General features: G+C 47.8%; 5 protein-coding genes and 1 long non-coding RNA gene across 15 annotated transcripts; 4 read left to right on the top strand and 2 right to left on the bottom strand.

Annotated features, from left to right (window-relative positions):
• Positions 1 to 2,670: 2,670 nt before the first annotated feature.
• Positions 2,671 to 53,261, bottom strand: ANKRD27 (ankyrin repeat domain 27). 5 transcript variants are annotated; one of them, XR_013221692.1, is made up of 30 exons: positions 53,122 to 53,261; positions 43,325 to 43,516; positions 38,449 to 38,559; positions 38,157 to 38,313; positions 37,917 to 38,068; positions 29,303 to 29,362; positions 29,146 to 29,199; positions 29,000 to 29,065; positions 27,275 to 27,351; positions 26,977 to 27,098; positions 25,982 to 26,060; positions 24,632 to 24,764; positions 24,390 to 24,479; positions 24,150 to 24,277; positions 23,662 to 23,744; positions 23,357 to 23,472; positions 22,899 to 22,991; positions 21,972 to 22,169; positions 21,724 to 21,783; positions 21,502 to 21,615; positions 20,450 to 20,494; positions 17,728 to 17,850; positions 17,411 to 17,608; positions 17,038 to 17,157; positions 16,796 to 16,957; positions 6,291 to 6,390; positions 6,120 to 6,189; positions 4,822 to 4,891; positions 3,504 to 4,573; positions 2,671 to 3,435 (listed from the first exon to the last, which is right to left on the bottom strand). XR_013221692.1 is itself a non-coding variant. In XM_077288677.1 (29 exons), the coding sequence occupies exons 2-29, from the start codon at positions 43,424 to 43,426 to the stop codon at positions 4,115 to 4,117; spliced, it is 3,345 nt and encodes a 1,114-aa protein (XP_077144792.1). In that variant the 5' UTR covers positions 43,427 to 43,516; positions 53,122 to 53,261; the 3' UTR covers positions 2,671 to 4,114. The 5 variants fall into 5 exon arrangements, 4 of the variants coding, with proteins under 4 accessions (XP_077144792.1, XP_077144790.1, XP_077144793.1 ...); XM_077288677.1 differs by having other exon boundaries at positions 2,671 to 4,573; positions 37,917 to 38,071; XM_077288675.1 differs by having other exon boundaries at positions 2,671 to 4,573; positions 21,502 to 21,631; positions 21,725 to 21,783; positions 37,917 to 38,071.
• A 429-nt stretch (positions 53,262 to 53,690) lies between these two features.
• Positions 53,691 to 57,249, top strand: RGS9BP (regulator of G protein signaling 9 binding protein). Its single transcript, XM_077288665.1, has one exon. The coding sequence runs from the start codon at positions 54,058 to 54,060 to the stop codon at positions 54,769 to 54,771; it is 714 nt and encodes a 237-aa protein (XP_077144780.1). The 5' UTR covers positions 53,691 to 54,057; the 3' UTR covers positions 54,772 to 57,249.
• A 13,479-nt stretch (positions 57,250 to 70,728) lies between these two features.
• Positions 70,729 to 95,422, top strand: NUDT19 (nudix hydrolase 19). Its single transcript, XM_077288674.1, has 4 exons — positions 70,729 to 70,849; positions 89,015 to 89,802; positions 93,115 to 93,319; positions 93,437 to 95,422. The coding sequence occupies exons 2-4, from the start codon at positions 89,086 to 89,088 to the stop codon at positions 93,649 to 93,651; spliced, it is 1,137 nt and encodes a 378-aa protein (XP_077144789.1). The 5' UTR covers positions 70,729 to 70,849; positions 89,015 to 89,085; the 3' UTR covers positions 93,652 to 95,422.
• A 76,167-nt stretch (positions 95,423 to 171,589) lies between these two features.
• TDRD12 (tudor domain containing 12) lies at positions 171,590 to 398,893 on the top strand. 6 transcript variants are annotated; one of them, XM_077288673.1, is made up of 41 exons: positions 171,602 to 171,678; positions 186,643 to 186,722; positions 187,124 to 187,198; positions 188,673 to 188,822; positions 188,890 to 189,026; positions 189,112 to 189,231; positions 189,358 to 189,413; positions 189,883 to 189,968; positions 194,840 to 195,062; positions 239,123 to 239,153; positions 245,194 to 245,423; positions 245,500 to 245,530; positions 257,993 to 258,213; positions 258,302 to 258,332; positions 258,611 to 258,667; positions 304,945 to 305,087; positions 308,591 to 308,621; positions 308,761 to 308,811; positions 315,690 to 315,747; positions 316,050 to 316,151; positions 316,230 to 316,418; positions 324,313 to 324,469; positions 324,544 to 324,671; positions 325,025 to 325,213; positions 325,290 to 325,418; positions 325,723 to 325,840; positions 342,563 to 342,702; positions 342,932 to 343,152; positions 343,237 to 343,336; positions 343,414 to 343,598; positions 377,333 to 377,534; positions 377,712 to 377,804; positions 379,381 to 379,541; positions 379,689 to 379,777; positions 379,885 to 380,011; positions 388,760 to 388,848; positions 388,957 to 389,083; positions 390,040 to 390,153; positions 390,409 to 390,562; positions 390,636 to 390,702; positions 398,372 to 398,893. In XM_077288673.1, the coding sequence occupies exons 3-41, from the start codon at positions 187,175 to 187,177 to the stop codon at positions 398,452 to 398,454; spliced, it is 4,644 nt and encodes a 1,547-aa protein (XP_077144788.1). In that variant the 5' UTR covers positions 171,602 to 171,678; positions 186,643 to 186,722; positions 187,124 to 187,174; the 3' UTR covers positions 398,455 to 398,893. The 6 variants fall into 6 exon arrangements, with proteins under 6 accessions (XP_077144786.1, XP_077144788.1, XP_077144782.1 ...); XM_077288667.1 differs by having other exon boundaries at positions 379,686 to 379,777; positions 398,372 to 398,595; XM_077288669.1 differs by having other exon boundaries at positions 171,659 to 171,709; positions 379,686 to 379,777; positions 398,372 to 398,595.
• Positions 398,894 to 443,014: 44,121 nt separating this feature from the next.
• Positions 443,015 to 498,581, bottom strand: SLC7A9 (solute carrier family 7 member 9). Its single transcript, XM_077288664.1, has 13 exons — positions 498,368 to 498,581; positions 496,174 to 496,293; positions 493,226 to 493,373; positions 492,183 to 492,425; positions 491,975 to 492,100; positions 491,690 to 491,789; positions 490,599 to 490,643; positions 488,846 to 488,969; positions 483,000 to 483,103; positions 482,744 to 482,840; positions 482,446 to 482,595; positions 481,415 to 481,589; positions 443,015 to 443,326 (listed from the first exon to the last, which is right to left on the bottom strand). The coding sequence occupies exons 2-13, from the start codon at positions 496,270 to 496,272 to the stop codon at positions 443,262 to 443,264; spliced, it is 1,476 nt and encodes a 491-aa protein (XP_077144779.1). The 5' UTR covers positions 496,273 to 496,293; positions 498,368 to 498,581; the 3' UTR covers positions 443,015 to 443,261.
• LOC143809760 (uncharacterized) lies at positions 446,201 to 456,411 on the top strand. The gene is made up of 3 exons (XR_013222440.1): positions 446,201 to 446,266; positions 446,567 to 446,619; positions 456,385 to 456,411. It is a non-coding gene; the product is annotated as an uncharacterized LOC143809760 (long non-coding RNA).
• Positions 498,582 to 526,093: the final 27,512 nt, after the last annotated feature.

Below are 526,093 nucleotides of genomic sequence, written 5' to 3'. Positions count from 1 at the left end.
ATTGTTATTTTCCAGTCATCTACTATTCTAGTTCAATCGCAATGTTTTGGAACAAACTGCCTATGAAAACAGTATCTTTAAAAAAATAAACACTCAAAATGCATGTTCCAAATTATAATGCACAGCAGAGTTTAACTTTTTTTTATTTTGAACAAATAAAATGGTCAAATTGTGAAGTTATAAGCATTATCAGCTTATTACAAAATGAAATCACAGTTTTCAAGTGAAAACTTTATTCTAGGTGATGTTACATTTGCACATAGGACCCCTTGTTCAAAAGGAGCTTCTGAACTCTCTCGTCCATTGAATTTGTCATTTTTTGGATGGTTTCTACTTCAATTGTTTTGCATGTGGACAGAATCCCCTCCCAGAGCTGTTGCTTAGATGTGAACTGCCTCCCGCCATCATAGACACTCCTTTTGATGATGCTCCAGAGGTTCTCAATGGGGTTGAGGTCAGGGGAAGATGGTGGCTACACCATAAGTTTGTCCTCTTTTATGCCCATAGCAGCCAGAGATGCAGATGTGTTTTTTGCAGCATGAGACGGTGCATTATCATGCATGAAAATGATCTTGCTGCGGAAAGCACGGTTCTTCCTCTTGAACCATGGCAGGAACTGTTGTTTTAGAAACTCCACATAGATTATGGAGTTCATCTTTACCATTCAGGGATCATAAAGGGGCCGACAATCTCTCTCCCCATGATTCCAGTTCAAACATTACTCCTCCTCCTCCTCCTTGTTGGCGCCTTAGCCGTGTTTTCATGGGGTGTCCATTAACCAGCCATCCTCCACTCCATCCATCTGGACCATCGAGCGTTGCACGGCACTCATCGGTGAACAAAACAGTTTGGAAGTCAGTCTTCATGTATCGTTTGGCCCACTGGAGCCGTTTCTGCTTGTGTGCAGTGGATAGAGGTGGTCGACAGGATGGCTTACGCACAGCTGCAAACCCCTGAAGGACCCTGCATCTTGTTGTTCTGGGGACGTTGGAGGCACCAGCAGCTTCAAAAACTTGTCTGCTGCTATGACAAGGCATTTTTGCAGCTGCTCTTTTAAGCTTACGCAATTGCCTGTTGGAAAGAGTCCTCAATTTCTCCTTATCAGCACGCACACGTGTGTGCTGGGAATCAGCTACATACTTCTTGATTGTGCGATGATCACGATGAAGTGTCTTGGCAATGTTGATTGTAGTCATGCCTTGACCTAAATACTCCACAATTTGTTGCTTCTCGGCAGCCGACACATCCTTTTACTTTCCCATTTTGGCAAAAAATGTAGGCTGCTTAATAATGTGGAACAGCCTTCTTAGGCTACGTTCACATTTGCGTTGTGCGCCACAACGCACAACGCAAACAAAAACGCAACAAAACGCATGCACAACGCTGCGTTTTGCGCCGCATGCGTCCTTTTTTTCATTGATTTTGGACGCAGCAAAAATGCAACTTGCTGCGTCCTCTGCGCCCGGACGCGGGTGCCGCAGGGACGCATGCGGCGCAAAACGCAAGTGCGACGCATGTCCATGCGCCCCCATGTTAAATATAGGGGCGCATGACGCATGCGGCGACGACCGCAAATGTGAACGTAGCCTTAAGTAGTCTTGCCTTTATGTGGACACACCTGCCAAACTAACTTGCACAGGTATCTGCAATTACTTCCAGTGATATAAAGAGCCCTGACACACATCACCATCAATGAGTTTAAATGATAAAGAAAAAATTCTAACCTGATCACTCCTAAACTCTTTGTGCATAATAATTTGGAACACAGTGTAGAGACACATTGGTATATACTGCTCTTGTAGAGACCTAACATATCTTCTGGGACTAACAGAAATTTAGAGACTAATCACCTAAGAGCCCAGTTACTTAGGGTACCGTCACACAGTGAAATTTTCATCGCTACGACGGTACGATTCGTGACGTTCTAGCGATATCGTTACGATATCGCTGTGTTTGACACGCTACTGCGATCAGACATCACGCTGAGAATCGTACGTCGTAGCAGATCGTTTGGAACTTTCTTTCGTCGCTTGATCACCCGCTGACATCGCTGGATCGTTGTGTGTGACACCGATCCAGCGATGTGTTCGCTTGTAACCAGTGTAAACATCAGGTAACTAAGCGCAGGGCCGCGCTTAGTAACCCGATGTTTACCCTGGTTACCAGCGTAAACGTAAAAAAAAAAACAACAGTACATACTTACATTCCGGTGTCTGTCCTCCGGCGTCTCAGCTTCTCTGCACTGTGAGCGCCTGCCGGCCTGAAAGCGAGCACAGCGGTGACGTCTGACGTCACCGCTCTGCTTTCCGGCTATGGCGCTTACACAGTGCAGAGAAGCACAGCGCCGGGGACAGACACCGGAATGTAAGTATGTACTGTTTTTTTTTTTTTACGTTTACGCTGGTAACCAGGGTAAACATCGGGTTACTAAGCGCGGCCCTGCGCTTAGTAACCCGATGTTTACCCTGGTTACCCGGGGACTTCGGCATCGCTCCAGCGCCGTGATTGCAACGTGTGACCGCAGTCTACGACGCTGGAGCGATAATCATACAATCGCTGCGACGTCACGAATCGTGCCGTCGTAGCGATGAAAATGGCACTGTGTGACGGTACCCTTACACTTTTTTTACTCCTTAAATACAACCCCCAGTAAAGCAGCAGAGCAGAATATTTTGTCGAGTCTTTTATTGTGTCGAACCTTTTTAGTATTTGGCACAGGTGAAAGGCACATCAGAAAAACTCTGCATCCATAAATTATGTAGAAAAATAGATGTTTGTCATCTACTGGTGAATGAGACCAGATAGGGAACAGTCGTCAGACACCGAGGTAATCACAGATCCTGTGTCCATAGGAGGAAGTGGCCGGGAGATTAGTGGTTAATTATCATTTCACATCATACGACACTTCACCGGTTCAGTCAGTAAAAATGGCGGCTTTTCTATAAATCATGGACAACTTCATTGTGACAAATTGCACCAATGCAATAATTAATAATCCCTTATTTATAGGCCACTAAAAATATGGAAATTTACACAGATGAGAAGCAATAAAGGATAAAATATGCACCAGTGGGGAAAGTAATAGGCACAGGACACTACAGTGATGGGAGTGAGATTCTGCAAGGTCTTTCCTGTTACTCCACCACTTATATGTATAATTTATAACAGTGATTGTAGTCCGTCAATAGACTTATAACACATACGGGCCAGCGATAGTATGGCTCCACCATTAGTGTACATTGCATGCAGCACGGTCAGCAACGGTAGGACCATGATCTGCCCTTGCACACAACCGGGCCAGTAGCGGTACGCTGTCGCCGTCCATTGCACTCGGACAGTGGTGATACAGCTCCGTCGCTGGCCAGAGATGGTATGGCTTCCCCATTGTTGTCCATTGAAGGCAGCCCGGCCGGCGATGGTTCGGCCCCACCATAACTGTCGTTGCACGCAGCCCGGCCCGTGATGGTACGGCTCCACCACCAATGGTTCGGCCCCACCATTACTGTCGTTGCACGCAGCATGGCCAGTGAAGCATCAGTAGTAACTAGCAAGTCCTGCATTGGACTTTCTAGTAAGCCACCCTACTGGATGAAACCAGCAGCAGCCCTTCCCATGTCCTTAAAGGTTCAAAATAATAATAATAAAAAAAAAGTGAAATTGTATTAAATGCGTGAAAGCCTCTTACAATGATCACATCACTGAGGCCGGCTGACAGTAAGGAACTTCCCACCTAGGAGTATGAAACCCGTGATACAGTGAGGTGGAATTAATTGATCAATGAGGGAAACATAATAATGACTCTAGGGAGACAGATTTTTCTTTTTGGAGGGATTATGCACAACTAGGTAACTCAGATTGTGTGGTGGGCAGTGTCGTAATGTAAAGTATCATAGCAAAGCCTGGCTGGAGTCAAGGATCCTCACGTTCCTGATCTTTCGCTTTCTTCGGGTGGGCCGGTGGGGGTGCGCGTAGAGTGACCACTCGGTGAACGGTGTTTGGTATGGTGACACATTCATTGGACAAGTCCACAAGTAACATGGACGACATTACATACAGCAGAGGGGTCCTGGTCGCTAGGCTCAGACCCCACAACGCATAGCAGCAATTATCTCAGCTAGGCCCGACCAGTACCGACACCAGCGGGGTCTTCCTGTCCAGAAGTGTCACAGCGGACAGGGCTGCAAGAGTCAATCACAGACCACGACGACTCCACGGCCAAAGTGCAGGCTACACACGAGCAGTCCGGACCCCCGGAGCAGTCCAGGTCCTCCAATTTCACAGTATCGGTGGTTGCATCGGGCCGGCAGTGGATTTCGGACAGCTCCTCTTCCCTGTCCAGGTTGCAGGATTCGGAGAGAGGAGAGCCGACATCTGCCCTGTTGGGAGTGTCGCTGATCTCGCTTACGCTCTCGTCAGTGTCCGTTCCGCACGTTACGTGCAGGCTGTGCCTCCTGGCGGTGTATACGGCCCTTAGAGCAGAGCCCAACTCGTCTTTTCCACCTCCTGTGAATTCGGCGCAACTTCGGGTGCCATCTGGATTGAGGGTCCCGTCCTCCGGTCTATGGATGGAGAGCTGCGAGACCAGACAGACAGTGAGGGGTTAACACTAACTGCTTTGGATGAGAGAAACAGCGCCACAATGTGGGATAAAATGGTCCTGAAAAATAGAACCGAACTGCAATACCAGACACAGCCTGTGGACAAGGGTGCAGATGCAGATGCTGCGCCCTCTATATATTCAGCTAAAATGATGCCACACCGAAACATTATTTCCTCTGTGTTGGACAACCCCTTTAAGACTTTTATAAAGGAAGTACAGACCTGATGGATTAAATCTTCATCAAAGTTGGGCATACTCTGATCTCTTCTTATTTTCTTCTCATTTGTGGATCTGAAACAAAAAAAAAAAAAATTAAGAAATGAGAGAAGCTTAAAAGGACGGTCCACTTCAGACAATCCCTTCACTTATGGCTAATGGGGGAGGGCTCGCACGGACCTCAGTGTCACCATCCGCTTACTATTTCTTGTGCAACAACTAAATCCGGTGATTTCCCTCCAATTGCAATAAATGCAATAAAGAAGAAATAAATAAATCACCAAATCTGCTTTACTCGTCACGTAGGAGGCAGCGGCCGTAGTGGTAGAAGCCATCTGCCAGAGCAGAAATCACATCTGTTATTCCCACTAATGCACAAATCCTGAGACTGCAGCAAATCTACAAATCTATAAGGCCGGGATCACACATACGCGAGATACGGCAGAGTCTCGCAGGTGAAATCCCAGCTCTGGTGCCGGCACTCCGGAGCGGAGCGTGCAGCCGAACAGCAACACATGGAGCCCAACAGCAACACATGGAGCCGCACAGCAACACATGGAGCCGCACGCTCCGCTCCGGAGTGCCGGCGCCAGAGGAGGGATTTCACCTGCGAGACTCAGCCGTATCTCACGCATGTGTGATCCCGGCCTAAGGAGAAAGTGGGGGAGGCTAACATGGGGCGAGAAGGAAGGGGCAACAGAAAGAAGGCATCTGCAGAATAGTGAGTGCAGCTCGGGTATAATACAGGATGTAACTCAGGATCAGTAATGTAATGTATGTACACAGTGACTGGACCAGCAGAATAGTGAGTACAGCTCTGGGGTATAATACAGGATGTAACTCAGGATCAGTAATGTAATGTATGGACACAGTGACTGCACCAGCAGAATAGTGAGTGCAGCTCTGGAGTATAATACAGGATGTAACTCAGGATCAGTAATGTATGTACACAGTGACTGCACCAGCAGAATAGTGAGTGTAGCTCTGGGGTATAATACAGGATGTAACTCAGGATCAGTAATGTATGGACACAGTGACTGCACCAGCAGAATAGTGAGTACAGCTCTGGGGTATAATACAGGATGTAACTCAGGATCAGTAATGTAATGTATGGACACAGTGACTGCACCAGCAGAATAGTGAGTGCAGCTCTGGAGTATAATACAGGATGTAACTCAGGATCAGTAATGTATGTACACAGTGACTGCACCAGCAGAATAGTGAGTGCAGCTCTGGGGTATAATACAGAATATAACTCATATACGTATCCTATACTAATCCTAAATATTTTAGAAAAACTTACTTGGATGGAGTAACATCAGCTTTCCCGGGAGTGACAGGAGCTCCTGAGACGGTCAGACTAGAGGTCGATGCTGAAAGCATTAGCGCAGATAATGGAAACAGACATTAGATGAACGTTATAGACAGCAATAAAGGAATAGGAAGTAATATATGGTATAAAGCTTCTTCTCACACTTTTTCCGGATGCGGCCAGGCTGCTCCTCGGATGTCACTGCCCCGCCGTCCGTCATTGTTAAGTTGGAGGCAGATAGGAGTTGTCGGATTTTGACATTCTGCGATCACACACATCAATAAAACATTGTTTTATATGTTTTGGGCTAATTGAAAAACCTCAAACAATGTTCGCTCTACTGCGGTCATCTCTTACTATGTGTGGAGGGAAATTGATGAAGGCGCTAATTAACCATTTTATATATTTTTCCAATTCCAATAATCCAATTTGTATTTTTTATAACCGACAGAACTGACTTGGAAAATATAAAAATAATAAATACATTATATTATATATACACATATACACGCATATATATGTACACACATATGCGCGCGCACACATTTTTAACCCCTTCATGACCCAGCCTATTTTGACCTTAATGACCTGGCCATTTTTTGCAATTCTGACCAGTGTCCCTTTATGAGGTAATAACTCAGGAACGCTTCAACGGATCCTAGCGGTTCTGAGACTGTTTTTTCGTGACATATTGGGCTTCATATGTTAGTGGTAAATTTAGGTCGATAATTTTTGCATTTATTTGTGAAAAAAAAATGGAAATTTTGCGAAAAATTTGAAAATTTCGCAATTTTCAAATTTTGAATTTTTATTCTGTTAAACGAGAGAGTTATGTGATACAAAATAGTTAATAAACAACATTACCCACATGTTTACTTTACATCAGCACAATTTTGGAAACAAAGTTTTTTTTTGCTAGGAAGTTATAAGGGATAAAATTTGACCAGCGATTTCTCATTTTTACAACGAAATTTACAAAACCATTTTTTTTAGGGACCACCTCACATTTGAAGTCAGTTTGAGGGGTCTATATGGCTGAAAATACCCAAAAGTGACACCATTCTAAAAACTGCACTCCTCAAGGTGCTCAAAACCACATTTAAGAAGTTTATTAACCCTTCAGGTGCTTCACAGCAGCAGAAGCAACATGGAACATTTAACTTTTTAGTCACAAAAATGATGTTTTAGCAACAATTTTTTTTATTTTCCCAAAGGTAAAAAAGGAGATTTTTGTGCACTCACCGTAAAATCTCTTTTTCTTAGCCTCTAATTGGGGGACACAGGACCATGGGTGTTATGCTCCTGTCCACTAGGAGGCGACACTATGCATAATCTGAAAAAGATTAACTGTGGCTCCTCCTCTGCAGTATACACCCCTGGACGGCGTCAGCCTTCTCCAGTTTTGTGCAAAAGCAGTAGGAGGAACGTAACATGAATAACATAGACATGCCTATAAGAAGGCCACTATGTACGAGCTCAAAGAACAATATGAGAACTCAACAGTAACAACGGCCCGAAAAGGGCAACAGGGTGGGAGCTGTGGCCCCCAATTAGAGGTTAAGAGAAAGATTTTACGGTGAGTACACAAAACTCTCCTTTACTCTGTCGCCTCATTGGGGGACAGGACCATGGGACGTCCTAAAGCAGTCCCTGGGTGGGAAGCAATGGACGAATATTGTGCAGACAGGCCCCTATACTTGCAGGACACATCTACCCAGGCTCGCGTCCGCTGAGGACTGGGTATGAACCCTGTAGTGTTTAGTAAATGTGTGTAAGCTAGTCCAAGTGGCCGCCTTACACACTTGTTGTGCCGAAGCCTGATGCCGAATGGCCCAGGAGGCCCCTACCGCCCGTGTAGAGTGTGCCGTAATACCGGCTGGAAGAGGAGAATTCTTAAGGCGGTAGGCCTCTTGTATGGTGGATTTGATCCACCTGACAAGGGTAGCTTTGGAAGCTGGCAGACCCTTGTGGCCGCCTTCCGGAAGGAGGAAAAGAGAATCAGACCTCCGGAAGGACGCAGTCCTAGACACGTATATACACAATGCCCTGATGAGGTCAAGCGTATGCAGAGCCTTCTCCACTCTATGAACCGGAACCGGACAAAGGGATGGTAGTGAAATTTCCTAATTGAGGTGGAAGTTGCACACAACCTTCGGAAGGAAGGATGGTACCGTACGAAGAACTACCTTGTCCTGGTGAAAAGCCAGGAAGGGCTGTCTGCAGGAGAGTGCTGTCAGTTCAGACACCCTGCGTAGCGAGGTGATTGCCACCAGGAAAACCACCTTCTGGGAGAGAAGGAGGAGCGGAACCTCCTTAACCCTTTCGCGACATGCGCCGTACATGTACGGCGCATGTCGGGTCCCCTGCTTTGATGTGCGCTCCGGCGGTGAGCGCACATCAAAGTCGTGACATGTCAGCTGTTTTGTACAGCTGACATGTGCGCGAAATAGCGGCGGGTGAAATCGCTATTCACCCGCCGCTATTAACCTGTTAAATGCCGCTGTCAAATGCAGACAGCGGCATTTAACTACCGCATCCGGCCGGGCGGCCGGAAATGACATCATCGCCGACCCCGTCACATGATCGGGGGTCGGCGATGCATCAGGATGGTAACCATAGAGGTCCTTGAGACCTCTATGGTTACTGATGCCGGCCTGCTGTGAGCGCCCCCCTGTGGTCGGCGCTCACAGCACACCTGCATTTCTGCTGCATAGCAGCGATCTGATGATTGCTGTTATGTAGCAGAGCCGATCGGGCTGTGCCTGCTTCTAGCCTCCCATGGAGGCTATTGAAGCATGGCAAAAGTGAAAAAAAAAAAGTTTTTAAAAATGTGAAAAAAATATTAAAAATATAAAAGTTTAAATCACCCCCCTTTCGCCCCATCCTAAATAAAACAATAAAAAAAAAACAAAACCTACACATATTTGGTATCGCCGCGTTCAGAAGCGCCCGATCTATCAATTAAAAAAAAAGCATTAACCTGATCGCTAAACAGCGTAGCGAGAAAAAAATCCGAAACGCTAGAATTACGTTTTTTTGGTCGCCGTGACATTGCGTTAAAATGCAATAACGGGCGATCAAAAGAACGCATCTGCGCCGAAATGGTATCATTAAAAACATCAGCTCGGCACACAAAAAATAAGCCCTCACCCGACCCCAGATCACGAAAATTGGAGACGCTACGAGTATCGGAAAATGGCACTTTTTTTTTTTTTTAGCAAAGTTTGGAATTTTTTTTCACCACTTGGATAAAAAATAACCTAGTCATTTTAGGTGTCTATGAACTCGTAATGACCTAGAGAATCATAATGGCAGGTTAGTTTTAGCATTTAATGAACCTAGCAAAAAAGCCAAACAAAAAACAAGTGTGGGATTGCACTTTTTTTGCAATTTCACCGCACTTGGAATTTTTTCCCGTTTTTTAGTACACGACATGGTAAAACCAATGATGTTGTTCAAAAGTACAACTCGTCCCGCAAAAAATAAGCCCTCACATGGCCATATTGACGGAAAAATAAAAAAGTTATGGCTCTGGGAAGGAGGGGAGCGAAAAACGAAAACACAAAAACGAAAAAGGGCCGCGGCATGAAGGGGTTAAGGGGTTCGAAGGGTGGTTCCTGCAATGCTGTCAGGACCAGGTTGAGGTCACACGTTTCTAGTGGTCGTCTGTATGGGGGAACCAATCGGGAAACCCTCTGAAGGAAAGTCCTTACTTGCGGCTTGGTAGCAATGCGCCTTTGAAAAAGCACTGAGAGGGCTGACACCTGGCTGTTAAGCGAGCCCAATGACAGCCTGGCTTCCAGACCCGATTGGAGAAAACCAAGTACTTTGGGTAGGGAATAAGGGAGTGGGATCTGGCCACAAGATTCGCACCAGGTAAAGAAAGCTTTCCAGGTATGGTAGTAAATCTTGGCAGAGGCTGGCTTCCGTGCCCTGATCATGGTTCCAATGACGTCCGGTGAGAGCCCTGCCTGGGTTAGAACCCAGGTCTCAAGGGCCACGCCGTCAAATTGAGAGCCCCTGAGTTCTGGTGGTAGAACGGGCCTTGTGATGGAAGATCGTGGCGGACAGGGAAACGCCAGGGGGCGTCTGCTGTAAGTTGTACAATGTCGGCGTGCCATGTACATCTGGGCCAGTCCGGTGCAATTAGGATGGTTGGAACTCCCTCTTGTTTGATCTTCCTCACCACTCTGGATATCAGGGGGAGAGGTGGAAAAATATACAGAAGCTGGAACTGAGTCCAGTCCTGAACCAGAGCGTCTGCTCCAAGCGACCGCGGATCGTGTGTTCTAGCCATGATGTTGGAGACCTTGGTATTGAAGTGGGATACCATTAGGTTCACATCCGGGGTCCCCCAGCGGTGACCTGGCGAAAAATTTCGGGATGGAGAGACCACTCTCCCGAGTCTATTCCTTGTCGGCTGAGGAAGTCTGCTTCCCAGTTGTCCACACCCGGAATGTGGACCGCCGAAAGAACCGACCCTGTGTCCTCCGCCCAGCGGACGATGTGTGACACTTCTCGCATCGCCTGGGTACTGCGGGTCCCCCCTTGGTGATTCACATATGCCACAGCCGTGGCATTGTCCGACTGTATTCTGATGTGAGAGGCTGCCAGTAAGTGATGGAAGGCCCTCAATGCCAGGAGGATGGCACGAATTTCCAGGATGTTGATGGGCATGGTCGCTTCCACTGTGGACCACTTGCCCTGTGCCCTGTGGTGTAGGTGCACCGCACCCCAACCCGTCAGGCTCGCGTCGGTGGTCAGAACCTTCCATTGACCTGTGAGAAAGGATTTCCCCTTTGCTAGCGAGGTTGGCTTGAGCCACCAGTGCAGGGACCTCCTGGTTGACGACGTTAGCTGGAACTCCCTGTCGAGAGAAAAGGGATTCCTGTCCCAGGACTTGAGAATGGCTAGTTGGAGAGGCTTGAGGTGAAACTGGGCAAATGGGACCGCTTCTATTGCTGCCCCCATCTTGCCGAGGACTCTCATAACAAACCGGAGAGATCGAGGGGGTTTGTGGAGGAGGGTGCGAACTCCTAGGCGGAGAGCCAGTGCCTTGTCCTTGGGAAGGAGCACTAGACCCCTGGAGGTGTTGAATAGCATTCCCAGGAAGGGAATGACTTTTGCAAGTTGATTAACCAGCCCATGCGACAGAGTATCGGTTGTGATTGAGACGCCGAGCTCGCAGTCCTTGAAGGTGGGAGCCTTGATGAGTAGATCGTCCAGGTATGAAAAGACTACTATGCCTCTGGAGTGTAGGACGTCCATGGTGGCTGCCATGTCTTTGGTGAACACTCTGGGAGCCGTGGCGAGTCCGAAAGGGAGAGCCACGAATTGGTAGTGGTCCTGGCCTATTGCGAACCTGAGAAACCTCTGATGGGCAGGTGCAATGGGTATATGCAGGTATGCGTCTTGTATGTCTATGGAGGCGAGATATTCTCCCTTCTCCATGGACGCAATGATGGACCGAAGGGACTCCATGCGGAAGTAACGGACCCGTACATATTTGTTGAACTGTTTTAGGTCTAGCATGGGCCGTACGCTGCCTCCTTTCTTGGGAACTACGAACAGATTGGAGTAGAACCCTCGGAAGCGGTCGGTCGTGGGGACCGGTACTATGACTCCTGCATGAAAAAGCGAGGAGACCGCTTGGTGGTAGGCACGAGCCTTGGCTGGCGGTTTCAGGGGTACAGAGAGAAAGAATCGGTCCGGTGGGTTGGGGGTGAAGTCTATTTTGTATCCGGAAGACACTAGTTCCCTGACCCACCTGTCTTCTGTACTAGTCAGCCAGACTTGATAAAAGAGCAAAAGTCGGCCGCCTACTGGTGTGGTGTCTTCCGGAGTCCGTGAGTCATGATGAGGAGAAAGTCTGAGATTTTCCTCCTCTGGCCTTAGGCTGGCCTGCTTTTGACTGCCAGGTCTTGTCCGACCTTTGCGTCGATCGTGAGTTGTCCCTGCGTGGGGAACGGTTACGATTTTGTGCTGGACGCGAGATGGACCAGCCCGAGGAATTCCGAAAGGATCGGAATCGAGTTTGGTTATGCTTCTTTTAAGTGCGTTTAGGTCTGAGTTGGGGAAGAGAAATGCTCCCGGTAGCATTGGATATCATAGTGTCCAACTGTTCACCGAAAAGTCTCCCACTGAGGTAGGGGAGGTGCGTGAGGGACTTCTTTGAGGCTGCGTCTGCTTTCCATTCCCACAGCCAGAGGATACGCCGAATTGTGATGGCGTTTGATGCTATCCACGCTACTCCCCTTGCTGAATCCAGAGCTGCGTGAAGCATGTAGTCTGCTACAACTGCTATTTGAACCGCTTGGTCTGACAGCTCAGGAGCGGATGCTTGGAGAGCTTGTAAATTTTTTGCCCAGGCCAGAATGGCCTTGGCAGCCCAAACTGAGGCGAACGCGGGAGCCAGGGATGCCCCTGCTGCCTCGAAAATTGAACGAGCCATGCGTTCTACCTGCCGGTCTGCTGCGTCCCTGAGGGTTGAGCTATCTGGCAGTGAAAGGAGGGTCTGTGCTGCTAGCCTAGAGACTGGGGGGTCCACTTCAGGTGGATCTGTCCATTCCTTGGTGTCCTTCTGTGGGAAGGGGTACCTCGCCTCCAGATATTTGCGATTAGCGAATTTTTTCTCAGGCTGTGAGAGCGGCTTTTTAAGGATCGCCTTAAACTCTGGGTGGTTAGAGAAAACCTTAGGCGGCTTCAGAGGTCCTTCAAAGGAAATCTTATGTTCTGGGGCCTCTGGTGGCGGATCAGAAATGTCCAGCACCCGATGGTTGGAAGAGATTATGTCCTCAACTAGCGCTGTATTGCTAGGAGGGATTGGGATCAGGGACCCCTCCGTTTCTCTGTCTGAGTCAGAGTTGCAGATGCCTTCCGAATCCTGTGTATCACTGAGGCGTCCCCTGCTGAGTGAGCCAGGGAGGAGGCCTTCTCTGGTCGGGGATTGCGGAGATCTGCATTGTCTGTCCCTGGAATGGGACGGTCTAGATGACCTGGAGCTACGGTGTCTCTCCCTAGAGGGGGATGACCGTGTGCTTGGACTTGATCTATGGGTCCGCTTGTGTCCTGACCTAGACGTGGATGTGCCAGGGTCATCTTGTTCCTGAGTCAAGCTCTCCCTTTGCCGGGTAACGGTCATAGCCGAGGCATGACCCTGCAGAGCCTGAAGCAATGTGGAGGTTAGGTTATCTATAGACTGCGTCATAGATTGCGATATCTGAGTAGCCCATTCCAGCATGGCATTAGCCACCGAAGCATTGGCAGGGGCTTCTTGGGGCTCGACACATTAGTTTGTATACAGTTCTGGCAATGCGGGTACGTGCTGCCACTGGGGAGAGTGGTCCTGCAGGCTATGCAGAATGCATAATAGCAGTTCTGCCTGGTTCTCTTGGACCTTGAGCCGTGCATAGTGCACAGAGTGCAGAAGGGCTGCCGGCAGAGGACCTTACAGGGGTAGAGAAACCTATAGGGGAGCCTTATAGGTAATATGGATTCACAGCTGAGTAAAAAACCCAGCTGTGATCTTACCCCACCAGTGTGCCCCTAGGTCCAGCGCCGAAGATCCACAGTCCTGTGCCCCCCGGAGACTGGCTGCCTGGTCCTGGTCCTGCAGACCGGGAGATGCAGGGTTAATCTGCAGCAGAAAATGGCTGCTGAGAAGGAGAGGAAGGGGGAGAAGGGGGCAGAGAGCTGGAAAAAGGCGGCAAGGCTGTGTAAAAACGCGCCCTGTCTTGATCCACCCCCTTTATGACACTGTAGAGTGTCATATTTGTCATCCGGGGGGCGGAGAGGAGGCGGCGGCTTCAGCTAGGCCGAAGCCGGGGCCTAAATTAGATACTTGAGGCCCAGAAGGGCTCCAGGCTGGCGTGAAAGTCCGGGAGGGGGTCGGATCTGAACCGGACCCCCCCAGATTTAAAGGCAGGATGGCGGTGGGGCTATAAGCGGAAGGGGAGCCCGGTTGGGGTCTCCCTGAGGCAGTATAGAGCTGGTGCTGCCGCAGAGACAGACAGACACAGGGCTCCCTGCACCCCTGTCTGTGCCATGCCTGCCTGCACTCCCCCCGTCCCCAACAGGAGCCCGCAGCTGGGCTGGGGTCCCTGGATGCAGGCGCAGTGTGCTGGCCCATTGCTGGGAGCTTCAGAATGCTGCCTGTACAGGCCCTACCTGAGGCGTCTCAACCTAATACCCCCAGAGGGGGATAGGGAGGGTGCTGTTGTCACACCTTCAGGGGCCTTTATCCTCGCCTCGACTTCAACCCAGAAACCAAAAGGAATTGGGGAAGGAGGGGGGGTCTCGACTTCGAACCAGCACCCGAGGGACTGGGGAAGGAACGGCATGGGGAACAGCCATCTCTACTTCAACTGGGCACCCCATAGTAGGGGGCCGAGGAAGGAGCCATGCCGGGAGTCTCACAGGAGACCCTCTGTTCTTCATCTGTAATCCCGTCGGAAAAAACGGAGTAAAAATCTTTTAGGTGTGCCTCCTATGCGACACTAAGCAAAAACTGGGGAAGGCTGACGCCGTCCAGGGGTGTATACTGCAGAGGAGGAGCCACAGTTAATCTTTTTCAGATTATGCATAGTGTCGCCTCCTAGTGGACAGCAGCATAACACCCATGGTCCTGGGTCCCCCAATGAGGCGACAGTTTAAGAGAAACTGGAACCCAAAAGTTATTGTACAATATGTCCTGAGTACGCCGATAACCCATATGGGGGGGGGGGGGGACCAGTGTTTGGGCGCACAACAGGGCTCGGAAGGGAAGGAGCGCCATTTGACTTTTTCAATGAAAAATTGGCTCCAATCTTTAGCGGACACCATGTCGTGTTTGGAGAGCCCCTGTGTGCCTAAACATTGGAACTCCCCCACATGTGACCCCATTTTGGAAACTAAACCTCCCATGAAACTAATCTATATGTGCGGTGACCACTTTAAACCCCCAAGTGCTTCACAGAAGTTTATAACGCAGAGCCGTGAAAATAAAAAATAATTGTTCTTTCCTCAAAAATTATGTTTCAGCAAGCAATTTTTTATTTTCACAAGGGTAACAGGAGAAATTAGACCCCAGTAGTTGCTGCCCAGTTTGTCCTGAGTATGCTGGTACCCCACATGTGGGGGTAAACCACTGTTTGGGCACACGTCGGGGCTCAGAAGGGAAGTAGTGACGTTTTGAAATGCAGACTTTGATGGAATGGTCTGCGGGCGTCACGTTGCGTTTGCAGAGCCCCTGATCTGCCTAAACAGTAGAAATCCCCCCACAAGTGACCCCATTTTGGAAACTAGGCCCCCCCAAGGAACTTACCCAGATGTGTGGTGAGCACTTTGAACCCCCAAGTGCTTCACAGAAGTTTATAACGCAGAGCCATGAAAATAAAAAATCATTTTTCTTTCTTCAAAAATTATGTTTTAGCAAGTAATTTTTTATTTTCGCAAGGGTAACAGGAGAAATTGGACCCCAATAGTTGTTGCCCAGTTTGTCCTGAGTATGCTGGTACCCCATATGTGGGGGTAAACCACTGTTTGGGAGCACGTCAGGGCTCGGAAGGGAGGGAACACCATTTGACTTTTTGTACGCAAGATTGGCTGGAATCAATGGTGGCGCCATGTTGCGTTTGGAGACCCCTGATGTGCCTTAACAGTGGAAACCCCTCAATTCTAACTCCAACACTAACCCCAACACACTCCTAACCCTAATCCCAACTCTAGCCATAACCCTAATCACAACCCTAACCCCAACACACCCCTAACCACAACCCTAACCCCGACACACCCCTAACCCTAATCCCAACCCCAACCCCAACCCTAACCATAACCATAAAGGGGGGGGGTTTAATTTACTATTTGTTTTTATTTTGATGACTGTGATAAAACCTAAATGTACCTAGAACGAATCTGCCGGCCGGCAGATGGCGGCGCCCATGGAGCAGACGGACGGACACCGGGAGGCTCGGTAAGTATGAGGGGGGAATCGGAGCACGGGGGGAGCGGACAGGTGGACGGAGGGGAGCGGAGCACAGGAAGGAGGACTGGGGAGGCGATCGGTGGCGAGGGGCAGATCAGGGTTTCCAGCCAAGGCCGATGATATTGCAGCATCAGCCATGGCTGGATTGTAATATTTCACCATTTTCATAGGTGAAATATTACAAATTGCTCTGATTGGCTGTTGAAAGTGAAACAGCCAATCAGAGCGATCGTAGCCACGAGCGTGTGAAGCCACCCCCCCCCCGGGCTTAAGTACCACTCCCCCTGTCCCTGCAGATCGGGTGAAATTGGAGTTAACCGTTTCACCCGATCTGCAGGGACGCGATCCCTCCATGACGCCACATAGGCGTCACAGGTCGGATTGGCACCGACTTTCATGACGCCTACGTGGCGTCACAGGTTGGGAAGGGGTTAAAGAAAATTTAATAAAAAACTAAAAAAAAATACGTTTTATTATTATTCTTTATTTTTTATCATTATAATTTTTTATTATCAATAAAAAATTAATAATACTAATAAAATAATAATAATATGATATACAAAGTCTGCATCCGCCACCAGAGGGAGCACTCTGTATACTGCTTTACAGTATAATGGAATACACTGCATAGCTCATATTCAGCCCGATCCCCCTAGTGGTGAGAAGTTAATAATACAAATATTTCTCTGCTACCCCGCAGACTTACCTCCTTTGCAAAGTCCAGTGGGGAGTATTGTCGCTTGTTCCTCACGTCTGCTGGGGCCCCGTACAATAAAAGCAGCTTGACTAAACCCTCGTGATTCCTGCGGACGGCCTCGTGGAGAGCGGTGTTCCCATTTACATTGCCGAGATTTACAGATGCTCCGTGCTGGAGGAGGGAAACAGAAGTGAGTGGGCGGTAGAGGATTATAGAGCAGAGATCCTCCACGATCGGTGACTTTTTTGCACCTCCAGTAATTGTGTCGCCATCTCCAGGTGGCCGGCCATGCAGGCGTATATCAGCGGCGTGTTCCCGTTTGCGTCCTTCTTGTTCTTTCCGGCGCTGATCTCCATCAGGATCTTTACCACCTGGAAAATATTAACTTTACGCACAATTTTTGTTGTAATTTTTTCTCCCCTTCTTCCAAGAGCCATAACCTTCAACGAAGCCCAGCAGAGGCAGGGGATGAAAGATGGCAGAACGAGGGTATCACAAAAGAACCCTGGACACATCTGCACTCCACCATCAGGGCATGCGAGTAAGGAGTCAATGGGCGCCCCATTAAACGGCGAGACCCTCCATACAAGCCCACCCAATGTAGGACGCATGGACACCGCTCACCTCGAGATGCCCCTTGTGGCAGGCCAAGTGCAGAGGGAGTGCCCGGTTCCCGTTCTTGGCATCCACGTGAGCCCCGTGTTTCAGGAGCAGATCCACGAGGACGGGATGACCGTGCAGGGCTGCGATGTGTAGAGGGGTGAACTCATCCCGGCTGCTCACGTTGACCCCAAGACCACTACTGGGAATCCTGCTCAGCTTCTGCAAATGCAAAACCAACTCCGCCGATCAGCGCTGCCCATAGGAATGACTGGGCAACGATGGGAACCCAATTAGAGAGTCCCTCGAAATTTAAAGGGGTGATTCCTATAAGGACTGACCTTCTGAACAGGGCCACATGTCCGGCACTGGCACAGGGGGTGACAGAACTCCTTGTTCCCAACCAAACAGTCCTCTGGTTCATCATCGTAGTCATCATCCACCCACTCCAGGAGGTAGCGGACCTGGGAGGAGAGAAAACAGACCATGGGATGGATGGTACTACACATTGCAATGATGGGAGTGGTGGTCCCGTGAAGCAGGTGTCCAGACGTCCCTAAGGCACGTCGCTCAGTCTATAACCCAGAAAGAGCAGCTCCCGTCTGGGGGTCACTCGACACGTCCCCGTATTACATGGACGAACCCTCAACGGAACGGTGTCAGTGTAACGCAAAATATCCCGAGCAGCAAATATCATCACAGCGTCACCATTATCACTTCACTTATATGGTGCAAATCGTGCAATAAAAACGACTGCACAGCGTGATTCTCCGGATCAGTAGGACTGCACCGATACCAAACCTGGATAGCTTTTTACATCACCTACAGCGTGCGAAATAAGTATTGAACACGCTTAGGCTACTTTCACACTAGCGTCGCGCACTGCACGTCGCAATGCGTCGTTGTGGATAAAAAACGCATCCTGCAAAGTTGCCCGCAGGATGCGTTTTTTATCCATAGACTTTTATTAGCGACGCAGTGCCACACGTCGCAACCGTCGTGACGGTTGCATCGTGTTTTGGCGCACCACCGCCACAAAAAAACGTTACATGTAACCTTTTTTTGTGCGTCGAGACCGCCATTTTCGACCGCACATGCGCGGCCGAAACTCCGCCCCCTTCTCCCCGGACCTTGCAATGGGGCAGCGGAAGGGCATTTTTTGCACAGTATGCGTCGGTACGTCGGGCCGACGCAGCGCGACGGCCCCGTTCCGACGCTAGTGTGAAAGCAGCCTTACCGAAATGGAATACATACTTCGCACAAAGGCCTTTGCTGGTGATTACTTCAAGACGCCTCCAGTATGGAGAAACTAGTTGCAGGCATTGCTCAGGTGTGATTTTTGGCCCATTCTTCCACACAAACACTCTTCACACCATGAAGGTCCTGTGGGCTCCTATGAACTCTAAGCTTTAGTTTCTTCCATACATTTTCTATTGGATTAAGGTCCGGTGATAGGCTCAGTCATACTAGAATCTTTATTTTGTCTCTCTGAAACCAACTGAGAGTTTCCTTGGCTGTGTGTTTGGGATCATTGTCTTGCTGAAATGTCCACCCTCGTTTCATCTTCATCATCCTGGTAGACGGCAGCAGATTTTATATCAAGAGTATCTTGGTACATTGGTCAATTCATCCTTCCTTCAATCACATGAAGTTTGTCAATGCCGTATGCTGAAAAACAGACCCACACCATGATATTCCCACCTCCAAGCTTCACTGTTGGTATGGTTCTTTGGGGCGATATGCAGTGCCTTTTGGCCTCCAAAAAGTTCAGTTTTGTTCTCATCTGACCAGACTACATTCTCCTAGTATTTCAGACTTGTTGTAAATGTTGTTGATCAAGCTTCAAGTGCACTAGAACATGCTTTTTTGTTCAGCAGTGGAGTCTTTTGCGATGAGCGTGCAGACAGGCCCTGGAGGCTGCACAGTGAGGGAGCAGACAGGCTGAGTGGAGAGCGTGCAGACAGGCCATGGAGGCTGCACGGTGAGGGAGCAGACAGGCCCTGGACGCTGCACGGTGAGGGAGCAGACAGGCTGAGTGGTGAGCGTGCAGACAAGCCATGGAAGCTGCAGGGTGAGGGAGCAGACAGGCCGAGTTGTGAGCGTGCAGACAGGCCATAGAGGTTGTGTGGTGAGTGTGCAGACAGGCCATGGAGGCTGCGCGGTGAGCGAGCAGACAGGCTGAGTGGTGAGCGTGCAAACAGGCCATGGAAGCGCAGGGTGAGGGAGCAGACAGGCTGAGTTGTGAGCGTGCAGACAGGTCATAGAGGTTGTGTGGCGAGTGTGCAGACAGGCCATGGAGGCTGCACGGTAAGCGAGCAGACAGGCTGAGTGGTGAGTGTGCAGACAGGCCATGGAGGCTGCACGATGAGGGAGCAGACAGGCTGAGTGGTGAGCGTGCAGACAGGCCATAGAGGTTGTGTGGTGAGCGTGCAGACAGGCCATCAGTATGTTTTGCAACAATAAGGTTGCAAAGTTCTTGAGACAGCTCACAGCTTTTACCCATCACGAGATGTTTCTTGTGTGGCACCTTGGTAATGTGACACCTTTTTACACGCCATCAGTTTAACCAGCTGATATTTTTCACTAATCGGCAGCAATACTTTCTAATTACCGATAGATTTCAACCAGTGTCATGACTTTCCATGACTATTTACACCTCTCTTCCTTCATGTGTACACAGGACACAGGGGAAAAAGTATTGATCTTTTTTACACATGATTTCTGGACATCTATGGCGATTTATTTGCCTGTGTGGATTGGATGGGTGATTACCAACGTCTGGTGAAAAATTCGATAGCACCTTTAGAAAATGTCGATAGCACCTTTAGAAGTAGATTCATTTAGAAAATTGGTGATGTGTTCAATACTTATTTCGCCCGCTGTGTATTTCTGAATGGTTTGGTTTTGTTTTTTCCTTACAGACATTGATAGCAGCGTTTAAGTGGTTAAACAGCAGCGTTTGGAGCTGGCTCTGATCTCTGCTGCTGGCGGCAGGTGCTGGCTGTACGGCACAGCTCCTGAGATCGCCCCATACACCTGCATCATTTTTCAAAAGTGTCGTACCATTTCCAGGTCCCCATCGGAGACGGCTCGTAATAGTTTCTCCACCTACAAAAAACAAACATTTATTATTCATTAATGGAAGGACTGCAGATGTAATGAGCCTCTCCTTAAGGCCCCGTCTCACACAGCGACGCTGCAGCGATACAGACAACGATGCTGATCGCTGCAGCGTCGCTGTTTTGTCGCTGTGTGGTCGCTGGGGAGCTGTCACACAGACAGCTCTCTCCAGCGACCAACGATCAGGGGAACGACTTCGGCATCGTTGAAACTGTCTTCAACGATGCCGAAGTCCCCCTGCAGCACCCGGGTAACCAGGGTAAACATCGGGTTACTAAGCGCAGGGCCGCGCTTAGTAACCCGATGTTTACCCTGGTTACCAAAAAAAACAAACAGTACATACTCGCCTTTCGGTGTCCAGGTCCCTTGCCGTCTGCTTCCTGCTCTGACTGAGCCGCCGTACACTGAGAGCAGAGCGCAGCGGTGACGTCACTGCTGTGCTCTCACTTCTCACTGTACGGCCGGCAGTCAGTGAGAGCAGGAAGCAGACGGCAAGGGACCTGGACACCGAAAGGCGAGTATGTACTGTTTGTTTTTTTTGGTAACCAGGGTAAACATCGGGTTACTAAGCGCGGCCCTGCGCTTAGTAACCCGATGTTTACCCTGGTTACCAGTGAAGACATCGCTGGATCGGTGTCACACACACCGATTCAGCGATGTCAGCGGGGCCTCAACGACCAAAAAAAGGTCCAGGCCATTCCGACACGACCAGCGATCTCGCAGCAGGGGCCTGATCGCTGGTACGTGTCACACATAGCGAGATCGCTATGGAGGTCGCTGTTGCGTCACAAAACTTGTGACTCAGCAGCGATCTCGCTAGCGATCTCGCTATGTGAGACGGGGCCTTTAATCTATGAACCCCCATCATCTGCAGCCACTGGGAACAAACCAGGGTGGTCTAGGCTGGATGATTATCGTCCTGTATCACTGGATCAGCAGTGTCAGGGAGATTACAGCCGCTTATCTCTCCTCCTGGGAAGGATGACCTTCCGTACCTCCTTGTATTTGCTTCTGACATCATCTTGCCTGGTGGACGGCGAGGAGAGGCTGGAATCCGAGGAGTCTCGGCTGATGGTGTCTGCCGACCGAGGAGGAGACTGGCTGAGAGACTGCACCGAAACCCACCATAAAGAGAGACACAAGAAGGGGGACGACGTGAATACACCGACAGAAAGCAGATCAGGCGTCCAGTCCATGGCTCCGTCACCACGTCTTACCTCTGAATTACTCGGCCTCCTGGTGTCCCCCACGTGGGCAGACTCCATGATGGACAGAATCTAGGAGAGAACGTGAGAACTATCAACCCAAAACCAGTACTTCTGATTAGCAGGTCAGCAACGATGGTTCACTACAATGTGTCAGTGCAGGGAATATATATTTCCCCGCAGAGGATTAGATGAGATGCAATTATAGCAAACCCTCAGCTCTTGGCAGTGTTCCACTAATGTCCACGATGCAGCGTTACCTTGGAGTTGAGCGCGCAGTGCAGCGGCGTCTCCTTCCTCTTGTTGGCTTTGTTGGTGTCGGCTCCGTTCTGTAGCAGCACCTCAATAATGGGCTGGTAGCCCCAGCGGGCGGCGATGTGCAGCGCGGAGTCGCCCTTTTCATTCCCACAATCCAGTCTACAAGAGGTGACATCGTAATAGACTAAAGCCTTCACACACTGGAAGAAGAGGGTACAGGTAACCGGGGCTGGCACCGCGTCCAGAGGGGCACCCAGAAAAAGCCAACATCCCACCGCCCCCCGAATATCCCACCCCGAGAAAGCCAACATTCCACCGCCCCCCAATATTCCACCCCAAGAAAGCAAACATCCCACCGCCCAAAATAACCCACCCCGAAAAAGCAAACATCCCACCCCGAGAAAGCAAACATCCCACCCCGAGAAAGCAAACATCCCACCCCCGAATATCCCACCCTGAGAAAGCCAACATCCCACCCAGAGAAAGCCAACATCCCCCCAAATATCCCACATCCCATCCCCCCAAATATCCCACCAGGAGAAAGCCAACATCCCTCCCCAACAAATATCCCACCTGAGAAAGCCAACATCTCACTCCCCCACACCAGAATAAACAACCCAGAGAAAGCCAACATCCCATCTCCTCGAATATCCCACCCCAAGAAAGCCAACGTCCCACCCCCCCCCGAATATCCCACCCAGAGAAAGCCAACATACCACCCCTGGATATCCCACCTCGAAAAAGCCAACATCCCACCCTGAGAAAGCCAAGGTCTCACCCTAAGAAAGCCAACGTCCCACACCAAGAAAGCCAATGTCCCAGCCCTCTGAATATCCCACCCAAAGAAAGCTGGGCAACAATGGCTGGCCAGAGGTGTCGCCGGCCAGCCCAGCCCCCCGAAGCTCTGCCGTGTCCTTGCTCGTACTCACATCTTCGTGTCCGTGCGTGCAGGCCAGGTGCAGTGGGGTGTTCCCATTGTTATCCTGGATGTCTCTGCTCCCCTTATAATGTAACAAGAGCAGCTACAAGAAAACAAAACAAAAAAAATTTAAAAACATTTCTGGAAAAAGCCTCGGATGCAGGAGGTCAGGACAGATAATGATAAACCGGCCATTCAATTCTCCAAGTCTCCAGCTGCGATAGATGACCACCAAACCGTAGTGTCTGCTTACAGTGGATGGAGGAAGGCTGTGCAGCAGCACAGAGCGTTTCAGGAGGGGAGTGTGCGGAATTTAGAAGAGGCAGTGACATTTCTACTAATGTAATGATATTATACAGGAGGCTGCACGTAATGGGGCAGTTTCAGTAATAGGGTCCTCTAGCAGCACAGAGTATTTCAGGATCATGGGGAACACCATGTGGACGCGCTCGGCCACCGCTGACTCACCACTATCTTCTGGTGTCCTTTTTGGCAGGCGAGGTGAAGCGGCGTGGAGCCGTGGTAATCTGTGGCGTTCACCACTGCGCCTTTACAGATCAGGAGATCGATAAACTGAGACTGGCCTAGAAAAAGAAGGACGGCGTGAAGGTGTGAACAGCGGGATATCTGCGCCTTGTATACAGGGGGTCACACATCTCCGCCCGAGATCCTGCCGCAGCAGGAGGCCTCAATCAGACGGCCGAAGGCCATATAACGCGTCAGTGTGAATGAAGCCGACGGCCGAGCACAGGGCAAGTAATAAGGGGGCTTACCACAAATCGCTGCAATGTGAAGGGGGGTGTAACCTCGATCGTCTCGGGAAAGCGGAGTCACAATTGACGTGTCATTTAACTTCCTAAGAAAGAAAGAAGGAAGGATAAATAAAAATAAAAACATTAGAGCCGTAAAATGTCGATCGTCTGCCTCCCGAGAGATGGAGGATGAGTGACTGAGCACGTGCGACCACTCGGCATATCAGGTGGACGTGCGCATGGATATACACCATGAACACCAGGTGGCGCCATACTATAACTGTCAGATCTCTGCATTGGAAGCCAGTGAAAGTGTTTGGCTGCCATGTTCTATGTAACTATACACCCCCGAGCCGCGAAGAATCAATAAAGGAACCTGTGTGTGAAGATTGGTGAGTGCTGCCGTTATTTCTCTTCCTCCAACTAGTGAAAGACAACGTTCCCCCGAAATGGACTATAGAATAAATGTGATATTGATCGACAGAACTTCCCCTTTAAGGAGCCTTTACCCAGACGCCAACTTGTCGCAGCTATCGCAAGAGCAGAGCGGGTGACACATCTTTTGCACGACCTCCTCATCTGCATCTCCTTGGTTCAGCATCTTCTCCACTTCTTCTTTGTCCCCGGAGGCGATGTGCTGCAAGGAAGAAAGTGAAATAATAGCAAGCAGAGGTACCAGAGGTCCCAGCAGTTCTAGCACTGTACAGGTGGGCGACCGCGGGATACAGGACTGCGCCGACGCCACTCACCTGGAATAAACAGTCGATGGGGGCAGAGGAGGTCCTAGACAGCAGGTTCAGTCTCTGCCACAGCGGGGATTTATCGCTCCCATCGGGGTCCTAGATGAACAATCAGAATAATAAAAAAAAAAAAAGTCAAAATTAAAAAACAACTTCATAAGGTCCCACCTACTCCAGAAGTAACCGAATTTATAGAAAATCCCTTTAAACTGGCAAAGTAAAAAGTCCGGACCGATCTCCGTCTTACTCACGGCTGCGGCTTGGGTCAGGTTTCCCTGGCGGATATATGCAATGGCCGCCTCCACGGACGTCAGACAGTAACCCAGCTCATCCTTGGCCGTGCTGCAGAAGCGGAAATTCTTGACATAACTCAGATTTGCCATCCTGGAAAAGCAAAAACAAAAAACAACCATATTTAGCTCCTTTGATATTTAAATGGCTTGTCCAGGATTATAAAAAAGGCTGCTTTAGTTTAGCGCCACCCCTGACCAAAGCTTGTCTGTGGTATTACATTCATTTTAATAGAAGAGGATGGATACTACACGTGTGCGGATCCGGCTCTGTACAGGGGGCATCTCAGCTGCTGTGCCGGATCACCACTGATCTAATATGGCACATCTATCCTAACCTGAAGGTCCTGGACAACCCCTTTAATCCAGTCAGTGACATCCCCTTTAAACCCCAACGAACCTATCCATTACAGTAAATGGCTGCCCACTCTCCCCAGTCCCACAAGCTCGCTGTCTCGGGGTAATCCTTGACACGGATCTCTCCTTCAAACCACATATCCAAGCCCTTTCCACTTCCTGCCGACTACAACTCAAAAATATTTCACGAATCCGTACATTCCTAAACCAAGAATCTGCAAAAACCCTAGTCCATGCCCTCATCATCTCTCGCCTCGACTACTGCAACCTCCTGCTCTGTGGCCTCCCCTCTAACACTCTCGCACCCCTCCAATCTATTCTAAACTCTGCTGCCCGACTAATCCACCTGTCCCCCCGCTATTCTCCGGCCTCTCCCCTCTGTCAATCCCTTCGCTGGCTCCCCATTGCCCAGAGACTCCAGTACAAAGCCCTAACCATGACGTACAAAGCCATCCACAACCTGTCTCCTCCATACATCTGTGACCTCGTCTCCCGGTACTTACCTACACGCAACCTCCGATCCTCACATCCTTCTCTACTCCCCTCTTATCTCCTCTTCCCACAATCGCATACAAGATTTCTCTCGTGTATCACCCCTACTCTGGAACCCTCTACCGCAACATATCAGACTCTCGCCTACCATCGAAACCTTCAAAAAGAGCCTGAAGACCCAGCTCTTCCGACAAGCCTACAACCTGCAGTAACCACCGATCGACCAACCCGCTGCATGACCAGCTCTACCCTCACCTACTGTATTCTCACCCATCCCTTGTAGATTGTGAGCCCTCGCGGGCAGGGTCCTCTCTCCTCCTGTACCAGTTATGACTTGTATTGTTTAAGATTATTGTACTTGTTTTTATTATGTATACCCCTCCTCACATGTAAAGCGCCATGGAATAAATGGCGCTATAACAATAAATAATATTAATAATTGTCCAGTCAGTGACTACCTACCAGTTTGGTATCTCTGTTTTTACAAGCAAGTAGAGCAGCACGGACAGAAGGTCGTCGGCGCACATCGTCTCCATGTTCACTGCAACCAAGATAAAATAAAATAATTTTAAAAAATAAATAAAAAACAACAACAACAACATTATTATTATTAATAATTAAAAATCACATGATCCAAAACCGATGATGTTTAAGATTTTTAGGACCAGACCAATATTTTATTTTTATGCCTTTTTTTTTTACCCTTTCATTTTTCCAAGAGGATTCATTTTTGCCAACGCGGTATGAGGGTTTGTTTTTGATAGTAATGAATGTCACCATAGGGGGGGGAATAAAAAAATCAAATTCGGTTGAAAAAGATAATAAAAATATATGTATAAAAAAAAAAAATGGTTTGTAGTTGTCATTTTCTTGACCCAATAATATTTAATTTCTCCCTGGAAGGACCTGTGTGGGGGGCTTGTTTATTATGTGTAGGTGTCATTTTTGTGACTATTTTGTGGCATTTATTACACTTTACTTGATTGTTTGGGTAGGTAAAGTGACTGAAAAGCAGCGATTCATTGGCTCTCTCCCCCTTTCAGAGTTTGGACTTTTTACAGATGCACCGATATCAAATAGACTTTTTTTACCTTTAATTTTTCATTAAAGGGCGATTTATAACTTTATGTCTTTATTTTTTGGGCGTTTTATGACACTGCATTTGTCTGATCGCTTGTCCTATATGCTGCAGCACTTTAGCAGGGCAGCAAAAAATGAAATTATGGGTCTCCCATGGGGTCCAGCACCAAGATGGCGACATGGGCACCCAGCAGCCATGATAACCTATAGGCACACACGCTGCAACAATTTAAATGTCGCTGGCAAAGATTCGCTGTCATCTGTAAAAGGCGAGCTCCGTCCTGTATGGAACAGACAGACATCCGCACCTGATGTAGGACGGACGTGCGCGGGGTTAATCCAGGTGGCATCCTTGCTCCGGTGCGGACCCCGCTTACCTCTCTGGCTGGGGGAATGCATGATGGTCTGCACTACTTTCTTCAGGCACAGCAGCTTTTGCTGGGGGGACGTGCAGCGGTTCAGGTGGCCGAGGACTCGCTTAGCACGAGGAATGTTAATGCTGCAAGAGAGAGCGAGGGGTTAAAATGTCTCCACGGCCCCAATTATCCAATTACCGGCACTGGAGAGATGAGATATCTAAAGTACGGGACGGGGTGGGGTATGGGCGTGCAAACTTTTGCGACCACTTGAGCTCATCTGATCCACATCACCGGTCACCTTGCATCACTTCCTTACCTGAACTCGGTCTTTACGCCGATATCCTTCTGCTGCAGGTCCTGAAGACTCCTCGTAATCTTGTTAAAGGCGGCATCCTGGCAATTAGATCCAGACTGACAATTAGCGAGAGATCGAGTAAGCGGCAGACGGAGAAGAATGGCACCTAATGCCTGGTAATGCGGATTACCACCGCCTGTGCTACAAGTGCAGAAGCAGAGCCGAGACCGCCGGCGCGCAGCAGAGCCAAGGACGCCACCGCGGCAGCGCAGCAGATCGTTCCCAATAAAGCTAACAAAGTGGAATTCATCACTTTGCACCATAGGGACTGTAAAGTGATCAACAATGCTCCATCTGCTGCAAAAACATACGGTCAAGGCAGAGAATGGGAAGTATATAGGGAAAGTCTATACATGCATCTAGTCGGGTGGTATTTCTGCTCCAACAGCGTCCTGGCCACAGGTCTCCAATCTAAGACCTCATTAAACTTGTGCAACAAAACGTCGGCACGTCATTCACTTGAAATAAAAGCTTGTAATTAGTGTAGATACATGATAAGATCCTGTCTGCAGCCAGCCACCACTAGGGGGAGCTCCCTGTATACAGACATACATGATAAGATCCTGTCTGCAGCCACCACTAGGGGGAGCTCTCTGTATACAGAGATACATGATAAGCCCCTGTCTGCAGCCACCACTAGGGGGAGCTCCCTGTATACAGACATACATGATAAGATCCTGTCTGCAGCCACCACTAGGGGGAGCTCTCTGTATACAGAGATACATGATAAGCCCCTGTCTGCAGTCACCACTAGGGGGAGCTCCCTGTATACAAAGATACATGATAAGATCATGTCTGCAGACACCACTAGGGGGAGCTCCCTGTATACAGAGATACATGATAAGATCCTGTCTGCAATCACCACTAGGGGGAGCTCTCTGTATACAGAGATACATGATAAGATCCTGTCTGCAGCCACCACTAGGGGGAGCTCCCTGTATACAGAGATACATGATAAGATCCTGTCTGCAGCCACCACTAGGGGGAGCTCCCTGTATACAGAGATACATGATAAGATCCTGTCTGCAGCCACCACTAGGGGGAGCTCTCTGTATACAGAGATACATGATAAGACCCTGTCTGCAGTCACCACTAAGGGGAGCTCCCTGTATACAAATATACATGATAAGATCAAGTCTGCAGTCACCAGTAGGGGGAGCTCCCTGTATACAGAGATACATGATAAGATCCTGTCTGCAGCCACCGCTGAGGGGAGCTCCCTGTATACAGAGATACATGATAAGCCCCTGTCTGCAGCCACCACTAGGGGGAGCTCCCTGTATACAGACATACATGATAAGATCCTGTCTGCAGCCACCACTAGGGGGAGCTCTCTGTATACAGAGATACATGATAAGCCCCTGTCTGCAGTCACCACTAGGGGGAGCTCCCTGTATACAAAGATACATGATAAGATCATGTCTGCAGTCACCACTAAGGGGAGCTCCCTGTATACAAATATACATGATAAGATCAAGTCTGCAGTCACCAGTAGGGGGAGCTCCCTGTATACAGACATACATGATAAGATCCTGTCTGCAGCCACCGCTGAGGGGAGCTCCCTGTATACAGAGATACATGATAAGATCCTGTCTGCAGTCACCACTAGGGGGAGCTGATACCAGGGCACAGAGCACAACTTCACGGGGTGGACTTACGATTCAGGCCATGTATCTCATCACCCACCTCACTTGCTTCCAGGGTCCCCACTTGCTTGAAGATCAGGTCGTAAATGCCGTGGTGGACGTACATCTGCACAGAAAGAGACAGTCGGTGATGATGATGGAGGAGAACTTATCTGTGATGACATGGCGCAGGAATAATCACGGTACCTCCACTGCTTGCTTCATCAGATTCATCTGCGTTTCTTGCTTTGCGATGGTTCTCTGGAACAGAAGTGACAGTGGTGGCGGTCATACGTGCAGAATACGGGCGGCCATATTGGCCTGTGCGCTATTAGAAGCCGCTGTGTATCCGCTATATGCTTACCAAATGTGAATCCCGCAATAAATGCTGCAGACATTTTGTATATAGAGTGTTCACCGAGTCCTGCGAGAGGGAAGCGAAAAAGTCCTATGTGAGATACATGTGCGGAAGCAGCCGGCGGTTCCTGCAGAGACCAAGCTAAGATGCTTGGTTTGACCGGTCATTCCCTGCTAAAAGTAACCTATCCAAAACAATGAAAACAACTTGGGATATGCTCACATGGAATAGAGCTCAGCCTGAAAAAAGCAAGTTAAAAAAAAAAAAAAGGAAAAAAAAAGAGATTTTTGTACAGGTCCTTCTCAAAAAATTAGCATATAGTGTTAAATTTCATTATTTACCATAATGTAATGATTACAATTAAACTTTCATATACTATAGATTCATTATCCACCAACTGAAATTTGTCAGGTCTTTTATTGTTTTAATACTGATGATTTTGGCATACAACTCCTGATAACCCAAAAAACCTGTCTCAATAAATTAGCATATTTCACCCGACCAATCAAATAAAAGTGTTTTTTAATACCAAACAAAAAAACCATCAAATAATAATGTTCAGTTATGCACTCAATACTTGGTCGGGAATCCTTTGGCAGAAATGACTGCTTCAATGCGGCGTGGCATGGAGGCAATCAGCCTGTGACACTGCTGAGATGTTATGGAGGCCCAGGATGCTTCAATAGCGGCCTTAAGCTCATCCAGAGTGTTGGGTCTTGCGTCTCTCAACTTTCTCTTCACAATATCCCACAGATTCTCTATGGGGTTCAGGTCAGGAGAGTTGGCAGGCCAATTGAGCACAGTAATACCATGGTCAGTAAACCATTTACCAGTGGTTTTGGCACTGGAGCAGGTGCCAGGTCGTGCTGAAAAATGAAATCTTCATCTCCATAAAGCATTTCAGCCGATAGAAGCATGAAGTGCTCCAAAATCTCCTGATAGCTAGCTGCATTGACCCTGCCCTTGATGAAACACAGTGGACCAACACCAGCAGCTGACATGGCACCCCACACCATCACTGACTGTGGGTACTTGACACTGGACTTCAGGCATTTTGGCATTTCCTTCTCCCCAGTCTTCCTCCAGACTCTGGCACCTTGATTTCCGAATGACATGCAAAATTTGCTTTCATCAGAAAAAAGTACTTGGGACCACTTAGCAACAGTCCAGTGCTGCTTCTCTGTAGCCCAGGTCAGGCGCTTCTGCCGTTGTTTATGGTTCAAAAGTGGCTTTACCTGGGGAATGCGGCACCTGTAGCCCATTTCCTGCACACGCCAGACTCAGTCCACTGCTTCCTCAGGTTCCCCAAGGTCTGGAATCGGTCCTTCTCCACAATCTTCCTCAGGGTCCGGTCACCTCTTCTCGTTGTACAGCGTTTTCTGCCACATTGTTTCCTTCCAACAGACTTACCATTGAGGTGCCTTGATACAGCACTCTGGGAACAGCCTATTTGTTGAGAAATTTCTTTCTGGGTCTTACCCTCTTGCTTGAGGGTGTCAATGATGGCCTTCTTGACATCTGTCAGGTCGCTAGTCTTACCCATGATGGGGGTTTTGAGTAATGAACCAGGCAGGGAGTTTTTAAAAGCCTCAGGTATCTTTTGCATGTGTTTAGAGTTAATTAGTTGATTCAGAAGATTAGGGTAATAGGTCATTTAGAGAACCTTTTCTTGATATGCTAATTTATTGAGACAGGTTTTTTGGGTTATCAGGAGTTGTATGCCAAAATCATCAGTATTAAAACAATAAAAGACCTGACAAATTTCAGTTGGTGGATAATGAATCTATAATATATGAAAGTTTAATTGTAATCATTACATTATGGTAAATAATGAAATTTAACACTATATGCTAATTTTTTGAGAAGGACCTGTATACTCACCGTAAAATCTTTTTCTCCGAGCCACTCATTGGGGGACACAGGACCATGGGTGTTATGCTGCTGCCACTAGGAGGACACTAAGTAGACAGAAAGATTAACTCCTCCTCTGCAGTATACACCCCTTCACTGGATACAATTTCAACCAGTTCGGTAGTAAAGCAGTAGGAGCATGAACAAAGACAAACTATGTCAAAACCAAAAAGTAACAATCAAGCCAAAAAACAGGCTAACAGGGTGGGTGCTGTGTCCCCCAATGAGTGGCTCAAAGAAAAAGATTTTACGGGGAGTAAACAAAAATCTCTTTTTCTCCTACGCCTCATTGGGGGACACAGGACCATGGGACGTACAAAAGCAGTCCCTGGGTGGGGAGCAATATGCTAATACCCCATGTACCACTGGCCTACGGCTTAAGGAACTGCCGCTTGCAGAATGCGCCTGCCAAGGGTGGCGTCTGCAGAAGAGATAGAATGAATGTGGTAATGTTTGGTAAAAGTGTGCAAACTGGACCACGTCGCAGCCTTGCAGACTTGCTGTGCTGACGCCTGGTGCCGAATGGCCCACGAGGCGCCCACCGACCGAGTAGAATGGGCCTTGATCCCCTCTGGGACAGGAACACCTTTGACACGATAGGATTCTTGAATGGCTGACCGAATCCATTTAGCCAGAGTGGCCTTTGAAGCGGGAGAACCCTTTCTGGGCCCCTCAGGAAGTACGAACAGGACGTCCGACGTGCGGAAGGGAGCCGTCCTCGAGACGTACCGACGAAGAGCCCTCACCACATCAAGAGTGTGTAGAGCCTTTTCGATGCGATGGGCTGGTGCCGGGCAGAACGAAGGCAGAACAATCTCCTCATTGAGGTGGAAAGAAGAGACAACCTTGGGCAAAAAGGTGGGAGAGGTCCTTAATACCACCTTGTCCGGATGAAAAATGAGAAAGGGAGGGCGGCAGGAGAGTGCAGCCAACTCCGAAACCCTTCTGATGGACGTAATGGCTACAAGGAAGACTACCTTCCAAGAAAGGAAGGTCAAGGAAACGTCCTGTAGCGGTTCGAAGGGAGTCTCCTGAAGAGCTCCGAGAACCAAATTAAGATCCCACGGATCCAAGGGCGATTTGTAGGGAGGCGCCACACGGGAAACTCCCTGGAAGAAAGTTTTGACCGGCAACCTATTGGCAATCTTCCGCTGGAAAAGGACTGACAAAGCCGAAACCTGACCCTTTAGGGAGCTAAGGGCAAGTCCCGACTCTAGTCCAGACTGAAGAAACTCTAGTATGGAAGGGATAGAGGATACCAGAGGAGATCGTCCCTGAGCATCACACCATGAGAAAAAAATTCGCCAGGTAAGGTGGTAACTGCGCATGGAAACAGGTTTCCTGGCTCTGATCATGGTGGAGGACACCTTGGGAGTGAAACCTGCTTGGCCTAGAATCCAGGACTCAACGGCCAAGCCGTCAAAGACAGGGCCTCTGAGTTCTGGTGGTAAATCGGGCCCTGTGAAAGAAGATCCACGCGATCTGGAAGACGCCAGGGGACATCGGCTACCAGCTGAACCAGTTCGGCGTACCATGCCCGACGCGGCCAGTCTGGCGCGACGAGAATCACTGGCACCCCCTCTGCCCTGATCTTTTTGATGACCCTCGGTAGCAGGGGAAGAGGAGGAAAAATGTACGGGAGGCGGAATTGGCGCCAAGGCAAGACCAGGGCGTCTACTCCGAGGGCCCGTGGGTCGAGGGACCGAGCAAAGAACTGAGGAACCTTGTTGTTCATCCTGGAAGCCATGAGATCCACATCCGGGGTCCCCCAGCGATGGCAAATCTGCTGGAAGACCTCCGGGTGAAGGGACCACTCTCCGGAGGCGAGGCCCTGGCGGCTGAGAAAGTCCGCCGCCCAATTCTCCACACCTGGAATGTGGATCGCCGAGATGGGCGAATGGTTTGACTCCGCCCAATGAAGGATGTGAGACACCTCGAGCATGGCTGTCCTGCTGCGGGTTCCGCCCTGACGGTTGATGTACGCCACGGCCGTGGCGTTGTCGGACTGGATTCTGACTGGGTGACCTGCCAGAAAGCGGTGGAACTGGAACAATGCTAGCCTTATAGCTCGAATCTCGAGGATATTGATGGCAAGGCGAGACTCTTGAGTGGACCACCGCCCCTGGGCTGTGTGATGGTTGAAGACCGCTCCCCAGCCTATGAGACTGGCATCGGTGGTCACCACCAGCCACCGTACTGGGAGAAAGGACCTTCCCTGGGTTAGGGAGGACTTCAGCGTCCACCACCTGAGGGTCTTCCTGACCCGTGGGGACAGGAAGAATCGGCGGTCGAGGGAGGACGGGTTGCCGTCCCAAGCCGACAGTAGCGCATGCTGCAGGGGACGGAGGTGAAACTGCGCAAATGGGACCGCTTCCATGGCAGCTACCATCTGCCCGAGAACTCGCATGCTGGTACGAATGGAGTGGGAGACTGGACGGGAAAGACTCTGAGCTCCCTGCTGCAAGGCCAAAGCCTTGTCTTGAGGGAGTATGACCAGACCGCGGGAAGTGTCCAGTATCATCCCCAGGAAAGAGATCTGTTGAGCCGGAATTGGAGAAGATTTTTCAAAGTTTATCTTCCATCCCAGGCGAGTAAGAGTATCCACCGTGAGAACGACGGACTCTTCGCACGCTGGGTAGGAAGGACTCTTGAAGACTCTGGGAGCGGTGGCGAGACCGAAGGGCAAGGCCACAAATTGGAAGTGTTCCCCGCGAAAAGCGAAGCGGAGGAACTGCTGATGCGGAGGGAAGATTGGTATATGCAGGTAGGCATCCTTGATGTCTATGGATGCCAGGAATTCTCCTGTTTCCATAGACGCGACCACAGAACGGAGGGACTCCATCCTGAAGTGTCGGATTTTTACGAATCTGTTTAGTAGCTTCAGGTCTAGTATCGGACGTAGAGATCCGTCCTTCTTTGGGACCACGAATAGATTCGAATAGAAACCCTTGAATCTTTGTTCTAGGGGGACCGGAATGATGACTCCGTCCCTTTGCAGTGCCCGTATTGCCTGGAGAAACGCAGTGGCCTTTGACCTTTGAGGGCAAGACTGGAAGAAGCGCGTAGGGGGGGGGGGAGGAAAATTCTATTTTGCATCCGGTGGACACCAGTTCTCTGACCCACTCGTCGGAAACAACTGAGAGCCAGGCTTGGCGGAACAAGAGCAGGCGTCCGCCTACTTGTTGGTGCCCACCGGCTGTTGCAAGGAGTCATTGGGCGGAGGATCCATGGGATGTGGATCCCTTAGACCCGGATGGTTTAGGCCTGGGTCTCCAGTTGCGATTAGGTCTGTAAGAGTGGGTGCCTCGGCCACCGCGCGAACCTCGTCCTGATACGGAGGTAGAGGATGTAGAAGACCAGTTGGCATTGGGCCGAAAAGGCCGAAATGGAGGTTGCTGCTGGTACCGAAAGGGCCGGGTAGGTTTTTTCTGGGGGAGAAATTTACTTTTTCCTCCGGTAGCATCCGAGATCATTTGGTCCAATTTTTCTCCAAATAACCGACCAGCCTGGTAAGGCAGGGCTGTTAGAGAACGCTTGGAAGCCGAATCTGCTCGCCAATCCCTGAGCCAGAGGGCTCTCCTGATGGAGATTGCATTGGCGGCTGCCTGTGCAGCGCAATTGGCTGCGTCCATAGAGGCGTTGACTATGAAGTCTCCGGCCTGCGCTATCTGGTTAACCAGGATGCTGACTTCTGGAGGTAAGTCACTGGCTTGGATGGTAGAGGAAAGAGTCTCGGTCCAGGAGACCATAGCCTTCGCCACCCAGGAGGCGGCGAAGGATGGGAAGAGAGACGCTCCTGTGGCCTCGAAGGCGGAACGAGCCAGATAATCAATCTGGCGATCGGAGGGATTCTTAACGGAGGAACCGTCCGAAAGAGACAGAATGGTCTTGGACGCGAGGTGTGACACAGCAGGGTCCACTGAGGGAGACTGCAGCCAGTCCTTGATTAATTCCCGAGAAAAAGGGTATTTTGCCTCAGTGGACTATTGTCCTATGAAACGTCTATCTGGGTGATCCCTATGTTTTTGTACAATCTCCTTAAAGTGAGGGTGAGTGACAAAAACCTTTTGAACACGTTTAGTCCTTTTGAAAGACACCACGTGTTCGGGTTCCGATACGGAGTCCTCAGTCACCTTCAGGGTCTGGTTGACCGCCTCGATGAGAGAGTCGAGAGACTCTTGGGAGGAGGGGGAGTCCTGAACATAGGAAATGTCGGACTCATATTCAGAGTTATCAGAGGTTGGGGAAGGGGACCGGGAAGCAGAACTTGCGGGCACTGAAGGGCCCGCTAGCTCATGGTCAGGGGATGAAACGTGAACACGTTTTCTAGAGCCCCGGGTAGAAAGTGACCGGGTACGCCCCCTGCTGGTAGACGGATCCGTACCGTCGTCTGAATCCTCCGCGGTCCGACCTGGAGAGGGGCCCCTGAGGGAGTCAATTGCCCTGGCTAGGGAAGCCACAGATCGTGACAGAGAGGCTGCCCACTCAGGGGGGCTAGGCTCTACAGGGTCGACGGCTGCGGCATCGGCGACCGTACCAGCGGCGGCAAGAGGCGGCTGCACAGAGGGCGAGGCACAATCCGCACACAGTGGGCTACTGTGGGCACGGGGTAGGGCCGTATTGCAAGTGGCACATACAGTGAAAAACACTGTGTGCTTTTTGGTACCCTTTTTAGTCTCCTTGGATTGAGACATAGTGCCTTTGGAACAGAGCGGGCAGTATACGCCTGGGAAGGGGTTAAGCCTTCTTGAAGCAGCTTACCCACGGTCCAGACTGTGTCCCCAGGGAGAGATATGGCGGTGGAGCGCTGTAGAAGCGTGGGCTCCGTGCAGAGAGATGTGGAAATATGGCCCCCGAGATTTGGAGGGCGCTTCTCGTCCCAGGCGAGAAGCGCCGGTGTAGGGGGCGAAAACAAAACAAGAAAAATGGGGGCACCACGCTCAGTGGGACTCAACCCAAGCCTATGAAGACTAAGAGTAATAAACGAAGAGAAAAAAGATAGGCCTGAAAAACGGGAGTCACCACTGCAATAATATATGATATAAACGAACAGCTTTATTACACACTAATGCAAAAGACAGGACATTTAAAACCATTAAAAACAAGGGGATGACACATATCCCTGAAACAACAAAGCCTGTAATGAGGCCTATGCACCGCACCCTAGCATAAAGGTATATATACACATGCCCAGTATGATAAATCAAATGCCCTGAGAATGAAACAGTAGCTAAGAATGAACGAAGAACTCCCTGGTCAGTGTAACAGCCCCTGAGCAGAAAGACAAAGAGGGAGTGTGTAGGGGGCGGAGCAACGGCCGTGGGAGGGATTTTTCCCACTGCGGCCTACTCCGGCTGAAGAAGCCGGGGACTAAATTTTTGGGGCATGCCGGCGATGTGCGGCCGCGACGGAGCTTTCTGAACCTCCGCCCAGCACCGCCGACCCCCGGTCGGCGGCGCCTCTCCCCAGGGACCCGGACCGCATAACTGCCGCACAACTGCTGCACACGGGGGAGCAGGGGGGAATGTACTTACAGCCGCGGTGCTCCCCGGTTCTCACATCTGCAGTCTGTGAGGGTGTGAACTCAATCCATGCACCCTGGATGGGGATGGAGAGGCCCCTGAAGCATCCTCGTCTGATCAGAGGGGTTTTTGTGCAGCACATCTTCCCCTCCGGCTGCATTTTCTCCTGAGCACAATGCTCGATTGCAGGCGGGAGGGGGGGGGGGGGGGGGGGGGGGGGGAGTTAAATCGGGACCATATAGGAACCGTTGCCCCGGCGCAAGCTTTTCGTGCGCCATACGTCGCAGGAGAGGGACGGGGAGGTATACTCGCCGTGCTCGCCTGTTGCTGGTTCGGGGGAGAGCGGGTCCCATAAAAAAGGATCCGTCGCCCCCTTCACTCCGTTGAATAAAAATTTACAGAAAAATAAAAATTAAAATAAGAAAGTTGGGGTCTGAAAACAGACCCAAGTGCCTCCTACAGACACTAAGCAAGAACTGGTTGAAATTGTATCCAGTGAAGGGGTGTATACTGCAGAGGAGGAGTTAATCTTTCTGTCTACTTAGTGTCCTCCTAGTGGCAGCAGCATAACACCCATGGTCCTGTGTCCCCCAATGAGGCGTAGGAGAAAGCAAGACACAAAAATTGGAATCGCCACATTCAGAAGTCTGTCTATCAAAACATAAAAATAATTATTGTCTGAGTGTGTGTTTGTTCGTGAGCCTTTACAAAAATCAGAAAAATTTCAATAAACACTGCAAATTAAAAAAATAAATAAAATTGTCCCAATTGGTAAACACAGAAAAAGAAAAAAAATAAATTCAAAGACGCAAAAAATTTGTTTTTTTTTTTTGTTGCCGCAATCAAAAAGTGCTGTAACAAGTGATCAAAAACTAAGTCATATCTATCCTTAAATGGTACTAATAAAAACGTTGTCTCACCCCACAAAAAATGAGCCATCCCATGGCTCCATCGTCAAAAAAATAATAATGTTAACGGACTCGGAAACAGGCGACTAAAAAAAAACAATTTTTTTTTTCCAAAACGTTTGATATTTTTGCAACACTAAAATAATACTAAAAAAATTGGACATGTTGGGTATCGCCGTAATCGTACTGATGAGGTGAACCGCGCTCCACATTCATTTTTAACAGAAAATGTGCGGCATATACAAAATTCCATAAACCAATGCGAGAGCGTGGACTCACTATGTAATGTCGGAGGTTCTTCCTCTCGTGCACCTTGAAGGCGCTGCGGAAGGAGGCGACGCTCTTGTCGAACTTCTCCACGTTCTTCCCGAGGAATTCCTTCACGTCGTCAATGTTCTTTAAAGTGCAAGTGGCGGACGGGGTGGACACTTCTTCTAAAAGACAGGAGTGAGACATACAGGGGGGATACGTAGGGGCCGGAGGCGTCCAGTCCTCCTGTGGGGGGTTCTGCCCGCGTACCTGCGTTCTCATCCTTTTCGATAGGTCGGGAGATGCACAAGATGCTGAAACTTTCTTCTTTCTCGTTGTAGAACGTCTCCTCGAACAGAACGGATACTGACAGCGAATATCCGAAACCTCCTCCGAGCTTAACCAGATTCCCCTGAATGAAAACCTCCTGGAACAGATAAAGAAGCAGATACAACCCACCATGCTTTACACTGCAGCTCTGCTTCTTCACGTATTGCTAAGAGCAGGCGGCCAAGCTGCAATAAAGGCATTATTCCATCAGCTTTATACGTAACAGTCTCACCTGGCCATTTTCGGTCAGAAACCCCCCGTCATTGGGTTTGAGGACATAGGACTCCAGGGCACAGGTGGAGAACAAGCTGCTCGTCAGACTGCCTTTACATGGGACCAGCACCTTTAGAAGGAGGAGACAGCAGTTATGGAATAAAGATTCCCGCACAGGGAGGCGCTCTGCACAGGGGGGGTAAATACTGCAGGAAGCGCCGGTACAATATAGGTATGCAGGAGGCACCAGTACAATATAGGTGTGCAGGAGGCACCAGTACAATATAGGTGTGCAGGAGGCGTCGGTACAACATAGGTGTGCAGGAGGCACCGGTACAATATAGGTGTGCAGGAGGCGTCGGTACAATATAGGTGTGCAGGAGGCGCTGGTACAATATAGGTGTGCAGGAGGCGCTGGTACAATATAGGTGTGCAGGAGGCACCGGTACAATATAGGTGTGCAGGAGGCACCAGTACAATATAGGTGCGCGGGAGGCGCCGGTACAATATAGGTGTGCGGGAGGCGCTGGTACAATATAGGTGTGCAGGAGGCGCTGGTACAATATAGGTGTGCAGGAGGCGCTGGTACAATATAGGTGTGCAGGAGGCGCTGGTACAATATAGGTGCGCGGGAGGCGCCGGTACAATATAGGTGCGCGGGAGGCGCCGGTACAATATAGGTGCGCGGGAGGCGCCGGTACAATATAGGTGCGCGGGAGGCGCCGGTACAATATAGGTGCGCGGGAGGCGCCGGTACAATATAGGTGTGCAGGAGGCGCTGGTACAATATAGGTGTGCAGGAGGCGCTGGTACAATATAGGTGTGCAGGAGGCGCTGGTACAATATAGGTGTGCAGGAGGCGCTGGTACAATATAGGTGTGCAGGAGGCGCTGGTACAATAAAGGTGCGCAGGAGGCGCCGGTACAATAAAGGTGCGCAGGAGGTGCCGGTACAATATAGGTGCGCGGGAGGCGCCGGTACAATATAGGTGCGCGGGAGGCGCCGGTACAATATAGGTGCGCGGGAGGCGCCGGTACAATATAGATGCGCCGGTACAATATAGGTATGCAGGAGGCGCCGGTATAGGACGCTCTGCCCTAAATTACACCAGACTTGCAGGACGATTTTCTGGGATCTGGGGATCACTTCCTCCTGATTGTCGGCCCTCGGGGGTCGTTCATCCTATAATAATCCCAGAATGACGCAGCTCTTACACGATAATACGAGGAGCCATCATGTCACGCTCATCAGATGCAGATGGAAACATGGAAATCTGAAGAAATCGTAAGTGAATGGTGACAGCGGGCACATGACCTCGCGACTGAGCTACATACACAAGATGGAGATGGCGAAGGTTCAGGCGGTTACACAAATACCAGTTACCCTTCTGCTACGGATAATTAGACGCTGGATCTAGGAATTCTCCATAGTTATCAGGAGGAGCGAAGACGCTGCTCATTATCCTCCAGAAAGCCGGAGAGAAGCCATGATCACTGTCTGCAGGGAGAACACAGGAGGCCTCAGTCCGGGGTCATCATCTGCACAACACAGCAGTCACAGGATGGACCACAAGACCAGACTGCTGCTGCCCCCATCACTGCACGGCTGCTGGGGGCAAATAAGGGAGGGAGCAACCTCTGTGGGCAGTCACAAGGATCTACGAGGGATTTACCAGGAGACCGAATATCACAAGAACACTGTTACACAAATTACTATTCAATAAAGTCATAAAAATTATACCTCAGAGCTGCACTCACTATTCTGCTGGTGCAGTCACTGTGTACATACATTAATGATCCTGAGTTACATCCTGTATTATACCCCAGAGCTGCACTCACTATTCTGCTGGTGCAGTCACTGTGTACATACATCACATAACTGATCCTGAGTTACATTCTGTATTATACCCCAGAGCTGCACTCACTATTCTGCTGGTGCAGTCATTGCCCTCATCTTAGAAATTGCCACTAGAATTGAAGACTCCTGACTAATTATTTCATTACAATATTCCTATATTGCACTAATTGAAGAAATATTATTACTACCAGGATGTCACTGTTCGCTGTCACAGGGCTCATCCAGCTGTGCGGCAAAATGAGGCAATGTGTGGGGAGGGGACACTTAACTCAGAAACGCACTGTTAACAGAAGCTCATTGCCAATAACTAATATTGTAGGTGGTAAAGACGAGCAGGAGGTGAAAGTGACAAAACTAATTGTAGGTCAGAGGAGAAGTCAGTCATTGTCTCACTGCACCCAATGAGCATAGAACTCAATGTAAATGATGTGGTGTCAAGTCAGCAGGAAGGAAAACTACACCCAGCTGGAGGAAGACTGGCGGAGATCTACTGGAGCGCGAATGTCACTTCCACGTCTTATTTAAAAATTAAAGGCCGTGAACAGACAATGGCAAATCTTTGCAAAATTCTGTACTCAAGGATAAAATCTAATAGTATTTTCACCTTACTGTCATATTCCCTAACAAACATAACAACTAGAACACTGTACAAGAATATAACTACTATAATACTGATCCTATATATAAGAATATAACTACTATAATACTACTTCTATGTACAAGAATATAACTACTATAATACTGCTCCTATGTACAAGAATATAACTACTATAATACTGCCCCTATGTACGGGAATATAACTGCTATAATACTGCCCCTATGTACAAGAATATAACTACTATAATACTGCTCCTATGTACAAGAATATAACTACTATAATACTGCCCCTATGTACAAGAATATAACTACTATAATACTGCTCCTATGTACAAGAATATAACTACTATAATACTGCTCCTATGTACAGTGTAGCATAGCGCCTACTACGTGTCTTGGGGGACACTCGCTTGGCACGGGATTAAAGCACTCGGGCACGGTTTTCTATCAAAACACAGTCCTTCAGGTTTATTTTACACAACATAAACCACATCCACAGGAACTTAGTAACTGCTTGAACAGTATCCGGACATATTCAACTTTACCACAGTTCGTCTCTGACCCCGGTCAGCATTATACACGGTTTTCAGACCGTTACCCGTTGGCAACCTTCACGGGTTCTTGGACACCTCTTGGCCTCTGAGGTGCCCATACACAATGTCTCTCACCCTGACCCCGGTCAGTACAAACACGAATCTCCATTCGTTACCTGTTGGTGCCGCACAGGTTCACGGATACCTCTCTCCACTAGAGGCATCCTTCAGACGTTTCCACTCAGTCTTCCCTTTCCTCTGACCCCGGTCAGTAATATACACGAATCTCCATTCGTTACCTGCCATTGCTGCACAGATTGTCGGATACCTCTCTCCACTAGAGGCATCCTTCCGACATTCTCACACTCACACTGACTTCAGGTCAGTCCCAGGTCCTCAACACAGACCTCCCAGGTCTACGGTCTCCAGGTGCTTCCAGGACGACTCCACTCGCCGGAGCCTCCAACACCAACCGTCCGTGCTATGTCCAGCACGCAGGCTCTCCAGCCTGGAATGGTCACTGTGTGCTTCCAGGACGTCTGTCCCCCACCTGGGACCGTCCAGCACACAGGCCACTTTGCAGTGTCCTTCCAGGACACACGGACGTGTGTCCACCCTGACGGACACTTACCCACTAACACTCACATTCCACCATGTGCTCCACACACCTCCTTTACATAAGTGTAACCACACCCAGGTACCTGTCACATGGCTAGTCAGGTGAGCGTGACATCACCACAGGTCCTTGCACACCATATATATACCTCAATGCATATCTCAAGGAGCACACACAGCGCCCCCTAGCTGCCACAGGGGTCGCTATACCACAACAGGAATATAACTACTATAATACTGCTCCTATGTACAATAATATATCTACTATAATACTGTCCCGATGTACAAGAATATGACTACTATAATACCGCCTCTATATACAAGGATATAACTACTATAATACTGCTCCTATGTACAAGAATATAACTACTATAATACTGCCCCTATGTACAACAATATAACTACTATAATACTGCTCCTATGTACAGGAATATAACTACTATAATACTGCCTGTATGTACAAGAATATAATTACTATAATACTGCTCCTATGTACAAGAATATAACTACTATAAATAGTAAATATAGGAAAACTGACTGAACAGCAATCTAGTCTGAACTGGTGCATAACCAAAAAAATACATATAGTAAATAGATCAATGGCTGCACTCAATTTTACTGTACTAAAGCAAGGAAATGTGCGATACATGAAATGTGAATAGCATAATGGCTTGTGAAATCTATGAAAAAACACATGAGATGCTTAGCACAAGATTTGGCCAAAAATTGTGAGCCCATCCACCAAACGTCAAGGTAATCTCAGATCGGATGGGTACCTGACCTCTCTGCCTAGTGTGAACACTTACCTATGGCTAATAACATGGTAAAGCCTGCATTTATAGGAAGGTCGGAACCAACTGTGTTTGGATGTAATTAAAATCACAGCATGGTGAAGGGCGGGACGTTCAAGTCAGAAAAAATAGTACATAGTAAATATAGGAAAACTGACTGAACAGCAATCTAGTCAGTACTGCCCCTATGTACAAGAATATAACTACTATAATACTGCCCCCTATGTACAAGAATATAACTACTATAATACTGCCCCTATGTTCAAGAATATAACTACTATAATACTGCCGCTATATACAAGAATATAACTACTATAATGCTGCCCCTTTGTACAAGAATATCACTACTATAATACTGCCCCTTTGTACAAGAATATAACTACTATAATACTGCTCTGTTAGTACTATTATTCTCCTTTTGATGATCTTTTCAGCTCAGTTATTAGGCGTTGGATATATTTTTGTGGTAAACTTATTATTGTGGCGCCCCTGGATTACTCACAATGCCGTGAACTTCTGCAACTTTACTGATCAGGTCGGGCCTCTGCTTCTGGATCGCCAGGTAGAAAGCGTTGTTCAGGATGTCCTCATCATACAAAGCCATATGGGCTGTCAGTTCCTTTCGGATAGCAGGGATCGGATCTCAATCATGTCTGCTCCCCCATTTCTTCTTGAATCTTCAGGGGAACCTCGTCTGCAAGCAAATCAGAAAAAAAAAAAAAAGATAAAGAACAGTGAAGTGCAGCCCCCGATATACAGCGGAAGGAGGCGACGCTCGGCCGTGAGGCGCAAGCAAATCTGAGTCGGGATGTGAGCGCTTCCATGATTAGTGGGAGGCAAACAACAAGAACTATTGATCTCTCTGCCCAGGATTTCCCCGGATGTCACAGTTAGTCCTAGATACTTTGCCAAATTTTTTACACATTTACGGGAAACATCTGGAACAGCCGAAAGGTAAAAATCAGAAAACGCTGCGCCCTCTGCATCCAAGCAATCAGTGGCACTCATCATAAACCATGCAGATCTGGGCAGCCCCCTCCCCTAATGCAACCGCTCCACAGGCAGCCCCCTCCCCTAATGCAACAGCGCCACAGGCAGCCCCCTCCCCCAATGCATCCACGCCACAGACAGCCCCCTCCCCTAACGCATCCACGCCACAGACAGCCCCCTCCCCCAATGCATCCACGCCAAAGACAGCCCCCTCCCCCAATGCATCCACGCCAGACAGCCCCCTCCCCCAATGCATCCACGCCACAGACAGCCCCCTCCCCCAATGCATCCACGCCACAGACAGCCCCCTCCCCCAATGCATCCTCCCCACAGGCAGCCCCCTCCCCCAATGCATCCTCCCCACAGGCAGCCCCCTCCCCCAATGCAACCGCGCCACAGGCAGCCCCCTCCCCTAATGCATCCACGCCACAGACAGCCCCCTGCCCCAATGCATCCACGCCACAGACAGCCCCCTCCCCCAATGCATCCACGCCACAGACAGCCCCCTCCCCCAATGCATCCACGCCACAGACAGCCCCCTCCCCCAATGCATCCTCCCCACAGGCAGCCCCCTCCCCCAATGCAACCGCGCCACAGGCAGCCCCCTCCCCTAATGCATCCACGCCACAGACAGCCCCCTGCCCCAATGCATCCACGCCACAGACAGCCCCCTCCCCCAAAGCATCCTCTCCACAGGCAGCCCCCTCCCCAATGCAACCGCACCATAGGCAGCCCCCTCCCCCAATGCATCAGCGCAACAGGCACCTCCCTCCCCCAATGCATCCATGTCACAGACAGCCCCCTACCAAATGCATCCACGCCACAGGCAGCCCCCTCCCCCAATGCATCCACGCCACGCACAGCCCCCTCCCCCAATGCATCCGCGCCATAGGCATCCCCCTCCCTCATTGCATCCGCACCGCAGGCAGCCACCTCCCCCAGTGCAACCACGCCATAGGCATGCCCCTCCTCCAATGCAGACGCGCCGCAAGCAGCCCCTTCCCCCAATGCATGTGCTCCGCAGGCAGCCCCTTCCGCCAATGCATCCGCGCCACAGGCAGCTTCCTCCCCCAATGTAAATGAACTGTTGAGATACGGAGAGCTATGCCCTGCCCAACTGGCAATCTGCCTCCAGAGCTTATTGTAAATGACAGGGAGAGTTACCAGTGTGAGACATGTAATGTCTGACAGTCTGCTCTCCTAATCTACATGTCTTTCGTTTACAATAATCTCTGGAGGCAGATTCTCGGGGAGATCTATGTTCGGCCGATAATATGTAAATTAACTTTTAAGATCCAAGAATAACAAATGGATTTCTCTGGAATAAAACATTAGATCGCAGATATGAAGGAATCATTTTATCCAGCTTCCTGTGTCCTACATGTCCATATACATGGCTTATGAGGGCTTATCCTAATGACAGATTCCCTTTAAGACAAGTGGCGCCCGTTCCGCTGTATAATGACTCTTTAATGGAGTGCTCACTCTGCAGATCAGCAGCTCATTGCCCGCACCGCACAGAGAAGGTTTGGTGTCCCTCACAGCATGCACTGCAGTGGCCTCTCTACCATTAGGACTAAGCGGTGGTTAGTGATTTACGTATTAGATGGATCATCGATTTTCTTTTTTTCTTGCTGTGTTTGCAAAGAGTATAAGAAATTCATCAGAGTTCTTGGTCAACAAGATCTACTCTGATGTCCCAGAGCTGTGCTCATAAAGGAAACTTATCAGGGCAAGCTCTCTACTGGGCAAGACTACGCCCCATAAAGTGGCCTTTAAGAGACAAGCAGGTGGACAAAAAAAAAAAAAAGTGACCCCCATCTGTATAGGTAAAAGTATGATTCTGCTAAACTGGCTCCTAGTGGGAGGGGCATTTAAAGCAAACCAATTTCCGGCATTCCGATTTAACCCCTTAATGACAGCCAATACGTCTTTTAACTGACCTGAGATATAAGAGAATAGCCTCCCCATACAGGTGACAATCCAGCAGCTGCTGGCTGTCCACTATAGCTGACAACTTGCTGTATCAGCCACGATCAGTGTTGGCACCGTCCAAATCTGTTTAACCCCTTAGATGCTGCTGTCAATAGTGACTACATCATTATAAATGGTTAACAGAGTGTGGGGGCTTCCTCTTTATCCCAATTGGTTCCCTCAGATCATGATTGTATGGTCCGGATGTTTTCCATGGCAATTCATGAACAAATAGCGGCCTTAAGGTACCGTCACATTAAGCGACGCTGCAGCGATATAGACAACGATGCCGATCGCTGCAGCGTCGCTGTTTCGTCGTTGTGTGGTCGCTGGAGAGCTGTCACACAGACGGCTCTCCAGCGACCAACGATGCCAAAGTCCCCGGGTAACCAGGGTAAACATCGGGTTACTAAGCGCAGGGCCGCGCTTAGTAACCCGATGTTTACCCTGGTTACCAGTGTAAATGTAAAAAGAAACAAACACTGCATACTTACATTCCGGTGTCTGTCGCGTTCCCCGGCGTCCACTTCCCTGCACTGTGTAAGCGCCGGCCGTAAATCAGAGCGGTGACGTCACCGCTGTGCTCTGCTTTACGGCCAGCCGGCGCTGACACAGTGCAGGGAAGCGGACGCCGGGGAACGCGACAGACACCGGAATGTAAGTATGTAGTGTTTGGTTTTTTTTACATTTACACTGGTAACCAGGGTAAATATCGGGTTACTAAGTGCGGCCCTGCGCTTAGTAACCCGATGTTTACCCTGGTTACCAGTGAAGACATCGCTGAATCAGCGTCACACACGCCGACTCAGCGATGTCAGCGGGTGATCCAGCGACGAAATAAGGTGCTGGCCTTCTAGCTCCGACCAACGAGCTCACAGCGGGATCCAGATCGCTGCTGTGTGTCAAACACAACGATATCGCTATCCAGGACGCTGCAACGTCACGGATCGCTATCGTTATCGTTGTTAAGTTGTTCAGTGTGAAGGTACCTTTAGAGTCTGACTGCTATAGTAATCTGTTCAGAAGTTAGAGGTATTTAGGTGGTAAAAATACACATTTCATTTCTGTCATGCCACTTTGCATTAGTTCCTGTAAAGCACCTGAAGGGTTAATAAACTACCTGACAGCAGCATTTTACAAATGGTGCTGATGTAAAGCCGACATGTGGGAAATGTTATTTATTAATGGTTTGCTGTGGTATGACCATCTGGATTAAAGGGATAATCATTCAAATCTTGAAAATTGCTAATTTTTAACATTTTTCTCAAATTTTTGATTTTTTTTTATAAATAAACACAAAACATATTGACCTAAATTTACAATTATCATAAGGTATAATGTGTCATGAAAAAACAGTCTCAAAATCACTGGGATTTGTTGAAGCGTTGCAGATGTATTACCACATAAAGGGACACTGGTCAGATTTCAAAAATGTGGCTCCGTCACTAAGGGGTTAAAATAACAGTCCGCACACTTAGAATATAAGGCTGTGGGGACTCCTGTTCATGAAAAGTTTGAGGATACTTTAAATTGCTCACGCACCGTCCACCATGCTTTACACTGTAGCTGCGCTTGCTGCAAATGGTTAGGAAGAGGGTTGTCAATAAACTTCACCCATTTGTGGTGCTAAACATACGGTATTTCACAAGTTCCTAGATGATAAAGTGTGATTGCTGGTGGTCTGAAAGTATTTTAAAGGGTCTAATCTAAAATGGATCGACGCCAAGTAGGTAAGCCAAAGCATCCGAGTCACATGAATGACAATTGCAAAAGGAAATCTTTAATTATGATCCATTATTTAAAAAAAAAAAAAAAAAAAAAGCTGCGGAGTGACGCCGTTTCCTTGCCCCTGCCGTGGACCAGATGGCCGGGGGGGGGGGGGGAAGTAGGTTATTTGGTTGCTCGGTCTTTTGTTTTTTGGAGATTACACATGTCAAATAACTAGCTGTAAGCCTCTTACTGCCGGCACGAGCGCAGCTGTCACACAGAATGGGGACAATTTCTAGCCGCTATGACCCCAATTAACATAGACCCATAATGCATCGTTTTCTTTCTTTTTTTTTTTTGTTATATATTGTCAATGGGACTTGATTCCATCCCAGAAACCAAAGTGTTAACCGTCACAAGTCATTTAGAGAGATGAATGCTTGAGAATGTAGGATCCTCCTAGTTTGCTACAATGTATCAGTGTGGAGGCAATTACAGTGTGTTCCAAATTATTATGCACAAAGAGTTTAGGAGTGATCAGGTTAGAATTTTTTTGTTTGTCATTTAAACTCATTGATGGTGATGTGTGTCAGGGCTCTCTATATCACTGAAAGCAATTGCAGATACCTGTGCAAATTAGTTTGGCAGGTGTGTCCACATAAAGGCAAGACTACTTAAGAAGGCTGTTCCACATTATTAAGCAGCCTACATTTTTTGCCAAAAAAATGAAAGAAAAAGGATGTGCCGGCTGCTGAGAAGCAACAAATTGTGGAGTATTTAGGTCAAGGCATGACTACAATCAGCATTGCCAAGACACTTCATCGTGATCATCGCACAATCAAGAAGTATGTAGCTGATTCCCAGCACACACGTGTGCGTGCTGATAAGGAGAAATTGAGGACTCTTTCCAACAGGCAATTGCGTAAGGTTAAAAGAGCAGCTGCAAAAATGCCTTGTCATAGCAGCAGACAAGTTTTTGAAGCTGCTGGTGCCTCCAACGTCCCCAGAACAACAAGATGCAGGGTCCTTCAGAGGTTTGCAGCTGTGCGTAAGCCATCCTGTCGACCACCTCTATCCACTGCACACAAGCAGAAACGGCTCCAGTGGGCCAAACGATACATGAAGACTGACTTCCAAACTGTTTTGTTCACCGATGAGTGCCGTGCAACGCTCGATGGTCCAGATGGATGGAGTGGAGGATGGCTGGTTGATGGACACCCCATGAAAACACGGCTAAGGCGCCAACAAGGAGGAGGTGGAGTAATGTTTTGTGCTGGAATCATGGGGAGAGAGATCGTCGGCCCCTTTATGATCCCTGAAGGGGTAAAGATGAACTCCATAATCTATGAGGAGTTTCTAAAACAACACTTCCTGCCATGGTTCAAGAGGAATATATGCGCATATTCCTCACTGTAATGAGCGGTCGCACGTGACCGCTCACACAGGAGAAGGGGCCAGCGCTGAGAGGAGAGAGGAGACATCGCGGGAGCCGGGTGAGTATTTCTTCTGCCTTCTGCAAGGGGCCGGGCGGCGCACTGGGGATGGGAGGCGGGAGGTCCCAGCAACTTTATTTTTAACAAAAAAACCCAAAAAAATTGATCATTCATCTCTTCTCTCCCGCGGGGGAGAAGAGATGAATGCCGCCTTCAGCACCACACAGGGGGGACAGCGCTTACTGTAGCGCTATCTCTCCTGCCGGCGGTACGTGCACACGGAGGAGAGTGCACACTGTTCTCCGTGTGCACGTGTGCAGGACGAATTGCTGTACGTGCTGCTGGAGAAACACGGACATGTCTCTGTGTTTTGCACACGGACACACGGAGACATGTGCATAGACCCATTCATTTGAATGGGTCTACGTGTGTCAGTGTCTCCGGTACGTGAGAAAACTGTCACTACACGTACCGGAGACACTGACGTGTGAAAGAGGCCTTATGTATAGCACAGTGTGTGTGTGTGTGTGTGTGTGTGTGTGTGTGTGTGTGTGTGTGTGTGTGTGTGTGTGTGTGTGTGTGTGTGTGTGTGTGTGTGTACATATATATCTTTGTCGCCTTAAATGAGGGGGGCCCAGACACATTTTCTGCACGGGGGCCCCAAGCTGTCTGTGTCCGCCCCTGGTCCTATGTGCAAATGTAACATCACCTAGAATAAAGTTTTCACTTGAAAACTGTTTGATTTCATTTTGTAATAAGCTGATAATGCTTATAACTTCACAATTGACCATTTTTTTTGTTCAAAATAAAAAAAATAAAAAAAAAAGGTTGAAAACTCTGCTGTGCATAATAATTTGGAACATGCATTTTGAGTGTTTATTTTTTTTTTTTAAAGATACTGTTTTCATAGGCAGTTTGTTCCAAAACATTGCAATTATACTAGAATAGTAGATGACTGGAAAATAACAATGACTGCAATTCAGATAGGTAATTTAGAGAAAATATGAGGAAATATTATTTGCATAATAATTTGGAACTCAGTGTAGATACAAATGTAACAGACGCTGACAATTGGGGAGAAACGTTCCCTGCCACAAACAAAAGGTTTCATTCACTGACAACAAGCAGAGATCTTCTAGAGGAGGATTCATTAACACTGGAATTAGCAGGCACGCTTACTCGCGCCCCGACCTGTGGCACAGACACTGATCCATGTATCCGTGTCGGGATACAAGTAATTTGCAGGCGGACCCATTAACGGCTGCACTTCATCGGCGCTTCCCTTGGCACGACAGAAATAAAGGATAAATTATTTACACCCCCTGAACTCCCAGAATCCCCCACACCTCGGCGGCACTGACCCATTTGACAGAGAGAAAAAAAGAAAAGACTTTCACAAAAGTATCTAAATATTTTACGCCTCCAGTCAAAAATAGAAGAGTGAAAAGAGGGCAAAGAAAAAAAATAAAAATGGAGAACTACAAGACGAAACTGTGTCATGAGGAGGAGCCAGGAGGCCGCAGACCGATGCCATTACATTTCTTTTTGGCCCCGAGCATCATTATTTAGGAACAGAATTCCAGAACCGCAGTGTAGACCGACACATGGGAAATTACAGGAGGCGTCCAAGGGACGCTATTAATATGGGTGCTACATTGCTCTATGTATATAACACTGCATAATAATAATGGGGCACAGCACGGCCCCATCTATTGTATGGCAAGGGGTAATAACGGGGCACAGCACGGCCCCATCTACTATACGGCGAGAGGTAATAACGGGGCACAGCACGGCCCCATCTACTGTACAGCGAGGGGTAATAAAGGGGCACAGCATGGCCCCATCTATTCTACAGTGTGTGGTGATAACGGGGCAAGTACAGCCCCATCTACTGTACGGCGGGGGGTAATAACGGGGCACAGTACTGTCCCATCTTCTGTACGGCAAGGGGTAATAACGGGGCACAGCACGGCCCCATCTACTGTACAGTGCGGGATAATAACAGGGCACAGTACTGTCCCATCTACTGTACGGCGAGGGGTAATAACGGTGCACAGCACGGCCCCATCTACTGTACAGTGCAGGATAATAACGGGGCACAGTGCTGTCCCATCCAATGTACAGCGAGGGGTATTAACGGGGCACAGTACTGTCCCATCTACTGTACGGCGAGGGGTAATAACGGGGCACAGCACGGCCCATTTATTCTACAGTGTGGGGTAATAACAGGGCACAGCACGGCCCCATCTATTGTATGGTAAGGGGTAATAACGGGGCACAGTACGGCCCCATCTATTGTACGGCGAGGGGTAATAACGGGGCACAGCACGGCCCCATCTACTGTACAGTGCGGGGTAATAACGGGGCACAGCCCCATCTACTGTACAGTGCGGGGTAATAACGGGGCACAGCCCCATCTACTGTACAGTGCGGGGTAATAACGGGGCACAGCATGGCCCCATCCACTGCATGGCACGGGGTAATAATGGGGCACAGTACGGCCCCATCCAATGTACAGTGCGGGGTAATAACGGGGCACAGTACGGCCCCATCTATTGTATGGCAAGGGGTAATAACGGGGCACAGTACGGCCCCATCTACTGTACAGTGCGGGGTAATAACGGGGCACAGTACGGCCCCATCTACTGTACAGTGCGGGGTAATAACGAGGCACAGCACGGCCCCATCTACTGTACAGTGCGGGGTAATAACGGGGCACAGCACGGCCCCATGTATTGTACAGTGAGGGGTAATAACGAGGCACAGCACGGCCCCATCTACTGTACAGTGCGGGGTAATAACGGGGCACAGCCCCATCTACTGTACAGTGCGGGGTAATAACGGGGCACAGCCCCATCTACTGTACAGTGCGGGGTAATAACGGGGCACAGCATGGCCCCATCCACTGCATGGCACGGGGTAATAATGGGGCACAGTACGGCCCCATCCAATGTACAGTGCGGGGTAATAACGGGGCACAGTACGGCCCCATCTACTGTACAGTGCGGGGTAATAACGGGGCACAGCACGGCCCCATCTACTGTACAGTGCGGGGTAATAACGAGGCACAGTACGGCCCCATCTACTGTACAGTGCGGGGTAATAACGGGGCACAGTACGGCCCCATCTACTGTACAGTGCGGGGTAATAACGGGGCACAGCACGGCCCCATGTATTGTACAGTGAGGGGTAATAACGAGGCACAGCACGGCCCCATCTACTGTACAGTGCGGGGTAATAACGGGGCACAGCATGGCCTCATCCACTGCATGGCACGGGTTAATAAGTAATAACGGGGCACAGTACGGCCCCATCCATTGTAAAGTGCGGGGTAATAAAAGGGCACAGTACGGCCCCATCTACCGCACGGAGCGGGGTAATAACGGGGCACAGCACGGCCCCATCAACTGTACGGCGCGGGGTAATAATGGGCACAGTATGGCCCCATCTACTGTACGGCGCGGGGTAATAAATGGGGCACAGTACAGCCCTATCTACTGCACGGCGCGAGGAAATAAAGGGGCACAGTATGGCAGCACTCTACAGTAGATGGTGCCACACTGTGCCTGCACACTCCTGAAAATTAGCGCCATTATATCTAGTGTTAGGTGGCCTAATGTAAAGGGTGTTAAAGCTGTTGACCAATTCTTATACAGAGAAAGACCCCAGAGATCTTCTAATACAAGGGGTCACATCTGTAGATGGTGTAGTGGCCACTGATGGCATTGCAGGCTCCCTCCCATTCACTTCTACAGGACACAGCTTGCAGTACCACTTATGACCACTTTACAATGTGGGGCGCTGTGACACTTTTCTATCAGCTGATTTGTTAAGTTTTGGGCTCTGGGTCACTCTTCAGTAGCCGCCGGGATTGCGGCTAGCTCCTGCTGTGATGGGGTTAAGAAAAATTAAAGGGGTATTCGCACCCAGACTTGTGAGGCGCTTTCCACTCACTTCTATGGGAGAAGCACAACTACAACTCATAGCAGGACCAGAGAACTAAATGTCTATGCATGCTGGGAGTTGTAGTGCTAATAAGCAACAGAACCCTTAACCTCACCCTCGGGAGAGCCTCTCGCACTGGGACCCCTTTAATTTTTGCTCCCTGTCACATGACCCTTAAAGTCACCAGGTCACAAGCAGACTAGAAAATTACAACACCCTTTATGTAGAGAATGAAAGTTCCTGTACTCACTAAGCACGAACACATCCCGGCGGCCGCTCCTCTGTAGGAGACGCTCTCCTCTACCCCGGGTCCCAGGCGCACAGCACAGAGCAGAGAGGACAACACTGACGACAACCAATCACTACGCGTCTCAACTTAACTGACACTCCTCTCATCCAATCAAAATGCGACAGAGGCGGTTCTGTCAAAACGCTGAGCCGTTCGAGGGCGTTAACGCGGTGACGTCACTGACACGCAAGTGCCGGAGGCCATCTTTGATCTTGGAAAAAGGAAACCTTTTACTTTGCAGTAAAATAGGTTAAAATGAAGTAATTTCCCATGGATTTATGATGATAAGGGTATTTATAATGCACAAAGTCAGACATGAGAAAAGTATTATTTAAGTAGCCAATTGCACAATATGAGAGTAGGAGAGTAATGATTGAATCACCACTAAGGTAGCGTGTTAGAAAAGGTTATGCATTTGTATACATTCTTCGAGTGAAAAGTTGACAGTAAACCATTTTGCCCACAACAAAGATGGCGGCTGCATAGTTAGCCTGAGACCACATGCTCCCTCCTCCCTGGTGAGTGTTGTCCTCACGTGACTCCTGCAGGTGGTGACTATTCCAGGCTGTGCAGAGCTGAGAGCAGGCTGTATAGGCAGCTCCAGGAGGCTGCAAGAATGAAGATCTCTGGGATGGATGCTGGACGCGGTCGTAGATTACACCCTATTTAAAATGAGATTATTGAGATTTGGAAATTTGCATCTGGAGATTTTTGTAGAACCAAAGACCTGCAGAAGAATATTGGCTGCTCTGCAGACAGACCTTTGTGTCCTTCCATTGCCAAAAGATGCAGAACTTCCAGGACATTCCCATAAATATCCTCTGGACGGGGTCCCATCCCCTCAGCCGTGTTTAAGGGTCCTCCGGTTTCCACATCGTTTGGGATTACAAGGTTGAGATGTTGAAGGAGGAGGGCAAGGCGTTACTGGATGCTCTGAATAGGGTGACATCATGCTACAGACATCTGGTCCTCACCATCGGTGGTACCTCCGACTCCCAAAATCTACGGGAAGAGCTGAAGAAGACTCGGCAGAAAGCCCAGGAGTTGGCGGTGGCCAATAGGAACAATCTGACCAGCACCCTCAAAGACACCAGTCTTAGCAAAGAGGACAAGGCTGAGTTCGAGAGGCTATGGGTCATCTTTTCCACTTGCATGGACCTCCTAGAGACGGACATGAGAAGAGCTCTGGAACTTGGACATGAGTTCCCGTTAAACATCCCCAAAAAGCACCTCATACAGTCGGGCATGAGTGGTGGCACCTCAGGGGTGGCCGCCAGAGCCATGAGCATCCAGAACATGAAATATGATGGGGAGCACAACATAGACGTCATGGACCTCAAGGACCTGGAGAACGAGATCCGATTGGTGGATGAGATGATGCTCGAGATGGAAATGAAAGTTGGGGTTCCTCAGTGGACAGTGGAAGCCAAGCAGAACCCTGGAGCGGAACTCCGGTGTACAACCAGCGGCGGGGCATTGTCTCCTGGCACCATATCTACAGACGAGCACAAGGCCATTTGTGATTTGAGTAAACTTTTGGCCGGGGTGGTCTTTAGTGCCGTCCTAATTATTGCCATCGTACTGGCCGTCTGTGTGGTCAAACTTTCATGAGCCCAGATGATATCGCCATGGATTTTTATTTATTTTGCATTTAGCCAAAAATATTACGATTTACCCTGACAAGGGTCACGGACCCCGGCACCCGGCAGAACCGCCACTCATTGGGTAACATTATTGCATTTTGTGCTTTCACATATTCTGGAACCTACTGCTGATGGATCCGACCTTTTAATCCAGATTTATCATCCCATCTGCCAACTGCACATCTCCACGGGAGGATCCCAGTTCCTTTTCCCATTTCTTTTGCTTTCGGCAAATATTAACCCTTTCCTACATTTTATTTTTAATTTTTTTTAAGTTACGCTCGTGCGTGACTTTTTAGGTTTGGAAGATTGCTTGATCAGTAGATTTGTTATCATCTTTCCGTTTGCACTAGCACCACTAAAATCCTTAAAACCACAATGTTAACCATTTCATTGCAAGGCGTATACTGACCCCCCCAACAGGCAGCTAAAGGGTCTGAGCCCATCTTCATACATGCTGTGTTGTTGGGGCAATACCTAGTTCCCAGCCGTGCATTGTATTTACTGCGGATGACTATTTTCTCATGATTAACGAGTCGGGACCTTACAATAACCTTGGAACTAACAGTCTTCCATCTAACACAAGCACGGCACAGATCTAGGAGAAGCCTGCGGGGCTTGTTATATAAGAATGGGATGGCTTCCCAGAGATATTGTGTAAGTGCTGAATAATTGCAATACTCCACACTACACAGGGCATTGTAAGCGACATGGAAAATATTCCATTATTTTCCGCCCTAACGGATAGTAATAGCGTTTTCTGCATCCTCACCACTCCTGTGCTTTAATTGTATATAGAAAATACAGTAATAGTATAGCAAACCACAAAAAATAAAGAGCTATTCCTGTTCCCCATCTAAAATATTTGTTCAGTTACCACGTTGTAATATGTCAAAATATATTTCTATAGAAGTGAGTTGAACACCCTTTTAAATATTGATGTTCCCACCTCCGACTGATGTGACTACATAGAACACATTTATCGGTACGTGATTTCCCGTCTGATGCTTCCATGTACAGAACTTTCATCATTTGTTGTGACTGTAAGTAAATCTAACATACGCTGCTATTTTGTAAATGTGTTGCAAGTTATTCAGATTTAGAAACTGGGGTTCACGAACCGAGCACAATTAGTTTTCTCACTTTCTAATATACTGTGTGTCAAAAATATGGTCCCCAAATTATGATTTTGAGGGTTGTGGGGGTTTGATGTGCTACCATGAGGCTTACTTGCCTCTTAGGCTGGGTTCACATTCATTCATCTGCAGGCGTATGTTCGAACGTATGCAAATGCATACCGCTTGTCGAGCTGTATACGCCCATATTTCAACATAAACATTGAATATATGTAATACGTCACTCACTTTATACCTTTTATTATATTTTTTTTAAAGTGTCCCTTTTTTCTTTTTTTTTTACAACTGTTTTCAATTGCTTAATAGACATTACCCTCTCCCAGGTTTCGGCACTAATTTTATTGAGGAGGTGCACAGGGGGCATCTAAATTAGTAATCCTTTGCTAACTCACAAATTCATTAAAAATGTATACATGATAGACAAATTGAAACTTTTTTTTAGAGTTCTTACAGACAGCCATGAAACTTGGTCAGTAACTACGGGTTTCCTGAACTCTGCAGCTTCATATATGCCAATTTGCTGTCAAGTTTGGGTTGGGAGATCCATGGACTGTCCGTGTATGTGAGCCGGGCCTCGTGTCTGGTTGCTATGTGAGCCGGGCCTCGTGTCTGGTTGCTATGTGACCAGGGCCTCGTGTCTGGTTGCTATGTGACCAGGGCCTCGTGTCCGGTTGCTATGTGAGCCGGGCCTCGTGTCTGGTTGCTATGTGAGCCGGGCCTCGTTTCTGGTTGCTATGTGAGCCGGGCCTCGTGTCTGGTTGCTATGTGAGCCGGGCCTCGTGTCTGGTTGCTATGTGAGCCGGGCCTCGTGTCTGGTTGCTATGTGAGCAGGGCCTCGTGTCTGGTTGCTATGTGCGCCGGGCCTCGTGTCTGGTTGCTATGTGCGCCGGGCCTCGTGTCTGGTTGCTATGTGAGCAGGGCCTCGTGTCTGGTTGCTATGTGAGCAGGGCCTCGTGTCTGGTTGCTATGTGAGCAGGGCCTCGTGTCTGGTTGCTATGTGCGCAGGGCCTCGTGTCTGGTTGCTATGTGAGCAGGGCCTCGTGTCTGGTTGCTATGTGCGCAGGGCCTCGTGTCTGGTTGCTATGTGAGCTGGGCCTCTTGTCTGGTTGCTATGTGAGCTGGGCCTCGTGTCTGGTTGCTATGTGAGTAAGGTCTTTCTGAGACTAAAGAGGGCCCTGTGTGCTTCTGCCATCTTGTGCCTATTGTATAAATGGCTGTAGTTATCATGTAGAGGATAAATTGTTATTCCAGAAGGCCTTGTGAAGGGTTGGCAGTAGCCGGCCCCTTAGGGCTCATTTCCACATGCGAGGCACACGTCCTTATCTCACATGTGGAAACCAAGCTCTGGAGCCGGCACTCCAGAGCAGAGCGTGCGGCCGCATAGGAACACATGGAGCTGCACGCTCCGCTCCAAAGTGCCGGCGCCAGAGCTTGGTTTCCACATGCGAGATACGGACGTGTGCCTCGCATGTGGAAATGAGCCCTTACAGCGAGTCTGCTTTTGTTTTGGGAGCCACTAATATTCAATTTCCATTGGGTTTTATCTAATGAAGGACCCAAACTCTTAGGTATGTTTCCACGTTCAGGAAACGCTGCGTTTTTCCGCAGCGTCCAGATGTTACAGCATAGTGGAGGGGATTTCATGAAATCCCGACTCCACTATGCGTTAAAAAAAACGCATGCGTTTTTGCCGTGAAAACGCAGCATGTTGCTACTATGAGCAAAACACGCAGGAACACCGCAGGTGACCTGCCAGTGACCTCAGGTGCAGTTTTGGTCAGGATTTTACTTGCATAAAATCCTGACCAAAGCCTGAAGCAAACCTGAACGTGGACACATACCCTTACAGTTATGGAAGCTTTTAGGTGACGACATTAAAATGGTCTTCTCCGGTATAGGAGATAAATGTCTGATCGCTTGGGACCCCACTCATGACTTGGAGTGAGCATTATCTATTCCTGTGTGCCCCCTAGACATTAAATGGAGTGTCAGACATGCTTAATTGTGGTGATGTAAGAAAGACTAGGGGCACCAAAGACCCCCATTGATGTGAACTGTGAGGGGGTTTCAGCTGTGGGGCCCCTGAAGAGCAGACATGTGTGATGTATTCTGTGGATAAGTAATAAATGCACTTTGTTGGGAAACTTTCATAGGCAGCAAATACAAGCGTTAGCCACCACTAACTGCTGTAAGACCACAACTCCCAGAATGCCCTGGCAGGGACAAGCTGTCATCAGTTCCATGTAAAGACCTTGGGAGCGGGGAGGGTGGTGTTAATATAATTTATAGTCACATGACTAATTGCCCTGGAGACCGACCACCACTGCAGTCTAGGTTTTAAGCACTGCCCTGAAGCTGACCGTGACGAAGAGGTGACGGCACGCTCCAGCGATCCTGGCCACCTTTAAAGCAATGCTTGCAAGCTCAGTAGAAAAGAGCCTGCACATGTTCTCCTGTCTAGCAGCGGTGGTCTGTCTCCAAGGCAACGAGCTGTAAACAAGAGAAAAAAAGTGTTAATATATCTCAAATGTGGCTATAAATTGTAGAAAGCAGTAAAATTCAAAAGTATTAGGCCGGCGTCACACTCGGCGTAAGACAATACGCCACGTATTTTACGGCCGAAATACGGTGAAATGTTCCCAAAATAGTGATCCGTAGTCAGGGTGTGTCAGCGTATTTTGCGCATGGCATCCTCCGTATGTAATCCGTATGGCATCCGTACTGCGAGATTTTTGCGCAGGCTTGCAAAACCGACATCTAATGGATTTATGTGCTCAAATGTTCATTAAAACATATATACAGTATATATATATATATATATATATATATATCATTGAGACACATATATATATATATTCTGTATTTAGATTTCATTCAGCGCGATATCTGTGAACAGCCGGTAATTCAATTGCCGGCTTCTCATTTCTCCTGCACAAACCCGACATGATATGAGACATGGTTTACATATAGTAAACCATCTCATATCCCCTTTTTTTTTGCATATTCCACACTACTAATGTTAGTAGTGTGCATGTGCAAAATTTCAGCGCTGTAGCTGCTAAAATAAAGGGTTAAATGGCGGAAAAAATTGGCGTGGGCTCCCGCGCAATTTTCTCCGCCAGAATGGTAAAGCCAGTGACTGAGGGCAGATATTAATAGCCAGGAGAGGGTCCATGGTTATTGGCCCCCCCCGTGGCTACAAACATCTGCCCCCAGCCACCCCAGAAAAGGCACATCTGGAAGATGCGCCTATTCTGGCACTTGGCCACTCTCTTCCCACTCCCTGTAGCGGTGGGATATGGGGTAATGAAGGGTTAATGCCACCTTGCTATTGGAAGGTGACATTAAGCCAGATTAATGATGGAGAGGCGTCAATTATGACACCTATCCATTATTAATCCAATTGTAGGAAAGGGTTAAAAAACACACACACACATGATTGAAAAGTATTTTAATGAAATAAACACAGCGGTTGTTGTAATAATTTATTGTTCTCTCAAATCCATTTGCAGTCCCTCGCTTGGCAACATAATAAACGCACAAGATACATACCTTCTGCTGTCAGATCAGGTCCCACGATGTAATCCATCTGAAGGGGTTAACTAATATTACAAGCAGGAGCCCTGCTATAATGCAGCTGTGCTCCGTGCTTGTAATTCCCCTGCGAATGAATGAAATGTAGGTCATTGACCTACATTTCATTCATTCGCGGTGATGCGCCCTCTGGTGGATGTTCTCATGAACTGCAGCCTGGGAACTTTTTCCCACGCTCCAGGTCATATGAGGACATCCACCAGGGGGCGCATCACCGCGAATGAATGAAATGTAGGTCAATGACCTACATTTCATTCATTCGCAGGGGAATTACAAGCACGGAGCACAGCTGCATTTGCAGGGCTCCTGCTTGTAATATTAGTTAACCCCTTCAGATGGATTACATCGTGGGACCTGATCTGACAGCAGAAGGTATGTATCTTGTGCGTTTATTATGTTGCCAAGCGAGGGACTGCAAATGGATTTGAGAGAACAATAAATTATTACAACAACCGCTGTGTTTATTTCATTAAAATACTTTTCAATCATGTGTGTGTGTGTTTTTTAACCCTTTCCTACAATTGGATTAATAATGGATAGGTGTCATAATTGACACCTCTCCATCATTAATCTGGCTTAATGTCACCTTCCAATAGCAAGGTGGCATTAACCCTTCATTACCCCATATCCCACGGCTACAGGGAGTGGGAAGAGAGTGGCCAAGTGCCAGAATAGGCGCATCTTCCAGATGTGCCTTTTCTGGGGTGGCTGGGGGCAGATGTTTTTAGCCACGGGGGGGCCAATAACCATGGACCCTCTCCTGGCTATTAATATCTGCCCTCAGTCACTGGCTTTACCATTCTGGCGGAGAAAATTGCGCGGGAGCCCACGCCAATTATTTCCGCCATTTAACCCTTTATTTTAGCAGCTACAGCGCTGAAATTTTGCACATACACACTACTAACATTAGTAGTGTGGAATATGCAAAAAAAAGGGGGATATGAGATGGTTTACTATATGTAAACCATGTCTCATATCCTGTCGGGTTTGTGCAGGAGAAATGAAAAGCCGGCAATTGAATTACCGACTTTTCACTAACAGCGCTGCGTATTTCTCGCAAGTCACACTGCTGGTCCGTGTGGAATCCGTATTTTTCTCGCCCCCATAGACTTTCATTGGCGATTTTTTTGCGCAGTACGCTGACAAACGCAGCATGCTGCGATTTTGTACGGCCGTAGAAAGCCGTATAATACTGAACCGTAATATACGGCTAATAGGAGCAGCCCCATTGAGAATAATTGTGCCGTATGTTATGCGAGTTTTACGGACGTAGTTTCTGCGCTCTTACATCCGTAAAACTCGCCAGTGTGACGCCGGCCTTACTTACATAAAATCACCTAAAGGAATTGGAATCCAAACAAGCCCTGTCCATATATCCAACAAGGGCGTGCAGACATCATGGAGGCTGCTCCCCTTCCTCTACTGAACTTACGTCTACCAAGCGTAAAATAGCTTTTACATAATGCTACAATAATCAGGAAAGTGGCAAAATCAGCAGTCTACTGGTTGCGTCAGCTCCAGTTACCTACACATTGCACTTAAATTTAGCCCTTAAAATGAACCAGTCAGCACATTTTTACATATTGGTACGTCTGGGTAGGTGTGCTTGCACCCCAATAAAAATGACACCTTTTTATAGAGATCTGATGTACCAGTCATGAGAAATCTTGAGGGACGTGCACTGGGGGCGTGTCGATGCACTAGAACTGTCCCCAGTGCACTTCCAGCCTGATTTGCATATGGCTTCTAATTGTGAGTTCTCATGACTGGCACATCGGATCTCTTCAAGATAGGTATCATTTTTATTTGTGAACAAGAACCTGCACAACCGTACCACTACTGCCATATGTAAGAACGTGCCGACACAATCCCTTTAAGGTCACGTAATAGTAATAAGATGATACAAGGTTGATCACAAATGCACCTGACCACGCGGAACAACAAAAGCGTAATCTGCGGCATTATCATGTATTCTGTAGGGTAGGGTCTGTAGTATATATTTGTCCTAGTGGATGTGCCGTTACTCTGCCTAACCAATTTAGGTGGTCTTTTCTTCCATTCACATGTCTCGTTTGTGCCAAATGCCCTCTTGGCCCTATTTCCATGCAAGCCAGGTATTTCCCATAGACTGTAATTGAGATTGTCAGAAGCGAAGCACCCCTTTAAAGAACCCTTTTAAGTCACTTTAAGGGTACGTTCACACAGGACTTTTTTGCTGCTTTTTTTTGCTGCTTTTTTTTAATGCTAATTTAGGTGCGTTATTTTGGTGCGTATTTGGTGCGTTTTTTGGGTACGTTCACACAGGACTTTTTTGCTGCAGATTTTTGCTGCTTTTTTTATGCCAATTTTCAGCTGCTAGGACACCTCACAATGGCTCTTCACACCTCACAATGGCTCTTCACACCTTACTACCAGGAACTCCCTCACAATAGATCACAAACAGGACACCTCACAATGGCTCTTCACACCTCACAATGGCTCTTCACACCTCACTAACCACACCCCTAAGCTCTTGGCTGTGAGATCCCTTCCTGCTGGCCATGATTTTCTGCACAAAAAACGCAGCAAATAATGCTACATGCGTTTTTGCAGCGTTTTTTCATCACCCATTCAAGTCAATGGGTGAAAAAACGCTGCAAAAACGCAGCAAAAACGCTGAAAGAAGTGACATGCCCTATGTCCAAAAAAAGCAGCAAAGCAGAAAATACTGATCAAACAAAAAACCAACGTGTGTGCATGAGATTTCTGAAATCTCATAGGGTTTACTGGTACTGTAAAAAGCAGCTGAAAATTAGCATAAAAAAAAGCAGCAAAAAAGTCCTGTGTGAACGTACCCTAAAATATCAACAGGCAAAAAAAAAAAAGTCAAGTTTTGGGTTTTGATTAGGCTAGATGGCACAATGGTACTAATGATCTCTCATTTGAAAGATTGCCACCTGTAGGTCATATTGTGGTACTGCATGTCACTTATTTTTTAAAGGGAACCTGTCACCCCGTTTTTTGAAGATGAGCTAAAAATAGCGTTAAATAGGGGCAGAGCTGGGCGTTACATTAGTGTCTTTGTGTGCCTTTATAACCTACCTAAGCTGCCGAAATACCTTTGTAAAGTCGCCGTTTTCTGCTGTCACTCACGCTGGTCTGGTCCTATGGGCGTGGTGACAGCGCTGTTTCTCCCCCAGAATCCTGCTCATCATTACGTTGGTGGCGTAGTGGTGTGCGCATGTCCAAAGCGAAGATCCACTGCCCAGGAGATTCAAAACAGCGCGGTCTTCGCTATTCGCCGTTTACCGGTGGGTGCGGCCATCTTTCCTGTGGCCGCGCGTGCGCAGATGGAGCGCTCTGCTGCCCGGGGCTTCAGGAAAATGGCCGCAGGATTCAGCGCATGCGCAGATGGAGATCGCGGCGGCCATTTTCCTGAAGCCCCGGGCAGAGGAGCGCTCCATCTGCGCACGCGCGGTCACAGGAAAGATGGCCGCGCCCACCGGTAAACGGCGAATAGCGAAGACCGCGCTGTTTTGAATCTCCTGGGCAGTGGATCTTCGCTTTGGACATGCGCACACCACTACGCCACCAACGTAATGATGAGCAGGATTCTGGGGGAGAAACAGCGCTGTCACCACGCCCATAGGACCAGACCAGCGTGAGTGACAGCAGAAAATGGCGACTTTACAAAGGTATTTCGGCAGCATAGGTGGGTAATAAAGGCACACAAAGACACTAATGTAACGCCCAGCTCTGCCCCTATTTAACGCTATTTTTAGCTCATCTTCAAAAAACGGGGTGACAGGTTCCCTTTAAGTTGAAAAAATTCTGAATTTTTCTCCAGGTAGAAACCAATTCATTTTTTTTGTGCTCTCCCGTCTTGATATTTTCTTTTTTTTTTCCTGCTGAGAACTAAAATTTATATTTCAATCCTCCGACTTCCTTTATATATAATTTATTTATTCACCGATTTATATAGTTTATTTTTTGTTTAGTATTTACAGAAATTGACTAATGAATTAGTTCTGTAGGAAATAGATTAAAATGTGATTCTAACCTTGGGTAACACACAGAGCGGCTCTGCTCACCCTAAATTATATAGCAGACCTATGGTCCCCAAGTCGAAGCTTTATCGCCTTTGCAAAACTACAACTCCCAGCAGGCTGTCAGGGCATGCTCGGAGTTGTAGTTCCGCAACAATTCACAACCCCCAATTTAAAGGTTACTGCAGAAGAGCATAGCAGCAAGTGTCATGGCCAAGGGGATCTAACATCCGTGGCTGGCGTCCATGAATATTACGTAGCCCCTGGATTGATGGCAGAGTATATATACACTCACCGGCCACTTTATTAGGTACACCATGCTAGTAACGGGTTGGACCCCCTTTTGCCTTCAGAACTGCCTCAATTCTTCGTGGCATAGATTCAACAAGGTGCTGGAAGCATTCCTCAGAGATTTTGGTCCATATTGACATGATGGCATCACACAGTTGCCGCAGATTTGTCGGCTGCACATCCCAAAGATGCTCCATACAAGGCAGGATGAATCCATGCTTTCATGTTGTTTACGCCAAATTCTGACCCTACCATCCGAATGTCGCAGCAGAAATCGAGACTCATCAGACCAAGCAACGTTTTTCCAATCTTCTACTGTCCAATTTCGATGAGCTTGTACAAATTGTAGCCTCAGTTTCCTGTTCTTAGCTGAAAGGAGTGGTACCCGGTGTGGTCTTCTGCTGCTGTAGCCCATCTGCCTCAAAGTTCGACGCACTGTGCGTTCAGAGATGCTCTTAGGCCTACCTTGGTTGTAACGGGTGGCGATTTGAGTCACTGTTGCCTTTCTATCAGCTCGAACCAGTCTGCCCATTCTCCTCTGACCTCTGGCATCAACAAGGCATTTCCGCCCACAGAACTGCCGCTCACTGGATTTTTTTTTCTTTTTCGGACCATTCTCTGTAAACCCTAGAGATGGTTGTGCGTGAAAATCCCAGTAGATCAGCAGTTTCTGAAATACTCAGACCAGCCCTTCTGGCACCAACAACCATGCCACGTTCAAAGGCGCTCAAATCACCTTTCTTCCCCATACTGATGCTCGGTTTGAACTGCAGGAGATTGTCTTGACCATGTCTACATGCCTAAATGCACTGAGTTGCCGCCATGTGATTGGCTGATTAGAAATTAAGTGTTAACAAGAAGTTGGACAGGTGTACCTAATAAAGTGGCCGGTGAGTGTATATCTGGGGGGGCGACCATGTCTGACATTTTCCTTGCCTTATGTATATTTGTGTATGCATCCATGGAATTCACCAGTGTCCATTACGTGTGCCTGATACTCAGTCACTGTGTGGGGTCCCAGTTTTGGTTATTGGGGGGGGGAAGGGGAGAAGTGTTTCGGTTAATGAAAACCGCCCTGCCTGTGCTAATAAAGTTACTGACACTGTCTTCCTACCACCACTAGAGTGTTCATTTATTATCGCGTCGTTCTGCACCTGGATTTGCAGAATTAACGGGATCCCATTGGTTGCCATGAAGGGGGTATCCCAATCTGGGGAAGGGATAGGCGATAATTTACTGATCGCTGGGGGTCTGAAAGTGACATTGGTGAGTGGTCTTTAGTTCCCAGAATGAAAGGGTGCTACAGTGACGTCACCCCTTTGACACTGCAGAGATTTCTGTTACTGAAAATCCCAAACGTCATTGATATAAAGGGTCATATGCTCCGAATATGGTGCCAGGTAGCCAAAGTCAGAAATCTCTGCCTGGTGCCAAAGGGGTCTGGACACTCTATACAGGGCATATGGTGGTCCGGGAGACCTGCCATCACCAGAGTCGTCATCTCGCATCTATCTATGTTGACGGCCGCTGTGTACAGGGGATTTTGCGCCTGGTTGATGTCACCGGTGCTGGGTGACCCCTAGGACAATCTGTGGTCATCCTCCAGCTGCTTTCCAAATTCATCCAGATTATGGATTTTCACATTTATCTGATAAGTGGCCACTTGCCCAAAAGTAAAGTTCCCTATATATAGAGAGGTCACCCCAAGGCTAGGTATCTAATGTGCAAAAAAGGGTTCCAGTCTATCAGACGACCCACACAATTAAAAGGCATCATCCCCTTTAAGGTTTCATACTCTAGCCTTAAAGGGGCTGTGATATTAATTTATATTTAGAAAAGGTCATCAATATATGATCTGTAAGAGTCAAGCCCATCGGCTGGATATATATAGTCAGAATACACCGGGTTGTGGCCATTTCAGCTACTGTTAACTTCAATAGGAGCTGAGCTGCAGTACCTAAAAACAGCCACTACAAGGTGCTGTATTGGAGCTGATCCGTGGGGGGCGCCAGATATCGAACCCCTGCTGATCTATCCTAATGGTCAATAGCACAGTCTGGACAACCCCTTTAATATCCAGCTTGCTCTAGGTATGTTCTTTGGTGCCTCAGATTTTAATTTATGGCATTCACCCCATTGCCCGCTTTCCAAAGAGATAAAGAATGCAATAAACAAAATGCAAAAAGATACAGATTATGGCTCAAAGATCGGGTGCACCATAATGTGACACTTTTTTTTTTTTTTTGTCTGCAGACAGAAAACTGGCTGAAACTTTTTTAAATTCCCTCCAAAAGTTGGCCAAAAAGATTTATTTCCCTAAAATCCTTTTAAGATCTATTTCCTCTTCGGAATCTGACACTTGCTATTTGTGTTCCGACGTTGTTACTTTGTATCTCTCTGATAGATGAGTGGTGACTGTTAAAGGGGTTGTCCGGGATTAGAAATAATGGACTGCTCTCATTTTCGATGGGTTGTGCATGCGTCGCAGCTCAGCTCTGTTGACTTTACTGGGGATAAGCTGCAATACCAGACGCAAGCCATGGTCAGGGGGGTGGCGGTGTTTCTGAATGAATGCAGCAAGGTATTTCTAATACTGGACAACCCCTTTAAGGTGGACTTTCTCTTTAAATGTTGATCTGAATACACTATGTTCCAAATTATTATGCAAATGACATTTTTCTCTGATTTTCCTAAATGGTCGGTGCAAATGACAATCAGTCTAATAAGTCATCACCCTTTAGAGTATACATTGAATTTTATTGAAGAAACCTCCCAATGATAACAGTATAATCTCCAAAATGAATAAAAACTCAAAATGCACTGTTCCAAATTATTAGGCACAGTAGAATTTCTAAACATTTGATATGTTTTAAAGAACTGGAAATGCTCATTTGTGGAATTTGCAGCATTAGGAGGTCACATCCACTGAACAAAAAAGCTATTTAACTCCCAAACATCCTAACAGGCCAAGTTACATGTTAACATAGGACCCTTCTTTGATGTCACCCTCACAATTCTTGCATCCATTGAACTTGTGAGTTTTTGGAGAGTTTCTGCTTGTATTTCTTTGCATGAAGTCAGAATAGCCTCCCAGAGCTGCTGTTTTGATGTGAACTGCCTCCCACCCTCATAGATCTTTTGCTTAATGATACTCCAAAGGTTCTCTATAGGGTTGAGGTCAGGGGAAGATGGTGGCCACACCATGAGTTTATCTCCTTTTATGCCCATATCAGCCAATGACTCAGAGGTTTTCTTTGCAGCATGAGATGGTGCATTGTCATGCATGAAGATGATTTTGCTCCTGAAGGCACATTTCTGCTTTTTATACCATGGAAGAAAGTTGTCAGTCAGAAACTCTATATACTTTGCAGAGGTCATTTTCACACCTTCAGGAACCTTAAGGGTATGTTTCCACGTTCAGGAAACGCTGCGTTTTTGACGCTGCGTTTTTCCGCAGCGTCAAAAACGCAGCGTCCAGATGTTACAGCATAGTGGAGGGGATTTCATGAAATCCCGACTCCACTATGCGTTAAAAAACGCATGCGTTTTTGCCGCGAAAACGCACATGCGGTGCGTTTTTTCAAAACGCAGCATGTTGCTACAATGAGCAAAACACGCAGGCACACCGCAGGTGACCTGCCAGTGACCTCAGGTGCAGTTTTGGTCAGGATTTTACCTGCATAAAATCCTGACCAAAGCCTGAAGCAATCCTGAACGTGGACACATACCCTAAGGCTGCGTGTCCACGGTCAGGATGGCCGGCGGTATCGCCGGAGCGGCGAAGCCGCTCGGCACTAAGCCCTGCCCCCTTTTTGGACGCGAATATGCCGGATGTGTTAACTGTACACATCCGGGATCATCGCACCCTCCCATAGGGCCCTGTGTTATGCCTTGCAGGGACGCTGCGTCCCCGCAAGGTGTACGGACATGCTGCGATCTGAAAAGACGCGCAGCATGTCCGGAGTCGCAGGGCCGCCGCGTGCGGGTTTCCACGCATAGTGGACACGGGATTTCAAAAAATCCCCTCCACTATGCTGGAACATCTGGACGCTGCGTGTTTGACGCTGCAGCTCTGCGCAGCGTCAAACAAGCAGCGTTTACTGACCGTGGACACATACCCTAAAGGGCCCTACCAGCTGTTCTGGACTAAAACATGACTCCTCAACCTCCTTGCTGACGTCGCAGCCTTGTTGGGACATAGTGGCCATCCACCAACCATCCACTACTCCGTCCATCTGGACCATCCGGCGTTGCTCGACACTCATCAGTAAACAAGACTGCTTGAAAAATAGTCTTCATGTATGTCTGGGCCCACTGCAACCATTTCTGCTTGTGATCACTGTTTAGGGGTGGCCGAATTGTGGGTTTATGCACCACAGCAAGCCTTTGAAGGATCCTACACCTTGAGGTTCGAGGGACTCCAGAGGCACCAGCAGCTTCAAATAACTTTTTGCTGCTTTGTAATGGTATTTTGGCAGCTGCTCTCTTAATTCAATGAATTTGTCTGGCAGAAACCTTCCTCAATAAGCCTTTATCTGCATGAACTCTGTTTCAGTCATAAATCTCTTCACAGTATGATGATCACTCCTAAGTTTTCGTGAAATTTCTAATGTTTTCATCCCTTCACCAAGGCATTGCACTATTTGATGCTTTTCAGCAGCAGAGAGATCCTTTTTCTTTCCCATATTGCTTGAAACCTGTGGCCTGCTTAATAATGTGGAACATCATTTTTAAGTAGTTTTCCTTTAATTAGAATCACCTGGAAAACTAATTATCACATGTATTTAAGATTGATTTCAGTGATCCATTGAGCCCTGAGACAATAACATCCACGAGTTTATTTGAAAAACAAAACGATTAAATCTTTATGACACTTAAATCCAATTTGCATAATAATTTGGAACACAGTGTATATTCTGATCTAAGGATATTTGTTACGGCCTCCCCTAAAAAGATGTGACCGCTGCCATCGGCGAAGAGATAAAACTGGATCCGTGGTGAAAGGGGAAAAATAATGAGTATTTTGGGTTAATGGGGCTTATGTCTGCAGCGCCCCCTGTGTTCACTGGTCGCCCTCATGGTGATGACAGCGGCACATTACGGTGATCGTTCACATCTCGCCCTCGCCAGCGCCGTAACCTTCACAGATTGTGGTTACATAAGACGTCAGCGGATTACAGCTCCGGAGATGATTCTGCCCTAATGCGATTACACTGCTCTCCTAATGCCGGAGCTGGGCGAGATTCCTCCATGTCAGCCGCTTAGATACGGGGGCTCGGCCGACAGTATAACACAGGAGGGGATTAGATACACGGCTCGGCAGACAGTATCACGCAGGAGGGGATTAGATACACGGCTCGGCCAACAGTATCACACAGGAGGGGATTAGATACACGGCTCGGCAGACAGTATCACACAGGAGGGGATTAGATACACGGCTTGGCAGACAGTATCACACAGGAGGGGATTAGATACACGGCTCGACAAGCAGTGTCACACAAGATAGGATAAGATATACGGCTCAGCTGACAGTATCACACAGGATAGGATTAGATACACTGATCAGCAGACAGTATCACATAGGATAGGATTAGATACACGGCTCAGCAGACCGTATCACACAGAATAGGATTAGATACATGGCTCAGCAGACCGTATCACACAGAATAAGATTAGATACACGGCTCAGCAGACCGTATCACACAGGATAAGATTAGATACACAGCTCAGCAGACAGTATCACAGAGGATAGGATTAGATACATGGCTCAGCAGACCGTATCACACAGGATAGGATTAGATACACGGCTCAGCAGACCGTATCACACAGTATAGGATTAGATACACAGCTCAGCAGACTATCACACAGGATAGGATTAGATACACGGCTCGGCAGACAGTATCACGCAGGAGGGGATTAGATACACGGCTCGGCAGACAGTATCACACAGGAGGGGATTAGATACACGGCTTGGCAGACAGTATCACACAGGGGGGGATTAGATACACGGCTCGACAAGCAGTATCACACAAGATAGGATAAGATATACGGCTCAGCTGACAGTATCACACAGGATAGGATTAGATACACGGCTCAGCAGACAGTATCACACAGGATAGGATTAGATACACGGCTCAGCAGACCGTATCACACAGAATAGAATTAAGATACACGGCTCAGCAGACCATATCACACAGGATAGGATTAGATACACGGCTCAGCAGACTGTATCACACAGAATAAGATTAGATACACTGCTCAGCAGACCGTATCACACAGGATAGGATTAGATACACAGCTCAGCAGACAGTATCACAGGATAGGATTAGATACACGGCTCAGCAGACAGTATCACACAGGATAGGATTAGATACATGGCTCAGCAGACAGTATCACACAGGATAGGATTAGATACATGGCTCAGCAGACATTATCACACAGGATAGGATTAGGTACACGGCTCAGCAGACAGTATCACGCAGGAGGGGATTAGATACACAGCTCGACAAGCAGTATCACACAAGATAAGATAAGATATACGGCTCAGCTGACAGTATCACACAGGATAGGATTAGATACACGGATCAGCAGACAGTATCACACAGGAGAGGATTAGATACACGGCTCAGCAGACAGTATCACACAGGATAGGATTAGATACACAGCTCAGCAGACAGTATCACACAGGATAGGATTAGATACACGGCTCAGCAGACTATCACACAGGATAGGATTAGATACATGGCTCACCAGACAGTATCACACAGAATATCATTAGATACACAGCTCAGCGGTCAGTATCACACAGGATAGGATTAGATACACGGCTCAGCAAACAGTATCACACAGGATAAACATCATTATTCATCCTGCACACAAGGGGCGCTGCCGCACACCGGCTGACTTCTTACTGTAAGCCGTTGCATTGTGGGAGTTGTGGTCTCCGGTGGTGACAGGCTGCACACCATTGTCCTCTGCTGCGGGAAGGACTCGGGCCGGGGTAAGTCATAGGCTGGAGGGGAGGCTGATGTGTGATAGGGCCGCGTGGTGGAGTGCGGGGGAAGGGGACAGATCACAGCTGCTCCTGACGTGAGGCAGATGACAAGTGATGTGTGTGTATAATGCCGGCGTCACACTGGCGAGATTTACGGACGTACGAGCGCAGAAAATACATCCGTAAAATACGCATAACACACGGCCCAATGATTCCCTATGTCCCAGCTCCTATCAGCTGTATTTTACGGATCCGTAGTATACGGTCTTCTACGGTCGTAGTAAATCGCAGCATGCTGCGTTTGTCACCGTATTGCGCAAAAAAATCGCCAATGAAAGTCTATGGGGGCGAGAAAAATACGGATTGCACACGGACCAGCAGTGTGACCTGCGAGAAACTCGCACCGGTGTTATAGAGAAAAGCCGGTAGTTCAATTGCCGGCTTTTCATTTCTCCTTCCCAAACCTGACAGGATATGAGACATGGTTTACATACAGTAAACAATCGTGCGACGATTATATATCGTCAATGCCTCACAATGCGTCGCTAATGTTAGTCTATGGAGAAAAACCGCATCCTGCAAGAACTTTTGCAAGATGCATTTTTTCGCCAAAACGACGCATTGCGACGTATGCACAAAAATGCTAGTGTGAAAGTACCCTAACAGAAACAGGTCACCAGGAGTGGATTAAGGGTAGCCAGGGCCCCGGGCTGTTCAGACACTGTGGGCCCCCCCGGTCATGTGACGGGGCCATCATATACCTGAACCAGATTATTCCAGAAAAATAGTTGCTGTGTGAAACTATAATCTGTCAAACATCCATTGATCTAGTCAATTTACCCTTCAGTTAGGAAGGAAAAAAATCAAACAAAAAAACCCCCCACAATACTATCACCATAAGGGCTCATTTCCACTTACGAGAAACACATCCGTGTCTCGCATGTGGAAACCAAGCTGTGGCGCCAGCACTCCAGAGCGGAGCGTGCGGCCGCATAGGAACACATGGAGCCGCACGCTCCGCTCCAAAGTGCCCACGCCAGAGCTTGATTTCCACATGCGAGACACGGACGTGTTTCTCGCAAGTGGAAATGAGCCCTTAGTGCCAGTATTCACAGGAGATCTGTACTTAGTATGCAGTGTCTGTGTATAGGTAATACAGTGATCACCGGTGACATTATACACAGGAGCTCTGTATATAGTATATAGTGTCAGTGTATAGGTAACACACTGACTCACCAGTGACGTCTCTAGGTGAAAGTTCTTCATCTTTCATCCAGCACAGACCGCCATCACTTCATCCAGCCAGGACTCGTCTCTGCAGGAAATAACACAGTTATCTCGAGCTCCGCTTGCAGAACACATTACTTAATTTTTCCCAATTTCTACATTACACCACATGAAAAAAAAGAGGCAACATAATGTCACTCTACACAGTAACAGGACCGCCCCCCCCCCCCCATTTAAAACAGTGTCCTCATAAAATAAATAAATCACTGCAGTAATAATATCTCTTAATTAGCCCCTATGGTAATAATAATATCCCCATCCTGGCCCCGTGTATCTCATTCCTGGCTCCAGCCATCTGTTCTCCCATCCTGCCCTCCTGAGTATCCATTCTGCCCCATATAATCTCCCCATCCTGCCCCATATGATCTCCCCATCCTGCCCCATCAGTCTCCATCGTATTCATCCTGCCCCATGATCCTGCACGATCTGTCTCCAATCCTGCCCCGTGTCTTTCATTCTGCCCCGTGTCTCCAATCCTACCCATCTGTCTCCAGTCCTGCCCCCAGTGTCCAGCATCTCTGCCCCCAATGTGTCCAGCATCCTGCCCCCAGTGTATCCAGCAATCTGCTCCAGTGTGTCCAGCATATTGCCCCCAGTGTGTCCAGCATTCTGCCCCCAGTGTGTCCAGCATTCTGCCCCCAGTGTATCCAGCAATCTGCTCCAGTGTGTCCAGAATATTGCCCCCAGTGTGTCCAGCATATGGCCCGCAGTGTGTCCAGCATATTGCCCCCAGTGTCTCCAGCATATTGCCCCTAGTGTCTCCAGCATATTGCCCCCAGTGTGTCCAGCATCCTGCCCCCAGTGTCTCCAGCATATTGCCCCTAGTGTGTCCAGCATCCTGCCCCCAGTGTGTCCAGCATCCTGCCCCCAGTGTGTCCAGCATATTGCCCCCAGTGTGTCCAGCATATTGCCCCCAGTGTGTCCAGCATTCTGGTCCGGGCCCCCCGGATTGCCGTTTGCAATAAAAAACAAAACCGAGTTCTCCTCACCTGTCCGCGCTCCTTCGGCGAAGCTGCCTTCAGCAGCGCGCACTCACCGGCGACTGACAATGACATCAGACGCCGGCGACGTGCGCGCTGCGGCTGACATCAGCTGCCAGCCTCCAATTGGCTGGCGGCTGTTAACTATTGACGTACGGGCGCGGGCCTGCAAGTCAATAGCGTTAAACTGCCGCAGCGCCGGTAGGGGCCCGGTGAGCAGATGAGACTGGGCCTGATGTGGGCCCCCTCTGCCCACCGGGCCCATACGCCAGTCAGGGCAGTAATGCCCTGATGGCGGCCGAGGTCAATCTGAGCGGTAGCCCAGGGCCCCCCCCCACACACTGAGGGAAAATACCGACCGAATACTGAGGTAAAATACCGACCGAACACTGAGGGAAAATACCGACCGAATACTGAAGTAAAATACCGATTAAATGCTGAGGGAAAATACCGACCGAATACTGAGGGAAAATATCGACGAATACTGAAGTAAAATACCGATTAAATGCTGAGGGAAAATAGCGACCGAATACTGAGGTAAATACTGACCGAATACTGAGGTAAAATACAGATTAAATGCTGAGAGAAAATACTGACCGAATATTGAGGTAAAATACTGACCGAATACTGAGGGAAAATACCGATTAAATTCTGAGGGAACATACCGATTAAATTCCGAGGGAAAATACTGACCAAATACTCTTAAAGGCTATGTGCACACGTCAGGATTTCTTGCTGAAATTTCCTGAACAAAACTGGACATTTTCTGGAAGAAATCTGCATGCGTTTTTTTTTCGCTGATTTTTTTGTGCGTTTTTCCAGAGATTCCCAATGCAATAATATAGTGGGAAATCCGCAAAAAATCCACAAAATTAATGAACATGCTGCGTTTTTTTATATGCACAAAAATGTCAGAATGCATTATAAATGATGGGCTGCATATGTATGCATTTTTTAACCCCTGTAACCCCAAGGGTGGTTTGCACGTTAATGACCAGGCCAATTTTTACAATTCTGACCACTGTCCCTTTATGAGGTTATAACTCTGGAACGCTTCAACGGATCCTGGTGATTCTGACATTGTTTTCTCGAGACATATTGTACTTCATGATAGTGGTAAAATTTATTTGATATTATCTGCGTTTATTTGTGAAAAAAAACAGAAATTTGGCGAAAATTTTGAAAATTTTGCAATTTTCCAACTTTTAATTTTTATGCAATTAAATCACAGAGATATGTCACACAAAATACTTAATAAGTAACATTTCCCACATGTCTACTTTACATCAGCACAATTTTGGAACCAACATTTTTTTTTGTTAGGGAGTTATAAGGGTTAAAAGTTGACCAGCAATTTCTCATTTTTACAACACCATTTTTTTTTTTAGGGACCACATCTCATTTGAAGTCATTTTGAGGGGTCTATATGATAGAAAATAACCAAGTGTGACACCATTCTAAAAACTGCACCCCTCAAGGTGCTCAAAACCACATTCAAGAAGTTTATTAATCCTTCAGGTGTTTCACAGGAATTTTTGGAATGTTTAAAAATGAACATTTAACTTTTTTTCACAAAAAATTTACTTCAGCTCCAATTTGTTTTATTTTACCAAGGATATCAGGAGAAAATGGACCCCAAAAGTTGTTGTACAATTTGTCCTGAGTACGCTGATACCCCATATGTGGGGGTAAACCACTATTTGGGCGCATGGCAGAGCTCGGAAGCGAAGGAGCGCCATTTGACTTTTCAATGCAAAATTGACTGGAATTGAGATGGGACGCCATGTTGCTTTTGGAGAGCCCCTGATGTGCCTAAACATTGAAACCCCTCACAAGTGACACCATTTTGGAAAGTAGACCCCCTTATCTACTAGGAACTTATCTAGATGTGTGGTGAGCACTTTGACCCATTAAGTGAGTCACAAAAGTTTATGGGGGCAGCATGGTGGCGCAGTGGTTAGCACTGCAGCCTTGCAGCGCTGGAGTCCTGGGTTCAAACCCCACCAAGGACAACATCTGCAAAGATGTTCTCTCCGTGTTTGCGTGGGTTTCCTCCCACATTCCAAAGACATACTGATAGGGAATTTAGATTGTGAGCCCCATCGGGGACAGTGATGATAATGTGTGCAAAAAATGTAAAGCGCTGCGGAATATGTTAGCGCTATATAAAAATATAGATTATTATTATTATTATTATAATGCAGAGCCGTAAAAATAAAAAATCATATTTTTTCACAAAAATGATCTTTTCGCCCCCAATTTTTTATTTTCCCAAGGGTAAGAGAAGAAATTGGACCCCAAAAGTTTTTGTACAATTTGTCCTGAGTATGCTGATACCCCATATGTGGGGGTAAACCACTGTTTGGGCACATGGAAGAGCTCGGAAGGGAAGGAGCGCCGTTTGACTTTTCAATGCAAAATTGACAGGAATTGAGATGGAACGCCATGTTGCGTTTGGAGAGCCACTGATGTCCCTAAACATTTAAATCCCCCACAAGTGACACCATTTTGGAAAGTAGACCCCCTAAGGAACTTATCTAGATGTGTGGTGACCACTTTGACCAATTAAGTGCTTCACAGAAGTTTATAATGCAGCGCCGTAAAAATAAAAAATCATATTTTTTCACAAAAATGATCTTTTCGCCCCCAATTTTTTATTTTCCCAAGGGTAAGAGAAGAAATTGGACCCCAAAAGTTGTTGTACAATTTGTCCTGAGTACGCTGATACCCCATATGTGGGGGTAAACCACTGTTTGGGCGCATGGGAGAGCTCGGAAGGGAAGGCGCGACGTTTGACTTTTCAATGCAAAATTGACTGGAATTGAGATGGGACGCCATGTTGCTTTTGGAGAGCCCCTGATGTGCCTAAACATTGAAACCCCTCACAAGTGACACCATTTTGGAAAGTAGACCCCCTTATCTACTAGGAACTTATCTAGATGTGTGGTGAGCACTTTGACCCATTAAGTGATTCACAAAAGTTTATGGGGGCGGCACGGTGGCGCAGTGGTTAGCACTGCAGCCTTGCGGCGCTGGAGTCCTGGGTTCAAACCCCCACCAAGGACAACATCTGCAAAGAGTTTGTATGTTCTCTCCGTGTTTGCGTGGGTTTCCTCCGGGCACTCCAGTTTCCTCCCACATTCCAAAGACATACTGATAGGGAATTTAGATTGTGAGCCCCATCGGGGACAGTGATGATAATGTGTGCAAAAAATGTAAAGCGCTGCGGAATATGTTAGCGCTATATCAAAATAAAGATTATTATTATTATTATAATGCAGAGCCGTAAAAATAAAAAATCATATTTTTTCACAAAAATGATCTTTTCACCCCCAATTTTTTATTTTCCCAAGGGTAAGAGAAGAAATTGGACCCCAAAAGTTGTTGTACAATTTGTCCTGAGTACGCTGATACCCCATATGTGGGGGTAAACCACTGTTTAGGCGCATGGGAGAGCTCGGAAGGGAAGGCGCGCCGTTTGACTTTTCAATGCAAAATTGACAAGAATTGAGATGGGACGCCATGTTGCGTTTAGAGAGCCACTGATGTGCCTAAACATTGAAACCCCCCACAAGTGACACCATTTTGGAAAGTAGACCCCCTAAGGAACTCATCTAGATGTGTTGTGAGAGCTTTGAACCCCCAAGTGTTTCACTACAGTTTATAACGCAGAGCCGTGAAAATAAAAATTATTTTTTTGTTCCACAAAAATTATTTTTTAGCCCCCAGTTTTGTATTTTTCCAAGGGTAACAGTTGAAATTGGACCCCAAAAGTTGTTGTCCAATTTGTCCTGAGTACGCTGATACCCCATATGTGTGGGGGAACCACCGTTTGAGCGCATGGCAGAGCTCGGAAGGGAAGGAGCGTCATTTGGAATGCAGACTTAGATGGATTGGTCTGCAGGCGTCACATTGCGTTTGCAGAGCCCCTAATGTACCTAAACAGGAGAAACCCCCCACAAGTGACCCCATATTGGAAACTAGACCCACCAAGGAACTTATCTAGAGCCGCGAAAATAAAAAATCCTTTTTTTCCCGCAAAAATTATATTTTAGCCCTCAGTTTTGTATTTTCCCAAGGGTAGCAGGAGAAATTGGACCCCAAAAGTTGTTGTCCAATGTGTCCTGAGTACGCCGATACCCCATATGTTGGGGTAAACCCCTGTTTGGGCGCACGGGAAAGCTCGGAAGGAGCACTGTTTTACTTTTTCAACGCAGAATTGGCTGGAATTGAGATCGGATGCCATGTCGCGTTTGGAGAGCCCCTGATGTGCCTAAACAGTGGAAACCCCCCAATTATAACTGAAACCCTAATCCAAACACATCCCTAACCCTAATCCCAAGGGTAACCCGAACCACACCCCTAACCCTGACACACCCCTAACCCCAATCCCAACCCTATTCCCAACCGTAAATGTAATCCTGTCGGGGCCGTAATACGACAATTAATCCTCATTCACCAGTCATTCCAAATTGTAATGTGAGCGCAGAACATCTGGTACCGGAAAAGAAATGATTCAGACACGTAGCTGATTCAATCTTTGCTGATGCTCTGGCGTTCAGCTCAGTGGGTAGCCGAGCAGCAACTGTGCTTTATTTTCCAATACATAGTACTAAAAAGGGAATGCAATGGGTGGGTTTTAAGCAGCATACATCTAGTGCTTAGTCTCTCTGATTCGTCGAACGTCTCCTGGTGAATTCCTCCTCTTCTGCTCATTCCTTTAGTTTCGTTTCTGAGGAAATGAATCTTAGGCTTCGGACACTAAAACCTAAAACGAAACTAAGCTCTGGCGGCCATCTTTAAATACAATTACATTTGCATTGGCAGGGGAAAACTTATTGTTTCACAGTATAAGAGTATAACAGTACAAAAAGAGTATAAAGATATATAAAAGTACAAAGGTATATAAGAAAATACATTTTCACCTTGACAATCCCCCCTAAACACTAAGTTTTTCCCTTAAAGAAAGATCCTTCGAGACTGTCCATGTGATGGGAAAAGGGGAGGTGGATTTCTTCATCCAGACACCTCAGAAACTCTCCCCTAGCGAGAGGCCTCCAGGCAGCTGAACCCTTCACTAACCTCACATGGAGTTCTCCCACTGTCCCTAAACTAAATCTCTTAGCATCATCTGAGAATGGGGGGTTTTGTCTACTCTCTTGAGAGGAATATACTTCGGGATCTCCCCTGGATCAGTACCATTGTACTCTGGTGGATCTACTTCTTGATTGAGGAAGGTACCAGTCGGAGTTGCTTTGACAATAACCTTTTTATACAAGGGAATAACACAACAGAGAATTATCGATTCAACTATAAGGAGGGCAATTAGTACCAAACAAACTTATTGAAGGAATCTCTTGATCCCACCTAACCAACTGGAGAAGAAAGATGTGTCTATTCCAGCATACATGACACGTCGTCTTATTGTCCTAATTTGTTCAACTTCTTTAGAAACCTTCAGGTCTTTCGGATCTACATTTCGCCATTCAGATCTGGCTGTCTATATTTCGTCTCGTATGTCTTTGGTCATACCGTCAATGAATGTATTTACCAATACTTTAACATCAAGTGGGTTTATGGGACTGTACCTCATGTCTTCCCATTTCAGCTGTAACCGTCCAAAGTATAGCTCTACACTCTCTCCTTTGTCACATCTGTAGAAGATCTTAATTTGCGTCCTAGCACGTCACCTCTTTTTGTGCTCACTAACTACCTAGGCCTGCCCAGGTGCACTTATACGTCCAACATATGATCATTATTTGTCTGTAGAATGAGAAAGGTTGGTTCTCAGGGTCAGCCAAATGTTTTTGCGTAGCTAGCTAGTCAGAGGGCCTCCAGGGATAACACTCCTGTATCTGTCTTACCCTACCCGATGTGGTTGGTTCTCTGGTGGTGGGGGCGACATGACATGCTGGTCTACAGCTCCTTCCCAAAAGGATTACTGTCAGCCTACTCCTAAAAGTTAATGTCCCCAGTATCCACCAACCACAATCCTGTGTCGGCTTCTTATATCACTGCATGTGATCTTGTCTGGACAGGATTCAGTGTAATTCTCTTAGGTTGGGTTGCAGCACGGGTCATACAAGTGTTAGGGCCCAAGTCCTCAACAATATCCTGAAAGGCATCACGGCTATAATTGACAAATCTTTGTTCACTGTAATATATGTAATTGATCCATTCAACATTTTTATTAATCTGCACCTGTGGGATTATAGAAGCAATGCCGGCATAAATCTGGTTCTGGGCTTCAAACTGGTCAGGCACCCCCTCTTGGCACCCCAATGGCATCAATATATACTATTGGATCTTCTTCATAACTCATATGGAGCTGATCAAAACTTCTCCTCTTTCTGGTAGGTTCATCAGGTATCTTTGGTGTACATATATTGTGTATATTTAATTAGCAAATCAGTATCTAGAGAACTGTTCTCTTTGCAGAAACTTGTCTTGAAGATCCCTACTGGTGTACCTGTGGTGTCGTGGGAATTATAGTAGGTGTAATTGTCAGCTAATACGGTTACTTCTCCTGGGATCTTTAGTTTAGGTTCCTTATGAAATAGTGGGACATAATCTGGGCAATCAGTGGGCTTCAAACCTTTCAACAAATTCATGACACAGGCAGTGTGTCATCAGGGAAAAGCAATGCATGTGTGTATAGGTGTGTATTCGCAGCAGCACAAGCAATACATCCTACAGAGATGTTCTGGACTTTTACATTGTATCTTACCCATTCTAACCATAGGTTTTTCCTTGGGGCTGTTTGTGTTTCTATGGAGAAAACCTCTCGCCACCTGAGACCTGGAATGGGTATCACTTCATTAACTACACTTTGCAAACGCTCACTTGGACCTGTTTTAGGTATACTGGTAACAGGGGCCTTGGTTGGTCTAGAGCTAATATCCTGGAGCTGTATATGGCCTAAATACGCATGGGGTCCGGCACTAAATACATAATTATAATTTCTTCCCAATACAAATGTCTGCAGATCAGCAGATTGGGCGTTTTCAAGATTCAGGAGGAGGGGGTGACAACTTTTACCCCATTTACAGCCCTAAGTGGTTGCAGAAGGGCTGTTAGATGCATTCTCTCACGAAGACTCCTACCCGTCCTATCCTTAGGGAACATGGCTTCGCTAGGTTTATATCCCCAATCTTTCCCTGTACTCCAGGCAGCATCTGTCCAATAATGACAATTATCATTGTATTGTCTGGTAACACACATATAAAACTGGATAGTTCCCCCTACTATCCGTTCAGTCTCAAGGCACTTGACTACATCACAGAAATCAAATCGCCAGATATTCACCGGGGCTGTCAGGTTTATCCAGAGAATAGTGGGACCTTAGTATTTTCATTTACATTAGGAGCCGAGAAGGTAGGGGCGAGGATGGCCCCCATTTCCAGGATCAAAAACAACAACATTTCCCTTCAGTCACTTCTGTGATTAAACACTGGTTCGGTCTCTTTTGCAGTGTGAAGCGTGAATCCAGGTGCTCTTTCCTTCAAGTTTTACTGCAGTGGGGGTGACCAGGATCACCGTGTGAAGTCCTTCAAATCTTGGCTGGAGACAATCTCTGCGCACAAACTTTTTCACATACACCAGGTCTCCTGGCACAAAGTCATGGTGTCCAGGAACCTTGTCTGGGTCTGGAAGAGAACTGAAGACGGTTAAATGCACTTTGGCAAGGTGTCCATGTAAGGCCTGCACATAGCTAGTCAAGTCCTGGTACTTGGGCTACAACTGTTGTGGAAAGAAACATTCAAGATTGGGGCTCCTGCCAAACAGAATCTCATACGGTAACAGTCCTGTCTTCCTGTTTGGGGTATATCTTACTGAAAACAAAGCTAGAGGAAGGCATTCTGTCCATGGTTTACCAGTCTGTCATTGCCTTCTGGATTTTAAGCTTAAAAGTTCAATTTAGTCTCTCCACTTTTCCACTACTCTGTGCATGGAGTATGCAATGCTTGACTTACCCCCAGTGCTGCCATTACCTCTGACATGATCTCTCCAGTAAAATGGGAACTCCGATCGCTCTCAATGACTTCAGGAACTCCATACCTGCATATGATCTCAGCCATCAGTGTCTTCGCCGTTGTCTTAGCCGTAGCTTTGGCAACTGGGTAGGCTTCTGGCCAACCTGAAAATAAATCAATGCAGACCAACACATACTCATACGTCCCTACCCTGGGTAACTGAATTTAATCAATCTGCAGTCTCTGGAATGGGTAAAGGGGCCGGAGAGTGTGTTTGGATGGGGTTTTCACTGTCCTACTCTGATTATGTGTGGCACATATCATGCAGCTCTGTACCTGCCTTTCTGCGCAGGTGGAAAACCCGGAGGGCAATCCATTGTTTCTGTAGGGTGTCACACATGGCCGTCTTCGAGTGCTGCACATTCCCGTGCAGAACCTGTGCCATCATTGGGTACAGTACCTGTGGTAGGCAGACCTTTTCACCCCTCCCCCATAGTCCGGTAACGGTATCAGAGCAAGCCCCTATCTTTTGCCACCTATCTTTCTCCTCCTTACTTGCCTGTTCTTGTAACCGGGCTAAGATGTCTTTCAACACAAGTGGAGATGGTGGGGTGTCTAGGTGATGTACTCGAGAGGCCACAGGAGTGCTTGCTGCTTTCTTCGCAGCCTGGTCTGCCAGTGCTTACCCTTTGTCCATCCATCAGTGCCTTTGGTATGTGCCTTTACCTTTATGATGCCTGCTTGGGTGGGAAGCTGTAGTGCATTCATAAGTTGCTGGACTGCCTCAGCACGTTTAAAGGGGTGGCCATTTGTTGTCAGGAAAGCCCTGGCTCTCCAGATAGGCCCATAACCGTGTGTAATGCCAAAAGCATACCTGGAATCAGTGTAGATGTTTACAGTCTTACCTTCTGCTAGTTTGCATGCTTCTTGTGCAGACATATGAGCTGGCATTAACTCTGCCTTGATTATCTCATGTTCTGAGACCACAGCATATCTGGTACAGTAGCATCCTCGGTTATCTTGGTGACGGGATCCATCTACAAAAAGCTCAAAATCAGCATTAGAATGGGCACACTAGAGACCAGCCGTTTCCTGAGACATCAATTCTAGACAATCATGTGGTTTGGAAACCTAATCTTGTTCCTCTGGATCCATTCTAGAAAGAAAAAGAAAAAGAGTGTCCTTGCTCATGTCACCTTCATGTCACCTACTCCTCCCCCCTTTGGATCCAGGGGAACTAGAAGAAGAGTAACGGGGTTTAGGACAGTGCACCTTTTCAAAGTCACATTAGTAGGCATGAGAATAGCACACCGAAGTCGCAGCTGTCCAGCCATGGATATGTGGCTAGATTGTACTTGGTTAGGGATACTATATACATTGTGTGGGGTGTGGACCATCAGTGGGTGATCCAAAACAATCTCTGAAGACTTGTGTAGCAACAGCTGGACAGACAACACGGCCCGAACACAGAAGGGGCTTCCTCTTGCCACCGTACCCAGGCGGCCGCTGTAATAAGCAACAGGTCTCTGTTTGTCTCCATGAAGCTGAGTCAGCACACCTGTAGCATGTCCTGCATAGGTGAGCTCTGTCTGCAAGGCAGTCTGCAATACTGTACGGCAATGCTCGGGTGTCTTGTAATCAGTATCTAGGGCCTGCAGTGTGTAGCACTATATCACAGGGCAAATTCCCTCCCTGGGTAGTCATAGCATCTCCTGGATGCAAGGGGCCATAAGTGGCAAGGTAGGCCTGGCACTCTTGGGCTATGGATGGGCCCCCCCTTTTTTTTTTTTCTTAACGGGAAACACGGGTGTGTTACATGGGGAAACACAGGGTATCAGGGCACCATTATCGAATAACATTTGTATTTGCCCCTTGAGGCACTGCTCCTGATCATGTTTCAAAGGGTATTGATGGACTTTAGAAAAAGGGGCACCAGGTTTGAGAAACACTTTTACTGGTTCTACAGGCATTATTGGGGGAGAATCTGGGTCTATCAGGACCATCATAACTGTGGGAAGGGCAAGTAGGATACACATCTCTTTATATTCATCTTCATAGGAGTTATATAACGCAAGGACCATCTGACCATCATCTTGGAATTATATCCTGGAGCAGAACTGTAATAATAAATCTGCCCCCAGTAAATTTACCGAACATATAGAAAAGATTACGAACTGAGCAGTAACTTCAGGGAAAGGTCCCACAGGGATAGGTTTTATAAGAGTATATTCATTAGGTCTGTCATCTACTCTAATTAAAACAAGCTCTTGATCTGAGAATTTGCATGACGGGGCTGGGGAGATAATGAAATTCCCATACGGGGTTAAAGGCGTATTGGAATGTGAAGCTGGACTCACGTGTACGAAGGGAGGAGGCAGAAACTAGAGTCTGTTACATAGACAGTAAGAAGCGCTGCTGATTTAACCCCTGCCTTTCTTGCTGGACTAAATTCTTTTGAAAACCTTTTACTATTTGCAATGCATCATCCGGAGTGGAAATCTCAATATCGGGTCTACTACAAAAAGGTATGAATGGGCTTTTTATTACAATGGGAATCCCAGATCTTCAAACACTACCATAAGACGCACATAGAACTTCTCGGCAATCCAGGATATATTGGTGCCTTTTACCAATCTTTCAATTACTTACAAGTTTTCATCTAGGACTAGGCAGGTCTATTTCACTTTCAATTTCATACAGTACTTATTGCTGTAAACATAAATCTCTCAGTGTGTATTGTACCAAGGACAGAGAAAACTTAGAATGCAATACATGGCCCCCCCCCCCTCCCCCGTAGCCCACAGCGCCGAGGGGAAAAATTGCAAGCAAATAGCGCAGGGGCTCACTCAGCCCCTCCCATCTAGTAACACGGAGATAAGAAAAAATCACTGCATTCCACAGCGCTGAAGGGAGAGCACAAAAACCCAGCCCTTAGCCCCCCTTACTCCAGCACGTAGCGCAGATAAGGAGAAAAGAGAAGCTCGCAGCGATCTGCTCAGCCCCTCCCCTACAGTACACAGCACTGATACAAAGCTCCGTATCTTCTACAGTCACAAATTACAGCAGTTTTCAGACCTAATTTCTACAAAACTTTCCTATAATCCTCCGTGGTCTGGGCGGAGCCCCAAGGACGGTCCGTACACACACACAAGGCAGGTCTCCACCCAGGTTGGATTCTGCACAACACAAACAGGACACACCTACGCTTCTGGAGATCCCTTTCCGCCGCCATTACAGGGCGGTGGCTGAGACTGCATTTTCATCATCAGTGGCACGGCGGCCATTTTACAATCTGTAAGATCACAGTTCACAGGCATTTTATAACCAAACACGGGCTCTACATTATCTGATCCTCCCCTCCATCAACCTATTCTCATCCTTTGTTCTTTAAGCCTCGCGCAACTCGCAGATAAGCTTCTTGACTGTCTCTTGCCCTCCCGTGACCATTGTCTTGACTTCCACGGCATCCTCATCTAACTTGTGGGGCACGGACTTCTACTTTAAGATACGCAGCTTGGCTCCCAGGATACTATGGCCTCCTGCAGTAGGCCACTGGCAGCAATCTTCAACACTGAGTTCCACAGTACGGAGCCTCACGTTCGACGTACTAGGAAAAGAGCCTCGCGCTCAATGTTTCCTGTCCCTAACCTGAACAACAGTGATTACAGACTATCCTGCCACGATATCCCAAACAGTCGGGAGGCAGCCTCCTAATGAGACCCCTCCACAAAAATATAGGTGGTCCCCTCACGGAACGTCTTAGGTTACCTAATTAGACAGGTGGTCCCCTCACGGAACGCCTTAGTTACCTGCCTGGACAGGTGGTCCCCTCACGGAACGCCTTATTTACCTGTCAGCACAATATCACAGAGGCTGCGTCTCCTATCCCTTTCTCTAAGCTGCCCCACAATCTACTACTGGCTCAATTTTTCAGTCCACTTCACTACTAGACAATAGTCACGGGTAGGGTGGTTGAACGGAGTACAATGACCGGTGGAGGAGGTATGGTGTACAGAGGTCGCACAGGATGCGACGTCTCTCAGTTGCTGGTTCAGAGCGTGGCACAGGATCACGTTTGATCTCACCACTCGATCATTCACCTCCCGGACCCAAGGAGACTACAGACAAACCAATAACGGCTGAGACACTAGCAAGTGTGACATATACAGTGTACATGATCGCCACTTACCGTGTACGGAGGGTGATCAGTCCTCGAGGTCAGCCACTACCGGTATCATCCACAGACATCCAGGCATGGGTCCAGAGGGTCTCGGATCGCTGGCCACGCCCCCCGTTGGTCGTGCCAAAATTGTCGGGGCTGTAATACGACAATTAATCCTCATTCACCAGTCATTCCAAATTGTAATGTGAGCGCAGAACATCTGGTACCGGAAAAGAAATGATTCAGACACGTAGCTGATTCAATCTTTGCTGATGCTCTGGCGTTCAGCTCAGTGGGTAGCCGAGCAGCAACTGTGCTTTATTTTCCAATACATAGTACTAAAAAGGGAATGCAATGGGTGGGGTTTAAGCAGCATACATCTAGTGCTTAGTCTCTCTGATTCGTCGAACGTCTCCTGGTGAATTCCTCCTCTTCTGCTCATTCCTTTAGTTTCGTTTCTGAGGAAATGAATCTTAGGCTTCGGACACTAAAACCTAAAACGAAACTAAGCTCTGGCGGCCATCTTTAAATACAATTACATTTGCATTAGCAGGGGAAAACTTATTGTTTCACAGTATAAGAGTATAACAGTACAAAAAGAGTATAAAGATATATAAAAGTACAAAGGTATATAAGAAAATACATTTTCACCTTGACAATCCAAACCCTAACTTTAGCCCCAACCCTAACTGTAGCCTTAACCCTATCCCCAACCCTAACCCTAGCCCTAATGGGAAAATGGAAATAAATACATTTTTGTAATTTTTTTATTTTTCGCTAACTAAGGGGGTGATGAAGGGGGGTTTGATTTACTTTTATTGCGGGTTTTTTAGTGGATTTTTATGATTGACAGCCGTCACACACTGAAAGACGCTTTTTATTGCAAAAAATATTTTTTGCGTTACCACATTTTGAGAGCTATAATTTTTCCATATTTTGGTCCACAGAGTCATGTGAGGTCTTGTTTTTTGCGGGACGAGTTGACGTTTTTATTGGTAACATTTTCGGGCACATGACATTTTTTGATCGCTTTTTATTCCGATTTTTGTGAGGCAGAATGACCAAAAACCAGCTATTCATGAATTTCTTTTGGGGGAGGCGTTTATACCGTTCCGCTTTTGGTAAAATGGATAAAGCAGTTTTATTCTTCAGGACAGTACGATTACAGCGATATCTCATTTATATCATTTTTTTATGTTTTGGCGCTTTTATACGGTAAAAACTATTTTATAGAAAAAATAATTATTTTTGCATCGCTTTATTCTGAGGACTATAACTTTTTTTCTTTGACGCGGTATGGTGGCTCGTTTTTGCGGGACAAGATGACGTTTTCAGCAGTACCATGGTTATTTATATCCGTCTTTTTGATCGCGTGTTATTCCACTTTTTGCTTGGCGGTATGATAATAAAGCGTTGTTTTTTGGCTCGTTTTTTTTTTTTTTTTTTTACGGTGTTCACTGAAGGGGTTAACTAGTGGGACAGTTTTATAGGTCGGGTCGTTTCGTTACAGACGCGGCGATTCTAAATATGTGTACTTTTATTGTTTTTTTTTATTTAGATAAAGAAATGTATTTATAGGAACTTGTTTTTTGTGTTTTTGGGGGGAATTTTTTTTTTTTTTTTTTACACATGTGAATATTTTTTTTTTTACACTATAACATTGCCCCAGTGCTGTGCACTGTGTCAGATCGGCGATCTGAGGTGCACAGATTCAGGCTTCCCAGCGCCTGCTCTGAGCAGGCGCTGTGAAGCCACCTCCCTGCAGGACCCGGATGCCGCGGCCACCTTGGATCCGGGCCTGCTGCAGGGAGGAGGAGGTAAGAGACCCTCGGAGCAACGCGATTACATCGCGTTGCTCCGGGGGTCTCCGGGAAGCACGCAGGGAGCCCCCTCCCTGCGCGATGTTTCCCTGTACCGCCGGAACACTGCGATTATGTTTGATCGCAGTGTGCCGGGGGTTAATGTGCCGGGGGTGGTCCGTGACCGCTCCTGGCACATAGTGCCGGATGTCAGCTGCGATAGTCAGCTGAAACCCGGCCGCGATCGGCCGTGCTCCCCCCGTGAGCGCGGCTGATCGTGCTGGACGTACTATTCCGTCCTTGGGAAGTAAGGCCCACCCCACATGGACGGAATTGTACGTCCAATGGCAGAAAGGGGTTAAGCGTTTTTATTGCGTTTTTATAGCAAAAAAAATGTGAAAAATCTTGAACGTGTGCACATAGCCTAACTCTTCTGCCAGTTTTAGTAGGGGGACATCCCCAGCCTGCCGCCCAGGTAGGAGGACATCAGTGCTGCGCTGCCGGCACCTGCACACACAGACTACATCTCCTGCTACACTCCCCTCCTGCAGGGAGGAACCCAGGCCAGTGTTACCTTGTGCTCTGGGTGACTATTCCCCAGGAAGGCTTGTGTAATGCTGGCAATAGAGGAGACTCTTGAGCATGCGCAGTGCCGCTCTTCTGTATAGCCAGGCTAGAGTGGGAAGAGCAGGCACTACACCTGCAGCACCACAGTCAGTGACAACTCCGCTCTGCAGCACCACCGCCCAGGTAACTGGCGCCCTGCCATAGCCCCCTCCAGGCATCGGCCTCCCCTCAACCAATGTCATCTGGTGCTTGATTGCAGGGATCCATCCACACACTGCATCATCCCAGAAAGGCTGGAAGGAGCATTCTGCGTGCGGAGTGGGAGGGGCTATACGGAGTGGGCGGGACTATGCGGAGTGGGCATGGTTATGCGGCACGGCCGGGACTGTGCGGAGTGGGCGTGGCTTGATAAATACTGGGAAAATTATTGCATTTTTAAGGATAACTCATAAACTTACTACTTTATACAGGGGACATCACTGAGGACATTACTACTTATTGAGGTGCTCTGAGAGCACAAGTAGTTAATAATGGGGCACAGAGGGAACAAGTACTTAATAATGGGGCACAGAGGGCATAAGTACTTAATAATGGGGCACAGAGGGCATAAGTACTTAATAAGGGGGCACGGAGGGCATAAGTACTTAATAAGGGGACACGAAGGGAACAAGTACTTAATAAGAGGGCACATGTGCATAATAAGGGGGCACTGAGACCACAAGTGCATAAGGGGACACGGAGGACACAAGTACTTAATAAGGGGGCACGGAGGACACAAGTACTTAATAAGGGGGCACTGAGGGCACAAGTGCATAATAAGGGGGCACTGAGGGCACAAGTGCATAATAAGGGGGCACTGAGGGCACAAGTGCATAATAAGGGGGCACTGAGGCCACAAGTACTTAATAAGGAGGGGTTGGAGGGCACAAATACTTGATAAATGGGCACTTGGGGCATAAGTACTTGCAGCTTTGCTACTTTATCAGCCGACAATACAGACGTGCACACTTATAACACTTTTGTCTTGTGGATACACCACAAATGTTCGACGTGGAACAGCCCCTTTCAAGGATTTTTCCGTTTTGGAAAAATTGCTGTCCCCTGGCTGCAGTTTAAAATAACAAAACCTTGCCCGAGTCCAGCGATGACTCTTTGCTTCTGATCAAGTGTCTCTTATTGTTGACAGCGCTGCAGCCAATCAGTGAGTGCAGCGGCTTTCCCAAGTTGATGGCACTGATTGACTGTCGACAATAAGAGACACCAGGAGACTCATCGCTAGACCTGGGGAGGGTGAGTAAAGCGGAGTTTGTTTGCTTTTTATACTGTAAAAATGTAAATGGAACTCGCTCTAATACATTCAGTTTATACCTCTGGTATATAAGATATGTTTTTTTTACCTACAGGCAGCAGCTTGGAGTCCGGCGTCACGTGCCATCGGGGGGGGGGGGGGGGAGACGGAATCCGAACCCCCAAAATGAACAACACGTTGAAGCACTGGAAGGAGGCTGCCACCCTCATATTAACCGCCGGGTGCCAACATCTCAGCGCCGCCCCAAAAATTGCAACTCATGGTACCCAGAAGAAAACCGCCTTCGATTATGAAGTCCTTTTACTGCAGCGCAGCCAGAGAAGCGGCTTCATGCCCAGTGCGTTCGTGTTCCCTGGTGGGCTCGTGGAGCCCTCCGACTTCTCCAATGATTGGGTGAATGTTTTTGAGAGACACGTCCAGAAGCCGAACTTTGGGCTTGGCGTGGTGAAGCAGCCTCCTGGCACTCGGTCGCCCATGTTCGTCACTGACAGGACCGAGTTTGGCTCCCGGATCCCCGGCGAGGTGGCCTTCCGGATCTGCGCCATTAGGGAGACCTTTGAAGAATCTGGTATTTTGCTGGTGGTTCCTGAGAATTCCGATATCGAGGACAACCAGAAGTTCATGGCCGCCTATGAGCAACACGGAGAAGCCATAGCCAAGTGGAGAGAGAAGGTGCAGAGCGATCCCCTGCGCTTCATTGAAATGTGCCGCGAGCTGCGATGTGTCCCCAACATCTGGGCCCTGCATGAATGGGGCAACTGGCTGACTCCTGTATTCTCCAAAAGCTCAAGGGCCAGGCGTTACGACACCGCCTTCTATATCTGCTGCTTACCGAGGAAGCCCGTCACCGAGGATGACCAGAAAGAAGTGACGATGTTCAAAGTGAGTGCGCACAGCAGCCAAGGGGTCTCCTACTTCATGTGATAGAGCATGCATATGTAATGTAGGAACCTTCCCTTATTTATACTCCAGAGCTGCACTCACTATTCTGCTGGTGCATTCACTGTGTACATACATTACATTACTGATCCTGAGTTACGTCCTGTATTATACTCCAGAGCTGCACTCACTATTCTGCTGGTGCAGTCACTGTGTACATACATTACATTACTGATCCTGAGTTACATCCTGTATTATACTCCAGAGCTGCACTCACTATTCTGCTGGTGCAGTCACTGTGTACATACATTATATTACTGATCCTGAGTTACATCCTGTATTATACCCAGAGCTACACTCACTATTCTGCTGCTGCAGTAACTGTGTACATACATTACATTACTGATCCTGAACTGATCCTGTATTATTCTCCAGAGCTGCACTCACTATTCTGCTGGTGCAGTCACTGTGTACATACATTACATTACTGATCCTGAACTGATCCTGTATTATTCTCCAGAGCTGCACTCACTATTCTGCTGGTGCTGTCACTGTGTACATACATTACATTACTGATCCTGAGTTACATCCTGTATTATACCCCAGAGCTGCACTCGCTATTCTGCTGGTGCAGTCACTGTGTACATATATTACATTACTGATCCCGAGTTACATCCTGCATTATACTCCAGAGCTGCACTCACTATTCTGCTGGTGCAGTCACTGTGTACATATATTACATTACTGATCCTGAGTTACATCCTGTATTATACTCCAGAGCTGCACTCACTATTGTGCTGGTGCGGTCACTGTGTACATATATTACATTACTGATCCTGAGTTACATCCTGTATTATACTCCAGAGCTGCACTCACTATTCTGCTGGTGCGGTCACTGTGTACATATATTACATTACTGATCCTGAGTTACGTCCTGTTTTATACCCCAGAGCTGCACTCACTATTCTGCTGGTGCAGTCACTGTGTACATGCATTACATTACTTATCCTGAGTTACATCCTGTATTATACCCCAGAGCTGCACTCACTATTCTGCTGGTGCAGTCACTGTGTGCATACATTACATTACTGATCCTAAGTTACATCCTGTATTATACTCCAGAGCTGCACTCACTATTCTGCTGGTGCAGTAACTGTGTACATACATTACATTACTGATCCTGAACTGATCCTGTATTATTCTCCAGAGCTGCACTCACTGTATTCTGCTGGTGCAGTCACTGTGTACATACATTACATTACTGATCCTGAACTGATCCTGTATTATTCTCCAGAGCTGCACTCACTATTCTGCTGGTGCTGTCACTGTGTACATACATTACATTACTGATCCTGAGTTACATCCTGTATTATACCCCAGAGCTGCACTCGCTATTCTGCTGGTGCAGTCACTGTGTACATATATTACATTACTGATCCCGAGTTACATCCTGCATTATACTCCAGAGCTGCACTCACTATTCTGCTGGTGCAGTCACTGTGTACATATATTACATTACTGATCCTGAGTTACATCCTGTATTATACTCCAGAGCTGCACTCACTATTGTGCTGGTGCGGTCACTGTGTACATATATTACATTACTGATCCTGAGTTACATCCTGTATTATACTCCAGAGCTGCACTCACTATTCTGCTGGTGCGGTCACTGTGTACATATATTACATTACTGATCCTGAGTTACGTCCTGTTTTATACCCCAGAGCTGCACTCACTATTCTGCTGGTGCAGTCACTGTGTACATGCATTACATTACTGATCCTGAGTTACATCCTGTATTCTACTACACGGGAGTTAGAGTTTGGACTATTCCATATACTGATTACCTATGTGCTAATCTCTGTGATGACTGTGCAGGATTTGCTGCGCTGTGCATGATCAGTGTTAGCCTTTTGACTGTGCATATATCACCTCCTTGGCTTTTTACCTATTTTGCTACATTACAACCTGTGTGTAAATATTCTTGTAATCTGATGTGTGTGACGCATCAGCACTAAATAGTCTAAGTTGGTGAATTGAGAAAAATATAGGCATATATTAAATTCATGGTATCAAATAACTAAAAATTGGCATGGACATATGTATTCACCCCCTTAAAATCTCTGGTGCAAGCAATTCCCTCCATACACTTTACCTTTTCTGAAAGGCCACAGAGGCTGCAACAGCACTAACAAGAGGTACCACTAACCAAACACCATGAAGACCAAGAAGATCTCCAAACAAGACCATGAAGACCAAGGAGATCTCCAAACAAGACCATAAAGACCAAGGAGGTCACCAAACAAGACCATGAAGACCAAGGAGGTCACCAAACAAGACCATGAAGACCAAGGAGGTCACCAAACAAGACCATGAAGGCCAAGGAGGTCACCAAACAAGACCATGAAGGCCAAGGAGGTCTTCAAACAAGACCATGAAGGCCAAGGAGGTCTTCAAACAAGACCATGAAGGCCAAGGAGGTCTTCAAACAAGTCCACGAAGGCCAAGGAGGTCTTCAAACAGGACCATGAAGGCCAAGGAGGTCTTCAAACAAGACCATGAAGGCCAAGGAGGTCTTCAAACAGGACCATGAAGGCCAAGGAGGTCTTCAAACAAGACCATGAAGGCCAAGGAGGTCTTCAAACAAAACCATGAAGGCCAAGGAGGTCTTCAAACAAAACCATGAAGGCCAAGGAGGTCTTCAAACAAGACCATGAAGGGCTAGGAGGTCTTCAAACAAGACCATGAAGGCCAAGGAGGTCTTCAAACAAGTCCATGAAGGCCAACGTGGTCTTCAAACAAGACCATGAAGACCAAGGAGGTCTTCAAACAAGACCATGAAGACAAAGGAGGTCTTCAAACAAGACCATGAAGACCAAGGAGTTCTTCTAACTAGGCCATGAAGACCAAGGAGGTCTCCAAACAAGACCAAGGAGGTCTCCAAACAAAACTGCCAAGAGAGGGCCGTCTACCAAAACTTTCAGCACGGGCAAGGAGGGCAGATGTGGAGAGACTTATCCAAAGTGACTTGCAGCTGTGATTGCTGTAAATAGAGGATCTACAAAGTAATGACTTTAGGGGGTGAATAGTTATGCACACTAAAGTTCTCAGTTATATTGTCCTATTTGTTTTCTTCACAATAAAAAAAAACAAATGTTCACAGTTGTAGACATGTTTTTTACATGAACTGAACTTTAAAAAATCCAGTGAAATTCCATGTTGTGAGGTAGCAAAATACAAAAAAATGCCAAGTGGGTGAATCCTCTGGGTGGACTTCCTTATCTCCTTAATCTCTTGCTTTGTGATCTGTTTCAGTGGTGGACACCTCAGGAAGCCATAGAGGAATATCTGAAGAAGACCTGGATCCCTCCTCCTCAGTTCTACAACTTGAGCCGATTGTGTAACTTTCCGTACATTGAGGAGCTGCAGCGATTCGCTCTGGGTCGGTCCCTGGAAGGCTGTGAGAGGTGGATGCCCGTTACTGTGCACGCCAAGGACGGTATGGTGCACACGCTGCCAGGTGCGCGATTAAAATCTTTAATTCGTCTTGATAACTTTTAACACAACGCTGCGTTTTGAGCTACCTGCTTGCTGCCGGAGAGTTGGCCGTGACCTTTCTTCCTTTTCCGCCTTGCAGGAGATGAGCTCTACCCCGATAATCCTGACGTCACCGGACAGACACAAGCCATGTATTCCACAGACAGAACAATGGAAGAGGTCATCCGCGACGGGGAGCGCCTCCACAGAAATATAACCCTGGATGGGGTCCCACGGCTCTTTGTAACTGTACCACCCAAATATAAACATGTGCACCCGTTCATAGTAGAGCTGGGGCCCAAGAGCCATCTATGAACCCCAAAAATATTGATATACATGGCCGAGGCGGAGTACAAACTGCTCAACATAGGCGCCGTCATCCTGAAAACGTGTCCATCTAGAAGAGGCACTCTGGTGTCATACCCACCATGACACTGTGCGAAACGCGTAACGTCTCCACCTATATCATAGCGTATGGATAGCAAGATCGTCATTGCACCATGACTTATACTCTAGTCACATCCAGAGCTGCATTAAAGGAGTTGTCCGGCACAGCGCATTTCTGCACTGATGACTTAGATTCACCGTCGGCACGTATTCTAATCAGGATAAATGCCCAGTATCTTCTAAACGTGCATGAATTTTGGTTCTTTTTTTTTCTTAAGAGCTTTTTCAGGTGGTTCCAGGCAGAGTCCCCCTGAAAAAGACATACCCTACCCTTTTTTTTTGCCATAAAGGTCCATTATAGTTTTTGATCCAGGGAGAATGAGAGGTAGAAGTTATACCTATTATATTTCCCATTCCTTCTGAATCCACTTGTGGCTTCGGCTCAAAAATCTGCAGCGGTGGGTTTAAAAAAAAATTAATTAAAAAATGCTGTGTATAAAACCAACCTAAAGGTATGTGTTTTTTGGGAGTTTTTATAGCAGAAACTGAGCTGAAGCTCATATAGCAAATTCTAATTTTAATCGGCCTATTATGTGGTTGCTTGTTTTTTTAGTTTTTTTTAATGTTCACCGTTGTTTGGCCGATGGCAATGAACACCACATGGCAAAAAAAAAAGAGACTTAAAAAAAAAAAAAAAAATTACAAATGATGAAATTGACCCTAAGGCTATGTTCACACTTTGTGGTTTTTGCTGCGGATTAGCAGCGGATTTGCAGCTGCGGATCCGCAGCCGTTTTCCATGCAGGGTACAGTACAATGTTACCCTATGGAAAACAAAAACCGCTGTGCCCACTTTGCGTTTTTCCGCTGGAAAATCAGCGCGGATTTTCTGCGGAAATAAAGAAGTAGCATGTCAATTCTTTCTGCGGATTCCGCAGCGGTTTTCCACCTGCACCAATAGGAAAGTGCAGTTGGAAACCCACAGTGGAATCCGCAGTAGAAACCGCACAAAAAACCGCAGTGAAAACCACCGCGGTTTTGCACTGCGGTTTTTCAAAATCAGGAGCTGAAAAATCCGCAGCAAAAAAAGGATAGTGTGAACAAGGCCTAAGGCAATGAACACCACAAGGCAAAAAAAAAAAGAGACTTAACAAAAAAAAATAAAAAATTTGCAAATAATGAAATTGACCCTAATTCCCACTATGAATTTTTAGTGAGTTTTTGATGTTGCAGATTTTTTGCAGGCATTAAAGTAAATTAGGTAACTTGCTTTTTTTTTTTTTCAACTATGCAGCGTTAAAAAATAAAAATAAAAATAAAAAGAATTAATCATGGAAACATAACCTAACCACATTTGCTTTGCTTTTTTTTTTTTTTTTTTCATCTTGTTTCGCTGATGTTTTATTGCAGCAAATTTGTCAAATTGGCGCTCGCAGTTGCTCAAAGTCAATTTTTATTTATTTATTATTTTTAATTCTCTGTAGTTAACCTTTTTCTGCAACTTAAGAAATAAAACCTCTTTTTTTTTTTAAATGTTGTAAAAATTGCTAAAAATGTAGTAAAATTATTCTGGAAGTGGGGGAGGGGGGATCTGGAGTACATTTGTGTCTAAATTTGACTCCTTTTTTTTTTAATGTCGTAAATGATGAATCAAGTAAAAAATATCTGGAAACCCTGAACCCCCGGCCACGTTGAACTGAAAAAAAAAAAATATAAAATAAACTTATAAAAGGCGCAAATGGGAATCTGGTGCAAACAAAAAAGGCGCAGAAGGTCGAAATCCAGAAAAAAAAAAGGCGCAAATTCTATAATGTATCGGACCTGTACATTTAAGGCCGGTTTCACACGTCAGTGGCTCCGGTACGTGAGGTGACAGTTTCCTCACGTACCGGAGACACTGACTCACGTAGACCCATAAAAATCAATGCATCTGTGCAGATGTCATTGATTTTTTGCGGACCGTGTCTCCGTGTGCCAAACACGGAGACATGTCAGTGTTCGTGGGAGCGCACGTATTACACGGACCCATTAAAGTCAATGGGTCCGTGTAAAACACGGACCTCACACGGACGGTCTCCGTCTGGGGTCCGTGTGCGTGCAGGAGACAGCGCTACAGTAAGCGCTGTCCCCCCCACATGGTGCTGAAGCCGCCATTCATATCGTCTCTGCAGCAGCGTTTACTGCAGAGAAAATATGAATAATAGTGTTTAAAATAAAGATCTATGTGTCCGCCGCCCCCCCACCCCCTGTGCGCCCCCCCGCTGTTAAGAAAATACTCACCCGCTCCCACGTTGGCTGTCACTCCTTCCTCTCTGCCCCGCGCCTTCTACTGTATGCGGTCACGTGGGGCCGCTCATTTATAATCATGAATAGTCGGCTCCGCTCCTATGGGAGGTGGAGCCACATAAATGTAAATGATCGGCCCCACGTGACCGCATACAGGAGAAGATGGGGCCAGACCAGGAAGCCGCGACAGCCAACGTGGGAGCGGGTGAGTATTTTCAGAACAGCGGGGGGGGGGGGGGCGCACAGGGGGTGGGAGGGCGGCGGACACATAGATCTTTATTTTAAACACTATTATTCATATTTTCTCTGCAGCAAACGCTGCTGCAGGGAACATGAATCGCGGCTTCAGCATGATGCAGGGTACTAGACGCGTGGGTACCACACGCTCCGTGTGGTACCCACTCGCCATACGGGCGGCACACGTGTGCCGCACGTATGGCCTACGTGAGTTCCCAGGCACACGGACACGGATAACTCTGGTACTGATTTATTCCGGTACCGGAATTATCTGGACGTGTGGGACAGCCCTAATAGTTCTCATTACATTTTGGGCTTCCAGATCTTCCCTTCTATATGAATATTTCTTCTGCAGTTGAGGAGGGAATATTTTCTATCGTTTATACATTATGATTGTTTTTATTTCTGCTGTCAAAATGTGGAGTAATAATTTTAATATTTTTAATTAAAAAAATTCTAGATTTTGGTTTGTGTGTGGTCGTGGTTCCATGTACAGTGTTCTCCCCATTGTAGTCTATGTGTTGCACTGTCTATTCCTCACTATGGAATAAACTGAGAATCTGTCAGTGAGCTCCTTCTGGTAGGAGTTTAAAATGCCTTTATCTGTGTTTTTCTGAGCTCCTCTCAGCAGATTTATGACCACAGACCACATCAAGTCTAAAATGGTCTGTAAAAGCCAAAAGGTGCAAAATTTGTAATGAAAACTAATAGCAAAAGTGATTTTAGCCCCAAATACATGCATTTAAGTAAAAGAAATAATTAAATAATTAAGGGTATGTGTCCACGTTCAGGATTGCATCAGGATTTGGTCAGGATTTTTCATCAGTATTTGTAAGCCAAAACCAGGAGTGGAACTTTTAGGCCGGAGACACACTGGTGCGAGAGACGGCCGAGTCTCGCTGGTTAAAAGCAAGCTGTGGCACCTGCACTCTGGAGCGGAGCGTGCGGCTCCATAGCAATACATGGAGCTGCACGCTCAGCTCCGGAATGCAGGTGCCACAGCTTGCTTTTAACCAGCGAGACTCGGCCGTCTCTCGCACCAGTGTGTCTCCGGCCTTAGAGGAAAAGTATAATAGAAACATATGCTCCACTTTTGCATTTATCACCCACTTCTGGTTTTGGCTTACAAATACTGATGAAAAATCCTGACCAAATCCTGATGCAATCCTGAACGTGGACACATACCCTTAGGCTACTTTCACACATCAGGTTTTTTCATTCCTGCTGATTACGGCTCTTTTGTGAAAAACAGGAACCGGCGAAAATAAAAACTGGAACCGGTTTTTTCCCATTGACTTGTATTAGCGCCGGATTGCGTCGCATGGCCCAGCATTCCTTCCGGGTTTTTCTGGATCTGGCGAAAATTTCGATTCCGGCGTCTGGAAAAAACATCTACAGTAACGTTTTTTTGTCTGCGGCAAAAAAGTCAGAAGGGCCGGATCCTGCTCTTCCGGCTTTTCGCTACAATGCATGTCTATGGACGCCGCAATGCACCGGATCTGGAAAAAAGAGGATCCGGCGGCCTGATCCGGTTTTTTAATCTGAGCATGCTCAGAACCTATTGGCCTGCCCCCAGGACACATATATAAAACAATGCCATTGAGGCCCTCACTAATTTCCAGCCATACTGCAAGAGAGCCAACACCCTGCCACACCCTGCCTTCCAGCAAGAGCCTGCCTGCCAGCAAGAGCCTAGCCTGCCTGCCAGCAAGAGCGTAGCCTGCCTGCCTTCCAGCAAGAGCCTGCCTGCCTGCCAGCAAGAGCCTGCCTGCAAGAGCCTGCCTGCCTTCCAGCAAGAGCCTGCCTGCCAGCTAGAGCCTGCCTGCCAGCAAGAGCCTAGCCTGCCTTCCAGCAAGAACCTGCCTGCAAGAGCCTGCCTTCCAGCAAGAGCCTGCCTGCCAGCAAGAGCCTGCCTGCCAGCAAGAGCCTAGCCTGCCTGCCAGCAAAAGCCTGCCTGCAAGAGCCTGCCTGCCTTCCAGCAAGAGCCTGCCTGCCTGCCAGCAAGAGCCTGCCTGCCTTCCAGCAAGAGCCTGCCTGCCAGCAAGAGCCTAGACTGCCTTCCAGCAAGAGTCTGCCTGCCTGCCAGCAAGAGCCTGCCTGCCTTCCAGCAAGAGCCTGCCTGCCAGCAGGAGCCTAGCCTGCCTTCCAGCAAGAGCCTGCCTGCAAGAGCCTGCCTGCCTTCCAGCAAGTCTGCCTGCAAGAGCCTGCCTGCCTTCCAGCAAGAGCATGCCTGCCTGCCAGGTAGAGCCTTCCTGCCAGCTAGAGCCTGCCTGCCATCTAGAGCCTGCCTGCCTTCCAGCAAGAGCCTGCCTGCCTTCCAGCAAGAGCCTGCCTGCCTTGCAGCAAGAGCCTGCCTGCAAGAGCCTGCCTGCCTTCCAGCAAGAGCCTGCTTGCAAGAGCCTAGCCTGCCTTCCAGCAAGAGCCTGCCTGCAAGAGCCTAGCCTGCCTTCCAGCAAGAGCCTGCCTGCCAGCAAGAGCCTGCCTGCCAGCAATAGCCTGCCTGCAAGAGCCTGCCTGCCTTCCGGCACGAGTCTGCCTTCCAGCAAGAGCCTACCTGTTGTGAATTAGACTTTTTTGGCTCCCTCTTGTGGTCACTAGTGATATGACTCTGGGATTGTCTTTCCTCAGTTTGGCACCCACCTGGGTCGTTAGTCCAGGGGTGTTGCTATATAAACTTCCTGAATTCTCAGTCTGGTGCCTGGCATCGTTGTAATCAGTTCCTTTGTTTGCTCCTGTCTGCTGGTCCTGGATCTTGCAATATTAAGCTAAGTCCTGCTTCTTTGTTTTTTTGGTTATTTGCATTGCTCTTATTTTTTGTCCAGCTTGTACTAAATGTGATTCCTGATTTTGCTGGAAGCTCTAGGGGGCTGGTATTCTCCCCCCGGGCCGTTAGACGGTTCGGGGGTTCTTGAATATCCAGCGTGGAAATTTTGATAGGGTTTTTGCTGACCGTATAAGTCATCTTACTATATTCTGCTATTAGTCAGTGGGCCTCTCTTTGCTAAATATCTAGTTCATTCTTACGTTTGTCTTTTCTTCTTACCTCACCGTTATTATTTGTTGGGGGCTTGTATCCAACTTTTGGGGTCTTTTCTCTGGAGGCAAGAAAGGTCTATCTTTTCCCTTCTAGGGTTAGTTAGTTCTCCGGCTGGCGCGAGACGTCTAGAACCAACGTAGGCACGTTCCCCGGCTGCTGCTATTTGTGGTGCTAGGATTAGATATACGGTCAGCCCAGTTACCACTGCCCTATGAGCTGGTTTTTTGTGTTTGCAGACTTGGTATTTACTTTTGAGACCCTCTGCCATTGGGGTCATAACAGTATGCCAGGCCGAAGTTGAATGTTTAATGCATTGCAGAAGTGGGATAATAAGAAAGGAAATTCTGAGGTTTTTTTTTTTTTTTTTTCCTCTCTTTCTTCCTCCCCTTTACCTCTGAGTGGCTTGAGCTTGCTGCAGACATGAATGTCCAGACCTTGATTACAAGTGTAGATCAGCTTGCTGCTCGTGTGCAGGGCATACAAGATTTTGTTACCAGTAGTCCAATGTCTGAACCTAAAATACCTATTCCTGAACTGTTCTCTGGAGACCGATTTAAGTTTAGGAATTTCAGGAATAATTGTAAATTGTTTCTATCTCTGAGACCCCGTTCATCTGGAGACTCAGCTCAGCAAGTTAAAATTGTTATCTCTTTCTTACGGGGCGACCCTCAGGATTGGGCTTTCTCGCTAGCGCCAGGAGATCCGGCATTAGCAAATATTGATGCGTTTTTTCTGGCGCTCGGATTGCTTTACGAGGAACCCAATCTTGAAATTCAGGCAGAAAAAGCCTTGCTGGCTATTTCTCAGGGCCAGGATGAAGCTGAAGTGTATTGCCAAAAATTTCGGAAATGGTCCGTGCTTACTCAGTGGAATGAGTGTGCTCTGGCCGCAAATTTCAGAAATGGCCTTTCTGAAGCCATTAAGAATGTGATGGTGGGTTTCTCCATTCCTACAAGTCTGAATGATTCCATGGCGCTGGCTATTCAAATTGACCGGCGTTTGCGGGAGCGCAAAGCCGCTAATCCTCTGGTGGTGTTGTCTGAACAAACACCTGATTTAATGCAATGTGGTAGAATTCAGACTAGAAATGAACGGAAAAATCATAGACGTCAGAATGGGTTGTGTTTTTACTGTGGTGATTCTACACATGTTATATCAGCATGCTCTAAACGCCTAACAAGGGTTGTTAGTCCTGTCGCCATTGGTAATTTGCAACCTAAATTTATTTTGTCTGTGACTTTAATTTGCTCATTGTCCTCCTACCCTGTTATGGCGTTTGTGGATTCAGGTGCTGCCCTGAGTCTTATGGATCTGTCATTTGCCAAGCGCTGTAGTTTTGTTCTTGAGCCGTTGGTAAATCCTATCCCTCTTAGAGGTATTGATGCTACGCCATTGGCAGAAAATAAACCGCAGTTTTGGACACAGGTAACCATGTGCATGACTCCTGAACATCGGGAGGTGATTCGTTTTCTTGTTCTGCATAAAATGCATGATTTGGTCGTTTTGGGTCTGCCATGGTTACAGACCCATAATCCAGTCTTGGATTGGAAGGCAATGTCTGTGTCAAGTTGGGGCTGTCAGGGAATTCATGGTGATTCCCTGCCGGTGTCTATTGCTTCCTCTACTCCTTCGGAAGTTCCTGAGTATTTGTCTGATTATCAGGATGTATTCAGCGAGTCCAGGTCCAGTGCTCTGCCTCCTCATAGGGACTGTGACTGCGCTATAGATTTGATTCCAGGTAGTAAATTTCCTAAGGGAAGATTATTTAATCTGTCTGTACCTGAGCATACCGCAATGCGTTCGTATATCAAGGAATCTCTGGAGAAGGGGCATATCCGTCCATCCTCTTCCCCTCTTGGTGCGGGATTCTTTTTTGTGGCCAAGAAGGACGGATCTTTGAGACCTTGTATTGACTATCGGCTTCTGAATAAAATCACTGTTAAATTTCAGTATCCTTTGCCTCTGTTGTCGGACTTGTTTGCCCGGATTAAAGGTGCCAAGTGGTTCACCAAGATAGATCTTCGTGGTGCGTACAACCTTGTGCGCATTAAGCAAGGAGATGAATGGAAAACTGCATTTAATACGCCCGAAGTTCATTTTGAGTACTTGGTGATGCCTTTTGGGCTCTCTAATGCTCCTTCAGTGTTTCAGTCCTTTATGCATGATATTTTCCGGAAGTATCTGGATAGATTTATGATTGTTTATCTGGATGATATTCTGTTTTTTTCTGATGATTGGGACTCGCATGTAGAGCAGGTCAGGATGGTGTTTCAGGTTTTGCGTGAGAATGCTTTGTTTGTTAAGGGCTCAAAGTGTCTCTTTGGAGTACAGAAGGTTCCCTTTTTGGGTTTTATTTTTTCCCCTTCTGCGGTGGAGATGGACCCAGTCAAGGTCCGAGCTATTCATGATTGGACTCAACCCACGTCAGTTAAGAGTCTGCAGAAGTTCTTGGGTTTTGCTAACTTCTACCGTCGTTTTATTGCTAACTTTTCTAGCGTTGTTAAACCTTTGACGGATATGACCAAGAAAGGTTCAGATGTTTCTAACTGGGCTCCTGCAGCCGTGGAAGCTTTCCAAGAGTTGAAGCGCCTGTTTTGTGCCAGCCTGATGTCTCACTTCCCTTTCAGGTTGAAGTGGATGCTTCTGAGATTGGGGCAGGGGCCGTTTTGTCGCCGAGAGGCCCTGGTTGCTCTGTAATGAGACCATGTGCTTTTTTCTCTAGGAAGTTTTCGCCTGCTGAGCGGAATTATGATGTTGGCAATCGGGAGTTGTTGGCCATGAAGTGGGCATTTGAGGAGTGGCGTCATTGGCTCGAGGGTGCTAAGCATCGTGTGGTGGTCTTGACTGATCACAAAAATCTGATGTATCTCGAGTCTGCTAAGCGCCTGAATCCTAGACAGGCTCGTTGGTCATTGTTTTTCTCCCGTTTTGACTTTGTGGTCTCGTATTTACCAGGTTCAAAGAATGTGAAGGCTGATGCTCTTTCAAGGAGCTTTGTGCCTGACTCTCCTGGAGTCGCAGAACCAGTTGGTATTCTTAAAGAGGGAGTTATTTTGTCAGCCATTTCTCCGGACTTGCGACGTGTGTTGCAGAGATTTCAGGCTGGTAGACCTGACTCTTGTCCACCTGACAGACTGTTTGTTCCTGATAAGTGGACCAGCAGAGTCATTTCCAAGGTTCATTCCTCGGTGTTGGCAGGGCCTCCGGGAATTTTTGGCACCAGAGATTTGGTGGCTAGGTCCTTTTGGTGGCCTTCCTTGTCACGGGATGTGCGGTCTTTTGTGCAGTCCTGTGGGACTTGTGCTCGAGCTAAGCCTTGCTGTTCTCGTGCCAGCGGGTTGCTCTTGCCCTTGCCTGTCCCGAAGAGGCCTTGGACACACATTTCCATGGATTTCATTTCAGATTTTCCGGTGTCTCAGGGCATGTCTGTCATCTGGGTGGTATGTGATCGCTTTTCCAAGATGGTCCATTTGGTATCTTTGCCTAAGCTGCCTTCCTCTTCCGATCTGGTTCCTTTGTTCTTTCAGAATGTGGTTCGTTTACACGGCATTCCTGAGAATATTGTGTCTGACAGAGGATCCCAGTTTGTTTCCAGGTTCTGGCGATCTTTTTGTGCTAAGATGGGCATTGATTTGTCGTTTTCGTCTGCCTTTCATCCTCAGACTAATGGACAAACGGAACGAACTAATCAGACTCTGGAGGCTTATTTGAGGTGTTTTGTTTCTGCTGATCAGGATGATTGGGTGACCTTCTTGCCGCTGGCTGAGTTTGCCCTTAATAATCGGGCTAGTTCCGCTACTTTGGTTTCGCCATTTTTCTGCAACTCTGGTTTCCATCCTCGTTTTTCCTCGGGACATGTGGAGCCTTCTGACTGTCCTGGGGTAGATTCCGTGGTGGATAGGTTGCAGCAGATTTGGAATCATGTGGTGGACAACTTAAAGTTGTCACAGGAGAAGGCTCAGCGTTTTGCCAACCGCCGCCGCGGTGTGGGTCCCCGACTTCGTGTTGGGGATTTGGTATGGCTGTCTTCTCGATTTGTTCCTATGAAGGTCTCCTCTCCTAAATTTAAGCCTCGCTTCATCGGTCCTTACAAGATATTGGAAATCCTTAATCCTGTGTCCTTTCGCTTGGATCTTCCGGTGTCGTTTGCCATTCACAAAGTGTTCCATAGGTCTTTGTTGCGGCGGTACGTTGTACCTCTGGTTCCTTCTGTTGAGCCTCCTGCTCCGGTGTTAGTTGAGGGCGAGTTGGAGTATGTGGTGGAGAAGATCTTGGATTCTCGTCTCTCCAGGCGGAGGCTTCAGTATCTGGTCAAGTGGAAGGGCTATGGTCAGGAGGATAATTCCTGGGTGGTTGCCTCTGATGTGCATGCGGCCGATTTAGTTCGTGCCTTTCACGCTGCTCATCCTGATCGCCCTGGTGGTCTTGGTGAGGGTTCGGTGACCCCTCCTTAAAGGGGGGGTACTGTTGTGAATTAGACTTTTTTTGGCTCCCTCTTGTGGTCACTAGTGATATGACTCTGGGATTGTCTTTCCTCAGTTTGGCACCCACCTGGGTCGTTAGTCCAGGGGTGTTGCTATATAAACTTCCTGAATTCTCAGTCTGGTGCCTGGCATCGTTGTAATCAGTTCCTTTCTGTTTGCTCCTGTCTGCTGGTCCTGCGTTGTGAATTTGGATTCTGGGCTCCCCCGGTGGCTACTGGTGGAATTGAACTGGTGTCTTCATCTTCTCTGTTCACCTGTTCCCATCAAGATGTGGGAGTCGCTATATAACCTTGCTGCTCTGTTAGTTGCTTGCCGGTCAACAATGTTATCAGAAGCCTCTCTGTGCTTGTTCCTGCTCCTAGACAACTACTAGATAAGTTGGACTCTTGTCCATGTTTGTTTTTGCATTTTTGTTCCAGTTCACAGCTGTAGTTTCGTTACTGTGTCTGGAAAGCTCTTGTGAACAGGAATTGCCACTCTGGTGTTATGAGTTAATGCCAGAGTTTTAAAGTAATTTCTGGATGGTGTTTTGATAGGGTTTTTAGCTGACCATGAAAGTGTCCTTTCTGTCTTCTGCTATGTAGTAAGTGGACCTCAAATTTGCTAAACCTATTTTCATACTACGTTTGTTATTTCATCTTGATTCACCGCCAATACATGTGGGGGGCCTCTGTCTCCTTTCGGGGTATTTCTCTAGAGGTGAGCTAGGACTAATATTTTCCTCTGCTAGTTTTATTTAGTCCTCCGGCTGGTGCTGGGCATCTAGAATCAACGTAGGCATGCTACCCGGCCACTGCTAGTTGTGCGTTAGGTTTAGTTCATGGTCAGCTCAGTTTCCATCTTCCAAGAGCTAGTTCCTATATATGCTGATGCTATGATCTCTTGCCATTGAGATCATGACAGTTTGACCGGCCTACTAAAGGGTTAAAATCCTTGGCTGAGAAAGGAGAGAAATAAGTAGTCTGCTGAAATTTTTTTTTTTTTTTTTTTTTTTTTTTCTCTCCTTTGAATGGCTCTGTGTTCACCTGTTTGCAATGGATCTTCAGAGTGTAACTGCAGGTTTGAATAATCTAGCCACGAAGGTACAAAATTTGCAAGATTTTGTTTGTCATGCACCTGTATCTGAGCCGAGAATTCCTTTGCCGGAATTTTTCTCGGGGAATAGATCTGGGTTTCAGAATTTTCGAAATAATTGCAAATTATTTTTGTCCCTGAAATCTCGCTCTGCCGGAGACCCTGCACAGCAGGTCAGGATTGTGATTTCCTTGCTCCGGGGCGACCCTCAAGACTGGGCTTTTTCATTGACACCAGGGGATCCTGCGTTGCTCAATGTGGATGCGTTTTTTCTGGCCTTGGGGTTGCTTTATGACGAACCTCATTTGGAGCTTCAGGCAGAAAAAACTTTGATGTCCCTATCTCAGGGGCAAGATGAAGCGGAAATTTACTGCCAAAGATTCCGTAAATGGTCTGTGCTTACTCAGTGGAATGAGTGCGCCCTGGCGGCGACTTTCAGAGAGGGTATCTCTGATGCCATTAAGGATGTTATGGTGGGGTTCCCTGTGCCTGCGGGTCTGAATGAGTCCATGACAATGGCTATTCAGATCGATAGGCGTTTGCGGGAGCGCAAACCAGTGCACCATCTGGCGGTGTCCACTGAGAAATCGCCAGAGAGTATGCAGTGTGATAGAATTCTGTCCCGAAGCGAGCGGCAGAATTTTAGACGGAAAAATGGGTTGTGTTTCTATTGTGGTGATTCTACTCATGTTATATCAGCATGCTCTAAGCGCACTAAAAAGCTTGGTAACTCTGTTTCCATTTGCACCTTACCGTCTAAATTTATTCTATCTGTGACCCTGATTTGCTCTTTGTCATCTATTACCACGGACGCCTATGTCGACTCTGGCGCCGCTTTGAGTCTTATGGATTGGTCCTTTGCCAAACGCTGTGGGTATGATTTAGAGCCTTTGGAGACTCCTATTCCTCTGAAGGGGATTGACTCCACCCCATTGGCTAATAATAAACCACAATACTGGACACAAGTAACTATGCGTATTAATCCGGATCACCAGGAGATTATTCGCTTTCTGGTGCTGTATAATCTACATGATGATTTGGTGCTAGGATTGCCTTGGCTGCAATCTCACAACCCAGTCCTCGACTGGAAAGCTATGTCTGTGTTGAGCTGGGGATGTAAGGGGGCTCATGGGGATGTACCTGTGGTTTCCATTTCATCATCTATTCCCTCTGAAATTCCTGAGTTCCTGTCTGACTATCGTGACGTCTTTGAAGAATCCAAGCTTGGTTCGTTACCTCCGCACCGAGAGTGCGATTGTGCCATAGATTTAATCCCGGGTAGTGAATACCCAAAGGGTCGTTTATTTAATCTGTCTGTGCCTGAACATGCTGCTATGCGTGAATATATAAAGGAGTCCTTGGAAAAGGGACATATTCGTCCATCGTCATCTCCCTTAGGAGCCGGTTTTTTCTTTGTGTCAAAAAAAGACGGCTCTTTGAGACCATGTATTGATTATCGGCTTTTGAATAAAATCACTGTTAAATATCAATACCCATTGCCGTTGCTGACTGATTTGTTTGCTCGCATAAAGGGGGCCAAGTGGTTCTCTAAGATTGACCTTCGTGGGGCGTATAATTTGGTGCGAATCAGGCAGGGGGATGAGTGGAAAACCGCATTTAATACGCCCGAGGGCCACTTTGAGTATTTAGTGATGCCTTTTGGTCTTTCAAATGCTCCGTCAGTTTTCCAGTCCTTTATGCATGATATTTTTCGCGATTATTTGGATAAATTTATGATTGTGTATCTGGATGATATTCTGATTTTTTCGGATGACTGGGACTCTCATGTCCAGCAAGTCAGGAGGGTTTTTCAGGTTTTGCGGTCTAATTCTTTGTGTGTGAAGGGTTCTAAGTGTGTTTTTGGGGTACAGAGGATTTCCTTTTTGGGATATATTTTTTCCCCCTCTTCCATTGAAATGGATCCTGTCAAGGTTCAAGCTATTTGTGATTGGACGCAGCCCTCTTCTCTTAAGAGTCTTCAGAAATTTTTGGGCTTTGCTAACTTTTATCGTCGATTTATTGCTGGTTTTTCGGATATTGCTAAGCCATTGACCGATTTGACTAAGAAGGGTGCTGATGTTGCTGATTGGTCCCCTGATGCTGTGGAGGCCTTTCGGGAGCTTAAGCGCCGTTTTTCCTCTGCCCCTGTGTTGCGTCAGCCTGATGTTGCTCTACCTTTTCAGGTTGAGGTCGACGCTTCTGAGATCGGAGCTGGGGCAGTGTTGTCGCAGAAAAGTTCTGACTGCTCCGTGATGAGGCCTTGTGCCTTCTTTTCCCGTAAATTTTCGCCCGCTGAGCGGAATTATGATGTTGGGAATCGGGAGCTTTTGGCCATGAAGTGGGCTTTTGAGGAGTGGCGCCATTGGCTTGAGGGGGCCAGACATCAGGTGGTGGTATTGACTGACCACAAAAATTTGGTTTATCTTGAGACCGCCAGGCGCCTGAATCCTAGACAGGCGCGCTGGTCATTGTTTTTCTCTCGGTTTAATTTTGTGGTGTCATACCTACCGGGTTCTAAGAATGTTAAGGCGGATGCCCTTTCTAGGAGTTTTGAGCCTGACTCGCCTGGTAACTCTGAGCCCACAGGTATCCTTAAGGATGGAGTGGTATTGTCAGCCGTTTCTCCAGACCTGCGGCGGGCCTTGCAGGAGTTTCAGGCGGATAGACCTGATCGTTGCCCACCTGATAAACTGTTTGTTCCTGATGATTGGACCAGTAGAGTCATCTTTGAGGTTCATTCTTCTGCGTTGGCAGGTCATCCTGGCATTTTTGGTACCAGGGATTTGGTGGCAAGGTCCTTCTGGTGGCCTTCCCTGTCACGAGATGTGCGAGGCTTTGTGCAGTCTTGTGACGTTTGTGCTCGGGCCAAGCCTTGTTGTTCTCGGGCTAGTGGATTGTTGTTGCCCTTGCCTATTCCTAAGAGGCCTTGGACGCACATCTCGATGGATTTTATTTCAGATCTGCCTGTTTCTCAGAAGATGTCTGTCATCTGGGTGGTGTGTGACCGTTTCTCTAAGATGGTCCATTTGGTTCCTCTGCCCAAGTTGCCTTCTTCTTCCGAGTTGGTTCCTCTGTTTTTTCAAAATGTTGTTCGTTTGCATGGTATTCCTGAGAATATCGTTTCTGACAGAGGGACCCAATTCGTGTCTAGATTTTGGCGGGCATTCTGTGCTAGGATGGGCATAGATTTATCTTTTTCGTCCGCTTTCCATCCTCAGACGAATGGCCAGACTGAGCGGATTAATCAGACCCTGGAGACATATCTGAGGTGTTTTGTGTCTGCTGACCAGGATGATTGGGTTGCTTTTTTGCCATTGGCGGAGTTCGCTCTCAATAATCGGGCCAGCTCTGCCACTTTGGTGTCCCCGTTTTTCTGTAATTCGGGGTTTCATCCTCGATTTTCCTCTGGTCAGGTGGAATCTTCGGATTGTCCTGGAGTGGATGCTGTGGTGGAGAGATTGCATCAGATCTGGGGGCAGGTGGTGGACAATTTGAGGTTGTCCCAGGAGAAGACTCAGCTTTTTGCTAACCGCCGTCGTCGTGTTGGTCCTCGTCTTCGTGTTGGGGACTTGGTGTGGTTGTCTTCTCGTTTTGTCCCTATGAGGGTCTCTTCTCCTAAGTTTAAGCCTCGGTTCATCGGCCCGTATAAGATATTGGAGATTCTTAACCCTGTTTCCTTCCGTTTGGACCTTCCTGCATCTTTTTCTATTCATAACGTTTTTCATCGGTCATTATTGCGCAGGTATGAGGTACCGGTTGTGCCTTCCGTTGAGCCTCCTGCTCCGGTGTTGGTTGAGGGTGAGTTGGAGTACGTTGTGGAGAAAATCTTAGACTCTCGTGTTTCCAGACGGAGACTCCAGTATCTGGTCAAGTGGAAGGGATACGGCCAGGAGGATAATTCTTGGGTGAATGCATCTGATGTTCATGCCTCTGATCTGGTTCGTGCCTTTCATAGAGCCCATCCTGATCGCCCTGGTGGTTCTGGTGAGGGTTCGGTGCCCCCTCCTTGAGGGGGGGGTACTGTTGTGAATTTGGATTCTGGGCTCCCCCGGTGGCTACTGGTGGAATTGAACTGGTGTCTTCATCTTCTTTGTTCACCTGTTCCCATCAAGATGTGGGAGTCGCTATATAACCTTGCTGCTCTGTTAGTTGCTTGCCGGTCAACAATGTTATCAGAAGCCTCTCTGTGCTTGTTCCTGCTCCTAGACAACTACTAGATAAGTTGGACTCTTGTCCATGTTTGTTTTTGCATTTTTGTTCCAGTTCACAGCTGTAGTTTCGTTACTGTGTCTGGAAAGCTCTTGTGAACAGGAATTGCCACTCTGGTGTTATGAGTTAATGCCAGAGTTTTAAAGTAATTTCTGGATGGTGTTTTGATAGGGTTTTTAGCTGACCATGAAAGTGTCCTTTCTGTCTTCTGCTATGTAGTAAGTGGACCTCAAATTTGCTAAACCTATTTTCATACTACGTTTGTTATTTCATCTTGATTCACCGCCAATACATGTGGGGGGCCTCTGTCTCCTTTCGGGGTATTTCTCTAGAGGTGAGCTAGGACTAATATTTTCCTCTGCTAGTTTTATTTAGTCCTCCGGCTGGTGCTGGGCATCTAGAATCAACGTAGGCATGCTACCCGGCCACTGCTAGTTGTGCGTTAGGTTTAGTTCATGGTCAGCTCAGTTTCCATCTTCCAAGAGCTAGTTCCTATATATGCTGATGCTATGATCTCTTGCCATTGAGATCATGACAGTCCTGGATCTTGCAATATTAAGCTAAGTCCTGCTTCTTTGTTTTTTTGGTTATTTGCATTGCTCTTATTTTTTGTCCAGCTTGTACTAAATGTGATTCCTGATTTTGCTGGAAGCTCTAGGGGGCTGGTATTCTCCCCCCGGGCCGTTAGACGGTTCGGGGGTTCTTGAATATCCAGCGTGGAAATTTTGATAGGGTTTTTGCTGACCGTATAAGTCATCTTACTATATTCTGCTATTAGTCAGTGGGCCTCTCTTTGCTAAATATCTAGTTCATTCTTACGTTTGTCTTTTCTTCTTACCTCACCGTTATTATTTGTTGGGGGCTTGTATCTAACTTTTGGGGTCTTTTCTCTGGAGGCAAGAAAGGTCTATCTTTTCCCTTCTAGGGTTAGTTAGTTCTCCGGCTGGCGCGAGACGTCTAGAACCAACGTAGGCACGTTCCCCGGCTGCTGCTATTTGTGGTGCTAGGATTAGATATACGGTCAGCCCAGTTACCACTGCCCTATGAGCTGTTTTTTTTGTGTTTGCAGACTTGGTATTTACTTTTGAGACCCTCTGCCATTGGGGTCATAACACCTACCTGCAAGAGCCTGCCTGCCTTCCAGCAAGAGCCTGCCTGCAAGAGCCTAGCCTGCCTTCCAGCAAGAGCCTGCCTGCAAGAGCCTAGCCTGCCTTCCAGCAAGAGCCTGCCTGCAAGAGCCTAGCCTGCCTTCCATCAAGAGCCTGCCTGCAAGAGCCTAGCCTGCCTTCCAGCAAGAGCCTGCCTGCAAGAGCCTAGCCTGCCTTCCAGCAAGAGCCTGCCTGCAAGAGCCTAGCCTGCCTTCCAGCAAGAGCCTGCCTGCAAGAGCCTGCCTGCCTTCCAGCAAGAGCCTGCCTGCAAGAGCATGCCTGCCTTCCAGCAAGAGCCTGCCTGCCTGCCAGCTAGAGCCTGCCTGCCTTCCAGCAAGAGCCTGCCTGAAAGAGCTTGCCTGCCTTCCAACAAGAGCCTAGCCTGCCTTCCAGCAAGAGCCTGCCTGCCTGCAAGAGCCTGCCTGCCTGCCTGCGAGCAATAGCCTGCCTGCAAGAGCCTAGCCTGCCTTCCAGCAAGAGCCTGCCTGCCTGCCAGCTAGAGCCTGCCTGCCTTCCAGCAAGAGCCTGCCTGCAAGAGCCTGCCTGCCTTCCAGCAAGAGCCTGCCTGCCTTCCAGCAAGAGCCTGCCTGCCTTCCAGCAAGAGCCTGCCTTCCAGCAAGAGCCTGCCTGAAAGAGCCTGCCTGCCTCCCAGCAAGAGCCTGCCTGCAAGAGCCTGCCAGCCTCCCAGCAAGAGCCTGCCTGCAAGAGCCTAGCCTGCCTTCCAGCAAGAGCCTGCCTGCAAGAGCCTAGCCTGCCTTCCAACAAGAGCCTGCCTGCCTGCCAGCTAGAGCCTGCCTGCAAGAGCCTGCCTGCCTTCCAGCAAGAGCCTGCCTGCAAGAGCCTGCCTTCCAGCAAGAGCCTGCCTGCAAGAGCCTGCCTCCCAGCAAGAGCCTGCCTGCAAGAGCCTGCCAGCCTCCCAGCAAGAGCCTGCCTGCAAGAGCCTAGCCTGCCTTCCAGCAAGAGCCTGCCTGCAAGAGCCTAGCCTGCCTTCCAACAAGAGCCTGCCTGCCTGCCAGCTAGAGCCTGCCTGCAAGAGCCTGCCTGCCTTCCAGCAAGAGCCTGCCTGCAAGAGCCTGCCTTCCAGCAAGAGCCTGCCTGCCAGCAAGAGCCTAGCCTGCCTGCCTTCCTGCAAGAGCCTAGCCTGCCTTCCAGCAAGAACCTGCCTTCCAGCAAGAACCTGCCTTCCAGCAAGAGCCTGCCTTCCAGCAAGAGCCTGCCTGCCAGCAAGAGCCTAGCCTGCCTGCCAGCAAGAGCCTAGCCTTCCTTCCAGCAAGAGCCTGCCTGCAAGAGCCTGCCTGCCTTCCAGCAAGTCTGCCTGCAAGAGCCTGCCTGCCTTCCAGCAAGAGCCTGCCTGCAAGAGCCTGCCTGCCTTCCAGCAAGAGCCTTCCAGCAAGAGCCTGCCTGCCTTCCAGCTAGAGCCTGCCTGCCTTGCCAGCAAGAGCCTGCCTGCAAGAGCCTGTCTGCCTGCCAGCTAGAGCATGCCTGCCAGCAAGAGCCTAGCCTGCCTTCCAGCAAGAGCCTGCCTGCAAGAGCCTGCCTGCCTTCCAGCAAGAGCCTGCCTGCCAGCAAGAGCCTGCCTGCAAGAGCCTGCCTGCCTTCCAGCAAGAGCCTGCCTGCTTGCCAGCTAGAGCCTGCCTGCCAGCAGGAGCTTAGCCTGCCTTCCAGCAAGAGCCTGCCTGCAAGAGCCTGCCTGCCTTCCAGCAAGAGCCAGCCTGCCTGCCAGCTAGAGCCTGCCTGCCTGCCTGCCTGCAAGAGCCTAGCCTGCCTTCCAGCAAGAGCCTGCCTGCCAGCAATAGCCTAGCCTGCCTTCCAGCAAGAGCCTGCCTGCAAGAGCCTGCCTTCTTGCCAGCTAGAGCCTGCCTGCCAGCAGGAGCCTAGCCTGCCTTCCAGCAAGAGCCTGCCTGCAAGAGCCTGCCTGCCTTCCAGCAAGTCTGCCTGCAAGAGCCTGCCTGCCTTCCAGCAAGAGCATGCCTGCCTGCCAGCTAATGCCTGCCTGCCAGGTAGAGCCTTCCTGCCAGGTAGAGCCTTCCTGCCAGCTAGAGCCTACCTGCCTTCCAGCAAGAGCCTGCCTGCCTTCCAGCAAGAGCCTGACTCCCTTGCAGCAAGAGCCTGCCTGCAAGAGCCTGCCTGCCTTCCAGCAAGAGCCTGCCTGCAAGAGCCTAGCCTGCCTCCCAGCAAGAGCCTGCCTGCAAGAGCCTGCCAGCCTCCCAGCCAGAGCCTGCCTGCAAGAGCCTAGCCTGCCTTCCAGCAAGAGCCTGCCTGCAAGAGCCTAGCCTGCCTTCCAACAAGAGCCTGCCTGCCTGCCAGCTAGAGCCTGCCTGCAAGAGCCTGCCTGCAAGAGCCTGCCTGCCTGCAAGAGCCTGCCTGCCAGCAAGAGCCTGCCTGCCAGCAAGAGCCTAGCCTGCCTGCCTGCAAGAGCCTAGCCTGCCTTCCAGCAAGAACCTGCCTGCAAGAGCCTGCCTTCCAGCAAGAGCCTGCCTGCCAGCAAGAGCCTAGCCTGCCTGCCAGCAAGAGCCTAGCCTTCCTTCCAGCAAGAGCCTGCCTGCAAGAGCCTGCCTGCCTTCCAGCAAGTCTGCCTGCAAGAGCCTGCCTGCCTTCCAGCAAGAGCCTGCCTGCAAGAGCCTGCCTGCCTTCCAGCAAGAGCCTTCCAGCAAGAGCCTGCCTGCCTTCCAGCTAGAGCCTGCCTGCCTTCCAGCAAGAGTCCGCCTGCCAGCTAGAGCCTGCCTGTCTTCCAGCAAGAGCCTGCCTGTCTTCCAGCAAGAGCCTGCCTGCCTTGCCAGCAAGAGCCTGCCTGCAAGAGCCTGTCTGCCTGCCAGCTAGAGCATGCCTGCCAGCAAGAGCCTGCCTGCAAGAGCCTGCCTGCCTTCCAGCAAGAGCCTGCCTGCTTGCCAGCTAGAGCCTGCCTGCCAGCAGGAGCTTAGCCTGCCTTCCAGCAAGAGCCTGCCTGCAAGAGCCTGCCTGCCTTCCAGCAAGAGCCAGCCTGCCTGCCAGCTAGAGCCTGCATGCCAGCTAGAGCCTGCCTGCCAGCTAGAGCCTGCCTGCCTGCCTGCAAGAGCCTAGCCTGCCTTCCAGCAAGAGCCTGCCTGCCAGCAATAGCCTAGCCTGCCTTCCAGCAAGAGCCTGCCTGCAAGAGCCTGCCTTCTTGCCAGCTAGAGCCTGCCTGCCAGCAGGAGCCTAGCCTGCCTTCCAGCAAGAGCCTGCCTGCAAGAGCCTGCCTGCCTTCCAGCAAGTCTGCCTGCAAGAGCCTGCCTGCCTTCCAGCAAGAGCATGCCTGCCTGCCAGCTAATGCCTGCCTGCCAGGTAGAGCCTTCCTGCCAGCTAGAGCCTGCCTGCCATCTAGAGCCTGCCTGCCTTCCAGCAAGAGCCTGCCTGCTGTTATGACCCCAATGGCGAGGGTCTCAGAGGAACGTGGAAGTCTGCAGAATACAAAAATCCAGCTCATAGGGCAGTGGTAACTGGGTTGACCATATATCTACTCCTAACGCCAACACTAGAAGTAGCCGGGGATCATTCCTACGTTGATTCTAGATTACACGCGCCAGCCGGAGAATCTAGCTACCCCTAGTAGAGGAAAACAAAGACCTTTCTTGCCTCCAGAGAAGGGGACCCCAAAGCTGGATAGAAGCCCCCCACAAATAATGACGGTGAGGTAAGAGGAAATGACAAACACAGAAATGAACCAGGTTTAGCACAGAGAGGCCCGCTTACTGATAGCAGAATAAAGAAAGGTAACTTATATGGTCAACAAAAACCCTATCAAAATCCACACTGGAAATTCAAGAACCCCCGAACCGTCTAACGGTCCGGGGGGAGAACACCAGCCCCCTAGAGCTTCCAGCAAAGGTCAGGATATAGATTAGGAACAAGCTGGACAAAAAATACAAAACCAAAACAAATAGCAAAAAGCAAAAGGCAGACTTAGCTCATATAACTGGAACCGGGATCAGTAGACAAGAGCACAGCAGACTAGCTCTGATAACTACGTTGCCAGGCATTGAACTGAAGGTCCAGGGAGCTTATATAGCAAAACCCCTAACTAACGACCCAGGTGCGGATAAAAGGAATGACAGAAAAACCAGAGTCAAAAAACTAGTAACCACTAGAGGGAGCAAAAAGCAAATTCACAACAGTACCCCCCCCCCTTAGTGAGGGGTCACCGAACCCTCACCACGACCACCAGGGCGATCAGGATGAGCGGCATGAAAGGCACGAACCAAATCGGCCGCATGAACATCAGAGGCGACCACCCAGGAATTATCCTCCTGACCATAGCCCTTCCACTTGACCAGGTACTGAAGCCTCCGCCTGGAGAGGCGAGAATCCAAGATCTTCTCCACCACGTACTCCAACTCGCCCTCAACCAACACCGGAGCAGGAGGCTCAGCAGAAGGAACTACAGGCACAATGTACCGCCGCAACAAGGACCTATGAAATACATTGTGAATAGCAAACGACACAGGAAGATCCAGACGAAAAGATACAGGATTAAGGATTTCCAATATCTTGTAAGGCCCAATAAAACGAGGTTTAAATTTGGGAGAGGAGACCTTCATAGGAACAAAGCGGGAAGAAAGCCATACCAAATCCCCAACGCGTAGTCGGGGACCCACACCGCGGCGGCGGTTGGCAAAGCGCTGAGCCTTCTCCTGTGACAACTTCAAGTTGTCCACCACATGATTCCAGATCTGCTGCAACCTATCCACCACAGAATCCACCCCAGGACAGTCAGAAGGCTCCACATGACCCGAAGAAAAGCGAGGATGGAAACCAGAGTTGCAGAAAAAAGGCGAAACCAAGGTGGCGGAACTAGCCCGATTATTAAAGGCAAACTCAGCCAACGGCAAGAATGTCACCCAATCGTCCTGATCAGCAGAGACAAAACACCTCAAATAAGCCTCCAAAGTCTGATTGGTTCGCTCCGTCTGTCCATTAGTCTGAGGATGGAAAGCAGACGAAAACGACAAATCAATGCCCATCCTACTACAAAAGGATCGCCAGAACCTGGAAACGAACTGGGATCCTCTGTCTGACACAATATTCTCAGGGATGCCGTGCAAACGAACCACGTTCTGGAAAAACACAGGAACCAGATCGGAAGAGGAAGGCAGCTTAGGCAAAGGAACCAAATGGACCATCTTGGAGAAGCGATCACATATCACCCAGATAACGGACATGCCCTGAGATAGCGGAAGATCAGAAATGAAATCCATGGAGATATGTGTCCAAGGTCTCTTCGGGACAGGCAAGGGCAAGAGCAAACCGCTGGCACGAGAACAGCAAGGCTTAGCTCGAGCACAAGTCCCACAGGACTGCACAAATGACCGCACATCCCTTGACAAGGAAGGCCACCAAAAGGACCTGGCCACCAGATCTCTGGTGCCAAAAATTCCCGGGTGACCTGCCAACGCCGAGGAATGAACCTCGGAAATGACTCTGCTGGTCCACTTATCCGGGACAAACAGTCTGTCAGGTGGACAAGACTCAGGCCTATCAGCCTGAAATCTCTGCAACACACGTCGCAGATCCGGAGAAATAGCTGACAAGATAACTCCATCTTTAAGAATACCAACAGGATCCGTGACTCCAGGAGCATCAGGCACAAAGCTCCTAGAAAGAGCATCGGCCTTCACATTCTTTGAACCTGGTAAATACGAGACAACAAAATCAAAGCGGGAGAAAAACAATGACCAGCGGGCCTGTCTCGGATTAAGGCGTTTAGCAGACTCGAGATACATCAGATTTTTGTGATCAGTCAAGACCACCACACGATGCTTAGCACCCTCGAGCCAATGACGCCACTCCTCAAATGCCCATTTCATGGCCAACAACTCCCGATTGCCCACATCATAATTTCGCTCGGCAGGCGAAAACTTCCTAGAGAAAAAGGCACAAGGTTTCATAACAGAGCAACCAGGGCCTCTCTGCGACAAAACGGCCCCTGCCCCAATCTCCGAAGCATCCACCTCAACCTGAAAGGGAAGTGAGACGTCAGGCTGGCACAAAACAGGCGCTGAAGTAAACCGGCGTTTCAACTCCTGGAAAGCCTCCACGGCAGCAGGAGCCCAGTTAGCTACATCGGAGCCCTTCTTGGTCATATCCGTCAAAGGTTTCACAATGCTAGAAAAATTAGCGATAAAACGACGGTAGAAGTTAGCGAAGCCCAAGAACTTCTGAAGACTCTTAACTGACGAGGGCTGAGTCCAATCAAGAATAGCTCGGACCTTGACTGGGTCCATCTCCACAGCAGAAGGGGAAAAAATGAACCCCAAAAAGGGAACCTTCTGTATACCAAAGAGACACTTTGAGCCCTTGACAAACAAAGAATTTTCACGCAAAATTTTAAAGACCAACCTGACCTGCTCCACATGCGAATCCCAATTATCAGAAAAAACCAAAATATCATCCAGATAAACAATCAAAAATTTATCCAGATACTTCCGGAAAATGTCATGCATAAAGGACTGAAAAACTGAAGGCGCATTGGAGAGCCCAAAAGGCATCACCAAGTACTCAAAATGACCTTCGGGTGTATTGAATGCGGTTTTCCATTCATCTCCTTGCTTAATGCGCACAAGGTTGTACGCACCACGAAGATCTATCTTGGTGAACCACTTGGCACCTTTAATCCGGGCAAACAAGTCCGACAACAGAGGCAAAGGATACTGAAATTTAACAGTGATTTTATTCAGAAGCCGATAGTCAATACAAGGTCTCAAAGATCCGTCCTTCTTGGCCACAAAAAAGAATCCCGCACCAAGAGGGGAAGAGGATGGACGGATATGCCCCTTCTCCAGAGATTCCTTGATATACGAACGCATTGCGGTATGCTCAGGTACAGACAGATTAAATAATCTTCCCTTAGGAAATTTACTACCTGGAATCAAATCTATAGCGCAGTCACAGTCCCTATGAGGAGGCAGAGCACTGGACCTGGACTCACTGAAGACATCCTGATAATCAGACAAATACTCCGGAACTTCCGAAGGCGTAGAAGAAGCAATAGACACAGGCAGGGAATCCCCATGAATACCACGACAGCCCCAACTTGAGACTGACATAGCCTTCCAGTCCAGGACTGGATTATGGGTCTGTAACCATGGCAGCCCTAAAACAACCAAATCATGCATTTTATGTAAAACCAGGAAACGTATCACCTCGCGGTGTTCAGGATTCATGCACATGGTAACCTGTGTCCAATACTGCGGTTTATTTGCTGCCAATGGTGTAGCATCAATACCCCTAAGAGGAATAGGATTTTCCAATGGTTCAAGAGTAAAACCACAGCGCTTAGCAAATGAGAGATCCATGAGACTCAGGGCAGCACCTGAATCCACAAACGCCATGACAGGATAAGATGACAGTGAGCAAATCAAAGTTACAGACAGAATAAATTTAGGTTGCAAATTACCAACGGTGACAGGACTAACAACCTTAGCTATACGTTTAGAGCATGCTGAGATAACATGTGTAGAATCACCACAGTAGTAGCACAAGCCATTCCGGCGTCTATGAATTTTCCGCTCATTTCTAGTCAGGATTCTATCACATTGCATTAAATTAGGTGTCTGTTCAGACAACACCATGAGGGAATTTGCGGTTTTGCGCTCCCGCAACCGCCGGTCAATTTGAATAGCCAGTGCCATAGTATCATTCAGACCTGTGGGAATGGGAAAACCCACCATAACATTCTTAATGGCTTCAGAAAGGCCACTTCTAAAATTAGCGGCCAGTGCACACTCGTTCCAATGTGTCAGCACGGACCATTTCCGAAATTTTTGGCAATACACTTCAGCCTCGTCCTGCCCCTGAGACATAGCCAGCAAGGCCTTTTCTGCCTGAATCTCAAGATTGGGTTCCTCATAAAGTAAACCGAGCGCCAGAAAAAACGCATCAAGATCAGCCAATGCCGGATCTCCTGGCGCCAACGAAAAAGCCCAATCCTGAGGGTCGCCCCGTAAGAACGAAATAACAATTTTTACTTGCTGAGCAGAATCTCCAGATGAACAGGGTCTCAGGGACAAAAACAATTTACAATTATTCACGAAATTCCTAAACTTAAACCTGTCTCCGGAAAACAGTTCAGGAATCGGTATTTTAGGTTCTGACCTAGGATTTCTGATAACATAGTCTTGTATGCCCTGCACACGAGTAGCCAGCTGGTCCACACTTGTAATCAAGGTCTGGACATTCATGTCTGCAGCAAGCATAGCCACTCTGAGGTAAAGGGGAAAAAGAAAAAAAAAAAAACTCAGAATCTTCTTTCTTATAATCCCTCTTCTGCAATGCATTAAACATTTAATACTGGCCTGGCAAACTGTTATGACCCCAATGGCGAGGGTCTCAGAGGAACGTGGAAGTCTGCAGAATACAAAAATCCAGCTCATAGGGCAGTGGTAACTGGGTTGACCATATATCTACTCCTAACGCCAACACTAGAAGTAGCCGGGGATCATTCCTACGTTGATTCTAGATTACACGCGCCAGCCGGAGAATCTAGCTACCCCTAGTAGAGGAAAACAAAGACCTTTCTTGCCTCCAGAGAAGGGGACCCCAAAGCTGGATAGAAGCCCCCCACAAATAATGACGGTGAGGTAAGAGGAAATGACAAACACAGAAATGAACCAGGTTTAGCACAGAGAGGCCCGCTTACTGATAGCAGAATAAAGAAAGGTAACTTATATGGTCAACAAAAACCCTATCAAAATCCACACTGGAAATTCAAGAACCCCCGAACCGTCTAACGGTCCGGGGGGAGAACACCAGCCCCCTAGAGCTTCCAGCAAAGGTCAGGATATAGATTAGGAACAAGCTGGACAAAAAATACAAAACCAAAACAAATAGCAAAAAGCAAAAGGCAGACTTAGCTGATATAACTGGAACCGGGATCAGTAGACAAGAGCACAGCAGACTAGCTCTGATAACTACGTTGCCAGGCATTGAACTGAAGGTCCAGGGAGCTTATATAGCAAAACCCCTAACTAACGACCCAGGTGCGGATAAAAGGAATGACAGAAAAACCAGAGTCAAAAAACTAGTAACCACTAGAGGGAGCAAAAAGCAAATTCACAACAGCCTGCCTTCCAGCAAGAGCCTGCCTGCCTTCCAGCAAGAGCCTGCCTGCAAGAGCCTGCCTGCCTTCCAGCAAGAGCCTGCCTGCAAGAGCCTAACCTGCCTTCCAGCAAGAGCCTACCTGCAAGAGCCTAGCCTGGCTTCCAGCAAGAGCCTGCCTTACAGCAAGAGCCTGCCTGCCAGCAAGAGCCTGCCTGCCTTCCAGCAAGAGCCTGCCTGCCAGCAATAGCCTGCCTGCAAGAGCCTGCCTGCCTTCCGGCAAGAGTCTGCCTTCCAGCAAGAGCCTACCTGCAAGAGCCTGCCTGCCTTCCAGCAAGAGCCTGCCTGCAAGAGCCTAGCCTGCCTTCCAGCAAGAGCCTGCCTGCAAGAGCCTAGCCTGCCTTCCAGCAAGAGCCTGCCTGCAAGAGCCTAGCCTGCCTTCCATCAAGAGCCTGCCTGCAAGAGCCTAGCCTGCCTTCCAGCAAGAGCCTGCCTGCAAGAGCCTAGCCTGCCTTCCAGCAAGAGCCTGCCTGCCTGCCTTCCAGCAAGAGCCTGCCTGCCTTCCATCAAGAGCCTGTCTGCAAGAGCATGCCTGCCTTCCAACAAGAGCCTGCCTGCCTTCCAGCAAGAGCCTGCCTGCCTTCCAGCAAGAGCCTAGCCTGCCTTCCAGCAAGAGCCTGCCTGCCTGCAAGAGCCTGCCTGCCTTCCAGCAAGAGCCTGCCTGCCTGCGAGCAATAGCCTGCCTGCAAGAGCCTAGCCTGCCTTCCAGCAAGAGCCTGCCTGCCTGCCAGCTAGAGCCTGCCTGCCTTCCAGCAAGAGCCTGCCTGCCTTCCAGCAAGAGCCTGCCTGCCTTCCAGCAAGAGCCTGCCTTCCAGCAAGAGCCTGCCTGAAAGAGCCTGCCTGCCTCCCAGCAAGAGCCTGCCTGCAAGAGCCTGCCAGCCTCCCAGCAAGAGCCTGCCTGCAAGAGCCTAGCCTGCCTTCCAGCAAGAACCTGCCTGCAAGAGCCTAGCCTGCCTTCCAGCAAGAGCCTGCCTGCCAGATAGAGCCTGCCTGCAAGAGCCTGCCTGCCTTCCAGCAAGAGCCTGCCTGCAAGAGCATGCCTGTCTTCCAGCAAGAGCCTGCCTGCCTGCCAGCTAGAGCCTGCCTGCCTTCCAGCAAGAGCCTGCCTGCAAGAGCTTGCCTGCCTTCCAGCAAGAGCCTAGCCTGCCTTCCAGCAAGAGCCTGCCTGCCTGCAAGAGCCTGCCTGCCTTCCAGCAAGAGCCTGCCTGCCTGCGAGCAATAGCCTGCCTGCAAGAGCCTAGCCTGCCTTCCAGCAAGAGCCTGCCTGCCTGCCAGCTAGAGCCCGCCTGCCTTCCAGCAAGAGCCTGCCTGCAAGAGCCTGCCTGCCTTCCAGCAAGAGCCTGCCTGCCTTCCAGCAAGAGCCTGCCTTCCAGCAAGAGCCTGCCTGCAAGAGCCTTTCTGCCTCCCAGCAAGAGCCTGCCTGCAAGAGCCTGCCAGCCTCCCAGCAAGAGCCTGCCTGCAAGAGCCTAGCCTGCCTTCCAGCAAGAGCCTGCCTGCAAGAGCCTAGCCTGCCTTCCAGCAAGAGCCTGCCTGCCAGATAGAGCCTGCCTGCAAGAGCCTGCCTGCCTTCCAGCAAGAGCCTGCCTGCAAGAGCCTGCCTGCCTTCCAGCAAGAGCCTGCCTGCAAGAGCCTAGCCTGCCTTCCAGCAAGAGCCTGCCTACCAGCTAGAGCCTGCCTGCAAGAGCCTGCCTGCCTTCCAGCAAGAGCCTTCCAGCAAGAGCCTGCCTGCCTTCCAGCAAGAGCCTGCCTGCATTCCAGCAAGAGCCTTCCTGCAAGAGCCTAGCCTGCCTTCCAGCAAGAGCCTGCCTGCCTTCCAGCAAGAGCCTGCCTGCAAGAGCCTGCCTGCCTTCCAGCAAGAGCCTGCCTGCCTTCCAGCAAGAGCCTGCCTGCCTTCCAGCAAGAGCCTGCCTTCCAGCAAGAGCCTGCCTGAAAGAGCCTGCCTGCCTCCCAGCAAGAGCCTGCCTGCAAGAGCCTGCCAGCCTCCCAGCAAGAGCCTGCCTGCAAGAGCCTAGCCTGCCTTCCAGCAAGAGCCTGCCTGCAAGAGCCTAGCCTGCCTTCCAACAAGAGCCTGCCTGCCTGCCAGCTAGAGCCTGCCTGCAAGAGCCTGCCTGCCTTCCAGCAAGAGCCTGCCTGCAAGAGCCTGCCTTCCAGCAAGAGCCTGCCTGCCAGCAAGAGCCTAGCCTGCCTGCCTTCCTGCAAGAGCCTAGCCTGCCTTCCAGCAAGAACCTGCCTTCCAGCAAGATCCTGCCTTCCAGCAAGAGCCTGCCTTCCAGCAAGAGCCTGCCTGCCAGCAAGAGCCTATCCTGCCTGCCAGCAAGAGCCTAGCCTTCCTTCCAGCAAGAGCCTGCCTGCAAGAGCCTGCCTGCCTTCCAGCAAGTCTGCCTGCAAGAGCCTGCCTGCCTTCCAGCAAGAGCCTTCCAGCAAGAGCCTGCCTGCCTTCCAGCTAGAGCCTGCCTGCCTTGCCAGCAAGAGCCTGCCTGCAAGAGCCTGTCTGCCTGCCAGCTAGAGCATGCCTGCCAGCAAGAGCCTAGCCTGCCTTCCAGCAAGAGCCTGCCTGCAAGAGCCTGCCTTCCAGCAAGAGCCTGCCTGCCAGCAAGAGCCTGCCTGCAAGAGCCTGCCTGCCTTCCAGCAAGAGCCTGCCTGCTTGCCAGCTAGAGCCTGCCTGCCAGCAGGAGCTTAGCCTGCCTTCCAGCAAGAGCCTGCCTGCAAGAGCCTGCCTGCCTTCCAGCAAGAGCCAGCCTGCCTGCCAGCTAGAGCCAGCCTGCCTGCCTGCAAGAGCCTAGCCTGCCTTCCAGCAAGAGCCTGCCTGCCAGCAATAGCCTAGCCTGCCTTCCAGCAAGAGCCTGCCTGCAAGAGCCTGCCTTCTTGCCAGCTAGAGCCTGCCTGCCAGCAGGAGCCTAGCCTGCCTTCCAGCAAGAGCCTGCCTGCAAGAGCCTGCCTGCCTTCCAGCAAGAGCCTGCCTGCAAGAGCCTGCCAGCCTCCCAGCAAGAGCCTGCCTGCCAGGTAGAGCCTTCCTGCCAGCTAGAGCCTGCCTGCCTTCCAGCAAGAGCCTGCCTGCCTTCCAGCAAGAGCCTGCCTGCCTTGCAGCAAGAGCCTGCCTGCCTTGCAGCAAGAGCCTGCCTGCCTTCCAGCAAGAGCCTGCCTGCAAGAGCCTAGCCTGCCTCCCAGCAAGAGCCTGCCTGCAAGAGCCTGCCAGCCTCCCAGCAAGAGCCTGCCTGCAAGAGCCTAGCCTGCCTTCCAGCAAGAGCCTGCCTGCAAGAGCCTAGCCTGCCTTCCAACAAGAGCCTGCCTGCCTGCCAGCTAGAGCCTGCCTGCAAGAGCCTGCCTGCCTGCAAGAGCCTGCCTGCCAGCAAGAGCCTGCCTGCCAGCAAGAGCCTAGCCTGCCTGCCTGCAAGAGCCTAGCCTGCCTTCCAGCAAGAACCTGCCTGCAAGAGCCTGCCTTCCAGCAAGAGCCTGCCTGCCAGCAAGAGCCTAGCCTGTGTCATGATCTCTGCAGGCAGAGATCATAGCAAGCCTATAGAGGGACAAGCTCTCGGAAGATGGAACTATACTGACCATGAACTAAGCCTGCCGCGCAACTAGAAATAGCCAGGTAGCATTTCCTATTTATAGCTAGATGCCCAGCTCTGGCCTAAGACCTAAATAGCTAGCAGAGGGAAATATAAGACCTGGCTCACCTCTAGAGAAATATTCCAAAGAAGACAGTAGCCCCCCACATATAATGACGGTGAGTTCAGATGAAACAACAAACGCAGCAGGAAAATAGTCTTAGCAAATTTGAGGTCCGCTTACTAGATAGCAGAAGACAGATAGTATACTTTCATGGTCAGCAGAAAAACACTAACAAAACACCATCCAGAGATTACCTTAAACTCTGGCATTAACTCATAACGCCAGAGTAGCAATCCCTGATCAACGAGAGCTTTCCAGACACAGTAACAAAACTTCAGCTGTGAACTGGAACAAATAGGCAAAACAAAACATGGACAAAAGTCCAACTTATCTAGTAGTAGTCTAGAAGCAGGAACAAGCACTGAGAGGCATCAGATAACATTGTTGACCGGCAAGAAACCACCAGAGAAATGAGCTTAAATAGCGACACCCACTACTGATGGAACCAGGTGAAACAGGAAAGAGGATGACAAGTCCAATTCCACAAGCGGCCACCGGGGGAGCCCAGAATCCAAATTCACAACAGTACCCCCCCCTCAAGGAGGGGGCACCGAACCCTCACCAGATCCACCAGGGCGACCAGGATGAGCCCTATGGAAGGCACGAACAAGATCAGAAGCATGAACATCAGATGCATTGACCCAAGAATTATCCTCCTGGCCGTAACCCTTCCAGTTGACCAGATACTGGAGTCTCCGTCTGGAAACACGAGAGTCCAAAATTTTCTCCACAACGTACTCCAACTCACCCTCAACCAACACCGGAGCAGGAGGCTCAACTGAAGGTACCACAGGTACCTCATACCTGCGCAATAACGACCGATGAAAAACGTTATGAATGGAAAAGGACGCAGGGAGGTCCAAACGGAAAGAAACAGGATTAAGAATCTCCAATATTCTATAAGGGCCGATGAACCGAGGTTTAAACTTAGGAGAAGAGACCCTCATAGGGACAAAACGAGAAGACAACCACACCAAATCTCCAACACAAAGCCGAGAACCAACACGACGATGACGGTTGGCAAAACGCTGAGTCTTCTCCTGGGACAACTTCAAATTGTCCATAACCTGCCCCCAGATGTGATGCAATCTCTCCACCACCGCATCCACTCCAGGACAATCCGAGGATTCCACCTGACCGGAGGAAAATCGAGGGTGAAACCCCGAATTACAGAAAAACGGGGACACCAAGGTGGAAGAGCTGGCCCGATTATTGAGGGCGAACTCTGCCAATGGCAAAAAAGCAACCCAATCATCCTGGTCAGCAGAGACAAAACACCTCAGATATGTCTCCAGGGTCTGATTAGTCCGCTCGGTCTGGCCATTAGTCTGAGGGTGAAAAGCAGATGAAAAAGACAAATCTATGCCCATCCTAGCACAGAATGCCCGCCAAAATCTAGACACAAATTGGGTACCTCTGTCAGAAACAATATTCTCAGGAATACCGTGCAATCGTACAACATTCTGAAAAAACAGAGGAACCAACTCAGAAGAAGAAGGCAACTTGGGCAGAGGAACCAAATGGACCATTTTAGAGAAACGGTCACAGACCACCCAGATGACAGACATCTTCTGGGAAACAGGCAGATCTGAAATAAAATCCATCGAGATGTGTGTCCAAGGCCTCTTAGGAATAGGCAAGGGCAACAGCAGTCCGCTAGCCCGAGAACTACAAGACTTGGCCCGAGCACAAACGTCACATGACTGCACAAAGACTCGCACATCTCGTGACAGGGAAGGCCACCAGAAGGATCTTGCCACCAAATCCCTGGTACCAAAAATTCCGGGATGACCTGCCAATGCAGAAGAATGTACCTCAGAGATGACTCTGCTGGTCCAATCATCCGGAACAAACAGTCTATCAGGCGGACAACGATCCGGTCTATCCGCCTGAAACTCTTGCAAGGACCGCCGCAGATCAGGAGAAACGGCCGACAAAATTACTCCCTCCCTAAGGATACCTGTGGGTTCAGAATTACCAGGAGAGTCCGGGTCAAAACTCCTAGAAAGGGCATCTGCCTTAACATTCTTAGAACCCGGTAGGTATGACACCACAAAATTAAAGCGAGAAAAAAATAAAGACCAGCGCGCCTGTCTAGGATTCAGGCGTCTGGCAGTCTCAAGATAAATCAAATTTTTGTGGTCAGTCAATACCACCATCTGATGCCTAGCCCCCTCGAGCCAATGGCGCCACTCCTCAAACGCCCACTTCATGGCCAAAAGCTCCCGATTCCCAACATCATAATTCCGCTCTGCGGGCGAAAATTTGCGAGAAAAGAAGGCACAAGGCCTAATGACGGAGCAGTCGGAACCTTTCTGCGACAACACTGCCCCAGCTCCGATCTCCGAAGCGTCAACCTCAACCTGAAAAGGCAGATTCACATCAGGCTGACGCAACACAGGGGCAGAGGCAAAACGGCGCTTAAGCTCCTGAAAGGCCTCTACAGCATGAGGGGACCAATTAGCAACATCAGCGCCTTGTCTGGTCAAATCAGTCAGTGGTTTAACGACATCCGAAAAACCAGCAATAAATCGGCGGTAAAAGTTGGCAAAGCCCAAAAATCTCTGAAGACCCTTAAGAGAGGAGGGCTGAGTCCAGTCACAAATAGCTTGCACCTTGACGGGATCCATCTCAATGGAAGAGGGAGAAAAAATATACCCCAAAAAGGAAATTTTCTGGACCCCAAAAACGCACTTAGACCCTTTCACACATAAAGAATTAGACCGCAGAACCTGAAAAACTCTCCTGACCTGCTGGACATGAGAGTCCCAGTCATCAGAAAAAATCAGAATATCATCCAGATATATTATCATAAATTTATCCAGAAAATCGCGGAAAATATCATGCATAAAAGACTGGAAAACTGAAGGGGCATTAGAAAGACCAAAAGGCATGACCAAATACTCAAAGTGGCCCTCGGGCGTATTAAATGCGGTCTTCCACTCATCCCCCTGCCTGATCCGCACCAAATTATACGCCCCACGAAGATCAATTTTAGAGAACCACTTAGCACCCTCTATACGAGCAAACAAATCAGTAAGCAATGGCAATGGGTATTGATACTTAACAGTGATCTTATTCAGAAGCCGATAATCAATACATGGTCTCAAAGAGCCGTCTTTTTTTGAGACAAAGAAAAACCCAGCTCCCAAGGGAGAAGAAGATGGACGAATATGTCCCTTTTCCAAAGACTCCTTTATATATTCCCGCATAGCAGCATGTTCCGGCACAGACAGATTAAACAAACGACCCTTGGGATATTTACAACCCGGTATCAAATCTATGGCACAATCGCACTCACGGTGCGGAGGTAACGACCCAAGCTTGGGTTCGTCAAAGACGTCTTGATAATCAGAGAGGAACTCAGGGACTTCAGAGGGAATGGACGACGAAATAGAAACCAAAGGTAAGTCCCCATGAATACCCTTACATCCCCAGCTCAACACAGACATTGCTCTCCAGTCCAAGACTGGGTTGTGAGACTGCAACCATGGCAATCCCAGTACCAAATCGTCATGTAAATTATACAGCACCAGGAAACGAATAATCTCCTGGTGATCCGGATTGATACGCATGGTTACTTGTGTCCAGTATTGTGGTTTATTATTAGCCAATGGGGTGGAGTCAATCCCCTTCAGAGGAATAAGAGTCTCCAAAGGCTCTAAATCAAAACCACAACGATTGGCAAAGGACCAATCCATAAGACTCAGAGCGGCGCCAGAGTCAACATAGGCGTCCGTGGCAATGGATGACAAAGAGCAAATCAGGGTTACAGACAAAATAAACTTAGACTGAATGGTGCCAATGGAAACAGACTTATCAAGCTTCTTTGTACGCCTAGAGCATGCTGATATAACATGAGTAGAATCCCCACAATAGAAACACAATCCATTCTTCCGTCTAAAATTCTGTCGCTCGCTCCTGGACAGAATTCTATCACACTGCATACTTTCTGGCGTCTTTTCCATAGACACCGCCAGATGGTGCACCGGTTTGCGCTCCCGCAGACGCCTATCAATCTGAATAGCCATTGTCATGGACTCATTCAGACCTGCAGGCACAGGGAACCCCACCATAACATCCTTAACGGCATCAGAGAGACCTTCTCTGAAAGTTGCCGCCAAGGCGCACTCATTCCACTGAGTAAGCACAGACCATTTACGGAATTTTTGGCAGAAAACTTCAGCTTCGTCTTGCCCCTGAGATAGTGCCATCAAAGTTTTTTCTGCCTGAAGTTCCAAATGAGGTTCCTCATAAAGCAAGCCCAAGGCCAGAAAAAACGCATCCACATCGCGTAACGCAGGATCCCCTGCTGGCAATGAGAAGGCCCAATCTTGAGGGTCACCCCTGAGCAAGGAAATCACAATCCTAACCTGCTGAGCAGGGTCTCCAGCTGAACGAGACTTCAGGGACAAATAAAGCTTACAATTATTTCGGAAATTCTGGAAGCTAGCTCTATGCCCTGTGAAGAACTCCGGCAAAGGAATTCTCGGCTCAGATACCGGAGCATGTACCACAAAATCTTGTAAATTTTGTACTTTCGTGATGAGTTTATTCAAACCCGCAGTTACACTCTGGAGATCCATTATTGTCAGGTGCACACAGAGCCATACAGAGATTAGGAGGAGAGAGAGAAAAAAGACTGCAGCAAGACAGACTGGAGGAAAAAAAAAAAAAAAAAAAAAAATTCCAGCAGACTTCTTATAACTCTCCTTTCTCAACCTGGGTCTTTAACACTTTATGGGCCGGTCAAACTGTCATGATCTCTGCAGGCAGAGATCATAGCAAGCCTATAGAGGGACAAGCTCTCGGAAGATGGAACTATACTGACCATGAACTAAGCCTGCCGCGCAACTAGAAATAGCCAGGTAGCATTTCCTATTTATAGCTAGATGCCCAGCTCTGGCCTAAGACCTAAATAGCTAGCAGAGGGAAATATAAGACCTGGCTCACCTCTAGAGAAATATTCCAAAGAAGACAGTAGCCCCCCACATATAATGACGGTGAGTTCAGATGAAACAACAAACGCAGCAGGAAAATAGTCTTAGCAAATTTGAGGTCCGCTTACTAGATAGCAGAAGACAGATAGTATACTTTCATGGTCAGCAGAAAAACACTAACAAAACACCATCCAGAGATTACCTTAAACTCTGGCATTAACTCATAACGCCAGAGTAGCAATCCCTGATCAACGAGAGCTTTCCAGACACAGTAACAAAACTTCAGCTGTGAACTGGAACAAATAGGCAAAACAAAACATGGACAAAAGTCCAACTTATCTAGTAGTAGTCTAGAAGCAGGAACAAGCACTGAGAGGCATCAGATAACATTGTTGACCGGCAAGAAACCACCAGAGAAATGAGCTTAAATAGCGACACCCACTACTGATGGAACCAGGTGAAACAGGAAAGAGGATGACAAGTCCAATTCCACAAGCGGCCACCGGGGGAGCCCAGAATCCAAATTCACAACAAGCCTGCCTGCCAGCAAGAGCCTAGCCTTCCTTCCAGCAAGAGCCTGCCTGCAAGAGCCTGCCTGCCTTCCAGCAAGTCTGCCTGCAAGAGCCTGCCTGCCTTCCAGCAAGAGCCTGCCTACAAGAGCCTGCCTGCCTTCCAGCAAGACCCTTCCAGCAAGAGCCTGCCTGCCTTCCAGCTAGAGCCTGCCTGCCTTCCAGCAAGAGCCCGCCTGCCAGCTAGAGCCTGCCTGTCTTCCAGCAAGAGCCTGCCTGTCTTCCAGCAAGAGCCTGCCTGCCTTGCCAGCAAGAGCCTGCCTGCAAGAGCCTGTCTGCCTGCCAGCTAGAGCATGCCTGCCAGCAAGAGCCTAGCCTGCCTTCCAGCAAGAGCCTGCCTGCAAGAACCTGCCTGCCTTCCAGCAAGAGCCTGCCTGCCAGCAAGAGCCTGCCTGCAAGAGCCTGCCTGCCTTCCAGCAAGAGCCTGCCTGCTTGCCAGCTAGAGCCTGCCTGCCAGCAGGAGCATAGCCTGCCTTCCAGCAAGAGCCTGCCTGCAAGAGCCTGCCTGCCTTCCAGCAAGAGCCAGCCTGCCTGCCAGCTAGAGCCTGCCTGCCAGCTAGAGCCTGCCTGCCTGCCTGCAAGAGCCTAGCCTGCCTTCCAGCAAGAGCCTGCCTGCCAGCAATAGCCTAGCCTGCCTTCCAGCAAGAGCCTGCCTGCAAGAGCCTGCCTTCTTGCCAGCTAGAGCCTGCCTGCCAGCAGGAGCCTAGCCTGCCTTCCAGCAAGAGCCTGCCTGCAAGAGCCTGCCTGCCTTCCAGCAAGTCTGCCTGCAAGAGCCTGCCTGCCTTCCAGCAAGAGCATGCCTGCCTGCCAGCTAATGCCTGCCTGCCAGGTAGAGCCTTCCTGCCAGCTAGAGCCTGCCTGCCATCTAGAGCCTGCCTGCCTTCCAGCAAGAGCCTGCCTGCCTTCCAGCAAGAGCCTGCCTGCCTTCCAGCAAGAGCCTGCCTGCAAGAGCCTGCCTTCCAGCAAGAGCCTGCCTGCAAGAGCCTAACCTGCCTTCCAGCAAGAGCCTGCCTGCAAGAGCCTAGCCTGCCTTCCAGCAAGAGCCTGCCTTACAGCAAGAGCCTGCCTGCCAGCAGGAGCCTGCCTGCCTTCCAGCAAGAGCCTGCCTGCCAGCAATAGCCTGCCTGCAAGAGCCTGCCTGCCTTCCGGCAAGAGTCTGCCTTCCAGCAAGAGCCTACCTGCAAGAGCCTGCCTGCCTTCCAGCAAGAGCCTGCCTGCAAGAGCCTAGCCTGCCTTCCAGCAAGAGCCTGCCTGCAAGAGCCTAGCCTGCCTTCCAGCAAGAGCCTGCCTGCAAGAGCCTAGCCTACCTTCCATCAAGAGCCTGCCTGCAAGAGCCTAGCCTGCCTTCCAGCAAGAGCCTGCCTGCAAGAGCCTAGCCTGCCTTCCAGCAAGAGCCTGCCTGCCTGCCTTCCAGCAAGAGCCTGCCTGCAAGAGCCTGCCTGCCTTCCATCATCAAGAGCCTGTCTGCAAGAGCATGCCTGCCTTCCAGCAAGAGCCTGCCTGCCTTCCAGCAAGAGCCTAGCCTGCCTTCCAGCAAGAGCCTGCCTGCCTGCAAGAGCCTGCCTGCCTTCCAGCAAGAGCCTGCCTGCCTGCGAGCAATAGCCTGCCTGCAAGAGCCTAGCCTGCCTTCCAGCAAGAGCCTGCCTGCCTGCCAGCTAGAGCCTGCCTGCCTTCCAGCAAGAGCCTGCCTGCCTTCCAGCAAGAGCCTGCCTGCCTTCCAGCAAGAGCCTGCCTTCCAGCAAGAGCCTGCCTGAAAGAGCCTGCCTGCCTCCCAGCAAGAGCCTGCCTGCAAGAGCCTGCCAGCCTCCCAGCAAGAGCCTGCCTGCAAGAGCCTAGCCTGCCTTCCAGCAAGAACCTGCCTGCAAGAGCCTAGCCTGCCTTCCAGCAAGAGCCTGCCTGCCAGATAGAGCCTGCCTGCAAGAGCCTGCCTGCCTTCCGGCAAGAGTCTGCCTTCCAGCAAGAGCCTACCTGCAAGAGCCTGCCTGCCTTCCAGCAAGAGCCTGCCTGCAAGAGCCTTGCCTGCCTTCCAGCAAGAGCCTGCCTGCAAGAGCCTAGCCTGCCTTCCAGCAAGAGCCTGCCTGCAAGAGCCTAGCCTGCCTTCCAGCAAGAGCCTGCCTGCAAGAGCCTAGCCTGCCTTCCATCAAGAGCCTGCCTGCAAGAGCCTAGCCTGCCTCCAGCAAGAGCCTGCCTGCAAGAGCCTAGCCTGCCTTCCAGCAAGAGCCTGCCTGCCTGCCTTCCAGCAAGAGCCTGCCTGCAAGAGCCTGCCTGCCTTCCAGCAAGAGCCTGCCTGCAAGAGCATGCCTGTCTTCCAGCAAGAGCCTGCCTGCCTGCCAGCTAGAGCCTGCCTGCCTTCCAGCAAGAGCCTGCCTGCCTTCCAGCAAGAGCCTGCCTGCCTTCCAGCAAGAGCCTGCCTTCCAGCAAGAGCCTGCCTGAAAGAGCCTGCCTGCCTCCCAGCAAGAGCCTGCCTGCAAGAGCCTGCCAGCCTCCCAGCAAGAGCCTGCCTGCAAGAGCCTAGCCTGCCTTCCAGCAAGAACCTGCCTGCAAGAGCCTAGCCTGCCTTCCAGCAAGAGCCTGCCTGCCAGATAGAGCCTGCCTGCAAGAGCCTGCCTGCCTTCCGGCAAGAGTCTGCCTTCCAGCAAGAGCCTACCTGCAAGAGCCTGCCTGCCTTCCAGCAAGAGCCTGCCTGCAAGAGCCTTGCCTGCCTTCCAGCAAGAGCCTGCCTGCAAGAGCCTAGCCTGCCTTCCAGCAAGAGCCTGCCTGCAAGAGCCTAGCCTGCCTTCCAGCAAGAGCCTGCCTGCAAGAGCCTAGCCTGCCTTCCATCAAGAGCCTGCCTGCAAGAGCCTAGCCTGCCTCCAGCAAGAGCCTGCCTGCAAGAGCCTAGCCTGCCTTCCAGCAAGAGCCTGCCTGCCTGCCTTCCAGCAAGAGCCTGCCTGCAAGAGCCTGCCTGCCTTCCAGCAAGAGCCTGCCTGCAAGAGCATGCCTGTCTTCCAGCAAGAGCCTGCCTGCCTGCCAGCTAGAGCCTGCCTGCCTGCCTTCCAGCAAGAGCCTGCCTGCAAGAGCTTGCCTGCCTTCCAGCAAGAGCCTAGCCTGCCTTCCAGCAAGAGCCTGCCTGCCTGCAAGAGCCTGCCTGCCTTCCAGCAAGAGCCGGCCTGCCTGCCTGCGAGCAATAGCCTGCCTGCAAGAGCCTAGCCTGCCTTGCAGCAAGAGCCTGCCTGCCTGCCAGCTAGAGCCCGCCTGCCTTCCAGCAAGAGCCTGCCTGCAAGAGCCTGCCTGCCTTCCAGCAAGAGCCTGCCTTCCAGCAAGAGCCTGCCTTCCAGCAAGAGCCTGCCTGCAAGAGCCTGTCTGCCTCCCAGCAAGAGCCTGCCTGCAAGAGCCTGCCAGCCTCCCAGCAAGAGCCTGCCTGCAAGAGCCTAGCCTGCCTTCCAGCAAGAGCCTGCCTGCAAGAGCCTAGCCTGCCTTCCAGCAAGAGCCTGCCTGCCAGATAGAGCCTGCCTGCAAGAGCCTGCCTGCCTTCCAGCAAGAGCCTGCCTGCAAGAGCCTGCCTGCCTTCCAGCAAGAGCCTGCCTGCAAGAGCCTAGCCTGCCTTCCAGCAAGAGCCTGCCTACCAGCTAGAGCCTGCCTGCAAGAGCCTGCCTGCCTTCCAGCAAGAGCCTTCCAGCAAGAGCCTGCCTGCCTTCCAGCAAGAGCCTGCCTGCATTCCAGCAAGAGCCTGCCTGCAAGAGCCTAGCCTGCCTTCCAGCAAGAGCCTGCCTGCAAGAGCCTAGCCTGCCTTCCAGCAAGAGCCTGCCTGCAAGAGCCTAGCCTGCCTTCCAGCAAGAGCCTGCCTGCAAGAGCCAAGCCTGCCTTCCAGCAAGAGCCTGCCTGCAAGAGCCTAGCCTGCCTTCCAGCAAGAGCCTGCCTGCAAGAGCCAAGCCTGCCTTCCAGCAAGAGCCTGCCTGCAAGAGCCTAGCCTGCCTTCCAGCAAGAGCCTGCCTGCCAGCTAGAGCCTTCCTGCAAGAGCCTCCCTGCCTTCCTGCAAGGGCCTGCCTGCTTTCCAGCAAGAGCCTGCCTGCAAGAGCCTGCCTGCCTTCCAGCAAGAGCCAGCCTGCCTGCCAGCTAAAGCCTGCCTGCCAGCTAGAGCCTTCCTGCCTGCCAGCAAGAGCCTAGCCTGCCTTCCAGCAAGAGCCTGCCTGCCATCAGCCATGTCTTCTTCTGGGAGCCCTCCCTCTCGTCGGCAGCGCACTGAGGTAAATATACTGTATATGTTTTTTATAGAATTTTTCTCTCTCTCTGTCTAGCTCTCGCTCTGTCTATATATTGTAACAAAACACTCCGGGATCGCCTTTGCTGGGGTCAAAGGTCACGTGGTTTGTGCATTAAACTCTGAGGCGACAGCAGGTTTCCAAGTAGACTGACCTCAGGTCAGGTTTATTAAAGTGAAAGCAAATACAGAAAACAAAACATAAAAATAAATCCTTGCCTGTCCGGCGCTAATTATACAAATACGTTCCTATCTAACAACTGGGGGGCTTCTCCCACCCAGCTAACATTACACAGGTCACGAGCACAGCTCTCAGTCACGGTTGTCTCACACAGACAGGCATTCTGTGTGCCCCAGGCTGACACCTGAAACCTCCAGCTGGTCAGCCTTTATTCCTGCACTTATTAACCCCTCGGTATCCTGAAGATACTGAGCGGCCTAATTCACATAGGACAAATACCTGGGCGAGATATACCTGCCCCCGACTACCAGACCGACATGACTCTTACATATCCTCCCCTCCTGCTCAGACCACTCAGGTCGAGCAAGAATACTCTCGAAACAGTGTACTCGGGACAGGGCATCAGCGTTCCCCATCTGCACCCTGGGGCGGTGCTCCACCGTGAACGAGTAAGCCTGCAGGGCAAGGAACCACCGGGTTACCCGACTATTACGGTCCTTGTGGAGATGCATCCACTTGAGAGGGGCATGGTCCGTGACCAGCCTAAACTTCCTACCTGCCAGGTAATATTTGAGGGAGTCGAGAGCCCATTTGATGGCTAGACACTCTTTTTCAATCACGGCATACCTCTGCTCATGTACATTCAGTTTCCGACTGAGGTAGAGGACCAGGTGTTCGACTCCGTCCCTTACCTGGGAAAGTACAGCTCCGATACCAGTATCAGAAGCATCCGTTTGCACCACAAACTCGCTGCTGAAATCAGGAGTCACTAGTACGGGCTGAGAGCACAAAGCCCGTTTCAGACTGTGGAAGGCCTCTTCAGCCGCTGAGGTCCATTTTACCATGACGGAATCCCTCCCTTTGGTAAGATCCGTCAAGGGTGTAGCCATGGCCGCAAAGTTGGGTATGAACCGGCGATAATAGCCGGCAATGCCCAGGAAAGCTTGAACTTGTTTCTTGGTTGCGGCCAGCCCTGAATTGCCTGTATTTTGTCGATCTGGGGTTTAACCACTCCTCTGCCAATCACGTAGCCCAAGTATCGGGCTTCTTCAAGGCCGATGTGACATTTCTTAGGATTCGCCGTTAAGCCTGCGTCTCTCAGGTCATCAATCACCGCCTGTACCTTCCGGAGGTGAGCTTCCCAGTCCACGCTGTAAATTATGATGTCATCTAGGTAGGCAGAAGCGTACTGCCTGTGGGGCCTCAAGACTCGATCCATCAATCTCTGGAACGTTGCTGGGGCTCAGTGAAGTCCAAACGGCATGTAGATATACTGGAACAGCCCTTCCGGTGTAGCAAATGCCGTCTTCTCTCTGGCCGCCTCGGCCAGAGGGATCTGCCAGTACCCCTTTGTTAGATCCAGGGTCGTAATATATCGGGCTTTACCCAGCCGATCGATCAACTCATCGACCCGGGGCATAGGGTAGGCATCAAATTTAGAAACCGCATTCAGTTTCCGAAAGTCATTGCAAAACCGTATAGAGCCATCCGGCTTAGGTATCAACACGATTGGACTGGACCAGGCGCTGTGCGACTCTTCAATGACTCCTAAGTCCAACATGGCCTTCACCTCCTGGGAGACGGCTTCACGGCGTGCTTCCGGAATCCGGTATGGCTTCACATGAACTGTGACACCAGGCTCTGTGACAATCTCATGTTTCACTAGCCTAGTCTGGCCAGGTTTTTCCGAGAAAAACTGTTGGTTCTGTAACAAAAACTGCTTAACCTCAGATTTTTGTCGTTCAGAGAGAGTCTCGGCAATCTGCACCTCCGGTATGGTAGGTGAGCAAACTGGACGGGGCAGATCCGCTGTTAGGGCAGCGCGGTCTTTCCAGGGTTTTATCAGATTCACATGATAGATCTGCTCTGGTTTTCTCTTACCAGGCTGGTGCACTTTATAGTTCACTTCTCCAACTCGTTCCATGACCTCAAAGGGGCCCTGCCATTTCGCCAGAAATTTACTATCCACCGTAGGGATTAGGATCAACACCCTATCCCCGGGTGCAAATGTACGGACCTTGGCGCCTCTATCATAACTTTGCCTCTGGGCTCCCTGGGCCTGTAACATATGTTCCCTAACAAGGGGCATGACAGCAGCAATCCGGTCCTGCATTTGCGTTACATGGTCTATCACCGTTTTAAAGGGAGTGACTTGACCTTCCCAGGTTTCTTTTGCGACGTCCAACAGTCCACGGGGACGACGGGCATATAATAGCTCGAAAGGCGAGAATCCTGTGGAAGACTGGGGAACTTCCCTAATGGCAAACAGCAAATAGGGTAACAAGTAATCCCAGTTCTTCCCATCTTTTGTCTATCGCCTTCCGGAGCATCTGTTTTAAGGTTTTATTGAACCGCTCAACCAGGCCATCTGTTTGAGGGTGATAGACAGACGTACGCAACTGGTCTATTTGTAAGAGCCTGCAGAGCTCCTTCATCACCCTTGACATAAAGGGAGTCCCCTGGTCGGTGAGTATCTGTTTTGGAATTCCCACCCGACTAAACACTTGTACCAACTCTTTGGCGATCGTTTTGGTAGCAGTGTTACGCAAAGGGATGGCTTCAGGATAACGAGTGGCATAGTCCATGATGACGAGGATATGTTGATGCCCACGTGCGGACCGGGGAAGGGGCCCAACCAAATCCATCCCAATTCTCTCAAACGGGACCCCAATAATAGGGAGGGGTACCAAAGGGCTACAGAACCGAGGTTTAGGTGCCGAGATTTGGCACTCTGGACAGGACTCACAATAGTTACGCACATCATTGTGTATTCCGGGCCACACAAAACAATGCAATATCCTTTCTGTGGTTTTTTGTACCCCCAGATGTCCCCCCATTATATGTCCGTGGGCCAGGTCCAGTACCTTCCGCCGATAAGGTTTGGGTACCACTAACTGTTGCACAGTGTCTTCCCCTTTTTTCTCTACCTGGTAGAGTAAATCATTCTCAAGAACCATGTACGGGTACGCTAGCCTAGTGTCAGGTTCTACGGGTACGCTATCTATCACTTTTACATTTTTCCTAGCCTGAGTCAGGGTAGGATCTTTCATTTGTTCGCTGTAGAAGTCAGCCAACTGAACTCCCAAATCGGGTAGGCAGGGTGCTGGGTGGCTGTCTGCCTCCGCCTCTCGCTGAGTTTCCTCAGTTTCCTCAGTTTCCCCCGCCATAACTGAGAAGGGGAACTGAAGGTTAGATTCAATAACCTCCCCAGCAACATCTTCCTGTGGGGTCTCGTCTAGGAACTCGGGACCTCCAGATGTCATGGGGGAAGATTCATGGTTACAGCTACCGTGAAGGAGCAACTGATTCTCCCACAACTGCCAGAAATGAGGAAAATCCCTGCCCAGGATTATATCATGTAACAATGCGGGAACGAGTCCCACTTTGTGTTGCACAGACCCATAGGGAGTGGAGATACATATGACCGCTGTAGGATATGAGCAGGTGTCACCATGCACACACGTTACAGAAAATTTATCAGACGGACCAGATGGAAGTGCCACCAGACTGGCTTTCACCAGAGTCACCACACTTCCAGAGTCTAGCAATGCCACAACATTTTTCCCATCTACAGACAATTCACGCAGGTGTTTCGCTGAATAATTTTGACCCGCATTCACACTTACTAGCCGTGTAACCAAAGACATGCGTTTCTTAGAGTCCGTAACGTCGCACTGCATGGGTTCAGTGGTAACAGGACAGTTCCCAGAAACATGGCCCTTCTCATGGCAACGGAAACACCTAACAGGCCCCCTATTGAAACCAGAGTCTGACACCCTTGATCTCGGGGTGCGAGCAGTCCCATGTTCCTCCCCCACAGTTTTTGGCAATTTTCCTTCCCCCGCAGTCCCTGGAACAGTCTTACCGGTTCCACGAGGAGGAGGTACAGTTCGGGTAGTAGCGGTATCATCAGGAAGTCCTTCCGCCACGGAATAACGCTCCACCAAGTCCACCAATTGATCCGCTGTCGCGGGATTTCCTTGGCTCACCCACTTTTTCAGCGCCGGTGGTAGTACTCTCAGGTACTTGTCCAGAACGATCCGCTGGATTATCTCCGGAGTTGTCAGTACCTCGGGTTGCAGCCATTTCTTTATCAAGTAGATCAGGTCGAACATCTGCGATCGCGGCGGTTTATCTGGCTGATAGGTCCACTGATGTACCCTCTGTGCACGGACAGCCGTCGTCACACCCAGCCGGGCCAGGACCTCAGCTTTCAGCCTCTCAAAGTCCTGAGCGACTTCCGGATCCAAGTCATGGTAAGCTTTTTGGGCCTCACCGGAGAGAAACGGAGCAATTAGATCGGCCCATCGTTCCTTCGGCCACTTCTCTCTCAACGCTGTCCGCTCAAACATTGTCAGGTACGCCTCGACGTCATCTTCTGCGGTCAGCTTTTGCCAGTACCGACTCACATGGATTCTCCTGGACTCTGCTTCCGGGTTAGCCTCAGGCATGCTCACCAAGCGCTGCGCCACCTGTTGGAGAAGCTGGCGGTCTGCAGTCGTCACGTCCACCAGCTCCTTCAGCTGTGCGGCCATCAAGCGGTTAGCTTCCTGCTGTACGGCAGCGGACTGTACTAGGGCTTTCACCACGTCTTCCATACTGTCGCCTGTGCCACGGAGTGCCCGCGTTCTCCACCACAATGTAACAAAACACTCTGGGATCGCCTTTGCTGGGGTCAAAGGTCACGTGGTTTGTGCATTAAACTCTGAGGCGACAGCAGGTTTCCAAGTAGACTGACCTCAGGTCAGGTTTATTAACGTGAAAGCAAATACAGAAAACAAAACATAAAAATAAATCCTTGCCTGTCCGGCGCTAATTATACAAATACGTTCCTATCTAACAACTGGGGGGCTTCTCCCACCCAGCTAACATTACACAGGTAACGAGCACAGCTCTCACTCACGGTTGTCTCACACAGACAGGCATTCTGTGTGCCCCAGGCTGACACCTGAAACCTCCAGCTGGTCAGCCTTTATTCCTGCACTTATTAACCCCTCGGTATCCTGAAGATACTGAGCGGCCTAATTCACATAGGACAAATACCTGGGCGAGATATACCTGCCCCCGACTACCAGACCGACATGACTCTTACAATATATATTAAAGTATTTCACCATCTTTCATTTTTGTAGTAAGCTGCTGCTGCAGCAGAATAGGTGCTCCCAGAAGAAGATCGAAGGGGTGGAGAAAGACCTGGAGCGGGATCACAATTGGTATGTTTCTTTCATGCATCGCGGAACCACAAACCACAACACATAAAAACAAAAGGTCCTTACAGAAAGAACAATGCACACAGCACATAGAAACAGATCATTGGACACATCACACAACATAAATAGAATGATCATTATAGATATCAAAATGTACACAACACATAAAAAGGCAAACTACAAGCACATAATTTTTATGTTATTTTTCTTCCAGAGTTCGGATTCTGGTGCTCGATCCAGAGGTCCTCCTGTCAAGGTGAAAATATATTTCTTATATACCTTTTTGTACTTTTATACTCTTATACTGTGAAACAATAAGTTTTTCCTAATTGCTGCTAATGCAAATGTAACTGTATTTAAAGATGGCTGCCAGTGTTCAGTTTCGTTTCAGGTTAGTATTCGAAGAGTTAACTTTCATTTCTTCAGAAATCGAAACTCAGGAATGTGAAGAAAAGGAGGATTCACCAGAAGACGTCAGGACAAATCAGGAAGACTGGATGCTAGCTTAAACCCCGCCTAATGCACGCCTTCCCCTAACACTCAATATAGTATTGTGTATTTTAGAATAAAGCCAGTTGCTGTGACCGTTACACACATGTGTGTGGATTCACGAGCATGCACTGAGATTGAACCAGCTACCTGTCTGACTCATTCTTACCCGGTACCACATGCTTATAGTTTAATTTGGAATGACTGGTGAATGAGGATTTATATTGTCATTTACGACCCCGACAATTTGGCGCCCAACGTGGGGCGTGGCCAGCGATCCGAGACCCTCTGGACCCATGCCTGGATGTCTGTGGATGATACCCGTAGTGGCTGACCTCGAGGACTGATCACCCTCCGTACACGGTAAGTGGCGATCATGTACATTGTATATGTCACACTTGCTAGTGTCTCAGCCGTTATTGGTTTGTCTGTGGTCTCTTTGGGTCCGGGAGGTGACCGATCGAGTGGTGAGATCGAATGCGATCCTGTGCCACGCTCTGAACCAGCAACTGAGGGACGTCACATCCTGTGCGTCCTCTGTACACCATACCTCCTCCACCGGTCATTGTACTCCGTTCAACCACCCTACCCGTGACTATTGTCCAGTAGTGAAGTGGAGTGATAGATTGAGAAAGTTGTAGAGTGTGGGGCAGCTTAGAGAAAGGGATAGGAGATGCAGCCTCTGTGATATTGTACCAGCTAGGTAACTTAAGACGTCCCGGAGGGGGACCACCTGTATTTCTGTGGAGGGCTCTCACTAGGAGACCGCCTCCCGACGGTTTGGAATATCGTGGCAGGATAGCCTGTTAATCACTGTTGTTCTAGTTTAGGGACAGGAAATATTGAGCGCGAGGCTCTTTTCCTAGTACGTTGAACGCGAAGTTCCGTGGTATAGAACACCGTGTTGGTATCGCTGCCAGTGGCCTACTGCAGGAGGACATAGTATTCTGTAAGAGTCATGCTGCGTATCTTAAAGCAGAAGAAGTCTGTGCCCCACAAGTTAGATGAGGATGCTGTGGAAGTCAAGACAATGGTCACGGGAGGGCAAGAGGCAGTCAAGAAGCTTATCTGCGAGTTGCGCGAAGCTTACAGAACAAAGGATGAAAATAGGTTGAGAGGAAGGATCAGAGAATACAGAACCCGTATTTGGTTATAAAATGCCTTTGAACTGTGATCTTACAGATTGTAAAATGGCCGCCGTGCCACTGATGATGAAAATGCAGTCTCAGCCAGCGCCCTGTAATGGCGGCGGAAAGAGATCTCCAGAAGCGTAGGTGTGTCCTGTTTGTGTTGTGCAGAATCCAACCTGGGTGGAGACCTGCCGTGTGTGTGCGTACGGACCGTCCTTGGGGCTCCGCCCAGACCACGGAGGATTATAGGAAAGTTTTGTAGAAATTAAGTCTGAAAACTGCTGTAATTTGTGACTTTGTAGAGGATACGGAGCTTTGTATCAGTGCTGTGTAGTGTAGGGGAGGGGCGAAGCAGACCGCTGCGAGACTTCTTTGTCAGTTCTTCTCTTTTCTCCTTATCTGCGCTACGTGCCGGAGAGAGGGGGGGGGGCAGGGAGCTGGGCTTCGCTTCTCCCTCTTGCGCTGAAGAATGCAGTGAAAGTTCTTATCTCCGCGTTACTAGATGGGAGGGGGTGAGTGAATCCCTGCGCGATCTGCTTGAAATTTTTCCCTTCGGTGCTGTGGGCTACAGACAGGGAAACCATGTATTGCATTCCAAAGTTTTCTCTGTCCTTGGTTTAATACACACTGAGAGATTTGTATTTAAAGCAATAAGTACTGTATGAAATTGGAAGTGAAATAGATCTGTGCCTAATCTTAGAGGCAAACTTGTAAGTAATTGAAAGATTGGTAATTACCTGTATCGAGTTGAGTGGTTGATATATAGCAAATTGAAGATTAACAGGGGGGCTCCCTGTTAGATAATATGGTCTTTTCTCAGGAAATAAAGCCAAGGCACCAATATATATATCCTGGACTGCCGAGAAGTTCTATGGGCGTCTTATGGTAGTATTTAAAGATCTGGGATTCCCATTGTAATAAAAAGCCCATTCATACCTTTTTGTAGTAGACCCGATATTGAGATTTCCACTCCGGATGATGTATTGAAAATAGTAAAGAGTTTTCAAAAGAATTTAGCCCAGAAAGAAAGGCAGGGGTTAAATCACTGTAGTAATTCTTGCTCGCTCGCTGGCCCCCATCGCTGCAGCTGCGAGATCAGTGTTTCTTATCTCTATGTAACAGACTCCAGTTTCTGCCCCCTCCTATTGTACATGCAAGTCCAGCTTCACACTCCAATACGCCTTTAACCCTGTATAGGAATCTAACTCCCTCCCCAGCCCCATGTCAATTTTCAGACCAAGAGCTTGCTTTAATCGGTGTAAATGGCAGACCCCCCAGCCCGGAAAGGCCTCTACATCTCCTCTTCCCATGAAACCTTCACACTTACAAGGCCAGACTCTCCAAGAATCTGAAGTTTGGTTCCCTGTTATTCACGTTGCTACATCAAACCTCAGGGCTCCCAGGTTCTTTTCTCAGTAGGGTATGGGGACATAATTACCCACCAGGTAGGAGTCATAGTGAACCCAGCTAATTCTACCCTGTCACATAGAGGTTGTTTGGCCCAACAGATAGCTAGAAAAGGGAAGCCCAGTCATAGCCCAAGAGTGTCAAGCCTACCTTGCCGCTCATGGCCCCTTGCATCCAGGAGACGCTATGTCCACTCAAAGAGGGAATTTGCCCTGTGATATAGTGTTACACATTGCAGGCCCCGTATATGATTGCAAGACACCCGAGCACTGCCGTACAGTATTGCAGACAGAGCTCACCTGCAGGACATGCTACAGGTGTGCTGATTCAGCTTCATGGAGACAAACAGAGACCTGTTGCTTATTACAGCGGCCGCCTGGATAGGGTGGCAAGAGGGAAGTTTCTCATGTGTTTGGATTGTGTTGTCTGTCCAGCTGTTGCTACACAAATCTTCAGAGATTGTTTTGGATTATCCACTGATGGTCCACACCCCACACGATGTATATAGTATCTTTAACCAGGTACAACCTAGCCACATGTCCATGGCTGGACAGCTGCGACTTTGGTGTGCTATTCTCATGCCTACTAATGTGACTTTGAAAAGGTGCACTGTCCTGAAACCCGCTACTTTTCTCCTAGTTCCCCTGGATCCAAAGGGGGGAGGAGTAGGTGACATGAGCAAGGACACTCTCTTTTTCTTTTTTCTTTTAAGAATGGATCCAGAGGAACAAGATTAGGTTTCCAAACCACATGATTGTCTAGAATTGATGTCTCAGGAAATGGCTGGTCTCTAGTGTGCCATTTCTAATGCTGATTTTGAGCTTTTTGTAGATGGATCCCGTCACCAAGATGACCGAGGATGCTACTGTACCAGATATGCTGTGGTCTCAGAACATGAGGTAATCAAGGCAGAGTCAATGCCAGCTCATATGTCTGCACAAGAAGCAGAGCTCAAGGCGCTCACAGAAGCGTGCAAACTAGCAGAAGGTAAGACTGTAAATATCTACACTGATTCCAGGTATGCTTTTGGCATTGCACACGATTATGGGCCTATCTGGAGAGCCAGGGCTTTCCTGACAGCAAATGGCCACCCCTTTAAACATGCTGAGGCAGTCCAGCAACTTATGAATGCACTACAGCTTCCCACCCAAGCAGGCATCATAAAGGTAAAGGCACATACCAAAGGCACTGATGGACGGACAAAGGGTAACGCACTGGCAGACCAGGCTGCCAAGAAAGCAGCAAGCACTCCTGTGGCCTCTAGAGTACATCACCTAGACACCCCACCATCTCCACTTGTGTTGAAAGACATCTTAGCCCGGTTACAAGAACAGGCAAGTAAGGAGGAGAAAAATAGGTGGCAAAAGATAGGGGCTTGCTCTGATACCGTCACTGGACTATGGGGGAGGGGTGAAAAGGTCTGCCTACCACAGGTACTGTACCCAATGATGGCACAGGTTCTGCACGGGAATGTGCACCACTCGAAGACGGCCATGTGTGACACCCTACAGAAACAATGGATTGCCCCCGGGTTTTCCACCTGCGCAGAAAGGCAGGTACAGAGCTGCATGATATGTGCCACACATAATCAGGGTAGGACAGTGAAAACCCCATCCAAACACGCTCCCCGGCCCTTTAACCCATTCCAGAGACTGCAGATTGATTAAATTCAGTTACCTAGGGTAGGGACATATGAGTATGTGTTGGTCTGCATTGATTTATTTTCAGGTTGGCCAGAAGCCTACCCAGTTGCCAAAGCTACGGCTAAGACAACGGCGAAGAAACTGATGGCTGAGATCATATGCAGGTATGGAGTTCCTGAAGTCATTGAAAGCGATCGGAGTTCCCATTTTACTGGAGAGATCATGTCAGAGGTAATGGCAGCACTGGGGGTAAGTCAAGCATTGCATACTCCATCCGCAGAGTAGTGGAAGAGTGGAGAGACTAAATGGAATTTTTAAGCTTAAAATCCAGAAGGCAATGACAGAGACTGGTAAACCATGGACAGAATGCCTTCCTCTAGTTTCGTTTTCAGTAAGATATACCCCAAACAGGAAGACAGGACTGTCACCGTATGAGATTCTGTTTGGCAGGAGCCCCAATCTTGAATGTTTCTTTCCACAACAGTTGCAGCCCAAGTACCAGGACTTGACTAGCTATGTGCAGGCCTTACATGGACACCTTGCCAAAGTGCATTTAACTGTCTTCAGTTCTCTTCCAGACCCAGATAAGGTTCCTGGACACCATCCCTTTGTGCCAGGAGACCTGGTGTATGTGAAAAAGTTTGTGTGCAGAGATTGTCTCCAGACAAGATTTGAAGGACCCCACACGGTGATCCTGGTTACCCCCCACTGCAGTAAAACTCGAAGGAAAGAGCACCTGGATCCATGCCTCACACTGTAAAAGAGACTGTTGTTTTTGATCCTGGAACTGAGGGCTATCCTCGCCCCTACCTCTTTGGTCCCTATTGTAAAAATAAGAATTCTGGCCCCACTATTCTCTGGGTAAACCTGACAGCCCCGGCGAATATCTGGCGATTTGATTTCTGTAATGTAGTCAAGTGCCCCGAGACTGAACGGGTGGTAAAGGGGATCATCCAGTTTTATATGTGTGTTACCAGAAATGACAACAATAACTGTTATTATTGGTCAGATGCTGCCTGGAATACGGGAGATGATTGGGGATATAAACCTAGCGAAGCCATGTTCCCTAAGGATGGGACGGGTAGGAGTCTCCGTGGGAGAATGCATCTAACAGCCCTTCCGCAACCACTTAGGGGCTGTAAATGGGGTAAAAGTTGTCACCCCCTCCTCGTAAATCTCGAAAGCCCCCAATCTGCTGACCTGCAGACATTTGTACTGGGAAGGCATTATAATTATGTATTTAGTAGTGGATACCATGAGAATTTAGGCCATATACAGCTCCAGGATATTAGCTCTAGACCAACCAAGGCCCCTGTTACCAGTACAGTTAAAACAGGCCCAGGTGAGCATTTGCAAAATGTAGTTAATGAAGTGATCCCCATTCCAGGTCTCAGTTGGCAAGAGGTTTTCTCCATAGAAACACAAACAGCCCCAAGGAAAAACCTATGGTTAGAATGGGTGAGGTACAATGTAAGAGTCCAGAATATCTCTGTAGGATGTATTGCTTGTGCTGCTGCGAATACACATCTGTACACACATGCATTGCTTTTTCCTGATGACAACACCACTGCCTGTGTCATGAATCTGTTGAAAGGTTTGAAGCCCACTGATTACCCCGATTATGTCCCACTAATTCATGAGGAACCTAAACTAAAGGTTCCAGGAGGAGTAACCGTATTAGCTGACAATTACACCTGCTATAATTCCCACGACACCACAGGTACACCAGTAGGGATCTTCGAGACAGGTTTCTGCAAGGAGAACAGTTCTTTAGATACTGATTTGCTAATTAAACATACACAATGTATGTACACCAAAGATACCTGATGAACCTACCAGAAAGAAGAGAAGTTTTGATCAGCTCCACATGAGTTATGAAGAAGATCAACTAGTATATATTGATACCATTGGAGTGCCAAGGGGGGTGCCTGACCAGTTTAAAGCCCAGAACCAGATCTATGCTGGCTTTGCTTCTATAATCCCACTGGTGCAGATTAATAAAAATGTTGAATGGATCAAATATATATATATATTACAGTGAACAAAGATTTGTCAATTATAGCTGTGATGCCTTCCAGGATATAGTTGAGGGCTTGGGCCCTAACACTTGTATGACCCGTGCTGCAACCCGAACTAAGAGAATTACACTGAATCCTGTCCAGACAAGATCACATGCAGTGATATAAGAAGCTGACACAGGATTGTGGTTGGTGGATACTGGAGACATTAACTTTTGGGAGTAGGCTGACAGTAATCCTTTTGGGAAGGAGCTGTAGACCAGCATGTCATGTCACTCCCCACCACCAGAGAACCAACCACATCAGGTAGGGTAAGACAGATACAGGAGTATTATCCCTGGAGGCCCTCTGATTAGCTAGCTATGCAAAAACAATTGGCTGACCCTGAGAACCAACCTTTCCCATTTTTCAGATAAAGACAATATGATAGATGTATAAGTACACCTGGGCAGGCCTAGGTAGTTAGTGAGCACAAGAACAAGTGACGTGCTAAGACGCAAATTAAGATTTTCTACAGATGTGACAAAAGGAAAGTGTAGAGCTATTTCAGTTGAAATGGGAAAACAGTCCTATAAACCCACTTGATGTTAGAGTATTGGTAAATACATTCATTGACGGTATGACCAAAGACTTACGATACGAAATATAGATAGCCAGACCTGAATGGCGAAATGTAGATCCGAAAGACCTGAAGGTTTCTAAAGAAGTTGAACAAATTAGGACAATAAGACCATGTGTCATGTATGCTGGAGCAGACACATCTTTCTTCTCCAGTTGGTTAGGTGAGATCAAGGGAAAGTTTGTTTAGTACTAATTGCCCTCCTTATAATTGAATCGATAATTCTCTGTTGTGTTATTCCCTTGTATAAAAAGTTATTGCCAAAGCAACTCCGACTGGCACCTTCCTCAATCAAGAAATAGACCCACCAGAGTACGATGGTACTGATCCAGGGGAGATCCCTAAGTACATTCCTATCAAGAGAGTAGACAAAACCCCCCATTCTCAGATGATGCTAAGAGATTTAGTTTAGGGACAGTGGGAGAACTCCATGTGAGGTTAGTGAAGGGTTCAGCTGCCTGGAGGCCTCTCGCTAGGGGAGAGTTTCTGAGGTGTCTGGATGAAGAAATCCACCTCCCCTTTTCCCATCACATGGACAGTCTCAAAGGATCTTTTTTTAAGGGAAAAACTTAGTGTTTAGGGGGGATTGTCAAGGTGAAAATATATTTCTTATATACCTTTTTGTACTTTTATACTCTTATACTGTGAAACAATAAGTTTTTCCTAATTGCTGCTAATGCAAATGTAACTGTATTTAAAGATGGCTGCCAGTGTTCAGTTTTGTTTCAGGTTAGTATTCGAAGAGTTAACTTTAATTTCTTCAGAAATCGAAACTCAGGAATGTGAAGAAAAGGAGGATTCACCAGAAGACGTCAGGACAAATCAGGAAGACTGGATGCTAGCTTAAACCCCGCCTAATGCACGCCTTCCCCTAACACTCAATATAGTATTGTGTATTTTAGAATAAAGCCAGTTGCTGTGACCGTTACACACATGTGTGTGGATTCACGAGCATGCACTGAGATTGAACCAGCTACCTGTCTGACTCATTCTTACCCGGTACCACATGCTTATAGTTTAATTTGGAATGACTGGTGAATGAGGATTTATATTGTCGTTTACGACCCCGACACTCCGAGTGGCTCCCAGGGTCGTCGGCGTGAGAGTCGTGGCGGCTGTCATCGTGTAAGCATTTTTTGTTTGTTTGTTTTTGGAATTTTCTTTATGTTGTTTTGAATCTAATTTTATTTTTTTTGTCTTTTTTTATAACAGGCTTCGCAGCGTGCTCCTGATTCGGACGGTGAGGTCGGCCTCAATAGTGACCTCCTCATCGATCTGATCTGAGACAGGGAGCCGCTGTGGAACATGGGTGACCGCCGCCATGCTGATGTCATAGTGACCCGTCGACTCTGGGAGCAAGTATGCCAACAGCTAGTAGAGAACTGGGAGGACCTCGATGTTCGGGCCCAGAATCAAGAACGTAAGTATACACAGTTCAGTTTTGTTGATGCATTCTAAGTATTGTATCTTAACCAATTTGTGTTTCTCCTTTTTTACAGGTGAGAGGATTGTGAAGCGGTGGCGGTCTATCAGGGATCACTTTAAGAAGGAGTTCAACAAAGAGATGCGGGCCCCGAGTGGGTCTGGAGGACGCAGGAGCAGATACAAATATGCCCAAGCCCTGTTATTATTATTATTATTATTATTATTTATTGTTATAGCGCCATTTTTTCCATGGCGCTTTACGTGTAAGGAGGGGTATACATAATAAAAACAAGTACAATAATCTTAAACAATACAAGACATAATGTTGAGGGAGGATCTAAATTGATCCTTCACGGTTAACTCAGTGATTTCCAAATTAATCTACAGGGCGTTGCCGGCAACGGAAAATGACCAGACGGAGACGTGTGCCTCTGTATGGGGGATCGAGCAGATCTCTGGCCCCTGTTTTATTGTATATCAGTTTTCATAGTCATAGAAATTATACTTCAACCAATCAGCATAAGAACACGCTCACAGTTCTTAACCTATAAGAATGCAGGAAAAACTTAACCCATGAGTATACAGGAAAACCGGAAACTACATATATGGTCATATCTTCTTGGCATAGAAAAACACGTTAACAGGTGCCTCAAAGTCTTATCTAGCGATACACCCCCGAGTCCCTTCCCTGGCTCGAGTCAGAAGACTCAAGGTCTTTATACCAATTATAAACCATAGCCTAGTTGAATACCAGGCTTGTGAACAACAAGATAAAGTTACTTTATGGCAGCTGTAACCTTTTACCTAATTAAATAACAGAATTTATCTTTAACAACAGACTTTGAGTCTTCTGACTCGAGCCAGATAATAGATTCGGGGGTGTATCACTATACAAGACTGAGGCATCTGTTAGAAAAACACATACTATGCCAAAAAGACATGACCATATCTGTAGTTTCCATTTTTCCTGTATCCTCATGGGTTAAGTTTTTCCTGCATTCTTATAGGTTAAGAACTGTGAGCGTGTTTTTATACTATTGGTTGAAGTAGAATTTGCTAACATGATAAAAGTACAACACAATAAACGGGGGCTAGGAATCTCCTTTGATTCTCCCAAACAGAGCTACGTCTCCGTCTGGTCATTTTCAGTTGCGGCAACGCCCTGTAGATTAATTTGGAAATCACTGAGTTAACCGTGAAGGATCAATTTAGATCCTCCCTGAACAGTTGGCGCCCGAAAACGTGGGGCCCCAAACAGGAACGCCTCTGCCCCCCGGAGGACAACAAGACAAAGGTTCCTCGGACCGGACACAGGCACTGGAAAATTGGGACTGATCATCCCCCACAACAACCACGGTAAGTTGGTAGTTATACTGTCCAGACTGACCGTTTGGTGTGGTTTTCCTGTGTTTGTTGCTGCAAAGAGGATCTGAGGTTTGTCCCCGAAGGTGGGATGATTTTTGGGTGGAATCATATAGAGGTGTAGTTCCGTTGGGAGCCCAGTGCTCGAACCGTACCTCATAAGGGACGGACACCCCGGATTGACCAGTGATGTAATTCTCTTTACAGTCAAAATATCCTGAATTCCTGATCACTGTTAGAATCAGGCGTGGTGAGGTGATCGAAGATTGGGTAGGATACGTAACTCAGGTATATATTGATTTAAATATATCCAGAAGTGTCCGGAGGGAAGTCTAAGACGCCCTCCTCCTTTCACTGAGTACCGCGTTTTTGGGTTGTCTGTTGTGATTTTGCTTTTTGCTCCCTCTAGTGGTCATTAGTATTTTGACTCTGGAGCGTCTGTCTTTTCCTATATCCTCACCTGGGCCGTTAGTTCAGGGGCATTGCTATATAAGCTCCCTGGACCTTCAGTTCAATGCCTGGCATCGTTGAAATCAGAGCTAATCTGTTGTGCTCTTGTCCTCTGATCCTGGTTCCTGTTTTTCAAGCTAAGTCTGCTTCTTTGCTTTTTGCTTTTGTTTTGTTTGGTATTTTTGTCCAGCTTGTTCCTATCTGTATCCTGACCTTTGCTGGAAGCTCTAGGGGGCTGGTGTTCTCCCCCCGGACCGTTAGACGGTTCGGGGGTTCTTGAATCTCCAGCGTGGATTTTTATAGGGTTTTTGTTGACCAGATAATTTATCTTGCTATATTCTGCTATTAGTAAGCTGGCCTCTCTTTGCTGAACCTGGTTCATTTCTGTGTTTGTCATTTCCTCTTACCTCACCGTTATTATTTGTGGGGGGCTTGTATCTTGCTTTGGGGTCCCTTTCTCTGGAGGCAAGAGAGGTCTTTGTTTTCTTCTCCTAGGGGTAGTTAGATTCTCCGGCTGGCGCGAGTCATCTTGCGATCACCGTAGGCATGATCCCCGGCTACTTCTAGTGTTGGCGTTAGGAGTAGCTATTTGGTCAACCCAGTTACCACAGCCCTATGAGCTGGATTTTTGTATCTTGCAGACTTACACGTTCCTCTGAGACCCTGTCCACTGGGGTCATAACAGTTGTCCCAGCGGGGGACAGAGAGACCCAGTGGAATAAAACCGTAAGGCCGTCGGTATTATGCACGACTAAGTAAGGGTATTTAGCTCTAAAGGAGATCAGTTCCCTGGAAGAAGAAGAAGATTTTGAATTGTGTGATGAATTTGATATTGTTAGCCCAAAGACGGGGAAAGAAATCTGTCAGGAATGCAGGGAAAATATTCTCAATCTGGCATGTGAATTGTGTGATGAAGATTTTGTAGAAATTAATTAAGTCTGAGAACTGCTGTATTCCGTTTCTGTGTTTATCTCTAAGATACTAGATGGGAGGGGTCAGACAGCTGCGCTATTGCTTTCTTCTTTCTGTGAATGCTGTGATTTTCTTATCTATGCTGTGTTTCTGGTGTGGAGGGGGCACGCACGTGGCTGCGCTCTTAAGTTTCTCTGTATTTTCTTGGTGTAGTACGCGCTGGTAGATCTGTGTTTTGTTTAAAGCGACAATATTGTTTTGAAGTACAAAGAAATATTGTAAATTGAAAGTGAAATCTAGTGCCTAGTTTTAGAAGGAAATTTGTAAGTGATTGGTTATCAGTGTGATTGAAAGATTGGTAAAAGATTCACCTGCTTCAAGTTGAGTGGTTGATATATAGCAAATTGAGGATCAACAGAGGACGTGAATTCTGATTGTTTTGTCACGTTGGAAAGGGAAAGTTGTCTATTACTATGACAAAAAACTGGATGTTTTGTGGTGCAGGAAGGAATTGAGAAAGTGATTGAGGGTAATGTGTTAGAAAGACAAACAATTAAAAATGATGATCTGGAACAGGGGGTCTCCCTGCTAGATGATATGGTCCCTCCCCAGGAAATCAAGCCTCTTCTCCCGACTGTAAGCTCTGTGCCCCTTAACCCCAAAGCACCAATATATACTGGGTTGCCAAAACTTAGTGCACCTCCACCCTATGATCCTGCCGGGTGGATTTGTGATGTATGCAGAGTTACTAATTCTCAGTGGAGACAGGTCTGTTACAATTGTAGATTGTGAGCCTTCGCGGGCAGGGTCCTCACTCCTCCTGTACCAGTTATGACTTGTATTGTTTAAGATTATTGTACTTGTTTTTATTATGTATACCCCTCCTCACTTGTAAAGCGCCATGGAATAAATGGCGCTATAACAATAAATAAATCATAATAATAATAATAATAATTGTGAAGCAAGAAGACCCGGAGTTGTAGCCGCCACCTTTCCCTTGCTAAACGCCGACGGCACCTATTATCGGCCACCGCCAGCACCAGCTCCTGTTATGCCTAGTATTGCTAGTGGTTATGAGTATCCGCCCCCACCTACCTTAGTTATTTGGTCAGAGACAGGATATACAGAGGAGATAGAAGATTTCCAGGAAATGTATTCTAATGTTATTCCTGGACCCCACTGTCATGATGTGCTCTTTAGGATAGGGACAGGGGATCTCACAAAACAACATGTTGGGGCCATAGTAAATGCCGCAAATAATCAACTCCACCATGCTGGAGGACTGGCTGCAGTGATTTCACAGAAAGGTGGACCCATGATGCAGGAAGAATCTAATTCATATATACAAACTTATGGCCAGGTAGAAACAGGACAGGTCGCAGCAACCAGAGCAGGACAGCTTCCGTGTCAATATGTAATACATGCAGTGGGGCCACGGTATAATCCTACCAACATTCCCAGGTCCCAACAGTTGCTTACTGATGCTGTCCAGAACGCAATCCTATATGCCTTTTCTACGGTTATGATGGCCCTGATAGGCCCAGATTCTCCCCCAATAATGCCTGTAGAACCAGTAAAAGTGTTTCTCAAACCTGGTGCCCCTTTTCCCAAAGTCCATCAGTACCCTTTGAAACATGATCAGGAGCAGTGCCTCAAGGGGCAAATACAAACGTTACTCGATAATGGTGCCCTGATACCCTGTGTTTCCCCATGTAACACGCCCTTGTTTCCCGTTAAGAAAAGACCCCACCCGGCCAAACCCCTGTGTACCGGCTGGTACAAGATCTATGGGCAGTTAATGCAGCTACTGTTCTAGAAACTCTGGAGGTGTCTAAGCCACATACTCTTTTGTCCCAGATATCTCAGGATGCTGCTTGGTTCACAGTCACCGACCTTGCCAATGCCTTCTTCAGCATTCCATTACACCCAAAATGCCAGTTTCTGTTTGCATTCACTTATCAGGGACGACAATTGATATGGACAGTTATGCCACAAGAGCCCCCCCCCCCAAAAAAGGGTGTCCCAATCAGTTTGCAAAAAATATGGGCAAGTGTCTTTTACCCTGGCAGTTAAATCACCCCTATGTCACGCTGCTTCAGTATGTGGATAATCTTTTGTTGTGTGCACGAACAGAGCAGGAAGCCATTGCTGCCACTGTAAGTCTTCTCAAGTATCTGGCAGATCTGAACTGTCGGGTTTCGGCCTCTAAACTTCCGTTCTGCCTTGGTCAAGTGATGTTTTTGGGTCACTGTCTCCTTCAGGGTGTCAGACACCTCTCAAAAGAAAGAAAAATAGCCATCAGCTCCCTTCCTTTTCCAAAAGATGAGACTGAACTCCAGCGTTTTCTTGGACTGTGTACTTATTGTTGTCAGTGGATACCGGACGCATCCCGTATAATGCAACCTTTCTACAATGCCCCGAAAGACGGTTCAAGATATGCTGATGATTTTGGCAGATTCCACACCGGATACGCTGTTACTACGGAAGACACTGTGGTGCACGGAGCTGCACTCCCTCCCTCACTGTCAGCACAAGAAGCAGAATTTCAGGCTCTGTCTACTGCATGTGTTCTGACCAAAGACAGGCGGGCTAATATATACACGGACTCACAGTATGCATTTGGTATTGCTCATGATTTCGGAGCCCTGTGGGACAATCGAGGGTTTATTACCACCGCCGGGACTCCAGTGAAGAATGCTCAAGCTGTTAAAACCCTCATGGACTCAATCAAATTACCTACCCAGGTGGCCATTATCAAAATTAAGGCGCAAGGTCCTAGGAAAAGTCCACAGACTGTTGGTAACGTCTTTGTGGATCTGCAAGCAAAAGCTGCTGCTTTCCTACCCGTTGAACTGAACATACCAACTATGGTGACCACACGCTCTCAGCGTAAACAGTTACAAGAAACACTGACTCTACAGGAACCTGATGATCGACGAAATACTGAGGTTTTCTGTCGGACCCTGCGAGACCGCTTAATGACGATGCAGAGAATGTCCCCAAAAGGAAGAAGTGAAGCAGTGGAAGGCTGATGGAGCACATATAGACAATGGTCTCTGGAAAAAGGATCAACTTGTGTGTCTCCCTAAGCAGATGTACCCTGCTATTGCCACGTGGGCACATGGGCCCACACATCGAGGAAAAAAACCAGGCCCTAGCCCTGGTACAAAAATTCTACTGGGCTCCAGGTATTTCTCCAGTCCTGACAGCACACAACCGTGCATGTAATATCTGTCAGACCTGCAATCCCGGTCAACTTCAATGTGTACCCTCGAAGCACCTTGCTAAGCCTGACTATCCTTTCCAAAGGCTCCAAGTGGACCATATCACATTGCCTAAGTCTGGAAGGTATGAATATTGTCTGGTGGTTGTCGACATGTTCTCCAGTTGCCCTGAAGCATTCACCGTTGCCAACATGACTGCAAAGACTACAGCAAAGAAACTGGTGATGGAAGTTATATGCAGATATAGTGTTCCAGAAGTCGTCTCATGTGTATCAGGAGGTTCTGACAATGCTTGGATCTACTGTAGCCCTCCATACTCCGTACTATCCACAATCTAGTGGGAAAGTTGAGAGGCTGAATGGCACACTGAAGGGACAATTGACCAAAATGATGCAGGAGACTACGGCTCCATGGCCAGAGCTCCTACCCATTGTACTGTACCATATTCGTACTACCCCTAAGGCAAAACTTAGCCTGTCCCCATATGAGATATTGTTTAGTGCTAGGCCCTGCAAATTTCTAGCCTCAGTAGTTATCAGAAGAAACTGACAGTGCTGTTCAATATGTTATTCAGCTTAGTAAAAATCTTGCTAACATCTATGTTTTAGTTTTTTCCTTCCCTTCCAGATTTAGCAGAAACCGACACTTGTCACAATTTAAAGTCTGGTGGTTTTGTGGTCGTGAAAAGCCATGTCAGAAAATTCGGACTAGAATCCTTGTATGACGGTCCCTACCAAGTCCTCAGTATTATTTCTATGTCAGTAAAGCTGGAGGGAAGGTCGACGTGGATCCACGTATCGCACTGCAAGCTGGTCAAACACACTAGTAGCAAATAAGGGGACATAATGTTTTGGTTTTCGCATTTTCTATATTATTATTGGTAACCATATGGGACAGCCTAAATTCCCCAATATCCTTGAATAATAAGTTTGTACAATATCATGAAAGATTAGTAGTACAGATGGGTATAGCCAATAAAATTGTCAGTTCTATTTTCATTTACCCTATGATTACACAAATGTGGGTTAAATTGCTTAGGGCCACAGACTATCTAGATGATCAAATTTGGGATATATTGGATATATTTAATACCACTGTTGCCGTCCAAAACCAACTTATCATAGTCACTAATCAACACACTGTAGTACTGTATTACTTAACAGCAGCACAGGGTGGTATGTGTCAGGTTATTGGACCTGCCTGCTGTCATTATATAGATCCCAACAGTACTATGAAGTTAAAGTTAGAGGATATTCAAAGACTCAGAGATTAATATAATAAAGACAATGACCATAATAAGGACAGTTGGTGGGCAGACACCTTCTCCTTTCTTAATTTAGCAAATTGATTTGAGGGACTTGGGGGCTAGATAGCTGGAATCTTGCAAAGTTAGTTATATATTGTTGCCTTTATCCTTGTTATATATGTAATACTAAAACTTGTTTTTTGGTGTATTTCTGTATGTATTAGGAAATTCTGCACTAAGACAATTAATGATGAAACCAAAAGCGTTGCCACCCCTGCTCTTCTCTACACCGATTTCACAAAGATACCTGATGAAGATGTTGAAGCCAAGCGCATGGCTATCTTCAAAAGATCCCCACCACTGTTATCAATAATTGTTATTCGTAAATTCTAGTATACAGGGGGGACGGGTACGCCGCAACAGCCATGGCTGGTAACATGGCACCAGTCATGTGAAGACCAGTACCCCTCGAGCTTAGAGCTTGGGATAGTATCTCTGATGCTGGACATTAATTAACAAAATGTATCTAGGGGGGAATGTGAAGGAACAAATTATGAAAGGTTCTCCATTTTGTGCTAGATTCTCCATTTTGTGTTTTTGACTCCATTTTCTTGTTGCTTAAAGATAAATTCTGTTATTTAATTAGGTAAAAGGTTACAGCTGCCATGAAGTAACTTTATCTTGTTGTTCACAAGCCTGGTATGCAACTAGCTATGGTTCATAATTGGTATAAAGACCTTGAGTCTTCTGACTCGAGCCAGATAATAGATTCGGGGGTGTATCACTATACAAGACTGAGGCATCTGTTAGAAAAACACATACTATGCCAAAAAGACATGACCATATCTGTAGTTTCCATTTTTCCTGTATCCTCATGGGTTAAGTTTTTCCTGCATTCTTATAGGTTAAGAACTGTGAGCGTGTTTTTATACTATTGGTTGAAGTAGAATTTGCTAACATGATAAAAGTACAACACAATAAACGGGGGCTAGGAATCTCCTTTGATTCTCCCAAACAGAGCTACGTCTCCGTCTGGTCATTTTCAGTTGCCGGCAACGCCCTGTAGATTAATTTGGAAATCACTGAGTTAACCGTGAAGGATCAATTTAGATCCTCCCTCAACACCACCATCCAGACCAGTATGAACATCCCTCCACATACCAGTTCCCAACATCTTCCGCGCCTCTTCTCTCTGCCCACTACCACCAGCCTCCTTCACCCGTCATGTCCCAACCCTCTTCTCCACTCATCACCGCTTCTGCCCCCCAATCCTCCCAAACCATCAGCTACACCCCTCCATTATACCAAATTCCTAACCCAACTCCCAGTTTCCTGTCCACCCATTCACTTGCTTTCTCCACCCCTTCACCACTACCTATTGATCCTTCCCCACCACCACTACATTCCTCTCTCCACACTCCCACTGTAGAAGTGTCCCTATCTGACAGCCCCTCCAGCACTATCTCTACCCTGACTTATTCAAACCTCTAAGTTTTTGGCGCAGCCAAATAGTTTATTTTTGTGTTGCCAAAGAGAAGTTTATTTTTGTTTTGTTAAAAAAAATTGTAATAAAACTGTGTTTTTAAAACAAATTTGTATTTCCTTTGTAAGGTATAGTTAACACTTGGGTTAAACAAGGTTTATTGGTTAGAGGTAAAATACTTTGCGTAGAACCAAAACAGGTACACAACTTGGGTAAAAGAAGGTAATATACTTTGGGTAGAACCCAAACAGGTACACAACTTGGGTAATTAAAGGTTTAATACTTTTGTGTGAACACAAACAAGTACACAATTGGGTAAAAGAAGGTAATATACTTTGGGTAGAACCCAAACAGGTACTCTGGGTAGAACCCAAACAGGTACACAACTTGGGTAAAAGAAGGTAATATACTTTGGGTAGAACCCAAACAGGTACACAACTTGGGTAAAAGAAGGTAATATACTTTGGGTAGAACCCAAACAGGTACACAACTTGGGTAAAATAATGTAATATACTCTGGGTAGAACCCAAACAGGTACACAACTTGGGTAAAAGAAGGTAATATACTTTGGGTAGAACCCAAACAGGTACACAACTTGGGTAAAAGAATGTAATATACTCTGGGTAGAACCCAAACAGGTACACAACTTGGGTAATTAAAGGTTTAATACTTTGGTGTGAACATAAACAGGTACACAACGTGGGAAAAAGAAGGTAATATACTTTGGGTAGAACCCAAACAGGTACACAACTTGGGTAAAAGAAGGTAAAATACTCTGGGTAGAACCCAAACAGGTACACAACTTGGGTAAAAGAAGTTAATGTACTTTGGGTAGAACCCAAACAGGTACACAACTTGGGTAAAAGAAGGTAATATACTCTGGGTAGAACCCAAACAGGTACACAACTTGGGTAATTAAAGGTTTAACCCCTTCATGACCTTGGGATTTTCCATTTTTCCGTGTTCTTTTTTCGCTCCCCTCCTTCCCAGAGGCATAACTTTTTTATTTTTCCGTCAATTTGGCCATGTGAGGGCTTATTTTTTGCGGGACGAGTCATACTTTTGAACGACATCATTGGTTTTACCATGTCATGTACTAGAAAACAGGAAAAAAATTCCAAGTGCGGTGAAATTGCAAAAAAAGTGCAGTCCCACACTTGTTTTTTGTTTGGCTTTTTTAGGTTCACTGAATGCTAAAACTGACCTGCCATTATGATTCTCCAGGTCATTACGAGTTCATAGACACCTAACATGACTAGGTTATTTTTGTTATCTGGTGAAAAAAAATTCCAAACTGCTAAAAAAAAAAAAAAAATTTGCGCCATTTTCCGATACTCGTAGCGTCTCCATTTTTCATGATCTGGGGTCGGTTGAGGACTTATTTTTTGCGTGCCGAGCTGGCGTTTTTAATGATACCATTTCGGTGCAGATACGTTCTTTTGATCGCCCGTTATTGCATTTTAATTCAATGTCGCGGCGACCAAAAAAACCTAATTCTGGCGTTTCGAATTTTTTTCTCGTTACGCCGTTTAGCGATCAGGTTAATGCTTTTTTTTTATTGATAGATCGGGCGTTTCTGAACGCGGCGATACCAAATATGTGTAGGTTTGATTATTTTTTTATTGATGTATTTTGAATGGGGCGTGATTTAAACTTTTATATATTTTTTTATTTTTTTCACATTTTTTTTTACTTTTTTTTTTACTTTTGCCATGCTTCAATAGCCTCCATAGGAGGCTAGAAGCTGGCAAAACACGATCGGCTCTGCTACATAGCAGCGATTTGATGTTCGCTGCTATGTAGCAGAAATGCAGGTGTGCTGTGAGCGCCGGCCACAGGGTGGCGCTCACAGCTGCCGGGAATCAGTAACCATAGAGGTCTCAAGGACCTGTAGGGTTACTATTCAGAAGCATCGCCGACCTCCGATCATGTGACGGGGGTCGGCGATGCGCTCATTTCCGGCCGGCCGGAAGTGCCAGTTAAATGCCGCTGTCTGCGTTTGACAGCGGCATTTAACTAGTTAATAGCGGCGGGTGAATCGCGATTTCACCCGCTGCTATTGCGGACACATGTCAGCTGTTCAAAACAGCTGACATGTCCCGGCTTTGATGCGGGCTCACCGCGGAGCCCTGCATCAAAGCAGGGGATCTGACCTCGGACATACTGTTGTAGCGCCCCCACCGCCGCAAGGCCTGAGGGATACCCGGTACCGGGCCTCTGAGTCTCTGCTCTGGGGTCACGGTGGCTAGGCCCGGTCCGTGACCCTGCCGTGGGGCGCACAGTGAAATGGATAGATAATGATGATGGTGGTGTTGCGGTGCAGTGTAGGTTGCAGTAAATAATGAGGACACCAGGTTGCAGTCTCTTTACCTCTTTACTGAAGATCTCTGAGTCCTCAGTCCGGAATACGGTCCACCAGGCTGCGCAAGTCCGGCCGGTCCAATGGCACCTCCAGAGTTCTCTTAACAGGTGGAAATCTGTGCCTTCCTTCTAGCGCTATGTGTTGCGGTCCTTCCCTGCTGTGCTTACGGAAAGTCCCCACAACTGTTGTGTCCGTTTCTTAAGTTCCCTCACAACTCGATTAGATGATGTTCTGCTAATCCTCCGTCCTTCCCTGATGTTACGGTTGGGACGGCACCCGTTTGACGGGTAGGCTCGGAGCTCTTCCGGGACCCTAGAGTCGCCCCTCTCCACAAGTTGCCCCCCAAGACTGCATAGGTGATTTAGGTGAGACAGCCCGCCTTTGACTGACTGTCCTGCCGTTGGTTTGAAGTATTGCTTGAAGCTGAATATTGTAATACTCCCTCGGCGTTCCGGCCGCCGGTTGTGCGCCTCAGTAGGATGTTGCCTCGATCTTACAGCACGACCCCTACTGGTATTCTCCTTATTGCTTTGATCTCGTTTCTCACTCAGCACAATCTATCTCGCTTCTCATCCTTCCTTGGGCACTGCCGCTATCCTGAGCAGGCACGGTCCCGTTACTTTCGCTCAAGTTGCCAAGCCTCTGTCAGGATCCCACTCCTGACAGAGACCCTACCGAATCTTCTCCCACAACACCCTCTGCCACAAGGTGTTGCCTGGTTCCAACCCAGTCAGCTTTCTGTCCTAACTTCCTGCCTGACCCCCAGTTTACCCACAATGGTGGGGAGTGGCCTAGTGAATAGAACCCTTAGCTCCCCCTGGAGGCCCGACTATGAAATGTATTGGTGTTGTGAGGTTGGATTCTGGGCTCCCCCGGTGGCCACTGGTGGAATTGAACTTGTGTGCATCATCCTCTCTGTTCACCTGTTCCCATCAGGATGTGGGAGTCTCTATATAACCTTGCTCCTCTGTCAGTTTCATGCCGGTCAACAATGTAATCAGAAGCCTTTCTTTGCATGTTCCTGCTACTAGACAACTCCCAGCTAAGTTGGACTTTCGTCCTTGTTTGTTTTTGCATTTTGTTCCAGTTCACAGCTGCTGTTTCGTTACTGTGTCTGGAAAGCTCTTGTGATCTGAAATTGCCACTCTGGTGTTATGAGTTAATACTAGAGTCTTAAAGTAATTTCTGGATGGTGTTTTGATAGGGTTTTCAGCTGACCATGAAAGTGCCCTTTCTGTCTTCCTGCTATCTAGTAAGCGGACCTCGATTTTGCTAAACCTATTTTCATACTACGTTTGTCATTTCATCTAAAATCACCGCCAATATATGTGGGGGCCTCTGTCTGCCTTTTGGGGAAATTTCTCTAGAGGTGAGCCAGGACTGTATTTTCCTCTGCTAGGATTAGTTAGTCCTCCGGCTGGCGCTGGGCGTCTAGGGATAAAACGTAGGCACGCTACCCGGCCACTGTTAATTGTGCGGCAGGTTTAGTTCATGGTCAGTTTAGATTCCATCTTCCAAGAGCTAGATCTTATATATGCTGGGCTATGTTCTTTCGCCATTGAGAATCATGACAGTTTGACCGGCCCAAAAGGGTTAAATTATTGGCTGAGAAAGGAGAGAAAAAAGAAGTCTGCTGAAATTTTTTTTTTTTTTTTTTCTCTAGTTCTGAGTGTGCTCATAATTGAATCACTTGCTAGTCTGCCTATACTGCAGCCTTCCTCTCTTTCTCTCCTTCTAATCCTTGAATGGCTCTGTGTTCACCTGTTTGAAATGGATCTTCAGAGTGTAGCTACAGGTTTGAATAATCTCGCCACGAAGGTACAAAATTTGCAAGATTTTGTTGTTCATGCACCTATGTCTGAACCTAGAATTCCTTTGCCTGAATTTTTTTCAGGGAATAGATCTTGCTTTCAAAATTTTAAAAATAATTGCAAATTGTTTTTGTCCCTGAAGTCTCGCTCTGCCGGAGATCCTGCACAGCAGGTCAGGATTGTAATTTCCTTGCTCCGGGGCGACCCTCAAGATTGGGCTTTTGCATTGACACCAGGGGATCCTGCGTTGCTCAATGTGGATGCGTTTTTTCTGGCCTTGGGGTTGCTTTATGAGGAACCTCATTTAGAGCTTCAGGCGGAAAAAGCTTTGATGTCCCTATCTCAGGGGCAAGATGAAGCTGAAATATACTGCCAAAAATTCCGTAAATGGTCTGTGCTTACTCAGTGGAATGAGTGCGCCCTGGCGGCGATTTTCAGAGAAGGTCTCTCTGATGCCATTAAGGATGTTATGGTGGGGTTCCCTGTGCCTGCGGGTCTGAATGAGTCCATGACAATGGCTATTCAGATCGATAGGCGTCTGCGGGAGCGCAAACCTGTGCACCATTTGGCGGTGTCTACTGAGAAGACGCCAGAAAATATGCAATGTGATAGAATTCTGTCCAGAAGCGAGCGGCAGAATTTTAGACGAAAAAATGGGTTGTGCTTCTATTGTGGTGATTCAACTCATGTTATATCAGCATGCTCTAAGCGTACTAAGAAGCTTGACAAGTCTGTTTCAATTAGCACTTTACAGTCTAAGTTTATTCTATCTGTGACCCTGATTTGTTCTTTATCATCTATTACCGCGGACGCCTATGTCGACTCTGGCGCCGCTTTGAGTCTTATGGATTGGTCCTTTGCCAAACGCTGTGGGTATGATTTGGAGCCTTTGGAAGCTCCTATACCTCTGAAGGGGATTGACTCCACCCCATTGGCTAGTAATAAACCACAATACTGGACACAAGTAACTATGCGTATTAATCCGGATCACCAGGAGATTATTCGCTTTCTGGTGCTGTATAATCTACATGATGTTTTGGTGCTAGGATTGCCATGGCTGCAATCTCATAACCCAGTCCTCGACTGGAAAGCTATGTCTGTGTTATGCTGGGGATGTAAAGGGACTCATGGGGACGTACCTTTGGTTTCCATTTCATCATCTATTCCCTCTGAGATTCCTGAATTCTTGTCTGACTATCGTGACGTTTTTGAAGAACCCAAGCTTGGTTCACTACCTCCGCACCGGGAGTGCGATTGTGCCATAGATTTGATTCCGGGTAGTAAATACCCTAAGGGTCGTTTATTTAATCTGTCTGTGCCTGAACACGCTGCTATGCGAGAATATATAAAGGAGTCCTTGGAAAAGGGACATATTCGTCCTTCGTCATCTCCCTTAGGAGCCGGTTTTTTCTTTGTGTCTAAGAAAGATGGCTCTTTGAGGCCGTGTATTGATTATCGGCTTTTGAATAAAATCACGGTTAAATATCAATATCCGTTACCACTGCTGACTGATTTGTTTGCTCGTATAAAGGGGGCCAAGTGGTTCTCTAAGATTGATCTCCGTGGGGCGTATAATTTGGTGCGAATCAAGCAGGGGGATGAGTGGAAAACCGCATTTAATACGCCCGAGGGCCACTTTGAGTATTTGGTGATGCCTTTTGGTCTTTCAAATGCCCCTTCAGTCTTCCAGTCCTTTATGCATGACATTTTCCGCGATTATTTGGATAAATTTATGATTGTGTATCTGGATGATATTCTGATTTTTTCGGATGACTGGGACTCTCATGTCCAGCAGGTCAGGAGGGTTTTTCAGGTTTTGCGGTCTAATTCCTTGTGTGTGAAGGGTTCTAAGTGCGTTTTTGGGGTTCAAAAGATTTCCTTCTTGGGATACATTTTTTCCCCCTCTTCCATCGAGATGGATCCTGTCAAGGTTCAGGCTATTTGTGATTGGACGCAACCCTCTTCTCTTAAGAGTCTTCAGAAATTTTTGGGCTTTGCTAACTTTTATCGTCGATTTATTGCTGGTTTTTCTGATGTTGTTAAACCATTGAGTGATTTGACTAAGAAGGGTGCTGATGTTGCTGATTGGTCCCCTGATGCTGTGGAGGCCTTTCGGGAGCTTAAGCGCCGCTTTTCTTCCGCCCCTGTGTTGCGTCAGCCTGATGTTGCTCTTCCTTTTCAGGTTGAGGTCGACGCTTCTGAAATCGGAGCTGGGGCGGTGTTGTCGCAGAGAAGTTCCGACTGCCCCGTGATGAGACCTTGTGCTTTTTTTTTCCCGTAAATTTTCGCCCGCCGAGCGGAATTATGATATTGGGAATCGGGAGCTTTTGGCCATGAAGTGGGCTTTTGAGGAGTGGCGTCACTGGCTTGAGGGGGCCAGACATCAGGTGGTGGTATTGACTGACCACAAAAATTTAATTTACCTTGAGTCTGCCAGGCGCCTGAATCCTAGACAGGCGCGCTGGTCGTTGTTTTTCTCTCGGTTTAATTTTGTGGTGTCATACCTACCGGGTTCTAAGAATGTTAAGGCGGATGCCCTTTCTAGGAGTTTTGAGCCTGACTCCCCTGGTAATTCTGAGCCCACAGGTATCCTTAAGGATGGAGTGATATTGTCTGCCGTTTCTCCAGACCTGCGACGGGCCTTGCAGGAGTTTCAGGCGGATAGACCGGATCGTTGCCCACCTGGTAGACTGTTTGTTCCTGATGATTGGACCAGTAGAGTCATCTCTGAGGTTCATTCTTCTGCGTTGGCAGGTCATCCTGGAATCTTTGGTACCAGGGATTTGGTGGCAAGGTCCTTCTGGTGGCCTTCCCTGTCACGAGATGTGCGAGGCTTTGTGCAGTCTTGTGACGTTTGTGCTCGGGCCAAGCCTTGTTGTTCTCGGGCTAGTGGATTGTTGTTGCCCTTGCCTATTCCGAAGAGGCCTTGGACGCACATCTCGATGGATTTTATTTCGGATCTGCCTGTTTCTCAGAAGATGTCTGTCATCTGGGTGGTGTGTGACCGTTTCTCTAAGATGGTCCATTTGGTTCCCTTGCCTAAGTTGCCTTCTTCTTCCGAGTTGGTTCCTCTGTTTTTTCAAAATGTTGTTCGTTTGCATGGTATTCCGGAGAATATCGTTTCTGACAGAGGGACCCAATTCGTGTCTAGATTTTGGCGGGCATTCTGTGCTAGGATGGGCATAGATTTGTCTTTTTCGTCTGCTTTCCATCCTCAGACTAATGGCCAGACCGAGCGGACTAATCAGACCTTGGAGACATATTTGAGGTGTTTTGTGTCTGCGGATCAGGATGATTGGGTTGCTTTTTTGCCATTGGCGGAGTTCGCCCTCAATAATCGGGCCAGCTCTGCCACCTTGGTGTCCCCGTTTTTCTGTAATTCGGGGTTTCATCCTCGATTTTCCTCCGGTCAGGTGGAATCTTCGGATTGTCCTGGAGTGGATGCTGTGGTGGAGAGGTTGCATCAGATTTGGGGGCAGGTAGTGGACAATTTGAAGTTGTCCCAGGAGAAGACTCAGCTTTTTGCCAACCGCCGTCGTCGTGTTGGTCCTCGGCTTTGCGTTGGGGACTTGGTGTGGTTGTCTTCTCGTTTTGTCCCTATGAGGGTTTCTTCTCCTAAGTTTAAGCCTCGGTTCATCGGCCCGTACAAGATATTGGAGATTCTTAACCCTGTGTCCTTCCGTTTGGACCTCCCTGCATCTTTTTCTATTCATAATGTTTTTCATCGGTCATTATTGCGCAGGTATGAGGTACCGGTTGTGCCTTCCGTTGAGCCTCCTGCTCCGGTGTTGGTTGAGGGTGAGTTGGAGTACGTTGTGGAAAAGATCTTAGACTCCCGTGTTTCCAGACGGAAACTCCAGTATCTGGTCAAATGGAAGGGATACGGTCAGGAGGATAATTCTTGGGTGACTGCCTCTGATGTTCATGCCTCCGACCTTGTCCGTGCCTTTCATAGGGCTCATCCTGATCGCCCTGGTGGTTCTGGTGAGGGTTCGGTGCCCCCTCCTTGAGGGGGGGGTACTGTTGTGAGGTTGGATTCTGGGCTCCCCCGGTGGCCACTGGTGGAATTGAACTTGTGTGCATCATCCTCTCTGTTCACCTGTTCCCATCAGGATGTGGGAGTCTCTATATAACCTTGCTCCTCTGTCAGTTTCATGCCGGTCAACAATGTAATCAGAAGCCTTTCTTTGCATGTTCCTGCTACTAGACAACTCCCAGCTAAGTTGGACTTTCGTCCTTGTTTGTTTTTGCATTTTGTTCCAGTTCACAGCTGCTGTTTCGTTACTGTGTCTGGAAAGCTCTTGTGATCTGAAATTGCCACTCTGGTGTTATGAGTTAATACTAGAGTCTTAAAGTAATTTCTGGATGGTGTTTTGATAGGGTTTTCAGCTGACCATGAAAGTGCCCTTTCTGTCTTCCTGCTATCTAGTAAGCGGACCTCGATTTTGCTAAACCTATTTTCATACTACGTTTGTCATTTCATCTAAAATCACCGCCAATATATGTGGGGGCCTCTGTCTGCCTTTTGGGGAAATTTCTCTAGAGGTGAGCCAGGACTGTATTTTCCTCTGCTAGGATTAGTTAGTCCTCCGGCTGGCGCTGGGCGTCTAGGGATAAAACGTAGGCACGCTACCCGGCCACTGTTAATTGTGCGGCAGGTTTAGTTCATGGTCAGTTTAGATTCCATCTTCCAAGAGCTAGATCTTATATATGCTGGGCTATGTTCTCTCGCCATTGAGAATCATGACATATTGGTGTCTGTGATACCTGATCAGATGAACTCCTTCAGTGCCATCAGACGTACCATAGCTCCCCTTAGTGGCGGAGCCACAGTACTGCAACGACCAGGACTCTGGGGCGCTGCACTCCCCCCTGGTTAAACACAGTACTCCGGGACTGGGAAGAAAACAACAATACAAGTTAGCAAAAAGACATACAGTTTCGTTGAGTGCAATAACAATAAGTATATTTGAACAGAGCTTCCCTTTATGGGAGGTGAGGACACTTGAACGTTACAAACGTGGTTAAATGTCATAGCAACATGCTATAAATAACTTTCCTTACCCAACCGGGTATTCTGCTAGTACAAACTTTTGAACAATAACTTAACATCGCCTTTAAGGATGTACACTCTAAATCCGCTAAAGACCTTCTTATAATCACATTATAAGGCAATTTAACTTTTATATTCTCCTTCTTTAAATCTGCAGGACCGCCTGTCCTAACGGCACCAGACCTACTGCCTCTCCTTTCTTACAGGACCGCTCCTTTCAGCCCGAGCCTTCTGTCTTTTCAACTACTATACACAGTATAGAACATAACATCACTTTCAGTTTAAGAGCACCGAGCCATCTCTACATGGCTCCTAGGAGGACTCAGGTTTCACCTTCTATCCTCGTTGTCTATCAACATTATCAAACATTTTCTATAGAACATCAAACCTTCTCATTATTTTCTTACTGACATGTATGCTGGTCACTACGTCTACCCCTACGGACCCACTGCATCCCTCCTCTAGCTTTCACTTTCTTTCAGGGAACATCATCAGTATTTCTCTACAATTAACTAGTTGGATACATATAACTTTCTCACGTAAACATTATCATCACGTTCTCTTTATCAAAACATTATTGCTATCTCTTAGTCTTAAAGCAATACCATTCTTTAAGTGCAACAAATGAACATCCCCTTTAAGAGGGGACCAAGTCTCTATGAGGTAGCATATCTTCTCAAGCTACCAGTCCGTACTCAGCAAAGGTTCCAGTGTGGTATCTTCACAAAGAGTCCTCTTTGAAGTAAAACCAGTAGGGAGCACCTTGAATAAGGTGCAAACTATTTACAAAAAGTTTGTATCATGCACTGTTCATGATTGCGGCAGTTCTGGAAACTTGTGCAAAAACTTAGAAAACAAACCAAAAAGAAGCAGAAACAATAGGGATCCCGGGTCAACAAAGGGATCCCCTTTAAAAGTTAACCCTGAACGGGTTTAGCAGCAAAACAGTAACTATATACATACTCATGGTATCGAGGTTTATCCCTCCAAGTCTGGGGAGGGCTTCCGTGAGTACCGCCCTCCTCCTGCCACCACGTAAAGGGCATCAGCACCCTGGATAGGAGTCTGGGTACTCACGGTTCTCCTCGGAGTGATGGCCCGCAGACACTTGGCACACAGGGAGATGGAAGCAATGGCCGCGGGTCCCGGTGAATCATCTAAGGATGGTGGTGTCACTTCCGGCTTGTATTTACGCACATGCAAGGCATACCACCCCTTGTCTCCCCAATGGCGGGTATACCGAACCCGGTCCCCTGGGTAGAGATCCCGGCCTGGGTGTCCCTCCATGAGGTGCGCCTCTACATCCCGCCGGTTTACAAACACCTCCAAGGCCAGGCCGGACTCTTTAATGAAGCCCCAACCTCCCTGCAGTCGGAAGGTGCTGATCACGCCGCAGCGCTGCGGGCCCCAGTTCTCCTCAGCAGCCTGCCTGACCTGGGCTTTAGTTTGAAGGTCCTTCTCTCGCTCAGCCTGACGCCGGAGCTCCTTCTTGCGGGCCCACTCCTCTTCCTGCTGGCGCAGCTGCTGGCGGTATTCCCTCTGGCGGATGACCGCAATACTCTCCCCCTCCTCCTGGACATCCCCTGGAAACCCCATCAGATTGGTAGTGGCTGCGCGGGTCCACTTGAAGGTTACCCATTCTCCCTGAAGCTGCGTGGGCTGCTTGATAGGTCGTAGGGGGCTATCGGCTGTCTGCAGAGTTTCCCAGGGCCTCTCGCATTCGATGCGGCTACACACCCGCCCAGGTGGTCGTGGTGGGGGTGAGTCTACATCCACCAGCAGGGGCTCTTCAGTCGCCACATCAGGGTCGGCGCCGTTACCTGCTTCTGCAGCATCTCCGGTGCCGGTCTCCTCTGTTGTCGGCTGCGGGATCGGTGCCTGGTGCTGGTGTGGCCCCTCGCCAGGGATGGTTGCTCGCTGGCACAGGCTCCGGAACTGCCGGCACAGCTCCTCTACCTCCGCCCCGAGGATCTCCTGATTAGCGCAGCCTGGTACGAACTCCTTCGGCTCCCATTGGCGGGGCCTGGTACGGGTCTTCTCTCCCTCTCCGGGGTGACTTCCGCGCTCCATGCTGCCAATCGGATTCTGCCTCGTGGCGTTCAGAGGTTGTCGCTCCTCCCCTTCCGGAGGACGGCCCCTCTCTCCTCCACCGTCCCACACTAGGAGGCGGGCCCTCCTCCTTGATGAGCATATCCTCTGGACATAGTAATATCTGTGAGGGGCGGGTTCCATCTTCGCGCCACTCTTCCAAGCGACGCCCACGATGACACGCCCCCTCTCTCCTGCGCGCCACATAATACTATAATGGCGGCGTTTTTTGGCGGGGAATGGCACAGCACAGTCTTTACATTAAAGCACAGTCCAAGCACCATAAATCACAGTTCCAAGGCACACATGACCTGATTCTTCAGGTTTAAGTAGATCCTGTTCGTGACGCCAAGTTGTAGCGCCCCCACCGCCGCAAGGCCGAGGGATACCCGGTACCGGGCCTCTGAGTCTCTGCTCTGGGGTTGTCACGGTGGCTAGGCCCGGTCCGTGACCCTGCCGTGGGGCGCACAGTGAAATGGATAGATAATGATGATGGTGGTGTTGCGGTGCAGTGTAGGTTGCAGTAAATAATGAGGACACCAGGTTGCAGTCTCTTTACCTCTTTACTGAAGATCTCTGAGTGCTCAGTCCGGAATACGGTCCACCAGGCTGCGCAAGTCCGGCCGGTCCAATGGCACCTCCAGAGTTCTCTTAACAGGTGGAAATCTGTGCCTTCCTTCTAGCGCTATGTGTTGCGGTCCTTCCCTGCTGTGCTTACGGAAAGTCCCCACAACTGTTGTGTCCGTTTCTTAAGTTCCCTCACAACTCGATTAGATGATGTTCTGCTAATCCTCCGTCCTTCCCTGATGTTACGGTTGGGACGGCACCCGTTTGACGGGTAGGCTCGGAGCTCTTCCGTGACCCTAGAGTCGCCCCTCTCCACAAGTTGCCCCCCAAGACTGCATAGGTGATTTAGGTGAGACAGCCCGCCTTTGACTGACTGTCCTGCCGTTGGTTTGAAGTATTGCTTGAAGCTGAATATTGTAATACTCCCTCGGCGTTCCGGCCGCCGGTTGTGCGCCTCAGTAGGATGTTGCCTCGATCTTACAGCACGACCCCTACTGGTATTCTCCTTATTGCTTTGATCTCGTTTCTCACTCAGCACAATCTATCTCGCTTCTCATCCTTCCTTGGGCACTGCCGCTATCCTGAGCAGGCACGGTCCCGTTACTTTCGCTCAAGTTGCCAAGCCTCTGTCAGGATCCCACTCCTGACAGAGACCCTACCGAATCTTCTCCCACAACACCCTCTGCCACAAGGTGTTGCCTGGTTCCAACCCAGTCAGCTTTCTGTCCTAACTTCCTGCCTGACCCCCAGTTTACCCACAATGGTGGGGAGTGGCCTAGTGAATAGAACCCTTAGCTCCCCCTGGAGGCCCGACTATGAAATGTATTGGTGTCTGTGATACCTGATCAGATGAACTCCTTCAGTGCCATCAGACGTACCATAGCTCCCCTTAGTGGCGGAGCCACAGTACTGCAACGACCAGGACTCTGGGGCGCTGCACTATCCCGTCCGAGGTCAGAAAGGGGTTAATACTTTGGTGTGAACATAAACAGGTACACAACGTGGGAAAAATAAGGTAATATACTTTGGGTAGAACCCAAACAGGTACACAACTTGGGTAATTAAAGGTTTAATACTTTTGTGTGAACACAAACAAGTACACAATTGGGTAAAAGAAGGTAATATACTTTGGGTAGAACCCAAACAGGTACACAACTTGGGTAAAAGAAGGTAATATACTCTGGGTAGAACCCAAACAGGTACACAACTTGGGTAAAAGAAGGTAATATACTTTGGGTAGAACCCAAACAGGTACACAACTTGGGTAAATGAAGGGAAAATACGGTTACAAAGTCTAAGACAAATTGTTCAAACTCTCTCATCCTGCCAGTCTATTCTTCTTTCCGGTGAAATAAAGTATTCTGCGAATTGGTCCCTAATTCGGGAAACTGCCACAGAACTTCTGTACGTAATGTTGTTATATTCAGCCAAGGTGGTTTCTTCAGAGTGGTCCTCAATGGAAATCTGTTCCTTGGATATCACATAATTGTGCAGGACAACACAAGCTTTCACCACCTCGTCAACAGTGTCTGTCTTCAAGTTTATAGATGTCAGTAGAACTCTCCATTTGGCGGTCAAAATCCCAAAAGCGCACTCCACCATTCTCCGTGCACGTGTGAGGCGGTAGTTAAAAATTCTTTTAGTTTGGCCTAATCCACGGCGGGAGTAGGGTTTCAGCAGATGTTCTGACAGCTGGAAGGCTTAATCCCCAACACAAACGAAAGGCATTGGTGGCCCAGAGGTTTGAGGCAGTGGTCTTGGGGGGGGGGGGGGGATTGAAGGGTGTTTCCATACAAATGACGCCTCATTGCAGACAGTTTGAAAACTTGTGAATCATTTGAGCGGCCATACGCCCCAAAATCCACTGCTACAAATTTGTAATCCGCATTGGCGATGGCCATTAGCACGATGGAAAAGTACTTTTTATAGTTAAAATATTCTGATCCAGAACCAGACGGTTTCACGATACGGATATGTTTCCCATCCACCGCGCCCAAGCAATTGGGAAACATACACACTTGCTGGAATTTCTCAGCTACTTCTAACCAACTCTCCATTGTGGGATGTGGTATCAAATCATCGTGCAAAGAGTCCCACAGTGCACGGGAAGTGTGCTTGTCAATTCCGGACATGGTTGAAATTCCCAGTCTGAACTGGAAATGTAGTGACGGAAGGGATTCTCCAGTAGCGAGGAATCTGTGAACAAAAGCAAGGCAGAGATTACTACAAAATCAAATTACAATCAATTAAAGTGTACTACTGGAGTACATACAATAAAAATGGCTTACCGAAGAGTGACCATCAGACGCTTGGCCGGTGAAATAGAGAATCAGCAATACGCATCACTCCTTTGGATGAGATGTTCAGTTCGGTCCACCAATAGATCGAAGTTCTCCGCTTTCATCCGCACATATGAGAAAAATTTCTCTGGGTCTCCTCGTAGCTCCATGTACAGTATAGAAAACACCCCACGTGTCATTCTCTGTGCGGTGATGGGGTGGATCCACAAACAGACGCATGACACGCTGTCTCTCTCGCTCTTTCTCCAGGACAATTGCTTTCAAGTGATTCGCCTCCACAATGAAATCCACGTTGTTCTCAGAATATTCGCAATAACGACATCCATCTTCTCTCCAAACACTTGCTCCTCTCCAACCTGTCACTGATGGGCTGTAGGAAGACTGTATATATATTTTCAGGGGGCCAATCACATTTTGTAGCCTCCCAGGGGAGTTCTTAAAAACCGGATCCATCAAAAACCGGATGGAGAAACGGATGCCAACCGGACGGAACGGATCCGGTTAATGCCGGATCCGGTATCCGGATCCGGCGGTAAACCGGATCCGTCCCATCCAGTTTTCATAAATTATGTCGGATCCAGCACTGTGGCGCGACGCCGGAATCGGCATGCCGCGAAAAACCTGATGTGTGAAAGTAGCCTGAGATGGACATGGACAATCACTTTCCATGGGATGGAATCTACAAAGAATCTCTCTGATTGAAGTCTCCAGGCTCATATCCTTCACCGTGAAAAAGAAAAAAAAAAACGGTCCGATTTCGGTCCAGAAAAGTCATGCACAGTAGCAGCTATCAGATCACCCGTCTATACACCAATAGCTGCTACTGTGCAGGTGCAGCCTGCGCCATTTTGCAAGGCCTTTTTTTTTTTTGTTGTAGGAACTTCAGAATTCCAGAAACCAAATGTGTATATAATTCAATATAAATGTGATCAGGCTGCAGCGCTGGGGGATTTTTTTTATCTCGTTGCTCTTGTCTGTTTTCCTCGCAGATGGGTATGAGCCATTATAGGGATATTTACATCGCAGATATTAAAGAGGTTATCCAGCCTTTTAACCCCTTCTTAATAGTCACTGCATGTGTTTGGCACACATCCAGTGTGTATGGAGCAACGCCAAAAGCTGAGCCTGAAACTCTATGGTCACGTTCACACGTGCAGTATTTGGTCAGTATTTAATATCCATATTTATAAAACCCAGAGAGGAACAATCAGAGGAAAAGTATGACAGAAACTCGTCACCACTTCTGGATTTATCACCCACTCCTGGTTTTGGCTCACAAATACTGACCAAATACTGCATGTGTGTGAACGTGGCCTAACAGGAGTGATCAGAGTCAACTCTGATCTCTGCGGTTTAACCCTCTGAATGCTGCTGTCAATATCTGACAGCAGTTGTTAAGTGGTTCAGGTTCCATTTGGTTCACATCGCATCCTTCCGTAGGTGAACTTATAAAAAAGAGGCAGAATTATGATTTTTTTTCACCATTATACTGCAGTAAGACTTTATTCTTTTTTTTTGTACATTATACTTTAAAAATGAATGGTATCAACCAAAACAACGCCACACTCAAAGGAAAAAAAAAAAAGTTATGTCTCTCGAAAGAAGGGGAGGGAAAAAAATAAAAAAAATAAAAATGGCTGCTTCAGTAAAGGGATAATGGAATAGAGGAGGCTGGTTGTAACTATGATATTTCCCATAACAACCAATAGTTCACTAAATTGGTTGCTAGGGGGGGAACCTTATTGTTTCTCCCATGGCTGTGACTTCTGAGCAAAACTCGGTCTAAATCCGCTATGATTGGCTATGGCCGCATAGGCTACAACAAGATGGCCGCCGCTGAGGCACACTCGCCCGATGCTCCGCCCTCTAGCGTCAGCAATAACGAAAGCACACTTTTCCGCGGGGGAAAGGAAGCCGGAAGTGACGTCAGCAGTGCAGGAAAGTTCTGGAAGTGTGCTCTTTACCTCGGAGGTGAGCGGTGATAGAGCCGGGGCGCCGTCTAGTGAGTGACTGAGGGGGCGGCGTGAGACCGGGAGAGGCCCGTGTGGGAACGTATGTGCTCCGTGTCCCTCTGACGTCACATGCTAACATCCCCCGCAGTGTGTGCAAGTATGTCGTGATACCCTGCAGTGTGTTTATTTTATCACTGGCTCTGTTCACACCTTGCGGTTTTTTTGCAGCAGTTTTTTTAATGCAATTTGAAAGCTGCTTTATACAGGATTTCAGAAATCTGCACACTTTTTTTCTTTTTTTTTCTGTCTGTGGCAGGAAATTATTTATTTGTACCATTTTTTTTCAACAATTAGCAATGAGAAAATGCAAAAAACGCTCTTGATACTTTCCGGCTCTCGTATTCTTAACACTGAGAGCTTGTAACCGTCACTGCTGCCATCCGGCCAGTCACAAGATGGCGGTGCGGGACTGCAGTGGCACTGACTAAAGGTGGAGACGCCGAGGGGTAAGTATAAGATTGGCAATACAATGCAGTTTCCAGTCCCCTAAGGGGACTTATTACCCCCTTCACCCTTTCATTTTCATTTTTTTTTTCCCTTCTTCCAAGAGCCATAACTTTTTTTTTGTTCCAGCCATTTTTTTTTTTTTTTTGCGGGATGAGTTGTACTTTAATAACACTGGTCATTCTGCCACAAAAAAAAATAATCTAAGTGCATTGAAATTTTTAAAAAAGGGCGATTCCACAATTGGGTTTATGATTGTTTGTTTGTTTTACTTTTTTTATTTACCATGTTCAATATATGGTAAATCTGCCCTGGCAATAGGATTCCCCAGGTCACTACAGGTACGCAGATAGCAAACATGTATAGTTTAGTTATTTATTTATTAAGTGGTAAAAAAGCAATGAAGATATTTGTAAAAAAATAAACACAAATTGTTTTTATTTCCATTTTTCAACATCCGTGACGTTCTCATATTTGGGGGGGCTGGGTGAGGCCTGAGCTGTTTTTAATGATATCATTTTGGGGTAGATAAAATGTTTTGATCGCCTTTTATTGCAATGTTGCATCAACCAAAAAAAAAACATAATTCTGTCACTTTTATTTTTCATTACGCCGTTTACTGATTTGATTAATTTTTTTATATTTTGATCGGACTTTTCTGAACTCGCCGATAACAAATATGTGTTATATATATATATATATATATATATATATATATATATATATATATATATATATATATATATATATATATAATATTTGAAGTTTTGTGTATTATTTTGTTATGTATTTTTTAAAGCTTTTAAACTTTTTTTTTTTTTTTTTTTTATTTTTTAAACTTAAAAATTCTTACGGTATTTAGTAGTTCCCTTGGGAGACTTGCATCAGCTATCCTCCAATTATCTGTGCCATACATACTGTGCCATTCAGCATTGCCGAAATGACGATCTCCTATGAAATCAGCCCTCAAGTTCTGGGAACGATGCGGGCTCCGACATGGCCGATGACGTAAATATACATCATCTGTCATGAAGGGGTTAAGAGTAGTGATGACTGAGCATGCTCAGTTAAGGTGTTATCTGAGCATGCTTGAGTGCTAATTGAGCATCTCGGCGTTCTCGAATACTATGCTAGTGTCACCTTCGCCGCATGCCTCACGGCTGTTCGAGAGCAGCAACACTTGCATGCAATTCCTGCACGTGTTATGGCTATCAAACAGTTGTTGTGACTCGAACATACCAAAATGCTCGATTAGCGCTTGAGCATGCTCAGATAACCACCTCAGACCACTCTCGGGCATCACTAATTAAGAGCAGTGAAAAGTAGGGAAAAAAGTTTTAAAAAGGTTAAAAATATAAAAAGCATAAGTTTTTTTGTTGCTGCAATTTCACAAAAAATGCTGTGACAAGTGATCAAAACATATTATCTATCCAAAAACATTGGTATTAATAAAAATGTTGTCTTGCCCCACATATAATAAGCCCCCACATTGCTCAATCGGCCGAAAAATGAAAATGTTACTGGTCTAGGAAAATGGTGACAAAAGCAAAATTGTTTTTCTTTTTCAAATTTTTTTTTCACCACTTACCATATATACTCGAGTATAACTCGACCCGAATATAAGCCAAGACCCCTAATTTTGCCACAAAAAACTGGGAAAACTTAATGACTCGAGTATAAGCCTAGGGTGGAAAATGCAGCAGCTACTGGTAAATGTCAAAAATAAAATAGATCCCAATAAAAGTAAAATTAATTGAGACATCAGTAGGTTAAGTGTTTTTGAATATCCATATTGAATCAGGAGCCCCATATAATGCTCCATACAGTTCATGATGGGCCCCATAAGATGCTCCATACAAAATATGCGCCATATAATGCTACACAAAGGTTAATGATGGCCTCATAAGATGCTCCATATTAAAATACACCCCATATAATGCCGCACAAATGTAAATTATGGCCCCATAAGATGCTCCATACAGTTTATGATGGGCCCCATAAGATGCTCCATATTAAAATATGCCCCATACAATGCTGCAGAAATGTTGATTATGGCCCCATAAGATGCTCCTTAGAGATATTTGCCCAATATAGTGCTGCACAAATGCTGATTATGGCCCCATAAGATGCTCCAAGAGATATTTGCCCCATATAATGCTGCACAAATGCTGATTATGGCCCCATAAGATGCTCCATAGACACATTTGCCCATGTAATGCTGCACAAATGCTGATTATGGCCCCATAAGATGCTCCATAAGGATATTTGCCCCATATAGTGCTGCACAAATGCTGATTATAGCCCCATAAGATGCTCCAAAGAGATATTTGCCCCATATAGTGCTGCACAAATGCTGATTATGGCCCCATAAGATGCTCCATAGAGATATTTGCCCCATATGCTGTTGCTGCGATTAAAAAAAAAAAAAAATCACATACCTCTCGTCGCTCAGGCCCCCGGCACTTGCTATAGTCACCTGTCCGCGTTCCACCGTCGGCGCCGCTGTGTGTTCCGCGTCATCTGCACTGACTGTTGAGGCAGAGGGTGTGCACACTAATCGCGTCATCGCGCCTTCTGACCTGAGTGTCACTGCAGACGACGCGTAAGACGGAGCCCGGCGGTGGAACGTGGGACAGGTGAATATCACGCAATGCCCCCGTTATACTCACCTGCTCCTGGCGCGGTCCCTGCAGGTCCCTGGTTCTCCGGGCGCCGGCAGCTTCTTCCTGTGTTGAGTGGTCACATGGTGCCGCTCATTACAGTAATGAATATGCGGCTCCACCTCTATGGGAGTGGAGTGGGGTCCATATTGATTACTGTAATGAGCGGTACCATTCGACCGCTCAACACAGGAAGAAACTGCCGGCGCCCAGAGAACCAGGGACCGCGCCAGGAGCAGGTGAGTATGATTACACAGCTGCCGACCCCCGGGAATGTCTCGTGTATAAGCCGAGAGGGCCAATTCCAGCCTAAAAAATTGGTCTGAAATTCTTATACTCGGATATATACGGTAAATATAAAAAACAAAGGTAAATTTGGTATCTGTGTTCTCGTAATGAGCTAAGCCATCATATTAACCCCTTAAGCCCCGAGGATGGTTTGCACGTTAATGACCGGGCCAATTTTTACAATTCTGACCACTGTCCCTTTATGAGGTTATAACTCTGGAACGCTTTAACGGATCTTGGCGATTCTGACATTGTTTTCTCGTGACATATTGTACTTCATGTTAGTGGTAAAATTTATTCGATATAACTTGCGTTTATTTGTGAAAAAAACGGAAATTTGGCGAACATTTTGAAAATTTCGCAATTTTCCAACTGTGAATTTTTATGCCCTTAAATCACAGAGATATGTCACGCAAAATACTTAATAAGTAACATTTCCCACATGTCTACTTTACATCAGCACAATTTTGGAACCTTTTTTTTTTTTGTTAGGGAGTTATGAGGGTTAAAAGTTGACCAGAAATTTCTCATTTTTACAACACCATTTTTTTTTAGGGCCCACATCTCATTTGAAGTCATTTTGAGGGGTCTATATGATAGAAAATACCCAAGTGTGACACCATTCTAAAAACTGCACCCCTCAAGGTGCTCAAAACCACATTCAAGAAGTTTAGTAACCCTTCAGGTGTTTCACAGGAATTTTTGGAATGTTTCAATAAAAATGAACATTTAACTTTTTTTCACACACAATTTATTTCAGCTCCAATTTGTTTTATTTTACCAAGGGTAACAGGAGAAATTAGACCACAAATGTTAAGCAATTTGTCCTGAGTACGACGATACCCCATATGTGGGGGTAAACCACTGTTTGGGTGCATAGCAGAGCTCGGAAGGGAAGGAGCGCCATTTTACTTTTCAATGCAAAATTGACTGGAATTAAGATGGGACGCCATGTTGTGTTTGGAGAGCCTCTGATGTGCCTAAACATTGAAACCCCCCACAAGTGACACCATTTTGGAAAGTAGACCCCTTAAGGAACTTATCTAGATGTGTGGTGAGCACTTTGACCCAACAAAGTGCTTCACAGAAGTTTATAATGCAGAGCCGTAAAAATAAAAAATCATATTTTTTCACAAAAATGATTTTTTAGCCCCCAATTTTTTATTTTCCCAAGGGTAAGAGAAGAAATTAGACCACAAAAGTTGTTGTGCAATTTGTCCTGAGTACGACGATACCCCATATGTGGGGGTAAACCACTGTTTGGGCGCATAGCAGAGCTCGGAAGGGAAGGAGCGCCATTTTACTTTTCAATGCAAATTTGACTGGAATTAAGATGGGATGCCATGTTGCGTTTGGAGAGCCCCTGATGTGCCTAAACATTAAAGTCCCCCACAAGTGACACCATTTTGGAAAGTAGACCCCCTACGGAACTTATCTAGATGTGTCTTGAGAGCTTTGAACCCCCCCAAGTGTTTCACTACAGTTTATAACGCAGAGCCGTGAAAATAAAAATTCTTTTTTTTTTTCACAAAAATGATTTTTTTGCCACCAGTTTTGTATTTTCACAAGGGTAACAGGATAAATTGGACCCCAAAAGTTGTTGTCCAATTTGTCCTGAGTACGCTGATACCCCATATGTGGGGGGGAACCACTGTTTGGCAGAGCTCGGAAGGGAAGGAGCGCCATTTGGATTGCAGACTTAGATGGATTGGTCTGCAGGCGTCACGTTGCATTTGCAGAGCCCCTGATGTACCCAAACAGTAGAAACCCCCACAAGTGACCCCATATTGGAAACTAGACCTCCCAAGGAACTTATCTAGATGTGTTGTGAGAACTTTGAACCCCCAAGTGTTTCACTACAGTTTACAACGCAGAGCCGTGAAAATAAAAAAAATCCTTTTTTTCCCACAAAAATGATTTTTAGCCCCCCAAATTTTTATTTTCCCAAGGATAACAAGAGAACTTGGACCCCAAAAGTTGTTGTCCAATTTGTCCCGAGTACGCTGACGCCCCATATGTTGGGGTAAACCCCTGTTTGGGCACACGGGAGAGCTCGGAAGTGAAGGAGCACTGTTTTACTTTTTCAATGCAGAATTGGCTGGAATTGAGATCGGACGCCATGTCGCGTTTGGAGAGACCCTGATGTGCCTGAACAGTGGAAACTCCCCAATTCTGCCTGAAACCCTAATCCAAACACACCCAGGGTGGATTGATTTAAATCACGCCGATTTAAATCATGATTTAAATCACGATTTAAATCAAAAGATTTTTTTCTATTTAAATCGGATCGATTTAAATCATGATTTTAATCATGATTTAAATCACTGATTTAAATCAAAAGGTTTTTTTTAATATAAATCACGATTAAAATGAGAAGTGAGAGCAGTGCGCATGTGCGCCCATAGTTACACGGATGAAACTAGGGGCAACGATCTAACGCCAGGGTGAGGGGGGGACCCCAAAGTAAGTAAAAATCTTTTTTGTTTTACTATATGGCAATAGGTAGGTGTTTAAAAGCAGCATGTCTTAATTGTATAAACTATTAATAGCCTCCACATTTTGTTCATACTGCCCCTTTAATTCCACACTTCTAGCTTGGTTTCACTTTTGGTTTAGTTTCTTTTTCCATTCAGTTGACATGCCCAAACTTGTTGGATAGTCAGCATCCTACAGAAACCTCTCGAAGAGCATGGCATTGTGAATGTTACACATATACAGCCTTTATTCTACTGAGTTAAACAACTCAGCTTTATCTCATGATGGAAGAACCTTTGGATGGTAAAATATTTTCCTCAAAAAGCAGTTTATTGAAAAAAATCCGATTTAAATCAAAAAAATCCGATTTAAATCAAAAAAATCCGATTTAAATCAAAAAAATCCGATTTTTTTGATTTTTTTAAAAAATCATTGATTTTTATCCACCCTGAACACACCCCTAATCCCAACTGTAACCCTAACCACACCCCTAACCCTGACACACCCCTAATTCTAATCCCAACCGTAAATGTAATCCCAACCCTATCTTAAGCCCCAACCCTAACCCTATCTTAAGCCCCAACCCTAACCCTATCTTAAGCCCCAACCCTAACCCTATCTTAAGCCCCAACCCTAACCCTATCTTAAGCCCCAACCCTAACCCTATCTTAAGCCCCAACCCTAACCCTATCTTAAGCCCCAACCCTAACCCTAACTTTAGCCCCAACCCTAACTTTAGCCCCAACCCTAACTTTAGCCCCAACCCTAACTTTAGCCCCAACCCTAACTTTAGCCCCAACCCTAACTTTAGCCCCAACCCTAACTTTAGCCCCAACCCTAACTTTAGCCCCAACCCTAACTTTAGCCCCAACCCTAACTTTAGCCCCAACCCTAACTTTAGCCCCAACCCTAACTTTAGCCCCAACCCTAACTTTAGCCCCAACCCTAACTTTAGCCCCAACCCTAACTTTAGCCCCAACCCTAACTTTAGCCCCAACCCTAACTTTAGCCCCAACCCTAACTTTAGCCCCAACCCTAACTTTAGCCCCAACCCTAACTTTAGCCCCAACCCTAACTTTAGCCCCAACCCTAACTTTAGCCCCAACCCTAACTTTAGCCCCAACCCTAACCCTAACTTTAGCCCCAACCCTAACCCTAACTTTAGCCCCAACCCTAACCCTAACTTTAGCCCCAACCCTAACCCTAACTTTAGCCCCAACCCTAACCCTAACTTTAGCCCCAACCCTATCCCTAACTTTAGCCCCAACCCTAACTTAAGCTCCAACCCTAGCCCCAACCCTAACCCTAGCCCTAATGGGAAAATGGAAATAAATACATTTTTTTAATTTTATTATTTTTCCCTAACTAAGGGGGTGATGAAGGGGGGTTTGATTTACTTTTATAGCGTTTTTTTCTATCGGATTTTTATGATTGGCAGCTGTCACACACTAAAAGACTCTTTTTATAGCAAAAAAAAGTTTTTGCATCTCCACATTTTGAGACCTATAATTTTTCCATATTTTGGTCCACAGAGTCATGTGAGTTTTTTGCGGGACGAGTTGACGTTTTTATTGGTAACATTTTTGGACACGTGACAGTTTTTGATAACTTTTTATTCCGATTTTTGTGAGGCAGAATGACCAAAAACCAGCTACTCATGAATTTCTTTTGGGGGAGGCGTTTATACCGTTCCACGTTTGGCAAAATTGATAAAGCAGTTTTATTCGTCGGGTCTGTACGATTACAGCGATATCTCATTTATATCATTTTTTTTATGTTTTGGCGCTTTCATACGATAAAAGCTATTTTATAGAAAAAATAATTATTTTGGCATCGCTTTATTTTGAGGACTATAACTTTTTTTTATTTTTTTGGTTATGATGCTATATGGCAGCTCATTTTTTGCTGGACAAGATGACATTTTCAGCGGTACCATGGTTATTTATATCCGTCTTTTTGATCGCGTGTTATTCCACTTTTTGTTCGGCGGTATGATAATAAAGCGTTGTTTTTTGGCTTTTTTTTTTTCTCATGGTGTTCACTGAAGGGGTTAACTAGTGGGACAGTTTTATAGGTTAGGTCGTTACGGACGCGACGATACTAAATATGTGTACTTTTATTGTTTGTGGTTTTTATTTTTTTTTTTACCTTCTTTATTTAGTTTTTTTTTTTTTTTTTTTACACGTGGAAATTTTTTTTTTACTTTGTCCCGGGGGTGACATCACAGATCGCCGATCTGACAGTTTGCATAGCACTCTGTCAGATCGGCGTTCTGACATACAGCCGTGCTGGCTTGCCTGCACGGCACCCGGAAGTACTCCCTGCAGGACCCGGATGCAGCCCCGCGGCCATTTTGGATTCGGGGACTGCAGGGAGGAGACGCTCGATACAAGGTGAGTACATCGCCTTGTACCGATCGTCTCAGGGAAGCCCGCAGGGAGCCCCCTCCCTGCGCGATGCTTCCCTGAACCGCTGGTACACTGCGATCATGTTTGATCACAGTGTGCCGGGGGTTAATGTGCCGGGGGCGGTCCGTGACCGCTCCTGGCACATAGTGCCGGATGTCAGCTGCGATAGGCAGCTGACACCCGACCGCGATCGGCCGCGCTCCCCCCATGAGCACGGCCGATCGCTATGACGTACTATCCCGTCGGTGGGAATTAAGGCCCACCCCACCTCGACGGGATAGTATGTCATATGGGATTAAGGGGTTAACAAGTCAGATTACCATATAGTAAACATAGTACCGTAAATAAAAATACCCACAAAATTATGAAATTGCACCTTTTTTTTTGCAACTTTTTTGCTAATTTATGGTGTCATTCAAAATTACAACCCTTTCCGCAAAAAACAAGCCCTCGAATGACCATGGGGTCAGAAAAATTAAAAAGTTATAGGTCTTGGAAGAAGTTGAAAAAAAACACAACGGAAAATCACCTAGGGAGAAAAAGAATTAGGGTTTGGCTGCAGAGAAAGCATTAAGCTACTTACGGGTAGCGGCATTTCTCGGAGGCCCATGACAGCACGACGAGAGAGGGGATCCGCCCATTAGGAACAGGAAACCTACAGATACAAAAGGGCGGCACCTCTCCCCTGCATCAGTTGTATTTCAGAGCCTTGAGAGGACTACCGCGGTTAGTGGCACACAAAAATATACATTATATACAGTTTATATACAATATTATAACCCATATATTGGAACTGGGTATCATACGTGAGATATATACATTATAGGAGGTGCAACCCCCACGTGAAATAGGGAGGGAACTAAGGGTGCTGTCATGGGCCTCCGAGAAATGCCGCTACCCGTAAGTAGCTTAATGCTTTACTCGGACTCCCATGACAGCACGACGAGAGATTTACAGAGATGTAACACTACCTTAGGGAGGGACTATAGCTTGCAGCACCCTTAACCCGAAGGTGAGATCAGAGGAGGCCCCTAAATCCAACCTATAGTGTTTAAAGAAGGTGGACGGGGATGACCATGTGGCCGCCTTAAATATCTGGTCGATTGATACTCCAGATTTTTCTGCCCAGGATGTAGCCATGGCTCTGGTGGAATGCGCCCTCAGATTCTGTGAAGTCGGACCCCCACCTGCAGTATAAGCCAAAGAGATAGCCTCCCTAATCCACTTCGCTAGTGTGTACTTTGATACCCTGAGTCCCTTTCTAGGATTTTGGAAAGATAAAAATAACGCATTATCTTTCTTCCATGTATCAGTAACAGAGATGTATTCTAACAGGCATCTCCTAACGTCTAGTGTATGGAGTAGCTCTTCTTTGGGGCTGGAGGGATTGGGAAGAAAAGATGGTAAAACTATCTCCTGTGACCTGTGAAACCGTGATGACACTTTTGGTAAATAGGCTGGGTCCGGTCTGAGGACTACCCTATCTGGCAGAAACTCAGTGTAAGGGGAAATTCTGGAGAGAGCTTGTATGTCCCCTACCCTACGGGCAGATGTTATCGCTACCAGAAATGCTGTTTTAAGGGATAAGGCCTTAATTGAAGCTGATTGTAATGGTTCAAACGGCTCTCTAGTCAATGCTGACAGGACTAGATTAAGATCCCAAGGCATAGATCTATCCTTATGTATGGGTCTAGCCCTACTAGAAGCTTTAATGAACCTTGAGATCCAATAATTATTGGCGATGTTACAGGAAAACAAGGCCCCTAGGGCCGAGACTCATACCTTTAGGGTACTAGTGGATAGATCTAGCTCTAAGCCCCTTTGCAGGAATTCTAAGATCTGTTTTATAGGAATTCCTTCTTCTAAATTAAAGTCAGAAGAGTCTAGGAATTTCCGCCAGGTTCTAGCATAGATTGTTGTTGTAATCTGCTTTCTACTTTTCATAAGGGTTTCAATCAAATTTGGGGAGAACCCTTTGTCCTTCAGTAACGCCCTCTCAAACTCCATGCCGTTAAATGGAGATTCTTTACTTGAGGATGGCTGATTGGACCCTGGTAGAGTAAATCTGGAATGTCCGGAAGCACCCAGGGGTCCTCCACTGACATGATCCTGAGCCAGGTGAACCAGGCCCTTCTGGGCCAAAATGGGGCAATCAAAATAACTCTTGCCCGATCCTCTCTTATCTTCCTGATTACCAGAGGTATCAAGGCCAGCGGGGGGAACGCATAAGCCAACCGAAAGTTCCAACTGATCAGAAAGGCGTCTACCGCTAGAGGATTCTCCCTGGGATTTAGGGAACAGAATTTTACTGTCTTTCGATTGTCCCTGGTGGCAAATAAATCCACCTCTGGATGTCCCCATTTGTGGACAATCTGGTCGAACACAAGACCGTTTAGAGACCACTCCCCTTGTCTCAGGGTGTTGCGGCTTAGAAAGTCCGCTTTTACATTTTCTTTTCCTCTTATGTGCAGTGCGGTTAAAGATTGAAAATGGTCTTCCGCAGTCTGGAATAGACGATCTGTCACACTCATCAGTGATTCGGAATGAGTTCCACCCTGGTGATTTATGTATGCGACCGCCACCTGGTTGTCCGAGAGGATCTTGACGTGGTGACCCTGCAGCTATGAGAGTAATTTTTTAACTGAAAGTTCAACCGCCATTAATTCTTTTTGGTTGGAGGAGGCTGATGTTAGGGGGTCCCATAGAACTATCATGTCATCCATGTGTGCTCCCCAACCTGAAGGGCTAGCGTCTGTCGTTACAATACGTGTCGCCTGTGTCACCCAGGCAACTCCTGCCGATAAATTGTCATTGATTAGCCACCATCTAAGAGATGTCAGTGCTTCTGGACACAAAGTAATCTGACTTTGCAAGGACCCTTGTAAGATTCTGTCATTAACCAGTACCTCGGATTGTAAAGGTCTGGTGTGAAATTGGGCCCAACGGACAGCGGGAATGCACGAGGTTAGAGATCCTAACAGTGACATAGCCTGTCTAAGGGTACCGTCACACAGTGCAATTTTGATCGCTACAACGGCACGATTTGTGACGTTCCAGCGATGCATTTCCGATATCGCTGTGTCTGACACGCTACTGCGATCCGGATCCCCGCTGAGAATCGTACGTCGTAGCAGATCGTTTGAAACTTTCTTTCGTCGTCTAGTGTCCCGCTGTGGCGGCATGATTGCATTGTGTGACACAGGTTGTATACGATGTGCGCACAGTAACCAACGGCTTCTACATCGCAAATACGTCATGAAATTATCGCTCCAGCGCCGTGTATTGCAACGTGTGACCGCAGTATACGACGCTGGAGCGATACTTATACGACGCTGCAACGTCACGAATCGTGCCGTCGTAGCGATGAAAATGGCACTGTGTGACGGTACCCTAAGTGTCATGGATGGATTATCAGTTGCTCTAGACACCTGTTGTTGGATGTGTAATAACTTGTCGGGCGGAAGACAACACTGTTGGGTCTCTGAATTTAACAATAGTCCTAAGAATCTCTGTATTTTCTGGGGCTGTAATCGGGATTTTTCATAATTCACAATCCACCCCAGATGCTCAAGTTTGGTTGTGGTTGTTTTTAGCTGAGAGAGGCAATGGTCTGCCCAACTATAAGGAAATCATCCAAATAGGGGACAATTAAGATGTCAGACTCTCGTAAGTGCGCCATGACTTCGGCCACTAACTTGGTAAACACCCTAGGAGCCGCTGATAAGCCAAAGGGAAGAGCTCTAAACTGGAAATGACGAATTTGTCCCTCCATTGACACAGCTACCCTCAGGAATCTCTGGAAGTCTTCATGTATTGGGACATGATAGTACGCGTCCTTTAGATCTACAACTACCATGAAGCAGTGTTTAAACAACATTTTTATTGCTGAACCAATTGATTCCATTTTGAACGATTCATTGGTCAGAAAATTATTAAGGCCTTTAAGATTTATGATCGTTCTAAACGATCCGTCCGGCTTCTTGATCAGAAAGAGAGGAGAGTAAAATCCCCTCCCTCTTTCTGATACTGGGATTTCAACCAAAACATTCTTGAAGCATAAGTTCGTGACCTCTGCTTCCAAGGCTGCTTGCTCAAGGGGGGAGGAACGTAAAGGGGTTAATTTAAATTTATCTCGAGGCCAGTGATTGAAGTCAAGCCTTAGACCTTTTGCTATAATGCCTCGGACCCATTTACTGTTCGTAATGTCAAACCAAGCTGAGGAGAATGCTGACAGTCTCTACCCCCCACAGGGATTACTAGTCATTGGTCCGGTTTTTTCTATTCTTTCGAGGAACGGCGGAACATATAGCCCGTACCTCTTCCGCGTCTATCCTCCCATCTAAAACTCTCTCTAGAGGGTGAGGATCCGCGTTTTTTCCCGCGACCAAATCTCCTCTTAATGAAGGGCCTGCGGTAGGATGCTGAAGACGGATTAGGAAATTTCTTCTTATCATCCCCAGCTTTCTCCAGCAACTCATCCAGAGTTGGTCCAAAGAGATATTCTCCTTTACACGGGATGGCGCAGAGCTTATTTCTGGATTGAATGTCGCCAGACCAGCACTTCAACCATAAAGCTCTACGAGCCGCGTTGGAGAGTCCTGCCGCTCTAGCCGCCATCCTGACTGAGTCCACAGATGCGTCTGACAGAAAGGCCGCAGCATTCTGCATTGTTGGTAAAGCCTTCAGAATGGAATCTCTGGAAGCGCCGTCCTTGAGCTTGGACTCTAACTGATCCAGCCAGACCATTAAAGACCTGGCTGTACATGTCGCGGCAACTGCTGGTCTTAGAGATCCCGCCGCCGTCTCCCAGGTTCCTTTAAGGAAAGTATCTGCCTTTCTGTCAAGGGGGTCCTTGAGGGTCCCCATATCCTCAAATGGCAATGAGGCTTTCTTTGACGCTTTTGCCACCGCCGCATCCAGCTTAGGGGCTTTATCCCATGTTTCCACAACCGGATCATCGAAAGGGTACCTGCGTTTCAACGCTGGCGGTAAGGAACCCTTTTTCTCGGGTTTCTTCCATTCTCGGAGAATCAAGTCTTGGATTTTTTCGTTCACCGGGAAAGATCTATGTTTTTTACGATCCAATCCGCTGAACATCATATCCTGCTTTGAGGGCTGCGGCTTGGGCTCTTCTATCCCCATTGTGCCTCTAACAGACTTGACGACTTTGTCAATTCTATCCAGGGGTAGACAGAATCGTCCAGACTCCTCATCTGAAGAAGAGGAGGAAGGACTTGAGTGATAGGCACCCTCTTCTCTTTCTTCCTCCGAAGAATTAGAGTCCAGGGGGGTCTTATATTTTGAACCTCCCGCTTGGGACAGGGACCGTAGGGATTCCCTTACTTCCAAACGGATCATTTCTTTCAGGTTAGCCGCACTCACAGATTCTTCCGCTACCTAGGGGAGGACAATATAGGTGATTACTATCTGACCTAATGTCACTTCCACCCAACCACTCCTGTAGACCTCACCGTCTGTTGTATACAGGGGGCACATAATTTTTTGGGACAAGAATCAGGTAAGGGGACCCCACAGAGGGCACATTCCTTATGCTTTGACTTGTCTGTGCTTTTCTTCCCCTAGAATGATAAAGTATAGGGGGCCTGCATCACAGAGTGAACTTTCACGTAGATCACTTACCCGTGCGCCAAAGTAAGTACCGGAATACGAGGGGGTTCTTTCCTAGCCGAAGCTCTGGATCCTTTTGCGGATGTGCTTCTTCGACTGGACTGGTCGCTTCTGCCCTTGTCCTTGGGCTTCTGACGCACCTCATCCAGCTGCTGCTGCTGCTCACCACCACTCTCCATGATGACTTGCGACCAAAAGCAGGGTTCTGCAGTTGTCACCTGCTTAAATCCCCCTTGGATCCGGTCAGCAGATAGGTCAGCGCTGCCCCATTGGCTCAGGATACAGCAGGGAGGCAGGAAACCATGTGGGAGAAAACCGGCATCAGGATGCTATGGGCGCCGCCATCTTGGATCGACTGCGCATGCGCAGACACCCGGCAACCCGGAAGCGGCTGCTAACTCCGCCCCCTCACGTCACCGCACCCGGAAACGCTCCAGCACACGCTGAGAGCGGTGCAGGACGCCGGGGACGGACCGCAGCGCTCCGGGAGTTCACCCAGACAGCCCTGACGCCGGCACCCCACATTCACCGCACCGCTGCACCACCAATGGGTATACTTACCGGCGCCGACGCTGATGGAGGCAGGAAACGCCACCGCGTGCAGTCCAGCCAGGACCACCGTGGCGTCTCCAGGGTTCTCCGCACCGGCCGAGGTAGGAGACCCCCCCGCTACCAGATTCGGTCCGGCCGGCCTGGGCTCCTTTAGTTCATCTGTAGGCACCCGTCCCTTTAGGAACAGGAAACCAACTGATGCAGGGGAGAGGTGCCGCCCTTTTGTATCTGTAGGTTTCCTGTTCCTAATGGGCTGATCCCCTCTCTCGTCGTGCTGTCATGGGAGTCCGAGTAAAAATGCAATGTGTGAACAAAGCTTAAATCACGTGAATATTTGTTGTGACCACCCGTCGCCTTCATTAGTTTTTTCTGTACATTTGCACACAGGGTTTTTGTAGGACTATAGTTGGGGGTGTTAATAACCAATTCTACCTAAAAGCTGATAATGATCATCATTTTCATATGTAGGTTGAAACACAGCCATTTACAGAAACCGCTGTGTAGGAGGCTTACAACTGGGTGAGGAACAGACAAACTCTGGTACAAAGGTGAGGTTGTGGAAGATAGTTTCATGTCACAGGTGTAATGTAGATGCACCAATTCTGGCTCTTCGTCTTCACTCTTCCCAAATGCACTGGGCAAAGCATTATTTCGCCGATATGTGAGTCTTCAGGTCCACACCTCTCCTTGGCAGTCAGGAAGAAGATGGTGGGTGCGCTTTTAAAGTTGGAACTTTAGAACAACCCTTAAGATATTATAAAGGGACAGAGATGACTCCCCATAGGTTTATTTCTATCAGGACCCAAGGGAAAACATTCCACCAACAGAAAAATGTGATCTGGCACCCAATCTCTACAGTTGTGTTCATCCTCTGAAGAATCAGATCTCTGTTTTCTCTTTTCAGCCTGTCCTAACTCATCGTCTCTATTTCTCCTTTTTTCTTTTTTAGCACTGATCTGTATAGAGAGTTTTCCACGTTTTCGGTGAAGTTGATGGGAACATGTACAGTTTGGCAATACTCAAGGTAAAAAGTCCAATAAGCATATACCTTTCAACGTGTAATATTATCATTAAATATTATATTCATTGTACAGATCGTAAAAATACTAATATAATATTCCCATTTACTTACAATAAAAAAAAAAAGATTCAGTGACGATTTCTGGTATTTTCTTATATGGTATGGCGCCATCTGGTGTTCATTGTATATCGACGTGCACGTCCACCTACTGATCTGTGTGCTGGTGGTCGCACATGCTCAGTCACTCTCTCCACAGCTAGCTCTATGTATAGAGATCATACGTGAAATCTCTGTCTGCTTGTCAGGAAAGGAGCAGATCCTCTGCAGTACATACCAGTATGGCTGAGGATTGTCCTATGAGCAAGAATGTATTATTCCTTTACACTCCTCAGACTCCATGGTACAATTATTATTTACCTCTCTGCAGAAGAACGTACTGGGAACTGAATTAACAGCTGCCAGAAGGGGAAGGAGATTGACTTAGAACTTACCAGGAGCTATATTTATAGCTGCATGAGGCAGAAGGAAACTGAACTTATTGGAAAATATAATTTGAGCTACCAGAGTTGGGACGAAGACTAACTACACAATTTATTGTGGGTTACTTTACTTTACAGCTGCCAGAGTGAGTTGGAGAACTTAGTGGAAGCTATATATATATGCCAAAAAATGGAAGAAGACTGATACATTTCCTAGGGACTATATTTACAGCTGCCAGAGAAGGAGACAACTTACCAGGGAGCTTTCAGAGGATCACATTTACAGCTACCAGATGTGGAAGGGGACTGACTATAGTACTTACTGGTACTGTATTTACAGATTCCAAAAGTGGAGGAGACTGGACCACTTACCACAGGCTTTATTTACTGTTATCAGAGGTGGAAGGAGACTGAATAGAGAACTTACTGGGATTTTATTTGGAGATGCCCGACTGACTGGAAAATGAACTGTATATAAAGCTGCCAGAAGAGGAGGAAATTGACTTGGGTTTTTATACATAGCTTACTGGAGAAGGAAGGAAGGAGACTAACTGGAGAACTTACTACCACTATGTATATAGATTGGTAGGAGGCTGAGACTGACTGCAGACTATCATTACAGCTGCCAGAGGGGGAAGGAGATTTACTGCAGATCTTAGTGGTACTATTTTTGCAGATGTCTCAAGGGAATGAGACTGGATATATATTTACATCTGTCAAAAATGTGTGACATGTCAGACTGTTTGATTGATGGGGTAGAGCATGGAGCACCCACACATTGTGACATTTTCTGGCTAGGGGAGAACAGGCTAGCATCATACCAACTGTTGCCCGTGCAGTGCCCAGCTCGTCTTTCCCAGGAGAGATGATGAGTAGTTGTAGCACAACTCTCTGGCGAGTGCTAGTCCACGGTCATTCCAAAATAGCGATGGCTTATAAGACCCCATTTACCATTGGTCATTCCTCTCATGTTTATTCTTAACCCGCCTTCTCTTCAGATTGTGGACCCCAGCTGCTTCTTCTGCGAGATACTGAAGGAAACTGTCAGCAAGGAGTATGAGCAGCTGTTCGCTGAGCTGAACTTACTCTACAGTATGGTGTACAGAGATGTGGAGGAGCTGAAGCCGGCGACCTTACCTGTCGGGACGGTAATAAATCCCATAGATGTGATAATTTGCCTACGCTGACAGTAGCTGATGATTGTTTCCTTTTCAGTTTTGTGTCGTTTTCTCTGAAAAAACGAAGAGTTGGTGCCGAGCCATCTTGGAATCCACCACCTGCAGCAAGCAGGGCGAACTGGTGGAGTGTTTCCTGCTGGATTACGCTGTGAATTGTCCCATTAAGAAGAGCAAGTGAGAGTCCTCTCCTATCCTTAAGGTATGAGCCCCACGTGTATAATGCAGCCTTCACAGCTGTCCTCTCCTTCTACCATCGCAGCATTCGTTTTCCGGTGAAGGAATGCGAGAAACTCCCATTCCGTGCAAGGAAATTTAGGCTTCACAAGATACGTCCCTTATCTCTGCGCGTCGATGCTCATGAAAACAAGATGGAGAGGAGGTGAGCGAGCTGAAAGTGAACAAGATGGGACACTTCCGTGCTACGTCTGCAGTTAATAAAGTCCATTTGATGGGTCATCTCTTACCCCCAAGTCATCTGACTTAACTATTTTGTCTTTCATTTTAGACTAGCAAACCGTTGGGACATCGCTGCCATCCATTACTTCCGACAACTACTTAATGGTAAGGTTATATTTGAGCCTTGATGGTAGTCATTAGCGCTCTCCAGTGGATACATTGCCGATGTGCTATTAGGCTATGACGTCAATGTCTGATGGTTCAAGCCCTCACTGATATGGAGCATTAAGGGGGTTTTCTGGTCAAATTATATTGATGACATCTGCTTGGGATAGGTTTTCAATATTACCTTGATAATGGTCCGACAGGGTCCGGTAAACAATATGGGTAGCTGGACGGCATTTCTCCATCCGATGGGTAGCAGCCGCTTCTGAGTGCTGCATGACCTATCGATATTATTTGACAACCCCTTTAAGTTAGTCTGTTTTCTGGCATTAATTCCTCTTCAGGCACTTTACCACCAGTGAGCCCCCCAGTGATCTGATATCAATAGCATATAATGGACACACACCATTATTGTGTCTCATCGGAGTTACACCATTTATCAATTTGATCAGGTTTTTTGTCTTTCCAGAGAGCCGGAAGGTTGAAGCTCAGCTTTATTTGGTTGAGGACAACTGTATGGCTGTAGACCTTTATATTACTACTACAGATTCAGTGGTAAGAATATATCATAAAGAAATGCATAAAGGGGTCTTCTGCTTTCTAAAATGCACTAAGCTACTGTGTTCTGAAACAAGCGTTTCTAAATACCTCAGTTACTTACCGCGGCCTTCTACTGTACGTAAGACTGATCTTGTGGCAATGAGTGGGATTGCCAAAACATAGTTAAAGGGATAGTCCAGGTCTGGGATGAAAGTCCGTAGTCTCTATATAACTAAGAAAAGAAAAATGCAGTCATATAATCCAAAAAACAATTTTTTATTAGTAAACAATAAAATCACACAGATAAAAGACCAGACAGTATATGGTGAGACCAGTAGTTGGAAAATATGTCTAAAGCAACATAAAGAAACTAGTCACCCGGGAACTAACGTCCCCAGTGGTGGTCCGGAATCAGCCCGTACAAATAGAGGGGCATATAGTACAATGCAGGGTCAGTGCACTAGTATACCTGGGAATATCCAACAGTACCGTAGCTATGAATGAAAAGGAAGCACTGAAATAACAATATCAATATCACCTGCTATGAAGAGTCCGGTCCAACCCAGGGGACGTCAGATCACCCCAACGCGCGTTTCGGCACGTGTACCTTCTTCAGGGGGCGCTTAATGGTACATGGGTGAAGTGAGCAGTTATATATATGACCCATTAATGAAGATAAGGTTTTCAGCTGTGGAACGCTACCCTCGTCCGTCCAGCGGCAGATCAGCCGACGACCGGAAGTGCGCGGGGCCCCGCGCAACCGGAAGTACGAGATCAGCGGCCGGAACAGATCAGAGGGAACATGCGCATGCACAGATGGATATGTTGCATGCGGCGGCCATATTTGAAAAGGGTAAATAAGAGGGCAGAGACGCAGAAACAGAATACAGGCAGATGTATATATTGAAACACAGGTACGTATATAGAAAGCCTGTAAACATACAGGTAGTACCTAAAAAAGATAATTAATCCTAGCAAGGGGAATCTGAAAAACCCGTAGATATATAAGCACATAAGGTGACCGCAACAATCATAATGCCATCTCATACTAATAGCAAATAACAGAAAGCAAAAAACAGTCTACAGAACATATTATATAGTATCAAAAATGGAGTCTATGACCGCAATAACCATGAACACTTACACCAATATGGATAGTACATATATAAATAAATAACAGGAAATCCCATATACAGCATACTGGTATAATATATTGATAGAACTAGCAGCAATAAGTACTTAAAATCCATATAGACATACCAGTTTAAATACCACATATATAAAAAAGGAAATAAATATGCAGAATATCAAAGAAAAAAGTAAATCACATAAACAGAATCCAGATTGATTAGCCATATGATAGGCAGTCATATCCAAAAGATGCAGGCAACGTCTGGATTTTCATGCAGGGCTAGACGATCCCCTTCTTGCTTCACCTCTCATTCCCTCATAATTAGGCCAGTTAGATGCAAGCGGCCAACAGTCGATATACAACAAATATAGGTCCTATATAACAAAACATAAAAATGGAAGTTAAAATCACAATAAAAACATCATGATGCGGAAAGACAAATCTAGGCACAGCAGCGTGACGACTACGGAAAGGGGGCATAGCTTATGTTTTCGTTTAAACCAAAAGGGTGTACCGTATTAAGCAACCAGATCCATCGCGTCTCTAATTGACCGAGACGTTTGAACGTATTGCCACCACGAATATTGACATTTAGGCTATGTTCACACGCTGCGGGTTTTGCTGCGGACCCGCAGCTGTTTTGCAGCTGCGGGTCCGCATCCTTTTTCCATGTAGGTTACAGTACAATGTAACCTAATGGAAAACAAAACCCGCTGTGCCGACGATCCTTTTTTTCTGTGGAAAATCCGCGCGGATTTTCTGCAGAAAAAAAGAAGGACCATGTCACTTCTTGGTGCAGAATCGCAGCGATTCTGCACCCATAGAAATGCATTGAACCGCTAACTTCCCGCATGGGGCTGTGCCCACGTTGCGGGAAGTTAAGCGGATAATGTGCGGGTGGTAACCGGGGTGGAGGAGAGGAGACTCTCCTCCAGGCCCTGGGAACCATATTTGGGTGTAAAAAAAAAGAATTAAAATAAAAAATCATGCTATACTCACCTCTCTGCGCTGCCCGCGGCGTCCGGTCTCAGTTGCTGTGCCGAACAGGACCTGTGGTGACGTCGCGGTCACATGACCGTGATGACGCCGTGGTCACATGACCGTGACGTCACGAAGGTCCTTGTCGGCACAGCCGCTTGCAGCGCCGGGGAGATCGCGACGTCAGAGGGTGAGTATAGCCAATTATTATTATTTTTTACATTACTATTGATGCTGCATATGCAGCATCAATAGTACAGCAGTAATCCCGCAGCGGAAACCGCGGAACAAACCGCGATAAATCTGCAGGGATAACCGCAGCGGTTTTGCCCTGCAGATTTATCAATTCCGCTGCGGGATTAACCCGCAGAGGAACCCGCAGCGTGTGAACGTGGCCTTAACATGTCAATACCGCGGACTCAATAAAGACGCATCACAGTTGTGAAAGGTAGAAAAATGTCTAGGAATAGTTTTCAAAAGGGATTTATCAGTCTGGGTAACAGCCGCCTCGATCCCCAGAACATGCTCCCTAATCCTAACTTTTAAGAGTCTGGTGGTCATCCCGATATATATTAGGCCGCACGGGCAGGTGGCATAATAAATAACAAATCTGGAGGTGCATGTAATGCGCCTCCTGATAATATACTCCTTGGAACCACTTGAGTTTTGAAAATTGCCACATCTATCCATATTAGGACAAGCGACACAACGTCCACATGGGCCCGAGCCCGTTGGGACTGGTATATCGTCCAGAAATGTTCTAGGTCCCTGTCCAGTATAGTGGGTCTTGGTTAGAAGATCCCTCAGGTTTCTAGCCCGTCTAAATGTGAGAAGGGGTCTCTTAGGGAGAAACTTATTAATTATAGGGTCGGTTTGTAGAATGGGCCAGGCTTTAGTAAGTGCAGATCTCACTTTGTCAGCCTGGGGATTGAATGTCGTAATGAACCGAAGCTGATTACCACCATTGGTTCTACCCTCATCCTGAGGTTTATATAGCAGATAGTTACAAGTAGAGTACTTAGCCCTGTGATAGGCTTTTTTGATGTTACGCCTGCTATAACCCCGTTCAGCAAACCGTGCTGATAGCTCCATGGCACGTTTCTCAAAATCATGTTCCGTTGAGCAGATCCTCCGTAAACGGAGGAACTGGCCAACAGGTATAGAAGATACCATGTGTCGGGGATGACAGGATGAGGCATGTAGAACCATATTGGTGGATGTAGCCTTACGAAATATATCAGTATTTATATACCCGGTCTCATCCTTAGAAACCGTTACGTCTAGGAAGCTAATTTTAAACCTATCCCAGACACATGTGAGTTTAATATTGACGTCATTGTTGTTGAGACAACCGATGAACTGCTCCAGGTCGACGGCCTCACCCTGCCAGACCAAAAGGATGTCATCAATGTACCGCACCCAAAAGGGGATGCGGTCCATTGATGGCAGCCTGTCCGACAGGAAGAGGTCCCTCTCCCACAGCCCCAGGAACAGGTTAGCATAGGCCGGCGCAAAGGCCGCGCCCATGGCTGTCCCCTGGAGCTGCAGGTAGAAGGACCCCTTAAACACAAAGAAGTTGTGTGTGAGGGTGAACTCCAGTAGTCTCAACAGGAGTCCCCTAAGTCCTATAGACATAGTTGAGGATTGTAAAAAGAATTTTACTGCGGCTAAGCCGTCCTTGTGCCTAATGCTAGTATAAAGGGACTCCACATCTGCTGAAACTAGTAGAGATTCACCCTCAAAATGGAGGCCATCGACCCGGCGAAGCAGCTCACCGGTATCCCTAAGGTAGGAAGGGAGAGCAGTCACGAGGGGCTGGAGGTGGAAATCTATCCACGAGTTCACATGCTCAAGGTAGTTTCCCCTCCCTGAGACTATTGGTCGACCGGGTGGTGACACCAGGTCCTTGTGGATCTTCGGGAGTAGGTAAAACGTGGCTACAGTGGGGTCGTTAATGAGGAGGGAGGAGGCAAGTTCCTTAGTGATGATATCACCCTCTAAGGCATCCTTCACAATGGACTCGAGTAAACCCGAGTATGCACTCAGAGGGTTGTATGTCAATTTTTTGTAACACACGGAATCACCTAATTGCCTAAAAGCCTCCTTCTCATATGACCCCACCGGCCACAGAACAACATTCCCTCCCTTATCAGCAGGTTTAACTACTATATCAGGGAGGTTTTTAAGATAATCAAGTCGTTCACGCTCCTTGTTAGTTTCTTTATGTTGCTTTAGACATATTTTCCAACTACTGGTCTCACCATATACTGTCTGGTCTTTTATCTGTGTGATTTTATTGTTTACTAATAAAAAATGGTTTTTTGGATTATATGACTGCATTTTTCTTTTCTTAGTTTACTATGTGTTGGCAGTTATCCGTATTGTCCATACACGTGTGGCGCATTTATTTGGTGTTATAATATTAATATTGGTGTGATCTATATGCGCCACCAATGTTGTCTATTGGAATTTCTATGCTTCTCTATATAACTGCAGACTTCTGAATTCTGACAGCATGTGCACTGCATGCTATCAGGATTCTCCACTCTGAGGGTGGTCATGTTAATGCAGGTATGTGATTTGCATCCTTCTAGCCACATTCTGCTCCTGAATCCTAAAAAAGTGCATTGTGCACATGGAGTGACCTCAGACTTTCGTCCCAAACTTAGACAACCCCATTTGGGAAATTTTCTAGGAATTTTCCAACTTTTGCAATAGAAATCTTCCGTTGACAAACCATGAGCACTCACCATATTTCTTATCTGCTTATTCATAGATCTGCGCCAATGATGATCTAGTAGCCAAAAAGTATGCCTGCTATGAAAATGGAAAGCCCATACAAAGGACTGAATACTGCGAAGCTGCCATTGCCTCAGCCCGGATGCTGCAAAACAGATGCTACATTATTCCTCTTACAGAAAAGCAGCATGAGCCTGTTGTAATAAGCAGCCCTGGTCAGACATTGCAGCAAAAATGCAATTCTTTAAATCAGGAAACAGGTAAGAAAAGTATATTCATTAATGTTTTGTTCTATATCAGCCTTCTTGTGCTGCCAGTGACTCAGTCTATGCCTCTTAGCTAATACCGTAGGATTACCTTATATCCGGTCACACCATTCCACTGAAACTGCCCTAACTAAGGTCACCAATGACCTCTTAACCGCCAAGAGCAAGCGACACTACTCTGTTCTCCTCCTCCTCGACCTGTCGGCTGCCTTTGACACAGTGGACCATTCCCTATTATTACAGACCCTCTCATCCCTTGGCATCACAGACTTGGCCCTATCCTGGATCTCGTCATACCTAACAGACCGGACATTCAGCGTCTCCCACTCACACACCACCTCCTCACCTCGCCCCCTATCTGTCGGAATCCCACAAGGTTCAGTCCTTGGGCCCCTGCTCTTCTCCATTTACACCTTTGGCCTGGGACAGCTCATAGAATCTCATGGCTTTCAGTATCACCTCTATGCTGATGACACACAGATCTACATCTCTGGACCAGATATCACCTCCCTACTAACCAGAATCCCTCAATGTCTGTCCACTATTTCATCCTTCTTCTCCGCTAGATTTCTGAAACTTAACATGGACAAAACAGAATTCATCATCTTTCCCCCATCTCACGTGACCCCCCCAACGAACCTATCCATTACAGTAAATGGCTGCCCACTCTCCCCAGTCCCACAAGCTCGCTGCCTCGGGGTTATCCTTGACACTGATCTCTCCTTCAAACCACATATCCAAGCCCTTTCCACTTCCTGCCGACTTCAACTCAAAAATATTGCACGAATCCGTTCATTCCTCAACCAAGAATCTGCAAAAACCCTAGTCCATGCCCTCATCATCTCTCGCCTTGACTACTGCAACCTCCTGCTATGTGGCCTCCCCTCAAACACTCTCGCACCCCTCCAATCTATTCTAAACTCTGCTGCCCGACTAATCCACCTGTCCCCCCGCTATTCTCCGGCCTCTCCCCTCTGTCAATCCCTTCACTGGCTCCCCATTGCCCAGAGACTCCAGTACAAAACCCTAACCATGACGTACAAAGCCATCCACAACCTGTCTCCTCCATACATCTGTGACCTCGTCTCCCGGTACTTTCCTACACGCAACCTCCGATCCTCACAAGATCTCCTTCTCTACTCCCCTCTTATCTCCTCTTCCCACAATCGTATACAAGATTTCTCTCGCGTATCACCCCTACTCTGGAACCCTCTACCACAACACATCAGACTCTCGCCCACCATCGAAACCTTCAAAAAGAATCTGAAGACCCACCTCTTCCGACAAGCCTACAACCTGCAGTAACCACCGATCGACCAAACCACTGCACGACCAGCTCTATCCTCACCTACTGTATCCTCACCCATCCCTTGTAGATTGTGAGCCCTCGCGGGCAGGGTCCTCTCTCCTCCTGTACCAGTTATGACTTGTATTGTTCAAGATTATTGTACTTGTTTTTATTATGTATACCCCTCCTCACTTGTAAAGCGCCATGGAATAAATGGCGCTATAACAATAAATAATAATAATAATAATATCTTAACCCAGAGGATGCCAAACGTGTCATGTCCAAATGACAGATGCACGGGCCTTTACCAGAGAGACTTCTGCTACGATAAGCCAGGAAAACATGTCGGTCTCCAAATTCAAATGAAAATATTGCTATTTGCTTGACAGCAAGCAGAGATCTTGTGGCGAGAAATTGAAGTGGGGGGGGAAAAAAACTAAATTGTCTGCACTTCTGATTTTACATATACCGCATATACTCGAGTATAAGCCGACCCGAGTATAAGCCGAGGCACCTAATTTTGCCACGGAAAACTGGGTAAGCTTTTTGACTCTAGTATAAACCGGGTATGTATTGTCCCCTCATTCCTATCCCGGTATGTGTGGCTCCCCCCGTCCTGTCCTGCTCTGTGTGGCTCCCCCTGTTGTATGCATGGCTCCCCCGGTCCCCTCGTATGCATGGCTCTCCTCCCCCCATCCCATCTTGAATGCATGGCTCGGCTCCCCTCCTATGGCCGGCGTCACACTCGGCGTAGGGAAATACGGTCCGTATTTTACGGCCGTAATACGCAGTAATTTTCCCAAAACACTGTTCCGTATCTTCCAGATGTGCCTTTTCTGGGGTGGCTGGGGGCAGATGTTTTTAGCCAGGGGGGGGGTCCTATAACCATGGTACCTCCCTAGGCTATTAATATCTGCCCTCAGTCACTGGCTTTCCCACTCTGGCGGAGAAAATGCGCGGGAGCTCATGCCAATTTTTTCCGGGATTTAACCCTTTAATTTAATAGCTAGAGCTTCAAAATTTTACACACAGACACTTGTTACATTAGTAAAGAGGAATATGTAATAAAAAAAGGGATATGAGATGGTTTACTGTATGTAAACCATGTCTCATATCCTGTCGGGTTTGTGAAGGAGAGAGCAAAAGCCGGCAATTGAATTACCGGCTTTTATGCTATCTTGCGCTGAAATATATATATTTCACTGACACACAGTTATATGAAAAAGTTTGGGCACCCCTACTAAATAGTTTTTTTTGCAACAGCTATTTCAGTTTCATATATCTAATAACTGTTGGACACAGTAATGTTTCTGCCTTGAAATTAGGTTTATTGTACTAACAGAAAATGTGCAATCTGCATTCAAACAAAATTTGACAGGTGCATAAGTATGGGCACCCTTACATTTTCTTGTTTTAAATACTCCTACCTACTTTTTACTTACTAAAGCACTTTCTACTCGGACTCCCATGACAGCACGACGAGAGAGAGGGGATCCGCCCATCAGGAACAGGAAACCTACAGATACAAAAGGGGCGGCACCTCTCCCCTGCATCAGTTGGTTTCCTGTTCCTGAAGGGACGGGTGCCTACAGATAAATCTTAAAGGAGCCCAGGCCGGCCGGCCGAATCCGGTAGCGGGGGGGGTCTCCTACCTCGGCCGGTGCAGAGATCCCTGGAGACGCCACGGTGGTCCTTGCTGGACTGCACGTCGGTGGCGTTCGCAGCAGGGAGCAGAGTCCGGAGGATTTCCTGCCTGCGTCAGCGTGGGTAAGTATCTCCCATTGGCGGTGCGGCGTGCATGTGGGGTACCGGCGTCGGGACTGTGTGGGTGAACACCCGGAGCGCTGCGATCCGTCCCCGGCATCCTGCACCGCTCTCAGCGTCTGCTGGAGCGTTTCCGGGTGCGGTGACGTGGGGGGGCGGAGTTAGTAGCCACTTCCGGGTCGCCGGATGCCTGCGCATGCGCAGTCAATCCAAGATGGCGGCGCCCATCGCATCTTGAACGCCGGTTTTCCCACAAGGCTTCTACACTCCCTGCTGTGTCCTGGGCCAATGGGGATAGCGCTGGCCTATCTGCTGACCGGATCCAAGGGGGATTTAAGCAGGTGACGACTTTAGAACCCTTTTTTTGGCCGCAATTCGTCATGGAGAGTGGTGGTGAGCAGCAGCAGCTGCTGGATGATGTGCGACAGAAGCCCAAAGAGAAAGACAGAAGCGACCAGTCCAGTCGTAAAAGCTCATCCGGGCAGGGATCCAGAGCTTCGACTAGGAAAGAACCCCCTCGTATTCCGGTACTTTACTTGGCGCACGGGTAAGTGATCTACGTGAAAGTTCACTCTGTGACGCGGGCCCCTTATACTTTATCATTCTAGGGGAAGAAGACGGACAAGTCAAAACATAAGGAATGTGCCCTCTGTGGAGTACCCTTACCAGATTCTTGTCCCAAAAAATTATATGCCCCCTGTATACAACAGACGGTGAGGTCTACAGGTGTGGTTGGGTGGAAGTGACATTAGGTCAGATAGTAGTTATCACCTATATTGTCCTCCCCTAGGTAGCGGAAGAGTCTGTGAGTGCGGCAAACCTGAAGGAGATGATCCGTTTGGAAGTAAGGGAATCCCTACGGTCCCTATCCCAAGCGGGAGGTTCAAAACATAGAACCCCCCTGGACTCTAATTCTTCGGAAGAAGAAAGAGAAGAGGGTGCCTTTCACTCTAGTCCTTCCTCCTCTTAATCAGATGAGGAGTCTGGACGATTCTGTCTACCCCTGGATAACATTGACAAAGTGGTCAAGTCAGTTAGAGGCACAATGGGGATAGAAGATCCCAAGCTGCAGCCCTCAAAACAGGAGATGATGTTCAGCGGATTGGATCGTAAAAAACAGATATTTTCCGGTGAACGAGAAGATCCAAGACTTGATCCTCCGGGAATGGAAGAAACCGGAAAAAAAAAGGGTTCCTTACAGCCAGCATTAAAACGCAGGTACCCTTTTGATGATCCGGTTGTGGATACGTGGGATAAGGCCCCTAAGTTGGATGCGGCGGTGGCAAAAGCATCGAAGAAAGCCTCATTGCCATTCGAGGATATGGGGACCCTCAAGGACCCCCTTGACAGGAAGGCAGATACTTTCCTTAAAGGTACCTGGGAGACGGCGGCTGGATCTCTCAGACCAGCGGTTGCCGCAACTTGTACAGCCAGGTCTTTAATGGTCTGGCTGGATCAATTAGAGTCCCAGCTCAAGGACGGCGCTTCCAGAGATACTATCTGAAGGCTCTACCAACAATCCAGAATGCTGCGGCCTTTCTGTCAGACGCATCTGTGGACTCGGTCAGAATGGCGGCTAGAGCGGCAGGACTCTCCAACGCGGCTCGTAGGGCCTTATGGTTGAAGTGCTGGTCAGGCGACATTCAATCCAGAACTAAACTCTGCGCCATCCCGTGTAAAGGGGAATATCTCTTTGGTCCAACTCTGGATGAGTTGTTGGAGAAAGCGGGGGATGACAAGAAGAAATTTCCTAATCTGTCTTCAGCATCCTACCGTCGGCCCTTCAATAGAAGGAGATTTGGTCGCGGAAATAAATTCGGGTCCTCGCCCTCTAGAGAGAGTTTTAGATGGGAGGATAGACGCGGAAGAGGTACGGGCTACATGTTTCGCCGTTCCTCAAAAGAACAGAAAAAAACGGACCAATGACTAGCGATCCCTGTGGGGGGTAGACTGTCAGCATTCTCCTCAGCGTGGTTTGACATTACGAACAGTAAATGGGTCCGAGGCATTATAGCAAAAGGTCTAAGGCTTGACTTCAATCACTGGCCTCGAGATAAATTTAAATTAACCCTTTACGTTCCTCCCCCCTTGAACAAGCAGCCTTGGAAGCAGAGGTCATGAACTTATGCTCCAAAAATGTTTTGATCGAAATTCCAGAATCAGAAAGAGGGAGGGGATTTTACTCTTCTCTTTTTCTGATCAAGAAACCAGACAGATCGTTTAGAACGATCATAAATCTTAAATGCCTTAATGAGTTTCTGGTCAATGAATCGTTTAAAATGGAAACAATCGGTTCAGCAATAAAAATGTTGTTTAAACACTGCTTCATGGTAGTTGTAGATCTAAAGGATGCATACTATCATGTTCCGATACATGAAGACTTCCAGAGATTCCTAAGAGTAGCTGTGTCAATGGGGGGACAAATTCGTAATTTCCAGTTCAGAGCTCTTCCCTTTGGCTTATCAGCGGCTCCTAGGGTGTTTACAAAGTTAGTGGCCGAAGTCATGGCGCACTTACGAGAGTCTGACATCCTGATTGTCCCCTATTTGGATGATTTCCTTATAGTAGGGAGTTCAGCAGACCATTGCCTTTCACAACTAGAAACAACCACAACCAAACTTGAGCATCTGGGGTGGATCGTAAATTATGAAAAATCCCGATTACAGCCCCAAAAAATACAGAGATTCTTAGGCCTGTTGTTAAATTCAGAAACCCAACAGTGTTGTCTTCCGGCCGACAAGTTATTACATATCCAACAACAGGTGTCCAGGGCAATTGATAAACCATCCATGACCCTTAGACAGGCTATGTCACTATTAGGGTCTCTAACCTCATGCATTCCCGCTGTCCGTTGGGCCCAATTTCACACCAGACCTTTACAATCCGAGGTACTGGCTAATGATAGAGTTTTACGAGGGTCTTTGCAGAGTCAGATTACTTTGGGTCCAGAAGCTCTTACATCTCTTAGGTGGTGGCTAAACATTGACAATTTATCAGCGGGAGTTCCCTGGGTGACACAGGTGACACGTATTGTAACAACAGACGCTAGCCCTTCGGGTTGGGGAGCACACATGGATGACATGATAGTTCAGGGTCTATGGGACCCCCTAACATCAGCCTCCTCCAACCAAAGAGAGTTAATGGCAATTGAACTTTCAGTTAAAAAATTCCTCATATATCTGCAGGGTCACCATGTCAAGATCCTCTCGGACAACCAGGTGGCGGTCGCATACATAAATCACCAGGGTGGAACTCATTCCGAATCACTGATGAGAGTTGCGGATCGTCTGTTCCAAACAGCGGAGAACCATTTTCTATCTTTAACCGCACTGCATATAAGAGGAAAAGAAAATGTGAAAGCGGACTTTCTAAGCCGCAACACCTTAAGACAAGGGGAGTGGTCTCTAAACAGTCTCGTGTTCAACCAGATTGTCCACAAATGGGGACATCCAGAGGTAGATTTATTTGCGACCAGGGACAACCGAAAGACAATAAAATTCTGTTCCCTAAATCCCAGGGAGAATCCTCTGGCGGTAGACGCCTTTCTGATCAATTGGGATTTTCAGCTGGCATATGCGTATCCCCCGCTGGGCCTGTTACCTCTGGTAATCAGGAAAATAAGAGATCGGGCAAGAGTTATATTGATTGCCCCATTCTGGCCCAGAAGGGCCTGGTTCACCTGGCTCAGGATCATGTCAGTGGAGGACCCCTGGGTGTTTCCGGACATTACAGATTTACTCTACCAGGGTCCGATCAGCCATCCACAAGTAAAGAATCTCCATTTGACGGCATGGAGTTTGAGAGGGCGTTACTGAAAAACAAAGGGTTCTCCCCAAATTTAATTGAGACCCTTATGAAAAGCAAGAAACAGATTACGACAACAATCTACGCTAGAACCTGGCGGAAATTCCTGGCCTCTTCTGATTTTAATTTAGAAGAGGGAATACCTATAAAACAGATCTTAGAATTCCTGCAAAGAGGCTTAGAGTTAAATCTATCCACTAGTACTCTAAAAGTACAGGTCTCGCCCTAGGGGCCCTGTTTTCCTGTAACATTGCCAATAATTATTGGATTTCAAGGTTCATTAAAGCATCTAGTAGAGCTAGATCCATACATAAGGATAGATCTATGCCTTGGGATCTCAACCTAGTCCTATCAGCATTGACTAGAGAGCCGTTTGAACCATTACAATCTGCTTCAATTAAGGCCTTATCCCTTAAGACAGCATTTCTGGTAGCGATAACATCTGCCCGTAGGGTGGGAGACATACAAGCCCTCTCCAGACTTCCCCATTATACAGAGTTTCTGCCGGATAGGGTAGTCCTCAGACCGGACCCGGCCTATTTACCAAAAGTATCATCACGGTTTCACAGGTCACAGGAGATAGTTTTACCGTCTTGCCTTCCCAATCCCTCCAACCCTAAAGAGGAGCTACTCCATTCGTTAGACGTTAGAAGATGCCTGTTAGAATACATCTCTGTTACCGATACATGGAAGAAAGATAATGCGTTATTTTTATCTTTCCAAAGTCCTAGAAAGGGACTCAGGGCATCAAAGTACACACTAGCAAAGTGGATTAGGGAGGCTATCTCTTTGGCTTATACTGCAGGTGGGGGTCCAACTCCTCAGAATCTGAGGGCGCATTCCACCAGGGCCATGGCCACATCCTGGGCGGAAAAATCTGGAGTATCAATCGACCAGATATGTAAGGCGGCCACATGGTCATCCCCGTCCACCTTCTTTAAACACTATAGGTTGGATTTGGGGGCTTCCTCTGATCTCACTTTCCGGTTAAGGGTGCTACAGGCCATAGTCCCTCCCTAAGGTAGTTTTACATCTCTAATTCTCTCGTCGTGCTGTCATGGGAGTCCGAGTAAAGCATTAAGCTACTTACGGGTAGCGGCATTTCTCGGAGGCCCATGACAGCACCCTTAGTTCCCTCCCTATTCACGTGGGGGGTTGCACCTCCGATAATGTATATATCTCACGTATGATACCCAGTTCCAATATATTGGTCAAAATTTTGTATATAAACTGTATATAATGTATATTTTTTGCGTGCCACTAACCGCGGTAGTCCTCTCAAGGCTCTGAAATACAACTGATGCAGGGGAGAGGTGCCGCCCTTTTGTATCTGTAGGTTTCCTGTTCCTGATGGGCGGATCCCCTCTCTCGTCGTGCTGTCATGGGCCTCCGAGAAATGCCGCTACCCGTAAGTAGCTTAATGCTTTTTGGTTTTGTAACCTCATTGAGCTTTGAACTTCATAGCCAGGTGTATGCAATCATGAGAAAAGCTACTTAAAGTGGCCACTTGCAAGATGTTCTCCTGTTTGAATCACCTCTGAAGAGTGTCATCATGGGATCCTCAAAACAACTGTCAAATGATCTGAAAACAAAGATTATTCAACATAGTTGTTCAGGGGAAGGATACAAAAAAGCTGTCTCAGAGATTTAACCTGTCAATTTCCACTGTGAGGAACATAGTAAGGAATTGGATGAACACAGGTACAGTTCTTGTTAAGGCCAGAAGTGGCAGGCCAAGAAAAACATCAGAAAGGCAGAGAAGAATGGTGAGATCAGTCAAGGACAATCCTCAGACCACCTCCAGAGAGCTGCAGCATCAACTTGCTGCAGATGGTGTCACTGTGCATCGGTCAACTATACAACGCACTTTGCACAAGGAGAAGCTGTATGGGAGAGTGATGCGAAAGAAGCCGTTTCTGCAAGCATGCCACAAACAGAGTCGGCTGAGGTATTCAAAAGCACATTTGGAGAAGCCAATTTCTTTTTGGAAGGAGGTCCTGTGGACTGCTGAAACCAAGACTGAGTTGTTTGGTCATACAAAAAGGCGTTGTGTATGGCGGCTAAAGAACACAGCATTCAAAGAAAGACAATGATCCAAAACACCGCTCCAAATCTACTCAGGCATTCATGCAGAGGAACAATTACACTGTTCTGGAATGGCCATCCCAGTCCCCAGACCTGAATATCATTGAACAATTATGGGATCATTTGAAGAGGGCTGTCCATGCTCGGCGACCATCAAACTTAACTGAACTGGAATTGTTTTGTAAAGAGAAATGGTCAAAAATACCTTCATCCAGGATCCAGGATCCAGGAACTCATTAAAAGCCACAGGAAGCGACTAGAGGCTGTTATTTTTGCAAAAGGAGGATCTACTAAATATTAATGTCACTTTTCTGGTGAGGTGCCCATACTTATGCACCTGTCAAATTTTGTTTGAATGCAGATTGCACATTTTCTGTTAGTACAATAAACCTCATTTCAAGGCAGAAACATTACTGTGTCCAACAGTTATTAGATATATGAAACTGAAATAGCTGTTGCAAAAAAAACAATTTTTCTCTCTCGCCTCATTGGGGGACACAGGAACCATGGGTGTATGCTGCTGCCACTAGGAGGCTGACACTATGCAAATAAAAAAGTTAGCTCCTCCTCTGCAGTATACAACCTACCGACAGGAAGTAGGATATTCAGTTTAGCTTAGTGTCAGTAGGAGGTGGACACGGGTCTTTCATTAGACCCATATCTACCTCAGTGTGCGTCGTTCCTTTTCAGGTACCACAGAGGGATACAGTGTGAACAGTCAGACCTGTACTCCCACAAAGAGACTATGTACTGCCACCCCGTATCCTCATACGTCTAGTCGGCAGGACCCCAGCCCCTAACACAGAAGCGTGTTCAGGTGACTCGGGCCTGCCTCCGTCTCCCACCCACTCACCCACCAGAGCCTGTCGGTTCGAGGAGATGCAGACATCCCACTATGCTGTATTATCGGACGTCCGAACTTGGATGGGGAGGCTCTCTCTCTCTCTCTCTCTCTGTCTGTCTCTGTGTCTCTCTCTCTCCTCCCCCCCCCCCCCCCCCCCCGAAAAAAAGGTACAGAGTGAAAGATAAGAAGATCGCAGAAGAAAGAAGATCAGGGAAAAAAAAACAAACAAAAAAAACCTTTATTTTAATAGTGGGCCCCTTAATTCAGGTTACCTTTGCAGATTTAGGGCTCTCCTCACCCCTTCCCCCGTGCTCCGGTGGTCATCTGATGTAATCTAGGTCCCGGCCTCTTCCAGACCTAGCTGCAGAGTGGGGCATCAGGGTTTTTTTCCCCTTTAATTTTGGGGGTATTTGGGGCTGCAGGCATTGTTTTGCAGCGTTTTTCAATCCTCCGCGCCGCTCCCCCATCCTCCGGCAGTTGCCAGCTCTAATTTAGGTCCTGGCTTCACTCCGGACTAGCTGCAGGGCTGGCTCCTCCCCTCTTCCTGCTTTTCAGGCGGGCTTTTTTCCCGCCTATCTCTTAGCGCCTTCCTGCCGGGACTTAGCTCCGCCCCGGCGCTTGGCTCCGCCCATGGTCCCGCGGCTTACCTCCACCCCCTTTTCCTGTCTCATAGCAGCAGGTTTTTTCAGCATGTGTCCCTGCAGTGTGCGCTTTTTCACTTCTGGACCTGGGCACCCTCTTGTGACTGCCATTTTGCCTCTTGGTGGATCCAGATTGTACCTTTTTCCTGTGGAGCCTCCTCTTCCTGGCACAGCAGACCTACAGTCTGGAGCTGAATACAGGATGACTGCACGTACTGTGAGTAGCTGCTCTGCAGCCCGACACGCTCCTCGGCTCTCCTGTCCCCTAACGTTCTGGCATCAGTTAATGGGTCTGCTCATCATGAACCCACCGTCCAGGAGTTCCTACCCCGGGTGAGACCGAGGCCCCTATCCCTGGGTGGGCTTTCCTTCTGTCTCAGTCTGTCACGACCCTGGTGTCCGTGTTTGACAGATTGTCCCTCCCAGCCCCCCGCAGTTGCCAGTGGGTCACAGGATTCTCTGTCCGGCCTTTTCAACACAGGCCACAAGAGATCCAGACAGGAGCGAAATTCTAAGTCCTTTTCCAGCTCCATCTCGCCTTCCGGTCTGGCACGGTGATATCCCTCTTCCAGATCCTCCTCTCCCGAGTCAGACGGGCATCCTCGGTCATGTTTTCAGAGGAAGATTCAGACTTGGTTTCACTATAGGCCTCTAGCATGAGTGATAGGGTACAAAGCCTTATTGTTGCAGTCAACCAGACCTTAGGCATCATGGATACCTCTACGGAACCCGCAGAATAGGCGGTTTCGTTTAGACGGTCAAAACCAACTTCCAAGGTCTTTGCCCCACACACTGAATTTGTTGTAGTACTTGCCAGGGGAAAGGTGAACCATACCAAATGCTTTCAGACAGGGAAGCGTTTCGGCATCCTATATCCCTTCTCCCCTGAGCTCATCGCTAACTGGACTGATTCCTCGGCAGCGGACTCGTCAGTCCCCAAACTGTCCACCAACATGGTCCTTCCAATTTCTAATGCAGCATCCCTCATGGATTCCAAGGATACAATTATAGAATCGCTGGAAAAATCAGCCTTTGAAGTAGCTGCTTCTGCTTTGTGCCTCAGCCATTCCCTCTACCTGGGTCTCAAGGACCACAGCTAGATGGACCATACAGCCTTGTAAGGGCATCCCGGCTGGAGCTCTTCCGGGGGAGCTGACCGACCTGACGGACCAGATTTCCTATGCAGGGATCTGGTATCTCCCTCCCTAGATGTGTGTCTTGTGCAGCTCAGGCATCCAGCAATATGTTGACCATCCGGCAGAATATTTGACTCAAGACATGGCAGGCGGACTTGTCTTCAAAGAAGTCCCTTACCAGCCTCCCTTTCCAGGAAGCCCATCTTTGACTACATGCTGAAACAAATTATTAAGGACGCCACAGGAGGCACGAGTTCCCTCCAAGCCTCGCCGGCCTCCCCTGATATGGCAGTTAAGCTCCTTTTTGTCCTTTCACTGTTTCGCTACGTCAGAAGATTCCTCTGGCTAGCACTGACCGCGGTCTCGCCTGGCTAGAGAAAAGGCTTCCTTCAAACCTACCCCTTCCTGGCGTTCCCGCAACTCCCATGGTAGGTCCACCAGGCCCAGACCTGGCAGATCTTCCTTGGCATAACTCATGCTAAGGGCCCAGCGTTCCTCCCAGTTTGGGCGGGCGTGTGTTTTTTTCAGGGACGTTTGGCTTGCCTCGGTGGAGGTCAGGGAGGTGGTATCCTCTGGATACAAGATAGGGTTCGCTTCGCGGCCCCGGAATCGCTTCTTCGAATCACGCCATCTAAAAGATCCTAATCTGATCCCAGGTTTCTTTGCGTCCATTGCCTTTCTTCTATGTAAGGAGGTTATCGTTACCGTCCCAGAGTAGGAACGCTTCACAGGTTTCTATTCAAACCTGCTTGTGGTGCCAAAGAAGAACGGCGCAGTTCGACCCATCCTGGTTCCTAAGTTAGTGAACAAAAGGTTCCGCCTGCGTCATTTCAGGATGGAGTCCCTCTGTTCAGTATTGGCTTCCATGGAAACACAGGAATTCCTGTTCTCCATAGATATCCAAGACTCCTATCTCCATGTTCTGATTTTCCCAGCACACCTGAGTTTACTGCGTTTCGCGGCGCAGAAGTCATTTCCAGTTTATCGCCCGGCCGCTCGGTCTTGCGACCGCTCCCAGTGTCTTCATAAAGATCATGGCTACATTTATGGCCATTTTGAGGATTAGGGGCCTAGTGCTCATTCCGTACCTCGAAGACCTCCTCAACAAGGCTCCGCCCTTCTCTCAGGCCCAGGAGAGTCTGACCATCGTCTTCGACTCCCTGTCCTGTTTCTGGTGGCTGGTCAACAGAACAAAGTCTAGCCTTGTTCCGAGTCAATGCCTCGTCTTCTTAGGCATGCTGTTCGACACCCGTCAGTCGAGGGTTTTTTTTCTTCTCAAGGAGAAACGGGCAATTCTCCAGGACGGAGTTCGCTCTCTGCAAGTCCCTCGGCTGCCTTCCTTCCGTTCAGCAATGAAGGTCCTGTGACGAATGGTGGCAACATCGGAAGCGTTCCCTTTTGCGCTGTTCCACTTGAGACCACTTCAGCAGGCCATCCTTTCTCAGTGGGACAGGTCTGTGCTGTCTCTGGATCGTCCGATTCGGCCTTCCATCATTCTAATGGTCTCTCAGCTGGTGGCTGTCATCACCTCTCATTCCTCAGGTCCGGTCCTTCCTTGCCCTTGGCAGGTGGTGACGACGGTCACCAGCCTTCCCGGCTGGGGCGCGGTTTCCCGCCATCCGTTAGTGAAAGGGGCGTTGGTCGGAGCAAGATTCTCCTCTGCCGATCTACATCCTTGAGATAGGGGCCATTTTTCTGTCCCTGACTCACTGGGAAAGGCTTCTCAGAGGTCTGCCAGTCAGAATCCAGACGTCCAATGCCACGGCTGTGGCATATGTCAATCACCAGAGAGGGAATCGGAGTCTCTTGGAAATGGCGGAGGTATCCAAGATCCTCCTCTGGGCAGAGGCGACAGTTCCGGCACTATCCGCAGTGCATATTCCCGGCATGGACAACTAGGCCGCGGTGTTTTTCTCTGCCACGAGGTCCCTGCGGCAGGAGAGAGGTCCCTGCGGCAGGAGAGTGGTCCCTGCATCAGGAGGTCTCCCTTCAAATTTGCCTTTGGGGATCTCCGGATGCAGATGTCTTGGCATCCCGACTGCTTAGGAAGGTTCCACTGTTTGTTTCCAGGTCCGCGATCCTCTTGTAGTGGAGACCGATGCTTTGGCCATTCCTGGGTCGCAATTTGTATTTCCCTATCTGTTTCCTCCCCTTCCCTTCTTCCCAGGCTGTTGAAGATCAATGCGGAGGGGGTGCCGGTCATTCTGATTGCGCCAGATTGGCCCAGAAGGTTCTGGTTCACTGAGATAGTCAATCTCCTCGCGGACTTCCACTGGAGGCCCCAGACAGGCCAGATCTTCTGTCCCAAGGACCGACCTGCCACCAGAGTTCTTGGTTGCTCAATTTAACATCTTGGCTGTTGAAACCTTCCATTTGGCCTTTTCTCAAGGCGGGACTTGATGCTGGCCTTGCCCTTAGTTCTCTAAAGGGTCAGGTAGCAACCCTTTCCATTCTCTTTCTGAAGTCCCTTTTCAGAAGTCCTTAGCTTCCCGTTCTCAGGTCAGATATTTAGATCTGAGAGTCCTCGGTGGTTGATACCTCTTAATGGCTAACTGAAAAGATGGTAGCAAATTGCAAACCTTCGAGACTTCTCAGGCCTCTTCATCCGGCATAGACTAATTCCATTCTAAATATTTGTCTATCTACTGGCTATCACGGTACAAGGATTTATATCCGTCCCGTTCTCAGGTCAGAACTTTTCTTCAAGGAGTGGTGCTGCTGCTCTCTTGTCCCGGACTCCCGTGGATCCCTGGGACCTCAATCTTGTTCTGGAGCCTCAGTGGGTTTCCCTCCTTGGACCTCTCCATGAGGCCTCACTGTGTGTTCTGTCCTGCAAGGTGGCGTTTCTGGTGGCCATCACCTCCATTAGGCGCGTCTCGGAGTTGGTGGCTCTCTCCTGTCTCCCCATTTCTTGGTTCTTCACCAAGATGAGGTAGTTTTACGGCCTTCGTCGCCTTTTCTTCCCAGGGTGATGTTCTCCTTTTACTTCAATAAGATCGTCCTTCCCACCTTTTGTTCTGCTCCGACCTATTCTCTGGAGCGTTCGCTGAACAGGCTAGACCTGGTCAGGGCGGTGAGGACCTGCTATTCTGGAGGCTTACCGGGTCAAGAACAGAGTGACTCCTCCTGGGATTAAGACTCACTCTGCCCCGGGCAGTGGGCGCCTCCTGGGCCGTACACCATGGGGCATCCGCCCTACAACTTAGCAAGGCAACCTGGTGTTCCATTCACTCATTTGCCAAATGTTAAGCTCCATACCTACGCTTCGGCAGTTGGGGCTAGGGTTGGGGCTAGGGTTAGGGTTGGGGCTAGGGTTAGGGTTGGGGCTAAAGTTAGGGTTGGGGCTAAAGTTAGGGTTGGGGCTAAAGTTAGGCTTAGAGTTTGGATTACATTTACGGTTGGGATTAGGGTTGGGATTAGAATTAGGGGTGTGTCAGGGTTAGGGGTGTGGTTAGGGTTACCATTGGGATTAGGGTTTCAGGTAGAATTGGGGAGTTTCCACTGTTCAGGCACATCACGGGCTCTCCAAACGTGACATGGCGTCCGATCTCAATTCCAGCCAATTCTGCATTGAAAAAGTAAAACAGTGCTCCTTCCCTTCCGAGCTCTCCCGTGCGCCCAAACAGGGGTTTACCCCAACATATGGGGTATCAGCGTACTCGGGACAAATTGGACAACAACTATTGGGGTCCAAGTTCTCTTTTTATCCTTGGGAAAATAATAATTTGGGGGGCTAAAAATCATTTTTGTGGGAAATTTTTTTTTTTATTTTCACGGCTCTTCGTTGTAAACTGTAGTGAAACACTTGGGGGTTCAAAGTTCTCAAAACACATCTAGATAAGTTCCTTGGGAGGTCTAGTTTCCAATATGGGGTCACTTGTGGGGGTTTCTACTGTTTGGGTACATCAGGGGCTCTGCAAATGCAATGTGACGCCTGCACACCAATCCATCTAAGTCTGCTTTCCAAATGGCGCTCCTTCCCTTCCGAGCTCTGCCATGCGCCCAAACAGTGGTTCCCCCCCACATATGGGGTATTGGCGTACTCAGGACAAATTGGACAATAACTTTTGGGGCCCAATTTATCCTGTTACCCTTGTAAAATTACAAAACTGGGGGCTAAAAAATCATTTTTGTGAGAAAAAAAAAAAAAAAAAAAAAAAAAAAAAGAATTTTTATTTTCACGGTTCTGCGTTATAAACTGTAGTGAAACACTTGGGGGTTCAAAGCTCTCAAAACACATGTAGATAAGTTCCTTAGGGGGTCTACTTTCCAAAATGGTGTCACTTGTGGGGGGTTTTAATGTTTAGGCACATCAGGGGCTCTCCAATCGCAACATGACGTCCCATCTTAATTCCAGTCAAATTTGCATTGAAAAGTAAAATGGCGCTCCTTCACTTCCGAGCTCTGCTATGCGCCCAAACAGTGGTTTACCCCCATACATGGGGTATCGTCGTACTCAGGACAAATTGCACAACAACTTTTGTGGTCTAATTTCTTCACTTACCCATGGGAAAATAAAAAATTGGGGCGAAAAGATCATTTTTGTGAAAAAATATGATTTTTTATTTTTACGGCTCTGCATTATAAACTTCTGTGGAGCACTTGGTGGGTCAAAGTGCTCACCACACATCTAGATAAGTTCCTTAAGGGGTCTACTTTCCAAAATGGTGTCACTTGGGGGAGGTTTCAATGTTTAGGCACATCAGGGGCTCTCCAAACGCAACATGGCGTCCCATCTCAATTCCAGTCAATTTTGCATTGAAAAGTCAAATGGCGCTCCTTTCCTTCCGAGCTCTGCCATGCGCCCAAACAGTGGTTTACCCCCACATATGGGGTATCAGCGTACTCAGGACAAGTTGTACAACAACTTTGGGGGTCCATTTTCTCCTGTTACCCTTGGTAAAATAAAACAAATTGGAGCTGAAATAAATTTTGTGTGAAAAAAAGTTAAATGTTCATTTTTATTTAAACATTCCAAAAATTCCTGTGAAACACCTGAAGGGTTAATAATGTGGTTTTGAGTACCTTGAGGGGTGCAGTTTTTAGAATGGTGTCACACTTGGGTATTTTCTATCATATAGACCCTCAAAATGACTTCAAATGAGATGTGGTCCCTAAAAAAAAAATGGTGTTGTAAAAATGAGAAATTGCTGGTCAATTTTTAACCCTTATAACTCCCTAACAAGAAAAATGTTGGTTCCAAAATCGTGCTGATGTAAAGTAGACATGTGGGAAATGTTACATACTAAGTATTTTGCGTGACATATTTCTGTGATTTAACCCCCTCCTGACATCTGACGTACTATCCCGTCGAGGTGGGGTGGGCCCGTATGACCGCCGACGGGATAGTACGTCATACGCGATCGGCCGCGCTCACGGGGGGAGCGCGGCCGATCGCGGCCGGGTGTCAGCTGCCTATCGCAGCTGACATCCGGCACTATGTGCCAGGAGTGGTCACGGACCGCCCCCGGCACATTAACCCCCGGCACACCGCGATCAAACATGATCGCAGTGTACCGGTGGTATAGGGAAGCATCGCGCAGGGAGGGGGCTCCCTGCGGGCTTCCCTGAGACCCCCGGAGCAACGCGATGTGATCGCGTTGCTGCGAGGGTCTCCTACCTCCTTCCTGGCTGCAGGTCCCGGATCCAAGATGGCCGCGGCATCCGGGTCCTGCAGGGAAGGAGGTGGCTTACCGAGTGTCTGCTCAGAGCAGACACTTGGTAAGCCTGCAGCCCTGCACAGCAGATCGCAGATCTGGCAGAGTGCTGTGCACACTGCCAGATCAATGATCTGTGATGTCCCCCCCTGGGACAAAGTAAAAAAGTAAAAAAAAAATGTTTCCACATGTGTAAAAAAAAAATAAAAAAAAAATAAAAAATTCCTAAATAAATAATAAAAAATATATATATATATTATTCCCATAAATACATTTCTTTATCTAAATAAAAAAAACAAAACAATAAAAGTACACATATTTAGTATCGCCGCGTCCGTAACGACCCAACCTATAAAACTGCCCCACTAGTTAACCCCTTCAGTAAACACCGTAAGAAAAAAAAAAAAAAAAACGAGGCAAAAAACAACACTTTATTACCATACCGCCGAACAAAAAGTGGAATAGCACGCGATCAAAAAGACTGATATAAATATCCATGGTACCGCTGAAAACGTCATCTTGTCCCGCAAAAAACAAGCAGCCATACAGCATCATCAGCAAAAAAATAAAAAGTTATAGTCCTGAGAATAAAGCGATACCAAAATAATTATTTTTTCTATAAAATAGTTTTTATCGTATAAAAGCGCCAAAACATAAAAAAATGATATAAATGAGATATCGCTGTAATCGTACTGACCCGAAGAATAAAACTGCTTTATCAATTTTACCAAACGCGGAACGATATAAACGCCTCCCCCAAAAGAAATTCATGAATAGCTGGTTTTTGGTCATTCTGCCTCACAAAAATCGGAATAAAAAGCGATCAAAAACGGTCACGTGTCCGAAAATGTTACCAATAAAAACGTCAACTCGTCCCGCAAAAAACAAGACCTCACATGACTCTGTGGAGCAAAATGTGGAAAAATTATAGGTCTCAAAATGTGGAGACGCAAATACTTTTTTGCTATAAAAAGCGTCGCTGGTTTCACACTTGCGTTTTTGTCTGCAGCGTTTTTTGCACAAAAAAACGCATGCGTTTTTTCCCTATATTTAACATTAAAAACGCATGCGGTTTTTTTGTACGCGTTTGGTCGCGTTTTCAAACGCATGCGGTTTTTTTCTGCATGCGTTCATTTTCAGAAATACAACCTGCAGTATTTTCTTGCGTTTTTAAGCACATGCGTTTGTTTGCGTTAAAAACGCATGCATTTTTATCGAAAAAAAACAGAAAACACACTGAAAAGTCACCCACCACCATCAAGGTGATAAAGGGATCCAAACCCTAACCCTAACTCTACCCCTAACCTCACCCCTAACCGTTTAATGAACATTTTCTGACAGTCATAGTGCCACGTATTTCAGTGCCACGTATTTCAGTGCCATGTATTTCAGTGCCACGTATCACGTATTTAAGTGCCACGTATTTAAGTGCCACGTATTTAAGTGCCACGTATTTAAGTGCCACGTATCACATATTTCAGTGCCACGTATTTCAGTGCCACGTATCACGTATTTCAGTGCCACGTGTTTCAGTGCCACGTATTTCAGTGCCACGTATTTCAGTGCCACGTATTTCAGTGCCACGTATTTCAGTGCCACGTATTTCAGTGCCACGTATTTCAGTGCCATGTATTTCAGTCACGTTTAGGGTTAGGGGTAGGGTTAGGGCTAGGGTTGGAGGTAAAGTTAGGGTTGGGGCTAAAGTTAGGGTTGGGGCTAAAGTTAGGGTTGGGGCTAAAGTTAGGGTTGGGGCTAAAGTTAGGGTTAGGGTTTGGATTACATTTACGTTTGGATTAGGGTTGGGATTAGAATTATGGGTGTGTCAGGGCTAGGGGTGTGGTTAGGGTTACCGTTGGGATTAGGGTTAGGGGTGTGTTTGGGTTAGGGTTTCAGGTAGAATTGGGGAGTTTCCACTGTCCAGGCACATCAGGGGCTCTCCAAGCGCGACATGGCGTCCAATCTCAATTCCAGCCAATTCTGCGTTGAAAAAGTAAAACAGTGCTCCTTCCCTTCCGAGCTCTCCCGTGCGCCCAAAAAGGGGTTTACCCCAACATATGTGTTATCAGCGTACTCGGGACAAATTGAACAACAACTTCTGGGGTCCAAGTTCTCTTGTTATCCTTAGGAAAATAAAAATTTGGGGGGCTAAAAATCATTTTTGTGGGAAAAAAAGATGTTTTATTTTCACGGCTCTGCGTTATAAACTGTAGTGAAACACTTGGGGGTTCAAAGTTCTCACAACACATCTAGATAAGTTCCTTGGGAGGTCTAGTTTCCAATATGGGGTCACTTGTGGGGGGTTTGTACTGTTTGGGTACATCAGGGGCTCTGCAAATGCAACGTGACGCCTGCAGACCAATCCATTTAAGGCTGCATTCCAAATGGCGCTCCTTCCCTTCCGAGCTCTGTCATGCACCCAAACAGTGGTTCCCCCCCACATATGGGGTATCAGCGTACTCAGGACAAATTGGACAACAACTTTTGGGGTCTAATTTATCCTGTTACCCTTGTGAAAATACAAAACTGGGGGCTAAAAAATCATTTTTGTGAAAAAAAAAAAATTATTTTCACGGCTCTGCGTTATAATCTGTAGTGAAACACTTGGGGGTTCAAAGCTCTCAAAACACATCTAGATAAGTTCCTTAGGGGGTCTACTTTCCAAAATGGTGTCACTTGTAGGGAGTTTCAATGTTTAGGCACATCAGGGGCTCTCCAAACGCAACATGGCGTCCCATCTCAATTCCAGTCAATTTTGCATTGAAAAGTCAAATGGCGCTCCTTCCCTTCCAAGCTCTGCCATGCGCCCAAACAATGGTTTACACCCACATATGGGGTATCATCGTACTCAGGACAAATTGCACAACATTTTTTGGGGTCCAATTTCTTCTCTTACCCTTGGGAAAATAAAAAATTGGGGGCAAAAAGATAATTTTTGTGAAAAAATATGATTTTTTATTTTTACGGCTCTGCATTATAAACTTCTGTGAAGCACTTGGTGGGTCAAAGTGCTCACCACACATCTAGATAAGTTCCTTAGGGGGTCTACTTTCCAAAATGGTGTCACTTGTAGGCGGTTTCAGTGTTTAGGCACATCAGGGGCTCTCCAAACGCAACATGGCGTCCCATCTCAATTCCAGTCAATTTTGCATTGAAAAGTCAAATGGCGCTCCTTTCCTTCCGAGCTCTGCCATACGCCCAAACAGTGGTTTACCCCCACATATGGGGTATCAGCGTACTCAGGACAAATTGTACAACAACTTTGTGGGTCCATTTTCTCCTGTTACCCTTGGTAAAATAAAACAAATTGGAGCTGAAATAAATTTTGTGTGAAAAAAAGTTAAATGTTCATTTTTATTTAAACATTCCAAAAATTCCTGTGAAACACCTGAAGGGTTAATAAACTTCTTGAATGTGGTTTTGAGCACCTTGAGGGGTGCAGTTTTTAGAATGGTGTCACACTTGGTATTTTCTATCATATAGACCCCTCAAAATTACTTCAAATGAGATGTGGTCCCTAAAAAAAAATGGTGTTGTAAAAATGAGAAATTGCTGGTCAACTAACCCTTATAACTCCGTCACAAAAAAAAATTTTGGTTCCAAAATTGTACTGATGTAAAGTAGACATGTGGGAAATGTTACTTATTAAGTATTTTGCGTGACATATGTCTGTGATTTAAGGGCATAAAAATTCAAAGTTGGAAAATTGCGAAATTTTCAAAATTTTCGCCAAATTTCCGTTTTTTTCTCAAACGCAAGTTATATCGAATAAATTTTACAACTAACATGAAGTACAATATGTCACGAGAAAACAATGTCAGAATCGCCAAGATCCGTTGAAGCGTTCGAGAGTTATAACCTCATAAAGGGACAGTGGTCAGAATTGTAAAAATTGGCCTGGTCATTAACGTGCAAACCACCCTTGGGGGTGAAGGGGTTAAGCTTAAGATTAATACGGGTGCCCAAACTTTTTCATATAACTGTATATATATTTCTCCTACGCCTCATTGGGGGACACTGGACCATGGGTGTTATGCTGCTTGCCACTAGGAGGACACTAAGTAAACACAGAGTTGACTCCTCCTCTGCAGTATACACCCCTTGACTGGCCGGAAACGACTCAGTTCTTGCTTAGTTGTCTGTAGGAGGCACTTGGGTCTGTTCAGACCCCACCATTTATTATTTTATTTTTTATTTTCTGTAAATTTTTATTTTTTATCTAACGGAGTGAAGGGGGCGACGGACTCCTTTCTAGGGTCCGCTCTCCCCCGAACCATCAACAGGCGAGCACGGCGAGTATACCTCCCCGTACCTCCCCTGCGACGAATGGGGCACGCCTAACCTAAACCCAGGGCGACGGTTCCTACTCAGTCCCGATCTCCCCCATATAGGAGGGCGAGCACATAGAGTATATCTCTCATGTGCATCTCCCGGGCTCCACCGCACTCAAGCCCTCACCTCGGCGTCTTGTAGTCCCCACGGTAGCCGTAAGTCCCCTGCGGCAGGCACCTCAGCACGGTGGCACAGCCATAAGTCCCCTGATTCAGTCACACATATGATGCTCTCCATCCCCCGGCGCAGGGAGGACCGATTGAGCTGGAGACCGCACCGAGGCGCGGTGAGTAGTCCCCTCCTCACGCTGCAGCGTGGGAGCATGAGGTCCGTGTCCCTGGGGAAAGGCACCGCTGAGTGGTGACAGCGGCGATCATTTGGCGCTACACCGCGCCCGCCGGCGTGCGCCGCCGGCTGTCAGCCCAAATTTAGTCCCCGGCTTTTCAGCCGGACTAGGCCGCGGTTATAATTCCCGCCCATCGCTGGAGCTCCGCCCACCGCTGAGGCGCTTCTCGTTCTGAACAAGAACAGCCCTGCAAATCTCGGGCGCCATCTTGGAGCTCCTCTCCTGCGTGGAATTCAGCAGCAACCGCTTCCTTCTTCCCTGGCGACACCGACACAGGACCGTGGGTAAGCTGCTCCTCCCTATAGGGAAACGCTTAACCCTTTCTCTGCATCCACATCCCGCTATTGCAGTATTTTGGAGGCACAGACATATACTATGTCTCAATCTAAGGAGGCAAAAAGGAGCAACAAAAAGCACACTGTGTTTTTTACCACATGTGCCACTTGCAATTCTTCTTTGGCACGTGCTCATACTACTCCTTTGTGCCAGAACTGTGACCTGGCCGGTGTGCAGCCGCCTTCTGCCTCCCCCTCCAATGTCTCCACCGGGGAGTGGTAGTTCTGCCCTATCTGGACGACCTATTAATCAAGGGTCCGTCCCAGTCGGCCTGCAAGGAGTCTGAAAGTATCACCGTGGATTCTCTTTCTCGCCTGGGTTGGAAGATCAACTTCGAGAAATCATCCCTAGTGCCGGCTCAGCAAATCTGCTTCCTGGGCATGATTTTGGACTCTTCCCGTGGGTTAGTCATTCTCCCTCCAGAGAAGGTCTTGTCCTTACAACAGGGAGCATGCAAGCTTTCCCGCCCAGTCTCTCACTCCATTCGCTTCGCAATGCGCATCCTCGGGAAAATGTTTGCGGCGATGGAAGCCGTTCCGTTTGCGCAGTTCCATCTCCGTCCCTTGCAACAGGCGATTCTGTTAGCCTGGGACAGGAGCCCGGTTTCCCTCGACTGTCGTTTTCGCCTGCCCCCACAGGTCAGGCAGACCCTCAGGTGGTGGACGCTACAGTCCTTCCTGAACCAAGGGAAGTCCTTTCTTCCAGTGCGCTGGTTAGTGGTGACCACCGATGCCAGCCTTTTGGGCTGGGGCGCAGTTTTCAATCACCACACGGCACAGGGTCGTTGGTCCACAAGAGAATCAATATCTTGGAGATTTGGGCGATCACTCTTGCCTTACGCAACTTTCACCACCTCGCAGGCCATCCCATCAGAATTCAATCCGACAACGCCACAGCCGTGGCGTACATCAACCGACAAGGGGGAACCCGCAGCAGGGCAGCCATGCTCGAAGTCTCTCACATCCTGCGCTGGGCCGAGACCAATCATTCGCTCATCTCGGCGATCCACATACCGGGCGTGGAGAATTGGGATGCGGACTTCCTCAGTCTCCAACGTCTTGCCTCGGACGAGTGGTCCCTCCATCCGAAAGTCTTCCAGCAGATTTGCCTTCGCTGGGGGACGCCGGATGTGGATCTCCTGGCCTCGAGGTTCAACCACCAGTTCATTGCTCGTTCCCGCGATCCTTGCGCCATCGGGGCAGATGCTCTGGTCCTGTCGTGGCATCGGTTCCAGCTGCCATACATATTTCCGCCTCTTCCTCTCCTCCCGAGAGTCATCAAGAAGATCAGAGCAGAGGGGAGACTGGTGATTTTCGTCGCGCCAGACTGGCCGCGCCGAGCATGGTACGCGTAACTCGTCCAAATGGTTGCCGACACCCCCTGGCGCCTTCCAGATCGTACGGATCCTCTCTCACAGGGCCCGATTTGCCACCAGAACTCCGGGGCCCTGTCTTTGACGGCTTGGCCGTTGAATCCTGGATTTTAGTCCAAGCCGGGGGTTTCTTCTACCATGATTCGCACTAGGAAACCCCGTATCCATGCGCATTTATCATCGCACCTGGCGCATCTTTTTTTCATGGTGCAATACCCATGGACGTTCTCCTTTGGTCTTTTCCATTCCGTCCATTCTAGAGTTTCACCAATCAGGTTTAGAGTCAGGCCTTGCCCTAAGCTCGCTCAAGGGACAAGTGTCCGCATTGTCTGTTCTATTCCAACGAAAGATCGCTTCCAGACTGCCAGTTAAAACGTTCATCCAATGAGTCTCCCGGGTGGTCCCTCCCTATAGAATGCCTTTTGCGTCATGGGATCTTAACTTGGTTCTCGGAGTTCTTCAGGAGGCCCCTTTCGAACCATTGCAGGACATCTCTCTCACCCTCCTTTCATGGAAGGTGGTCTTTCTCGTGGCGATTACGTCAATCAGAAGAGTTTTTGAGTTGGCTGCTCTCTTGCCGACCCCCCTTCCTGATTTTTCACTCAGACAAGGTAGTTTTGAGAACCTCCCCCTCTTTCCTACCTAAAGTCATCTCCTCCTTTCATCTAAATGAGGACATTGTCTTGCCGTCATTCTGTCCGGCACCAACCCATCGTATCGAGAAAGCTCTCCATACTCTGGATGTGGTTAGAGCTCTCCGGCGGTACATATATCTCGCACGGCTCCCTTCCGTAAGTCGGATGTCCTGTTCGTGCTTCCAGAGGGACTTAGGAAAGGTCTACCTACCTCAAAGGCCACTCTAGCCAAGTTGATTCGCTCCACTATTCAGGAATCCTACCGTGTCAGGAACACCCCTGTCCCAGCAGGGATTAAGGCGCATTCGACTCGGTCGGTCGGTGCTTCTTGGGCCATTCGGCACCAGGCTTCCGCACAACAGCTTTGTAAAGCTGAAACTTGGTCCAGTCTGCATACCTTCACGAAGCACTATCACATCCATACCCAGGCTTCGGCAGACGCTGCCCTTGGCAGGCGCATTCTGCAGACAGCGGTACCTCAGTAAGCCAGTTGTACATGGGGTTTTAGCAGTGCAATTGCTCCCCAGCCAGGAACTGCTTTAGGACATCCCATGGTCCTGTGTCCCCCAATGAGGCATAGGAGAAAAGGAGATTTTTGTGTACACACCGTAAAATCTTTTTCTCCGAGCCAATCATTGGGGGACACAGCACCCACCCTGTTAGCCTAACGGCTGTTTGTTGTTGGATTTGTTCCTCAGTTTTTGACATAGTTTACTTGTCTCTTATACTCCTACTGCTTTACTACCGAACTGAGTAGTTTCCGGCCAGTCAAGGGGTGTATACTGCAGAGGAGGAGTTAACTTTGTGTTTACTTAGTGTCCTCCTAGTGGCAAGCAGCATAACACCCATGGTCCTGTATCCCCCAATGATTGGCTCGGAGAAAAAGATTTTACGGTGAGTACACAAAAATCTCTCTCTCCCTCTTCTATGTGTACACATTTATTCTACCTATTCTGTCAGTGTGATTTTACTGTACACCACGCTGAATTACTGGCTTTTCTAGAGAACGCTGCGTATTTCTCGCAAGTCACACGCATGGTCCGTGTGTGTAATCCGTAATTTTCTCGCCCCCATAGACTTTCATTGGCGGATTTTTTGCGCAATACGCTGACAGACGCCGCATGCTGCGATTTTCTACTGCCGCACAAGACCGTATAATACTCATCAGTAAAATACGGCAGATAGGAGCAGGGCCATAGAGAATCATGGTACCGTATGCAATCCGTATTTTCTGCGCCTCATACATCCATAAAACACGCCAGTGTGACGCCGGCCTATCTTTGTATGCATGGCTCGGCTCCCCTCCTATCTTTGTATGCATGGCTCATACCTATGCCTAAGTGTTTATAAAGGTCCCTTAGTCTGTTTCAGTAGCTCCACAATCATGGGGAAGACTGCTGACTTGACAGATGTCCAGAAGGCGTCAGACACACTCCACAAGGAGGGGAAGCCACAAAAGTTCATTGCTAAATTAGCTGGCTGTTCACAGTGCTGTATCCAAGCATATTAATGGAAAGTGGAAGGAAAAAGTGTGGTAGAAAAAGGTGCACAAGCAACCGGGATAACCGCAGCCTTGAAAGGATTGTTAAGAAAAGGCCATTCAATAATGTGGGGGAGATTCACAAGGAGTGGACTGCTGCTGGAGTCATTGCTTCAAGAGCCACCACACACAGACGTATCCAGGACATGGGCTGCAAGTGTCGCATTCTTTGTGTCAGCCACTCATGAACAATAGACAACGCCAGAAGCGTCTTACCTGGGCCAAGGAAAAAAAGAACTGGACTGTTGTCAGTGGTCCAAGGTGTTGTTTTCAGATGAAAGTATATTTTGCATTTAATTTGGAAATCAAGGTTTCAGAGTCTAAAGGAAGAATGGAGAGGCCACACAATGCAAGCTGCTGAGGTCTAATGTGAAGTATCCACAATCAGTGCTGGTTTCGGAAGCCATGTCATCTGCTGGTGTTGTTGAGGGAGGATCTAAAGTGATCCTTCACGGTTAACTCAGTGATTTCCAAATTAATCTACAAGGCGTTGCCGGCAACTGAAAATGACCAGACGGAGACGTGTGTCTCTGTTTGGGGGGGATCAAGCTGATCTCTCTGGCCCCCGTTTATTGTGTATGACTTTTCATAGTCATAGAAATTATACTTCAACCAATCAGCATGAGAACACGCTCACAGTTCTTAACCTATAAGAATGCAGGAACAGTCTGTGCGTCAAAGCTTCGTAGAACAATACACCCTCAGTCTCATGTTCTGCCCAGGTTGCAACAATCAAGGTCTCATAACAGCTGTAAACTTTAGCCTACTAACAAAATTTATATCAAAACAACAAAATGGAGTCGAAAAGCACAAAATTGGAGAATCTTTCTTAATTTGTCCCTTCACAGTGTAGGTCCACTGTGTTTTATCAAGATACTACATTACTACATACTATATTACGGATATAATGACTTTTGGGTTTTCATTGGATGTAAGCCATAATCATCGACATTAACAGAAATAAACACGTGAAATAGAATCACTCTGTAATGATTCTAAATACGGTAATATGAGTTTCACTTTTTGTATTGAAGAACTGAAATAAATGAACTTTTGATGATATTCTAACTTTGTAAGAAGCACCTGTATATGTGTGTTAATAAATTATGAATAAATATGTATTTCTCCTACGCCTCATTGGGGGACACAGGACCATGGGTGTTATGCTGCTGCCACTAGGAGGACACTAAGTAAACACAGAAAGAATAGCTCCTCCCCTGCAGTATACACCCTCCTGCTGGCTCAAAATGAACCAGTTCTTTCTTAGTGTCTGTAGGAGGCACTTGGGTCTGCTTTCAGACCCCACCGTTTTTATTTTTCTTTATTCTTTTTATTCTATTTTTTCCTTAACTGAGAGAATGGGGGCAACGGACCCTTTCTAGGATCTCCCCCGAACCATCAACAGGCAAGAACGCGGAGCGTCCCTCCCCGTACCCTTTCCTGCACCGTTGTATGCCAGCCCTGAGCTCACCTTACGGGCGACGGTTCCTTCGCGTTCCGATCTCTCCCCTCTATAGCAGGCGACCACGTGGAATAGCCCTCCATTTACCTCTCCTGGAGACATGATGTTTATGGCGTCCATGCAGCCCCCCACTGCATCACCACTGTTATAGCGGATGACGCATGGCGGCAAAAGCTCTCCACCCCCTCCCTGACTATGGCGACGGTGGATTGAGCACTGGCTCAAGGGAGGTCCGCATATACTTTAAAGCCCGGGTGCGTGGGTCATGTCGGTCCGCACAAATAGCGGCCGCGGCTCTGCAGGCCGCAACCGCAAGCTTAAAATTTAGCCCCCGGTTTTTCTCTCGTCCAGGCCGGAATGTTGGCTCCGCCCACCGGCAGTTACCGCTGCCCACTCTCTTTGGCGCTTCTCGTTCTGCGAGAAGCGCCTTCTCTTCCTAATCTTGGCGGCCATCTTTGGACAACCACAGGGCTGATGCTGCAGCGCTGCTCCAGCGTTTTGAATCACAGCTTCAGGGATTAGCGATTTCTGTGAGACACATTGCGGACCTCCCCCTAGGACTCAAGACACAGGACCTGGGTAAGCTGCAGAAACATAGCTTAACCCTTCCCCTGCTAGTAAGCCCTCTCCTCAAGGCTACACTATGTCTCAATCAAGGCCTCACAAAAAAAGTCTGGGAAAACCCACACTGTGTTTTTTACTGCTTGTACCCGCTTGTAAGGTATCTCTACCCCGGGGTCACAATACTGCGTTATGCTCAGCTTGTGATCCGGTGACTGCTCAGGGACCACCTGTTACTGATACCGAACCCAGTGAGCCTAGTCCCCCTGAGTGGGCTACCTCCCTTACTCGGTCTATGGCATCCCTGGCCAAAGCGTTAGACTCGTTACGAGACCCTTCCTCTAACCAGGGCACTCTTATGGACAACGCTTCCGATGATCAGAACCGTTTGTACACTAGGGGTCGTGCCTTACCAAGGAGCTCTCGCTCTTCCAGGAAAAGGACTCATGCCTTGTTCCCAGACCATCACCGGGTATCGGGTTCTGAGAGTTCCATTTCTCGCTCCCCCTCCCTTGGGGCTAGTAGAGAACCTGTCTCAGAGGACAATTCTGACACGTTCCTAGATCAGGAATTTCAACACGATCAGGAGACACTCTACTCTCTCATTGAGTCAGTAAACAAGGCCCTGAAGCTAGATGAGGAACCTTTATCTAAAACGGATCATGCTGTGTCCTTTAAGAGGACCAAGAGGGCTCACAGAGTGTTCGCCAATCATCCCGAATTTAAGGAAATCGTTGAATCTCATAGGATCCGTCCAGATAAATGCTTCACAGGGCAAAAGCCCATGGAGTCAAAATATCCCTTTGCTCCTGATCTAAGAAAAGATTGGTAACAGTCTCCTCTGGTAGATCCTCCAATATCGCGCCTAGCTACTAAATCTATTTTATCCTCTTCGGAGGGCGCCTCGATCAAAGACCCCACCGATCGTCAGGTCGACAATTTGGCTCGTTCAGCCTTTGAAGCCTCAGCAGCCGCACTCTTTCCATCTTTTGCGGCTACATTGGTGGCTAAGGCTATGACCCATTGGGCTGAGGTCTTGTCTTCAGCTGTTCTGGGTACCAATCTTCCCCCTGAGGTAACAGACCTTGCTACTCAGCCAGAGCTGGGGATTTTCTAGTGACCGCGTCTCTGGATGCCGCTGACTGCGCTTCTCAAGCCTCAGCAAACGCCATCACCATCCGGAGGTCCTTATGGCTCAGGGACTGGCGTGCGGATTCATTGACTTCCTTACCATATCAGAGTGGTCGCCTTTTTGGCGAAAGACTCGATCAATTAATTTCCGACTCCAATGGAGGGAAGAGTAAATTTCTCCCACAACAGAAACTCTTTCGGCCCTTTTGGAACCGGCAACAGCAGGCTCGGTCCCGATTTTTTTTTTTTTTCTTTTTTTTTTTTCCGTTCCAACTCAAATTGGTCCTCTACTTCAACATCTTCCGGATGCGGCCGGGCACAACGTAGGGGTAGATGTCCCCAGACCTCTTACAAACCTTCCCCTTCATGGAGAGGCAGGCATAGGCAGTCAGGATCCAGGGGGTCCAGAGCGGGCAGATCTCCCACACAATGACTCCCGGTGGTATCCGGAGGACACCCTCAAAGTAGGCGGCCGCCTGTTTTCCTTCACCGACACGTGGTTCTCGGTCGTTCACGACGAATTGGTCCGCGACCTAGTGTCCCCCGGATACAAGATAGAATTCTCCTCTCTTCCACCAAATCGTTTTTTCCTGTCTTCTCCTCCCAGGGCAAAGGCATCAGAGTTTTTTCAAGCCATAAGCTCTCTAAAAGAAGACGAGGTTATTATCCCGGTCTTTCAAAGTGAAAGGTTTCAAGGTTTTTATTCAAACCTGTTCATTGTTCCAAAGAAGGACGGTACAGTACGGCCCATACGGGACCTAAAACTGCTGAACAAGTTCGTCAGGGTACGACGGTTCCGAATGGAATTGCTTCGTTCTGCCATCGCCTCCATGGAAAAAAGGCGAGTTCCTGGCGTCTATAGACATCCAGGACGCGTACCTCCACATTCCAATTTTCCCTTCTCACTAGAGGTTACTTCGCTTTGCAGTTCAGGAACAACACTTCCAATTCGTTGCTTTGTCTTTCGGCCTCGCCAACGCTCCCAGGGTATTTACCAAGGTCATGGCGGCCGCCGTTGCCATCCTTCACACCCGGGGCGGGGAGTGCTAACGTATCTAGACGATATCCTCATCAAAGGCCCCTCTTTCCGCACCTGCAAGGAGGCCGTGAACATCACAATAGATTCTCTTTCTCGCCTGGGTTGGAAGATAAACTTCAAAAAATCTTCCCCAGTACCGGCTCAGCGGATTTCCTTTCTAGGAATGATACTGGACTCGTCCCAGGGGTTGGTGCTTCTTCCCCCGGAAAAGATCTCAGCCTTACAGTGGGACGCTCAGAAGCTCTCCCAACCTCGCACTCACTCTCTGCGCTTCAGTATGAGAGTCCTCGGCAGGATGGTAGCAGCCTTGGAGGCGGTCCATTTGCCCAATTACACCTCCGTCCCTTACAGCATGCCCTCCTGGCTATTTGGGACAGGAACCCGTTCTCCCTTGACCATCGTTTCTTCCTTCCCCAGCGAGTCAGTCTCTCAGGTGGTGGACATTAAAGTCCTCCCTGAATCAGGGGAAGTCTTTTCTTCCAGTACATTGGCTAGTTGTGACAACAGATGCCAGTCTTCTAGGCTGGGGAACGGTGTTCTTACATCACACTGCTCAGGGCCGCTGGTCACTTCAGGAATCATGCCTTCCGATCAACATCTTAGAAATTTGGGCAATCGGGTTAGCTCTTCTCCAATTCCATCCCTTCCTGGCGGGTCGTCCCATCAGGATTCAGTCCGACAATGCCACTGCAGTGGCATACATCAGCCGACAAGGGGGAACCCGCAGCATGGCAGCCTCGAACAAGGTAGGCCACATTCTCCGTTGGGCCGAGGAAAACCGCACAATGATTTCTGCGGTTCACATCCCAGGAGTGGACAATTGGGAGGCAGATTTCCTCAGTCGTCGAGGCCTCGACTCCGGGGAGTGGTCTCTCCATCCGGAGATCTTCCACCAGATCTGCTGTCGTTTCGGAACTCCGGACGTGGATCTGATGGCTTCACGGCTAAATTCCAAGGTTCCCGACTTTATAGCTCGGTCCCACGATCCGGCAGCCATCGGGGCAGATGCACTCGTACTCCTGTGGCATCATTTTCGGCTTCCGTACATATTTCCCCCTCTCCGCTTACTGCCGAGAGTCATTAAGAAGATCAGAGCGGAGGGAGTACCGGTAATCCTGATTGCGCCAGATTGGCCGCGCCGGGCGTGGTACGCGGAACTAGTTCAACTAGTCGCCGATGTTCCCTGGCGATTACTGAATCACGCAGACCTATCACAGGGCCCCATTTACCACCAGAACTCCGAGGCCCTGTGTTTGACGGCATGGCCTTTGAGTCCTGGGTTCTAACCCAGGCAGGTTTCTCTCCGGAAGTCATCTCTACCATGATCAGCGCTAGAAAGCCTACGTCTATGCGCATTTATCATCGCACTTGGAAAACCTTTTCTTTCTCGCTTCATTGGGGGACACAGGTAACCATGGGTGTATGCTGCTGTTGCTAGGAGGCTGACACTATGCAAATAAAGAAGAAATAACTCCTCCCTGGCAGTATACATCCTCCGACAGGCACCAGGCAACTCAGTTTTTGCTTAGTGTCTGTAGGAGGCGGACCTGGATCTAACACCAGATCCGCATTGTGTTTTTTCTGTGTGTATTGTGTGTGTGTGTTTGTGTGTGTGTGTATTAATCTTTTCCCTTTTTTGTTTCAGATGCTTCTTTTGGGGTTTCAGGGTGCAGTTCTTCTCACCCTGATTCCCCACAGTAAGCGACCGAGAGAGCAGTGTGGTATCACCCACACCGCACCCTCTCGGATCCGCTGGGCAGGACTTCGACTCATGTCACCCTGGGGTGTTCATGTTCGCTATCGGTGGCCAGTCCTTGCCCTTTTCCCCCCCCTCATCCCTCTCCTCGGAGCGGGCTGAGAGGAAGACGGTTGTCACCTCCAGTGACCTTCTCCCCCTGTTTAGGGGTTGACACCGTCTTCTGTGCCGGCTGTAATGGCGCGGGAAGGAGGACTTAATTCCCAGGACCCTTTCCACGTTACAAGGACTCCTGACGCGTTCCTCGTCTTCAGGTAGGGGGATCTTCAATCATCCAGACACCCCCCCCCCCCCATATCGACCTATCACTTCATCTCACCTCTGCAGTGGCGGTGTCACTTTGTGGGGAGCACAGGACGGCGGCACCTGGGGAAAGCCGGTCAGCATAATCTGCGCCGCACCAGTCAGTTCCGATCTTATCTTTTCGGCGGCATGCAGCTTTCACATCCCCCTTCTCCTTTTCAAAATTTGCGCCCATTTTTCGGGCGTGCGCGCCGTTCTTCTTTCTTCGGCGGCTTTTTGGCGCCCAGCTTGCTACGCCCCCAGTGTCTTTGTCCTGCCCTGCGTCCCCGCGGGCACGCCTTCCCCGGGGTCCAGCGCCGACGGGGGTGTTTTTCTCTTGGGAGGTTCTCTCTCTTTCCCTTCTGCGCCTGGCCACGCCCACTTCTGGTGCGTTCTTCCCGCGCTGAGAGAAGCCGACTTCCTTCTCCTGCTTGGTCTCCATCGCGTCTCTTGGGGCACGAGGATCCCTGGGGGATTGCGCTGTTTCTTTCTCTGGCTCTACTCCTCCCTGCAGTATCGTCTCTGCATCTGCTGCAAATGGTTCTACCTCCACCTATGTCCAACTCCGCACCCGGCTATACCACAACGGTCATCCACTACGCCTGCGCTCGCTCTAAGAAAAAGTGGGCTTAAGGTCAGCCATCTCCTTTCTGCCCGTCTTGCGTTCCTCCCATCATGTCCGTCCCTCAGGAAGCTCCTAGGTCTCGGGATGAGTGCACCCCCCCTCCCCCGGAGTAGGCTGTTGCAATGTCTCAATCAGTGTCTGACTTGACTTAAGTGTCTCAGTCCCTGGTCCAGGCACTTGACTGTATCCCGCTTCTGTCTAATGCCACCAGTGCCACGAACGCCTCACACGGCGATTCGCTCGCACCCGACCAAGACCTTCACAGAGGCAGACTTGAAATAAGATACAGAAAGAGGACCCTGTCTAGATCTTCCAGTTCACCGGATCACACCGGGATACCCCTATCCGCCCGTTCCCCCTCCTCGCAGGCAGACATCGGTCTGATGTAACCTCTCAGTCGGAATCTGACTCTGATGCAGATCAGGATATGGTTGATAGCCTTATTTCAGCTATTATTCAGACGCTTGAGCTTAAGGAGGAAGAGACAACCTCTCAGGACGTCTCTGTTTCATTTAAACGGATTAAACATCCCTCTAGAGTTATTCCCAATCACAAGGAGTTTGACAACACTACTTCTAGACACTGGGAAAACCCTGGTAAACGTTTCCCTGGAAGGAAACGGCTGGACGTTTTTTTTTACCCTTTTCACTCAGACCTTGTTGGCAAATGGTCCGAGTCACCTAAGGTAGATCCGCCTGTGTCTAGATTATCCTCACAGACAGTTTTGTCTATTCCGGACGCGGCATCTCTTAAGGATCCCATGGACAGACAAATCGAGGCATTATCCAAATCGGCGTTTGAGGCTTCTGGAGCCTCCCTCTGTCCTAGTTTCGCCTCTTCATGGGTAGCGAAAGCTGTGTCAGCCTGGGCCAAGACCCTGCGCAGAGGCATTTTAGCCTCAGCTCCTGCTGAGGAGCTGTCTGATTTGGCGGACCAGATTTTTCTTGCGGGTAAATACCTCATGAATGCCTCCCTGGATGCGGCTGCTTGCTCAGCAAGGGCTAACAGTAACATTTTCGCCATTCGCAGAGTTCTTTGGCTTAAAGCTTGGAACGCAGATCACTCTTCTAAAAATTCCCTCACTGGTCTGCCCTTCCAGGGCTCTAGACTCTTTGGCACACAGCTGGATCAAATGATCTCGGACGCTACTGGTGGTTAGAGTACCTCCTTACCTCAGTCTAAGCCTTGGCGTCCCTTCAACAAGAAGGGCCCCCAGTCCTTTTGCCCCTTTCGGTCCTTTACCACCTCAGGAAATCCCGCTCATCAGGACCAGTCTTCCTCCCAAGGAGAACGGAGGAAACCTTCCTTCAGGCCTCCCCCGCACTGGAGAGCTAAGAGCTGCTCCTCAAAACCTTCTGGACCTCGAGGCCACAGGTTTTCTAATAAATAACGGGTCGCCCCCACCTGGAAATCTTTCCAGGGTGGGAGGCCGGCTTCTTCTGTTCTCAGAGGTTTGGCTATCGGTAGTCAACGACGCCTGGGTCAGGGAGATCGTCACCTCAGGCTACAAGATAGAATTTTCTTCGCCCCCAGGAAGACGTTTCTTTCTCTCTCGTCCTCCCAAACAGTCCTCCCATCTCCCAGGGCTTCTCCAGGCCGTCGATTCCCTCCTTGCCTCAGGAGTTACAGTTACGGCCCCTTATCGCGAGCGGTTTTCGGGTTTTTACTCAAACCTGTTCGTAGTTCCAAAAAAGGACGGTTCTCTCCGTCCAATTTTGGATCTCAAGCAGTTAAACCGCCATCTCCAAATTCGGCACTTCAAAATAGAATCACTGTGCTCGGTGATCGCGTCCGTGGAACCAAAAGAATTTCTGTGTTCCGTGGACATTCGGGATGCGTACCTACACATCCCGATTTGTGTACAGCATCAGAGGTTCCTTCGTTTCGCGATCCAAAATCATCATTACCAGTTCACGGGGTCTCCCCTTCGGTCTGGTGTCTGCCCTCAGGGTCTTTACGAAGGTCATGGCAGCGGTCATGGCCATTCTGAGTTCAAAGGGGATTCTCGTGATCCCCTACCTCGACGTCCTCCTGATCAAGGGTTCGTCTCGTCGGGATTGCAGTCAGAGCCTCCAGTTTACTCTGGACACGCTTGTTCGCCTTGGTTGGATAATCAACTATCAGAAGTCCTCCTTGGTTCCAACCCAACGTCTGGAGTTTCTGGGCATAGAATTCGACACCTTTCAGGCTCAGGTCTTCCTCCCCAAGGAGATGTTCCTTTCTCTTTTGGGTATCAGAGCACTAAAGGGCCCGAACCCTCTGCCTCTCCGCCTCGCCATGAGGGTTCTGGGGAAGATGGTCGCTTCCATGGAAGCGGTCCCCTATGCTCAGTTCCACTCTCGCCCTCTCCAGCTGGCCCTCCTGGCTGCCTGGGACAGGAACTCGCTTTCCCTGGACCGCCCATTTCACCTCTCTCCCAAGGTGAAGCAGTCTCTCACTTGGTGGACACTATCCACCATTCTGCGCGGGAGGTCATTTCTTCCCCTCCGCTGGCAGGTCATCACCACCGACGCCAGCCTCCAGGGGTGGGGAGCGGTCTTTCTCCACCTCACGGCCCAGGGCCACTGGACTGTTCAAGAGGCACGTCTTCCTATCAACCTCTTGGAAATCAGAGCCATCTTACTAGCCCTCGTCCACTGGCAGTCCCTCCTCTCGGGAAAGCCGGTCCGCATTCAGTCGGACAACGCCACAGCCGTGGCTTACATAAACAATCAGGGAGGGACTTGCAGCAGACAGGTCATGACAGAAGTGGCAAAAATTCTGCGTTGGGCGGAGCGTCACGTTCCCTCTATATCAGCCGTCCACATCCCAGGGGTGGACAATTGGGAAGCCGACTTCCTCAGTCGCCAAGGGCTCATGGCGGGTGAGTGGTCTCTCTTTCCCTCAATCTTCAGCCAGATTTGTCAGAGGTGGGGAGTTTCAGACGTCGACTTAATGGCCTCCCAGGCAAACCACAAGGTTCCCCAGTACGTCTCCAGATCTCGGGATCCGTTGGCCGTCGGATGCGATGCTCTCGTGATCTCGTGGGCACAGTTCCAGATGCCTTATCTGTTTCCACCCCTCCCCTTGATCTCAAGGGTCGTAAAAAAGATGAAGACAGAAGGGGTCCCTGCCCTCTTGGTAGCTCCAGATTGGCCTCGCAGGGCCTCGTATGCGGAACTAGTGAACATGCTATCGGACGTTCCATGGAGACTACCGGATCGGTCTCTGAATTTAATGGTATGGCCGTTGAGGCCGCGGTCCTGAAGGACGCGGGTTTTTCTCATAGCGTCATCCAGACTATGATAAAAGCAAGAAAACCGGCTTCCTCGCGTATCTACCATAGATGTTGGAGGGCTTTTTTCCGATGTTGTGAGGACAACAGCCTGTTTCCTATGAATTTTTCCCTTCCATCACTTCTCGGTTTCCTTCAAGCGGGTCTTGATTCGGGACTTTCCCTGAGCACCTTGAAGGATCAGATTTCCGCTCTGTCCATCCTTTTTCAAAGAGACCTGGCCTCTCTTCCACAGGTGAAGACCTTTATCTAAGGGGTCGCTCATATAGTTCCCCCTTATCATCCTTCTATCGAGCCTTGGGACCTCAACCTCGTGTTAGACGCTCTTCAGTATGCGCCTTTTGAACCGATTCGGGACATCTCCTTCTCGCTTCTATCATGGAAGGTGGCCTTCCTAGTCGCCATCACCTCGATTAGGAGAGTCTCTGTGCTGGCAGCTTTGTCCTGTCGTTCTCCCTGTCTAATCCTGCACCAGGACAAGGTGGTTCTTCGTCCGGTTCCGTCCTTTCTACCAAAGTTGTTTCGGCATTTCACATCAATGAGGACATCGTCCTCCCTTCCTTGTGCCCTTCCTCAATTCATCCCTTGGAGAAATCTCTTCACAAGCTGGATGTGGTGAGGGCTATCCGGATTTATCTTTCCAGAACTGCTTCTTTTCGTCAGGCTGATCCTCTGTTTGTCATCTCGGAAGGGCGTCGAAAGAGGCTCCCTGCCTCCAAGTCCACAATTGCTCGTTGGATCCGTTCGGCGGTTCTGGAGGCATACCGTGTCCAAAACAAACAGCCTCCCTTGGGGGTGAAGGCTCACTCTACCCGGGCTGTGGGAGCTTCCTGGGTAGTTCGTCACCAATCTTCGGCCTCGCAGGTTTGCAAGGCCGCAACGTGGTCATCCATTCACACCTTTGTAAAATTCTACAAGGTGCATACTCGGGCTTCTGCGGACGCGAGCCTGGATAGGAAGATACTGCAGGCGGCGGTTTCTCACCGGCCGACCTAACTTCTCTTTTTCTGCAGAATATCCCGCCCCTAGGGACTGCTTTTGGACGTCCCATGGTTACCTGTGTCCCCCAATGAAGCGAGAAAGAAAACGGTAATTAGTTCTTACCGGTAATTGTATTTCCAGGAATCCACCTGACAGCACCATTGGAGGACGTCCTTCTTATCCGTAGTGGGACAGGAACCACAAGTTAAAAGGACCCTCCCCACTCCACCCATCAGTGATTTTCTAAGTACCACATCTGGATGGATGCAAAAAAGAGTTTATTTACAATTACACACCAATGTTACATCACATTAGTCAGTAGTAAAAGTTTGCAGTGGGAGGGAACTAGTAGTGCTGTCAGGTGGATTCCTGGAAATACAATTACCGGTAAGAACTAATTACCGTTTTCCAGTCCACCACCTGACAGCACCATTGGAGAATACCAAAGGATGTTAACTAGGGTGGGACTACTGCATGTAAGACTTTCCTACCAAAGGCTAATTGGTCTGATACGACATCTATTTTATAGTGTCTAGCAAAGGTAGAAAGACTAGTCCAAGTCGCCGCCCTACAGATTTGCTCAGCTGAGGCTCCCCCCTTCTCTGCCCATGATGTAGAGATAGCTCGTGTTGAGTGGGCCCTAAGAGTATCCAGGGGATCTTTCCCTTGGTTTGTATATGCTAGGCTAATCATGTTTTTAATCCACCTAGCAATGGTTGATTTTGCTGCCTTGCAACCCCTATTTGGACCACCGTATTGAATAAATAAGTTAGTGTCCCGTCTCCAGCTTTGTCGCCCCCAGGTATTTTAGAACAGTCTCCCTAACGTCAAGGTTATGGTAGACCCCTTCTTTTACGTTTTTAGGGTGTTGGCAGAAAGAAGGAAGGATTATTTCCTGATTTATATTGGTAGATGATACTACTTTGGGGAGGAAAGCTGGGTTATGTTTGAAGACTATTCTGTCGTCAAAGATTTGAAGATATGGGTTCTGGATAGAAAGAGCCTGCATCTCCCCTAGCCTTTTAGCCAATGTGATGGCAATTAGGAAGGCGGTTTTAAAGGAGAGATTGGCTATGTCCATATCTTCTGACAGTAAGTAAGGGGTTTTACACAAAGTGTTAGGGACCAGGTTTAGGTCCCAAGGAGGAGTTGATTTCCTCACAAGTGGCCTCATTCTCTGTGTGGCCCTGGAAAATCTTGCTATCCAGGGATGGGAGGCTAGTGATGTATCAAAAAATACACTAAGTGCTGCAATCTGTACTTTTAGAGTACTAGGCCGAAGGCCCTTGTCAAATCCGAGTTGCAGGAAATCGAGGATCTTGGGGATATCTGGTTTTGAAGTATCCACATGACCTTCTCCCAGAAAGGAACAATACCGCTTCCAGATCTTGTTGTAAATCGCCGAAGTCACCGGCTTTCTGCTTGCCTGGAGAGTGGTAATGACCTCTTCTGACAGGCCTCTGGATCTTAAGGTTTGCCGTTCAGGATCCAAGCAGATAGGTGCAGAGAGTCTGGATTCTTGTGGAACACCGGACCCTGAAGCAGAAGGTCCTGCCTGTTCGGTAGAAAGACTGGTTCTTCTGTTGACATCCTGGACAGTAGAGAAAACCAGCTTCTTTTTGGCCAGAAGGGAACCACCAGGATTACAGTTGCTCTCTCGTCTCGTATCTTCCTGAGTGTCTTCGATATCAGAGGAGGAGGCGGAAAGGCGTACAGGAGGCCTTCTCCCCAATACTGAGACAAGGCGTCTACTGCTGTGGCTCCATCTAGAGGATTCAGAGAAAAAAATGCTCTGACCTTTGTGTTTGACCTGGCGGCAAAGAGGTCCACCTGAGGTGTGCCCCATTTCTGGCATAGACAGCTGAATACTTCCGGGTTCAGTTCCCACTCTCCGGGATGTACCGACTTTCGGCTCAAGAAATCTGCTAGTTGATTCTTGGTGCCTTCCAGGTGAACTGCCGAGATGGATTTGACAGATCTTTCTGCCCACCTGAAAATCTGGTCTGCTAAGTGTTGCAGTGGTGGATGTCTCGGACCTCCCTGGTGTCTCAGAAATGCCACTGCTGTGACATTGTCGGACAGTATTCTCACGTGTCTGTCTCGGACCAATGACTGGGCCTGGCTCAACACTTTCCAGATCGCATACAGCTCTCTGAAATTCGATGATCTTGCCGCAATCTGAGGAGTCCATTCTCCCTGGTAGTATGTTCTTCCTATATGACCGCCCCATCCGTATTGACTGGCGTCTGTGGTAACCGTAACACAGGGATCGAGTACCCACGGTACTCCCTCTCTCAGGTTCTTCGGTCTGGTCCACCAGGTTAGGGATCTCTTCACTGACGGAGACACAAGCATCTTCCTGTCTAGGGAACTCTGTTTCCTGTTCCAGGATCCTAGGACAACTCCCGTGAGTGGAATTGGCTCCATTTCACACAGGGTATGCATGCTGTCATGAAGCCAAGTATCCTCATTGCATCTCTTATGGAGGGGGTACTTCTTCTGAATTGATGGATGTGTCTGATCAAGGCCTCTTGTCTGTCTTCTGGTAAGAAAGATGTTCTTAGGTTGGAATCCAAGATCACCCCCAAAAATTTTATTCTGGAATTTGGGACCAGGCAGGACTTTTTCCAGTTCACAATCCACCCCAGCTCTTGTAGGATGGAAAGGGTGAAAGTGCAGTCTATCTTGAGGAGTTTCTGTGATTTCGCCATTATCAGGAAGTCGTCCAGGTATGGGACTATGGTCACATTCTGATTCCTCAGATAGGCCACCACTTCCGACATCAGCTTGGTAAAGATCCTGGGCGCTGAAGCAAGCCCGAAGGGGAGACATCTGAACTGAAAGTGATGTACAATCCCCCTGTTCATTATGGCAAACCTCAGGAATTTTTGGTAGGAGAGGTGTATCGGGACATGATAGTATGCATTGCTCAGATCTAGGGTACACATTACCATGTCTTTGTCTATTAGAGACGTCGTGGATCTTATAGATTCCATCCGGAATCTTTTGTACCGTACCCATTTGTTTAATGGTTTTAAGTTTATAATCGTCCGGGAGTCCCCGGACGGTTTCTTTATTGAAAATAAATGAGAATAATGGCCTTCGCCTCTTTCTGAGATGGGAACTGGCACAATCGCTTCTAATTCTAACAGCTCCTGGATGTTTGTCCACATGGAGGAGTCGGAGAGCGGGCAAGGTCGGGTCACTACAAATCTTTCTGGGGGACTGCTGGAGAACTCTAATTTGTATCCCTGTGCAACTACTTGTAGAATCCAAGGATTCTGGGATACCTTCTGCCAACCCCCTAGAAATTTCTGTAATCGACCTCCCACCTTTATGTCATTTATTTGACTTTGGTGTGCCTGCACTAGGGAAGATGGAGTCTCTACCCTTTCCACCCTTGGGATAAGACCACCTCCCAGTCTTCCCTTTCCCCTTGTAGTTTGTCCTCTGACCAGGTCGGGACCTACGAAAGGGTTGATATTCTTTGGTATTCTCCTCAGGGAAACCTTTCTTTTTATCTGAGGCTTTTTCTAGAATATCGTCTAGAATCGGCCCAAATACTTTATTTCCTGAGAATGGGATTCCACACAATTTATTTTTTGACTGGAGATCCCCCGACCAGGTTTTAAGCCATATGGCTCTTCTGGCCGCATTAGACAGGGATTCGCTTCTAGCCGCGAACCTTACAGATTCGGCAGAAGCGTCTGCCATAAAGCCTGTTGCGAGTTTGAGCAATGGCAATGATTTAAGGATAACCTCTCTGGAAGTTTTGGCTTTGAGGTGATCCTCTAAATCGTCAATCCATAAGTGCATTGACCGGGCTACGGAGGTTGCCGCTATATTGGCCCGTATTATTGCCGCGGAGGACTCCCAAGTTCTCCTTAGCAAACCGTCTGCTTTACGATCCATAGGATCTTTTAATGCGGAAGAGTCCTCAAATGGGATTGAGGTCTTCTTCGCCACCTTTGCTAGTGGGACATCGATCTTGGGAACTTCATCCCACACTTTAATGTCCTCAGGGGTTGTAGGGCAAACGAAGTCTAAAGTCCCTGGGAATCACTAGCTTCTTCTCCGCTTCCTGCCACTCTTCCAGGATCATGGAACGAATGTGGTTGTTGACGGGGAAGACTTTTGTCACTTGGGCATGTAATCCGCCAAACATCTCGTCCTGGATCGAGGTCTCCTCTGGTGTATCTTGTAGCTGCATGGTGTTACGCACAGCATAAAGAAGCTCATCCGTGTCTGTTGCGGAGAAGAGATATCTCTTCCCTCTGCCCACAGATCCGTCTCTTTCTTCCTGGTCAGAATCCCCCGAAACCTCACCCTCGGAAGAGGGGCTAGATTCCCTCGGCCTCTTCCGTGAAGTCTGCGGTTCTGACTGAGTAGCCTGGGGAAGATTCAAGCTTGAGATAGAAGCCTGAACCTCCTGTCGTATCATGGTCCTCATACTGGATAGCAGCGCTGTCTGCTCATCACCCACAATTTTGGATGTGCATGATTTGCACAATGGTTTCCGCCAGTTTTCCGGAAACTTAGTGGAACATATCGGGCATTTATTTTTCCCCGATTTTTTTCTTTCGGCTGTGGGGATGGAAGGCTCAGCCTAGGGTAAAATAGAGACACGTGGCACCGTAAGTAGGAAGCAGGGGGAGGGGTGAGCTTTGTGGTATGGCTTTGCATAGCCCACTCACGTGCCCCTGAAGCTGGTCAGTCCCCTCAGGTCTGGCAGTCTCCTCCATTAGTGACAATTCTATGTATAGCCGAGTGCTCCCTTTGTCAGGATGGCCGGCGGTATACAGACCCCCCTGGTGAGATTATATAGGTTTTACCTGGTTGATCCTGCCCTCCTTACCGCCGCTGCGGTGACCGCGCTGAGCCCCTCACCGAGGCCGGCGCTGCTGCCGGCGTCATCCTCCATGCTGGTCGCACCGGAAGTGACGCGGTCGTCGCAACCGGAAGTGACGCGGCCGCTGGACCCGGAAACCGCGGCCGCACGCTGGAGCCGGCCGCTGCTGGAAGCGGTCGCCGCATACACCTCCCGGCATGCAGGCAGCCGGGCCGAGAGCCCCCCGAGGAGGAAGCGGACCGGACCCCAGGAGCAGCGCTACACTGGGGAGGCTGAGGGACCCCCCATGGCAGGTATCAGCCGCAGATATCTTGCGGCGGGGAAGGGAAAGGCTGGGCCCCCCGATCCCCACCATCTGCACAGCACCGTCGGAGGGCGTCTTGCAGTTCCTATCCGCAGTGGGACAGGAAAAACACTGATGGGTGGAGTGGGGAGGGTCCTTTTAACTTGTGGTTCCTGTCCCACTACGGATAAGGACGTCCTCCAATGGTGCTGTCAGGTGGTGGACTGGAAAGAGGGATTTTTGGTTCTTACCGTAAAATCTCTTTCTTTTAGCCTTCATTGGGGGACACAGCACCCTCCCTTTAGGTTGTACCGTGTTGGCCAACGTGCCGTTGTTGTGGGTTGGTACATAGGTTGAGTTTAATTTTTACATGTTCCTACTACTGCTTTTGCACTAACTGAGTTGCCTGGTGCCTGTCGGAGGGTGTATACTGCCGGGGAGGAGTTATTTCTTCTTTATTTGCATAGTGTCAGCCTCCTAGCGACAGCAGCATACACCCATGGTTACCTGTGTCCCCCAATGAAGGCTCCAAGAAAGATTTTACGGTAAGAACCAGAAATCCCTCTTTCCTGGTGCAACGACCGGGGACGTTCTCCTCTTGAATTTTCCATTTCTTCCATCCTCGAACTCTTACAAATGGGTTTGGACTTGGGAGAACTAAAGGCGAGACCTAAGGGGCAGATTTCAGCCCTGTCCGTTCTGTTCCAACACAGGATTGCCAACAGATTACAAGTGAAGACGTTCATTCAGAGAGTCTCCCATAGGGTGCCGCCCTATAAGATGCCGTTGGAACCATGGGACCTTAATCTGGTCCTCGGAGTCTTGCAACCTCCTCTACAGGAGGTTTCCCTGTCCTTTCTTTCATGGAAGGTTGCCTTCCTGGTTGTGGTCACGTCCATTAGACGAGTCTCCGAGCTGGCGACTTTGTCTTGTCAAGTTCCGTTCCTGAATTTTCATCAGGATAAGGTGGTTTTGAGAACATCCCCGTCCTTTTTACCAAAAGTTGTCTCATCCTTTCATCTCAATCAGGAGATTGTCTTACCGTATCTCTGTCCGGCACCAGTACATCGCATCGAGAAGGCCCCTCCACACACTTGATTTAATGAGACCTCTCAAGAGATACGTCTCGCGGACGGCGTCCTTCCGCAGATCGGATGCCCCTGTTTGTGCTCCCGGAAGGGCCATGGAAGGGGTTTCCCGCTTCCAAGGCGACAATAGCAAAATGGATTCGTTCAGCTATTCAGGAGTCCTACTGAGTCAGAGGTCATCCTATCCCAGCAGGGATTAAGGCTCATTCCACTCGGTCAGTGGGTGCGTCTTGGGCCATCCGGCACCAAGCTTCAGCAGCACAAGTTTGCAGAGCTGTGACCTGGTCCAGTCTGCATACGTTTATAAAACATTACCATATTCCTTCTCAGGCCTCGGCAGATGCGACCGTCGGTAGACGAATTTTGCAGGCAGCTGTGCCGCATCTGTAACCTGTGGGTACAAGGAGCAATTACAGTTGATTGTTCCCCACCCAGGACTACTTTAGGACGTCCTGTGGCCCCCAATGAGGCGTAGGAGAAAGGGATTTTTTTGTACTCACCGTAAAATCCTTTTCTCCAAGCCAATCATTGGGGGACACAGCACCCACCCTGTTAGCCTAACGGCTTTGGTTTTCTGTGTTGGCTTGGTTTTGACATAGTTCATCCTGGTTAAATCTTAAGCTCCTACTGCTTTGCTACCGAACTGGTTCACTTGGAGCCAGCAGGAGGGTATATACTGCAGGGGAAGAGCTATTCTTTCTGTATTTGCTTAGTGTCCTCCTAGTGGCAGCAGCATAACACCCAAGGTCCTGTGTCCCCCAATGATTGGTTTGGAGAAAAGGATTTTGCGGTGAGTACACAAAAATCCCTGTATTATGTATACCCCGTTCACATGAAAGGCGCCATGGAATAAATGGTTCTTTAATAATAAATAATACAATAATTGTATTTAAACATTAAAATAACTTTAAGCACAATTGTATATAATTTCTTCTTTGTTTTGTAGATGTGTCTGAGAAGTTCCCTGCCCAGAGAAGGTTTGGATACTTATTTTTTTTATTCTGTGGTATTGATTTCCAGAATCCATTGCTTATTTCTCTATTGGGTTCACCATAAAGAGTTTGTTCACTATTGCACTACCCCTTTTGAATGTTCCTAATGTGCCCAATAAAATGAGAAATAAGTATATGTACCTCCCGGTCCAGCACCGCTCCGAGCGCGGTGTCCCCCTGTGATCTTGTGAAATTTTGTTACTTGTTAGCCTGCAGATTAACCGGTTAATGCGATTTCGGTCCCGGAGGTAATTATGATTTTTCTTTTTTATTGGGCTTACTGGGTGCATTCAAAAGGTCCAGTAGTAAACATCATATATATATATATATATATATATATATATATATATATATATATATATATATATAATATAAACATAATCCAATAACACCCTTATACGGTAGGATGGAGAGAAAAAATCCCTCCCTAGATGCCTCAAGGGCATCCACTCACCAGGACAACTCCCAAGGTAGTATGACAGTAGAAAATGGAGCAAAACAGTCCCAAGCAACATAGTAGTAAAAGGCAAAATTTTATTTAAACAATAACCATAAAATCATACAAACATATGTAAGTACATGTATGTCTGCTGTATGCAGCATACATTTAAACAGGAATGTGCAAAATGAAGGACATAGCAGTACAACAGGTGAAACGATATGGCAGGGAAAACATCCCTATAGTGTGCATTATAGTGAATGGCTGATTGCCGGGTTTAAAGGGGCAGCAGTTAGTAGCTACAAGAGCATTAACCCAATATATCAAGCTGTTCCCCCATCAGTAACCCTACAGCAATATTTAAGCCAGAATAAATGCACACTTACCCATGTAAAAGGGGTACCCCGCCGCACGCCACCTGGAGACCCTGGACGCGCGTTTCGCGTTGAGCTTTTTCAACAGGGAACGTTGTATTGTCCATTTTTGGTGTTTATATGTGGGTAATACCGGAAATGGGGTCGGGGGAAATCGCGCATGCGCAGTCGCGACCCGCACATGAGACTCCTCCCCCCATACGGCCGTCAAAGACGATGCGCCCATAGAGGCGGAATACCGCCTGATGACGTCACAATAATATGGGCGCACCGCTCCTGATGATAGCCGCTAGAGGGATATAAGTGCCAAGTGCAAACAACCGCGCATGCGCACCTCCGGCCGCCATTTTCCCGGAGACCAGGGGCGCGATTAAGATTGAAAAAACTGCAATACAGGTACAATATGGTTACTAATAAATATAAATGACAACAAACACACTGTGCCATCATGTATAATGATTTAAATATTAAGTAAAGTGCACATTGGTGCAAAATCAGTGCAATATGATAAAAATACATTAGAACATATAAAAATATAGGCACTGCTCCAAATGGAGTCTAAAATGTGCCAATGATATAATATGTGAAAACAGTTGAATATCTCGATTGTTCATGATGAAAAAAACATCTTCAAATGTGAAGTGAGCAGCAAAACGAATAAAAGACTCTGCATGCAGCCTGCAGCCTCTGGACACCATAACTTTGTGGAGAGAAGAAAGATACTAAAAAACACAAAAAAAAGGCAACATAAATACAAAAAACAAGTTAAAAATTGAGTGGGAATCAGGAGCCGAAAATAACAGAGAGAGGACCATCATTCTAAAGCAACTTTGCTTAATATCAAATGCCGCACAGAGGGACGAACAAGGCGGAAAAGTATAGAATAAACACCATATTTTACAACGAATTCAGTTACAAAAACGGACTGAAACTTAGTTGTTCATTCAGTCCTTTTGGGGTTAAGGTGTCAAGGATGACAATCCATCTGCACTCACGCTGTGCCAAGATCTTAGTCAGATTGCCACCCCTGACACCCCCATGGATTCTATCTATACCCCTTACCCTCAGGCCACTGGGGTCAGAGCCATGGTGCATCCGAAAATGTCTCGGCAGAGTCTTTAAACTAGACAGATCTGTGGCCCCCTTGGCGGCAGCAATATCACGTACATGTTCGCGCGTCCTAACTTTAAGCTCTCTTGATGTGAGACCAACGTATATTAGGGAGCAGGGGCATGTGGCATAATATACCACAAATGTGGAACTACACGAGATATATTCGCGGATCTTAAACTCCCTGCTCCCATCCGATGTTCTAAAGGTCCCACATCTCAAGATGTTAGGACACGCGACACAGTCACCACAGGGGAAACACCCCTGTCGTGGTTTGCTGCCGCCAAGGAAACTTCTATTTTTAGCCACATAGTGGCTCCTCACTAAATCATCTTTGAGGTTTCTACCTCTCCGCTGTGTCATCAGGGGGGATCTAGGAAGTTGTGCTGCCAAGATTTTATCAGTCAGTAGCACAGCCCAATGTTTAAGACTCTCACGGATCCGACCCCAGTGACAATTGGATGTAGAGATGAATCTAACCCCAGACTCACTGGATGCCTCCATCTTCTTGGAACAAGAAAGTAAATCCTCCCTACGTGTTGTTTTAGCCCGTTTATATCCTGCCCTGATACAACGACGGCTGTACCCACGATCTTCAAATCGTCCTGTGAGGATGGCCGACTGTCTCTCAAAGCGGGCCTCCGTGGAGCAGACCCGCCTGTTCCTCAAAAATTGTCCAACTGGGATGGCCTTAATAACTGAATAATTATGTGCCGATGATGCGTGCAGAAATGAATTAACTGATGTTTCTTTTCCAAATAAATCAGTTTCGATAAACCCATCCCTACCAACATATAGTGTAATATCCAAAAAATCAATTTGACTCTTGTGCCATATGTAAGTGAATTTTAAATTAAAGTCATTAATGTTGAGTTCCTGCATGAAATTGGTTAGGCTGGTCTCGCTACCGTTCCAGATCATGAGTACATCATCGATGTAGCGAAACCAGCCCACCACCTGGTCTGCGGCATGTGCCCCGTCCCCCTGGAAAATGTGTCTCTCCCAAAAACCTAAAAATAAATTTGCATACGACGGAGCACATGCCGCACCCATTGCAGTACACTGCAACTGTAAATAAAATCTATCTTTAAACACAAAATAATTGTGCGTTTCGCTACATCGATGTTGGTAGGGATGGGTTTATCGAAACTGATTTGGAAAAGAAACATCAGTTAATTCATTTCTGCACGCATCATCGGCATATAATTATTCAGTTATTAAGGCCATCCCAGTTGGACAATTTTTGAGGAACAGGCGGGTCTGCTCCACGGAGGCCCGCTTTGAGAGACAGTCGGCCATCCTCACAGGACGATTTGAAGATCGTGGGTACAGCCGTCGTTGTATCAGGGCAGGATATAAACGGGCTAAAACAACACGTAGGGAGGATTTACTTTCTTGTTCCAAGAAGATGGAGGCATCCAGTGAGTCTGGGGTTAGATTCATCTCTACATCCAATTGTCACTGGGGTCGGATCCGTGAGAGTCTTAACAAACATTGGCCTGTGCTACTGACTGATAAAATCTTGGCAGCACAACTTCCTAGATCCCCCCTGATGACACAGCGGAGAGGTAGAAACCTCAAAGATGATTTAGTGAGGAGCCACTATGTGGCTAAAAATAGAAGTTTCCTTGGCGGCAGCAAACCACGACAGGGGTGTTTCCCCTGTGGTGACTGTGTCGCGTGTCCTAACATCTTGAGATGTGGGACCTTTAGAACATCGGATGGGAGCAGGGAGTTTAAGATCCGCGAATATATCTCGTGTAGTTCCACATTTGTGGTATATTATGCCACATGCCCCTGCTCCCTAATATACGTTGGTCTCACATCAAGAGAGCTTAAAGTTAGGACGCGCGAACATGTACGTGATATTGCTGCCGCCAAGGGGGCCACAGATCTGTCTAGTTTAAAGACTCTGCCGAGACATTTTCGGATGCACCATGGCTCTGACCCCAGTGGCCTGAGGGTAAGGGGTATAGATAGAATCCATGGGGGTGTCAGGGGTGGCAATCTGACCTAGGCTACGTTCACATTTGCGTTGTGCGCCGCAGCGCACAACGCAAACAAAAACGCGGCAAAACGCACGCTAAAACGCTGCGTTTTGCGCCGCATGCGTCCTTTTTGGCCGAAAGTTGGACGCAAAAAAAATGCAACTTGAAGCGTTTCTTGCGTCCAACGCTTGCGGCCATGCGGCGCAAAACGCAGCACAACGCATGTCCATGCGCCCCCATGTTAAATATAGGGGCGCATGACGCATGCGGCGACGCTGCGGCGCCCGACGCTGCGGTGCTGACCGCAAATGTGAACGTAGCCTAAGATCTTGGCACAGCGTGAGTGCAGATGGATTGTCATCCTTGACACCTTAACCCCAAAAGGACTGAATGAACAACTAAGTTTCAGTCCGTTTTTGTAACTGAATTCGTTGTAAAATATGGTGTTTATTCTATACTTTTCCGCCTTGTTCGTCCCTCTGTGCGGCATTTGATATTAAGCAAAGTTGCTTTAGAATGATGGTCCTCTCTCTGTTATTTTCGTCTCCTGATTCCCACTCAATTTTTAACTTGTTTTTTGTATTTATGTTGTCTTTTTTTGTGTTTTTTAGTATCTTTCTTCTCTCCACAAAGTTATGGTGTCCAGAGGCTGCAGGCTGCATGCAGAGTCTTTTATTCGTTTTGCTGCTCACTTCACATTTGAAGATGGTTTTTTCATCATGAACAATCGAGATATTCAACTGTTTTCACATATTATATCATTGGCACATTTTAGACTCCATTTGGAGCAGTGCCTATATTTTTATATGTTCTAATGTATTTTTATCATATTGCACTGATTTTGCACCAATGTGCACTTTACTTAATATTTAAATCATTATACATGATGGCACAGTGTGTTTGTTGTCATTTATATTTATTAGTAACCATATTGTACCTGTATTGCAGTTTTTTCAATCTTAATCGCGCCCCTGGTCTCCGGGAAAATGGCGGCCGGAGGTGCGCATGCGCGGTTGTTTGCACTTGGCACTTATATCCCTCTAGCGGCTATCATCAGGAGCGGTGCGCCCATATTATTGTGACGTCATCAGGCGGTATTCCGCCTCTATGGGCGCATCGTCTTTGACGGCCGTATGGGGGGAGGAGTCTCATGTGCGGGTCGCGACTGCGCATGCGCGATTTCCCCCGACCCCATTTCCGGTATTACCCACATATAAACACCAAAAATGGACAATACAACGTTCCCTGTTGAAAAAGCTCAACGCGAAACGCGCGTCCAGGGTCTCCAGGTGGCGTGCGGCGGGGTACCCCTTTTACATGGGTAAGTGTGCATTTATTCTGGCTTAAATATTGCTGTAGGGTTACTGATGGGGGAACAGCTTGATATATTGGGTTAATGCTCTTGTAGCTACTAACTGCTGCCCCTTTAAACCCGGCAATCAGCCATTCACTATAATGCACACTATAGGGATGTTTTCCCTGCCATATCGTTTCACCTGTTGTACTGCTATGTCCTTCATTTTGCACATTCCTGTTTAAATGTATGCTGCATACAGCAGACATACATGTACTTACATATGTTTGTATGATTTTATGGTTATTGTTTAAATAAAATTTTGCCTTTTACTACTATGTTGCTTGGGACTGTTTTGCTCCATTTTCTCTTGTCATATCATATATATATATATATAAGCCTTGCATTTTAATCATTGACATCCCTGTTGTTTTTGAGTCCAGTTGGCTGTCTTAGTCAGTGATTTCCAGTGTTCCCTGTATGATGGTACTTGCAGATAGCTGTCAATCTCTAGTAGGGCCGCCCACTTGACTTTTATACATTCAAACACCAGGGATTTCAATGAATATATTGAAAGTAATATTTAATCTTTTCCAACAATCTCGTATATCATTTTTCTTTTTACCATAGATCTGGATGTATGCATTTCATTATAGGTTCCCTTTAAACGTGTTCTCACATATATGGTAGTCAAAAACTAGAGGGAAGTAGGTGTCATGACTGATCCCATTTTTTATATTGGTTAGTTTTTGGCAGCTAGCACATCAAATTTCACTGATCCAGGAGCCGGACCACTATTTTATTTGCTTTAATTTTGCAGAGGGGAAGATGAGCAGTTGATCAAAGAAAGAAGATCTACAGATTCTCAGAATGAAAAGGCACTGGTTTCTTTTACTGAAGAACGCCGACACTCAGAGAATGTAGTGGTCATGCCTCCACAGCCCAAAGAGTCTGAGATTTCGGCAAGTGTGAAAACCGCTGCACGCAGTCCTCATTTCTTCCTCCATCCTGCATGGTGCAAAGCAGATCCAGAGCAAATCTTACATACACGTAAGGCACGCATTTCTCTACAGATTCACAGATTATTGAAACTCATTACAAAAGGTTTTTACTTTTGTTTTTACAGAAGCTGCTGAGAAACCCTCAAGTGGGATTAGGTATGGAATCTATTTCCTTTGATCTGTATTTCGTGGGGTTATGACGGGTAGACAGTGGACTTCAGGGATATGTAGTCTTTAGAGTTATGCTGCAGTCATGTGGTCACTACTTGTATGCCTGGACGCCCGCCGAGCAGAGGTTTACAGAGAGGAGCATAAAACCGCTGAGCCAGGAGAAAGAAAGTAATAAAGGTTCTTCTTGTAAAGTATAGAGATGAGCAAGGGTGCTCGGCACTGCTCAGTACTCGATTGAGCATCGGGGTGCTCAAGTATGCTCGTTACTTGATCAAGTATCGTGGGTGCTCCAGTCCTCAACCCGCTTGTTTATTGCCTGCCATGTACCGTAATATCATAGCCATATTGGCTGCTGGCATTACTGTAATTGGCCAGGCGCATCATGTCATGGGTTGCATTTGAGAGGGGTTATTCCTAAGGGTCCGCACATTATCAGAGGGATCAGTTCTAGCGAATTCTTTTAATTTTTCAGCTGCCCCGGATCCTTTTGTGCGTTGCATGGTTAATAAGGTCAGAGTTACAGGCAGGAGAGCGGTAATTGTGGAGGCTCCACTAAGGTGCTGTGCACCAGGAAGGGTTCACTGTGCCTGCAGTGGTGGCAGCCAGAGGGGGGGGGGGGTCCGGGGGCCTTCCAAAGTAATGGCGCTGGCAGGTAGAGTGTCTTATTATTATTAAAGGTGCGGGGGAGCGCAGGACCCAATTCTTCCAGAGCACACTCCGCGCTTCCCCCCAATATGTCTGAAGTATATGTTTATTCACACACCTGCACAACGCTGCAGGGATGAAAAGATGGCGCCACGCCTCCAACTGCTGGAGCGCGCGCTTAGAAACCGGCAGCCGCTCCACACACACTGCCTCCGCTCGGAACTCCCGGCTCCCGGCGTACCACAGGTCCCCAGCACTCACCGCAGGTGCCGGCAATCATCCAAAGATCGGGGGTAAGGTCTCGTCCCCGGCAGAGAGCAGCACCGCGCCTCCTCACAACAGAGCGCGCGCTGCTGAAAATGGCCGCCTCCCCGCCGTGCACCTCTCCAGGGCTCCTTGTTCTCCGGAGTCTCACGGACACAGCGGCTACCCCGCAGGGTCCAGCAGGGTCACCCGGAACCAGGGGGGTCCGGCAGCGGCGAGTATATCGCTGTATTCAGGGGTCTCTTGTGCAGGATATTGCCCGGATTCAGGAGCTCTCCCACGATGCGTCCTCACTCCATCGCTACATAGCCACGCCCCCCATGTCATGGGTTCTTATGTAAGACCCAGTGACTCGATGAACACGGTCTTTAGGAAGCAATTCAGTGTGAGTTGTTATAGGAGAGAGAACGTAGATTAGAGCAGGCATATAGGCAGTGTTTAATTGCTATTGCAGTACTTGCATACCGTGTAAAAGAAAAATCCTTTCAGGGCAACAAACTGACCTTACTCTACTAAAAGCGCTGTTACCTGCATTCAGTGTAGGGATAGCTGGTGGAGGAGGGATAGTTGTGCATTAGAGGCATATAGCCAGGGTTTATTGCCTTAATTTGTTCTATAGGTGTACTGCTGCTGAAATCTAAAAACAAAAGTCCTTTTCAGGGCTACATATTTTCTTTTGCCTATTAATACCGGAATGTTTGCAGGCATATTTACCTAATGTGAAATGCGCAAGGTGTGCAGTCAGGGACGTGGACGTGCTGCTGATGGTGTACGCAGAGGCCCAGGCCATGGGTTAGGTGACACTGCCTGCTCCTGGAGCACAGTAAACACACTCATCCACAAGATCTAGCTTCTTTGCAGGAGGGCGCGGGATACTATCCCCTTTACCCCCAAGGGTGGTTTGCACGTTAATGACCAGGCCAATTTTTACAATTCTGACCACGGTCCCTTTATGAGGTTATAACTCTGGAACGCTTCAACGGATCCCGGTGATTCTGACATTGTTTTCTCATGACATATTGTACTTCATGATAGTGGTAAAAATTCTTTGATATTACCTGCGTTTATTTGTGAAAAAAAACGGAAATTTGGCGAAAATTTCGCAATTTTCCAACTTTGAATTTTTATGCAATTAAATCACAGAGATATGTCACACAAAATACTTAATAAGTAACATTTCCCACATGTCTACTTTACATCAGCACAATTTTGGAACCAAAATTTTTTTTTGTTAGGGAGTTATAAGGGTTAAAAGTTGACCAGCAATTTCTCATTTTTACAACACCATTTTTTTTTAGGGACCACATCTCATTTGAAGTCATTTTGAGGGGTCTATATGATAGAAAATAACCAAGTGTGACACCATTCTAAAAACTGCACTCCTCAAGGTGCTCAAATCCACATTCAAGAAGTTTATTAACCCTTCAGGTGTGTCACAAGAATTTTTGGAATGTTTAAATAAAAATGAACATTTTAACTTTTTTTTACAAAAAAAGTACTTCAGCTCCAATTTGTTTTATTTGAGCAAGAGTAACAGGAGAAAATGGACCCGAAAAGTTGTTGTACAATTTATCCTGAGTACGCCGATACCCCATATGTGGGGGTAAACCACTGTTTGGGCGCATGGCAGAGCTCGGAAGCGAAGGAGCGCCATTTGACTTTTCAGTGCAAAATTGACAGAAAATGAGATGGCATGCCATGTTGTGTTTGGAGAGCCACTGATGTGCCTAAACATTGAAACCCCCCACAAGTGACACCATTTTGGAAAGTACACCCCCTTAGGAACTTATCTAGATGTGTGGTGAGCACTTTGACCCATTAAGTGATTCACAGAAGTTTATAATGCAGAGTCGTAAAAATAAAAAATCATATTTTTTTCACAAAAATGATCTTTTCGCCCCCAATTTTTTATTTTCCCAAGGGTAAGAGAAGAAATTGGACCTCAAAAGTTGTTGTACAATTTGTCCTGAGTATGCTGATACCCCATATGTGAGGGGGAACCACCGTTTGAGCGCATGGCAGAGCTCGGAAGGGAAGGAGCGTCATTTGGAATGCAGACTTAGATGGATTGGTCTGCAGGCGTCACATTGCGTTTGCAGAGCCCCTAATGTACCTAAACAATTGAAACCCCCCACAAGTTACCCCATATTGCAAACTAGACCCCCCAAGGAACTTATCTAGATGTGTTGTGAGAATTTTGAACCCCCAAGTGTTTCACTACAGTTTATAACGCAGAGCCGTGAAAATAAAAAATCTTTTTTTTTTCCACAAAAATTATTTTTAGCCCCCAGTTTTCTATTTTCCCAAGGGTAACAGGAGAAATTGGACCCAAAAAGTTGTTGTCCAATGTGTCCTGAGTACGCTGATACCCCATATGTTGGGTTAACCCTTTGTTTGGGCGCACGGGAGAGCTCAGAAGGGAAGGAGCACTGTTTTACTTTTTCAACGCAGAATTGGCTGGAATTGAGATCGGACGCCATGTCGCGTTTGGAGAGCCCCTGATGTGCCTAAACAGTGGAAACCCCCAATTATAACTGAAACCCGAATCCAAACACATCCCTAACCCTAATCCCAACGGTAACCCTAACCCTGACACACCCCTAATCCCAACCCTATTCCCAACCGTAAATGTAATCCAAACCCTAACTTTATCCCCAACCCTAACCCTAACTTTAGCCCCAACCCTAACTGTAGCCTTAACCCTAGCCCCAACCCTAACCCTAATGGGAAAATGGAAATAAATAATTTTTTTAAATTTTTCGCTAACTAAGGGGGTGATGAAAGGGGGTTTGATTTACTTTTATAGCGGGTTTTTTAGCGGATTTTTATGATTGGCAGCCGTCACACACTGAAAGACGCTTTTTATTGCAAAAAATATTTTTTGCGTTACCACATTTTGAGAGCTATAATTTTTCCATATTTTGGTCCACAGAGTCATGTGAGGTCTTGTTTCCAGGACGTCATCCTGACAGCACTATGGAGGACGTCCTCCTCCCCCTTGCTGGGACAGGAAACACACGAGAGTTTAAAAGGTCCGGTCCCACCCCCATTCCTCAGTGTTTTTCCTGTCCCTGCAAGGGACACATGAGAGAAAGCTGCGCTGCTTACCGGAGCTCAGGGGGATCGTGTGGCTCGGCCAGATCCTTCCCCCTGTCAAGAGGCTCAGGGCCGAAACCCTCCAGAGGGGGGTCCCTCGGTCCCAAAGACCAGCGGCCGCTCCTCCCGGTGGGGGGGCTCTCGGCTGCGGACGCGGTCCCTGAGGTCAGCAGCCTCCATGCGGCGTGAACGCCGGGCTCTGACTCTTCCAACGGAAGTTCCGGGGACCGCGTCACTTCCGGTTTGCGCCATTCGTTCCCGGCACTTCCGGTAACGCCGGAGAATACAGGGGAGGCGTGCGCTCCAGCCAACAGCTCAGGAACTACAGCGCTCAGACGCCGACAAGCCGCAGGGAGCACCAGTACTCCGGAGCTATGGAAAGCATGCCACCTGAGGATGGGGTAAGTGCGCAGAGCGCAAACTCCCCCTGCACCCTGGTAGTGAGAGCCTCCCTGTTACCTTCCCTATCTTATATTGTTTAAGGATAAGGGAACTTCAGCGGTCCCCCCTGGTCAAGCTAAGAAATCTGGGAAGGCTTCAGCAAAGTCCAGTAGATGTCCGATATGCAGTACAAAGCTTCCGGACACTCATGGCAAAACCTTATGTGCAGACTGCACATCTAAGGTTATGAGAGACGAGCAGCCCTCCCTATTGTCCGAGATGAGGTCCTTAATAAGAGAAGAGGTCCAAGCATCTCTGGCCACCTTGACAGAAAAGTCCAGCCCTATGCCCAGCAGGAAAAGGGCCAGACGGGAGGTGGATTATAGTTCGGACGACAGGTCCGATTCTGAAGAGCCTATCTCTGAGGAAGAGGGCGAGCTTCCATCTGGAAGCCAGGACCATCAAAGGAAGTACCTTTTCCAGGCGGAGGACACAAACGAGCTGGTGCAGGCTGTAAGGTGCACCATGCAAGTAGAGGAGGCATCTAAGCCGCAGTCCAGGCAGGACCTGATGTTTGGGGGACTTATGTCGCGTCGGCAGACCGTCTTCCCAGTTAGTGAACATATCAAGGCTATGGTGCTTGAAGAATGGAAGGAGGCAGAACGTCGGCTGACTCTGTCTAAAGAATTTAAGGCACGCCTACCCTTTGAGCCGGATGACGTGAAACTTTGGGACGAGATACCCAAGGTGGATGTCCCGGTGGCGAAGGTCGCAAAAAAGACTGCTATCCCTTTCGAGGACTCATCAAGCTTGCGCGATCCGATGGACAGAAAGGCGGATATATTGCTAAAAAGAGCCTGGGAGTCTTCTGCGGCTCTAATTAAGACCAACATCGCAGCTACCTCGGTTGCCAGGTCTATGCACCTCTGGATGGGTCAATTAGAGGAGCACCTCTCTAATAAGACCCCAAGATCAGAGATCCTAAACTCTCTCCCAATAATGAGATCGGCTACTGCCTTTCTATCTGACATGACGGCTGAGTCTGTAAGATTTTCAGCCAGAAATGGTTCATTGTCTAATGCGGCTAGAAGGGCAGTCTGGCTAAGGTCTTGGTCGGGTGATAATGCGTCCAAGACAAAATTGTGTTCAATCCCCTTCTCAGGCGCAAGGGTGTTTGGTCCTTCCCTCGACACTATATTAGAGTCGGCTTCGGACAAGAAAAAAGGGTTCCCAGAGGACAAGCCTGAGAGGCCTCAGTCCTTTCGGAGAGGGTTTCCCTTTAGGAGACAGTCCGACTACAGGTCCGACTTCCGAGGGGGAAGGTCCAATAGAGGCTTTAATAGGGGTTCCCGCGGTCACAGCAGTAAGAACAGGAGTTTCTTCTTCAGCCCCTCCTCTAAGTCCAAATCACAATGACGCCACTCTTATAGGGGGAAGGCTTCGCCATTTCGCGGTAAACTGGAGCAGAGTCACGCAGAATCAATGGGTCCTCCGCACTGTATCAGAGGGCTACAGTATAGAGTTCTGCTCCCCTCCTCCAGACAGGTACATCGTACCCACGGTGGTTATGCAGGACTCTCCCATGCTAGAAGACTTAATAGACATGCTGTCCTCAAGAGTCATAATACCAGTACCACCGCTAGAGCTAGGCCAGGGACACTACTCTTCCCTGTTCTCCATAACAAAACCGTCCGGCGACTCACGCACAATCGTAAACCTGAAACCTCTAAATGCCTGGGTCAGGTACAAGAGGTTTCGTATGGAGTCCATCCGTTCTGCAATCCTCCTTATAGATCAGATCGCGGTAATGTGCACTCTCGATTTGAAGAGTGCCTATTATCAGGTCCCTGTCCACCATCTATCTCAGAGGCTTCTTAGGTTCGCGGTAGTCCTGCCGTCCGGGACCTGTCACTACCAGTTTCAGTGCCTGCCGTTTGGTCTTGCCTCAGCACCTCGTGTATTTACAAAACTGGTGTCGGAGATTGTAGCGTTCCTAAGAAATCAGGGGATTGTTATAGTCCCGTATCTCGACGACTTTCTCCTGATAGCAAGAACACCAGATATCCTGTTGGACCACAGGAACCGAACCATCGCGGTATTGGAGCACTTGGGATGGATTATAAACTGGCAAAAATCAGACCTAATTCCGGAGCACAGGAAGGTCTTCCTGGGTGTCTGTCTAGATTCTGCAAACAGAATATCCTTACTACCCGAATCCAAGCTGGAGGCAATTCAGATTCAGATCAGACTCCTACTAGAACGCAGAGTCTCGATAAGGATGGCTATGAGAGTGCTTGGCCTAATGACGGCATGCATACCATGCGTAAGATGGGCACAGTTCCACTCAAGATCTCTACAGAGCCTAATCCTCTCCAAGTGGGACCGTCGTCAGTCTTCTCTAGACAATACTTTACATCTACCAGATCCGGTACGAAGTTCCCTCCTGTGGTGGACAGACCCGGAGAAGCTAAGAACAGGAGTTCTATGGACTACCGACCCTTACGTAGTAGTTACTACAGACGCCAGCGCCTGGGGCTGGGGAGCTCACTTAGAAGGAAGGATCCTCCAGGGAAGGTGGCCTCCAGACGTCGCTCGCAACTCATCCAACTTCAGAGAGCTGTATGCCGTCTGGGAAGACCTGAGAAGGAATCGTTGCATTCTGGAGAATCGTCACGTCAGAGTATTGTCCGACAACGTGACAACTGTCTCCTTCCTAAAACACCAAGGAGGCCCAAGACACCATCTTCTCCAAGAGCTGGCAGGGAGAATATTTCGCTGGGCAGAGAGGTCGATCCTTTCCATCTCGGCAATCCACCTAGAGGGCTCCCAGAACGTTGTAGCGGATTACCTGAGCAGAAGAAGAGTGTTTGCAACAGAGTGGGAACTCAACCAGGACATCTTTCAGGAGCTGTGCCGGCGTTAGGGCACTCCCAGTATAGACCTCTTCGCAAACAGGAGAAACTCGAAGGTCTCAAGGTTCTTCTCGCTGAACCCTCAAGATCTGCCGGAAGGGATAGATGGCCTAAGCCAGAGGTGGACGGAGACCCTCTCGTATGCTTTCCCTCCTCTAGCTCTAATCCCGGCTGTTCTCAGGAAAATCAAGGAAGAACGGGCCCGAGTGATGTTGATAGTTCCATACTGGCCAAGAAGGAGTTGGTTCTCCCTGCTGGTAGACCTGGCGATAGAAAGTCCAGTGGAGCTCCCTCACAGACCAGATGTAATCCACCAGGGCCCAGTGTACCATCCGGACCCAGAGAAGCTACATCTCTCAGCCTGGATCCTGAAAGGAACATCTTGAAGGCAAGAGGCTTGTCTGACCAGGTCATATCCACTATCAAGGCTAGCAGGAAGCCAGTCACGTCAGCAATCTACCTGAAGATTTGGAGGCGTTTCTGTCTAGAGGGTGGCAGGTCCGAGGTTGCGGCAGGCACTCCCGACTTACCCAGAATTCTGGATTTTCTGCAAGCCGGGTTTGATAAAGGGCTTAGGCCGAGTACATTGAAGGTGCAGATCTCAGCACTTAGCTCCTTTCTAGACTATCCCCTGGCAACACACCCTTGGATAGTTAGGTTTATCAGAGCCACCCAGAGGTTGTGTCCCACTATCAGACAATTATCTCCTCCTTGGGACCTTAACCTTGTCCTGAGATTCCTCTGCAAAAATAATTACGCCTCGGCAGATAACATGTCCATTTCAACCCTGACACGTAAAACGGCATTCCTAGTGGCGATCACCACGGCTAAGAGGGTGGGGGAAATTCAAGCCCTGTGCACTCGGGACCCGTACCTTCAAATTAGAGATGATAGTGTGGTCCTCAAACTAGATCCTTCATTTGTTCCAAAAGTGGGTACTCTAAAAAATAGGAATCAGGAGATAGTGCTTCCATCCTTTTGCTGTAACCCTTCCAATTCTAAAGAGGAAGCTCTGCATTCCTTGGATGTCAGACAGGCGGTCATCGACTACCTGTCAGCCACCAACCCATGGCGCATCGACCCAAACCTGTTTATTTTGTTCGCCGGTAAAAATAAGGGAAAAAAGGCCTCTAAGGCCTCCATTGCTCGCTGGATCACTTCTGTGATCTCTGAGGCTTATCAGTCCGAGGGCATCCCTCCTCCAAAAGGTCTTCATGCGCACTCCACTAGAGGGATGGCTACTTCTTGGGCTGAGAGGGCGGGCGCCTCTCTAGAGCAGATTTGTAAGGCCGCTACATGGGCTAGTGCGAATACCTTTTTCAAACATTATAAACTTGATGTTTTGTCCGGTCAACATACTGCATTCGGGAGAAAAGTTCTCCAAGCGGTAATCCCACCCTGAGGAGGTGCTTTGGTACTCTCCATAGTGCTGTCAGGATGACGTCCTGGAAAATAGGTATTAAGCTTACCGTTAATTATGTTTCCAGGAGTCCATCCTGACAGCACGGGTAATTCCCTCCCTGTTAATATAACTGTTTGATAACATGAGCCTGACATGTCCGTAGAATGTTCCTAACATATGATGTAATATGTTCATAATATATGTGGTTATGTTCTTTACTATTAAATATTATTTTTTTGCATCTCCCTTGAGGCGGTTCTTGTTACAACACTGAGGAATGGGGGTGGGACCGGACCTTTTAAACTCTCGTGTGTTTCCTGTCCCAGCAAGGGGGAGGAGGACGTCCTCCATAGTGCTGTCAGGATGGACTCCTGGAAACATAATTAACGGTAAGCTTAATACCTATTTTTTTGCGGGACGAGTTGACGTTTTTATTGGTGACAATTTCAGGCATGTGACAGTTTTTGATCGCTTTTTATTCTGATTTTTGTGAGGCAGAATGACCAAAAACCAGCTATTCATGAATTTCTTTTGGGGGTGGCGTTTATACCGTTCCGCGTTTGGTAAAATGGATAAAGCAGTTTTATTCTTCGGGTCAGTACGATTACAGCGATACCTCATTTATATCATTTTTTTATGTTTTGGCGCTTTTATACGATAAAAACTATTTTATAGAAAAAATAATTAGTTTTGCATCGCTTTATTCTGAGGACTATAACTTTTTTATTTTTTTCTTTGACGCTGTATGGCGGCTCGTTTGTTGCGGGACAAGATGACGTTTTCAGCGGTACCATGGTTATTTATATCCGTCTTTTTGATCGCGTGTTATTCCACTTTTTGTTTGGCGTTATTATAATAAAGCGTTGTTTTTTGACTTTTTTTTTTTTTACGGTGTTCACTGAAGGGGTTAACTAGTGGGACAGTTTTATTGGTCGGGTCGTTACGGACGCGGCGATACTAAATATGTGTACTTCTATTGTTGTTGTTTTTTTTATTTAGATAAAGAAATATATTTATAGGAACAATATTTTTGGGGGGTTTTTTTTGAATTTTTTGGGGGATTTTTTTAAATTCTTTTTACACATGTGAATATTTTTTTTTTACACTGTAACATTGCCCCAAGGGAGGGGGGGGGGCATCATGTTGTTGTGTAAGATCGCCGATCTGGCACTTTGCTGTGCACTGTGTCAGATCCGGCGATCTGACGTGCACAGCTCCTGGAGGCTTCGCGGCGCCTGCTCTGAGCAGGCGCAGTGAAGCCACCTCCCTGCAGGACCCGGATGCCGTGGCCATTTTGGATCCGGGCCTGCTGCAGCGAGGAGGAGGTAAGAGACCCTCGGAGCAACGCGATCACATCGCGTTGCTCCGGGGGTCTCAGGGAAGCACGCAGGGAGCCCCCTCCCTGCACGATGCTTCCCTATACCGCCGGAACACTGTGATCATGTTTGATCGCAGTGTGCCGGGGGCGGTCCGTGACCGCTCCTGGCACATAGTGCCGGATGTCAGCTGCGATAGTCAGCTGACACCCGGCCGCGATCGGCCACGCTCCCCCCGTGAGCGCGGCCGATCGCATATGACGTACTATCCACGTCGACGGGATAGTACGTCTAATGTTAGAAAGGGGCTATTATTAAAGCCAGAACACTGCAAGCAGGTGGTCGGTTGGATGGTAGATAATGCTTCCAGTCTGTTTCCCAGCACCACCCAGTCTTCCACATGGTTCAGTCTCACTAGCCAAGAGTCTGGACCACATAATCTTCACCCTGTTCCTCCTTCCTCCCACCATGGCGACTCCCAGGAGGCAAGTGACCATTCAGACACTCCGAGGAGCTCTTTACTATTCCATTTATTGATTCTGTCCTCTCGCCCTGCGCGTTTCAATAGGGACATACTGAGATCGGGTGTAGTGATGCCCAAATATTTGAGCAGCCACGGTCAGAAGAAGACGATGGTGAACGGCAATTACTGCGTCAATTGGTAGATGATGATGAGACAAATGATGTTGTTAAGTCAGCAAGTCAGCATGAAGAGCGAGGACAGTATCTCAGAGGGCGAGGGATCTGTAGCACCACAACAGACACTGAACAGGCTGAAGGGGAGGAGGAGATGGAGAGTCATCCTGTTGGTGGGGACGGGGAAGTCTTGCTTGTTCAGAGTCAAGCACACATGGCTGACTATGTTGCTCTGTCTTTCCCGTTGCCCTGGCGTTATATGATTTTCGCCAACACTGATTTCTGGATGTTCACCCTTCTCGACCGATGCTATAAGGATAACTCTCCATCTCCTTCCTGTGGCGGAGAGGGCTAGTAAAATGGTGCTCTGTGCCGTTCAACTATAGGTTATACAAGCTGGACACGTGGCATAAACTTTTTAATGCCATAGGGGGCATAATAACTGATAGGCGCATCCGCCTGTCAACTGAAAATGCTGGCCGCCTGACTCTTATCAAAATTTATAAGGCCCGGATTGGCCCAGACTTCTCAGCCCCATCGGATGACAGCAGCTGGACATAAAGCCTATTCAAATGTTCTTTTTTTTGTGGTGTGTTCCCATGCATCCCTTCCCACCCAAGAAAGGGTATACGGGTCTTTGTTTCGTCTTTTTCATGTCCTCCTCCTCCACCACCATATCAACAGGGTCATCGCTCCAAATTTTTAAGAGTGTCATCAGGTGTCCCTTGCTTTTAATTTTTCCAGGGTTTGTATGATGCCCTCCTTCATAATTTTTACAGTATATGTATGAAGCCTATCTCTACTATTTTCTTACATATACACTGGGGAAAATAAGTATTTGATACGCTGCCGATTTTGCAAGTTTTCCCATCTACAAAGAATGGAGAGGTCTGTAATTTTTATCATAGGTACACTCCGCACTCATTGCCTGTATTAATTGCTCCTGTTTGACCTCGATACCTGTATGATAGACACCTGTCCACCCACTCAATCACATTCCAACCTCTCCACCATGGCCAAGACCAAAGAGCTGTCTAAGGACAACAGGGACAAAATTGTAGACCTGCAGAAGGCTGGGACGGGCTACAGGACACTAGGCAAGCAGCTTGGTGAGAAGGCAACAACTGTTCCCACCTGGGAGTCAGAGATGCTCTAGTTTTTCATTGACTTCCATTATACTAGGTACTCGAGTCTAGCCCATCCAAGTGTCTGACCTGCTCGATTCGAGTACTGAGCACTTGAGCATTTGGTGCACGATTAACTTATTTTACACAAACTTTATTAGTTTTACATTAAGGTTCATGGGAAAGCCTTTTTTACTGGTCACCCCAAGTTGAAGGGATTTCCTACTATTATTGGCTAGAAATAATTTTTGCAATTAGGATTCTTTAAAAATTTGCCTTCAATAGCCCCTGTGCTGCATTGTCCATTGCTGACTGCAGAATGAGTTAACTGAGAATCCATAAGGGAGCTTATTGATGGGAGAGTTGGTATCTCTTTATTTGTCCTTTTCGCCCTGATTTATAACCACAGACTACATCAAAGTTGAATGTGCAAGGAAACCATGAGTCTGTAACAGGAAAAGTGAAGAAAAATTGTTAGAAAAAAAAAAAAATTTCTTCTGCCCCAAATTCGTGCATTTAGACAAAAAAAATTGTCCCTTTAATTTGTGTTATTTGTCTAGTGTGCCGCTGTACGCAGCAAAAATGCGAATTGTCTTTACTAGTCCTGCCGCGTTATCTTTCTTGCTGTTGTGACCCTCACCGGTCTGTAAGTCTGTTACTTTATTTTTCAGGGATGCAGAAATTCAGCCCAGCAAATGTGCCACGTCTGCACAAAGCCCAAAAGAAAAAGCATCCTACTCTGTGAGCAAAGAACATCAAATTTGTGTTGGTGCAACATCTCCATCAGACAAGCATCATGCAGACAGTCCCAAATTCAAGATCGTGAGCAGTCCTGACCCCTTCCTCCGTCCTGTGTGCGGCAAATCGGATTCAGCACAAAAGCTGCACAAGGGTACATCCAGTCTTTTTTTTTTTAAATCAATTTCTTATATTTGTTGTGTTGTAACATTTTTGGGTAATTTTTTTGTTTTTAACCACAGAAATTGCAGGAAATACAATCGCTGAGATCAGGTATGGCATTTTGTACGCTGCAGACATCTCCTATTCTTGTGGCCTAGTCATGTCCAAAAAAATGGCCTAGTCATGTTCATGAATTGCAGATGTGAACGGCTCCTTAGCTGTCTTCTCCTATTGCATGCACTATCCTGCTCCATAAAACAGACCAGATTACTGCATAAAATAAGTGCATTAGCACATCTGCTACAGTTGGTCCATGTGTGGACTGAGAGGTCCTAATGGACCTTTACTTTGCTGAACTGACTGCATTAATCATCCAACTTATCTTACAGGAAATATGCACAATCGCATACTGGAATGACACCTTCCTATGAACCTATTCTGGAAAGGTAAGGCCACGGAGTTAGCTATAAAATATCTGTAGGCCATGTATTATAAACGTCCAAATTCAATGCTTTTCTCCTACGTATCATTGGGGGACACAGGACGAATGGGTGTTATGCTGCTGCCACCAGGAGGACACGAAGTTAAACACACACAAAAGATTAACTCCTCCCCTGCAGTATACACCCACAGGCTGGACAATCCAGAGCCAGTTCTTACTTAGTGTCTCAGGAGGCACTTGGGTCCTCAGGACCCCACCAATTTTTTTGATTTTTAACGGAAGGGAGCGACAGGCAAATTTTCAGCTCTGATCTCTCCCGAACCAACAACGGGCAAGTACACGGAGCGTTCCTCCTGTATCCTTTCCCGCGACGATGGATGCCAGCCCTGGCTCACTTTCCAGTGTGGCGACGGTTCCTCAGCGTTCCGATCTCCCTCCCTCCTTTTCAGGCGACCACGGGGACTAATCATCCACCTAAGTCTCCTGGAGCCAGGGCACAGCCGGACTAATGATATGGCGTCCGTGCAGCCGCCCACTGCACCACCACTGAAGATAGCGGATGTTGCACGGCGGCAGAAGCTCTCCACCCTCTCCCTACTAAGGTGAAGGCGGATGGAGCATCGGCCCTATCGCACAAGGTAAGTGCGGGGGCCGACGAGCTGTCAGAGGACGCCTGTTCAGGGATCCCTTATCCCCTTTCTATTGCGGCGCTGCAGCCGCGGGGCAGCCTTATAATGGGAGCATGGCGGGCAATCCGGCGCTCTGTTAGAGCGATGGCACAGTTTACCGGCCCTGGGCCGGACTCTAACGCGGGCGATCATTCTCCCTCCTTCATACAAGGAGGGCGGCGCTACAACGGCAGCGTTCTGACGCGCATTGCAGGGAATCCACCGCCCGCCCACGACACGCCCCCTCTCTCTCTCTCTGGGCGCCTCTCGTTCCCGAGAAGCGCCCTTTCCACATCTCGGCGGCCATCTTGGACCAGGAAGTGCGCTGGCGGCTCTGCAGCACCACAGCGCACAGGACCTCAGGATCTCCCTGCCAAGCATCGCTGAACTTGGTGAGACGCACTCACTACGATTGTCTCTTCCCCTACCAGTACACTCACTTAAGGGAAAAGATGTCACAGTCTAAGCAAAGACGGACTGGAAAGACCCACTCTGTTATTTTTGCTGTGTGCACCTCCTGCAAGGTATCTCTACCCCGAGGTCACACTACCCCGCTGTGCTCCGCCTGCGAAATGTCTGCAGCACAGGATACTCCGGCCTCTGACCCGGAATGTACTGAGCCTAGTACCCCCGCATGGGCGTCCTCCCTTGCTCGTTCTGTGGCATCCTTGGAAAGGACGATACAGTCCCTCCGTGAGCCGTCCCTTACCCAGGGCACTTCCACGGATGATGCAACGCGACCTAAGAACCCCTCTCGGCCTAGAGGTCGTACCGTTTCCAGAAGCCCTCACTCATCTAGAAAGAGGTCCAGGGTAATATCTCCGGTCCGTGATCAGCCCTCCGGCTCAGAGAGCGAAGTCTCTCGTCACTCATCTCCAGCTCATAGCAGGGAATCCTTTCTGGACGACGCATCCAGCGTGTCCTGTTCCCCAGAGTATCGTCACGACCAAGAGACCCTAGATTCTCTCATAGACTCTGTAAGTCAGACGCTACAGTTAGAGGAGGAAACCCCGTCCAAGGCGGTTCATCCCGTGTCATTCGGGCGAACCACTAAGGCTCATAGATTTTTTCCTATGCATCCTCAATTCAAGGACATTGTCGATCTCCATAGAGTCCGTCCGGATAAACGCTTCTCAGGGCAAAAGGCTATGCAATTGAAGTATCCGTTTGCTCAGGACCTTGCTAAGGAGTGGTCTCAGTCACCCTCCGTGGACCCGCCAGTGTCGCGGCTAGCCACTAAGGCGGTTCTATCCTCCTCCGAGGGCGCGTCCATTAAGCATCCCTCTGATAGACAAATCGAACAGATGGCTCGCTCGGCTTTTGAAGCTTCTTCGGCTTCTCTCTTCCCCTCGTTTGCCGCCACATGGGTTGCAAAAGCCATGACCCATTGGGCTGAGTCTTTAGCCTCTACAGCACCTCACGCCGACCTACCCCCCGAGGTTTCACACCTGGCCACCCAGATTGCCAGAGCGGGGGACTTTGTAGTTTCCGCTTCCTTAGACGCGGCCAACTGTGCCTCACAGGCAGCGGCCAATGCTGTCACCATCCGCAGATCCCTTTGGCTCAGGGACTGGAAAGCGGACTCAGGTTCCAAAAAATCTCTCACGTCCCTTCCATACCAGGGCGAACGCCTTTTTGGGGACAAACTAGATAAAATAATCGCAGACTCCACAGGGGGAAAGAGCAAATTCCTTCCCCAACAACGAACCTTTCGTCCCTTTCGCATCCAACAGGGCCGAGGCCGATATTTCCGTTTCGGCTCCAATTGGTCCAATCCTTCCTCCGCGCCTCCCGGCGTCGGGAGAGGTCAGCGCAGGGACAGGGCCTCCCAGCCGTCTTACAAACCTTCTCCCTCTTGGAGAGGCAGACCCAGACAACAGGGATCCCGAGGACCCAGACCTAACAGGTCTCCACCTCAATGACTTTTGGCAAACGCCAAAGGACACAGACAGAGTTGGCGGCCGCCTACTCCTCTTTCGGGACGCGTGGCTCTGGGTAGTTCCCGACCGATGGGTCCGCGATCTGGTGTCCTTCGGCTACAACATAGAGTTTGTCTCTCTTCCCCCAGCTCGTTTCTTCCAGTCCCCTCCTCCCAGAGCAAGGGTCCGTCAGTATTTTCAGGCCATAAGATCGCTATGGGAAGACGGGGTCATCATTCCGGTGCCCCAGAACGAGAGGTACCAAGGTTTTTATTCCAATCTTTTCATTGTACCAAAGAAGGACGGCTCAGTACGTCCAATATTGGACCTCAAGCTTCTCAACAAGTACGTCCGTGTACGTCAATTCCGTATGGAGTCCCTCCGCTCGGTAATTGCCTCTCTGGAAGAGGGCGAGTTCCTTGCATCTCTAGATGTTCAAGACGCTTACCTGCACATCCCCATTCTACCGTCTCATCAGCGTTTTCTCCGCTTCGCGGTCCAGGGGCACCATTTTCAGTTCGTCGCCCTACCTTTCGGGCTGGCCACCGCTCCTCGGGTGTTCACCAAGGTCATGGCAGCTGCCGTGGCCATTCTGCATGCTCGGGGCATAGTGGTGTTGCCCTACTTGGACGACATTCTCATAAAAGGCTCCTCTTTCCGGTCCTGCTCAGAGGCGGTAGACATCACGATAAATACTTTTTTGCGCCTGGGCTGGAAAATCAATTTCAAAAAATCTTCCCTAGTCCCGGCCCAAACCATATCCTACCTGGGAATGATCCTAGACTCCTCTCAGGGTTTAGTACTTTTACCTCCGGGAAAGGTATCCACTCTACAGAGAGAAGTCCGGAAGCTTACTCAACCTCGCTTTCACTCCCTACGCTTCTCCATGAAGGTTCTCGGCAGGATGGTGGCGGCAATGGAGGCAGTGCCCTTTGCGGTTTTCCACCTTCGTCCCTTACAACACGCCATTCTGGCAGTATGGGACAGGAATCCTGCCTCGCTCGACCGCCGTCTCCTTCTCTCTCGCCCAATCCGACAGTCCCTCAGGTGGTGGACCAAGAGGTCCTCCCTGACTCGGGGGAAGTCCTTCCTTCCGGTGCACTGGCTGGTTGTCACAACGGACGCCAGTCTCTTCGGCTGGGGTGCAGTGTTCCAGCGCCACTCGACTCAGGGTCGCTGGTCTCCGCAGGAGTCCCAGCTGCCCATCAACATACTAGAGATTCGGGCAATCAGACTGGCTCTCCATCATTTTCAGCCGTTCCTCTCCGGCCGTGCGGTCAGAGTCCAGTCCGACAACGCCACTGCGGTAGCCTACATCAACCGCCAAGGGGGCACTCGCAGCAAAGCGGCCATGGCCGAGGTGACGCTCATTCTCCGCTGGGCCGAGACGAATTATTCCATACTCTCAGCAGTCTTCATCCCGGGCGTGGAAAACTGGGAAGCGGACTTTCTAAGTCGCCACAGCCTCGATCCCGGAGAGTGGTCTCTCCATCCCGCAATCTTTTACCAGATATGCTCTCGATGGGGGACCCCGGACGTGGACCTAATGGCATCTCGCTTCAATTGCCAGGTTCCTGTCTTCATGGCCAGGTCTCACGACCCCTCAGCCTTCGGAGCCGACGCTCTCGTTCTCTCATGGCAGAGTTTCAGACTCCCATACATCTTTCCCCCAATCCCTCTTCTGGCAAAGGTGATCAGGAAGATCAAGGCAGAACGGATTCCAGTAATTCTCATCGCTCCGGACTGGCCGCGCAGGACATGGTATGCCGAGATGGTTCAACTGGTCTCAGACGTACCTTGGAGGCTGCCGAGCCGCGCAGACCTCCTGTCTCAAGGGCCCATTTACCACCCGAACTCAGAGGCCCTGTGTTTAACGGCGTGGCCGTTGAGTCCTGGGTACTGAGGCAGAAAGGGTTGCCCCAGACGGTGATATCTACCATGCTCCGCGCACGCAAGCCTTCCTCTATGCGCATCTACCACCGCGCCTGGAAGGCATACTTCGCCTGGTGCAGGAAGCGGGGACGTTTCCCCCTCCGCTTTTCTATCCCTCACATTTTGGAATTCCTCCAATCAGGAGTGGACTTGGGTCTTTCCCTCAGCTCTCTTAAAGGCCAAATTTCGGCTCTCTCGGTTCTTTTTCAGAGAAGGATTGCAAACAGGCTGCAGGTCAGGACCTTCATCCAGGGTGTTTCTCATATGGTTCCGCCGTACAAGATGCCCTTGGAACCATGGGACCTGAACCTAGTTCTCTGTGCTCTTCAGGAGCCCCCCTTTGAGCCCTTGCATGAAGTGTCTTTGCTGTTCTTGTCTTGGAAGATTGCCTTCCTCGTGGCTGTCACGTCTATTAGACGTGTCTCTGAGCTGGCAGCTCTGTCGTGCCGGCCTCCTTTCCTCGTGTTCCACCAGGACAAGGTGGTTCTGCGGACATGTCCGACTTTTCTTCCGAAGGTCGTTTCCTTCTTCCATCTTAATGAGGAGATTGTCCTTCCCTCACTGTGCCCTGCTCCTTCCCACCGCACGGAAAGGGCGCTCCACACTCTGGACTTAGTGAGGGGTCTCAGACGTTACGTCTCCAGGACTGCGTCTCTCCGTAGGTCAGACGCCTTGTTCGTTCTTCCGGAAGGGCCACGTAAGGGACTTCCCGCTTCCAAGGCCTCCATTGCCAAGTGGATTCGTTCCGCCATCCAAGAGTCCTACCGTGTCAAGGGTCACGCCGCACCTCCGGGGATCAAGGCTCATTCTACCCGGTCGGTCGGCGCGTCCTGGGCCATCCGGCACCAGGCATCGGCAGCACAGGTCTGCAAGGCTGCTACATGGTCCAGTCTTCATACGTTCACGAAACACTACCATGTGCATTTTCAGGCCTCGGCAGATGCTTCCGTCGGTAGGCGAATCCTACAAGCGGCTGTGTCTCATCTGTAGCTCGTAGGCACGCACAGCATTTATAACTTTTGGTTACCCACCCAGGGACTGCTTTGGGACGTCCCATTCGTCCTGTGTCCCCCAATGATACGTAGGAGAAAAGGAGATTTTTGTGTACTCACCGTAAAATCTTTTTCTCCGAGTCATCATTGGGGGACACAGCACCCTCCCTGTTAGCCTAGTTGGCTCGACTGTTCTTTTCAGTCTGTGTTTTGACTATGACATGTTTTCTGTTTTTTGTTAACTGGTTTACTCCTACTGCTTTGTTACCGAACTGGCTCTGGATTGTCCAGCCTGTGGGTGTATACTGCAGGGGAGGAGTTAATCTTTTGTGTGTGTTTAACTTAGTGTCCTCCTGGTGGCAGCAGCATAACACCCATTCGTCCTGTGTCCCCCAATGATGACTCGGAGAAAAAGATTTTACGGTGAGTACACAAAAATCTCCTTATTCTCAAAAGAATGAACTACCCCCATCCAGAGCATAGTTGATAACTTGCTGATTTCTGGGGGTCAAACAGCTAGGGACCTCATGTGACTCCTTTGCAAACCCAATAATTGAGTTTGCAGCCAAGCAATCCTGAATGGAGTGGCGGTGCGCATCCATGGACTTCGCTCCATTCATTGTTTATGGGACTGGCGACTTCTGTCAATCCCATACACAATGAGGCCGAGCTTGTTCATGTCTGCATCATTAATGATGGACCTGCAGAGCTCTGTTCTTGGGTTTCTAAAGCCCTGACCTGAAGATACCACATGATTGTCCTCAAGTTTAGGACTATAAGCTTTTGCATGATATTTGGTTATCTGTATGTGTCTTCTAGACTAAGGGGTCACTTTAGCAATATGCTTGCATCAAAATATTCATAAATTCAGGGTAACCACGGCTGTCACCTACCACCTCAATACAGTCCTTACAAATGTTCTTACGACTATATTACTCTGTCGCCTTATTGGGGGACACAGGACCATGGGTGTTATGCTGCTGTCCACTAGGAGGCGACACTATGCATAATCTGAAAAAGATTAACTGTGGCTCCTCCTCTGCAGTATACACCCCTGGACGGCATCAGCCTTCTCCAGTTTTTGCTTAGGAGGCACACCTAAAAGTTTTTTACTCTGTTTTTTCCGACGGGATTACAGATGAAGAAAAGAGGGTCTCCTGTGAGACTCCCGGCATGGCTCCTTCCTCGGCCCCCTATTATGGGGTGCCCAGTTGAAGTAGAGATGACTATTCCTCATGTTGCTCCTTCCCCAGTCCCTCGGGTGCTGGTTCGAAGTCGAGACCCCCCCCCCTCCTTCCCCAATTCCTTTTGGGTTCTGGGTTGAGGTCGAGGCGAGGATAAAGGCCCCTGAAGGTGTGACAACAGCACCCTCACTAATCCCCCTCTGGGGGTATTGGGTTTGAGACACCTCAGGTAGGGCCTGTACAGGCAGCATGCTACAGCTCCCAGCAATGGGCCAGCACACTGCGCCTGCATCCAGGGACCCCAGCCCAGCTGCGGGCTCCTGTTGGGGCCGGGGGGAGTGCAGGCAGGCATGGCACATACAGACACAGGGCTCCCTGCGCCCCTGTCTCTGTGGCAGCACCAGCTCTATACTGCCTCAGGGAGACCCCAACCGGGCTCCCCCTTCCGCTTATAGCCCCACCGCCATCCTGCCTTTAAATCCGGAGGGGTCCGGCTCAAATCCGACCCCCTCCCGGACTTTCGCGCCGGCCTGGAGCCCTTCTGGGCCTCAGGCATCTAATTTAGGCCCCGGCTTCGGCCTAGCTGTAGCCGCCGCCTCCTCTCCGCCCCCCGGCCCGCCCCCTGGATGACAAATATGACACTCTACAGTGTCATAAAGGGGGTGGATCGAGACAGAAAGGGCGCGTTTTTACACAGCTTTGCCGCCTTTTTCCAGATCTCCGCCCCCTTCTCCTCCTTCCTCTTTTTCTCAGCAGCCATTTTCTGCTGCAGATTAACCCTGCATCTCCCGGTCTGCAGGACTAGGACAAGGCAGCCAGTCTCCGGGGGGCACAGGACTGTGGATCTTCGGCTCTGGACCTAGGGGCACACTGGTGGGGTAAGATCACAGCTGGGTTTTTTACTCAGCTGTGAATCCATATTGCCTATAAGGCTCCCCTATAGGTTTCTCTACCCCTGTAAGGTCCTCTGCCGGCAGCCCTTCTGCACTCCGTGCACTATGCCGGGCTCAAGGTCCAAGAGAACCAGGCAGAACTGATATTATGCATTCTGCACAGCCTGTGGGACCGCTCTCCCCAGTAGCAGCACGTACCCGCATTGTCAGAACTGTATACAAACTAATGTGTCAGAGCCCCAAGAAGCCCCTGCCAATGTCTCTTCCCCGACTGAAACCTAAACGCACTTACAAGAAGCGTAACCAAACTCTATTCCGATCCTTTCGGAATTCCTCCGGCTGGTCCGTCTCGCGTCCAGCACAAAATCGTAACCGTTCCCCACGCAGGGACAACTCACGATCGACGCAAAGGTCGGACAAGACCTGGCAGTCAAAAGCAGGCCAGCCTAAGCCCAGACGAGGAAAATCTACGCCGGAATGGGCTACTCAGATATCGCAATCTATGACGCAGTCTGTAGATAACCTAACCTCCACATTGCTTCAGGCTCTGCAGGGTCATGCCCCGGCTATGACCGTTACCCAGCAAAGGGAGAGCTTGACTCAGGAACAAGATGACCCTGGCACATCCATGTCTAAGTCAGGACGCAAGCGGACCCATAGATCAAGTCCATCTGCGTCATCCCATAGCACACGGTCATCCCCCTCTAGGGAGAGACACCGTAGCTCCAGGTCATCTAGACCGTCCCATTCCAGGGACAGACAATGCAGATCTCCGCAATCCCCGACCAGAGAAGGCCTCCTCCCTGGCTCACTCAGCAGGGGACTCCTCAGTGATACACAGGATTCGGAAGGCATCTGCGACTCTGACTCAGACAGAGAAACGGAGGGGTCCCTGATCCCAATCCCTCCTAGCAATACAGCGCTAGTTGAGGACATAATTTCTTCCATCCATCGGGTGCTGGACATTTCTGATCCGCCACCAGAGGCCCCAGAACATAAGATTTCCTTTGAAGGACCTCTGAAGCCGCCTAAGGTTTTCTCTAACCACCCAGAGTTTAAGGCGATCCTTAAAAAGCAGCTCTCACAGCCTGAGAAAAAAATTCGCTAATCGCAAATATCTGGAGGCGAGGTACCCCTTCCCACAGAAGGACACCAAGGAATGGGCAGATCCACCTGAAGTGGACCCCCCCAGTCTCTAGGCTAGCAGCACAGACCCTCCTTTCACTGCCAGATAGCTCAAACCTCAGGGACGCAGCAGACCGGCAGGTAGAACGCATGGCTCGTTCAATTTTCGAGGCAGCAGGGGCATCCCTGGCTCCCGCGTTTGCCTCAGTTTGGGCTGCCAAGGCCATTCTGGCCTGGGCAAAGAATTTACAAGCTCTCCAAGCATCCGCTCCTGAGCTGTCGGACCAAGCGGTTCAAATAGCAGTTGTAGCAGACTACATGCTTCATGCAGCTCTGGATTCAGCAAGGGGAGTAGCGGGGATAGCATCAAACGCCATCACGATTCGGCGTATCCTCTGGCTGCGGGAATGGAAAGCGGACGCAGCCTCAAAGAAGTCCCTCACGCACCTCCCCTACCTCAGTGGGAGACTTTTCGGTGAACAGTTGGACACTATGATATCCAACGCCACCGGGGGTAAGAGTGGACTTTTGCTCTTTCATCAAGTCTGGCTGCCTATTACAGAAGACAGGTGGGTCAGGGAACTAGTGTCTTCCGGATACAAAATAGACTTCACCTCCAACCCACCGGACCGATTCTTCCTCTCTGTCCCCCCAAAACCGCCAGCCGAGGCTCGTGCCTACCACCAAGCGGTCTCCTCGCTTTTTCAAGCAGGAGTCATAGTACCGGTACCCACGACCGACTGCTTCCGAGGGTTCTACTCCAATCTGTTCGTAGTTCCCAAGAAAGGAGGCAGCGTACGGCCCATACTAGACCTAAAACAGCTCAACAAATATGTACGGGTCCGTCATTTCCGCATGGAGTCCCCTTCGGTCCATCATTGCGTCCATGGAGAAGGGAGAATATCTCGCCTCCATAGACATACAAGACGCATACCTGCATATACCAATTGCACCTGCCCATCAGAGGTTTCCCAGGTTCGCAATAGGCCAGGACCACTACCAATTCGTGGCTCTCCCTTTCGGACTCGCCACGGCTCCCAGTGTGTTCACCAAAGTCATGGCAGCCACCATGGACGTCCTTCACTCCAGAGGCATAGTAGTCGTTCCATACCTGGACGATCTACTCATCAAGGCTCCCACCTTCAAGGACTGCAAGCTCAGCGTCTCAATCACAACCGATACTCTTGTTGAGGGAGGATCTAAAGTGATCCTTCACGGTTAACTCAGTGATTTCCAAATTAATCTACAAGGCGTTGCCGGCAACTGAAAATGACCAGACGGAGACGTGTGTCTCTGTTTGGGGGGGATCAAGCTGATCTCTCTGGCCCCCGTTTATTGTGTATGACTTTTCATAGTCATAGAAATTATACTTCAACCAATCAGCATAAGAACACGCTCACAGTTCTTAACCTATAAGAATGCAGGAAGAGTCTGTGCGTCAAAGTTTCGTAGAACAATACACCCTCAGTCTCATGTTCTGTTTAGATTGCAACAATCAAGGTCTCATAACAGCTGTAAACTTTAGCCTACTAACAAAATTTATCTTAGAACAGCAAAATGGAGTCGAAAAGCACAAAATGGAGAATTTTTCTTAATTTGTCCCTTAACATAGTAACATAGTTAGTAAGGCCGAAAAAAGACATTTGTCCATCCAGTTCAGCCTATATTCCATCAAAATAAATCCCCAGATCTACGTCCTTCTACAGAACCTAATAATTGTATGATACAATATTGTTCTGCTCCAGGAAGACATCCAGGCCTCTCTTGAACCCCTCGACTGAGTTCTCCATCACCACCTCCTCAGGCAAGCAATTCCAGATTCTCACTGCCCTAACAGTAAAGAATCCTCTTCTATGTTGGTGGAAAAACCTTCTCTCCTCCAGACGCAAAGAATGCCCCCTTGTGCCGTCACCTTCCTTGGTATAAACAGATCCTCAGCGAGATATTTGTATTGTCCCCTTATATACTTATACATGGTTATTAGATCGCCCCTCAGTCGTCTTTTTTCTAGACTAAATAATCCTAATTTCGCTAATCTATCTGGGTATTGTAGTTCTCCCATCCCCTTTATTAATTTTGTTGCCCTCCTTTGTACTCTCTCTAGTTCCATTATATCCTTCCTGAGCACCAGTGCCCAAAACTGGACACAGTACTCCATGTGCGGTTTAACTAGGGATTTGTACAGAGGCAGTATAATGCTCTCATCATGTGTATCCAGACCTCTTTTAATGCACCCCATGATCCTGTTTGCCTTGGCAGCTGCTGCCTGGCACTGGCTGCTCCAGGTAAGTTTATCATTAGCTAGGATCCCCAAGTCCTTCTCCCTGTCAGATTTACCCAGTGGTTTCCCGTTCAGTGTGTAATGGTGATATTGATTCCTTCTTCCCATGTGTATAACCTTACATTTATCATTGTTAAACCTCATCTGCCACCTTTCAGCCCAAGTTTCCAACTTATCCAGATCCATCTGTAGCAGAATACTATCTTCTCTTGTATTAACTGCTTTACATAGTTTTGTATCATCTGCAAATATCAATATTTTACTGTGTAAACCTTCTACCAGATCATTAATGAATATGTTGAAGAGAACAGGTCCCAATACCGACCCCTGCGGTACCCCACTGGTCACAGCGACCCAGTTAGAGACACTACCATTTATAACCACCCTCTGCTTTCTATCACTAAGCCAGTTACTAACCCATTTACACACATTTTCCCCCAGACCAAGCATTCTCATTTTGTGTACCAACCTCTTGTGCGGCACGGTATCCAACGCTTTGGAAAAATCGAGATATACCACGTCCAATGACTCACCGTGGTCCAGCCTATAGCTTACCTCTTCAATAAAAACTGATTAGATTGGTTTGACAGGAGCGATTTCTCATAAACCCATGCTGATATGGAGTTAAACAGTTATTCTCATTGAGATAATCCAGAATAACATCCTTCAGAAACCCTTCAAATATTTTACCAACAGTAGAGGTTAGACTTACTGGCCTATAATTTCCAGGTTCACTTTTAGAGCCCTTTTTGAATATTGGCACCACATTTGCTATGCGCCAGTCCTACGGAACAGACCCCGTCGCTATAGAGTCACTAAAAATAAGAAGTAATGGTTTATCTATTACATTACTTAGTTCTCTTAGTACTCGTGGGTGTATGCCATCCGAACCCGGAGATTTATCTATTTTAATCTTATTTAGCCGGTTTCGCACCTCTTCTTGGGTTAGATTGGTGACCCTTAATATAGGGTTTTCATTGTTTCTTGGGATTTCACCTAGCATTTCATTTTCCACTGTGAATACCGTGGAGAAGAAGGTGTTTAATATGTTAGCCTTTTCCTCGTCATCTACAACCATTCTTTCCTCACTATTTTTTAAGGGGCCTACATTTTCAGTTTTTATTCTTTTACTATTGATATAGTTGAAGAACAGTTTGGGATTAGTTTTACTCTCCTTAGCAATGTGCTTCTCTGTTTCCTTTTTGGCAGCTTTAATTAGTTTTTTAGATAAAGTATTTTTCTCCCTATAGTTTTTTAGAGCTTCAATGGTGCCATCCTGCTTTAGTAGTGCAAATGTTTTCTTTTTACTGTTAATTGCCTGTCTTACTTCTTTGTTTAGCCACATTGGGTTTTTCCTATTTCTAGTCCTTTTATTCCCACAAGGTATAAACCGCTTACAGTGCCTATTTAGGATGTTCTTAAACATTTTCCATTTATTATCTGTATTCTTATTTCTGAGGATATTGTCCCAGTCTACCAGATTAAGGGCATCTCTAAGCTGGTCAAACTTTGCCTTCCTATAGTTGTGTTTTTGTGACTCCTTGACAAGTCCCCCTAGTGAAAGACAGGTGAAACTGTACAATATTGTGGTCGCTATTTCCTAGATGCCCGACCACCTGCAGGTTTGTTATTCTGTCAGGTCTATTAGATAGTATTAGGTCTAAAAGTGCTGCTCCTCTGGTTGGATTCTGCACCAATTGTGAAAGATAATTTTTCTTGGTTATTAGCAGAAACCTGTTGCCTTTATGGGTTTCACAGGTTTCTGTTTCCCAGTTAATATCCGGGTAGTTAAAGTCCCCCATAACCAGGACCTCATTATGGGTTGCAGCTTCATCTATCTGCTTTAGAAGTAGACTTTCCATGATTTCTGTTATATTTGGGGGTTTGTAACAGACCCCAATGAGAATTTTGTTACCATTTTCCCCTCCATGAATTTCGACCCATATGGACTCGACATCCTCATTCCCTTCGCTAATATCCTCCCTTAAAGTGGACTTTAGACAAGACTTTACATAGAGACAAACCCCTCCTCCTCTCCGATTTTTACGATCCTTTCTAAACAGACTGTAACCCTGTAAGTTAACTGCCCAGTCATAGCTTTCATCTAACCATGTCTCGGTTATTCCCACTATGTCAAAGTTACCTGTAGATATTTCTGCTTCTAGTTCTTCCATCTTGTTTGTCAGGCTTCTGGCGTTTGCGACAGGGTGGATTGATTTAAATCACGCCGATTTAAATCATGATTTAAATCACGATTTAAATCAAAAGATTTTTTTCTATTTAAATCGGATCGATTTAAATCATGATTTTAATCATGATTTAAATCACTGATTTAAATCAAAAGGTTTTTTTAATATAAATCACGATTAAAATGAGAAGTGAGAGCAGTGCGCATGTGCGCCCATAGTTACACGGACGAAACTAGGGGCAACGATCTAACGCCAGGGTGAGGGGGGGACCCCAAAGTAAGTAAAAATCTTTTTTGTTTTACTATATGGCAATAGGTAGGTGTTTAAAAGCAGCATGTCTTAATTGTATAAACTATTAATAGCCTCCACATTTTGTTCATACTGCCCCTTTAATTCCACACTTCTAGCTTGGTTTCACTTTTGGTTTAGTTTCTTTTTCCATTCAGTTGACATGCCCAAACTTGTTGGATAGTCAGCATCCTACAGAAACCTCTGGAAGAGCATGGCATTGTGAATGTTACACATATACAGCCTTTATTCTACTGAGTTAAACAACTCAGCTTTATCTCATGATGGAAGAACCTTTGGATGGTAAAATATTTTCCTCAAAAAGCAGTTTATTGAAAAAAATCCGATTTAAATCAAAAAAATCCGATTTAAATCAAAAAAATCCGATTTTTTTGATTTTTTTTAAAAAACATTGATTTTTATCCACCCTGGTTTGCGAGCATGCAGTTTAGAGGATTTTGTTTTGTTCCAATCTCCTCGCTGTGCATTGTTTTAGAAATGTTCTTACCTCCCTTCTGAGTATGTTTTCCTGGGTCTTCTTTGTTCGAGTCTAATGTTTTTCTTCCCGTCCCCTTCACACTCTGTCGCATGGGCTGGTTAATCAACCTACAAAAGTCATCACCAACCCCGAGTCAGTCCCTGACCTTCCTGGGAATGTTATTCAACACCTCCAGGGGTCTAGTGCTCCTTCCCAAGGACAAGGCACTGGCTCTCAGACTAGCAGATCGCACCCTCCTCCGCAAACCCCCTCGATCTCTCCGGTTTGCCATGAGAGTCCTCGGCAAGATGGCAGCAGCAATAGAAGCGGTCCCATTTGCCCAGTTTCACCTCAGACCTCTCCAACTAGCCATTCTCAAGTCCTGGGACCGGAATCCCTTTTCTCTCAACAGGGAGTTCCAGCTAACGTCGTCAACCAGGAGGTCCCTGCACTGGTGGCTCAAGCCAACCTCGCTAGCAAAGGGGAAATCCTTCCTCACAGGTCAATGGAAGGTTCTGACCACCGACGCGAGCCTGACGGGTTGGGGTGCGGTGCACCCTACACCACAGGGCACAGGGCAAGTGGTCCCCAGTGGAAGCGACCATGCCCATCAACATCCTGGAAATTCGTGCCATCCTTCAGGCATTGAGGGCCTTCCATCACTTACTGGCAGCCTCTCACATCAGAATACAGTCGGACAATGCCACGGCTGTGGCATATGTGAATCACCAAGGGGGGACCCGCAGTACCCAGGCGATGCGAGAAGTTTCACACATCCTCCGCTGGGCGGAGGACACAGGGTCGGTTCTTTCGGCGGTCCACATTCCAGGTGTGGACAACTGGGAAGCAGACTTCCTCAGCCGACAAGGAATAGACTCGGGAGAGTGGTCTCTCCATCCCGAAATTTTTCACCAGATCTGTCTCCGCTGGGGGACCCCAGATGTCGACCTAATGGCATCCCACTTCAATGCCAAGGTCTCCAACTTCATGGCCAGAACACACGATCCGCTGTCGCTCGGAGCAGACGCTCTGGTTCAGGACTGGACCCAGTTCCAGCTTCTGTATATTTTTCCACCTCTCCCCCTGATATCCAGAGTGGTGAGGAAGATCAAACATGAGGGAGTTCCAACCATCCTAATTGCACCGGACTGGCCCAGACGCACATGGTACGCCGACATCGTACAGCTCACAGCAGACGCCCCCTTGCGTCTCCCCGACCGCCACGATCTTCTATCACAAGGCCCGTTCTACCACCAGAACTCAGGGGCTCTCAATTTGATGGCGTGGCCCTTGAGACCTGGGTTATAACCCAGGCAGGGCTCTCGCCGCACGTCATTGGAACCATGATCAGGGCACGGAAGCCAGCCTCTGCCAAGATTTATTACCGTACCTGGAAAGCTTTCTTTACCTGGTGCGAATCTCGTGGCCAGATCCCACTCCCTTACTCCCTACCCAAAGTACTTGGTTTTCTCCAATCGGGTCTGGAGGCCAGGCTGTTATTGGGCTCGCTTAAGAGCCAGGTGTCAGCCCTCTCAGTGCTTTTTCAAAGGCGCATTGCTACCAAGACGCAAGTAAGGACTTTCCTTCAGGGGGTTTCCCGATTGGTTCCCCCCTACAGATGACCACTAGAAACATGGGACCTCAACCTGGTCCTGACAGCATTGCAGGAACCACCCTTCGAACCCCTTAAGGAGGTCCCGCTCCGCCTTCTTTCCCAGAAGGTGGTTTTCCTGGTGGCAATCACCTCGCTACGCAGGGTGTCTGAACTGACAGCACTCTCCTGCAGACGGCCCTTCATGGCCTTCCACCAGGACAAGGTAGTTCTTCGTACGGTCCCATCCTTCCTTCCGAAGGTTGTGTCCAACTTCCACCTCAATGAGGAAATTTCACTACCATCCCTTTGTCCGGTCCCGGTTCATAGAGTGGAGAAGGCTCTGCATACGCTTGACCTCGTCAGGGCATTGCGTATATACAAGTCTACGACTGCGTCCTTCCGGAGGTCTGATTCTCTTTTCCTCCTTCCGGAAGGCGGCCACAAGGGTCTGCCAGCTTCCAAAGCTACCCTTGCCAGGTGGATCAAATCCACCATACAAGAGGCCTACCGCCTTAAGAATTCTCCTCTTCCAGCCGATATTACGGCACACTCTACACGGGCGGTAGGGGCCTCCTTGGCCATTCGGCACCAGGCTTCGGCACAACAAGTGTGTAAGGCGGCCACTTGGACTAGATTACACACGTTTGCTAAACACTACAGGGTTCATACCCAGTCTTCAGCGGACGCGAGCCTGGGTAGATGTGTCCTGCAGGTGGCGGTGCCCTAAGTATAGGGGCCTGTCTGCACAATATTCGTCCATTGCTTCCCACCCAAGGACTGCTTTAGGACGTCCCATGATCCTGTGTCCCCCAATGAGGCGACAGAGTAAAGGAGATTTTTGTGTACTCACCGTAAAATCTCTTTCTTAGCCTCTAATTGGGGGACACAGCTCCCACCCTGTTGCCCTTTCCGGGCCGTTGTAACTGTTGAGTTCTCATATTGTTTTCTTGAGCTCGTACATAGTTGCCTTCTTACAGGCATAATTATGTTATTCATGCTACGTTCCTCCTACTGCTTTAGCACAAAACTGGAGAAGGCTGATGCCGTCCAGGGGTGTATACTGCAGAGGAGGAGCCACAGTTAATCTTTTTCAGATTATGCATAGTGTCGCCTCCTAGTGTACAGCAGCATAACACCCATGGTCCTGTGTCCCCCAATTAGAGGCTAAGAGAAAGAGATTTTACGGTGAGTACAGAAAAATCTCCTTTTTTTGAATGGTGAGAATTGTGATGAGTTTTAAAAGGGGTTGTCTCATTTATTCTTGCACTTCTGCCTCCTAACTATGTGTGTCGGGTGCAATGCTCTGCTGGAGATGCACAGTTCGGGTTATTAGCATGGTTGTGCTGCTGGCTAGGATGCTGCTAGCAGAGATAGCTTTACCTCTACATGTGTTCACTCCTTACCTAGGTCACTACAGAGGTAGATGGAACAACCCCTTTAAATCACAACTGCTCATACAGTCACTGATACCTGGTAGTGTTGAGGGAGGATCTAAAGTGATCCTTCACGGTTAACTCAGTGATTTCCAAATTAATCTACAGGGCGTTGCCGGCAACTGAAAATGACCAGATGGAGACTTATGTCTCTGTTTGGGGGGGGGATCAAGCAGATCTCTGGGCCCCCGTTTATTGTGTATGACTTTTCATAGTCATAGAAATTATACTTCAACCAATCAGTATAAGAACATGCTCACAGTTCTTAACCTATAAGAATGCAGGAACAGTCTGTACATCAAAGTCTCGTAAAACAATACACCCTCAGTCTCATGTTCTGTTTAGATTGCAACAATCAAGGTCTCATAACAGCTGTAAACTGTAGTCTAGTAACAAAATTTATCTTAAAACAGCAAAATGGAGTCGAAAAGCACAAAATGGAGAATCTTTCTTAATTTGTCCCTTCACATTCCCCCCTAGATAAATTTTGTTAATTAATGTCCAGCATCGGAGGTACTATCCCAAGCTATAAGCTCGAGGGGTACTGGTCTTCACATGGCTGGTGCCTTGTTACCAGCCATGGCTGTTGCGGCGTACCTGTCCCCCCTGTATACTAGAATTTGCGAAATAACAATTATTGATAACAGTGGTGGGGATCTTTTGAAGATAGCCATGCGCTTGGCTTCAACATCTTCATCAGATAACTTTGTGAAATCGATGTAGAGAAGAGCAGGGGTGGCAATGCTTTTGGTTTCATCATTAGTGTTCTTAGTGCAGAATTTCCTAATATATACAGAAATACACCAAAGAACAAGTTTTAGTATTGCATACATAACAAGGATAAAGGCAACAGTATATAACAAACTTTGCAAGATTCCAGCTATCCAGCCCCCAAGTCCCTCAAACCAATTGGCTAGATTAAAAAAGGAGAAGGTGTCTGCCCACCAACTGTTCTTATTACGGTCACTGTCTTTATCATATTAATCTCTTGAGTCTTTGAATGTCTTCTGACTTTTAACTTTAGAGTACTATTGGGATCTATATAATAACAGCATGCGGGTCCAATAACCTGACACATACCACCCTGTGCTGCTGTTAAGTAATCCAATAGAACAAACCCAAGAAGAAAAATAACCATCCACTGTCCCTCCACATGCTCACAACCCCAGTGGGGGAGCCTCAAGATATGGGGGACACGAATAATTGATAAAGGACACTCCTACTACAAAGAGAACCAGAAAAAATTGGAGTACATGCCCATAATTTGTATCAAATTTTATTAAGTTAGATAGATAAGCAAAAACACATGTATCAAAACCCTTTAAGACATATATAGAAAATGTCAGGTGAGTTAGGTAGCACAGACCAAACTAACGGTGCTGTCCATCACCGACGCCATATTATACAACATTCAAATGCAACATGCAAGAATTAAATAGTAAAATGGGCACAGAGTCAGGGAGAAAGTAGGGTCGTTTAAAGAAACACGGTATAGCCCTGTACACAGGCTAATACCTCAGTAACTATATTTACACACCCATCCCCGTGCTCTTACCACAATACTGGCGTCAGACCTGGACAGCACCGTTGCCCCAACGCGCGTTTCGCGTCAGCTTCGTCAGGGGGCGGTGCTGTCAGGTGTCTGGCGCTGCTATTTATCATCACCCCAATCTACAGATACCGGTCCACCTGTAGCGGCGCATGTTCAATCATCACTCGGCCGGGAACCGCACCGCGAACGGCCTCCAAGATGGCGCCGCGGTTCAGAGCACCGTCGCGATGACGTGACTGAGCCGCAGGCGTCATCACACGGCGCCGCCCACAGTGCCCCGGGACCAGAACGACGACGGGCATGCGCACAGTGGACCCGGCTGAAATAGACATATCTATCAGGACACCATTAACGATCACACATATTCCCAAATGGGCCTGCAAAATGGAAAAGAAAAAACAAAGGGGACGAACAAGGTAAAATATTGATGGACATCTTAATACTAATAACCAACCCCGGACAAAAAATCGCCGTCATTATTGCTAGAGCAAAACATTGTTAATCAAAAAAGAAAAAAGAAGAAAAAAAGGCGTGTATAATATAGTATATGAAAAATATTAAAATGTGTATACATTAAAAATCCAGTGCAGCAATTATTAAAAAAAAGCCAAATCTAATCAGTGGCTGCATAAAACACACCACCGTATAAGGCAGATCGTGCCACCGTGATGAATTATGTAAAAACAAACACTAAAACAAACAATACAGCCGGTGAGCTGTGAATACACAATGGCAATATACCTTGTTATCATACAAGAGTGCTCAAAAAAGTCAATATGAAAAAACACACAAGAAAATTGTCAATACACACATTAATTGTGGCTGAAAGGGTAAATATATTACCACAATATAAGTGCCCTCATCTAAAACCTAAAAACAAAGTGCACAATAGAAACAAAAAAACAATTATTTTTTTCTTTTTTCCTCTTTTTTCCCCTCTCCCATTCTTTCTTCTTTTACTCCACAGATGTTTTGAAGAATTGGAGCAACCAAAGCAGATGAAATAAAGAACGAGGGTCGATCTAATCTGTCCATTTCCAATCCACCATCTATGTCCATTCCAGTGGGGGGAACCACAAAAGGAGCGCCATGAGGAAAAGAAGGTAACTAAACATAAATAATAAATAAATACAGGAAAAGATTAAAACCAATAAAGACGCACAACAACACACTAATATAAAAAGGAGAAATCAAAGTCATATCTACAAAAAGGAGCTAAAACTCAGATGTTCGTTCAGGCCTGCTGGAGCGATAGTATTTAATACCGCTATCCAGCGGCATTCTCTCTGGGCCAGCTTCTGTTTTGCATCCCCCCCTCTAATGCCTACCCTAATTCTATCTATACCCCAGGCTTTCAAATCTTTAGGGTTGCATTTATGATATTTCTGGAAGTGTTTTGGTATAGGTTTCAGACTGTTGACATCTTCCACATCTCGTGCCGCTATAATATCTCTAACGTGTTCGCGTATGCGAACACGCAGCTCTCTCGATGTCAACCCTACATAAATAAGCTTACACGTACAGGTGGCGTAATATACGACATGAGTCGTACTACATGTGATGTGTTCATTGATCCGAAAACTACGCCTGCCATCTGATGATTCAAAAGTAAAAGCTCTAATAAGATTCTTACATGCAAGGCAGTCTCCACAAGGGAAAAAGCCGTTTCTAGGTCGTCCTGCCTGGAATGGGTCTGGTGTTTTGGCCACATAATGACTGTGTACAAGTATGTCCCTGACATTATTACACCTGCGCGCAGTCATGAGGGGTTGGTCAGACAAAACCCTTCCCAACAGGGGATCAGTTGTTAAGACTGGCCAATGCTTTTTAAGGATGCGCCGCATTTCATCCCACCGATGATTAAATGTGGATATAAACCTTGGTTGATCATCCCAAGCTTTTCTTTGTGTCTTACTTCTCACCGCAAGAAGATCATTCCTCTTAGTCTTTTTAGCCCTCAGATATCCTTTCTTTATAGTCCGGCCACTATAGCCACGCTGTCGGAAACGCTCCCCAAGGTCCACAGCTTGTCTCTCAAACAAAGTATCAGAGGCACATATCCTTCGAGCCCGAAGGAACTGTCCTATGGGGATGGCCCTGATTGTGGAGGGTGGATGAGATGAGGTAGAATGCAAAAGTGCATTAACGGATGTTTTCTTTCGGTGCATGTCTGTATAGATATATCCGTTTTCTTGGACCTTTAATGATATATCCAAAAAGGAAATTTCACTATCATGAAACGTATAGGTGAGCCTAATGTTGGAGTCATTGTCGTTCAATCCTGCCATGAATGCCTTTAACTCCAGGACAGGGCCATGCCATATGAATAGAACATCATCTATATATCTGTACCACCCAAGGATTTGGGGGGCAGACTGTGCGCCACCCTGGAACAACTCACTCTCCCAATAGCCAAGAAATAGATTTGCGTAGGACGGCGCACAGGCCGCCCCCATGGCAGTGCCCTGTCTCTGGAGGTAAAAACGGTCTTTGAAAACAAAAAAATTATGTGTCAGGATGAACTCCAGTAACTCCAACACAAGCTCACGTATATCCGGGTCAAGATTACTAGATTCTAAAAAGAATCTTGTGGCCCTCATCCCATCCACATGGCGGATGCTGGTATACAACGACTCAACATCCGCCGTGACCAAGATCATGTCCTTCTCCACAACCAGGCCATCAACCCGTCTCAAGACGTCCGTTGTTTCCCTGACATAGGAGGGCAAAGTCTCCACCTGTGGTTTTAAATAATGTTCAATAAACTTACAAGTTGCATCACAAAGCCCGTCTATGCCAGAGACAATCGGACGCCCTGGGGGAGAGACAAGATCTTTGTGGACCTTGGGGAGCAAGTAGAAAGTGGGTATCACTGGATACTGGACCAATAGACCACCTAAAGTCTTTTTATTAATGATCCCCCTTTCAAAAGCCATCTCCAAAATATTCTGTACTTGGATCTGGAACTTTGGAAGGGGGTTCTGTGGTAATGAGGTATATGTGTCTCGATTTCTTAACTGTCGGAAGGCTTCCTTCTCGTACCTCTCCACGGGCCAGATGACCACATTGCCCCCCTTATCCGCTGGTTTTATGACGACATCATCCCACATTTTGATTTCCTGCAGCGCCTGCCTCTGTATGGCTGTGAGGTTATCTCTTTTCTTATAATTGGTTATTTGGTGAAAATCTTCCATTACCAATTTTGTGAAGATTTCCACTTGTGGGCAAAGGGACAAAGGGGGAAATGTGGTGCACCTGGCCGATATCGGAGGTGGAGAGGCACTTACCCCTTCGCACAGAGACTCTCGTTCCAGTTCTTCCAAATCTCTAAGGGTTTCCAGTTCAATAGGATCAGTTATTTCTACACCTCCAGATGAACGCAGATGTAGTCTTTTAAGAATAATCTTCCGGGCGAATAGGTGTAAGTCTTTCAACGCTATAAAAAAGTCAAAATTGTTACACGGAGAGAAAGAGAGACCCAGTTCTAACACTTCCTTTTGTGGTTCAGAGAGAACATGAGTGGATAGATTCATTACCTCTAGTGTATTAGTTTTCAGTTTTTTATCCATAAGAGGAGAGGTATTCATTTTCCGCTTGTTTCTAAGACGTCCATCTCTCCACTCATTATTTCTCTCTGAAGCCCTTTTTGTCCATCCGGACCTTACATTCTCAGCTCGTTGTGTTCTATCCTCAGCCGAGGATACAGAGGAGATGGAAGCCGAACGACTTCTAGAGACAGCTTTATTAAAAAAACGTCTGTTGTGCCATTTGTACATTCTCCCTTGCTGTCGGTCCGTTAAATCCCGCTGATATTTTCTGGTCTTATTTTGAACTACATCAGTTTCCCATTTTTTTAGGGCTATATCAATTTCCTCCTTAAATTTTATTGCCATTTCTCCAGTAAGGCTTTTATTAATCTCCTCCTGTGTAATATTCAATTCTACATCCAGTTCTTTAAGTTGTTTCTCATTGTGCGTAGACAGCAATTCCATAAACTTTTTTGAGCACAGGGAGGCTGCCTCCTCCCATTGCTTAATAAACTCGGTGTCTTCTATTATGAATGAAGGAAAGACTTGGACACGCAGTCCCCTCGGGACCAGGCCACACCCAATATATCGCTCCAGAAAGGCCCTGTTCCACCACAAACGTGTGCGTTTGTGGAGTAGTTCCTTATACTTGTTTGTCAGATTGCTGATATCTCCAGATTTAATATCAACTGCACTACCACCACCTTCACTAAATACTTGATCAAGCTGAGTTAGCCACGCTTTTTCGCGTTCGCGAAAGTCCATCTCTTTCAACCTGGTTACTGTGGAAACACAGACAATAATAGAATAGAACAAACCCAAGAAGAAAAATAACCATCCACTGTCCCTCCACATGCTCACAACCCCAGTGGGGGAGCCTCAAGATATGGGGGACACGAATAATTGATAAAGGACACTCCTACTACAAAGAGAACCAGAAAAAATTGGAGTACATGCCCTTAATTTGTATCAAATTTTATTAAGTTACATAGATAAACAAAAACACATGTATCAAAACCCTTTAAGACATATATAGAAAATGTCAGGTGAGTTAGGTAGCACAGACCAAACTAACGGTGCTGTCCATCACCGACGCCATATTATACAACAATCAAATGCAACATGCAAGAATTAAATAGTAAAGAAATAAAGAAAGGATATCTGAGGGCTAAAAGGACTAAGAGGAATGATCTTCTTGCGGTGAGAAGTAAGACACAAAGAAAAGCTTGGGATGATCAACCAAGGTTTATATCCACATTTAATCATCGGTGGGATGAAATGCGGCGCATCCTTAAAAAGCATTGGCCAGTCTTAACAACTGATCCCCTGTTGGGAAGGGTTTTGTCTGACCAACCCCTCATGACTGCGCGCAGGTGTAATAATGTCAGGGACATACTTGTACACAGTCATTATGTGGCCAAAACACCAGACCCATTCCAGGCAGGACGACCTAGAAACGGCTTTTTCCCTTGTGGAGACTGCCTTGCATGTAAGAATCTTATTAGAGCTTTTACTTTTGAATCATCAGATGGCAGGCGTAGTTTTCGGATCAATGAACACATCACATGTAGTACGACTCATGTCGTATATTACGCCACCTGTACGTGTAAGCTTATTTATGTAGGGTTGACATCGAGAGAGCTGCGTGTTCGCATACGCGAACACGTTAGAGATATTATAGCGGCACGAGATGTGGAAGATGTCAACAGTCTGAAACCTATACCAAAACACTTCCGGAAATATCATAAATGCAACCCTAAAGATTTGAAAGCCTGGGGTATAGATAGAATTAGGGTAGGCATTAGAGGGGGGGGGATGCAAAACAGAAGCTGGCCCAGAGAGCATGCCGCTGAATAGCGGTATTAAATACTATCGCTCCAGCAGGCCTGAACGAACATCTGAGTTTTAGCTCCTTTTTGTAGATATGACTTTGATTTCTCCTTTTTATATTAGTGTGTTGTTGTGCGTCTTTATTGGTTTTAATCTTTTCCTGTATTTATTTATTATTTATGTTTAGTTACCTTCTTTTCCTCATGGCGCTCCTTTTGTGGTTCCCCCCACTGTAATGGACATAGATGGTGGATTGGAAATGGACAGATTAGATCGACCCTCGTTCTTTATTTCATCTGCTTTGGTTGCTCCAATTCTTCAAAACATCTGTGGAGTAAAAGAAGAAAGAATGGGAGAGGGGAAAAAAGAGGAAAAAAGAAAAAAATAATTGTTTTTTTGTTTCTATTGTGCACTTTGTTTTTAGGTTTTAGATGAGGGCACTTATATTGTGGTAATATATTTACCCTTTCAGCCACAATTAATGTGTGTATTGACAATTTTCTTGTGTGTTTTTTCATATTGACTTTTTTGAGCACTCTTGTATGATAACAAGGTATATTGCCATTGTGTATTCACAGCTCACCGGCTGTATTGTTTGTTTTAGTGTTTGTTTTTACATAATTCATCACAGTGGCACGATCTGCCTTATACGGTGGTGTGTTTTATGCAGCCACTGATTAGATTTGGCTTTTTTTTAATAATTGCTGCACTGGATTTTTAATGTATACACATTTTAATATTTTTCATATACTATATTATACACGCCTTTTTTTCTTCTTTTTTCTTTTTTGATTAACAATGTTTTGCTCTAGCAATAATGACGGCGATTTTTTTGTCCGGGGTTGGTTATTAGTATTAAGATGTCCATCAATATTTTACCTTGTTCGTCCCCTTTGTTTTTTCTTTTCCGTTTTGCAGGCCCATTTGGGAATATGTGTGATCGTTAATGGTGTCCTGATAGATATGTCTATTTCAGCCGGGTCCACTGTGCGCATGCCCGTCGTCGTTCTGGTCCCGGGGCACTGTGGGCGGCGCCGTGTGATGACGCCTGCGGCTCAGTGACGTCATCGCGACGGTGCTCTGAACCGCGGCGCCATCTTGGAAGGCCGTTCGCGGTGCGGTTCCCGGCCGAGTGATGATTGAACATGCGCCGCTACAGGTGGACCGGTATCTGTAGATTGGGGTGATGATAAATAGCGCCAGACACCTGACAGCACCGCCCCCTGACGAAGCTGACGCGAAACGCGCGTTGGGGCAACGGTGCTGTCCAGGTCTGACGCCAGTATTGTGGTAAGAGCACGGGGATGGGTGTGGAAATATAGTTACTGAGGTATTAGCCTGTGTACAGGGCTATACCGTGTTTCTTTAACCCCTTCCCGACATGTGACGGTATAGTACGTCACATGTCGGGACCCCCGCTTTGATGTGCGCTCCGGCGGTGAGCGCACATCAAAGCCGGGACATGTCAGCTGTTTTGAACAGCTGACATGTGCCCGCAATAGGCGCGAGCAGATTTGCGATCTGCGCGCGCCTATTAACTAGTTAAATGCCGCTGTCAAACGCAGACAGCGGCATTTAACTACCGCATGCGGCCGGATATGAGCGCATCGCCGACCCCCGTCACATGATCGGGGGTCGGCGATGCTCCTCCATTGTAACCATAGAGGTCCTTGAGACCTCTATGGTTACTGATTGCCGGTGGCTGTGAGCGCCCCCCTGTGGTCGGCGCTCACAGCACACCTGCAAATCTGCTGTGTAGCAGCGATCTTATGATCACTGCTGCATAGCAGAGCCGATCGGGCTGTGCCTGCTTCTAGCCTCCCATGGAGGCTATAGAAGCATGGCAAAAGTAAAAAAAAAAAGTTTTTAAAAATGTGAAAAAAATAAAAAAAATATAAAAGTTTAAATCACCCCCCTTTCGCCCCAATCAAAATAAATCAATTAAAAAAAAACCCAACCTACACATATTTGGTATCGCCGCGTTCAGAATCGCCCGATCTATCAATAAAAAAAAAAGCATTAACCTGATCGCTAAATGGCGTAATGAGAAAAAAATTCGAAACGCCAGATTTACGTTTTTTTGGTCGCCACGACATTGCATTAAAATGCAATAACGGGCGATCAAAAGAACGTATCTGCACCAAAATGCTATCATTAAAAACGCCAGCTCGGCACGCAAAAAATAAGCCCTCACCTGACCCCAGATCACGAAAAATGGAGACGCTACGAGTATCGGAAAATGGCGCAATTTTGTTTTGTTTTGTTTTTTGCAAAGTTTGGAATTTTTTTTCACCACTTAGGTGAAAAATAACCTAGTCATGTTAGGTGTCTATTAACTCGTAGTGACCTGGAGAATCATAATGGCAGGTCAGTTTTAGCATTTAGTGAACCTAGCAAAATAGGCAAGCAAAAAACAGGTGTGGGATTGCACTTTTTTTGCAATTTCACTGCACTTGGAATTTTTTCCCCGTTTTCTAGTACACGACATGCTAAAACCAATGATGTCGTTCAAAAGTACAACTCGTCCCGCAAAAAATAAGCCCTCACATGGCCAAATTGACGGAAAAATAAAAAAGTTATGGCTCTGGGAAGGAGGGGAGCGAAAACGGAAAAACGGAAAAAGCTCCGGGGGTGAAGGGGTTAAACGACCCTACTTTCTCCCTGACTCTGTGCCCATTTTACTATTTAATTCTTGCATGTTGCATTTGATTGTTGTATAATATGGCGTCGGTGATGGACAGCACCGTTAGTTTGGTCTGTGCTACCTAACTCACCTGACATTTTCTATATATGTCTTAAAGGGTTTTGATACATGTGTTTTTGTTTATCTATGTAACTTAATAAAATTTGATACAAATTATGGGCATGTACTCCAATTTTTTCTGGTTCTCTCTGTTAAGTAATCCAGTACTAAAGTATATTGATTAGTGACTATAAGTAGTTGGTTTTGGACAACAACAGTAGTATTAAGTATATCCAATATATCCCAAATTTGATCATCTAGAAAGTCTGTGGCCCTAACCAATTTATCCCACATTTGTGATTATAGGGTAAATGGAAATAGAACTGACAATTTTAATGGCTATACCCATTTGTACTACTAATCTTTCATGATATTGTACAAACTTATTATTTAAAGATATTGGGAAATTTAGGCTGTCCCATGCGGTTACCAATAATAATATGGAAAATGCAAAAAACCTAAACATTATGTCCCCTTATTTGCTACTAGTCTGTTTGACCAGCTTGCAGTGCGATGCGTGGATCCACGTCGGCCTTCCTTCCAGCTTTACTGACATAGGAGTGATACTGAGGACTTGGTAGGGACCGTCATACAAGGGTTCTAGTCTGTATTTTCTGACATGCCTTTTCACGACTACAAAAGCACCAGACTTTGAATTGTGACAAGTGTCGGTTTCTGCTGAATCTGGAAGGGAAGAAGAAACTAAAACATGGGTGTTAGCAAGATTTCTACTAAGCTGAATAACATATTGAACAGCACGGTCAGTTTCTTCTGACAACTACTGACACTGGAAATTTGCAACTGGGGACCTAGCACCAAACAATATCTCATATGGGGACAGGCCATGTTTTGCCTTAGGGGTAGTACGAATGTGGTACAGTACAATGAGTAGGAGCTCTGGCCATGGAGCCGTAGTCTCCTGCATCATTTTGGTCAATTGTCCCTTCAGTGTGCCGTTCAGCCTCTCAACTTTCCCACTGGATTGTGGATGGTACGGAGTATGGAGGGCCACCGTGGATCCAAGCATTGTCAGTACCTCCTGATACTCATGAGAAGAAAAGGCCGGGCCTTGGTCACTTTCGACGACTTCTGGAACACCATATCTGCATATGACTTCCATCACCAGTTTCTTCGCTATATTCTTTGCAGTCATGTTGGTAACGGGGATTGCTTTCGGCCAACTGGAGAACATGTCGACAACCACCAGACAATATTCATACCTTCCAGACTTAGGCAACATGATGTGGTCCAACTGGAGCCTTTGGAAAGGATAATCGGGCTTAGCAATATGCTTTGTGGGTACACGTTGAAGTTGATCGGGATTGCAGGTCTGACAGATATTACATGCACGGTTGAGTGCTGTCAGGACTGTAGAAATACCTGGAGCCCAGTAGAATTTTTGTACATTTATTTATTTTTTTTTCCCTCCATGTGTGGGCCCATGTGCCCACATGGCAATAGCAGGGTACATCCGCTTAGGGAGACACACAAGTTGGTCCTTTTTCCAGAGACCATTGTCCATACGTGCTCCATTAGCCTTCCACTGCTTCACTTCTTCCTTTGGGGACTTTCTCTGTATCGTCATTAAGCGGTCTCGCAGGGTCCGACAGAAACCTCAGTCTGTCGTGGATCATCTGGGTCCTGTAGAGTCAGTGTTTCTTGTAACTGTTTACGCTGAGAACGTGTGGTCACCATAGTTGGTATGGTCAGTTCAACGGGTAGGAGAGCAGCAGCTTTTGCTTGCATATCTGCAAAGGGGTTACCAACAGTCTGTGGACTGTTCCTAGGACCGTGCGCCTTAACTTTGATAATGGCCACATGGGTAGGTAATTTGATTGAGTACATGAGGGTTTTAACAGCTTCAGCATTCTCCACTGGAGTCCCGGCGGTAGTAATAAACCCTCGATTGGCCCATAGGGCTCCGAAATCATGAGCAATACCAAATGCATACCGTGAGTCTGTGTATATATTAGCCCACCTGTCTCTGGCCAGAACACATGCAGTAGACAGAGCCTGAAGTTCTGCTTCTTGTGCTGACTGTGAGGGAGGGAGTGCAGCTGCGTGCACTACAGTGTCTTCCGTAGTAACAGCGTATCCGGTGTGGAATCTGCCAAAATCATCAGCATATCTTGAACCGTCTTTCAGGGCATAGTAGAGAGGTTGCATTATGTGGGATACGTCCGGTATTCACTGACGAAAATAGGTACATAGTCCAAGAAAACGCTGGAGTTCAGTCTCATCTTTCGGAAAAGGAAGGGAACTGACAGCTATTTTTCTTTCTTTTGTGAGGTGTCTGACACTCTGATGGAGACAGTGACCCAAAAAATATCACTTGACCAAGGCAGAACTGACGTTTCGAGGCCGAAACCCGACAGTTCAGATCTGCCAGATACTTTAGGAGGCTAACAGTGGCAGCAATGGCTTCCTACTCTGTCCGTGCACACAACAAAAGATCAGCCACATACTGAAGCAGCGTGATATAGGGGTGATTTAACTGCCAGGGTAAAAGACACTCGCCCATATTTTTTGCAAACTGGGACTATTTTGGGCCCCTTGTGGCATAACTGTCCACGTCAATTGTCGTCCCTGAGAAGTGAATGCAAACAGAACTGGCAACCTGGGTGTAATAGAATGCTGAAGAAGGCATTGGCAAGGTCGATGACTGTGAACCAAGCAGCATCCTGAGGTATCTGGGACAAAAAAGTATGTGGATTAGGTACCACCGGAGTTTCCAGAACAGTAGCTGCATTAACTGCCCGTAGATCTTGTACCAGCCGGTTGGCCGGGTTGGTTCTTTTTTTTAAAGGGAAACAAGGGCGTGTTACATGGGGAAACACGGTACCATTATCGAATAACGTTTGTATTTGACCCTTGAGGCCCCGCTCCTGATCATGTTGTCGGGGCCGTAATAACGACAATTAATCCTCATTCACCAGTCATTCCAAATTGTAATGTGAACGCAGAACTTCTGGTACCGGAAAAAGAAATGATTCAGACACGTAGCTGATTCAATCTTTGCTGACGCTCTTGCGTTCACCTGTGTCCAGAGCCGAGCAGCAACTGTGCTTTATTTTCCAATACGTAATACTAATAAGGGAATGCAATGGGTGGGGTTTAAGCAGTGTATGTCTAGTGCTCAGTCTCTCTGATTCGTCGAATGTCTCCTGATGGATTCCTCCCCTTCTTCTCATTCTTTTAGTTTCGTTTCCAAAGAACTGAATCTTGTCCCTCCAGACACGAATCTAAAACAAAACTGAATTCTGGCGGCCATCTTTAGATACAATTACATTTGCATTAGCTAGCAGATAGGAAAAACTTATTGTTTCACAGTATAAAAGTATAACAGTACAAAAAGAGTATAAATCTTTATATAAAAAGTACAAAGGTATATCAGAAAATACATTTTCACCTTGACAATCCCCCCTAAACACTAAGTTTTTCCCTTAAAGAAAGATCCTTCGAGACTGTCCATGTGATGGGAAAAGGGGAGGTGGATTTCTTCATCCAGACACCTCAGAAACTCTCCCCTAGCGAGAGGCCTCCAGGCAGCTGAACCCTTCACTAACCTCACATGGAGTTCTCCCACTGTCCCTAAACTAAATCTCTTAGCATCATCTGAAAATGGGGGATTTTGTCTACTCTCTTGAGAGGAATGTACTTCGGGATCTCCCCTGGATCAGTACCATCGTACTCTGGTGGATCTACTTCTTGATTGAGGAAGGTGCCAGTCGGAGTTACTTTGGCAATAACCTTTTTATACAAGGGAATAACACAACAGAGAATTATCGATTCAACTATAAGGAGGGCAATTAGTACCAAACAAACTTATTGAAGGAATCTCTTGATCCCACCTAACCAACTGGAGAAGAAAGATGTGTCTATTCCAGCATACATGACACGTCGTCTTATTGTCCTAATTTGTTCAACTTCTTTAGAAACCTTCAGGTCTTTTGGATCTACATTTCGCCATTCAGATCTGGCTGTCTATATTTCGTCTCGTATGTCTTTGGTCATACCGTCAACGAATGTATTTACCAATACTTTAACATCAAGTGGGTTTATGGGACTGTACCCCATGTCTTCCCATTTCAGCTGTAACTGTCCAAAGTATAGCTCTACACTCTCTCCTTTGTCACATCTGTAGAAGATCTTAATTTGTGTCCTAGTACGTCACCTGTTTTTGTGCTCACCAAGTACCTAGGCCTGCCTAGGTGGATTTATACGTCCATCATATTGTCATTATTTATCTGTAGAATGAGAAAGGTTGGTTCTCAGGGTCAGCCAATTGTTTTTGCGTAGCTAGCTAGTCAGTGGGCCTCCAGGGATAATACTCCTGTATCTGTCTTACCCTACCTGATGTGGTTGGTTCTCTGGTGGTGGGGGCGACATGACATGCTGGTCTACAGCTCCTTCCCAAAAGGATTACTGTCAGCCTACTCCTGAAAGTTAATGTCCCCACTATCCACCAACCACAATCCTGTGTCAGCTTCTTATATCACTGCATGTGATCTTGTCTGGACAGGATTCAGTGTAATTCTCTTAGGTCGGGTTGCAGCACGGGTCATACAAGTGTTAGGGCCCAAATCCTCAACTATACCCTAAAAGACATCACAGCTATAATTGACAAATCTTTGTTCATTGTAATATATATATAAATATTTGATCCATTCAACATTTTTATTAATCTGCACCTGTGGGATTATAGAAGCAATGCCGGCATAAATCTGGTTCTGGGCTTTAAACTGGTCAGGCACCCCCCTTGGCACCCCAATGGCATCAATATATACTAGTGGATCTTCTTCATAACTCATATGGAGCTGATCGAGACTTCTCTTTCTGGTAGGTTCATCAGGTATCTTTGGTGTACATATATTGTGTATGTTTAATTAGCAAATCAGTATCTAGAGAACTGTTCTCTTTGCAGAAACTTGTCTTGAAGATCCCTACTGGTGTACCTGTGGTGTCGTGGGAATTATAGTAGGTGTAATTGTCAGCTAATACGGTTACTTCTCCTGGGACCTTTAGTCTGGGTTCCTCATAAATCAGTGGGACGTAATCTGGGCATTCAGTGGACTTCAAACCTTTCAACAAATTCATGACACAGGCAGTGGTGTTGTCATCAGGAAAAAGCAATGCATGTGTGTATAGGTGTGTATTCGCAGCAGAACAAGCAATACATCCTACAGAGATATTCTGGACTCTTACATTGTATCTCACCCATTCTAACCATAGGTTTTTCCTTGGGGCTGTTTGTGTTTCTATGGAGAAAACCTCCTGCCAACTGAGACCTGGAATGGGGATCACTTCATTAACTACATTTTGCAAACGCTCACCTGGGCCTAAATTCCCATGGTATCCACTACTAAATACATAATTATAATTCCTTCCCAATATGAATGTCTGCAGATCAGCAGATTGGGGATTTTCAAGATTTAGGAGGAGGGGGTGACAACTTTTACCCCATTTACAGCCCCTAAGTGGTTGCAGAAGGGCTGTTAGATGCATTCTCTCACGAAGACTCCTACCCGTCCCATCCTTGGGAACATGGCTTCACTAGGTTTATATCCCCAATCATCTCCCGTGTTCCAGGCAGCATCTGTCTAATAATAACAGTTATTGTTGTCATTTCTGGTAACACACATATAAAACTGGATGATCCCCTTTACCACCCGTTCAGTCTCAAGGCACTTGACTACATCACAGAAATCAAATCGCCAGATATTTGCCGGGGCTGTCCGGTTTATCCAGAGAATAGTGGGACCTTAGTATTTTCATTTACATTAGGAGCCGAGAAGGTAGGGGCGAGGATGGCCCCCATTTCCAGGATCAAAAACAACAACATTTCCCTTCAGTCACTTCTGTGACTAAACACTGGTTCGGTCTCTTTTACAGTGTGAGGCTTGGATCCAGGTGCTCTTTCCTTCAAGTTTTACTGCAGTGGGGGTGACCACGATCACCGTGTGGGGTCCTTCAAATCTCGGCTGGAGACAATCTCTGCACACAAACTTTTTCACATACACCAGGTCTCCTGGCACAAAGGGATGGTGTCCAGGAACCTTGTCTGGGTCTGGAAGAGAACTGAAGACAGTTAAATGCACTTTGGCAAGGTGTCCATGTAAGGCCTGCACATAGCTAGTCAAGTCCTGGTACTTGGGCTACAACTGTTGTGGAAAGAAACATTCAAGATTGGGGCTCCTGCCAAACAGAATCTCATACGTGACAGTCCTGTCTTCCTGTTTGGGGTATATCTTACTGAAAACAAAGCCAGAGGAAGGCATTCTGTCCATGGTTTACCAGTCTCTGCCATTGCCTTCTGGATTTTAAGCTTAAGAGTTCCATTTAGTCTCTCCACTTTTCCACTGCTCTGCGGATGGAGTATGCAATGCTTGACTTACCCCCAGTGCTGCCATTACCTCTGACATGATCTCTCCAGTAAAATGGGAGCCCCGATCGCTTTCAATGACTTCAGGAACTCCATACCTGCATATGATCTCAGCCATCAGTTTCTTCACTGTTGTCTTAGCCGTAGCTTTGGCAACTGGGTAGGCTTCTGGCCAACCTGAAAATAAATCAATGCAGACCAACACATACTCATACGTCCCTACTCTGGGTAACTGAATATAATCATTCTGCAGTCTCTGGAATTGGTTAAAGGGGCCGGGGAGTGTGTTTGGATGGGGTTTTCACTGTCCTACTCTGATTATGTGTGGCACATATCATGCAGCTCTGTACCTGCCTTTCTGCGCAGGTGGAAAACCCCGGGGGCAATCCATTGTTTCTGTAGGGTGTCACACATGGCCGTCTTCGAGTGGTGCACATTCCCGTGCAGAACCTGTGCCATCATTGGGTACAGTACCTGTGGTAGGCAGACCTTTTCACCCCTCCCCCATAGTCCGGTAACGGTATCAGAGCAAGCCCCTATCTTTTGCCACCTATTTTTCTCCTCCTTACTTGCCTGTTCTTGTAACCGGGCTAAGATGTCTTTCAACACAAGTGGAGATGGTGGGGTGTCTAGGTGATGTACTTGAGAGGCTACAGGAGTGCTTGCTGCTTTCTTGGCAGCCTGGTCTGCCAGTGCTTACCCTTTGTCCGTCCATCAGTGCCTTTGGTATGTGCCTTTACCTTTATGATGCCTGATTGGGTGGGAAACTGTAGTGCATTCATAAGTTGCTGGACTGCCTCAGCACGTTTAGAGGGGTGGCCATTTGCTGTCAGGAAAGCCCTGGCTCTCCAGATAGGCCCATAATCGTGTGTAATGCCAAAAGCATACCTGGAATCAGTGTAGATATTTACAGTCTTACCTTCTGCTAGTTTGCACGCTTCTTGTGCAGACATATGAGCTGGCATTAACTCTGCCTTGATTACCTCATGTTCTGAGACCACAGCATATCTGGTACAGAAGCGTCCTTAGTCATCTTGGTGACGGGATCCATCTACAAAAAGCTCAAAATCAGCATTAGAATAGGCACACTAGAGACCAGCCGTTTCCTGAGACATCAATTCTAGACAATCATGTGGTTTGGAAACCTAATCTTGTTCCTCTGGATCCATTCTAGAAAGAAAAAGAGTGTCCTTGCTCATGTCACCTTCATGTCACCTACTCCTCCCCCCTTTGGATCCAGGGGAACTAGGTGAAAAGTAGCGGGGTTCAGGACAGCGCACCTTTTCAATATCACATTAGTAGGCATGAGAATAGCACACCGAAGTCGCAGCTGTCCAGCCATGGACATGTGGCCAGGTTGTACTTGGTTAAGGATACTATGTACATCGTGTGGGGTGTGGACCATCAGTGGGTGATCCAAAACAATCTCTGAAGACTTGTGTAGCAACAGCTGGACAGACAACACGGTCCAAATACAGGAGGGACTTCCTCTTGCCACCCTATCCAGGCGGCCGCTGTAATAAGCAACAGGTCTCTATTTGTCTCCATGAAGCTGAATCAGCAAACCTGTAACATGTCCTGCATAGGTGAGCTCTGTCTGCAAGGCAGTCTGCAATACTGTACGGCAGTGTCCGGGTGTCTTGTAATCATATATAGGGCCTGCAGTGTGTAGCACTATATCACAGGGCAAATTCCCTCTTTGGGTGGACATAGCGTCTCCTGGATGCAAGGGGCCATAAGTGGCAAGGTAGGCCTGACACTCTTGGACTATGAATGGGCCCCCCTTTTTTTTTTTTTTTTTTTTAACGGGAAACACGGGTGTGTTACCTGGGGAAACACAGGGTATCAGGGCACCATTATCGAATAACATTTGTATTTGCCCCTTGAGACACTGCTCCTGATCATGTTTCAAAGGGTACTGATGGACTTGGGGAAAAGGAGCACCAGGTTTGAGAAACACTTTTACTGGTTCTACAGGCATTATTGGGGGAGAATCTGTGTCTATCAGGACCATCATCTTGGAATTGTATCCTGGAGCAGAACTGTAATAATAAATCTGCCCCCAGTAAATTTACCGAACATATAGAAAAGATTACGAACTGAGCAGTAACTTCAGGGAAAGGTCCCACAGGGATAGATTTTATAAGACTATATTCATTGGGTCTGTCATCTACTCTAATTAAAACAAGCTCTTGATCTGAGAATTGGCATGTCGGGGCTGGGGAGATAATGAAATTCCCATACGGGGTTAAAGGCGTATTGGAATGTGAAGCTGGACTTGCATGTACAATAGGAGGGGGCAGTGGTGTTTGCCCATGAAGATAAGAAACACTGATCTCGCAGCTGCAAAGGTGGGGGCTAGTGATTTAACCCCTTGTCTTTACTAAACCAAGGACAGAGAAAACTTTGGAATGCAATACATAGCCCCCCTTTCTGTAGCCCGCAGCGCCGAGGGGAAAAATTGCAAGCAAGTTGCGCAGGGATTCACTCAGCCCCTCCCATCTAGTACACAGGGAGATAAGAACCTTCACTGCAATCCACAGCGCAAGAGGGAGAAACGAAACCCAGCACCTTGCCCCCCTCTCTCCGGCTTGTAGCGTAGATAAGTAGAAAAGAGAGGAAAACTAACAAAGAAATCTCGCAGCGGTCTGCTGCTGCCCCTCCCCCATACTACACAACACTGACACACAGCTCCGTATCTTCTACAGTCACAAACGGCAGCAGTTTTCAGACTTAATTTCAACAAAACTTTCCTATAATCCTCCGTGGTCTGGGCGGAGCCCCAAGGACGGTCCGTACACACACACAAGGCAGGTCTCCGCCCAGGTTGGATTCTGCACAACACAAACAGGACACCCCTACACTTCTGGAGATTTCTTTCCGCCGTCATTACAGGGCGCTGGCTGAGACTGCATTTTCATCATCAGTGGCACGGCGGCCATTTTACAATCTATAACATCACAGTTCAAAGGCATTTTATAACCAAACACGGGCTCTACATTGTCTGATCCTTCCTCTCCATCAACCTATTTTCATCCTTTGTTCTTTAAGCCTCGCGCAACTCGCAGATAAGCTTCTTGACTGTCTCTTGCCCTCCCGTGACCATTGTCTTGACTTCCACGGCATCCTCATCTAACTTGTGGGGCACGGACTTCTACTTTAAGATACGCAGCTTGGCTCCCAGGATACTATGTCCTCCTGCAGTAGGCCACTGGCAGCGATCTTCAACACTGACGTTCTAAAAACACGGAGCCTCTCGCTCAACGTATAAGAAAAAGAGCCTCGCGCTCAATATTCTCTGTCCCTAACCTGAACACAGTGATTAACAGACTATCCTGCCACGATATCCCAAACAGTCGGGAGGCGGTCTCCTAGTGAGAGCCCTCCACAGAAATACAGGTGGTCCCCCTCCGGGACGTCTTAATTACCTAGTTGGTACAATATCACAGAGGCTGCGTCTCCTATCCCTTCTCTAAGCCGCCCCACAATCTACAACTGGCTCAATTTTTCAGTCCACTTCACTACTGGACAATAGTCACGGGTAGGGTGGTTGAACGGAGTACAATGACCGGTGGAGAAGGTGTGGTGTACAGAGATCGCACAGAATGCGACATTCTCTCAGTTGCTGGTTCAGAGCGTGGCACAGGATCACGTTTGATCTCACCACTCGATCATTCACCTCCCGGACCCAAGGAGACTACAGACAAACCAATAACGGCTGAGACACTAGCAAGTGTGACATATACAGTGTACATGATCGCCACTTACCGTGTACGGAGGGTGATCAGTCCTCGAGGTCAGCCACTACGGGTATCATCCACAGACATCCAGGCATGGGTCCAGAGAGTCTCGGATCGCTGGCCACGCCCCACGTTGGTCGCGCCAAAATTGTCGGGGCCGTAATAACGACAATTAATCCTCATTCACCAGTCATTCCAAATTGTAATGTGAACGCAGAACTTCTGGTACCGGAAAAAGAAATGATTCAGACACGTAGCTGATTCAATCTTTGCTGACGCTCTTGCGTTCACCTGTGTCCAGAGCCGAGCAGCAACTGTGCTTTATTTTCCAATACGTAATACTAATAAGGGAATGCAATGGGTGGGGTTTAAGCAGTGTATGTCTAGTGCTCAGTCTCTCTGATTCGTCGAATGTCTCCTGATGGATTCCTCCCCTTCTTCTCATTCTTTTAGTTTCGTTTCCAAAGAACTGAATCTTGTCCCTCCAGACACGAATCTAAAACAAAACTGAATTCTGGCGGCCATCTTTAGATACAATTACATTTGCATTAGCTAGCAGATAGGAAAAACTTATTGTTTCACAGTATAAAAGTATAACAGTACAAAAAGAGTATAAATCTTTATATAAAAAGTACAAAGGTATATCAGAAAATACATTTTCACCTTGACAATGTTTCAAAGGGTTTTGATGGACTTTGGGAAAAGGGGCACCAGATTTGAGAAACACTTTTACTGGTTCTACAGGCATTATTGGGGTGGATCTGGGCCTATCAGGGCCATCATAACCGTAGGAAAGGCATGTAGGATACAGGGGTTATATAATGTAAGAACCATCTGAGCATCATCTTGGAATTGTATTCTGGAGCGGAACTGTGATAATAAATCTGCCCCCAGTAAATTTACCGGACATGCGGGAGAGATTAGGAACTGAGCAGTAACCTCAGGGAAAGGTCCCACAGGGTTTTGTAAGAGTATATTTATTGGGTCTGCCATCTACTCTAATTTAAACAAGCTCTTAGTCTGAGAATTGACATGGCGGGGCTGGGGAGGGAGATTCCCATAGGGTTAAAAGGGATATTGGAGTATGGGACTGGATTTGTGTGTGGGAGGAGGGCTGGAGCTGGAGTCTGTTGCATGGTCCACTGACAAGGAACCAGCTATGTCCTTGTAGCTGCGGTGGGGGCTAAGATTGGAGCAGAAATCGCTGTGGCTACTGGTTTAACCTTTGATTTCCCTGTTGATGCAGAATGGGCTAAGTTCTGAAAACCTTTTTTTTACTACTTTTAATGCATCATCCGGAGTGGAAGTCTCGATATCGGGTCTGACTGACATTATTGCATCTTACTCTGTCGCTTCATTGGGGGATACAGGACCATGGGTGTTATGCTTCTGTCCACTAGGAGGTGACACTGCATAATCTGAAAAAGATAAACTGTGGCTCCTCTGCAGTATACACCCCTCGACGGCGTCAGCCTTCTCCAGTTTTTGCTTAGTGTCGCATAGGAGGCACACCTAAGATTTTTTACTCCGTTTTTTTCCGACGGATGACAGATGAAGAAAAGTGGGTCTCCTGTGAGACTCCCAGCATGGCTCCTTCCTCGGCCCCCTATTACGGGGTGCCCGGTGGAAGTAGAGATGGCTATTCCCCATGTTGCTCCTTCCCCAGTCCCTCGGGTGCTGGTTCGAAGTCGAGACCCCCCCTCCTTCGCCAATTCCTTTTAGTTTCTGGGTTGAGGTTGAGGCGAGGATAAAGGCCCCTGAAGGTGACAACAGCACCCTCACTAATCTCCCTCTGGGGGTATTGGGTTTGAGACACCTCAGGTAGGGCCTGAACAGGCAGCATTCTACAGCTCCCAGCAATGGGCCAGCACACTGCGCCTGCATCCAGGGACCCCAGCCCAGCTGCGGGCTCCTGTTGGGGCCGGGGGGAGTGCAGGCAGGCATGGCACATACAGACACAGGGCTCCCTGCGCCCCTGTCTCTGTGGCAGCACCAGCTCTATACTGCCTCAGGGAGACCCCAACTGGGCTCCCCCTTCCGCTTATAGCCCCACCGCCATCCTGCCTTTAAATCCGGAGGGGTCCGGCTCAAATCCGACCCCCTCCCGGACTTTCACGCCGGCCTGGAGCCCTTCTGGGCCTCAGGCATCTAATTTAAGCCCCAGCTTCGGCCTAGCTGTAGCCGCCGCCTCCTCTCCGCCCCCTCCCGGATGACAAATATGACACTCTACAGTGTCATAAAGGGGGTGGATCGAGACAGAAAGGGCGCGTTTTTACACAGCTTTGCCCCTTTTTTTTCTCAGCTCTCCGCCCGCTTCTCCCCCTGCCTCTTCTCCTCGGCGGCCATTTCTACTGCAGCAAGGATTAACCCTGCATCTCCCGGTCAGCAGGACCAGGCCAGCCAGTCTCCGGGGGGCACAAGACTGTGGATCTTCGGCGCTGGACCTAGGGGCATACTGGTGGGGTAAGATCACAGCTGGGTTGTTTTACTCGGCTGTGAATCCATATTACCTATAAGGCTCCCCTATAGGTTTCTCTACCCCTGTAAGGTCCTTGGCATAGCAGCCCTTCTGCACTCTGTGCACTATGCCGGGCTCAAGGTCCAAGAGAACCAAGCAGGACTGCTATTATGCATTTTGTACAGCCTGCTGGACCGCTCTCCCCAGTGGCAGCATGTAATGCGCTGCCAGGACTGCATCCAGACTACTGCGTCAGAGCCCCAAGAAGCCCCTGCCAATGCCTCAGTGTCTAATGCCACGCCGGAATGGGTCGCTCAGAGGTCGCAATCTATGACGCAGTCTATAGATAACCAAACCTCCACATTGCTTCAGGCTCTGCAGAGTCATGCCTCGGCTATGACCGCTACCCAGCAAAGGGAGAGCTTGACTCAGGAACAGAACGACCTGGCACATCCACGTCTAGGTCAGGACGCAAGCGGACCCATAGGTCAAGTCCATCTGCGTCATCCCATAGCACACGGTCATCCCCTTCTAGGGAGAGACACCGTAGTTCCAAGTCATCTAGACCGTCCCCTTCCAGGGGCAGACAATGCAGATCTCCGCAGTCCCCGACCAGAGAAGGCCTCCTCCCCAGCTCACCCAGCAGGGGACGCCTCAGTGATACACAGGATTCGGAAGGCATCTGTGACTCAGGCAGGGAAATGGAGGGGTCCCTGATCCCAATCCCCCCCTAGCAATACAGCGCTAGTCGAGGACATAATCTCTTCCATCCATCGGGTGCTGGACATTTCTAATCTTCCACCCGAGGATTTCCTTTGAAGGACCTCTGAAGCCGCCTAAGGTTTTCTCTAACCACCCAGAGTTTAAAGCGATCCTTACAGAGCAGCTCACAACCCGAGAAAAAATTCGCTTATTGCAAATATCTGGAGGCAAGGTACCCTTTCCCACAGAAGGACACCAAGGAATGGACAGATCCACCCGAAGACTCTCCTTTCACTGCCAGATAGCTCAACCCTCAGGGACGCAGCAGACCGGCAGTTAGAACGCATGGCTCGTTCAATTTTCGAGGCGGCAGGGGCCTCCTTGACTCCCGCGTTCGCTTCAGTTTGGGCTGCCAAGGCCATACTGGCTTGGGCCAAAAATTTACAAGCTGGCCTCCAAGCATCTGCTCCTGACCTGTCGGACCAAGCGGTTCAAATAGCAGTTGTAGCAGATTACATGCTTCATGCAGCTCTGTATTCAGCAAGGGGCTTAGCGGGGATAGCATCAAACACCATCACGATTCGTCGTATCCTCTGGCTGCAGAATGGAAAGCGGACGCAGCCTCAAAGAAGTCCCTCACGCACCTCCCGTATCTCAGTGGGTGACCTTTTGGTGAAAAGTTGAACACAATGATATCCAACGCCACCGGGGGGGTAGAGTACCTCTCTCCCTCAACTGAAACCTATACGCACTTACAAGAAGTGTAACAAAACCAATTCCGATCCTTTCGGAATTCCTCGGGCTGGTCCGTCTCGCGTCCAGCGCAAAATCGTAACCGTTCCCCACACAGTGACAACTCATGTTCGACGCAAAGGTCGGACAAGACCTGGCAGTTAAAAGCAGGCCAGTCAAAGCCCAAAGGAGGTTAACCTCAGATTTTTTTCCTCCTCATGACTCACGGACCCCGGAAGACATCCCACCCGTAGGCGGCTGACTTTGCTCTTCCAGCAAGTCTGGAAGCCAACTACAGAAGACAGGTGGGTCAGGGAACTAGTGTCTTCCAGATACAAGATAGTGTTCAACCTCCAACCCACCGAACTGAGTCTTCCTCTCTGTTCCCCCAAAACCGCCAGCCAAGGCTCGTACCTTCCACCAAGCGGTTCCCTCGCTTTTTCAAGCAGGAGTCATAGTACCGGTTCCCACGGCCGGGCGCTTACGAGGGTTCTACTCCAATCTATTTGTAGTCCCCAAGAAAGGAGGCAGCGTACGGCCCATACTGGACCTAAAACAACTCAACAAATATGTACGGGTTCGTCACTTACGCTGGAGTCCCCTTCGGTCCATTATTGCGTCCATGGAGAAGGGAGAATATCTCGCCTTCATAGAAATACAAGACGCATACCTGCATATACCGATTGCACCTGCTCGTCAGAGTTTTCTCAGGTTCGCAATCGACCAGGACCACTACCAGTTTGTGGCTCTTCCGTTCGGACTCGCCACGGCTCCCAGAGTGTTTACCAAGGTCATGGCAGCCACCATGGACGTCCTGCACTCCAGAGGCATAGTAGTCGTTCCATACCTGGACGATCTACTGATCAAGGCTCCTACCTTCAAGGACTGCGAGCTCAGCGTCTCAATCACAATCGACACTGAGTTGCATGGGCTGGTTAGTCAACCTACAAAGGTCATCACCAACCCTGAGTCTGTCTCTGACCTTCCTGGGAATGCTATACAACACCTCCAGGGGTCTAGTGCTCTTTCCCAGGCACAAGTCACTGGCTCTCCGCCTAGGAGTTCGCGTTCTCGTCCGCAAACCCCCTCGATCTCTCCGGTTTGCCATGAGTCCTCGGCAGGATGGGGGCAGCAATAGAAGCGGTCCCAATTTGGCCCAGTTTCACCTCAGGCCTCTCCAACTAGCCATTCTCATGTCCTGGGACAGGAATCCCTTTCTCTCTCGACAGGGAGTTCCGGCTAACGTCGTCAACCAAGAGGTCCCTGCACTGGTGGCTCAAGCCAACCTCGCTAGCAAAGGTGAAATCCTTTCTCACAGATCAGTGGAAGGTTCTGACCACCGATGCGAGCCTGACGGGTTGGGGTGCAGTGCACCTACACCACAGGGCAAGTGGTCCCCAGTGGAAGCGACCATGCCCATCAACATCCTGGGAATTCATGCCATCCTCCTGGCATTTAGGGCCTTACATCACTTACTGGCAGCCTCTCACATCAGAGTACAATCGGACAATGCCACCACTGTGGCATATGTGAATCACCAAGGGGGGACCCGCAGTACCCAGGCGATGCGAGAAGTGTCACACATCCTCCACTGGGTGGAGGACACAGGCTTGGTTCTCTCGGCGGTCCACATTCCGGGTGTGGACAACTGGGAAGCAGACTTCCTCAGACGACAAGGAATAGATTCGGGAGAGTGGTCTCTCCATCCCGAAATTTTTAGTCAGATCTGCCATCGCTGGTGGACCCCAGATGTGGACCTAATGGCATCCCACTTCAGTGCCAAGGTCTCCAACTTCATGGCCAGAACACACGATCCGTGGTCGCTCGGAGCAGACACTCTGGTTCAGGACTGGACTCATTTCCAGCCTCTGTACATTTTTCCACCTCCCCCTGTTATCCAGAGTGGTGAGGAAGGTCAAGCAAGATGGAGTTCTGGCCCAGACGTACATGGTACGCCGACGTCGTACAACTTTCATGGTACGCCTCCCCGACCACCCGGATCTTCTATCACAAGGTCCGTTCTACCACCAGAACTCAGGGGCTCTCAATTTGACAACATGGCCCTTGAAACCTGGGTTCTAACCCAGGCAGGGCTCTCAACGGACGTCATTAGGACCATGATCAGGGCACGGAAGCCAGCCTCTGCCAAGATCTATGACCGTGCCTGGAAAGTTCTCTTTACCTGGTGCGAATCTCGCGGCCAGACCCCATTCCCTTCTTCCCTCCCCGAACTACCTGGTTTTTTCTCCAGTCGGGTCTGGAGGCCAGGCTGTCCCTGGGCTCGCCTAAGAGCCAGGTGTCAGCCCTCTCAGTGCTTTTTTTCAAAGGCGCATTGCTACCAAGCTGCGAGTAAGGACTTTTCTTCAGGGGGTTTCCCGATTGGTTCCCCCCTACAGATGACCACTAGAAACGTGGGACCTCAACCTGGTCCTGACAGCATTGCAGGAACCACCCTTCGAACCACCCTGCATGAGGTCCCGCTCTGCCTACTCTCCCAGAAGGTGTTTTTTTCCTGGTGGCAATCACCTCGCTACGCAGGGTGTCTGGACTGACAGCACTCTCCTGCAGATGGCCCTTCCTGGTTTTTCACCAGGACAAGGTAGTTCTCCGTACGGTCCCATCCTTCCTTCTGAAGGTTGTGTCCAACTTTCACCTCAATGAGGAAATTTCTCTGCCTTCCCTTTGTCCGGTCCTGGTTCATAGAGTGGAGAAGGCTCTGCATGCGCTTGACCTTGTCAGGGCATTGCTTATATATGTGTCTAGGACTGCGTCCTTCCGGAGGTCTGATCCCTTTTCCTTCTTCTGGAAGGCGGCCGCAAGGGTCTCCCAGCTTCCAAAGCTACCCTTGCCAGGAAGATCACATCCACCATACAAGAGGCCTACCGCCTTAAGAATTCTCCTCTTCCAGCCGGTATTACGGTACACTCTACACGGGCGGTAGGGGCCTCCTGGGCCATTCGGCTCCAGGCTTCGGCACAACAAGTGTGTAAGGCGGCCACTTGGACTAGCCCACACTTGTTTACTAAACACTACAGGGTTCATACCCAGTCCTCAGCGGAAGCGAACCTGGGTAGATGTGTTCTGCAGGCGACGGTGCCCCAAGTATAGGGGCCTGTCTGCACAATATTCGTCCAGTGCTTCCCACCCAAGGACTGCTTTAGGACATCCCATGGTCCTGTCCCCCAATGAGGCGACAGAGTAAAGGAGAGTTTTTTGTACTCACCGTAAAATCTCTTTCTCTTAACCTCTATTTGGGGGACACAGCTCCCACCCTGTTGCCCTTTTCGGACCGTTGTTACTGTTGAGTTCTCATATTGTTCTTTGAGCTCGTACATAGTGGCCTTCTTATAGGCATGTCTATGTCATTCATGTTACGTTCCTCCTCCTGCTTTTGCACAAAACTGGAGAAGGCTGACGCCGTCCAGGGGTGTATACTGCAGAGGAGGAGCCACGGTTAATCTTTTTCAGATTATGCATAGTGTCGCCTCCTAGTGGACAGCAGCATAACACCAATTGTCCTGTGTCCCCCAATTAGAGGCTAAGAGAAAGAGATTTTACGGTGAGTACACAAAAATCTTTTTTTCAATTCAGATTTAAGGCCGGACATTAAAGCTACTACAAAAAGGTGTGAATGGGCTTTTTGTTACAATGAGAATCCCAGATCTTTAAATACTACCATAAGATGCCCATAGAACTTCTCGGCAGTCCAGGATATATTGGTGCCTTGGGGTTAAGGGGCATAGGGCTTACAGTCGGGAGTAGAGGCTTAATTTCCCGGGGAGGGACCATATTATCTAGCAGGGAGACCCCGTGTCCCAAATTTTTAATTGTTTGCTTTCCTGACACATTGATCTCAGTCACTTTCTCAGTTCCTTCTTGCACCACAAAGCATCCAGTTTTTTTGTCATAGTAATAGACAACTTTCCTTTTTCAACGTAACAAAAACAATTAGAATTCACTTCCTCTGTTGATCCTCAATTTGCTATATATCAACCACTCAACTTGAAGCAGGTGAATCTTTTACCAATCTTTCAATCACACTGATAACCAATCACTTACAAGTTTCCTTCTAAAACAAGGCACCATATTTCACTTTCAACTTCCAACTTCAACTTACAATATTTCTTTCTACTGCAAAACAATATTGTTGCTTTAAACAAAACACAGATCTCCCAGCGCTTACTACACCAAGGACAGAAAACACAGAACGCAGCTACGTGCCCCCTCCATACCAGAGACACAGTAGAGATAAGAATTCACAGCATTCCTCAACACAGATAGAAAAAAGCAATAACGCTGCTGTTTGACTCCCCCCTCCCATCAGGTATCTTAGAAATTTCACACAGAAACAGAATACAGCAGTTCTCAGACTTAATTAATTTCTACAAAACCTTCATCACACAATTCACGTGCCAGACCACCTTAGAAAAACCTATGATTGAGAATATTTTTCCTGCATTCCTGACAGATTTCTTTCCCTGTCTTTGGGCTAACAGTATCAGATTCATCACACAAATGCAAAGTCTTCTTTTTCTTCCAAACATGATTCTACTTCAGAGCTAAATATCCTTACTTTAGTCCTGTACATTACCAGAGCGGCCGTATAGTCTATTCTACCGGGTCTACCTATCACCCACTGGGACAACCCAAAAAACGCGGTACTCAGTGAAAGGAGGAGGGCGTCTCAAACTAACCCTCCGGACACCTCTGGAAATATACATATATATCTATATATTCCTGAGTTACTCATCCTACCCTTCTTCGATCACCTCACAGCGCCTGATTCTAACAGTGATCAGGAATTAAGGATATTTTGACTATAAAGGGAATTGCATCACTGGTCAATCCGGGGTGTCCGTCCCTTATGAGGTACGGTTCGAGCACTGGGCTCCCAACGGAACTACACCTCTATATGATTCCACCCAAAAATCACCCCACCATCGGGGACAAACCTCAGATCCTCTTTGCAGCAACAAACACTGGAAAACCACACCAAACGGCCAGTCTTGACAGTATAACTGCCAACTTACCGTGATTGTTGTGGGGGATGATCAGTCCCAATTTTCCAGTGCCTGTGTCCGGTCCGAGGGTCCTTTGTCTTGTTGTCCTCCGGGGGGGCAGAGGCGTTCCGGTTTGGGGCCCCACGTTCTTGGGCGCCAACTGTTGAGGGAGGATCTAAAGTGATCCTTCACGGTTAACTCAGTGATTTCCAAATTAATCTACAGGGCGTTGCCGGCAACTGAAAATGACCAGACGGAGACGTATGTCTCTGTTTAAGGGGGATCAAGCAGATCTCTGGGCCCCCGTTTATTGTGTGTGACTTTTCATAGTCATAGAAATTATACTTCAACCAATCAGCATAAGAACATGCTCACAGTTCTTAACCTATAAGAATGCAGGAACAGTCTGTACGTCAGTCTCGTAGAACAATACACCCTCAGTCTCATGTTCTGTTTAGATTGCAACAATCAAGGTCTCATAACAGTTGTAAACTGTAGCCTAGTAACAAAATTTATCTTAAAACAGCAAAATGGAGTCGAAAAGCACAAAATGGAGAATCTTTCTTAATTTGTCCCTTCACAGTAGCTCTCCTGAAATGGATAATGTGTCATTGCATTGATTGTACTTGTATATTTTAGGGTAAATGGTATTGAGACGCCAAATCTGACAGTTCAAGAGAAGCCGCAAACATCAGAAAGTGATGCCAAAGTGGAATCCGATCCGGCTCAGTTTATGTGGCCTGCGTGGTCCAATAGAGATCTGAGTCGCAGGCTGTCTACGGGTAAGTCTCTCCTGTCTTTATTTCAGATTATGCTTTGGAAAAGACTGACTCCTTAAAGCAATATTCTCAAGATGGTAAGTTATCACCTATTCATATCTGGAAGGAGACAAACGCTGTGTTTGGCTTTCTGTGAGAGTTCCGTAGACAGTAAATGAAGCATAGCATGTGCTCCATTCAGTACCAGGCCCTGTGGAGCCCAATTTCTGGGTCTAAAGCCCCATGTTTGGGTAATAAAGTATGCACGTTTGTTCTATCCAGGGGAGAGACAGCACATTACAGATATTGCTCAACCCAGTGTCATGAGACATTTCCAGTAGGTGGGAGAAGACACAAAGAGCGTGTGGATTGTCTAGTAGACAGCAGCCACCATTACCATATGTCCTAAGCTGGCGTCTACTAAGGTTTTGTAGAATATGACAGAGGTGTGGACGTAGGACCAGGAGGCAGCTATACATACTTGAGCTTTGGAGGCTTGATGCCTGACCACCCAGGTGGCCCCCGTCGGTCCTTGTGGAATAAGCAGAGACCTGAATGAGCGGAAATTTTATGTTCACCTTGTAGGCTATCACAATGGCCAACCTCATCCATTTGGCGATGGGCGTCTTGGAGGCTGACGTGCTCTTGCATGGCCCATCAGGGATCAAGAAAAAAAAAGTGGAACGTTGGAAGGTTCCCGAGTATGAACAAGACGATGGACGAAAGGAAGGGAGGCCAATGTGTTTTTTGATGTGGAGAGCACTTTTGGAAGAAAAGAAGACACGGGGCACAAGACCACTTTGTCCTCATGGAGAGCAAGGGAAGTATCCCTGCAGGAAATTGCAGAGAGTTAAGACAACCAGCAAGTGAAGGTTATGGCCACTAGAAATGCCACCTTCCATGAATGTAGTCTTGGGGAAATACTGCAGCGAGGCTCCAAGGGCGAGTGCTGGAGCAGAGACAGGACACGATTGAGGTCCCAAGGTGGAGTGCAACAAACTGGAAATGAAGTGGGCCGAAAGCAAAGTGAAGACATCACTGGTGCGACTCAGTAATATCTATGTGAAGAGACCAATCATGCAGGGATGTCACACAAAATCTTCGTACCCGGCACAAATCTGTTCAGTCTGTTTATGTCCAAGATGGGTCTGACCAAAGTGTCCTGAGAAACTGAGCAGGTTGGATTAGTATCCCTGACAAGGTTATGCATTTGGAGTGGAGACACTGACTCCTTGTAGCTGAAGTTCCTGGATAGTTCAGTAGAAGGAAGAAATCCAAGAAATAAGATGGGGCACTCCTATAGTAGATGGATAGTTTGGACGAAGGCAAATGCTTGTGCCATCGGACGGTAAAAAGGAAAGAACCCATTTAGGGACAGAAGATGAATTTGGAGTTGTATCCCAGAGATAACACTTCCCTGACCCACACATCATCCACATGACACACTCAGATCTCCACGAGAGAGAGAAAATGTCAATCCATCCAAGATGGTGATATGAGTAGAAGACCTTCATGCAATGGAGGATCTGGAAGAGGAGGGCTTTGTGGCAGGGGACGGGGTGTGCCAGGATGTTTTAGGCTTAAAGAGGGCTACCTGGAATCGGAGGCTCAAGATGACTTTTTGTCACTCGTGGGGAAAAAGGATCTCGAAAGGATCGAAACCTTTGGGAGAACCTAAATGACTGTGAAGTTCTACAGTTCTGGGGTAACGGAGTACTATTGCTCCCAGTAATATCCTTGATTATGTCCTCTAAGTCTCCTAAAGATCTTGTACCCTCTGAAGGAGAGCCCAGTGTGGATACCAGGTCTGTAGACCAGGATCTAAGTGAAGTGCAAAAGTACCATAAAATTGGCAACAGCGCAGTTTGCATCATGAGCTGCACAAAAAAATGCCTTGAACGTAGGACTTCAGCTGAGGTGAGAAGCAGTCGAGAAGAGATTAAGAGAAGTTCCTGCTGAGGAACCACAGAAGATAACCCCTGGTGGAGTTGCTTAGCTCAGGCCTTGCTGGCCCAGGACGCTACAAAGGCAGGCAAGGCCGATTCTTCTGAAAAACCGGCTTTTGAGAGGGAGTCAATCTTTTTATTTGTTGCTGAAGGACGCCGCATCAGAAATGGTCTCTAGACAGACTTGAGGCTGACTCAAGGAGCCCATTTGATAACCAATTCTCCTGCAAAGAAGAAGAAGGGCTCAAACCTCTCTGAAGAAGGTATCCTCCGTCCCGGTGATTTCATTCTTTAGCCAGATCGTCAAAGTCTTCATCATTAAGACAGACAGCCTGTTGCGTAAGGAAATCGCTTTCTTGGAAGAAGAGACACTCATCTTTGACTTGGGAGGGTGCCTCACTGCCTGAATAAGGTCCTCCATGGTTCAGACCAGCTTAAATTCTGGATTAGAGTCCGAGTCAGTGGTGTCCTCCCCGGGTTCCGGACTGAGCAAAGGGAGCAAATATTCATCCGGACTAAGCAAGTTACCTATTACCTGTGTCAAAGATCAGACCTATTTGAGGGAGAGGGTCCTGAAGGTGTCCTAGTGGTCCTGGGCAGGCAGGGGGATAAGGCATTGGATGCAGAGGGAGCCTGGCTGACCACGTGGTAGATGTTTCACAGCACAAACAAAGTAACCAATGTTATAGGGAGCTGTCTGGGGGGATTTTTCCTGGAAAAGGACATAATAGCTTGGAAAAAATGTTTAGCCGCTAGAATAGCTGCGGTCCTGATAAGTGGGGATACCCTTTAACACGGTACGCTCAGCACGGGAGCAGTGCAGACCCTTGAAAAGTAAGGCCAGATCAGGAGGATAGGAGGCTTGGGGGGCTCTGTAAATCCTGAATCTCTCTGAAACAGAAAAGGGTCCCAAGACCCAGAAAAGATCTGCGGGGAAACTGAAAGAAAATATTAAATACAGGCAAAGAGACAGTAAAGCTAAGGACTTTGGGGAGGAAGGAAGGATGGGGTATAAATAGGAGGGAGACCCCAAAAAGACAGATTTGCAGAGCAGTGGGATTATATCTCCTATCCAACGTCTTTGGACGCCAGCAGGTTTATCTTTTTTGGTGGATTCTCACAAATCATGGGGACACCCGCTTTCCACTGTTGGGGTCGGCTGAACGGCGACGAAAGGCATCTGCAGGAAGGTACACTACTGTGGTTATACAGGGTCAGAGGGTAAAAAGGGCATGATGGGACTTGTAGTACGCTGAGCATGGTAATAATGCATGTCTTTCCTCCTGTCAGGAAGTTTTTGCTGATTCGGGTTTATTTTTCGCTTTGTTGCTGTTCTAAACTGAGAATGATGTAGCAAGATTAGTTTAATTACCTTGACAATTAATTTAGCATAGTCTGTGATCCGCACCAGTTTATCGCCTGAAGAAAAACGTAAGGCCCCAATCCAAAAACATGCCACAATCCATATATTTCTACCTAAAGAAATGCTGCAAAAATGTAAAAATCAACTAAACTGTCACTCTCTGTACAACATGTATAATGCCGTCAGTAGTTACAAATTCACTTTTTTTTTCCATCTAGAGATCACCGCGAAATCGCTGGCAAAACTAAGGTAAGATTTTGTCTCTTCTGGTTATAATTATCGAATTCTGTGTGAAGCGTCTTATTGAGTCACAGGAGACAGCTTTGTTTTGTCCAATATTTTAATCACTGGAAAGAATAAATGAAAAGTGATGAATATTCTGTTTCAGCTCGATTGGTGAGAAGAAGCCAGAATTCGACAAAAAACAAATCATGACAAAGTAAGTAAAGAAAATTATCTACGCATCCACCTCCAAGAGCTTTTCTCACCTCCCATCCATAGCCATTATTATGGAGTCAGCCCCTCTACAGATATATACCGGCTCCTGCTCTTCGGGAAGGGTTTCTATAAGATTTTGGAGGCGTCTGTGGGAATTTTTGCTTCTTCATCCAGAAGAGCATTTGTGAGGTCAGGCACATGTTAGAGGGACGTCGGGATCACAATCTCCATTATAGGTGGATACTGCTGTGTGTGTCATTTATTTCTCCTACGCCTCATTGGGGGACACACGACCATGGGGACACAGGAACATGGGTGTTATGCTGCTGCCACTAGGAGGACACTAAGTAAACACAGAAAGAATAGCTCCTCCCCTGCAGTATACACCCTCCTGCTGGCTCTCAGTGAACCAGTTCTTGCTTAGTGTCTGTAGGAGGCACTTGGGTCTGCTTTCAGACCCCACCATTTTTATTTTAGCTTTTTACTTTTTATTCTATTTTTCCTTAACGGAGCGAATGGGGGCGACGGTTCCTTTCTAGGTTCCAATCTCCCCCGAACCATCAACAGGCAAGTACGTGGAGCGTTCCTCCCGTATCCTTTCCTGCAACGTTGGATGCCAGTCCTGAGCTCACATTACGGGCGACGGTTCCTTCGCGTTCCGATCTCCCCCCTCCATAGCAGGCGACCACATGGAGTAGCCCTCCATCTACCTCTCCTGGAGCCAGGTGCATAGCTGGATATGATATATATGGATATATGGCGTCCGTGCAGCCCCCCTCTGCATCACCACTGATGTAGCGGATGACGCATGGTGGCAGAAGCTCTCCACCCCCTCCCTGACTATGGCGACGGTGGATTGAGCACCGGCCCACCGCATCTACCGTGAGTACACTGCGGGGGCTGAGGCGCTGGGGGTCCTGATCCCCAGGGTATGGGAGGTCCGCACCTTAAGCCTGTGTCCGTGGGTGGTCCTTAGTGCGGCAACCCCACGAAGGAGTGCAGCTAATGATGGCGCTGATGATGTCTCAAGCAAAGCCTCACAAAAAGTCTGGGAAAACCCACACTGTATTTTTCGCTGCATGTACCTCTTGTAAGGTATCATTACCCCGCGGTCACAATACTGCATTGTGCACAGCTTGTGAACCGGTGACGGCACAGGAACCACCTGTTGCGGACACTGAACCCAGTGAGCCTAGTCCCCCTGAATGGGCTACCTCCCTTACCCGGTCTATGGCATCCCTGGCAAAAGCGTTAGACTCGATCCGAGACCCTTCCTCTAACCAGGGCACGAATACGGACGACGCTTCCGATGGTCAGAACCCCTCGTACTCCAGGTGTCGTACCTTGCCAAGGAGTTCTCACTCTTCCAGGAAAAGGACTCATGCCATATCCCCAGACCATCAACGGTTCTCAGGTTCTGAGAGCTCCATTTCTCGCTCCCCTTCCATTGGGGCTAGTAGAGAACCTGTTTCAGAGGACGATTCTGATACGTCCCTAGATCAGGAATTTCATCACGATCAGGAGACTCTCGACTCTCTAATTGAGTCAGTGAATAAGGCTTTGAGACTTGAGGAGGAACCCTTATCTAAGACGGATCAGGCCGTGTCCTTTAAGAGGACCAAACGAGCTCACACAGTGTTCACCACTCATCCCGAGTTTAAGCAAATTGTTGAATCTCACAGGATCCGTCCAGATAAACTATTCACAGGGCAGAAGCCCATGGAGTCCAAATATCCCTTTGCCCAGGATCTAAGAAAAGATTGGTCACAATCTCCCCCAGTAGATCCTCCAGTATCGCGCCTGGCTATGAAATCTGTTTTATCCTCCTCGGAGGGCGCCTCTATCAAAAATCCAACCGATCGTCAGATCGACAATATGGTGCGTTCAGCCTTTGAAACCTCAGCGGCCGCACTCTTTCCATCTTTTGCCGCTACGTGGGTGGCTAAGGCTATGACCCACTGGGCTGAGGTCTTGTCTTCAGCAGTACTGGATACCAATCTTCCCCCCGAGATAGCAGACCTCGCTACTCAGATAGCCAGAGCTGGAGATTTTGTAGTGACCGCGTCCCTGGATGCCGCTGACTGCGCTTCTCAAGCAGCAGCAAATGCCATCACCATCCGGAGGTCCTTATGGCTCAGGGACTGGCGTCCGGATTCTACTTCCAAAAAGTCATTGACTTCTCTCCCATATGAGAGCGGTCGCCTTTTTGGTGAAAAGCTCGACCAGTTAATTTCTGACGCCACTGGAGGGAAGAGTAAATTTCTTCCACAACAGAGACCCTCTCGGCCCTTTAGGAACCTGCAACCACAGGCTTGGTCCCGATAATTTTCGTTACAACTCAAACTGGTCCTCTACTTCCACATCTCCCGGTTCCGGCCAGGCACAACGTGGAGACAGAGGTTCACAGGCCTCTTTTAAGCCTTCCCCTTCATGGAGAGGCAGGCCAAGGCAGCCGGGATCCAGAGGCACCAGAACGGGCAGACCTTCCACACAATGACTCCCTGCGGTATCCGGGGGACACCCTCAAAGTAGGCAGCCGACTGCTTTCCTTCAGTGCCGTGTGGCTCTCGGTCATTCACGACGAGTGGGTACGCGATCTAGTGTCCTCCGGATACAAGATAGATCTTTTATCTCGTCCTCCAAACCGTTTTTTCCTGTCTTCTCCCAGGGCAAAGGCATCAGAGTTCTTCAAACCTATAAGCTCTCTGAGAAAAGACGGAGTTATTATTCCGGTCCATCAAAGTGAAAGGTTTCAAGGTTTTTATTCAAACCTCTTCATTGTTCCAAAGAAGGACGGTACAGTACGGCCCATACTGGACCTAACACTGCTGATCAAGTTCGTCAGGGTATGACGGTTCCGGATGGAATCACTTCGTTCTGTCATCGCCTCCATGGAAAAAGGCGAGTTCCTGGCGTCTATAGACATCCAGGACGCGTACCTCCACATTCCTATTTTACCTTCTCACCAAAGGTTTCATCGCTTCGCAGTTCAGGAAGATCACTTCCAATTCGTTGCTCTGCCCTTCGGCCTCGCCACTGCTCCCAGGGTATTCACCAAGGTCATGGCGGCTGCCGTGGCCATACTCCACACCCGAGGAGTGGTGGCGCTCCCGTATTTAGACGATATCCTCATCAAAGGCCCCTCTTTCCGCTCCTGCAAGGAAGCCGTGGCCATCACAAATAGATACCCTTTCTCGCCTGGGTTGGAAGATAAACTTCAAAAAATCTTCCCCAGTGCCGGCTCAGCGAATTTCCTTTCTAGGAATGATACTCGACTCATCCCGGGGGTTGGTTCTTCCCCCGGAAAAGATCTGTCTTACAGAAGCTTTCTCAGCCTCGCGCTCACTCTCTGCTCTTCAGTATGAGAGTCCTCGGCAGGATGGTAGCAGCTATGGAGGCCATTTGCCCAACTACACCTCCATCCTCTACAGCATGCCCTCCTGGCTGTTTGGGACAGGAACCCGTTCTCCCTAGACCGTCGGTTCCTCTTTTCCCGGCGAGTCAGACAGTCTCTCAGGTGGTGGACATTGAAATCCTCCCTGAATCAAGGGAAGTATTTTCTTCCAGTACACTGGCTGGTTGTGACAACAGACGCCAGTCTCTTAGGCTGGGGAGCGGTGTTCCTTCATCACACTGCTCTGGGCCGCTGGTCCCCCCAGGAATCACGCCTTCCAATCAACATCTTGGAAACCCGGGCGATCAGGCTGGCACATCTCCAGTTCCATCCCTTCCTAGCAGGTCGCCCAATCAGGATTCAGTCCGACAACGCCACTTCAGTGGCATACATCAACTGTCAAGGGGGAACCCGCAGCAGGACGGCCAAGACAGAGGTAGGCCACATCCTCCGATGGGCCGAGGAAAACCGCTCAATGATCTCTGCGGTTCACATCCCGGGAGTGGACAATTGGGAGGCAGACTTCCTCAGTCGGCAATGCCTCGACTCCGAGGAGTGGTCTCTCCATCCGGAGATCTTCCACCAGATCTGCTGTCGTTGTGGAACCCCGGTCGTGGATCTGATGGCCTCACGGCTGAATTCCAAGGTTCCCGACTTCATGGCTAGGTCCCACGATCCGGCAGCCATCGGGGCAGACGCTCTTGTACTCCCGTGGCATCATTTTCGGCTTCCGTACATATTTCCCCGCTTCCTCTCCTGCCGAGAGTCATCAAGAAAATCAGAGCGGAGAGGGTACCGGTAATCCTGATTGCGCCAGATTGGCCACGCCGGGCGTGGTACGCGGAACCAGTTCAACTAGTTGCCGACGTTCCCTGGCGATTACCGATTCGCGCAGATCTGCTATCTCAAGGCCCCTTTTACCACCAAAACTCAGAGGCCCTGTGTTTGACTTCATGGCCGTTGAGTCCTGGGTCCTAACCCAGGCAGGTTTCTCTCCAGAAGTCATAGCTACCATGATCAACGCTAGAAAGCCTAAGTCTATGCGTATCTATCATCGCACTTGGAAGACTTTCTTTTCATGGTGTAGCGACCGAGGACGTTCTCCTCTACATTTTTCCATCCCTTCCTTTCTTGAGTTCTTACAAACGGGTTTGGACTTGGGTCTCGCCCTTAGTTCTCTCAAGGGGCAGATCTCAGCCCTGTCTGTTCTCTTCCAACGCAGGATTGCCAACAGATTACAGGTCAAGACGTTTATTGAGGGAGTCTTCCATCGCGCGCCCCCCTATAGGATGCCGTTGGAACCATGGGATCTTAATCTGGTCCTCGGAGTCTTGCAACAGGCTCCTTTTGAACCTCTACAGGAGGTTTCCCTGTCTCTCCTTTCATGGAAAGTTGCTTTTCTAGTTGCGGTCACCTCTATAAGACGAGTCTCCGAGCTGGCGGCTCTGTCCTCTCAAGTTCCGTTCCTGAATTTTCATCAGGATAAGGTGGTTTTGAGGACATCCCCCTCTTTTCTACCGAGAGTTGTATCCTCTTTTCATCTCAATGAGGAGATTGTCTTACCGTCACTCTGTCCGGCACCAGTTCATCGCATCGAGTAGGCCCTTCACACACTGGATTTAGTGAGAGCTCTTAGGAGATACATCAAGCGGACAGCGTCTATCCGCAGGTCAGATGCCCTATTCGTGCTCCCTGAAGGACCGAGGAAAGGATTTCCCGCTTCCAAGGTGACAATAGCCAAATGGATCCGTTCGGCTATTCATGAGTCCTACCGAGTCAGAGGTCTTCCTGTCCCAGCAGGGATTAAGGCTCACTCCACTCGGTCAGTGGGTGCGTCTTGGGCCATCCGGCACCAAGCTTCGGCAGCACAAGTTTGTAAGGCTGCGACTTGGTCCAGCCTGCATACCTTTACAAAACATTACCACATTCACTCTCAAGCCTCGGCAGATGCGACCGTCGGCAGACGAATTTTGCAGGCGGCTGTGCCGCATCTGTAACTTGTGGGTGCAAGAAGCAATTGCAGTTAATTTTTTCCCACCCAGGGACTGCTTTAGGACGTCCCATGGTCCTGTGTCCCCCAATGAGGCGTAGGAGAAAAGGAGATTTTTGTGTAATCACCGTAAAATCCTTTTCTCTGAGCTAATCATTGGGGGACACAGCACCCACCCTGTTAGCCTATTGGCTTTGTTTTTTGTTGGGTTAACTTGGTTTTTGACATAGTTCATCCTTATTAAATATTAAGCTCCTACTGCTTTGTTACCGAACTGGTTCACTGAGAGCCAGCAGGAGAGTGTATACTGCAGGGGAGGAGCTATTCTTTCTGTGTTTACTTAGTGTCCTCCTAGTGGCAGCAGCATAACACCCATGGTCCTGTGTCCCCATGGTCCTGTGTCCCCCAATGATTGGCTCGGAGAAAAGGATTTTACGGTGAGTACACAAAAATCTCCTTTTTTCACCAAACTTACCCTCTTTCTGAATGCACAGTTTTTGTGCTGATGTTAAAGGGAACCTGTCACCTCCAAAATCGAAGATGAGCTAAGCACTCCAGCATCAGGGGCTTATCTACAGCATTCTGTAATGCTGTAGATAAGCCCCCGATGTATCCTGAAAGATGAGAAAAACAGCTAAGATTATACTCACCCAGGGGCGGTCCCGCTGCAGTCCGGTCCGATGGGCGTCCGGGGCCTCCTATCTTCTTACGATGACGTCCTCTTATCTTCACGCTCCGGCTCAGGCGTACTTTGTCTACCCTGTTAAGGGCAAAGTAAAGTACAGCAGTGCGCATGCGCCGGGCCTCTCTGATCTTTCCCGGCGCCTGCGCACTGCTGTACTTTACTCTGCCCTCAACAGGGTAGACAAAGTACGCCTGCATCGGAGCCGCAGCGTGAAGACAAGAAGAGGACGTCATCGTAGGAAGATGGGAGGCCCCGGACCGCGACGCCCATCGGACCAGAACAGAACCGGGACCGCCCTTGGGTGAGTATAATCTAACCTCTTTTTCTCATCTTTCAGGATACATCGGGGGCTTATCTAAAGCATTACAGAATGCTGTAGATAAGCCCCTGATGCCGGTGGGCTTAGCTCATCTTCGATTTTGGGGATGACAGGTTCCCTTTAATACCAGAGGAGGTCTGCACTTTGCAGTTATAGAGTCAGTAGAGCGAGGGGTCAGATGTTATACATTGGGGGGAATGGGGCCGACGTTATGCACTGGGGTACTACAGGGTCAAACGTTGTACACGGAGGATGAGGGGCCGAAGATTGTTTTTAAGACCTGGGTCAATGGGGCAAGACATTATTTAGAAAGGTAAAAATGGAATACTTTCCACATGTCAGACTTTCATTAGCCCAGCTGCGCCAGTTGGCCATAAATACTGCAGTGCGGTGGTCTTCAACTCGTGGTTCTTCAGCCTTAGGTTGCAGATTATTTCTTATTTTGTGCTTATAAGATGAGATAGACATTCACGGTTCACTTATCATCCTAGGCTTCTTCAGTTCTTAAGCCCTACACAGAGGCAATTACCGGAAGAGGAGTCCAGAAAGGTAGGATTATCTGTTCTATTATTTGTCTGTGCACTAGTGGAAGTTGTGACCTTCTCACGGCACGCTGCACTTCTCACGGCACGGTGCACTTCTCTGGCCCTGCTCTTTATGAATTATGACTCCAAAGTATTTTTTCCATATGTATCTATAACAAATAATTTACTGTTAATGGCTGATTTTCGCACTTCCATTGATGGAAGTGGTGAAAGCAGCTTTAAGAGGTTCGAGAAGCTCGCCTTCAGTTTTCATTTCTCTATGTGATGGTAAACCCTGCAACTTTCGCCAACTCCACTTTCTTGCAGCCTCGGAAAATCATGAATCCAGAGCATGCCGTATTTGTGAGCAAATTACTGGCCCCGTGCTCCACCATGGACGACACGTCGCTCTGTACGGAAATTAAAAAGGTATTTGTAATGGAAAATCTCGTCTGTGTGATAACCCTGAGCACAATGGTAAGAGGTTTCATTCTGCGTCTCTTTCAGCGACTGATCATGTGCGGCTACGATGAACCAAATCTGACAGAGTCGTACTGCTGGCCGCCGATAGCTGAGGGCTTCGATACACTGGTCATCTGTCCTGATGGATCCAATCCCATATATTATTTGCCTCCTCTTCTGACGTATCTAAGCTGTGCATCTATGGCCTACAAATTACTACCAGCCAAACACGGGGTGAGTAAGTTTGGGGTGTCTTTTTAAATTTCCTTTTATTACTCTGTCGCCAATAAACTGTCTCAGCATGCTCCTCAGTATTACTCTGTCGCCTCATTGGAGGACACAGGACCATGGGTGTTATGCTGCTGTCCACTAGGAGGCGACACTATGCATAATCTGAAAAAGATTAACCGTGGCTCCTCCTCTGCAGTATACACCCCTGGACGGCGTCAGCCTTCTCCAGTTTTTGCTTAGTGTCGCATAGGAGGCACACCTAAGATTTTTTTACTCCGTTTTTTTCCCGACGGATTACAGATGAAGAAAAGTGGGTCTCCTGTGAGACTCTTGGCATGGCTCCTTCCTCGGCCCCCTATTACGGGGTGCCCGGTTGAAGTAGAGATAACTATTCCCCATGTCGCTCCTTCCCCAGTCCCTCGGGTGCTGGTTCGAAGTCGAGACCCCCCCCCCCCCCCCCTCCTTCCCCAATTCCTCTTTGTTTCTGGGTTAAGCTCGAGGTGAGGATAAAGGCCCCTGAAGGTGACAACAGCACCCTCCCTAATCCCCCTCTGGGGGAATTAGGTTGAGACGCCTCAGGTAGGGCCTGTACAGGCAGCATTCTACAGCTCCCAGCAATGGGCCAGCACACTGCGCCTGCATCCAGGGACCCCAGCCCAGCTGCGGGCCCCTGTCGGGGCCGGGGGGAGTACAGGCAGGCATGGCACATACAGACACATGGCTCCCTGCGCCCCTGTCTCTGTGGCAGCACCAGCTCTATACTGCCTCAGGGGGACCCCTCACAGGGCCCCCCTCCCGCTTACAGCCCCACCGCTATCCTGCCGTTAAATCCGTAGGGGTCCGGTTCAGATCTGAACTCCCCCCCCCGGACTTCCGCGCCGGCCTGGAGCCTTTCTGGGCATATCAGGCATCTAATTTAAGCCCCATCTTCGGCCTAGCTGTAGCCGCCGCCTCCTCTCCGCCCCCCGGATGACAAATATGACACTCTACATGTCATAAAGGGTATATAACCACTTATAGTATCAGTACGCATGGTATACAAATATAGCGGACAATAATGCTACACCAAGGATACGACCATAATATGACCTATCATCATATATATAACACACATCAAAGAGAACAGATGATACACAGTCTACAATTTTATGAAAAGTAGCAAAAAAACTTTATTTAGCACAATTATTAAAAACTGACAACAGGTAGTTAGAGAAAATATAGCACACAAGATAGATGGGAGGCATGAAACAGGGAGTTACTAAGTCAAATAACAATAATATGATAGGCACCCCAAAGGTAGTGGATCTAAATAGCCTAAATCATGAGGAAATACATATATCCATAGCCTCTAGCTATGGGTCCCCATCCACAACAAAGTCCCAGACTAATAAACATACCAGAAAGCGGTGGAGCCCATAGTGACATGTAACTGCAATACTGCCGCTATAGTATTAAACAATCAAATGCAGTAAAAAATGAGAATGTAAAGCAGAATCACGATTATACCACCGCAATATAGTCCAACTCGCCTGGAGCACGCCTCTCCCCAACGCGCGTTTCGGTTAAAAAACCTTCGTCAGGGGGCATTAGTTAGATTGTGGAATGCGCTTAAAAAGGGTTGTACCCGGAAGTGATAGTGTCGCAATGCCGGAAATAATACAGCGTTACCACGGCGATGTATGATGCTATTACCTGCCGGAATACACACGCTAAAGACACGCCACCGGAAGTGATTACCCGCGATACTGGAAGTCATTTAGTGTAGTCATGGCAACCCACGACGCCGGCGCCCGCCGAGACCTCCAACGGGGAAAGATGATCGCGGGGGCCCCACATGACCACCAACCGCCCGGCAGAGACCCGGACCGGTCGCCCGCGCAGAGGACCTGGCATGCTCACAGAAAATGAGTGTAAGTATATACGCGGTGACCATACAACAGCACCGAATGATAGTGGTAACCACGGCTAGATATGGCATCAAGGGGCAATGCCCTGAAAAATGGAGTAATACACCCCCCAAGGGAAGCCATAGAAAAGAAAGTGGACTATAGCCAAAAGAATATAATGTAAATCCCCACACAACAACACATGCCAAGATGCCTAAATTTGAAACAGTGCATACACTTGACAATGCTCTATAATCACATGTATACATTACCAATATACATAGGCATAATGCTATAAAAATACATGATGTCATTTATAGCGGCGGTATTGCAGTTACATGTCACTATGGGCTCCACCGCTTTCTGGTATGTTTATTAGTCTGGGACTTTGTTGTGGATGGGGACCCATAGCTAGTGGCTATGGATATATGTATTTCCTCATGATTTAGGCTATTTAGATCCACTACCTTTGGGGTGCCTATCATATTATTGTTATTTGACTTAGTAACTCCCTGTTTCATGCCTCCCATCTATGCTGTTTTATGGCACCAATCTGTTTGTGTGATATATTTTCTCTAACTACCTGTTCTCAGTTTTTAATAATTGTGATAAAGTTTTTTGCTACTTTTCATAAAATTGTAGACTGTGTATCATCTGTTCTCTTTGATGAGTGTCATAAAGGGGGTGGATCCAGACAAAAAGGGCGCGTTTTTACACAGCTTTGCCGCCCCCTTCTCCCCCTGCCTCTGGTGGCCATTTCTACTGCAGCAAAAATTAACCCTGCATTTCCTGGTCAGCAGGACCGGGCCAGCCAGTCTCCAGGGGGCACAAGACTGTGGATCTTCGGCGCTGTACCTAGGGGCATACTGGTGGGGTAAGATCACAGCTGAGTTGTTTTACTCGGCTGTGAATCCATATTACCTATAAGGCTCCGCTATAGGTTTCTCTACCCCTGTAAGGTCCTTTGCATAGCAGCCCTTCTGCACTCTGTGCACTATGCCGGGCTCAATGTCTAAGAGAACCAGGCAGGACTGCTATTATGCATTCTGTACAGCCTGATGGACCGATCGCCCCAGTGGCAGCACGTAACGTTCTGCCAGGACTGCATCCAGACTACTGCATCCAAGCCCCAAGAAGCCCCTGCCAATGCCTCGGTGTCTAATACCACGCCGGAATGGGTCGCTCAGAGGTCGCAATCTATGACGCAGTCTATAGATAACCAAACCTCCACATTGCTTCAGGCTCTGCAGAGTCATGCCTCGGCTATGACCGCTACCCAGCAAAGGGAGAGCTTGACTCAGGAACAGAACGACCTGGCACATCCACGTCTAGGTCAGGACGCAAGCGGACCCATAGGTCAAGTCCATCTGCGTCATCCCATAGCACACGGTCATCCCCTTCTAGGGAGAGACACCGTAGTTCCAAGTCATCTAGACTGTCCCCTTCCAGGGGCAAACAATGCAGATCTCCGCAGTCTCCGACCAGAGAAGGCCTCCTCCCCAGCTCACCCAGGGGACGCCTCAGTGATACACAGGATTCGGAAGGCATCTGTGACTCTGACTCAGACAGGGAAACAGAGGGGTCCCTGATCCCAATCCCCCCTAGCAATACAGCGCTAATCGAGGACATAATCTCTTCCATCCATCGGGTGCTGGACATTTCTAATCTTCCACCCGAGGATTTCCTTTGAAGGACCTCTGAAGCCGCCTAAGGTTTTCTCTAACCTCCCAGAGTTTAAAGCGATCCTTATAGAGCAGCTCTCACAACCTGAAAAAAAAAAAAATTTGCTAATCGCAAATATATGGAGGCAAGGTACCCTTTCCCACAGAAGGACACCAAGGAATGGACAGATCCACCCGAAGTGGACCCCCCAGTCTCTAGACTAGCAGCACAGACTCTCCTTTCACTGCCAAGATAGCTCAACCCTCAGGGTTCGGCAGTTAGAACGCATGGCTCGTTCAATTTTCGAGGTGGCAGGGGCCTCCCTAGCTCCCATGTTCGCTTCAGTTTGGGCTGCCAAGGCCATACTGGCTTGGGCCAAAAATTTACAAGCTGGCCTCCAAGCAATCTGCTCCTGAGCTGTCGGACCAAGCGGTTCAAATAGCAGTTGTAGCAGATTACATGCTTCATGCAGCTCTGTATTCAGCAAGGGGCGTAGCGGGGATAGCATCAAACGCCATCACGATTCGGCGTATCCTCGCTGCGGAATGGAAAGCATACGCAGCCTCAAAGAAGTCCCTCACGCACCTCCCGTATCTCAGTGGGGTGACCTTTCGGTGAAAAGTTGGACACAATGATATCCAACGCCACCGGGGGGGGAAGAGTACCTCTGTCCCTCAACGGAAACCTATACGCACTTACAAGAAGTGTAACAAAACCGATTCTCATCCTTTCGGAATTCCTCGGGCTGGTCCGTCTCGCGTCCAGCACAAAATCGTAACCGTTCCCCACACGGGGACAACTCATGTTCGACGCAAAGGTCGGACAAGACCTGGCAGTTAAAAGCAGGCCAGTCAAAGCCCAAAGGAGGTAAACCTCAGATTTTTTTCCTCCTCATGACTCACGGACCCCGGAAGACATCCCACCCGTAGGCGGCCGACTTTGCTCTTTCAGCAAGTCTGGATGCCTACTACAGAAGACAGGTGGGTCAGGGAACTAGTGTCTTCCGAATACAAGATAGTGTTCAACCTCCAACCCACCGAACCGAGTCTTCCTCTCTGTTCCCCCAAAACCGCCAGCCAAGGCTCGTGCCTTCCACCAAGCGGTTCCCTCACTTCTTCAAGCAGGAGTCATAGTACCGGTTCCCACGGCCGGGCGCTTACGAGGGTTCTACTCCAATCTATTCGTAGTCCCCAAGAAAGGAGGCAGCATACGGCCCATACTGGACCTAAAACAACTCAACAAATATGTACGGGTTCGTCACTTCCGCTGGAGTCCCCTTCGGTCCATCATTGCGTCCATGGAGAAGGGAGAATATTTCGCCTTCATAGAAATACAAGACGCATACCTGTATATACAGATTGCACCTGCTCGTCAGGGTTTTCTCAGGTTCGCAATCGACCAGGACCACTACCAGTTCGTGGCTCTTCCAATCGGACTCGCCACGGCTCCCAGAGTGTTTACCAAGGTCATGGCAGCCACCATGGACGTCCTACACTCCAGAGGCATAGTAGTCGTTCCATACCTGGACGATCTACTGATCAAGGCTCCTACCTTCAAGGACTGCGAGCTGAGCGTCTCAATCACAATCGACACTGAGTCGCATGGGCTGGTTAGTCAACCTACAAAGGTCATCACCAACCCTGAGTCTGTCTCTGACCTTCCTGGGAATGCTATGCAACACCTCCAGGGGTCTAGTGCTCTTTCCCAGGCACTGGCTCTCTGCCTAGGAGTTCGCATCCTCTTCCGCAAACCCCCTCGATCTCTCCGGTTTGCCACGAGTCCTCGGCAGGATGGGGGCAGCAATAGAAGCGGTCCCAATTTGGCCCAGTTTCACCTCAGGCCTCTCAAACTAGCCATTCTCATGTCCTGGGACAGGAATCCCTTTCTCTCTCGACAGGGAGTTCCGGCTAACGTCGTCAACCAAGAGGTCCCTGCACTGGTGGCTCATGCCAACCTCGCTAGCAAAGGGGAAATCCTTTCTCACAGGTCAGTGGAAGGTTCTGACCACCGATGCGAGCCTGACGAGTTTGGGGTGCAGTGCACCTACACCACAGGGCAAGTGGTCCCCAGTGGAAGCGACCATGCCCATCAACATCCTGGGAATTTGTGTCATCCTCCTGGCATTGAGGGCCTTCCATCACTTACTGGCAGCCTCTCACATCAGAATACAATCGGACAATGCCACTACTGTGGCATATGTGAATCACCAAGGGGGGACCTGCAGTACCCAGGCGATGCGAGAAGTGTCACACATCCTCCACTGGGTGGAGGACACGGGCTCGGTTCTCTCGGCGGTCCACATTCCGGGTGTGGACAACTGGGAAGCAGACTTCCTCAGACGACAAGGAATAGATTCGGGAGAGTGGTCTCTCCATCCCGAAATTTTTAGTCAGACCTGCCATCGCTGGGGGACCCCAGATGTGGACCTAATGGCATCCCACTTCAATGCCTAGGTCTCCAACTTCATGGCCAGAACACACGATCCGCTGTCGCTCGGAGCAGACGCTCTGGTTCAGGACTGGACCCAGTTCCAGCCTCTGTACATTTTTCCCCCTCTCCCCCTGTTATCCAGAGTGGTGGGGAAGGTCAAGCTAGATGGAGTTCCAACCATCTTAATCGCACCGGTCTGGCCCAGACTTACATGGTACGCCGACGTCGTACAACTTTCAGCAGACGCCCCCTGGCGCCTCCCCAACCGCCCGGATCTTCTACCACAAAGCCCGTTCTACCATCAGAACTCAGGGGCTCTCAATTTGACGGCATGGCCCTTGAAACCTGGGTTCTAACCCAGGCAGGGCTCTCTACGGACGTCATTAGGACCATGATCAGGGCACAGAAGCCAGCCTCTGCCAAGATCTATGACCGTACCTGGAAAGTGCTGTGTACCTGGTGCGAACCTAGCGGCCAGACCCCATTCCCTTCTTCCCTCTGTCATCCCTCTCAGTGCTTTTTTTTTTTTCGAAGGCGCATTGCTACCAAGCTGCGAGTAAGGACTTTTCTTCAGGGGGTTTCCCGATTGGTTCCCCCCTACATACGACCACTAGAAACGTGGGACCTCAACCTGGTCCTGACAGCATTGCAGGAACCACCCTTCGAACCCCTTAAGGAGGTCCCTCTCTGCCTTCTCTCCCAGAAGGTGTTTTTTTTCCTGGTGGCAATCACCTCGCTATGCAGGGTGTCTGAACTGATAGCAATCTCCCGCAAACGGCCCTTCCTGGTTTTTCACCAGGACAAGGTAGTTCTCCGTACGGTCCCATCCTTCCTTCCGAAGGTTGTGTCCAACTTCCACCTCAATGAGGAAATTTCTCTGCCTTCCCTTTGTCCGGTCCCGGTTCATAGAGTGGAGAAGGCTCTGCATGCGCTTGACCTTGTCAGGGCATTGCGTATATGTGTGTCTAGGACTGCATCCTTCCGGAGGTCTGCTCCCTTTTCCTTCTTCCGGAAGGCGGCCGCAAGGGTCTCCCAGCTTCCAAAGCTACCCTTGCCAGGAAGATCACATCCACCATACAAGAGGCCTACCGCCTTAAGAATTCTCCTCTTCCAGCCAGTATTACGGCATACTCTACACGGGCGGTAGGGGCCTCCTGGGCCATTTTTGCCTCCAGGCTTCGGCACAACAAGTGTGTAAGGCGGCCACTTGGACTAGCCCACACTCGTTTACTAAACACTACAGGGTTCATACCCAGTCCTCAGCAGAAGCGAGCCTGGGTAGATGTGTTCTGCAGGCGGCGGTGCCCCAAGTATAGGGGCCTGTCTGCACAATATTCGTCCATTGCTTCCCACCCAGGGACTGCTTTAGGAAGTCCCATGGTCCTGTGTCCCCCAGTAAGGCGTAAGAGTAAAGGAGATTTTTGTGTACTCACCGTAAAATCTCTTTCTCTTAGCCTCTAATTGGGGGACACAGCTCCCACCCTGTTGCCCTTTTCGGACCGTTGTTACTGTTGAGTTCTCATATTGTTCTTTGAGCTCGTACATAGTGGCCTTCTTATAGGCATGTCTATGTCATTCATGTTAATTTCCTCCTACTGCTTTTGCACAAAACTGGAGAAGGCTGACGCCGTCCAGGGGTGTATACTGCAGAGGAGGAGCCACGGTTAATCTTTTTCAGATTATGCATAGTGTCGCCTCCTAGTGGACAGTAGCATAACACCCATGGTCCTGTGTGCCCCAATTAGAGGCTAAGAGAAAGAGATTTTACGGTGAGTACACAAAAATCTCCTTTTTTCAATAACATTTAAGCCTGTCTTGACACATAACCCGAGCTTTATATCTGAGATGGAAGACTGGTGAATGGTCAAATATTCTGGATTATTAAATGCCGGATGAAAGGATTTTTGCTTTCTCTTCAGCCCCACGCTGTGATCGTCTGCCCCGGATGGGACAAAGCTCGCTCCGTGTACAACCTGCTGATGGAGTTTAGTAAATGCATCCGGCCACTGAGCCCCATGCTCCTGTTGGTCGGTCTTAAAAAAGACGACATAGAGAACATTAACTTTAGAAAACCATGTGAGTGTCCTTTTTTTTCATGATTTGATGGGTGGATCCAATGATTTGGCTTAACCCCTGGTGTATTTGGACAGGTGAAGTTATTGTCACTACCCCACACTGTTTGCTGAGATGTTTGGAGCAACATGGTCTTCTCCTGCTTCGTCTGTGTCATCTCGTCTTTGATGAAGTAGACGTGCTTTTTACCAAAGCAGGGGCCGAGGTAAGCAGGGATCACTGATTTTGGAACTAGTGGATCAACTAACTTGTACAGAGGCGTCCCAACTTTCCCTCGACGGGAGGGTAAAGAGATAGGGTCATGTAAGTTGAATTTCAACTTGCCTGAAACTTTTAGCACTTGGGATGGGCCCTTTCAGAAACTTAATGATCTCTGAGTCCTTACGATAGCTAATTGTTATCGGATTAGTAATAAGCACAGTATAAGGAGCTGGAACAACCCATTGACTGTGATTGAGGGAGGAGTACTAGATGTCGGACCTCCATCAATCTGATAATGACGATCTATCATGGGGATGGGTCTTCAATATCATAATTGCTGATTATCCCTATTTCCAGATGTCAGAAATACTTCAGACGCACAAGAAAATAGTGAGTGTAGAGAACAGGGAAGGCACACCCCAGCAAATTGTGGCCGTCGGAAGCAAATGGATCCATGAGACGCGGCTTTTATTGCAATACATGCCGACACCACGCGTCATATTCACCAGGATGGAGCAGGCAGCCATCTTCGCCAATGTCCAGCAGGTATCCTCATTTCTTCCAGGCCTGGAGGATGCACACTTCCCGGCTACAGTGCAATAACATGCCTCTTTTCGCTCAGATCATACACCTCTGCATGGACTGCGATAAGATGTCCGTATTGCTGCAGTGTTTAGATTATACACCCGTTGATGCCCAAAAGTTTATAATATTCACCAAACATGACGCCGAGGCAGAGTTGGTGCACAAGGTACATACTAATCTGCTGGTTTATGCCATACTTTTCAGTATTATGGCTGCAAATATCGGAGTGATATAGGCATACCTGTTCCAAAATTGATTCAATACATGTATGGTTTCTTTGTTGCCGTAGACTCCTCCATCGGCGCTTATCTTAAGGAAGCAGTGAGATTGGATGGATATAAATCTCACTGTGATAAATGTCTGGAAGTCCTCTGTCACCATAGACCTGAGATAATAAATCTATGTCTTCCAGTGCAGATCTCGGGTCTTGTATCTATCTTGTAAACCATTCATGATTTTTCTCGTTCTAGGCTGTTCAGACTGCTTCGGTGTACAGTCTATTGCTGCATAGCAGCCTGGTGCATAATTTCAGCAATGTTCTGGAGCAGTGGAAGAAGTCGTGCAGTCACCGTACAGTAATGGTCTTAGGTAAGCAGCAATATGGTAAATGCACCAAATTATGGACTGCCATGTACTCTAAATTTAAGGCCCTTAGAATAACTTGTTCCCAATTATCGGCCTGTCTAAACGATCCAATGACACAAGGAACTGTCAAAACGCTTGTTCGTCTGGCCAAAAATGTATAAATGTAAACACGTGAGCGACAACTTGAGCGTTGCGGGAAGAAGCTGTCCAGTGGCGTTGCTGGATTGGTGTCGTTGCTGGACTGGTGTCGTTGCTGGACTAGAAATCCCCATCTGTGTCACTAAATACTCTACACTGAGAGAGAAGTGGCTGGAAATGCACAAGAGAATAAATCTAATAAAGAACAATTTTATTAAATATAAACACAAAATTAGATATAAGTAATGAGTGAGATAAATAAAAATGGCTCTAATGTGAGGGACGCTGCTGGCTAGGGACACAGTTAAACACACAACTTGTAATAATAAGTACACTTTAACAATCCAAAGAATATCCTACTCTTTTAAAGGGAACCTGTCACCCCGTTTTTTCAGTATGAGATAAAAATACCGTTAAATAGGGCCTGAGCTGTGCTTTACAATAGTGTATTTTGTGTACCCTGATTCCCCACCTATGCTGCCGAAATACCTTACCAAAGTCGCCGTTTTCGCCTGTCAATCAAGGTGGTCTGGTCAAATGGGCGTGGTGAAATCGCTGTTTCTTCCCCCAGATCTTGCTTATCTTTCCGTTGGTGGCGTAGTGGTTTGCACATGCCCAACTGCCGAATCCACTGCGCAGGTGAAGAAAAAGAGTGAGATCTGCGCTATTCCCCTGGTTATCGGTGGGGGCGGCCATCTTCCTGAGGCCGCGCGTGCGCAGATGGAGTGCTCTGCTGCCCGGGGCTTCAGGAAAATGGCCGCGGGATGCCGCGCGTACGCAGATGGAGATCGCGGCGGCCATTTTCCTGAAGCCGAGTTTTTCACCTGCGCAGTGGATTCGGCAGTTGGGAATGCGCAAACTACTATGCCACCAACGGAAAGATAAGCAAGATCTGGGGGAAGAAACAGCGATTTCACCACACCCATTTGACCAGACCACCTTGATTGACAGGCAAAAACGGCGACTTTGGTAAGGTATTTCGGCAGCATAGGTGGGGAATCAGGGTACACAAAATAAACTATTGTAAAGCACAGCTCCGGCCCTATTTAACGGTATTTTTATCTCATACTGAAAAAACGGGGTGACAGGTTCCCTTTAAGTGTAGTACATGCAGCTTGCCTATCATGGCCAGTATAAAATCCCTCAAATGAAAAGTAGTGCCCAAAGTGCTAGTGCTTGAGTAGGTTTATAATGGTTAAACTGTGGGGGAATGTACTGTGGGGGCATCATACTGTGTGGGGGAATGTACTGTGGGGGCATCATACTGTGTGGGGGAATGTACTGTGGGGACATCATACTGTGTGGGGGAACGTACTGTGGGGATATCATACTGTGTGTGCGGGGAATGTACTTTGGGAACATCATACTGTGTGTGCGGGGAATGTACTGTGGGGACATCATACTGTGTGGGGGGAATGTACTGTGGGGATATCATACTGTTTGGGTACAATGTACTGTGGGAACATCATACTGTGTGTGGGGGAAATGTACTATGGGAACATCATACTGTGTGTGGGGGAAATGTACTGTGGGAACATCATACTGTGTGTGGGGGAAATGTACTGTGGGAACATCATACTGTGTGTGGGGGAAATGTACTGTGGGGACATCATACTGTGTGGGGAGAATGTACTGTGGGGACATCATACTGTGTGGGGAGAATGTACTGTGTGTGCATGGAATGTACTGTGGGGGAATCATACTGTGTGTGGGGGGCTTTGTGTCATATTGTGTGTGGGGGGGGGACATTATACTGTGTGAGGCCATGTGCACACGTTCAGTATTTTTCGCGTTTTTTCGCTATAAATACGTGATAAAAACGCGAAAAAAACGCTTACATATGCCTCCCATTATTTTAAGTGTTTTCCGCATTTCTTGTGCAAATGTTGCATTTTTTTCCGCAAAAAAATCGCATCGCGGACAAAAAAGCAACATGTTCATTAAATTTGCGGAATTGCGGGGATTCCGCACACCTAGGAATGCATTGATCTGCTTACTTCCCGCACGGGGCTGTGCCCACCATGCGGGAAGTAAGCGGATCATGTGCGGTTGGTACCCAGGGTGGAGGAGAGGAGACTCTCCTCCACGGACTGGGCACCATATAATTGGTAAAAAAAAAAAGGAATTAAAATAAAAAATAGTCATATACTCACCTTCGATGGCCCCCGGAGTCTTCCCACCTCTCAGCGGTGCATGCTGCCGCTTCCGTTCCTATAGATGGTGTGTGAAGGACCTGCGATGACGTCGCGGTCACATGACCGCGACGTCATCGAAGGTCCTGCACACACCATCTATAGGAACGGACGCCGCTGAGGAGATCGGCTGTCTGCAGAGGGTGAGTATAACCATTTTTTAATTATTTTTAACATATCTTTTTACTATTGTTGCTGCATAAGCAGCATCTATAGTAAAAAGTTGGTCACACTTGTCAAACAGTATGTTTGACAAGTGTGACCAACCTGTCAGTCAGTTTTCCAAGTGATGCTACAGATAGCTTGGAAAACTTTAGCATTCTGCAAGCTAATTACGCTTGCAAAATGCTAAAAAAAACAAACAAAAAAACGCAAAAAAAAAAAATGCGGATTTCTTGCAGAAAATTTCCGGTTTTCTTCAGGATATTTCTGCAAGAAATCCTGACGTATGCACATACCCTAAGAGGACACTGTTGGGGCCATGAAAGCGTTATTGCACTGTGTGGGAACACTAATGGGCTTCCCTAGATACAATATATCTGTGTGGTCATACTGTGTATATATATGTAGGACTGGGTAAGGACTTAAAGTAAAAAATAAATTGTCTCTGCATGCTCCTCAGTATTACTCTGTCGCCTCATTGGGTGACACAGGACCATGGGTGTTATGCTGCTGTCCACTAGGAGGCGGCACTATGCATAATCTGAAAAAGATTAACTGTGGCTCCTCCTCTGCAGTATACACCCCTGGACGGCATCAGCCTTCTCCAGTTTTTGCTTAGTGTCGCATAGGAGGCACACCTAAGATTTTTTCTTTTACTCCGTTTTTTTCCGACGGATTACAGATGAAGAAAAGAGGGTCTCCTGTGAGACTCCCGGCATGGCTCCTTCCTCGGCCCCCTATCACGGGGTGCCCGGTTGAAGTAGAGATGGCTATTCCCCATGTTCCTCCTTCCCCAGTCCCTCGGGTGCTGGTTCGAAGTCGAGACCCCCCCTCCTTCCCCAATTCCTTTTGGTTTCTGGGTTGAGGTCGAGGCGAGGATAAAGGCCCCTGAAGGTGACAACAGCACCCTCCCTAATCTCCCTCTGGGGGTATTAGGTTGAGACACCTCAGGTAGGGCCTGTACAGGCAGCACTCTGCAGCTCCCAGCAATGGGCTATAGCACACTGCTCCTGCATCCAGGGACCCCAGCTCAGCTGCGGGCTCCTGTTGGGGCCGGGGGGAGTGCAGGCAGGCATGGCACAGACAGACACAGGGCTCCCTGCGCCCCTGTCTCTGCGGCAGCACCAGCTCTATACTGCCTCAGGGGGACCCCTCACCGGGCCCCCCTTCCGATTACAGCCCCACCACTATCCTGCCTTTAAATCCGGAGGGGTCCGGTTCAGATCCGACCCCCCTCCCGGACTTTCGCGCCGGCCTGGAGCCCTTCTGGGCATCAGGCATCTAATTTAGTCCCCGGCTTTGGTCTAGCTGAAGCCACCGCCTCCTCTCCGCCCCCCGGATGACAAATATGACACTCTACAGTGTCATAGAGGGGGCGGAACGAGATAGAAAGGGCGCGTTTTTACACTGCCTCTTCTCCTCGGAGGCCATTTCTACTGCAGCAAGGATTAACCCTGCATCTCCCGGTCAGCAGGACCAGGCCAGCCAGTCTCCGGGGGGCACAAGACTGTGGATCTTCGGCGCTGGACCTAGGGGCATACTGGTGGGGTAAGATCACAGCTGGGTTGTTTTACTCGGCTGTGAATCCATATTACCTATAAGGCTCCCCTATAGGTTTCTCTACCCCTGTAAGATCCTTTGCATAGCAGCCCTTCTGCACTCTGTGCACTATGCCTGGCTCAAGGTCCAAGAGAACCAGGCAGGACTGCTATTATGCATTCTGTACAGCACGTAACGTTCTGCCAGGACTGCATCCAGACTACTACGTCCAAGCCCCAAGAAGCCCCTGCCAATGCCTCGGTGTCTAATGCCACACCGGAATGGGTCACTCAGAGGTCGCAATATTAGGGTTGAACAATTAATATAATGTTCAATTCTCTAGTTGCCTACTCCTGGCCTAATGGATATTGATCATGTGCACTAAAGAAATACACCAGACACAGTCAGCTGTAACTCTCCTTGATCAATGTGTGGCTCAGCTCCAAGAAGGGAAGTTTTAGTCAAACACAATGTTATATATCTCCTGTAAGGGGGCTCGGTTAGCTCTAAGATGGGAGTGATCGGATGTATTCCATTGGTTAGTGGGTTGGGCATGAGCAAGTCCACGGGCGGATCCATGAGGTCATCAGGGTGGGCGTCATCTTGGATACCAGACCACACGGCATGCAGATACAGGAAATGGCGGCCATCTTCAGTGTCTTCATTGTTCATCTTGGATACCAGAGCACACGGCTCTGGAAGAGGAGATGGCAGCCATCTTAAGTGTCTTACTTTGTCTGAGGAAAACTTATGTAAGGTTAAACAATACATGTTATAGGTTGCTTCTCTCAATTACCTTATGTGTTGAGGTTAATTAAGTATTTGATCTTATGGCTCTCCTCAACAGTCCCCCTAAATACTTTATTAACCTTTTCTTTTATCTTGATCCCACCGTGGTTCCCTAACCCATCGATGTTAAGTGTTATTATGACATCAGAAGCTTCATGACAATATGGATGCTATAAACACCAGAGAATGTGTGACCAATTATGGGTATACTGCGGAGGTATATCGGAGCGCGTTACCCATGTCCTCGGGACTTCCCTACCTGCTGGATGTATTACTCTCCAATCTCCCATCTCCATGGTTACATAAATTACACATGTGCGACTAACCCTGTTGTACACATCCTAGATCTGACCGTCTTGCCCGGGAGGGGGAATTGGAGTTTTCACCAGTTTGAGACAAGTTTTCCCTTGTGGAAAACCTCTCTTTGTAGCTGGACTTTGACAAGCAGGTCAGATCCTACTCTGTCCCTAAAGAGATGGATCCAGGAGGCGCTCAGCAACCCTGACTGAAGTAGGAGTAGTCAGGAGCACTTGGTAGGGACCCTCAAATCTCGACTCCAGGAATGTCTTTCTGATGAACGTCTTTACCAGCATGTTGTCACCAGGTTAGAAAGTATGGGTACCGTCACTGGAACCTGGACCTGGAATGGATGATAAAACTTGTACATGTGTTATTGACAGTTCTTTAGTAACAACAATTGCATAATTTACAAGAGTATCACTTCCTAAGGCTAGCTGTTGTGGAAAATATTGACCCAATCTTGGAGGCCCCCCCAAAAAGAATCTCGAATAGTGTGAGTTTAGTAGAACCCCTTGGAGTGTTTCTGACTGAGTATAAGGCAACGGGCAAAACGTCTGTCCAAGTCTGACTCCTAACTGGCTTTCAGTATTTTATTTTTGAAGGTGCCATTCAGTCTTCCTACTTTCCCACTGCTCTGGGGTTGATATGGAGTATGTAAACCCAAATCAGCTCCCACCTATGTCCATAGTTCCTTAGTCAGAGCAGCAATGAATACGGGTACTTGGTCACTCTCAATTACTCTGGGACCCCATATCTGCAGACTACTTCAGTCATCAGTCTCTTAACAGTCACTCTGGCAGTCATGTTGGTTACTGGATAGGCTTCGGGCCATCCTGAAAACATGTCAGTCACTACCAGTACATACTCGCACTTCCCTACTTTTGGCATTCGAATGTGGTCAATCTGAATTTTCTGAATGGGATAAAGTGGTTTAGCCAAATGTTTCTGAGTAACTTTCTGAGGCGGTGCTGGATTGCATGTTGCACACACAAGGCAGGACTTGAAATAATTTTGGGTGACAGTAGAGATCCCAGGTGCCATATAAATCTTCCAAATCAGGTCATTCATCCGATTCTTGCCTCTGTGGGTGATACCGTGTGCCCATTCTGTCACTGAGGTGTACAGATTACGGGGTAGACCTTTGTGTTCACCCTCCAGACTCCATCTTCATCCTTTTTTAGCTCCTCCTTCTTGCCATGACTTCTTTTCATCATCTGATGTCTTGTCTTGATGTAGATGGATAATCCTCATAAGAGAGGCTTTAGTCCCTTCTTCAGTGTCTTGTGACACGTACACTGCTGCTTTCTCTTTCCTAAATGGATCCACAGCATAGGTTTTTGCTGTTTTGTCAGCAAAGAAGTTCCCCCTTGCTTCTGGAGAATCCAGTCTCCCGTGAGCTTTGATCTCGATCACTGCAACCTCTGAAGGTAGATTCAGAGTGACCACAAGTTCTTGCATGGTAGCAGCATGTTTTACAGGAGTTCCACTGGACGTTAGGTATCCTCTGGCTGCCCAGATACTGTCGAAGTCATGAGCCACTCCAAAAGCGTATCTTGAATCCGTGTAGATGTTGACCACCTTCTCCGTCGCTTCCTGACAAGCCAGCGTCAAAGCTTTAAGTTCTGCTTCTTGTGCAGACATGTGCGGTGGTAGCGATCCAGCTGAGATGATCAGGTCATGTGTAACCATGGCATATCCCATGTGGAATCTTCCTGTTTCATCTGCAAATCTGGAACCATCAGTGAAGAACGTCACGTCAGCATGTGGGAGTGGGTCTTCAGACACGTTTTTCTTGGAGGCTGCTTCTTCCTGCATTTGTTGGAGACAGTCATGATCCTCTGAGTGTGTAGAGGCATCTTCTCCGAGCATCAGTATCATCATCCTCATCCCCCCTGGAAAGAGGAAGCAGCGTGGACAGTTTGAAGATGCTGCAGCGGACAAGAGTGACATTGTCCGGAACCAAGAGCAAACATTGGAGTCTCATATGATGCTGCACCAACAGATGTTTAGGTTCCAACAATAGCAATTATGTCATGTGGAGCCATTAAGAGAACTGGATGTCCTCAGATGATATCAGGATTTGGGATTCAAAGAGCTGGTGCAGACTGTATGGCCTGTTTAAGAGCGTAGAAAGCTTCCACGGATTTAGTACATAGTGGAAACGCTGACGTCTTGAGGTCATCGTACAATGGCTGCATCAACTTGGAGGCATCTGGAATAGATTGGCGACAGTAAGTAATAGGTCAGCCAGCTCATCCGAGGCCCATGTCTTAGGTTCTTGGCAGAACTCAACACCTGAGTCCCATGTCTCGTCATGCTCCTGTAGAAAGGCATCGGCTGTTTTTCTGGATCTAGAACTTGGTTCAACAGAGTAGCAGCTTGCTGGGGTGTAAACTTGACATAGATGGTGGGCTCCTCAGACATGAGCATTGGCACTGTTGGTGGTGGCACCTGAGGCGGGAGTAGAGATGGCACCGGGAGTGCAGATGTAGTTCCTTGTGTATGAGGAGCCGGAGGAGGTAACAGTCCTGGAATGAGGGGCTCTATTTGGGCAGCTCCAGTATCATGGTGTGGGCTCCAGGTGACGCAGGCAGTCTTAAAAGCTTTAACAGTCCTGTCCTCATTAATGCGAGTTATTGCTGCATGAAGTTGTTGAGCACTAACGTCTGGATGAATAGGGTCATAAGTAGGGGTCACAGTGTGTATGATCATTCTACACAGGAGATTGCCAGCTTTAGTCACCGCTAAGTCCCCAACAGCTATCTGACCACGTGACTCAACAATAATTCGACTGTCAGCTTGAATAGTCGCCCCTCCTGCTTCCACTATAGCTCTAGCTACACCTCCATTGTGCTCTAACCGAGAATTGGCAGCATTAACAATAGCGTCTGTCTCCACTGTTGTAATGTCACCCTTTCCCACCACTAACAAGGGTCCCTCAGGAAGTTCCTTTTCAAAAATAGGTTGCCAACATTCCCTCCCCTTTGTGCTTCCTGTGCTATTGGTATCCCCCTCCCACATTGAGCCCCCCCTTGATACAGTCGCCACCGTCCCATACAGGTGTGCGCTTGGCTGCGAGACAGCCTGTGAGGTACTGGGCATAGGGTTATGTAGACTGCGTGAGAGTGCTGTTGTGGAAGCATTGGGAGGAGAGGCCGCTGCTTGGAGCATCTCATGTGGGTGTGCGGCTAAATTGGCAGTGGAAGTGACAGTAGAAAGGGTAGGTGCCGGGGACGATCCAGGTGGGAGGACTGCTGGATTCACAACAGGAGTGATAGAGGAAAGGGTTGGTGCCCCATTGGAAACAACTGAGATAGGAAACATGGGTAAAGCCTGTTCACTTCCCAAAGGAATATAGTATTGGCCGTTAGTGGTCATTACTGGGTAACAAGGATTTGGTGATGTGGTGTGTAGCCTTAATCTGAGATGTTCACCACCAGGAGCAGCACATTCGCCATCCACAACATGGCTGCCGTCAGAATTACATTTGCCATCCACAACATGGCCGCCGTTAGCATTAACATATTTACCACCAACAAAATGGCCGCCGTCAGAATTATATTTACCACCAACAAAATGGCCGCCGTCAGAATTATATTTACCACCAACAAAATGGCCGCCGTCAGAATTATTTTTACCACCAACAAAATGGCCGCCGTCAGAATTATATTTACCACCAACAAAATGGCCGCCATTACATTTAGCACATGGTTCTGGGCCACCATTTTGGCTGCTATTACATTTAACACATTCGCCATCAACAAAATGGCCACCATTACATTTAGCACATGGCTCTGGGCCACCATTATACGGTGGTGGCCGCTCACAGGATATATTTTTGTAATACACATAGGTCAAAACTCTACCTCTTTTTTTCCTTTCCTCCTCTACCCAATTTCCAATTTTTTTTTTATTTATTTATTTATTTTTTTTATACAGACTTTCAGAGACTCTTTCTCCTGCCCTAGCAGTAGACAACAATCCATTATCTTCTAGGATACCTTTTTTTTCTTTCAAGACAATCTTCCACTCCAGGGGCTGTAACCATCCCCCTTCTGGCATTCCACACAATTTCCACTAATGTGCATGAGTCTAACTTGCCATCTGAATTTGGCTTAGTGCCCATACGGCAGAACTGCATTAATTTCTCCATCTTTCTATAGATACACAGTATATATATCTATCTATCTATCAAGATAACAAACACCAAACAAACAATAAGACGGGGGAGATGACTCAAACCTGAGATTCTAAAGGGAACTGAGTCTGCAGTACTCAGTTCCTATTGCTTCTTGTCATGTGGTCCCTGTCTGACTTCCGTGCTCCGTACTTTACAAACCAATTATTCCCTACCTTGTCAAATTGCTCCCTAACTTACCGGTCCCCGTGCAGAGTCAATTACTCGATGTCACGGGGCAAAAAAAAAGAAAAACTATAAATTTAATTGGCTCAAACTGAGTCCAATTTGCTCCAAGTTTCAATGAGCCGCTACACAATTTATTATGCCCGAACTGAGCCAATTGCTCCAAGATTTACCGGGCCCCCCTAGGCCGAGTCAATTACTCCAGGTCCTAGTCTCTTATATACAGAACTGAAAATCTTATCACAGGCGACAACCGTATACCACAGACAAAAATTATTTTATTTTTTCTACACTTGCTTGCTTATCCTTCTCTATAAAAACCTGCTTATCCCGTTCTCCACATGCTTTTCTTGCTCATCCTGTTCCAAACACAATGCTTCTCCTTCTGTAAACACTTGCTTATTCTTTCCTAGAAACCTGCTAATCCTGTTCCAAACACAATGCTTTTGCTAACTACCAGTCATCTCCTTCTGTAAAAACCTGTTTTTCATGTTTTATCACACATTGCTTATCCCTCTGTAAGTGAAAAAAAAAAAAAAAAAAAACTTCTTTTTAACTACTAGTCATCTCCCCTCTTCACAACATGTAGCAGGCAGTAGGCAACTAAAACGTGACGGTTCTTGCAATTAAATGACCAGCAGCGGAGAGACCCTTCTGCCGTCTTACAGATACCAAGAAAACCGGACACGGTCAGGCAATCTGCACAGGATACCCCGAAGGACACAGGTAAAGACTACAGATTATAAAAAATCAGCAGACTTACCGTGTTCTGTTAAGGAGTTGATCAGTCTCCAGGTTCGGGGTACTCAGTGCATCCAGCCGTTCCACTCGCCGGTTTTCAGGGTTCAGGGCTCTCCTCTGCTGGCCCCAGGTTGGGCGGCCAAATATTAGGGTTGAACAATTAATATAATGTTCAATTCTCTAGTTGCCTACTCCTGGCCTAATGGATATTGATCATGTGCACTAAAGAAATACACCAGACACAGTCAGCTGTAACTCTCCTTGATCAATGTGTGGCTCAGCTCCAAGAAGGGAAGTTTATTAGTCAAACACAATGTTATATATCTCCTGTAAGGGGGCTCGGTTAGCTCTAAGATGGGAGTGATCGGATGTATTCCATTGGTTAGTGGGTTGGGCATGAGCAAGTCCATGGGCGGATCCATGAGGTCATCAGGGTGGGCGTCATCTTGGATACCAGACCACACGGCATGCAGATACAGGAAATGGCGGCCATCTTCAGTGTCTTCATTGTTCATCTTGGATACCAGAGCACACGGCTCTGGAAGAGGAGATGGCAGCCATCTTAAGTGTCTTACTTTGTCTGAGGAAAACTTATGTAAGGTTAAACAATACATGTTATAGGTTGCTTCTCTCAATTACCTTATGTGTTGAGGTTAATTAAGTATTTGATCTTATGGCTCTCCTCAACAGCAATCTATGACGCAGTCTATAGATAACCAAACCTCCACATTGCTTCAGGCTCTGCAGAGTCATGCCTCTACTATGACCGCTACCCAACAAACGGAGAGCTTGACTCAGGAACAGAACGACCTGGCACATCCACGTCTAGGTCAGGACGCAAGCGGACCCATAGGTCAAGTCCATCTGCGTCATCCCATAGCACACGGTCATCCCCTTCTAGGGAGAGACACCGTAGTTCCAAGTCATCTAGACCGTCCCCTTCCAGGGGCAGACAATGCAGATCTCCGCAGTCACCGACCAGAGAAGGCCTCCTCCCCAGCTCACCCAGCAGGGGACGCCTTAGTGATACACAGGATTCAGAAGGCATCTGTGACTCAGGCAGGGAAACGGAGGGGTCCCTGATCCCAATCCCCCCTAGCAATACAGCGCTAGTCGAGGACATAATCTCTTCCATCCATCGGGTGCTGGACATTTCTAATCTTCCACCCGAGGATTTCCTTTGAAGGACCTCTGAAGCCGCCTAAGGTTTTCTCTAACCACCCAGAGTATAAAGCGATTCTTACAGAGCAGCTCTCACAACCTGAGAAAAAATTCGCTAATAGCAAATATCTGGAGGCAAGGTACCCTTTCCCACAGAAGGACACCAAGGAATGGACAGATCCACCCGAAGTGGACCCCCCAGTCTCTAGACTAGCAGCACAGACTCTCCTTTCACTGCCAGATAGCTCAACCCTCAGGGACGCAGCAGACCGGCAGTTAGAACGCATGGCTCGTTCAATTTTCGAGGCGGCAGGAGCCTCCCTGGCTCCCGCGTTCGCTTCAGTTTGGGCTGCCAAGGCCATACTGGCTTGGGCCAAAAATTTACAAGCTGGCCTCCAAGCATCTGCTCCTGAGCTGTCGGACCAAGTGGTTCAAATAGCAGTTGTAGCAGATTACATGCTTCATGCAGCTCTGTATTCAGCAAGGGGCGTAGCGGGGATAGCATCAAACGCCATCACGATTCGGCGTATCCTCTGGCTGTGGAATGGAAAGCGTACGCAGCCTCAAAGAAGTCCCTCACGCATCTCCCGTATCTCAGTGGGTGACCTTTCGATGAAAAGTTGGACACAATGATATCCAACGCCATCGGGGGGAAGAGTACCTCTGTCCCTCAACTGAAACCTATACGCACTTACAAGAAGTGTAACAAAACCGATTCCGATCCTTTCGGAATTCCTCGAGCTGGTCCGTCTCGCGTCCAGCACATAATCGTAACCGTTCCCCACACAGGGACAACTTATGGTCGACACAAAGGTCGGACAAGACCTGGCAGTTAAAAGCAGGCCAGTGAAAGCCCAAAGGAGGTAAACCTCAGATTTTTTCCTCATGACTCACGGACCCCGGAAGACATCCCACCCGCAGGCGGCCAACTTTGCTCTTCCAGTAAGTCTGGATGCCTACTACAGAAGACAGGTGGGTCAGGGAACTAGTGTCTTTCGGATACAAGATAGTGTTCAACCTCCAACCCACCGAACCGAGTCTTCCTCTCTGTTCCCCCCAAAACCGCCAGCCAAGGCTCGTGCCTTCCACCAAGCGGTTCCCTCGCTTCTTCAAGCAGGAGCCATAGTACCGGTTCCCATGGCCGGGCGCTTCCGAGGGTTCTACTCCAATCTATTCGTAGTCCCCAAGAAAGGAGGCAGCGTACGGCCCATACTCGACCTAAAACAACTCAACAAATATGTACGGGTTCGTTACTTCCGCTGGAGTCCCCTTCGGTCCATCATTGCGTCCATGGAGAAGGGAGAATATCTCGCCTTCATAGAAATACAATGAAAACCACAATTTGAGCGGGCACCATCTATTAGTAAATTTTGTCGGGGATCACCAGATGCATGCAAAATTGACCAGACAATTTATAAGAGAAAAGGCTGCATCATAAAAACAGGATCACCACAATACAGTTAAACAAACCAGTAACAAATTTTATTATTAGAAACACAAACACACCACACCAACAACTGTAGTAAAAACAATTAAAAACACCCATAAGAGATGGGAAATAAGGGTCCACATAATATAAAGTACAATACTACAACAGCATAATAGGGCCTATTCATCTTGTATAATGCCGGCTCATGCGATAGTGGGGAAGAGGACAAATAACATAGAAATGCAGATCTTATGTGCTAATACACAACTAGAACCTATTTGTACAGTCCCAATGCTAGAAAAAGGTACATATTTATATAAATTACAGCCCCTTTGTGCATGCTGCGACTCCAGAAAAAGCCTGCCTAATCTTCACAAATGTAAAGTGCACATAACCCATGCAAAGCAGAGAGGCTGAACCTTGTTCAAGGGAACAACTAGGATCGACTGAATAATTGGAAAGATCCGCCCAGCATGGAATCCTCTTCCCACAAAGAAATATTATTTTAATTTTAGTTGGTGATTCCTTTAGCATCCCTCTTCTTGCTTCCAAGTTGATATCTTGGGGACCATGGATGAACATCAAGCCCCCTTCACTGCGAACTTGAGTGAATTATGGGAGCTGTCACACCTCCCGGATGGATATGACCTTGCACACAGATCGGCTTAGTCCATAGGACCAGGCAATACCAGAGATTATGCGCATGGACTCTGTTATGACAACTGGATTTATGTGTTATTCATGTTTTAGTTACTTTCATTGATTTTTTACATTGTCTGTGTTTTGGGTATTTTTTTCCCTTTCCCCCTTTGTGCATGCTGTTCCGCCTCCTGTTAGGTGTGGGTGTTTTTTTTTTTTTTCCCTCCCCTCCCACAACCCCCCCCATTTGCTCTCCTCATGGGTATCATGCTCAATCATAAATTTTCATAGAAATACAAGACGCATACCTGCATATACTGATTGCACCTGCTCGTCAGAGTTTTCTCAGGTTCGCAATCAACCAGGACCACTACCAGTTCGTGGCTCTTCCGGTCGGACTCGCCACGGCTCCCAGAGTGTTTACCAAGGTCATGGCAGCCACCATGGACGTCCTGCACTCCAGAGGCATAGTAGTACTCATCAAGGCTCCTACCTTCAAGGACTGCGAGCTCAGCGTCTCAATCACAATCGACACTGAGTCGCATGGGCTGGTTAGTCAACCTACAAAGGTCATCACCAACCCTGAGTCTGTCTCTGACCTTCCTGGGAATGCTATACAACACCTCCAGGGGTCTAGTGCTCTTTCCAAGGCACTGGCTCTCCGCCTAGGAGTTTGCATCCTCTTCTGCAAACCCCCTCGATCTCTCCGGTTTGCCATGAGTCCTCGGCAGGATGGGGGCAGCAATAGAAGCGTTCCCAATTTGGCCCAGTTTCATCTTAGGCCTCTCCAACTAGCCATTCTCATGTCCTGGGACAGGAATCCCTTTCTCTTTCGACAGGGAGTTCCGGCTAACGTCGTCAACCAAGAGGTCCCTGCACTGGTGGCTCAAGCCAACCTCGCTAGCAAAGGGGAAATCCTTTTTCACAGGTCAGTGGAAGGTTCTGACCACCGATGCGAGCCTGACGGGTTGGGGTGCAGTGCACCTACACCACAGGGCAAGTGGTCCCCAGTGGAAGCGACCATGCCCATCAACATCCTGGGAATTCGTGCCATCCTCCTGGCATTGAGGGCCTTCCATCACTTACTGGCAGCCTCTCACATCAGAATCGGAATACAATCGGACAATGCCACCACTGTGGCATATGTGAATCACCAAGGCGATGCGAGAAGTGTCACACATCCTCCACTGGGTGGAGGACACAGGCTCGGTTCTCTCGGCGGTCCACATTCCAGGTGTGGACAACTGGGAAGCAGACTTCCTCAGATTACAAGGAATAGATTCGGGAGAGTGTTCTCTCCATCCCGAAATTTTTCGTCAGATCTACCATCGCTGGGGGACCCCAGATGTGGACCTAATGGCATCCCACTTCAATGCCAAGGTCTCCAACTTCATGGCCAGAACACACGATCCGTGGTCGCTCGGAGCAGACGCTCTGGTTCAGGACTGGACCCAGTTCCAGCTTCTGTACATTTTTCCACCTCTCCCCCTGATATCCAGCGTGGTGAGGAAGATCAAACAAGAGGGAGTTCCAACCATCCTAATTGCACCGGACTGGCCCAGACGTACATGGTACGCCGACATCGTACAACTTACAGCACCGCCACGATCTTCTATCACAAGGCCCGTTCTACCACCAGAACTCAGGGGCTCTCAATTTGACGGCGTGGCCCTTGAGACCTGGGTTCTAACCCAGGCAGGGCTCTCGCCGGACGTCATTGGAACCATGATCAGGGCACGGAAGCCAGCCTCTGCCAGGATTTATTATCGTACCTGGAAAGCTTTCTTTACCTGGTGCGAATCTTGTGGCCAGACCCCACTCCCTTATTCCCTACCCAAAGTACTTGGCTTTCTCCAATCGGGTCTGCAGGCCAAGCTGTCATTAGGCTCGCTTAAGAGCCAGGTGTCAGCCCTCTCAGTGCTTTTTCAAAGGCGCATTGCTACCAAGCTGCAAGTGAGGCCTTTTCTTCAGGGGGTTTCCCGATTGGTTCCCCCCTATAGATGACCGCTAGAAACGTGGGACCTCAACCTGGTCCTGACAGCATTGCAGGAACCAGCCTTCGAACCCCTTAAGAAGGTCCCTCTCCGCCTTCTTTCCCAGAAGGTGGTTTTCCTGGTGGCAATCACCTCGCTACGCAGGGTGTCTGAACTGACAGCACTCTCCTGCAGACGGCCCTTCATGGCCTTTCACCAGGACAAGGTAGTTCTTCGTACGGTCCCATCCTTCCTTTCGAAAGTTGTGTCCAACTTCCACCTCAATGAGGAAATTTCACTACCATCCCTTTTTCCGGGCCCGGTTCATAGTGGAGAAGGCTCTACATAAGCTTGACCTCGTCAGGGCATTGCGTATATACGTGTCTAGGACTGTGTCCTTCCGGAGGTCTGATTCTCTTTTCCTCCTTCCGGAAGGCGGCCACAAGGGTCTGCCAGCTTCCAAAGCTACCCTTGCCAGGTGGATCAAATCCACCATACAAGAGGCCTACCGCCTTAAGAATTCTCCTCTTCCAGCCGGTATTACGGCACACTCTACACGGGCGGTAGGGGCCTCCTGGGCCATTCGGCACCAGGCTTCAGCACAACAAGTGTGTAAGGCGGCCACTTGGACTAGCCTACACACGTTTACTAAACTCTACAGGGTTCATACCCAGTCCTCAGTGGACGCGAGCCTGGGTAGATGTGTTCTGCAGGCGGCGGTGCCCTAAGTATAGGGGCCTGTCTGCACAATATTCGTCCATTGCTTCCCACCCAGGGACTGCTTTAGGATGTCCCATGGTCCTGTGTCCCCCAATGAGGCGACAGAGTAAAGGAGATTTTTGTGTACTCACCGTAAAATCTCTTTCTCTTAGCCTCTAATTGGGGGACACAGCTCCCACACTGTTGCCCTTTCCGGGCCGCTGTAACTGAGTTCTCATATTGTTTTCTTGAGCTCGTACATAGTTGCATTCTTACAGGCATAATTATGTTATTCATGTTACGTTCCTCCTACTGCTTTTGCACAAAACTGGAGAAGGCTGATGTCGTCCAGGGGTGTATACTGCAGAGGAGGAGCCACAGTTAATCTTTTTCAGATTATGCATAGTGTCGCCTCCTAGTGGACAGCAGCATAATACACATGGTCCTGTGTCCCCCAATTAGAGGCTAAGAGAAAAAGATTTTACGGTGAGTACACAAAAATCTCCTTTTTTTGAGAGATATGTTGGTTTGCGTCGATCTGAAAGTAACTTTAGGCTGCAATTGCTCTTGTGTAATGAGAGAATCTTGTTTCTGTTACAGTGGTCACAGATGACTTTGTTCCCCTCCTGGAGATCACAGACGCCACATGCATCGTTCATTACAGTTTTCCTGAAAATGTCGGAGTATTAAGTCTTCGCCTGTTCTCTTTGTTGGATTACATTCAGTGTAAAATTGATACGGTAAAGCTCAACTTAAATGGTTACAAGGTGCCTAACTTCCCGGCTGCATGCAGTAGCGTAGTACAAGGCACGACCATTGTGCCTGTGTAAGCAATAAGGGGATATGGGACTAATTCCCTAATGGGACATTAATGCTCTGACCTGTAACACAGCCGTTTCACGTGAAGCTTGGGATCCCGACCGGCCGTACTCGCACCCCAGTTGACATGACGATTTTGTCCAAATCCAGATTTCGGTGGATGAAGACGACTATTCGAGAGCCAAATCTGTTTTACTGATGACTGAGAAACATGCCAGGTACGCCATCGATTTACTGCAAAGTTTCCAGCAAGCGCAAGCCAAAGTCCCACCTGAACTCGTGGCCCTCGCTCAGGGATTGTCGCATGCTCAGGAAAGCAAGAAGCGGGACCAGGAGCTCTGTCCCCATCTGAAAATCTTGGGATATTGCAAGTAAGTGGCTGTGAACTACTCCATGATCCTGATCCAATCATTGCTTCCTTCCGTATAACGTCTTTTCATCATTTCCTCACCCAGCCAAGATGAGTACGCTTGCCCACACCGGCATCATATTAACCCTTTACTGGACCTTCATAGTGGAGTGTCCGCCATCCCCGAGATCGATCAGTATATAACGGTAGGTCACAACTGATCACTGTTACGTCATAACGTCCATAGCTGCTAAACGTAGATCTTTTTTTTTTTTTTCCACAGGTCGTTCCTCTCTGTATCGTAGATGCAACTCGATTTCTCGGCCGTGTAGTAACCAAGAACGACCCGTATGTGAAATTCGTGGCAGAACTCAATGAGTATTATGAGTTGTCAATGAATAAAGTATCGGCGCAGAAGGTGGAGCGCAATCACCTGTACGCTATAAGTGACGGCTCGGATTATCACAGGTATTTCATGGATTTGGATACCCGCCCTATACACAAATGCAACATGCAAAGATGGGAAAAGTAAGAAAAGCCAAAAAAAAAGTGGAAGCTTGCGACGTGGTATTGTACAGCCCTAACCGTAAAGAGATTGTGGATAAGTCAGTGTGGCAGACACTGGGCCCATAAGGCATAAGAGGAGGCCTCAATATTAATGGGGGACCGTTATTTCTCCTTTGCCTCATTGAGGGACACAGACCGTGGGTGTATGCTGCTGCCACTAGGAGGCTGACACTAAGTGATACAAAGAATACACTCTCCTGCTGGCTTTCAGCTAACCAGTTCTTGCTTAGTGTCCGTAGGAGGCACACGGACAGGTCTGCTATTCAGACCCACAGAACTCTTTACTTTTACCTTTTACAATGGACAAATGGGGCGACGGATTCTTTCATGGTTCCGATTTCCCCGAACCATCAACAGGCGAGCACGGGAGTGTTACCTCTCCGTATCCTCTTCTGCGACGTGGGAAGCCACTGCCTGAGCTGATTCTAGGGGCGACGGGCCCCTTCAAGGGCACCGGTCTCCCCCCTCCCTTATCAGACGAGCACTGGAGTGGTACCTCCAGTATCCTCTTCTGCAGCCAGGCCTATTGCCGGACATTCAGCCCTGCCCACCAGGTTTTACCCTCGGCTGTTCAGAGGCACATTCCAGCGTGGCGTCCGAGCAGCCCCCACTGCACCACCACTATTAAAAGTGAATGGTACAAGGAGGCGGACGGTTCCTCTCCTCCTCCCTGCTAAAGGGACGATGGATTGAGGTGTTCTCTATTCCTGCACCGTCCAAACAGCAGCGATAGCAGAGGATCCCTTCTTTTTTTTTAAACCAAATATTTTTTATTATGCAAAAGATATACAATATCCATTCAATAACAATATACATCAATATTTTGATTTTTACAAGAAACAAACCCCCCCCCACCTCCCTCCCTACCCCCTTAACGACCAACTCCAATCATACAATTCTCTTGGAAAGAAAAGATGAAGCAGTACATGCATATTTATTTTTAGCATCATTTTACCACCGCCGTTCAGTTATTCCCATCCAGCCATGGCTGCCACAGCTTTTGAAAAAATCCCATCCTATTCCTCTTATTATATATGCTTCTCTCGAGCTGGACAATATGATTCGCTTGTGCGATAAACTCCCGTCTAGTAGGAGGTTCCTCCCTAATCCAATGCCTTGCGATCACCTTTCTTGCAATGAACAATAATCTAGCAACTGCCATTTTGGCAGTTTCGTCGGTCAGGATTTCCTCCACTTACCCAAGTACACACACCACCGGATCCCTAGGAATTGTACACCCATAAATCACCCCTATCTGGTTCAGCACTACAACCCAGTATGCGAACAATCTGGGACACAGCCACAACATGTGCAGTATACCAGCCTGAGACTGGGAACACCTGGGGCACCCAGAATTGTCTCTCAGCCCGGCTTTAACCCCTTCCTGACATCTGACGTACTATCCCGTCGAGGTGGGGTGGGCCCGTATGACCACCGACGGGATAGTACATCATACGCGATCGGCCGCGCTCACGGGGGGAGCGCGGCCGATCGCGGCCAGGTGTCAGCTGCATATCACAGCTGACATCCGGCACTATGTGCCAGGAGCGGTCACGGACCGCCCCCGGCACATTAACCCCCGGCACACCGCGATCAAACATGATCGCGGTGTACCGGCGGTATAGGGAAGCATCGCGCAGGTTGGGGGCTCCCTGCGGGCTTCCCTGAGACCCCCAGAGCAACGCGATGTGATCGCGTTGCTCCGAGGGTCTCCTACCTCCCTCCTCGCCGCAGGTCCCGGATCCAAGATGGCGGAGGCATCCGGGTCCTGCAGGGAGGGAGGTGGCTTACCGAGTGCCTGCTCAGAGCAGGCGCTGGTAAGCCTGCAGCCCTGCACAGCAGATCGCAGATCTGGCAGAGTGCTGTGCACACTGCCAGATCAATGATCTGTGATGTCCCCCCCTGGGACAAAGTAAAAAAGTTAAAAAAAAAATCCCCACATGTGTAAAAAAATAAATAAAAAAAATATCCTAAATAAAGAGAAAAAATATATATTATTCCCATAAATACATTTCTTTTGCTAAATAAAATAAAAAAAACAATAAAAGTACACACATTTAGTATCGCCGTGTCCGTAACGACCCAACCTATAAAACTGCCCCACTAGTTAACCCCTTCAGTAAACACCGTAAAAGAAAAAAAAAAAAAAAACGAGGCAAAAAACAACGCTTTATTATCATACCGCCGAACAAAAAGTGGAATAACACGCGATCAAAAAGACTGAGATAAATAACCATGGTACCGCTGAAAACGTCATCTTGTCCCGCAAAAAACGAGCCACCATACAGCATCATCAGCAAAAAAATAAAAAAGTTATAGTCCTGAGAATAAAGCGATACCAAAATAATTATTTTTTCTATAAAATAGTTTTTATCGTATAAAAGCGCCAAAACATAAAAAAAATGATATAAATGAGATATCGCTGTAATCGTACTGACCCGACGAATAAAACTGCTTTATCAATTTTACCAAACGCGGAACGGTATAAACACCTCCCCCAAAAGAAATTCATTAATAGCTGGTTTTTGATCACTCTGCCTCACAAAAATCGGAATAAAAAGCAATCAAAAAATGTCACGTGTCCGAAAATGTTACCAATAAAAACGTCAACTCGTCCCACAAAAAACAAGATCTCACATGACTCTGTGGACTCAAATATGGAAAAATTATAGCTCTCAAAATGTGGTAACGCAAAAACTATTTTTTGCAATGAAAAGTGTCTTTCAGTGTGTGACGGCTGCCAATCATAAAAATCCGCTAAAAAACCCGCTATAAAAGTAAATCAAACCCCCCTTCATCACCCCCTTAGTTAGGGAAAAATAAAAAAATTAAAAAATGTATTTATTTCCATTTTCCCATTAGGGTTAGGGTTAGGGCTAGAGTTAGGGCTAGAGTTAGGACTAGAGTTAGGGCAAGGGTTGGGGCAAGGGTTGGGGCTAGGGTTAGGGCTAGGGTTGGGGCTAGGGTTAGGGCTAGGGTTGGGGCTAGGGTTGGGGCTAGGGTTGGGGCTAGGGTTGGGGCTAGGGTTAGGGCTAGTGTTACGGCTAGTGTTAGGGCTAGGGTTATTGCTAGGGTTAGGGCTAGGGTTGGGGCTACAGTTAGGGTTGGGGCTACAGTTAGGGTTGGGGCTAAAGATAGGGTTAGGGTTTGGATTACATTTACGGTTGGGAATAGGGTTGGGTGTGTCTGGGTTAGAGGAGTGGTTAGGGTTACTGTTGGGATTAAGGTAAGGGGTGTGTTTGGATTAGGGTTTCAGTTATAATTGGGGGGTTTCCACTGTTTAGGCACATCAGGGGCTCTCCAAACGGGACATGGCATCCGATCTGAATTCCAGCCAATTCTGCGTTGAAAAAGGAAAACAGTGCTCCTTCCCTTCAGAGCTCTCCCGTGTGCCCAAACAGGGGTTTACCCCAACATATGGGGTATCAGTGTACTCAGGACAAATTGGACATCATCTTTTGGGGTCCAAGTTCTCCTGCTACCCTTGGGAAAATACAAAACTGGGGGCCAAAAAATAAGTTTTGTGGGGAAAAAAAGATTTTTTATTTTCACGGCTCTGCGTTGTAAACTGTAGTGAAACACTTGGGGGTTCAAAGTTCTCACAACACATCTAGATAAGTTCCTTGGGGGGTCTAGTTTCCGATATGGGGTCACTTGTGGGGGGTTTGTACTGTTTGGGTACATCAGGGGCTCTGCAAATGCAACGTTACGCCTGCAGACCAATCCATTTAAGTCTGCATTCCAAATGGCGCTCCTTCCCTTCCGAGCTCTGTCATGCGCCCAAACAGTGGTTCCCCCCCACATATGGGGTATCAGCGTACTCAGGACAAATTGGACAACAACTTTTGGGGTCCAATTTATCCTGATACCCTTGTGAAAATACAAAACTGGGGGCTAAAAATCATTTTTGTGAAAAAAAAAAAAAAAGAATTTTTATTTTCACGGCTCTGCGTTATAAACTGTAGTGAAACACTTGGGGGTTCAAAGCTCTCAAAACACATCTAGATAAGTTCCTTAGGGGGTCTACTTTCCAAAATGGTGTCACTTGTGGGGGTTTTTAATGTTTAGGCACATCAGGGGCTCTCCAAACGCAACATGGCATCCCATCTTAATTCCAGTCAATTTTGCATTGAAAAGTAAAATAGCGCTCCTTCCCTTCCGAGCTCTGCTATGCGCCCAAACAGTGGTTTCCCCCCACATATGGGGTATCGTCGTACTCAGGACAAATTGCTCAACAACTTTTGTGGTCTAATTTCTTCTCTTACCCTTGGGGAAATAAAAAAATGGGGGCGAAAAGATCATTTTTGTGAAAAAATATTTTTTATTTTTACGGCTCTGCATTATAAACTTCTGTGAAGCACTTGTTGGGTCAAAGTGCTCAACACACATCTAGATAAGTTCCTTAAGGGGTCTACTTTCCAAAATGGTGTCACTTGTACAGGGTTTCAATGTTTAGGCACATCAGGGGCTCTCCAAACGCAGCATGGCGTCCCATCTCAATTCCAGTCAATTTTGCATTGAAAAGTCAAATGGCGCTCCTTCCCTTCCGAGCTCTGCCCTGCGCCCAAACAATGGTTTACACCCACATATGGGGTATCAGCGTACTCAGGACAAATTGCACAACAATTTTTCGGGTCCAATTTCTTCTCTTACCCTTGGGAAAATAAAAAATTGGGGGCGAAAAGATCATTTTTGTGAAAAAATATGATTTTTCTCGGTCTCCCATGACAGCACTACGGAGAGAGGGGATCCGCCCTTCGGGGACAGGAAACCTACAGATACATAAGGGCGGTACCTCTCCCTCGCATCAGTTGGTTTCCTGTCCCTGAACGGGGAACCTTCTTTCGGCGGTACCTGCAAGGAAGACGTCGTATCCACGGACCGGGACCGGACAGTCGAGTTCTGGCAGCGAGGAGGCTCCTGCCGCGGCTGGTCCGGCACCCGAAGCCGCCACCGCTGAGACCGATGGGGTTTTCAGGGTGAGCGGGGGAGAGGCCGCCGCCAGACTCCGACGGACAAAGGGGCGCTGGTCACCCGGAGCTCCTGTGCCGGCTGCTGCACGGGCCGGGTGTAGTAAGATGGCCGCCGCCGCTCCGGAAATGCGGCATCAACTTCCGGGTCATCCCCGCGCGCATGCGCGGCAAGTTCTCCTCTCCCAGGGATGTGTGCAGGACCGGAAGTGACGGAAAACGCCGGAGCTGGCGCCGGATTTAAAAAGGGAGATGGTGCACACATGATTGTCGCACTATCTCCCTTTCACTATGGAGGACAGCGATTCACAGCGGCTGCAGCCAAGGCAGCAGCATCATAAGAAAAATGACCCAAAGAGCTCCAGAAGTGGATCAAGCAGTCGATCCACACAGCGCAGCAAATCTGCTGCAAGGACTAACTCTCCTCCTCAAGAGGCTTCACTTCCAGATCCCGGCCCTCCTCCAGAACCGGTACCTGCCTCCACATCTGAATGGTGAGTGATCTCCGTGAAAGTACACATTTCCTATAATAGGGCTCCCTCTTCTCCCTTACTAGGGTAAGAAGAGCCTGGAGAAAAAGAAAAATAGAGTTTGCCCCACATGTAACAAAGCTTTGCCGGCAACCTGGGGAAAAAAGCTTTGTAAATCTGGTATCCAGCGTTTGTTATGTGAAGAAACCCCTGACTTCGCTTCCGAACTTAAAACCATAATTAGATCGGAAGTTCAGAATGCCCTATTATCCTCCAAAAAAGGGAAGGAAAAGGTGAAGGAGACGGTATATGCTCACTCTGTCCGATCCTCATCTGAGGATGCGGACTCTGATGACTCCAAATCCTCCCTATCTTCCACTGACGAAGATTCGGGCCGTCACTGCTTCCCATTAGAGGAAGTGGACACTTTGGTTAAAGCCGTCAGGGCCACCATGGGGGTCGAGGATCCCAGACCCGATAAAACGGCTCAAGACATTATGTTCGGAGGTCTGACACAAAAAAAGCGGAGAGCTTTTCCATTAAACTCCAATGTCCAGACACTAATCAAAAAAGAATGGGAGAAACCGGACAGGAGAAATTCTTCAGTACCCTCGCTGAAAAGAAAGTATCCCTTCGATGATGAGGCGTCCACTTCTTGGGACAAGGCACCCAAATTGGACGTAGCAGTAGCTAAAGCTTCAAAAAAATTCGCGCTCCCATTTGAGGATATGGGTACCCTCAAAGACCCCTTAGACAAAAAAGCAGATACCTTTCTCAAAGGGGCTTGGGAATCGGCTGGAGGTAGCCTGAGACCTGCAGTCGCAGCGACCTGCACCTCCAGGTCTTTGATGGTGTGGGTTGACCAGCTGGAAAGCCAGATCAAGGACGGATCACCCAGAAGTAAATTGTTAGACTCAATTCCTGCAATTAGAGCAGCAGCAGCTTTTCTAGCAGACTCCTCAGCGGACTCAGTACGTCTAACATCTAAGGCCGCTGCTCTCTCCAATGCGGCCAGAAGGACCCTATGGCTTAAAAGCTGGCCAGGGGATCTCCAAACCAAATTAAAGCTGTGTTCTATTCCATGCGAGGGAAACTTCTTATTCGGGGAAACCTTGGATGACATCCTCCAGAAAGCGGGAGACAAAAAGAAGGGGTTTCCAAATCTGGGACCAGCCCCATTTAAACAGTCCTTTCGGAATAGAAAATATTTTCGTCGAAGACCTCCTAGAGACCAAAATAAATGGGAAGAAGGTAGAAGGCGAGATAGAGGCTACCTCTTTGGCAACACCTCCCGCGACAAAAAACCCACCAAGTGACATTGTCCCTGCGGTGGGGGGAAGACTCACCGCATTTCTTCCTGCTTGGAAGAAAATATCCAACAACACCTGGATTCTGAGACTCATACAATTTGGCCTAAAAATAGATTTCCTTTCCCTCCCCCCTCGAAATTATGTAATAACAAAAATGAGGTCTTCGTCGGTAGAGCAAGCGGCACTAGAGAAAGAGATTATCTCCCTACTGAAGAAAGCTGTAATTCAGGAGATTCCTCCTCAAGAAATGGGGGAGGGGTTTTTCTCCCCTCTGTTTCTAGTACCAAAACCCGACGGGTCCTTTCGGACAATTATAAACTTAAGAAACCTAAACAATTATGTAAGGAATCACAAATTCAAAATGGAGACAATAAAATCTACAATAAAAATTCTCTTTCCAAATTGCTACATGGTTGTGATAGATCTAACCGACGCATATTACCATGTGCCCATCCACGAGAATTCTCAAAAGTTTCTCAGGATGGCGGTATCCATAAAAGGGAAAATAAGAAACTTCCAGTACAGGGCCCTCCCGTTCGGGATTTCTATAGCTCCGCGGATATTTACAAAAATAGTAGCGGAGATGATGGCCCACATAAGGGAACAGAACATTATCATAGTCCCTTACTTGGACGACTTTCTTATTGCCAGCGACTCGGCTCAAAATTGCAGACATCAGAGAGACCGGGTAATGACTACTCTGACGGAATTAGGTTGGCTCATAAATATAAAAAAATCAAAGTTGGAACCCTCTCAGGTACAGGAGTTCCTAGGGCTGACGTTAGACTCCCGGGTTCAAGAATGCCGGCTCCCGGGCCCCAAAAAAGACAAAATTTTGGCCATGATAGCACAAACACTGCAAAACCCCTCCATGACTCTAAGGAGGGCAATGTCTCTACTGGGGTCTCTATCCTCATGCCTGCCGGCGATACCCTTTGCACAATTCCACACAAGGGAGCTTCAGTGGCACATACTAGAATGGCAGGAAATTTTAAAAAACAATTTGGAAAGCAGGGTCACTCTAAATTCCTCCGTTATTCATTCCCTCCTCTGGTGGGGAAAGAGCCAGAATATTTCAAAAGGGATTCCTTGGGTACCCAAAATATCTCGGGTAATAACAACCGATGCGAGTCCCAGGGGGTGGGGGGCCCACATGGGAAACAGAGTGACTCAGGGCAACTGGTCAATTCAGGAACTATCAGCATCCTCAAATCAAAAAGAACTCTGGGCGGTGTATCAGGCTCTCCTGTCGTTTCTTCCCTACATACGAGGACATCATGTCCGAATTTTCTCGGACAATATAGTGACAGTAGCTTACATAAATCACCAGGGGGGAACAAGGTCTTGGTCACTGATGAATTCCTCCGCCAAAATTCTCCGCCTTGCAGAAACGAATTTACTTTACCTTTCCGCACTACATATTCTAGGTTCAAAAAACGAGAAAGCGGATTACCTGAGTCGAACTCAGTTGAGACAAGGCGAATGGTCCCTGAATCAGTCTGTCTACAACCAGATCACGAAAATGTGGGGAACCCCAACAATAGACCTGTTCGCCAATCACAAAAACAAAAAAGTAAACAAATTTTGTTCTCTAAGCCCAGAAGGGAATCCCCAGGCTCTGGATGCTTTTCTCATTCCATGGACACACAAACTAACTTACGCTTTTCCACCAACCATTCTAATTCCGGCGGTCATCCGCAAGGTCAGAGAGGACAAAACAAAGATGATCCTTATTGCCCCATTCTGGCCAAAAAGGACATGGTTTTCCTGGCTAAGGATGCTATCGGTCTCAGACCCATAGGTTCTACCGAATGTGCCAGACCTATTACAGCAAGGACCGATCCTCCACCCACAGGAGACGAACTTGCATTTGACAGCCTGGCTTTTGAACGGGAACTGTTAATAAAAAGAGGCTTTTCAGACAACTTGGTTGCAACATTATTAAAATGTAGAAAACCTGTTACTACCAAAATATATGGCAAAACATGGAAAAAATTCTTGTCTGTATCCAAAGTCAAAATCCAGGACGGTCCTTCAATTAATAAGATACTTGAGTTCCTACAAAAAGGACTGGAACAAGGATTAGCGGTTAGTACTCTTAAGGTGCAGATAGCAGCCCTGGGTGCTCTCTATAACCAGAATATAGCAGCCAACCCATGGATAATAAGATTCGTTAAAGCGGTAACAAGATCAAAACCTGTAGTTACCCAAAAGATGCTCTCATGGGACCTAAATTTAGTCCTTTCTGCATTATCTGGTCCACCATTCGAACCTATAGACACGATTTCCATAAAAACACTGTCACTAAAAACCATTCTTCTAGTAGCCTTAACATCGGCGCGCAGAATAAGCGATATTCAAGCCCTATCCTCTAACCCACCTTTTACAAAAATATTGGATGATAGAGTTACTCTTAGACCTGACCCGGCCTATCTGCCAAAAGTGGCGTCTAAATTCCATAGGTCACAGGAGATATCCCTTCCGTCCTTCTGCCCGAACCCTAGAAATAGGAAAGAACAGAACTTCCATAATTTAGATGTCAGAAGATGCCTAGTCCAATACCTAGATTCCACCAGGGAGTATAGGAAGGAAGGCTCTCTGTTTGTTTGTTTCCAGGGTCCCAGAAAAGGATTCCGGGCATCTAAAGGCACGTTGGCAAGGTGGATAAAAGAGGCAATAGCATTGGCATATTCATCTACGGGAAATGCGATCCCGGACGGTATAAGAGCGCACTCCACAAGAGCAGTTGCTACCTCATGGGCTGAGAGGTCAGAGGTTTCAATAGAACAGATCTGTAAGGCGGCCACCTGGTCATCACCGTCAACCTTTTTTAGACACTATAGACTAAATCTAGCCTCTACGTCTGACCTAACCTTCGGTCGAAGGGTTCTTGAGGCGGTGGTCCCTCCCTAAGCTTAGTCTCTGCAATTCTCTCCGTAGTGCTGTCATGGGAGACCGAGAAAGTCATAGTTACTCACCGATAACGGTGTTTCTCGGAGCCCATGACAGCACTCGCTTATTTCGCTCCCATCACGAGTGCGGTGAGCACCTTTAATTACATATGATTTATATAATGTATATATTACAATTTAGGCACGGGGTTCCTTTTTTTGTTAAGAAATGTTATAATATGGTATTTTCTCTGTTGTAAACTAACCTGGAGGTCCTCCGATGCTCTGTAAACCAACTGATGCGAGGGAGAGGTACCGCCCTTATGTATCTGTAGGTTTCCTGTCCCCGAAGGGCGGATCCCCTCTCTCCGTAGTGCTGTCATGGGCTCCGAGAAACACCGTTATCGGTGAGTAACTATGACTTTTATTTTTACGGCTCTGCATTATAAACTTCTGTGAAGCACTTGTTGGGTCAAAGTGCTCACCACACATCTAGATAAGATCCTTAGGGGGTCTACTTTCCAAAATGGTGTCACTTGTGGGGGGTTTCAATGTTTAGGCACATCAGGGGCTCTCCAAATGCAACATGGCGTCCCATCTCAATTCCAGTCAATTTTGCATTGAAAAGTCAAATGGCGCTCCTTTCCTTCCGAGCTCTGCCATGCGCCCAAACAGTGGTTTACCCCCACATATGGGGTATCCGCTTACTCAGGACAAATTGTACAACAAATTTTGGGGTCTATTTTCTCCTGTTACCCTTGGTAAAATAAAACAAATTGGAGCTGAAATAAATTTTGTGTGAAAAAAAGTTAAATGTTTATTTTTATTTAAACATTCCAAAAATTCCTGTGAAACACCTGAAGGGTTAATAAACTTTTTGAAAGTGGTTTTGAGTACCTTGAGGGGTGCAGTTTTTAGAATGGTGTCACACTTGGGTATTTTCTATCATATAGACCCCTCAAAATGACTTCAAATGAGATGTGGTCCCTAAAAAAAAATGGTGTAAAAATGAGAAATTGCTGGTCAACTTTTAACCCTTATAACTCCGTCACAAAAAAAAAAATGTTGGTTCCAAAATTGTGCTGATGTAAAGTAGACATGTGGGAAATGTTGCTTATTAAGTATTTTGCGTGGAATATGTCTGTGATTTAAGGGCATAAAAATTCAAAGTTGGAAAATTGCGAAATTTTCAAAATTTTCGCCAAATATTCGTTTTTTTTCACAAATAAACGCAAGTTATATCGAAGAAATTTTACCACTATCATGAAGTACAATATGTCACGAGAAAACAATGTCTGAATCGCCAAGATCCGTTGAAGCGTTCCAGAGTTATAACCTCATAAAGGGACAGTGGTCAGAATTGTAAAAATTGGCCCGGTCATTAACGTGCAAACCACCCTTGGGGGTGAAGGGGTTAAACAACATGTCAGGTGTCCTGTAGGCCCTATTTATTACATATAATTGCGACAGTCTCCCAGGCTCACTCATCGACAACTTAGGTATGTATTCCAGTATGGACTCCCACCTATCATCATCTATTTGCCCCAGTTCATCCTCCCATTTCCTTCTGGCCTTAATAGGGTAATCCAATAGAAAGGTATGTAACAAATCGCCATATACTTCGGATATTGCCCTTTTTGTTCCGTTGTTATTTAATATAAAATCCAACATTAGATCCTTCTGAATCATTATAGGCCCTCTCTTTTTTTGTGTCTGAAATGCGTGCTGAACCCTTCTATATTGATACAACTTTAACCCCGGGAAATGGAATTCCTGCTGCAGCATATCAAAAGATTTAAGATTCCCGTTGTGAATCAACTGACCTATCAACCCAATGCCTTTTTCCCTCCACTCTCCCATTCCTTCCATATGATTGAATTCTTGAAAAAAGAGGTTATCCCATATAGGCGAAAACTCAGTGAATTTCACAACCCCCCTTATACCTTTAATCGTCTGCCATACCTTATGGATCAAATTTATGGTATGAAAACAAGTTCCCAACTTCTTAAATATGCCAGCTTCTAAACCCTGACCCAAGGGCCACCTGCCAAGTATATGTACCAAGCTACTATGTCCCTGACCTTTCTCAAGTCCATCCCCCCAACCCCTAAGATGTTGGCTTTGCGCAGATAAAAAATATAGCCAGGGATTAGGCAGGGCAAGTCCCCCCTCATCTTTAGGCCTCTGCAGTATCTCCTGCCTAATTCTAGGGTTCTTCCCACCCCATGCCAATTCCCCAAATAATGATCGTAGTTTACGAAATCTGGTCAGAGGGATCCATACCGGAGAGTTATGCAAAATATACAAAACCTGTGGCATCACCACCATCTTAAGTAGGTTTACTCTACCCACCACCGACAAATGTAGCTTATTCCAAGCTGTGATTTTGACGCGTAGTTTGTTTATTAAAGGCTCAAGATTAAGTTCCTCAAATCTAGTTAAGGGAAGAGAAACCTGAATCCCCAGATATTTAAATTGCGACACCACCCTTAATTTCGTATTCTGCTCCACCTCCCTTGTACAATCTACTTCCCTATCCACCTGCATAACACTTGATTTATCCCAGTTGATAATCAATCCAGAAATTTGCCCAAATCCTTCAATTAATGAAATCACATTTCCTAAAGACTCCCCAGGGTCCTCAAGAAAAAGCAAAATATCATCTGCATATAGAGCAACTTTCTCCTCCATTTTCCCATACACAAACCCCTTTACTAATTGAGACCTTCTGATAGCCGCTGCCAGTGGATCCACTGCCAGAGCAAACAGCAACGGGGACAACGGACACCCTTGCCGAGTACCTCGAAAGAGCTGAAAGCTCTCCGACAGTGCGTTGTCCACCCTAAGTTTAGCCACTTGAGAGGAGTATAGGAGTCTCACCCACGACACAAAAACTGGCCCAAACCCAAAGCGACCCAGAACCGACCACAGGTATTGCCATTCTATACTATCGAAGGCTTTATGTGCGTCGAGGGAAACTACTACCCTCCTACCAGCATTCTCCGCCGGTATCTGCATATTGAGGAATAGCCTTCTCAAGTTGATGGCCGTGGATTTATTAGGCATAAAGCCAGATTGGTCCGAATGAACCACCTTTTATATCACCTGAGTTAGTCTGTTCGCCAAGGCCTTAGCCAGAATCTTAACATCTGTTGTCAGAAGTGATATCGGTCTGTATGACTCCGGCAACCGTGGGTTTTTATCAGGTTTAGGAATGACCACAATAGTGGCCTCTCTCATGGAGGCAGGCAATATTCCCCTCTCCAGTGACTCCTCAAACACCCCCAACAATCTGGTCAACAACTCTTCAGAGAGGACATCATATATCTCAACAGGGCCGCCGTCATCCCCCGGAGCCTTCCCCCCTGCCATCGACCTCAAAGCACCCTCCAACTCCTCCACCGTAAGCGGCCTGTCTAACAGATCTCTTTCCTCCGCTTCCAGCCTAGGTAATTTTGCCTCCTCTAAAAATCTATTAATTTCATCTTCCCTTTGCCCCGTATGCGATGCATATAAAATCCCTTAAACCCCTCCAAAATTTGGGCCCCCTGTGTTACAATATTACCATTTGCTAGTTTCAGAGCGTGTACATGTGTCGAGTCCCTCTGAGCAGATGACCTACTTTCTCCCCTTCCGCATAAAAGGCCTCTTTTTGGAAAGCTCTCGCCCTCTCTGCTTTGCGTAAATGTAGTTTGTTAACCTCCTCCTGGGCCATCTTCATACGGTTCATGGTGTCCTGAGTGCGTTCATTACTCAATTCAGCCTCCGCTGCCTTCAATTCCTCTAGTATAACTTTGTCGGACTCCCTTGTTTTCGTTTTATGCCTAGTGATCTCTTTAGATAGTATTCCCCTCAAATAAGCTTTCATGGTGTCCCATACCACATGCTTCGCTGCACTACCATCATTAAATTTAAAAAATTCTCCTATCTCTTCCCCGATCTTTCCCATATCAAGAAATTTTAACCAGAAAGGGTTAATTTTCCACCCCAATTTAACTACCTCCCCAGGGCCTTCAATTTGCAGTGTTACTACCAATGGACTATGATCCGATAGTATTAGAGGATCCCTTCTTAATGACCTTCTGAACAGAGCTGCATACTCTGCCTTGTGGCAGATTCCTAGATAAGTGCTGGGTTTTGAGCGGTTGGAGGGCTCTGCGCAACCGGCGTTTTTTTTCCCCCTTTTTCCTTTTTTTTGCAAGCGACGGGTCTTTTACCCTTCTTTCTCGCTCGGCGCCGGCCGGCACCAATAATTTAGTCCCCAGCTCAACCCGGAGTCTCCGCCGTGCTAGGCCGCACGTTTAGGCTCCGCCCCCCTATTCAGGCGCTTCTCGCTCAGGACGAGAACACGCCATATTATCGGCGGCCATGTTCATCTCCCTGCCGCTTCCGGACACGAGCTGTGTACATCCGGAAGCGGCCGCTGCATCGGTCCCTGAGGTGTTTTCAGCGCTGGAGAATCTAATCCAACGCTGACGGGGGATTCAGGAACCGGGTATGGAGACGCCACTCCACCCCTCCCCCCGCTCTCCTTTCCCCACAACCCCCTCCGGCAGCAGTGGTGGATAATGGATTAAAAATCATACAGGCTATGTCCAGTATTCCCCCCAAAAGCTAGTCCTAAAGGCACACGACCGGCATAAACGCACGACCAGCATCAGCGCTATGTCCAGTATTCCCTGGTCCTAGAGCTAGTCTTAAAAGCTCCGGACCAGCAACCCCTAGTCTTATAGGTACTTGACCAGCATCCCTGGTCTTAAAGTTACACAACCAGCATCCCCTGGTCTTAAGGGTACATGAACAGCATTCACTGGTCTTAAAGGCACAGGACCAGTTTTCCCTGGTCTTAAAGGCACATCACCAGCATGGTCTGAAAGCCTCATAACCAGCCCCGAAGCCGGTCAGAATATTTAGTTCAAATGAGCGCAGGAGCCTTCCGCCGCCGCCGATCCCAGTCTTTTTTCCTAGAATACCTAGTTCCTCTGAGTTCGCCACTGCTGCAATCCATGGCCTCTCTGACCAAGAGATTTTACCCCTATTTGAACCCGCTGTGGTTCGGAGTGCTCGCAGGACCAATACAGATGGATCCTCTCCTACACGGGGGCCGTCGGCTAGCAGGCCACAAGTATTCTAAATGGACAGGCGTCTAGAAAATGGGAGCTTCTCTTCTTGATTTCCCTCACCAATGATTTGCTGGGAACTAAACTCCGCATCTGAATCGGAGATGACCTTGGATCTGGACTCTCAAAAGCCTCAGCACAAGCTGGATTTGCCTATTTTGGCCATCAACCAATCTCTGTCGATTCACAAGGACTATGTTTCTGCTCTAGATCGTTTTCTCTAAACGGAGATAAACTCCCTAGTAGTGCATTTACCCCTTTTTTCCTAGACAGCGAGCGTCTGGATAAGCGATTCACTGGCGAGCACCATAGTAGCGCAGTGAAAAACACTGGTGTTTATACAGCATGGGAGTCCAGGATTCCGGCCTTACCATGAGCAGTCGCAAATGGGGACCGAAAAGTCTTGCTCTAGAAACAGAAGCCTCCTCAAGCCACACCAGATGCCATGCCTGATTTAATTGTTTTTTTAAGGGCGACGGGTCCTTCAAAGGACACCGATTTCCTCACACCATCATCAAATGAGCACATGGAGCGTCGCCTCCTCGTATACTTTGGGTGATGGGTCCTTCAAAGGACACCGATCTCACATCATCATCAAATGAGCACATACAGTGTCGTTTCCACGTGTACTCTGGGCGACGGGTCCTTCAAAGGACACCGATCTCCTCACACCATCATCAAATGAGCACATGGAGTGTCACCTCCACGTATACTCTTCTACAGCTGGGCCTAATGCCAATCCGGTCCTCCCGGGGACTTGAACTCCTTGGATGTACAGATGCCCTCCTTTTGACGTCCGAGCAGTTACCCTCTGCATCACCACTATTTAACGGACAATGCGTGGTGGCGGACGATTCCTCTCCACCCCCCTGTTAAGGGGTTGGTGGATTGAGTTTTCTTCCTTTTATCTCTGCACGTTCAATGACGGCAGCAACTCATGAGATGGATTGTGTTCCTCGCCATGGCAGATGCAGCCGCGCACTTTGCTACCTGGCAGCTTAACTTCTGTGGTATACCTACTAGAATCCCTGCCCGATGGGTCATCTTTTAAAAATACCATGGACTGTCAGACAATGACTCATTCTGTCTTGCGGTATCGAGTTCAGCGCTTTACCTTTCCTTAGCCCGCACGGGTTGCAAGACCAATGGTCTACTGGCCGGAGACCTTAGCTACCTTGCTTCACAATAAAAGAAAAAATTTGAGTAGTGTCCGCATCACATAGGAGTGTCCTATGTAAATGTGCTATTCACCCCACCACAGGGTGTTTAGTCTGTATTGCTTTTGTTGAGGGAGGATTTAAATTGATCCTTCACGGTTAACCCAGTGATTACCAAATTAATATACAAGGTGTTGCCGGCAACTGAAAATGACCAGACGGAGACGTGTGTCTCTGTATGGGGGATCGAGCTGATCTCTGGCCCCCGTTTATTTTGTATATCAGTTTTCATTGTCACAGAAATTATACTTCAACCAAAAAGCATAAGAACACGCTCACAGTTCTTAACCTATAAGAATGCAGGAAAAACTTAACCCATGAGGATACAGGAAAAATGGAAACTACAGATATGGTCATGTCTTTTTGGCACAGTATGTGTTTTTCTAACAGATGCCTCAGTCTTGTATAGTGATACACCCCCAAATCTATTATCTGGCTCGAGACAGAAAACTCAAGGTCTTTATACCAATTATGAAACATAGCCTAGTTGCATACCAGGCTTGTGAACAAAAAGATAAAGTTACTTCATGGCAGCTGTAACCTTTTACCTAATTAAATAACAGAATTTATCTTTAAGCAACAAGAAAATGGAGTCAAAAACACAAAATGGAGAATCTAGCACAAAATGGAGAACCTTTCATAATTTGTTCCTTCACATTCCCCCCTAGATAAATTTTGTTAATTATTGTCCAGCATCAGAGATACTATCCCGAGCTCTAAGCTCGAGGGGTACTGGTCTTCACATGACTGGTGCCATGTTACCAGCCATTTTAAATACCGTTTCATTAATATCTACAAGCGAGGGAAAAATCTTATTATTTCACAGTCTAAGATATAGCAGTACAAAAAGTATATAAGAAAATATATTTTCACCTTGACAATCCCCCCTAAACACTAAGTTGTTTTTTTTTGTTTGTTTTTTTTTTTTCCCTTATAGAAAGATCCTTCGAGACTGTCCATGTGATGGGAAAAGGGGAGGTGGATTTCTTCATCCAGACACCTCAGAAACTCTCCCCTAGCGAGAGGCCTCCAGGTAGCTGAACCCTTCACTAACCTCACATGGAGTTCTCCCACTGTCCCTAAACTAAATCTCTTAGCATCATCTGAGAATGGGGGTTTTTGTCTACTCTCTTGAGGGGGACATACTTAGGGATCTCCCCTGGATCAGTACCATCGTACTCTGGTGGGTCTACTTCTTGATTGAGGAAGGTGCAAGTCGAGATTGCTTTCACTAACTACCTAGGCCTGCCCAGGTGTACTTATACATCTATCATATTGTCATTATTTGTTTGTAAAATGAGAAAGGTTGGTTCTCAGGGTCAGCCAATTGTTTTTGCATAGCTAGCTAGTCAGAGGGCCTCCAGGGATAATACTCCTGTATCTGTCTTACCCTACCTGATGTGGTTGGTTCTCTGGTGGTGGGGGGCGACATGACATGCTGGTCTACAGCTCCTTCCCAAAAGGATTACTGTCAGCCTACTCCCAAAAGTTAATGTCTCCACTATCCACCAACCACAATCCTGTGTCAGCTTCTTATATCACTACATGTGATCTTGTCTGGACAGGATTCAGTGTAATTCTCTTAGGTCGGGTTGCAGCACGGGTCATACAAGTGTTAGGGCCCAAATCCTCAACTATACCCTGGAAGGCATCACAGCTATAATTGACAAATCTTTGTTCACTGTAATATATATATTTGATCCATTCAACATTTTTATTAATCTGCACCTGTGGGATTATAGAAGCAATGCCGGCATAAATCTGGTTCTGGGCTTTAAACTGGTCAGGCACCCCCCTTGGCACTCCAATGGCATCAATATATATACTAGTGGATCTTCTTCATAACTCATGTGGAGCTGATCGAGACTTCTCCTCTTTCTGGTAGGTTCATCAGGTATCTTTGGTGTACATATATTGTGTATGTTTAATTAGCAAATCAGTATCTAGAGAACTGTTCTCTTTGCAGAAACTTGTCTTGAAGATCCCTACTGGTATACCTGTGGTGTCGTGGGAATTATAGCAGGTGTAATTGTCAGCTAATACGGTTACTTTCTCCTGGAACCTTTAGTTTGGGTTTCTCATGAATTAGTAGGACATAATCTGGACAATCAGTGGGCTTCAGACCTTTCAAACGATTCATGACACAGGCAGTGGTGTTGTCATCAGGGAAAAGCAATGCATGTGTGTATAGGTGTGTATTCGCAGCAGCACAAGCAATACATCCTACAGAGATATTCTGGACTCTTACATTGTATCTCACCCATTCTAACCACAGGTTTTTCCTTGGGGCTGTTTGTGTTTCTATGGAGAAAACTTCTTGCCAACTGAGACCTGGAATGGGTATCACTTCATTAACTACATTTTGCAAACGCTCACCTGGGCCTGTTTTAGCTGTACTGGTAACAGGGGTCATGGTTGGTCTGAAGCTAATATCCCGGAGCTGTATATGGCCTAAATTCCCATGGTATCCACTATTAAATACATAATTAAAATGCCTTCCCAGTACAAACGTCTGCAGATCAGCAGATTGGGGGCTTTCAAGATTTAGGAGGAGGGGGTGACAACTTTTACCCCATTTACAGCCCCTAAGTGGTTGCAGAAGGGCTGTTAGATGCATTCTCTCACGAAGACTCCTACCCGTCCTATCCTTAGAGAACATGGCTTCGCTAGGTTTATATCCCCAATCATCTCCCGTATTCCAAGCAGCATCTGACCAATAATAACAGTTATTGTTGTCATTTCTGGTAACACACATATAAAACTGGATGATTCCCTCTACCACCCGTTCAGTCTCAAGGCACTTGACTACATCAGAAATCAAATCGCCAGATATTCACCGGGGCTGTCAGATTTACCCAGAGAATAGTGGGACCAGAATTCTTATTTATGCAATAGGGGCCGAAGAGGTAGGGGCGAGGATGGCCCCTGGTCCCAGGATCAAAAACAACAGCAACATTTCCCTTCAGTCACTACTGTGACTAAACACTGGTTCGGTCTCTTTTACAGTGTGAGGCGTGGATCCAGGTGCTCTTTCCTTCAAATTTTACTGCAGTGGGGGTAACCAGGATCACCGTGTGAAGTCCTTCAAATCTTGTCTGGAGACAATCTCTGCACACAAACTTTTTCACATACACCAGGTCTCCTGGCACAAAGGGATGGTGTCCAGGAACCTTGTCTGGGTCTGGAAGAGAACTGAAGACAGTTAAATGCACTTTGACAAAGTGTCCATGTAAGGCCTGCACATAGCTAGTCAAGTCCTGGTACTTGAGCTGCAACTGTTGTGGAAAGAAACATTCAAGATTGGGGCTCCTGCCAAACAGAACCTCATACGGTGACAGTCCTGTCTTCCTGTTTGGGGTATATCTTACTGAAAACAAAGCTAGAGGAAGGCATTCTGTCCATGGTTTACCAGTCTCTGTCATTGCCTTCTGGATTTTAAGCTTAAAAGTTCCATTTAGTCTCTCCACTCTTCCACTACTCTGCGGATGGAGTATGCAATGCTTGACTTACCCCCAGTGCTGCCATTACCTCTGACATGATCTCTCCAGTAAAATGGGAACCCTGATCGCTTTCAATGACTTCAGGAATTCCATACCTGCATAGATCTCAGCCATCAGTTTCTTCGCCGTTGTCTTAGCTGTAGCTTTGGCAACTGGGTAGGCTTCTGGCCAACCTGAAAATAAATCAATGCAGACCAACACATACTCATACGTCCCTACCCTGGGTAACTGAATATAATCATTCTGCAGTCTCTGGAATTGGTTAAAGGGCCGGGGAGTGTGTTTGGATGGGGTTTTCACTGTCCTACTCTGATTATGTGTGGCACATATCATGCAGCTCTGTACCTGCCTTTCTGCGCAGGTGGAAAACTCGGGGGCAATCCATTGTTTCTGTAGGGTGTCACACATGGCCGTCTTCGAGTGGTGCACATTCCCGTGCAGAACCTGTGCCATCATTGGGTACAGTACCTGTGGTAGGCAGACCTTTTCACCCCTCCCCCATAGTCCGGTAACGGTATCAGAGCAAGCCCCTATCTTTTGCCACCTATTTTTCTCCTCCTTACTTGCCTGTTCTTGTAACCGGGCTAAGATGTCTTTCAACACAAGTGGAGATGGTGGGGTGTCTAGGTGATGTACTCTAGAAGCCACAGGAGTGCTTGCTGCTTTCTTGGCAGCCTGGTCTGCCAGTGCGTTACCCTTTTGTCCGTCCATCAGTGCCTTTGGTATGTGCCTTTACCTTTATGATGCCTGCTTGGGTGGGAAACTGTAATGCATTCATAAGTTGCTGGACTGCCTCAGCATGTTTAATGGGGTGGCCATTTGCTGTCAGGAAAGCCCTGGCTCTCCAGATAGGCCCATAATCGTGTGCAATGCCAAAAGCATACCTGGAATCAGTGTAGATATTTACAGTCTTACCTTCTACTAGTTTGCTCTGCTTCTTGTGCAGACATATAAGCTGGCATTGACTCTGCCTTGATTACCTCATGTTCTGAGACCACAGCATATCTGGTACAGTAGCATCCTTGGTCATCTTGGTGACGGGATCCATCTACAAAAAGCTCAAAATCAGCATTAGAATGGGCACACTAGAGACCAGCCGTTTCCTGAGACATCAATTCTAGACAATCATATGGTTTGGAAACCTAATCTTGTTCCTCTGGATCCATTTTAGAAAGAAAAAGAGTGTCCTTTTTCATGTCACCTACTCCTCCCCCCTTTGGATCCATAGGAACTAGGAGAAGAGTAGCGGGGTTTAGGACAGTGCACCTTTTCAAAGTCACATTAGTAGGCATGAGAATAGCACACCGAAGTCGCAGCTGTATGACTCCCCCCTCCCATCGGATATTCCAAAGACAAACACAGACACAAAATACAGCAGTTCTTAGACTTAATTAATTTCTACGAAACCTTCATCACACAATTCACATACCAGAACACCTTAGAAAAACCTATAATTGAGAATATTTTCCCCATTTTTGGGCTAACAATATCAGATTCATAATACAACTTCAAAGACTTCTTTTCCTTCCACAAAAACGGATTCTCCTTTAGAGCTAAATATCCTTCTTAGTTGTGCATAATACCGACGGCCTTACGGTTTTATTCCACTGGGTCTCTCTCTGTCCCCCGCTGGGACAACCCAAAAACGCGGTACTCAGTGAAAGGAGGAGGGCGTCTTAGACTTAACCCTCCGGACACCCCTGGAAATACATAAATATATGATTCCTGAGTTACGCATCCTACCCAATCTTCGATCACCTCACCGCGCCTGATTCTAACAGTGATCAGGAATTCAGGATATTTTGACTATAAAGAGAATTACATCACTGGTCAATCCGGGGTGTCCGTCCCTTATGAGGTACGGTTCGAGCACTGGGCTTCCAACGGAACTACACCTCTATATGATTCCACCCAAAAATCATCCCACCTCCGGGGACAAACCTCAGATCCTCTTTGCAGCAACAAACACAGGAAAACCACACCAAACGGTCAGTCTGGACAGTATAACTGCCAACTTACCGTGGTTGTTGTGGGGGATGATCAGTCCCAATTTTCCAGTGCCTGTGTCCGGTCCGAGGGTCCTTTGTCTTGTTGTCCTCCGGGCGGCAGAGGCGTTCCTGCTTGGAGCCCCACGTTAAGCGCCAACTGTTGAGGGAGGATTTAAATTGATCCTTCACGGTTAACCCAGTGATTACCAAATTAATATACAAGGTGTTGCCGGCAACTGAAAATGACCAGACGGAGACGTGTGTCTCTGTATGGGGGATCGAGCTGATCTCTGGCCCCCGTTTATTTTGTATATCAGTTTTCATTGTCACAGAAATTATACTTCAACCAATCAGCATAAGAACACGCTCACAGTTCTTAACCTATAAGAATGCAGGAAAAACTTAACCCATGAGGATACAGGAAAAATGGAAACTACAGATATGGTCATGTCTTTTTGGCACAGTATGTGTTTTTCTAACAGATGCCTCAGTCTTGTATAGTGATACACCCCCGAATCTATTATCTGGCTCGAGACAGAAAACTCAAGGTCTTTATACCAATTATGAAACATAGCCTAGTTGCATACCAGGCTTGTGAAGAAAAAGATAAAGTTACTTCATGGCAGCTGTAACCTTTTACCTAATTAAATAACAGAATTTATCTTTAAGCAACAAGAAAATGGAGTCAAAAACACAAAATGGAGAATCTAGCACAAAATGGAGAACCTTTCATAATTTGTTCCTTCACACTTTTGTTACTGATGGTTCCAGTGTTGGTCTATATTTATTTGATTCAGATTAGTTCTCTCTCTTTCCGGAGACAGTACAGCTGGCCAATCAAATCCCGTGAGCGGGAGGCTTTGTGGTACACGCCTCTTTCAATGCGGCTAGTTGCAGGCGCTGTCTGCAGCGAATGCCATTTCATTCAGAAGGGCTTATGGATCAGAGAACGGTGGCATACTCTGCGTTCTAAAAAAACCCAAAACCCTCTGACATCACGCCCTTACAGAGTGGTCGCTGTGTGGGAGTGGGTGTTCCCTACCTAGGAACAAAGGATTGCAAGTGTCCTATAGATCCAACCAACAGTTGAAGGGTTGTCCAGGACAGTCTAAATCTAAGGGATCTTGGTTCCAAAAGAGGACCGAAAAGTAAGACCGATCCTGGACCTCTAACTTCTAACAAGCCTCAAAAAGGTCCTCCTTCTTGGATAGAGTTCCTCCACTCGGCCATCACTCCAATGGGAAAAGGTGGAGTTTTTTTCTGGCATCCATCGACATTCGGGATGCTTACCTTCACAAGTCACGACCTTACCTTTTGGCTTTGCTACTGCTCCCAGAGTGTTCGCCATTATCATGGTGGCGGTCATGTCCCTCTGGCACACTGGGTGCGTGGCCGTCCTCCCCTATCTGGTCGTCTTCCAGCTGTTCTTCCAGGATTACGCGGAGCCTGTCTATATATACCTTACGATACCCTTCCTCTCTTGGGCTGGCGGATAGACTTAGACAGGTCGTCCTCATTTCCAGCCCGGCATCTATCCTTATTAAGGATGATCCTGGACACCCCCAGAGGGTTGGAATCCTCCCTTGAGACAAGCCCGTGGTCCTTCAACAGGGAGTCCCCCCGCATTTGGTCACTCATCCCCACATTCCGGGACGGAATGGCCATCCGGCAATTCTGGCAAATGCCAGAACAGCCTGTCTGGTCATGGGCTATCTCTTCTGCTACGTCTTTAAAAGAAGCGGGTTCTCAAGACAGGGCTGATTTTCAGCCCCGGTCCGTACCTGCCCTCATTCCTTCCGATTTGCTGTGAGGATCCTTGGGTGGGATAATAGCAATGGAGGCAGTTCCCTTCGCTCCGCTTGTTTTTTTCTGCAGGTCAAACAGGTTTCCAGAGGGTAACCTCTGAGCATCCTTCTCGTCCGGGGGAGATCCCTTCTCCCGGTTCTATGATTGCTAGTGACTACAGAGCGTCACCACACTGCTCAAGGCCTCTGGTTATCTCAGGAATCTAGCCTCCCGATCCCCTTTTTTTATTGGGATCTCAACGGTACCTCTGCTCTTACAGCAGGCTCAATGCCCTCTGGCAGGTCTCCCCATCCAAATTCAGTTGGATATTATCACGGCTTGGCAATACCTCTATTATCTAGCAGGTACCCGCGGTCAGGCACCTTGACCTACGTACCTCACACTCTCTCGTGGGCCGAGATCTATCACTCTGTGATCTCGGCAGTACTCATCCCAGGAGTAGAACTCTGGGCGGCAGTTTTCTTCCTCAGCCACCAGGGTCTCGCCTTAACTGAGTGGGAACTTCATCCGGAAGTCTTCCAACATATCTGCCTTCACTGGAGCACTCCAGATGTAGATCGGATGGCGTCCAGACTGAACGCCAGTGCACTCGAGTTCATGATCCGGACTCGAGACCCAAAAGCCATCACAGTGCATACTCTGGTTCTTCTGGGATACCAGCTCCATCTCGCCTCTTCCACTAGCTCCGAGGGTCTTTAGGAAGCAGGAAGGCCCCCAGTGGTCCCGGGAGATCTCTGCACTGTACAAGTCAATTCAGACGAGTCTTCGGAGCTGGCCGCTCTGTTCCTTCAGATCTTTTTTCCTCATTATCATCTAGGCAAGGTTGTCCTCAAGCCGTCCCCATCCCTTGTTACCAAGGTGGTATCGTACTTCCACTATTACGAGGGTATCGTTCTTCCCTCTTCTCTTTCGGCTCCAGTCCACAAAACGAAATGGTCTCCCCATGCCCTGGACAATGTGAGAGCCCTGAGTAGGTACGTGCTGAGGACGGCGTCCTTCGAGAGGATGGACACTTTCATTTGGGCTTCTTGGCGCTTTTTTCAGGAAGGCCTTAGCCGTTTTTCGTCAGCCATGTTAGCCTGGTGGATTCTTTACACATGCAGAAGTCCTTCCGTGTTAGACTTCAGCCTTTTTTTTTTCTCTCCACTCGATCAATCGAGGTTTCTTGGGTTCCAGACACCAGGCGTCAGCAAAGCACGTCTGTCAGCTTCGCGGGTTCGTCCAGTCCTCATGCACCCTTGAAGCACTATACTTCCTGGACTTCCGCAGACGTGAGTCTGGGCAGGCGGGCTCTGCAGGCCGCGGTGGCGCACTTGTAAGTAGCGGTTGCACAGGGCCTGATCTGATGTTGTTCTCACCCAGGGACTGCTTTGGGACGACCCACGGTCTGTGTCCCCCAATGAGGCGAAGGAGAAATAGGGATTTTTGTGCACTCACCATAAAATCCTTTTCTCCGAGCATATTCATTGGGGGACACAGCTCCCACCGTTATTAGCTTGTGGTTGTTTTATAACATATATAATCTGACGTGCTATACTCTCATATATGATTTGACATACTATACTCTCATTTGTTATTGATCTCCTACTGCTTTTGCACCGAACTGGTTAGCTGAGAGCCAGCAGGAGGGTGTATACTGCAGGGGAGGAGCTAACTTTAATGTGAAGGAACAAATTATGAAAGGTTCTCCATTTTGTGCTTTTCGACTCCATTTTGTTGTTTTGATATAAATTTTGTTAGTAGGCTAAAGTTTACAGCTGTTGTGAGACTTTGATGAGACCTTGATTGTTTCAATCTAAACAGAATATGAGACTGAGGGTGTATTGTTCTATGAAGCTTTGACGCACAGATTGTTCCTGCATTCTTATAGGCTAAGAACTGTGAGCATGTTCTTATGCTGATTGGTTGAAGTATAATTTCTATGACTATGAAAACTCATACTCATTAAACGGGGGCTAGAGAGATCAGCTTGATCCCCCCCCCCCAAACAGAGACACACGTCTCCGTCTGGTCATTTTCAGTTGCCGGCAACACCTTGTATATTAATTTGGTAATCACTGGGTTAACCGTGAAGGATCAATTTAAATCCTCCCTCAACAGTTGGCGCCCGGGAACGTGGGGCTCCAAGCAGGAACGCCTCTGCCGCCCGGAGGACAACAAGACAAAGGACCCTCGGACCGGACACAGGCACTGGAAAATTGGGACTGATCATCCCCCACAACAACCACGGTAAGTTGGCAGTTATACTGTCCAGACTGACCGTTTGGTGTGGTTTTCCTGTGTTTGTTGCTGCAAAGAGGATCTGAGGTTTGTCCCCGGAGGTGGGATGATTTTTGGGTGGAATCATATAGAGGTGTAGTTCCGTTGGAAGCCCAGTGCTCGAACCGTACCTCATAAGGGACGGACACCCCGGATTGACCAGTGATGTAATTCTCTTTATAGTCAAAATATCCTGAATTCCTGATCACTGTTAGAATCAGGCGCGGTGAGGTGATCGAAGATTGGGTAGGATGCGTAACTCAGGAATATATAGATATATATGTGTATTTCCAGAGGTGTCCGGAGGGTTTAGTCTGAGACGCCCTCCTCCTTTCACTGAGTACCGCGATTTTGGGTTGTCCCAGCGGGGGACAGGTAAACCCTAGTGGAATAGACTATACGGCCGCTCTAGTATCTATGCACGACTAAGTAAAGGTATTTAGCTCTAAAGGAGAATCCGTTTCTATGGAAGAAAAAGACGACTTTGAATTTGTGTGATGAAGATTTTGTAGAAATTAATTAAGTCTAAGAACTGCTGTATTCTGTGTTTATCTCTAAAATATCCGATGGGAGGGGGCAGCAGCATGTTGCTGCGCTCTTGAGTCTCTCTGTATTTTCTTGGTGTAGTACACGCTGGTAGATCTGTGTTTTGTTTAAAGCGACAATATTGTTTTGAAGTACAAAGAAATATTATAATCTGGAATTTGAAAGTGAAATCTAGTGTCTAGTTTTAGAAGGAAACTTGTAAGTGATTGAAAGATTGGTAAAAGATTCACCTGCTTCAAGTTGAGTGGTTGATATATAGCAAATTGAAGATCAACAGGGGGGCTCCCTGTTAGATGATATGATCCCTCCCCAGGAAATTAAGCCTCTACTCCCGACTGTAAGCTCTGTGCCCCTCAATCCCAAAGCACCAATATATACTGGGTTGCCAAAACTTAGTGCGCCTCCACGCTATGATCCTGCTGGGTGGATTTGTGATGCGGAGTTACTAATTCTCAGTGTAGAGAGGTCTGTTACAATTCTGGAGCGAGGAGATCCGGGGTTGTAGCCCCCACCTTTCCCTTGCTAAACGCTGACGGCATCTATTATCGGCCACCACCAGCTCTTGTTATGCCTAAGTATTGCTAGTGGTTATGAGTATCCGCCCCCCCCACCTACCTTAGTCACTCGGTCAGAGACAGGATATACGGAGGAGATGGATTTCCAGGAAATGTATTCTAATGTTATTCCTGGACCCCACCGTCATGATGTGCTCTTTAGGATAGGGACAGGGGATCTCACAAAACAATATGTTGGGGCCATAGTAAATGCCGCAGATAACCAGTTCCGCTATGCTGGAGGACTGGCTGCAATGATTTCACAGAAAGGTGGACCCATGATACAGGAAGAATCTAATTCATATATACAAACTTATGGCCAGGTAGAAACAGGACAGGTCGCAGCAACCAGAGCAGGACAGCTGCCGTGTCAATATGTAATACATGCAGTGGGGCCACGGTATAATCCTAGCAATATTCCCAAGTCCCAACAGTTACTTACTGAGGCTGTCCAGAACGCAATCCTGTATGCCTCCTCCGTTTCTCCCGGTACGATGCCTCTTGTACCGCCACCTCCTCCCGCCCCCGAGTCAGTAATATCAGAGTTTGAAGATGATGTGAAAACTACTCCTGACAGGCCAAAGTATACCCCCTTTTCTCCATCGCAGATAGACACCCTTTGTAACCAGTTACCCGATCCAGAAACCTCCCCTGCTAGAACCTCCCTCACAGATGTCACACAGGATAAGGGGGAGAATGCCGAGAAGTTTTATGGGCGTCTTATGGTAGTGTTTAAAGATTTGGGATTCTCATTGTATAATAAAGCCCATTCACACCTTTTTGTAGTAGCTTTAATGTCCGGCCTTAAATCTGAATTGAAAGAGGCAATAATGTCAGTTAAAATCCGATATTGAGACTTCCATTCCAGATGATGCATTAAAAGTAGTAAAAAAGGTTTTAAGAACTTACCCCGCTCTGCATCAGCAGAGGAACAGGAAAATTAAGGGTTAAACCAGCCACAGCAATTCCCCGCTCCAAATACAGCCCCCCCCCTCACAGCTGCAAGGACACAGCTCCCCTTATCAGCGGTTCATGTAACAGACTCCAGCTTCTGCCCTCCCCACCTTAAGGCCCCGTCTCACATAGCGATTTACCAACGATCACGACCAGCGATACGACCTGGCCGTGATCGTTGGTAAGTCGTTGTGTGGTCGCTGGGGAGCTGTCACACAGACAGCTCTCTCCAGCGACCAACGATCAGGGGAACGACTTCGGCATCATTGAAACTGTCTTCAACGATGCCGAAGTCCCCCTGCAGCACCCGGGTAACCAGGGTAAACATCGGGTAACTAAGTGCAGGGCCGCGCTTAGTAACCCGATGTTTACCCTGGTTACCAAAAAAAACAAACAGTACATACTCGCCTTCTGATGTCCGTCAGGTCCCTTGCCATCTGCTTCCTGCTCTGACCGTGCCGCCGTACAGTGAGAGCAGAGCGCAGCGGTGACGTCACTGCTGTGCTGTGCTCTCACTGTACAGCGGCGCTCACAGTCAGAGCAGGAAGCAGACGGCAAGGGACCTGACGGACATCAGAAGGCGAGTATGTACTGTTTGGTTTTTTTTACATTTACGCTGGTAACCAGGGTAAACATCGGGTTACTAAGCGCGGCCCTGCGCTTAGTAACCCGATGTTTACCCTGGTTACCAGTGAAGACATCGCTGGATCGGTGTCACACACACCGATTCAGCGATGTCAGCGGGACCTCAATGACCAAAAAAAGGTCCAGGCCATTCCGACACAACCAGCGATCTCGCAGCAGGGGCCTGATCGCTGGTACGTGTCACACATAGCGAGAGCGCTACTGAGGTCGCTGTTGCGTCACAAAACTTGTGACTCAGCAGCGATCTCGCTAGCGATCTCGCTATGTGAGACGGGGCCTTTACACAAATCCAGTCTCATACTAAAATATCCCTTTTAACCCTATGTCTGGATATCTCACTCCCCAGCCCCTCCATGTTAATTCTCAGATCAAGAGCTTGTTTTAATTAGAGTAGATGACAGACCCAATAAATATACTCTTACAAAACCCTGTGGGTCCTTTCCTTGAGGTTGCTGTTCAGTTCCTAATCTCTCCCTCATGTCCGGTAAATTTACTGGGGGCAGATTTATTATTACAGTTCTGCTCCAGGATACAATTCCAAGATGATGGTCAGCTGATACTTACGTTATATAACCCCTATGCAGATGAATATAAAGAGATGTGTATCCTACATGCCCTTCCTACGGTTATGATGGTCCTGATAGACCCAGATTCTCCCCCAATAATGCCTGTAGAACCAGTAAAAGTGTTTCTCAAACCTGGTGCCCCTTTTTCTAAAGTCCATCAGTATTTTTTTAAATATGATCAGGAGCAGTGTCTCAAGGGGCAAATACAAATGTTACTTGATAATGGTGCCCTGATACCCTGTGTTTCCCCATGTAACACACCCTTGTTTCCCGTTAAGAAAAAGACCCCACCCGGCCAACCCCCTGTGTACCGGCTGGTACAAGATCTACGGGCAGTTAATGCAGTTACTGTTCTAGAAACTCCAGAGGTGCCTAATCCACATACTCTTTTGTCCCAGATACCTCAGGATGCTGCTTGGTTCAGTCATTGACCTCACCAATGCCTTCTTTAGCATTCCATTACACCCAGATTGCCAGTTTCTGTTTGCATTCACATATCAGGGATGACAATTGACAAGGACAGTTATGCCACAGGGGGCCCAAAAAGAAGTCCCAATCAGTTTGTAAAAAATATGGGCGAGTGTCTTTTACCCTGGCAGTTAGAACACCCTTATGTCACGCTGCTTCAGTATGTGGCTGATCTTTTCTTGTGTGCACAGACAGAGCAGGAAGCCATTGCTGCCACTGTTAGCCTTCTCAAGTATCTGGCAGATCTGAACTGTCGGGTTTCGGCCTCGAAACTTCGGTTCTGCCTTGGTCAAGTGATATTTTTGGGTCACTGTCTCCTTCAGAGTGCCAGACACCTCTCAAAAGAATGAAAAATAGCCGTCAGCTCCCTTCCTTTACCAAAAGATGAGACTGAACTCCAGCGTTTTCTTGGACTATGTATTTATTGTTGTCAGTGGATACCGGATGCATCCCGTATAATGCAACCTCTCTACAGTGCCCTGAAAGACGGTTCAAGATATGCTGATGATTTTGGCGGATTCCACACTGGATACGCTGTTACTACGGAAGACACTGTGGTGCACGGAGCTGCACTCCCTCCCTCCCTCACTGTCAGCATAAGAAGTAGAACTTCAGGCTCTGTCTACTGCATGTGTTCTGGCCAAAGACAGGCTGGCTAATATATACATGGACTCACAGTATGCATTTGGTATTGCTCATGATTTCGGAGCCCTGTGGGCCAATCGAGGGTTTATTACTACCGCTGGGACTCCAGTGAAGAATGCTGAAGCTGTTAAAACCCTCATGGACTCAATCAAATTACCTACAAAGGTGGCCATTATCAAAATTAAGGCGCACGGTCCTAGGAAAAGTCCACAGACTGTTGGTAACGCCTTTGCAGATATGCAAGCAAAAGCTGCTGCTTTCCTACCCGTTGAACCGACCATACCGACTATGGTGACCACACACTCTCAGCTTAAACAGTTACAAGAAACACTGACTCTACAGGAACCTGATGATCCACGACAGACTGAGGTTTTCTGTAGGACCCCGCGAGACCGCTTAATGACGATGCAGAGAATGTCCCCAAAGGAAGAAGTGAAGCAGTGGAAGGCTGATGGAGCATGTATGGACAATGGTCTCTGGAAAAAGGACCAATTCCTGTGTCTCCCTAAGCGGATGTATCCTGCTATTGCCACGTGGGCACATGGGCCCACACATTGAGGAAAAAAACCAAGCCCTAGCCCTGGTACAAAAATTCTACTGGGCTCCAGGTATTTCTACAGTCCTGACAGCACTCAACAATGTATGCAATATCTGTCATACCTGCAATCCCAGTCAACTTCAATGTGTACCCCTGAAGCACCTTGCTAAGCCTGACTATCCTTTCCAAAGGCTCCAAGTGGACCACATCACGTTGCCTAAGTCTGGAAGGTATGAATATTGTCTGGTGGTTGTCGACATGTTCTCCAGTTGGCCGGAAGCATTCCCGGTTACCAACATGACTGCAAAGACTACAGCGAAGAAACTGGTGATGGAAGTTATATGCAGATATGGTGTTCCAGAAGTCGTTGAAAGTGACCAAGTCCTATGTGTATCAGGAGGTTTTGACAATGTTTGGATCCACTGTAGCCCTCCATACTATCCACAATCCAGTGGGAAAGTTGAGAGGCTGAATGGCACACTGAAGGGACAATTGACCAAAATGATGCAGGAGACTACGGCTCCATGGCCAGAGCTCCTACCCATTGTACTGTACCACATTCGTACTACCCCTAAGGCAAAACATGGCCTGTCCCCATATGAGATGTTGTTTGGTGCTAGGCCCCCAGTTGCAAATTTCCAGCCTCAGTAGTTATCAGAGGAAACTGACCGTGCTGTTCAATATGTTATTCAGCTTAGTAAAAATCTTGCTAACACCTATGTTTTAGTTTCTTCTTCCCTTCCAGATTCAGCAGAAACCGATATTTGTCACAATTTAAAGTCTGGTGGTTTTGTGGTCGTGAAAAGCCATGTGAGAAAACACGGACTAGAACCAGGGTGGATTGATTTAAATCACGCCGATTTAAATCATGATTTAAATCACGATTTAAATCAAAAGATTTTTTTCTATTTAAATCGGATCGATTTAAATCATGATTTTAATCATGATTTAAATCAAAAGGTTTTTTTTAATATAAATCACGATTAAAATGAGAAGTGAGAGCAGTGCGCATGTGCGCCCATAGTTACACGGACGAAACTAGGGGCAACGATCTAACGCCAGGGTGAGGGGGGGACCCCAAAGTAAGTAAAAATCTTTTTTGTTTTACTATATGGCAATAGGTAGGTGTTTAAAAGCAGCATGTCTTAATTGTATAAACTATTAATAGCCTCCACATTTTGTTCATACTGCCCCTTTAATTCCACACTTCTAGCTTGGTTTCACTTTTGGTTTAGTTTCTTTTTCCATTCAGTTGACATGCCCAAACTTGTTGGATAGTCAGCATCCTACAGAAACCTCTGGAAGAGCATGGCATTGTGAATGTTACACATATACAGCCTTTATTCTACTGAGTTAAACAACTCAGCTTTATCTCATGATGGAAGAACCTTTGGATGGTAAAATATTTTCCTCAAAAAGCAGTTTATTGAAAAAAATCCGATTTAAATCAAAAAAATCCGATTTAAATCAAAAAAATCCGATTTTTTTTATTTTTTTAAAAAAAACATTGATTTTTATCCACCCTGACTAGAACCCTTGTATGATGGTCCCTACCAAGTCCTCAGTATCACTCCTATGTCAGTAAAGCTGGAAGGAAGGCCGACGTGAATCCACGTATCGCACTGGAAGCTGGTCAAACAGACTAGTAGCAAATAAGGGGACATAATGTTTTGGTTTTTCGTATTTCCATATAATAATATTGGTAACCACATGGGACAGCCCAAATTCCCCAACTTTCTTGAATAATAAGTTTGTACAATATCATGAAAGATTAGTAGTACAGATGGGTATAGCCGATAAAATTGTCAGTTCTATTTTCATTTACCCTATGATTACACAAATGTGGGATAAATTGGTTAGGGCCACAGATTATCTAGATGATCAAATTTGGGATACATTGGAATGGATATACTTAATACTACTGTTGTTGTCTAAAACCAACTTATCATAGTCAATAATCAACATACTGTAGTACTGGATTACTTAACAGCAGCACAGGGTGGTATGTGTCAGATTATTGGACCCGCTTGCTGTCATTATATAAATCCCAATAGCACTATGAAGTTTAAGTTAAAGTTAGAAGACATTCAAAGACTCAGAGATTAATATGATAAAGACAATGACCGTAATAAGGACAGTTGGTGGGCAGACACCTTCTCCTTAATCCAGCCAATTGGTTTGAGGGACCTGGGGGCTGGATAGCTGGAATCTTTCAAAGTTTGTTATATATTGTTGTCTTTATTCTTGTTATGTATGTAATACTAAAACTTGTTCTTTGGTGTATTTCTGTATGTATTAGGAAATTCTGCACTAAGACAACTAGTGATGAAACCAAAAGCGTTGCCACCTCTGCTCTTCTCTACACCGATTTCACAAAGTTACCTGATGAAGATGTTGAAGCCAAGCGCATGGCTATCTTCAAAAGATCCCCACTACTGTTATCAATAATTGTTATTCGTAAATTCTAGTATACAGGGAGGACGGGTACGCCGCAACAGCCATGGCTGGTAACATGGCACCAGCCATGTGAAGACCAGTACCCCTCGAGCTTATAGCTTGGGATAGTACCTCTGATGCTGGACATTAATTAACAAAATGTATCTAGGGGGGAATGTGAAGGAACAAATTATGAAAGGTTCTCCATTTTGTGCTTTTCGACTCCATTTTGTTGTTTTGATATAAATTTTGTTAGTAGGCTAAAGTTTACAGCTGTTGTGAGACTTTGATGAGACCTTGATTGTTGCAATCTAAACAGAATATGAGACTGAGGGTGTATTGTTCTATGAAGCTTTGACGCACAGATTGTTCCTGCATTCTTATAGGCTAAGAACTGTGAGCATGTTCTTATGCTGATTGGTTGAAGTATAATTTCTATGACTATGAAAACTCATACTGATTAAACGGGGGCTAGAGAGATCAGCTTGATCCCCCCTAAACAGAGACACACGTCTCCGTCTGGTCATTTTCAGTTGCCGGCAACACCTTGTATATTAATTTGGAAATCACTGGGTTAACCGTGAAGGATCACTTTAGATCCTCCCTCAACACTTTGTATCACTTAGTGTCAGCCTCCTAATGGCAGCAGCATACACCCACGGTCTGTGTCCCCCAATGAATGGCTCGGAGAAAAGGATTTTACGGTGAGTACACAAAAATCCCTATTTTTTTACTTTTTTCCTTTACAACAGGGTTCGAGTCCTATCTACAAAAACCATGGACAGCGTCTCCTTTGCACACGTGCAGTACATCGATGATGGGAATACCGACGAGATTCCTGTTCACACTTTGTTCCTGCTGCCACCTGCGTTTCAGTCTCTCCCGCCACAATTCAGAGAATTTATTGTGTGTAGGTTGAAACCTATTGACAGTGAGGACAAGTGGGACCCGAAAGTGAGTTGTGAAACTTTTTACTATGCATATATCATTTTACATTAATTGGTCCAAGAGCCAGCATTTATAGCATTATTGCCGCTATGTAGAGCTCTAAATGTGCCCTCAGTTTTACGCTTCTTTACCTTTGCATCCGGGAACCACGTGTGAACCATTGCATCTTTGTTTTTTTCTTAGGTGACGAGAATTATTGGCAGAAGTATCAGAGGAAAGCAGCACAGAGCCAAAGTCGTTCTTCATCTTGGAGGATTTTATTGGCTGGATCCCATGGTGAGGACGACCAATCTGGGTGTATTTATTCAATTCTTTGTGGCATAACCGTAGCAATTCTGATGCCTACTGATAAGTATCAGCAGATTGGACAAGTGTAAATTAAAGTGAACCTCTCTCCAGAGATCCATGCTGCCTGGACTACAGGCAGCATGAATCAGCCGGGTATATTATACTCTCGCTCTGAAGCTTTCTGGAAAAAAAAAAAAAAAAAACCAAGCACGATGCGTCTTGGATGACCAGTTCAAAAAGTGGGTGCCCGGCAGATCCCCTAGTATGACAGGTGTGATATGCTATGTGGGTATCAATTTAGGTACCTTCACACTGAACGATATCGCTAGCGATCCGTGACGTTGCAGCGTCCTGGCTTGCGATATCGTTGAGTTTGACAGGCAGCAGCGATCAGGATCCTGCTGTGCCATCGTTGGTCGGAGCAGAAAGGCCAGAACTTTAATTCGTCGCTAGATCTCCCGGAGACATTGCTGAATCGGCGTGTGTGACGCCGATTCAGCGATGTCTTCACTGGTAACCAGGGTAAACATCGGGTTACTAAGCGCAGGGCCGCGCTTAGTAACCCGATGTTTACCCTGGTTACCAGCGTAAACGTAAAAAAAAAAAAAACACTACATACTTACATTCCGGTGTCTGTCCCCCGGCGCTGTGCTTCTCTGCACTGTGTTCAGCGATGTCTACGCTGGTAACCAGGGTAAACATCAGGTTACTAAGCGCGGCCCTGCGCTTAGTAACCCAATGTTTACCCTGGTTACCAGGGGACTTCGCATAGTTGGTCGCTGGAGAGCTGTCTGTGTGACAGCTCTCCAGCGACGCTGCAGCGATCGGGATCGTTGTCTAGATCGCTGCAGCGTCACTAAATGTGACGGTACCTTTTGTGTATATTTATATTTTACTTATTTTCATGGTTTTGAGTTATTTGTCATCTGATATTCTCCCCACAGTTCTGTATTGTTATCTCTCCACAGGGTCAGTGAATAACGTTGTTTGCTAATATGCTAATGACATGTTGACCTAGCTTGTTGAAACAATGAGCCACTGCGACCCACCCCCCTAACCTGTGAATGGGGAGGTGAGACACAGACCAGTCTTGTTTGGAACTATGAAGTGAAGACAGCACATCAGAGAGAAGGGGAAGCATATGTCCTCTGTGTGCTGGATTGTTGGACTGTTGTATCCTCAGTGTGGTGGATTATATGGACCTTTTCGTGTGTTTGCCTAAATAAAGGTTCTGGAATTGTTCACTATTCTCAAGCTCTGGTGATTGTGTGATACTGGAGAAGGAACCTGTGACAGCAGGTCTGTCCCTATACACACACAGGGAGAGACCTTCCTTTCTGGGAAAGCGAGACGGGGAGAATATGTGCTGCCTACTATTATTTTTATGCCAACGTAAACTAATCAGCTGATTAGCTAGCGCTTTGCTTGTTTGTCGGGTGATTGATATCATGTTTTCTGGTGCTGAGCTTCCTGATGAACACTCGTATACCCGTCATTGCCCTGTGTAAATGGACCTTTACTTTATTATTAACCCCACAATGAAACCCTTCACCTGTCCTTGCAGGTGCAGGTGACCCCATTGTCCGATCTGTCATCATGTGCATATGACCTGAATGTGCGGCAGGAAATTCTGGCTACAGGACTGGGCACAGATAACCCCCAGCACATTGTACGACTGAAGGCTCTGCTGGAACAAGGTGGATCCTCCCCAGTATCTGAGAATAGGTTTGTATTAAGAAATAAAACACTCACATCATATGTGTCCTCTGCCTCAGTGATGTAGCGTGGTGCCACGCATCGCATTAGTCAGGTGCAGTATGGGTCTTGTACATGGGGCTGCACGTTCTACCTTCTTCTCTCGTTTTTTAGCAGTGAAGGAATAGACAATGACGAAGCCCCTGAGAATGCTACAGAAGACGTCAGCCCACCTACTTCTCCATGCCTGGGGATAGCACATGCTGGTATGCTCCTATCCTACATGTCCGTGTGTGTATAACTTCATCACCCTCCTACATCTGAGGTGGACATTGAGCGACGTTGCATGTCGGATTTTATTTTTATTTTTTAGACCATGATTGTCACAATGCTGTCATTATCCCACATCTATTGCCCCACTCCGATGAAGAAGGAAAACAGCTTAGAGAAGTTGTTGGTCAGAGAGACCCAGAGGCTCCAAGGACCCTCCTCTCAGCAAGGTTTGTTATGTGTGTGCAGCAAAAAGTTGTCTTGGGTTATTCCCAGAATCACATTATTTTTCACAAAACATCTGTGCTTTCATCTTGCATAGCTGAATGGTGATCCTGTTCTTATCTGCTTCACTGAAGTGCTGCAGATCCCCGTCTCCCACCTCCTTTGTGCCCCTGACTACCTCCACCTCTCTGAGTTATCATCAAGCTAATCTAAGTGAGCCTTTACCTTGTTCTTCTACGCACTCTCTGCTCCTGTACACTGTCTGGCTGACTCTATCTTTTCTCCATCGCCACATTAGGGGACACAGGACCGTGTGTGGGTGTATGCTCCTGTCACTAGGAGGCTGACACTAAGTAAATATAAAAAAGGGTTAGCTCCTCCTCTGTAGTATACACCGCCCACTGGCACCGGATAATACCAGTTCTTGCTTAGTGTCCGTAGGAGGCACACTGCGTCTGTTTCTTTCCAGACGTTTTACTTTTATTTTTATTTTGTCACTTTGCGCAAGAGGATGAAGGGGGTGACGGACCCTTTTTAAGGGGTCCGATCTCACCCGAAACACCAACAGGCGAGCACGGCGAGTTTACTCCCCTTACCCTTTCCTGCGACGTGGGATGCTCGGCCGTGGACATGCCCTGTGAAATCCTAGGGGAGCGAACCCTTAGGATACACAGAGGCCATCTTCCCTAAGTACTGTCCGGCCGCCCTCCCTCTGCTCCACCACTAAAAGAATAGCTGTGCTGCAAGGAGCTTCCCAGTCCCTCTCCAGCCCCTCATCAAGAGGACGCTGGATTGAGGTGGACTGCATCGCCCCTCATACCTCGCCTGAAGAGGATCCCAAGTGGTGAGTTTTTTGGGGTAAGGGGGGGCTCCCGAGGCCACCGTGGGCTTGGCCGCATCTTGCGGCTGGGCACCGCTAATTTAGTCCCCAGCTTCTGATTCTGCTAGGCCGCGGTCCGCCCACAGCGCGCGTCAAGCGCGAGGCCCCGCCCACCGCTTCAGCGCGCCCTCCAAGCTCTCTGTGGCCATTTTGCCTACAACAGGGGGACCTCAACGCCACTTCACTTCTCCTCACCGGTCTCAGTGATCTGGACACAGGACCTGGGTACGTGGCTGACACAGCTCCCATCCTTCCGCGGGCTCCGCTTTACTCAGTGCTCCGCTTTTTTTTCTAGGCAGCACAGTGCTCCGCTTTACTAGTCGCACAGTGCTCCGCTTTACTAGCTACACAGCCTGCACGGAGATTAACAGACAGCATGTCTCTGCCTAAACACAAAAAGTCTGCAAAACAGTGTTTTTTACTTCTTGCACCTCCTGTCAGGCTGCCCTACCGAGCGGACATACTGCCCCGCTCTGTAATGCTTGTGACCTTAAAAGCGCTCAGGAGCCCCCGCTGCAAAAGAGCCCTCAGTGACCTGTCCCCCTGAGTGGGCTTTGTCACTTTCGCAGTCTATGGCTTCTTTGACTAAGGCTATTGAGTCCCTCCAGGATCCAACCAGGAGCAGGACCACTAATCCACCTATTCAGGAGGATTCCCCTACGGCTGCGGAACCTTCAGCCTGCAGGGGCCGCTCTCATTCTAAGCACAAGCGGCCTTCTAGGAAGCACGTCCGTAGCTCGTCCCCGAGGCCCTCTGGTGCCTCGGCGTCTGGTAACTCCGCTTCCCGCTCCCCAGGCACCTCTTCCAACCAGGACTCTGATCCTGAGTCCGATGGGCCTCTAGATCTGGAGTCGCCAGGTTATCAGAGCACTATAGATAGTCTCATTGAGGCCGTCAACCAGTCCCTTCAGGTCGACGAGGAACCAGCAACCTCCAGTACGGACACTTCGGTGTCCTTCAAAAGGAGTAAACGTACTCACAGGGTGTTTGCCAATCACCCGGAGTTCCAGGCCATAGTCCAGCGACATAGGGAGCGTCCGGACAAACGTTTTCAAGGCCAGAGATCTCTTGAGTCCAAATATCCCTTTTCTCCTGATCTCCTTATGCAAAGGACAGAATCCCCTCCCGTGGATCCTCCTGTCTCACGTTTGTCCTCTAAAACTATCCTTTTCGTGACGGACGGATCTTCTATTAAAGATACCACGTACCACCTAGTTGACAGCCTCGCCCGTTCTGTCTTTGAGGCTTCAGGCTCGGCACTCTTCCCCTCCTTCGCTGCTACCTGGGTAGCCAAAGCCATGGCCTTTTGGGCAGACTCTCTGCATAAGACCTTACAGAACAGCGACCTTTCTCCTGACATAGCGGAGCTTGCAAATCAGATCTCCTTGGCTGGCGATTACTTAGTAAACGCTTCCCTGGACGCGGCTAACTTCTCTGCACTTACGGCCGCTAACACTGTGGCGATTAGGAGAGCGCTATGCCTGAGGAACTGGCGAGCGGACTCCGTATCTAAAAAGTCGCTCATGTCTCTGCCATATCGCAGTGGCCGTCTTTTTGGTGAAAAACTGGACAAGCTGATTTCCGACGCTACGGGGGGTAAAAGTACTTCCCTTCCCCAGCAGAGATTCAGACAACCGTTCCGACGACAGCCACAGGCCCGGTTTCGGCCCTTTCATGGAGCCTATTCATGGCATTCCTTGGCCCGTTTCCCTGGTTCGGGGCGCCGTGCCGCCAGAGACAAAAGCCCTCAGGCTTAATGCCGGCCCAACCATTCCTGGAGGGGCCGCTCCACACAATCTAGGTCCAGGGGGTCCAGTCCCCAACCATCTTCTTCCAAATGACTCGCAATCCCGTCCGGACGACACCAGCAAAGTTGCGGACGCCTTCTCTCGTTCCGTCATGCCTAGCTCGCCGCTATTCATGATAAGTGGGTCAGGGATCTGGTGTCCTCCGGTTACAAAATCGATTCCCCATACCCCCCCCCCCCCCCCCCTTCAAACCGGTTCTTTTCTTCCCGTCCTCCCGCGGGACAGCGCCCAAGCCTTTTCCCAGGCCATCCAGTCGCTCCGACAAGACGGAGTGATTGTCCCTGTCCCAGAGGACGAAAGATTCTGCCTTGTTTATTCAAACCTGTTTATGGTCCCCAAAAAGGATGGAACAGTAAGGCCCATCCTGGACCTAAAGCTCTTGAATGGATTTGTCAAAATCCGTCATTTCAGGATGGAATCCCTCCGTTCCATCATTGCCTCGATGGAACATGGCGAATTCTTAGCATCCATCGACATCCGGGATGCATACCTCCACATCCCAATCTTCCCGCCTCATCAAAGGTTTCTCCGCTTCGCCGTTGGAGAGGAACACTTTCAGTTCACGGCCTGGTCTTTCGGCCTCGCCACCGCTCCCAGAGTTTTCATAAACTCGAAAGGTCATGGCGGCTGTCATGGCCATTCATCATTCTCGGGGCTTAGTCGTTCTTCCCTATCTAGACGACCTACTGGTCAAAGGCCCATCCTTCCGAGCCTGATAGGAGTGTGTCCGCATTTCCTTGGATACTCTTTCTCGGCTGGGCTGGTTAATCAATTTAAAGAAGTCATCCCTTCTCCCAGCTCAATGGATTTCCTTCCTGGGCATGACCCTGGACACGTCCCTAGGGTTGGTGCTCCTTCCTCGGGACAAGGCCCTGGCCCTTCAACAGGGGGTCCGGAGGCTTCTTCGGCCGTCCCCCTTCCCCATCCGTTTCGTTATGAGGATTCTCGGAAAAATGGTGGCCGCAATGGAAGCGATTCCTTTTGCGCAACTACACCTCCGCCCCCTCCAGCACGCTCTTCTGGATGCATGGGACAGGAGTCCCTTTTCCCTCGACCAACTGTGTCCCCTCTCCCCTCGGGTCAGACAGACACTCCAATAGTGGATGCTCCAATCCTCTCTTCTCCAAGGGAGGTCCTTCCTCCCGGTCCATTGGCTTCCACCGATGCCAGCCTCCTAGGCTGGGGAGCGGTTTTTCGCTATCACACTGCGCAGGGAACCTGGACTCGTCTCGAGTCTCGTCTTCCAATCAACATCCTGGAGATACGGGCGATCCGGCTGTCCCTAAAGCAGTTCCATCATTTCCTCGCAGGTCGCCTCATCCGTATCCAGTCGGACAATGCCACGGCTGTGGCTTATATAAATCATCAGGGGGGCACCCGCAGCAGAGCTGCAATGCGCGAGGTAGAACACATCCTTCGCTGGGCCGAACACAACTATTCGGTAATATCAGCCGTTCATATTCCCGGAGTGGAAAACTGGGCCGCGGACTTCCTCAGCCGGCAGGGCCTTGCCTCTGGAAAGTGGTCTCTCCATCAGGACGTATTCCAACAAATCTGCCTTCGTTGGGGTACTCTGGACGTAGACCTGATGGCTTCCTGGTTCAACGCCAAGGTACCTCAGTTTGTGACCCGGTCCCGGGATCCCAGAGCAATCGGAGCGGACGCGCTAGTCCTTCCCTGGAGTCAGTTTAATCTTCCTTACCTGTTTACCCCCCTGCCCCTGCTTCCCAGAGTAATCAGGAAGATCAGGGCAGAGGGTGTCCCAGTAATTCTCATCGCCCCGGATTGGCCTCGCCGGGCGTGGTATGCAGAGCTGGTCCAGCTCATCGCAGATGTTCGCTGGCGCCTACCAGATCGCCCAGATCTACTTTCTCAGGGCCCGATCTACCACCAGAACTCAGGGGCCCTGTGTTTGACGGCTTGGCTGTTGAATCCTGGGTTCTGACTCAAGCGGGTTTTTCCCGCGAGGTAGTTTTCACCTTGATCAGTGCCCGAAAGCCGGTGTCATCGCGCATCTACCATCAGACTTGGAAGATCTTCTTTGATTGGTGCAGAAGCAGAGGTCGCCCTCTGATGGTCTTCAACATCCTTACCATCCTGGATTTCCTCCAATCCGTTCTGGACTTGGGGCTTTCGCCGAGTTCCCTTAAAGGGCAGGTCTCGGCCTTGTCAGTCCTTTTTCAATGCAAAATCGCTTCCAAACCTCAGGTCAGAACGTTCTTTCAGGGAGTCTCTCACGTGGTACCTCCCTACAAGGCACCTCTAGAGGCTTGGGACCTTAATCTGGTCCTAGGTGTCCAGCAGGAATCTTCCTACGAGCCGTTGCAGGACATCTCTACCTCTCCTTTCATGGAAAGTGGCCTTTCTCATCGCTGTTTCCTCGATCAGACGAGTCTCTGAGTTGGCTGCTCATTCCTGCTGGTCGCTTTTCCTTACGTTCCACCGGGACAAGGTGGTCCTCAGACCGTCCCCTACTTTTCTCCCAAAGGTGGTGTCTTCCTTCCACCTCAATGAGGATATCTTACTTCCGTCCCTTTGCCCTGCTCCAACGCACAGCGTGGAGAAGGCTCTTCACTCCTTGGATCTTGTTAGAGCTCTCAGGAAGTACGTGTCCAGGACGGCATCTTTTCGATAGACGGATGCTCTGTTCGTGCTCCCGGCGTGACACCGGAAGGGACTGGCCGCTTCTAAGTCGACAATCGCCAGATGGATTCGGTTGACTATTCAAGAGGCTTACCATGTCAGAGGCAAGCCTATCCCTGCGGGCCTCAGGGCACACTCCACTCGGTCGGTGGGTGCTTACTGGGCCCTTCGGAATCAAGCGTCTGCAGAGCAGGTTTGCAAAGCTGCGACCTGGTCTAGCCTGCACACCTTTTCAAAGCATTACAATGTCCATACTCAGGCATCTTCCGATGTAAGCCTGGGTAGGCGTATTCTGCAGGCTGCGTTAGCGCACCTGTAGTCAACAGGTGCCATAAGTTTACACTGTTGGGTTGTTATTTCCCACCCAGGGACTGCTTTTTGGACGTCCCACGGTCCTGTGTCCCCCAATGTGGCGATGGAGAAATAGGGATTTTTGTGTACTCACCGTAAAATCCTTTTCTCCGAGCCACTCATTGGGGGACACAGCACCTACCCTTGTTTGGCTTGTTGCCTATAATAAGTGTTCTAGTCTCTGACATGTTGTTTCTACGGTTAAGAGTTTTTTGTTAATCTCCTACTGCTTTGCTACGAACTGGTATTATCCGGTGCCAGTGGGCGGTGTATACTGCAGAGGAGGAGCTAACCCTTTTTTGTATTTACTTAGTGTCAGCCTCCTAGTGACAGCAGCATACACCCACGGTCCTGTGTCTCCCAATGAGTGGCTCGGAAAAAAGGATTTTACGGTGAGTACACAAAAATCCCTATTTTCCATCTACATGACTACAGCTACCTGTGTGGTTTTACATCATTGTTAGCTGGAGCTGGTTATAGCAGAGCTCTACCCTCCTGCACTTCTCCACAATGAAGCTTGTAATTACCAGGCAGTGCAGAGTTGTGTATGTTGCCTGCTGCTGGCACATCAGTGATGTAAAACTGCAAATGCTGTTTTGTTGATGCATATGGTAGAGTATTATCTTCCGACATATGCCTCAACAGAGATTCACATCACTAATCTTTAGGCAACAAGAAACATACACAGATCCACTCTTCTCGGTTCTCTCTCCCTCTCCCTCTCTCCCCATCCTGCAGTATATCATTACTCTCAGGCCCTCTCTCTCTCTCCATCCTGCAGTATATCATTACTCTCAGGCCCTCTCTCTCTCTCCATCCTGCAGTATATCATTACTCTCAGGCCCTCTATATGCAGCACCATCATCCTACAGTATATACTGCTGATTTCACCATCTATATACAGCCCCATCTTGCTGTTGTAGACAAAAATTAAAATCCATAAAGACATCTCCGACTAGGTGACCTATCGTCCTCACATTGAACATACGGAATTATTTATAACTGGGGAAATAAGAGAGAGCTGACCCTTCAACCTCCTTTGAAGTATGGACCTCCTACAGTGACCAGGTAATTACAACGGGAGATCTGCTTTGAGAGCCAGACACTAAACTTGATAATCGTTTATTCAGAGGAAGAGAAGTACACTTCCAATGAAACAATAGCTTCCTCTGATCAAGGCACTGTTCTGAGACTTTTTGGAAGCAGTGGTCAGTGATGATTATCGAGGTTTGCATTGATCCGATATTTATGAGAGAGAAACTGCTATTTTGAGGTCTAGCCACAGATTTTCAATGATGTTAAGATCAGGGGACTGTGAGGGCCATTGTAAAATCTTCATCTTATTCCTTTTGATGTAGTCTCTTGTGGGTTTTGACCTACGTTCAGAATCATTTACCATTTGTAGAAGCCATTCTCTTTTCATTGTCAACTTTTTTACAGATGTGTTATGTTTGCATCAAGAATTTGTTGAAATTTCATTGAATCCATTCTTCCCTCTACCCGTGAGATGTTCCCCATGCCATTGGCTGCAACACAACCCAAAACCATGATTGATCCTCCCCCATGTTTAATGCAGGTGTCTCTGAACAGGAGAACAATGTACCACAACTCTAGAATCTGCTAAATCTTTCTGAAGGTCTTTTTCGGTAAAGCGGGGGTTCTGATTTGCCTCTAGCAATCCTACGAGCAGCTCTCACTGAAATTTTGCTTGGTCTTTCAGACCTTTTCTTGATCTCCACTGTTCACAGTAACGGCCATTTCTTAATTACATTTCACACTGAGGAAAGGGCAACTCGAAAACTCTTTGCTATCTTCTTATAGTCTTCTGCTTTGTGGACCTCCATCATTTTCAGAGTGCTCGGCAGCTGCTTAAAAGAACCCATGGCTGCTGGTTTTTGTCACAATGTTAGAGGAGGATTTCTTGTTTTTAAAGCTGGGAAATTTGCATCACCTGGCTTTTCCTAACGTTGATAGTGAACAAGCCATAACCCTAACAGGGCTAATTAAGGAATTAAGGTCTGAAACTGTGGTCAAAGTTATCTGAGAACACAAATCTCCAAGGGTACCGAAACATTTGCATCAACCCATTTTCCTTTTTGTAAATTTTAAATTGTTAAATATGAAAATATTTTTATTTTTTGCCTAAAATACAAAGGAAATGTGTCATTTTTTAACTTTAGTCCTTTTAGAGATCATTTCATCTTCATCTTGCTTAACTGTTTACAATAACAGAAATTTTGACAAGGGTGCCGAAACTTTTACATGCCACTGTAGCACATCCCACAACCAGCCCTATATGAGCTCACCAAGAGGAGGTATGTGGGAGCTTAGCATTGATCTAATTAAAGTCATAGTTTGGGTCTCTGTGATTGGTCATTTCTTGATGGCACAGTTCGCTGTGTGTTCCATTTTCCTAATCGGAGTGCTTCCCTCCATAAAGATAAGAGCCATTCCTGCAACATCAGGTTTAGCCATTTACTTTTGTTACTCCTTTTTATACTGTGTAATGGTATGTAGCGTATTGTTTCTTTCCTTTTTGTATCGTATTTGTATATTTATTATAAACACTGATTACCTTTCTGGATTAAATATATAAAATGTAATAGTTCAGTTCCTCTTGTTCTGTAAACCGCACCCCGGAAGCCATACGCTGCATGTTACGGGTGTCCAATCGGCCTGTATAAATGACTGGTGTTGGCAGGCAGTGATTCCTTTTGTTATTGTGGAGCTGGTAGTGATAGTATTGGGGGGTATATATATATTTCATTTGTTGGTATCAGAGGTGTATAAACCATATGCTCACTGTGAGTTCCCCAATAACCGGCCTAGTAGTGGAAGCTGCTGTGGCCTCGACCATCACTCGTCAGTCAGTTGTTTAATTGTCCTGAGGATTGGAGGCAGCGTGGTTGCATTCCCTTACATACTGGTGGCAGCGGTGGGATCTGTGACCTTCCCACTTGTCATCGTTGACAATATCCTCAGCCTCAATGATGTGGCATGGTGCCTCGCATCACATTAGTCATGTGCAGTATGGGTCTTGTACATGTTCTACTTTCTCTCATTTTTAACAGTGAAAGAATAGAGAATGACGAACCCCCTGAGAACGCTACAGAAGACGTCAGCCCACCTACTGCTCCATATCCTGGAATAGCAGATGCTGGTATGCTCCTATCGTACATGTCCGTGTGTGTATAGCTTCATCACCCTCCTCCATCTGAGGTGGACGTTGAGCAACGTTGCAGGTCGGAATTTAGTTTTATTTTTTCAGAACATGATGGTCACAAGGTTGTCAATGACTCGCATCTATCGCCCCACTCCGATGAAGAAGGAAAACAGCCTCAAGAAGTTGTTGGTCAGAGAGACCCAGAGGCTCCGAGGACCCACCTCTCAGCAAGGTTTGTTATGTGTGTGCAGCAAAAAGTTGTTTTGGGTTATTACCAGAATCGCATTATTTTTCACAAAGCATCTCTGTGCATTCACCTTACGTAGCTGAATGGCTGGTCCTATTATCTGCTAAAGCTACATTTCCAACCCCTCTATACACGGCTATCCTCCAGTGCATTGCTCCTCTCAAAACCCCTCCATTAACAGCATAATGCTGCAGTTCATCACTTCCTTCAGCCCCTGCATACACATCCCCATCTTACAGTACATATCTCCTCTATTCACAGCCCCATGCTGCAGTACATCGCTCCTATAAGCCCCTCTATACACCTCTCCATTCTGCATTACATCACTCCTTTCCTTTATACACACTTCCAGTACATCGCTCATCTCCACCCGTTATATTGAGCCTCATGCTGCAAAATATCTCTGCTATCAGCCTCTCTATACAGAGCCCCATTCTGCATTATGTCACTCAGCTCCTCTATATACAGCCTATTCCTGCAGTATATCACTCCCCTCAGCCCGTCTATATACAGTACCATCTTGCAGTACATTACTCCTCTCAGACCCTCTATATAGAGAACAATCCTAAAGTAAAGAACTCCTTTCAGCTGCTCCATACACAGCCCCATCCTGCAGCATATCACTTTTCTCAGCCTCGTGCTGCAGTACATCCCTTCTCTCTGCCCCTCTATACACAGCTCCTTCCTGCATTACATCACTCTTCTCAGCTTCCTATATATGATCTTATCCTGCAGTGCATCACTCCTCTGCTCCATACGCAGCCTCATCCTGCAGTTCATTGCTGACCTCAGCCCTAATATATTCGGCCCCATCCTGCAAATTGTCTCCCCTCAGCCCCTCTATACCGAGCCCCCATCCTGCAGTATATCGCTCGTTTCTCTTCATTAACACTGATAGAGCAGCATAATGAGAGGAGGTATAAATTCTTTCTTGCTTTTAGTTTGTATCCTGTCATTAAATGGTTTGAGAAGGACGATGCTATGATCCTGACTGTAAAGCTTCCACAAGTGATCGATCCCAAGTGCACGTTCTACAGCGACCGACTGGTGTTCAGGTAATAAACTGTGACTCTGAGCTTGTCTGTGCTACAATAAAAGAGCACGTCGTCCAAAAGGGACATAATGTCCAACAAAAACCACCAAAGAGAGAATCCCTGTGTCACCTTCCTCTCCACCGGGTAACGGTGTACCTCGGAGTGTTCCTTTACTCTGTGGTGTCATTACTTGATTAATCGTCTCTTTGCACACTTTTGGTTCATTTTCTGCTGACTTGGTTTTGTAGTTTTACGACGTTGCTGTATGTCTTGCAGTTGCAACGCCGGAGGAAAACCGTACATGGCAGATATGGATCTCTACAAGGATATTGTGAGGGATAAATCCACATGCAAACTGAAGAACGGAGAAGCCGTAATCACTATCCAGAAGAGCACAGCGGAAATGTGGAACAGGTTGCTGAGAAACAAGGTGCGTTATTGGAAAGGGACATTCCAGGTTATAGGCTCCCCACTTCTTATTTCACATCCTGCTTTATTTGCAGCATCCAAACGTCAGCTTTGATTTTGACCATTTAGGAGACTGTGAAGACGACAAGGTGGTCCTCTCAGGTACGTCCCGAATTCTCATCTGATGACTGTCCCGTCATCTTATTTGTGCAGTGTTAGATGTATTAAGCCTCACCTGTTCAGTAGCTGCCCAGTCTTGTCAACTTCCCTGGTAGCTGATGGGTGAGTGGACGCTCCTGCTTCACTAACAGTTCGTGCCAGTAGCAATATCGCTGGCTTGAATGTGCGTGCCCCCGATGCTGACAACGTCCCATGATAAACATGGTTGACCTTGTAGCACCCCAGTTATTGCGGAAGGTGAGCCACACTTTAGAGCAGCTACTGCCCCATAGGGCTGAGGCCAGGTAGGAGTTCTATACATGGCACCATCTTGCTTTACATCACTTTTATATATATTTTATATTATATTCACAGCTCCATCCAGCAGTATATCGCTTCTCCCAACCTCGTGCCGCAGTACATCACTTCTGTCTGCCCCTCTATACACAGCCCTGCAGTACATCACTATTTCAACTCCCTATATATGATTTTATCCTGCAGTACATCTTTGCTCTATATGCAGCCCCATCCTGCAATTTATTGCTCATCTTAGCCCCTCTATATTCAGCCCCATCCGGCAGTTCATCACTTCTCTCTATGCCTCTATACAGAGCTCCATCCTGCAGTACATCACCCTTTTCCACTCTCTATATATAATCTCATCCTGCAATACATCTCTACTCTGCTCTATATGCAGCTCCATCCTGCAGTTGATCGCTCATCTTAGCCCCTCTATATTCAGCCCCATCCCACAGTATATCACTTCTCTCTATCCCTCTATACACAGCTCCTTCCTGCTGTAATCGCCCTTACTCTGTCGCCTCATTGGGGGACACAGGACCATGGGTGTTATGCTGCTGTCCACTAGGAGGCGACACTATGCATAATCTGAAAAATATTAACTGTGGCTCCTCCTCTGCAGTATACACCCCTGGACGGCATCAGCCTTCTCCAATTTTTGCTTAGTGTCGCATAGGAGGCACACCTAAGATTTTTTCTTTTACTCCGTTTTTTTCCGACGGATTACAGATGAAGAAAAGAGGGTCTCCTGTGAGACTCCCGGCATGGCTCCTTCCTCGGCCCCCTATCACTGGGTGCCCGGTTGAAGTAGAGATGGCTATTCCCCATGTTCCTCCTTCCCCAGTCCCTTGGGTGCTGGTTCGAAGTCGAGACCCCCCTCCTTCCCCAATTCCTTTTGGTTTCTGGGTTGAGGTTGAGGCGAGGGTAAAGCCCCCTGAAGGTGACAACAGCACCCTCCCTAATCCCCTTCTGGGTGGTATTAGGTTGAGACACCTCAGGTAGGGCCTGTACAGGCAGCATTCTACAGCTCCCAGCAATGGGCCAGCACACTGCGCCTGCATCCAGGGAACCCAGCCCAGCTGCGGGCTCCTGTTGAGGCTGGGGGGGAGTGCAGGCAGGCATGGCACATACAGACTCAAGGCTCCCTGCGCCCCTGTCTCTGTGGCAGCACCAGCTCTATACTGCCTCAGTGGGACCCCTCACCGGGCCCCCCTTCCGATTACAGCCCCACCGCTATACTACCTTTAAATCCGGAGGGGTCCGGTTCAGATCCAACCCCCTCCCGGACTTTTGCGCCTTCCTGGAGCCCTTCTGGGCATCAGGCATCTAATTTAGGCCCAGGCTTCGGCTTAGCTGAAGCCACCGCCTCCTCTCCACCCCCCCGGCCCGCCCCCCGGATGACAAATATGACACTCTACAGTGTCATAGAGGGGGTGGATCGAGACAGAAAGGGCGCGTTTTTACACAGCTTTGCCGCCTTTTTCTCAGCTCTCCGCCCCCTTCTACCCCTGCCTCTTCTCCTCGGCGGCCATTTCTACTGCAGCAAGGATTAACCCTGCATCTCCCGGTCAGCAGGACCAGGCCAGCCAGTCTCCGGGGGGCACAAGACTGTGGATCTTCGGCGCTGGACCTAGGGGCATACTGGTGGGGTAAGACCACAGCTGGGTTGTTTTACTCTGCTGTGAATCCATATTACCTATAAGGCTCCTCTATAGGTTTCTCTACCCCCTGTAAGGTCTTTTGCATAGCAGCCCTTCTGCACTCTGTGCACTATGCCTGGCTCAAGGTCCAAGAGAACCAGGCAGGACTGCTGTTATGCATTCTGTACAGCCTGCTGGACCGCTCTCCCCAGTGGCAGCACGTAACGCACTGCCAGGACTGCATCCAGACTACTACGTCAGAGCCCCAAGAAGTCCCTGCCAATGCCTCAGTGTCTAATGCCACGCCGGAATGGGCCACTCAGAGGTCGCAATCTATGACGCAGTCTATAGATAACCAAACCTCCACATTGCTTCAGGCTCTGCAGAGTCATGCCTCGGCTATGACCGCTACCCAGCAAAGGGAGAGCTTGACTCAGGAACAGAACGACCTGGCACATCCACGTCTAGGTCAGGACGCAAGCGGACCCATAGGTCAAGTCCATCTGCGTCATCCCATAGCACACGGTCATCCCCTTCTAGGGAGAGACACCGTAGTTCCAAGTCATCTAGACCATCCCCTTCCAGGGGCAGACAATGCAGATCTCCGCAGTCCCCGACCAGAGAAGGCCTCCTCCCCAGCTCACCCAGCAGGGGACGCCTCAGTGATACACAGGATTCGGAAGGCATCTGTGACTCAGGCAGGGAAATGGAGGGGTCCCTGATCCCAATCCCCCCTAGCAATACAGCGCTAGTCGAGGACATAATCTCTTCCACCCATCGGGTGCTGGACATTTCTAATCTTCCACCAGAGGATTTCCTTTGAAGGACCTCTGAAGCCGCCTAAGGTTTTCTCTAACCACCCAGAGTTTAAAGCGATCCTTACAGAGCAGCTCTCACAACCCGAGAAAACATTCGCTTATTGCAAATATCTGGAGGCAAGGTACCCTTTCCCACAGAAGGACACCAAGGAATGGACAGATCCACCCGAAGTGGACCCCCCAGTCTCTAGACTAGCAGCACAGACTCTCCTTTCACTGCCAGATAGCTCAACCCTCAGGGACGCAGCAGACCGCCAGTTAGAACGCATGGCTCGTTCAATTTTCGAGGCGGCAGGGGCCTCCCTGGCTCCCGCGTTCGCTTCAGTTTGGGCTGCCAAGGCCATACTGGCTTGGGCCAAAAATTTACAAGCTGGCCTCCAAGCATCTGCTCCTGACCTGTCGGACCAAGCGGTTCAAATAGCAGTTGTAGCAGATTACATGCTTCATGCAGCTCTGTATTCAGCAAGGGGTGTAGTGGGGATAGCATCAAACGCCATCACGATTTGGCGTATCCTCTGGCTGTGGAATGGAAAGCGGACGCAGCCTCAAATAAGTCCCTCACGCACCTTCCGTATCTCAGTGGGTGACCTTTCGGTGAAAAGTTGGACACAATGATATCCAACGCCACCGGGGGGGGAAGAGTACCTCTGTCCCTCAACTGAAACCTATACGCACTTACAAGAAGTGTAACAAAACTGATTCTGATCCTTTCGGAATTCCTCGTGCTGGTCCGTCTCACGTCCAGCACAAAATCGTAACCGTTCCCCACACAGGGAACAACTCATGGTCGACGCAAAGGTCGGACAAGACCTGGCAGTTAAAAGCAGGCCAGTGAAAGCCCAAAGGAGGTACACCTCAGATTTTTTCCTCCTCGTGACTCACGGACCCCGGAAGACATCCCCACCCGTAGGCGGCCGACTTTGCTCTTCCAGCAAGTCTGGATGCCTACTACAGAAGACAGGTGGGTCAGGGAACTAGTGTCTTCCAGATACAAGATAGTGTTCAACCTCCAACCCACCGAACCGAGTCTTCCTCTCTGTTCCCCCAAAACCACCAGCCAAGGCTCGTGCCTTCCACCAAGCGGTTCCCTCGCTTCTTCAAGCAGGAGTCATAGTACCGGTTCCCACGGTCGGGCGCTTCCGAGGGTTCTACTCCAATCTTCTTAGTCCCCAAGAAAGGGGGCAGCGTACGGCCCATACTGGACCTAAAACAACTCAACAAATATGTACGGGTTCGTCACTTCCGCTGGAGTCCCCTTCGGTCTATCATTGCGTCCATGGAGAAGGGAGAATATCTCGCCTTCATAGAAATACAAGACGCATACCTGCATATACCGATTGCACCTGCTCGTCAGGGTTTTCTCAGGTTCGCAATCGACCAGGACCACTACCAGTTCGTGGCTCTTCCAATCGGACTCGCCACGGCTCCCAGAGTGTTTACCAAGGTCATGGCAGACACCATGGACGTCCTGCACTCCAGAGGCATAGTAGTCGTTCCATACCTGGACGATCTACTCATCAAGGCTCCTACCTTCAAGCACTGCGAGCTCAGCGTCTCAATCACAATCGACACTGAGTCGCATGGGCTGGTTAGTCAACCTACAAAGGTCATCACCAACCCTGAGTCTGTCTCTGACCTTCCTGGGAATGCTATACAACACCTCCAGGGGTCTAGTCCTCTTTCCAAGGCACTGGCTCTCCGCCTAGGAGTTCGCATCCTCTTCCGCAAACCCCCTCGATCTCTCCGGTTTGCCATGAGTCCTCGGCAGGATGGGGGCAGCAATAGAAGTGGTCCCAATTTGGCCCAGTTTCACCTCAGGCCTCTCCAACTAGCCATTCTCATGTCCTGGGACAGGAATCCCTTTCTCTCTCGACAGGGAGTTCCGGCTAACGTCGTCAACCAAGAGGTCCCTGCACTGGTGGCTCAAGCCAACCTCGCTAGCAAAGGGGAAATCCTTTCTCACAGGTCAGTGGAAGGTTCTGACCACCGATGCGAGCCTGACGGGTTGGGGTGCAGTGCACCTACACCACAGGGCACAGGGCAAGTGGTCCCCAGTGGAAGCGACCATGCCCATCAACATCCTGGGAATTTGTGCCATCCTCCTGGCATTGAGGGCCTTCCATCACTTACTGGCAGCCTCTCACATCAGAATACAATCGGACAATGCCACCACTGTGGCATATGTGAATCACCAAGGCGATGCGAGAAGTGTCACACATCCTCCACTGGGTGGAGGACACAGGCTCGGTTCTCTCGGCGGTCCACATTCCGGGTGTGGACAACTGGGAAGCAGACTTCCTCAGACGACAAGGAATAGATTCGGGAGAGTGGTTTCTCCATCCCAAAATTTTTCGTCAGATCTGCTATCGCTGGGGGACCCCAGATGTGGACCTAATGGCATCCCACATCAATGCCAAGGTCTCCAACTTCATGGCCAGAACACACAATCCGCTGTCGCTCGGAGCAGACGCTCTGGTTCAGGACTGGACCCAGTTCCAGCTTCTGTACATTTTTCCATCTCTACCCCTGTTATCCAGAGTGGTGAGGAAGATCGAGCAAGATGGAGTTCCAACCATCCTAATTGCACCGGACTGGCCCAGACGTTCATGGTACGCCGACATCGTACAACTCACAGCAGATGCCCCCTGGCGTCTCCCCGACCGCCACGATCTTCTATCACAAGGCCCGTTCTACCACCAGAACTCAGGGTCTCTCAATTTGACGGCGTGGCCCTTGAGACCTTGGTTCTAACCCAGGCAGGGCTCTCGCCGGACGTCATTGGAACCATGATCAGGGCACGGAAGCCAGCCTCTGCCAAGATTTATTACCGTACCTGGAAAGCTTTCTTTACCTGGTGCGAATCTTGTGGCCAGACCCCACTCCCTTATTCCCTACCCAAAGTACTTGGCTTTCTCCAATCGGGTATGGAGGCCAGGCTGTCATTTGGCTCACTTAAGAGCCAGGTGTCAGCCCTCTCAGTGCTTTTTCAAAGGCGCATTGCTACCAAGCCGCAAGTAAGGACTTTTCTTCAGGGGGTTTCCCGATTGGTTCCCCCCCCCCACACACACACAGACGACCACTAGAAACGTGGGACCTCAACCTGGTCCTGACAGCATTGCAGGAACCACCCTTCGAATCCCTTAAGGAGGTCCGGCTCCGCCTTCTCTCCCAGAAGGTGGTTTTCCTGGTGGCAATCGCCTCGATACGCAGGGTGTCTGAACTGACAGCACTCTCCTGCAGATGGCCCTTCATGGCCTTTCACCAGGACAAGGTAGTTCTTCGTACGGTCCCATCCTTCCTTCCGAAGGTTGTGTCCAACTTCCACCCCAATGAGGAAATTTCACTACCATCCCTTTGTCCGATCCCGGTTCATAGAGTGGAGAAGGCTCTGCATACGCTTGACCTGCGTCTTTCCAGAGGTCTGATTCTCTTTTCCTCCTTCCGGAAGGCGGCCACAAGGGTCTGCCAGCTTCCAAAGCTACCCTTGCTAGGTGGATCACATCCACCATACAAGAGGCCTACCGCCTTAAGAATTCTCCTCTTCCAGCCGGTATTACGGCACACTCTACACGGGTGGTAGGGGCCTCCTGGGCCATTCGGCATAACAAGTGTGTAAGGCGGCCACTTGGACTAGCCTACACACGTTTACTAAACACTACAGGGTTCATACCCAGTCCTCAGCGGACGTGAGCCTGGGAAGATGTGTTCTGCAGGCGGCGGTGCCTTAAGTATAGGGGCCTGTCTGCACAAAATTCGTCCATTGCTTCCCACCCAGGGACTGCTTTAGGACGTCCCATGGTCGTGTGTCCCCCAATGAGGCGACAGAGTAAAGGAGATTTTTGTGTACTCACCGTAAAATCTCTTTCTCTTAGCCTCTAATTGGGGGACACAGCTCCCACCCTGTTTCCCTTTCCGGGCCGTTGTAACTGTTGAGTTCTCATATTGTTTTCTTGAGCTCGTACATAGTTGCCTTCTTACAGGCATAATTATGTTATTCATGTTACTTTCCTCCTACTGCTTTTGCACAAAACTGGGGAAGACTGACGCCGTCCAGGGGTGTATACTGCAGAGGAGGAGCCACAGTTAATCTTTTTCAGATTATGCATAGTGTCGCCTCCTAGTGGACAGCAGCATAACACCCATGGTCCTGTGTCCCCCAATTAGAGGCTAAGAGAAAGAGAGTTTACGGTGAGTACACAAAAATCTCCTTTTTCCACTCTATATATAATATCATCCTGCAATACATCTCTACTCTGCTCTATATGCAGCTCCATCCTTCAGTTGATCGCTCATCTTAGCCCCTCTTTATTCAGCCCCATCCCACAGTATATCACTTCTCTCTATCCCTCTATACACAGCTCCATCCTGCTGTAATCACCCTTTTCCACTCTATATATAATCTCATCCTGCAATACATCTCTACTCTGCTCTATATGCAGCTCCATCCTGCAGTTGATTGCTCATCTTAGCCCCTCTTTATTCAGCCCCATCCCACAGTATATCACATCTCTCTATCCCTCTATACACAGCTCCATCCTGCTGTAATCGCCCTTTTCCACTCTATATATAATCTCATCCTGCAATACATCTCTACTCTGCTCTATATGCAGCTCCATCCTGCAGTTGATCGCTCATCTTAGCCCCTCTTTATTCAGCCCCATCCCACAGTATATCACTTCTCTCTATCCCTCTATACACAGCTCCATCCTGCTGTAATCACCCATTTAAACTCCCTATATATCATCTCATCCTGCAGTACATATCTGCTCTGCTCTATAAGCATCCCAATCCTACAGTTAATCACTCATCTTAGCCCATCTATATTCAGCCCCATCCGGAATCCAGCTTTCCCTGGAGTGGAGGGTCACTTCTGGACACTCATCTGTACCCCTCTCTCTGTTTTTTCCTCTCTAGGTTTCGGCACAACCAAAAAGTGTTACGAGGTCGTCAATGAAGATCTGGTCTCCCCGGAGTACAGTGACTCTGACAGTGACTAATGACCTATATGCTGGGGATGCGGCAAATCCCTTGTTCGTACGTTTCTTCCGTCCTCTGGACCTTGTGTCGCGTTTGTCACGCTTTCAGTGCTGGAGCGAGGATGTAAAGAACTGAAAGAACTGATGTTATATTTTATAATGTCCTTGTCATTTTATCTCCTCCTAGAAATAAAATCCTTATTCTGTATTCCACACTCCCAGCTACATCGGCTTCTGGGAAAGGAGCAGTGTGGCTACTGGTGCTTTACGTTCTGAGACCTAAATGACAAGTCATATACAACTGCTGCATGGAAGTTTGTGCACCCTTCAGAATTTTCCATATTTCTACATAAATTTAACCTAAAACTACAATTTGTGGTTTCACGTCGTGGTATTACCACAAACCCACCTTTTCTTGAGATTCAGGTCATGGACAGACATAAAGCTTCTTATTTAAACCAAAAAGCTCTTCTTTTTTGTATTGTCTGTTTATAAAATATTGTCCCACAGCCTCCTGGCCATGACCAGATGGTCTCTTTAAGCAAACTGCAAATCTTGCACACACCATTGCTCTCTCATGGACTCATGAACATTATCATTAGCTAATGAGAGTAAGGCCAGGGTCACACTACCGTAAAATACGGATAGCACTCGGCCCAGTGTTAATCTATGGGGCAGCTCACATCAGCGTATTTTTTTTTTCTCAGGCGTATTCGCCGTGCGTGTAAAATCGTAGCATGCTCCGATTGTCACCGAGACACGCCAATGCAAGCCTACGGGTGCGAGAAAAATTCGGACCCCAACACGGACCATTCGTTTAGCTTGAGACAAATACGCACACATTTTCCTCATTTCAGCCCATTGAGCCATTAAATTCAATGGGGAAATTCAGTGAGAAATGTAAAGCCATCCGGATGTCATACGGATACATAGGTGTGAGAAAATCGCATCATTGCATTGCAAACGCATTAGACATGGATTACCGTACAGAGAACACTTGTGCAACTCTCAGCAGGGAGACTCAGACTGATTTTTCATACGTTAAGTATGACCCCGGCCGAAGGCCTTCAGTTGCTTAGAGGTAACCTTGGGTTCCTTTGTGACCTTTTTGGACAATACTCCTAAAGGCTCATTCACACGTAAATTTTTCATGTACAAGTGATGCCCATTTTTTTTTCCCCCACAGTTGGCACTCGTACCTATGTGTTCACATGTAAGGTTTTTATTTTCCTTGGATCAAGCAGTATGTGGAAAATCACGGCGATATACCCGATGTTGAACCAAGTGTCCAATCAAAATCGTCAATGCAAGTCTATGGTTGAGTGAAAGTATCTGGCCGCATTCGGCTGCCTTCCATGTGCTGTGTGTTTTTCACTGACTGATAGGAGAAGGTGGACAAACTTTTCTTACTCTTTTTATTTTTTTCTTATCAGGGAAAAAAAACTGTTGAAACTCCTTCCATTTTTATCACATGTAAAAAAAAAAAAGATGTCTGAATGAGCCCCTACTTTAATTTCTCCTTCAAATTATCTGCTAATTGTTATCTTTTTCTGTAGGTTTCTATGTAGAGCCTGCAATAAAAAAAAAAACTGCTTGTAAAAAAAAATGTTTTTAAATGCGGAAACAAATATTTTCTGTGTGTATAAAAGATGCATTAAAATCTCTCTCTGCTTCACCAAAAGTGCATCAATTAAAGCGAAATAGTGAAAACACAGTAATAAGCAATTATTGTGCAGAAAAAAAACACAGCATTTACTCGAAGTGTGAACATGGTCTTGAAGGTCCACATGCTTTTGTTTCTTACAAATGTACTATTGCATCATTTTCCTCCTTAAAAAAATGATGCAATACTCTTGTTTTTGACTCGTTTGTTTTATTTGGTTCTTTATGTCCCCTGAGAACTTGTTTTAGGTAAAATTTATGCAGAGTTCTGGAATATTCTGAATGGTTCACATACTTTCTAGCAGCCTTGTATACAGATCATCCATAGCTGTCACATCACCTGCCTGATGTTGTGTAGATCCCCTTGTGTCCCCAAAACCGTTCTGACTAAAGATAAGAATCAGTTTGAGTGGAATTGAATTTGACAACAATCTGCATTCGCAAAAATGTGACTTTTTTTTAGTAATTTGTTAAGGCAGGAATTCGGCAGAATGGCAGCCGGTATATAATGTGCCATTAAACGGTTAAAAATGCAAAATTTCATTAGTCACCTCACTGCTCACCTATCCAGCTATTCCGCTACTCAGTACCACCCGCCCAGTCCTTGCCGTATCTTCTATTCGCCGCTACTCGTATTGGAATCTTTGGTCCTCTCGCACCTCGCTAGACTCAGGGTTGTCATGGCGTCTAAGGGACGGTTCTGTGCCAGTGCGTACGAGGTCAACTGTGTCTTGACATCTCAATGTACAGCAGGGCTGAATATTCAATCGTGAGCTGTGGGGAACAAGATGCAGCGAGGACCGGACGAGTAGCGTAGAGTGTAGCGATTTTTAAAACATTTTCACATATTTATTATGCACTGGGGTCTCTCCAGACCCCCGGCATGTCCCTGGTACAGCGCCACCACAAGTCCAGGAGTGTCCCTGGAGTGCCACCACGAGCCCCGGCGTGTCCCTGCAGCGCCGCCACGAGCCCCGGCGTGTGCTGGGAGTGCCACCAACGAGCCCCGGCGTGTCTCAGGAGTACCGCACAAGACATGCTGTCTTGTTTCTGATCTATCATCTAACTTGTCTGAACCCTTCGGATCTTCACATTTGCCCATTTTTCCTGCTTCCAACACAACTTCCCAGAAGTGACTGTATTTTTTCCACCATGTATATCCAGCAAGTGACGGGTGGAATTGCCATGAGATGCTTAATGTTACTCAGTTTGCATGTTAGTGGTTTACTGTTATGGCTGATCGGTGTGCCTTGGCTACGCCATTACTTTTGATCAGTAGAGGTTCGAATTCTTGGACCATCTGTGATCCCAAGGATGAAGGACATACAATTCCAGAATTATTTTACCAGTGACCGAATCTTTGTGATTTCAGCTCTGCCGACCACTATTTTTTATGTGAGATGCGATTGAAGTGGAGACTTTCAGTTTAATTAAAGAGTTGGAACAAAACTATCCTGAGAAACATTTAGGAATGGCAACCTTTTTTCTATGCATATTGCCTCTTAAGAGAGAGAGGGCTTGAACTCTATAGCGCCACTTGTTTTACAAAGCCTCCTTATATCAGGAGCTGAAAAGTGATTGGACACATTAACATTCCCATCAATAAAATGTTCTGATTTAGTACTTTGTAGAGAATCGTTTGCAGACAATGTTTGTCTGAAGTTTGGAGGCCATGGGCGTCACCATCGCTGGTTTCCTCATTTGTGATGCTTTTGCTGCCTTTACTGCAGTTGTTACTTGTTTGTTGCTTTTTCTGACTCAAGTTTTATCATAATCCTGTGAAATGCTGCTTGATGGGCTGAGATCTGGTGATGACTCGGCCATTGCAGAATATTCCATTTATTTGCTTTCGCAAGATGTTTTGTGTCATTGTCCGTCTGTTCTGTGAAGTGGCGTCCAATCAACCTCTCATATAGTTGGATCTGAGCAGAAAGTCTTACAGTACCTTGTACACACAGGATTCATCTGCCTGCTTCTGTCACATAATCAATAAACACAGGTGACTCGGTGCCATTGGAAGCCTTGCATGCCCGTGCCATCACACTGCCTCCACCAGTGGATATGCGCTGTTCCAAGCCTTCTCCATACTTTCTTCCCATCATTCTGGTACAGGTTGATCTTAGTTTTGCCTTTCCAGAACTGGGGGGCTTCTTTCTTTGTGTTTTGGCCAACTCTAATCTGGCCTTTCTATTTTTCAGACTGGCTAATGGTTTTCACCTTGTGGTGAACCCTTTGTATTTGCTCTCATGAAGTCTTTTCTTTATGGTAGACTTAGATACCGAGACACCAACTTCCTGGAGAGTGATCTTCAATTGGGGAATGTTCCGAATGGGCTTTTTCTTCACCATGGGAATGAGTCAGAAATCATCCCATCATCCACAAATGTTGTCTTCCATGGTGGTCAAGGCTGTGTTGAGTTTCCAAGCTCTCCAGTCCACTTTTTTTCCCCAAAATATACCAAACTCTTGATTGATCTGCTTCTAAAATTTCTGCTCTCTCTAATGGGTTTTGTCTTTTTTTTCAGCCTAATGATGGTCTGTTTCGCCTTCATTGAGAGAGCCATAGACCGCATGTTGTGGGTTCACAACAGCAACAGCTTCCAAATGCAAATGCCGCATCTGGAATAAGCTCCAGACCTTTTTACCTGCTTTATTCGTAATGGATTCATGTCCGGAGTAGCCCATTAAAGAACTTTTGAGATAATTGTCCAATTATGGTCCCTTTAAAAAGAGGCAGCTACATATTAAAGAGTTGTAATTCCTATGTGAATACCCTCAAATTAAACCTGATGGTCGGCACTTTAAGCCCAGATTGAGTATAGAACTTGGGAAGGAAAATGGAACGCACTCACCAATCTTGAAAATTCCGATCCTTTATTCAAAACATGGACAAACTTAGCAGGGAGGGGTGTGGAGGATGACGGACGACGGCCGTTTGTTTGTCCATGTTTTGATTAAAGGATTGGAATTTTCAAGATTGGTGAGTGCGTTCCATTTTCCTTCTCTATTGCTGTGGACATCTACCGTCTTGAATCTCTAAGGATACTGCACCACTGTGTCTGTCATATAGGGTCCATTTCAATACTACAGCGCTGTCTGGCAATTTGATATGGCAGTCTGAAGTTATGCAGCTGTGCGGAGGCACTATTCTTTTGTATTGAGTATAGAACTGGATCTGGAATATTTTTTGGTTAATCGCTTAAACTTATCACTGTCCAAATATTTCTGGACCTCACTGTATGCAGCCATTGCGGACTTCCCTCTATAGCGGGCGGCTGATTTACAATAATATAATGCCAAATAACCTCTTTAAGTAAAAAGTATCCCAAAAAGTATCACCTTGTAAATTTCAGGGTTGATGAGGGCGACTTTCCACAGTCCTATAACATAATAAAAGAAGCCTTTTGTTGCATTTTTTGCTTCTAAATTTGATGCTACCAGTTTTTGTGTGTTAACGCAGAAATAACCCTAGTGATCGGGACGTTTGTTTATCTAGTATCTCCAATGCAGAAAAATGGAAAAAAATATTTGTTTCTTTTTCGGCTGATATTGCATTTAATTTTCCATTCAGAAACGAGTATAAAAAATAGGAGGAAAATAATTATTTTTTTTTTTCATTTATATGTTTATTTTTTATGATGTCCTGATAGGTAAAAACCATAGAAAACTTAGACACCTACGTGTGAGTTCACTAGTTTTATGTATCAGACCAAGTCCTTTAAAGATGTTCAAATTTGGTAACTTCAGCATCAAAATGCAGAAGCAGTCTGTGGAAAATTAAATGCACCCCATGAATCAATAACTCACAGACGCAGCTTCAGCAGCAGTGTTGTGAAGTCACCGGTTTCTGTGTGTCTTTATCAGTCTCTTTAACTTTCTGAGGCCTTTAGGGTCTGAGCTATAACTCTTGGGGTTCTTTTTGCAATTTCTCTCAGCATTGCACAGTCTAACCATGGGGTGAATTTGCTGGGAAGATTGTCATCTGTCCTGAATGTTTTGCATTTGGGAATAATCTTTCTAACTGTAGAAGGATGGACTTAAATTGATTGGTAATGGCCGTATAACGCTTCCCAAGGTGACAGCTACTCTTGCGTCTGCAAGGTCTTTTGCAGATGGCTTTCATCCTCATTATAGGGTTACCACACATTAATACTCTGACCAGCGAATTGCCCAAACATCTGCCTTTATATAAATTGTTCCATCCTCTTGCTTGAAAGCAATGAGGGTGTACTTAATTTTCCACACACTGCTTCTGGATTATTTCCTAGTTTTTCGTAAATGACTGGGTGTTTTTTTTTGTTTTTTGTTTTTTAAATTTGTTTTGCATCCTGCTATGTGAAACAATAGAATTCAAAAGAGGGTGTACTTAATTGTTTTTTCTTAATGTATTCATATACCTATATTTTTAAGGCTGCACTCTTTTTGGCTCTTTTTGCTATCTGAGATGTTGCATCAGTGGTAACAGAGTCAATAGACGCCCAGGATGGAGGGTTATAGCAGATTGTGTGCAGTGTATTTTGTCTTCTGTTTATTATGTTGTTGTTTTGCTCGGATTAAACTTCATGTTGATGTGAGAGTTTTTCCTTCGATGTCGGCTTTTGATGTATATGGTAGAGAGCGGGGCTCGTCCACTCTTTACTGCCAGTGTAATGGCAGCATCACCTGGTAATGAGGCAGAGGATCGGGGAGGATACACAGCCGGCAGTCTGTGCTGCTGTTACCGGCACTGATGAAAGAAGCTTAAAGGGTAAATACAGCACCACAGCTTAGTATTTTCTATTGCTTCAATGTGTCTGAACCACCAGGAGCAGAATAGTGAGTGCAGCTCTGGAGTATAATACAGGATGTAACTCAGGATCAGTAATGTAATGTATGCAGGGCCGGACTGGCCATCGGGCACTTCTGGCAAGTGCCAGTAGTGGGCCGCTCGATCCGCCGCCCCCGCCGTCGCATTCAACTATACCGGCGTATAGACGCCGGTACAGTTGAATTCAATGATGGAGGAGAGCGTCTACAGACGCTCCTCTCCCATCATTCCCCGCTCTGCCTCTGACACTGCGGGTGCGCGATGAGACAGAGACAGGAGCAGGAAGGCGGAAGCAACGCTGGCAAGAGGAGAGGTGAGGAGAGTTTTTTTTTTTTCTGGACTGTGGGGCCATTCTCGGAGGAGGGGAGGGGGTGGAGGAAGAGAAGAGATGTGGGCTGTGCTCTGTGCTGTATACTACTGTGCTATATATAGTACTCTGTGGCTGTGCTCTGTGCTGTATACTACTGTGCTATATATAGTACTCTGTGGCTGTGCTCTGTGCTGTATACCACTGTGGGCTGTATATAGTTCTCTGTGGGCTGTGCTCTGTGCTGTATACTACTGTGGGCTGTATATAGTTCTCTGTGGGCTGTGCTCTGTGCTGTATACTACTGTGCTATATATAGTACTCTGGCTGTGCTCTGTGCTGTATACTACTGTGCTGTATATAGTACTCTGTGGGCTGTGCTGTATATACTGCTCTGTGGGCTGTGCTGTATGTAGTACACTGTGGGCTGTGCTGTATGTAGTACTCTGTGGGCTGTGCTTTATATAGTACTCTGGGCTGTGCTGTATATAGTACTCTGGGCTGTGCTGTATATACTTCTCTGTGGGCTGTGCTGTATATACTTCTCTGTGGGCTGTGCTGTATATACTTCTCTGTGGGCTGTGCTGTATATACTTCTCTGTGGGCTGTGCTGTATATACTTCTCTGTGGGCTGTGCTGTATATACTTCTCTGTGGGCTGTGCTGTATATAGTTCTCTGTGGGCTGTGCTGTATATAGTTCTCTGTGGGCTGTGCTGTATATAGTTCTCTGTGGGCTGTGCTGTATATATTACTCTGTGGGCTGTGCTGTATACTACTGTGTGGTCTGTGCTGAATACTGCTCTGTGGGCTGTGTTATCTACTACACGGGCTGTGCTATAGTATGCAGGCTGTGCTGTATACTATGCGGTTTGTGCTATATAATATGCGGGCTTTGCTATATACTATGGGGAGTATATTATATTCTATACTATGGGGGGCTGCATTATATTTTATGGGGGGCTACATTATATATTATGGGGAGGTGGGCTGTATTATATTCTATGGGGGTTACATACTCTGGGGTGGCTGCATTATACTCTGGGGTGGCTGCATTATACTCTGTGGTTGGTGTATTATACTCTGGGGTGGCTGCATTATACTATATGTGGGCTGCATGATACTGTATCGAGGACTATGGGGAATACGTTATACTATATGAAGAACTATGGGGTGCATTATACTATGGGAAGTGAATTGTACTACATGGATGACTGTGGCGGTGCATTATACTATATGGAGCACTATGAGGAGTGTATTATGCTATATGGAGGACTATGAGGAGTGTATTATACTATGTTGAGGACTGAGCAGTGTATTTTAATATATGGAGGACTATAGGGAGTGTATTATACTATATGGAGGACTATGGAGCACATTATAATATATGGAGGACTATGGGGTGTATTTTACTAAACAAGTAAAATGCTGCATATTCAGATTGTTTTTGCTGGAACAAAAAGCCTTGTTGTCAGCAGCACATTGCCAGTGTAAACTGTAGATGTGCTGCTGAAAACATGATACTGTATGGTGATCTGTTAGTGATCTATTAGTGATCGTTCTGTCCCATCATTATTCCTCAGCTGGTGGAAAGAGGCCGGGAAACAAGCGTTGAACAACTTCCGTATTGTCGATCAAACTCATTTAGCGGCCTGAACTCAGCGCACGTAAATACAACAGAAAGGCTTCTGTGTGATGTGGAATATGTTAGCTTTTGGGGCCCCATTTTAAACTTTGCCTAGGGCCCCACTTTGCCTAAAACCGGCCCTGCCTACAAGTGTACAAAGATATTATACAGTCACCATGTGACAAGTGGGCCTGTGTAACTTCAAATGCCAGGGCTGAATTTTAGTCCCAGTCCGGCCCTGAATGTATGTAAACGGTTCTCCTCTGTACATGAGTAACGTAATGTATGAATCTGAGTGCAGCTCTGGGGTATAATACAGGATGTAACTCAAGATCAGTAATGTAATGTATGTACACAGTGACTGCACCAGCAGAATAGTGAGTGCAGCTCTGGGGTATAATACAGGATGTAACTCAGGATCAGTAAAGTAATTTATGTACACAGTGACTGCACCAGCAGAATAGCGAGTGCAGCTCTGGAGTATAATACAGGATGTAACAGTAATATAATGTATGTACACAGTGACTGCACCAGCAGAATAGAGAGTGCAGCTCTGGAGTATAATACAGGATGTTTCTCATGATCAGTACAGGATCAGTAATGTGGCTGAAGGCTGGAGATGTCCTTCGGACAATGCTACAGGTACCTCTTTTGTGCAGCTGTTGTCGCTGGTGATTTTTTTGACGGTGGAGAGGTAAGGTTAAAAACCCTCAATCCACTCTACCTTTCATAGGCAGATGGAGAGGAACCGTCCGCCTCCTTGCTTCATCCGCTAGACAGTGGTGGTACAGTGGGGGCAGCATGGACACCACAACAGGCTGCCTCTGTGCATCCAAGGGGTTCAATTCTGGTGGACAGGGCTGGTTGTCCGACATTAGGCCTAGCTGCAGAAGAGGTTACATGGAGGCGACACTCCATGTGCTCGTCTATTGATGGTGCGGGGAGATCGGAGCCACTGTACTAGCTGGCAACAGCCACTTTATTACCCGGCAACTGCAATTGTGCTACACTATAAGCATCACCAAGCCACCACCATGCATCAATGTAGGAATCAATAAGTTCCCACTATGCTTCACTGTAGACATCCCCAAGCCCCCCACCATGCTTCACTGTAGGCAGGGTGTTACTTTCTGTGTATGCTTCATTTTCCCTCCAAACAGTATATAATGACACTGACACTTGGGTTACAGCATAATGACACCAACACTTTGGGTACAGGGTATTGACACTGATACCTTGAATAGGGAGTAATGATCGTGACAATTATGGAACAGAATAATTACACACTGATTCTTGGCATATATGATAATGACACTGAAACTTGGGGTCCTCTTTCAGCCTGGATGTTCATCTAGTTCTCATCATCCATTAGTGACAATAACCCTGAGTGAAGAATGAAGCTACATTGTATCTCATTGTTTGTACCTCCCCATACTGGTTTCTTCTCTGTAGTTTATGCTCATCCTGGAGCCGGTCATACAGATGATGTGATCATCTCCTCTTTGCACAGTGAACAAATATCAACAATCTGAACGTAGACAAACTTTTTTTTGAGGTGTGCTAAATATACGTGGTCGAGATCTATACCGTCCTGCAGTCCAGAAAATTATCTAATATAACAATATGTAGTATATAACCGCAGCTCACATGCAAAACCTGCACTGGAGAATAAAGATATGGGAGCGGCCGGACAATGTGGTGAACCGTTCACTGACCCAGTGCGAGGATAAGGCGGTGTCACGATCCATTTTTGGATTCCTGGCAGCTCTGGTCCACTTTGATTTAAATGGAGCTTTTTTCCTTTCAGGACCAGCGGGGATTAATGTCTGTTTCTCCTACGCCTCATTGGGGGACACAAGACCATGGGTGTTATGCTGCTGCCACTAGGAGGACACTAAGTAAACACAGAAAGAATAGCTCCTCCCCTGCAGTATACGCCCTCCTGCTGGCTCTCAGTGAACCAGTTCTTGCTTAGTGTCTGTAGGAGGCACTTGGGTCTGTTTCAGACCCCACCGTTTTTATTTTAATTTTTAATTTTTTGTTCTATTTTTTCCTTTAACGGAGCGAATGGGAGCTACGGATCCTTTCTAGGCTCCGATCTCCCCCGAACCATCAACAGGCAAGTACGTGGAGCGTTCCTTCCATATCCTTTCCTGCAACGTTGGATACCAGCCCTGAGCTCACATTACGGGCGACTGTTCCTTCGCGTTCCGTTCTCCCCCCTCCATAGCAAGCGACCACACATGGAGTAGCCCTCCATCTACCTCTCCTGGAGCCAGGTGCATAGCCGGACATGATAAATATATGGCGTTCGTGCAGCCCCCCTCTGCATCACCACTGATATAGCGGATGACGCATGGCGGCAGAAGCTCTTCACCCCCTCCCTGACTATGGCGACGGTGGATTGAGCACCGGCCCACCGCATATACCGTGAGTACACTGCGGGGGCCGGGGCGCTGGGGGGTCCTGGTCCCCGGGGTATGGGAGGTCCGCACCTTAAGCCTGTGTCCGTGGGTGGTCCTTAGTGCGGCAACCCCACGAAGGAGTGCAGCTAATGATGGCGCTAATAGCGGTCGCGGCGCTGCAGGCCGCAACCGCAGAGAAAAAAAAAATCCCTCAATTCAGGCTGGAGTTTTGGCCACGCCCACTGGCAGTTAGCCCCACTCACTTTTTCTGGCGCTTCTCGTTCCCTGTGATGAGCTCCCACTTCCTGGTCTCGGTGGCCATCTTGGGACACCCACAGCCCTGATGCTGCAGCCTTGCTCCAGCATTTCCTATCACAGCCCTCAGGACTAGCGTTTTTCTCGGCCTACACTGTGGACCTGCCCTGGGGACTCAAAACACAGGACCTGGGTAAGATGCAGACACAATAGCTTAACCCTTCCCCTGCTAGTAAGCGCTTTCCTCCAGGCTTTACTATGTCTCAAGCAAAGCCTCACAAAAAGTCTGGGAAAACCCACACTGTATTTTTCGCTGCATGTACCTCTTGTAAGGTATCATTACCCCGCGGTCACAATACTGCATTGTGCACAGCTTGTGAACCGGTGACGGCACAGGAACCACCTGTTGCGGACACTGAACCCAGTGAGCCTAGTCCCCCTGAATGGGCTACCTCCCTTACCCGGTCTATGGCATCCCTGGCAAAAGCGTTAGACTCGTTCCGAGACCCTTCCTCTAACCAGGGCACTAATACGGACGATGCTTCCGATGGTCAGAACCCCTCGTACTCCAGGTGTCGTACCTTGCCAAGGAGTTCTCACTCTTCCAGGAAAAGGACTCATGCCATATCCCCAGACCATCAACGGTTCTCGGGTTCTGAGAGCTCCATTTCTCGCTCCCCTTCCATTGGGGCTAGTAGAGAACCTGTTTCAGAGGACGATTCTGATACGTCCCTAGATCAGGAATTTCATCACAATCAGGAGACTCTCGACTCTCTAATTGAGTCAGTGAATAAGGCTTTGAGACTTGAGGAGGAACCCTTATCTAAGACGGATCAGGCCGTGTCCTTTAAGAGGACCAAACGAGCTCACAGAGTGTTCGCCACTCATCCCGAGTTTAAGCAAATTGTTGAATCTCACAGGATCCGTCCAGATAAACTATTCACAGGGCAGAAGCCCATGGAGTCCAAATATCCCTTTGCCCAGGATCTAAGAAAAGATTGGTCACAATCTCCCCCAGTAGATCCTCCGGTATCGCGCCTGGCTATGAAATCTGTTTTATCCTCCTCGGAGGGCGCCTCTTTCAAAAATCCAACCGATCGTCAGATCGACAATATGGTGCGTTCAGCCTTTGAAACCTCAGCGGCCGCACTCTTTCCATCTTTTGCCGCTACGTGGGTGGCTAAGGCTATGACCCACTGGGCTGAGGTCTTGTCTTCAGCAGTACTGGATACCAATCTTCCCCCCGAGATAGCAGACCTCGCTACTCAGATAGCCAGAGCTGGAGATTTTGTAGTGACCGCGTCCCTGGATGCCGCTGACTGCGCTTCTCAAGCAGCAGCAAATGCCATCACCATCCGGAGGTCCTTATGGCTCAGGGACTGGCGTGCGGATTCTACTTCCAAAAAGTCATTGACTTCTCTCCCATATGAGAGTGGTCGCCTTTTTGGTGAAAAGCTCGACCACTTAATTTCTGACGCCACTGGAGGGAAGAGTAAATTTCTTCCACAACAGAGACCCTCTCGGCCCTTTAGGAACCTGCAACCAGAGGCTCGGTCCCGATAATTTTCGTTACAACTCAAACTGGTCCTCTACTTCCACATCTCCCGTGGAGACAGAGGTTCACAGGCCTCTTTTAAGCCTTCCCCTTCATGGAGAGGCAGGCCAAGGCAGCCGGGATCCAGAGGCACCAGAACGGGCAGACCTTCAACACAATGACTCCCTGCGGTATCCGGGGGACACCCTCAAAGTAGGCAGCCGCCTGCTTTCCTTCAGTGCCGCGTGGCTCTCGGTCATTCACGACGAGTGGGTACGCGATCTAGTGTCCTCCGGATACAAGATAGATCTTTTATCTCGTCCTCCAAACCGGTTTTTCCTGTCTTCTCCTCCCAGGGCAAAGGCATCAGAGTTCTTCAAACCTATAAGCTCTCTGAGAAAAGACGGAGTTATTATTCCGGTCCGTCAAAGTGAAAGGTTTCAAGGTTTTTATTCAAACCTCTTCATTGTTCCAAAGAAGGATGGTACAGTACGGCCCATACTGGACCTAACACTGCTGATCAAGTTCGTCAGGGTACAACGGTTCCGGATGGAATCACTTCGTTCTGTCATCGCCTCCATGGAAAAAGGCGAGTTCCTGGCGTCTATAGACATCCAGGACGCGTACCTCCACATTCCTATTTTACCTTCTCACCAAAGGTTTCTTCACTTCGCAGTTCAGGAAGATCACTTCCAATTCGTTGCTCTGCCCTTCGGCCTCGCCACTGCTCCCAGGGTATTCACCAAGGTCATGGCGGCTGCCGTGGCCATACTCCACACCCGAGGAGTGGTGGCGCTCCCGTATTTAGATGATATCCTCATCAAAGGCCCCTCTTTCCGCTCCTGCAAGGAAGCCGTGGCCATCACAAATAGATACCCTTTCTCGCCTGGGTTGGAAGATAAACTTCAAAAAATCTTCCCCAGTGCCGGCTCAGCGAATTTCCTTTCTAGGAATGATACTCGACTCATCCCGGGGGTTGGTTCTTCCCCCGGAAAAGATCCGTCTTACAGCGAGAAGCTCAGAAGCTCTCTCAGCCTCGCTCTCACTCTCTGCGCTTCAGTATGAGAGTCCTCGGCAGGTTGGTAGCAGCTATGGAGGCCATTTGCCCAACTACACCTCCATCCTCTACAGCATGCCCTCCTGGCTGTTTGGGACAGGAACCCGTTCTCCCTAGACCGTCGGTTCCTCCTTTCCCAGCGAGTCAGACAGTCTCTCAGGTGGTGGACATTGAAATCCTCCCTGAATCAAGGGAAGTATTTTCTTCCAGTACACTGGCTGGTTGTGACGACAGACGCCAGTCTTTTAGGCTAGGGAGCAGTGTTCCTTCATCACACTGCTCTGGGCCGCTGGTCCCCCCAGGAATCACGCCTTCCAATCAACATCTTGGAAACCCGGGCGATCAGTCTGGCACTTCTCCAGTTCCATCCCTTCGTAGCAGGTCGCCCAATCAGGATTCAGTCCGACAACGCCACTGCAGTGGCATACATCAACCGCCAAGGGGCAACCCGCAGCAGGGCGGCCATGACAGAGGTAGGCCACATCCTCCGATGGGCCTAGGAAAACCGCTCAATGATCTCTGCGGTTCACATCCCGGGAGTGGACAATTGGGAGGCAGACTTCCTCAGTCGGCAATGCCTCAACTCCGGGGAGTGGTCTCTCCATCCGGAGATCTTCCACAAGATCTGCTGTTGTTGGGGAGCCCCGGACGTGGATCTGATGGCCTCACGGCTGAATTCCAAGGTTCCCGACTTCGTGGCTCGGTCCCACGATCCGGCAGTCATCGGGGCAGATGATCTTGTACTCCCGTGGCATCATTTTCGGCTTCCGTACATATTTCCCCCGCTTCCTCTCTTACCGAGAGTCATCAAGAAAATCAGCGGAGAGGGTACCGGTAATCCTGATTGCACCAGATTGGCCGCGCCGGGCGTGGTACGCAGAACTAGTTCAACTAGTTGCCGACGTTCCCTGGCGATTACCGAATCGTGCAGATCTACTATATCAAGGCCCCTTTTACCACCAGAACTCAGAGGCCCTGTGTTTGACGGCATGGCCGTTGAGTCCTGGGTCCTAACCCAGGCAGGTTTCTCTCCAGAAGTCATAGCTACCATGATCAACGCTAGAAAGCCTAAGTCTATGCGTATCTGTCATCGCACTTGGAAGACTTTCTTTTCATGGTGTAGCGACCGAGGACGTTCTCCTCTACATTTTTCCATCCCTTCCATTCTAGAGTTCTTACAAACGGGTTTGGACTTGGATCTCGCCCTTAGTTCTCTCAAGGGGCAGATCTCAGCCCTGTCTGTTCTCTTCCAACGCAGGATTGCCAACAGATTACAGGTCAAGACGTTTATTGAGGGAGTCTTCCATCGCACGCCCCCCTATAGGATGCCGTTGGAACCATGGGATCTTAATCTGGTCCTCGGAGTTTTGCAACAGGCTCCTTTCGAACCTCTACAGGAGGTTTCCCTGTCTCTCCTTTCATGGAAAGTTGCTTTTCTAGTTGCGGTCACCTCTATCAGACGAGTCTCCGAGCTGGCGGCTCTGTCCTCTCAAGTTCCATTCCTGAATTTTCATCAGGATAAGGTGGTTTTGAGGACATCCCCTTCTTTTCTAACGAAAGTTGTATCCTCTTTTCATCTCAATGAGGAGGTTTTTTTTACCCTCACTCTGTCCGGCACCAGTCCATCTCATCGAGAAGGCCCTTCACACACTGGATTTAGTGAGATCTCTTAGGAGATACATCTCGCGGACAGCGTCTTTCCGCAAGTCAGATGCCCTATTCCTGCTCCCGGAAGGACCGAGGAAAGGGTTTCCCGCTTCCAAGGCGACAATAGCCAAATGGATCCGTTTGGCTATTCAGGAGTCCTACCGAGTCAGAGGTCTTCATGTCCCAGCAGGGATTAAGGCTCACTCCACTCGGTCAGTGGGTGCGTCTTGGGCCATCCGGCATCAAGCTTCGGCAGCACAAGTTTGTAAGGCTGCGACTTGGTCCAGCCTGCATACCTTTGCAAAACATTACCATATTCACTCTCAGGTCTTGGCAGATGCGACCGTCGGCAGACGAATTTTGCAGGTGGCTGTGCCGCATCTGTAACTTGTGGGTGCAAGTAGCAATTGCAGTTAATTGTTTTCCACCCAGGTACTGCTTTAGGACGTCCCATGGTCCTGTGTCCCCCAATGAGGCGTAGGAGAAAAGGAGATTTTTGTGTAATCACCGTAAAATCCTTTTCTCTGAGCCAATCATTGGGGGACACAGCACCCACCCTGTTAGCCTATTGGCTTTGGTTTTTGTTGAGTTAACTTGGTTTTTGACATAGTTCATCCTTGTTAAATATTAAGCTCATATTGCTTTGTTACCGAACTGGTTCACTGAGAGCCAGCAGGAGGGTATATACTGCAGGGGAGGAGCTATTCTTTCTGTGTTTACTTAGTGTCCTCCTAGTGGCAGCAGCATAACACCCATGCTCCTGTGTCCCCAATGATTGGCTCGGAGAAAAGGATTTTATGGTGAGTAAACAAAAATCTCCTTTTCCTTGCTGGAACCCTGCTGCAACTGCAGAGGGGCTAGGTCAGCTGATGTGGGTGGTGACCACTCCCACCAGCCTTTAAATAGTCACCTGATGCATCAGCTGCCTGTCAGTGATGGAGCATTCTATATTGACCAAGCCTGGAGGAAGCAGCTCTCTGGTTGCTGTGGTGTTTCAGCTGGTTTCATCTTCTGTGCAGTGCTTTGCAGCAGAGAAGGCTATTGTTACGCTGCAGCTCCAGGTAAATGCAAACTCCACTAGGTGGCAGCAGAGTGGAGAGAGGACTGAAATCCTGTTCAAAGCAGACCAGCAGATCTGCAGCGAGGCTACCACCAGTTGGCAGCAGAATAGTCAAACAAGCCGGATCGATACCAAAGAGTAGCGTAGTACCAAGGGGAAAATCACACACGGAGTCAGAGGAAAGCAAAAAGGTCAGTACCAGTCTGAAGCAGAAGGAAGAGACGGAGTTAGGTCAAAGTCAAGTCAAGTACTGGGGAATCCAGACACGAAGGGAAAACAGTCGGGATGGGGAGATAGGAATGAACACACACGGGCAAGGTCAGCTAAATGCAGCACGACAAATCAGGGTTTCACCAGAGTCAGCTGCTCACGCGTATGCAGGAAGTATAACTGACACTGCCTGCAGGATGCAGCGCAGAGAAATAGCAAACCTGAAATCAAAATGAGGCAGAAAGTTAAACCCTGACATGACCAGACTGGGGAAAGGAGAGAAAACCCAGTCTGGATCATGACGGCTATTAAGCGAAGTTTGTTGTTTTTTTTTCCTCGTCTGTCTCGTATCTGTCACTGTCCCCTGTGTCATTCCATCTGCAGTGATGAGGCTAGCACCTTTGCCGGCCCGTGCACTAACCAGGCAATGCTAGGTGACGGCAAGGGCTGAGGTTCCTAACAGTGGGGGTAAGGACCCACTTAGGGATTAGGGGAGTGCATGGTCAGTCTCAGGTTTGAGCAGGTGTCCAACTCTCATTTCCCTATCAGTAGGGCCTTCCTCTGCCCATTTCCATCCCGTTGTGTGGATGTTGTGACGTCCGCTGAGCTACCCCCTTTGGTGTCGTTACATATCGTAACAGGCGGCCGCAGGCCTCAGCGCTTTGTATATGGCATCATACATATGCATTTAAAGGACTGGATTGCTTGACATAAATGTGGCAAAAATGGTAAACTGGGAAGGAATACCCATTTCATAATTTAATTATTGTGATAACAAAAGTTCTGTAGCTTTCTTATATAATATCTGCTTCAATCCATAATGCTTCCATCACCCATCTACATCATCTATCATCCATCCATCTTACAGAGCACAGTGCGGCTGTAGAGGACCTGACTGTTGTCCCTCTTTCTCCCACATACATTTATACCAGTTTCTCTTTGCTTCTCTTGGCACCGCTGGGCATGAACACGACTGATGGAGATGATCTTGTTAAAGCTGCTTCACACCTCTTTCCTATTCATCACATGCGCTGTGTTGTGCACACGCTGCAGCTGGCAATAAGAGATAGTCTGCAAGAGGGACATGCTGGAACTCTGATTTACAAAGTGAGGAAATTGGCTATTGCTGCCAGAACCCCCTAAAATTGATTCCATCTTGAAGAGACGTGCTGGAAAAGGGGCAATTGTGGATCAAGCCACTCAGTGGGGCAGCACCTATTTAATGATTGAGCAATTGCTTGAGCTGAAACCCTTCCTTGTAGACATGGCAGACCCTCAGGTAACACTACATGAAGTTCAATGGACACTAGTGGCTGAGTTGAAGGAATTGCTTCATCACCCATTTAAAGTTACACGCTGAGGATTTAACTCCTGGCATTTTTATAAAGGAGTGGAAGAACTTGTTTTGCCTGTCCCAAAGAGGAGGTTTAATCGCAGATGGCATTGCTGCTTCAGTGAAACGGAGAGAGACACTGCTATTAGAAAATAACATTATTCTGGCAGCTGTTTTTGTGGACCTGAGTCATTGTATATTGCTGGATGATCAATAGCTTACTAAAGGAAAAGACGCTCTGATTGAGGTAGCAGTTAGGATGAGTGGGCTACAGGACGGCCAAGGGCAAGAGGGCTCCGGTCCTGCTAGTGCTGCTGCTGCTGCCATTTCTTCATCCTCATCAGATGAGGAGTTTGATTTTGACAAGTATTTGGATGACATGAGGCAGTCAAAGCATTGCCACAGGGTAAAAGCTTCCACTCCCATAGAAAACAGATTGACCATATTTCAGCAACATTTTTCACCTGCTCGCAAAAAAAGTAGAAGAGTTCAATCGTTCATCAAAACTGACTGTGCACGAGGCAATTCCTTTATACCCTGAAATTGTTAGAGATGTCGCCCATGTGGTTACCGCTCTGCCACCAAGCCAAGTTAGTGTAGAGAGGTTGTTCTCTAGCCTTAAAATAATCAGGTCAGATGTGAGGTCATCTATGACGGAGGATCTGATGGAGGCGATACTCATACCTCCCAACCGTCCCGGATCCCGCGGGACTGTCCTGATTTTGACAGTCAGCCCCGGGATCCCGGGCGGGACATTAGTTGCCCCGCACTACCTGCCTAGGGCGGGGACAATGCAGGGGGCGGCACCTGAGTAACTTAGGTTTGTGGCTTTTTTTTTTTTTTTTATAAAAGCTGGGTCACCTCCCCACCGACCCCGCCCCCTGTGCGGCGCTGCGCTGCCTGCCACGCTGAGGGAGAGAGCCAGCAGCGATCAAGATGAAAGGTCAGCGACTCACTACCTCCTGTGTGTGCACGGAGCTCCGGCTTCTCCTGCTCTTATCTGCTATCCCGGCAGAGAAGGAGAGACGGGGAGGTGCCGGGACAGTGCAGAGCTGTGAGCAGCCGGAGAAACTGAAGAGCTGCACATGGACATCAGCCACCCCTGCACCACAGAGGAGATTGTGTGTGTGTGTGTGTGTGTGTGTGTGTGTGTGTGTGTGTGTGTGTGAGTGAGATACTGCATATGTGTGTGTGTGAGATGCTGCATGTGTGTGTGTGTCTGATACTGCATGTGTGTGTGTGTGTGATGCTGCATGTGTGTGTGTGTGTGATGCTGCATGTGTGTGTGTGATGCATGTGTGTGTGTGTCTGATGCATGTGTGTGTGTGAGATGCTGCATGTGTGTGTCGTGTGTATGAGGTATCTGGTGTGTATGTGATGGCTGCGTGTGTGTGATGGCTAGGTGTGTGTGTGTGATGGCTGGGTGTGTGTATGTGATGGCTGCGTGTATGTGTGATGGCTGCATGTGATGCATTTGTGTCAAAGCTGCATGTGTTTGTGAGCTGCGTTTGTGATGCTGCGTGTGTATGTTTGATACTGCGTGTGTGTGTGTGATGCTGCGTGTGTGAGATGCTGCATGTGTGTGAGCTGCGTGCGTGTGAGCAGTGTGTGTGAGCTGTGTGCGAGCGTGTGTGTGAGCTGCGTGCCTGTATGTCATTATACAGTATGGAGAACTGTGGCCATTATACAGTATGGAGCATCATGTGCAGTCATTATACAGTATGGAGCATCATGTGCGGTCATTATACAGTATGGAGCATCATGTGCGGTCATTATACAGTATGCAGCATCATGTGCGGTCATTATACAGTATGGAGCATCATGTGCGGTCATTAGACAGTATGGAGCATCATGTGCGGTCATTATACAGTATGGAGAATCATGTGGGGCCATTATACAGTATGGAGCATCATGTGCGGTCATTATACAGTATGGAGCATCATGTGCGGTCATACAGTATGGAGAATCATGTGCGGTTGTTATACAGTATGGAGAATCATGTGGGGCCATTATACAGTATAGAGCATCATGTGCAGTCATTATACAGTATGGAGCATCATGTGCAGTCATTATACAGTAAGCAGCCTCATGTGCGGTCATTATACAGTATGGAGCATTATGTGCGGCCATTATACAGTATGCATGCGGTCATTATACAGTATGGAGCGTCATGTGTGTTCATTATACAGTATGGAGCGTCATGTGTGGTCATTATACAGTATGGGGCATCATGTGTGGTCATTATACAGTATGGAGCACTGTGTGGCCATATTTTTTTGTTTATAATTGTTGTATATGAAATAGTGTGATCGGCAGTGCTAAATGGGTGTGGTTGGGACGTGGATATGGGTGTGACTAATTATGAATGGGTGTGGTCAGAGGCGTGGCCTAAAATTTGCCGCCATTGCTAGATTGTCCAGAAAGACTATTGTTCCTTCCGAAGATGCTGCAAGTCTGAAAGATCCTATGGACCGGAGAATTGAGGTCTCCTTGAAGAGATCTTATTCCTTGGCAGTTGCACAATCCTCCATTGGGATCTCAGCCCATGAAACATCTAGAGCTTTTAGACGGTGGCTAGCCAGACTGGAAGAAGATATTGAGTCTGGGGTCTCCTGACAGGATCTACTTAAAGGGTTTAAGTACATGAACCTAGCTGTGGTTTTTAAAGTCGGCGGCTAGGACCATGGCCCTGTCCACTGTGGGGAGGAGAGCATTGTGGCTTAAGCCATGGTCAGGTGATGTACCTTCCAAATATCATCTCTGTAATCTTGAATATTTTCCAGGAAGGTTGTTCGGCCAGAAGTTGGATTCAAATATGGAGGACCTAGCTGATAACAAAGGCATGTCACAGCCTCAAAGACGGTCCTTTCGTTGCTTCATCTCGTCCCATTGGGATCAACCCATACTTCACCCCCTAGATTTAGAGGAAGATATCCGTATGGTGGAAGAAGAGGGGGATCTGCATCTTCCCGTCGGGGAGCTTATAGGAACCTCAGAGTAATCAAAAAAGACTTCTTATGCCAGAAGGTTACCGGTGGGGGAAAGGTTGACACTTTCCTTGCAAAACTGGAAAGAGTTAATAACAGACACCTGGGTGATCAAGATTATAGAGAATGGTTATATAATTCCTTTCACTTCTTATCCCCAAGAAAGATATTCGGTGTCCAGAACTCTTTCTCCCTCCAGGCAAAAAATTGTAGAGAGGGAGATACAGGATTTAATTCTTCTATCAGCCTTGGAACCTGTTCCAATGTCCCAGGTTGGAAGAGACGTATACTTGCTTGTCTTTATGGTTCCGAATCCATCAGGCAAGTGGAGTCTGATAATCGATCTAAGGTACCTGAATCGGTTCTGAAAGATGCATATTTTCGTACTAGATGGTGGTCCGATTCTAATGCATCGGGTATTCTAGAATATGTATGTAGTATATAGCACAGCCCACGCAGTATATAACACAGCCCACACATTATATAACAGCCCACGTAGTATATTGCACAGCGACGTAGCATATAACAGCCCACGTAGTATATTGCACAGCCACGCAGTATATAACACACCCCACATAGTAGACCACGCAGTATATAACAGCCCACGTAGTATATAGCACAGCGAAGTAGTATATAACACAGCCCACACAGTATATAACAGCCCATGTAGTATATAACAGCCCACGTAGTATATAGCAGTGTGGGCACCATATCCCTGTTAAAAAAAAAAAATAGTTATATACTCACCTTCCGGCAGCCCGTTCCCAGTAATGCATTGCGGCAATAACCCGTGATCACGTAGCGGTCTCGGGTCTTTGCCGCAATGCATTCTTGGGACCGGAGCATCGCGAGGAGCAGGAAAGGGTGCCGCGGATGCCGGAAGGTGAAAATATAATAATTTTTTTTATTATTTTTAACATTATATGCATAGGCAGCATCAATAGTAAAAAGTGAAGCGGTGTTTAAATCCCGCCCCAATATCGCTGATTGGTGGCGGCCCACCAGGCGCGACCAATCAGCGACCCAGGATTTCCGTTATGGAAGTTACAGACAGACAGAAGTACCCCTTAGACAATTATATATATAGATACCAATACTTCCCTCACACAGAAGATATTTAAGAATTGCAGTCACCCTCAATGGAAACCTTTGACACTTCCAGTTCAAGGTTCTTCCCTTTGGGATAACCACCGCACCCTATGTCTTCACCAAGGTGGTATTGGCAATGATGTCCAGGCTCCGTATTCAGGGGATATAATTTAGCCTGGGGACTAATTCCATATCTGGACGATAGTCTGATTCTTGCAGCATCCCGCCCTCTCCTTCTGAAGTACCTACAGATTACACTGGACCTTCTTAAGGACCTTGTCTGGATAATAAATATGGAGAAGTCGGATCTGGTCCCAGACACCTCCAAATCCTTCCTGGGGTTTGTAATCAACTCATTAGAGATGAAATTGTATCCTTCTCCCCGGAGGAAGACGTTTTCTCTCATGGTGTCGCAAGGTCCCTTTAACCCCTTCCCGACCCATGACGCCACGTAGGCGTCATGAAAACCCGTGCCAATCCGACCCATGACGCCTATGTGGCGTCATGAAATGATCGCGTCCCTGCAGAGCGGGTGAAAGGGTTAACTCCGATTTCACCCGATCTGCAGGGAGAGGGGGAGTGGTACTTCAGCCCAGGGGGGGTGGCTTCACCCCCCCGTGGCTACGATCGCTCTGATTGGCTGTTGAAAGTGAAACTGCCAATCAGAGCGATTTGTAATATTTCACCTAAAAAACTGGTGAAATATTACAATCCAGCCATGGCCGATGCTGCAATATCATCGGCCATGGCTGGAAATACTGAAGTGACCCCCCCCACCCCACCGATCGCCCCCCCAAGCCACCGATCTGTCTCGTAGTCCCCTCCGTCCTGTGCTCCGCTCCCCCGTCCTCCTGTCCGCTCCCCCCGTGCTCCTATGTCACCCCCCCGTGCTCCGATGCCCCCCCCGTGCCCCGATCTCCCCCCCCTTATACTTACCGAGGCTCCCGGTGCCCGTTCGCCTCCTCCATGGGCGCCGCCATCTTCCAAAATGGCGGGCGCATGCTCAATGCGCCCGCCGAATCTGCCGGCCGGCAGATTCATTACAAAGTACATTTTGATCGCTGTGGTAGGTTCTATCACAGCGATCAAAATAAAAAAAATAATAAATAACCCCCCCCCTTTATCACCCCCATAGGTAGGGACAATAATAAAATAAAGAAAATATTTTTTTTTTTCTTTTTCCACTAGGGTTAGGGTTAGAACTAGGGTTAGAACTAGGGGTAGGGTTAGGGTTACGGGTAGGGGTAGGGGTAGGGGTAGGGTTAGGGTTATGGCATGTGCACACAGTGCGGATTTGGCTGCGGATCCGCAGCGGATTGGCCGCGGATCTGCAGCGGATTGGCCGCGGATCCGCAGCGGATTGGCCGCGGATCCGCAGCGGATTGGCCGCTGCGAATTCGTAGCAGTTTTCCATCAGGTTTACAGTACCATGTACACCTATGGAAAACCAAATCCGCTGTGCCCATGGTGCGGAAAATTCCGTGCAGAAACGCTGCGTTGTATTTTCCGCAGCATGTCAATTCTTTGTGCGGATTCCGCAGCGTTTTACACCTGTTCCTCAATAGGAATCCGCAGGTGAAATCCGCACCAAAAAACACTGGAAATCTGCTGTAAATCCGCAGGTAAAACGCAGTGCCTTTTACCTGCAGATTTTTCAAAAATGGTGCGGAAAAATCTCACACAAATCCGCAACGTGGGCACATAGCCTTAGGGTTAGGGTTGGAATTAGAGTTAGGGTTGGAATTAGGGCTAGGGTTGGAAATAGGGTTAAGATTAGGCTTGTGGTTAGGGTTACGGATAGGGTTAGGGGTGTGTTGGGGTTACAGTTGTGGTTAGGGTTGGGATTAGGGTTAGGGTTGGGATTAGGGTTAGGATTAGGGTTGGAATTAGGGTTACGGGTGTGTTGCGGTTAGGGTTGTGGTTAGGGGTGTGTTGGGGTTAGGGTTGTGATTAGGGTTATGGCTACAGTTGGGATTAGGATTAAGGGTGTGTTGGGGTTAGTGTTGAAGTTAGAATTGAGGGGTTTCCACTGTTTAGGCACATCAGGGGTCTCCAAACGCAACATGGCGCCACCATTGATTCCAGCCAATCTTGCGTTCAAAAAGTCAAATGGTGCTCCCTCCCTTCCAAGCCCCGACGTGCATCCAAACAGTGGTTTACCCCCACATTTGGGGTACCAGCGTACTCAGGACAAACTGGGCAACAACTGTTGGGGTCCAATTTCTCCTGTCACCCTTGCAAAAATAAAAAATTACTTGCTAAAACATAATTTTTGAGGAAAGAACAATTATTTTTTATTTTCACGGCTCTGCGTTATAAACTTCTGTGAAGCACTTGGGGGTTGAAAGTGCTCACCACACATCTAGATAAGTTCCTTCGGGGGTCTAGTTTCCAAAATGGGGTCACTTGTGGGGTGTTTCTACTGTTTAGGCACATCAGGGGCTCTGCAAATGCAACGTGATGCCCGCAGACCATTCCATCAAAGTCTGCATTTCAAATGTCACTACTTCCCTTCCGAGCCCTGACGTGTGCCCAAACAGTGGTTTACCCCCACATATGGGGTACCAGCACACTCACAACCAACTGGGCAACAAATATTGGGGCCCAATTTCTCCTGTTACCCTTGTGAAAATAAAAAATTGCTTGCTAAAACATAATTTTTGAGGAAAGAAAAATGATTTTTTATTTTCACGGCTCTGCGTTGTAAACTTCTGTGAAGCACTTGGGGGTTGAACGTGCTCATCACACATCTAGATAAGTTCCTTGGGGGGGTCTAGTTTCCAAAATGGGGTCACTTGTGGGGGGTTTCTACTGTTTAGGCATATCAGGGGCTCTGCAAACGTAACATGATGCCCGCAGACCATTCCATCAAAGTCTGCATTCCAAAACGTCACTACTTCCCTTCCGAGCCCCGGCATGTGCCCAAACAGTGGTTTACCCCCATATATGGGGTATCAGCGTACTCAGGATAAACTGGACAACAACTTTTGGGTCCAATTTCTCCTGTTACTCTTGCAAAAATAAAAAATTCTGGGCTAAAAAAATATTTTTGAGGAAAGGAAACACATTTATTATTTTCACGGCTCTGCGTTATAAACTTCTGTGAAGCACTTGGGAGTTCAAAGTGCTCACCACACATCTAGATAAGTTCCCTTGGGGGTCTAGTTTCCAAAATGGAGTCACTTGTGGGGAGTTCCTACTGTTTAGGCACATCAGGGGCTCTGCAAAAGCAACCTGACGCCCGCAGAGCATTCCATCAAAGTCTGCATTCCAAAACGTCACTACTTCCCTTCCGAGCCCCGGCATGTGCCCAAACAGTGGTTTACCCCCACATATGGGGTATCAGCATACTCAGGAGAAACTGGACAACAACTTTCGGGGTCCAATTTCTCCTGTTACCCTTGGGAAAATAAAAAATTGTGGGCTAAAAAATCATTTTTGAGAAAAGAAAACTTATTTTTTATTTTCATGGCTCTGCGTTATAAACTTCTGTGAAGCACTTGGGGGTTCAAAGTGCTCACCACACATCTAGATTAGTTCCTTGGGAGGTCTAGTTTCCAAAATGGGGTCACTTGTGCGGGAGCTCCAATGTTTAGGCACACAGGGGCTCTCCAAACGCGACATGGTGTCCGCTAATGATTGGAGCTAATTTTCCATTCAAAAAGCCAAATGGCGTGCCTTCCCTTCCGAGCCCTGCCGTGCGCCCAAACAGTGGTTTACCCCCACATATGGGGTATCATCGTACTCAGAACAAACTGGACAACAACATTTGGCGTCCAATTTCTCCTATTACCCTTGGGAAAATAAAAAATTCTGGGCTAAAAATCATTTTTGAGGAAAGAAAAATTATTTTTTATTTTCACGGCTCTGCGTTATAAACTTCTGTAAAGCACCTGGGGGTTATAAGTGCTCACTATGCATCTAGATAAGTTCCTTGTGGGGTCTAGTTTCCAAAATGGGGTCACTTGTAGGGGATCTCCAATGTTTAGGCACACAGGGGCTCTCCAAACGCGACATGGTGTCCGCTAACGATTGGAGCTAATTTTCCATTCAAAAAGTCAAATGGCACGCCTCCCCTTCCGAGCCTTGCCGTGCACCCAAACAGTGGTTTACCCCCACATATGAGGTATCGGCGTACTCAGGAGAAATTGCCCAACAAATTTTAGGATCCATTTTATCCTGTTGCCCATGTGAAAATGAAAGAATTGAGGCTAAAAGAAATTTTGTGTGAAAAAAATACTTTTTCATTTTTGCGGATCAATTTGTGAAGCACCTGTGGGTTTAAAGTGCTCACTATGCCTCTAGATAAGTTCCTTGGGGGGCCTAGTTTCCAAAATGGGGTCACTTGTGGAGGAGCTCCAATGTTTAGGCACACAGGGGCTTTCCAAACGCGACATGGTGTCCGCTAACGATGGAGATAATTTTTCATTCAAAAAGTCAAATGGCGCTCCTTCCCTTCCGAGCCTTACCATGTGCCCAAACAGTGGTTTACCCCCACATGTGAGGTATCGGTGTACTCAGGAGAAATTGCCCAACAAAATTTAGGATCCATTTTATCCTGTTGCCCATGTGAAAATGAAAAAATTGAGGCTAAAATAATTTTTTTGTGAAAAAAAGTACTTTTTCATTTTTACGTATCAATTTGTGAAGCACCTGGGGGTTTAAAGTGCTCACTATGCTTCTAGATAAGTTCCTTGGGGGGTTTAGTTTCCAAAATGGGGTCACTTGTGGGGGAGCTCCAATGTTTAGGCACACGGGGGCTCTCCAAACGCGACATGGTGTCCGCTAAAGATTGGAGCCAATTTTTCATTCAAAAAGTCAAATGGCGCTCCTTCCCTTCTGAGCCCTGCCGTGCGCCCAATCAGTGGTTTACCCCCACATATGAGGTATCAGCGTACTCAGGACAAATTGGACAACAACGTCCGTGGTCCAGTTTCTCCTTTTACCCTTGGGAAAATAAAAAAATTGTTGCTAAAAGATCATTTTTGTGACTAAAAAGTTAAATGTTCATTTTTTACTTCCATGTTGCTTCTGCTGCTGTGAAACACCTGAAGGGTTAATAAACTTCTTGAATGTGGTTTTGAGCACCTTGAGGGGTGCAGTTTTTAGAATGGTGTCACTTTTGGGTATTTTCAGCCATATAGAACCCTCAAAATTACTTCAAATGTGAGGTGGTCCCTAAAAAAAATGGTTTTGTAAATTTTGTTGTAAAAATGAGAAATCACTGGTCAAATTTTAACCCTTATAACTTCCTAGCAAAAAAAAAAATTTGTTTCCAAAATTGTGCTGATGTAAAGTAGACATGTGGGAAACGTTATTTATTAACTATTTTGTGTCACATAACTCTCTGGTTTAACAGAATAAAAATTCAAAATGTGAAAATTGCGAAATTTTCAAAATTTTCGCCAAATTTCCATTTTTTTCACAAATAAACTCAGAAATTATCGACCTAAATTTACCACTAACATGAAGCCCAATATGTCACGAAAAAACAATCTCAGAATCGCTAGGATCCGTTGAAGCGTTCCTGAGTTATTACCTCATAAAGGGACACTGGTCAGAATTGCAAAAAACGGCAAGGTCATTAAGGCCAAAATAGGCTGGGTCATGAAGGATGAAGGGGTTAAAGACTCTCATGAGGTTCTTGGGGGTATTAACTTCCACTGCCGAGGCTGTTCTTGAATGAGAACCCTTCAGATGGAAGTTCTAACGTTATGGGACAGAAGTCTTTCCAACTTGGATGCCATGCATGTCCTTTCCACGGCCCCGAGACAAACCCTCTCTTGGTGGCAACAGGCTCCGGACGGCATGACTTCACAGATTCCCTGAGAGGTCAAGCGGTGATGGTCTGCATTGACAATATGGCCTGTGTGTGCTACATAAACAAGCAGGGCGGCACAAAATCTCCCCCTCTCATGGCAGAGGTGGCTCGAATTTTTCAGTGGACAGAGTTAACGGTAACTAGGTTATTGGCTACTCATATCAGAGGGAAGTAGAATGTAATCGCCGACAGACTCAGTCGGAATCTATTTTTTCCAGGACAATGGTCACTGAATCCAGAGTTGTTCAGCCTGATTTAGCAAAGGTGGGGTCACCCAGAAATCGACCTGATGGCGACCAGGGAGAATGCCAAGACTGTGAATTTCTTCTCCCTATATCTGGACGACAACCCATTGGCGGTAGACGCCATGACAATTCCATGGAGTTTCAGACTGGCTTCTATTTATCCACCAACTTCCATGATTCCAAGGGTATTGATGAAGATCAGGCAGGATCATGTGTCTGCCATAGCCAACCTACTGTTCTGGCCAAAGAGATTGTGGTTCACTCTCATGACAATGAGCCAGGGCCAGTTCTGAAAGCTTCCCCTCCAACAGAACCTGATTTCTCAGGGGCCAGTTCTGTGTCAGACCCTGAGAGCCCTCTAACTGATAGCAGGGGGGTTGACCGCCCACTATTGAAAACTAAGGGTTTTTCAAATAGGGTGTTGAATACAACAGCTCATTCTAGGAGTGATGCAACCAACAAGTCCTATGCACGGATAAAGAAAATCTTTTCTTTTTGGTGCTCAAGGAGATCCATCAACCCTGAGGAACCAGCCATCCCACAGATCTTGGAATTTTTGCAGGATGGATTTGACAGAGGACTTAAACCTAGTACCATTAGAGTCCAGGTTGTGGCTATCTCTGCTTGCCTTAGAAGACGTCTTACAGAATCTCCAGAGATCACAGATTATCTGAAGGCACTTTCAAGAATAAGACCTCGAATTTCTAAACCAGTTACCCAGTGGGACCTCAGGCTTGGTGCTCAAACAGTTAACTAAGCCACCATTTGAACCCCTGATCTCAGTAGAATTGAGATTCCTGACCCTCAAGACTGTTCTCTTGCTAGCAGTCACTTCGGCCAAAAGACTGAGTGAGCTACAGGCTATGTCCTCCAGGGAACCCTACACTGTATTCACACAGGATAATGTTAATTTGAGACTTCTTCCTTCCAGTTCCTTCAGACCAAAAATTCCGTCATTAGAGAATGTGAACCAAATGATCTCTCTTCCAGCATATGTTCCTGAAGCAACATCATCCCAGGAAGAAGATCTCTCTACTCTCGACACCGTAAGATGTCTAAAAGTTTACCTCAAAAGATCTCGGACTTTCAGAAAGGATGAAACCTTCCTGGTACTTCATTCAGAAAAGTTCAAGGGGAAGAAGGCCTCAAAACCTTGCCTTTCGAGATGGATTTGTGATTGCATCAAAATGCCAATGTTCCATGTCCCCAGTTTACCTCTGCCCATTCAACTAAGGCAGTATCTACTAACCAGGCTAAGAGGGATTCTGTATCTATTGACCACAGATGTCGCTCAGCTACATAGTCAACACCGATGACCGTCTTTAAAGGGACTCTGTCACCTGAATTTGGAGGGAACAATTTTCAGCCATAGAGGCGGGGGTTTCGGCTGTTTGATTCACCCTTTCCTTACCCACTGGCTGCAATATTGGATTGAAGTTCATTCTCTGTCCTCCATAGTACACGCCTGCGCAAGGCAAGATTGCCTTGTGCAGGCATGTACTACGGAGGACAGAAAATGAACTTCAATCCAATATTGCAGCCAGCGGGTAAGGAAAGGGTGAATCAAACACCCGAAAACCCCGCCCATATGGCTGAAGATTGTTCCCTCCAAATTCAGGTGACAGAGTCCCTTTAAATACTATAGGGTAGAAGCTTCCTCTGCTCCATCTATCACCTTTGCCAGATCTATTCTAGACTCAGTTTCAATCCTCCCAAATAAAGAATGCGTGCTAGATCCCATATTGTGCTGCTGTGGACATAGGGGAAGATTGGGTTATTGTCTTAATCTGTTTTCCCCTAGACCAACCGCAGCACAAGGCTCCCACCCTGTAAATTATGTGTTATTAATGTTGTGCTATTAAACTGATGGCTTCTGGGATGCTTCCCCCTTTATCCTGGAGGAGATGAGGGGTGTGACTTCTAAAAATCATTAAATATTCCACTTTGTCCCGTTAGCGCGCTAGGGCATGGCTGTTGAGGGAGGATCTGAAGTGACCCTTCACGGTTGACTCAGTGATTTTCAAATTGATCCACAGGTCGTTGTCGGCAACTGAAAATGACCAGACGGAGACGTATGTCTCTGGGGGGATCGAGCAGATCTCTGAGCCCCCGTGTATTGTGTCGCACTTTTCATAATCTTAACAAGTTATACTTCAACCAATCAACATAGGAACACGCTTACAGTTCTTAACCTATAAGAATGCAGGAACAGCCTGTACGTCAAGGTCCCGTAGAACAATACACCCTCAGTGTCATATCTTGTTCAGGCTGGAATAATCAAGGTCTCATAACAACTATGAACTTTTACCTAGTAACAAAAATGTATCTTAAAACAGCAAGATGGAGTCGAAAAGCACAAAATGAAGCCTGCTTTAATTTTTCTTAGTTTAACCCTTCATATGGCAACCCCCATATTGTGCTGCTGTAGGCCTAGGGGCATGTTGATGACCTAACCATCAGGTAATGCTATGGTGGCTCAGTGGTTAGCTCAATTACCTTTCAATGCTTGTGTCCTTAGTTTAATTCTTACTGAGGTCTGAGTAATTCTAACTCTCAGTTGTACATTAGAAATTGCAAATGGACCTCTTCTAGTTTTTCCTGACCTTCCCATTGGTGCTGCGAGTCATATCAATGATTTTGCCAAGGGTTGTTTTTCTGAGCAGCCCAGTATCTCAGTGGAAACCTATGGTGCTTTGCAGCATGGGAGTCCAGGATTCAAATCCCACCATGAGAAATTGCAAATGGACCTGCTATAGTTTTTCCTGATCTTCTCATTCATGCTTGTAGTAATGTCAATTACTTTGCCAAAGATTATCTTCAGAGCACCATGGTATCCCAGGGGAAAGCACTGGTGCTTTGCAGCATGGGAGTCCAGCCACCATGCGAAATTGCAAATGAATCTGCTCTAGCTTTTCCTGATCTTCCCATTGGTGCTGGTAGTAATATCAATGGCTTTGCCAGCAGGTTTGTACTAGCTACACAGTGGCCCAGTGGAAAGTTTTGGTACTTTATAGCATTGTACTCCTGGGTTCAAATCTCACCATGAGAAGTTGCAAATGGACCTGCTTAAGTTTTTCCTGATGTTCTCATTGGTGCTGGTAGTAATATCAATGACTTTTCTAAAGGTTATCTTCCGAGCAGCACGGTGGCCCAGTGGAAAGATTTGGTGCTTCACAGTATAGGAGTCCAGGGTTCTTATCCCACCATGGGAAATTGTAAATGGACCTGCGCTAGTTTTTTCTGATCTTCCCATTGGTGCTGGTAGTAATATCAATGACATTGCCAAATGTTTTTTTCTAGCTGCACGGTAGCCCAGTGGAAAGCACAGATGCTTTGCAGCATGGGAGTCCACAGTTCTATTCACACCATGGGAAGTTGCAAAAGGACCTGCTTTAGTTTTTCCTGATCTTCTCATTGGTGCTGGTAGTAATATCAATGACTTTGCCAAAAGATGTCTTCCGAGCAGCTCGGTAGCCCAGTGGAAAGGACTGGTGCTTTGCAGCACAGCAGTCCGGGGTTCTAATCCCACCATAGATGACATCTGCATGGAGTTTGTATGTTCTCCCTGTGCTCAGGTGGGTGGCCACCCATGTGCCAAAGACATACAGGTGATGGAAGTACTGTGGATAATGATGTGTCACCTGTGCAGCATCCAGGAGGGCTGCTTACCTGTCTCCCCTCTTTGAGCAAGTATCCTGATTGGATCAATGTTCTGACACAATTAGTAACTTTGATTTGTATATAAGCAGCTCACAGTGAGCTGTGAAAAGGAGTTTTTGGACTTAAGGTACCTTCACATTAAAGGGAACCTATCACCCCGTTTTTTAAAAATAGTGTGAAATAGGGGCAGAGCTGGGCTTTACATTAGTGCCTTTTCGGTGCCTTTACACCCCCGTTAGGCTGCCGAAATACCTTTGTGAAGTGGCCGTTTTCTGCTGTCACTCAAGTTGGTCAGGTTGGATGGGCGTGGTCACAGCGCCGTTTTTCCCCCAGATCAGGCTCATCATTACGTTGGTGGCGTAGTGGTGTGCGCATGTCCAAGGTCCCGAATCCTGCACAGGGGAGTGAAAATAGCAGTGATGTCCGTTATTTCATTGGTGGTCGGTGGGCGCGGCCATCTTGCTTTGGCCGCGCGTGCGCAGAAGCGGCGCTCTGCTGGCCGCGGCTTCAGGAAAATGGCCGCGGGCATCCGCGCGTGCGCAGATGGCTATCGCGGCGGCCATTTTCGTGAAGCAGAGTTCGCATCTCGGCTTCACGAAAATGGCCGCCGCGATAGCCATCTGCGCACGCGCGGATGCCCGCGGCCATTTTCCTGAAGCCGCGGCCAGCAGAGCGCCGCTTCTGCGCACGCGCGGCCAAAGCAAGATGGCCGCGCCCACCGACCACCAATGAAATAACGGACATCGCTGCTATTTTCACTCCCCTGTGCAGGATTCGGGACCTTGGACATGCGCACACCACTACGCCACCAACGTAATGATGAGCCTGATCTGGGGGAAAAACGGCGCTGTGACCACGCCCATCCGACCTGACCAACTTGAGTGACAGGACAAAACGGCCACTTCACAAAGGTATTTCGGCAGCCTAACGGGGGTGTAAAGGCACCGAAAAGGCAGTAATGTAAAGCCCAGCTCTGCCCCTATTTCACACTATTTTTATCTAATTTTTAAAAAACGGGGTGATAGGTTCCCTTTAAGCGACGCGACAACGATGCCGATCGCTGCAGCATCGCTGGAGAGCTGTCACACAGACCGCTCTCCAGCGACCAACGATGCCGAGGCCCCCGGGTAAACATCGGGTTGCTAAGCGCAGGGCCGCGCTTAGTGACCCGATGTTTACCCTGGTTACCAGCGTAAAATGTAAAAAAACCAAACAGTACATACTTACATCGGCGTCCGCTTCCTGCACTGACTGAGCGCCGGCCCTAACAGCAGAGCGGTGACGTCACCGCTGTGCTGTACTTTCACTTTCACTTTACGGCGCTCAGTCAGTGTGGGAAGCGGACGCCGGGGGATGCGAAGGTGAGTATGTACTGTTTGTTTTTTTTACATTTTACACTGGTAACCAGGGTAAACATCGGGTTTCTAAGCGCGGCCCTGTGCTTAGTAACCCGATGTTTACCCTGGTTACCAGTGTAAAACATCGCTGGCATCGTTGCTTTTGGTGTCAAACACGACGATACACGCCGGTCTGACGACCAAATAAAGTTCTGAACTTTGTTCAACGACCAGCGATATCACAGCAGGATCCTGATCGCTGCTGCGTGTCAAACTAAACGATATCGCTAGCGAGGACGCTGCAACGTCACGGATCGCTAGCGATATCGTTTAGTGTGAAGGTACCTTTAGGGAAAAAAAAAATTTCCTCTGTTTCATTTCCATAAATCCTGATGTTCCTCTGAAACACAGCACTGTTTACCCGATAGACTCAGGTAACACCACAGCACTTCCATCACTGGACCGTACCTGTAAGTCTTTGAGGCACGGGTGGCCCACCCCACCTGAGCACGGGGAGAACATACAAACTCCTTGCAGATGTTGTCCATAGTGGGATTAGAACTGTGGACTCCCATGCTGCAAAGCACCAGTCGTTTCCACTGGGCTACCGTGCTGCTTGAAAGATAACCTTTGGCAAAGTTGCTGATATTACTACCAGCATCTATGGGAAGATCAGGAAAAACTAAATCAGGTCTATTTGCAATTTCCCATAGTGGGATTAGAACCCATAATTCTCATGCTTTAAAGCACCAGTGCTTTCTGCCTTTCCACTGGGCCACAATGCTGCTTCGAGTTGCACCATGAGAAATTGCAAATGGACCTATTCTAGTTTTTCCTGATCTACCCATTGGTGCTGGTAGAAATGACTAATCAATTTGTTACTATGTTAGAACATTGATCCACTCAGGATACTTGCCCAAAAGGGAGACAGGCAAGCAGCCCTCCTGGACAAAGCACAGGTGACACATCATTAGCCACAGAACTTCCATCACTGGACCATACTTGTATGTCTTTAGCACATGGGTGGCCACCCACCTGAGCACAGGGAGAACATACAAACTCCTTGCAGATGTCAAACATGGTGGGATTAGAACCCTGGACTCCCATGCTGTAAAACACCAGTCCTTTCCATTGGGATACCATGCTGCTCAGAAGATAACCTTCGGAAAAGTCGCTGATATTACTACCAGCACCAATGGGAAGATCAGGAAAAACTAAAGCAGATCCATTTGCAACTTCCCATGATGGGATTAGAACCCAGAATTCTCATGCTGTAAAGCACAAGTGCTTTCCACTGGGCCACCAGGCTGCTTCAAATCCCACCAAGAGAAATTGCAAATGGATCTGTTCTAGTTTTTCCTGATCTTCCCATTGGTGCTGGTAGAAATATCAATGACTTAGCCAAAAATAATGTTCCAAGCAGCATGGTGGCCCAGTGGAAAGGACCGGTGCTTTGCAGCATGGGAGTTGTGAGTTCTAATACCATTGTTGGAGGTTGAAAATGGACCTGCTTTAGTTTTTGCTGTTCTTCTCATTGGTGCTGGTAGAAATATCAATGACTTTACCAAAGGTGATCCTATCTTTCGAGCAGCACGGTAGCCCAGTGGAAAGCTTTGCAGCATGGGAGTCCAGGTTTCTAATCCCACCATGGATGACATCTGCAAGGAGTTTGTATGTTCTTCCCATCCTCAGGTGGGTGGTCACCCATGTGCCAAAGACATACGGTCCAGTGATGGAAGTGCTGTGGTGTTACCTGTGTCTATCAGGTAAACAGTGCCTATCCTGTGTTTCTGAGGAACATCAGGATTTATGGAAATGGAGCTGAGGAAAGTCCAAAAACTCCTTTTCGCTGAGCTGCTTATATACAAATCAATTTGTTACTGTTTATGTCAGAACATTGATCCAATCAGGATACTTGCCCCAAAGGGGAGACCATGGACCATACCATGCACAAGTGACACATCATTAGCCATAGAACTTCCATCACTGGCACTTACCTGAATGTCTTTAGCACATGGGCAGCCACCCACCTGAGCATGGGGAGAACATACAAACTCCTTGCAGACAGGGGCGTAACTACCGCGGTCGCAGGGGTCGCAATTGCGACGGGGCCCGCAGTGCTTAGGGGCCCCGACTCTGAGTTACAAAATGGGCCGCCGGCCCTTTAAATAAACCCAGTGGCGTAGGAAGGGGGTGCGGGGGGGGGCGGCACAATGCGGGGGTGAGTCAGTGGCGTATCTAGAGGGGAGCAGCCGGCAGGGGGGCGCAGTCGGGCCGCCTAAAGCGGCGGTCCGCAGTGTCTCCCCCGGCGGCTGCATTCTGTCACCCCCCGCACTGGGAGTCAGCTGTTCTCTGTGCCGACTGTCAAGCTGACAGCCGGCACAGAGAAGCTGCGGCGCGCCGGCTCCCAGTGTTCAATTGTACTCGTATCTGTGATGCGAGTACAATTGAAGCTCTGACTGCCGGGTCAGAGCGACACCAGCAGCGTGATCAGGTCATGTGATCACGCTGCTGACGTCACTCACCTGTGCGGCAGAGCAGGAGATGCAGAGCGGTGGTAAGTGCTCCAGTGGAGCTGAAGACACCGAAGGTGCAGGGGGGGATTTACTGTGAGTGGGGATGGGGGCATATATTGTGGGGGGGATTTACTGTGAGTGGGGATGGGGGCATATATTGTGGGGGGGATTTAATGTGAGGGGATGGGGGGCATATATTGTGGGGGGGGATTTACTGTGAGTGGGGATGGGGGCATATATTGTGGGGGGGATTTACTGTGAGTGGGGATGGGGGGCATATATTGTGGGGGGGGATTTACTGTGAGTGGGGATGGGGGCATATATTGTGGGGGGGATTTACTGTGAGTGGGGATGGGGGGGGCATATATTGTGGGGGGGGATTTACTGTGAGTGGGGATGGGGGCATATATTGTGGGGGGGGATTTACTGTGAGTGGGGATGGGGGGCATATATTGTGGGGGGGGGTTTACTGTGAGTGGGGATGGGGGCATATATTGTGGGGGGGATTTACTGTGAGTGGGGATGGGGGGCATATATTGTGGGGGGGGATTTACTGTGAGTGGGGATGGGGGGCATATATTGTGGGGGGGGATTTACTGTGAGTGGGGATGGGGGCATATATTGTGGGGGGGATTTACTGTGAGTGGGGATGGGGGGCATATATTGTGGGGGGGATTTACTGTGAGTGGGGATGGGGGGCATATATTGTGGGGGGGAATTTACTGTGAGTGGGGATGGGGGCATATATTGTGGGGGGGATTTTCTGTGAGTGGAGCTGAAGACACCGAAGGTGCAGGGGGGGATTTACTGTGAGTGGGGATGGGGGAAAATATTGTGGGGGGGATTTAATGTGAGTGGGGATGGGGGGCATATATTGTGGGGGGGGATTTACTGTGAGTGGGGATGGGGGATATATTGTGGGGGGGATTTAATGTGAGTGGGGGGATTTAATGTGAGTGGGGATAGTGGGATATATTATTGGATTGGGGATATTTAATATGAGTGGAGATGGGGGGATTTATTGTGGGGGGAGATTTAATGTGAGTGGAGATGGGGTATTTATTGTGTGTGGAGATGGGGGATTGAATGTGTGTGGGGGGAGATTTGTCATGGGGATGGGGGGATTTAATGTGTGGGGGAGATCTGAGGACACAAAATGAAGAGCAAAGGGGGAGATGGGGGGGCATATATGAGGAAACAGTATGGGGGATGGGTGCAGACAGCTTGGGGTCAAACGGGGGAATGTATGCGGACACAGTATGAGTAGCGATGTGAAAAACGTATGTGGACAGAGTACGGGGAGTGAGGGTGTTGGGATGTGTGCATGCGTAGCATGGGGGACAGTGTAAGGGCACAGCCAGGAGGGGATAGTATACAAAGGAGGGGGAGTGTGATGAGAGAGTACAGTATAAATACTGGGCCCTATAGGGGGGACACAGTATGAGAGGTCAGTGTGAAGAGGGGTCCGGTATAGAAAGGGGAGGTCAGTGTGAAGAGCATGTACCATAAGAGGGACAGTGTGGGGGTCATATTTTGTGCAGACAATATAGTGAGGGGAAATGTTTTATTCAGGAGCATTTTAATGACACTTGTATCTTTAAGGGCGTCATGTGGAGATTTTCTGCAAAAGAACGGAGAAGATGGAAGTCTGCAGAGACGGCTGTGGATGAGAAAACTCATCATGGGGTCTGGACAAGATGAAGAAAGGAAGGAGAACTCCTCCAGAGGTGACGTCATCTATAAGGTACCTGGATGTAAATGTTATTTGTGATACTAATTTTCATGTTTTTATTTATGTTAGGAGCATTAAAGGGGATGTCCAGGTTTGTAATGAGTCTGCAGTCATTCTTTGTGACTGCAGACTTCTGACTTCTCACAGTGCGCCCTGCACACTGTCAGGATTCTCTGGTGCTGGCGATTTACATACATGCGGTCACGTGCTGACTAGACATGTGTGGCCTCACTCTATGAAAATGAACTGAGCGAGGCCAGGCACGTCTAGTCGGAATGTGGTCAGAAGTATACAAATCACATGCTTGTGCTGACATGACTGTCCACCGGCCAGGGAGAATCCTAAAAGTGTGCAGTGCATGCGTTGTGAGAATTCAGAAGCTGCGATGTCAGGATTCAGCTCTGCAGGTTCCAGTCGTCGACACATGGACACGTCACTCATATGCGATTTTTATACTCATGGTCCTGTAACAACGAGCTTCTCTTCTGCTTCTCTCAGTTTTTCACTGAACATTGGGAGCTTAAGGGAGAGGAGCTCGTCGGTACATGACTAAGTGTGAAAATCGCATACGTTCTGGGGGGGGGGGGCGCCAAACTCGGGAACAGCCCCGGGCGGCAAAAGCTCTAGCTACGCCCCTGAATAAACCTTCTTTACAGGCCCTGGTGCGCGTGCACTCTCTCAGTGGATGCGCGATCACGGGTGGGACTGCACTTGTCCCGCAGCAGAGCCCCTCCATCGCAGAGAGCCGCACACCACAACTATAGCTGCCACTGCTCTGTGCGCACAGGACCTTTGATGAGGTCACAGGAGGGGAGGAGTCGGAGTCACATGACCAAGGGCTTCCGTGTAGTGCAGGACAGTAGTGCAGTGCTGGTTGTCATCGTGCTGGAGGAGGGTAAGCTTTTGTGTGAGGTCAGGAGGGGTTTGTGTGGATGTAGCAGAGCAGTGTGTGTATGAGGTGTACGGAGCGGAGCCGGGTGTGCATGAGGTGTACGGAGCGGAGCCGTGTGTACGAGGCGTACGGAGCGGAGCCGTGTGTGTACGAGGTGTATGGAGCGGAGCTGTGTGTACGAGGTGTACGGAGCGGAGCCGGGTGTGTACGAGGTGTACAGAGCGGAGCCGTGTGTGTACGAGGTGTACGGAGCGGAGCCATGTGTGTACGAGGTGTATGGAGCGGAGCCGTGTGTGTACGAGGTGTACGGAGCGGAGCCGCATGTGCAATGTCTACGGAGCTCAGCCGCATGTGTAGGAGTAACTATGTGTGGCCATTATACTGTAGGCAATATCATGTGTGGCCATTGTACAGTATGGAGCACTATATGTGGCCATTGTACAGTATGGACAGGGGCGTAACTACCACGGTTGCAGCGGTCGCCATTGCAACCGGGCCCAGCAGGTCAGGGGCCCGGGGCCGGCAGGTCAGAGCAGGGCCGGACTGGCCAATGCCAGAAGAGCCGGTGCCAGTCATGGGCCGCTCGATCCGCCTCCCCCCCCTATGACTCCGGTACAGTTGAATGCAATGACGGAGGAGAGAGAGCGTCTACAGACGCTCCCTCTCCTATCATTCCGCGCTCTGCCTCTGACACTGCGGGTGCGCGATCCCGGGCAGACTGCAGCCGAGCCTGAGACTGGAGCAGGAAGCAACGCTGGCAAGAGGAAAGGTAAGGAGAGTGGGGGGGGAGGGATGCGGGCTGTGCTGGCACCCAACACCATGTTGCAGTGCAGGAGATTCCTCCTGCACGGCAACAGTCCGAGGCGTATCTAGGGGAAGGGGGCACGTGAGAGACAGGAAGCAGCTCCAGTCATCACGATGAGACAGCTTCTCAGTCTGTATTTTTCCCCCCTCATACATCTCATGTACGTCTGAATGAGATCGTATTTAAGAGAAAGCCAATAACCCCGGGACAGAAGGCAAGAGCAGGGGGGGAGGTGCAGGACAGAGCCACTTTAGTCAGGAGAAGCTGAGGAGCTGCAGCCAGTTTACATCAGCCACCCCTGTACCAGAGAGGAGATTGTGAGTTGTGTATATGACCTGGTATCTCTGGTGTGTGTGTGTGTGTGTGTGTGTGTGTGTGAGAGATATCTGTAGTATGTGTGTGAGGCAGCAGCGTAACTACCACAGTCACAGCTGCAAGCAGCTCTGGCAGGTCAGGGGGCCGTGTGTCCCCATGTGCCAGTCTCCCTTGCCCATTAGTCACTGTGTGTCCCCATGTGCCTGTCTCCTATGTCCCCTTGTGCTTGTGTCAGTCTCCCTTTCCCACTTGTCCCTGTGTGTCCCCTTGTGCTTGTATCCCTTGTCCCCTTGTGTCAGTCTCTTGCCCACTAGTCCCTGTGTGTCCCCTTGTGCCTGTCTCCCTTGTCCCCTTGTGTCCCCTTGTGTCCCCCTCCATTGCCCACTAGTCCCCTTGTACACTATTCCCCGTGTGTCAGTCTCCCTTGCCCACTAGTCCCTGTGTGCCAGTCTCCCTTGTCCACTAGTCCCCGTGTGCCCTTTGTGTCAGTCTCCCTTGCCCACTTGTCCCCGTGTGCCCCTTGTGTCAGTCTCCCTTGCCCCCTTGTGTCAGTCTCCCTTGCCCACTAGTCCCCTTGTAACCTTCTCCCCTGCCTCCTAGCCCCCATGTGTCCCCTTGTGCCTGTCTTCCTTGCCCCCTTGTTCCCTCTCCCCTCGTCACCATTTGCTCGTGTCTTTCTCACTGCCCCTGAATGGAGGGGCTGCATTATACTATGATGGGGGCTGCATTGTATTCTATGGGGGTTACATTGAATTTTATGGCGGGGGGGGGGGGGGGGGCCCCATTTGGAAGTTCGCATCGGGGCCCATAACTTTGTAGTTACGCCACTGCTTGCAGATGTCATCCATGGTGGGATTAGAACCCTGGACTCTCATGCTGCAAAGCACCAGTCCTTTCCACTGGGCTACCGTGCTGCTCAGAAGAAAGCCAGTGGCAAAGCCATTGATATTACTACTAGCACCAATGAGAAGATCAGGAAAAACTAGAGCAGGTCCAATTGAAAATTCTCATGCTGGGAATTTGAACCTTGGACTCCCATGCTGCGAAGCACCAGTGTTGTCCACTGGACCACCATGCTGCTCAGAAAATAACCTTTAGAAAAGTAATTGATATTACTACCAGCACCAATGAGAACATCAGGAAAAACTAAAGCAGGTCTATTTGCAACTTCTTATGGTGGGATTTGAACCCAGTAATTTCATGTTGCAAAGCATTAGAACTTTCCACTGAGCCACCATGCTGCCTGCGAGTTTATTTCTGGCCAGATCATCAATAGGACTCACACCCTCTATGGGAAAGTCAGCAAAAACTAGAGCAGGTCCCATTACAATCACTGACTACAATTTGTTAAATACACCTGAGAGGAGGAATCTCATTGCCCTCAGTCAGAGTTGAACCCAGGGAACCAGCATTAGACAGCAGCACTAACCACCGGGCCATCATGCTGCCTGAGTGCTAGCTTCTGGGTAAGTCGTCAATAGGACTCACAGCACCTATGGGAAGGTCAGGAAACAGACATAGCTGCCCAACACATCTAACCAATCTGTTCATTGATTTCAATTTCTGCAGTGCGGTGGAAATGAAATCAGATGATGCAGAGTATAATGCAGAAGTGTATTCGCTAATCTTCTTTTTCCACACTTAGGGGGGTTTTTTTATGTGCACCCAAAAAAAGCCGTGTTGCAGTGTAAAGTATGTTGGATGGGGTCAGACTCAGATTAGACCGTGCAGTTGCGCTGGAGTCGGACCATCATGTGCAGGTTTGGAGATGGTATCACATTATGGTATGTGGGGGGTCCGATCTGGGGGGCTCCATACAGTGGGGGCCATTTAGTATCTGCGGACACAGTTCTTGTACACTTTACGTCATGGTTTCAGTCGTTTCACGGTCATTCTGCACACAGTGTCTTATGCCGTACGATTGCAGGGAGGTTGGAGTTTTGCAAAAACATGGCCGCTGCTAACGACCTTATACCGGAAGGTAAGTTTGGATTTAGTTTCCCTCCAGCTCGATCCAGCCTTCGGTACACGTGCACCCTCGGATGGGGAACGTTGGTGGACGGCCATTTTCAGGTCTCTCCAGAGATGCTCCATTGGTTTTAGGCCAGGGCTCTGGCTGGGCCGGTCAGGAATGGTCACAGAGTTGTTCTGAAGCCGCTCCTTTGTTATTTTAGCTGTGTGCTTAGGCTCATTGTCTTGTTGGTGAACCTTCGGCCATGCCTGATGTCCAGAGCACTCTGGAAGAGGTTTTCACCCAGGATATCTCTGTACTTGGCCGCATTCATGTTTCCTTTAGTGGTAACCAGTCGTCCTGTCCTGTTTGGGTGAGACCCGTGCCGGCTCTAGATAACAGCCGTCGTCTCCACGTATGGTGGGTGTTCAGCTCCAGAGCCCCTTCCACACACCCTGCACCCGACGTAGGATGCATTGTTATATCCTATGTCAGGAAGGGGTTAAAATACGCCATCCTTATGAAAACAGTCCTCATTATCCACAGCATCCAATCACAGCGCAGCTTTCATATTATCCCAGCTGATTTAGCTATGAAAGCTGAGCTCTGATTGGTTGCTGTGCACCGCCGGGCTTTCTGTTCGAAAGTCCTGATCCATAAGGTCCGTAGTGTAGATGATGTCTCCCCGTGTATCTCCGGCTCCGCAGACACAGTCTAAGGTGCAGCAAGATGTGGAGAAGATCTGGGCAAGATCCAGGCCAGTGTCATGGAGGCCAGGTAGGTGGAACTCGTCTGTGCAGGGCATGCTGGGAGTTGTAGTTCCGCAAATGCTGCAATGCCATTCTTTTGTTAATGGTGCATTTCTTTTCCTTTATTGCCTAATGCTGACGTTGTCCCCGGCCTCGCGCCATCTCTACAGTGGATCCTTCACAGCTCCCCTGAAATCCTCTGTGCTGAGGTCGCTCTTCTTAGTTCCAAGTCGGCCATTAGTAGACAAGATGGTGCCAGTGTTCTGTGCTAGTGGCTCCTCCGACCTCTGAAAAGATTATCCTGCCTGCAAATGTCGTGTGTCCTAGATCCCTGAAATAATCCTCGGATCGCTCGGCTGGGATCTCAGACCCCGATAGTTCTCTGCTCTTAGCATCTTCCAGAGGCCGTTTTTTACATCCCGTCATTCCTCCCGGCGCTGCTGATCCCCCGACCGGTCCATATACGCCATCTACGCCATCATGGAAGCATTTTATTATCTATGTCTGTCTATTATCTATTGTCTATCTATCGATCATGTACTATATCTACCTACCTATTATCTATTTATCGACTATCTCTTATCTATTATTTATCATCTATTCATTATCTATTATCTATCTCTCGTTTTTTTCTTTGTCTTATTTTTTATACATACCTTTTCTATGTCTTTCTTTATTTTTTTTCCTTTCTCTATCTCTTTTTCTCTCTCTCTCTCTTCCTTTAATTTTCTTTTTCGATTTATTTCCCCTCTCTCTCTACTTTTAATTCTCTCATATCTTTGTCTAACTAGATCTCTATTTCTTGTTTTGTCTATTTATCTGTATATTTATCTCAGTCTGTTTTCTCTCCTGATTTACTGTAATTCACACCCAGAGCTGTATTTACAATTCTGCTGTAATCAGACTGCATTCTCCTCTGTACATGAGTAACGTAATGTATGAATCTGAGTGCAGCTCTGGGGTATAATACAGGATGTAACTCAAGATCAGTAATGTAATGTATGTACACAGTGACTGCACCAGCAGAATAGTGAGTGCAGCTCTGGGGTATAATACAGGATGTAACTCAGGATCAGTAATGTATGTACACAGTGACTGCACCAGCAGAATAGTGAGTGCAGCTCTGGGGTATAATACAGGATGTAACTCAGGATCAGTGTTGTAATGTATGTACACAGTGACTGCACCAGCAGAATAGTGAGTGCAGCTCTGGGGTATAATACAGGAGGTAAATCAGGATCAGTGTTGTAATGTATGTACACAGTGACTGCACCAGCAGAATAGTGAGTGCAGCTCTGGAGTATAATAGAGGATGTAACTCAGGATCAGTAATGTACTGTATGTACACAGCGACTGCACCAGCAGAATAGCGAGTGCAGCTCTGGGGTATAATACAGGATGTAACTCAGGATCAGTAATGTAATGTATGTACACAGTGACTGCACCAGAATAGCGAGTGCAGCTCTGGAGTATAATACAGGAGGTAACTTAGGATCAGTAATGTAATGTATGTACACAGTGACTGCACCAGCAGAATAGTGACTGCAGCTCTGGGGTATAATACAGGATATAACCCAGGATCAGTAATGTAATGTATGTACACAGTGACTGCACCAGCAGAATAGTGAGTTCAGCTCTGGAGTATAATAGAGGATGTAACTCAGGATCAGTAATGTACTGTATGTACACAGCGACTGCACCAGCAGAATAGCGAGTGCAGCTCTGGGGTATAATACAGGATGTAACTCAGGATCAGTAATGTAATGTATGTACATAGTGACTGCACCAGCAGAATAGTGAGTGCAGCTCTGGAGTATAATACAGGAGGTAACTCAGGATCAGTAATGTAATGTATGTACACAGTGACTGCACCAGCAGAATAGTGACTGCAGCTCTGGAGTATAATACAGGAGGTAACTCAGGATCAGTAATGTAATGTATGTACACAGTGACTGCACCAGCAGAATAGTGAGAGCAGCTCTGGAGTATAATACAGGAGGTAAATCAGGATCAGTAATGTAATGTATGTACACAGTGACTGCACCAGCAGAATAGTGACTCCAGCTCTGGAGTATAATACAGAATATAACTCAGGATCAGTAATGTAATGTATGTACACAGTGACTGCACCAGCAGAATAGTGAGTGCAACTCTGGGGTATAATACAAGATGTAACTCAGGATCAGTAATGTAATGTATGTATACAGTGACTGCACCAGCAGAATAGTGACTGCAGCTCTGGAGTATAATACAGGATATAACTCAGGATCAGTAATGTAATGTATGTACACAGTGACTGCACCAGCAGAATAGTGAGTGCAGCTCTGGGGAATAATTCAGGGTCAGTTGTGTATTGTATGTAGTAATGTGACGCTTCTGAGCTGCTGCACTTGTTGCGGCCTCGGGCTCATCGATCCTTTACTCCACTCCTACTTTTGCAGGTCTGCTCCACAGACAGTGATTTATGTTGAGCACTGGACATTTACATTCAGTTGTCTCATTTTCGGTGCTCGCGGCTCAGTGTGTTGATGCTGTGATTCCCCCTATATATTTATTGTCCTGGATCCACCTTACATGCACAGAGAGGTAGAAGAGACATTTATTACAAGTAAACCAAAATGTACAAAATATTCAGAGCCGAGTCCACAGATCAAGCCCCACGGCCAGAACGCTGAACCGCGCAGCTTCACCCCAGCAATCCTTTAGCATCCGTCCGGTGCGGCCGCTTCCTGAGTCACGTGATATTTACACTATGTACAATGGAGGTGCGGAGCTGCGTTCCTGTGCAGTCTTTGTGTCGCTTCATCATTAGTCTGGTACCTTGATCCTTAATTCTTGGGGTCTTCTGGAGGAACCACTTCCATAATCATCTGTACGTACATGGTGATGGGCTCTGGAATAAGAGCGATACCTTGTGTTAGGAAGCACATCTAGAGGGTGATACAGACTGCAGCTTAAAGTGGGGTGGGATGCCCTGCCGGGGTCTGGAGGGGGAGACTGACCAAATCTCACCAAATGTTCACCTGTAGAGCTTATATCTGCCCTCCTCTAGTACGGAGCATGGAGGTTATATTAAAGATTAGAAACAAATGTGTAGTCATTTACCAATATAATACTTTATCAGTAAATAGTAGTCATTCATTAAATATATAGAAAAAAGTAATACAACTGTGTGAGTCTCATAAAAAGAGACATTTAGAGACAGACAGGGCAGTTTTTAAGAACTCGACGCATGTCCTCTGAAAACCGTACCCATCATCAACAGGCTGAAACCCTGATAAATACTCGTAGATTCAGAGAAAGGTTATAAATCTAAAGACAGTCGTTGTTGGCCTATAAATCAGCTCGTCGCCATCGGAATAATGCTGATATGAAACCGCGCTTCATATCTACGTGTAATTCCCACTGGATGCAGACAAGAGACATCTTCACAGAATATTGGCTAAAACGTCTCACAGATAGAGACCTTAAAGGGAAGGTGCCACCAGTTTTCTTGTATTTTTTTTTTGTGTGAAATTAAGCTTAAAATAGTAAATAAAATGTACTAATGCAATGTTTGCAAACATTTCTATATGAAAAATATTATATATTTTCTTACAAATATATATATTTACCACCAGGGGGAGCATTTTCCGTTTTAGACCTCAAGCAGCTATAGTAAGACTTACCAGCTTTACTGTTAGCTGGAAAATTGGGGCAGAAACTGCTGACATCACCATTTCCCTCCCCTTTTGGGTGGTCTAATATCCCTGGGGCAGAATGAAGAGCAGCATCACAGGGCAGCGCTATTTTGTGTGTGACTGCTCTGTGATCTGCTATCACCAGCAGTTACTGCATCAGAAACACAGCTTGTTTACAGAGGAGCAGAAGAGAGTGGGCTCAGCAGCATGGTGGACTGGAGGAAGAGTGAAGTGGTGTGTGTGTTTGTATTGGCTCGTTCACGAATGACACAATCACTAAGAGCCGGCTCCCTGCTGTGAATGAAAGGAGACGAGTCTTTTTTTTTTTTCCTTTTTTTTTTTCTTTCTTGTCTGGGCCTGGCAGCTTCTCAGATTCAGCCAGTGAAGTGTTTCTGTGACTCATGTGGGAGGAGCAGACAGCAGAGAGGTAGAGTGGAGTCTGTGGACTGTAAATAAATGCATGTGAGTTACCATGTGACCCAAAGAAAGGGGCAATATTACACTGGCTTGAGTGGCTTCCTCCCTGGTATGTGACTGTGTAGGAGGAATGACAAATTGTATGTTCATCATCATCATCATCATCTGCAATGACCTGTGAGTTACCTTTTGTCCCAAATAAAGATACACTTTACTGTGGCCTCATCCATGGCATATATACATATATGGTACTAGATGGTGGCCCGATTCTAATGCATCGGGTATTCTAGAATATGCATGTCCACGTAGTATATTGCACAGCCCACGTAGTATATTGCCCAGCCACGTAGTATATTGCCCAGCCCACGTAGTATATTGCACAGCCCACGTAGTATATTGCACAGCCCACGTAGTATATTGCCCAGTCACGTAGTATATTGCCCAGACACGTAGTATATTGCCCAGACACGTATGTAACAGGTTAAAAAAGAGTTAAAATAAAAAATAAACATACTCACCTTCCGAGGGAGCCCTTATAGTCCTGTCGCCTGTGTGTAGTGCAAGCGGCAGCTTCCTGTCCCAGGGTTGGATGCGCGCAGGACATGTGATGACTTCGCGGTCACATGACCGTGACGTCATGTAAGGTCCTTCTCGCATACCATCCTTGGCACTGGAGCCTGCCACTTGCACTGCCGAGGAGAGGACGCAACGACGGAGGGTGAGCATAGCAGGTTTTTTTTTAAATTATTTTTAACATTACATTTTTTTTACTATTGATGTCGCATAGGCAGCATCAATAGTAAAAAGTTGGGGACACACAGGGTTAATAGCAGCGGTTACGGAGTGTGTTAAACACGGCATAACGTGGTCCGTTACCGCCGGCATTAACCCTGTGTGAGCGCTGACTGGAGGGGAGTATGAAGCGGGCACTGACTGCGGGGAGGAAGGAGCGGCCATTTTTCCGCCGGACTGTGCCGGTCGTTGATTGGTCGTGGCTGTCTGTGGGGCCTCTCCGGGGTCTGTGCGGGACCGTGGGTGGTCTGTACGGCATGCTGGGGGGTCTGTACGGCCTGCTGGGGGTCTTTGTGTCTGTGCAGGCATCGTCCGATGGGACTACAAGTCCCATCGGACGATGCCTGCTACACTGACAGTGATTGACACATTAGCCAATGATGGGACAGTAGTAGTCCCATCATCCGGCTAATGTGTTGAATATAAAAAAAAAAAATACTCCATACATGCTACATACATACATACTACATTCATACTCCATACATACATATATAGATACTACATACATGACATACATATAGACATACAGTACATATAACAGAGTATATACTCACCGTTACTTGTCACTTTGTTCCCCGAAGCCAGTGTCATCTGTAAAAAATATGAAAAAAAACAAACAACCAATATACTACCTGTCCGCAGAAATCCACGAGTGTCCCACAACGATCTCCATTTTTTTCCCGCCGGATCCATTTTTTCCCGCCGGATCCGTTTTTTTTTTTATCTGATGCTGCTGCTCTCCATGGGAGATCGTCGTGGGACACTCGTGGATTTCTGCGGACAGGGAGTATATTGGTTGTTTGTTTTTTACATATTTTTTACAGATGACACTGGCTTCAGGGAACAAAATGACAAGTAATGGTGAGTATGAAATCTATGTTTAATGTACTGTATGTCTATATGTATGTCATGTATGTAATGTATGAATGTACTGTATGGAGTATGTAGCATGTATGTATGTAGCATGTACGTAGGTAGCATGTACGTAGGTAGCATGTACGTAGGTAGCATGTACGTAGGTAGCATGTACGTAGGTAGCATGTACGTAGGTAGCATGTACGTAGGTAGCATGTACGTAGGTAGCATGTACGTAGGTAGCATGTACGTAGGTAGCATGTACGTAGGTAGCATGTACGTAGGTAGCATGTACGTAGGTAGCATGTACGTAGGTAGCATGTACGTAGGTAGCATGTACGTAGGTAGCATGTACGTAGGTAGCATGTACGTAGGTAGCATGTATGTAGGTAGCATGTATGTAGGTAGCATGTATGTAGGTAGCATGTATGTATGTATGTATGTAGAGCGCCTCACTGTCGCAGGGCCGAGGGGTACCCGGTACCGGGCCTCTCTGTCTCGGTTCTGGGATTGTCACGGTGGCTAGACCCGGTCCGTGACCCTGCTAAGGGGCGTCCAGTAGAAGTTGAGAGTGATGATGTGTAGTGCACGGTGCGATGAATAACGAGGACACAGGGTTGCAGTCTCTTTACCTTTTTACTGAAGGTTTCGAGATACTCAATCCAGAGCACTGTTAACAGGGCTGGCTGAGACCGGCCGGTCCAAAGGCACATCCGGAGTTCCCTTAGCAGGTGGGAATCAGTGTCTACCTTCTAGCGCTTGTGTGTTGTAGTCCTTCCCTGCTGATCACCCCGGGATAGTGCTCACAACTGATTCTGTCTGTCTATGATGTTCGTTCTCTACGTCCCCCAGATGATATGGTTAGGATGCACCGGTATGACGGGGTAGGCCTGGAGTTCTTCCAGGACCCTAGAGTCGCCCCTCTCCCACAGCTGCCTCCGTTGTCTGCTTAGGTGTTTAAGTGAGACAGCCAACCTATAATTGGCTGCCCTGCCGTGGTTTGAAGTAATGCTTAAAGTCTCTTACTTTCTCGGCGTTCCGGCCACCGACTTTGCGCCTCAGAAGGATGTTGCCTCGATCTTACAGCACGACTCCTTCTGGTCCTATCACCTCTGCGCTGTATTCCTGTTTCTCACTCCTTCACAATACCCCTCGCTTCTTGCCCTTTCCTAGGAGACTGCCGCTGAAAGCACAGGCACGGCTCCGTAACGTTCTTTCTTGTTCACTAGGGCTCTGCCAGGATCCCACCTCTGACAGGTCCTCTCTCGAGCTCTTCCCAGCTCCTTTCTCTCTGACTTCCTGTCCAACCCCCAGTTTTACCCAAGTGTGAGGAGTGGTCTAATAGATAGAACCACCCCCCCTGGTGGCCGGAGTGTGAAGTGTATTGTGGGTGTGTGTTACCTGGTCAGGTGAACTCCTTTAGTGCAATCAGACGTACTATCACTCCCCTTAGTGGCAGAGCAACAGTACTGCAACGACCAGGACTCTGGGGCGCTGCACTCCCCCCCGGTTAAATCCAGTACTCCCGGACTGGGAAAAGAAAAACAACATTACATGTTAGCAGGAAACACACAAAACTTTGAAACACTATAAACAAGTAAATGCTATGAACCAGTAACTATATAACAATGCTTCCCTTTATGGGAGGTGAGGACACTTGAACGTTACGCAAATCTTGGGTCATGCACAGTTTATGACTCCCAGTCCAGTGGTTGAAACAGCGGGGACCCCGGGTAAACAAAGGGGTCCCCTTTTAAAAGTTTTTGGAGCAATTCACTGTCCATTACTCCGTTGTCCATTTTTAAACCTGTAACAAAAGATATGCACACAAACATTTTCAACTAAATAGCAGCCCTCATTAATACCTCCAAGTTTTGTAGCGGAGTGGAGTTTGATTCTTGGTGCTGCGTGTCGATCTCCGCAGTGCAGGGGTTGCTATTGGCCTAACAGGGCCCGCTATGCTTGCTACCGCTGGTGTAGTGCACTGTCTTCTAGCTACGCTTCTAGTGAGTCTGGGTAACACTGGCAGGCTGGAGCTCTCAGGGCTGCTGCTACCAACAGTGGGTATGGCAGATTCGCCGATAGAGGGAGGACTTGCCGGTTCAACGGTTGGCATGGCATCATCAGGTAGGATCTGCTGAGGTTGCGGGCCTGGATGATCTGGCACCATAATTAGTTCTGGTGGGTTCGGTTGATGGAACATTAGGACAGGTACCACGATGGCCTGATTTATCTGAGTCCAGGACTGGGGAAAATCACCAAGAACAGTGTGTATCATCTCCTCTTCTACAGGTGGGGAGGTTCCTGGAGCCGTTTCCCTCTCTCTCAACTTATCAGGGCAGATTTTAAGGTGATCCCTGGATATCGCCGTCGAGGTCTCCCCTCCATCCTTGCTGATGAGACAGACCTTCGTGTTGTCGAAATCGGATGGCAGGATGGTATACGGTTCCGCTTCCCATTGGTCATCGAGTTTGTGTAGTCTCCGCTTTCGTTTGAGTACTTGCTCACCAGGTGACAAGGGAATCGCAGGAGCATGCTGGTTGTAGTCTCTTTCTTGTTTCTGTCTGGACTGAGGGAGACTTCTTTCCACGCATTCCTGTACTTGGAGGTGCCTTTGCTGCCTCTCTGCATCCCAATCTGTATCCTGCGAGGTATCTTCGGGGGTTAGGCCCCCAATGTCCAGATCAACGGGTAACTTGCTAGATCTTCCTCGCATCAGGTACGCTGGAGTGCAGTTGGTGGAATTCAGTGGAATGTGATTGTACATGTCCACCAGGTCAGGCAACTTGGTTGGCCACAGGCTCCGTTCCTCTACGGGCAAGGTCTTCAGTAAGTCGATCACCACTTGGTTCATCTTTTCACACATCCCGTTGGTTTGGGGATGGTACGGGGTGGTTCTGATCTTCTTACACCTGTACAGATGGCAGAACTCTTGGAACACCTCTGCTTCGAATGCTGGCCCCTGATCGGTCAGTACCTTCTCCGGGTACCCATGGGCCCTACAAAAGTACTGCTGGAAGGCCTTGGCGGCCGTTCTGGCCGTTAGATCCTTGACAGGTACAACCACCAAAAATCTGGAGTAGTGATCTACGATGGTAAGAGCGTAGATATAGCCTGACCGGCTAGGCATCAGCTTCACATGATCCAGTGCGACCAGTTCGAGCGGCCGTTTGGTGATGATGGGCTGCAAGGGGGCCCGTTGGCTGTCACGGTCCTTCCTGCGTAGGCTACATGGACCGCGCTCCTGACACCACTTCTCAATGGCTCTCTTCATGCCAATCCAATAGAACCTCCCTCGGAGTAGCCTCTCCAGCTTCCTCCATCCGAAGTGTCCGGCTCCATCGTGGTAGGCTCCCAGAACCATGGGCGCATCTCGCCTTGGCACCACTATCTGCCATACCAATTCATGAGTACATGGGTCGATGCTCCTCCGGCACAGCTTACCATCGTGAATAAACAGTTTGCTTCTCCCCTTCCACAGCTGTCGTGCCTCCTGTGGATCATCTGGGCCGGGATGCAACCCTGCCTGCATCAAGAGCTCTTTCACCCGACGGACCGCGGGGTCACCATCCTGGGTCTCCGCCCATCCGTGATGGGGCAGGGGATTCAGCGTGGCATCCTGTTGGTTCTTGTGCCTGTTCTTCACATGATGGGAGTACTGAGCGGCTTTGGGGCGATGGAATGCGGGCAGCTCCACCTCTTCAAGTGCCTCCGGGTCCTCCCGTTTCTGGCAAATTGGGCATCCGGGACAAGGCATCGGCATTCGCATTCTTGCGTCCTGCCCGGTACTTGATGGTGAAGTCGTAGTTGGACAGCCGGGCCATCCACCGCTGTTCCAAGGCCCCGAGTTTGGCTGTATCCAAGTGCGTCAGCGGATTGTTATCCGTGAAGACGGTGAATTTCTCCGAGGCCAGGTAGTGTTTGAACCTCTCTGTCACTGCCCAGACGATGGCAAGGAACTCCAGTTTAAAGGAACTGTAGTTGTCAGGGTTCCTTTCCGTGGGACGAAGCTTCCTGCTGGCGTAAGCGATCACCCTCTCCTTGCCTTTCTGGACCTGGGACAGCACGGCCCCCAATCCTACATTGCTGGCATCCGTATACAGCACAAACGGTTGGTCGTATTCGGGGTAGGCCAGTACCTCTTCTCCCGTCAGTGCCGACTTCAAACAAGTGAAGGATCCTTCCAGCCCCTCGTTCCAATCAAATGGGGCATTCTTCCCCTTGGTCTTCTTTGATTGGCCCACCAACAGGTCTTGCAAGGGCGCGGCCTTCTTGGTGAAGTCCTTAATTAACCTTCGGTAATAGCCTACCAGCCCGAGGAACTGCCGGACTTCGTGGAGGTTGCTGGGCTTCGGCCAGTCCTGGATCACTGTGACCTTGTCGGGGTCTGGGGCCACTCCTTCAGCACTCACCACATGGCCCAGGTACTTCACTTTGGGTTTCAGCAGATGGCATTTGGACGGTTTCACCTTTAAGCCAAAGTTGGACAGGGCTTCAAACACCTCAGCCAGGTGCTTCAGATGGTCTTCGTAGGTCTTAGAGAAGACAATGACATCATCCAAATACAGCAGTACGGTTTCAAAGTTCTTGTGCCCCAGACAGCACTCCATCATCCTCTGGAATGTCCCCGGGGCATTGCACAATCCGAAGGGCATGTAGTTGAATTCGCAGAGACCCATCGGTGTCGTGAAGGCCGTCTTCTCTTTGTCCGCCTCCGCCACGGGAACCTGCCAGTACCCACTGGTGAGATCTAAGGTAGAGAAATAGTTAGCAGATTTTAAGGCAGCCAGAGACTCCTCTATCCTGGGCAGTGGGTATGCATCCTTATGTGTAATGCGATTCAATTGCCTGTAATCAACACACATCCTCATTGTGCCATCTTTTTAACAAGGACTAAGGGAGCTGCCCAGGGGCTACAACTGTCTCTCACCACCCCAGCCTCCTTCATTTCGCGTAACATGTCCTTGGCACACTGGTAATGAGCTGGGGGTACAGGGCGGTACCTCTCTTTTATGGGCCGATGATCTCCTGTGGGGATATGATGTTGGATCCCTTTCACCTGTACAAAATCTAAGGGGTGTTTGCTAAATACCCGCTCGTACTCGTGGACCACCCTGTAGGCCCCCCTGTTTCTGGTGGGATGGGGTAGAGTCAGTGCCCACATGCAATTCCCGACACCAATCTTTCGAGTGCCCTGCAGAACCGTTGTCCTCCGCCAGATTAGACGGGGCCAAGGGTCCAGGTGTCTGTATCACACTATTATTGACAGCGAACAGTTTGGCGAGCGTGGCATACTTGGTGAGATGGACACCTTCCTCCCCACAATTAAGGACACGTACTGGCACCCTCCCCTGGCGGACGTCGACCACCCCCCTGGCTGTTAGGAGAGTAGGCCTATTGTCTGAATATACGGGTTCTACCAGGGCCTGGTAGTCCTTACCCCTGAGGCCTATGGCTGCCCGACACCTTATCAACATCTCACTCCTGGGAGGTTTTGCGATAGGGTTTGAATCACTCACAGTGAAACGACCAATTTCACCACCAGTCAGCTCTACCTGCTGTCTCTGCATCAGAGCTGATTTCTTTTTGCAGGGAGCGTTGTTCACTGTAGCCAGCGGTTTCTGCTACCTGTTGTAACAAGATGATAACTTCTGCAAGACAATTTTCTATAACATTGGTACCAATAGTCATCATGGGATTACATTCACGGCGGTCAATATCAACAATTACAATCCCCTGGGCCTTCAATTCCACCCGCCCCACCTTGATGGTGACCTCTTTATACCTCACTTGTGGCAATGGCTGACCATTACTGGCTATTATGGTGAAATCGTCATCGGGGCCACGAGTAATATCAGTGTCCTCCCAATACCGTTTATAAAGCACGTAAAGCATAGTCGTCACCTGAGAACCGGTGTCCAGTAGAGCGTTCATGGGGATACCGTCGATCACAACAGGAAGAACTGGTCGCCCTCCAACGTACTTGGCTCTCCAATGCTGCGGGCCTGATCGTCCTACTCCTGGGGTTTGGCCCTTTGCCCCAGGGGTTGCTCATTTAAAGGACAGTACCTTGTAAGGTGGCCCACCTGGTGACAGCGGCGGCAGATAGGTCGTCCGTCCCGATGGAAGCGATCGTCGTCCCGGCCTCTGGTCGGCGGAGTCCTCCTCTGTCGCATCCAGGGGACATCCTCTGGTCTGGAGGCCAGATGGATCTTCTCCTTGGGGGCCTCCTGTAGGGACTGCACAGTCCGGGCTAGGGCAGCAACGCTCTTTGTCAGCTCCTGCATCTGGAGGCGGAGTCCTGCGGGGGAGTCGTCCTCTAAGCTCTGGGCATCGGCCTCGGCGGCGACTGGAGCATCTGGCACCACCTCCTGGTGGTACGTGAGGGCTTGACACCTGGGAGGTACCGCACGGCTGGGCTGTCGCTCCTGCAGCGCCTGGATGGCTTTATCCTTGAATTGCGCAAAAGTCAGGTCTGGATTTTGCATGGCCAGGAAGTGCAACTGGCCCCTTTGGTGACTGCACAGGAGCCCCTCAATGAACCGCTCTTTCAGGAGTTTATCCTCATCTTGCATGCTGCCGGGGTCACTCTGCTTAATGGCCCGCAGCGCCTCCTGGAGATTAAGGGCATAGTCCCGTAAGCTATCCTGCGGTCTCTGTTTGCATCCATAGAAAGTCAATTTAATTTCTGTAGCAGTACGGGTATCGAAGGTGGCCTTAAGCTTTGCAAAAACCTGCTGTGCAGTTCCCTTATCCGCGGCGGGCCAAGACTTCACTTCTCTCAAAGCCGCTCCAAAGAGTTGGCCTGTTATCATATGAACTTTCTGAGGCTCTGTCAAGGGGTAGAACTCGAGCAGGCTGCAGATCCCTTCTTTAAAGTCAGTTAATGTATGCGACTCCCCGGAGTATCGCGGGAGCCAGGCTGCTCCGGGCAGGTACGGCATAGAGAAGGGCATTATGGCCGTTGTGGTGGCGGCAGTCTCCAACTGGCTGATGGGGGCAGTGGGCTCTGCGGCAACCGGTGGTGGTATGAGGGCCGCGGCTACGTCCGCTCCAGGGACCAGAGCTGCCTCTGTGTCCACGGCTGCGACCGGCGCCTCAGCTCCTCCCGACTCAGACATGGCCGTCCCTTCCTCCTACTAACCTGCTGGAGGTCGGGGTTCCTCTTCCGGGGTTGGCGCTTTACCGCGCTTTCTCGTTCCGCGCTCCTTTTGACCGGTTCCACCCACGAAGCTAAGGCTCCTCCCTCCGTGCGCGGCGATGGCGAATTGTGGCGGGAACTCTTGGCGGCAATAGCAATGCACAGTCTTTGCAATAAGTCACAGTCCAAGCGCAATAAATCACAGTTCCAAGGCACACATGACCTGATTCTTCAGGCTTAAGTAGATCCTGTTCGTGACGGCAAGTTGGAGCGCCCCACTGTTGCAGGGCCGAGGGGTACCCGGTACCGGGCCTCTCTGTCTCGGTTCTGGGATTGTCACGGTGGCTAGACCCGGTCCGTGACCCTGCTAAGGGGCGTCCAGTAGAAGTTGAGAGTGATGATGTGTAGTGCAGGGTGCGATGAATAACGAGGACACAGGGTTGCAGTCTCTTTACCTTTTTACTGAAGGTTTCGAGATTCTCAATCCAGAACACTGTTAACAGGGCTGGCTGAGACCGGCCGGTCCAAAGGCACATCCGGAGTTCCCTTAGCAGGTGGGAATCAGTGTCTACCTTCTAGCGTTTGTGTGTTGTAGTCCTTCCCTGCTGAGCACCCCGGGATGGTCCTCACAACTGATTCTGTCTGTCTCTGATGTTCGTTCTCTACGTCCCCCAGATGATATGGTTAGGACGCACCCGTATTACGGGGTAGGCCTGGAGTTCTTCCGGGACCCTAGAGTCGCCCCTTTTCCACAGCTGCCTCCGTTGTCTGCTTAGGTGTTTAAGTGAGACAGCCAACCTATAATTGGCTGCCCTGCCGTGGTTTGAAGTAATGCTTAAAGTCTCTTACTTTCTCGGCGTTCCGGCCACCGACTTTGCGCCTCAGAAGGATGTTGCCTCGATCTTACAGCACGACTCCTTCTGGTCCTATCACCTCTGCGCTGTATTCCTGTTTCTCACTCCTTCACAATACCCCTCGCTTCTTGTCCTTTCCTAGGAGACTGCCGCTGAAAGCACAGGCACGGCTCCGTAACGTTCTTTCTTGTTCACTAGGGCTCTGCCAGGATCCCACCCAGGGCCGGACTGGGACTAAAATTCAGCCCTGGCATTTGAAGTCACACAGGCCCACTTGTCGCATGGTGACTGTATAATATCTTTGTACACTTGTAGGCTACAAGAAGTGAGGGGAGTGTAACACGACTATATAACATAATTACAGCTGTATCCAGCATTACAGCTCAGCCCCCATAGAATGTAATACAACACAGCCCCCATAGAATGTAATACAAAACAGCCCCCATAGAATGTAATGCAGCACAGCCCCCATAGAATGTAATGCAGCACAGCCCCATAGAATGTAATGCAGCACAGCCCCATAGAATATAATGCAGCACAGGCCCATAGAATGGAATGCAGCCAGCCCCATAGAATATAATGCAGCACAGGCCCATGGAATGGAATGCAGCCAGCCCCATAGAATATAATGCAGCACAGGCCCATGGAATGGAATGCAGCCAGCCCCATAGAATATAATGCAGCACAGGCCCATGGAATGGAATGCAGCCAGCCCCATAGAATATAATGCAGCACAGGCCCATGGAAAGGAATGCAGCCAGCCCCCATAGAATGTAATGCAGGCAGGCAGCCCCCATAGGATATAATGCATGCAGGCAGCCCCCACAGAATGTAATGCAGGCAGGCAGCCCCCACAGAATGTAATGCATGCAGGCAGCCCCCACAGAATGTAATGCATGCAGGCAGCCCCCATAGAATGTAATGCATGCAGGCAGCCCCCATAGAATGTAATGCATGCAGGCAGCCCCCATAGAATGTAATGCATGCAGGCAGCCCCCATATAATGTAATGCAGGCAGGCAGCCCCCATAGAATGTAATGCAGGCAGGCAGCTCCCACAGAATGTAATGCAGGCAGGCAGCCCCCACAGAATGTAATGCATGCAGGCAGCCCCCATAGAATGTAATGCATGCAGGCAGCCCCCACAGAATGTAATGCATGCAGGCAGCCCCCATAGAATGTAATGCATGCAGGCAGCCCCCATAGAATGTAATGCATGCAGGCAGCCCCCATAGAGTGTAATGCATGCAGGCAGCCCCCATAGAATGTAATGCATGCAGGCAGCCCCCATAGAATGTAATGCATGCAGGCAGCCCCCATAGAATGTAATGCAGGCAGGCAGCCCCCACAGAATGTAATGCATGCAGGCAGCCTCCATAGAATGTAATGCATGCAGGCAGCCCCCATAGAATGTAATGCATGCAGGCAGCCCCCACAGAATGTAATGCATGCAGGCAGCCCCCATAGAATGTAATGCATGCAGGCAGCCCCCATAGAATGTAATGCATGCAGGCAGCCCCCATAGAATGTAATGCATGCAGGCAGGCAGCCCCCCCCCAGCTCCACAATCCAGTCATCAATCATTGATAAAAAAACAAACAAACACACTACTCACCTCTCTCCTTGTGCCCCGCGCTGCTCCTGGCTCCGGTCTCAGCAGCTGCAGTCTGCCCGCCCGGTCACACAGTGACACAGTGTCAGCGGCAGGCAGAGCGGGGAATGATGGGAGAGGGGGCGTCAGCGGACGCTCTCTCCTCCATCATTGCATTCAACTGTACCGGTGTCTATGACGCCGGTATAGTTGAATGCGGGGCCGGGAGTGTGCCGCGACAGCGTGGGGAGTGTGCCGACAGCGGCACACTCGAGCGGCCCACTACTGCCATTGGCCCTTCTGGCATTTGCCAGAACTGCCCTATGGCCAGTCCGGCCCTGATCCCACCTCTGACAGGTCCTCTCTCGAGCTCTTCCCAGCTCCTTTCTCTCTGACTTCCTGTCCCACCCCCAGTTTTACCCAAGTGTGAGGAGTGGTCTAATAGATAGAACCCCCCCCCCCCGGTGGCCGGAGTGTGAAGTGTATTGTGGGTGTGTGTTACCTGGTCAGGTGAACTCCTTTAGTGCAGTCAGACGTACTATCACTCCCCTTAGTGGCAGAGCAACAGTACTGCAATGACCAGGACCCTGGGGCGCTGCACTTGTATGTAGTATGTATGCAGCATGTATGTATGTAGCATGTATGTAGGTAGCATGTATGTAGGTAGCATGTATGTAGCATGTATGTATGTAGCATGTATGTATGTAGCATGTATGTATGGAGTATTTTTTATTTTTTTTTTATTTAACACATTAGCCGGATGATGGGACTATTACTGTCCCATCATTGGCTAATGTGTCAATCACTGTTAGTGTAGCAGGCATCGTCTGATGTGACTTGTAGTCCCATCGGACGATGCCTGCACACACGCATAGAGACCCCCCCACGCCGCACAGAGAGGGAGAGCGACACAGGGGGAGAGTGCAGCTTACCGGAGATCTCTGGGACTGTGGGCAAGTGGGGAGGTGGAGACAGAGCAGGTGAAGCACACAGGGCAGCGTGTGAGGAGCAGAGGATGTCTGCTCAGAACGTGCAGTGCTTGGCGTACAGAGGAGCAGGGAGGTAAATCACCCGCACTCCCCACTCTCCTGGCTCCAGTCAGCGCTTCTGTCCTGCAGCGATAGAGAGCAAGTGGAGCTGGGCAGATAGCACTGGGCTATAGTAAAATGGCGGCTAGTCACACCTACAGCAGTGAGTTGTACAGCCCACAGAGGCGTGCCCAGCTCACTGCTAATGCCTCTTCAATGTTATAGATAGGGTCCGCGGCGGTCTATTATCTCCTATGTCCATGGGGTGCTGTAAAATGACACTGCTAGTGTCGTGCTACTGCTGTGAAACCAAGATGTCAGCCCCCAGTTCCTTCTTTCTACTGGTATAACACACGAAATCTGTTTTATATGCATTCAAATCTTGGTTATAACAGCATGTTATGCTACATTACATTGATTAATGAATGATCTACAAATGCGGTACCTTACCTTTAATCATCATCTAACCCCTGCCCCATCAGTTACATGGCATAGATCGCGCCATCTCAGGGACATTTTAACTAAAAGTCATTACGTTCCATCGAAAACTAACTTGTTCCTGTTTGGCAGTAAAGGGCCACCACCTCGGGGCTCTCTCCTGCGGGACGTGCTCAATATAGAAATACATTCCGAAAAGCAGTACGTTTTACTCGCCAAGGGAGATAGACGAGTGATCTGATGGACAACGTTAACTGTTCCATCGTCTGACAGGCCCCTGCTTGTTAAGATACACGGGTATTACATACCTGGTAATGTGTTTTTTCATAAGACATGACGGCACCACGAGAGAGGGGATCCGCCCATCAAGGACAGGAAACCTTCAAGATAAAAGGGGGCGGCTCCTCTCTCTACATCAGGTATATAGAGAAACCAGCAGTCTATATATCGTTATATGTATTAACTCAAAACTAACTATGATAATTTAAACAGCACCAGAGTTGTTTAATACAAAAGTATATTTTATTAAATGCAAATACTAAAAGTTACCACACAGGATAACAATAACAGAAAAATAACACAAAATATATAATAGTAAATATATTGGTATGGACTAGTACCAAGATATAATGTGATCCCAAATGGTGTGCTAAAAAACGCACAGCGGTCACGGGCCCTACCTAGCAGCAATCAATCCTATAAATTAAAGGTGTCCATTGTAATTGGAACACCACAAGAGACAGACCCACATTTGTAAGTGAGAGGAAGGGAGGCAGGAAAAGAAAAACCTCCCTCGGCCAGTAGAAACACACTTGTGAATAGTCTTGTCACATATGCATATTAAGAAATTGTTGCTGCTAAAATGTAAGGAAAATAAACAGTTAGTTACCCATGAGAAGTGTTCAGTAATGTCCAGTAATGAGGGACCGGACCGCTTTCCCCGACGCGCGTTTCGCGAGGATAAACCTCGCTTCCTCAAGGGGGCGTGGTCTCAGATGTCTAAATGTCCATCTTAAATGCACGGCCGTTCCGGTCACCTGACCGGGAAATGGCCAATTGCATTACTTATCCTTGCGCCTGCGCAGACGCTGAGTCCGGCAAGTCAGGCGCGATCCCGCACTCCCAATGCGCATGCCCGATATGGCGGCAGGCGCCTAGCCGCACAATACCGGGCATGAGACATGGAAGCGCAGGGAACGCGAACGGTGCCTGGAGGCAGCGTCTGCGCCAGGGGCAGAAGACAAAACGAGGAAAAAGAGGGGTATTAATACCGTGGGGGTTAAATAGCCATATATAAGATATAACTATAAGACCAAAACAAGAACAAAAATGGGGGTGATACCGGTCAATGAGAAAATAATAAATAAATAAACGAAAAATATATAAACAACATATGTGTACATATCTCTATTGCACTTATATTACATAAAGCACACTATTGAGAAATTGAATATGATATAACAAAAAAGTGCCCTACTTGCGCTATGTGATGATAATATCTTACCACAAACACGAAGTGTCTATGGAAATTTTAAATGCATAATTAAAACCCATTACTAATTGTGCATAATACGAAAAAGTTTTTTGGCATGGGTTGTCATAAGGACAACGTGATAAAAATGCATAAATAGATAAATGATATCCATAACTGTATATATATTTATATATACAAGTTATAATATCATATTAAAATACCACAAGGTGAATAATAATATAAATGTGCATTAAATGACAGATATTAATATATTTAGAAATCTCCCCACATTAATTGTATAAAAACACTAAATATAACCCCACAAATAATGTCCAAGATAAATATTCCTGGGAGTTGTCGTCTGCGGGACCAGTTGTTCAGCAATTGTTCAGATTTGTTGTGCTTATTCTATTTTCCAAGAAGAAAGAAAAACTAAAGTAAAAAGCAAAGACAAGGGATTAAAAGATAATATATTAAAAATGAGACTTTAAAAGCTAACAGGAGATGGTCTATTACCTATGGCATTTAATTTGCCCAGAGGAAAGCTCAATATCAGACTAATTATAAGAAGGAAGCATAGCCCATCGACTCATTTAGGCCATTGGGTACCATAGATCCGAGGGTAAAAATCCACCAACATTCTCTCTGTGCTAGGAGGCGTTTGATGTTGCCACCCCTCACTCCAGCTTGTACATGCTCTATGCCTCTTACAGAAAGGGCTTTTGGGTTGCATTTGTGGAATAGCCGAAAATGACGAGGTAATGTTTTTAAAAGAGAAATTTCGGTTACTGTTTCAGCTGCCACTATGTCCAGGACATGCTCGCGTGTACGGGTGCCTAGACGTCTAGAAGTTAGGCCCACATAGACCTTTGGACAGGTACATGTTGCATAATAGATTACTTGAGTTGTGTTACAGTTAATATGTTGTCGAATGTTAAACTGTTTTTTTCCGTCTGTTGATTGGAAATCTTTAGAACGACAAATGTTTTTACATGCAACGCAGTTCCCGCAAGAAAAACAACCTTTTGTGGGACCACCTGAATGGAAAAAAGCACTACTACGATCAATGGCCGGGACATAGTGGCTGTTCATTAGGATGTCCCCTAGGTTCCTGCTACGTCTAGATGTCATGAGAGGGACATCACTGAGATTTTTGGCCAGGATCGGGTCCGTTTTTAGTACATTCCAATGTTTTTGGATGCAGGTTCTCATTTCCTGCCAATGGCTATTGTATGTGGAAATGTATCTAATTTTATTTTCCATTCTAATAGATTTATCCCTAGGACGCAGCAGGTCCTCTCTAAAGCATTTTTTGGCACGGTTGTATCCTGCTTTTATACACCTTTTGGAGTAGCCCCTATCTAGAAATCTTGCCCGTAAATCATTGGCCTGTAGCTGGATGGTGGGGATGGCGCCCGGGGCGCGGACCATGTGCAGTGCTGGCTACGTTACATTGATGATTTGTTTATTATTTGGCAAGGAACAGAAATACAATTACAGGACTTCATGCAGCAATTGAATCATAATGATGTCAATATCAAATTGACATATGATTTCAGTAAAAAGTCAATCAATTTTCTAGACATCAGTATTTTTGCTGATCAAGATCTCTTTCTACAAACCAATGTTTATAGAAAACCTACTTCAACTAACTCATTGCTGCATGCGAGTTCTAGTCATCCTTACAGTACAATTAAAGCCATCCCAGTTGGTCAATTCCTCAGGATGAGGCGGATCTGTTCCTCCGAATCTAATTTCCAGCTACAGGCCAATGATTTACGGGCAAGATTTCTAGATAGGGGCTACTCCAAAAGGTGTATAAAAGCAGGATACAACCGTGCCAAAAAATGCTTTAGAGAGGACCTGCTGCGTCCTAGGGATAAATCTATTAGAATGGAAAATAAAATTAGATACATTTCCACATACAATAGCCATTGGCAGGAAATGAGAACCTGCATCCAAAAACATTGGAATGTACTAAAAACGGACCCGATCCTGGCCAAAAATCTCAGTGATGTCCCTCTCATGACATCTAGACGTAGCAGGAACCTAGGGGACATCCTAATGAACAGCCACTATGTCCCGGCCATTGATCGTAGTAGTGCTTTTTTCCATTCAGGTGGTCCCACAAAAGGTTGTTTTTCTTGCGGGAACTGCGTTGCATGTAAAAACATTTGTCGTTCTAAAGATTTCCAATCAACAGACGGAAAAAAACAGTTTAACATTCGACAACATATTAACTGTAACACAACTCAAGTAATCTATTATGCAACATGTACCTGTCCAAAGGTCTATGTGGGCCTAACTTCTAGACGTCTAGGCACCCGTACACACGAGCATGTCCTGGACATAGTGGCAGCTGAAACAGTAACTGAAATTTCTCTTTTAAAAACATTACCTCGTCATTTTCGGCTATTCCACAAATGCAACCCAAAAGCCCTTTCTGTAAGAGGCATAGAGCATGTACAAGCTGGAGTGAGGGGTGGCAACATCAAACGCCTCCTAGCACAGAGAGAATGTTGGTGGATTTTTACCCTCGGATCTATGGTACCCAATGGCCTAAATGAGTCGATGGGCTATGCTTCCTTCTTATAATTAGTCTGATATTGAGCTTTCCTCTGGGCAAATTAAATGCCATAGGTAATAGACCATCTCCTGTTAGCTTTTAAAGTCTCATTTTTAATATATTATCTTTTAATCCCTTGTCTTTGCTTTTTACTTTAGTTTTTCTTTCTTCTTGGAAAATAGAATAAGCACAACAAATCTGAACAATTGCTGAACAACTGGTCCCGCAGACGACAACTCCCAGGAATATTTATCTTGGACATTATTTGTGGGGTTATATTTAGTGTTTTTATACAATTAATATGGGGAGATTTCTAAATATGTTAATATCTGTCATTTAATGCACATTTATATTATTATTCACCTTGTGGTATTTTAATATGATATTATAACTTGTATATATAAATATATATACAGTTATGGATATCATTTATCTATTTATGCATTTTCATCACGTTGTCCTTATGACAACCCATGCCAAAAAACTTTTTCGTATTATGCACAATTAGTAATGGGTTTTAATTATGCATTTAAAATTTCCATAGACACTTCGTGTTTGTGGTAAGATATTATCATCACATAGCGCAAGTAGGGCACTTTTTTGTTATATCATATTCAATTTCTCAATAGTGTGCTTTATGTAATATAAGTGCAATAGAGATATGTACACATATGTTGTTTATATATTTTTCGTTTATTTATTTATTATTTTCTCATTGACCGGTATTACCCCCATTTTTGTTCTTGTTTTGGTCTTATAGTTATATCTTATATATAGCTATTTAACCCCCACGGTATTAATACCCCTCTTTTTCCTCGTTTTGTCTTCTGCCCCTGGCGCAGACGCTGCCTCCAGGCACCGTTCGCGTTCCCTGCGCTTCCATGTCTCATGCCCGGTATTGTGCGGCTAGGCGCCTGCCGCCATATCGGGCATGCGCATTGGGAGTGCGGGATCGCGCCAGACTTGCCGGACTCAGCGTCTGCGCAGGCGCAAGGATAAGTAATGCAATTGGCCATTTCCCGGTCAGGTGACCGGAACGGCCGTGCATTTAAGATGGACATTTAGACATCTGAGACCACGCCCCCTTGAGGAAGCGAGGTTTATCCTCGCGAAACGCGCGTCGGGGAAAGCGGTCCGGTCCCTCATTACTGGACATTACTGAACACTTCTCATGGGTAACTAACTGTTTATTTTCCTTACATTTTAGCAGCAACAATTTCTTAATATGCATATGTGACAAGACTATTCACAAGTGTGTTTCTACTGGCCGAGGGAGGTTTTTCTTTTCCTGCCTCCCTTCCTCTCACTTACAAATGTGGGTCTGTCTCTTGTGGTGTTCCAATTACAATGGACACCTTTAATTTATAGGATTGATTGCTGCTAGGTAGGGCCCGTGACCGCTGTGCGTTTTTTAGCACACCATTTGGGATCACATTATATCTTGGTACTAGTCCATACCAATATATTTACTATTATATATTTTGTGTTATTTTTCTGTTATTGTTATCCTGTGTGGTAACTTTTAGTATTTGCATTTAATAAAATATACTTTTGTATTAAACAACTCTGGTGCTGTTTAAATTATCTCTCTACATCAGTTGTTTTACAGAGTACGAGAGGAACTCCGCTGGTTAGTGTATACATAAATAATACATCCTATACGGTTCTATTCACCGATACCCCAGGGAGTGTATAATACAAATAATGCTAATAATGCACCCAACTAATGACGTGATCAAAAGGGTGGGAATATAAGGGTGCCGTCATGTCTCATGAAAAAACATATTACCAGGTATGTAATACCCGTGTTTTTCCATCATACATGATGGCACCACGAGAGAGTTACAGAGATTTGTATTCTCTTTAGGGAGGGATCACTGCTTGTAACACTCTTCTCCCAAATGTGAGATCAGAGGTAGCAGATAGGTCTAGCCTATAATGTTTAAAAAATGTAGACGGAGAGGACCAAGTGGCCGCCTTACAGATTTGGTCGATGGTAGCATCTGCTCTCTCCGCCCACGACGTCGCCATGGCCCTCGTGGAGTGGGCTTTCAGATCCTGTGGAACAACCCTGCCTGCACTACTATACACTAGAATAATGGCCTCTCTCATCCATCTAGCTATAGTCTGTTTTGACTAGGCAATGGAGTCTCTCCTCTTTCTTGTTAATAGGATTGGGACAGAAAGAGGGTAGGGTTATATCCTGAGCTCTATGGAATCTCGATACCACTTTGGGGAGATATGCCGGATCTAATTTTAATACAACCCTATCGTCCATAATTTGTGTGTAAGGGGGGTCAGCTGACAACGCGTGTAAATCCCCCACCCTACGGGCCGATGTAAGTGCCACTAACAAAGCTGTTATTAATGTTAGTATTTTATCTGAAGTTGTATTTAACGGCTCAAAGGGGCTTTCCGTCAGGGCTGTTAACACTAGATTTAGATCCCATGGTGGAGGAGTAGGGGATGGAACAGAGTCAGCTCTACTACAGGCTCAGATAAACCTCACCACCCACCTATTGCTTGCCAGGTCACAGTTGAATAGGGCTGCTAAGGCTGAAATGTGTACTTTGAGGGTACTAACAGCTAACCCCAGATCTAAGCCCTTTTGCAGGAACTCCAGTATTGCCACTATCGGGACCTCCCCTGCCCGTATTGGCCCTGAGCTGGACAGGAATTTCTTCCATATTCTCCCATAGATCTTGGTCGTTACTGGTTTTCTGCTACTGAGCAAGGTGGATATTAAACCAGCTGAGAACCCTTCTTTCTCTAGTAACGACCGTTCAAATGCCAGGCTGTCAAATGTAGCCCGGATTTCTGCGGGTGGTAGAAGGGACCCTGTGTTAGAAGGTCCTGGTCTTCCGGGAGAACCCACGGGTCCGTCACTGACATCACTCTCAGCCAGTAAAACCATGGTCTTTTTGGCCAGAAGGGAGCTATCACAATCACTCTGGCCTTGTCATCCCTGATCTTCCTCAGAACTGCTGGGATTAGACATATCGGTGGGAAGGCATACAGGAGTCCTGACGTCCATTCTATGCTGAAGGCGTCTACTGCCAACGGCCTGTCTGCTGGGTTCAGGGAGCAGAACTTTTGAACTTTCTTGTTGGCTTTTGAGGCAAAGAGGTCTACCCTGGGTCTTCCCCACATGTGTACTATCCGTTGAAAAACGGACTTTTTTAGGGACCATTCCCCTTGCCTCAAGTGGTTCCTGCTTAAAAAGTCTGCCTTTATGTTGTCCACACCTCGAATATGCAGGGCCGATAATGAAAGGAGATGCCTTTCCGCTAGAGCCATGAGTCTCTTGGTTATGTGCATCAGTGACCGAGAACGGGTGCCCCCCTGGTGGTTCACGTATGCGACCGCTGTTCGGTTGTCCGATAGGACTCTCACATGATGCCCTGCCAAGTGTGGAAGTAACTTCTCTAGCGCCTTTTCTATTGCTAGGAGTTCCCACTCGTTTGAGGATAGATTTTCCTCCTCTTGAGCCCAAGGATCTTGGACCCATAGCGTGTCTGAGTGAGCTCCCCACCCCCATGGACTGGCGTCCGTTGTGATCACTTTGGAGGCTGTATATGCCCAGGGAACTCCTCTCGGAGATGACTCTATCTGTAACCACCACCTGAGCGACTGGAGTACAGAGTGGGAGAATGAGCTTCTGCTCTAGCTGCCCCTGAAGTTCCAGGTCGTTCTGCAGCACACACCACTGCAGTTCTCTTGCATGGAACTGGGCCCATTTTACTGCCCGGTATGCAGGAGGTTAGGGACCCTAACACCGACATGGCTCTTCTTAAAGTCATCTCTGGCTTTTTTAGAGTGGTCATAATCATCTGTTTGATTTTTTCCTCTTTTTCTTCTGGGAGGCGACACTCCTGTGCCACAGAGTCTACTGTTATCCCCAGGAAATTCTGGCCCATAGCTGGCTCTAGTTTTGATTTCTTGAGGTTTAGTTGCCATCCCAGTGTCTGTAGAGTGTCCATCACTATCCTGACCTGCTCCTGACAGTGAGAAAAGTTCTTCCCCACTATCAGGAAGTCATCCAAGTAGGGTATTATCAGAGTGTCTTTCTCTCTGAGATGTGCTGTGACCTCTGCAATCAGCTTTATAAATACCCGTGGGGCTGTTGCTATCCCAAAGGGCAGAGCCCTGTACTGAAAGTGACGCAACTGGGACCCCATCTGAACTGCCACCCTGAGGGTATGTGCACACGTCCGGAATTCTTGCAGAAATTTCCTGAAGAAAACCGGAAATTTTCTGCAAGACATCCGCATTTTTTTTTTTGCGTTTTTTTTCCGTTTTTTTTGCGTTTTTTTTAGCATTCTGCAAGCGTAATTAGCTTGCAGAATGCTAAAGTTTTCCAAGCGATCTGTAGCATTGCTTGGAAAACTGACTGACAAGTTGGTCACACTTGTCAAACATACTGTTTGACAAGTGTGACCAACTTTTTACTATAGATGCTGCTTATGCAGCATCTATAGTAAAAGATAGAATGTTTAAAAATAATAACAAAATTAAAAAAATGGTTATACTCACCTGCAGACAGCTGATCTCCTCAGCGGCGTCCGTTCCTATAGCTGGTGTGTGTGCGCAGGACCTTCCATGACGTCGCGGTCACGTGAGCGGTCACATGACCGGTCTCGCGACCAATCACAGGACCGCGACATCATTGCAGGTCCTTCACCGCACACCAGCTATAGGAACCGAAGCGGCAGCGTGCACCTGAGAGGCGGGAAGACATCGAAGGTGAGTATATCACTATTTTTTATTTTAATTCTTTTTTTTTGACCAATTATATGGTGCCCAGTCCGTGGAGGAGAGTCTCCTCTCCTCCACCCTGGGTACCAACCGCACATAATCTGCTTACTTCCCGCATGGTGTGCACAGCCCCGTGCGGAAAGTATACAGATCAATGCACTCCTAGGTGTGCGGAATCCCCGCAATTCCGCATTTTTAATGAACATGTTGCTTTTTTTTCCGCGATGCGATTTTTTCGCGGAAAAAAATGCAACATTTGCACAAGAAATGCGGAATACACTGTAAATAATAGGAGGCATATGTTAGCGTTTTTTTTCGCGTTTTTATCACGTTTTTATAGCGAAAAACGCAAAAAAAGCGAAAAATACTGAACGTGTGCACATGGCCTGAGAAACTGACGATCTTGTTGTCTGATTGGCATGTGATAATAAGCGTCCTTGAGGTCGAGGACGGACATAACACTGGGGATATAGGAGTTTCACCGCTGATTTTATGGTTTCCATCTTGAATGATGGTATTACAAGAAATTTGTTGAGGCCTTTTAAATTTATTATTGTCCTCCAAGAATTGTCCGGTTTTTTTTAATGAGAAAAAGGGGGGAATAAAATCCTTCCCTCCTTTCCTCTATTGGAACTTCTTCCAAGACGTGCTTGTCTAGGAGTGATGTTACTTCTCCTTCCAGACTGTCTTGTTTCTCTTGGGAGGACTGTACCGGGGTCTGCATATATCTTCTTGGAGGCCAGTGGTGGAATTTTAGTTTTAGGCCTGATCCTACGATCTGCCGGATCCATATGCTGGATGAGATCCTCTCCCAGGCTGGAAGGAAGTGAGAGAGCCTCCCTCCCACCTGAGAAGGACCGTCACTGGGAGGGTTTTTTGGTGTCTCTGGGGGACTTGCCAAAATAGAAGCCCTTTCCTCCCCTGGGTCACTTGTCCAGGTTGCTCCTGTCTCGGTCTCTGTACTGCTGCCTTCGGAATTTTTGGCATCTCCGAAAGGAGCGACGAAAGGGCTGAAATGGCTGTTTTGGAAAGTTTTTCTTTTTATCACCGGCTTTCTCCAATACCTCGTCTAATACTGGTCCGAACAGGAAGTTCCCCTCACAAGGCAAAGAGCAAAGCTTCATCTTCGCCTGATTATCTCCTGGCCAGCATTTAAGCCATACGGCACGGCGTCCTGTGTTGGCTAACGCTGCTGACTTTGCTGCCAGTCTAGCCGAGTCTGCTGATGCTTCAGCTAGAAACACTGCCGCTGCTCTCATGGTTGGTATTGCCTCTAGGATAGCTTCCCTGGGAACTTTTTGTTCTACCTGTTCCTCCAGGTTGTCTATCCAGATTTTAAGGGATCTGGCTACACAAGTGGCCGCGATAGCTGGCCTTAGTGCTCCTTCCGAGGCTTCCCATGCTGTCTTCAGGGAACTGTCCAACTTCCTATCCAGAGGTTCTTTTAGAGAACCTAGGTCCTCGAATGGCAGGGAGGATTTCCTGGCAACTTTTGAGACCGCCACATCAATTTTTGGGGCTCTGTCCCAAGATGAGGATGCCTCCTCTTTAAAAGGATACCTTCCTTTTAGGGTTGTGGTTATTTGGGACCTTTTTTCTTGTTTTTGCCATTCCCTTTTAATCAGTTCTTGTAGCTGTTCATTAACAGGGAATGACCTCCGTTTTTTCTTTTGTAGACCACTGAACATAAGTTCTTGGGCTGTCTTTTTGGCCTTCTCATCTACCAGCCCCATGGTAGAGCGAACAGCTTTTATAAGCTTATCCGTAGCCTCCGCTGGAAAAGTATCTTCCTCCTCTGAGCTACTATCTGAGCAGCGGGCCGTATCTGAATCCTGCTCTGACCCCAAGGAATCTCTTTGGGATCCTACTGAAGGGCTGGATCTGTCCCTAGATCTGGCCTCTGTGTCAGCTGTCTGTAATGCTTTCACGGACCTAGAGACTTCGGACTGAATCAGAGATCTTAGGCTGTCCGTAAAGGAGGGTGTTTCCTCCGCCACAGTCTGGTTGATACACTCCTGACACAGTCTTTTACCCCAAGATGTCATTAAAGGCTTTTTACATAAGGGACATTCTTTATTTTTAGTTTTCGCCTTATACTTTTTGGGGACCTCCTATACTCCACCCCACAATGTATGTAAGAAAAGAGGGGAGAGAGGAGATAAGAGAAAAGAACAGACATTAGCGTGCTGGACTTTCTCGCAGTTCACTCACCACTCGGACGCTTTCAAAGTAGGGTACCGGATCCGGAGGTTGATTGGTTTTCTCCGTGTCTCCCACTGAGACTAGGGACCCCTCCTTGGTATGCCGATCCGTCCGTATGCTGTCCGAGCGGCTTCTGCTGCTGCCATGGCGGATCTGGCTCTTTTCGCTTGAGCGAGACCACCTCTCCTGCACCTCTTGCTGTGGCATCAAATGCTCTGGTGAAAAGCTCTCCATTATACACACCACCACGTAACAAGAGCAGTCACCTTCAACCTGACCTGGTTTAGTGACACAGGGCAGCGCATCTGGCTTGTTTAAATAGATTAACTCTTTTTTTTTTTTTTTTAATGGATCACCTGGTTGATCCTGCCTTTTACTGGTCGATCGTGCCTGCACCACTTCCGGTGCTCCTATAAGCAATCAAACACCTGGTTGATCCTGCCGCCGCAAGCGCAACGCCTGCGCTGTATAATCATGTCAGAGCGCGCACCCGGCAACCACTTCCGGTGCGCGCTATTAGAGCCACCATTTACCTGGCTGATCCTGCCGGCCGCCCAGCGCGACGCTTGCGCAGCAAAGTGATACTTGAGCGCGCACCCGGCAACCACTTCCGGTGCGCGCTCCCATTTACCTGGTTGATCCTGCCATCTGAATACCACCAACGGCCTGCGTGCGCACCCGGACTCACTTCCGGTGCGCGCTGCTGAACTGTGCTCCAGGCGCGCATCACTTCTGGTGTGCGCCGCCTTTTTCGATCCCCCTGCCCCTTAGCTCCTTACAAGTGTTCCGAGTGCTGCCGCCGGGTAATGTGCGCACGGGCGTACCTCCATTTCCGGGTACCCGGCGCTGACTGGAGGGAGGCTCGCAGCGCTGACGGCAGCACTTACCCTCAGCGTCCCTCGCCAGACACTGCTCCATGCTTATCCCTTCTCAGGTACCGACCAGGAAGGAGGGGAGGGGAAGGAGGGAGGGGGAGACCTGCACTTCACGCTCGACAGGGAGGGCCCCAATACCTCCGAGGAGCTTACCTAGCCCGGGCACCGATGTGCCTCACGGGCTGCATGGCCACCAGTAGTCAACAGGGGGGGCACCATAAAGTGACCCCCGTGGACAGCAGGATTTTAAAATCGATAGGGGGAGAGCGCCACCTGCGGTCCCCGTGGATAATTTTCACCCGGGCGTTCGCCTCGCGGGCTGTGGCCATGCTTCGCTCAGGGGGGGCATGGTATACATGGCCCCCGAGGTGACTACAGGTACCTGGTGACGGGTGCAGCAGACCAGCGCCTGCCCAAATCCACCCGACCCAGGCCCCGGCATCCTCTTCTGTCTTCATCAGACGTCTTCCATCTTGAGGGTTCCCCGTCAAGGACAGGAAACCAACTGATGTAGAGAGAGGAGCCGCCCCCTTTTATCTTGAAGGTTTCCTGTCCTTGATGGGCGGATCCCCTCTCTCGTGGTGCCGTCATGTATGATGGAAAAAATATTTTATTCTTTTCACTTAACATCTTGCACTATTTTAGTCCCCTTTTTTTAATCGTTTGTTATGCATATTATTTATACTGTTTATTATGCTCCTATAGTATTGTACTATGGGTCTGCTACTACCTGCTCTTTTGATCTTCGTCCCCTTTTGGAGGGTAAATCCCACGCCTTTGACACCCATTTATGAACTCGTGATAATAAGCTAAAGAATATGGAATTCACGGTGTGATTATTATTATGATTTATTTGTCATTCTTTAGATTTGTTATTGCTTGCTTTGTAAAGATGTATTATATATCAGCTACACTGTGCTCGTTCCTCTGAGGACTGGTTTTTCGATAGTGGAGCATTCGGTTTAGAACCTGTGCACAAAATATGAAAGGAGTAAATCCTGCTAGCTGGGTTCTCTCCCTACATTCTATACACCCAGATGCACTTGTTTCCTGCACTGGGCGTTCGGGTGCTGTGGTGATCGGTGGGGAGATGTATCATCCTTAGTGTTGAGCATTCCGATACCGCAAGTATCGGGTATCGGCCGATACTTGCGGTATCGGAATTCCGATACCGAGTTCCGATATTTACCGCATATCGGATACCGGAATCGGAAGTTCCCAGAATTCAAACTGCACGAATTCAGCCAATGAGGAATGATTAAAAGTGTGGGCACATCCTGTTCAGCATGGTGGGCATGTAACTACTGGCAAGGCTGTGATTGGCTGCTGAAATTATGTCATGATGCACTATAAAAAAACGCTGCCGCCCTTTCTGGCTCACTCTGCAGTTAGGCATAGGACACTGTGTTCTGACTGAGGGCCAGTTGAGATAGCGATTTGCTTCATTGTGCTTTTCCCAGGCTAATTTAGCAACCGCTGTGTGTTCACCTTGATTTTGCCTTGCAGCGCTGTTTTCACAGTGATCTGCAAGTTCTGTGTGTGTGTGTGTGAGTGCAGCCCACTCTGTAGTCTGTGTGCAGCCATAGCCGGTTGTATTCAGCTCAGGGTGGTTCACTGCCTCATACTGTTCTATCCATTGTCCTTTTTTTGCTAATAGTGCAGCCTGCTGCACATTTTTTCAAATATTTCCTATTAGTGGCTTTCCACCCGTATCCATCTAAATTGTGGAAAAACACTACATAGGATAACATAGAGAAGGTTTTTTGGGCCTTGCAGCGCCATTTACGGCTGTCTGCACGGTCTCCGTGTGAGTGCAGCTCGCCCTGTAGTCTGTGTGCAGCCACAGCCGGTTGTATCCAGCTCAGGGTGCGTCACTGCCTCATACCGTAAAATACATTGTCCTTTTTTGCAAATAGTGCAGGCTGCTGCACATTTTTTCAAATAATTCCTATTAGTGGCTTTCCACCCGTATCCAGCTAAATTGTGGAAAAACACTACATAGGATAACGTAGAGGAGGTTTTTTGGGCCTTGCAGCGCCATTTACGGCTGTCTGCACGGTCTCCGTGTGAGTGCAGCTCGCCCTGTAGTCTGTGTGCAGCCAGCCACAGCCGGTTGTATCCAGCTCAGGGTGCGTCACTGCCTCATACCGTAAAATACATTGTCCTTTTTTGCAAATAGTGCAGGCTGCTGCACATTTTTTCAAATAATTCCTATTAGTGGCTTTCCACCCGTATCCAGCTAAATTGTGGAAAAACACTACATAGGATAACGTAGATGAGGTTTTTTGGGCCTTGCAGCGCCATTTACGGCTGTCTGCACGGTCTCCGTGTGAGTGCAGCTCGCCCTGTAGTCTGTGTGCAGCCACAGCCGGTTGTATCCAGCTCAGGGTGCGTCACTGCCTCATACCGTAAAATACATTGTCCTTTTTTGCAAATAGTGCAGGCTGCTGCACATTTTTTCAAATAATTCCTATTAGTGGCTTTCTACCCGTATCCAGCTAAATTGTGGAAAAACACTACATAGGATAACATACAGGAGGTTTTTTGGGCCTTGCAGTGCCATTTACGGCTGTCTGCACGGTCTCCGTGTGAGTGCAGCTCGCCCTGTAGTCTGTGTGCAGCCACAGCCGGTTGTATCCAGCTCAGGGTGCGTCACTGCCTCATACCGTAAAATACATTGTCCTTTTTTGCAAATAGTGCAGGCTGCTGCACATTTTTTCAAATAATTCCTATTAGTGGCTTTCCACCCGTATCCAGCTAAATTGTGGAAAAACACTACATAGGATAACGTAGAGGAGGTTTTTTGGGCCTTGCAGCGCCGTTTACGGCTGTCTGCACGGTCTCTGTGTGAGTGCAGCTCGCCCTGTAGTCGGTTCTGCCAATAAATAAATAAATAAATAATAAAGTTCACCAAACACACCACTTTACAGTTGTGTAGGCCACATTAGTTCATATTAAAGTCTAGTCCACACTTTAGAAAATTAGTGTTTCTTATACCTGTTAGGAGCTGTTCAGGAATAAGCACACTAAGCCCTTAGTACTTTTCTGGATATCTTTATCAGTCAACCAAGATGAAGAAGGCAGGGAGTAAGGCACGGGGGCGTGGGCGCGGAGCAGGGAGAGGACGTGGGGATTCTGTGCCTGCTGCGGGCACCGGTGACTCATCATCACCCAGTTTCAGCAGGGAACAGTCCTTCATGCGCAGCTTAGTCGGAGAGTGCCGTACACCGCTGCTGCGTGAAGACCAAATTGAAGCCGTTGTCGGATGGATGGCAGCTAACGCATCGACTTCAATTAGTGCCACATCCTCTCAGACACAGAGCACTGGAGAGCACCCATCTGTCTCTTCACCACCTGCCAAATTGCCCAGGCAGTCAGAGAGCCCAGGACAGGAGCCGTCTCTACTTCTGTTCTCTGAATCTCTTGGCTTGGAAACAGGGGGTCAGCCAAGCAGCATTGGAGAAATGGAAGAAGAGGCAGTGTGCAGTGATGCGCAACAGCTTTGTCTCTCTGACTCTGAAGAGGCGGGTGGGCCAGTGCCTCCGGTCACCACACCGCAGTACGCATCTGATGATGACACTCAGGTGCCACTTTCTGGTGCATGCTGTGCTGCCGAGACTACCCAGGAGGAGCAGTTGGTGGCAGAGGGTAGTGCAGATGATGAGGTCCTTGACCCATCGTGGCGTGAGGAACAGGAAGGTGGTGGGAGCAGCTCTGAGGAAGAGATTCCCCGAACGGGCCAAAGAGGGAGAGGGAGGGGGAAGACTGCGGAGCCTGTAACCTCCACTTCGGCACCCGTTAGGAGCATGTCTCTTCCAAAAGCCAAAAAGGGCGCTCCCAAGACTTGCAGTGCCTGGTCCTTTTTTGACACAGTTGCAGATGACATTTGCTTTGTCAAATGCAAGGTGTGTCATCAGAAAATCAAAAGAGGGAGAAATGTCGGCAACCTCAATACCTCAAATATGTGGAAACATGTGCGGACCAGGCACGCGGTGGAGTTACAAAAACACACTGAAGACCTAGGCCAACCAACAGCGGCAGCTACCACTTCTTCAGCTCGTGTTGCCTCTTCCTTCAGCTCACACACAGCTGGTTCGGCTTCCTCCCAGGATCGCCATGGAAGAACCTCTGGCACAGTTGTCCAGAGACCCACTGTAATTCCACCCGCAGCACCACGTTCCCAGTCATCCTCACACTCCCAGCCCAGTCTACAGCCATTGGTAGTACAGGCATGGGAGAAAGGGCGGCCATTCTCGGCAAACCACCCCCGAGCACAGGCGCTGAATGCTGGCATTGCAAAACTACTGTCCCTTGAAATGCTCTCATTCAGGCTGGTGGAGACTGACAGCTTCCGTGACTTGATGGCATTGGCAGTCCCACAGTACAATGTGCCCAGCCGCTTTTATTTCAGCAGGCAAGCTGTCCCTGCCCTGCACAAGCATGTGGAGGGACACATAAAACACGCGCTACTGAACGCCGTCAGTAGCAAGGTCCACCTCACCACCGATGCGTGGACCAGTCACCATGGGCAGGGGCGATACCTTTCCCTCACTGCCCATTGGGTTAATGTTGTTGAGCCGGGTACAGATCGTGCGAGTGGCGCAGGACGTGTCCTGCCCACTCCAAGGTTTGCAGGAATCCAGTCTGTACGCATTGACTCCTCCTCATACACAAGTTCCTCAGAATCATCGCTGCAGGAGCTGTCACAGTCCACCTCCACATGGACCCGTGAACGTTTACCTGTTTCGACCGACATGAGCACAGCCGTGGCCAAACGTCAACAGGCCATCTTGAAATTAATTTCTTTGGGGAATCGAAGCCACACAGCGCAGGAGCTCTGGAATGCCATCAAGCAGGAGAGCGACGTGTGGTTTGTGCCAGCGAATCTCCAGCCAGGCATGGTAGTGTGTGACAATGGCCGAAATCTGGTGGCAGCTCTGGCCCTCGGCAACCTCACTCACATCCCATGTCTGGCACATGTGCTCAACTTGGTCGTGCAGAGTTTTTTGAGGGACTATCCGGATCTTGATGCACTGCTGCACAAGGTCCGCCTAGAGTGTGCTCACTTGCGGCGTTCCAGCACGGCAAGATCGCGCATTGCAGCTCTGCAGCGCCGATTCCGCCTTCCGGAACATCGCATCATATGTGACCTACCTACCAGGTGGAATTCCACGTTACATATGTTGGAGCGGTTGTGTGAGCAGCAGCAAGCAGTAATGGAGTACCAGCTGCATCAGGCGCAAAGTCGCACTCCGCGCCATTCAGACTTCACAACCACAGAGTGGGCCACTATGAAGGACGTCTGCCAGGTTTTGCGTCCCTTCGATTATTCCACGCGGATGGCGAGTGCAGATGATGCACTAGTCAGCCTGACTGTCCCCCTTATCTGCCTGCTTCAACAAACACTGCAAGCGCTAAGGGATGATGTTGTGGAAGAGGTGGAGGATGAGGAGTCACCATTTCCATCAGCTTCTGGACAGTCCGCGCCACGTGGTTCCTCACAAAGGCGTAGGCAGGGGACACTTTGTGAGGAGGATGAGGAGGAGTCAATGGAGGAGGAAGACATCCGTCCAGAGGAGGGAGTTACACAATTGTCCAGTAGTCAGTGTGTACAGCGAGGGTGGGGTGATGAAGAGCGGGCAGAGATCACGCCTCAAGCAGGGGACAGCGTTTCTTGGCCAGTTGGCAGTCTGCAGCACATGGTTGATTACATGCTGCAGTGCCTGAGAAACGACCGCCGCATCGCCCACATTCTCAACATGGCTGATTGTTGGGTGTACACCCTCCTCGATCCTCGATACCGGGACAACGTACAAAGCCTCATCACACCGTTGAACCGGGAGCGTAAAATGCGGGAGTACCAAGACACACTGGTGAATTCCATCATCTTCTCCAGTCCAACTGAGAGCAGTGCTGCTAGTGCGTTACAAAGCAGCTCAGTGCGTCGAGGCAGTGGAGGAGGCTCTGCACAAAGAGGGAGCAGAAGCAGTGCCTCTGCCCAAGGCAAGACCAGTATGGCCCAACTGTGGCACAGTTTTGTGTGCCCGCCACAAATGTCTACACCATCACCGGCGGCTCCAGTCAGCAGGAGGCAACGGTTCCGTCAGATGGTGACAGACTACATGTCTTGCCCTCTTACTGTACTCCCAGACGGCTCTTCCCCTTTCATGTTTTGGGTCTCTAAGCTGGATACATTGCCAGAGCTAAGCCAGTATGCATTGGAGGTGCTGGCTTGCCCTGCGGCTAGTGTATTATCGGAACGCGTCTTTAGTGCTGCAGGTGGTGTACTAACAGACCGTCGCATGCGACTATCCTCCGATAACGTTGACCGGCTTACTTTTCTGAAAATGAACCAGGCCTGGATCTCGCAGGAATTTGCCACTCCTCTTCCTGATTAAATAATTGGGTGTCTACAGTATCCAGGTCTCCTGTTGTGTTCATCTTTCTACCACCTGAACTTTAATTCCTGGGCTCCAACACCGCCAGTTGAGGCTCAGAAGTGCCGTCTGCACAGTAAAAACACACGACCCAGTGTTATTGGGTTTCAGTAACGTCAGCTGATCCCCAGCTGTGTAGCCGGCAATGTGTCCTGCGACCGCCACGCTGACACAACAACTGAAACGTAAGGGAACCTGTCCCCCCCCCCCAGGCGTTTGTTACTGAAAGAGCCACCTTATGCAGCAGTAATGCTGCACAAGGGAAAGGTAGCTCTTTTAGTTTAGCTCCTTGCACACGCAGAACGTAACACTTATAAAATGTGTCCAATGATACCGTACAACCGTCCCGGAGGTGGGACTTTCCTTTGTAATGGGACTCAGCACAGCCGTCATTCCTACCCCCTTGGTGCCGTGCGCCGCCTCCTCAGCGTTGTTTGAATTTGTCCCGGAGCCTGCGCTGTTATGTTATCCCTTGGCCATGCACGCTTAGCGCTGCCCGTCTTCTGACATCATTTGGTTGCAGGCAGGCTGCACCTGTGCGGCCGCGCTGGCCGAGATCCCACCTCGCAGTGTCTTCTGATTTAATCACACTGCGTGCCTGGGATCCATGGGCATGCGGAGTGCGACCGCCACGCTGGCACAACTACTTAAATCTAAGGGAACCTGTCCCCCCCCCCCAGGTGTTTGTTACTGAAAGAGCCACCTTGTGCAGCAGTAATGCTGCACAAGGAAAAGGTGCCTCTTTTTGTTGTGCTCCTTGCAGAAGCTGAACTAGACACTTATGAAATGTGTCTTCTCACACCGTTAAACCGTCCCAGAGGTGGGACTTTCCTTTGTAATGTGACGCAGCACAGCCGTCATTCCTACCCCCTTGGCGCCGTGCGCCGCCTCCTCAGCGTTGTTTGATTCTGTCCTGGAGCCTGCACTGTTATGTTATCCCTTGGCCAGGCGCAGTTAGCGCTGCCCGTCTTCTGACATCATTTGGTGTCAGGCTGGCTGCACCTGTGCGGTCGCGCTGGCCGAGATCCCGCCTCGCAGTGTCTTCTGATTTAATCACACTGCGGGCCTGGGATACATGGGCATGCGCAGTGCAGATCTTCACCTCTGCCTCTCACTCATTTCCCTCCGCCTTCTTCAGACTGTGCGCTGTCAGCTGATCCCTAATAGCATGCCACGGCCGTGACGCCGCACAGTCTGAAGAAGCCGGAGGGAGGGGAGTGAGAGGTGAGGATATGCCCTGCACATGCCCATGGATCCCAGGCCCGCAGTGGGATTACATTAGACGACACTGCGAGGCGGGATCTCGGGCAGCGCGGCCGCACAGGCGCAGCCAGCCTGACACCAAATGATGTCAGAAGACGGGCAGCACTAACTGCGCCCGGCCAAGGGATAACATAACAGCGCATGCTCCGGGACAGAATCAAACAACGCTGAAGAGGCAGCACACGGCGCCAAGGGGGTAGGAATGATGGCTGTGCTGCGTCACATTACAAAGGAAAGTCCCACCTCCGGGACGGTTTTACGGTGTGAGGGGACACATTTCATAAGTGTCTAGTTCAGCGTTTGCAAGGAGCATAATTAAAAGAGCCAGCTTTTCCTTTTGCAGCATTAGTGCTGTACAAGATGGCTCTTTCAGCAACAAACGCCTGGGGGGGGTTAAAGGTTCCCTTTCAACTTGCTCCAGTGCAGGCTTCGGCCTACACTCTGCTCCTCCTGCTGTCCCTGGGCTCTAACACCGCCGGTTGGTGCCCGGAAGTGCTAGCTGCACAGAGAAAAACACCCGCCGATGTGTCAGTGGGGTTCAGCAATGCCAGCTGTTCCCCCGCTGTGTAGCCGGCAACGTGTCCTGCAAACGCCACGCAGACACAAAGCTGCCGCCAGTGCAGGCTTCGGCCTACACTCTGCTCCTCCTGCTGACCCTGGGCTCTAACACCGCCAGTTGGTGCCCGGAAGGGCTAGCTGCACAGAGAAAAACACCCGCCAATGTGTCAGTGGGGTTCAGCAACGCCAGCTGTTCCCCTGCTGTGTAGCCGGCAACGTGTCCTGCAAACGCCACGCAGACACAACAGACCTAAAACTGCCTCCAGTGCAGGCTTCGGCCTACACTCTGCTCCCTCTGCTCCTCCTGCTGACCCTGGGCTCTAACACCACCAGTTGGTGCCCGGAAGTGCTGGCTGCACAGAGAAAAACACCCGCCAATGTGTCAGTGGGGTTCAACAACGCCAGCTGTTCCCCTGCTGTGTAGCCGGCATCGTGTCCTGCTAACGCCACGCAGACACAACAACTGAAATTAAAGGGAACCTGTCCCCCCCCAGGCGTTTGTATAACAGCCACCTTGTACAGCAGTAATGCTGCATTTGTACAAGGTGGCTCATTAAGTTATTCTCCTTGCACACGTCGAACTCAACACGTATAAAATGTGTCCCCTGAGATCATTAAACCGTCCCTGAGGTGTGACTTTCCTTTGTAACGACACGCAGCAACCCCCTTGGTAGCGCTGCCCGTCTTCTGACATCATTGTTTGGCTGACTGCGCCTCTGCGGCCGCCCTGCCCGACACAACGCCCCTCGGTGTCTTATTTATTTTGACTGCGAGGGTGTGATTGATGGGCATGAGCAGTGCATATCTTCACCTGTCAGTGTCACTCATCTCCTTCCGCCTTCTTCAGACTGTGCGGCTTCATGGCCGTGGCATGTGATAAGGGATCAGCTGACGCCGCACAGTCTGAAGCCGGTGTAAGGACACGAGTGAGAGGCGAACATATTTACTGCGCAAGGCCATGAATCCCAGCCCCGCAGTGTGAATAAATGAAAAGACACTGCGGGGCTGGGATTCATGGGCATCGCGAACCGCACCGGCCGACATCAAATGATGTCAGAAGACGGACAGCGCTAACAGTGCATGGCCAAGGGATAACACAACAGCGCAGACTCCTGTACAGCAAAATGCGACGCTCAGGAGGCCGCGCCAAGCACCAAGGTGGTATTTTTGACAGCTGTGCTGCGTCTCATTAAGAAGGGAACTCACGCCTCCAAGACAGTTTTGACTGTATAAGGGGCTAAATGTTATACGTGTTTCATTCAGCGTGTGCAAGGAAGAAAATTAAAAGAGCAACCTTTGACTTGTGCAGCATTACTGCTGCAGAAGGTGGCTCTTCTAGTTTGTAACACCTGAGGGGGCTTTAAAGGTTACCTTTAAAATTGGTTCAATTGGGCTTCGGCCTACACTCTGCTCCTCCTGCAGAGCCTGGGCTCTAACACCGCCAGTTGGTGCCCGGAAGTGCTGGCTGCACAGAGAAAAACACCCGCCAATGTGTCAGTGGGGTTCAGCAACGCCAGCTGTTTCCCCGCTGTGTAGCCGGCAACGTGTCCTGCAAACGCCACGCAGACACAAAGCTGCCGCCAGTGCAGGCTTCGGCCTACACTCTGCTCCTCTGCTCCTCCTGCTGACCCTGGGCTCTAACACCGCCAGTTGGTGCCCGGAAGTGCTAGCTGCACAGAGAAAAACACCCGCCAATGTGTCAGTGGGGTTCAGCAACGCCAGCTGTTCCCCTCCTGTGTAGCCGGCATCGTGTCCTGCAAACGCCACGCAGACACAAAGCTGCCTCCAGTGCAGGCTTCGGCCTACACTCTGCTCCCCCTGCTGACCATTTGCTCCAACACCGCTAGTTGGGGCTCTAGGAAGATAATCTTGAATAGGTCCCCATCCTGGTTACAGTACCGTCAGCTGGTTCTGGGTAGAGCCTTTGGCTTAGGTGCCTCCTTCTGGGTGTCCGAGTTCCACCAACGTCAGGTGGTCCTTGGTAGTGCTTTCAGGCACGGGTACCTCCTGCTTAGTAACCGGGTTCCAGTAACGTCAGCTGGTCCTCGGTAGTTCCATTGGCTCTTGGACCTTCGGCTACCCATCCGGGTTCCAGTACCGTCAGCTGGTTCTCGGCAGTGTCTTTTGCTCTTGTACCTTCTGCTCCCCATCCTGGTTGCAGTACCGTCAGCTGGTTCCGGGCAGAGCCTTTGGCTTAGGTACCTCCTTCTGGGTATCCGAGTTCCACCAACGTCAGGTGGTCCTTGGTAGTGCTTTCTGGCACGGGTACCTCCTGCTTAGTTACCGGGTTCCAGTAACGTCAGCTGGTCCTCGGTAGTTCCATTGGCTTTTGGACCTTCGGGTAGCCATCCGAGTTCCAGTTCCATCAGCTGGTTCTCGGCATTTTCTCAGCCTTCTTGTACCTTCTGCTACATTTCCAAGTTCAAGACCCTAAAGACGACGACCCGGAAGACCACCCCTAAGATGACGACGACACCAGAGACGACAACCACTGAGATGACGACGACCCTGGAGACGATGACCCTGAAGACCACCCCGATGACGACGACGACCCCGGAGACGACGACCCTGGAGACGACGACATGGAAGACCGAGAAGCAGAAGAACAAGAGGCTGCAGAACAAAGAGCAGAAGAACATTAAGCATAACACTAAATATCAGAGCAAAAGATATTATCTAAATTATAAGCAGAAGAAGACTAAGCAGTGTATGGGGGTGAGTCCGTTCCTCCTCGTGGTGCCCCTGGATAAAGCCTGATGCTGCAGGCCAAACTGAATGCGGACAGTGTATGTAACTCTTTTGTGACAGGCAGAACGGAAGGTGTAATCTTCAAACTTTTATAGATAACAACTACAGGAATGCCTGTCACAAATAAGAATATGATGAAGAAGTAGAATATGAAGAAGAATAATAGTTGAATAAAAAGAATATGAAGAATGTAACAACAAAAAAATAATAGGTAGAAGATGAAGAAGAAGATGAATAAGGTGAAGAAGAAGTTGATGTCAAAGATGCTGATGATGATGAAGAAGAAAGTGTGGGAGAAGTAAAAAAAAAGGTGAAGGGCGTGGAAGTAGTGACACATCAATATCTGACAAAATAAAAAAATTCTTAAGATAGTCAATATCTTTGTAACTCCGAACATCTTAAAAAAAAAAAAAAAAAAAAAAAAATCCTGCTATTCTATTTGATTGGGCTAAACCTCTGTGCCTTTAATGTCTCCGCCACGTCCCCCAATACATCCTACATTATTCTTAGTTGTTTTCCTTCATGTAGAATGAACCTACAAGGAAAGAAAGGGTTTATTTTAATTCCGATATTTTCGTCCCATTGACTTGCATTGGTATCGGGTATCGGTATCGGCGAGATCCAATATTTTGCCGGTATCGGCCGATCCAATCCGATACCTTCCGATATCGGAAAGTATCGCTCAACACTAATCATCCTCCCTCGGATTGCAGGCTGTGTCGGTCGCTTATGTGGGATCCAAAGGCGGGCATCACGATGACGTGCGCCGATCGTTGACACCCATACCCACACCTCCAGCATCGGTTCATTTACCTGTCGGTTATGCATACACATGTTGTATATGGCTGCGGAGGATTCCTCCTCTGCTGGCGTCGCCGGCTAGGCTGCCCCCGGCCGCATCAGTTCTTAAAAACTGCCCTGTCTGTCTCTCTATGTCTCCCTTTACCAGTCTCACACACTTGTGTTACTTTCTTCTGTATAATTATTGAATGATTACTATTTACTCATAAAGTATTATATTGGTAAACGACTTACACATTTGTTTCTAATCATTAATATAACCTCCATGGTCCGTGCTAGAGGATGGCAGATATAAGCTCTACAGGTGAACATTTAGGGACATTATTTCTATGTTGAATATTTTCATAGTGTTTTTTTTTTTTATGAAGTTATAGCTTCTTATTCAGAGGACACTTTTTGGTTTTCTAGATATAAGAATATAGACTGCCTCAGGCATCCATATAAAGGGTACAGTTCCCTGCTTTATTACAGTAGGGGGTTGGTGCAGAAGTCGTGTCTGTCACTTACTCGTTATCTTTTGAGCCCATTTGACCTTGAAGTGCACAAAAGGGAAGTAAAAAATGAGGCCTCCCAGAATGAAGAGCACGCAGTAGAGATAGGCCCACTCGGGCTCTCCGATGATGGGCGCCAGCACCAGATAAATCGACACCAGAACCATCAGGATGGGGATCACAATTGGGATCTGAAGAGGAGAAACCAGAAGACTGTAAGATGCAGGTGCACAACCGATCCGAAGCGTGAAATGGTCGTAAAGAGGACCATATTGTTAGTGCTTTCCTCACTACCAGGTTTTTATTTCTTACTTTTTTTCTATTTCATTCGTCACCCTTCAATTCCTCTTTTACTATATTTTTATAGTATTTTGCATTGAATATGCTGAGCGACATCAAATTATAACTGCAATTTTGCAAAAATGGCAGCATGCAAAAATTTACTAATATGAGACTTATTTTAAAATTTGGGGTGAAAACACTTTTTGAATTAAATATGTATCACGACTGGGGTCAGGGGCTCAGATACAGAACCCCAAATACTCAGCGTGGCCATAATATTAAAAAGATTTTTTTTTTCAGCCACCACTAGGGGGAGCTCTTGGGTTTTTGTAAGCTTTGAGCTCCCTCTAGTGGCGGCTGCAGATGGACCACATTTTATTATATCCTAACTCTGCAGGAAATTTGGTGCTCCGTGTCAGAAAAATTGAAACTGTAATAATATAATCCTACTCGGACTCATGTTGGAGATTTTTTGTGTTGCAAATAGTTTTCACTTTTTGATCCTAAACCTGGAAATAATTTTTAATCTTAATTAGAAGTTTTGTGCATGCAGCCCCTGTGCAGACCCATGTACTGCCATGGTTACAGGCCATAAACCCTCTGCGGTCAGACTCCAGTCCTTGCAATGGGAGCATGTGACTGCAGGATCAGACTACACAGGATTGTTTACAGTCTGTTACCATGGAGATACATAGACCAGCGTGGGAACTGTCAGATATTTGTATTGCAAAACTTTTTTTTTTTAGATGCATGAATTCCACTCACTTTAATCGGCCTCTTCATGTCTTTTTTTGTGAACCTCATAACTACCAGGCCGGAGATAGTTAATCCATAAAACAACCATACGGCGAAGCTGAAGTAGTTAATGAGGGTGTTAATATCCGCCGGGATAATGTAAATCATGCCAATGAAGCCCTGGAAAAAAAGAAGAGGACGGTGGTTAGGATTAGGCAGAAACGGGAGCTGCGCTAGATGAGACAGAACCTGAAATTACGGATCGAAAAAAATATCTGGGGGCTTAAAGGGATCTTCCATCATATACAATAAGTACACACTGACGTACATAGGACACAATGGCCGGCAGCGGGGTCAGCCTCTTGACACTGATGTATGATAGAAATTTCAGCATGTGTCCTTCACGTCCGGCCACGTATGTAAGCCTGGGGAGAGACGACGGACAAGGGCATATTAGTGGTGTCCTTTGTTGGTAGGACGCTGCACAGTGTCCCCTCTGCTTTAATCTCATGATGTAACAAGGGAGGAGAAGAACTATTAAATGCTTCTATATTGTGCGCCTGTCACCGGCGGCCATCACTCACCGGCCAGCCGTGAAGCACGATCCATTCGCTGATCCAATGGTCGAAAAGGCCACAAACAGAGGAATAATCCAGGCTGCAGGGTACAAGACCCGGTCCCCAAATGTCTGCAGGAAAGCACAGATTGTCACCTACAGCTTATACCATATATCCCAGCACCAGCGATCTGCAGGGGAGGTTGTATGAACCCACCTCGAGACCCGCCGTATACTGGAAACACCCCTAAGCCCCACCCCGAGAACCACTGTATTTGGGTAACACCCCTTTAGACCTGATATATACCAGGAACATCCCCTACAAGAACCGCTGTATTCGGGAAACACCCCTCTAGACCTGCCGTATACCGGAAACACCCCCCCCAAGAACCACCATATACCATGAACATCCCCCACAAGAACCGCTGTATTCGGGAAACACCCCTCTAGACCTGCCGTATACCGGAATCACCCCCCAAGAACCACCATATACCAGGAACATCCTCCACAAGAACTGCTGTATTCAGGAAACACCCCTCTAGACCTGCCGTATTCCGGAAATAGCCCCCAAGAACCACCATATACCAGGAACATCCCCCACAAGAACCGCTGTATTCGGGAAACACCCCTCTAGACCCGCCATATACCGGAAACCGCCACCAAGTACCACCATATACCAGGAACATCCCCCACAAGAACCACTGTATTCGGGAAACACCCCTCTAGACCCGCCATATACCGGAAACCGCCACAAAGAACCACCATGTACCAGGAACATCCCCCACAAGAACCGCTGTATTCGGGAAACACCCCTCTAGACCTGCCATGTACTGGAAACACCATATACCAGGAACATTCCCCACAAGAACCGCTGTATTCAGGAAACACCCCTCTAGACCCGCCATATACCGGAAACCGCCACCAAGAACCACCATATACCAGGAACATCCCCCACAAGAACCGCTGTATTTGGGAAACTCCCCTCTAGACCTGCCGTATACCGGAAACACCCCCCAAGAACCACCATATACCAGGAACATCCCCCACAAGAACCGCTGTATTTAGGAAACACCCCTCTAGACCAGCCGTATACCGGAAACACCCTCCAAGAACCACCATATACCAGGAACATCCCCCACAAGAACCGCTATATTTGGGAAATTCCCCTCTAGACCTGCCGTATACCGGAAACACCCCCCCAAGAACCACCATATACCAGGAACATCCCCCACAAGAACCGCTGTATTTTGGAAACTCCCCTCTAGACCTGCCATATACCAGGAACATCCCCCACAAGAACCGCTGTATTCAGGAAACACCCCTTTAGACCTGCCGTATACCGGAAACACCCCCCAAGAACCACCATATACCAGGAACATCCTCCACAAGAACTGCTGTATTCAGGAAACACCCCTCTAGACCTGCCGTATACCGGAAACAGCCCCCAAGAACCACCATATACCAGGAACATCCCCCACAAGAACCGCTGTATTCGGAAAACGCCCCTCTAGACCCGCCATATACCGGAAACCGCCACCAAGAACCACCATATACCAGGAACATCCCCCACAAGAACCGCTGTATTTGGGAAACTCCCCTCTAGACCTGCCGTATACCGGAAACACCCCCCAAGAACCACCATATACCAGGAACATCCCCCACAAGAACCGCTGTATTTAGGAAACACCCCTCTAGACCCGCCGTATACCGGAAACACCCTCCAAGAACCACCACATACCAGGAACATCCCCCACAAGAACCGCTGTATTTGGGAAATTCCCCTCTAGACCCGCCATATACCAGGAACATCCCCCCACAAGAACCGCTGTATTCAGGAAACTCCCCTCTAGACCCGCCATATACCAGGAACATCCCCCACAAGAACTGCAGTATTTGGGAAACACCCCTCTAGACCCGCCATATACCAGGAACATCCCCCACAAGAACCGCCGTATTGGGGAAACACCCCTCTCGACCTGCCATATATCGGAAACGCCCCCCAAGAACCACCATATACCAGGAACATCCCCCACAAGAACCGCTGTATTCGGGAAACACCCCTCTAGACCTGCCGTATACCGGAAACACCCCCCAAGAACCACCATATACCAGGAACATCCTCCACAACAACCGCTGTATTTGGGAAACTCCCCTCTAGACCCGCCATATACCAGGAACATCCCCCACAAGAACCGCCGTATTTGGGAAACACCCCTCTCGACCTGCCATATATCGGAAACACCCCCCAAGAACCACCATATACCAGGAACATCCCCCACAAGAACCGCTGTATTTGGGAAACTCCCCTCTAGACCCGCCATATACCAGGAACATACCCCACAAGAACCGCTGTATTCAGGAAACACCCCTCTAGACCCACCATATACCGGAAACCGCCACCAAGTACCACCATATACCAGGAACATCCCCCACAAGAACCACTGTATTCGGGAAACACCCCTCTAGACCCGCCATATACCGGAAACCGCCACAAAGAACCACCATGTACCAGGAACATCCCCCACAAGAACCGCTGTATTTGGGAAACTCCCCTCTAGACCCGCCGTATACTGGAAACACCCCCATCCCCCCAAGAACCACCATATACCGGGAACATTACAAGAACTGCTGTATTCAGGAAACACCCCTCTAGACCCGCCATATACCGGAAACCGCCACCAAGAACCACCATATACCAGGAACATCCCCCACAAAAACCGCTGTATTTGGGAAACTCCCCTCTAGACCTGCCATATACCGGAAACACCCCCCAAGAACCACCATATACCAGGAACATCCCCCACAAGAACCGCTGTATTTGGGAAATTCCCCTCTAGACCTGCCGTATACCGGAAACACCCCCCCAAGAACCACCATATACCAGGAACATCCCCCACAAGAACCGCTGTATTTTGGAAACTCCCCTCTAGACCTGCCGTATACCTGAAAAAGCCCCCAAGAACCACCATATACCAGAAACTTCCCCCACAAGAACCGCTGTATTTGGGAAACTCCCCTCTAGACCTGCCGTATACCGGAAACACCCCCCAAGAACCACCATATACCAGGAACATCCCCCACAAGAACCGCTGTATTCAGGAAACACCCCTTTAGACCTGCCGTATACCGGAAACACCCCCCAAGAACCACCATATACCAGGAACATTCTCCACAAGAACTGCTGTATTCAGGAAACACCCGTCTAGACCTGCCGTATACCGGAAACAGCCCCCAAGAACCACCATATACCAGGAACATCCCCCACAAGAACCGCTGTATTCAGAAAACACCCCTCTAGACCCGCCATATATCGGAAACCGCCACCAAGAGCCACCATATACCAGGAACATCCCCCACAAGAACCGCTGTATTTGGGAAATTCCCCTCTAGACCCGCCATATACCAGGAACATCCCCCCACAAGAACCGCTGTATTCAGAAAACACCCCTCTAGACCCGCCATATATCGGAAACCGCCACCAAGAGCCACCATATACCAGGAACATCCCCCACAAGAACCGCTGTATTTGGGAAATTCCCCTCTAGACCCGCCATATACCAGGAACATCCCCCCACAAGAACCGCTGTATTCAGGAAACTCCCCTCTAGACCCGCCATATACCAGGAACATCCTCCACAACAACCGCTGTATTTGGGAAACTCCCCTCTAGACCCGCCATATACCAGGAACATCCCCCACAAGAACCGCCGTATTTGGGAAACACCCCTCTCGACCTGCCATATATCGGAAACGCCCCCCAAGAACCACCATATACCAGGAACATCCCCCACAAGAACCGCTGTATTTGGGAAACTCCCCTCTAGACCCGCCATATACCAGGAACATACCCCACAAGAACCGCTGTATTCGGGAAACACCCCTCTAGACCCGCCATATACCGGAAACCGCCACAAAGAACCACCATGTACCAGGAACATCCCCCACAAGAACCGCTGTATTTGGGAAACTCCCCTCTAGACCCGCCGTATACTGGAAACACCCCCACCCCCCCAAGAACCACCATATACCAGGAACATTACAAGAACTGCTGTATTCAGGAAACACCCCTCTAGACCCGCCATATACCAGAAACCGCCACCAAGAACCACCATATACCAGGAACATCCCCCACAAAAACCGCTGTATTTGGGAAACTCCCCTCTAGACCTGCCATATACCGGAAACACCCCCCAAGAACCACCATATACCAGGAACATCCCCCACAAGAACCGCTGTATTTAGGAAACACCCCTCTAGACCCGCCATATACCGGAAACACCCCCCAAGAACCACCATATACCAGGAACATCCCCCACAAGAACCGCTGTATTTGGGAAACTCCCCTCTAGACCTGCCGTATACCTGAAAAAGCCCCCAAGAACCACCATATACCAGAAACTTCCCCCACAAGAACCGCTGTATTTGGGAAACTCCCCTCTAGACCTGCCGTATACCGGAAACACCCCCCCAAGAACCACCATATACCAGGAACATCCCCCACAAGAACCGCTGTATTTTGGAAACTCCCCTCTAGACCTGCCGTATACCGGAAACACCCCCCCAAGAACCACCATATACCAGGAACATCCCCCACAAGAACCGCTGTATTTTGGAAACTCCCCTCTAGACCTGCCGTATACCTGAAAAAGCCCCCAAGAACCACCATATACCAGAAACTTCCCCCACAAGAACCGCTGTATTTGGGAAACTCCCCTCTAGACCTGCCGTATACCGGAAACAGCCCCCAAGAACCACCATATACCAGGAACATCCCCCACAAGAACCGCTGTATTCAGAAAACACCCCTCTAGACCCGCCATATACCGGAAACCACCACCAAGAGCCACCATATACCAGGAACATCCCCCACAAGAACCGCTGTATTTGGGAAATTCCCCTCTAGACCCGCCATATACCAGGAACATCCCCCCACAAGAACCGCTGTATTCAGGAAACTCCCCTCTAGACCCGCCATATACCAGGAACATCCCCCACAAGAACTGCGGTATTTGGGAAACTCCCCTCTAGACCTGCCATATATCGGAAACGCCCCCCAAGAACCACCATATACCAGGAACATCCCCCACAAGAACCGCTGTATTCGGGAAACACCCCTCTAGACCTGCCGTATACCAGAAACAGCCCCCCAGAAGATGCACGGCACTGTGTTCTGGAAACATCCCCATATACTGGAAACACCCAAGAGCTGACGTAAGCTGGAAACACCCCCCAAGACCTATTGTAAACCAGTAAGGCCCCCCCCCCCCCCCCCGACCCTGCATTTTCTAGAAATACCCACCACATACCGGGACCACTACGTATTCCAGAACCCTCCCTCCAAGTTACATACCGGGAACACCCTCCCCCCTCACTCAAGAGCCGCCATATACCAGAAACACCAGCCAAGTCCCACCATATACTGGAAACATGCTCCAAGACCACATACTGGGGACACCCCCCAATAACCACTGTATACTGCACCCCACTGCATCTGACGTATACCTAGTTCTGAACGCCGAACATGGACTTCTCCTGAAAGTCCGATTTGCAGTTCGGGGGTGGGATGGGGTGGGGGGTGTTAAGAGATTTTCAGCTACAAAGTTCAGGTCTCCATTGATTTCTATGGAGATTGGGTAAAAGTTTGAGTACAGTTCTGGTACCCGAACCAAATATTGGACTAAAGTTCGGTCAAACCTAAGCTTCCAGGGGTCCGCTCCTCCCTCCCCAGCAGCTCACAATCTAATCCAGAACTTACATTGATTTGTGCTCTCTGACTATAAATGTGGATAGAGGATCCGCTTACGTGACGGATCCCCTGGATCCCACCATCACTTACTGCAGAAACCAACAGGAGATGTGACTCCCATCACTTACCACAGCAACAGCCGGAGACTGCAGGAGCTCGGTGGGGGTCATCACTGTGTAGTAGGAGATGTTGACCAGCAGGTAACAGGCCATAACTAGCGGGATCCCGAGTATGATGGCTAATGGGAGATTTCTGCACCAAAAAAAAACTAAACATTAAAGTCCTATTTTAAAATCAATGTTAATTTCAAGAGTCACCACTAGGTGGCAGCACATGCACACTGATCTCTGCGCGTGACAGGTCCATACTGTGCCGACACTGGCCAATCACAAGGGCAGACGCCACCGAATTATGTAAAAAATATCCATAATTATTAATCACATGAATATACAGAAACGGCGAGAAACCGCCTGGCTGCTCCACGCCATCCAACAACTGTATCTCAGCCAGTGCTACAGCGTCACTGTGGGGTCGGATCACACAGGCGACACTTCTCAGGCTCCATGACCCGAAACCAGTTTACTAGTCATCCTTAGTTGGAATATTTTTAGTAGGTACTAACAACTGCACGCACAGTGAGCACCCCGTAAGAAACGCTGCCGCGTACTGGGAACACCCAGCAAGACCTGCCGCATACAAGGAACACCCCACAAGAGCCACCAGGTACCGGCAACACCCTGCAAGACCTGCCGAGTACTGGGAACACCCCGCAAGACCCACTGAGTACTGGGAACACCCCTCAAGAGCCACCGGGTACCGGCAACAACCCGCAAGACCCGCCGAGTACTGGGAACACCCCGCAAGACCCGCCGCTGCGTACTGGGAACACCCCACAAGAGCCACCGGGTACCGGCAACACCCCGCAAGACCCGCCGAGTACTAGGAACATCCCGCAAGACCCGCCACTGCGTACTGGGAACACCCCACAAGAGCCACCGGGTACCGGCAACACCCCGCAAGACCTGCCGAGTACTGAGTACACCCCGCAAGACCCGCCACTGCGTACTGGGAACACCCCACAAGAGCCACCGGGTACCGGCAACACCCCGCAAGACCTACCGAGTACTGGGAACACCCCGCAAGACCTGCCGCTGCGTACTGGGAACACCCCGCAAGACCTGCCGAGTACTGGGAACACCCCGCAAGACCTGCCGCTGCGTTCTGGGAACACCCCACAAGAGCTATCGGGTATCGGCAACTCCCCGCAAGACCTGCCGTATACCGGGAACACCCCACAAGACCGGTTGTGTGCCACGAATACTCTACAAGACCTGCCGTATACCGGGAACACCCCACAAGACCGGTTGTGTGCCACGAATACTCTACAAGACCTGCCGTATACCGAGAACACCCCACAAAACCTGTTGTGTCCCGGGAATACCAGAAATACCCCACAAGACTTGTTGTGTACCAGGAACACCCCACAAGACCTCCTGTATACCGGGAATACACCACAAGACCTGTTGTATACAAGGAGCACTCCACAGGAGCCACGGTATACCGGGAACACCCCACAAGACCTGCCGTATACCAGGAACACCCTACAAGACCCGCCGTATACCAGGAACACCTGAGTGGTGTTACCATACCATGCTGAGTGGTGTTACCATATTATAATGGCCTCCTGCTGCACACACCGATCAGACAGGGACTGCGGTTTTGTGCACGGTCCATATTACAGGATTTCTTTACATCTTCCCCTTAAGTTCCTACCGGCCCCTGGGGGGTTAATCTATACATTTCTTCCTCGCAGTCGATACTCAGATGCAGGCCGTCCGTCTATAAATCCTAGGCAATAAATCAGCCGCGCTCGCCTCTTACCTGTATGGATTTTTCAGCTCCTCTGTGATGTAATTGAGCTGGTTCCTAAAGGGAGAAGCAGAATTCACAGACGTCAGTTGGGTCCCGATCACTGAGGGATTAATGGACAGAAACTGCACCAAAGAAAGGGGACTATAAAGCGGAGAGTGAGGGTCTGACTGGGAGACAGGGGGTGTCATACATGGCGGTAGGTAACATTGGAGACATACTGTTAACGTTCAGAAGTTGGCCTCAATGAGGTTGTGCAGCAGCAAAGTGATGGCCGATTCTGCATCCTGCGCACCTCTGCTCTTGCAGGGAAGAGTTTCCAGGAGTTGTCCTCTAGTGGCGACACAGAGAAGCTCACCATTCACATTGGGCAGCCTATCTGCCATGCATTGGAGCGGGGAACATTTACAATTTTCAGTCTCCCCTTAAAGGGGTTGTGCAGCAGCTTTCATTTCTCCATCAGGTCCTAAGAGTCGCTGATGGTCGACATCATGCCCGATGTGGAAATAAGTGGTGCTGCACCGCCCCTTTAAGAGTAAGGTTCACATTGCGTTAATGGGTTAACGCTAACGGACTGCGTTGCATAGCGAAATTGTCGCAATTAACGCCGTGCAACGGGTCCGTTAGCGCACCCATTGACAGCAATGTGATTTGTCTCTGTAGCGCATCGCTAGCGCGTGCCGTTCTTTTGTGATGGACCTCGGACGCTGCTTGCAGCGTCCGAAGTGCGTCCGAGGTCCGGTCCTCGCTAGCGCAGATCGGGGATCTGCGCTAGCGGGAACGATGAACGCGAACCCTAAAAAAACATTGCATTAGCGCAATCCGCTAGCGCTATGTTCTTAACGGATTGCCCTAACGCAATGCGAACCTAGCCTAATTGGTACTATTAAAGCAGCAATCCCCAGTACTGTTACTTTCAGATTATTGTAGAACTACAACTCCCAGCATTATTTGAGAGGTTAGATCGTCCCCCCCCCCCCATTAGTCTTAAAAGGCCAATATGCCTTATTTATGACACAACTGTCAGTGACCACCCAGCCTGGGACCCCACAGACACTGACGCTCCAGGCACCATATGGGTCACAAAGGTGACATCGTCCTACCATCCATCATAGGCCCACAGACCATTGTAGAGCGCCAGGCCGATCCCTCCGACTGTGATTTTGGAGCCTTCAAAGCTGTTGGTAAAGTTCTGAGTGTTTCCTAAGGGAGAGAAAACCTGAATGAGCTGCAGCGCCACCTTCGTCTGCAGGCCGGATCTGGTATTACAGCTTATATACAGGAATGGGGCTGAGCTGCAATATCCGACACCGCCTCTAGAGAGGGATGGCACTGTCTGGGGAGGATGCAGATAAAAATACAGAATGTGACTCTGAAGCCTCCCATACCTTGTATCAGCAGAACGATGCCGCTGACGATGATTATGATGATGATGATCAGTTTGGCCACAGTTAAGACGTTCTGCACGTAACTCGCCAGCTTCACGCTCAGACAGTTCACCACGGTGATCGTCACTGCCGGGAACGGAGAGACGATATATGAAATAACCGATATCGGGCAATTATTGCCAGGGAGCTGTCTTGGTCCCATACTCACGGATGGCGGCGGCAGCCAGACATTTGATGACCACCTGAGGGGGCTCACAGCCGGGATAAAATGGCGCCGATGCATATTCTGCGAAGCTGAGACATATGATGGCAAACGATGACGGTTTCATCACGATTACGCTGGCCCAGGAGAAGAGGAAGGCCGGGATCTGTCCGTAGGCCTCCATGAGGTACGGGTACTCGCCTCCGGACTTCGTTATCATTGTGCCCAGCTCAGCGAAGCAGAGGGCGCCTGCAGAGACACCAGATGGAGGAAGCACATGTGAACTGCACGCCAGACCATATGGGAGGAGGAGGAGGTGAGCTGTGACATCAGCTACTGTGAATGGTGGATCCTGTGTTATCTACTGTATATAGAGGTGTTATCAGTCATTGTACAGGAGGAGGAGGTGAGCTGTGTCATCACCTATTGTGAATGGTGGATCCTGTGTTATCTACTGTAAATAGAGGTGTTATCAGTCATTGTACAGGAGGAGGAGGTGAGCTATGATATCACCTATTGTGAATGGTGGATCCTGTGTTATCTACTGTATATAGAGGTGTTATCAGTCATTGTACAGGAGGAGGAGGTGAGCTATGATATCACCTATTGTGAATGGTGGATCCTGTGTTATCTACTGTATATAGAGGTGTTATCAGTCATTGTACAGGAGGAGGAGGTGAACTATGATATCACCTATTGTGAATGGTGGATCCTGTGTTATCTACTGTATATAGAGGTATTATCAGTCATTGTACAGGAGGAGGAGGTGAGCTGTGACATCCCCTATTGTGAATGGTGGATCCTGTGTTATCTACTGTATATAAAGGTGTAATCAGGCATTGTATAGGAGGAGGAGGTGAGCTGTGACATCCATTGTAAGCGTGCCTGTAATGATGATGAGATAAGTGATCTCTACAGAACAGAACAGAATATGTCGGCTTATTATGAGGCTCAAACGAAAACTGGAAAATTTTAGGACTTTTAAAAAACAGATATGGAAAAAAAAAAAAGAGATAAAAAATTCTTAAATAAATCTTGTCCACACTTACCCATTATTCCAATCACCCCGCACACCGCCCAGATAACCAGACATGGCCCCACAGCTCCTGTGTTTCTGAGAACGGATTTTGGAGAGATGAAGATCCCGGACCCAATAATTGTCCCAACGATGAGGCTGATCCCGCTGAGCAGTCCGACCTGCGCAAAATAAAGGTGCAGGTTAACAATGTCTGCATCCAGCCGCGGTCACGGTGCCCAGTGTCACCCGTACTAGGCTCCATACCAGAAAGGGTTACATATCTGGGTGCATGCATTGTCATAATTCCTTTAATATAAACACATTTTTTTCTTGGGACTTTCTTGGATTTAAGGAGAAAACGGAGGATGAGATAACGAGCGCCGAGAGGACAGGCGAGCCGTATCCAGGACATCATAAATACCTTTCCCCGGAGAAGAGGATTCACACTTGGCCTCAGACTTTGCACCTCACAATAAATAAGAACATTTCCCTTGCTAATTAACACTAGATGACCAATAACTGCATATTTTTATGGACACTAACGAGCAATTTCTGAAATTTATGAAGCGTAATAAAAGCTGAACCTTTCGACCCGGGCGATGTTTATGTACAAAGCTGACATCGTATACGTCATCCACCAATCCGCGGCCTTGAGGGACCAGGACATCACTCACTCGCTCCAAAGTGTCTTATTGCATAGCGGTCTCAGCCGCATCTTATTTCTTGGAAGGAAATGATTTTATTCTTACAGTTTGGTAAAATTATTTGGTGTCTCCTTAGACTGCAGGGCGGCTGATAATCATGAGCTACATCATATAATGCATGCACTGCTGCTAATCCAGAGCTACCTGGTTCACCAAGTAGTAAGAGGGAACCAGGGATAGTATAAAACTGCTCCATCTTCTATATGTATAAACGTCAGCAGAGGCGTAAGGGAAAATAAGTCTCGTATCAGCGTATTTAGGCAATTTAATTACCGATACTAAAACTTTTAGACATTTTTTTTTCTTCTAAAAACAGCACCATCGTTGAGCAATGGCTGTGTCTGGAATTACAAAATGTCTCCAGGTAGTAGGTTCGCAGTGCTCCCAGCCTGTGGCCACTGGATCAGAATAGATTTGCTTATTTCTAATCCATGGCCTTCTGTGGGACCCCTTTACTGTACCCTCTGTGAAATTTTTTTTTGCCAAATTCTGCATGAATCCAACAGAAAAAAAAAACATGTTATTGTTGGAGAAAATAATCAGTTATACAGCGCTGCGTGGGGCACCATGTGGTGGCACACAGCCCAGTAGTAGGGAGCTGCAGCATGTGCTGCCATACAATCTCCAGCATGGGGTAATGGCTGTGTGATTTCTCCATAATCTCCAGTCATCGGTACAGAGATTGTGCCACCGAGCCAAAATAAAGCAACATGTTGGCGGTGCAGTTAGTTTTGTGTAGTTATCTTATCTGCATCTTTCTTTATCCCAGTAATGAGGACTGTGCCTGAGATAATCTGCAGCAGATAGATATTAACTAAAGGCTGTATTCATTAACCGGTGCTGACTGCTACGAAACGCAAGCTTTGCTGTCCAGTGGACACTTCGGAGTTGTGAGTAGATCCTGATCCAGCACATCAAGGGCGATGGAGAGGAACCAGTCCACAAAGTCAAAATAGCACCCCCTGCTGGAGCAGGATATAACTGCATGATTCGAATCCATTCTTTTATTTATTTTTTCCTACTTTTGGGTCTAGTTAAATAAGATGGCATTCATACAGCACATCTGCCTTTGTATAGCGTTCCCCTGACTATTGATAGTGGCTTAATAAATAGCCGGCTGAGTCATCTGATGAAAATATCTTGTCGGAGTCGGCTATATATAAACCCAGCGCAGCGATGGAGCGATCGATACGAGGTGTCTGCAGATTGAGTTATTAGTCTATTCTTGGACGCCGTCAGGCTTCGCGCTCCGCGCTGCCAGATGATCTCACCTCTGTATGTGCCCTATGACATTCACACTGGATCAAGGCAGCGACTGTGCAGTCTGGAAGTCACTGGCATGGTGAGAGTAGTAGTAGTTGTGCAACAGCTGAGGAGTCGCAGGTGAGAGACCATCGATGTAACTTGCCCATGCACCCTCAAACACCGTAAACTAACAGCTATCCCTTACAACCCGTCCATACACATTAACGCTCGTATTGGCAGAGCATGCTTTTCACGCTCGGACTGGCTGGTCCCATAGGGAATGAATGGACATGCACATTGCCTCCCAAATTCTAACCTAGATAAAAGTGCCCTGTTCTGCCGATCGGCCACAAGGAGGCAGTAAAATACATCTGAAATTGTGTTCCCCTTTCCATAATTATTTTTATATATTGGATTTTTGGTTTATTTTTTTGCAGTTACGGTACTAGTGGCAACAATTTTGACGGCAGTGATTTCTTTATTTTTTTCTGCCTTCTTAAATAATTTTTCACACATTATGACCCCCATAAAGTCATAAAATACATTTGCAACATTTAAATGCTTTTTTCCTTATGTCCGATTTCCCCTGTAACTGTGGAGGGTACATGATCCCAGTTACAGGGAAAATTCAGCTTTCTTGGCTGCAGAGCAGATCTGATCTGGTTGGATCTAGCAGATCTAGCTCATTCCCCGACACCCGATGATCAATGGGTCCAGTCGGAGGAGAAAGGGTGGATCTCAACTAGTGCAAAATTACAACTCTTGGCATGCTGGGAGTTGTAGTGTTGGCAACAACTCGAGAGTCACAATTTGGAGGCCAATACAAAAAAATCCTAAATAATCCAGGCAAAAGATGCCAACAATTATCCGAGCATGCCGGGGTTGTACTTTTATAGCCCAATGGCTGTCTGATCATGCTGGGAGTTGTAGTCTTGTGGCAGGTGAAGACCACAGCAATAAGTGTTCAATATCCCTACTGTTCGCTGCCCCCTGCGGCATGCAGTGCCCCCAATAACCAGTTTCTACTTGCCTGTTTCTTGAGCTGCATGGCTGTGGACTCCTTACTCTGGGTGGACTGGTTGTCTTCATCTTTCCCCCCTTTTCTCTTCTTTATGCTGCTCTCGTCCATGGTGCCCGCTGTTGCCGAGTCCTAATTCACAAAGTGAAGCCATAAGTTATGATGAGAAAGCAGTAAATGGATCGCGAGTCGCCATCACGTGCCGCAATAAAAACATAATGGCTTTTACATGATACAGTCCTGTTGTTTCCTGGTGAGATTACTTAATTGGCACTCGTGGGCACGGTACGGCTTTATTACATTATATGACCCAGGCGATTCACATCACAAACATCATAAAGATGAATCACGGGCGAATGTCCAACCTGCCGGATTCGCATCATGCCCACCCGATACCCAATGTACCGCCCAATGCCACATACATCAACGGCACAACATGGGGAAAGTCTCCACAAGGAATAGAAGTCGCCCCTCACTAATGTCACCTGCGTCCCTCACCGATGCCACCTGCGCCCCTGACTGATGTCAGCTGTGCCTTTTTGTTATCTGAGCCTTTCTCTCTTTATGCCCCTCACCTGTGCCTTTCTCCTATGTCGCCTGTGACATTGGAGGAGATGAGGCACATGTTCTCAAGATGATAGGCTAATGGTGGCCATACACCTATTGGCTGATGGCTATTCACTTTGGGTTCCCCCATATAGTTTGGCCAAGAGTGCTCTGAATTGGGAGAGGGGAGTAAGTTGTCCGTAGGGGATTATCTTCCCTTGAGAACAAAATGACTGAGCATGTTGAAATCTAACAGCACAATCTCCTTGGAAGCAGGGATCCACATTAGACGGTTGGACGGTCTCGTTGCTTGTTGATTATCAGGATACACAATGGCTGTCATCTGTTACTTTGGACCTTTTATTTACCCGGTGCTACAGAACAAACACCGGGCACGGGGCAGGGCAAATAACAATAGGCACCAGTGTCTTCACGCATGAGATAGATGGGAGCATTCCAGCTGGAACTAATACTAAGAGCGGCTTACGTCCAAGCTTTATTGTAAAAGAACCAGGTCAGTATAGGTAGTGGCCAACATGCGAGGCTCTGGATCACCGGTGGAGCCACTCCTCTCATGGATGAAACCCCAAAAAAACATCCATGTAGTGTGACAGCATTAATATCCATAGGCATTTTAGGGGTTCACACCCTTCATTTATGATTGCAAGGGGTCCTCCATGGGAAGCTACAATGGCTGCTCTGAAATGAATGGATGACCATGTGGTGATCCCTGGTTGTACCAGATGAATAGATGACCATGTGGTGATCCCTGGTTGTACCAGATGAATAGATGACCATGTGGTGATCCCAATGGCACCAGGTAAATAGATGACCATGCGGTGATCCCAATGGCACCAGGTAAATAGATGACCATGTATATAGTGATGCCTGGTGGCATCAGATGAATGGATGACTGTGGTGATTCCTGGTTGCACCAGATAAATAGATGACCATGTGGTTATCCACGATGGCACCAGATGAATGGGTGATCATGTGGTGATCCATGGTTGCACCAGATGAATAGATAATCATGTGGTGATCCACAAAGGCACCAGGTAAATAGATGACCATGTATGTAGTGATGCCTGGTGGCATCAGATGAATGGATGACTGTGGCGATTCTCGAAGGCACCGAGTCTGCCATTAAGGGAGCCACTGTCTGAAGTGACTTACATGGGGAACCCTCTGATGACCACATATCGTAGCATGGCACATGGACATAGGTTCTCCATCCACACCACACCACCATCTGTCTAGGAAGCCTGATTGTACACAAGAACAGCAAAGGTCTTTGTTTTGCTCCAACTGTTTTTTTTTTTTTTTTTTTAACCTGTGACTGCATAAAAAAAAAAATAATGAAAATTTGCAGCCCCAAAAGTGATCTGATGGGGCGGATGCAATCATTGAGATCATGAACACAGAGATGATTTCCATAATCCAAAGTTGTGGTTCAGGTTGTGGCAGCAAATGTGCCAGGGTTGCAAACTTGTGTCCTCTAATACCTTGATAGTCCATTGTCCACTAAGCAAAACAATTGTTAAAAAAACAAAAAACAAAAGTAGACCGTTATGCTTGCACAATATTGGGGTCACGCGGGATGAAGCCAATGTAGAGCCCCCCCAAGAATCAATCGATCCATAGTAAGATGGAGAGACCTTACCTGGTGTGTGCGGAGCCCGGGATATGAGGCGGAGGAGTGGATGCTGAGAGTCTTCAGAAGTTTTATAAGCCGCAGGTAAAGTTCACAAATAATCTTTCCAATCCGGGGAAGGATCCGGGGAACAGCAGAGCAGAGGTCACCGTCAGTAATTATTAAACATGCTCTAATTATTACAGCATTGACAAAGGGGAGTGCGGCTCTGAATGCTGCCGCTTGCACAACGCTCGGCTTCACCTCCGCCGCCACATTACATCTGTTGACAATGTGTGACGCCTTGTTGCACTGGGCAGAGAGTCTCCCGCACACAAAGTGGTGTTGTTCTGCGGAGCCTACACACAGCAGAACATTGCATCCTATTATGAGAGGAGAGCGGCGACTGCTGGGAGAGATTCGGAAAAAGTTCTTGGATTGATGGTGGATAAAGTAAGATGCAGAATAGTCAGGAGAAGGATAGAGCGCTGCAAATCTCAGCGTTACGGTTGTGGATGCAGCATGGCGGATATTTTATGGGCACCTGATGGTGCATGCCATGGGGGATCGTAGGGATTCGATAATCCGTAAGATCTGCAGTTCTTCCACCGCTTTATTGAGGGAATATAAATATAATAAAAGTACATAAAAGTCAGCGGAACCAACTAACGGGACACGGCACACGTCATTTAAAAAAATAATATCTCCAAGTGGGTTGGTCTGGGAGCATATATCTACATATAAAATATGCAGGGATTACATTAGTGAGCACCTATGTGGCATTTAGCAGATACTATACCTGTACAATATGTCACACCGGCTCACACTGTTGGGAAACAGCACTTCATATCTCCATTTGCTTCTTTTGCACATGCACTTTACCTGCTCACGGTTGTTGTAGCCGCCATCGATTTAGCACACACGTCTGGCAGGTCAACGTCACTTAGTACAACAGACAAAGGATAAAGTGCAAATGGAATTAGGTCACTAACACTATTTATTTAGAAAGGCTTTGTGCTTTGCACAATTGTTGTATATGATCACTAGTGGCGTTTTGCTTCTCATAAAATTAGAATATCATGAAAAAACAGTAATTAGACCTACTGGTAATTGTATTTCCAGGAACCCATCCTGACAGCACACAGGAGGACGTCCTTCTTATCCATCATGGGACAGGAAACACGAGAGGTTAAAAGGACCCTCCCCCTACCACCCTTCAGTGCTTTTCCAAAGTAACACATCTGGATGGATGCAAAAAAACAAGATTTATTCCAACAAAATAATCAATAATACAAATGTTACATCACATGAGTATAAAGATCATACAATAGGGAGGGAACTAATAGTGCTGTCAGGATGGATTCCTGGAAATACAATTACCAGTAGGTCTAATTACTGTTTTCCAGGTCACCACCTGACAGCACACTGGAGAAATACCAAAGGAGAATGGTACTTAGGGTGGGACCACTGCTTGAAGTATCTTTCTTCCAAAAGCCAACTGAGGCGATACCACATCTAACTTATGTTTAGAAAAGGTACTAAGATTAGACCATGATGCAGCTCTGCAGATCTGATGTGTTGTAGCCCCCCCTTTCTCTGCCCATGACATGGCCATGCCCTAGATGAGTGGGCTTTAATGTTAACCAGGGAACTCTGCCCTTTAGCTTTATAAGCTAAACTGATTGTGGATTTTATCCACCGTGCAATAGTCGCTTTAGACGCTTTTTTCCCCTTATTCGGACCCCTGAACTCAGGGCTGCCACTAGAAATTTCGGGGCCCCATACTGGCAAAATTTCCGGGGCCCCCTTGAGACTCCGCCCAGGCTCCACCCCAGCCCCGCCTCCACGCTCCACCCCTCAAACTGTCCACAGTCCCACCGCTCTCTCTTAGAAAATCTCCACTTCTCACCTATCACACATTGACAGTTCCCATCACCAGATCACACATGTAGCCGGCAGCTTTTGTTTTGGCCAATAGATTTTTTTTAAGCCACCAAAATGACAAGGTAGACACTTTTGGCCGGGCCCTACTCTACTGTAACCTATTAAATATTTGTTAAAATATGCAATACAATTTAGGTATATTTTTATTTTTCAATTTTTAAAATGACCTATAATACCACATACAAGGAACAAATACCACAGCACCATGACCAGACACCATATTATCACCACAGTGACCTATAATACTATCTACAAGGCCCAAATACCGCCACACCATGACCAGATGACATATTACCACCACAGTGATCGAATAATATCAAATACAAGGAACAAATACCACAACATCATGACCAGACCACATATTACCAACACATAGTGACTGAATACTACAATACTGATCAATAATAAAAAAAACCACAATACTATCACCATAAGTGCCATTATACACAGGAGATCTGTACTTAGTATGCAGTGTCTGTGTACAGGTAATACAGTGATCACCAGTGACATTATACACAGGACCTCTGTATATAGTCTATAGGTAATCCAGTGATCACTGGTGATATACACAGGACCTCTGTATATAGTATACAGTGTATAGTGTCAATGTATAGGTAACACACTGACTCACCAGTGACGTCTCTAGGTGAAGTCCTTCATCTTTCATCCCGCACAGACCGCCATCACTTCATGCAGCCAGGACACGTTTCTGCAGGAAATAACAGTTATCTCGAGTTCCACTTGCAGAACACATTACTTAATTTTCCCAACTTCTACATTACACCACATGAAGAAGGCGACATAGTGTCACTCTACACAGTAATAGGACCGCCCCTCCATTTAAAACAGTGTACTCAAAAAATAAAATAAATACATCACTGCAGTAATAATATCCCTTAATTAGCCCCTATGGTAATAATATTCGCCATCCTGGCCCCGTGTGTCTCATTACTGGGGTCAGCCATATGTTCTCCCATCCTGCCCTAATGAGTATCCATCCTGCCCCATATGATCTCCCCATCCTGCCCCATCTGTCTCCATCGTATCCATCCTGCCCCATGATCCTGCCCCATCTGTCTCCAATCCTGCCTCCAGTGTCTCCAATCATGCCCGTATCACCATTCTGCCCCGTCTCCAATCAGGCCCCCATTTCTGCAATCATGCCCCCTGTGTCTCAATTCTGCCCCATCTCTTTCCATTCCTGCCCCAGTGTCTCCAGTCATGCCCCAGTGTCTCCAGTCATGCCGCCATGTCTGTCATCCTGCCCCGTGTCTCCAATCATGCCCTGTTTCTCCTTTCTGCCCCCGTGTCCAGCTTTCTGCCCCTGTGCCCAGCTTTCTGCCTCTGTGTCCAGCTTTCTGCCTCTGTGTCCAGCTTTCTGCCTCTGTGTCCAGCTTTCTGCCCCTGTGTCCAGCTTCCTGCCCCTGTGCCCAGCTTTCTGCCCGTGTGCAGCTTTCTGCCCCAATGTCCAGCGTTCTGCCCGTGTCCAGCTTTCTGCCCGTGTGCAGCTTTCTGCCCCAATGTCCAGCGTTCTGCCCGTGTCCAGCTTTCTGCCCGTGTCCAGCTTTCTGCCCGTGTCCAGCTTTCTGCCCCTGTGTCCAGCTTTCTGCCCCTGTGTCCAGCTTTCTGCCCCTGTGTCCAGCTTTCTGCCCGTGTCCACCTTTCTGCCCGTGTCCAGCTTTCTGCCCCTGTGTCCAGCTTTCTGCCCCCGTGTCCAGCTTTCTGCCCCCGTGTCCAGCTTTCTGCCCGTGTCCAGCTTTCTGCCCCTGTCTCCAGCTTTCTGCCCGTCTCCAGCTTTCTGCCCCTGTCTCCAGCTTTCTGCCCCTGTCCAGCTTTCTGCCCCTGTGTCCAGCTTTCTGCCCCTGTGTCCAGCTTTCTGCCCGTGTCCAGCTTTCTGCCCCCGTGTCCAGCTTTCTGCCCCCGTGTCCAGCGTTCTGCCCCCGTGTCCAGCGTTCTGCCCCCGTGTCCAGCGTTCTGCCCCCCTGTGTCCAGCGTTCTGCCCCCGTGTCCAGCGTTCTGCCCCCCTGTGTCCAGCGTTCTGCCCCCCCTGTGTCCAGCGTTCTGCCCCCCCTGTGTCCAGCGTTCTGCCCCCTCCTGTGTCCAGCGTTCTGCCCCCTCCTGTGTCCAGCGCTCTGCCCCCTCCTGTGTCCAGCGCTCTGCCCCCTCCTGTGTCCAGCGCTCTGCCCCCTCCTGTGTCCAGCGCTCTGCCCCCTCCTGTGTCCAGCGCTCTGCCCCCTCCTGTGTCCAGCGTTCTGCCCCCTCCTGTGTCCAGCGCTCTGCCCCCTCCTGTGTCCAGCGTTCTGCCCCCTCCTGTGTCCAGCGCTCTGCCCCCTCCTGTGTCCAGCGCTCTGCCCCCTCCTGTGTCCAGCGTTCTGCCCCCTCCTGTGTCCAGCGCTCTGCCCCCTCCTGTGTCCAGCGCTCTGCCCCCTCCTGTGTCCAGCGTTCTGCCCTCCTGTGTCCAGCGTTCTGCCCCCTCCTGTGTCCAGCGCTCTGCCCCCTCCTGTGTCCAGCGCTCTGCCCCCTCCTGTGTCCAGCGCTCTGCCCCCTCCTGTGTCCAGCGCTCTGCCCCCTCCTGTGTCCAGCGCTCTGCCCCTCCTGTGTCCAGCGCTCTGCCCCCTCCTGTGTCCAGCGCTCTGCCCCCTCCTGTGTCCAGCGCTCTGCCCCCTCCTGTGTCCAGCGCTCTGCCCCCTCCTGTGTCCAGCGCTCTGCCCCCTCCTGTGTCCAGCGTTCTGCCCCCTCCTGTGTCCAGCGCTCTGCCCCCTCCTGTGTCCAGCGCTCTGCCCCCTCCTGTGTCCAGCGCTCTGCCCCTCCTGTGTCCAGCGCTCTGCCCCCTCCTGTGTCCAGCGTTCTGCCCCCTCCTGTGTCCAGCGCTCTGCCCCCTCCTGTGTCCAGCGCTCTGCCCCCTCCTGTGTCCAGTGCTCTGCCCCCTCCTGTGTCCAGCGCTCTGCCCCCTCCTGTGTCCAGCGCTCTGCCCCCTCCTGTGTCCAGCGCTCTGCCCCCTCCTGTGTCCAGCGCTCTGCCCCCTCCTGTGTCCAGCGCTCTGCCCCCTCCTGTGTCCAGCGCTCTGCCCCCTCCTGTGTCCAGCGCTCTGCCCCCTCCTGTGTCCAGCGCTCTGCCCCCTCCTGTGTCCAGCGCTCTGCCCCCTCCTGTGTCCAGCGCTCTGCCCCCTCCTGTGTCCAGCGCTCTGCCCCCTCCTGTGTCCAGCGCTCTGCCCCCTCCTGTGTCCAGCGCTCTGCCCCCTCCTGTGTCCAGCGCTCTGCCCCCTCCTGTGTCCAGCGCTCTGCCCCCTCCTGTGTCCAGCGCTCTGCCCCCTCCTGTGTCCAGCGCTCTGCCCTGGGCCCTCGCCGGCGACTGACAATGACGTCAGACGCCGGCGGCATGCACGCTGCGGCTGACGTCAGCTGCCAGCCTCAGATTGGCTGGCGGCTGTTAACTATTGACGTGCGGGCGCGGGCCCGCACTTCAATAGCGCTGCAGCGCCGGCCGCAGCTAAGGGCCCGGTTCAGCCTGCGGCTGCCGGTAGGGGCCCGATGGGCAGATGAGACGGGGCCAGATGCGGGCCCCCTCTGCCCACCGGGCCCCATACGCCAGTCACGGCTGTAATGCCCTGATGGCGGCCCTGCCTGAACTAAACGAACAAGTTGTTATCTTGTCTCCAGGGCCTAGATGAATCAAGGTACACGAGTACCGTCTCTCTCACGTCCAGATTATGATAAAATCTTTCTTTTTGGTTTTTAGGGAACTGGCAAAATGACGGTAATACAATCTCCTGATTCATATTAGTATCGGAGACGACTTTAGGGAGAAAAGCCGGATCGAGTCTTAGCACTAGTTTATCCTCAAAGATCTGTAAATACGGGTTCAGCACTGATAGAGCCTGTAGTTCCCCCAATCTTTTTGCCGATGTGATTGCTACTAAAAACGCAGTTTTAAGGGAGAGTTTGTTAATATCTATACCCCCTGTTATGTCCCACGCCTGTTCACATAGAAAATTCAGGACCAAATTAAGATCCCACGGCGGGACCGATCTCCTAATTAACGGTTTTAGCCTCTGGACTGCTCTAGAGAACCGACTAATCCAGGGGTGGGTAGATAGAGGAAAATCGAAAAAACACACTCAGGGCCGCTATTTGGACCCTCAATATACTAGGCCTAAGGCCTTTTTGGAATCCTGACTGCAGGAAGTCAAGGATCTTTAGGATATTTGGATGGTCAGTATCAACTGTCATCTCCCCGCAAAACCCACAAAATCGTTTCCATATTTTTGTGTAGATAGCTGATGTCACAGGTTTTCTGCTGGCTTGGAGGGTAGAGATGACGTCATCTGAAAGACCTTTTGCCTTCAAGACCTTCCATTCAGGATCCAGGCCGTCAATTGAAGAGCTCCTAGATTCTGGTGTAGAACTGGACCCTGGTAACCGTAGGGGTTTCTCTACTGATAGCCTTCTTAACAACGGAAACCAACTCCGTTTTGGCCAGTGAGGAGCTATGAGAATGACATTGGCCTTGTCCTCGCAAATTTTCCTGAGTGTTCTTGGAATCATTGCCAGAGGAGGAACCGCATACAGAAGACCGTTGTTCCAGAGTTGTGAGAAGGCATCGATCGCAGCTGGGCTTTCCCCGGAATTTAGGGAGTAAAAGGTTTTGACCTTTGCATTTTGTTTGGTAGCAAACAGATCCACAGCCGGCTTCCCCCAACGGTGACAAAGACTTTTGAAGACCTCGTTGTTCAGTTCCCACTCTGTTGGAGATACTCTTTTCCTGCTGAGGAAATCCGCCAACTGGTTCTTGGACCCCTCCAAATGCACCGCCGAGATTGACAGTACCGACTTTTCTGCCCATCTGAAGATCTGTTCCGCCAGACCTTGCAACGCCATATGTCTTGGGCCTCCTTGATGCCGAAGGAAGGCTACAGTTGTCATATTGTCTGAAAAGACTTTTACATGTTTTTCTCTCAGTAGGTGCTGCGCAGCTGTTAAGACCTTCCAAACTGTGTGTAGTCCCCTGTAGTTCGATGACTTCTTGCTGTCCTTCCTTTCCCAACGACCTTGGAAATATCTTCCTTGAACATGACCTCCCCAACCTGCTGACTTGCATCTGTCGTGACTGACACACTCGGGGTTTGAAGCCATGGTACCCCCTAGCTGAAGGTTCCTGGAGAGAGTCCGCCATTTCAGGGATCTTTGGATCTGGAAAGAGAGTTTCATCCTCCGATTTAGTGAGTTCTGTTTTCTGTTCCAGCTCATCAGAACTCCCTGCTGAAGCTGCCGAGAATGAAACTTGCTCCAGCTCACGCAAGGGATGCAGGCCGTCATTAATCCCAAGATTTTCATCCCGTCTCTGATAGAGTTCCGGCCCTGGGAAAAGTGATACCGGTAGACTTTTTCTATTATGCCCTTTAGCCTCTCTTCTGGTAGATAGGACATTCTTGTCTCCGAATCCAGCATGACTCCTAAGAATTTTATTTTTGACTTTGGTATTAGGTCTGATTTTTCCCAATTCATGATCCACCCTAGAGTCTCTAGTGTGGAAATGAGGGATTAACAGTTGATCCTGAGCTGGACTATGGAGTCTGCCGCTATTAAAAAGTCATCTAAATAAGGAATTACCATTATATCCTGATTTTTCAGATAGGCGACCAACTCTACCATAAGTTTTGTAAAAACTCTGGGAGCAGATGCCAGGCCGAAGGGGATACAGCGAAATTGAAAATGGTAGATTTTTCCTTCCATATTTACCGCAAACCGCAGAAACTTCTGGTGATTTAGATTAATGGGTACATGGTAATATGCACTCTTTAGACCTAGAGTGCACATTACCATACCCCTTCCTAACAGAGGGATGGTTGACCGAATTGACTCCATTTTGAATCTCTTGTATAACACCCAATTGTTTAGGTGTTTTAGATTTATTATTGTTCTCGATTCTCCCGATGGTTTTATTATTGAAAAGAGATTCGAGTAATGACCTCTGTACTCTTCCTGAGGGGGTACCGGAACAATTGCTGCCATTTTTAGGAGGTCCTGTATATCTGACCACATGGGGGATGACGATTTTAGATGGGAGCTGGAAACTAGGAACCTTTCGGGAGGAAGATATATAAACTCTATTTTGTACCCCTGGGACACAACCTGTAAGGCCCAAGGACTCGTCGTTATCTCCCGCCATCCCTCTAGGAATTCGGCTAGACGACCCCCTACTCTGATGGCGTCATTTTCTCCGGTAGCTAGAACCCGAGTAGCTAAAGTCTTTGGTTTTAAGCCTGCTATCCCCTCCTTTTTGGTAACTCCATCTACCTTGTTTCTCTTTACCCCTGTAATCTGGTTTTTGATTATAGCGGGGTCTACGAAAGGGCTGGAATTTTTTAGGCTTTTCTTCAGGGAACCCTTTCTTTACGTCTGAGGCTTTCTCTAAGATATCATCGAGGACCGGTCCGAAGACCCTGCCCCCGGAAAAGGGTATCGAACACAGCTTACTCTTAGAATGCATATCTCCCGACCAGCTTTTGAGCCAGATAGCTCTTCGGGCTGCATTAGATAGGGATTGACCCCTAGCTGCGAACCTAACAGATTCTGCGGACGCATCTGCCAGAAAGGTGGTTGTCAATTTTAACAGAGGCAGGGATTTCAGAATAGTTTCTCTAGGAGTTTTAGCTGTTAATTGATCCTGAAGGTCATCTAACCACAGGTGCATGGAGTGAGCAACCGATGTCGTTGCTATATTAGCTCCAATAACTGCTGATGAACTCTCCCAGGCCCTTTTTAAAAGGCCGTCTGCCTTTCTATCCATGGGCTCTTTTAGGTTGGAAGAGTCCTCAAAAGGAATTGCAGTCCTTTTGGACACTTTAGCCATCGGTATGTCTATTTTAGGAATGTCGACCCATTCTTTAGTTTCGTCTGGATCAAACGGCAAGCGGAGTCTGAAGTCTTTAGGAATAGTTAGTCTTTTCTCCGCTTCCTAAAATTCCTCCAGAATCATGGATCGGATATGGGAATTTACCAGAAAAACCTTAGAGGTTTGAGAGCGTAAGCCACCAAACATCTCATCCTGAACAGAACAGGATGGCTGAGGCTCCTCGATCTGCATAGTATGACGCACAGCCTCTAACAGTTCTCCCGTGTCTGCAGTGGAAAATAAATATCTTCTCCCTTTCTCCGGAGGTTCTCTACTTTCTTCTTCCTCTTCTAGGTCTGACACGGAAGATGATGAGTCTCCTGATGAGTACTCTTCCCTCGGCCTTTTCCTAGATTTTTCTGGAAGTGAGGCCTGAGGAAGTACCAGGCCTGATACGGAAGCCTGAACCTCCTCTCTTATAATAGCTCTCATGTTTGTCATGAGAGAAGCCTGCTCCTCTCCTATGATCCTGCAGGTGCATGCTTCACACAGGGGTTTCTGCCAGGTATCCTTCATCTTAGCCGCACAGATAGGACCCTTTTTATTTCTGCTGGGCTTCTTTAAGGATTTCTCAGGCAAGGAGGCCGCCTATAAAGAACACATAGCAATCACTAGTATAGTACTTTTTTTTTTTTTTTTAAAGGGAATCCACATAATACAGGGCTCCTGCCCCACTTACTGGCGCTATGGTCTCCTACCCCTCTGATCTAGCTGCGTCTTCCATGTTCCTCTGGAGATCGCTAATGCCCCAGCACATACCTTTTTATCCTGTTCTTCTTGGAGCGTTTCGTGCCATCTGACCGCTCCAAACTTCCTGCAGCTGCAGAGATGCCGCCTGCCCCCCTCGGCCGCAAACCGGAAGTGACGCGCGGCCGGAAACAGAGCGCGGTGCAGCGTGCTTTGGCTTCCCCGACGGCTGCATGGAAACGCCGACATCACCAGAGGCTGCCGCCGGGATCGCATGCACCAGGGGACGCGACGGAAGGATCGAGAGCCCCCGGCACGGAGAAGCGATCCTCATACCAGGAGCAGCGCTACACTGGTAGGCAGAGGGACCCTCGGACGGGTGTCGGCCAGCGGGTGCCTCATGGTAGGAAGGGTGAGGCAAAGCCCCCCCGATCCACACCTCCCGCACAGAACGGTCAGACCTCTCGTCCGTTCCTATCCATAATGGGACAGGAAAAACACCGAGGGGTGGTGGTGGTGGTGGTGGGGGGTCCTTTTAACCTCTCGTGTTTCCTGTCCCATGATGGATAAGAAGGACGTCCTCCAGTGTGCTGTCAGGTGGTGACCTGGAAAGTTAATTTATTTCAGTTCTTCATTACAAAAAGTGAACCTCATATTCTATAGAGTAATTACAGAGTGATCTATTTCAAGTTTTATTTCTGTTAATGTTCATGATTATGGCTTACAGCCAATGAAAACCCAAAAGTCATTATCTCGGGAAATTAGAATAATTAACAAAAAACATCTGCAAAGGCTTCCTAAATGTTTATAAAAGGTCTGTTTCAGTAGCTCCACAATCATGGGGAAGACTGCTGACTTGACAGATGTCCAGAAGGCCGTCAGTGTCACACTCCACAAGGAGGGTAAGCCATTGCTATATAAGCTGACTGTCCACAATGCTGTATCCAAGCATATTAATGGAAAGTGGAGTGGAAGGAAAAAGTGTGGTAGAGAAAGGTGCACAAGCAACCAGGATAACCGCAGCCTGGAAAGGATTGTTAAGAAAAGGCCATTCAAAAATTGGGGGAGATTCACAAGGAGTGGATTGCTGCTGGAGTCATTGCTTCAAGAGCCGCCACACACAGACTTATCGAGGATATGGGCTACAAGTGTCGTATTCCTTGTGTCAAGCCACTCATGACCCATAGACAAGGCCAGAAGTGTCTTACCTAGGCCAAGGAGAAAAAGAACCGGACTGTTGTCAGTGGTCCAAGGTGTTGTGTTCAGATGAAAGTAAATTTTGCATTTCATTTGGAAATCAAGGTCCCAGAGTCTGGAGGAAGAGTGGAAAGGTCACAATCCAAGCTGCTGAGGTCTAGTGTGACGTCTCCACAATTAGTGATGGTTTCGGAAGCCATGTCATCTGCTGGTGTAGGTCCACTGTGTTTTATCAAGACCAAAGTCAGCGCAGACGTCTACCAGGAAATGTTAGAGCACTTCATGCTTCCCTCTGTCGACAAGCTTTTTGGAGATGGAAATGTCATTCTCCAGCAGGACTTGGCCCCTGTCCACACTGCCAGAAGTACCAATACCTGGTTTACAAACAACATTATCACAGGGCTTGATTGGCAGCAAACTCGCCTGACCTTAACCCCATAGAGAATCTATGGAGTATTGTCACAAGGAAGATGAGACACCAGACCCAACAATGCAGATGAGCTGAAGGCTGCTATCAAAGCAACCTGGGCTTCCATAACCCCTCAGCAGTGCCACAGGCTGATCGCCTCCATGCCAGCCGCATTGATGCAGTAATTGATGCAAAAGGAGCCCAGACTAAGTATTGAGTGAATTTACTGATCATACATTTCAGTAGGGAACATTTTGGAATTTAAAATCGTTTTTCAAGCTGCTGTTATAAAGTAATCTAATTTGCTGAGATAATGACTTTTGGGTTTTCATTGGCTGAAAGCCATAACCATCAACATTAACAGAAATAAACACGTGAAATAGATCACTCTGTTTGTAATGACTCTATATATGAGTTTCACTTTTTGTATTGAAGAACTGAAATAAATTAACTTTTTGATGATATTCTAATTATGAGAGAAGCACCTGTATGTCGCCCATGGACCCGAACGTTTCTGGAACCAGCTGTAAAGGAGAAAAAGGTCAAGAAGACCATGAACATACGGTAATATGGTGGAGGTATCCAGACACTATCCTGCAGCTGATTCGGGGCCAAGAAGAATCAGGCATGTTCGGTATCAACATGCCCAATCCTTTAATTGTAAAGTTTGCAATAAAAGGTCTGTCAGACAACGCTCACTTCTGTATTTTTGGGTGACCACCCTTTTAATGGTGGATTACCATAATCCAGACAGTACTAACAAATACTGTAAGCACAGATTATATTGATGGGAAGATCTGGAAAGTAATATTTAGCCTCCAATTTCCCAGTAAAGTTTTGTCCCCAGTTATAGAGGCCATTTCTTTGCGGATACGGAGTTTGGTCAGAGTCACCCGGGCTTCCCTACACGCTCGGCCTCCGCTTCTTCCTCCTTGTAAGTTTGCATTAAATTCAATGCCATGTTTGATCTATTGGAGACTGGAAGAGGAAACTCCGAAAAATCAGGAAGGATATTATTTATTATATTTACAGTGGGGATTAATGAGGGTAAAGCAATCTACGAGCAGGCGGGTTATTCACCGGCTGGAAAATGTCCCGTGATATCACATTTCCAGTATCAGGGGAAGCGGAGAACATGGAGATATAGGATTCAGTGTGCGATATCTGCAGGCGTTCTCCACTGACCTGACATCTTACATTGGTCCACAACGCCAACGAGCCGCTTCTGTAATCTGGGGAATGCGAATAACCTGTTTTTCAACATGACCTTACAAAAAAAAGTGAAGGTGTAGAGTTAGAAAAGGCAGGATCTGGAATTGCAGCTCTGCCATAATTATGCAATGTCGCATCATACAACGCGGCACATACAAAAGAGAGGAGTCAAAAAAGCAAAAATAAAAGAGCGAAAAATATAAAGTAAAAAAAACAGCAATAAAGACTGTGCAAAAAGCATAACAAATCTGTTAAGAAACCCTGTGTCGTTGTTGAGGGAGGATCTAAAGTGATCCTTCACGGTTAACTCAGTGATTTCCAAATTAATCTACAGGGCGTTGCCGGCAACTGAAAATGACCAGACGGAGACGTGTGCCTCTGTTTGGGGGGATCAAGCAGATCTCTGGACCCCCGTTTATTGTGTATGACTTTCCATAGTCATACAAATTATACTTCAACCAATCAGCATAAGAACACGCTCACAGTTCTTAACCTATAAGAATGCAGGAACAGTCTGTGCGTCAAAGTCTCATAGAACAATACACTCTCAGTCTCATGTCCTGTCTAGATTGCAACAATCAAGGTCTCATAATAGCTGTAAACTTTAGCTTAGTATCAAAATTTATCTTAGAACAGCAAAATGGAGTCGAAAAGCACAAAATGGAGAATCTTTCTTAGGCCGGAGACACACTGGTGCGAGACACGGCCGAGTCTCGCTGGTTAAAAGCAAGCTGTGGCACCTGCATTCCGGAGCTGAGCGTGCAGCTCCATGTATTGCTATGGAGCCGCACGCTCCGCTCCGGAGTGCAGGTGCCACAGCTTGCTTTTAACCAGCGAGACTCGGCCGTCTCTCGCACCAGTGTGTCTCCGGCCTTAATTTGTCCCTTCACATTCCCCCCTAGATAAATTTTGTTAATTAATGTCCAGCATCAGAGGTACTATCCCAAGCTATAAGCTCAAGGGGTACTGGTCTTCACATGGCTGGTGCCTTGTTACCAGCCATGGCTGTTGCGGCGTACCCGTCCCCCCTGTATACTAGAATTTACGAATAACAATTATTGATATCAGTGGTGGGGATCTTTTGAAGATAGCCATGTGCTTGGCTTCAACATCTTCATCAGATAACTTTGTGAAATCGATGTAGAGAAGAGCAGGGGTGGCAACGCTTTTGGTTTCATCATTAGTTGTCTTAGTGCAGAATTTCCTAATACATACAGAAATACACCAAAGAACAAGTTTTAGTATTACATACATAACAAGGATACAGGCAGCGATGTGTAACAAACTTTGCAAGATTCCAGCTATCCAGCCCCCAAGTCCCTTAAACCAATTGGCTGGATTAAGAAAGGAGAAGATGTCTGCCCACCAACTGTCCTTATTATGGTCATTGTTTTTATTATATTAATCTCTGAGTCTTTGAATATCCTCTAACTTAAACTTCATAGTGCTATTGGGATCTATATAATGACAGCAAGCGGGTCCAATAACCTGACACATTCCACCCTGTGCTGCTGTTAAGTAATCCAGTACTACAGTGTATTGATTAGTGACTATAATAAATTGGTTTTGGACAGCAACAGTAGTATTAAGTATATCCAATATATGCCAAATTTGATCATCTAGAAAATCTATGGCCCTAAGCAATTTATCCCACATTTGTGTAATCATAGGGTAAATGAAAATAGAACTGACAATTTTATTGGCTATACCCATCTGTACTACTAATCTTTCATGATATTGTACGAACTTATTATTCAAGGATGTTGGGGAAATTAGGCTGTCCTATGCGGTTACCAATAATAATATATGGAAATATGAAACACCAAAACATTATGTTCCCTTATTTGCTACTAGTCTGTTTAACCAGCGTGCATCGCGATGCGGGGATCCACGTCGGCCTTCCTTCCAGCTTTACTGACATAGGAGTGATACTGAGGACTTGGTAGGGACCGTCATACAAGGGTTCTAGTCCGTGTTTTCTGACATGGCTTTTCAAAACCACCAAACTTTAAGTTGTGACAAGTGTCGGTTTCTGCTGATTCTGGAAGGGAAGAAGAAACTAAAACATGGGTGTTAGCAAGATTTTTACTAAGCTGAATAACATATTGAACAGCACGGTCAGTTTCTTCTGATAACTACTGAGGCTGGAAATTTGCAACTGGGGGCCTAGCACCAAACAATATCTCATATGGGGACAGGCCATGTTTTGCCTTAGGGGTAGTGCAAATGTGGTACAGTACAATGGGTAGGAGCTCTGGCCATGGAGCCGTAGTCTCCTGCATAATTTTGGTCAATTGTCCCTTCAGTGTGCCGTTCAGCCTCTCAACTTTCCCACTGGATTGTGGATAGTACGGAGTATGGAGGGCTACAGTGGATCCAAGCATTGTCAGAACCTCCTGATACACATAAGAAGAAAAGGCCGGGCCTTGGTCACTTTCGACGACTTCTGGAACACCATATCTGCATATAACTTCCATCACCAGTTTCTTCGCTGTAGTCTTTGCAGTCATGTTGGTAACGGGGAATGCTTCTGGGCAACTGGAGAACATGTCGACAACCACCAGACAATATTCATACCTTCCAGACTTAGGCAACGTGATGTGGTCCACCTGGAGCCTTTGGAAAGGATAGTCGGGCTTAGCAAGGTGCTTCGGGGGTACATGTTGAAGTTGACTGGGATTGCAGGTCTGACAGATGTTACATGCATGGTTGAGTGCTGTCAGGATTGTACTAACACGGTACCAAGATATATTTCTTTCCTGTGTCAGGATTGTAGAAATACCTGGAGCCCAGTAGAAGTTTTGTACCAGGGCTAGGGCCTGTTTTTTTTTTTTTTTTTTCCCTCGATGTGTGGGCCCATGTGCCCACACATGGGAATAGCAGGGTACATCCGCTTAGGGAGACACACAAATTGGTCCTTTTTCCAGAGACCATTGTCCATACGTGCTCCATCAGCCTTCCACCGCTTCACTTCTTCCTTTGGGGACATTCTCTGCATCGTCATTAAGCGGTCTCGCGGGGTCCGACGAAAACCTCAGTCTGGCGTAGATCATCAGGTTCCTGTAGAGTCAGTGTCTCTTGTAACTGTTTACGCTGAGAGCGTGTGGTCACCATAGCTGGTATGGTCAGGTCAATGGGTAGGAGAGCAGCAGCTTTAGCTTGCATATCTGCAAAGGCGTTACCAACAGTCTGTGGACTGTTCCTAGGACCGTGCTCCTTAACTTTGATAATGCCCACCTGGGTAGGTAATTTGATTGAGTCCATGAGGGTTTTAACAGCTTCAGCAGTCTCCACTGGAGTCCCGGCGGTGGTAATAAACCCTCGATTGGCCCATAGGGCTCCGAAATCATGAGCAATACCAAATGCATACTGTGAGTCCGTGTATATATTAGCCCGCCTGTCTTTGGCCAGAGCACATGCAGTAGACAGAGCCTGAAGTTCTACTTCTTGTGCTGACAGTGAGGGAGTGCAGCTGCGTGCACTACAGTATCTTCCATAGTAACAACGTATCCGGTGTGGAATCTGCCAAAATCATTAGCATATCTTGAACCGTCTTTCAGGGTATTGTAGAGAGGTTGCATTATGCAGGATGCGTCCGGTATCCACTGACGACAGTAAGTACATAGTCCAAGAAAACGCTGGAGTTCAGTCTCATCTTTCGGAAAAGGAAGGGAGCTGACGGCTATTTTCCTTTCTTTTGTGAGGTGTCTGACACCCTGAAGGAGACAGTGACCCAAAAATATCACTTGACCAAGGCAGAACCGAAGTTTTGAGGCCGAAACCCGACAGTTCAGATCTGCCAGATACTTGAGGAGGCTAACAGTAGCAGCAATGGCTTCCTGCTCTGTTCGTGCACACAACAAAAGATCAGCCACATATTTTTTGCAAACTGATTGGGACTATTTTGGGCCCCTTGTGGCATAACTGTCCACGTCAATTGTCGTCCCTGATAAGTGAATGCAAACTGAACTGGTAATTTGGGTGTAATGGAATGCTGAAGAAGGCATTGGCGAGGTCGATAACTGTGAACCAAGCAGCATCCTGAGATATCTGGGACAAAAGAGTATGGTTCTACAGGCATTATTGGGGGTGGATCTGGGCCTATCAGGGCCATCATAACCGTAGGAAGGGCATGTAGGATACAGGGGTTATATAATGTAAGAACCATCTGACCATCATCTTGGAATTGTATTCTGGAACGGAACTGTGATAATATATCTGCCCCCAGTAAATTTACCGGACATATAGGAGAGATTAGGAACTGAGCAGTAACTTCAGGGAAGGGTCCCAATGGGTTTTGTAAGAGTATATTTATTGGGTCTGCCATCTACTCTAATTAAAACCAGCTCTTGGTCTGAGAATTGACATGGCGGGTCTTGGGAGGGAGATTCCCAGACATCGGGTTAAAAGGGATATTGGAGTATGAGACTGGATTTGTGTATGGGAGGAGGGCAGGAGCTGGAGTCTGTTACTTAAGGTACCGTCACATTAAGCGACGCTGCAGCGATATAGACAACGATGCCGATCGCTGCAGCGTCGCTGTTTCGTCGTTGTGTGGTCGCTGGAGAGCTGTCACACAGACAGCTCTCCAGCGACCAACGATGCCAAAGTCCCCGGGTTACCAGGGTAAACATCGGGTTACTAAGCGCAGGGCCGCGCTTAGTAACCCGATGTTTACCCTGGTTACCAGTGTAAATGTAAAAAAAACCCCCAAACACTACATACTTACCTTCTGATGTCTGTCACGTCCCCCGGCGTCCACTTCCCTGCACTGTGTAAGCGCCGGCCGTAAATCAGAGCGGTGACGTCACCGCTGTGCTCTGCTTTACGGCCGGCCGGCGCTGACACAGTGCAGGGAAGCGGATGCGACAGACACCGGAATGTAAGTATGTAGTGTTTGGTTTTTTTACATTTACACTGGTAACCAGGGTAAACATCGGGTTACTAAGCGCGGCCCTGCACTTAGTAACCCGATGTTTACCCTGGTTACCAGTGAAGACATCGCTGAATCAGCGTCACACACGCCGACTCAGCGATGTCAGCGGGTGATCCAGCGACGAAATAAGGTGCTGGCCTTCTAGCTCCGACCAACGATGTCACAGCAGGATCCTGATCGCTGCTGAGAGTCAAACACAACGATATCGCTATCCAGGACGCTGCAACGTCACGGATCGCTAGCGATATCGTTGTTAAGTTGTTCAGTGTGAAGGTACCTTTAGGCCACTGATAAGGAACGGAGCTGCATCCTTGTAGCTTGTAGCTGCGGTGGGGGCTAAGATTGGAGCAGAAATTGCTGCGGCCACTGGTTTAACCTTTTGATTTCCCTGCTGATGCAGAATGGGCTAAGTTCTGAAAATCTTTTTTTTTTAATTTTTTTATTACTTTAATGCATCATCCGGAGTGGAAGTCTCAATATCGGGTCTGACTGACATTATTGCCTCTTTCAATTCAGATTTAAGGCCGGACATTAAAGCTACTACAAAAAATTGTGTATGGGCTTTATTTTCCAAATAGAATCCCAGATCTTTAAATACTACCATAAGACGCCCATAGAACTTCTCGGCAGTCCAGGATATATTGGTGCCTTGGGGTTAAGGGGCATAGGGCTTACAGTCGGGAGTAGAGGCTTAATTTCCTGGGGAGGGACCACATTATCTAGCAGGGAGACCCCCCCTGTCCCAAATTTTTAATTGCTTGCTTTCCTGACACATTAATCTCAGTCACTTTCTCAGTCCCTTCTAGTACCACAAAACATCCAGTTTTTTGCCATAGTAATAGACAACTTTCCATTTTCTACGTAGCAAAAACAATCAGAATTCACATCCTCTGTTGATCCTCAATTTGCTATATATCAACCACTCAACTTGAAGCAGGTGCTTTAAACAAAACACAGATCTTCCAGCACGTACTACACCAAGAAAATACAGAGAGAACGCAGCTATGTGCCCCCTCCATACCAGGGACACAGCAGAGATAAGAAAATCACAGCATTCCTCAGCACAGAAAGGAGAAAGCAATAGCGCAGCTGTTTGACCCCTCCCATCAGGTATCTTAGAGATTTCACACAGAAACGGAATACAGCAGTTCTCAGACTTAAAGGGAACCTGTCATCCCCAAAATGGCTGGTGAGGTAAGCTCACCGGCATCAGGGGCTTATCTACAGCATTCTGTAATGCTGTAGATAAGCCCCCGATGTTACCTGAAAGAGGAGAAAAAGACGTTAGATTATACTCACCCAGGGGCGGTCCCGCTGCGGTCTGGTCAAATGGGTGTCTCCGGTCCGCTCCGGCGCCTCCCATCTTCATTCCATGACGTCCTCTTCAGGTCTTTACGCCGCGGCTCCGGCGCAGGCGTACTTTGTCTGCCCTGTTCAGGGCAGAGCAAAGTACTGCAGTGCGCAGGCGCCGGGCCTCTCTGACCTTTCCGGCGCCTGCGCACTGCAGTACTTTGCTCTGCCCTCAACAGGGCAGACAAAGTACGCCTGCGCCGGAGCCGCGATGTAAAGACCCGAAGAGGACGTCATGGAATGAAGATGGGAGGCGCCGGAGCGGACCGGAGACACCCATCCGACCTGACCACACCAGGACCGCCCCTGGGTGAGTATAATCTAACGTCTTTTTCTCCTCTTTCAGGTAACATCGGGGGCTTATCTACAGCATTACAGAATGCTCACCAGCCATTTTGGGGGTGACAGGTTCCCTTTAAGTCTGAGAACTGCTGTATTCCGTTTCTGTGTGAAATCTCTAAGATACCTGATGGGAGGGGTCAAACAGCTGCGCTATTGCTTTCTCCTTTCTGTGCTGAGGAATGCTGTGATTTTCTTATCTCTGCTGTGTCCCTGGTATGGAGGGGGCACATAGCTGCGTTCTCTCTGTATTTTCTTGGTGTCCGTCCCTTATGAGGTACGGTTCGAGCACTAGGCTCCCAACGGAACTACACCTCTATATGATTCCACCCAAGAATCACCCCACCATCGGGGACAAACCTCAGATCCTCTTTGCAGCAAACAACACAGGAAAACCACACCAAACGGTCACTCTGGACAGTATAACTGCCAACTTATCATGGTTGTTGTGGGGGATGATCAGTCCCAATTTTCCAGTGCCTGTGTCCGGTCCGAGGGTCCTTTGTCTTGTTGTCCTCCGGGGGGCAGAGGCGTTCCTGTTTGGGGCCCCACGTTTTCAGGCGCCAACTGTTGAGGGAGGATCTAAAGTGATCCTTCACGGTTAACTCAGTGATTTCCAAATTAATCTACAGGGCGTTGCCGGCAACTGAAAATGATCAGACGGAGACGTGTGCCTCTGTTTGGGGGGGGGATCAAGCAGATCTCTGGGCCCCCGTTTATTGTGTATAGTCATAGAGATTATACTTCACCCAATCAGCATAAGAACACGCTCACAGTTCTTAACCTATAAGAATGCAGGAACAGTCTGTGCGTCAAAGTCTCATAGAACAATACACTCTCAGTCTCATGTCCTGTCTAGATTGCAACAATCAAGGTCTCATAACAGCTGTAAACTTTAGCTTAGTAACAAAATTTATCTTAGAACAGCAAAATGGAGTTGAAAAGCACAAAATGGAGAATCTTTCTTAATTTGTCCCTTCACATCGTGACCCATGATACATTGTAACAACATGCACTTTCCCTGATGAGCGACGTTCCTCCTGAACGAAAACACTTTGTGTTGGGAAATGACATAATTAAGTGAAAAGTTAGTGAATTATGAACAGACGCCAAGGTAACGAGCTCCGCGCGGTCTGAGCTGGCATCGCTGCTGTGTATGCCACCCTGCCTACTGCTACATGTCACAGCAATGGAATCCACAAGAAGGAGTGCGGGACACAAATATATCCCGTATACAGGGCGTCATGTATGCACGCATGGTTCGTGCTTCCATTAACTCGGACACCAGATTTATGGAGAATTTTCCCCCAGATACGTTGGTTCTAGAGTAAAGCAACGCCATGTGACGACACTATATAGCCCACCCTATGGCACCACGTAGAGTGTGCACAGCTCTGCGGTACATATGAAGTCTTACAGTAAGCGCTACCATTAGCATCCTAATATATCAGGTGACTAAAAAAAAAGGGGGGAAACAATCCCAAAGAAATGCAAATAAAAATTCCAGTTTGGAATGTGGGAGCCCACTGGTGATGGAGTACCGCAACCATCAAGTAAAGCCGGGAATATGTTGTAACAGAACATGAGGAAGTGATTATCACAATACCCAGCAGGGTTTTTACTTATTGTGATGATATCGTTTATCAGAGAAAAATCCATGCCACGAGGAGTTGATAGAAACCGCCATCTACGGCAGTGTCATAGACTTGAATGCCGCACCATGGCGCATGCGTCACCTGCCACTATAGGCCACGGGAAGTGACATTGATCTGTAGCGGTGTGTGACCAAACTATTTTTAATTCCCAACAAGAATTTGCCGACGTTCTTATAAACGTTCTTGAATTCAAAGAATTAGGAGCCACTGAATTATCTTTGTGTTGATTGCTATATATCGCCATTACATTATACAGACATGATATGGCGGATGCGTTGTGCTATCTGGCACTTAGCATATAGACTTTGACAAGTGAAATTACTGGGTTACGTATAAACCAGCTGAACACGACTTATTCTTGTTATCACCGCTAAATGCTTCACTTCAGATAAGGCATCTTACAACCTGCAGAGCGTCGCCAGTCGCCGGGCGCAGAGCACCCGATTATCCACTATCAACCGTTAGTAATTATTATAGTAAAAATGCACTAAAGAAAATTCATTGCATTTCATTAAAAGATGAAAAGCCAGGAGATAACACTGAGAATATATAGATCTACAAGTACAGCTGATTTGACAGGTACTGAGGTCCTCTAGAAACACACCTAAATATCAGAGGTTATATACATGGCTATATACACTGCAGAGGAGATAAGTGGTCGTATCCGCTGCTTCCCCGTACTATAAAGTGACGGCATCACTCTGTAATGGATATAAAGCCACCTATAATGAAAACTACTATAATACTGCTCCTATGTACAAGAATATAACTACTATAATACTGCCCCTACGTACAAGAATATAACTACTATAATACTGCCCCTATGTACAAGAATATAACTACTATAATACTGCTCCTATGTACAAGAATATAACTTCTATAATACTGCCCCTATGTACAAGAATATAACTACTATAATACTGCCCCTATGTACAAGAATATAACTTCTATAATACTGCCCCTATGTACAAGAATATAACTACTATAATACTGCCCCTATGTACAAGAATATAACTACTATAATACTGCTCCTATGTACAAGAATATAACTACTATAATACTGCCCCTATGTACAAGAATATAACTACTATAATACTGCCCCTATGTACAAGAATATAACTACTATAATACTGCTCCTATGTACAAGAATATACAGTTATATGAAATAGTTTGGGCACCCCTATTAATCTTAAGCTTAATGTTTTATAAAAAAAATTTCAGTTTCATATATCTAATAACTGTTGGACACAGTAATGTTTCTGCCTTGAAATGAGGTTTATTGTACTAACAGAAAATGTGCAATCTGCATTCAAACAAAATTTGACAGGTATCCAAAACAACTTCCCCATGAAGGAAATAAATGAGGAAAAATGAGGCTTTAAGCAAACTTCATAATATATAAAAAATTATATTTATTGAACAATAATTAAAATGACATATGAAACAGGAACAAAAGACCTCTACATTAAAAACAGCTGGGAACAACACTATAGCGGGAGACAACCAATAAATGGCAATGTAAATGTGGTGTGAAGGCTACTAGTACCAATAGGCACACAAACTGCACTAATATGATGTAAAATAGCAAAAAGAGGTTGTGTATGATGAATGGTATGCTTAGAAATGCTATGGAAACAAACTTCCTATATTACCTGTGGCTTTCTAAACCCCTAAATCTACCAACCAATATTATCACAGGGCAAAAAACAAAGTGCTTAGTGCTATACAGATTGGACTGTGCCCATAAACCGTATACAATTGTTAAACTTACATAAATGTAAACTCCAAGCTAGGCGCGTTCCACAGCGACCCCGACAGCGCCGTTTCGCCTGACTGGCTTCCTCACATAAGGGGCGTAAGTGTCTATTACTAATTACTCTGCCTTTATATATCATAATCCCAGCTGTTCCAAGCGTCGGCATTACGGGGATGTTGTAGCACATGCGCAGGTTATCGGACGCCGCTAGACAGAAGTGACTTCCGGAGTCCTGCGCCTGGAACGCGAGCGTGGAACGCTTCGCCCTCCCATATGAGCAGAACAGGAAGTCACAGTGACATCACCAACCAGCGCATGCGCAGCCCGTATGCCAAAGCTGGAAGAAAAAGGCGAGAGGTTTAAGCAGAGATGCGGCAACATATAATAAAACGGACCTTTCTACATGGCTACAATATAGATAAGTATAATGGCAGCATTATGTGCACACAGAAACGAGACTGTATGATACATACAATAATATAAATAATCACATACAATAATAACTAATTATATAAAAACATAAAAATATAATAATAATTTACTATAACCCAATATATCATCAGTATATGTAATGGCTTTTATCCACTATATAATAAATACATGTAATAAATATCTCCCTAACCAATTAAATAAGTGAAAAGTGCATATAATAAATACATAAACTAATTTTTATAGAAAATGCATATAATAAATACATAGACCAATTTTTGATATAAACATTCAATTAATATAAATATATCCATAATAATATCTCAATTAAAGTGCTAGTGACAACACCATACAAATAAATAAACAAACACGTAACAGTCACACAATTATTTAAAATCTGTGGGCATCTTCAAATTTGTGTTTTTTTTTTTTTTTTTGGGTGGTGAGCATCTTGTCCTTTTGCTATCTATGTATTATTAAAATCCTCCTTCTTTTTTGGACTTAGTCGCTATTCCTTGAAGTTTTAAGCCTCAGTATTTGTTTTTTGGCATTTTTCCTCCATTATAGTCCATATAATTCCTGTAGTTCTTTTAATTATGTTTGTATGTGTCTATATGTTTTTACTAATTTGTATGTTTTTTAATTATTGATTAAGGTTACATGCTTGGCAGCAATTTTCCTTATGGCACCTTATTCCTTTGACATGATGACATTTCCCCTTTCTCCAATGATGCTGCGGAAAGAAGATGTTATAATAGGAAGCAACATGAAGATGCCCACAGATTTTAAATAATTGTGTGACTGTTATGTGTTTGTTTATTTATTTGTATGGTGTTGTCACTAGCACTTTAATTGAGATATTATTATGGATATATTTATATTAATTGAATGTTTATATCAAAAATTGGTCTATGTATTTATTATATGCATTTTCTATAAAAATTAGTTTATGTATTTATTATATGCACTTTTCACTTATTTAATTGGTTAGGGAGATATTTATTACATGTATTTATTATAAAGTGGATAAAAGCCATTACATATACTGATGATATATTGGGTTATAGTAAATTATTATTATATTTTTATGTTTTTATATAATTAGTTATTATTGTATGTGATTATTTATATTATTGTATGTATCATACAGTCTCGTTTCTGTGTGCACATAATGCTGCCATTATACTTATCTACGGTATATTGTAGCCATGTAGAAAGGTCCGTTTTATTATATGTTGCCGCATCTCTGCTTAAACCTCTCGCCTTTTTCTTCCAGCTTTGGCATACGGGCTGCGCATGCGCTGGTTGGTGATGTCACTGTGACTTCCTGTTCTGCTCATATGGGAGGGCGAAGCGTTCCACGCTCGCGTTCCAGGCGCAGGACTCCGGAAGTCACTTCTGTCTAGCGGCGTCCGATAACCTGCGCATGTGCTACAACATCCCCGTAATGCCGACGCTTGGAACAGCTGGGATTATGATATATAAAGGCAGAGTAATTAGTAATAGACACTTACGCCCCTTATGTGAGGAAGCCAGTCAGGCGAAACGGCGCTGTCGGGGTCGCTGTGGAACGCGCCTAGCTTGGAGTTTACATTTATGTAAGTTTAACAATTGTATACGGTTTATGGGCACAGTCCAATCTGTATAGCACTAAGCACTTTGTTTTTTGCCCTGTGATAATATTGGTTGGTAGATTTAGGGGTTTAGAAAGCCACAGGTAATATAGGAAGTTTGTTTCCATAGCATTTCTAAGCATACCATTCATCATACACAACCTCTTTTTGCTATTTTACATCATATTAGTGCAGTTTGTGTGCCTATTGGTACTAGTAGCCTTCACACCACATTTACATTGCCATTTATTGGTTGTCTCCCGCTATAGTGTTGTTCCCAGCTGTTTTTAATGTAGAGGTCTTTTGTTCCTGTTTCATATGTCATTTTAATTATTGTTCAATAAATATAATTTTTTATATATTATGAAGTTTGCTTAAAGCCTCATTTTTCCTCATTTATTTCCTTCATGGGGAAGTTGTTTTGGATATTATGTTGCGAGGTATGCATATTTATTTATGGACATTTTGATAAAATTTGGCAGGTGCATAAGTATGGGCACCCTTATCATTTTCTTGTTTTAAATACTCCTACCTACTTTTTACTGACTTACTAAAGCACTTTTTTTGGTTTTGTAACCTCATTGAGTTTTGAACTTCATAGCTAGGTGTATGCAATCATGAGAAAAGCTCCTTAAAGTGGCCACTTGCAAGTTGTTCTCCTGTTTGAATCTCCTCTGAAGAGTGGCATCATGGACTCCTCAAAACAACTGTCAAATGATCTGAAAACAAAGATTATTCAACATAGTTGTTCAGGGGAAGGATACAAAAAGCTGTCTAAGAGATTTAACCTGTCAATTTCCACTGTGATGAACATAGTAAGGAAATGGAAGAACACAGGTACAGTTCATGTTTAGACCAGAAGTGGCAGGCCAAGAAAAACATCAGAAAGGCAGAGAAGAAAAATGGTGAGATCAGTCAAGGACAATCCTCAGACCATCTCCAGAGAGCTGCAGCATCAACTTGCTGCAGATGGTGTCACTGTGCATCGGTCAACTATACAACGCACTTTGCACAAGGAGAAGCTGTATGGGAGAGTGATACGAAAGAAACCGTTTCTGCAAGCAAGCCACAAACAGAGTCGGCTGAGGTATGCAAAAGCACATTTGGAGAAGCCAATTTCTTTTTGGAAGAAGGTCCTGTGGACTGATGAATCCAAGATTGAGTTGTTTGGTCATACAAAAAGGGGTTATGCATGGCGGCCAAAAAACACAGCATTCCAGGAAAAACACTTGCTACCCACAGTAAAATTTGGTGGAGGTTCCCATCATGCTTTGGGGCTGTGTGGCCAATGCCGGCACCGGGAATCTTGTTAAAGTTGAGGGACGCATGGATTCCTCTCAGTATCAGCAGATTCTTGACAATAATGTTCATGAATCAGTGACAAAGTTGAAGTTACGCAGGGGATGGATCTTTCAGCAAGACAATGATCCAAAACACCGCTCCAAATCTACTCAGGCATTCATGCAGAGGAACAATTACACTGTTCTGGAATGGCCATCCCAGTCCCCAGACCTGAATATCATTGAACATCTGTGGGATCATTTGAAAAGGGCTGTCCATGCTCGGCGACCATCAAACTTAACTGAACTGGAATTGTTTTGTAAAGAGGAATGGTCAAAAATACCTTCATCCAGGATCCAGGAACTCATTAAAAGCTACAGGAAGCGACTAGAGGCTGTTATTTTTGCAAAAGGAGGATCTACTAAATATTAATGTCACTTTTCTGGTGAGGTGCCCATACTTATGCACCTGTCAAATTTTGTTTGAATGCAGATTGCACATTTTCTGTTAGTACAATAAACCTCATTTCAAGGCAGAAACATTACTGTGTCCAACAGTTATTAGATATATGAAACTGAGATAGCTGTTGCAAAAAAAACAATTTTTATAAAACATTAAGCTTAAGATTAATAGGGGTGCCCAAACGTTTTCATATAACTGTAACTACTATAAAACTGCCCCTATGTACAAGAGTATAACTACTATAATACTGCTCCTATGTACAACAATATAACTACTATAATACTGCTCCCTATGTACAAGAATATAACTACTATAATACTGCTCCTATGTACAAGAATATAACTACTATAATACTGCCCTCTATGTACAAGAATATAGCTAATATAATACTGCCCCCTATGTACAAGAATATAGCTACTATAATACTGCTCCTATGTACAAGAATATAACTACTATAATACTGCCCCCTATGTACAAGACTATAACTACTATAATACTGCCCCTATGTACAAGACTATAACTACTATAATACTGCCCCTAAGTACAAGAATATAACTACTATAATAATGCCCCTATGTACAAGAATATAACTACTATAATAGTTCCCCTATGTACAAGAATATAACTACTATAATACTGCCCCTATGTACAAGAATATAACGACTATAATACTGCCCCTATGTACAAGAAGAATATAACTACTATAATACTGCTCCCTATGTACAAGAATATAACTACTATAATACTGCCCCCTATGTACAAGAATATAACTACTATAATACTGCCCCTATGTACAAGAATATAACTACTATAATAGTGCTCCTATGTACAAGAATATAACTACTATAATACTGCCCCTATGTCCTATGTACAAGAATATAACTACTATAATACTGCCCCTATGTACAAGAATATAACTACTATAATACTGCCCCTATGTACAAGAATATAACTACTATAATAGTGCCCCTATGTACAAGAATATAAATACTATAATACTGCCCCTATGTACAAGAATATAACTACTATAATACTGCCCCTATGTAAAAGAATATAACTACTATAATTCTGCTCCTATTTACAAGAATTTAACTACTATAATACTGCCCCTATGTACAAGAATATAACTACTATAATACTGCTCCTATGTACAAGAATATTACTATAACACTGCTCCTATGTACAAGAGTATAACTACTATAATACTGCCCCTATGTACAAGAATATAACTACTGTAATACTGCCCCTATGTACAAGAATATAACTACTATAATACTGCCCCTATGTGCAAGAATGTAACTACTATAATACTGCCCCGATGTACAAGAATATAACTACTATAATACTGCCGCCGGCTTACTCACAACTCCGGCCCTGTGGCGTGGTTCTGCATCATCTTGATGTGCATGGTGCGGTTCCCGGCGGCACACCTAGTGCACTCACTCATCTGCTCTTAAAGGAGCCCCGCGCTCATATAGTAGATGCCCTCAGCATGTTGCTGCAAGGCATTTAGTATAAATTGTACACCTGCAAGATGGCTCTCAGGGAGACTCCCTTTCCCTTAATGAGTCGATAAGCAAGAAGTTGAATAA

This window comes from Ranitomeya variabilis, chromosome 2, assembly GCF_051348905.1.
Source record: "Ranitomeya variabilis isolate aRanVar5 chromosome 2, aRanVar5.hap1, whole genome shotgun sequence".
Taxonomy (NCBI): Eukaryota; Metazoa; Chordata; class Amphibia; order Anura; family Dendrobatidae; genus Ranitomeya; species Ranitomeya variabilis.
The sequence above is the reverse complement of the archived record's forward strand: the minus strand, read 5'-3'. Positions and strand labels throughout refer to the sequence as shown.

Excerpts from the sequence above, each read along its gene's own strand:
- ANKRD27 (XM_077288675.1), bottom strand. The coding sequence starts at position 43,426 with ATGGCTTTGTATGATGAGGACATCCTGAACAACGCTTTCTACCTGGCG. Across the intron at positions 29,363-37,916 it reads AGAACCTCCGACATTACATA|GACTCGGTGAACACTCTATA; the intron begins GTGAGTCCACGC and ends TCCCTCTCGCAG. Across the intron at positions 20,495-21,501 it reads TCAGAAGCAAATACAAGGAG|GTGGAGAAACTATTACGAGC; the intron begins GTACGGAAGGTC and ends TGTTTTTTGTAG.
- RGS9BP (XM_077288665.1), top strand. The coding sequence starts at position 54,058 with ATGTTGAAGGAGGAGGGCAAGGCGTTACTGGATGCTCTGAATAGGGTG.
- NUDT19 (XM_077288674.1), top strand. The coding sequence starts at position 89,086 with ATGAACAACACGTTGAAGCACTGGAAGGAGGCTGCCACCCTCATATTA. Across the intron at positions 89,803-93,114 it reads AAGAAGTGACGATGTTCAAA|TGGTGGACACCTCAGGAAGC; the intron begins GTGAGTGCGCAC and ends GATCTGTTTCAG. Across the intron at positions 93,320-93,436 it reads TATGGTGCACACGCTGCCAG|GAGATGAGCTCTACCCCGAT; the intron begins GTGCGCGATTAA and ends TCCGCCTTGCAG.
- TDRD12 (XM_077288671.1), top strand. The coding sequence starts at position 187,175 with ATGTACAGTTTGGCAATACTCAAG. Across the intron at positions 189,232-189,357 it reads GAAAACAAGATGGAGAGGAG|ACTAGCAAACCGTTGGGACA; the intron begins GTGAGCGAGCTG and ends CTTTCATTTTAG. Across the intron at positions 390,563-390,635 it reads ACAGGTTGCTGAGAAACAAG|CATCCAAACGTCAGCTTTGA; the intron begins GTGCGTTATTGG and ends CTTTATTTGCAG.
- SLC7A9 (XM_077288664.1), bottom strand. The coding sequence starts at position 496,272 with ATGGACGAGAGCAGCATAAAGAAGAGAAAAGGGGGGAAAGATGAAGAC. Across the intron at positions 490,644-491,689 it reads CTGTGGGCCTATGATGGATG|GAACCAGCTCAATTACATCA; the intron begins GTAGGACGATGT and ends TTCTCCCTTTAG. Across the intron at positions 481,590-482,445 it reads ACATGAAGAGGCCGATTAAA|ATCCCAATTGTGATCCCCAT; the intron begins GTGAGTGGAATT and ends TCTCCTCTTCAG.